We start from the raw sequence: 497,458 nt of genomic DNA, 5'->3' as shown, positions 1-497,458 counted from the left end.
AGGGCCGAGGCCGCCCTGCCGTGCCGTGCCGGCCCCCCGAGGGCCTGGCGCCCCGCCTGCCCTGACTTCTCATTTCGTTTCCGGGCGCTTTGTTACCGAGGCCAGGCCACTCAAAGCGGGCTCCGAAGTCTGTCACATTTTGTGGGACATCCAGCGTTTGTATGGGGTGTTAAACTGCCGCACTGTGAGATCTGGTGTGGGAAGGGGAGACGCCTCCCCTGATGAAAACACTTTTTTTTTTTTTTTCCCTAAAGAAAACTGCATTGATCGGGGACATTGTAAGTTCAGACCTCATTTACTCTTGATAGCTGAGTTTTCCGTGCAGCTTGTGGTGTTACTAAAAGCATCGTACCTCGGGGATGGCAGGTACGTGCTGACATGCTGGTATAGTCATGCTGGGATTTAAAACCGTGGAAGAAGGGAGGGGAGAGGGTAGTGCTCAGCCTGTTTCCAGTCGGCCGGTGAGGCAGGTTGTGCCATAGAGATCTTACACAAGCAGAAAGATGGTCTGTCCTGCCATAGTCCCACTCTGTCCCCTAACTGTGTCAAGGTGGAGGATTCAGTTAAAAGAACTTTAACCTACTGCTCCATTTTGCCAGCGTCTGGTGAACTGGAGCAATTTCCCTTGGCCAGTCTGGGAAACAGGAAGGTCATGAAGCCAAAATGAGAAAGATGCCAGTCTTCATATAGCCTTGCCAAATCCTACTGATTCATTGCCCTGAAAGCTTAATTGTATCACAGTACTTAGTGGTACAGTAACGTTGGTAGGTATTGAGTACATGAAAGGCTCAAACAACATCCTCCATCTCTAATTTGCAGTGCATGTAAGTGATCAGACATGTAAAAGGTTTTGGGAGAAATGAGTACAGCTCTGTGTCTTCCATATTGTGCCATCAGAGAGGTTAATACCAAAGTAAGTTGATATACTCCAACGACATTAAACTGAACTGAACAATATTAGTAAAACGGTGCTCTTCTAAGAGCCTTTTTCAGAACTGCTCCATTTGTTTTAGTCAAGATGGGTCAAGCCAGAAAGTTATGACGATGAAAGGAGTAAGTCCACTGATGTCAAAGCTTGCGATCTAAGTGTGCAAATTAATGTTGAGTATCATACTTGCTGCTCTCCAAACTGGACTCAGAGCACGTCCCTTTTATTGTTTCGCTTATATGAAGAAATTGTGTCATAAAATCTTTTGGTCTTACTTGTATGGGCAAACCCCAACTATACATAGAAAGGTGTTGGGGAGGACCTGGCTGTACAATTAGCTTTACCATATTCAAGAACTTGTTAAAACATGCTAATATGTTGACTGTGTTACAACATGCTGTGGTGTTGCCTTAGGTTAAAACACATTTTCCTATCAGCACGTATGTTACTGTGTAGCAGTATTAGGTAAATAAAAAAATAATTTTAAACAGTAGAAATCAGTGTGCTTTTTAATAGAATATATTCGATTATTTAGTTAGCAAAATCTATAAATTACTATCTTATAAAGTGGGGTAAAATAAAGGAAAAGAAACCTGGTACTTTACAAGTGTGAAATGTGTTTTGACTTGCCTACATAAGACATCAAATGTCTCTCTTAAATGTACTTTTGGTGAATTCTGTGAAAAACTCCAACATTAGACATGATTATTTTAAAGATGGAAGTTGTAATCATAATAATGAAAACTCATATACAGTGCTAATGGACTACATGCATACTGCATTTTTCACGTCTATAAAAAGATTTTCAATAACACAATGTTTTGCTTTTCCATAGCACTGCAGCTAACACCACGAGGCATTCCTGCCTGTTGGCACACGCCTGTGATACCATCATAACGTTTTTCTGTATCTACTGCTACTGTGTAAACGAAAACCCACAATATGGCAAGCTAAATACTTGTTGAGAGACACACTTACCACCAGTATAAAAGAGATGTGATGAAGGCTGGATTTAAGGTTTCCATACCCTGGTGACAAGTGACAGCCCCGAGGAGGTGTCCAGACTTGTTCTCTAGTGCTGCCTTCTGGCTGATCACTCCTAGAAAAATAAGTCAACAGATCCTTGAGCTAGGTGACAACATATAAAGGATTAACTGGCTTTCCAAAAAGTGCATGGAGAATTCCTCCTGTAGCCTGACTCAGATCAAAAATACTGTGAGAACTGGAGAGAGTCCTGTCACCCCGGGTGGTGTAAGCCCCTCCATCACGCTCAGCCAGGAGAGCCGTTCTGCTGCGGTGCATGGGAAATGGTTTTCTGTCCCGAATGGGTCTATTTAAGCAGTGACTTGAGGATTCATTTCTGTGGTATTTGTGAGGTGGTGTTTGCTCTGTGGAATATGGTTATTTGTATTTTGTCCAAAGTGGCGTTAGGTAAGTCAAGGGCAAGAGATAATGGGTCTGTAAACAATGTTGTTACAAGTATTCCTCTGATAAAGAGTATCTAGTAGGTATTATGATCTCCAAAATAACAAGAGTGGAATTTTGTGATTGATACCTTTTTCTGAAGGATGTACGTTATGGAATCTACTCTTTATGGAAGACTGGCGGCTTGGAATAGCTTTGGGGGTAACATGAGTGTGACCATTCTGCATAGCTGAAACAAAACCAGGAGACACATTTCAGGGGCTGGGATGTCCGGTCCAATGCCAGCTTGGGACTAAAGGCCAGAGCTCTCTCACAGAGCAGCAAGGGTTTACGATCATTTTGGAGTTGCCATCCATAGCAAATCCTATGTCTATAATCCCAAAGCGTAGCTAAAGCCCTGCCTAGGGAAGGCAAGGCAACGCAACAAAGTCTTTGCCTTAGACAGGGCACCATCACCCGGGAGCACAATCGGAGCCCCAGCACCCATGAGGCAGGAAGACCAACCCGCGCCGCCCTACGGCAAAAAGGAGCCCCAAAAAGGCCGGCGTGCAGGACGGCGACCCCCCCTTCTCATTTCCTGAGCTGCTTCTCGAGAGGCCGCTCTGCACCCGCCGAGCGTGGCGGGCAGGCAGCGCCCTGCCCCCCGCCGGGCGGGAAGCGGGACGGAACATGGCGGGCCCCTCCAGTCCCCGCTTCCCCGCCTTTCCCCGCGCCGCCGCGCATGCGCGGCAGGCGGCACAGAGGCCGTATCCCTCCGCCGAGCCCCTTTTGTCGGGGATATTTGTGTAATAAGATAATTCCTGCACCCCATGGTAAGTGCCGGGCGCCCCTCGAACCGCTGCCCGCGGGCGGCCCGCGCCGCTCCGCGCCCGGGCGCGCGCTGGCGGCGGGGCAGCGCGGCGCGGCACGGCGCCCCTCCCCTCCGCTCGCCGTGTCCCTCCGCCAGGCGCAGCGGGGACTTTTGTGTGGGGCTTTTGGGCGCCGATGAGCGGCGGCCTCCGGCGCCCCTGGTTGTTGTTGCGGCGGCGGCGGCCGGGCTGGCAGCACGGTAAGGCCCCATCCCCGCGCCCCGTCTCTCCCTCACCCCCCCGGGCCGGCCAAGCTTTTCCAGGTCAGTCTGCGCCTTTGTATAGGGCCCTGTTACCGGATGTGGAAGTTGATCTCTTCGCTGGTAAAAAATAATTCCACTTCCCCCGGAACCCGGCGCCGCGGCTCCCTCCGCAGCGCCCAGCCCAGCCAGGATTTCCTGTTGGGGAGAGCGGGCGCGCTGGCCGGCCTTCCGGGGACCCCGCCGCGCGGGGGGCGCGGGCAGCGCTGGCGGCGGCCTGGGCCGCGGTGGCGGCCTGGGCGGCCCGCGGGGCGCCGGGCGCGGCCTGTGGGGCAGGGGCTGCGCCGGGGTCGGGGGCCGCCGCGCAGCCGGCGAGGCGGGGTGGGGGGGACGGGTCGCCTCGGGGCCCAGGTGCCCGCGCCCTCCCGCGGCAGGCGCCTCTCCGGCGGCCGCGGCTGCCACATGGGCCCAGGCGAGCGCGACGCGCCCGGCGAGGGGCCCAGGCTCTGAGGGGCAGAGCGAGGCCCGGCTCGTCCCGCGTCTTTCCCCGCCGGGCGGTCCGGTCTGGGCCGCGTGGGGACGGTCTCGGGCCTCGCGTGGGGCGGGGTGGCCGGTTCCTGTCACGGCCTGGCGCCCCGGGGGCGGCCGAGCTGCGTGCCGGAGCTTGGCGCCAAAGGTGCCCTGAGGAGAGAGGCAGCCTCGGGGGGGCGGGGAGCGCTTCCCTCCTCTGCAGTGACTCTCACCCGAAATCTGTAACTCTCGCTTGGAACTCTTAATAAAGCGTACGATGGGAGCGTAAACGTGGGATAAGATGCGTTAGTTCGGACTGTTGTTTTTCTTTTCTTTCCTAGTAGTCAAAGTAGTTTGTGTTGGTGTCTCATAGCACATCGGTGAAATGTGTAGGAAGTCTTCTATGCTTAGTTTTTAACCTAAAGCAGTTGAATGTTGTCCTTTAACCTGCTTACTAAAGTAGCTTTTATTTAATGGCAGATGCTGCATATTAAGAATTAAATGTGCTAAAAGTTGTGAATGCACACCTTGGGGTACTTTAATTTTTTTTTTAATTAGTGATGACTTATGAAGTATTAGTAAGACTAAGCAGTTTAGTTGAAGTGTGTGTGCACAGAGAAATATTTGTAAGGGTACATAAATCTGCTGTGTAAATAAGGTTAAGAGTGTATGCAGCAGATCAGCATACGCTAGGTGTAGATTCTTGTTCGTGACCCACTTTCTCAGCTGAAAACAGCTTGTTTTCTAGTTTTTTTTAGGCCTAGGTGCTAGACAGAAACTGTTGAGGAAGATTCCTCATAATAAAATGGATGCTTTAATTAGGCTGGTGATTTTTATTTGAGGATATTTTCAAGTTTCAGTTAATCTGAGAAATACTCTTAAGGCTGTAGTACAGTTCAGAGGATACATCACAAGCCCTTAGATTCTTCAATCATAGCTGCCATAACGTAACCTTTTTGATATCTAGTGCCAAACTTACCTATGAAAGTTTTGTAGCTTGTTGGCAGTGCCAGCCCAAATCTTAGTTGGTGCCAGTGGTTCACCCCTGTTGCTAATAATATTTTTTAGACATTGCATTTTGTTGCAGATAACGGCCAAGTCTGTGCTCTCCTTTTTAAGGACAAGACTTTTCTACCATCTGTGTTTTTTGTTTGAGTTACGCTGATGATTGGTGCTAATTTAAATTAATGTCCTCCACAAACCTAAGTGGAGGACAGACCTGCATAAATCCAGGCTTGACTATTTTAACCACTAAGCTATTCAACAATATGTTTGCTTTTCTGATCTCTTTGCTCAGATCAGGTATTTTTCATCTGATGCATACATAGTCCAACATGAAGGTCATGTTGCTGTTTAAACAAACTAGAGAGAATTTAGTTACAAACAACACAATCGTAGAGGAAAGCTGAAAGCACTGGAATTAAAGCTGACTGCTGTTAATGTAATTTTTATTATCATAGTAGAAGTGTGCATAGTCTAGGCCTATGATATTTATTTTAAGATTTGAACTATGACATGTGAAATCACTGTCACAATACATTTGGAAAGGAAACAATATAGGAACTTTTTGAGTTTACTCCATGTAAGTCCCTGTAATCACTATTAAATGATATATACAGTAAAATCATACCAAAGGTTTTAAGATATGCTAGCACATGGAAATACACCTAGGTTTAATGCAGACCTTCCAGTTCATTTAAAAGTTACAAAACTGTAATTGAAATAAAAAGCTTTTTGAAGAGTTGTTCTGAGTTGAGGTATTGCTCTGTTACATCAGGATGTAAAAAAAAAAAAAAAAAAAAAAAGTTCATCCTGTTATTTCAATTCTAATAACGATCAAAACTGCTTGATTAAATATTTAAATAGTGCTAAGTATTTGTACTTCAACATATTTTTGACCTTGGTATGGATAGGCATATAAAATTAGTTTGAGATTGCTATTCTGAGTTTCTAGCGATACTGTGCAATGTTGAAATCAGTACGATGACAGCATTTCTGAAGATCAGGTCTGGGGAAGCATGTGGATTTTTTAAAAATGGTGGAAGGAAAAAGACATTCTGAAAAGAGCATTCTTTTTCCGGATGTAATGGTGTGAGAGATGATGGGTCTCAAGCTATGTTCCAAGTGCAGTTCTGCGTGTCACTTGAGTAGGGAAACCTGTTTAATTAGCATTTCATGGAACTTTGTCCTGGGTTTTTTAGGAATGATCACAAATCCTTATAGATGCAGTGTATATTGATTCAGTTTACCTTCCAATAAATTGCACTGCTTCAGTCCATGCCTTTCTAGTGTAAGTGTGTCTCTTTTAGGAGCGTGCCTTGGTGGAAGTATGCTGGCGGCTGCAAGATCTCATGTTAGCGGATGTCCTGCAACAACTGTTTGGTGCTTGTTGATTTGGACCATCTGATGTTCACCAGTGCAGTGGTAGAAGGGGGATAAGGCTGGGTCCAGGATCCCTGGAGCAGGACACCAATCTGAAAGGTGCTGCAATATTTTAAGCCAAACAATCTTCTTCCTTTGGGCTGCAGACTCTGCTGTTCTGTTGTCCGTAGGCTGCGGTGTGGTACCCCAGGCTTCCCAAGCTGCATGTTTTTCAGCTCACTTCCCTCCCCACAGAGCCCATTTTGCACAGTTCCACCTAGACTCCAGTCAAGTGCTGTTATATACCCCTCGGGTAACAGCATGATGTTCAGAGTTTTATAGAAGGTAAAAAAAATTAAGATGCATACAAAAAAGCGGTATGATTTCCTATTGAACAGAAGTAAAATAGCAAGAATAATTTGATGTAAGTTTTAATTACTAGTTAATTGTGGTATGTGGCTAATGATACTGTACAGAGAATGCATTGCAGTAATGAAATGTGGAAGTTCCGGAGGTGGTTAATGCAAAGAAGTCCAAACCCAGCAGAAACTCTTCCCTATTTATCCAATTATAGACAAAACCCTCTGTTCACACAGTTGTGTAGGAGCTCTTAGAAGTCTGAAAACATACTCAGGTTACCATAAGAATAACTATAACAGTCTGAAGACTTTATTTCAGAGCCAGTGATGTTTTTATTGTCTGAAAGAATCCTGTTATAAAGCATTACCCAGCTGTTGTGCTAGCCAAGCTTGATGGAAATGACAGTTACTGGAGAGTACTCTCTAACACAGTTCAGTAGAGTTGATTTGTAACACTACGTGGAGTAGCAGCAGTACTTAAGAGTGCTGCTTTGAAATGGAAAGCTCATTTCAATTTTAAATATATTTTATTGTACTATATATAGAACTTCGCTTGTGATAGTATCACTGTAGTTATTGTAGTGTTACTAAATGATCTCAAGAGAGCAGCTGAAGAATTTTTCTGGAAAGGGAAGAAAGGGAAATGCCAACTCTGCAGAACCTTCTTGGTACTCCCCAGTACTGGCAGTGGAAGAGTATGGGGGGAAGTGTGGGGCATGGTATTACGCAAGGGTTTCCTGACCTTACAATGCTGGACCTTGGAATGGTCTGTCAAGTAGAAATCAGCTTTGGGTTGACTATTCTTGAGAAATTTTGTGAATGCTGGTATCCGTTAAAAGTGCATGAGTTTTGTTGGAAAGGCCTCTTCAGTTGCTGTTGTTACTGCATTAGGAACATGATTTTTGAGTTCAACAGTGTAATTTTTCTAGGTTTTTAACTTTCTTCCACTAGATGGCCCACGCATGCTTTCAAGTACCCTATGAGAACCAAAACTTTTACTTCATTTCTAAAATAAATTCACGTCATTTTAACTGAAGTTAAAATTCTACATCATGAAACTTAAGTAAACTTTGTGATGCTTTGTGCTTGTTTAAAATACAAACACTTTTTCTCAACCAAGAGAGTGTTGGTTAATGTAAGTAATACATGGTGATGAAAGTTACATCATGTGTGATCTTGCATGTCCCTCTTTTTCCTTGATTAGAATATCTCTTGGTGAGTGTAGTACAAAGCTGTTTAGTTTTGCATTGAGATGAGAACTGATGTACTGTCATTCTGACAGTGTGTTCAACAGTAGTGGTTCAGAGAGACTCTGAAAAGGTGTTGATCTCAGGCTGAAGTTTGTTCTTAACATCTCCTGGGAGTGAGACTTGTATTTTGCAGGCCACCATAATTGGTTTTTTATTTTGCTGCATAGGGTTTTGGTAACAACTTTGCAGCATATTTCACCAGTATAGATGTGGTCATTTAAATACTACGCTATAGGTGTAGTATTTAAATGTACAGACTGTAACTTAATTCACCTATTTTTGTTGTCTAACAGACATCAAGTATAAGCTTGTTATCAAGGCTGTCTTTTTGGTTAGTGGAGAAAGACAAGTATACACAGAAGGCTGAGTGTGGTTGGACACTGGAACGAGGCTGAAGACGTGGTGGGATGTTCATCTACAGAGACATTCAGACCTCAACAGGACAGAGCCCTGTGCAGCCTGAGCCTGTTGGGCCAGTTCTGACTGGGAGATTGAACTAGGTGACCTTGAGAGGTCCCCTCCAGCCTCAATTATTCTATAATTCCAAAAGGAGACTTGATTAGTTCCTTTTCTCTACCGGTGTTTAAAGCAAAAATAAAGGAAAATGAATTGTCTTTCTGAATTAGTTCCTAACTTCAGTATTTTGCATTAAGTTCCAGCTTTCCTTTTGCTTCTGAGGACCTTGACGTGGTGGTATTAGACCACCAGAAAAAGTGTGTGTCTGTATGTGCTCTTTTCCTTCTTAAATTGCACGCCCCTGGAAAAAAAAAAAAAAAAAGGGGTCCCATATAAAGGGAGTACTATATTCCTTCATTTCATTGTTGCACTTGCCAGATGCCCTCCCTGTCCTATACTGTTTTATATCATTACTCCTAGTGTCTCCCTTTAACAAGATAGTAGATTTTCTCTTATTCCTGTTTCTTGTTTGCTCTTTCTCTTTATGGAAGAGGGTCAGCTGTTGTCCCTTCCTCTGCATCTGACTCTGTGCTCCTTTTTTCCTTCCTTTTTCCATTGTCAGTATTTGTCCTGTACAGCCACTTTCTTGCTCCTCTTCCCTTTTCTGGCTGGAGGCAAATCAACATGTCCATGTGTATTAGAAGGATGGACATAAATAGAGTATTATTTTGGTGAAGGGGATATTTCTGTCTGCAATAAATTCTGTAGACAAAGAGGTAATCTGCTCCAGTTCATGGCTCTACTGATACGTGTTGGAGTTCTGCATTTGCAGTATTTCTGTGTTCCTTTCTAATTTCTTCCAAAGTCAATAGTTTTCAGCTTATTGAGCAATATACCACACAGATTTTGCCAGTTGAGCCAGGTGCAGAGAACTTTCTAAATATGTTTGTTTTGTGATCGAAGTGTATGTTTAATGGGATTTCTTTCTGAGCTGATAGACCATAATTTTGTGTAGGAAATTGACTGCATGGCCTTGCAATCGCTGTTATTAGTAATACAGGTTTAACTTTGCTTTTGACTGGAAACAAAACTGATGGAAGTAATTCCGTTCTTAGCATCCTGGTAGTGGAAAACATAGGTACAGGACTAAAATGTTACTGATATGTTTTGAATACTAGTGTGAGTTGTGGTTTAGTTCTAAATTTTCTCTTTACCAAACAAATTTAATAGGAAGGTTGACATAGAGTGGATTTAAAAAGATGTTATACAAGGAAATCTTTGATGCAACAGAAGATAGATAGGTGTCATTTGTCTACCTATTGTTTTGCATGCTCTGTGTTACATGGAGCTTTGAGTGTGGTAAAACGGAGTATCTAAAGATGATGTGAAAGTTTTTCAGCTGGTATCTTGGTCGTGTCTCAAAATTTTGCACTTAACGTTTTAGAAACTGTAGGCAGTTGAAGCGGGTAATGTTTGTTTTCAGGCAGATATTTTAGTTCATATATCTGATGTGTGTAATACAATAATATGCTTTATTGTGTCATTCTGTAGCTAGGAATACAGGAATTATATTTTAGAGTGACCAAAATGAAGTGATAGTGATGGACAAGATGTCAGAAAAGTGCTGTGTTTCGTATCTGTCTAAATGCATTTACACAGTGGTATCCCTTAAATACATGTAACTTTGGATAAGTGAAGGTAGTGCCTTTAGGCGTGTGACATAGCCATGGTGTAGTACCATTTGAAAGCTGGACAAAGCTGCAGAACATTGCAGTATCAGGTGAGAGCTTCTAAACCACTTTCTGCTATAAGAAATGTGCATCCAATTCAGTTTAAATTTAGTTTGATATAACTTTGCAGCTGCTACGCTTACAGCATTGCAGTATTGAACTCTTCACCCCAGTGTCAGTTCTGTTTGGCTGACAAAAGGAATTCTAAAATCAAGCTGCTTATTGCAATCAGTAAAGCTTGTTCTCATGGCTAAAGCACCAACTCCAGTTTTTGAACTTTTCAGAGTAGTTCAGAAATAATAATTTTTTAAAAGTGGCATTTGTGTACTTAATATAGTATTAATGTTATTTTTTCTTTGTATTCCTTTATGACCTTCACTAGATGTCACTAGTAGATTTGGGAAAGAAACTTTTAGAAGCTGCACGAGCAGGTCAAGATGACGAAGTTCGCATTTTGATGGCAAATGGAGCACCTTTTACCACAGATTGGGTAATGAAAACTTTTGCAGTGTTCAGTAAATCCTTTTACTTTTCTCACCTGAAGAAGAAAGTAGGATTATTACAATTAAGTATTTATATTGCAAGCCTTGAGTTTCTTCTTGGAATTCTGCAGTCACATCATGTCTAATTCAAAACTAAAATTGTCTGTTTTTTCATATGACCTCTTACTGATTTCAGTAACAGACTGTGAATGAACTCGTTCTGGTGGCTTTTAAGATGAACTTTGGAATCGTTAATGAGAGAAAGCAACAATTATCTTCTTAGATACTGTGTTTACGCATTTAGTATAGCAAGAGGTCTGAATTAAGAAAGCAGAGTCAACTGCCTAATATGTGCAGCTGAGAGTTCCCTGGTGTGGATGCTCTGAGTTGTCTTCTGGAGGCGACTATTTCTGAATAGATTGTGTAGGGAGGTCAGGTGCCTAAAATTCCGGGGTAGTTAACAAGCCCTTAAAAGCCTTAATCTACTTAGTGACCCGACTTTCAAGTTGACCCCATTTTGAGTGGGAGACCGGACTTAAGTGACTTCCAGAAGTCTCTTCCAGCGTTGGTATGGTGTGTTGACCAACACTGAAAATGAGGTCAGGGCCCTTGAAACATCACACCTCAAAAGACAGAAAAACCAGCACAGACCTCAAAGTTGCTTCCAGTAAACTGTTTTTAGTGTATTGTGATTATTGGGGGGGCGGAAATTAAAGGTGTGGGGTTTTTTTCCCTCTTCATACTCTGTAAAAGCTCAAAGCCCTGATAGCTTCTTTCGAGACTGCAAGGGAAAATGATTTTGAAGTGGTGACCTGACACCTGAGTTTGATAGCTGCAGAATAAGAACAAATACTTCATACTGACATCTGTTAAAACTCCACTTTTTCCATTACATTACAGTTGGGAACATCTCCACTTCATCTAGCAGCACAGTATGGACACTACTCAACAACGGAAGTGTTGCTGCGAGCAGGTGTAAGTCGGGATGCCAGAACCAAAGTGGACAGAACTCCATTACATATGGCAGCATCAGAAGGCCATGCCAGCATAGTAGAAGTCTTACTTAAGGTAAAGACTGCTGAAACAAGGTCTGAGGCGGGGATATTACAATGGCTTATGGTCAAATATTTGCAATTTCCTTTTAGTCATGAAACCAACATTGAAATTATGTGAATATTTATACTGTGTGCATTGGGTGCTTTGTTTTTCCTGTTAAACTGCAATTTATTTTAGCATTAAAATCAGCATGATTTTAGGGAATTAGTTGTTACTGTTTCAAAATAAGACTGATTCCTAATTTGACATTGTGTGAGTAACAACTTTTGGAACCAAGACATGTTTTGTTTTAGGGACTCTTTAATCCTTTGAGGTAAATAATTTATTTGGTAGTTGGACTGAAGTACTTTTAATAAATCTGTAAATGTAACATAACAGGACGTTACTAATGGGGAAGGACACTTTTGGGCTTCGTTCTGTGACCAGCATTACTTAATTCAGATACTTCTAATGACGTAGTTTATGCAATGATCTTGTTTGTAGCATGGTGCTGATGTCAATGCGAAGGACATGCTCAAAATGACTGCACTTCACTGGGCTACTGAACATAACCACCAAGAAGTTGTAGAACTCTTAATAAAGTATGGAGCAGATGTTCATGCTCAGAGTAAATTTTGCAAAACAGCATTAGATATTGCGATAGACAATGGAAATGAAGACCTTGCAGAAATATTACAGGTAACTTTTGATTCATGATGTTAAGGGAACATGCAACAAAGTACTTGTTTACACATGTGATAAACTAAGTTTTTAATGTAGCAGCAGTGAGACCATGTATTGACTGATAATGCTAAACTCCAGTCCAGTTCATGACACAGAAATGAGATTAATGTTAGTAAACATTAGTTGGCCAAAGAACATTTTCACCACCTACAAAATCAAGGATAGGTATCCTTTATTTTCTTAAATTTGAGTGTTGTAGTGCACCGAACTAGGTGGAGTCTTTACAAGCAAGGTGTCGAACTTTAACTCCCTACTCTGCCAGTATGTTTTGACTATACCCTAGTGTTCTGTGAGCCTCATATATGGGTACTAATTTCCTAACAATTTGAGATCAGGAGAGGAGAGAAGAGATGGCAATTTTTCCTGAATTAGAAAAACTAGGATTGAATTGTTGAAGTGATTGGGATCAGGATTATAATAGACACTTCCATGGAAATGCGTGCTCACTGTTCAACAGTGTTCTTAAAGGCAAATTAAGTGCTAAGCATTATTGAGAAAACAGTAGAAAGCAAATGAAAAATACCATTATGCCACTGTATAAATCTGTTGTTCCCCTACATCCTGAACTGTACGAACTTCTGTTCTCTTCCTTTAGCCTTCTCTTCATTGCAGAAAGGATATAGTAAAGAAAAGTCAATAATTCAAAGAAAGACAAAAAGAAGACTGCTATCTAAAATTCATGGCAATTACTAAGCTGTCAGAGCTGATTTTCATGGCATGTAGCTGCCACAGCAGTCTTGGTTATTCAGACCTCTATTTTAGATAGGTGTGCTTGCATATCTACAAAAGGGCCTTGTCTTCATATGGTCCTCTTTGTTTACAATAAATGATAAGGAGTAGTAGCAGTATGTCATTATTCTCTTTCACTTCAGCAGACTTTTGTCTTTAGATTTCAGCCCCCCAAAAATGTATCTTGTGTACTTAAACAGAACACAAGATGTGACACGATGTATGTATATTGCATGAGTATGATGAGGGAGATCCTGTTTGAGTGGAATGTGCAATAATTCTAGTTCTTACAAGATAAATAACTTCTTTATACCTACAGTTGGAATGATACTATTACCTCTGTCTCCTAGATTGCAATGCAGAACCAAATCAATACGAATCCAGAGAGTCCGGACACTGTGACGATACATGCAGCAACACCGCAGTTCATCATTGGACCTGGAGGGGTGGTGAACCTAACAGGTCTGGTATCTTCTGCAAATACATCAAATGGAACAGGTATTTAGATGCCTATAGGATAGCTACTGGGATTTTATACTTTTGATTTTCACCATCTAGTGAAAAGACTTGAGGAAAACCAGTGGTAAGAGTAGAATAGTTACCATGTTCCTCTTCAGTGTGTTTTTGTGTTGTAAATATCTAGGTTCTTAAAACAACAGTCTTCACAGAGATAAATTATCAGAACCTGTATTTGCTTAACAAACTTGCCTTCAGAATAGCACCTTGGTTCAGCAGAATGTTGCTGAGAACAGCATGTGTTAGAAGCTTCAGTGCAATAGTAATAAAAAAAGGCACTTTACTGATTTTAAATTTATCAGATAATTTTTTTTTCTTTCATCCCTCTAGATGAAACAGGAGTGTCTGCTGTACAGTTTGGAAATTCATCGACGTCAGTATTAGCCACATTGGCAGCTTTAGCAGAAGCATCAGCTCCACTGTCTAATTCTTCAGAAACACCAGGTTAGAAACCTAAGTCATATAACCTCATTTAATAAACCTGAAGTACAGAACTGGCATTTTTGGAGATACAGTTCATACAGAAATGAGATGACAGTCTTCCTTCCTTTTTTCAGCATGAACAAAATTTTTCCTTTACTTTCACCTGGAAGGTTGCCAGATTCATATGTATAATTATATCTTAGTAAGATTTCTGACCACAACCGGTATTTCTGGGCCTAATGTGAGTAACATTCATCTTACTGAAAGCAAGCATAATTCAGGATATTGAATTTACATCTTTGCCTACATACAGTTTAGTTGCATTTGGTGGGAGAATGTTTTCTTTGAATGCTTCTTTCTGTTAAATATTGGGAAATGGCCCCCATGTTGTTTGCATATACTCTGTCAGCAGTTTTCTTAATCTTTCACCCAAAAGGCACAAAATATTTGGTGATCTTAATGCGCAGTTTGCCCATTAGAATGTCTGCGGGTCTTCTTTTCAACATTGAAATATTCTACTTGTGTTTATAATAATATGTAGTGATTAGTATGTCACACCTGAGGCTGGTATGCTGTCATGGCACTTCAGGTATATGTAAGCCTAGCAGTACATTATCGTTCTCCTAGGAAGAAGCAGCCTGCATCTCTTGCTGCAGCTGTATGCACACTCTCTTACTGCATAAGGTGTGACAAGAAACCAGAAAGGCACAAAGAATTCCACTGCCCCTAGTTCCCAAGTTTTGCATCTCTCTTTCTTAACACAAAACCCCTTCACCCCTGCCCCGTGGATATTTGACAGTTACTGCTTTGTCTGGAAAAAAAACCTTTGGTCAGGGTTTCACACTCTGCAAGTTGCCCTGGATATCTTTCTCCATTCTTTCTGAATAGTGTGTTGCTTACTTTGTGTACTCTTCCACTTTTGTTCATTGCAACAAACAAAGTGAAGAAAGAAATGGCAGTCATGAGTCTTACAGCATCAAAGTGGATTATAATGACTAGTCATTACCACTAACAGGTTTGAGAGAGAGAGAGATATAAGCCAGGAAAATACCTCCTTTTATAATTTAAGCAAGTTGTAATACATCTACAATAAACTTAAAATGTGATCAAAAGCTTCTGAACTTCTGAACTAAGAGGATGCCACTAAACTTCTGTTCCAGACCATATTTTCCAGTTACGGTGTATGTTAATATCTTGCCATTACACAAAAAAATCAGGTAGAACTAGCACTTAGGAGGTTGAGTGCTAAGTTAATTCTTTGTTAGCTAGCTTTGGCACACAGAAATCTCTAGGTTTTGTCTCTGAAGCAGACTATGTACTTGAATAAAAACATCTGTTATTCTGTGAGTCCCCAAAGCTGTTTTGGTGGATACCTGGCTTTCTAAAGAAAGCTGTGAAGTATTTCATGCATACTTTAATTGCTCAGTGCTGTTTTGCATACATTGCTCTCCAGTTTTCTTGGGCAGTATGGTATGTCTGTAGCTACTGGAGTTTTATGGTAGGCCTGATTGCTTTTTTGTTTATTTAATATTTGTTATACTGACATGTAACACTATTAGCCTTATTTCCAAGTTAGCTTGGGATTTTGAGCACTGATTAGTGATGCCATATGTAGTAAGATGAACCTAACTGTAAAGCTGATAAATGGCGATCACTATGGAGAGCAACAACCCTCTGATCAAAGATTTATGATGGTACCCTGATTTTTTTCTAAACATGCTTCTAAAGAAATGCATTTATTTTGCTTTTTTGTTGGTGATGGTCAGTATGATAAATTTTACAGAACTGAGATACTTTGAGTGGCCAAAGTAAAAATTCGCCAGAATTCAGCTCTGCAGATGACATTCTTATGAACACAGTTTTCACTGAAAATATAGAAGAGATCTGTACTCTCAGACTTGCTGGCATGACAGCTACATTCCAACATATACCAGAGTTTTCATCTCTAAGTATTTTGAAGTCCTGCAGGACTACTTAATACATCTCTTTTCTTCTACTACTTCTCAAAGCAGTACCTAAGCACAGCCGTACTGTTTTATGACATTTAAATATTGCAAGCAAAGTGAATGATTCAAAACCAGAACGCGCTGCCTTTCGTTACAGAATAAGCTGCTGATATGTTCAATCAATTAATACATTTCAGTGAAATTCAGATCTAATTGCAGGGGAAAGAAACTTGAGAAGGGATTGCATGGGATTACAGAGCATTAAATGTGTATCCAGGACTCAGTAGTAGACTTTGGTAACTAACTGTTCTCATGTTTCATGACCCTAGCCTTGCAGTGGTGCAGTGTAACCTTTGTTACGTGTCACTAAACCACTGAAGATAAAAATTTTTAGAGTGGAGGCGTGAGACGACAGGCAGGAATATGCTTGAAGTCTTGATGCAGTAGCTTCCCACCTTCAGTAATGCAGTGTGCATCATAACTAACCCTCCTGTTTATTTCAGTTCTTCTGCTTTGATTTTTATGCAGATGTGTGGGGAATCTTGCAGCATCTTACTGTCTGCAAATTATTTCCTGGATGTTTACTCCTTTAATAGTTTATAAAATGTAAAGAATACAAAAGCAGCTTTTTGTCATCTGTGCATCAGTAGTAAGTATACTCAAGAAAAAAGAGGAAAAAAAGAAAAACACAACAAAACCCCCCCCTTCTCTTTGTGCTCATCTTGTAAAAGATCCATTTATAAATACTCTCAAAAACTGTAGGATTGAGAATTCTGGTTTTGGCTCTTATTCTGTATTTAGTCTCCTGTATTTAAGACTGTATGAACTTGGGCAAAGCAGTTAGGTTCTGCCTCTTATGTTGTTTCTGTCAACTTCAAAAGAAGAGAAAAATGTAAACTTTACCCTGATCTCCTCCTCCTAGTTCCTCATGTCTTACAGTTAAAAACACATCAATTTTGTAAAACCAAAGAAAAAAAGGTACTTCTCACTGGAGCTGAATTGAATCATGCTTTTTTTTAATTGTCACTCAGATGAAGTATATATGAGAACATGGACATTACGTACAAACGTGGTGCATAATGTATGTGTGGAACTTGGATTAGAGAAAAATCTGATTTAAGATACATATTTGGAATACAGTATTTGGTGTGCTTATGTTGGAGTTAGGGATATGTCTTACTGCATGTGCAGGTGTTCTCCCCCCTGCACACGCTGCAGAAAAAAATGCACATTAATGCAGAGATTCTTGACAATAATGCTGCTGTTTTAAATGACTTCAGCTTTCCTTCAGCATATGAAGTAGTTTAGTAACTAGTGATTATATGGATATAGAAACAGAGAGAGCAATGAAGGAATAAGAACAGTATTTATGGGGGTATTTTATATGGAATAACTTCTTTTTAGACAAAATATCCGTTTTTCTTTCAATGTCTGAAGAAGTCTTAACAATGTTTCCTTCCAGAACTTAAAGCCCAATGTTGAGTTTGAAACTGAAAGATCAGAGGTGTTTGCCACAGCAGTTAATATGGGCACTTGCAACTTGGAATTTTTGTGATGATGGTCTTTCTTGCTTTACTTGGAAGCTGAATCAAGTTCAATACAACACCACTTACTCATGTAGGACTTACTGTTTTGGTTTACTGAATAAACACTCTGTGAATACTTAAGCAGTGCTATAGGACAGTAATCTCTGAACATAAAGATCTTCAGAAGACAATGACTGCAGTCATTATTTGAACAACAGAGTGATTTTTGTGTATGTGTTCTATTGTAATTAAAAGATGAAAGCTTCAGGGTTTTATCTATGTTCTCTCATCTGGAGCATCACAACACACTCTATAGGGTTTTAATTTCATCTCTCTAGATAGAAAGCACTCTAATGTCTGTTATTTAAATCAAAGGCTTTGCTTTTACCCAGACAAATTGAAAAGAAGATACAGAGTTAGTGTGCTTGAAATTCTTTGATTGTGCTACTAGTGATCTTGCTCTTTGTCTCAGTATCTTGTTTTAAAAAATAAGGGTTGTAGTGCGAGACCCCAGTTGCAATGTATAGTTCAAGCTGTGGTATGTGTTGTAGTTCTGAATGCAGTCTTTCCCTTATCTTACCTTGATTTATGTGTACTCATTATCGAATAATGAATTTGAAATATTTAGTTGAGCTGGGATATTTTATTTTTACTTTCACCTATAAAATTATATACATACAATATTTATTTTACTTTTTAAGCTTTATCATTCTTCTTCAAAGGTGTAAAAATGTCAACTCTGCAGAACTTTTCCTTTAGTCCTGTTTCATACTTTGTATAATAAATAAATTTGTGTTTGAAGTACCCATGTAGTACAGACAAAACTTTAAGATTCTCTCGAGGTCCTTCAGTCTGTTGTTATCTTGAAGACCACTATGGTAAGCAGAGAAATTGGGGCTGGGTCCAGAGGTACACCTGGCAAGGCACTGGTTGAGGAGTAGTTTCAAGCTGGTATTTCAAGTTTGGGTTTTGTTTTGTTTGTTTCTTTTAATTCTGCTGTTAGTGTAACTTAGTCCAGCTTGTGTACAATGCAGGTTATTTGTGTTCTTAAAAACAACTCTTGTTCTTGCTGCCATGTTATCACTGAACCCAAAGTGTCAGTGTTGAGTGGAATGTATCTGTTAGGAAACATGCTACATAAAAAAAGTATTATATGGAGCAAGATAAACAGGACGGAGTTACATGTGATCTTGAGAATGTTAGTGCTTTATGTTGGCCTGGTGAAAGATTTCTATTAACAATATAATACCTAGTAATGCATTAATTGGGGGGTGGCGGGGATCAAGTTTTGAAAGACATGGAAGAAATCTTTCTCAGCAGTATCAAAATGCATTTGAAATCACAAAGCTTAATTTATAAATTGGCTTAAACCCTTTACTAATCTGTTGACAGTTGTGGCCACAGAAGAAGTTGTGACTGCAGAATCTGTGGATGGTGCTATTCAGCAAGTTGTCAGTTCTGGAGGTCAGCAAGTTATTACTATAGTTACAGACGGCATTCAGCTTGGGAATCTTCATTCGATTCCAACCAGTGGAATAGGGCAACCAATCATTGTGACCATGCCAGATGGACAGCAAGGTGAGTGGAAACTTGTACTGTTCAAGCTAGAGGAACTATCTTAGTTATACTACTAATAATAAATGGTTAGGTGCAAATAGCTTGGACAATTTTGCGTAATTATCAATTTAAATACATCTTTGAATTCGTAGACTGTAAAAGGCTCAGACACATGAGCTACCACATGTACTGGTAGTGAGTTACCACATGTCAGCTGAGTCTTTGCATTAGGACAAAGAATGGAAGAATTACTAAACTGTGTAGAAGAGAAATGGGACGTGTAAGGAAAGAGTGATAACTACTTGCTTTGACTTCAGTAAGTTTGAATCTTGCAAATTTATTATGAAAACGAGAAGATGGAGTAAAACGAAAGCCTTCTTCCAGTAATTAGCTGTTGCCTGACTGGAAATACTGTGGGAGGTGAGGCTTGGATTTAGAAATCTGATGCATGAAGCAAGCTGTGCAAGTCCCATGGAGTGTGTTCTTAACAGAACAAAAGCCAAGTCTTGCATGCTTGAGGTTTTTAGAGGAACAGTGGCAGAACCAGTGGAGCCAGGGTGACACAAATTGCCCCGTTGGGCCATATATACTTTGTGGAAACTGCTAGTATAATAAGTGCTGTTTTGTGACATGCATGTGTTTTGGGTGGTTTCTTTTAAAGATGCTCTGCCACTACTGTTTAGACAAAAATTATTCCTTCTCTGGTTTCTTCATGAGGACTCTCGGTGTGGAGCTTGAAGAGTTGTACACTGGAGACAAATTATTTGTTTCATAGTCTGTCTGAACAAGTACAGCTAGTTATCAGAAAGCATGAATGGGAGTAGGTAGTAATTGAAGTAACAGTTATGACATTTATTTACCAGATGGTTGCATGAGAAAATTAGAGTATTAATTTCTTTAGATCCCTATTTTTTTTTTTCCTTCAAGGTTAATAATTACTGGATTTTCAGATTATCTAAGGTGTTCTAATTAATCAAAATCAAAAGCCAGTTTTGTATTTAGTATTTGCTTAAGAAATGTTACAAAGGTGGTCTGCTACATAAGTTACAGAATTGACAGACTGGTAACTGCTGTAATTCACTTTCATGTCTGTTTACTCTCTGAAAAACGGCAGTGTCCAGACTGACAACTAACTATTGTAGACCTCAGTAACAAAGAATTTTAAAATCCTTTAGTAGCATGCAAGCAGCAAAATTTTCCCCATGCTGACTTTATAGTGCACTTCATTATATAGCTGTGTTTTCATAAGGGAAAGTCTTTGCATTTTATTGCTGTTAATAAAATCACTTGTATGAATTTTATATAGTGCAAATATTGCTTGAAATAAACATATTTATGTGTATAAATATGTTTTCAGTATTAACAGTTCCAGCCACAGACATTGCTGAAGAAACTGTGATAAGCGAAGAACCGCCAGTGAAGAGACAGTGCATTGAGATTGTTGAAAATCGTGTGGAGTCTGCAGAAATAGAAGTAAGGAGTATATTACGTGATATGTGTTAACCAGAGTGTTCAGCACTGAGCATCTGGCTGTGGTTTTTTGTGTTCTAGAGTTTAATTTCTGTGTTACGACAGAATGAAGTGTGTGAAACAATAACTTGTTCTGTCTCCCCTGTTACTGGAATTCATCTTTTACAAAGTTGTTGTAAAAAGAATATAGGAGGGATGTTTGCTTCATCCTCTTGTTGTGCACATAAAAGTGGCACTTGTTTAAGTATATGATAACTTCTTTTTTTTTCCTTCAAGATCACTATCTAGTTTTTAAAACTAGGTACCGATGTATTATCGAGTAACTTGACTCTTTCTGCTAGCAGTCAATGAGAGTACTGTACCCTCATCTTTCTGTTAGGACCACATGCTTGTCCTGATTGTGAGATCATATTTTTAGCAATGTTTCCTTTCCATTCATGATATCTAGATAACTGCTAATGGAAGTGTGAAACAGTAAGATTCTGTGTTTGTCAATTTTTATCTTTTTTTTTTCTTTTTTTTTTTTTTTAATTCTGGAGCAGTTTACTGTTAAATGTCTTTGCACCGTCTTGTTTTTTTTTAAATTATAGTGCGGAAGACCTAACAACAGAGAGCTTTTCATTTTATATATGACAAATAGATGTAGCTGTTCAAGTTAAACTTGTAGGTTTTTTTATATTAGCCCCAATAGGTCGACCATCTCATTTCTCCTTCTGTTACTTCTAACTGTGCTGAACAGTTTGGGTCAAAAGTTTATGAAAATTGCTGTCTGCCTTGACTAGGCTGTAAATTCTCATTTTGTCAACTCCATGATATTTCATTTATTCAAGGTTGTATTCTCCAGCTTCTGTCCATATTATCGAATTGTGCCTAATTGAATACTTTTTATTGTACAGTATGTGCTATGTTATCCATGTTTAATAACAACTACCACCTTTCATCACTTGCTTTCCCTGTCCCTAAGTTGTCACATCAAATACTTTCGGCCTTCGCAGCTTTGTGGTCATTACAGATTATCATGACAGTTGAAATTTTCTTGCTGCATTTTTTTAAAATGTATGACTGTTACAATAAAAGCATTTATTTTGTTCACACTTTTAAACATCTGCCTGAATTATTCCTAAAGGAAATTATGTTTCCTTAAGTATTGTAATAATTCTGTTAGATGAAGGAAAAAAAATCTAGATTGGTTAAGGAATAAATTGACCTATTCCTAATTACAGATAGTTGGTATAACAGTACAAATAATTATTTTAAGGGGATTACCAGTTTCAAATATATATTTTAAACACATTTCTCAAATATCAAAAGAAGTTGGTTTAAATGAGTTACTTTGTCAGTTACTTTTAAGTGCAAGTTTTGATGACTGTCCCTGTCTGTACAACTGGAGATGCACATGCAGACCTCTGCCTCTGTGTGGAGGCCAGTTGACTTCAGGAACCCTACTATGGTTCACAGGGTTATGGTGCTACCTCATTTTGGTAACAAGGACGTTAAAGAAGTGCACATAAAGTTGGTTCACTTCAAACTTCATCATCATAGAAGGTGGTAGATACTTGAATTTGGAGGGAGTGGGACCCCTCCCCTCATTAAAATATTTTTTAGATTAGACAACTTTTATTGTTTGGTTTCTTCACCTCACTTGTGATTTATTCCTTTATTTCTTTATAAAGAGTTGATTCAAGGTGAAGAGTGCTTTCTTCAGCTGTTTTAAATACATAGTGTATGAACAGTTAACTGTAGTTTGAAAGTCTTAAAGTGGAACATCCTACTGTTCATGTGAGGTGACAAACCTTCCTGTGGAAGTATTGTAAATAACTAAAGCTGTGGTGGTGGTTTTTGATTTTTCTCTTTTGGGTTATTAAGTTCAAACATTTCAGCTCATTTTGAACAGTGATAGCAGTTTTCCTAAACAGTTTGATATTTTAAACATAGGATGGCAGCAAAAAAACCCCTGTCACGCAGATACTTTGTTTTTCATTTTCATGCATAATTCATTAACATACAGTGATTTTTATTTTTATTCTCATATCTGACTGTTTTTCCCCATGTTGCATGTTTGAAAGGTGACACACATTAGAACCAGGACAATCATTTCATTAGACTAAAAAAATTATTATAATTGTAAATTATATTAGTGAATTCATATCCCTGTTTTTTCTGTTAAAAAGAATGCTTGGTTTGGTTATTTTAGTTATGGGTGTCCCTATTGTCAATATATAGACTGTTAAGAAAAGTTCCATGTAATGAAGAAAATTTCCTGATAAAACAGAAGATTTCTTAAGAGCACTCAGTATCCTCTAATATGATTTTTGCCTGGATAGGTTTTTATACTGATACAAAGGACTTCAGATAATTAGAACACTTTCAGTTGTGTTCTAAAGAATGCCCTAGGAACGCTTTCTGGATTTGATTAAATTAATAGATCAGATATAGTCCTTCCTATTCTAGATGTAAAAGTTAAGGAACCAATTTTCAGTGTTCAGTCTGCTGTAGATCTGCACTGCTCCTCCAGAAGCATTGGCTTCTTTCCACTGCCTAGTTAGACAGTATACTTGGCCTCAGTTCCTTAACTCATCCTGTTTACGTTAGGACTATAACTGTCTAAAAACTACACCTGTTAGTTGCTGGACTAATCTACATGGTTTGAATTGCTAGTCTGTCTGGTATACTCCTTACGGGTACATGGCTCTATTTCTGTCATCTCTGGGAAATACTCCTAAGATGTGATCCGAGAACCTCTTCACTCCCAAGTGTTTGCAGTCTGCACACACTCCATAATAGTGGTAGTGCCTTGCTTTTTGTAATGCGCTGCAGAACCACTGGCCAGTGAGCTACTGGTGGTTCCCATTCTTCTGCAGCCCAGTGGATAGAGCAGCTTTGCTTCTTGCTAGTGTTAGATTTCGACGTTTCTTTTGTGACATATTCATGAGGTAAATAATGCCCAGCTCAGTATATCCCAGAGCTCAGCGCCCTCGAGGGAAAGTTTGCTTTCCACATGTGGCAGGATCAACTGTTTTGACTGCTTCCCTGAGAATTGTCTTGTAGCTCTTTTCACCAACTTTCTGTTCCACAAGGCTGTTTTATGTAAGCTGTTAGCTCCCCTTATACTACATAGATCCCTCACAGAAATAACAGCATGTTTTGGTGGGACTGGTGCTGGAACATCTTTGGTGCATTTCAGATCCTTTGAGATGTAGGTTCTGCCATTCATTTGGCATTCATCACTCCAGTTGCTATATGGGTCGGCCACTTGTAAAGTTGCTTAAAAAGCAGAATCCAAATTTCCAGAGGTGGAAGCTGAACCTCCTTTTCAAATAAGTAAGCAAGATCAGATGAGCTCTCATTCTATTAGCATATGCTTCAAATGAAGCAAACCCTAGCCAGCTTCCTTCAGCTCTTAAGGCCCTGTGTAAAATCAAGTTGCACTTAATGGAGTTTGCTCTGTTCCGTATTATAGCTAGTCTTTATAACGTATTAATAACATCTCTCCTTCCCTTGTTGTGTTTTTACTATACAGATGCTGCTGTTAGCAATGATCTGATCACCTCTGTCATTATATTCCAGCACATTCAGCACAGCATGTGACTGCTAAATGTGACTGTGACAAGTACTGAGAACAGTAGCAAGTAGGAGGGAGGCAGAGTATTTTGTATTTTCAGGCTCTGACTGTGAAAATACGTGAGTGCATCAAAGAGGTGAAGAATAGGGATGTTCTTATGGGGGTGTGGGGGGAGCAACTTCTAACAACTGTTTGAGGTATTAGATGTGAATGTGATACTGAACTGCTGAGACGGGAATAAGGTGAAAAGGCAACTTATTTTCACTGGTCCTCAGTTTTTGATAAGTTTTGTTTTTCTGGGAGATAGCTCGCTTCTCTGACAACCTCCCTCCTGTGGCTACTTAACAACTACAGTGGAAAGAATGATTTGAAATCAAATACTACCTTACTCATAAAAGTATGATGCACTTCAATGAAATGGTATTTGGTGGAAGATCAAAACAAAACTACTTTCCAAGCAAATTGCTTTTTCAATTGGTCTCAGTGCAGCATCAAACTAAATCACAGTACTGACGTCACTGGAGACAGAAATACAATTCTCCTTAATTCCTAAGGCAGCTTCATAGGAAGTGGCATCTCCCGTATTATTTTGCTTGGAAACCATTTTATAACCATCCCCAACAAACTTGTATGCAGGATGGAGTCTTAAGTTACTCCTTTTGAATTGGAAAAGCTTACCTAGCTAAATGCCTGTTAATTCATAAAAATGTGGTGTCCTTGGGGATGTAATTACACCTGGATTGCACAGTATTAATCACTTCAGATATCTTCATTTAGTAACCAGTTAATATGTATGTTTTGGTTAGTGGGCAGCTGTCACTTTCCAGTGCAAACTGCTGTTAGGTAACAGTTTTTCATTATACTGTCTGATTAGAAGTACAGCAGAAATGAACAATCCTGTTAGATTGGAATCCAATTTTAAAAAGAAAGGGAATTGAATTGTTGAAGAAATGTTAATATAGTACGTTAGTATTTGATCACCATGCTTCCACTTTTTTATTTCCCTCTTTTTCCATGAAGGCTTGCTTGGTATCTTTGCAGCTAAAGAAACTTGGGTTTAGTATGTTTGCACTTCAAGCCTTATTGTGGGGACTAGTCTGGTGTGATAGTTCATGTCTGATTTACACAGCAGCATTTGTATAGGTTTGCCTGAGTAAGAACTGAACAGTTTCTACATGATACCCTAACACTTGAGCTGCATGTAAAGGAAAAGTATTTGCCATTTTAACTTGCATTTGATACATATTTGACAAAATATTGCTGGTTCTGTTTCTAATAGGAAAGAGAAACTCTTCAGAAACAGCTGGATGAGGCAAACAGAGAAGCACAAAAATACCGTCAGCAGCTTCTAAAGAAAGAACAAGAAGCAGAGGCCTATCGGCAGAAGTTAGAGGCAATGAACCGCCTCCAGACTAATAAAGAAGCTGTTTAATAAAAAATGAACATACTGCAAAGCCTGTTACTTTCAAAAACCTGCAGTACAATCTTGAACTGTACACTATATAGGTACAGACACAGGATTACATGATAGAGAAGATGATACAAGTTGATAACTGGACTTAAGCCGTGAGCTCTGATGAATTTCTTGTAACATAAAAACTCTGAATTTAGAAATTGTGAAAAGTATTTAAAATGAAATACTGTAAATAGTTGTTTTTTTTACAGTTTCAAAATGAGTTGATAAATCTTTTTGAAGGGATCCAGAAACACGAGAAGCCAATGTTTTTGTGAAATTTTTGATTTTAGTATGAATCTAACTTCTGAAAAACAGAACAGTTTTAAGGGTGATGTTGTTGATTTAAGCTGACAACTTAAAAATTAATTATGTGACAAAATTAATTAACAGTTATTTCTACATGGTAACAACTTAAACTTCTCTGAATAAGACATTTCCAGGTGGAAATCTTTGTACAGCTTTAAGTAGTTGTCTCAGATTCTCTGAAAACCATTTTTGGTTTTTTTTATTTTAGGTGGTGAAATTTTTATATTTAATTTCAGATATATCCAAGTAGATTTACATGTATATGAAGCTAATATTTTTTAAACTTTTCAGTTTGTACATATGCTGCATGTTTTTATAATTTCTACACATACATCTTGCATAGGTATTTTTCAGCAAAGATGAGAAAAATTATGAGAAAAAATGTTTAGCCTATAGGTCCTTTGAAGTAATCTAGCAGCCAGTTTTATTGTGGATGGTATATTTCTTGGAAGAATGTAATTTGTAATTGAACAAAAAAAATCTTAATTTACACATTAGGGGCAATTTAAAATTTGGTAATGGAGGCATTAAAACTTCACTTTGTGTGTCTTATAATTTTCCTGTACAAACATTTTAAAGTTCAGTAATTAAGAAAATAATGTCTCCACTGGAACACAAACAGTAGTTCTTTTAGAATATTCCTATTGATCTTTTCCCCAATAGCCTTGAAATTATTTCAGTGATTCATTTTTTCTAAATGGACGTTTGCATTTTAATTATGCAATTGGACAGGTAATTTTTTTTTATGTTGTAGTGATGCTCTTCTTACCTAGCATCATTGTTATTCACTGTGATACTGTGTTTGTGTGTGTCTGTGCAGTGATCTATTATGCTTAGGATTTATATAGCACGTTTCATCTTCAGAGCATTGTAAAATCTTTTAAAGAACACTTACTACACTGCCTGAGGCAGGTAAGTGAGTGTTATTGTCTCAATTTTATAACTGGTATAAGTGCAACACAGGGAGTGTTAAACGACTGGCCCAAGACCACATGAATCTGTGGTAGACCTGGGAATAGTTCTCAGGAGTTCCTGGCTTCTAGTCCTGTGCTTAGACTGAGCTGCCTTAAGATTGTTCAGTGCTGTGTTACATTAAATTTTGAACTACTGTGCAGATTCCTTTTTTGTAAGATAAAACTCTTTGTGCTTTGCTTTGTTGTTCCATGTTTCACTGCTTTTATGGAATTGTTTATATAAACTTAAGCAAAAAGTCTAGTTTACCTATACTGTACACAGAAGAATTACCCTTAAAACTGTACTCTGGCCTACTTTTTCTATTTTACAATTAAATATCTTTTCCACATATATATAGTGTAGAATCAATTCCATTTCAATAGTTTTGTATGTGCATTAGAAGGTCAAAGCTGTGCTGTGTTAGGCATTCAGACAAGTATGAAAAAACAGTTTTGGCTTAGAATGGGCTTCAAAGGTAGGAGGGAGGAGTGGGGAAAGAATTGTGTTATACAATACAATGTAAAGTCTTCTTCAAACTTTGATCTGAGTTTATAGAATTGGCAGTTAGGAAAAAATCCTAAATATCCAATTATTGGTATAAATTTGGCAAATTTGATCCCAGTTGGCAAATTGACACCAAAATAATCAAAATATAATAAAAAATGGAAAATTATGTGGTGGTGGGTTTTAGAAGAATTATTTTCAAGAATATAATTGTGCTCAGCTGGTACTAGGACTTGAAGCAAGCCTTGTGCAGTGACTGGAAATTGCTCTATTTTAGGTTTTTTTCAGAAACTATCCATTATGTGACTAGTGAATGCAGGAACCAGTGAGTCAAGTTAAAATGTACTGGTTAGGCATTGCTCCAATTGAATTATTCTGTGATCAAAATAACGTTTGCGTCCTCACATCCCACAAACTTAACTGCAGTTTAATCTCTGTGAACTCTTAATAATGATAAGAATTTCAGCGCTAGTCTGAGTAGTGATAGTGGTAATGTTCGTGTCCAAATGGAGAATTTCCCACGGTTTTGACGGCACAGACCTGTGTAACAAACAATGAAAAGAACCTTTTCTATTCATTCTGCTTCCTGTGAGCAAATACTCTATTCCTCGTTGTCTGTAACAAAATCAGTCCAAATGCAAGGTAGCTATAACAAAAATTTATTCATCACCAGCAATATTTACCCTACCTGTAATTCATTATCACCTATTTTATTCTAGTTCCGAACAGGACCTGCTGTTTGTTCTCTTCTGCACAGGATGAGAAACCAACCTGATGAAACTACCACCTTTGAGCAAAGGCGTAGGGTATATGTCACACGAAATATTTATTGTGTAGTTTAGCTCTGAAAGCATTGTTAAAAGTATTGCTCCTTATTTGCTGTTCCAAATTGAAATCATAAATGTAATTAGCTACCAGCTTTCTTTGAACAGACATCCATATATTAATGTATTAGTTACTTGTAATGAGCTGGAATTACAGTTTTTGAGAACTCTGAGCTTTCTGAGTTGCTCCTGTGCTTGATGCCAGTCCCTTCTCACCTTCTTCGTTCCCCTTTATGGTAGCATTTACAGTAAAGCCAAGAGAGGTTCATAAATTGTTATTAAGTGTGTGGGCAGCTTGTTATTTTTTTCCTAATGTTTCCAGAGAAATGTGAGGTGAAACAGATGATGAATATGCATATAGTATGGTTCTTCTGCACTACTTGCACTTCTTTCAATGCCTTTTTAATGTTTTTTTAAATTTCAGTATATTAATCTGATATGCGTGTATCAGGGCATCTTTGTCATATCAATGAAACAGTTCTTTCTCAAATATCTAATTGCAGCAGAAACCAGGAAAGGTTTTCACGCTGTTCTGTAGAAAGTACGCTGTGGAGAAAGATGTACCAACTTTCTCGAATAATGAAAGCATATAGGCTGCATTATAGTACATGAGGCAGAACAAAGCTGCTCTGACAGCCAGTTCTCTTCTGTATGGTGAGCTGTCATGTGTCAGATGAAGGATCTGCCTAGCCTGGTACACGCTCTCCCAACAGGGCCAGCCCTAAGCAGGAGCCTAGGGTATAGCAAAAATAGGGCAAGCATATACTGTACTATGTAATAATTTCTCTTTCTGGTGCTTAGCCAATAAGTCCTACTTCTCTCTTTTCCCAGGGCTGCCTGGTATCAGCGTAGAGCAAGTGAGTTCCTTCTGGCGAAGTTGATAAGCACTCAACATTGAGTACGGTGTCAAAGGTCATGCTGCCAAAGATAGGTCAGGATGTGTTTACAGGTCCTAAAACTGGAACAAGGGGGAATCTACACGGCTGTTCTTCCAAACTGAGAACACTTCAGGTGGAGGACTTGGAGGAATTCTGGAGATACAAGGCCAAATTCCAGTGTTTATGCATATCATATGTGAGAAAAGGAAGCCATAGTGGTGGTGGGGAAAAGGTCCCAGCTCAGCAATCGAGGGTGATATCAGTGGAGGAACATCACCCTGCAGTGTAACCTGGTCTGATCTGGAGGGGCAGGAAATCCTCAGAGAGGATCATTGCTGCTTTGTATTGCAGTTCTGGAACTGGCAATAATTGTAGTGCCTTTCCTTCTAGCAGCAAGGGATTGACAGCATAGGGACTGAAAACTTGGGGGAATGCAGGTATACTCTCTTCTTAGGAAAACACAGTCCTACAGTTCTTTAAAAAAGAAAAAAAGTCCCCACCTGCACTGTCAAATTTGTTAATGTGCTGGTGCCTTGTTCTAGTAACTACTGCTAGCACAGTAGTTCAGTGTGCTAGAGTAACATGGCTGCTTTTATTTGGTTTTGGAAGCTCTTGAGCTTTTTCTCTCCAAGTCTGATGTTAATGTGTCTTATATTCATGACATGGATTACTGTGAGACTTCTGAAACATTGTTTGAAAATGTGAAAGGGTTAGTGCAGAGGCAGCTCCTCTTAGAGATACACTATCTTACACATCAAAAGAACACAGATGAGAACATAGTAGAGACTGTAAAATCTCTCAGTTGGGAGGAGTTAGATAAACACTCGCCAATAACCTGCCTACGTTAAACCTTTTCCAGAATGCATGAGTCTGAGAGATAAAGGGAGCTATAAAGGGTGAAGCAGCTAGCAGGGCACCAGACCAGACTGCCCACAGCTCCTGAAGGGTCGTGGCCCAAGTTTGAAGAGGTGCTTTTAGAAGGAATCAGTATGGAGCCTGAAGAGTACAGACGGAGAGGTGAGTGATCCTCTGCTCTTGGAAATAGGTAGCATTTGCACAGAGATTAACTGTTGTAGGGCTGGGAATGGTATCCAAAATTAGGATGGGTTTATATACTCTTTATTTGCACACATGTCCTTGAGACTTAAATCTGCTGAGGCTGAGACAAAAAAAAGTATCCCAAGGTTGTGTTTAAATTAATGGATTTAGAGTCAGTGGATGACTTAAGCCTTTTTGTCTTACGTTTAAAATACTGTGGGAAAGCTGCAAAACTGTAGTTCTGTGCAGTGGCTCTTCCCTGGCTGACACCATGAAACTTCAGTGATAGTGGCACAGTTCTGGAGATGGGGAGCAAACTTTGGTCCCAGGGCTGGAGGAGATTGCCTAAAAAGTGGAGAAAAGTTGTGGAGCTGTGCAGTTGTTTTCAGAGGATGCAAAAGTGGGTCTGCTATAATGACAGGGAAGCATGGGGCATTATGAAAACTTAATTTCTGTGAAACGCAGTTTCAGTTAATCTGTAGGCGAGAAAATCTGTCTGTCCTCTCAGTAATCAAACTGTACTTGAACCATGATTGCATTTTAAAGGTACATTTGAACTATTCAGTGACAACATTGAAATAACCCTGTGAATCTGTTCTGTCCCCATGAAGCCTGTTCTGGAAGCTGTGTCCCTACATTATTAGATGGGACAAGTAGGGTGTAGGAGGAAGGTTAGTTGCTGTGGCTATCTCGGGAGCTGTGTTCCAAGCCCTGTCCAATGCTAATGACTCATACTACTAGTGTGAAGTGCTAATAGTACGAGTTAGTTTTGTGCAGTCAAAACTCAAAGCACTGGTTTGCCTCTTCCAGGGAAAGAGATGGTGGATTACATTTGCCAGTACCTGAGCAATGTGAGAGAGAGACGGGTGACTCCTGATGTACAGCCAGGTTACATGAGAGCCCACTTGCCGGATTCTGCCCCAGTGGACCCAGACAGCTGGGACAGCATCTTTGGAGATATAGAGAAGATTATTATGCCTGGGGTAAGAAATAAAGTATAATCATGACAGAAAAAAGCCATTACTACCTGGGGTGAACACCAAATCCTAGGAATGCAGAGGTTCTGCAGAACTTTTATCTAAATAAGCACCCAGAATGTAAAATAAGTCAGTCTTGTAGATGTTATGTCCACAGAAGGATTCTGGAGATTACTGTTGTGTTTCTAACTACAATTACAGGGGGCAGACTGAATGTATTTTTACAGTATTTTATACATTAAGAATAACTTGTGTTTGCTTAGAGGGGAAACAGTGATTTTCTGACACTGGTGAATTTAGCTTCACAAGGCCTCTACCAGCTGAACTGCCCTCAATTTCTGAGATGTGACAACTCAGGCACAGCAAGGTGAAACATCTCTTGCCCGGGGTCACGTACATATCTGGTCTCCTGCGGTTTCAATGTAAAGGTGTCCTTCCTGTTGTACATAAATACTGCAGATTCTGCTAAAGGAGTTCATATTACCTAATTAAAATTTATGTAAGAAGCTGTTTCAAAGTCTATTTTAAAATTTAAAATTTAAAATTATAGATGTTTGCAGAAACTTGGTCTGATGTAGCAGAGGTATTCACATTAAACATGCTTATGCTGCTGTCCCACATACAAGCTCCTTCAGGTGTATAGAGGGGAGCTATGTAACTGTAAACTGCTGTGTGTAGCTAAAGGCAAGCTGTTGTTTGACAAAATGAGCAAGAGCAACTTTCTTGCAAGGATTCCCCTTATAAGTATTTCAAGAAATATTTCTGACTCTGTTCTGTAGCATTCAAAACACCATTCTTTCCTGTTCAGAATCTTTGTCTGCCTGTTTAATTCAGATAAATGCTTTTGCTATAATTTGGAATTTATCTAATAACGACACAGTGTTATCATCTGCTAGTGCTGCACTTCTGTTGATATTATCTCTGTAGCTTTCTACTTTCAGATCTATAATTGCACATAATACGTTGGTGTGATCCTTTTCCATCACTTTAAACAGATGCTAATCACTACATCTCATGCAGAATTTTGTGACATTTTCAGACTTAACTTCTAGATAATTTTGTTCTAGGTAGTCCATTGGCAAAGTCCACACATGCATGCCTACTTTCCAGCTCTTACTTCCTGGCCTTCACTCCTTGGAGATATGTTGGCTGATGCAATTAACTGCTTGGGATTCACATGGGTAATTAATTTTTTTTCTTTTTCTTTTGTTATTTTAGGTATTCATTTCCTGTGTGTATTGTGCAGGAGCAGGTCATAGTAATTCTTTCTTGTTCTGTGAGTCAGTATAATTATTTACTTTAACCAGTTGTATGTCATTTGCATAAATGAAAAATGTCACTTGAAAAAGTAAATAAATAAATACAATATATAAAAGTAAGCATTACCCAGTAGTAAGAGGTGAATGAAGAAAATGTATCACTAGAAATGTCTGTTCTAATTCTATGGATATCCCACTGTGAGCATTGTTCCTTGTCATCTAGTCCGAGTGCCAAGACTGTTAAACAAGCACTGCAGGCAATAGAGCAGCCACCATCCATGACTGCAGGCTAGTTTGGGCTCCATTCCAGTTCTCCTGCTCCTTTGAGAGAATACATTTCCTATTTTTCCTCTTCTGAAAAGAATTGTTTGGTGGCCTGTCCCAGAATAACTGTATCCTCCTGAAGCAGCTATACAGTGCTACTTGGTTATGACTCTACATACCTCAGTAGCGTTCTGAAGCCAGCCTTCTCCCCAGTGGTGAAGTTGCCAAGATTTTTAGATGCATGTCTCCATGCAAGAAAGCAGTGGAAGCTCATAAACCTATAAAAAATGGACGGTTATGGTCCCCATGCAGTTGTATCAGATTAGCTCATTGCATACACAGAAACATCCATTTCCGTGCCCTCAGTCTCGTTTTGACAGATTTCTGTTAAGTTTGCAATGCAAACTGATTCTTTTGTAAGTGGAAAGCTGGACACTGCAGAACAGCTTTCATCTTTCTTTTGCTGCTCTTCAGAAAGTCTCCCTTTCTCTTTAGGGACCAAGAGCATGTATTTGTGTGGTGCATTGCAATTCCATGATTTTGTCTCAAATGGCTCATTGTCATTAATTTTTTTTTTAATGACTCTCAAATTATTGATAGTTCAGAAGGTCAGCACTGAGGTGATGCAGGTAATCTGGAGAGAGCATTTTAAGAGGTTTGTGAGAGTTTCTGTGAAAAAAAGCAACTGGTAATGAGCAACGTACCTCGAGCTCACCCTCAACTGCTACCTTGACATAGAAGTCTGTATTACAGAACTCACCAAACAACATAATTTTTATTACAATGGCATTGTGTTCTGGTAGGTATGGGCCATAGTATTATACAGTTAGCTGCTTATATATCCCGTGCTACAAAGCTTGTTATCTGCCTTTGTTGTGTCTAGGTGAGATTTCTCTCAAGGCAATTAAAAAGTGTTAATAACTATTAATTAAAATGTGATATGTGGTTTACTCTAAGGGTTATGCTCCTACTGTGTTTGCAGTGAATTACAGTCTGATTCTCTTTTTTGATTTTTCTAGGCCTCCAGTCCAGCCTGTACAGAACTGGAAATGAATGTGATGGATTGGTTGGCTAAAATGCTGGGCCTTCCAGATAAATTCCTGCACCACCATCCCGACAGTGTGGGCGGAGGAGTATTACAGGTAGGGGAGATCAGAGATGGCCTCATCAACATTTTGTTTTCACTCAAGTGAATTTCCCTCTGGGTGATAGTTTTTATGGAGGCAAAACCAAGATCTGCTCTGTGGCTCTGAATAGAGACAAATCCCAATTTGACATTACTTTCCCAAATTTTAGTATTAAATATAGAGGGTTATAGAATACAAATTGCTATTGCTTTTAGTCCTAATTGTGTTTGGACAAGGAACAGGTATTCTTGTGGCCTTATTAAGGATAAATGAGAGTCAGATTTGGTTTCTTCAGTCTGTTTCACATCACCAAAGTATTCACTAAAGTGATTCTTTAGTGCATAAGAAGGAATCCTTGTCACTGTCCTTCTGCCAGCAGTCCTTAGCCACACAAGAAATTATTTTTCCTTTTTCTTATGCCTACTTTGTGTCTCTGAGAATTGCCAAGATCAAGGCTTGAACCTTTACCTCCTTTCATAAGGCCTAAGCAAGTATTCTCTGGAATCAGTGCTGAGGCTCTGTGTTGTTATAAGGAGCTTTGCTCAGGTCTGTAACTTTTATGGGAGATACTACATTTTAGCTGTAGAAGAACAAAAGGAAAATGTGATTTATTTACTCCCCCCAACTTGGTTCTGCCTGTTAAAAATACACAGCAGTTAAAAGGCTTTGTTTTGTATTGCTGGCCCAGAGGGCTGCTCATCAGCTAGTGACTTTCCACTGCATCCCAGCAGAACAGTAGTAGAGATAAGAGGGGGTGGGCATCGGAGCACTTCAGTGACTTCAGTAAATCCCTGACAAAATAGCAATGGAGTAGCAATATGTTGCAGTAAATGAGCAATGTCTTTGTAGAGCACTGTGAGTGAATCAACCTTGGTTGCACTGCTAGCAGCAAGGAAAAACAAAATTCTGGAGATGAAGCTTTCTGAACCAGACACTGATGAGTCCTCACTCAATTCTCGCCTCATCGCTTATGCATCTGATCAAGTAGGTCCTTACGGTTACAAAGAAAACAAATTTGCTTTTGCTGTCTCACCCAGACCATACAATGTGAACTTGCATTTCCGTACCAAGAGACAAACACGAACATGAATGCCTCACAAACATGAACAAATCCCTCTAATGTTGCTTTCTGCAGATGGGGAAACAAAATCAGTGTGAGATGAGGTTTTGTGGGGTGCCAGCAGTCCTCAAGAGAAGTGTTTTGCATGAGTCAATTCTGCACTTCCTTCCTGTTTTCCACAAAGGCTAACTCCAGTAACTAGGTGCTGATCTCATGCTGCTTCAGCTCGTTTCTTCACAGCCTCTTTCCACTTGGAGACAGGCGTGCTCAGGGTGTTACCTCAGAGCTGCTCCTGGTTGTGGTCTTCACTCTAAACCTCTGTGCTTGTTCTTGGAGGAAACAGCTACACAGTACTGTGCCTCTGCCTGCACACCTGAACTGAACAATCATGTTCCACTGTGAAAACTGCAACATGAGAGACACTCATGCTGGTTCTCTCTTAGTACAATGAAAAGGGCTTTTTCTTGTGAGGAGTTTTGGCTGACCCAGAAGTAGGCATACTTCAGGGGGTTTTATCTTCTTACGGCAGGGAGAAGGCCAACTGAAGTTGATCCATTTCTAGAGGCTCCTTTAAGATCCGAGTTTTGATAAATGTCCCTCCAAACACAAGACGAGGATGCCTATTATTACATTTTAGAGACCCGTACCCAAATAAATGGAGCACATGTATTCCTTGGAATTACAGTGTATTATTTCTTTTAGTTGCTCACAAAGAAGAAACTTTCAGACTTGTGTTAATACATGGATTACAATAAGGACCTTATCTCTGCTTTACTTGCAACCACTGTCTTTTATAAGGCCATAACTTATCACAGCTGTTCAGCCTCAGAGCTTGCTTTCTTACTGTTTTTCTTTTTTAAAAGGCACATTCTTCTGTAGAAAAGGCCGGCTTGATTTCTCTTGTGAAGATTAAATTTCTGCCTGTGGATGAGAACTTTTCCCTCAGAGGCAAAACTCTGAAGAAAGCCATTGCCGAAGACAGAAAGAAAGGCCTAGTGCCAGTCTTTGTACGTTCAACTTTGTGGCTGGTGGTATTGACATGGTGTTGTATTCTTAATGTCAGCATGAAATAACATCTGAAACATTTCTTATTGTGTTAACATACATTACCTGAAGGTTAACAAGAATGTCTATTTTATTAAACAAAAGAATTTGAATATCATTTCAACTGTCTGTGATAGCCTCTCTACTTTTAAAGTGCTGCATCCATTTATTAAAAAAATGGTCTGCTTTATTCTAGGTTTGTGCAACTTTGGGTACAACTGGTGTCTGTGCTTTTGACAACCTCTCAGAACTGGGTCCAATTTGTAAGTGTCTTTTTTTTCTCATTTTAAACTATGAAAGCTCAGAAAAGAGAGTATGAGAATCTTTCATGCCCAAACCAAGGAGAGTAGAAACTAATCAGCTGAGTTTTTCAGATGTGTCTGATCAGTGGAGTCAGTGCAAGACTTTGCAGTGATTTCTGTAAGATTTAGATTAGAATGCTAAAATACATTCTATTTAAAATGGATGAAATTTGCCAACTGATGAATCTTCAGTGTGGTTATTCAGGGAACACAGACTGTACAGTACAGAGTGCAGTACTGTTGTGGAACGGATACATAAATATTTAACCTAGCAAAGGAGTTTTGAAGGTAGTGTTTGGTAGGACAACCTTTGGAGCCATCAGCTCAATAGGTAAATTTGACATGGTTGCAGATTCTGTTCCAGCATAAATTCTGACAAGTAGCTGCTGAAGACCTGCGACACCTTCTCTTACGGGTCAGAGTGTGGCTTCTATCTCTGGGTCCTTTTTGCTTGCCACCATGCCTTTATGCTGTGCAACTGAATTTTATCGGGGAATTTCACTTAGTAAAAAGGCAGATGAAGAAATCAAACATTGAAAAGCCTCACTCGTATGAAATATGGAATAGTGAATTTTGCCCATCTGATTTCAGCATTATGCTATATTTTGGGACTCTGGATCTACAGCTTTAGAATAAAACTGGACTGTCAATTGTTTGTCTTGCTTGCTATTTTGTTGTTAGCCTGTCCACCTCCTGCAAAAACATGCACCTAGTTTTCAGAGAGGAGAGATTAAGCATGTACTTTGATTCCTTATGTCCCTTACATAACAGTTTAAACTCCAACAGGTGATGCTGAGGGACTCTGGCTTCATATTGATGCTGCATATGCAGGAACAGCATTTGTATGTCCTGAATTTCGATTGTTCTTGGATGGAATTGAATATGCAGATTCCTTTACTTTTAACCCTTCTAAATGGATGATGGTTCATTTTGACTGCACTGGATTTTGGTGAGTAAAGGCAAAACACAGCACCAAAAGAATACCATGCAAATTGCAAAGTCTTTCTCTGCACGGTTTGGTTTTTTTTTTTTTGCTAAATACTGTTCATTCTACAATTGATAGGGTTAAGGATAAACACAAGTTACATCAAACCTTCAGTGTTAACCCTGTCTACCTCAGACATCCCAACTCAGGAGCTGCTGTTGATTTCATGGTAAGTTATTTGAGTTGATATTTTAAATTACATATAAAATATTCAACAGACTGAAATTCCTCACACTCTGGAGCGTGTTTATCTTATAGCTTATGCTTTTATGAAATAAGACCAAAGCATAAAGCCAATTAGAATGAGATCCTAGTGCAGATTAAATAATAAAACTTTGAAGCCAGCCCTGGTTATGAAAATTAATTATAAAATTTCTTTCAGATATGGAAATTGAAGTACTTAAGATTTTTACACAGATGGGGATCCAGCCTTGCCTTTTTAGTAATAGAAGGTTCATTTCTGGGCATTGTGTCACTGAAGTAATTCCTACTGATGGCATTTTGGCTGGTTTTCTTGTATCTCTGATATGTAATTAAAGAGAGAAAGGAGTACACAATGGAAACACCATGCTCTGAAACAGAAGTTGAATGAATTGCGTTTTTCTTCAGATTAAGGTATTTATAGGAGAGATAAGAGGCATTTCACTTTAGATCCATCTTACAGCACATTTCAGTACAGTAAAACAAAAGAATATTCACTGCCAATTGTTTCTGCTATGATCTCACTGTAGTCCTGAAAAGATAATTGTTTTCTTGGAATCAATAGTGCTTTTGACTGGAGAGTGAGTGTAGAGGGGTGGAAAAAAATACATCAATGCGTCCCTCTTGTGGTTAAATAGGACCCTGCAAGTAATTGTGTAGCTCCCTAGAAGTACTCCTTTACATGTTTTGTCACTCTTTTCCTTGCAGTAGGCGTTACTTCCTCTGGAAAGGTCTACCCCCATATCAACTCTCGGTGTTTTGGGAAAACGTTCAGGATGGCACTTAAATATGCAAATTACAGGAACTGAAGTGAGCACTCAGTCCTAAAGTGTAAATGGACACAAACTGATAAAGCTCTTTAAATGCAAACCAGTGTTGTTATTAGCTGGTAATTAACTAAAAATTCTAAGCACATCTAGGCCATAGATTAAGGGGAATAGCCAAAATCTTATTTTTGCAAATAATTGAAAAATATGTAGACACAGTGCTGCTTTGATGGGTATTTCCTAGGCTTAGCAGATTTTCCATAATATGAAATTATTTGTGTCAACAGAGATTTCAGACCCAAGTCTGAAGCAACAGATGTCGTGGTGTAAGGGGACACTCCTTCTGTTGTTTTTGCACTCATTGATAGACTGTTGTGTTTTCACAGCACTGGCAAATTCCACTGAGTCGTCGATTTCGTTCTTTGAAGCTGTGGTTTGTGATTCGTTCATTTGGGGTGAAAAAGCTTCAAGCTCATGTCCGACATGTATGTGAATTAACAATGCAAGCATAAATGTATTATGTTCATTTATTGGTAGCCAAGTTTAATGAATTCAGTGATGCAGTGATGAGTAGCAGAAATCCTCTCACACACGAAGCTTATATATGAACACTAAATGCTGCTGATTTTACTCTTAAGTAATCTGTAAAGATTGTGTAGACAAAACATTTCCTGTACGCTTCTTGGAAGCAAGAGGCAGTGGAAGGCGACTGGATAAGTCAATGCCTTCTGCACATTACTGAGTACTAATCTGTAGAAGCTTTCTTTGAGGCAAAGTGGCAGCTGTTTGGGAGGCAGGCAGTGATGGATGGCTGAACCCTTTGCTATGAAAATTTACAGGCTTAAGTCTTTGATGGAATGTAAATACAAGGGATCATATTGTGGATCAACGGTTGCTGCACAAGGACGCTAATCTGAGAAGGCACATTCTGTTTTCAAACCTTCTAGAAAATTCCTATGTATAGTCCAGTTAGTCTTGATCATTGCCGAGGATTTGGGCAACGAGAGATGGACTTTAAAATTCTCAGCTTTGTTGTCATTCTTCTGTTTGCTACCATTCATGCACTGGAATGATGTGTTTTAGTAAGGGAAGGAATTATTTTTAACTACTTAATTTGGTGTTTTACAGTGGGTTTGTGACAAACCAATACGTTACTACTTTTTTTCCTTAATTATAGGGTACTGAAACAGCCAAATTCTTTGAATCCTTGGTTAAAAGCGATCCACTCTTTGAAATCCCTGCCAAGAGACATCTTGGACTGGTTGTATTTCGTCTAAAGGTAAATATTGGGCCTTTTGCATGTCTCCCTGGAATGAATTGACCACAGCTGATCTCTCCCCAGATGTTAAGAACTGTGAATAAACTTTCATGTAAGATGTTTGTAATGCTGGAATTCTTACGAAGATGTTTGGATGTCACTGGAAATTCTAACTATATTTTTCTAACTATATTATTCTAACTATAGTATTTTTTTTCTTATTTGTATTTAAAACAGGGTCCCAACTGGCTGACAGAAAAACTCCTGAAAGAACTAAGCAGTTCTGGCAGGCTCTTTCTTATTCCAGCAACCATTCATGACAAATTCATAATTCGCTTTACTGTAACATCTCAGTTCACAACCAGGGAAGATATTCTGCAAGACTGGAACATCATTCAACACACTGCAGCCCAGATCGTTAGCCAGAATTATGGGTTACACTGCATCAATTCTGGTGATGGGGCAACAATCCCTAATATGATGGTTAAGCCTAGTTCTGATGCCATTAATAATGCTTCTCACCTTTATCTAGATGGAGGAAAATACAAAACACCTTCCAGAAAAATAGTAGTTCAGCCTAAGAAGTTAGCAGCGAGTCCCAGTACATGTGTGATTAGTCAACAAGTGAAAGGTCAAGGGGATCCTCTAGATCTCTGTTTTCCAGAAGGTGTCCAAGATGTTACCAAACATAAGTTAACCTCTTTTTTATTCAGTTATTTATCTGTTCAAGGCAATAAAAAGACAGCACGTTCCCTCAGCTGCAACAGCGTGCCAATGACTGGTAGTCTTGAGCAATGTAACCCCAAAGCAGCAGCCACTGACAAGAAGGAGTCTCATGCAAATGCCAGAATTCTTTCCCGGCTGCCTGAGGAGGTGATGATGTTCAAAAAAAGTGCCTTCAAAAAACTAATTAAGTTCTACAGTGTCCCAAGCTTTCCAGAGTGTAGCATTCAGTGTGGCCTTCAGCTCCCCTGTTGTCCTCTGCAAGCCATTGTTTAACAAGTAAAAGAGATTGGTGCTTAAGACCTCTCCAGGTAGAAAGAGAACCAAAGTTTGCTTATTCATATGCAATACTACATGTTATTTTGTTCAGTATGTAAGCAGTGGCAATGACCATTGAGAAAATTCCTGTGCTTTTACTGGTGGAAACCTTGTGTATTTATAGATTAAAATGTCAAATAAATCTTGTAGGCATTTAACATGAAACTAGACTGCTGTGAGGATCTGTGCGTGCAGACAATGCCAACATCAGTTCTGAACCGTGCAAAAAGAAGGGTGTAACCTCTCTAAGAGGTTTTGCTGTATTGCCCAAGTTTAAAACGGCAGCCCTGCCATTCTATCTGTGCTAGATGCTTGCTGCCTTCTTTATAGGTGTTTGCAGACACCTACAATCACCCCATCTTGAAGGTAGCATACTCAGCCAGATGGATCTTCAGTCTGACCCAGCACAACTATTCTCGAGTTACATAAAAATGAGTCTGGTTAATTAGAATAATTTCCATACCTTTATACAACATCAGCTAAACTCACAGTGGGGTGTACTGAGGCGTGTGTTACAAGGAGCAGTAAAATTTGGCCTGCCTTCCCTTCCTAGTAAGAACAGAATTATTTTATTTCATTCTGTGATATTATTTGCCTTTTTTTAAATCTTAGGGAAATCTAAGCCAACTTTATGAAGTATCTGGCCAGCCATTGCTCTATTTGCACCTAAGAGAAAAGATGGCTTAATTCTTATAAGTTGTTCTCATTCTGTGTATGTATTATTTGGTGCATAACAAATAAGAGGGCATCTCTGCTGCAATGGATCAAAGTTAATGTAAGCCTCTAATACAGACTTTTTGATTAGTTAATCTGAGACAACTGTAAGCTTCATTATTGGTCTTTTTTAATGAGTTTTGTGTTTTGACTTAGGGATGAAATTTTTACTAATGCGGTGGATCACTCTTTAATATGAATATAAATGTATTTGCATGAAGATGTCTTACATTGTATTGTACCCACTTTCACATGCTTAGGTGCACAGTATTAACATTCACAGCATTACCAATACATCCATACCCAGTAGGAAGGTAGGTAAGATTCAAAGTATGAAGAAGCCAGGCTAAAATACAAGTAGAGTTGGAGAAGTTCTGCTTTATTAAAACAATCACACTTTCACACTTTTTATTTCAGATACTGATATTTGCTAATATTAATAAATAGGATTTCTTGGTAAGGTTAGAATAACAGATGCTTTAAAAACTGAATATTATAAAACACAGATTTTTGGACATGCTCACAATTTGAAGTCATGTTTTTTTACTGAGTTATAAATGTCCTGTGTCATTTGGACATACAGCTTTTCTTTGTCATCCAGGAAATACAGGCAATCTTTGCCTGCTGGGTTGAAACCCTCCTCCACTAGTTGCACTTTATGGTACTTAAAAGTTGCTGTAACTTCAATGGCACTCTGCAAAACAGAATTACCTCTCTACTTATCAATGTCAGCATATAATGGTGGGAATTAGATTAGATTTCCTAAATTTAAGGGGAATCCTATTTAAAGAAAATCCATACAGCACAGAAGTCGAAGCCTTACTAATAGAGGTCTAAGTTGTCTGATTTACCAGATAACAACTGAACTGTGGAATATGTGGGCCAGTAATTACTCTGAATGTAAGAAGTGCTGAGGCCACAGAAACATTTTTGAAAAGCTTACCTTACTGTTCTATTTAAATAAGGTAGGAAAACACTAGTTTTCAGCTGTTAGTCAGAAAGAATCAAGGATTTTATCCAGAAAATTATTTAGTTATGTTCATGGATATAAAAAACAACAGAATTTTCCTCAGAAAAGAGCAGCAAAGCAAATGGCAGTTGGAGACTGGGGAAGGCTCACTGTACCTTACAGGGTATGGCAAGACAAACCACTGCCTTGACTGTTGTTTTGTTTGTATAACTCAAAAATTTAAAGATTGATTAAATAATTAGGCATGGTAGTATCTCTGTGTTAGTCCTCTTGAATCATCTCAGTGAATACGCAACCCTTCTCAAAGGAGCAACGTTTATTTTAAATAAATGACTTGGGAAGTACAGTGAGAGTGTCATTCTTGCAGCATTTTTTCCTAATTTAAGTTAAACTTCAGCTTAGAATTTGGCTATTTATTCACTGGTAGGATAAAAATCTAAGGCCTCTCTTGCAAAAGACAGCTCTCTTGCAAGCTTTTGTTTGTGTGGGGATCTGTATTTTGCACAAAACAGTCTGTAGAGAGAGGACACAGCTGTGTTACTGTGCTGAAGGAATCCAACAGGAAATGTATTTTCCACTATGAGATCTTCCTAATTTTATATGTTAAAATATGCCAGGTATCCTGTGGCTGCTCTCGCAAGTTGTTCCATAGGTAGTAGAAAAAAGGCAGTAAACATGTCAGAACTTCTCGCATTCCTTCAGATTGCTGAAGAAAGGTGAAAAAGGGAGGAATCAATTTTTTAAGTGACGTTCTTGCTCTTCTAGAAATTCAAGTCTATTTTGTTTGTCTCGCTCTACAGCAATTGCAGAGCTATATTCCTGTAAAAGATACAACAATCTTTATATCCAAGATACTTAATCTCAAATGTGTCTCCATTCTCCTGTTAGTATTCTTGTCATACTACATTAATATGAGCTTTGGCTGGTTTTTTAGCTAATTAATATTGCATACATTTAAATGATGGAACCTAGCAAATGTAGTTTCCGAAAAATAACCTGAAGTAGAGCTAGCTGTACTCTGCAATTGGATAGCCTCCAAATGTGAAACAAACTACACTTCTTCAGTTCCTGTTATTTTCTCTATCATTTACCAAGCCCTAGCTACATATGTCTATAGTGTTTCTTCTGATACTTTTGATTTAGCACTAAGTTTTGTTTTGTTCTCCAATGCAAAGCAAAGCCCTGTTAGGAATTAGTCTGTGCTGTGCACTGGGACAATCTGTTTTTCTTCAGTAATCCCAGGGGCTGAAGGTGTGTTAGTCCACTGGTAGATAGAGTTTTGTTTGTTCAAGTATTTCTCATTACTATAGCAGTTTTAATAGGTAATTAACTGCTAATTCATATGTTGTTTAATATATCGTGAAATGTGTCACATATGATGTGGCATGACTGAAGTGGCTGGTGCTTTTCTGGTTTTTACATTATTTTTGTGAGGGAATTACTAATCTAGGCAGGTTATTTTGTGCTTGACTAATCTTATGGACTGCCGTAGTGTATGTTATTAGTTTTGCTCAAACAGCTGTCACTTTGGCAATAAATTGCAGTATGTAAGCTTCGGTATTTTTGCTGAACCAAGTATCAATTTAAATATTGTTAGCCTAGGGACAAGGAGTGCTTTTTTATTGACTTAATTGTTTGCTAGTTTTTATAGTTCAGTAAACCCTATTTGATAGCTTATCTTCCCTCTTTTTTTTTTTTTTTTCCGATTAGCTACTCTAATGCAGATTATTTTGGGAGAGCTGATGGAGCTTCCTATGACAGGTTGACACTTGTTTAGTGTTACAAGAGGCACGCGTGCTTGAGCCTGTGCTGGAAACTGGTCAAGGGCTTGGCCCACCATGAGCAGTCGGCAGTGCTGCCCTGTGCTGGATGTTGCCCATGGGACCTGGCTCTGCAGGAGGCCTTTTGCCAATGCTTGGTGCTGCCCAAGTGCCCCTTCAGAGCCTGCACAGTCGTAGGCTGTGTGGCAAAAAGATGCTGCTCGTGGCTGCTCACTGTGGTTTCAGTGGGTGCTCAGTTAATGAATTAATGACTTCCAATGTATGCTCCATATCTGTAGTCTCCTCATTTCCAGCTTTAAGTCTCCTAATGCTTTGTGGAAGTACTTGAAAACCAGATACCTGTCTACTATAGCTCCATGGTAGCTGACATTTGTGGAACTCTTTCTTTTCTCCACATCAATATTTTCCATGGGGGATGGATGGAATTTCAAGACGCCTGCAGAGGTCACAAGGGACTGTATTCCTTGTTATGTAGAAGTGATTTTTTTTTCCTGTATTACGAGGCTATAATTTAAGCTTATATAATTAACTTCTGTAATAAACATATAAATTTAACTTATATAATGGATGCCTAAGTATTTTGAAATGGATGCTCCAAAATTAACCACCCAAAATCAATATTTTTAGCAAAGTATTACTAACTTTTCCATTTCTTACTGTCACAATTTGAATCTGAGCTGAGCCTTTAGTTCCATCCCCTGTGAATGATGCACAGGCACACTGGAAGGGGTAGTTGCTTAATATTTGCAGGGTACAATGAGCTATGATTATGTGGTGCTGATTATTTGCTTGCTCCTGCCGCTGTGGCAAGCAGTGCATAGGTTCCCCTTGACTTCAGCCACTAAACCCTAATTGCTCAACACTTGCTTTACTCAGCTTTAGACACTTGAATCTATTTTATTAATAGAAAATATAGTTAATAAAATTTATTCACTACTCCCCTCTTTTCTCGGTTTCTGTGCTCTACTCTCTCATTTGCTTTTTTCCTGCTTACCTCTGTTTTCAATTCTTTGTAAGGGGCTTGTTGCTAAAGTTCTCATTTGCACTATCCACAGAGCAGGAAAGGAAGGAAAAAATAAAGAAAAGTTAAACCTTGTCGGATGCTCCTTAGACTCGGGGAAGAGACTTCCACTCCGAAGGTGCAGACACTCGAGGCTTTGCAGGGTTTGCCAGCAGGCAAGGATATCTTGCTTTGATCCACGAGATGTCACCAGAGGGTAACAAGAAACTGGAAGTTTGTATTAAATTGGCATTCAAGCTCACGGTACTGTTAGTTAAGGGGAAGGTACGTGGACGCGGAGCATGGGAAAGCCCAGCACTCCTTATGCTGATTAACCATAGGATGCTCCAGGCTGCAGCATTTTCTGTGTAGACAGCCTCCTCTCTTTTTCTTCTGTTTTCTATTTTTTTTATGGTTTGATGGGAGACCTCACTGTAATGGCACAAGACAACATGCTCCATTCTGGCTAGCTCAAGTGGCAATAATCACACACTAATAACACTTATCTAATTACGGATGGATGGCGGAGAGATGGGATTCAGAGTAGATGACTTATGGCTTCAGTGAACCTGTGTAACAGGTCAGCTGGGTTTGTTCTCTTCTTACCTGTTTCACCTGAGCCTTCCCACTGAAAGTGGGTGTTTTTCAGGATTGCTAAACTGAAGTCTTTAATCTTCAGTTTCCAGTTTCAAATGCCTTTCTGTCCCATTTTCAAATTCACAGCTACTACAGTTGCTATTAAAGGTTTATTTGCAGTATTATCACAATCAGGTTGTAATCAAATGAGACAGGTTGACCTGATCTAATTAGTTGGTGCTGCCAAAAGGGATGACTGTGTTTCCCTCTCCTCCTTATGTGGCCTTCTAGCTCCACTGCCTCCCTTGCTCCAGTTCTGGTGCTCTTCTGACACTTCTGTGTCACTAAGCTCACTAAGCCAGCAGAAAACTGCGTTTTGCTGGGTGAGTTCTCTGCTGACTCACTGAGCAGAACTGGCTCATCAAGAAGTCCTATGAGTACCAATATTAGGACTAATGCAAAGGAAGGAGTGAGAAGATAATAAGCAACAGCTTGATCTCCCTTCACTACATGCTACATCTCAAATTCTTCTTCTGTTCCCTTCCCACTCGGGAAGGGGTGCAAGGTGTCTATTAACCAGGCAATATACTTTTTGTAAATGTAAGAACCAAGTTCATAGTCTATGGAGAGATAGATCACTGAACCTACTCATGGCAGAGTTCAAGCCATTCCATTTTTGTCCTCCCTGTCTGGCAGAGGTTCAGGAGATGAAGGTCAGTGAAATACATGCTCTGGCACCACTTAAACTGTGCTAGCATCAGCAGTTTATTGGTATTTTTCCAGATCTCTCCCCACTTCCGAGGGATGATGTGTACAAATTTGTAATGCGTCAGGATTTCTAGTAGGTCAGCTAGGTGAGCTGACTTGCTGAACCAATCTGCAGCGGATTTGACACCTCTGCTCACCGAAATATTTTGCAATCACCAACCTCCAAAAAAAGTCTCACGCAGAGTGAGTGAACCGCTCCTGTGACCCTGGAATTTCCAGTAAAGTTTTGTCTAATGGATTACCCAGGTCCCTCCAAAAAGCAAGAAATCTAGATGTTACAGGGTGCCTTTACTTTGTTGCACTCTATCACAAGCTCTTTTACATTGCTTTATATTAATGCTATTGCTTTTAAAAGATAAAAAAGGTGCAATCTGGCTGTGAAAAAACATGCCATGACTCGTTAGATAAAACCATATAGATAGTCCAGATTTGTATGCTGCCCATATAGATATCTAATACTGTAGCCATACAGGAGATCTGCTACAGTCCACAGAAGATGAGAGGTGTGTTAGTAGGGTAGGATGAAATGACAATACTATTACTATGTATGCAGTTAATAACTATGGATCTTAGCTACTCCAGCCTGCGTATCATGACTTAGGACTTTAGCCCACTGGTTAGAAGCATATATGGTACCTTGAGAGGGGACCTGGTCTTCAAAAGCCTCTGGTAGCACTAGCTGGAGATTTAACTGTTTTGGTGCAAAGCCATAAGGCTTGTAGTGGACATTTAGCACTCACAGCAGACTGAGTGTCTGTCTTCCCAGCAGCACGTGTGGAAAACTGGAGCAGAAAGTGGAAGAAGGAAAGGGAACCTTTCATCTGTTCTACCTCTGTTTATTGGATCTAAAACCTCTTAGTGAAACCTTTCAAGAAATTGGCATTTTGCAACGAATAACTTGTTTTGCTAGAAAACTGCACACCAAATCGCCTTAGAATACCGTGTTTGTTTCTAGGCTATTGAAGTTAAAAATCTTAAACTACTTTGTACTGAGTGGTGAACTTAGACTTATCTCTCTGCTTATTTATGACTGGCTAAAGAAATACTAGGTGAAGCTGTCTGAATTGTAGTGAGACTCATCTTTCTGTTGCAGAGATGTTAGAAGCAACTGGAATGAAATTCTAGGAACAAAATTGTAATATTCTACAGCAACATGTGAGAGATTCCTGGTGTTAGATGATAACTAGATACTTGGCACTGAGCCCATCCTCATCTTCCCTGGATGGACATGGTTGGGATTCATCAGAACAGATGTGCTCTTCAAGATCAGGGAAGGGAGCTGTCAAAGCTCAGGACTTATTCCATCTCCTAATACAGAAACTCCGAAGGGAGCCTGGCTCAATTCTCTTTCACAGGGTTGAGAAAATGTTTCCATCCCATAAATAGATTTTGAATTCTGTTAGTTCCTTACAGATACACAGCCAAACTCATTCCAGAGCTATGCCAGCAGAAGTTAGTTCAGAGTTCAGATAGTTAGGTTAGTACAGGTATCCCAGTCATTGCAAGCAAGCTACTTGCTCTCTCCTCTCTGCTGAGGGCTTGTTATCTGTCAAGAACTGAAGTGGCCAAGGGGAGATGAAAGGGTAAGGATTAAGCAGAAAGTTTAGCTGAGCCTTGACCTCAGGAGAATTTAAAATTACTCCTTTTCACCAAATTTTGACTTGGCCATTTTTTTTCATTTGTGATGGAAGAGTAAATTACATCCATGTGTCCAAAGCCAGTGTTGGTTTTTAACCACTAGCTTTAGGCTTGAATCAGATTCAGCACAAAACTTGCAATGAATTTATGAAATCCTCTGATGGAGCCACTCAAATCAAACCCTACTTGTATAATTTGTTACTATTCTACCATCAAGGCAGGCCATCAAAATTTTCAGAGGCGTTACAGTATGAGCAACATTCAGAGATGCTGCCAACAAGAGCATCAAGTGATGGAATATGCTTATCAAAGAACTGTGTTTTCTTAGAAAAAGGGAGGGAGGAAAAGTGAGGCTTTATCCTCACAGCCTTATTTACTGAGCAGTAGCAAACTGAACAGACAAGATCTGCCATCTAGTTTAGTTTAAGGGTACTCCAACCTCTTTCACATGAATAAACCATGCATATGCTAGAAAATAGTAACTGAGTAATTGCTTGTCTGTCAAAGGGAATATTCAAAAGCTCAAGAAACTGCACAGAGTGACTGAGGTTCTGTAGCTTATTCCTGTTGTCAGGGAGTCTCTTCAAGGCATTCTGTGATTCGGTGTAGAAAGGAGAAGCAGAGGAAAGCTGTTTTTTGTAGTGTTCTCCCTAAAGTAAATAGAGGTCTAATAACTTTGGTGCATTGGGCCATCCTCTCCTGGAAGCTTGGGATGGATAAGAGGTTGTTGGAGAGCCAAGGCTTCCTGTCTCTTCCAAGAAAGAAAACAAGTGGAACAAATGCTAAGTATTGCCACAGAAATCACGCAAACCCCCTTCACGTTAGGAGGCCAGTAGATTACTTCCAGTTATCACTCACATAGTGGTTAAAGGAACCTGAATTTTTGAAACTGTTGTGCAGATGTATAATGTGATACGACTGCAATTTTAACTCCAGTGGGAGTGAGAAGAGAAACTGGATGCAGTTGTTACTTCAGAGGCACAGCAAAGTTATATTAATAGTTTCTATAAACATTCTTCAAGAAAGATGTGGAGCAGTTTTCAAATTTTAAGCGCTAATATACAACAGGCTATGTTGCAAGACCATGTATTTGAGATTCAAGAGATTTCAAATGTCCTAGAGCCATGAAGTTCACTTGGCAGCCCTCAGAGAAAGTATTGTCACAGTACTGACCCTAGAAAATGTTGGCAGATCATGTTACTGTATACATGGAAATACTGGTCTGAATGAAATCTATCCCACCAAGTGATGTGCCTTTTGCTGCATGAACCTCCTGTGTTTTTCAGTAGTCAGCACTGCACTGCCTCTGGAAATGACAGAGTGTAAAATGTCATGGATTACGATCACCAAATCCTTTGCCTTCATAGAACTTTCTTCAGCTCTGTCACCTTTCTATAATAGAAACATGACATCTAAAATTAAAACAGATATTTATATGCATGTTGGTACTCATGTTCACGTGCACATGCAGTGTAGCTGGTCAGAATGTGGATTTCTGCAAGCTCTGTTAGGAAAAGGAACTCATTATTAAATCAGTCATTTCTGTGATGTAACATGATTTGCAAGTAGCCAGAACAGTGGAAAGTCCTGTCTTCCTGAAACCAGGTGGATTCGGTCAACAAGAACTATTTTATTTGCTGAAAGTTCCAAACTTTTTTTTTGACTACTTAAGCCAAAAGCTTTGTCTTATGATATCTCACCAGAGCTCTGGCATTGTGTTTGCTGTTTCAGTTGCAGCTTCTATCTCCTTGCCAGCCAGCGTCCTGCCCTTACACTACCTGTACTGTTTCCTTTGCTCAATTACTGAGCCTTGTTTTGGGTAGGGATACACAACTGTCTTTCTCTACATCCTTCTAGTATTCCAGTTACCTGGTTCCCAAAAAAGGAGTTAAATTATCAGAAATACTTGAAATTTAGTGCAATACATATTAATATTGATATGTTCTTTTGAATTACGTTATGTTGAAACACATTTTGATTGTATATGTGATTTGATTGCATTTTGCAATGAAATTTTAAAGACGTTTTAACAGAAAGATATGAAAAGCAATGTTTGCATAAATAAAATAATACACTAAGAATTTAATCATACCAGTGTGCTAACAATCTTACAAAATTTTGATCTATTGCTACCTAAGTTTCATATAGAAAATATCTACATAAGTAATCTGCTTTCAAACAGGAGAATTTTTTTCATCTTTTGATTTCTTAAAGACAAGGAAGGTTTTAGTCTTGCTTATTCCTAAGAACATAAGGTTATATGACTGTGGGTTGTGTATGTGCATATACGTCTGTCTGTTCTCTCCTTCCCCGCCCTGAAATTTGAACCTGTTGGCTGCTTTCAGACAAATTTGAGAAAGGGTCATAGGTCTCAATGGTATTAAGTTCCTACAAGTTTTGTGATAATAGCTAGCTGGATAGGAATAAAAAGACCCCTTAAGTGCCCCAACTAGCAGAAGGTTGCAGAGCTGTTAGGTGTCAGTGTATGCACAAAGTGAAGATTCCTTTTAAATTCTGGTCTTTGATTATGGTAAATACCATCCAGTTTATGATTATGATTTATCATTTACCATATGAATTACACAAAAAGGAAATCAGTTTTACTTAGTTCTTGTACTCATAGGAGTAAATGTTTCATTCTGTAGTCAAAACTCTGATGTAACAGATTGCATTCAGTCTGATGGAGAATTTGGCACTTCAGCATGCCACACAGTGAAGATGTCCTGCCAAGGAAGAACAGAAAATCTTCCAAGAAGTACCCAGAATTGGCATTTGGGGAAAACTACAGGATTTGTCCTTCAATAACGATAAAAAATAAAAATAGGCAGAAGCCATGTAGAGTTTGTCAGCAGGTTTAAAGATTAAATCGGGTTTGGTGAAGCTGGCATTAGGGAGGAAAAACTTCCTGCCGTTTTACATCTGTAGCTTGTTTGGTTGGATAAGGGGTTAAATCTAATTATATCTTTCTTTTGAATGTCAAGATTTAAGCAAGATTTATATTATTTAATTAAAATTGAAGTATCTTTCAGAGGACTTTGAAAATAATACATTGATTTTCGGCTCTTATTATAGGTCACAAGTTAAAGTTAAATACTTTAAAGAAATTGTTTTCATTATGTGCAACAACATACTTTGACAGTTTTTAGAGTTCAGAGTTGGCTACAAAATTATGAACTTAAAGGAGAAAAAAGAAGTCATCTTAATATCTTGAGGTGCATTTATTTTTCCCAACTGGAACAGTCCAGACTTCTGAACTTCAGGAAGTTTGAAACTTGCTTTCTAAGAAGCATACTGGATTCTTCTATGTTGTTCCTGATAGCTAACAGATAAGATTTGCTGTGCCAAATTCTCTTCTTGTGGGTGTAGTCTGTTGGAATTTAGCAAGCAGTATCCTTGACAAAGCACTAGAAGGAACTGAAGTCTCTCACATTTGTATTGTTGAACAGAGTAAGTTTCTGTGAGTAAAGTAGAAGTAAAGTTAAAAACTTATCGTTAAAACTGTTGAATATGTGTAAATGTTAAGACCAGCTCACACCAGGTATCTTACACCAAATCGTTTTAATCAGTAATACAGCAGAAATACTGGTAAGAAAAGGTAAGCTGTTCCTTAACCTTAAACATCATGTCCCTCTAGTGCTTCAGGCATGTTGCTGTACCACATTACCAATCTAAACATGTATGCTCTGAAAGGCAGGACCTCAATTCCTGGACAGATGGAAATGCACATTTAAACAGTAGTATAATCCCTTGAGACTTCTGTTTCTCTAATAGATGTGTTAGAGAAAAAGATATGTGAGGCTGAGACTAAATACTGTCCTAAAACATAGCTGAGTTTATACTTTGATCTTCACTAACACTGGTCTTGTTGCCAAGGATAACTTCTCTCTACTGCGTATCTCCTGCTGCTTTTTCTAATTCTGTGGTTTTAAACTATAATTTTACTTCTTGATGTCTTATTCTCTAATGCCGCTGGGCCAAAACATTGTTCTTTGTTAACTGGAATTACATTGCTTTAAATGGATTACCTAATTATCAGAACCAGATGGTTTTATGCAGGCCTGCAAGGCACCTTACAGCATTCAAAAATAATGGATAGAATATTACAAAAAAATGCATAGAGCCCCATTTAAAAAAAAAAAAAGAACAATTTGCTAGTTTATAGGCCAGATCTCAGCAATAGCAATGTGAAGCTTCTGTTCCTGTTTCAAGTTAAAATTCCATACTGAGGTGAGGTTTGCAGTGTAAGAAAATACCTTTAACAGATCAGCACATCATTTTGAAAATAATTGGCATGCTTTTGGGTAGTGACCTGAGCTTTCAAGGTGCAGTTGTGTGCAATAACATTAGTGACGTATTCTTTACAATAAGATTTTTGATCCAAAAAGCTCAGCACCTGCTTAGTCAACCATGTTTAAGTAACTTTCTTGTATTTGAATGAATGAACCTGGCTTTATTTACATTTGCATAATCATTACTGGTGGTGTGCTCCGTGATTTATGTCAGTGTTGAAACGTACATTGGTAGATCAAACCCTTCTTGTAGAAGAGGAAGAAGAAGATAAAAGAGCTATGTAGTACACAAAAAGCAAGAGAACTGTCATTTTGATGCCAAAGAAAGAACTGTGAGGAATGACAGACACTTCCATACACCATAAATGTGAACTATATGAAGTCTGTATTGGGTGTTAAGGAATAAAAAGATGTAAGCAGAGAAATATAAGCAAGTGACTGCTTTAAGGAGACAAATGAGTTTTTTTTCAAGTGACCCAGAAGATGGTCAAGTGGTGAAAGAGGTGTAGGGATCCCACGAGAGTGCATTTTACATGGGCAGTGCACTGATAGCATTGCAGGTATCAAGGCCCACGTGAGGGCAGTCTGGGAGTCAAATGACTGGTACTCAGTGACGGCTGGGAGAAAAATGCTATTTACTATGAGTAAAGGTTTCAAGGTCAGACCATAAATGTGCCAGTTAGGAAAAGGAAAGAATTTCTGCTTCGGTTGTACTTAAATGAAGATTGGCTTATGTCCAGGAGGAACTACCCCTAAGAAAAGAAGAAACAGACCTTTGAGATATGGGAAAGAATGTTTTCACTGAAAAAAATGTGAGCAGGAATAACGCTGTCCAGCAGAAAAATAAAAAAGAAATGGTAGAGCATTCAGCACAAAGCTCATTGCAGTGATGGCGTGGACACTTTTAGGGACCCTATAAAGCATCAAACTCAGGTAGTAAGTAGGAAAAGAAGTATTGTGCAGAGTCAGAAAAACTATGTAAACTGAGTTGATAAAGAGTGATCCAAAGGTCCAAAACTAGCTGATAAGTCAGAAAGGACAGAAAAAGAAGCAAGACCTTTGGATTTAGCCACAAGCCAATCATTAATTTTTTTAGAAGGTCAATGTGAGTAGAGTGACCTTAGCAAAATCGACTGAATCAAATAACAAGCATTTGAGCAGAACTAGCATAAATTTAGGGGTTTTTTTAATTAAATAGATTACAAAAATTGGTAACTAGGAATTAAGTAGCATCAAGAAAATTCCTTTTTGAAGCTAGAAAAATATCCTTGTATCCTGTTTGATACAAAAATAGTGTTTGAGGCAATTATGTTACAAATGAGTCCTAACAAACTAAGAGTTATATCTGCAGTCATATTTAATAGGGCAAAGCATGCTTGATATCATACCAACTAAAATAATTAACTTTTCTCTGAGAAGTATGTAAATTTGTGAAGAGAGAACTCGCACTGTCCTGTTTCTCCTAGGAAGGTGTAGTGTTTACCTGTGCCAAAAAGGCAAACTGCTGAATGATTAATTACCCAGTAGAATAAAACTTGCTTACTCATATATCTAAGGCGTGTTAGAACTGTGGCTGATTTGCTGTATTCTAAGACCATAGCTTATGTTTTAGTATATATACTAGTGATGTTTCCCTTCTTCCTGCTATAGATACGTCTGCTGGGTTCACTAGCACTATCCACACTCTTAGGTCTAGAAGCAATGTTAAGTGTCCTGTCTGTTCACAGCCATGCCCCACCAGCAGAGGCTGAAGGAGTACTGAACAAGGCTGCAGAAATGCTAGGCACTGCGCGGGTGATAAGGGCAGAACCAAAAATGTAATGGTTGAAAGAAAGGTGCTGGTTTTTACAACTTTAAACAGAATAACTCAGGGAAAACTAATTTTTGCTGTATCTGCTTTTTACTTTTGTAGAGCAAAATCGAATGATTTATCACTGAACTTGTATGCAAAGTTGAGAAAATGCAGAATAATGTGTCAGGCTAAGGGGGATATACTAAATATGAGTAGAACCGGTAGCAAACACATTTCTTGTTGTGGACTGCAGTTCTGTTGAGATAGAACAGTTCTGTTGAAGGTACTTCTGTTGATTTTATCATGGAGAGATTCTGCAGGGGAAAGTAAGTATAGATCTACTAGGAGCTAAGCATTGTAGGTTTTCGTTTTAAAATGACTTTTCATCATATCACAATATGCATTTCGAGAAGCCAGAATTTGAAATTGTTTGGGATATTCTTGAAACACCCCTTAAGTCATTAAAGAGTTACAGTATTTTTAGGTGAATCACAAAGTCTTTGGGTTGTAGTCTAAAAATCTGAATTCTTAACATATGAGTTATTGGAACTTTTGGTAAAATATTTTTTTAATGAAATATTATGAAAACATATTTTGTTTAATGAAGGTTTAATGAAGAACATGCGTATTTGAGGACTAAAAAGAACTGAATGATGCACTTCAGTACACTTGTTAGAGAAGAATTTTACGCCTGACTGGAAATCTTCGAATTGCTGCTAAAGAGCCATTTGTGGAAATGAAATCCAGGTGTGTTGAGAGAAGCCGTCTGTCAGTTTTGGAGATTGGCTCATCCAGCCGGACCGCGCCTACCTGGGCCTGGGCCTGGGCCTGGGCGCGATCGCTCCAGCTGTTCGTTCCTCCCGACTAGCGGGCGGCGCCGAGCCAACCCTGGCCCGTCTGCGCGGGGCTTCCGCGCCACCGGGCGGGCCCCCGCCGCCGGGGCAGCGCACGGGCTCCGCGCCCCTCCGCGCCCCGCCGAGGCCAATGGGCGGTGCAGGGGGGGGGGGGGCGGGAGGGCGTGGCGGCCGCTATAAAGGCGGCGGGCGGGGGCCCGGGCGCGGTGTCGCTGCCGGTGGTGGCGGAGCGGCGCGGAGCTGTCCTGCCGTGCGCTGTCCTGCCAGCAGAGATGCTGCGAGTGCGGTGCTTACGCGGGGGGAGCCGGGGAGCCGAAGCGGCGCATTTCATCGGCTCGCGGGTTGGTGCCGCGCAGATCCGGCCGCCGGGCCCGGGGGGCTGGGGTTGAGGATGCTCTGTCAGGAGGAGGCGCCGCGCGGCCCCTCCGCGGCCCCTCCGCGCCGGCGGGTGCGGGGGGTGCTGCGCGCGGGCGCGGGACGGCTGCCGGCTGCTCCGAGCGAGGCCGGCCCGCGCATCTCCCAGCTCAGCGGCGCAGAGCTCAGGGACTGCAGCCGCTCCCCTCAGTGCCGTGGTCCTGTGTCGCTTCCCTGCCGCACTGCGGGCGGTTTGAAAGGCGGATTGTCCTTTAAGTGTCTGAAGTAGGCTGTGAATAAATTAGAATGGCTGTAACAAACAGTGTGTTTCTGTTAATGCTCAAAAAAAAGAACATTGCTTTGGGATTACGGTGTAGGGCGCTTGTGGACTGAACCATTGCTTCCTGCCTTTTGTAAGGGAAACATAATTTTCATTCTTATTTTTATTTTAAGCTTGGAAGAGGCTTTACAGGATGGGTGCAGCGATCTTTCCAGAGCACCCAGGCAGCTACAGCCTCCCAGAACACCTGTGCTGCTGTTGACAACAAGGCTACTAGCCCTGTGCCTAAGGACTGTCCTGTTTGCTCATACAATGAATGGGACCCACTGGAAGAGGTCATTGTGGGAAGAGCTGAAAATGCTTGTGTCCCGCCTTTTTCTGTGGAGGTTAAGGTAAACAATAAAAAAACCAACCTTAAATAGGAAATAAGGCGGTTTTCGTATATACAATTTGCTTAAGCTTTACAGTGCACAAGGTGTGGTGTTTACTCTTGAGGTATCTTCATTCAAAGTAGTTGTTTACATCTGTTAAACTTTACAGTATAGCCATGTTGATGGGGGATATGCTTTTTCTTTCCACTTTCAACTGAATTAGCTGTTTTAACGGAAGTCAGTAGTAGAGAGAATCTCCAAGAAGTGCAGTCTGCTCTAGTAATATAGCCCTGATGCTGTCGAAGTGCACATTGTAGCTTTTGAGAGAGTTGGTAGGACTGATGAAAAGTTTATTTGGGCTCAAAACTAAGTAGGGTTAGCACTTGAAAAAAAGTGTAGTTTTCTACTTAATAGTCTGAGAAAGATTGAGTTCTATAGCTGTAGACTAGCAGGACCATTCTGTTTAAATGGCTCTTAAATAGCTCACCACAACTCTTATGTGCTACGGTAAGTATTGTATGGAAATACATACTCCTCTGTTTTTCAGGGTTTTTCTGTGTCTAAAACTACCCCAGCAACCTAAATAAATCCACGTTTCTTTCTTCTCTGAAATGCTGTATTTTAGAACAGGACCACTCAAACAATGGGCTTGCTGCAGATTATTATTTTGTACTTTACCTGGACTTTAAAGTTATCAAGTATGTGTTGTTACCTGCATTCGTGGGGATGATCTTGTTCGCTCCTAGTGTCACAGGACAGTACTACCTCCAAGGCAGCACATAATCCATGGCTAGCACAGCAAAATGAGGTGGAATACTACTTCTTCTGAAGAGACTTTAGTAAAATAGTAAAATCTTGATAAAGTTGACCAGAAGACCTCGATTAAAAAAACAAAGGGAATTCTGATCTGAGGTTGAAGGAATGGTAAACAAAGATACTGAAAATATGTTTAAACTGCTGGAAATGGTAGTTTAGAGGAAGTTTGGGATGTTGCTTATGGAGAAGACTTCTCTTCCCCTAGCTCCTTTTACGTTTGTATATTTTTCTTTAGAATCTGGGCTATGAGTTTGGGCAAAAGAGGTTGAAGGAGTGTGACTGAATTACTGCAGTTTGGTAGTTCTAATCCCCAGATAGAAGAGTCATCATTTGACTTACATTGGGACATTTGAGATGATATCTTGGCCCCAGTGAGTGCAATGAAAACTTTACCACTGACTTAATTATGACTTGTATTTACTCCTTGAAAGCTGAAGCTCAGTTACCGACCTCTGGAATCCTGTTTCAGACAATCCAAAGATATTCTAGCAGCTTCAGAAAAAGCAGCAAATGAGGATTGGCATTTCTAATATACAAGTGTATGTATGTGCATTTATGTACTTAAAACTGCTGTAATGAATGTACAGAAAGAGTAAGGAAGAAACACATGTCTAACTCTCACATTCTAACGTTAAATGAAGCAAAGTTCTATTCTGAAGTAGTGGCCAAGGGCTTGCTTTAATGTCAGAAAAAATACTCTTTTCAAATGTCTTAACTTGCTGAAGTGTGACATGCTATACAGCTAGCCTGGTTCTATTAAGATATGCCTATTAAGCCATAACTTACCAAACAGGGTCGGAACTTCACCTTCTGTTACATGCAATATCAAAAACTCAATGAGGAATGTCAAAGTATAGGATTATCTCTGCAATTCAAATACCTACAACTTGGGGTTAAAGCGAGCTTTAGCTTTGCTTTATGTAAACTAAGTCTAAAAGATACATTGGCCACAACCGGTAATAGTAATAGAGTGTGCCAGCTGAGATGTGGTTTCCTCTGGTTTTCTCTGCTTCTGTCTTAAATTTGGCTGTAGGAACTTCAACAGCAACTTTACCTGGGGGTGTTGCTGAAGAATTCAAACAATAGTCCAAATCCTACCTTGCCAATACTGAGCGATACTAATAGATTCAGTTATTGTTCAAATCTCCATGTGGCTGAAGGGTAAGGCATGTATGTGTGTGGTGCTCCAGTGTAATAGAATAGCCAGAAATCCCTGTTACTGTCCCTGTAAGTAGCAATACTAGGGTTAATGTGTATCACATAACTTCTGACAAGTATGAATGAGGGTCGCAGGTTTTAAAACCTGAAGTTTTAAACTAGCAAATTTGAGTTGTATAAGGAAAAATTGAGGCTTTGGACCTGAGACGCTTTTAAAAACACGTCACAAATTATAACAGTTTGGCAAATACTTGCTTTGAGATAGTTCTAGGTTGTGTTTTAAGATTTTATGCATATTTGCAAAATATTTAAGTGTGGGAAGTATGGCTGCATTCAGCACTCTTTTGTACTTTGAGATGTGATTTTGGTATACACAAGTCTTTTTGCCGTGATGTGGGAATGATGTGCTTGGCATAAGAAGGAGGAAGGAAGGAACTGAATAGGGAGTCCTACATATCCGATGAATATTAATGAGCTGTCACTTTATTGCATATCCTTTTGGGAACTTGAAATGGGCTATGTAGGTTATATAGAGGTAAATACACTACCGGGAAAAATGGGAAATCTTAACTAAGAGCTTAACAACTACATTAATTAGGAAGATGCCCTTTTTTGAGTTAGCACTTTGATCGAAAATATCACACTTCAGATGTATTCTTCTGAAGCAGTTGACAGCCAAACAGTTGAGCTTTATAGCTTTGTAGTGCTGCATTTTTTATCAGTATATTTTGTGAATAATAATGCATTTTTGGTGAAGAGGTGTTATTACCACAGATCATTATATCTTGAGTGAGAAGCTGGGGGAGGGGTGTTTACTACTGAATTAGGCAAAAAGCATTTTAATCTGAATTTCTGTTTCAGTGTACTAAATTTAATAACTGTCATTACTAGCTTTAAGGAACATCTTGAGTGTTAGCATTGATCATGTTAATTATTTTCCACAACAAATGTTTGAAGTATATAGCAACTACAGGGAGTAATTCTGCTGTTTCTTAAAGACAATCTTTTCCTTAAAGCGCACTCTTAAATTTCTTTCTGAAAAGAAAGAGTTCTTCTTAAATGCTGCTACAGTTTCTCAGGTACTCTCAGACAGGAGGTTATAAGGTCTGTTGATGAGACTATTTACAGCTCTTTCCTGTGTCCTGGACATGGTACTTTTTGAACAGTCTGAAATGAGTTGTATGTATATGATCAAAGGGGCCTGAAATCTCAACTCTGAATTGGTATGAAATGGATGCCCCAGTCATATATCCTTTTCCCAGTTATTCAGAAGGCGGGGGGTATGAATGGTATTAACCCTTACTGTGTCATAACTTTAAGATTATGCCATCATATTAGTGCAGCACAAGTGTCATTTCACAGGTTTGAAAAAGAGCAATACTAGAGGACACCTAGTGAAGAGGGGAGCTGCACCTCCTAGCAATTAATGATATTCAAATACATCATGGGTGGCTCTGAAAATAACCAGCTTTACTCCTTAGGAGGAATTTGTCTCATTAGCAGAACAGGTTTCCATAGGAATGTTAGGCACTTCATGTGATCTGCATGTGACTTCTGAACAGCTGGCGAGTCTGAGGTGATCAAATTACCCAAGACCTCACTTAGAGAAAAAGAATAAATTCCTTCATGAAGGATGGGAGAGAAGCTTCAGTACTGGAGGAGCACGATGGCCATGTTGAGACCTTTGCCTGGGTTCTCTATGTAAATGTTAAGGATGTCTAAAAGGTTGAATTTTCTCTTCCTTCTGGCTTACCTCTCTAGGACGAGGGCAAATATTCAGAAATAGAATAGAGTGGATAGCCTGGATTGTTAAAGGAGATCAGGCATGCCTTCAGATGAATGGCCTTGCCTGCTCAGGGCTCACTGACTGTACTAGTACAAAAGGAACATGACTGCATTACTTCTGTCCAGAACATTGCTTACCGGAACGTGGTCAGGACTGCAGTGTCAGGGGATAACCTCCTGTTTGGAAGGGCAGGTTCTCCTGCATCCCACTGCTGTCGCTCATGCTGCCTGAATGAGCGAGGCTCTGTTTGGTACAAGGAAGGCCTGTCCACTTGCTCACCTGTTCCTGACCCCTTCTGCTGGCATTCCAGAAGGGCTCCATATGCACTTGTTCCTCTGTCATGTTAGTGTTAGAAATCTGAGTGAAGACTCAAAGGTACACTGAACTGCAGCAGCATTGCTTGTTTTAGTTTTATGTCTGCATTTTCTTAATCATGAGAGCTAGGACATTATGTTGAATTAGTTTTTGATTTGAGAAGACTATCACAGGATTTCAGGAGCAGAGGATTTAGCCTGTAAGTGTTGTACTTGCTTTATTCCAACCATGACAGATGAATTTAGTGTCTCTTGCATTTTCTAGACTGCTGCTGTACCTGAAGTATGGCCCCTTCTAGCCAACAAGGCATATCGCCTGTACTTGGGATGGCTTTAGAATTCCTGATGTCACCACTGTGACAGTACCAAAGTGAGGTTTTAACAAGGTGACTACAGATGTATGCATTTTGGAGATGAGCGCAAGGTTGTTTTCATTTAAAAACATGTGTGCTAGCCTTATTAAATAGCAGAGCCTATTGCTGTGTTTGTACAGGTCTAGTGTAACGAGGACTGAATCTTTCATGGGCGCTTGACACTACTAGCCACTAAATACTAACTGAAGTCTAATGTAGTCTCTTGGTTTTTATCTGTGATTTGATAAATAATGAGACTTTCTGTAGGGCTATGGCTGAAGAGACTTCTAGAAATATTTATTACTTTATTTATAATAGTATTTCCATCAGTAGAAACAAGTAATATAAGCTAATGATACATCTATATCCAAAAATATGAGGAAATGAAATATCCTGAAAATCCCTTCTAAAAGTCAAACTAAACTTGCAAGTGGGAATGAAATGTGTACTTACCTCTCCACATTCCAGAATGGCTTTCTCTTTTTAATGCTGTTCCTCAGAGGATTTTTTTTCTTTGGCATCATGCCACATGTAGAGCCTGTTAGCAGTACTGAAGCTATCTGCTAGTCCAATGAGCCTGCTTAGCACATACAGCTGAAACATAGTTTTATTACTGTATGTAAGCATTTGTGAAGACATCAGTTATTCACAACTAGTCTAACACCTGCACTTACAGAAGTTTAATGACTGGACACATGCATGTGAAACATCTGAGTGAAACCTTGGTGCGTATAAATAGAAGTAGTAAAGACAAAAAATAAAGACAGCAGAGTGATAGCAGGATAGGGATTCTCAAGCAGGAATAATTGAGTATTTATCTGAAGCATTGATGCTTCTTCCTTCCTTTTGTGTTTTTCCTCCTCTCCTGCCCCTTTATTTTAGAAGAATCAGCAGAACATTAACAATTCTTAGCAACTCTTCAAAATATAAGGCACACTATGACGTGTCAGGGTCATAACACATATAAAACAATGGGAAATCAGTGAAAGAAGAACAAGAAACTTTGAACATTAAGAATTGTGTCTTGTGCATCTATTTCACTCTGTCAAAATAACTGATGCTTATTCTTTGTCACTTACCTGTCCTTCCGTTTTAGGCCAACACATATGAAAAGTATTGGGGATTTTATCAGAAATTTGGAGGCCAGAGCTTCCCCAAAGACCATTTAAAAAAAGCTATTGCTGAAATTGAAGAGATGTGCAATATTTTGAAAAGAGAAGGTATAATTGTCAAGAGGCCTGATCCAATTGACTGCTCTGTGAAATATAAAACACCTGATTTTGAGTCTACAGGTAAATGTTCTTCAGTTGTTGAAGGCTTTGTCTGTTTAGCTCGCCCGAGACATTTTGGATGTCATCTAGTCTACTTTCTTGCTTGGAGCAGGATTATTGCCAGTCCTAGATGAGATCAGTGATGGCTTTGTGTAGCTATGACTTGGAAAAAATCTCCAGGGATGGAGATTCTGCCACCTGATTTGCTGACCTGCTTCAGTGCTACATGAATTTCCTGATGAAAGACGTTTTCCTAATACCTAACCTGAACTTCCCACACCACCACCTGTTGCCAGATTCCCTTGCTGTGTTGTCACTGCCACTGCCAAGAAGTGTTCATCTGTCATATTTAATGGCCCTGAAAGTAGCTATAGGCTGTTACTGCTTTGTCCCCTGCTTGCCACATGAAATAAGCTGAGGTCCCTTCACTTCTCCCAGGTCATGTGCTATAAGGCCCCCCTGTCTGTCTTGATAGCCCTTTGTTGGATCCTAGAGTTGGATCCATTGTAAACTATGGAGACGAAAACTGGAAACAGTTTTCCAGGAGGATTTTCACTAGTGTCAGGGAAATTTGAATGTCTCTCTACCTACTGACCACATTCCTCCTTGTATGGCACCATATGGCTTTAGCTATTTGCAGTGATAGCCCACTGGCTCATAAGCAGCTTTGCATCAAGCGTAGTGTCCAGACTCCTTTCATGTCAAATGTGTTCTTAAGTTGTTCTAGTGGAACTCAAATTCATTAGGGAACAGACGATGTTAATGAGAAGTCTAATGGGACTGCTTCCCGCACTAGTTTTGTGTTCCATAAAATTCCTCTTCTCTGCTATTAGTTTTCAAAAGGATAGCATATAAAGAAATGAGGTCCTCTTGGAAAACTTGCTAGCCACCACCATCTTTTAAAGATGTCTGAGTAATTAGTAAACATTTTTCTAGTTAATTTCCATTAACCAAATTATGAAGTGAAGGCTTGTAGATTGTGGATGGCTTTCATCTAGCCGTGAACTTGTTATGAGTGAGGCTTTGTAGCAAAACTTGCATGTATTTTGAACAAAAAATGTAACTTTGAAAACTTAAGAATGTAAGGGCCTCAAATTATGCACTGGTTTCCTGACTCTGCTAAAGATGCTTTTTGCCATTCTTTTTGATAGAAGTAATGGTAAAAAAGATGGTGACAAATGAATAAGTTGAAAGAGCTGAGAAAAGCATATTTGCCTCATAGGTTAATGGCCTTTTTCCTTTCAGGTATGTATGCTGCCATGCCAAGAGACATCCTGTTGGTGGTGGGAAATGAAATTATTGAAGCGCCTATGGCTTGGCGTGCTCGATTCTTTGAGTACAGAGCATATAGACGAATAATTAAAGATTATTTCAACTGTGGTGCTAAGTGGACAACTGCCCCCAAACCCACAATGGCTGATGAACTCTATGATCAGGTATTGTTCTCATTTTGCTTCAGAACTTCAGTTCCAGTTATACAGAATTTTGTTGATAGTTTCAACCTGATTAGGTTTCACAAAACTGGGGTGGGGACAACAAAACAACTCTGGAAATTTGTGTTTTTTTTCTAGTGCATGCAAATATTCTGTAGCCTTTGTAGCTGTAACTGAGTGTGTGAATTAGGGAATAAGGAACAGGAAGTTGTGTCTGTTGAATTGAAGTCTGTTTTGAATTGTTTTGATTACTGGCTGTAATTTAGCATTACTAAAGAGGAAGGAATGCTAGAAAGACATCACAAAGACTACTTCAAAGAATTAAGATTCCCTGAAAATGTAAGAGCATCTACAATAAGTACAGTAAAACTGCTTGTGGAATGATTATAACTTTCTGGGAACAGTGACGTCATTAATAAGATGCAAAGAAGTCTTTGTTAAACAAAATTACCTTAGAGTAATCTTTCAGTATTAGAAAATTTCCAGAGCCTGTTCTAAAGCATAGAAACTACTTATCCGGTAGTTTTTGTTTGTGCTGGTTTTTTTTATGCCTCACTTGTTCTTAATTGCATTGTTTCATTCTAAAATCTATTTAAATTCCTGAAGATCTACCTTGTAATTTGCAGGTACTTCTCCATTCTAAAATGTAGAAAAAGTAGGGAGTCCACCTTTGTTAGGAAGTAGCTTGCATACCAGTATTTCTGTCACTATGCAGTGATTTGTTGGAGTGGTAGTTAAACTCCACTGGTGATACATACTTTTGATCCAGAAGCCAGAATATTATAGGGAAAGTGGCTCTGAAGAGCAATTAACTTCTTGGTATATAGCTGTTCTCTCTTATCACCTATTCTTGAATGTACTTAAAACCTTTTACTTCCACGTTTATGCTTTCTTTTTTTATTCTAGTAACAAGTAAACCAAACCACCTCCAAGGAACATACTATCAATATAAACATATTTTCTTAATTCCAAAACACTCGTCAGTAGCAAATTTGAAAACTTTCCTTTACCATCTCCAACCTAAAGTTGTTACTTCTTTTTTTTCCATAACTAGGATTATCCAATCCGTTCTGTTGAAGACAGGCATAAACTGGCTGCTCAGGGAAAATTTGTAACTACTGAATTTGAACCATGTTTTGATGCTGCTGACTTCATTAGAGCTGGAAGAGATATCTTCGTACAAAGGAGCCAGGTAAACAAAGGTTTCTTCCAACAGTTTTGGTATCTCTCTTAATGATTGGTACTTGCATTTATGTCTTTTTAAATTCCTGAACAGCATCAAGATAAGAGTGTTGACAAAAGAAGTTGCTATTTGTAGAGTGTCTGATAGACAGGATGAGACTCTCTTGCGGCTAAGGGGTTAGCTAAAGGCACCAACTTCTATTATTTTGGCTTTAAATATTTATTTAAATAAAACTTTAGACAAACTAAACTTGAATGCGGTGTATATTCTAGCCTAGTGAAACTTAACTTTGTCCTGTTTTCAGGTGACAAATTACATGGGCATTGAATGGATGAGGCGACATCTTGCACCAGACTATAGAGTGCATATAATATCTTTTAAGGATCCTAACCCTATGCACATTGATGCTACTTTTAATATCATTGGACCTGGTCTTGTGCTCTCTAACCCAGACCGTCCCTGCTATCAGGTAAGAGTGTAGCAGAGGGGAAAGTGTTTTGTATTTAAAAAGCCTCAACTGGATTAGGTCCCTACTGGATAATCGCTAATCCACAAGTTTTTGTGTGCACTTGAATAATATTAAATTATTGAATTTAAGTATCACTCACACAGTTTTTCTGGAACTTACAGATGTATTTGCATCTTGACTCTAGAACTTTCGCAGCAGTGGAATGACCATTGTTCTCCCCCAGTTTTCTGCTACTGCTCTTTGTGCTTTCTTATTGTAAGGCTGGACGTGTTGTGTGTTTCTTCCTGTGTATATGGTTTAAATATGATGGAAGCGATCTATTTGGTAATAATGTAATATCAAAGCAAGTACATAGGATATACTACTTCTCTGAACACTTCTACTTAAATATATTAATTGTATCCAAGGAGATATTGAGGGTTTTCTGCTGCTCAGATGAGTAATCCCCCTTTTTATTCCTATTTTGGAAGCCTCTCCTTCAGCATTGCTAACTGTACCAATGACAGGAAGCTGGTAATTGCTCAGGCATTCAGCTTTGAATAACTAAGAAATACTTTTTGAAGAGAAGAGACATGGTTCAGTATGTAAAACCTATACTTCACTCTAAGAAAAAGCTAGTATTGCTAAACAGTGCAATCAGATCAGAAAGCCTTCCAGAGAGTACGAGCTCGTCTCTGTACTGTCAGTGCTTGAGGGTTTTTGTGAGCATGCCCTTGATTTCAGAAGCTGTACAACCACCTGGGAGTCAGTGGGATAGAGCTGTGTGGAGCAGAGGTTATGGAACCATGTGTACAGCATCTTAAAAGCAGTATTAGCCTATTCTCAGCAAGTGGCTTCAATGCAAACGGTCCCATTGAGTTACTGCCTCTTGTAATATCCATTGTGAGAATATAATTTTTAAAACAATCATAGTCTTTTCTTCCCCTTTTCCCTTCCCCTGTTTTTCATCATCCTACTTGCAAGAGGAGGCTCTTGGTCTTCTTGTGTTAAACCCGTGTGCTGGGACTTTTTTCATGGAAAACTGTAGATAGAGAAGATAGGTGCAGCTTTCTGTAATAAAAACGGATTTGGCAGTTCTGGATGACCGGGAAATGGGTGGCGGGGCGAGGGAGGTGCGGGTAAAACGGGGCTTTTCTTTAAAATCCTGGCAGGCCGGGCTGGTTACCGAGTTTTCAGAGTGGGAGCTCCACCTCGTGGTAACACTTAAATAAAGAGCTCTTCCAAGTATTCGTACCATGAAGTTGAAAAATCAGTTCTCCTTAGGCAATTTATCCTCTTACTTTTAATTTAATTGTTTAATTTTTAGAGACACAGATTATTCCCTAGGATGCCTTTATTTTTTTCCCTTTGTTAAATAAACTGCGTATTAAGTTGCTTATGAAGCCTGATGCAAACATAATTTTATGAGGTATTTTTGTTTCTATAAATGGCAGTGTAATTCATATCAATGGCTTTTACAGTCATATGGGAATAAATAATACCAAAAATAAATAATTTAACACTTTTGTGCCATTACTAACATCTTTACTTCACAGGCTCCAAACTGCATGTGTTACCCTTTGTCTTTAACATACCTTAGGATACCTAGCATGTATAAAACCAGTAGAAACAAATGCTAGTAGTATGCAGAGTTTGAAAAGGCTTTCAAAAAATGCTTGTATGAAAACTGGGTTTGTAGATTGAACTTGAGTGAGAGTAGCACACAGAGGGAAGGGGATGTCATGTATATTGAAGTAGCCTAAGAAAATATAGCATAGGTTGAAGAACATAATGCAATACATTAAGAACCCTGTTTAGAATCTAATAAAATTGCTCTTTCAGATTGAGCTTTTCAAGAAAGCAGGCTGGACCGTGATTCGCCCCCCAGTGCCACTCATCCCAGACGGTATATTCACTCTTTCTTTTCTAAGAATTCCAAGAGTATTCTGAAGAGTATTAATATGGGGCAACACTGGTACAGTAGAAGGTTCATTCTCCTGTGTTTAGATCACCCACTTTGGATGTCTTCTAAATGGCTCTCCATGAATGTCCTAATGCTGGATGAGAAACGTGTGATGGTGGATGCCAATGAGACATCAATTCAGAAGATGTTTGAAAATCTGGGTATGTCATAACATATTTCAACATATCCTTAAAACGAAATGATCACAATACCAGCTATGCATATCAGGATGAATGGAGGTTTTGCTTAAAGTGGAGAATCTTGTGGAGAATCTCAGCTCTGTGAGATGTAACCTCATGACAGGGTGGATTTCCTTTAGATATGCAGTGGCAGGAGAACTGTAATTGAATATAAAATCTGAAAGTCTTATGCACCGCTCACTGCAAAGATAAATAATATAGACTTATAAATCTGAACTCATGCAGTTAATCCAGCTGCTTCCATCATGCTGGGAGGGAAAGGTACAGGTAGATCTACTTGTGGCTCATAGTTGGTTAGTAGGAGGGTGGCCAGGTTGCTTGATGCTACAGCCAGCTGACTATTGCTGCAGGATAAGTACACAGTGATGCAAACGTTGTCAGGGTAGAAGGAAGACTGGTGGGTAGATAAGGAGCCAAGAGAAGTGAGGGGTCATTGTATTGTAGAGTAAAAGATAACACTCCCCAGTAGCAGAAGACTCCTTTAAAGGGAAAAAAATGATGGCAAGGAGAGACTGATCCAAAGGTGGAAGACAGCAACTGTGAACCTAGAAGAAGGGTTGGTGCCATGGATGTGAGCACTTATTGAAGCTTCCCTCAAATCTGAGATGATTGCAGGTGAGAACCGTGCAATCGAATGCTTTAATCTGCTTTTAGAGACTGGCTATACAACCTTAGCTTTTCAGTCTTGGGTTCTTTAAATTCTCTGCATGACCAAGGAACTGAGGATTTATAAATGCTTGAAAGTACTTAAAATAGGCTATTAATGCTAATCATGACATATCTTTTACACTTGAACTTCAGTCTCTGTGATTTCTAAATAAACTCATGAAATCAGTAAGTTCCTAGGACTGAGATGGGTCTACTGGGAACAAAACTTTTGCTGATGGATGGTGATGGATTCTACTGAGCTGGTCCTGAGCTCCTGAAATTATGAAGAAGCAAAAAGGCAAATTTCATAACAGAAAAGTCTTCTGATCCTTGTCCATCTATCAGGACTTTGTATAAGCTGAGCCACAGCTGAAACATCAGAGCTGAAAAAAAGTGTGAGGAAGCTTAACCTAGGTAGTAGTGTAACAACCTCTTTCCCCTTTCAGAGAAAGAGGGACTCAGAGCTCTGTACTTTGAATGCTTCTTTTCTTGAAAGGCACTTGAAAGAGCACATTCAGTGTCTGAACCATAAATGCTCACACAGATTTATGTAAACGTGCCCTGGTCATATATTGTAGCAGAATTTCAGCTAATTCTTCACATACCGCAAAAACTGAATTTTTCTTTTTATTACTGGCACATCATAACACATCAAACACAGGCTGTGCTCCAGGCACTGTATATTCCTGAGGGTATCGCTGGAATAAACAAGCCAGTTATGTTCCTAGCTTGTTCTCTGCCTAGAATTTGGGAAAATAAATTCTTAACAAATGAGTAGGAAATACTTTCCGTACTTGCATCTAGCCATATGATCAGATAAAGCATTATCTAATGGTCTGATCAAAGCTTACCATGTGGATTTGAGATTTTTAATTTTAAAGTATGCAATGTATGTTTCTTGCAGGCATTTCTACAATTAAAGTGAATATTCGCCATGCCAATTCATTGGGAGGTGGTTTCCATTGCTGGACATGTGATATCCGCCGCCGTGGTACCCTGCAATCTTATTTTGACTAGTTATGAGCCAGATAGGTCGCAGTGGTTCAGCTTCTAAAATAAACATAGGAAATGAACAAATTAATTTCATTTTTAAAATGACTGCGTGAGCTCTAGTGCTTGATCAGTGGTGTCCTTACAGTGGTCTGGTAAATGATTTATTCTTACTTTTCACTTTCAGCAGTATTATTGAAACTACTTCCATCAGCAGTACAGGTTTTCTGGCTGGCTTTTTGAAAGGCATCCTTCATCTATGCAGCCTTTTCACATTGGCTTTGAATGTAAAAACTTGACAAGATAGCTAAAAGGTCTTGCTAGAATAGCTTGACCACTAATATGGGACATCTACCTCTGTCTAGTTACTCTATCAAATAGGCAGCTTGAAATGTTAAACTTGAGTAAACTTTTTTTATTCCTTTTAATCAGTCTATTGTTCTAATATATGTGTGTTTAATGAAGTTAAAATAGCTACAACTGTACAGGTCTCTTATGGAACCAAGTAATTTTATAATGGTTTTCATGTTGAACCATACAGGTATTTACAGAGAATTTCCAGTATGATCTAACTTTTCAGACATGTTCACTTGTCATGTCCTTCTACATTTTCTTCTGATGCATGTCATGCAACTGAATACTTTTTTATATTGCTTTTTGTATTGCTGAAATTGGTTTTTATTTAAATTTTAAGTGTACAAATGATAGCTAATATTCTGCTTGTACAGGTTTCACTCTGAACTGTTTACATAACTTAAAAAAAAAAGCACAAAACAAAAAAAACCAACAACATCCCTCCTCTATCCCTAAACTGTGACACCTCACAATCCCTTCTTCCTCTGACTGTAGCAGATACATCCTCCTGCATCAAATGTGCCAGATGCTGTGAAGGAATTTGAATATTGATTACTGAATATGTACTTTTTATGTTAATAAAGTGGGTTTTTTGCATTCTCAATTTGTTGCCTTTCTGAAAATGAGAAAGTGTGAAATGTCTGGATGGGTACATGTGTAAAATACAGATGGAAATACAAAATACACATGGATTTTTTTTTTTTTTTTTCCCCTCTGTAAAATGTGTAACATCTTAGGGACTTGTATAATGCAGAAAACCCTGGTACTATATTGTTCATATAGTATGTGTCTGCTGTTTTGCACAGAATGGACTGGTGGAGGAAAGTAACACTAATAGATGTTTTTTAACAGTGTGTGGAAGAATCTACTTGGTCAGACAATTCAGTGCACCTTGACAGAAAATATGTCAGGCATAACATGCTCACATATAAGCCATATGGCCATATCTTTACCCAGGTTATATGTCAGCAGTCTGCAATGCAACAGCTGCCACCTGTCAGCATTTTATCATGTAAGAGATGGTTCCTCTTTTCACTTTAAAATCAAGGCTATTCAGACAATGGAAATTCATCTGAGGCTTCCTGTAACCAGTCCTTGCTTTCCAGTATTGACAATGGAGCTGGACAGCAGGTCCTCTTTCCTGTTGTTCTGTGTGTTGTAGTGTTGAAATGATGCCTGTGTGTTGGTGCTTGGCGTAAGATATCACCAAGTACAGCTGAAACCATTGAAAACTGGCAAAATGTGGATTAGTAGCGGAACACATGCACCCCTGCTACCTGTAGGATTAAGGAGACTAGATTTTTGGTGTCATGTTATACATGACTCCTACTTGACAGGGCAGTGGTGCTTTATATGAACATTACAAATGCTCTGACTTCCTCTCAGTGTACTCTTCTGAAGCAATTGTGGTATAAGACCATCACAATTTCTTTTTTTTTTCCCCCTAAATGATTGACCCCCAGTGAGGAAAGTGCTGCATGTGCCATGACCTTAATGTTCCCTTTCTCTGGAAAACATGCAGTCTGCTCTGATGTGATCGGTCATTTCTTGCTTGTTCTTCAGAGCAATAGGAGAGGAAGGATGGGGGGGGATGTCTGCCTGTTTATTGTGATAAGGTGTAGATCCTTCAAAAATAGCACAGACTGGCGATTTTGACATCACAGGGAAACACTCAAGACACGTTTAGCTTCAGCATTAGACTAACACCTTAAGTTTCGTTCCCAACAGATGCTTGAATTCTAAAGTTTCCAGTTACCACCATTGATATGTTATTCTGATTTGTAGTGTTGAATCACAGAAATACAGAAACGCACTGGTATGAGGAAGCATGACTACCATCATTTTGGGATAGAGGATCTGGTGGTGTGAATATTTTTGAGACCTTCTCAGACCTGACTCCTTCACTGACCTTAAATTGGTCAGTTAGCCAATCTGTTTCCATGTAAGTTAAAAGGGAACCACGCTTAGGTAGTCCATGAGGCATAGTGATGGTTAAACAATAAGTGCCTGGAAACTGCTCCAGTCCACAAAAGTGCTGAAGACTACTTGGGAACCCTGTGGGATCCTGTGTAAGTCTCCTGCAGCACAAGACCAGGGAGGATGAAGTTTCTGTCTCTCCCAGAACTGCAGTATTTCTCCACCAGTGCAGGGAGTATGAGAATTTATTCACAGATAACGTTTACAAATGTCCCTGGGGTGGCTATGCATGGCTGCGTTACCAAATGTAAAATTACCGTGCCTCACAATTTCTTCTATCGGTGTTGTTTGGAGATAAGATTGTGCCACTATAGGACAATGAAGGGGACAATGCAATGCTAAAAATGTTCAAAGGTAAATTCTAAAGCTCTAGTGGGCTTTATTTATAGTGGAAGAACTTGAAATATACTGTTGAGAAGCAACATCTTTCCCAGTAACCCATTCAAGAGGGAATGATACAGAGACAGTGAAAACTTTAGAGGAATGATGAAGGGAACATGATATATAATATTGTTATGGTGGATGCCACCACATAATACTGTTACATATAATCTTGTGAGTTATTTTTATTCTTGCAGAGAGGGAGGTCAACCCGTGTCACAGTTGGTTTTAGTTAGACGAGACCCTGAAAATGGGAATGTACAGTGAGAAACAGAAGGGCTTGGTTTTTGCTTTGATACCTAATTACAAGCAATTCTTTGCAGCCAAAGTACATGTGGGCAACAGGATACTATTTGCTGGAGGAAGCAAGCACGATGGTGTCTGACCACCTCTGTTCCAGGCTGCAGTTTATATGCAAATAAAGCAAATTAAATGTGGGCTGGACTTGAATTCTCTGTAATTTGTTTTTCACTGCCTGAGAAGGCCTTAAATACTTGCTATTACTTGGCAGAAGATCAGCTTCAGCTTTCAAAATAGCACCATCAAAAGAAGCAACAGAAACACAGACCTGACTGAGGCCTAAACCACTGCACCAGTCAGAGCCATCAGAAAAGGGGATAAATCAGTTCCCTAATCTACAGAGTTTTTCAGGGCAGGGTCAGCTCAGCTGCAGGGAATTAGCTAACTACTCCCTGGGCAGGACCCCTGGGGAGCTAGGATTTTCCTTTCACGTTCTTCCTGAAACTCAGCTGTAGTAAGCTCACAGGTTATGAGAAGGCACGTGTATTTGCACAGATGCCTGTAATAAAGATTCTTCATGTCTGTTTTTTAGATAAGGTATAATTCTTAAAGTACCAGCACCAAATCAGAGAGGATGTGGAAAGGAGGTGAAGTCCTTGCAGCAGGGATAGCCTCCTGCTGTGTATCTGTAGTTCAAGTGTTGGGAACGCCAAGTACTGATGCCATAAAAAGTTGGGGAAGGAGGGGGCGTTTTTTGCCCTACTTACTGGGCAGAAGGGAAAGAATGGTTTTCTCCAGTCAGTTGCTTTGGGCTGTGTCTGTGCTCACAGAAAATGGTTGTTTCTTGTTTTAGTATCTCCTGAATGTTTCTGCTGTCTAGCTTAAAATACTCTCTTTTGGCTCCATTTTTTGGCATCCATATGATTAATAACCCAGACTGCAAAGCTTGGTGCACAGTTCTGCAACTGCTATGTGAATGCTTAAGAAGGGTAGGCTGATGTCTACATGCCTCCATATAAAATTAGTCTTGGTTTTTAGATCAAAAGCTAGGCCCTCTGCGGAAAATAATTTTTTCTCCGGTCTTATCCAGTGCTGGTGGAAATTAGATTGTTGGATCCACAGATATTTCTGCTAGTCAAAGATGGTGCTAGAGTTGAATTCCCTGTTCCAGCCTTCCAGACTGGCCAAGGCTCTTTATTCCTGCTAGGGAGAGAACCCAGTGTGTTTCGCTGTGCTGAAACTGTCACAATGCCCCTCAGCCTCTGGCATTTATCATTTCCCAAGAGGGTCTGCTTCTGCTTTCCTTCTGCTAGAGCCATCTCAGAGCTTAATTAAGCAGGCAGGAAATAGCTTTATGATAATGAATTGTGTCCCAAGTTAGGGGTTCATTCATTAGTTTGTAGCAAATTGTCACGATTGATGAGTTAATGAATTCAGATGTATGAATGAGGAACAGAATCTTCCAAACAGTTTCTTACTGCTATGGTATTTCCATAAGCTTGGTAGTGTGATGAATTGGTCAGGCCCACAAAAAAAAAAAAAAAAGACTAGCAAATCCAGTGCGTGCTCTGTAACAGTTTACACCATCTCCCTGCTCCCTCCATGTCTTGAAGGACAAGAATGAGGGGGAAGCTATTCAGCCAAGACCCAGACAGGATAACACGAAGGTGATTCTAGCTGGCAGGGATAAACAGGAGGAGGAACTGACAGAGACTAAGGTACAATGATCTACCTGTTACCTACAAGGATGATAGTTTGGGGATCTGATAGATGCTTCTGCAGCTTCCCCTGTAGAAAAAAGTGTAGAAAACTATTTTGTGTTTCGATGTTATCATCTCATTGGTGGTGTTTCCTGATGAGTAATATACCTGTCCAGCTGCCTTAGAGCAGATCTATGGTGAAGTAGGAATTGTGGGGTTTTTTCTGCGTTCCAGTGCTTGTCTTTAGGGAGTTCTGGATCTTTGTCTCATCTGGTTGGGGTGTCAGATGCTAAAGTGCCAAACTCAGTGTGACTATAACTGTGGCCTTGCCACATTTGAGACCCTCGGATAAAGGTAGATTCTGAGAACTGCGTGGGAGGCACTCAGAATTATTAAAGCCAAATAATAAAAGGTAGGTCTGTACTGAAAGATAAACAGAAGCACCATATAGGACTTTTATGCACCCACACAGCAGAAACAGTATAACGGACATGATGATCTCTTGCCCTACTCCTGCTACAGCTCTGGCCATAAGATCTAGTTGGCTCTGAGCATGGCTGGCCTCAGGTGCAGACGTTTCACCATTACCTGGTACTTCCTTCTATCTGATTTAGTAGGATCTTGTATCAGTGCTTCCCAGGCACGAAGGATAACACATGGCAGTGTGAGGGGATGAAGGCTGAGTTGTTAATGGCTTTGGATGGGTGTGTCTGTATAGCACTTGAGGCAACATTAATGCCTCCTGGGCTTTCCCAGTGAGGTGAAGAAAGGAAGGTCATTGTGACTTGGCTGCCCATGACTTCAGGAGAGCAGTAAGTGTTTTTTTTAAAGTCATACCTAACTTTCCACCTCTAAAGTGTGGTATCTCACCCACCCTGTTTTACGTGCTCAGTCTTGCCTCCATCTTTTTATTTTATGTTCAGTGCTGTGGCAGAGGAATTTTTAGCTGGTTTATGGATCTGAACTTATGCACCTGTTTTGTTGTGATGGACAGTAGTTACTTTTGGCGTTGCACCTCTACATTATGTGAAATCTGTGAGAGTAGTCTAATTTCTTTTCACTGAACAATGAAAAAATAATCTCTGCCTTCACACTGCTCTTTATTCCCTTCATTTGGGAGATATTGTGCTGTGCTGTAGGTGCTATTAACACAGCACAAGGATCCTAAGTAATTGCAGCTCTTTATTCAAACATTTGTTAGTACTGATTGATTTGTCTCCTTAGTTATCTGTGTCTCATTTTGTGCACAAGACGGTGTTGATATTCTGCCCTTATGGTGAGCTGTGTCAATGAAACCTTCACTGAGGCATGTACCCTAAAAAGAGCTCACCATTAGATAACCTTTAGCGCCACCTGGGTAAGACCCTTGAAGGCTAGGCAATCATTTACATACATCCCCATGAAGTAAGGGAGGTGTAGGAAAGGGAACACGTTGTTGAAACCCCTTCCCAAACCCCACAGTCCTGCAATGAGTTTGAAAACTCATTTGATGGTTTGCACAGAGTAACGGGGACTAATGTTCACTCGTTGGTCTCTGGTGGCTTCCACCCACACCAGGGCCTGTGGTATGTGATGAGCACAGGGCTCTCTGCAGTCTGAGCCTTGGATGCCAGATTTTGGCCAGCGTGGAGACCTCAGGGTCCATCCACTCTAGGACAAGTGAAGTTGCATCCCGACGCAAAATGCCAAATACTATCTAGGAAGTGCTGGCAAATCCCTATGACAGCATCACTAGAGGGTGCTGCTGTGATGGCAGTAGCTTTCCTACAGTCTACCCTAAGGGATGTTTTATAACAATTTTTGTTTATTCATCTTGTTCCTGTTGATGTTTTGATCAAAGTCAGTGAAAACACCTCAAAATGTTTTTAACCTGTGGGTATAATTTCTTTGATCATACATAAAGTACTATTTCTCAGCATCAAAAACTACATATCTATATATGTGAAAGCAATCGCTGTGGAGTGCAAGGATACAGTCAGACATTTCCTATGCAAGCCTAAGGATGTTAAAAATTACATTAGGGCCAAATGAGGATTGATCTCTGCCGTTTGAAACCTCCCTCACATTGGCTGAGCACCACAAAAAATGGATTGACATAACCATTACTTTAAAAACTATGGCCCCCAAACCATACATTTATGGGGTCATTCCCCATTCTTTTAGATCCCTCCTTTGGGTTCAGTTATGCCTCCCTCTCTACAGGAAATTAAGACCAAATGTTGGTATTTTTTTGAGCTGCAATGCAGGTGAGATTTCTGTGAGTGATGTCATTCCTGTTCCCTCAGATTACTGTTCAGAATATTTCCTTCTGTTAATGAAAAATATACTGCTTGCTCTTAGAAATATAAAATGTATTTGGAAGGACCAGGAGTTAAGATGAACTGGAAGTTATTCACATTACCCTTAAGAAATTCCAAGTCATTAGGACAAAATACAATTCAAGTTTCTACAGGAGCAGCAATTGCTTGTGAATTGCACATTATTTCTTCTGCAAATTGAAATCTCATCTTGGTAGAACATCAGTGATGTGCTTTTGAACAGCAAATTTAAATTCAAACACAATCTCTCCCGTTTACTCTTTTCTTTATATTACTTCTGAGTCAGCAAGGCACTGAAATAACTGTTAAGTGATCTGCTTGATGTTTATAGGGATGTTGAGTAGAGTTTGGCCCTAGCCAGCTGTGATACTGAACTGTGTTCGAGGGACAGCTCATGTAAAAATTACACCAGAACTGTTAGCTTTCTCTGCAGTTGAATAGTAAGCAATATGACCGCCACCGAGTGTGTTACATCCATGAAGAATAGGAAGTAATAACACTTTTTTTTAATACCATTAAAAGTACCATTACTTAACATGATGTCTGTATTTATTTAATACTTAATGCATACAAGTATTTGGTTTACCACAGGTTTTCCTCTCATGGGGGAAAAAATGGTCAATGGTAGTGGCAACAGTGAGTTTTTCTGAGTGTGGGGACTTGCTGTTCCCAAGAGTCATGAATTTTGAAGACTGAGGAACTGTATACATTCATCCTTCCTTTTTGGGCAAGAAAGTCTGAACCAAATTTCTTTGGTCTTGTGGTGGGCTAGACTTTTCTTGGGGTAGCTGACATCAGGAGCTGGCATCTAATATTGCAAGGTGCCATTTGTGGTGCCATAGAGAGTTCCTGAAAAGAAGGGTGAAATGGGGGTGGCTGTCTTGATTTGAAACAAAGCAAGGAGAAACCTCATTATTCTGCAAAGCAAAGGCCTGCTAAAAGAGTCTCCTGCATCACCTTTTTCAATGTACCTAACATGGCTTTCTTTTGAAGGGATAGGTCTCTGCAGCTCTTTCTTCCCAAACCTATTTACAAAGCCCTGTTCATTGGGAGAACTCAAGGGCTGTCAGAAGGATGGTAAATATAGTCATGAAAGGAGGAAAAAAAGAATTGAAAAGACTGAGTTAATTTGCCGTGGTGAAAGAGGAAATCAGACAAGACATACAGATAAATAATCTATGTCTTCTATGTGTACTTGTACTTTAACCACATTGCTATTCCCTTTTATATATATCCAGTAATGTTTGGTACATGGGACACTGGCCAAGAAGAGACAGGGAAGAGGATTGCAGTGGTTGTCCTTATCAATTGTTAGGCAATGATTTCACAATTGTAGCTCATTTTCCTCATTGTGAAGCTAAGAGACGGGCTGTACTGCACCATTGCTGTCTGCAAACACCAGCATATTCAGATCCTGCCCCCGCTCTTGCTAAAAGATAAGGACAGTATGATGCAAAATGAGATTTCTTTCCCAAACAAGAAGAGATTTATAATGGCCAAACACTCCAAGGTATGCCTAGCAAATACCAAAAACTAAACCCTTTGCAATGGTCTTCAAGATGCAGTCATTTCTGTGATAACTTGGCCCCCAAGTTCAGCTCACAAACCTTTTCTAGCTGGAACAAACAGGTTTATTTCACTATACCAAGGGTCCGTGTTTTCTCACAGCAGCCCTGATCCCTGCCTTGCAGCTTATCTCAGAAAGGAAAAAAAATTAAACATCTGTTTAGTGTTGACTAATAGTGTTAAAGTTACAGTGGGATGTTGATTAACCTGTTCTGACACATTTGCTTGTGGCAGCAGCTTGTTGCTGGCTGGGCAGCCCCTGTAACAGGTAGCTTTATCAGGGCTCAGGTCAAAGCCCTGTAGGATTTGAGGTCTGAATTTTATGCTTGCGCCCGCCGTGTGTTCAGCTGAACATCCAGCTGGGTGAGGTATGAACAGTGTCAGGGTGTCACTAACGGCCCAGCATTGCCAGGTTTGGGGCAGCTTGGAATAAACCCACCCCCAGCCTGGAGTCAGGTGCACCATCTCTGTAGCACTGGCAGCTTCCCTTTGGTGTGCCTTCTCACATGGGTCTCCTTGCTGGCGTGAGCTTGGCTGGGAGCCTTTTGTCTGTGGGGTATCTGCTGAACCTCTTCCTTCTGCCGGACCACCTATTTTCATGAACCTGTTATATCCTCTTGATTGAGTTTGTTTGAAGCTGGCTGTATGGCAAGGAACTCAGGCAGAGCCCACAAGTAATACAGTGCAATTTCCTTAGGAAACAAAATGAGAAATAGTTTTTAGCTTTTTCTGCTGGTCCCAAAGAAATAACAGTCATTTCAGACACGTTCATGATGCTTTCTACTTGCCTCTGCGTTAGAAATGCAGGGTTGTTTTGTCTCTATGGCCCCTTCCATGTAACAGCTCCTCTGTTCTCCTGCAGAGGTGAGTGTTGTTCCTGCCTGCTTTCTGAGGGAGAGAGAGAAACTGCACCATGCTGTGGGCTCTCCTGAAATAAAAAAGGAAACTGATACCCAGCTGCAATTACAGCTCTCACTTCCTGATCTCCGCTCCTGGGCTGTACTTCAAAACCATCTTTAGACCCATCTGCACTTTCTCTTTTCTTTTTCCTCTTCTTTCCTTTCCTGGCGGACTTTGACATCAGGACTGCAGATGTACAAATGGGCTGAAAAGTTTAGTTTCTGGCTTGGTATCAGGGCTAGATCCTCCAGCTGCAAGTCACCTTCTGACGTGGGGAAGAGCCGTCACCCTTGTTTTACAGGGGAAAACCGCTGAGCTGCAGAGACAAATGTGTCTGGCCTGTCATTGCCCAAGATGTTAGTGACTAATCCATGGGGAGAGTCCTGATTTCCTAAATTAGTCTGGAGTAAACCAAGCTGTGGGCTATCCTTCCTGTGATCTGACACAACTCGGAACAGATGTCTGGTTTACACTAAAGGCTGAAGCTGAAAACCTTGTGAGTTTGCTTCTCCACAGCAACCATAGGAAAGTTTATCTTATGTTATGCTGCGTATGGGGAAAGTGTTTCCTTTGATTGGTCTGTTTTAAATTAGGAAATGGCCAGTTCAAAACCAAAAAAACTGTGAAAATTACTGCCACAGAATGTCATCAAAGCAGAAGACGTAGCATGGACACCTACATGGATAATGAGATACAGCACTTTTCCTTGCTATTTAATGCAAGCAAACTTCAGAAGGCTAGTTTTGCCTGCTCTGGGAAATAACTAATATGTCACTAAATGGGTGACCTATAAAGAGAAACCAGAGAAAAAACAAAATGCAAAGCAATTTGATATTTCAGGCAGGCCCCTTGCCTGCTCTCTTAAAATTCAGCAGGCAATTAGTGATCAGAGATTTTTGCCCAAGAGAGTAAAAGGAATGGTGGAAAATAGAGTCCTTGAAGCTGCTGTAATAAACAGCCCTTGTGAACAATTGGGGCAAAGATTGGTACAGTTCCCCCACCCTGTTCCTGGTCTTACGCCCTGCCTGAGGTTGAGCTGGGCAGGGAGGGCTGGCCCCAGGTGTCCCGTGGAGCTCCCGCAGTGCTGTGAGGGCTGCAGCCAGGATCGCCTCTGGTTCTGCTCCGTGAAAGCTCTTTGGTTCTCAGAAAATGACCTGGGCATATGAAATCACAGAAAGTGAGATTTAGACATGGTGAATATTTGTAACAGCAGTCTGTAACAGAATCTTCCAGCTGGGAAGGGAGTACCTTGGCTGGTTATCCACTGGTTTGGATAGTGAGTTCATGTGAGCCTCCAATTATTTCAAAATAGGCAAATCTTGTTCAACTACGCTGCCGCAGTGGCATGAGCGTGTGCCCGGGACCTCAAGGATTGTAGGCTGGTGTTGGCCACTGGGACAAGGCTGGGATGGTGTTACACTTGTGCCCACGCCCTGTGGGGATAAGCCAGCTTTGCTTTTCCTTGGGCTCGTGTGGTCAAATGATAGAAGGAGTCTATGTGTCAGTAGGCAGAGTTGTAAGTTTGATGAAGACGCTGGATATCTTCAGTGCACAGCCAGCTGTTCGTGTGAGATAGTAGCTCTGCGTATTGTTAGTCTCGCAGCACAGGTGGGGAAAACTGAGGCACAGAGCTTTTGATTTACCTCTCAAAATCACAGAATCAATGGCAAAGACAAAGTTGTTAGCTTCCAAATCCACTTGCTTATCCTTTGCCTTGCTGTCTCTCCATAAAGAGACATCTATGCCCTTATACTTCTTGCTTATTTTGTCACGTTTGACATCACTTCTTTGAAATAAATACGTAATCAACAACGCGTACACCTGGCTCACGGTTAGACACACCACTTAATGTTTGAAGGCCTGTAACTATTCATGTCATAGCCTAGATAGACACTTCTAGTTAGTGATGATTTTGTAAAATGTTATCTCAAACTCCTTAAAGACCAATTTTAATTAAACTGCTGAGAAGTATCTCATGAAATCCAATGTGATTAATGAAAAGATGAGTATATAATCGAGCATGTGATCTTAGGCAAAGCACTTGCGCACTTTGTGCTTCAGTGGCAGAAAGAGGTCTAAAAATCAGACCTCTCTACTGCTAATTTTTAATGATGCTGCCAATATGAACGTTTGATTAAAATATTTTGTGTTTTGACAGAATTAATTTAAATCTTTCTGCACAGTTGCCACCAAAAAAAATAAAGTGGTCTCCTGCCCTATAGATGTTTATGAAGGATTGCTCAGCAAGAAAGGTCGCATATTAGAGAGAGGAAAAAGTGGCTTTACTTTTCCAGAGTAGCCAGTGACCCTGGACTCCTCTGTTTTGGGGACTGTTAGAGAGGCCTTTCCCAAGCAGGCCAAGCGGCTGCACTGAGAATGAAGCCATGTGTGTCTTTAAATAGATGCCAGAGATCACAGTTAGTTTCGAAATTTTAGGGCACCAGCTATCTGCAGTGACACTGCCTGTTACACAGTGTAAACAGAACAAAGAGGATAGATCTTTTGTTACCTGCTTTTATTTTTATTTATTGTAGCCCTTCTCTATAACATGAACAGTGTGTTTGGAGAGAAATGTCACTTACTAAATTCAGCGTGCTCCTTTAACTACGTGGTTACTCCACACCCTGAGAAAAATAATCCATTTGCTTGAGAAAGCTCCTTTAAGCAGCCTTATGGTATAGCCTGATTTTTACGGACTCTGGCAGGGAACTGAGGGCTGTTTTGTAAATTTGTCCCTGTTTTATGTAGACTTTTGAGCGTAGAACTTTTTTAAGCTGAGCTTGTGGCAGATGGCAGTCTTGCCAGCACCTGGATGGAAGCTCGTGGTCTCTGCTGCAGGGGACCCTGCAGGGGTTACCCACTCAGCGTGCTGGGGCACACAGGTCTGCTCATCCTCAAGGAGACATACTGAGGGGTTTGTCCCCAACAGGATTTGCAGACAGAGCTTTGTGGTTTTTGTATGTGGCCCACGCATGTCTGCTGAGAGCTTTGCATCGATCAAAATGAATGTATCTCAGCTCAGAACAGTCAGCCCCCTGCCATCTTCTCTGGGTTTCTTTCATCTAATAAAAATATTTATCTGCCCGAGCAATAAGTTGAATGTAAGTTGGCTTTATTGCTGTAGTGACGTGGAATGATTGGTTGCTGGGTGACCTTGCTTCTGATTTTATGGTGTAGGCCAGCTCTGGCAGCAGAGAGGTGTGGCCACGTATTGCACTCCGTTGTCAGGCTTCTCCTGAGATGATCGGAGGGAGGTTCAGTGTCCGTTCTCCGGCAGTGCCCGGGAAGCCGTAAACGTTTGCCATTTGTTATGTGAAAACCTGGATCTGCAAGGAAGGTCTGAGAGAGATAAATGCCTGACAAGAGGAGCTATCAAGGCTTAAAGGAAAGGCCAAGCTGTGTGAAATCCAGCGAGGAACTGGGATCATCAACGTTGGATTAGACCAGTGACCATAAAACTGATGTGTGACTGGGATACTACAGCCTGCATCGTTTGGTTTGGTTTTGCCTGGAGGGTGCTTTAATGTTTTTCATTGGAAACCAAAGCTTCGCGACTGATCAGACATGGAAGAAAATGAAGGAGCAGATATTTTGGAAACCAGCCCTGTCTCTAATGGTCCTTGGTGCAAGGTGAGGACATCCCCCCACCCCACCCCCCAATTACAGAAAATATTATCTCTTTCTGCTGTTTACAAAGGACTTCAGTAAACCATTGCCCTTGGACCAGACTGAACACAACCTCAGCAGCAGCCTTTGTAAACAACTTCAGAAATTCCTTGGAGCAAGGTTGTGCTAAACATTAGAAATAGAAATGAAATGGTAATGTGTGTGGTTAAGTGACTGTCATCCACCTCACTGGAAGTTTCAAATATCTGAGTAACTACAGGTTTCTGTGCTGTGGAAACTACCAAAATAGTTTTCTTAGGTGCTTGGAAAATCCAGAAACTTCTTATAATTTTAGCAAAGCCACTGCTTTAAGATTTGCAGGTCAAACGTGTTTAGTAAAACCGCAGCAAGCATAGGGTAAGATAAGCATTAACTTGGGCAAACAAATTGACGATGTAACTGCACAGAACTCTCTGTCCAGCAGCAAACTCCTCATATTCTCCCAGAGCTCGCTTGAGAGCGTTTAACCTCCCTAATGGGTCAGCTGTGCTTCTTGTCAAATCCTGAGCAGTGACGTTCAGAGATTGTTTTCTGTTTGCTTGTGTTTGTAATTTGATCTCATGTAACAACATTGTCCTCAGCTCACATATAACCACAGGGGTAACTCTGACATCCTGTCTGAAAAAAACCTTGTTGTTTCCTGTGCTTGAAATTTGAAAGATTTCCAATTTGGACAGGTTAGCATGTTTATATTAATCTCATCCTGTTACACGAAGTTAAACGACTAGTATTTTGGGAGCCGGGCATTCTACCTCCATTTTGGTTTCCCAAAAAATACTGGGGTTTTTTGTCTTCACAAATTTTGGAGGGGACTAGTGGAAGTTTTGCTGTTGCCTGTGCTGAGGCCAGGATTTCGGTCCAGACATTCGTGCTTTGGAGAAAGAGTCTCTGGGAAATCATGTCAGGAATGTGCCAGTTTAGATTTTAGCTCAGAATTGCCTTTTCTTGATAGGAGTTACTGGAAATTAGGACAGAGAATTTAGGTAACTGGCAATCTGCAAAATATCTGAGTGTTTGCTATTCATTAAAAAATATCCTTAGTGAATACATAAATGTGTGTATCTAAAGAAAATATGGTTTCAAGAGCTGGTCAAGCAACAGAAACACAATCACCTTGTCCTGTAGGAACATCTGCTCAGCATTGATCACTCGGTGCATCTCCCACGGTACTGACCAGACATTCATCCTCATTAGTGTTTATGGCCCTTCACTTGAGTATCTCCAACAAAAATATGCATTGCTCTTGCATTTGTTGTTTGCTATTTTTGTTTTCTTGTTTACAAAGTTGGATATCCAGTTAAAAAGCAGAAGCAAGCAATACTCAAAAAAAAAAAAAGGGGGGGGGGGGAAAAAGGGATGAAACAATGAGACCAGTTTGTAAACACTGAAGCTGAGAATTATTCGCCCCAAATACTTGGCAAGTGGGCAACAATAACAAAATATGTTCACAGAACTCTAGACCACTTTGCAATCAAAATGTCTGTGTTTTCATAGTATATATTATTCATCCTGGATCCTGATTTTTGTGGAGGCAGAGAGTTAGAAACTGATTTCTGGAAGCAGCGTGCAGCTGTACCCCTTGCTCAGTCAAATTTTTCTGCATATGCAAATGTGCCTTATTTCAAGAATATTGTCACTTTTTCAGACACTGAGATTTGAGTTCATGGGAGCCTGGGCAGGATGCATGGCTGTGGCAGGAGAGAATATATTGAATAATAATATAAACTCTCTCATGGCCTAAAAGTTCACAGAATAGGTGAAGTTTTACATAATACTGTTTCATGGCTCAGAATATGATTTTCGTTCTGTAAACCTGAGGTTTTCTAGTTTTTTTTCTTTAAAAACTGGAAAAAACTTTTTTCCCCTGGGAAAAACCTAGAGGATTTTTTCAACCGTGTTTTAGTTATACTGATTACAGTCTTAAAAATTTTACTTCAATGTGATAGCACATTTTTCTCAGTGAGTATTGAGAAATAATATTGAGAATAGCTCGTTAACCAGCCGTTCAGCAACTGCCTTCGCATTTTTTCAAGTGCAAATTTGTGTTTGCAAATAACTTTGTCTGCATCTTATTGTGGGTACAAATGTTACTCATTAGAGCCTCTTTGTGAGCATCCCAAAATGTGGCAATTGAAGATCCAGCTACAAATGTTTGTGTTTGTGTTCCCTATCTTAGTGTTTAGTTTAAGAGGGTTCAATCTTGTTTCAAGATGCAAGCGAAAGTGTGTTGATGTTCTTTTATTTACGTTTATTATAAAATCATAAAATATTGTCATTTGCTGTAATTAGGCTGGGGAGCGCCTGAGCTGTGACTCAGCACGGAGACGCGCACGCGGACTGGCTCGCACCAGTGGCAGCAGGGCCTTGCTTTCATAGAATTTTAAATGCACTTGTAGGCTTTTAAATAAAAAGAAGCTGGTTAGTTATTAACTTGCAGAAATATCTGATTTTAGAGAACAGAAGATTACAAAACAAACTGGATTTTTACCAGCTCTTGAAGGGCAAACAGTACACTGCGTCTGGCCGGAGAGAGAATTTGCTCCTTGCATTTCCCTGCAGTATGTTTGTGTTGAAGCTTTTTCACTCTCATAGTACTTGATGTTAATGTTAATTAGCACTCCAGGGAAAATGTGTTAACAAATGTACCTTTGACACAGGTCCACAGCTATGCCTAGCTCTGCTAGCTGCAGGCTGGAAAGATTAGCTGGCAAAATAACTTGTGCTGCTTTTGAGGAAACTCTTCAAACACGAGTTCAGCAGCACTTGCTGAATACTTTGACTTTGCTGCTCTACAGAAGAGGTGCCAGGTAAAATGTGAGCCCTTGTAAGAAATAAGAGCAACCCCCTAGAAAAGGGATACTTCTAGCCATTAACAGGCTGCAAAGAAGTCTGCCTGGGCTATGGCCTTCTTGTGATGAGGAAAAAAAAATGTCTTGTCTTAGCATAAACTTTGTGGGAGAAATTATTCCTCTTCCTCCTCCAGTGCTGATCTTGATTAGCAATAAATATGGGTGGTAAAGTCATTACCGTAAGCTGCTAGAGTAGAAAGGTAACAGTAATGGATTCATAAACACATTGACCTCATCACTGCACTTCTTTCCATAAACAGCAGGTCAGAGATGGAAATCATTTGGAGGATGGGTTTTTTTTTGGCAGTGTTCAAACCTGCCTTAACTCAGGTTAACATAGATACTGTGGTGGTGTCTGGCCAGATTAATTCCTGAATCTGCTATGAATTTTGTGAAAACATACACAGAGCCATTTTTCAAGATTTGGCTTGTTCAGCTGTTCATTGCTGTGCAGTATCAAATCCTGATTTCTCCCTGATGAGGAATAGCTCGTATCTAAGATGCTTACAGTTAGAAGACTCCAAGGTTACTAACAGCTCTCTGAAAATGAGGTCAGTAATTTCAGCCCAACCCTCATGAGCCTGGTCTGGGGTTTGTACTAATGATGGCAAACCCTGCCAGAGGAGAGTGCCTGTGTCTCCAGGGACACAGAGCAGTACTGCTGTGGGGAGTCCCCTTCCCTGGAGCAGGATGTCGCGTGAAGGATGCTTGGTGTTACAACATGGCTCTTAATCAACTGGTCTGATTCTGGCACCCCTCTTGTGTTGCCTGCGGTGGGTATTTGCAAGAAGCCTACCTTATACTTTTTTCCTTCATGTAAAATTATTTCTTTCTGTTTTTCATGGTCCTGTGGGGAGTTTCAAGCCTGTGAGCTGACTGTTGCTGGTGAGGGGCCATCAGCCTCTGTTTTGGAGCTGATTTAGAGGTTTTCAGAGACTTCATCAAGGAGGAGGAGGGTAGGCAGAACGTGGGCTAGCACGTGTCTGAGTGCTGGGTGGCCCACAGAGCATGGTGCAGGCCCCTGGGCAAGCCTGACCTCTAAGTCAGCTGTGGAGAGGCACCACTGCTTTCTGCTCACCACATCTCCAGGTTACAGGTGTGAACCAGGCTGAGCAGAGTGTACTCAGGCTGCATGTCTCAGCTGTGCCTTCAGCTTGGCTTTGTCCATCACCTGTGGTCTGGGACAGCCTAGGGATGGTTTTCTGGCAGAGAGAGTTCATGTGAGCACTCTTATTTTGAAGGGCAGGTGAAAGAAACACCAATATTCTCCGCAGTGGGAGATCTCCTTGCTTTGAATTGCTGCTAGATAAATGTGGCCTTGACTCAGTAAAATATGTCCAAAACTACTGGATGGAAGCCCTCTGGCACAGTACTGCATGAGGACGCTGCTGCTCAGGAGGAGAGTTTTATTGTATTTCATACTGTTCCCTTCCTTGCCTGTGCAGGGAGCCCCACGTGAGCAAACAGACCTCCACCCGCGGTCACAGAGAGCTGCTGAGACCTACCGTGCAATGAGGCACCGAGCGGGGATGGGGAACCTGCCGAGGCACCCACCACCCCACAGCACGCAGGTGTCTGAGCCTGCCCTGGAGCGTGCTGCTGCTCCATGGACTCCCTCAGCCCCTCCGTGTGCAGGGCTGGATTTTGGCCTGTGAAGTGGGGACAGAGGTCAGATGTGAGCTATGCTGGTTGGTGCTGTGGATGTGTTAAATCACTTTATTAAGAGCGATGGGCTGGGTTAGAATCTGGCCCTGCTCCTGCTGAAAAATTCGATGTGGGGGATGATGGGTGCTGGGTTTGGCTGCCTGTCAGCACTGGTACCTGGCATACTGCCTCTGAAACAAGTTTTTCCTAAGGCACGAGGGCCTGAGATCCCTGCTCAGGCCCATTTCTGCCTAAAGGCAAGTGTTTTCACCCAGGGAAGGTGTGCAGCAGGGCTGTGCTGGGTAACAGTGAAGCCCCAGCAGAGAGACACCTCCTTCCCTTGCAGGCTGTGGCTCAGGGGTCTCTGCCCCTCCTCAACCTGCCTCTGGCCCTGGGAGGAGATAGCATGTGGCACCTCCAAAGTCAGGCTGGGGGAGGTCATAACCAAGCAGACTGCCTGCTTCTGTGTCCCACGGCCGTGACAAAAGACAGAAGTAATTTTTATTAAACCAATTCTTCTTTAAATAGCTCCCCCCCATTGCAATTAGTCTTCTCAGCTATTGGTTTCTATATTCATAAATTCTTGTCTGCCAGATTTTAGCAAAAATAGATATACCAGTCAGCAGTCTGACTAAGTATATCTATACATGTCCAAGACCATGTAAAAATTGAAACTAAGGACAACAGTTCCATCCACAGGGTTACTGTCTATCTCACTGGCTTTGGTTTTGGCTCTTTCTGTAAGTAATCTGACTCCTCAGCTGGGTTAAAATTCAGCTCAAGACAAGCACAAAACTCTCTCAGGTTTTGATAACTCGTTTGTTGTCTAACTCGGCAATAATCTGGTTCTCACATTTGAATAAACTGATCACCCAGCAGGAATTGGACTTCTGCCTTGTTGAACAATGAATGTTGCTTTAGTTGCTTAAAAGGAAAACATACAAGAAATGCAGAATTCTTGTTGACCCAACAACTGAAAGAAACATCACAACATTCCCTAAATCAACAGATGGCAATTTTCAAAACAAAATCTGAACAGCAGCCAGAAGCTTATAAGGCAAGACATGATACTATGGCCAAAGAGAGACCCTGAATCTTCCCTGCCTAAAGTGTGGGGATGAGCTGGGAGCTCAGTCTGGTGACATTAGCTCGTGTCTCAAAAGAGCTGCTTGTGCATGAACCTACCTGCTTTGCAGTCAGGAAATTTAATTATTGCTTCCACAGTAGCCCTTGCAGTGTACCCTGTGCATGAAATATGCATTCATACGTGATATGTCCCATAATTTTTGTCTGTTTCCGCATATAGAGTTAAGGTTAATGTTCCATACACTGTGGACAAATAGTAGTTGCCATGGGTACCATAGCCTTGAATTTCCCGTCTCCTGAGTGATTAAATTCCCCACCTTAATTTTACTTTATTGGTTTATTTCTGTAACTCCTTATTTCCTTGATTTGCCCTCCTTCAGAGAGCAAATCAGGACATTTCATGGCTACTTGTGTCTTCTCAGGCTTTTGCATTTTGCACACCAGTTTCAGGGAAAATTAAGGGCATTTTTTCACAATGCGTATCAAACAGCAGGAAATACACTGGCGTGACCCCCAGCACCCCAGAGGCTACGTGAGCCCTGGGCTCTGCAGTGGATACCCTGGCTTCTTAAAGCCTCTGCTACTGGAGACCCCACAGCCTCCCTGGGCAGCCTGCTCCAGTGCTTTTAGAGCTTTAGCGTTGGAGAGTTTCTTCCTACTGTGCTGTCTCCATGCTGTGTGAGCCCACCTCCTCTTGTCCTGCCTGCAGGAGATATGGAGAACAACTTTACCTGTTCTCCCCCACAGGAGCCTGATGCTGGTAACAGCCAGAGCGAGTGGTCAACTTGCCTGCTGGGATTCACATGGAGAATCTCAGGAGGAATATGATGGGGTTTGAGTTTTTATCTCTGGTCCTACGATAACAAAGGGGCTACATTTGTCTGACGGGATTTGGGGGCCTTTGCAACACTGCTAGCTGCTCTCCCAGTGCCTTACAAACTGTCCAGGTGTTTAGGTTTATTCCATAATCCTAGCCCTCCAGAAAATGGCATAAAATAATATTGAAATGGGAACCACAAGCTATAAAAACATAGCCCTAGTTGGTAAGTAAAATGAATAAGTAGCTGTTAAATGCAAAATGAAAAGGCATAAAAGGACAGTGGGAGCTTTTGCTGTTTAATCTGAAGTGTTCTATAAATAAAGCTAGGTTGCTACATATTGACAAAATTGGTCACCCCTAATTTAAGGCATGTCATAGGCAGTGGAAAAAGTGTCCCATAGACCTGACTAATGTGGATAGAAATAGAGAGCAATTTGGAAAAGTAATGATATAATGCCAGCCTTGTAACTGCAGACCCTGCAAGCTGGGTCAGTACCGTCAGCTGAATCGTGCTTTCCTCCAACCATTTATGGTGACTGAAGTTGATTAACTGACACTGTTTACTTTGAAGTCATGATAATGAAAGCTAGAGTGTCATCTGCATTGTAATTAACATGCTCCTCTGCACCTAACTCATTCTGACAGTATAGATTAATGATGGTAAATGACAAACAAGGATTTATCATGAAATGATTCTTCGTTCTACAGGCTGCCTCAGACAATTGCAGGAAGTGATTGTTAAGTTTAGGCTATTGTCCTGGTGTAATCGTGCATGTTCATTCTTAGCTTTGTTTTGCAGCAAAACCCATCCAAGGGCTTCATAAAGACTCAGTTATGGTCCCTAAGAGGCTGAGCCACACTCATAAATGGGGGAGAGGGAGGCATGGGCTGGTGATACCGCTCTGATTTTTCGGTATCCCAGTGCTTGTAGTCCCTGCTGATATCAGCAGGAGCTGGGACTGATTGGTATTTCTGCAAATTAGATGCTGTTGTAATTCTGTAATTAGATGCAAATGTAATTCTGTTGGGAGGTTGGGCAGCGGGGTCAGCTGTGCAGTGAGGTGCCTATATGGGGCTGGACAGCCTTATTGGGTACCAGTGCTCTTCTTCCATGGCAGTGCTGGGGTCTTCTCCTCTGGTGCCTTGGGGAGGCAGGACCTTTTTTTCTGAAACATGCTACAGGGCCACAGTAACTCAGCAGTCCTGTCTGCCAAGAACTGCTGTGCATCTAAGCAATAGCCTCAAGAGTGGTCAGTATTTTGGATGACCAAAACACACTATATAAAGGAGATGCCCCCTTGAAATGAAGGTACTGAGTTCCCTGTAAGCTCAGAGCCTCAGGGGGTTTCACTAGTCCAGCTTGCAAAATCTTGACTTTCAAGCCAAACCGGTCATGGCTGGCAGCACAACACCATGTCATGCTAAGCAGAAAGTAATGAAAAATGATATAAATTAAGTGAAATTTTCCAAAGCATATAAGGCACTCAATCTCTGGTTACTTCTTGCAAAAAGTAGTTTCATCATTGCCTTCTCTTATAATAGCTTCCTTGTGTACACAAGGACTTAACCTGGCTTATTTAAACTGCATCACGTATTGCTGCAAGAATACCTGATTAACAAGATGATCAAAGTGTGCTGTTCCACGTGTCAATCAATAGGAATTAATACGCAGGAGCCTAGTCCAAAAACGTGAGATTATAATGGAGATTTAGTTTTCTTTGCACTGAAGTGTTGTGTGAGCGAACAAGTGCTGATATGATGAGCTGAGCTTCACTGCCTTCCCGCCCGAAGGCTGGCATTTTTTTCACTCCTTGCCTGTTCCCCCATTTGTACCAATCCTGACCTCCCTCCTAGGTGTGGTGAAGCTCCTTCATGTTTGCAGCAGAGGTCTGAGATTTTTTTTTTTTTTTATAAAAGAGGTGAAACAGCAGTATTGCGCAAATGGACAGCAGTGGTATTTTACCAGCAGCAGGTATCTGATGGAGGTTTGGCATTTTCCCCTGATGCATGCACAAGCCCTATCCTGAGAATTTGGCTGCAAATCAACTCCCATAGCTTGTAGCAGGTAGTGATGCTAACCCGTTTATTCCTTAAAATAAATAGGGCACACGGAGGATTTGAATTGACAACGTTGTCAGATGAAAGCAGTTCTCCAGATACCTCTTCTCAGGATACACAGCCAGACCCTGGCTTGCTTGTCTTTGTAGATTAGATGGGCCAGAAGGAAACTAGTGATCATAGTCTCAGAGTTGAATGGGCTAATTCCTAAATGACTACAGTAAGGACCTTTGGCAGAATGCACAGCAGAACAGCTTCTCACAGTGGCACAGTAATGTGCTGCAGTGCCAGGAACAGATTGTTTTGGGTACAGAAGGTGACTTTGTGGGGTCTGCTGCCCCCTCTGCACACTTGCTTTTCCTTTTTGTTCCTGACAGTAGCAAAGGGCAGGTGAGGAGAGTGGGATGATGGAGCTAAGAAAACAACTCACAACCAACCAAAAATAAAAAAGAATTTGGGATTTTGAAATGTACTTTTTTTAGTTGGTAAGATGGCTATTTTCTTAATAAAAGTAATAAAAACCTTAATTTTTCGTCAGAAAATGTTTGCTGGATGGAAACATTTTGACCAGCTCTATCAGAGACTGAAATACTAAGAGAAGCCAGAGGTTTAGCTGATAACTCAAAGACTCTTAGTATTAAAACAGGTAAATGGTCCTCTGGGCCCTGCCTACCATGGCAGGAGCTGTTTTATAGTGGAGCAGGTCTACTGTACATTGCGGGGTCACCCTGCTGGGGTCCCAGGCACAATTAGGAGGATGTGTGCTAGCGAACGTGCCTGGGATGTAGATGGGCACACGGCATGGAGAGGGCGCCTGGCTGCCACGAAGCCTACAGGCACTTAGACCCTGCTTCCCTCTGCCCCTAGGATGTTCCTGGGGGTGCCCCTGCAACCTCCTCTCAGTCCCACCAACCTCTGCAGCACCTTTTGCAGTGCTGGCCATAAGCATGAGGTCAGCCGACGTTGTCATCGACCCCAAATGGGCTCGAGTCAGTCTCTGGTGTAGTTGATCTGCTGGTGTCATGTACTCCAATGCCAGCCCAAGCTTATCTGTGAGCATTTTTAGTGTTTATAGGAAAATATTGCTCTGCTTTGCCCGTATAGCCCCGGGGACACTAGCCTGATCCTGGTGGCTGCTGGTTGTGCAACGGTGTTCCCTGTGCTACTTCTCCCCACTCTCTAATCAAATAGCTTCTCTTCCACCAGTAACCACACAGCATGGGTAAATAGACCTGGGGAAACGAGAAAGGTGGGGAAACAATGAAAGAGCAGAAACACCCTTTTTTATTTTTCTTTTGCTCTCTCCCCCGGCCCTTCCCCCTTGGAACAAAATCTATCGGGAAATGGATGTATCTGAATTGTCTCTCCTCCAACCTCAGAGAGACGGTGGCAAGGTGGCTTTGGACAGGGGAGGAGCATGTGATGAAAGAGGAGGTCTCTGGGGCACCATGGCCATGGAAACGCACAGAGTTGGTGTTAGTGTTTGTTATTGTTGGCTGCAGAGATGCCTGCTCTGCACCTTCAGCCCTGAAGAAACTGGGGTACATCTGAAAGGGTTTATCATCTTTGCAGTTTTTCCCCTGCGCATAAGAAAACAGGGGTTGGGAGCAGAGCTGGATGAATGGTGAGTTTTTTGGTATGCTCTCTGACCCCTCCCCCTCAGATATGAAAAATAAATGTAGGTCTAATGAAACTAAAAGCAGAGGTTCCTTTGGAGAAAACTGAGGGGGTTTAGGCGGAAAATTCTTAAATTTTGCAAAATGTTTTTATTCAATCCCAAACAGAATGCCTGGTGTTGCTTTAAAAGCTGTTTATTTTTGTCCCCTTTCATTTTGGAAAAGTAAAAATCAAACCCAAACCATTTCATTTAGAAAATACCAAAGCAAAACATTTCACAGAATCATAGAATAGTTGAGGTTGAAAGGGACCTCTGGAGATCATCTAGTCCAACCCATCTGCTGAAAGCATATTTGAATATGCTATACATTTCTGGTTTGAATTTTTGTCTGTGTTTACAATAATTTCCCAAATTTGGCTTGAATTTCTAAACAGATCTGGTCCCCCACAAATTGTATTTTGAGGGTCAACTTAATACTTCCTGATTTTCTCTTTTCTTAGGCTTCTGTTTGGGATATCTGTCCTCTTTGCCAGGCTGGCAACGTACACTGTCTTCAGACTCCATATACAAAGTTTCCTACATGTCATGGATTTCGCCAAGCTCCTCTTTTCTTCTTCTGTATAGCTTTATATAGCCACAAGTGTCTGAATTTATATTTGCTTATTACAGCACACTTATTACGTGTGACTTAAAATGATGTGGACACTCATGGAAGCAAAACATCCGTACTTGTTATGAAAAGGAGTAATATACTGTCTGGCTGGGTTCCTACCTATGTCCATACATCTCAAAATGTTGATCCATGTCTGCCAGTGATTTACTAAAGGGACAAAGTAGTATCTGTCATTTATCCACTAACTTTTTTGGCTAGGTTTAAAAAAAAAAAAAAAAAAGAGAAAGGGGGGAAAAAAAAGAAAGGGGAGGAATGATGATAGCACATAAAGAGCAGCTGATGACCCAGAAACATGAATGGCTGGGATGCCTCAGACTTGGATGTGCCCCAAAATTTACACAAAGCCTAAAAAAAGGTTTCATTGGGAAAGTAACCTGTTGGTGCCCAACCCCACCTGTGTGCCCTGTGGGGTTTGACACCTGAATTCCTACTAGTTGGGGGTGCCTGCACTGTCTGAGCTGCCATTTTGGCAGAGATTTTTAATGGTGATTGGTGTGATTTGGACACTGGCTGGAGCAATGAAATTGATTTTGTCACATTTGTAGTCATGAGGTGCTGTGGGCAGGACTGAGGATCTGTACGCTAAGTGCACTAACGTAAAGCTCAGCTAAAGGAAATTCTGATGCTTGCTTCCAGTACAGCATGAAACTTGTGAACTCCTTGTGAAATGGAAAGACAATAATGGCTCTGTCACAAAATACAACTCAGGCCGTCTATGTTTTTTTTCTTCTATCAAGGATTTTAGTTTCCTTTTCTGCCTTTTTAATGATATTTGCAAATCATAAAACCAGGCTAAAACTCAAGGGTTCCTTTGCAAAACTATTCCCTCATGCTTTCAGCTGGAGCAATTTTCCAACATTGACATGAGCTCACAAAATGTTAGTCTGACTCTAAATAAGATTTTTCCAGAGTTGGCTGAAGGTTTTGGCTTAGTTCTAGAATAAACTGTTTCGGAAACCCTTCTGGAGTGGATTCTGGATAACCTGGCACCATTTAAAGGATTAAAAAGTCATGCATAACTTGCCCTTTCAAAATAGTCAAGGCTTTTAAATTTCTCACCCCAGAAAATATCTTTCTTTTCATCAAACATCAGCTGTTTCCAATTGCTTCATTCTATTTTGGTCACCTATTCTCTTTCTTCCTTCCCATGCATGACTAAATATCTCCTTTAAATCAACTCGAAGCAATTCGTTTTTCCATTCATCCATTTGGTTGTGCTGGTTTCTTTCACCGTTGGAATGCTACATGAATGTCATACATTGAAGGAGCAATATCATCTGTGCAGTCCTGAGTGCGGGAGTACTTGGCACCAGTTCTGCAGCTTAATACATGAAAAACATGAAGACAGCTGCCAGTTTCTGCATGTTTTAACTGGTTTATTTTCTGCAGTTCTGAGCAGAAATGCTGAGGCCATGGCAGCCCCACACAACAGCATGATGCCCAGGTGTGTCGTCGCATGGTGAGCATGGCAGCTCTTGAACCGGTGGGACTAATTCTGTCTCAGCTTAGCACTGAGCTCAAGAAAACTGATTCTTTTGAGAGTCAGGCATACTGAGCCTAGGAGCCAGGCCACATTGCTCCAGCTGTGCTGCTTGTGAGTTATTCCTGAGCCATCTCTGTGCAGCAGCTTGGCTACCAGTTTGGATGTGCTGGCTTGCTCAAAGCAATGGCACAGGCTCTGCACTGTGCTCTCTCGCCTGGTGTGGATGTGGCATAAGAAATGGGTTACATTACTTTACGTATAGGCAACTAGATCCCTTGTTAAAAGTGCAGTGAGGTGCAGGTGCCAGCCCTTCCTACAAGATGTGTACATGCAAGTCCTTCAGTGACCAAAGAAGTGTTGCTGCTTCTCAGTTCTGTAGTACCTAAATGCAATCTTGCATTTGCCTTGTATAGCTGACGAGCACACATGCTCGTCGTAACCTTGGTTTGTTGCCCTCAAATTAGAATGAAATTTCTCCAACCTTTGATCCTTGTATAATATACAAACACCCACCAGATTTCTGATCAATATGTATGTGACACATTCATTTTCCTTTCAGCTGACAAACACAGAAGCTGAAATTATCCAGAAAAAATAAAGCATAGGGAAGGGTTTGTTTTGTTTTGGATTTCTTTTTTTGGTGAAGAAAAGAATATGCTGGAGACAGATTTGACAAAGTTCGAATGATCCAGGTTTTTGTGGCAATTGCATCCCAGCTCTAGCTGTCGTAGTCACGGCTGATCTAAGCTATGCTGCGCACTGCAAGGGAAGGAGTCGGGTTCAGGCCTGCCAGAAGGCCTGAAGCACTAAACCTTTCTGTCCAGAGTGGGATATGTAAAGCTACATTTCCCCAGGATTGCTGCCAAATGACTAATCTTGGACACTTTCAGGCATTCCAGCATGTCTGGTTAGTGGTTACTCTAGCCATCCTATCGTGTTTTTGGGAACCGAATGTTTTGCATGCTGAAGCAAGGTGCATATTATACAAAGGGTGCCTATAATGAATTTAGGTAGAGTTAGTAGCCAGCATACAGCGGCTTTACATCAAAGATAACTGTATGAAGAGGGAGCACTGTGTATATCCTCAAAGTCAGAGACGCAGGGGAATCAGACCCCTTTCTACATTGTTTACTTAGGAGTCATGGGCAGGGGGGATAGGAAGGAAGGATTTTTAAACACTGGGTGAATTAATTAGTTCATTAACTTCTGTTTTCATTTCCATGCAAGTGACAACTGCCTGTTATGCCCAGAGGTGAGCTAATGAGACAGTGCTCTGCGGTAAGCTACTGCTCAGACAAGCATTGCAATATTGACAGTAAAAAAGAGCTCATGTTTTCTACGAAGAGATCCCAAGCTCCTAGACTAATCTGTTCCGTAACCTTGCTTGTTCCAACTTACTAATGGACTCCCTAAAACTGGACTAACTGAGGTGATTCCTTCATTGCATGGTTCACAGAGCTGTCTCAGGGCATACTCCAATGGGCATTCAAGTATCATCTCACAGTATTCTCCTTTTTGTTTAAGGTACAACATATATTTCAAAAACCAATAATATGTGCAGACAGTGATCATCTACTTACATAGCTTGAATGCTTTCCTGCAGCCAGTACATCTGCCAGAGGCTACTCCTGGTTCATGTGAATGCTCTTGGGGGTTCACTGTACTTCAATGATAAATTATTGTGGTTTCCAAAGGTTATTCATAAGAAGATATATCCTGTCCAGATAGTATGGTTTCATTTTAATTGTCTTTTTGGATCTAGCTTTGTTCTTATACTATGGGATAACAGGCCAAAGGCGGCACTGTGCAGGCTGCGTTGATGAGAGTTGAATTGCGCTACAAAATTTTCCTTTTGATCCTTCTTTTTCTTCTAAACGCTCCTGATTCCTTTCTCCCCTTATATGGAAGCCCTTTGCCTTGTATCTCCTGTTTGGCATCAGCGCTTGATTGGCTGGATCAGGTCACAGTACTCGCTTGTCTGACTGAGACAGCATAGACGTCCGAGAGGATGAGCTGACCTCCACTGCAGCCGGTTGGTTATGTGAGGAGGCAGCCATGCACGGGGTGAACTGGGTTCCCAGCCACAGCTAATACACAGCATTGTCTTGTCTTTGTAGGCAACACTAAATCTTCTTATAACCAGGTTCCCAGCCCCAGCTAATACACAGCGTTGTCTTGTCTTTGTAGGTAACACTAAATCTTCTTATAAAAGTGTTAAATTTTGTGGTTACATGAATCTATTGTCTTTGTGGAGAATTCCAGTCAGTAACCTGTTGTACTAGTGCAAGGAGCTATTGTCATGTTCTAACATGTTGCCCTAAAATACCAGATGTTTACACAGAGGAGGCTTAAAAGCTCTTTGTCAGGGTCCATCCACCCTGGCTAGCTAAGACCGGTTTTAAACTCATACAACTCAATAGTCAGGAAACACACTTTAAAAGAGGACTAAATAGCTGCTTCACGGGAAGAATTAAGGGAGGTTGATGGGTGTGGATGCCACCCACCAGTTCCCTGACTGGCTGGCTGGGATGTGGAAGAGTTGGAGATTGTCTCCCTGAACACTGTCTCCAGGGCGAGCCATCCCATGGGAGAGTCCTGCTCGACCCTCCCGGCTCCACTCCGCAGCAGGAAGGGGAGGGAGTGCTCCAGCTGCATCCGTCCCGTCTGTCTGGCCACAGGAGGCCCTTGAAGTACAGAACAAAATAAATTCCCTCAACCCTAGCAATTTTCTCCAAAGCAGATCAGCAGGCGGCAGGCCTATGTTCTGTGGCTTGCAGCGGGCATTCACAAGTGTCCCAAGATGCCTGCGTTTTGATGACTATATCCCAAAGACATGCCTCTGGTGTTTTTCTGTGCCCACAAACAACATCTGAAAGACATCACATAGAGGACCAAAATCATCTCCAATGGCTTCAGTTGCTTCTGATCCTAGAGCTCCTGGTCTGGATGACAAGCGCTCCAGGCAATTTGGCTGCAGAGAGCTGTAAGCAGCTGGGGGAGAGCACGCCAGCACACCTCTGTGCCTACTGCTCATCTCGACAGAAGTGCTGCTCTCAAAGTTCCTCTTGAACAGGAATCGAGCTGTTACGCAGAAAATGCCAGTAGGTCCGTGCTCCAACAAGAGTTAGGATGTCTTTTAAACCAGCAGAGTTAAGAAAATAGATGGAGATGAGAACTGTTTCCTTGTACAGTCGCAGAGAGGTTCTTTGCGGGTTTCTGAGCTTCCTCAAAATTGCCATGTTATTCCCCATATACAAGTCAGAAGCTGAGTAAACCCACTGTCTCCCCAGTGTACCAGGTCCTTTTTCTGCAGCAGTTCCCATTCATAAGAAAGCTGGGAGATATTCCTTTCTAGGGGCAAGCCTGCTACGCTAAATCCCATCTCACTTCATTGACTATGACTAGTATTTTCATGACATATTGACCTTCAGAGAAGTGCAATCTTAAATAAGTGTCAGAAAGTTGTTGTGTTTAAAGCCTTTTAGATGATCGTTAGACAGTTCAAGCCCATGGTTGACACCAAGCGGTTTTTCACTGGTGCTAAGATGTGCTAACTCTAGGTGAGGCAGAGCTTTACTGCAGAATTGTAGGTTATGTTAGAAATACTTCAAAAATATGGAATTTTACATGGCTATATTAACTATCTTAAATATATGATTTCCCAGAAACCACTGAAGTTTCAAAAGGTGAATACCGTGACGAAGAGGGTCAGATTAGAGCCTTGCTTCCAGGCAATGACAAATACTTCCTAGGTGACTTAGGGCAAGTCACTCAATTTATGTTTTACCATCTGTAAGGAATTAGAGTCTTAATCAACCAGTATTTATGATGTGTTCCAGTATGTCTGTGATAAGGCCATATAACTTTAGATAAGTGAAAGTTTACTTTTATTTGCTGCTCAAGAGATAAAAGAAAACAGTGTAGCAACTGCTCTAGAAGAAACCCAAGGTTTCTGTAATCTCTTCTGAAGTTCTTTATTCACTGAAGTGGTTAACAAATCTTGAATGTAGTGTATTCTAATGTGCATAATTTAGTTGAACACTTTAAATTCTTTTAGTTGTATGGCTCCCCTCTGCCTGTTTTTGTTTTACTTTTTTTTTTTTTTTTTCCACTGCTGAGCTCCATAATTGTTCCTTTTAGCCACAGTCACCTAAGGTCAGGCTGTACCTTGCTAAGGAGTTGAACTGCAAACAAGGCTAGCTAAATCACGTGTCTCCTGTCCGTTCCTGTTATTAATCCTCCCAAGTTCTGGGCCTAGCACTTGGCAGAGCAATAAAAGTAAACTTTTTATCAGAAGTTCACATTCTCCTCAAGTGGAGGATGAGCTGGATAATTCCTGCCTCTTTTTAAGGATGTAATATGGGAGCAACCTCAGATTTATTTCTATAATGCAGGGGGCATAGACAACTGTATTTAAAGACCAGTGTTTGTGCAATGTGAATTTAGTCTGATAAAATTCTGGTTTGGTTCCCAAAATGTCTTTCAGAGTGCTCTCATTAGTAAATACGCTGTTATTGTAACAAATATGATGCTGGCTTTAAACTGATGAGAAAATGGCCAAAGTACATGCAGTTTATACTCCGACAGGAAGCTGGTCTGGGTATTTAGATTTTGTCTGAAATCTACAGCACTACAAAGAATTTTTATTCCTGCTTCAGTCTCTGTCTGGCAAGGTCCCTGCTTAATTTACTTTCTACTCCTCTTCAAATTTTCAGTCTTCTGCTTCAGTTCTTTGTCTGTTAAGTTCATTGCGTGGGAGCAGGCACAGCAAATTCAGAAAATCCAATTGGAAAGGTTGATATACTTTGTCCCCAGAGCCTCTGGGCAGCCTGGGAGTGCCCAGGCACTGCCAGCACAACCCTGTGTGAATACAAGGATCTAACACAGAACGCTATGCTGGGATAAATGTGGGATCTATCTGCCTTAAGTAGGACAGCTCTAATAGCAGCATCAGAGAAGTGCCTCAGATAGGAAAGTATAATTGTAATTCTTAATGTGTTGTTGTTATCAATAGGTTACTATATTAAGATAATAAAAAATGTTGTCATGTGGCAAAATGGTGAGAAAAGTAAAAAAAAAAAAACCAAACCAGACAAGATAAAAATTGAAATCCTAAAAAGGGAGAAAACCAGCAGCCTTACTGTTGAGTGTTTATGTATTCCCCATATAGGTCAATATTTAGGTACATGTGGGAAAGTGCTTACAAAATACTTTTGATAAATAGCCTAATACTTCTGAGACACAAGGCGAGGAGTTACTTGGCATGCTGTGGGATGGCTTGGTGTGTTCAGGCATCCCCAGGAGTCACTGTGAGAGCATGCAATCTATACTGCTTGGTACTGGAGCAGTACAGCCGTGCAGCCCAGCTGAGTCTTGCTGTAATCAATTGTTGAATATAGTGGCACCCACAAAAAGTCTAATATAAAGCAGAATTTATTTGTGTTTGACAGAGAGGAAGGGGAATTCAAAGAATGCTTCTTCTGTGGACTGGAGATGATGACCACACACCTAAAGAGCAACATCTAAAGGCAGCCTGGTTGCTTAGAAATAGCTAAACTACGTTATCACCTGACATTGAAGTATAATTTCCAAGATTGTAATCCCTAGCAGATTATCCTGAACAGTTCTGGGACATTTAGCAGGTCCATCTCTTCCTCTAATGGGCAAATTTTTTAGGACTAACATGAAACTTTTAAAAATGTGGCTAATGCTGTGTTGAGTGTTGCCGAATTGTGCTGATGTACAACAAACTGAAACTAAAGGCAGTGAACAAAAGTGAAGGTGGCAGATCTAATGGAGTTCTCTGTACTAACGAAAATGTAACACTACAATAAACAGCCAAATAAAGAAAAGCAAATGTGATTTAAAATTATCTCAGTTTGCCTGAGTGCCATGTCATGACCACAAAGCAGACCTTTAAGAGGGATTCTGGGTACTAACCTCACTGCATTGGAGATATGAAATCAGCAGGTATGAAAAAGTCTGGGTTTTCTTGGAAAACATCTTGTGGTGAAAAAATGCCTCCTTCTGTTTGACCAGCACTAAAAGCCTGTGACTGAGGCTTGAATCGACAAGTTATTAAGGGCTGCAGTGAAGTGATGCCATTGTGCTGCTATGACAAGGAGCTGTGAGCTCCCTCGGCGTAGCTGCCCACCCTGCCCAGCGCCCCTCTCCCAGGGTCCTCTCTATCCCAGAGAGTCACCTTTTGGTGACACTTCATTTCTCTCTTCCAGATTTTAAGGACAGCTAACACAGCTAGGCAGCAAAGGAATAAACAATGTGTACAAAGCACGTACAATCAAAGGATCTGCTCCCTCTTATCTACACCTGTATGTCAGTGATTTCTGAGTGTCTAATGTTGCAGGTAATTTGTACAGTGATCGATATCTCTAACTATTACTATAGATGAGTGCCTTTTTTCCATTCTTAAATGTGCAACAACTTGTGCTGCCAGTCAGGCAAAGTTTGTGTTTCTCTGGTTTGTTTTGTGAAAACAGCATCTGAATGAAAGAAATTAATGTGTTATGCTTAATGTGTACGCCTACAGTCTTTCTAACAAGCACAGCACTTCCAAACAGCCCTTGTACACTAACTTTTTCCTGTTATTTAGCTTATAATATTAATAAAAACTTGAACGGAAAGGCTATGAGGGATGGAACTTGCTATATTGCTTCTTTCTTCTTTAATTTGTTTTTCTTTTTTATCATCTGTTATATAATCAGTGAAATACCTCACAGCTGGATGCATAGTTTCAGCTGTGAGATGCCTCCATCTTTTTCTGGTAAATGAGCAAGTGGTTTAAAGATCAAAAGTGAAATACTCTTTGGGAATGGGGCCTGGTCTTTGCTGGTGATCCAAGGTAGGAGGAAAATTGGGCCTGGGCTCCTGCCTAGACGCTAAATTAATTGCGGGTTTAAGAGACCTGTTATGTCTTTCCTCTCCCCATTTCCATGGGGTGGTTGGTAGAGAGTTGAATGATGCCTTGCTTAGTCAGTGGTGGGTATGAGTTCAGGCTAATCTGATGCTGGTTTTTGGGGATGCCTGCAGGAGAAGGCAAGTGTTTCCCAACATCCCTCTCCCAGAGCTTCCTAGAAATCCCCCCTAAATAGGGGAGAGTGAGCTGGGGCAGCGGCCCCAGCAAGGTTTGCCCACCTGTGCATGGTGTATGGGCTAGTCAGAGCACCAAGTGAAAAGTGAACAGGTACGATTGCAACTCTGGGTGCAGTAAGTGGGGAATAACACCCCACACTAACCATAAACGAGTCTCTGGATAACCAGCAACAGCCGAGTCGCTGAGTACCACACAGCTGCAGTTGCCTGCCTCTGGGCAGCACACGTCTGCGTGCACTCTCAACCTGCTGAGAGTAAGCTGAATTTAGACTCTTATCTCTTGTAGTATTTTTCTTGAATACCTGTGTTTCTCCCCAGTGGAAAACTGATTTTGCTGGGATTTGCTGTTCCTGCTGAAAACAAGAATGGCTGTGTTTGGAGAAAGCTTTTGTAGTAAGGTTATTTCAAGCATTTTAGTAAGCATCTTATGTAGTTGACATACTTTATTTTTCCTTCTCACTTTTTCCCCTTTCCCATGTGAGTCTGTGCAATGGACAGTTACTAACTGAGTTTCCTTTTAAAAGGATAATTGCTTCAGGTCAGATTTTGAAGCCCTCAGAACCTGGAGCTTTTGTTGAAAAAGTGCTTATTTCTTTTGGTGCTGACTCGTTCAAGGTGACTGTCAAAAGGAAGATGTGATTTTTAGGTGTTTATACCGACGGAGCAAGAGGGAGGCAGTTTGCATGGGGACCTGGAAAGACGCCATGTGTATGGGATAACCCTGGCCTTCTCAAATGACTCTGATGTTTTTCAAACAAACTTCTGATAGTGTAAGGAGATTAACAAATCTTTAATTGTCTTGTCCAGTTTCGTATACTTGGGGCAGTGAATTTAAGAGTGATCGTTCTGGCTTGGTTATTTTAATACTTGTAAAGCTCATGTGTGCACTGGTTTCCTCTGAAACTCCCCAAAACCAGAAGTGTAAACCAGATTAGGGCTGGTAAAAAGTGTTTACTGTGGTAAAAGTGTCTCACCAGTTGAGGCAGGTGAGAGATAAGGGAAGGAGTGGCATTGCTTTTGGTTATCTGCCGCCACCAAAGTGTGAGGTCTCATTTCTGCAAAGGGATGGGAAGTAGAGAACTGTGCCCTAGAGGTGTATCTGGGAGACAAAGAGATGGCACCGCAGCTTATTTCAAGTGAGAGGAGATTAAAAGGTCTCCGGACTGAGCATGAGGAACCCACCAGCATGGGCACAGTAAGTGCAGACCCAGGAGGTGTTGCCAAGGTGGATATAAACCATGACATCAGCTCCCCCAGTTCGTCTGATCACCCCCTGCCCCATCTGTTTGGAAGTCTCTCAGGAGTTTAAAGGGCATGTTTTAAAACTATTTTTCAGCTCCATTCCCAAACCATTTTGATGAAAATTTTTCTACAGCTCTTGCTATTGTGACTGTGTTACAGAGCCTGTCAACCCCTGCAGCACCCAGCTGTGCTGGCTGTAACCATAATTCACAGAAACTGCCAAGTCTTGTTCTGCTTAATATGACAGATCCTTCCGTGATAGCTGCGCTACAGGCAGCCCTGGTGAGAGTGTTGGGAAGGATGGTGCCCATGTGGGTAAGATTTATGTTTGTTAGGGCTGTGGTGAGTGAGCCTGCAAGGGCTGCCTTCCCCTTTTCAAAAACTCAGAAGATTTATCTCCCCGATACATCCTGAGTGTCTCTCTTTTTTTTTTTTTAATAGCTATCCCCAGAAAACTTACATGGTCTGGTTTCTCCACCTGCCCTCAGTGTGGTTTCTCCTTATCTCTTTCCCAAGTTGTCATGTCCTCTTGCAATTCCTGTGGTGTTGCTCTTCCCGCTGCTCAGCTGCATGTGCAGACAGCTGTAAAATGGAGTTTACAAGACTCATGATCTACGAGCGCTGTGCCATGGCACCGCAGAGGTCGGATTCTTGTACATTCCTCCTTACAGCTGTCTGCACGCAGAGCTGCATGCAGGCAAGTGGCAGGGAACGCAACTTCCCTGATGGGAGCTTACAGAAACAAGAACACATTTGGAAAAATAGTGTGAATCGTGAATGAAACATTGCTCACAGAGCCCGATTGCATTCCTGGAAAAAGGGGTACATTTGGAGAGTAATAAATTGCAGATCCATCTCTGGGTTATCTGTTTGATGGCAGGGTGTGCTTCTCTTGGTTACTTAAGGGTTCAGCTTCTTGCATATGTGAGGATATTGCCTTGCTCCACAGAAAGACCTAGTTTCGGGGAAGGATTGTACATAGTTGAATGTGTCTGCGCGTATTTAAAGGTATTGGTCTGTCCCAAGGAAAGGAAATGTGCTTGAGAATACAGTTAACAGTTGTTAAGTATTCAGACAAGGTCCAGATCCCTGTCTTATATTCAGGCATGTTTGTAGGATTAATTTTTCAGATGTTTGAGTGATCTAGGAACATAAATCTCACAGCCAGAACGTGGGATTTTTTGCTATTGTGAATATATAATAAATAACTGCTCAGTACGACCATGGATGATGGATCTGTTCCTTAAATAATAAATTCAGCAACCATGAAAGCCGTCTGTTTTGCAGGTGTACAGTCTGTCTTAAAGAGTAATTGTAGAGAGATTTTCAGCTCCTGCTGCTGCCATACTGCAGGGATGAGTTTGTAGCTCTGTATTTTGTTGTTCTCTTTGCTACTCTTACTTGGTCTGACTCTGGGAAGGGTTAAAGATGCTGGTCCAGGAATGAGGGCTGCTGGCCACTAGGAACCAGGAGTAAGTAAGAAAGCGGCTGCTTTGAGGAGACAGTGGGGGTCTGGGAGAGGAGAGATGGGGAGAGAGTCAGGGAGAGAAAGTCTGGTTTTGCAAGCCTATCTTGTTTGGAGTGAGCCTTCCCTCATTAGTCTGAACTGGTCCTTTAGCTGCTGGGGTAGGCTGACAAAGACTAAGAGCTTGTCCTTCTAGCTTTGATGACCAAAGAAAACTGACCTACTGATGGAGGAGCCAGGTTGCTTATTTCTTTCAGTTGCTTTCTCTTACTGGATCCAGGCAGACCATAATGTGATCCTGGACTTACAGCATCAGGAACCAATTTATGAGTCTGAAGGGTCCTGAGGTTGAGGATACTCTTGGACTGGGCCAGAAGGTGGATAGCTAAGAGGGGAGATCCAATACCCTTGGGAAGCAGAGGGACAACAGGCAGCAAGGCCTGTAGGGTGTAAGAATTGGGTATACCACTCCACCTAAGTAGGATCCGTTTTGTAGCGGAAGGACCAGTTCTCATCTTTGGTTTCGTAAATCACAAACTTGAAAAGGTTGTATACTAAATGAATATAAGTTAGCTTAAAAATACTTAGGAAGAGAGAAGGGAAAATTCTCCAAGAGGGGAACAGCTAATTCTCTATGGTCACAGCTGGCTGCATGGCACTGTGTATCCAGATAGATAATCCTGCTTGTGAAGCACAGGATAATTATAGGGGAGTGGGTGGGGACGACAGTGCTTTGTTCCTCCCTTCCCCACAATTTTTTGGCTGACTGGAGGCGAGGCCAGGAGGTGGGAGCTGTTAGAGGCTGCTTTGGCAGCAGCAGCTCACAGAGCACTCCTCGCTGAGCTCTGGGGTTGGCACTGCTGGAGCAGCTTGGTGTTACAGTGCAGCCTCCTGCATCCTGTGGGTGCTGTATTCCCCAGGCTGTGGAGGGCTCCCAGGCTCAGGGATTGGAAAGACAAAGCTTAGGTTGTGAGACTTTCAGATAGTGGTAAAGGTGCCGTAGTCTGCTCTGGCCCCAGATCAGTCCAAGGATCTGTACCCACAGTGCCTAGAGAGACCAGCAATGCTGTGGGTGTCAGTCTCAGCTGCCTCCAGATCCAGAGTCAGCTTTATTTGGGGCAGAGGAGATTCAGGGAGACCGTGCTCTCACCCCTTTTCCCTGCATATGCCTTGATCCACTGAAGTCAGGCTTCAGCTAAGCCTGCTGTAAGCCAGCAGCATCAGAAGCCCCATGCCCAGTCACTAAAATTGGGTGTCAGAGAGAGCTGGTCACCTTTGCTCTGCATGTGCTATGCAAGCAGGTGCTGCTCTTGGGTGATTTGGGGAGACCCTATAAAAAACAAAGTAGAGATAATGCTGGAGGTTACTTGAGAAGTACTGGACAGATGGACAGTTGTGAAACCAGAAAAAATGGGGGGCTTTTGTGGAAGATTTAAGGGGACTGACTGAACTTTTGGGAGATCATAGAGGCAAGAATTGCTTTGGGGCTGGGCAAAGGATTTTGATCTGATGGGGGAAGTGGCAAGAGAAAGCAGACGACAAAAGGGGTACTTAGAGGAGGAAACAAAAGGATCTGAGGGAAAGGAAGAAGCAGGAGAGACTAAGAAATACAAGAAAGGGAGACAAATCTTTAGGATAGGATGGGGCTAGGAAAGTGACTTCCACATTGTGGGACAGCAAAGAGGGTAATCAAAGTGGAAAGGAGGTACAGTGGAGAAGGGGGGTACATTTTTCTCCCAGAAATAGTGTGTCTATCCTGCTGATCACTGAGCAGCAGTGAGTGTGATGTGTAAACTACAGCTGTAAAAGCCATTCTGACACCAGTTATGACGATGAAGCTTGTACATACATGAAGTGTCTGAGCTTTAGACTTGGATGTCTTTGGTGCTAGGGTTGAAAAAGTTGCTGACTTAGACTGTCTTGAAGGCCCTTGTTTCCAAGTGGTACAGACAAGTGTCTGTGTTCTGCAATTGCAATTATGCAACAACAGCAAGCCAGACAGCCTGCCAGGCTTTCAGAGCGGCGCTTCTGTCAATTGCTTTGGGGTTTTTCAGGACATCGGGAAAGTGATGCAGAAAACAAACCCATGGTACTTCTGTACATTCCAGGAACTGGGGATGATCTATCATCTCAGGACAAATATACACTTGTCTCATGTCACCTGAAAATGTCCTGTTCCAGGATACATGTCTCTTATACACGAACAAGTAGGTGTACCCTGGTCTGCTCATGGGGTGTAATGCTGATACTAACTTGTGGCTAGGGCAGAATATGGTCTCTGTTTTCTCTTCTAGAATATCTTGGGGCTGGAGAGACAAGCTCTGTCACAGCTTGCATGTGTCAGTAGTTAGCAGTGTAGAGTCCATTCAGCTGTTTGTGCGCTGGCACATTTTCCACAGTTCCACCTCCTCCTCCTCCCCACTGCCTCCTTCGCTGGCCTGGAGACCAGCAGGATTGCCTAACTTTTCAGAAGGCCAGAAGACACAGTTGGAACATACAGATGACTTGGAGGGGGGGCGAAGCAATTAAAACCACATAGAGTAATCTCATATCAAGCTTGCTGCCTTGTGCTTACAGGACTGTAGGCACGCTCGCTGTGCCATTCCTGAACAAACATTTTTTCAAAGCACACTGATATTAGGTGTTCATACAGGTGTTAGTCCATTACTTCTCCTGCAAAATTCTACCTGTCAGTGTCTCGGGCACTGAAATAGTATCAGAATTGGATTTTGGCACCAAATTTTTTCTCTGTCCCTTCACACGCATTTTTGTGTAACTGGACAGGAGTGAATTGTCCCAGTGCTCACGCATGAACTCTTACAGTGTGCAAAGGGAAATGGTCAAGAGCTGTGTGAAATGGGTGCATACTGCTGATACATCAAGGGGAAGTGCTTCTGCTTATGGAAGTTTGGGGAGAGACAGCAGACATGGGGAGCAGTGGGGGAGTCAGTGTGCCGTTCAGTCTTTTGTCAAAAAATGCAGGATCCAATGTAATTTGTCTATGAGATGGATGGGGAAGTGGCTGAATACTGTAATTTTTAATCCTTTTAAAATGTTAAGCTTATGTATTTGTTCTCTAAATACTTTGATCTTTCACAGCACCCCCTTGTCTACAGACCAAGCTGATAACAATCATTCCAAGCTCTTTCCTAGCCTTCTTTCTTATTCTGCTGTCCTGAATGAAATTCAACCTTATTCTCCATAAATAACCTTTCTCATTCCCCAGCTGTCTCCTAGAGCTAGTTCTTTTCTGACCTCTCACTCACTGACTCTGTACTGACCTTGCACTTCCCCCACAGCCCTAATCTGTCAGTGTCTACACTCCTATTCTTCCTCTGCTCTTTTGCACTATTTCATTTTTTTTGAATAATAGGGCCCACCATTTCCTGAGCTGCACTTCAGCAAATAAGCTTGAACAAGCCCCTTTATCCGCAGAGTTCATATAGCATAGTGACAAATGACTACCATTGGCAATGATTTGATGTTTTCACCCCTTCTCTCTGCCTGTAGGCTGTGGGTAAATCTATACAACTGTATTTTTCTATTGGCAATAAAAACCAGCACCACTGTTTTCAAATTGAAGAGAAACAAGCCAATGTTTCACTGTGCCAGTGTCCTGTTCAAAGAGAAATTTTGCCTTTAGTTGGATTTTCATCAGTGTAGCAACAACTCTAGTGATTTCTCAGTAGCTTTTATTAAACTACTAAGGGATCATTCAGGCATTTTATGATCGCCTCATCCTCCCATTCAAGGCTGTGTGAATTCTCATCTGAAAAACTTGCAGATGAAGGGTTTTTTGGGTTTTGTTTGAAGTTAGGCTCTAGATTGAAATAAACAGAAATAATCTGCCTAGGATTAGGGTGAAAAAATTCTTGGAAAAGGGCAGAGGTCATGCACGTCATATCTGCATGTACACTTTGTTGTTTTGTCATGCTATTATTATATAACGTGGAACGAAGCATTTCTCCCTGCACAGTAACTGTTTGTCCGTCGTTTGGTTAAACTGAATTATTTGTTGAATGAGAATTTGGCTCCAAAATGGAAAGAAGTGTTTCTAATACTGATGTTTTTTGAAATGACACTGTGAAATGTACATCTCATCTTTGTGTAGTTGCAAACCATTTATTTTACAAAGTAGAAAGCTTAACTCTAGGTGTCAGCACTGCAAACTGAATGTGAAGCTCTGAAAATAAAGTTTTGCTGCCTCCGAGTCCTTCAGTGCCACCAGAAATAAAGTGCTGTCAGCAGTTTTGCTGACATAAAGGCTGAAGAAGAGGAGAGCCCACACTTGCGGTTAATGGCACAAGTAGGAATTGCAGCATTCTCTTCTTACACAGCCTCTTTCTAGCTGTGCTTAAGTTCTTATTAATGGGGTCTACTACATAATGTTTAACGTAAAGGAGAGAATGAGGAAAATATCCCTCTCCAAATAGTACCCACTGTTTAAAGCAGGTATGTTAAGCCTTTCCCTTCATTTATTGTGAAGTGGTTATTTTAGTGGGCATCCAAAGCGATGAGAGAGCACGGGAAGCCAGTGACTTCTTCTGGTTCTAACAGGCTATATAGATCAGCTGAATTAATGGGGTGGATGAAGTTTATGTGACTGTTGCTTATACTTGAAACTGCACAGTAGCAGAGAGATCGGGGAAGGAAAGACTTTATTTTCCAGCCTTTAACGCTCGCAATTCCGAGAATAAAAGCATTTTGACAGTGCAAGTACTGTGGTTATCTTGAAAAAACACATTTCTCAAAAGCACTGACTTTTGGCTTTGCATCTCCTAACCTTATAAGGTGCTCTCATCTGCATCAAGTGGTGCTGTTACGTATATGAATGAAGAGCTGTTTTTTGACATTCTTGCTGTCATAATCATCACTTACCTGCACATTTTGCTTTTAATTATGACCTGATAGCATTTGTCATGTAGTTAAGGTACTGTTCAAAGGCTGACTGCTCTGAATGAACAGAAGTGCTTATGCTGAATTGGCTGCTTCTGAAACTGTGGTTCTGACAGGGGAGCACTCTTTATATATATATATTTATATATATATATTTATATAACAAAGCATTCGTTATATTCATGATACAAATTTGGAGTAATTTACATAGTTTCCACCTGTGATACATCATTTTCCCTCCTCAGATGGTGGAGCTTACTGACAAAAGTTATATCTCTGACACTTGTTTTTTTCCATGCTCCTAAATCTAACATTTGGTCTGGCCTTCCCTAAACTGCTGTCGCCTCTGAGCTGTTCCTGAGCTAGTGAAAACAGGCAGTACCTTGGAGAAGCACCTCTGTGAGCCATTGAGAGTAAAGGTTGGCAGAGCTACAAGTGACATAGTGAGGACAATGAAAGGCACCTGTGGAACATGAACAGGGCTCTTACGAGCCCATTGGGTTGTGTGTGGTCTGTGGTCTTGTGTGAGGTGTGGTACGTCTGTTGTTGAACCTGAGCTGTGCTTGAACTGGTACTTCTGAAACATGTATTACCGATAGCAATAACTTGTCTTGTGCCGGGCGTGGCATTTTAAAGGGCTTTAGATACTCCTTCTCTCTTGAAGTACATACAGACATCTAGTCTTGCAACACATCTATATGGTATGGAAGCATAGTTACTTCCACAGGATATATGGATATATGTGTCTTATGAGGACCGGCTGAGGGAACTGGGGGTGTTTACTCTGGAGAAGAGGAGGCTGAGGAGAGACCTCATCACCCTCTACAACTACCTGAAAGGAGGGTGCAGAGAGCTGGGGATGAGTCTCTTTAATGAAGTCACAAGCGACAGGACAAGAGGGAATGGCCTCAAGTTGGGCCAGGGAAGGTTTAGACTGGATATTAGGAAGCATTTCTTTCCAGAAGGGGTTGTTGGGTGTTGGAATGGGCTGCCCAGGGCACTGGTGGAGTCCCCATCCCTGGAGGGGTTTAAGAGTCGGGTTGACACAGCGCTGAGGGATATGGTGTAGTTGGGAACTGTCAGTGTTAGGTTAATGGTTGGACTGGGTGATCTTCAAGGTCTTTTCCAACCCAGATGAAACAGAAAAAGGTTATTTTACATACATTTTGCAGGAAAAGTCTGTCTGCAGTTCATTTTCCAAGCCCTAGCGTCTGGCTCTGCCCCTAGAGCACCATCCCCTCTTTTCACAGCCTCTGCTTTCAAAAATATTTTCAAAGAAATTGGCATGGCCAGAGCTGGACAGGAAGATGATGGGAAACAACAACCGAGCCCGGGCTCTGGCTGTGTTCCGGTTCTTGAAGACCGGGACCCAGCGTCCCCGCAGGGGAGGGAGGGAGGGTGGGGCTGGCTTTCCTAGGCAGGCTACCGGGACTGCCCTTCCCACTGAGCGTCTGCGGGGCAGCCGTGCTCCTGGTCCCGACAAGTGACGCTTGCACTAGGGGTTCCCCGGGTGGATTTTACTGTTGGTTTGTTGTGTTTGGGGTTGTGGGGGTTTTGTGTGGTGTTTTTTTTTTTTTTTTTTTAATCGAGAGAAAGGAGCTAACTGGACCTGAAAGGCTTGGGGCCGTGTAGAAGTGTCCCCGGCTCCTTGGGCAGCACCGGGGGCCGCGGGGGTGGGGGGGAACAGGGGACGCCCCGGGAGGAGCTTCCGGTCAACGGCGGCCGCGCGCGCGACACCCGCGGCCCCGGGCGCACGCGGAGCGGCGGTTTAAAGTTCGCTCGCCCGGGCGGCGCGGCGGCGCGGCGCGTCATTGGCCCTCGGCGCCTCATTTGCATTGACGTCATCGCAGGCCGGAGGTCAGCGCCGGCGGCGGCTTTTATTGGCTCCGCCGCTGTCAAGCGCCGGGGCAGCGCGGGCGGGGCGGGGTGGGGCGGGGCGGGCGCCGCTGCTGAGGAACATCAATAATAACAAGGTGAGCGCAGAGCGAGGGAAGGCGCTGCGAGGAGAGAGGCATTTCCCCGCTGCAAGGGACGCGGACGCCACGGCCCTGGGAATGAGAGCTCTCGCCGCTGCAACCCTTTCCGCCGGGATGGGACGCTAGGATCGTTTTCCTTCTACTTCTCGCTCTTTTTAATTTTTCTTCTTTTTAATTTTTTTTTTTTTTATTTATTCCGCCCCTCGCCGTTTCGCATCATTTCTCTGACCAAAAATATCCCCCCCAACATGGAGGCCCTTTGATGCCTCCGCCAGCGGAGCCGGCTCCTCCCGCGGCTCTGGGAAGCCCTCCGGACCCTGCCCTGATTTTCCGCGGGCCGCCCCCGGCGCTCGGCCCGGGCGCTGTGGGGGGCTCCCCGCGGCCCGGCCCGCTCCGCTCCGGTCCCGCGGCGCTGAGCCGGGAGCGATGCCGCTGCGGCGGGCAGAAAGCCCCGCAGCCGCCTGACCGGGGGCTCTTCCTTCCGACGACGGGAACCTGAATGTCACCCCCGCGGCGACCGCCCGCGACCGAGGCGGCGCGGGACATGCCCAGCGCGGCGTGAGGGGCGCAGCCGGCTCCCCGGGGCGGCGGGGCATTTTTCGATATATATATTTTTTTTAATTTATTTATTTCGCCCCCCCCCGCACCAGCTCAGCCCCAGAGCACACCCCAAGGCGCACGCCCGGCACAGCGCAGCGCCGAGCGGGACCGCGAAGAGTGAGCGCTGCTTGGCGGGGAGCGCGGAAGACGAGGTGGGGAGCGGCCCCCCGGCCCGTACCCGGGTTAATCGGTAACGCTGTGCAAACCCAGGTGGAAAATGCGCCGTGCTCCGGACTAGGAGGGAGGAGATGGTGCAGTGCCCCCGGCCGCTCTGAGCGCCTAGCCGACAAGACGCTGGGGTGTGTGTGCGTGTGGTTTGGGGCTTGGGGGTTTTTTGTTATTTTTGCTTTTGCTTCCCCCTCCTTTTTCCTTTTTTTTTTTTTTTTTTTTCCCCCAGAAGGAAAGAAAACCCTGCCAAGATTCTCAGATGGCTTAGAAAAATTAATAATAATCTGTGAAAATATGAAGTCGACCAGTTCTTGATTTCCCCCCTTCCCTCCCCTCCAGCTCCCCAGCCCACTGCTGAGATTGAGATAAAAGGACCCGTTTCCTGGAGGACGAGGAGAACAGACACGTTTCTGGTGGTGTAGAAAGGACCGATGGCAATGCTTCAGAGTGTAGCGGAGACGCAGGAAAGAGATTCAACCTGTTAACAAAAAATTAAGCAGGGGGAAAATACCAACGGGAAGGAAAGAGATATATATATATACACATATATATATACAATTTAGAAGTATTCCCCAGGTGGCCACAAAGCATGGGCTGTGCTCCAAGCATCCACATCTCTGACAGCAGAGTGGTCTATCACAGTAGCAAAGAGTCTGAGGAGTGCAATTCCCCTCACCAGACCAACACAACCATGTCTCAACAGCAGCAAGGCAACCCCGTCCCAGGATTATTCATTAAATCCTCCAACACATCCACTTATAAGGTGAGGACTAATTCCTCTAAGAAAGACAAGAGGGAGAACAGCCAGAGCATGGAGGCAGAGACCCAGACCAGCAGATCCAGTGTTAAGGTAAAAAGGGTGCTAAACATAAGCACTGTTTCTCTCAGAACAGGAGTTGGCTGTAGCGGTTTAACCCAAGGAGTGTCCCTGCCGAAGCGATGTGTTGTGGGGGAGCTTTTCCTGGCTTGGACTATTGCTTTCGTTTATGAACTAATCGGTCTCACGAAACGACTTTATACATGTACCCAAACCTCTTTTTTCATTCCACAAAAGGAGTTTTCCTAATGCCGGGAAGGAGAGTGGTGTAATTGTCCTCATCAATCATTAGAGCCAGGGGCATGGGTCTTCTGAACGTGGAGGGCCTGTCCGTCTGTCCGTGGTGAGACTCTGCTGTGTGTGGGAGCTGCACTGCCACTAACTCCTGTGTTTTACATAATTTGTTTGTGCTGGGTCGTCCACTGTTGCTGCTTGTGCTTGTCTTGTTTGGAAGCAGAGGCAAATCGCAGTCTGAAGTGATCTGCTAGCTAGGCTGATCGATTTGCATACCTCTTCCATTCAGAAAGTTGAAAGGAGAGTGACAGCGGTTTTTGCTGTGGGTGCTGATTTATATTAACTTGTTGACCTTGTCTGTTGCTGCAAATAGGGTATTACTTGGAGGTTTTTTACATGTGTGTTAGCATGCACACTTTTGTGTAGAGATACGACACAAGGTCGACAGACACGTACTGAAAAAATCAGTAATTTCTGATTTTTTTTTTTTTTTAAGTGAGAAAGTTAGTGGTGTGGAATGCTTCCTCATCTGTTTACTTTCTACTGATGGCCTGTTTGTTTATGGGTTGTACTTCAGTTCCTAATGCTATAGGTTTTGATTATGCCATATCTTTGCTTTTTGGGGGGAACTATAGTTTGTAAAAAATAAGTATTTGCAAATATTAAAAAAATAAATAAATTGTAGTAGCCCAGGGGATATTATGTAACATGGCTGATCTGCTCTGGGTTACCATGATAAGAACTGAGACACACATGCTGTAAATATAAGATACAGGCATGAGATGCAGGCAAGAACTAGCTAAATGTCAAGCGTTTTGCAGACTCGCAGAAACTCTAATGATTTGTAGTTTTCTTAGGATTTTTACATGCTTATTAAGACCGGCTTCTAGAGTATTGACCAGGAATAATTTTCTTCAGTACTGTGGGTGGTTTTCTTCAATTGTTTTCCTCCAGATTTAGTAATCTCAGTTCAGAGGAGTTTGAAAAAAGTCTAGAAGATAAGAAGACACTTTGTAAGTAGTGAGTTGGAGCAGGAATTAACAATACTTAAGGCAGAACATGAAGTGTTGTACTAAACTAAATTTTTCTGTTAATAACACTGTACAGGAAACTGAACTTTACGGCCCTGTTCACACACGATAGACATGCTTAAGGCATATTTAACACGGTAACTATAGTAAGGAAACTTAAGTTGTCATCGCACTCCTGACAGTTGTTTTGCTAGCTGAATTTTTGTGATTATAATTGCACATTATAAAATCTAAACCAAAAATATTCTTAAAGTTTGTATTCCTTTGTCTTCTGTGTGGTTTGCTTATGGGGGAAAAAATCAACTCCAAAATATGCATGGGAAGCAGGCTTAGTTTTGTAAAATTTTGTTGTTTGATTTCAAGAACTTTGTAAAAATTCTTGTTACAAGGTTTGGATAATTCAGCCAGATGCTATACGGTTTATGTTGGTTCATATGCATACTGTAATCTCATTGGCAGTCATTCTGATTTTTATCACTCGGTCATATTTTCTGCCCTTGTCATCACTCTAAGCACATTGCTGTGAAACGATGGGTTTTGAGAAATGAGAATGGAATTCTGTCTGTGATCAGCTGAATACAAAAATCTGTTGGACACATCACATCTGCATGATTTTCACGTGCAAAGTCGTAAATACTCTTGAGAACTCTAAAGCAGCATGGTATTTCATTGTCTGCTTCTGTCATTAGTGTGTATAGTATGATCAGATTCACTATTCTTAGTGTGCTAGATAATTGCACTCTCAGAGATTGTGCTGGAGAGAGGGCTATGCTATCACTGGAGAGGGTTTTCACAGTACAGTGAAGTTGTTTGGAAAGAAACAAAGTGTGAGAACATTGAAGCTAAGGGACAGGAGCCTGAAATCCCTGAAGCCGAAAGGAGCATTGGACAGGGCGTTGTGCTGTTTTGGAGTTAAAAGGATTTTTGATTTGAGGAAGAACTGTAAGAATGAGGGTGCTACTAGGAACTACTGCTATTCTTCAGAGTGCATTGTACACCCTTTATGGCCCCTGGGGTACCCTCACATTAACAGAAGATGCTACAAACCTTTTATGTTTTGGCCAATGGTGGTATCATCATAATTTGTGTGAACAGCCAGTAATCTGCCTGAACGGCATTTTCACTTGGTTTCAGGGTACTTTAATTGAAATTCATTCACTTTCTTTTGTTGTATATGCACAGCTTAAAGCCAAGAAAGTCCTGTGTGAGAGCTAAGAACAAAACCTGGCCCATGTGTAAATCTCACTTTTTCACTTCAGCTGGCATTAGCCTTAAGTTTATTAAAATATGTATAACAAGTAGCACAATAACTTTTACTGAATCAGTTTGTTAGCTACAGTGCACCTTTTTCAAGTCAGAAAGTGTCATTAAAAGAAATAACTCATGCTAACTGTAAAATGGCATTATATACATTCCTAATTAGTCTCCAGACTTATTCTGGCTTTCTGTTTATGTCTTATTATATCCTTCTGGTCAAATAGCAGAGGATCATTTTTTGGATGTGCAGTGTGAGCATACTATATTTTGTGATTTGCATCAATTTACAAACTGTAGCTTAAAAAGTTACCTGTTCTTTCCTAATATGGAAAAACGTAAGTTTATCCATAGCAAATTTGCAGAGCAGTCTTGAAGGGGTGTGTGTGCACAGACAAGTGCCATTAATACCTATTTCTGGTATATATGAGTGTGGTGATGGTATGAGAAATGGAGGAGCCCTTTTAATAAAATATATTTGGTCATGTACCAGTATCTCCCCCCTTAATTAGTAATTTCATATATGGCTTTCATTTGAAAATTTAAGTGGAATAAGTGCCATATCTAAAAAGTGAACCAGCCATGAAAACTTCCCTTAATTTTTGGTCTGTCAACTTCACAGCTTAAACTCTATACTTTTCCCAGTGAAAGACCCGCAAGACTCAGATGCACTAACAGTGACTGAAGTTTGATTATCCAGTGCTACATTAAGAATATCAAATGACACTCCACTCGGTACTGTTGCAAAGGAGAGTTTGCCTGTTTTTTTGTAGATCTAAAAATCTCAAGAAAGTGGACTCAAAATCATGACAGTTTGTCTTTTTCGTATATATTAGTTATGATTTTCTTCTTTGAACATTTGTGGTGTTGAATTTGTGGTAAAGGTACTTGGCTTTATAGAAACCTGCTTAAACACCTTTAGAATAATACCTCTGTTTAACCTATAGCATAAGCAGAGTAAAGGCTTGGAATGGTATAAGGACTTCATGGGTGTTTATTTAAAATTTACTTGGGTATTCATAAGCATTCATGTCCCAACATCACATGTGTGTGTGTCACTCTTCTGTAGTGCACTAAAATATATTGTAGCACATACATTGCACATTTATTTTGCCCTGTCATTCTTTTACATATGTGAGATTTCCTTCCTCTTGACTTTCCCTGTCATGTGTATCTAACACAGAAATATGTGCATTTGGGTGCAAGGGGATCAGAGAGTAAAGCCAAGCTTCCTTTATTTTAAATTGAAAGTAGTCCTAAACCAGCAGGGCTAAATGTGAAATAGCCTTTTGATTTATCAGCTAATATGGAACAGCCAGTTTAAATCTATGGCCCTACAGCCAGTAAGTCTTCTTCACTAAAACCCTGTGAAATTGCCTGAGAATTTTACAGTCACCGCAAACCATTGGTTGCATAATTCTGCATATAGGAGGCTGTATGCTAAACTTGTACCTGCAGTGCTGAAGTGGATCTCGTTTCAGCATTTAACAGCATATTATTTAGTCGCTTAAGCTGTCTGCTCTTTTCCTGTCTGTCTGGTAATTCCTTCCCCTTGGAACACGCTCGCTCTCCCTCCCTTTGAAACTCCCACATGTACTGTCCATGCTTCCACTGAGGCCATCCACCCTGTCTTGATTCCTCCCTGTTCCCACTGAAACTGTCCTCAATCATTTTCCTGACAAGCCTCCCATCACCATTTCCCTCCCACTTCCACTGACGTCAGCCCTCCTGTACAGAGATCCTTGCTCCCACTGAGAGAGGATCCTTCCCACGCTGAGATACACAAACTTTTCTCAATCTTGACGGCTGATGTTTTTTATGCTGTTGTTGCAAGGCATGAACACTTTTTCTCCAGGGGATGGGAGTCTAATTTTTAAATGGTATGAAGCGAACTGGTGTAGTAACATGTGAACTGGGTTCATATTTAAGTCTATTTTTTATCTTTACCTTTTAATTTCATGTTGTTTGTAATGTAAACTGGAAAAAAATTAACTGTAAGTCACTCACAGCATATAGATTGCTACACTACTAAGATAGCATAAGCTGCTTTCTCAATTTTTAAAGCATTATTATTGGTACCTCTCCTGGTCATGCAAACCAACTCATGCAAAATGTGTCGCTGCATCTGAGTGCAATTCCTTGTGTGAGTTGAGCAAGGTTAGACCCTGAATTTTTGGAGTATTTACTGTTGGTAAAAACTTCACCGAATCTCCTTTCAGCTGTAAAGTCATCTACGCTGACTTCTCTCTGCCCTTTGCATTGTTCTTCACTGCCCCTGGTCTGAACTTGCTTTGTGTCTCTTGCTTGGCCATTTTAGGTAGTTCATTTCTAAGCTTTTCCTTTTCTGCCACCTGAATATGTCAATAGAGGAAGTATTAAAAACAAGCCTTTATTTCTACAGTTCTAGGTATTTATTTTAGTGTGTTGTACCCTTTGTATTCTTAATTGTATGGCTTAGATTGAAGTGTAAGTACATCCACAGTGAGAAATTTTCTAGTTGTAGTTACAAGCCAGGCAGAAGAATGGGAGGCAATAGGCTTATTAGTTCTCTCTCCCTTTCTACCATTCCCAATATTACACGTGGTGTGAAATTCCAGTGCAAGGTACCAGCATTGCCTTGCTATTTAAGGTACCAGCAATTCAGATTTCACATCCAAAATGCTAAGTCTAAATATGATTTAAAGATATGAAATGGTGAAGTGGTTACATTCACTTGCAGATACTTCACAGTCAATGAATTTTAGATTAGAAGATGCTTACAATCTATGTGAATATGAAGAATGTCTCATTAAGAAAGTTGCTCATGGTTCATTTGAAACGTAGAAAAAATACAGTTTGGAAACTGTTTTGCTTCCCTTACTACATGCTTTAATATCTTTTCCTCATATTCAAGTAAATGTCAAGAAAACGAGAGGTATTTGAGAATTATTTTTAACATGCATTGAAACTGTTATACCTAGCAGTTGCCACTACCAACAGTGATAAACTGCTGTTTTACTTTAGTTATTATATGAACTTTTGTTCATCTCTCTTGGCCATCACCTTGAGAAGGGTCTCCAGAATTGGGTTTCTTAAGCAATAGTAACAATACACTGAAAATATTCCACTTTTTGGGCAGTTGCAATGCCAACTGACTTTCAAATGAGTCCTTGAAGGGGAAATTAATTTAGAGATACGGACAGCTAAAGCTCTTACTAGCTCTCAGCAAAAAGTGAAAGAAACCTAAAGCAAATATGGTAATGAGCAGATTGGCCCCAAGGTGAAATTGTTTCAGTACAAGCTTTACGCAAGTTGTCATTTTGTCAGGGGACCACAGAAGCACCTGCACACATAGGAGAACAATTTAGCATTGTGTTCTATTTTGGTGGTGTGTGTATGTATGTAATATGCCCACATTGTAAACTGCTTTACCAGCTATGGATGGAATTAAAACATTGTCAGCAGTGTTTCCGAGATTGCATGTAGAGTGTGATTTCATGCCCAAAGTGCAGTTTTCCGTGTGAATTGCACTTTTGTATGTCAGACCCATTCATCCAGCAGAGGTTCACTAGGAATTTGCTTGGCCCTGTGACGTTCTAAGCATCTCTGTCCATCCATTGGGTAAAATAATTAGGTATCTTCATTTAACAGTAATTTAAATTGACACAGGATGATAAGGTGCAAATTGAATAGCTTTAATGTGCATGACATACTAAATGGTTTTATTGTCCAGAGTCATATTTTTAAGTTTTCAAAGGCATCAAGTAAGTGATGTTGTTAAAGCCCTCTGCTTTTCAAAAAATCTTCAGCATCCAGCTCCTTTTCTTAAAATCCCTGTTAAGGCCAAAATGTGATAAATTATGTTGGTATACATGCTGTGAAATTAAATAGTGGAGTCTCTAATTTGTGCATTCTTCCAAACCATCCCCTTTTACTATGGGTTGAACTGTTGGCCTCAAATCAAACTCACAGGTCCTTTTCTCCTCTTGCTTGTAAAATCTGTAAGTCTGTCACTGCACATAAAGTTAAAAGCTTAGCATTCTGTAAACCAGGTCCCACATATGGCTTTGTTTCAGGAGTAAGGATGAGGGCTTTTGATGTGAAAATGCATTGACATGAATTATCTATTTTGAATGTGATCGACAAGGTAATTTGAGATGGTTTTTGATAGTGTTTTAAATGTTTAAAGGTAGTCTGCATATGTATGTAGAGAATTAATGTCCTTGCAAAGCAAAAGAACTTGGAATAAAAAAGGAATATTCAAGATTTTAAAAAGATTTTGGGAATAAAATACTGTTTCTAATGAAAAAGTCTCTGATTCCGATATGAGGGACTCAAATTAGGATTCCTATCTTTACTTGGAGAAGGAGGAAATACTGCTTTAGATTTTGCTACTTTATTGCATGATAGACAATTTTTGATCACTAGATCCCTAGAAATTAGGATGAGATATTTTTGTTGGTGTAAAGACAATCTCTTTGTTGGCCAGATATGTCTTTTATTCCTGAGTGAACTAAATAGATACTATTTCAAGGAAAACGTGGGGGACTTTGGTTTTAATTTTTTTTTTATTGATCAGGATTGAAATTACTCTGTTAAATAACAGTTTTTAAAATTTTAAGTTGTGCCTGGTTCTTTATTGGAAATGAGAATTCACTCTTCTTGCAAAGCAGAATTCTTTTGCACATTAATTTGAAAGTTGCCCAGGAAACTTCAAACATTTTATATGCCTGAAAAGATCAAACCTTTTCAAGTAAGAGGTATTTTCCTTTATAAATCAAACATTTTACATAGCGACATGCACAGATTTCTGATACTCTTAAGGGAAAAATAGTAACCTTGAAATCTTTTCATTGTTTTTTAGATTTCCCAGTTTCCTAAGTAAATCCATACAAAGAAAACACAGAATCAGTGGGCAAATATGAAAGAATGACATCCTCTACTTCCCATTGTTTTTAACTTTGAGTTAGCAATGACCTTTAGCTCCCTACTGGGATGCAGTGGAAACTTTGAGGCCCCATCTTACTTGCCACTAAAAGACAATGTATTTTTAAAGTTACACATTTACCATCGCTTTCTGTCTTTCAGTTTGAGGTTCTGTTATCTCTAATAAAATTTAATCAGACAAATAACCTCAGTAACTGATCAGCAAAGTAAACCTTCTTTATAAGGATCTTGTTTGAAAAAAAAAAAATGCTAATGTTTTAATTAAAACACAAAAGAACCTCGACCTGCATTGAATGCAATCTTCCTGTATTTAGGAGTATCTACACTTCTGCATCATAGGCTAGATGATCCTAATTCATACTGAATTATCGGGACTGCATCTCTTCTGACACTGAAGTGTAGAACTGTATTTTAGAACAGGGGTTTTAATTATGAGTTTTTAAATGCACAGACATATCTGTGTGATGGGTAGATAGGTCAAGATCAGCGTTCAGCCATGACAACTGAGCTTGAAGATGCATATTTCTTCTTTTTGGAATACTGTCTGCTGTTTCTTTCAATTTTTAAGGGTGGGTTTTGGTTTTTTTTTCTTAAAAGTTTGGTGAGAAATTCCACAAATAGTTGAGGACAACCACACCTACTACTTTGGTAACTTGAAGCAAAAGTGACTTGCTCTGCAAACTGCTGCAGTTTAACTGCCTGGTGAAATTGCACTTTTCCGTGACTCAGTGATAAATATCTCGGCATAGAACGAACATCAGGATGTAAGTCTACAAGTACTGGAATCCAGAGCTCTGCCACATACTGAAATGTGAATGGCACTGGGCTTGCTGGCAAGATATCTGCATTTTATTTTTCAAAACAAAGCAAAGAATGATTTTCAAATACTGAAGAGATTTATTGATGGGCCAAATTCTGACTAAAATGACAGTCCTTCAGACCCATTAAAATCTGTGGGCTCGGGGGCTATATTTGAGGCAGAACTTGGGCTGCTGTGTTTACCTCTTACTGTGGTAGAAAATAGCTCCCTGTTGGATACGTGATTTGAAAATAAAAATAGTGGTAATAATTTTTGTATTAAGGGCTATGTTATTTTCTATCATTTCCGAAAGATGTAAGTATAGCTCCGGTGGGCAAGTTCCTGGCTGTACTGAAACTAGTGGCAAAGTCCTTAAAATTTTCAGAACAGCCAGAATTTGATCTCTGGTCTGTAAGCAAAACCTACCTGGCTTCTCTGAAGTGCAAGTAGGGTATCAGCCCTTATGGTTGGGTCCTGTGTTTTAGGATTGTTTAATCCATAAGTAATGCAAAAACCTACCAATAACTGATCTGATTAACTGTCTAATGATAGGAGTAATGGGATAGCAAATAGTTTTGTTTGTGTTTCCCTTGGCTTCATGTAGCAGTGGGGGCTGTTCTCAAGCAATAGCTGCATGAATAATATACATTGCCATGGCTTCAGGTCATAAATGAAATCTGAGTCTGTTGCTGTTCTTGAGTGGTGACTCTCAAAATCAAAACTTTTAATTTCTAGGCATTTGAAAGGATTTTTTTGTATGAACCTGTGTAGTTCTCCACTTGCATCTGAGGTGTGTTGGGATGTGTTACGTTGCCTGGTGCTTTGTGGTTGCAGGTGATCAGTCTGTATGTAATGATGCAGTGGTGTGGCCAAGGCTAGAGATACTGAACTGAAATCAGAAGAACCAGACTGTCACTGGTTAGTGTGTGGCTCTTCGGCCAACTTGCTGTGTGTTTCTACTTGCATCCTTGATCATCATTACGTGTCGTGCAGGATCAGGGCCATCATATACTGAGGAGCATAGGAGCTGCTCTCAGATGGAACTGTGTCCATGTAATGCAGTGCTTTGTGTCTAACATCAGTCAGCAGTGTGCTTTGGAGAAAGATGAAAGAAATCTAAAGGTACAAAAATGAGAAGAGTTTTTCATGTTCCTCTTCTGGCTTTAGTCTGGACATACTGATTTACTTATAATTTTTCACAATTTTGACATGTATTATGGTAATCATGTTTTAATTTTATCTCCTTAAAACTTGGTTGCTAAGCTGACAAACGCAATTTAAAAAAAATTGCGCTCTTGAGCAGAATTTTTGAATGAAGGATTAATTTCCAAACCAGTGTTAGCACATACTTAGCACTTAAACACCATCAATGTGGATCATTTATGTATTTGTTTCTGCAAATACTGTTGCGGGCACCAAGTGTTTAGAAGAAAGCAAGAGGGATGAATTGTAACCAAATATGGGTTTGCATTTTGAAGAGAACTTCATGACCAGAGAAGCTAGTGCTTTTTTTCATAAGAAAGCACAGTATCCTGCAGATGAAAAAAAGCTGAGCGTAACATTGATATTTTAGAGGAATGAAACATTTCAAAGCCAGACAGAGAGTTTTGCAAACTGAAACAGCTTTTTTTTGATAACAACTGCACTGAGAGGAAGACTAAGCCCTGTGAGCTCAGACACTGCTTCATGCTTCCATTGATTCTGCTGTAACTTCTAATTTACTTAGTATTTGTTTTCTTCTTGTCTTTTTGTCATGGAAGTGATCTGCTTTCTGCAGAATTTCAGATGAAAGGACTGTTCTGCTTATACTGTCAGTTAGTTAAGTTATCGTATGTCTTCAGTTCTGGAAAAGATGGGTTTTGTTCCTTGTTATTAATGCCATGGAGCTGAGATCTGTCAGAGCAGTCAGGTTGAATTCAGTGGTAGTGCTGTCACAGCCCCTAAGCCTAGCAATGATGCTTTTTCCCTCAGTCAATAATCTAACATTTTACCTTTACCAAAGTATGCAATCTTTTACTTTGGGGCAGCTACTTACTTTTTAGGAAGGGTTTATGTTTTCTGAAATATTATACAAGTTACATCTCTTTAAAATGAATGTGTTAGAGCAGTAGCCTGTTGGGAACCAAGTTTTCTCTAAAAAGCAGCTTGCATAGCCTTTTCACAGTGTTCCCCCTCTGGCAGCGGTACCAAGTAGCGAGAACCAGCTTTTTGGAGGTAAGAGAGTTGGCTTTTATGATCCTTGCTAATAATAATAAAAACTCATGAAACTGCTCAGTGAGGAAGCTGATCTCTCCCTCTCACCGCTGGCTTTGGTGAGAAGGGCAGAGATGGTATTGGTCCCTGAATGACAGGCAGTAGAATCAGCCTGCTGTCTTGGTAGCAAATATTAGAAAAGGGAATTTTGGTGGGCATTCTTTACTGTTCATTCCTAGAGCTAAATATCGATGTATCAGCTTATGATATTTTACCAAAAAACGCAATTCTTCTGTCACTGTTTATACAGTTACAATATTTGGAATAACTTTTTTTTTTTAATCCATGTAAAGCCCTTGAAGTTAGAGTGGGAGTGGGGCAGAGGGAGCAAGCCCTGCTAGTGGTTGGCGGGAGGTATGGGAAGTCTAATGGCTTGTCTAATCCCCAGACTTAGACCCTAGTCACAGTGTGACCGTGGGAAAATTGCCAGGCACCAAATTGTCAGAGGAGCGCAACTGAAGTTCAGATTTTATGAAAAACTAAGCTCTCTTGTAAATTGCTTACACTGAGGTTCATAGCTGGACTGTCAAAAAAGTGAGCTGAAATTACCATCTCTTATTTTGCCAATTAAACGAAAAAGGATGTCTTTTTGGAAGTTACGTAGCTCTGAAGTTTTCTCCTGACTTTATCTTGGCTGTTCTGATCTCTAAGAGCTCTTAAAAGGCTCTCTTGTAAGGGCAATATAAGCTCTCTTCTGCTGTGCTCTAAGGTTGTGGGACACTGTTCATGGGGTAAATTTTGCTTTGTGGGGTAAATTGGCTTTGTTGGTATACAAAGTCTAAGCAAACCTGAGAATTTTAAGGACTCTGGGAGTGAAATACACCTGGTGCAGGTTCAGGAAATGGAAATCTTTTCCTCTGTTTCTTCTGTGAGCCTTTGAGCTGTGCTAGGAAGTGCAGGCTATGGGTGTTAAGAGGTAGCTGTGATGTTCAACCCTTTATTCTATGGACAAGGAGTTATGTGGGTTAGGAAGTGCCTCCCTGATATGTTGCACTGCTCTGTCATTGCCTCCTAAATTTAATCATGAGGTCAAGACCAGAGGCCAGTGTAGAATGTTAAGTGGTGGGGTCCAGTGTTTGACTCTCAGGTCACTGCGAGGAATGGTTTTACTTTTAGGTTGCAGAAGTCTCAGTTGTCTCCACAGGGATCTTTACCTACTTATGGAAGAGTGGTTTGTCCTAAAAGGTTGAGAAACCTCCTAAATTTTTCCATCATCAGTTGGAGCAAGGACACAGTCTCCCTCAGTTGTTTCCTGAAGTGTGTGTTTAGCAATGAGGCCATGTGGTCTCTTGCCCTTTCTCCACAGATGACCTGCAAAGAAGAACTATCACCCCCCCTCAGGAAACATGATACTTTTGGTCAATGGCCCCTTACATTTTTTTCCCCAGCTGACTGGCATTCCGGCTTACTGATCAGAGAAGTACCCAGTTGCATCCACTTGTTAGGATTTGCTGTGCCAGTGCTATTCCATTTCAGGATAAAGGTACCAAGGAAGTGCTTTCTATTGAGCATGTCTGAAATCAGAGCTGCACTTCCCTAGCTGTGGTCAATCACTTTGACTACTTTAGGATCTAGTTTCCTCTTACCGCTGTAACAATACACTCAGTAACAGTAAATACACATGTGAAATACTACCTGGGAATCTTTAAATGCTTGACTACTATTAGCTTCATGCCACATTGTCAGAGTTACAGGGACCTGTAAAGTACCTTGTTTCCTCTTTTTTTTTTTTCTTCCCCTCCATTTTGCAGACAGGTGGGTGTGGGTGAAGGGTTTGGAGTTTTTTTCATCACCTTTCCCAACAAGCCAGCAGGTAGAATTTCTAGAAGCTCCTCCTAAAGGAGGGGTCTCCACAGCCCATTCCAAAATAGTTTAATGATTTTTAAGGTAAATCAACAAAATATTTCATGTAGAGGGAAAAGCATGACAGAAGATTGCCAGGGTGAAGGGATTATGGCTAACAGCACTGCACCTCTGCTGTTGCTGGGTGCTGCAAGAGGCTTTATATCCTTAAGAGTCTGAGTTAGGTTTGGGAAACCTTGATCTCTGTACTGAGGAATGAACTGAGGCCAGTGGTAATGGTTTGTTTAAACACAAATTCTTAAACCCAGATTAATTGATTGCTATAACTCAGTTTGGTTGCTACAGATATTTTTGTCCTAGAACAGGCATGAGCAGACTGTCCAGAGGAATATGTACGTACAGGATGTTTGCCAATTAGCTTGCAGTTAGTTTAAATAGAATACAGACCCCTGACTTGGTATACCCTAACATTTTACTTTTTAATCTAGTTTGGACAGGGTCTTTAACATGTGCTAACCTGGTACAGGAAAGACAGTGGTACATGTTGAAGTGTTTTATTCAAAGCCATGAACAACAGGTATGAAAATAGATTTAGGGAGTATAGAGCAGCTTGATCTTTCTGATGCTCACTGAAGTAGTCTGCCTTCATCTGAGTAGGACACACCTCTCATCCTGGCTGCCATGTCAATGCACCCATCAGCAGAACTCAGTACTGCGTGCTGAGAGCTTGGACCTTCACAAGAAGGTTTCTTCAGGAGGTTCTCCTTCCTCTCTGCAAGTCATACATGTCTTTCTAGAGGTCAGGCTATCTTAAGAAACCATCTCTGACTATTCTCAAGTGCTTATGCTCCTTAACTCTCTAAATATAGAAAAAAATTATGAAGCTCCCTGACATGCTGGGACAGCCAGGGGGCTTTCTTTCAACACTTCGTAAAATAGCACTGTCTCTTATCACATGAGCTCTTAATTTCTCGGTTCAGAAGAGTACACAGCACTTTCCTACAGTGTATAGCTGGGCACTTTCAGAGCCTGCTTCTTCACACAAAATTTTTGAAAGATGAATGTTAACTAAACTCGGCTTAATTAAGTTGACAATTTCACAGCTACTTTGAACAGCTCATTAACTGCAAGCTACAGCTTCTTTGCAGCCAAAGCTCTACAATATATCATACAGTGAACCTGCTGACAGGAGGGTAAAACTTCCAACTCATGCTTCAAGAGATCAGATTTATTACTGCGGTCCTGCTTCTTCTAAAACCAATTAAGGCCTCCTTTAACAGATACTGAAAATACTTTGATCTGTAGTATAGTCCTACATAGCACTGCCTAGTGCAGATACCACTTTGCATGTTAAAGCCAGTGCTGTTTTACATGTCTGCCAAGCTGATAGTGGTGTTGGGGTGAGGGCAAGTGGCTGTGGCTTAGTTGTGTGGATTGCAGCTCCTGTATGATACTGATTGCAGACTTACAGTATTTTTTTCATTTCTAAAAAAAATTATACATATGCAATTCCTTGTTGCTCAGCTCGCTTAAAAATAGAGAATAGTTCATTGTTATCTGTTTCTTTATAAACTGGTTTATTTTTGTGCTTTGTCCTTCTTCCCTTTCTCCCCTGATCGTGTAGAAAATTTGGACTCTTGGAGCTGTTGAAACACCTGCTGAAGGCAACGGAGACTGGGCTTGCTGACTGCAGTCTAGCCAGCTGGGTTTCTTCAACTTGGCCTTGGCGAAAGAGTAAATACTGTTTTAAGGAAGTTTGCAAACCTCTGCTGCCCATGACCCTGAAAGATCCCATCATATGTTACAGAAACAAGTGTCTAGGGTCTTAGGCATCCTCCTCTCACCTTCTATGTTAATAACTGCAGTAGTCTGTTCTTTAAGCTGGTGATTTCCTACTGATGTGGCTAGGGTAAAGCCCTCCTCTAACTGCAGCAGTTCTGATACTACTGTGCTTGTGACAGCGTAGTTTATGCCATTTGAGAGTACAAATACAGTAGCGCAACTTCTTCCCCAATAGAAAGCTTTCCTGTATTTCTTGACTTTTGGAACTATACTTAGGACACACTTCTAATTTAGGCAAACTCTTAATACAGTCAAGAACAGGACCATATGAGGAATGTTACCTAGCCTAGAAATGTCAGTGAGTGATTTGGATTTTTAATATTTTATACTGGAAAAATCTCTATTATGGATATAGTGATAGTGGATGGCGGGGTGGGGGAAGAAAACATGCTTTTGTTAGAATAGCTTGTTTCATTTGAGGAAGTGGTATGAAGTATACCAGCAAAACCAGTTTTGCTAATGTTAGCTCCATTTAAAATGAGAACGCTTCCCAGGACACTTGTGTTATACCTATGCCAGGATTTAAGGACTGTGGAAGTGAAATTGAAGCGGAACCTGGTACAGAGTCAGCACATGGAGCCCTTTTCCTTCTTGTTGAGCCTTTGGACTGTGATAGTTTCTGGCAGCTGATGATGCCTTTGCAGCAAGAATTTGTAGCAGTGAGAGCTGTGAGGAGCTCTGCTAGCACTCTGAATGCTGCCACAACACTGGCGTGGTTTGTTTTGTTTTTTTAATTTTTCCTCTTTTGGACAGGTAGATTTAACAGGAAATAGTTTAGCTGAGGTATGAAATCATAATGTGGGTATTTGCAAGCCTTAGGTAAGAAAAGGCATTTTTTTTGTCAGCAAGGCTTTGTAGGCTAGACCAGGCAGTAGAACAGAGGGAAACAGTCCTTGAATTAGGACAAGTAAGTGATTGTTAATGGCCTTTGTCCTCTGTTGCTGTTTGTGTGCTTTTTACTGTAGGACACTGCTCTTCAGAACGGGCTGTAAGTATGTGGCTCTGCATTCTGCAACTTACGGTTATTAAGGAAATGTTGAATTATCAGTTAATTAATTGCATTGTTTAGAACGGATTTAATGTTAATGATTATCTCATTAAGCTATTCTAGGTTTATGTTTGAGTATGGGATGAATGATTATTGTATGGAAGATACTGAATTACCAGGTGTGATTTGGTGACAATTTGATGGTAATGCAAAAAGGCAACTTGTGATCGAATGTTGTCACACCACAGCTGCTTCTGCAGCAGAACCACCATTTTACGGCCTGTTTCTGCTTGACCTTGTTACTTTGGCATCCATGGTGGTCTGTGTTTTTTTTTTAACTTCTTCAGTTATACGTAGCGGAGGTTCCTTCTTGCAGCCCCTTTTCTTCCTTTTGCCATTGTGTTCCACCTTTGACTGCATTGTCATGCTTGTAATGCTCATATATGCATGTATCTATATTTTTTTTTTTTTGGTCACAAATAGTATATATCCTCTCACTGATGAAACTTGCATCAGCTCCTCTCACTTAGAGTTTTAGTTTTTTTTTTTTTTAAATGAAGTGCTTTTGTTGGGTGAAGGTCTTTGAGGAAGGTCTAGCTTTTTCCCACCCACTGGTATACAACACTATCCTAGAAATGATAGAATCTCTCCCTGAAAGTCTTTATTTAGTACACACAGTGTACTCTTAAGCATTTTCACCAAGGTCAGTAGCCCATAAAATGCCATTATTATAAATCAATCTGATATTAGAGGAGTATTTTCAAAGATGTGTACACAAACTCAAACCAAAAAATCATTTTTTCTCTTAACTTCAGCTAAAATGCAGTAAACTTATTTCTAATCTGCCATATTAGAAAAATGTTTTTTCATCATCTTTCAAAATTACAATTCTGTTCTATGCTTAAAATGTTTTCTTCACTGACAAATTATAGGTATGTTCTTGTGTTGCTTAACCAAAAGTAACATTATGGGGAAAAAAATAGTTTTGTTTTTCACAGCACAAAACATAATTTGTTGTAAATTACTTAATTATACTTTGTGGATATGAATTTTAGTTATTTAAATATGAATAGAGACTGCCATAAATGACATTAAGTATGGACTCCTAGTCTTGTATGATTCAGCTGGTGCTGACACAGTTTCATAATAAACATTAGACATTTTTAATCTATTTTTGTAACCATGTCAGTTCAGCTATTTGCTGTAAAAAGGGAATACCTGCATGAATAGTTGTGATTGAACTGAACTTTGATCTGAAATGGAAATTGATTTTTTTCCCCTTACTAGGGATCTTGAAATGGCTTTCCAAAGTATTGAAGCTCAAGCTAGTTTTTGACTTTGACAAGGACTGAGTGGAAGAAATTGTTACTTTTCCTCCAGATACACTCCCAACAACTGCCATGATTTCATTTTTTTTTCGAAGGGTCATGTTCGTTATGTCTCTGATGTAATTAACTGCTATTTTACATCTTTCAATAACCTTCAGAGCTTCCCATTCTCTTTTGCACTTGCAGAGTTGGTGACCACCATAGAGATGACTGAAGAGTGGTCCATGAGTGCCACCTCACATACGGAGCTGCATCCAGTAACTCCCTACTCTGCAGTCTGGTTTTGGGCCGCCAACCATTCCTCTTTGGTTTCTTAAGAGTGGGGTGAATAGACTGAGAGAGGCCTGACTCTCATCTTGATTGCATTGAGGCTGGGGCAAAATTTCATTTAAGTGGTATTACGCAGGTACTGAGAGGAAGACTCTTGCTTCTGTCTTTGTACCCACTTTCTGAGCCAAGCTGATGCTTCAAGCCCATAGAGTTAATAGAAAGGCTGGTTTTCTTAGAGCTGTTATTAGCTGGTTTTGGCTACTCTTTTTTCCCATCTGATACATCACTGCCAAAAACTGGAGGGTGGTCCATACTGGTTTTGCCTACTGAGGTCTGTTGTGCCGTGTTAGAGCTCCAGTGTGCACGCGTGGCACAGAACAGTTGAGTGAACCTTGCTGATTTGGAGAACTCGGTGCTGAACAAAACTTTCTAGCCTGTTTGAAGTCAACTATGTGTCAGTGGCTGGACTGGTAATGGTCATCGCTAATATGCCAGTCAAGTGCAGAAATGACAAAAGATATATAATAAAATTAAGTAATTTATATAAATATGTAATGTTGCTGTAATGAAGTCTGTAGAGTTAGGCTTAGCACAGAAATACGCTAGTGCATATTGGTAGTATCTTTATCTAGGCTGGAGATAGGTTTGAATGTTGTGGGGAAGCTCTTTATTGAATCTCAGCTTATTATTGAATCTCAGCAGTCATATCTTTTACACTTTATGATCTTCCAGTTCAGTCCATGGAAAATAAACCTAAAATCTAATTATTGTGCATATTTTAATTGTTGTTCTTTAATTTTTTTTTTCCGTTTTTATAGCATCTTTCTAAGATGCCTTGCCCTCTATAATCATCAGGCTATTAAATTTTTGAAGCTCATGACAGTGTTGTTCCACAGATTGCACATTTGCTGGCTTTTGCAGAGTAAACACCCTCCAACCAGAAACTAAGCAAACTGTCTCTGTGGTATGCTCAGTCCTCATGTGCCCTGAGATCAGGAGTCCCCAGCCTGTTTTCATGTCACTCACATGATGTTGTTTCATACTTGGAGTACATCTTTGGGTCAGCACTTCCTTGCTTTTTCAAAATACTTCTCTTTTTAGAGGAAGCAATTGCTTGGTTCTCACCGCTCTTAGTAAAACAGCAGCTTTTTAGGGCTAATAAGTAGGTATTTCTAAGCGAATTAGAAATTATCCAAAAGAAACTTAGAGAGCAACAGCAAATATAGCACAGATAAACTAAGAGAGTTGCCTGGGAAAGGCCCTCAGTATTTTCAGCAATCATTTTACAACCACCAGATTCCTCTTTTAAAAAAATCCTTGAGATTGATCACATTGTACCTTGGCAAAGACTTCTGGGATCTAGAATATATTTTACTTAGTGACTTGTGGGTTTCATTGCTCAGGCGGGAAGATAAGATGGTCAAATAGAAAAATGTTAACTTTGAATGATGTATAATGGTCAGTCAAGGCCATTGTGTAGCTTGTCTGCTTTGTGACAGATAAGCAACTGGGGTACAAGGACTATGCATGTTGTTGGTTTAAAAATTCTCATTTAGCTTTATCTAAATTATAGGAGCTTTTTTTCTGTGACTGGTGCTGTGATTTATTTTTCTGTGTGGTTTGGTTTTTTTTTTCTGGATACAAATGATACCTAATTTTGCTGAAGCAACGTGTTAATCAAAGGCTTAATCAATGTGATACTTGAAAAAAAAGAAAGTGGAAATATATATAAAATATCTGACAAATGTTTCTCGTTCTAATAGCTTGAGGATTTCAGATGTCACTGCTAATGTTCAGGAATGACTGACTGTACTTGTGAGTTCAGTGTATTTGGCTCAGCCGGGTAACTTTTGTTATTGTGACTGCGTTGTTGGGGAGGGCAGAGAGGAGAGGGTCATGCTGCATTGAGGAAAACAGATTTAGGAAGAAAACCAAGTAATGATACCGTCTAAGTGCCATCTTATTTGTGTTAGCGGGCAGTAGCACACATAGTTTGTACAGGTCTTTGTTTTTGATAATCAGTCTGAAAAAGTAGAAAGAGTTAGCGGTAACAAGAAATCCCATCTTAGAATGTAAACTCACTGGAACAAGGACCATATTTTCCTGTGTTTATAGGTGTGTTGCACACTTCAGTGCTTACATCGTACAAATGTAAAAACCAGTGATGAAGTTAAGAAGTGAACTCTCTGTTAATTCACTTTCTATAATGACATACACTTTTTAAAAATACACAAAATCATTCTTATTTATGCATAAGAGTGCAAGAGTTGCATGTGCAATTAGAAGTAATTTAGTTCAATAATAGTTGACTTACTCAACTGCTGGCATAATTAATGATAGCACTGGTATCCAGTGTCCCAGTTATTTACAGTAAAATAAAGAAAATTAACATTAAAGCTATCAGACTGAAGTTACCAACTTGGAGGGAAAAAATTAATCTTATATCAAAAGAATATATTGTACATTTCCATATATTTGCATGGCTATGTTTTTCTAATTAAATGTATTTGGAATGAATTTTAATCCCTGATGTCTTAAAGTAAAAAGAGAGATGAAAGCATCAAGACAAACCAAGCTTGCTGTGTCGAGTTGTATTCTGTGTCTGATTTTGCAGTCTTTGGTAAACTGTAGTCTTTGGTTCTGCCTGCGGTTGCCCTGCCTGACATCAGCGATGCTGTTGCAGATGGGGAGAACAGAGGTGGAGCCCTCCCCTGGAAGGACATGAGGTTCCATGGGTAGCTGAAAGCTACCCAGGCATATTAATGTATCTCTTCATAGAAAGTGATTTTCTTAAACTGTTGCATTAAGCCTGAGGGAAATTGAACAAGTCTATCAGAATAAAATGTATTCTGACATTTTAAACCATTTTGGTGATTGCTGAACTGGGTCTCTTGGGAATGTTCTAAACCAGAACTAGATAAAAACCACTGGCTGATATTCCTTCAGAAACATAACCAGGGTACCAGCTAATCACAGCATTTCCAGTGCTCCTGTCTGATGTTGGCTGGAGCAATCTGCTCTGCTTCCTTCCTCCCTGCCTCTACCCTTCTCCTTGGGGCTCTGCTGGCCAGTGTATGTGGGACACGAGCCCTGGCATGGCAGCTTCCCAGGGTAGCCTCAGTACTAGAAGTTAGAAAATAATTAAAGTACTTGCTTTTTGGGTTTTTTTAAGATCTTGGACCCTAAGTGAGGTGATGGAATCACCTGAAATAGATCTTGATAGTAAGATGTCCAAAACTATTGTCTCATGATGCGGTTTAAGTTGGGACTTTAGACTCTTGTAACCATGTTTTCTTTCCTGCCTGAATGGCCAATGTCAATGTATGTTCTGAGAAAGCAGTCCCCAAAGGATGGGTACGGTGGCTGGCAGCTCCTTCTGGAATGGAGTGCTGACTGTAGAATGGCCTAATGCCCTGGGAAAAAATGTTATTTATTTAGGTTTTAAATTATTAAATTGGGATTAAGTCAGATATGTAAAAGACTGTAATGTAATTCATGTTCTTGACTCAGTCTGATGCTACACAGAGATTCAATAACTATTTCCTGGGATGTAGAAAGAAGTCTTAATATGGGCCAAGCGACAGTATTCTTTTGTTTGCAGGGAGGCAGGAGAGACTTGTGTCTCACATCCAGGTGTAGAGGATCTTATTTGTGGGATCTGCTTTCTCCAATTCGATCCTTCCTTATCTGAACCAGTAAAGAAATATCTCGGTGTATCTAAAGGGCAGAGGTAGAGTAATAATACATAGAGGAATGTGAAAGTTTTGAATGGCCAGGCCAGCCGGCGTAGCAGCAGTAGGAGAGCTGTGTTAACATCAGGACTGATGTGTGCAGATTACTGTGGTGAAACAGCTATAGTGTTGCCAGTCCCTGAGCAAACTAAGTCAGAGCTAGCTTTGATACTCACCACCCTGCATCCTGCTGTGTAGATCCCCTCACAAAAAGTGGAGGAGATCAAGCCTTTAATGAGATGGGGGAAGGAGCCCAGAGTCACCCTTTTTGTTCAGCAGAGCCTGGCCAAGGATTCTGTGGCTGTGGCAGAACATGGGATTCTGGACAAGTGGGACAGCAGGTCCCCAGCAGTACAGTAGGGACTGCCTGTACAGTTCCTGCTGGGAGCAGACTAAATCCCAAGGGTTAAGGAGTCCAGTGTTTAGGAATCCTATAGGGAGGTCAGCAAGTCAATACGGGGTTTTTCTAAGCTTGCACTTTTTGGGCTGTGACGACAGGAGAAATTGTCTCAGAGCAGGGCTGTGGCAGAGCCCAGAGGCAAAGTATCAGCTGTCCAGGAAGCTGCATACCTTTTCTTCCTCTTTGATCATTCCCATATGATTTTGACATACCTCAGTGATACTTGGAGCTTTATCGCACTCTTTAGCCTGCTCCTCCAGTTGCACGTGCAAGTGGTGTACACAGGCTGGCAGAAAGGGAAGAGGGCATTGCGTTGTTATCCTAGAGCAGAATTGTTTCCAGAAGTGACTCAGTAAAAACGACAGCAGGAGGTTCTGCACTTCAGATAAAACTTTGCTTAGTTTACAAGTCAAAAGGTGATTTTTCTAACAGCCAATATTTCAAACTCTCACATTTGGGTTTGACAATCAAGCTGTTTTCTGTCTGAATCTTACTTCATTGCCAGTAATAAAAATTCCAGCTCGCTCAGCCATGGTTATATTGGTTTTGCAGAGCTAACAGTAGTGAAAGCTTGTTTTTGTCCACAAAGTTAGCAGATTAGGTCTCAAAGAAACGTCACCTAGACAACAGATGTATAGGAAAGTGCTCTTTTTTAATTGGTGACTTAGCTTGGACCAAACACTACTGAAACAACTAAGTGCCTGTTTTACCATCATCAGCCTTTGTGCATTCCCTTACCTAGGTAAAGCAGAAGAGATCTTACTTTGGCAGTATTGATGAGGCTTATGCAACTTGTTATGTATTACTGACTATTCCAACAAAAACATTCCATGTTATAGGACATATTTCCTCTACTTTCTTGGTTTTAGTACCAATAGTTGAATCTCTGAAGTTAAGCCATCTATTATCAACCAGAATATTTTTCTCATAGAATTTTTAAAGCTCTGTTTAAATGCTGGTGGGCTCCATTCCTCATGTACATCCTCTCTTTACTATTATTGTCTTACTTCAATGATGTCATACAATTTCTGTTATGATTAATCCTTTATAGAGATGACAACTTCATTTTGAAAAAGAAAAGATGAATCTTTGGTTTTAAGAAAAATGCAAAATACATCTGCTTAATTTTTATTTGTTTACTTAGCAGTCTGTCACCAATTTGTCTTCCCAGCCTCCTGCTGTTTATAATTTTCTTGCTGCTACAGAGATAGTTACCAACATACAAATGCCCCTTTAAAGTAGGAATGTGATTCCAAAATCTTGGGTGCATCAGTCCTATTAACAAGAATCTGTTCTCTTCTTTCCTTTCACTCTTAACTTTTAGATATGAACAAGTTAAATATTTTATAGTAAAATAAAATTAATGATTTGAGATAGTGTCTTTTGAAGGCATGGAAAAAACTTATCAGTTATGGAAAAGGGTGATAGTTAACTTGATCTTTTATTTGAGAGCAGTTGTGTGTGGTAGGTTTTTCCAGCTGACAAAGATGTCTCCTGGCTGTTTAACCATGGCACTTGTTCCTGGCGGTGCTGAAAGCATGGGAATTGATCATGCCAACCCATGCAGGAACAGCGCCTATGCAAGATATCCTACACTGCTACTACTGTTGAAAATAAATTGTTGTTAGCATTGAGAACAAATTTTAATGGAGAAAGAACAAATAGGAAAGATTACAGTCATCTAAATCAGCACCTCTGAATCCTGAATGTGCAACTTGGAACTGGGGGAGGAGAATTACTCTCAGAAGCTCTGTATACAGACTCAGGCTAGTGCTGGGCCTTCACCTGGGCATCCAGCATCAGGTGTCCATCACAGGGCATGCTGTCTTTCACCTGCTTTCATGGATCTCAGACACCCACAGGCAGCAAACCATGGACTAGTTAAACTGTTCTGGTGTTTCATTACCATCTTTTCTAAAGGGGGTAAAGTCCATTCATTATTCCATGCCAGGAAGTATCCTGGTTCACGTGCAAAAACTGGATATTCATCTGTTAAATGAAGGTCATACTTTGGTGCATTGGTAGATGCAGGCACTTCTTATACTACAGCTGGCAATGCGCATATCGCATGCTTGAAAACACGTTATGTGATGCTAGTGTTCTGTTCAGTGATGAATGAATTTTTGTGTATATTACAGGAGAGGGAATACTTTGGAGCCTTCCAGGGACTCCATAAAGGCAGTGTGGTCCATACCAGTAGAAAGATTTCTTAGTCTGGTTTCTCTGTAGGCTGAAACATGGAGGGGGTGCCCTGGGTATGAGGGGCTCTTGCTTTAAAGAATAACCAACACCTGTATCCTGCAAATTATGCTGACAGCAATGAAATCTGCAGTGTCCTCATTTAGAAAGGAAAGAACTTCCAAATTGTAGTGCATCCTTTGGTGGATGTGCTGCCTGGTCATGGATGTGGGGTATTCCCATGATTATCTTAGGGAAAATCAGCAAGCAGTATCTTTTGGTTTGCCTTTCCTAACTGATTTGTTTCCTCTTTAACCAAATGCAAAGGGGCTTTTCTAACAGCTGAATGTTCTGTGCCTTCTGTATAGTAATTTATGGAGAACAGTCAAGAGTCTGAGATGTGTGGAAAAAAAGATGTTATTAATTTGTGGTGAGAGCAGGACTATGTCTTACTGTGCAGATGCTGTGCACTTTGTAGTCTCCTGAGAAGCTTGTGAAGACTTCTCCAGTGGGGCATGTTTCAGTGACTGTCAAGTATTTATCATGTGGAGTGTCCAAACTATTCAGTCTCTATCCTTGTTAGAGGACGGACACCTGTGTTTTGTTTTGGAGTCAGTGTATCCATTAATTAGAGATCTGGCAATAGTCACTTGAGGGTTAAACTGTTCCCAAAGGATTATTTCCAACATTGTTTTTCTTCTGCTGTTTCTCCTCCTCATTAGATTCGTTGTAACTGAGAACCTGTTTCACCTTGTTACAGGGTTTACGTCCTACCTCCGTGGACACTGCTCGTTCTGCTTTATTGCAAAGACTACCATGTCCAACAGAAATCCCAGTTTGCAGCACTGAGATAAATTGAAACAGACACTGCTCTGTGTGAGGAGCCTTGTACCAAGTGGGCTTTGGAGCCACTTCCCAACTGCCAGCCGCTGGATGTGGCTGTCTCTTCTGATTTGGAGCAGGAAGCATCATTCAGAGATTATTTTGCCTCTGTAGTTTGCACTGGGGAGATTGCTGGTCTTTGCTGTTGATTCTAAGCTCTATGCAGATCAATAGGGAACACAGGAACATAAACAAAACCAAATTAGACACTGCCAGTTTGAGGTTTCCCCCTCGGTGGGGCCCTTGTGGTTCTTGGGCTCAAGCTGTGAAAGAAGGCGACTGTGCTGCCACAGCGATCTCTTATCCCATGGCAAAGGTTGAGTTCCTGAGACTCAGCATGGCCATTGCTGAGGTTCTAGCAGAGAAACGGCATTTGCTGTGATCTTTTGAGTATTGCTTGGTTTTCCTGCAAAGTTACCAACTCAAAAGGCCCTAGTTTCCAAGCTCTGGGGGAGGTTTAGGGGCTTTGTGTCTTTCTCTTCCTTGGACCAAATGTGTTCACGTGCCAGGTGTAAAGTTTTTGGATGGCTAGAGTGATTTTTTTTCTTAAGAAGCCACACAAAACAGATTTAGCACTAAACAGTCTTCCTTTTATAGTCTCTGTTTGTTACACACAGAGGCCCTTTCAGTTTACATTTGCCCCATTCCTCACAGTGAAGATTATGACTTTCTTCTGCCTTCTTTTCCTAATCTGTTTGTTTATTCCCATATATTTCTGGCATAGTTTAACTAAAGCTGAGAGTTCAGTGAAACTTTCTGGCTCAGACTGCTTTGTGCTTCTGTGCAAACTGTCCCTTCATGACACCCAATTTACTGATACCTTTCCCTTGGAAAATGAATGCTGTTTGAAAGATTTTTCAGTAGCAGCAAGGGTGGATACCTCCCACCCACATCCTAAATCATTATAAAATACTTCTGGAGAAGCTCTGCAGGCTCTCACAATTTACTGGATTGAAAAATTCTCTTACTTTTTAATGTGCATGGTGATACGTATCTCTTCTATTCAAGATCACCTAATTTTTTTTATTTTTTTTTTTTTGCTTACTAAACTAAAACATGAGTACCCAATGCTGATTTAGGAGATAAAATTTTCTGGATAAAGCAGCAGCAAAGCGCTGCTTTTGATGATCCATATCAGTGTACAAATGCTCTGAATGAATACCTTGGTTCTTCCTTTTGATGCAGCATTAACCTTTCAGCTGATACATTGATGCTTTCACTATTCTTCAAATACAGAGAAGTTAAGGAAATGAACAACAGATAAATTTTGAAAATTTTGCTGTATGGTCTTTGGTAATTTCAGACATACACACACTGTTAATGAGATGCAGTAGACTTTCTGCTTTTCTGACAGAATTAGGGTAATCTGCAGCAGAGTGGAAGAAGGTAGCTGGTGTCTTAGCTGCCCTGGAGAGCAAACCCTCCTTCGTCTAATGGTAGTAGAGTCTAGGTATTAAAAGAAGATAGTTTTGTTAAATGAAAGCTTCCTTGGTGTTTCTAGACAGGGACATAAACATGGCTCTTGAGCCAGTTGGAAAAAAAGAAAGAAGGACTAGTTAGTAGTCCTAAAAATCAGCATTCTGGACATGAAAAGCTAATTTCTGGCCCATGCAAACTGGATAAACTTGTGTGGGTTGAGTGCTCTTGTTTGTGTATGTGGCTGATTAGCATGAGCCCTCTACCCAAGATTGTTGGTCTGTGTCAATCACATGTGTATCTAACGAAAAACTGCATTCTGCAGCCAAGTCCAGTTTCTGGTGATTCAGTGGGTAGGGTGTACAGCCAAGCTATGTGCCCTTCAGTGACATGAAAACCACAGCCGTTTGTGGAAAACAGGGCTCTTTTCCTTTCCATAAAGCAAGTGGAGCAAAAGAGTTTGCAAATACGGCATATTTTCTAGATAATAAGCTTGCTTTTTAAGAGTGTGCCATGAAAAAATATCACTTTAAAGAAATGTCACTAAGAAAAATAAAGCAATTTGTAAGTGTATCCAGTTTGGTCAAGTTCTTACTACAGAAAGAAAAGATGCAAAATGTCAGAGTGTGTTTTTTAATGAGAAACTGTTGTAAGAAAAAGTTAATTCATAGGAAAAAAGATTATACGAGACTGAAATGTGTCCCTTTTTTTGTCTTAAAGGCATTCAAGCCTTGCTCTTAACATAAACCAAATTTTGTGTTGAAATTATTGTACCCAGAAGAAGAAATGGTAAGCTGATATTTTTTCTAACCATAGTAGAAATTTATTTTATGCCAGGCCTGAGATTTAAAGCAAAACAATTTTAAACCAAAATAGCTTTACAAGGACGTAAATCTCTTATGTTAAAAAACAAATGATTTTTTTTACAATCATTCAGCATTAGTAAGGTTTAAATGAAGCTATTTTTTATAAAATGTTGAGTTTATTTCCAAAATAAGAATGATCATTGTTTCCTTATATGAATATATATTTGTTTGCTAATGCATCTTATTGAAAAAGGGATTTTAAACAACAGCACGTCAGTCTTCATATATATAAACTGCACTGCAGATAATCAACATTTTTAAACTGCAGATTATTGGGGGAAAAAAGTCTCTCGATGATCCTCATGCTCAGATAACCTTCAGAAAACCAGCAGCAGGAGTGGGTCAGGGGGATGAGGAGGGAGGGAGGAACAGGCTGTGGGATGAGGGAGGTGGCGCGGAGGGAACGCATGGGGAGAGGGAGCTGGGCATGCTGTGGGTAAACTCCTCTGCCACTCATGGCAGCCCGGGTCCCAGCGTTGTTACAGGTACTCACACTCCGAGTTAGAGTGTGAAAGAATGGTAACGGCCTTGTGTGTGCAGGGCGATGCGATGCTCAGAGCCTTCCTCCTGCGAGCAAACTCTATCGATACCTTGGCGCAGGTTTCACCGGTCTGAGGGCACAGGCTAAGTCCGCTGTGGGTTGCGAGTGCTCTGGGCCGCAAAGGAGGCGGTCAGCAACTGGTAAAGTCAGGCTGGAGTTGTAACAAAGCTACTTCTTACATTTATAAGTAAAAGAGAAGCTGCTGCTGAGAAACTCGCTATCTCTGTAGATAAACAATAGAGTGGTAAAAGTAATTATAATCTGTGCAGCAACGATTACATTTAAAGATTAAAAAAACCTGAACTACTTGGGAGAGTACAAATTATTGAACTTCTTGTAATTTAGTGGAACCCTAGGGCAAGAGAGTTTTTTTCATTTCTCTGTGTTTGAGGTATATCCTTAAACCCAGTGTTGTTTTTCCTTTGTAAAAAGGAATGTTTCTTTAACGAATATGAAATCAGAAGCAGCAGCTAACGCTGCCTGGCTGAGAAGACCATTTCTGAATTAACTTTCACCCCCCACCTTTTGTTGCATGTTGTATAATCGTAAATATTTCTACACAAACTGAGGCAGTGTTTTAGCAAAAATTGGACCAGTTGAATGTCTTGTCAGCAACAAAGATTTAAGACCTTTCAGTGGAGGTTTAAATGACTTTCTCTAAACATTGCAGCTATCCAGTTGTAACATGTAATGTAAGATTTGCTGGTGCTTTGTTGCAAAATCCAGGACTTTATTTCCCTCTTCTTAATATTAGCAGAGCATTTTTGAGAATGGCACTGTAACATCTTAATATCCAAAGCTGTGAGATTTATAGTAGTTTGTGATACTCTTTAACTACCTTAGAAAACTCTAATTTTTAATAGTAGTGCTACTTACAGTGTTTATTTTAAAATTATTAAATTTTTCCTTCTGTTTTTTTTCCATTCTGTTTACTGTGGAGACTTTAGAGCTATTCAGTAATACACCATTAAAATAATCTTGACGGCTTGGATATCTGGATGAGTTTTCTGACTTTAAAAATTTGGACTTTTTTTTTTTTTTTTAAAGAGGGCATCTTACATAATCTTACCCATATGAATATTGTAAAAGTGAAAAATAATTTTCAAAACTGTAATTCTTCAAATGCAGACAATAACAAAAGCAGTGAATTTGCAGAACAGCTGAAATGAAATTACTATTCTTGGAACAGTTTGCCATTAAATGAGCTAATAGTGCCTGCATTGCTGTCCAGAACTTTGCTTTCTAAGTCTTAAATAAAAACAGTAATAAAGTAGTTATATAATGTAGTGTTAGTAAAAAGGGGAAGAGGGATATATTCAGAAAATACTACCTTTAGGAAATGAGTTAATGAGTGAGCTTTATTTCTTAAACTATAATTTCTGAGATATTTTTGCATTACGAGACGCTTTTGTTCCGTTAGAGAACTGTGATGTGGGTAATGATTTTTGTCCTTTTATGCTTTTTATTCCTTTTATTCTTTTAAAATTAAAACAATGGCAGGGTGACGTCCTTGCTTCTCTTCATATAATCTTTCTATATAGTACATACTGCTTGGTTTAGGGTTTCCTGTGGACTAAGAGAATTTTGCTCATGCAGTATGGACGTGGGAAGCACACTGAGACAGTGGAAGTGATGATGGGTCGGCAGCCAGTGTTTTCCCAGCATTGATCCCGTGCAGCTCATCCAAGTCAACCTAGTTTCCGGCCCTGTCTGAAAGCCTGATAGAGTTTACAAGCAGAAACCAGTAAGGTTCGACTGAAATTGCATTAAATTAACGGAGGCCAAAGCAGACGTAATTTTGTAGGAATTTATTTTGTGGTGGAGTTTGTAGAGTCACTTGCTGTAAATCTTTCCTGACACAGTACGCTAGCAAGCTCTGTTTTTTGTTTTATTGTTATTTCATCAGACTTCAAGCACTGACTTTATTTTGTCACTCAGGGGTCTGCCTCAGGGGTAATGTGTGTTTGTGTGTGAAATCTTCAGCCGAAGTAGTGCCATTGTTCCTAAGTGTGGTACCATTTAAAATACGTATTTGGGCCATGAAATGTTTCCTCTTAAAATCTGTAATAGTTTGGGACCAGGAATTGATAATTATCTGGAGTTTGGTGGATCTGTGCTGTCCTTAAGAATCAAATCTGATTTGAGGCTTTGTGGAAGAAATACTTTGAGGAGAAACAACTTCTTGATGGGTAGCTCTGTATTAGTTTTGTTTAATTATCTGACTGTAAATATTTTTCTATCATATAAATGATGTTGATGTTATATGGGAACAAGCAGTGTTTACAATGAGAGGAGAAATGAAAATTATTGCATATTGTACATTTTAGGAAATAAGAAACTGTTCATGGAAAATGGAGAAAATGCAAAAGAACTGGAAGAAATCACATTTGTGTCAAGTTCTGCTAACGCTTGAGAATGACTGCACAGTATAATTATAAACATGTGATGTTAATAGGAAACACATAACTTCATCTTTATTTTTTTTTATTACAATTAGTAAACAAATGACCACTACATACATAGTGATTCTAAGGCTGCAAGAAGCATGTTTTAAAAGTAAACTGAAATGTTGGTAGACAAAAAGTTATTTTTAAACTTCAGTAAGTTCTGTTTTTCCATTGTTTAGAAATACTCACGGGAAATGGCTGTATATAATGGATTAACAGTTTATACATTTTCCTGTCCACAGCTAAAAAAAAAAAAGAATAATATATTGGCATGCAGAATCTGAGCACTCAGTGTAAAGTTATACATTTCACAGACACTCATTTGTAGTGATTGTCGTATCTTTTCCAAGTATTTCTAACCTTTCTAACCTGTTTTTCCTTTATTGAATTGTGGACGCTTTTTGCCAAAACATATCACTTTCTGGTATAAATAGTGACTGGATTTATTAAGCTGATGTTTTATTAAGATAAGTCATTAAAATATTATAGTCAGATGCCAGATGTTGAACAGTTAAAATTGTCATAATATGTTTGTTGAAGCTGTGGGCTATTTCTCAGCCTGGTAACTACCATTTTTATACCTTCGGTATTTTGAAACCCCCCCGCCTTTCATCTCTACTTATTTTTATCCCATCTCTTTCCCCCAGCCCAAAGTCTCACCAACCAAGAAAAACCCAAAGAAACCCTGCGCTTTGCCTGGATTGCTCTTTGCCAGGAACACAGGGAATTAGAATACTATTTGGTTCTTTAAACAAATTCAGAAGGTTTTCCAAGATCAAGCTCAGAGAGAGAAGAGCTTTATTTACACTATCAGACTTCATTTGGCTTAAATAATTTGTGCCTGTTCCCATTGACCTCATTAGAAGCAGCCCTGGGCTGTGGGTGTGAAGAAGCTGATCTTGCCTCTCTTCTAGCCCGCATTTTGCTTTTCACTTGGGTGCTGCAGTGCTGTCCGTCGGTACCCATGCGGGAGCCGCTGTGGAGCTGCAGAGGGAAATCCAAGCTCACTCTGAGAAAGTGAGCCTAGGAGTTTGTGGGAATGGACGATGCTGTAGGATTGAGGCCATGTTAAATTTATATAATGCAATAATTGTGGAGCAAATACGCTTCGTTCCCTTTTCGTTCCTTGTTTTGAATGCCTCTCTTCAGAGTATTTGAGCGTTTTATGGAAGACCTTTTGGTTGGCTGGAAAAGGCAGGACAACATCTCTTTCTATAAATGGAATAATAATTGCACTGTGCGCTGGCCAGCAGAGACCAACATCTGTATCCTGGTTATCGGTTATCTTTTAATCATAAATATGTAAAAAGTCTTTCTTTTCAGCCGCTCTTTGCCAGAGCCCAAGGCGTAGTCAGGAGGATAGAGTTACTGGCTGTGTATTCCTTGCCTGGATAGTCAGGAGAGATACAGCAAAACAAAGAGTGATAGCAGATTATGATGGCATCTTAACTGCGCAAATGTGTTCTCAAGAAACTAAAAATTTGCCTCTTGTCTAACAGTAGTATTTTTACCCTTCAATATTTTGGAATAAATAGAGGATAAAGGAAACCTGTGAGTGTATTTTAAATGTTAAGAAGAAACAGTGTTAGTAAAAGGTACAGCATAGATGGTGAAAATAAGCCTGGTAACTCCTGTTAGGCACGGAGTGGGAAAAGTACAAGTTCTGCTCCATCCCCCGAGGCTGAGGAGGACTGCATCTGTGCCACTCCAAAGTGCTGTCTCTGCTGAGACGAAAAAGTGTGTTGGTGAGGACTTCTGCATCTCTCCAAAAGAGAATATGACTTGCTCTTTGAAGGGTGTAGTAGTGGCTGGAGTGCAACAGATTCTTCATACTGATTTGAGCAGAAAATAAATCTTTGTCTAAAGAGTAAGAGTGATAAAACTAGTAGTTCTGTAACCTAGCAGTGACACACAGAGGATTTGAAGCCTTGTAAAAATCAGTCTCTAATTAGTGGAGGATTTTGGTTGGAATATGATCTGAATGCATTCCCATGTTGGAATTCGCAGTTCTGTATTTTGGGGCTTCCTTTCTCAGTAGCAGAGGGGGTTTTTTACCCTCTGTCTATCAGTGTAACTGAATAGTTCTTAACCCATTGTCAGAAACGTACCAGCTCTTTAAAGAAGAATATGTTGATTCAGTGCAGCCTAATTTTATGGAAAAGAATGGGATGTTTTCACACAGAGAGTTTAGTTGCTGGCACTTAAAAAAAAAATCATTTCAAAGGCCTGTCTTTTTAAAATGTGACTTTTACTTTCCTAATCTTGGGGGAGAAAGAGGTTGGAAAAGCAGAGCTGACTTCTGCAGTTATGATAAACAGACATTTATCAAGTGCAGTCTGCCTACATGCTGGGTTGTGGAAGCCTATGGCATCACATTTCAGGTGAATAGAGTCCTTAGTTAGGGCTCTATCCCACAGAAAATATTTGAGGTTTTTCAGTCTATACAACCTTAAAAGATGCAGATTTCAGCTTTAAAGGAGACTGACCAGTGCAAGGGGAAACTGGCCTGCTGTGGAAATGGGAAGCCAGCACTTCAAGCATAGTCAGCTCATGCCTGGAGAGTGACATTCTCAAGCTCATTTGGTCAGCAGATCAGCCACCAAAACACTGTCATTTCTTCCCTTTGGAAGATGCTTGTATCTCCCAGAGCTCCTGTGCTATGTTTACCAGGTAAAAAATGTGGGTGTAAATGGAGAGAAGAGCTTGACAATGTGGTCAGGGACAGTGAAGAGAGAATTCTGTGGTTATAAAAAGGAAAGAGACCCAAAGACAAAGTATTCTGAAAGATGGGAAGGAATCTGTGAGAAAGAAAAACGAAAATGGGAAGGTGAGGCTGGAGAAAATGGAAACCAGAAAATGAACAGAAATGCTAAGGAAAGTGGATAGAGAGGAGGGAGAAAACCGGACCATGTCATATGTGCAATACACCCCACATGAAAAATAATGAACCAGGGATTTGACAGTTGCTGAAAAAAAAATCTAAGCATTTCTGGCTCATCTTTGGTTGAGGGGAGACCTCAAGCTCTGTCTCCTTTGAATACTGCAGGCCGCACATTGGCCTTTTTTTCCTCTTTGTGGACTGGCAACTATGGAGATTCATTTCAAAACAGATCAAAACTTTTAAGAAATGTGGCTGATTTTTTTTTTTTTCTTTAGTTCTAAATCTGCTTGTGTGGAAAAACAGTGGAATAACCTCTTCAGTGTGGAGATAAAAAGGGTTCTGTTTGAGGGATGAAAACAGTTTTTTAAGCTGAAGAGATGAGCTACCTGCTGAGAACTTTTTTCAAAAAAGTTCAAGTAAATGTGCTTAGATGGTGGTGGGTGGGTCAAACCCAAATGTGCTTAGATAGTGGTGGGTGGATTGAAGTGAATTTAGTGTGCTCATGAGTCTGTGTTACTAGAAATGTAGTAACATTGCAAAAATATGATCACTGAATGTTTACATGTGAATAGAGTTGGAGCCATCTGATATATCATTCTTTAAGAATGTCACCAAGAATTAGAGGCCTGAGTAAAGCCCATCTTCTGCTCTTTATCATGCTGATTGTTGCTAATTTATTTGCATTTCAAAAAAGTGAGTAGCCCCAAGACAGCCAGTGAATGAAGACTAGTCTATGAAAGTGCTTTTTCAGGTGGTACTACTTTTGTGCTTACATGTATTCATTTGTGTTTATGGGTGACTTGGTAAGGCTTTAATTTGCTCTTGATTTTATTTTTACAAATTGCAATCCAGAAGTCCCTTATTTTCGTTGTTACATTGGTAGTGCTGTGAGTGAGATAAAAGGTGAGTTTATGGTCAAGGAAGATTATACAGTGGTGTCTCTGGCTGAGTGATTTTACTTAACTAACGATCAGATTGTGAACTCCTCAGGCTAAAGACTCTTATGTGTTTGTACAGCATCTAGCAGAATGAGCTCTGGCATATGATTGGAGTCCTTGGGCTCTATTGCAGTATAAGTAATGAATAATAAGTAAGTAAGCAGCAGTTGTATTGGTTGGCTGCCCCAGGAGATCTTAACTCTTCTTTTATGGACATACATGCTGGAATTTCTTTGGCATCAGCCTCAAAATGAAGTACTTCTGTCTGCCTGAAGGAGTTCAGCTTCAGTTCCTTACAGCATATAAGGCTGAGATCCTCCGGAGGCTACACACAAACAAGTGTTTGTAAGAGCTGGCTTTGGAAGTTAACAATGCTGCGATTACCACTAAACTGATTAGAAATCTAAGCCTAAATTTATACAATAGTGCAAAATGGTTCATGTTCCTTATTGTGTTTGCTTTTAACTTTTTTCTGGGATCTTTAGGGTTGTCTACATATTATTGCTTTATATTTAATGCAATTATAAAAAGATATGCTAAAATAAGCCCCAAAGCTATTTGCCTTTGCTTTATAGCATAACTCGTAAGATGAAAAATAAGACTTCATTTGGTTCAGCCTTAAAAATAAAATAAAAAAGGTTATACAACAGGTAGGAATTGGAAATCCTGTTTCCACATGGCTGAGTATAACTCACCTGCAGGTCAAGTTATATCTTACTGAATGAGAATCTCTGACTGCTGTTTTCCCTGTTTTTCCAGGGACATGCCATTAAACAAATTGAAGGAGGCTTAGAAGTTGAGTGCTAATGCAGCTTTGAGAGGCTACTCAAAGTGTCTTGACCTACGTGGGAATGGCCATACTGTGTCCTACTGGCAGGCTGCTGCATCCGTCTTCCCGTGGGCCTGGTTATATGTGGGCAGAGGAAGGGAGAGGAACTGCTCTATGGGCTGGCTTGGCAGGGTCTTTGCTCCTTCCATTGGAGCCGCATTGATGAGCTGATGGTAAATGGATTATTGGAAACAAGTACTGGCACAAAATGATATGCAACATTCTTGTTTAGATAATGAAAATTGTACATTTTATCCTCTTTTTGTTTCTTTGCCTTTTGATGTGTGGTGGTACCTTCACTTAACCAATGATTACTTTCTAGTGCTGTTTTTTTTTTATCATGTCAGTTTCGAAGCCTGAACTACAGTATCCAGGGTTTGTTGGGGTTTTTTTGTACACTAATTTACTGACCTGTTCAAAGAATTTGAATAGAATAGGGACACAGGTCCTTTGCAGAACACTTGCTCGTTTTTTATGTCATCTTCTTCCGGACCTGATGCTATTTTGGTTTTACCATTTCAACCTCTTTGCCGGGCATAACTGCAGGTCTCACTGGTCTAAATTTCCAGGATTGCCCATAGATTTTAAAAAAATACACATTTACCATAATTATTATACTCTAGTCCCCTGAAATTGTGGCTGTTTTTTACTGAGAAACCTCTTATTTTTGTTAGTAGTTCTGTCATCTTTTAGCAGTTTGGTCACTATATAGAATTTTTAGACATAACTGTTCTTTCAGGCAACTTACTTGTATGCAAGTAGCTTATTATTTATTCTTGCACCCTTTCTAACACATCAGTTGCTGGGAATATTGTCTTCCCTACAAGGAAAGAGGAAGTCAAGATACATTTCTTCACAGCTCTTGTGGCAGTGAACAAAGTGGAGCTTCTCAGAAATACCCTAGGTCTGCAGTGGCTGCTGTAAGGTCACGTGGCACAGTAGAGCCTCAAATTTCTTTCTCTGCCTTCATTTTTAAAGGAGTCTTGTTTGCTTTTCTACCTGTATGCTCATTTTGTCTTTAAAGGCTCCTTTAGCAGTTCCCTTTTAAATATTGCTTGATCCACAGCCCGTTCAGATGAATGAACCCATTCAATCACTGGTGGAAGAATATTGTTAATTATTGCTCCAGAGGAATTGAGGCTGGGGTGGTTCTTGGAGCTGTGTGTTTGCCACATAAACTATATACAAAAGTTAGATAAGTTTATTTTTCTTGAAAAGCAAAAGCTACTCCCACCTTTTCCAAAATGGGATGCTGGATAAAGCATAAGAAAAATAATTGTTCACAATATGAGGGGAGCTTTCAGTGGGGTTTAAAGAATTTTTTTTTTTCATTAGCCACTAGTTTTATTTCAGTATTTGGGAAAGGAGAAAGAACAGCTGGATCATGGCCTGAAAATTAACACAGACTGAGAAATTAAAAAAAAAACCCAACACCATCAAAGGTGTTATGACTTGTGCTTTGATAACTTGTGGAATTCGATGTTGTTAATGACAGAAGGTACTACCTGGGAGCAGGCGCTGGTACATAAAGCCATTGGCCAACACTTTACTGTAAGAATCCTGATAAATTCTCCTCAATAGCACAGGTGTTTCATTGTGCACCTTCACAGTACTCTCTTATGGCACCAGTACAAGCCCTTGGTAGTGCCTAATTGTGTTGCAGCTTTTCCCTCTTTCTGAAGAAGTCTATGACTGAAATAATCACTCCCGACATCAGTATCGCTGCGCAGCGCCGCTGCGCAGGGAGCACCGTCTGACAGACGCTGCAGAGCGGGGACTCAGCCTGCCTGGGCAGCCAGTGCCAGCCTGGGACCCAAGCGGGCAGAGCGTGGAGCCTCTGCCCCACGGCGCTGCTCAGGTGTTTGCAGGGGTGACTCCGCTTGTGTGGCAAGGAGGTGTCAGAGTTTAGTGGTGCTTCAGCCTTTTGATGAGAGTCTTTCAGTCTGATTTCTAAGCTGCATTTCAGGATGAGGGAGGCAAAGCGTTTGCTCCACAATACTTAGTAAGCTTTCCACCAGTATAGAGTTCAAGAGGCATTCACAAGGCAGAAGAATTTATATATGATGACTTCATTTGTTCTGGATGTTCGGAAGAGAATCTTAAGGTCAAATCTATTTTGAGTCTGAGAAATATCCTCTTGTCAAGTGCCTTGTTCTGCACATGGTTGGATGCTTTCTGGTGGGTACTGTGTAACAGTACCTCCAGCTGCTCTCAAAGAGGTGCCCAGCATTCCATTGCTTTCCTCATGCCTTCTGCAGTTGGTAATTTTGATTGGGTTTGTCCTGTTTCCTGTCCTTCCAGATAGTAGAACATGGCAGCTACATTGATCGAAGCTAAAGAGAAATGGCACTTCCTGGATGTTGCTTTTCTCTTTCTACTTCTCCTCTTTCCCCTCCTCTTCTGTTTTGGATGAGCAGTAAAAATATAAAAGTGCCGTCCAGCATTCAAGTGTTTTCTGCTGCTGAGGAGGAGCAAAGAAGACAAGCCTCAGACCAGCTTCCTGAGAGGCTCAAGGGTAGCTAGCTTATATAAACGAGGAAGTGTCCACTTTTGTGCCACAAGAGTGGAAGGCAGGATGCCCTGCAGAGCTGAGGTTCACTCGTTTTTTTGTTGTTTTTTGTTTTTTTTTTTTTTAAATGCAGTTACAAATTACAATTTCAGTGCTGTCCCAAACATTTTCACTACTCTGGGATTGAAACAAATTAGAGTGGAGGGGGGGAAGAAGAGAATAGGTGAAAATGTGTGTTAGTAGGGAGGGTCCCCTTTCAGCTGCTGATGTAGCTTTTGTCCCTTGAATGGCAAAGTGTAAAGACAGGGGTGTGCTTTTGTTGTGCTATAAGGCTTCCAGTGATTTTTGTCATTTGCCTTATAAAACCATTCTGGTGTTTACTGAAGGGCAAAATTTAGAAAAATTCTATTCTGAACATGGGTATTGATCTAAAATATTAATGAGTAGCTTGAGTGCAAGACTTCACATTTCAGCCGCAGGTCACTTGCTTACCTTGTGCAGCGTGAGAGGGTTTGAGATGGTGGTGGGAACTGTACTTTTGTTTTAAGTCAGTGTTTTCAGGGCTTTTGTCTTTGTGGATGATAGGTGCCCTTGTCAAAAATGCATATACTGTGTGCTGAGTCAGAGCCATACAAAGTAAAATGTTTGATCTGGGGCCTATAAGAAAACAAAGAGCCAATAAAAGTACATTAATAGTGTCTTTTATCCTCCCATTCGACAAAAGAGGCCACCCAGTCACAGAGGTACAGTATTATTAAGTTTTCACTAGCATAAAACAACAGTAAATTAGGGATCATTGGTGTGCTGAGGCCACTTCAGCAATGTTGCGGAGGCTCTCAAACAGGCAATAATTAAAATAAAAGTTTTTTGGATACTATTGATTGGCACTCCAGCAATTATCCATAAATAATAAATAAATAAATAATAAGAGCCGAATGTCTGTGAGAGGAAAAAACTATTGCTGCACAAAATTCAATAAACTCCTAGAATGTAATGACAATCCAAAACACTTGATCACTCACCTAAAAAGTGGGGGCTCTCAGATACATGAAAATTTTGCCCCCGTTTTAAACGTGAGCAAATTGTGTTTGGTTGGGTGCTTTTTCTCTTAGCTGAATCTGAATTGCAGAGAATCTTCTGTGAATAGGCCCCACAAGATGGCACAGGGATTGCAATTAAAGGAATACCTTCTCCTGTTAATTCTGTCTCTGCTCTGACCAAGGAAGGGAGGTAAACATCTTCTCCCTGATTTTATGCCAACCAGGAACAATTTCACTTTTGCTGGCTCAAATTACTTCATGTTTTTGTGCTTTGAAAACCTGAAAGCTTTGACATGGTGCATGCTATGAACTGATGCCAAGCTGTGACTAAACAATCTCATTAAAAACGCAAGGTAACTGAAGCAAATATTTCCTTTGAAGAAGCACTATCAGTTAAATACTCATTTCCTCTTTTAAGTCTGACTTTAAAGGGGCAAAGACAGGTGGGCTGATAAGAGCAAGATAAGGCTTGTTGAGTTAGTTTACCAGCTAATTTGGCAAAAAAAGCAGAGTCTTGTTTCGTGCAGTTTTAAGAGCTTATATCACTTGTATTTGTTGTATGAGGGATCAACTGTCTAAATATCTAGTGTAATTGTGAAATGCTTTTGTATGCACATGTAACTTGATATATTTACATATTTTCCACAAGATGTAATATCACTAAGATAAGATCTCACCTACATAGTACCCACAATCTCTAATGCTAATTCTGAGCCTCTGAATAGGCTTCTCCTTTAACCACAGCAAACCCAAACCAAATGCAGTAATGTTTTCCTTTTTATTGCTGCATTGGAACCTGGTCAGTGATAGCCCAATATTCAGCTCTTCTACAGTCTGTACTAGCTGAGATCGAAAAAACCCAGTTTACGTGAGTCTGCCATGCATTTCCAAAACAATTAAATCCTGCATTTTCTTAAAATCATTGCACAGAATGAAGTAATATTTCTTAGTGTGAAGTTCCGGCTTGTACCCTGATCGGTGGATTGCCGCAAGAGGAGAACACTCTTTGAATACAGGAGTACAACAACAGCCCATATTCTCGGGTGCCTGTTTTCTGTAAGGCTCTATCTGGTCTTTGAGCTGGTTTGTGATATCTGCTGCCAGCCTCACAAGTGTGTGGGCAGGAGACACCTTCTCTGCAGGGTGGTTCATAGCTTGGCCCTTACCAGTGCAGCTAATGGGACTGAGGAGCTGGTTTTATGGTAAGGTGAGCAAAACCATTTGCCATCCAGGTACAGAATATGGTTGGCATGACCAAATTTAGTGATTAACTGAATCCTATCACTCTTTGTTTCTTAATTTTTCTCTCAAATCATTTCAAGAGACAAAAAGCAAGAATTTTCTTTGCTTTTTTAACCAAGGCATTAGACACAACCACATAGAACTCAGGAAAACAAATTTGGAAGAGTCCTATAGCAGAATTATCATAGGTTTATTTTATGTATCAGAGCGTCTCAGCCATTTTGCCCACAGATGTTACAAGAATATAATTGGAGTTAGTGATAAAAATGTGTATAGTAGTGTAAAGGCTAAAGCTTAGGCCTGGAGGGATTCCCATTGTTTTCAACGGGCTTTGGGTAAGGCCCTAAAAAAACACACAAAACACTTTACAGAACAGACTAAAATTGTGCTTAATTTTTTTGGCACACCGCTAGCCTTCCACCGTCTACCCTTTCCCTTTTCATCCCCTAAAAATGTAGAGGTATTTTGATTCCAAAATATGAAGGTGCTGTGAGGGTCAGTATCCCAGACTGGGCAGCCATACCAAGATATGGGGCGGGTTAGCTCTGTTGACACAAAATATTTTGCATCACTTCACAAAACACAAACAGCTCATTCTTGCTTTAGAAAGTTAAGCAAATGTATAGATTTCTTACTACTCTCAGGGGACTTTCAGCACCCAATTGTGAGTCATAACATTAAAGTCTGGAAGGAAAAAACATCTTGTAAATTGTTTCAAAATTGTCTTTTACCTCCTATTTTAGCGGGCTCCCAAGCTTTTCTCTGGGTCAAGATGCATTCAGCTTTAGAAGATGGGAACGTGAGGGATTATCCGTGACTTTTTCCATGAGAAAATAATAATAAACTTTCAGTAATTTGAGGATAAGTTCAAGCTTCCCTCTGGAGACTTGTACATGTATTTGCAAATGAGATAGTTCTGATGTCTGCTAAGGAAAAAAAAAAGTCACAACAGGAAAGAATTTGTTTGGAGGAATCTGTCCTCGGGAGCTGAGACTTTTAATCATTGTCTGCACTAGAGAAACTTAATACAATGTTCCCAGCCTTGCAAACACCAGCTCTTCTCCGCAGAATTTAGCAGTGAGGGAAGCACTAAGGTGCATGCATTTCCTCTTGCTGTTTGCAGGATTGTGACCCTTCATGCACCAGGCTCTAAGAGCCCAATTCTGGCCCCACTAAAGCCTAATGGGAGCTTTGCCATTTTCTTCAATAAGGTCAGGATTCCTTGTAAAGCAGTGGAGGGGAAACAGTAAAGCCACATACCAGATCTCATGGCTTTTAATCACAAGGGGCGTATTAGTGCCTCCCAGGATGAACGGAAAAAGGAGCTTGGTGAGGTGCAAGAGGAGCCTTCACTGGCTTTTTTTGGTAGTTACTTCATGTGAGAAAGTTGTTTAGATAACTGCTAAGGTGATGACTGTATCCTTCTAGCAGCACCTTTTTAAAGAATGTTCTTGGTCTATAAAATGCTTTAAGCTCAGCTCCCTCCCCTGCCCTCATATTCTTCCAATTTTCTGGGCTGCAGCAGGACAGAAAGGAGTGTTGTCCAGGTCCTTCTGCGTGCCTCCCCTCTTCCCCTGTCTGTTATGCCTGTCATCTTCCCATGTACCCACATGCTTAGCTCTGGGAAGGTGCCTCTCCTGCCGCAAAGAGTCTTTCCAGGTAGCAGTGGGACCATAGTGAGGACGGTTCTGGCAGCCTGCACATGTGCCCCCCCAAGACTGACAGCGCTCAGCCCTCTGCATGCTCAGGTCAGAGCAGCTGAGGTAGTGAGGCTTCTTGTTTGCAGGCTTAGAAACCAGCACTGCATCTGGTTACCATTTGTGACTGAAGATTGTGTTGGCTGCACAATCCAGAAGGAGATAGCTTGGACCTGAGAGAGACAGAAATACTTCAATTTGTGCAAAAGGTGACATTGCTTCCCAGGAAAGCTCTGTCGTGTCCCTGGTGAACAGGCAAGGGAGTATTTAAGGCCCTGACATTAAGTTATCCCCTTTATTTTTTTTTCCCATCGCTTTCTGAATGTTCTTTCTGGGCATATGTGGCCCTTTAATGGAATTGTTTTTTCCTGTATCTCGTCACGAGAGCTGCACATTTATCCTCGTGTTTGGAAAAATTTCTAAATATTCACATAAGCTTCAGCATAATTTATTTTCTTTTGTAGCTTAATAAAATCTTGGGTTTCATTCCATCTAGCTATCTTTGGGGATTTACAGAAGGCCAGTGGGGCTGAAACACAGGACTGAACTAAGAGACAAAGGAAAACAAACAACTGTATGAATACCTAGAATTTGCTCAGAATGCAATCATGCAGCTCCAAGTGCTGCTTTTTAGAAAAGATGGTAAATTATTAATATTTCTAGGAGGAAATGAATACGGTTGTGATTCTGCAATGTCTGACCTGCTCTGAAATGTAATGTATTTATGCAGGCTTCTTCCCTAGTCCTGTTGAGCCAAAGTTATTATACCAGATCTTTGCTCCTGAGTTACACCTCCCTCCCCCAAACTCACCAGCCTGCTGACACATGGGTTAGCAGTTTCCTTGTTTTGCTGGAATGTAACTGGTGTGGGAGACTGATGTTGCAGGAGAAAAAATTTTGTAGGCAACCATCCTTCCTTGCCAGTGCAGGGTCTGTATCTCATACAGCAGAATCTCTTATCTGCTGAAGACTTGCAACAAAACAGTGTTTGCTCCTGTTCCAGCCTGGATGTGGCTAAGCATGGTTGGAGTGTGCAGGCTGCGGCACTGTGGCCTCAAAACACTGATTTCATACTGGCTGTGACAGGCTTTGGGGCTGGTAGAAAAGTCTTCTCTTTTCTTTGAGATCACCAGCTTCTCTTCATGTGGAGTGTAGATGTTTATTTGGTCTAGTGAAAGAACGATGCAGAGGTAAGAGTTTCTTAAAAGTTACTGTCATGCTACCATATTTTGGCTGCCATATCTCATGCCAAAAAAGAGCTTAAAACTTTAGGTTGATTTGCAACATTTACAGGAATAACAGATGTCTAAAAATATTTTACAGAGGTGTCTCTCCGTGTCAGTAGTCCCACAGAATTCAGAGTTCCATCGAAATACGATGGCAATGATGATGTCAGACTACCACTGTTTTGTTTTTTATTTTTTCAAATACATGATGGTTGTGTCTTTACCACAACTTCTGTAATTCTTTTGAAAGTTAATTTGCAGAATAAGGCAGGAAAAGGGAATTTGCTGTTTTGCTGTTTCTGGCCTGAGTGAATGATGATGAAATGAAAATTGACAAATTTAAGTTCCTTAAGATTCCTGAAGAATCAAATATATTTTCTAACCAATGAGACTGAATTGGAAAGCACTATAGTAAGAGGGGAGATATTTGACCTTTTTAATTTTTTAAGACTCTTGTTTATAAAAAGTGAGGCACCATGACTAGAAATATTCTAACATTCTATTTGCAGGTTTCTCAGTATAGTTTTATAGTGGAAACTTTGTTACTAAATCAGATATTCTGCTAAATGCAAACTAAATATTAATAAGATGTTGTGTGCTATGGAATATTTGCTACTTACATAAATCCTTACTGTCCGGTACGAGTTGCATGACCACAGAGGGAGTGCATTTGTGTACACCCCACTTTCTTCGTGCTACAGGAGATTTTCCTCTTTATTAGCCCTTAGATTTATTTCAGGTACTTGGGACAAGTGTATTTTGTTTAAAATATTCTTTATATCAGGCGAAGATGATCAAACCCAAGTTTTAGTTTTAGAAATTATCTATTACCTTTTTAGTAAACAAGAGTGATACTGTGTTCCTCAAAATGGAGATATGCCTGGATTTCTCTTAAAGCAGATGAAATCAGACAACACAGAGAAGTAGAAACAGTAAAAATAGTGGAGTAGTTAATCATGTTTGCATTTTAAAACAGTCTTTACTGAGATGTTTACTATAAACATGGCAAGCGAGATGTATTCACTTTAAAGGCCCTTCTATTGTGTTTATCAAATAGCTGTTATAGTATTTACAATGCTGTATTGAGTTGGAAAAAATCTGAAGCTGTTTTGTGTATTTTCCCTCAAGGTTAAAGCTTTGAATCATGGGATAATGTGTGATATCTCTAGGGCTTCTTGAAACAGTTCAAGAGCACGCACAAAGGACTGTGGTTTGTGCTATATTTGTGCAGAATTTAACATCATGTTCCTTTGGCTTAAGAGCAAAGATGAAGATATCAAGGAAAATATCCTTTCCTTTAGCACTACAGTATACATTTTAACAGAAAAACCTTTAACTGTTTTGCAAGGTGCAAAAGTTACTCACACACTGCTTTTCTCTGGTGTGATTTTTCTTTTAAAACTGCCCTATCAGCCTAATGGGAGGAGTGAAAGGAAATGCACTTCAAAGTAAAAACGTTCCCCTTTTCAGTTAGAATTTACTTTTTAAACAAGTTATTTATGGTTTGTTTGTGCTATGGCAAGTTACAGTATTTAAACTCAAAATCTCTCTCACATTTAAAAAGTAACTGTCAAACAAATATTTTGGTCATTTAAAAGAAAAGCTGTGGAAAGTTAAAACCCTTGGTATGTATTTGTAAAATATATCTGTCTTGCTTTTTCAACTGAAATGTCCCAAGAAAAGCTGTTGAGGTCTCAGATGAGAGTTGTATTCTCTCCAGTTAATGATGGTCTCTTGTTAACTGCTGGACAGAGGTTATACAAGCTGGCTAGTATTTCCATTAAGAAGCAAGTTAAACTTGTGCTCTGTAGTTTTACAGCAGCATTTGACAGTCTGTATAAAGCTGGATACATCTGCAGGAGCAACCATGATTTACACTGCAATCCTGCAGCCACTTCCAGTTGTTACAGGTCAGACAGGACACAACATACAGGCTCATTGGTTTTATAGACAGCTGTAATCCCTCACAAAAAACCCAAAGTTACATTTATAAGAAAATACCTTCTCTTGAATTCTAGGACCATGTAATTAGTGGAGGGAAATCATCACAATTCTTGTGTCCCCTAACACTTTCCACATTTGATGTCAAGATTAATGCATTTATTATTTTGTAACTTACTGCTTTCTGAGTTATTATCTCCTAGTGGTTTCTGTATGTATAAATATGCCAGTCCTAGAGCTCTTGAGTATTCCTGTATCCAAATACCTCCCAGTCTTTAACTTATTTCTCCTTTGTGCCACCCACGAAGCTATTGCTCAGGCATACAAGGAATAAACAACTCAACTGGGGTCACACAAAAACTCTGTGGTAGACCAAGAACTTGAACCCTGGCTTTGTCAGCTCCCTGACTACTCTTTTTCTTACTTTTTTAAGCTCACTTCTGTTACTGCTAAAATCAAACGTGATCCACTTCATGCTTGCTTAATCGTTGGCATGGTGTGTGTGTTACACTAAGATATGAGGATATATTCTGTACCCCTGGCGTCTGTGGGACACGTTTGTATGACAGTAAGTGGTTTGGAAGCTGAAGGTGCAGCGGGGCTCAGGACTGGGCAGTCTGGTTCTGCCTTGGGTCCGCACTGCCCTAGCCTACCTCTGGTACATTTGGAGTCCGTGAACAGGCTGCCCAGGGAAGTAGTTGAGGTGCCATCACTGGAGGTATTTAAAAGACGTGTAGACATGGCACTTAGGGACATGGTTTAGTGGTAGACTTGCAGTGTTAGGTCTATGGTTGGACTTGATGGTCTTAAAGGTCTTTTCCAACCTAAATGATTCTATGACTTCTGTGTTGGAGGGTGTCCACATTATGGTCTGCATGGGAGATGGTGTGTTTCAGTATGGGGTGACAGTTTGTGTCTATATTTTGCTGTCATTCTAAAGTTTGTGAGAAGGCCAGGGGCTGATGGTCTGTTGAGAGCAGTGCAGGGATGGAGGTTCCTCTTTTATCTTTCTGGCCTCGACATACAGCGTTTGGCCTCCGGACATGTGTAATGCTGTTTCTATCTGTTCTTTCCTGTGCAGAAACAGTGTGGTATTCTATGGCTAGGAAAAACCAGGCAAATTTGGGCATCTGTGTTCCGAACGTGTACAATTTGATATGTATTTATCCTTGTCTAAAATACTATGTGCTTGTTTTGATCTTTGTTACCGTTTTAGAAAGTTGTCTGTGAGCAAATTTTTAGTCTTATTGTGCATGTGTGACAGCTCAGTACTACTTACTGATTCTAGCCTTAGTCAAATGTTGCCCAGGTTGCTTTCCAGATATTTTCAAAGGGTTTATGAAAGCTTAATATTGCTGTAGTCTCTGTACATAAATGATTGCATGGAACCGATTATGATTCATTCTTCTAGAGGGGTTTTCGAAGTTAGCACATTACAACCTATTCATGCGTTGCAGCTAGTTCTTCAGCATGCTGTGTCATGCTTATTATCTTGCACATTTTACAGCGTTGCTGTGCATAATCTTTGCTGGTTCTGTTTGGCAGGGGATTGGTCATATGGTTTTAGTCTCAGCTTTGATTGTTTTCCTGTTGGATCTGTCCCTTCAGCAGTTTATGCTAGTTTTAAAAGGGGACAACTGTGCTTTGAGCGATCTGCCTAAATCAACACTTCTTCTGGAATGAAATAAAGGGCAGAAAAAAGCTCATATACATCTCTGAAGGCAAAGCCTCAGCCTGGGTGAACTGTCATCTCTCTATCAACTGCAGTAGTTCTGTCCCTAGTGAAGCACAGAGCCTGGCTTTTATTAACCTCTGCAGCTTCAGTTTTCATCTATGCCTTCAGAAGTAAGACTTGCAAGTGAATTCATAGTCTGGTTAACAACTGCTGGAGAGAGACAATAGAGTGAGCTTCCAGACTAAGTATCTCTCTTCATGATAATGATGAATCTTGCTCAGACCATTTTCCATGGCTTTGGTTTTCTGTGGTTACTCCATAATATGGAGCATCAAATTGGGTAACATTTGCCACAACGAAACAACACTCTAGTGTTAGAAATTGAAAATAAGGAACTACTTTTACACTGAAGCTATTAAAGTATGTCCTTTCTTTTCCCAGTAACATGGTCAGCTTCAAGGGTGACAACACTGATTTGTTCAGGAGGTGGAGCTGTCTCCTGGGCCCATCTAGAGCTGTGCCATTTCCACCTGAGCAAAACAATACAGCACAGTCATGCCAACTAATAAATGTGAGATGTGCACCTTTGATTTGCTTACAATTAAATAAAATCTTCTGCACACACAATTTGCTCTTGTAACTGTGTAACTACATTAGTGGTTGCCTTTACAGAGTAGCTTCTACTTTTTCTTTTGAGCTGCTTGTATGTTCTAATGTAAAACTTGAACCACGCATTGGATTCAATACATTTATCTTCAAGAAACTCCTACAGCATTTGGGTTATTTGTTCCAACCTTTTCTTCCATATGAAGAACTGTTGAAATTATGCTCAGGAGGCAAACAGCAAGATAGGATTCTTGTGCTTGAAGAGGTTAGAAGTTAATGTAGAGAGAGGCAAAAATCAAGCTATGAAGAAATACTTTAGGGGAGAATTAGAGTATTGGTGGTTAATGAGGAAAGAGCAAAAAGAAAAAAAAAAAGAGGTCTTGCCTAAACTGACCTGCAGCTGCTCTGGATGTGAAGGAAAGATAGAAAGCTGGGAAGATAATAGCGGGGACAATACTATGGGAAGAGCTGGAGGGGAGCAAAGGTGTAGATGGTGTAAAAAACATATAGAGAACTGTAGGTGAGCAAGAAGATTTTTGAGTTTGCAGCAATAACAGGAAACCACTGGAGAAATTCAGGGAAGATTTTTAGCAGCTCACTTTAGGGCTGAGTGGAGGAAAAGAGTCTGGAGGTAAGGAAGCTGGACAAAGAAAAGCTAGGACAGTCAAGATGGTGAAGCAGTAATGAAGAGTTTTAGCAGAATTAAGTGCAGAGCTTGGAGCTATTGAAGAGAAAAGAGAGACAGAACATACTTAGACACTGAATTTATTGTCTAGCTTTGCAAGTTGTTCTTAAAACTGATAAGGTAAACACCGGTAAGTTTTACTTTTATCTTCAAGGCAAACAGATTTTAAGCAGGGTCCTCCTGACTTAAATAGTCAAAACAAGTTTTTGCTTGTTTGTTTTAATTAACTCTGCCATTTTCAGATGAAATCAAGCAAATGTTCAGAAGGTAAAGTAATACATATATCCCAGGAGAATTGTCTCTATTGTTTGCTTCTTTATGGTACGGGTGGTTGTATAGGTGAGAAGTACATGGTATGTACAGTACTAGATTAGAGATTCAAATGGTTAGCCTAGAAACTTGGCAGTGTTGTCAGTTGTTTCAATAAAATCAAGTACAGAAACCAACTCAGGTTTCTTATCCTGTTGGCCAGAGGAGCTGGGATGTTTCCTGAAGGTGAAACACTTGAGCCTGGAGGGAGGAAAGAGTGCCAGCTACTACAGTGAATGTTATGAGCTGGAAGCATAAAGAGCATATTGGAGAAAAAAAAGTGCATGTTGCAATAACAGTGAATTGCAACTCCTCAGAGAATGCTTAGATGACTTCAGAATGGAGATGGGGAGATGTCACGGCTGAAATGATACTACATTTGCTCTGTATTCCCAGGAAAAGGAGAGGGGGCTGTATTAAACAAATATATCAGATAAATGTATTTTGAAAGGTATCTTGAGTTCAGTAGCCTTACATGGCCCAAACAGTTTCTTCTGAATGCTGCATTGCTGAGAAAGATATTCTCCTTGGAGTTCATAAGAAGGTAATTTTCTACGCAACACTTCCATGGTTTGCTGAAATGCACAGACACAACTTCCCAAGGTTATTTTTGGGAACCAAGCATATTCTGGGGATGTGACTTGGTCTTCTGAAGTACAGAGTACCTCAGAGCCCTCACTGGCTTCAGTTGCTTTGTCAGCAATTATGAAGCACAAAGAGCATCCAAACCTTTAAAGTACGATAAACAGTGAAAATGTTTGACCTGTGTTTTTTCCTCGCAACTATCAGACTTTCCCAGAACTCAAGAGAGTATTATTACTTAAGTTGGTTAAATACAATTTAAACAAGTCTGTTGTTTCTCATCCCAATAGTGCTTTTTGGACTGTGACTAGATGTAATCTAGTGTAGGAGAGGAAGAAAAGAGATTTTCTTTTTTCTTAAACTCTTCCATTTTATTTCTATACATAATCCTGTAAACTGCTCTGTTTCCCTTATTGTTGTTGTTCCTCTGGTAGAAAGTTACATGAGAGTCTAAAGCTTTTGGAAATGTGCATGGATAAACTAGGGTAATAATCTAAATTTATAGATTTTGAGATTGAGGCTTGGTTCTTAAACCCAAAGGTCTCTGTCTCCATCTGTTGGAATGAGAAGGGCATAGCCCCAATGGCTGCTTGTTTGGACTCATCACAATGAAATTGTAATTTCATTTTAACTGTGTCTTCTTCCACTACTTTCAGTCTAACCAACATTAGCAACAACAATGACTTGACGGTCTGTTGTGCTGTGGGGACAGAAAGTTTGTCTTCACTGGAAAATAACAATTATGGCAAGACCTCTTAAGGTGTTGAAATGTAGATTCTGCCTCCTTAAAGACAGGCTGAATTACTTAGAAATATGTGTGATATAAATCACTTAGGATCCAGTCCAAATCCTTTTGAAATCAGAGGCATCACTGTCTGACCTCAGTAAGGAACAGACCTGGGCCTTAGAAATAGGAGAAGTTTCTACCCTACTTTAACCAAACTACACACTGTATATCCCTGCCAAGGGCTTGAGTGTAGAGAGAGGTGTGTTCAGAAGCTGGTTGTTCAGAATTTTCCTCCTCAGAGACATTTCCCTCCTGGCTTCTAGAGCTCACTCATGGAGTTTTCTACCTTCACCTCTACTGGTGTGCAAGGTGTCATGCCAGGGACACCACAGGAGTTACCAGCAATTGGGCAACACTCTGCAATGCCTGCACGTCCTCTGTGCCTGCCTGTGGAGGAGTCCTGCCTCCAACCTTTTGCTGTTGCTTTGGTAGGACAGGGACGACATTTCATGCTGCACTGGGATAGAAGGGAGTTTTCTTTGTCAGTCTATTGGAACCTTATTCCGTTATTTCAATAAAATGTTTTTATAAATGTTAACAGAATATGTCATAATATTTTTCTGCTCATATGGCAAAGGGAGGGTACTATTTATAGATGTTGGGACAGGTTCTTTGCTTCCAGTGATACTGATAAAGATACATCCATGTAAAAGGCAAAGAAAGTGAGAGAAGTAGTATGCTCATTCAGTTTTCAGATATCCTTATATCACATTGGGTTATTCAAAACATTCCAGTGATAAAAAGGATTTCAGTAAATGTCTGAAAGCAAACATTACTCTTTGAGGGATTAGAGGACAGGTTTATGACAGGTTCCCAAAATGCATGTGGGCACCAACTAGGATTTTCAGTGATCCTCATCTTGTGCAGGAGCAATTTGCTTGGATGCTTTGGGAAATTATGAGTCACCTCTCTGTATTTATGTGCTTATAAAGATTGTCCCTGTATTGGCTCAGTTAGAAAATTTCAGCCTAGTAATTATTTGATTATGAAGCTACATCAAAATCAACTGTGTTGGTCACGTAACTCAACATCACTAGTGATCCAGGAATTTCAGTTTAGTAGGCTAAACCCACTTTCCTCTGTGTGTTGTATTATGCTGAGTGTTTCAGTCTTCTGTAAGAGAACTTGCTCTTGCTGCTGCATGGCAGCAGATGTGCTGTGGCTCCTGGCTGGTGATGTGGCCATTCCAGGCAGTCACCTGCTCACTGTCCTAGATCTTGGCTCCTCCGACCTGCCGTGTAGGTGCATGGCAGAGGAGTCCTATCAGGCTAGCACAGCAGCAGCAGCCTTTGCAGACTGCTTGGTCACCTCTTCCGAGCTACAAAGGATCTTCATCCCTTGGTATTCATCTTCCTTTTGAGTTGTTGCTATTTGTTTTTAATAGTAGAAATGAGTCCTACTTGGACTGCCAAGGATTTAGCATGCTTTTGCTTAGAGCTGCAGACTTTCCCTGTGTCCTTTGTCATTCTAATCAACATTTAAACAGGTCAAGGCTCAAGGAGCAAGGATTGTTGCTCTGATGGTGCCCACTGCCTTGTCTTGGACTTGCTAACTGTTGGGAAAGAGTCTGTCCTTTGAAATGGCAAGTTTTCAATACTGTTAAACAGTTATACAGTGCTCTTCATTTCTTTGTTGTATGAGATTGTGAGCATCTTATCCTATCTCAGCCTGAGTTTTAGAGTTCATCCAAGGGAATTTACCTGGGGACTGATTTACTTTGGCTTTTCATGAATTTAAGAGTAATTTGGCTTTGGAACAGACAGATGTTCCTTTTGACAGGTATTTGGAACTTCCTGGTTTAATAGGGTTGTAATGTAGTGCTCATTAGGTTATTTAACCCTCTGTGCCTTTGGTAAGCCACTCAGTGCATATAAGCACCTATCACTTCCAAGGGAGGCTTTATTTCTGTTAGCAAATGAATGCTAGGCTTTCAGACTTACTATCAGGTTATTCAAGAATAGCACACCTACCTTAAATACATTGTTTTCAAATAAAACCATCAATAAAAACCTCAATAAAGCCATCCTGTTATTGTCTGAGACACTGAACAGTCAGTTACAAGGTTGTTAAAAGAAGCTTTGAGATGGCAGGTTTAAACAAAGATGATACTTTTTCACGCCTGCATGCAACTAGACTAGTTGACACTGCCCCAGCTCTTCATCAGAGGAGGGAATATTTTTTCTGGGCTGACTCTGTGCTTGGTGGTATTTTTACTCCTCATATAGATTTCAAAACAAAGCAGTTGTTGCTTAGCTACCCCTCTGGAGTGATGGTCTCTCAACGTTTTGCAACTCTCTAATCTCAATGTTGCATTTTTTGCTTGTTAGAATCTATTTTTACTGGCTGGTGTTTTACACAGACACTTCTGAAACTTTTTCATCTGCCAGAGTGGGATGGCTGTGTACTGCTGGCTTAAAACTAGAGAAAGGAGCCTGGCTGGGGGGTCTGGGAAAGGAACTGTACAGCAATGCAAAAATGAGTTTACTGTATGTTCAGGGGTAATACTTACTCTGATGAAATCCCTTGCTTGGGGTGAAAGGGTCTGTATTTCTTTGCCATTACCACACGGCTTAGTGTTAAGAATAGATTCGTTTTGGATGAGGATAAATACCAGAAAGCAGAATATCTGTCTTGTATCTTCTTCAAGACTTTTTAACTGAGAAGGTTTAAATTGGCATTCTGGAGTCATGATACTAATTACTGCAGAGCACACCAAAATGGAGCTAGCTCAGCTGCTTATGCAGTCAGAAATGAAATGAATCTGAAAAAAATCACTATTACTTCCATTGAAGGAAGTAAGGCATGCCTGATGCCCATAGCTTGTACCTTTACCCTTTTTATGCAGCACTGGGGCATGAGGGAGGACAAGAGGTTTCCTTAATGAAGAGTATCATTGAAGTATCAATGAAGAGAAAAATCTCCATGTGGTTAATAACTGTGGATTCTGTTTGCACCAAAATGAGGAAAATAGTTGGCAAAGCAGTGTTACGTTTTGGTTACTCTCACCTGGAGGAAGAGCTCTCCAGGGCTCCTGCAAGCAGTGGGGCTGAGACTGTACATGTGTGCTGTGACCACTGAGGTGTGTCTCTTTGCCTCCTGCTCTCTTTCCTCCATGGCATCCCAAGCATCAGTCGGCCATACTTGCAGAACTAGCCTGGTCTTCTTAATTACAGCCCATTTGCCCTGCTAGGTACAGCTGACAGAACCTGGCACATTTCTATCAGCCCTGATAATGCTTAATTTACAGCCTTTAACCACAATGCCACTTTCTGGTGTTGTTAGAGAAATCAGAGTCTGTTCCCATAAAACTTGTTACTTGACAGCGTTTACATTGCATGACTAATATGGCAATGGCAACAATTTGCAATTAGCTGTGTGTCTCTCCTCACCTCCCTGCCATGTGCCTCAGAGGGTGTGTGTCTGTCTAAGCCTGACCTGCTTCCCTTTACAATTTTCTTTCTCTATAATGTTTTTTTTTTTTTGGAGCTCACAGAGGGAATTGTGTGACTTGGATAACTAAACGGTTGAATAAAAGCTGCAAACTTTAGATAATCAGTTTAGATCCGATGGTGCTGCAAAGTCAGTGTCACCTCCTGGCTTGTTAGAGTAATGTATAATAAGCCAGTGGCCTCAGAGGAGTTGCCAGGTCACCGCTTTGCTGGTTTTGTGCTGGGAGCCTCAATGGAGAGCCATGGCTGAATACATGAACACACGTGGTGAAAAAAAGACCCACTCATCCATGGAGCTGGCCCCTCTTGGGGAGGGTTGGGGCATTTTGCCAGGGCTGTGCCGGGGACTTGGTGCTGCCAAGCACCGTTTTGTACTTGACAGAAAAAGCCAACCTCTAGTCTGGAAATGTGTGCAGGTACCCTGCTCCCTGCCAGTGTATGGAAGGTATGTGCCTCATGGCTGCAGGGCATCCTCACCAGCACCCAGAGGAGTGTGACATTATTGGAACCCATTTGAAACCCGTGTAATAATCTATATATAATCTGGCTCATTCCCTTCGACTCCGCTTTCACACATCAAAAAAGGCCTGGTGAGGCTAGATGATCCAGTAACTCTGTCTGGAAAGAAGGATAGTTGAGTGGGTTCCAGGAACAAGGGACCCCACGCCACTGCCGGGGGTGGGTGAGCCAGTGCCTCTGATTCCTGCTTGCCCCTTCTAAGAGCAGCACCGACATGTCTCCCTTCCCCCAGCTGAGTCTGAGATTTCAGTGAATCAAAGCTATAGAGTAGAGTTGAGTCAGAGCCAAGGAAAGGCTCTGGCTCAAATCCACCAGCTAAAAATGAGCAAAGCTTTTGAGCCTGACTGGAATCTCTCAAAAAAACAAACAAACAAACAAAAATCCTTCCCCAAATCCTTGTTGTCTTTTCCCCTTCTTTTGGTAAAATAATTCATTGCATTTTCATCTGTTTCCCAGATTTTTCTCTTCTTTTTCCCCTTGCCGATTATATATATAAATGTATCCCTCTACATACGTGTATTTTAGATGTTTTCAGCCAGTCGTGGAAAGTGTTCCTTTTTGTGGTGTTTTCATTGAGACAATCAGGGGCAAAGTTCTTGTGGCAGTGCCAGGTCTAATACCACAGGAAGAGCTGTGTCCGCTGGAAATACCACAGAGAGTACAGAACCCACAGTATTTTCTAAAAACACAAAATGGTTTTGAAAGCAAGTCAAATACTGCAAAGTCAGCTCAGATTATTATTTTGTCTCGATTTGTTTATTTGGCTTTGTTTTGTTTTTTAAAGGGGTGCTGAGGAACATGGCTTACGCTAAATCTGGTTGTGCCACCATGTCCTTCCAGTTATAAGTGCTGCCGTAAAGTAATGGAAATGTCACGATTGCATCATTTATAGTCCTTTAGAGATATGTAGTTCAGTCAACAGCCAGGGAGCTGCCGTACCTTGAGGTTTTGTTGACACTGTGTCTTTTTGTTTTTACAGTCTTTATACTTCAGCGGCATTCAGAAATATAGTTACAGCCCTGATTTCTGAAGATTTGTATCTCTGAATGAGTCCTGCTGAGATAAAGTGTGCTACTTGGTGCACAAGTGCTTGCAGGATCAAGGGCCCCAGTCTGTAAAAAGCATGCCATGAGCAAATAACCTTATGGGGAGGGGGGTGGGTAGTAAATCTCTGCCATTAAAATGAAGGCAGTTTTCCCCAGGCATTGGAATGGCATGGGTACATTTTTATTTTCCTCCTCCACTTTGAGAAATAGTTTGGGAAACACTAATTTGATCTCTTTATTGATCAGGGCTATTTAAGACCATAAGCAAACTATTGAATAAACTGTTTCTTCATAAAAGTCTATATCACAAGAAGAGATTTTTAAAAATGAAAAATCTGGAATAGGCAGGGAAGCAAGTGTTGAATGCTGAAGTTTGGAAATACGTCCTTATGTTTATGGAACAGCTTTCTTCTGCAGGAAGAACAGCCAACTCAATATATTATTAAGTAAATGATTTCCCGGTGACAATGAGTTAATAGTGATTGTTGTGCAGAGGATAACAGATGGCCCCTCGAGTGAGTATACTCCTGGGTCTCGGCTGACGCTGTAAACCGTAAGAACACTGCACAAGTGGGTTGTGAATGGTACAAAGCCAGGAGTCTGCATCTTCTCTTGGGACAATTCTTGTTATTGCAATACGAGCCCTGCAACTGTATGCTTTGATTCTAGTTTAGGGAGGTAACTTCAGCTACTTAGTGTTAAATGTCAATTTAAAAGTTTTTACTGCTTTCACCAGTGCTAAATTTTACTATTGCTTAATTATATTGCATGCTAGCTCTGTTGTTTTTCACCTGTGCTTCAGGTTTTGTTATGTGCAGGAACACGCTATTAGAGCTGCTCTGCACGCTAAGAAGCCTCCTTTTGTAGCATGGAATGATTTTTTTTTTTTAAGATCTAATACTGTGCTTTAAGGATCTATTGTCCTTACTCATTAAAAAATGAAAAAGAAGGACAATTTTGCACAGTTTATTGTATACCGCTTCAAAGACACTCTCCGCCTGAGGGGAAAACTTGGTAGCCTTGTGGAAAAAGCCAAAGCCAGTGTATAAACACCATGGATGTCAGAAGACTTGCAGGGAAATCTGGGTGGAGCTCCCTGGCCGGGATATTTGTGCAGAGATATAATCCTTTTCCTCTTTGTCTTTAATGTGTCAGTGTGGTCTGCTCAGGAATTCATGGTGCCAGTGGCTCTCTGGAGCTTTTGGTGGATCCCTAACTCTCCCCAAGAGTTATCCCTTATGAATGTGAAGTCACATCTGCGCAATGGGGCAGTGTCCTCTTACGGGAATTGCATCTGAAATCATGCAGATTTCTGAGGGCTCTTGCCACGATGGTGGCTGTTCTGGGGGTCTGAGGTGACTGAGGTCTGTCATCTCTCCTGAACTTCAGATGAGCCCAACCATGCTGTTCATGTGAAGGACATATGCAGCACAGTGGGACGGGGCTGTTCTTATCAACCATACCTGCTGCTTTTATGCTTGCTTGTCCTTGAGGGGAAGAGTCTGTCTCTTTAGTATCGTGTTAAAATCCTGATCAGCTGCCATGTATTTTCTTGATGCTTTCTTTCCCATAATCACTGATTAGCAAAACGTGCGTTTACACGCAGATTCTTCCTTTCTAATTAGCTTATTCCTAACGCCCTGTTGATTCACTGTCATAATCCGGTTTTATGTGACCTCACAATCTTCTTGTGCCTCCTCCGTCCAGGCGACACAATGCAGTCAGTTCCAGACAAAAGCGCACAGACGATTCTGTTTCTAAAAATGCACTTATTACAGGTTTAAAGTTGACACATGTCAGCGCTAAGCAGAGCCCTCATCTTTTCCCAGCCCGCAGTAAATGTGACACTCCTCATTCAAGCCAGCCCAGTCCACCCCTCTGAGAGTCTGGGAAAACAGGCCTTGCAGGGAGCCCCAGAGGTCAGCAAAACAGGCGCTGTCGGACAAATTAAATATCAGAGCAGAAGTTTTCAGAATCTCTATGGTTTAACAACAAATCATATATAGTAGACAGCAGGAGTCTGAATGTGTGGTGTAAATGAGGCATTCTGTGTTGTGCAATTTTCTTCAGGTCCCTTAGGTATTTAGTTCTTTATTGCTTTATGGAATTTTCTAAATAAATCCATAAAAATGAGGCAAAGTTAACAATCAAAATCAAGCTATCACACAGCCATGCATGGGAGTCATGGATAGCACACTTAACCCCAGCAGGCCAACTCCCATCTTAGTCTGCATGTTGTTTATATGCTATGTGCCATTTTCTGCCAAAGTAAAGATTCCTATCATCCTGGTGGCTTTCTTTGATGTCCTGCGGGGCAGATGCCTTGTATGTATGGAGGAAACTGGAAAAGTCTATGTTCTGCTGTATCCAGAGGTCATGTTTACCAAAGACTTCTTCAGAGTCAACTCTTTCAGGATTTTAGTTTTGTCTGAGAGTAAGTAAAAAATAATCTTTTTCACAAAACAAACCTTGGTCTTGATAATGAGCCATAGAAGCATTCACAGAGGAAGATTTCAGTTTTGAGCTTAAAGAGGGCACAAATATTGTGGCCTTTTATAGGTTAAGGGAATTACAGTCCACTGACGTAGAGATTGTAAGTTTTACGTTGGTCAGCGCATGCAGCTAAACCGGCACAGGAGGAGGGATGGAGGGAGACTTTATGTGCTGTCAGGGACAGGGATTACGAGCTGCAGGGCAGCTGCACTGGAGGGAATGACAGGTCTCTGACGTGTCTGTCAGCGTCACTGGCCATGGGTCAGGAAGGGGGAGCAGGCTCCACTGAAAAGGAAGGGAAATCCCCACTTGATCCTCCTGCCTGGGCTCTGCCCTGGGTACCGAAAAATCCATGGGAAGGAGAGGGGGTGACTGAGGGTGATCCCTGGCTGTAGTGATGGAGCTGAGAAACAAAGGCATGCAAAATGTTAAAGTAGTGAAATACACCAGGTTTATGGGAGAGCAGCCACTTCCCTGTGCCACAGCTGGCTGCACAGGGTGGCGGGGACAGGCAGGTGCTGCACTGTCTCCCTTGCCACAGGGACTTGGATGGCACCAAGCCGTGGGTGGCTGTAGGACAGGCTCACAGCCCTCTGCCACTGGCTGCTGAGGGCGTTACTGGTCTGGCTGGGGCCTCCATCCATCTTTGCTTAATGGAAACGAGGACAAGTGGATTATTGAGAAGGGGAATTAATAGATAGGGCTGGAAGTGCAGGGGGAGATAAGACTGTGAGAGTGAGGGAGGAGAAAATAAAAAGAGCAAAACCACTTAACTATGAGGCAGCAAGGAGAGAAAAGGCAGACAGCGAGGAAAAGGGGAAATAAAAGTATGGCAAACAGTGAGCAGGAGGAATGCTTGCTTCCTCTGCTGCCCTGACCCTGCTGACCGAGCTCTCCTGAAGCATTTCCTCTTTGTCTCCCCATGAACTATTGTACCCCAGGGCACAGTGCCTGAGTTTTCCCTGTCCCACAGCAGAACCTAACCCTCACTTGCCCTGCGGAGAGCAAGGTCTGCAGGAGCAGGGACAGGAGCCCTCCAGGTCTGTCTGCTCCTGCCTGCTTTCTTAAGAGGACTGATCCTTCACAGCATCAATTCCTTCTGTTTCATACTCTTGGGTCTCCTTAGAAAGAGAATAAGTAATCTCCTTCAAGGGGAGGTTTGGGTTTGTGTATTTGTTGTTTCCCAGTGTGAACAATTCAAAGCTGAGTTGAAAAAGCACAGGCAGGGAGAGGGGAAGGGAGACATCTGTGCTAGCAGATGCACCATTTCACACTGTGGGCATGGACACACACCGAGAATGGCAAGTCAGTCCTGGCACTGATTGCAGTAAGACTAGACAAGGTGTGAATGGGTTCAAAGATCATGCTTCTCAGTATAGTAAATAAGGTTTGCAGCACTAAAGGATTTTGCAGGTTGTTCTAAGGTCCGTGGATGTTTGAGCTCCTGACTTGCCTTGCAGTAGTGTCAGTCTCCTCCCCTTGCTCCCCTGGCCTGGCAAGGTGGACTTCGATCTGGTTATGACTAGGTTAGAAAGGGACCAGTCCGAAGCTTTCCTTTCTTGCTTTTATATATTCCCCCCCCCCCCATCTGTGATCCATTACCTTTTGCTTTCCCCTTCTTGGCAGACCTCACTAGGCTATTGATCTTATCGCCTAGTTTCAGAGCTGGGCCCTGCATCTTATGATTGTCTCCTTCCTGTCCTGCTTGTGCCCTTTTTTTCTGGAAATTTATGATCATATGCACTGGGATAACTGCAGCTGTTGATGGGAAAGGTGTACATTGCTGTGTGCATGCATTTGCGCTGAGTGCTGTGTGCCAATTAAACATACCAATGTGTGAAGAAAAATGTCTTTCAAAGTAAAATTCAGTAGCAAACTCCCCCTTACTTCCTACTCATTAAAAAGAATCTAACAGTCAGTTAAAAGCTTTGCCAAACAACAACATAATAATCTTTGTAAAACTGCATTGTGGTGTTTAAGCTATATTTTGCCAGAGATCATTAATTGGATGCGTGTTCATGGCCAAAGAAGAAGAGTTGTGAACCCTTTGAAGCTTTCTTTGCATCCTATCAACTGTGTTTTGTTCCTTATGCTTCAAGAGAAGGAATTTTTATGTTCTTCTCTAAATTAGTTTTCAGCCTTAAACTGGAAAACCTGTTTTTTCTCCTGAAGGTACTTGCCATTTGGATGGCACACTGCTTTAGGCTGGGTAGCGTCTGTTGTAAAATAGGACAGCAGAGACTGAAGCTAACCAGGCAGATTTATTTTGACTGAAGTCACTGAGAAGACTGGGTTGCTCAAAACTTCAGGCAGACAGAAAGATCAGCACTACCTATACCTGTGCCGGAAAGCCGCTTTGCTTTTCTGCCAGATGGGAAGTTGTGACCCGGTTACAGGAGTTTGTAGGCAATCATTTTTCAGAGAAGAACAAAAGAATGAGTCAATGCAAGTAACCAGGGGATGTTGAGGTGGATTAAAGAGCTAAGGGAAGGAGTTCCCATCTGTGTAGTTGGAGCTTGAGTGGGCCTGTCACCAGGACTTTCATCTGTCCAGAAGGAGGGGGGAGAAGAAGATGCTGAGGCTTTAGTGGCATGTGGTTCCAGGGCTGCTGAACTGTGCAGTTGAAAGTGGCCTGCTGAGACACTGGCAGAAGCCATGCCCCATGGAGACGGATGCTGCTTCTGGGTCTCCCAGAGGCTTCAGCCTCGAAGCACCTGCAGCCAGAAAATAAAGATTAGGAACAGAAAAGTTCCTCTCTTAATTGGCCAGGGTCTAAGTGACTCAATGCCATGGAGATCTGCCTTTAACCTTGCTTGACAAGTGAAGAAGAATGTTTATACCACTGACATCTTTGTTCCATAGTAAAATAAGGCTTAGGTAGTTTTGTGCTGTGAGCAATTGTATGCCTTTGATCCAGCAGCACTGCTTAATAAGGTTAACGTGATCAGATCAATGTACTTACAAAAAAGGAATAGCATTTATGGGTATTCTTGCCAAATATCTTATCTGCTTTATGGTCCAGATACTGAACCATCTGAACAGCTATTGGAAAAGAACACAAGAACCCTAAAAGTGAACAGAGAGGTTTTGTAACTACATCTTTTGAAGACCTTAAGTGACCGCATCCCTGACTAGACTTTTACTGACAAAAAGTTCGACATGTTTTCACACTGGGAGTCCTTGAAAGTCAGTTTCTCTCCTGCTTCACTACCAAAACCCAGCCCAACTTCTTCAAAAGCTGATAAAACTGCAAATGCCTGAAACGGGAAGGAGAGCTACAATACCTCATGCAGCTGATATGTTCACAGTGGGACACTGTAACAAAAAGGTAACAAGCAGATTACTATATACAATCTCAGTTGAAGGTAATTACTACAATTTTCAAAACTGTGTGCTGATGGAAGAGCTTCTAAACCTGCAGTAAGGCACTTTGAATGAAAGTTAAGAGGGAATAAGGTGAGACTTTCATGTGGCATGAACTCCAGGGTGGATGAGGTGATTTTGAAGAGGAACTTTAATGATTTTTTTTTTTTTAAACCTAGAAATACTTTAAGGTTTATATAGGTGCTGAATTATCCCGTTCTCATTGAGCATGCTGACTGCACTGTGTGTCTGTTTTAGCTTTGAAATGTCGTTTGAGTGCCTTTACATGGACTCGGAAGCTGGCTTTCAACTGGGCTTTATAGAACTTGTAAACAGAACAAAATGAAGCTTTTTGTGCTGAAGGTTGATGCCGAATTCTTTCGTTTATGTGGAATTTTTCATTAAGATAAATTTTGTCATTGCAGTGTTAAGGAGAGCTAGCTGAGTTGAGCAGATGTAAAGCAAGGCAGACTTTTCTGCCTTGCTTTATATTGGCATGTAGAAAGGGAACTCGCGGTCTGAGTTTTGCTTTGCTTTGCCAGAGCAGATCTAACAGATTCTCACTGGGTGTGAAGTGCCATGTGTGAGGAACAGTGAAAGTGAGAATCACACTGCCTGGCCAGGTAAGAACATAAACAGTGAATTTGCAGCCATTTGAGTATCAACTGTAGGAGTGTCACCTGAGGCTCTCAAAATGGGAATCACCCAGAACTGGAGGTCATTTCTGAAGTCTTCTTTCAATGCTTGACTCAGTCCCATTCCCCCTTCAGTACATTTGGGAACTCTATATGGAGTAGGAATGAGTGGAGCATTTTACACTATGTGTGGTGTCTCTGGGATCACTTTTCCTCCCAACTGGCTGAAAAACAGGCACACCTTCTTTCTTCCCTTTTTCTTTAGAATTTAAGCAACTCTCTTGTAGTTTCCAGGATTAACTAACTGTGGAGGTAATGGTAGTAATGAAGGATTTTAGCCCTGTCCAGAGGACTACACAAGCCTGTGTCATATGATGCGCTGGCAATCACGTGGCTGTGCAGGCTGTCCTCTTCTTGGGGATGAGCTCTGTGTGCTGCTGAGCAGTTGCTTTTCTTCCAAACCTTAAATTCACATGCTGACTTCTGAGATTACTTTTCAGTCAGGGCATGGTTGTAATTATTTTTAATGTATTAAAGGAGTAAAGAGCCAAAGTCAATAATTTTTATGACCTGTTTAATGCCAAACATAAACCAGAAGATTCGATTCCCCAATCACTTTTGCATTTTTCTGCTTTGGAGTTGGGGATGGAAGATTTAAAAGTTGAATCTGAAATACTACACATTTGTTTTTTTGATATCCTGACTTACTCTGTTTTTGTTTAATGCATTTTCTTGGACTAACAATTTTTTCCATACTACTTGCTCACTATTCCACTGGCTACTGTAGCAATGGATTAAGCACAAAACAAGCATATAGGCAGAGGGGCTTTGAACAAAGATGGTTTTGGCCTTTTCTGTGTTCTGGGGACATATGCAGTTACTGGAGTAGAATGACCTGGGTCATGAAGGTCAGTCCTCTGCTATTATGGGCAGCCACAACATTAAATGTCTTTCATAAATGCATCCTGTAGTATCTCAAAGCTAGTTACTTTTCAGCCTTTCCCTGTTCCTATTAGAAGGTTGTTCCAGATCCTTCTTCTTCTGAAGTTTTCTAATCCTCCTTATTTCAAGCCTAAACTTTACTTATGGTGAGTTGATACCTACTTCTTCTTGTGCCAAGGTTTTCCTTTAGCTTCAGTAGTTCTTTTCGCTGCTTGCTCTTTTTCTGGTCCAGCATTTTCATAGAGAGTAGTCATGTATCCTTCCAGCCTTCATTTTGCAAATTCGTTCGTACCCAGGCCTACACTGTGAAAGTAGGAAAAGCAGAATGAAGGGTACATTTTACATTAGAAATCCAGGCCCCTCTGTCACTGGATATTCTGTGGATTTATTTACTGTTCTGAAAAGCTTGACAGTGTTGCTGATGGTGCAGTGTCAAAAGCAGCCATACTAGACCCAGTTAACTATGGCTATGTCTCTGGTCTGTTGAAAGCACTGCCTTCCACTCTGGCAGTGCTGTTTCCTTGTGTTACACCCCATCCGTCTGTCTTCATTGTTTGCTCCGTGTCATATATTTGATCTGTAAGATGTTGCCCATCATTGTCTTTTGTTGATACAGCATCCCAGTCTATGAAACAGACTCTTGGATATACCAGCAGTACAAATAAACATCAATAGTGGAGCTGATGGGAGAGCAAAGCTGAAAAGACTCTTGAGGCTATCCTATTGCAATAACAGCAGTCAAGATTGTTAGAAGGAGCCAAATCCAGTAGAATGAGACTTGATTTAGGGTCTTCTCATCTAAGACTGTGATCCTTAAACCACTTCATTAGATGCTACTTAATGGCGGAGGCACTTGGGGGCTTACTCCGTTACGTAAACATAGGTGCCTGGCGCATGCCAGCTGTGACACCCTGCAGTATGGTGATCCTCCTGGGCTGCTACACAGTGCACATAACACACGACCTACAAACAACCTTCTGGACCAGCAGGGAAGGCCATGCAGGATATACCAGCACATCTCAAATGGCACAAAACACCTGTGTTTAGATTAAAAAGTCTGTGGATCTTAAAAGTTCTCTTTCTGGGCATCTTTGTTAGTGTATCAGCATTCTGATGTACTTAGTTAAAGTACAAAGACCAACAGTAAATATATTTTGAGAATTGTAATAAAGCTTGCTATTTTGGGAAGAGAGAAAACCAGGGAGAGTGGGTTAAAAACTCTAAAACAAACTGAACAAAACTTGCCTGGATGTCCTTTATACAACAGCCTCCCTCCATGTTCTCCTTAAAGTGTTTGCAGATCACCATTAATAGAATTTTTTTCTAAGTATGTGTTGTCTACCATGTGAAGTTTTGGTTGTGTAAGTCTAGCATCTCATGTGGTGAGGCTGTTCATATAAAGAAAGGACACTAGTATAAGGAAGAATTGAGGGCTATGTCTCACAGATTGCAGAGTCATTGGGGTAGAGGCCAAATTTCTGACTTTTGCATGTAATATCAACAATTAATATGTTACAACAATGATGAATAATCACAACCATCTCATTCAAGTCCTCCTCCTTGTATTATATTCCCTATTAGATTTTATACTAGTCAGTTTTCCTTAGACACTATGTTTGCCAATTACTAGCATGTGAGTGATAAAAAACTGTCCAATATTAATGTGTTGCAGGTTTTGTCCCTCACCTTCTCCCCTCAGTATGAACTGTTGCTTAATTGAGCAGCTTTCAGGTCTGCAGACTCCATTGATTTATTTCATGCAAGCTCTTTTTAGCTGTCTGTGTTGTTACTATGGCAATAGGAAAACATAAACAGTATAAATGAGTAATGGTGATAAGGAATTGTTAGCTGGCAACAGAGATGATACATTTTGACCCTTTGTGAGATTTCTTTGTTGTCTGAGGACAAACAACAAAAGAAAGGAATTTAATCTGTCACAGGAACAATATCCAGGTGGAGAATATGCTGAACTGGGAAGGGATGCATTAACCCCAGGGCAGCCTTAGACCTTTGGTACCTGTGACAAAGCCCTGAGGCCCAAAAAGATGTCCAGAAAATGTTGGAATGAAGACCCAGACTTGGTTGCTATTATTCTACCCTGGAGTGTGAGCTGTTCTGGCCCACAACTCTGTTTCTGTAGGAATTAATTGTCATGTAAAATGTTGGTTGGACTCAACTCCTCACATTGTTTTACCTCTCTGAGAGATTCCAGTTCTCAGCAGCTTCTCCTCACTCTCCTCCTGAGCTGCTGTGTTTCTCCCAACAGGAAGGGCAGTATCACCACTTGACTTGTTGCAATCAGATGGGGGGGGGTTCAGATGCTACTGGGGGACTCCCAGATGTCACAAGTCCCCAGGGACCCCACTGAGCAAGTGCTTTGCAACACAGGCTTTGCCATAGGTTTGCACAGAGTCCTAACCCAATGGAACTGCAGCTTGCTGGTCTGGAGGCACTTCAGAAAATGTAATTGCCAAGTCATGTGTAGTTTAAATTCACTCATACAGGTACTGGAAGTTATATTCAAAGCATGACCTCTTGCTGGTGTAAAGCCATGCCCTCACTTGGAGTCTGTTGCAGTGACAGCTGATTACGCTTTCCCGAATATCTGGCTGTCAAATAGGTTATTTGCTGACTGCTCATTCATATCTGTTAGAAATGCTGTGAGGAGTGTAGTGTTATATGTGAAGGATTTTTACTAGAGTTGCACTCAGAATTAGTCTTCCCAGATTTGATTTAAGTTTAAATCTGATTGCCAACATTTTAATTTTGTCCAGACTTTCCAAGGAGTAAGGTGCTGCACAACAGGAGCTAAAGTATCAAAATCTAGTCATCCATGTTTAAAATTAATTTGGATTCTTGGTATTAATAATTGCAAGACCAGTGGAATAATGACCAGTGACTTGACAGATGTCCAGTGTAAACAGATGATGAGATTGGTGCTAAGCCTGTCCATTGCCATTGTTGCCTTTCTTGTTTTTAAGGACTGTCATTTTAATATAATCTGTTAGGAAGTCTTGAGCTTTTAGTTCTATAACACATCTAGAAAGCTGTTGGCAATGAAACATACTTGAGTCAGTTGCAGCTGTGAAAAGTGCAACTTCCTAAATAATAGTCAAAAGGGTCAGATCTTCACCTGGGGCATTTTTACTGCTCCTGGTACTCATATTCATTAATGTAATATTCTAGTGCCCCTTAATAAGATCTGTTTGGGTGATGGTAATAGCAATAAACTGTAAGTGCACTAATGGTACTTTTGCCTCAGAAGACATGGAGTTGAAGTTAAATGAACAAGAAATGCAAGATTCAAGACCAAAAGTACTGGAGGTGTTTTTCTTGGCATGAAATTGTAAAAATCTTGATATATGTTAGCCTGAATTTTATGCCTGGCATATGCACTATAAGGCAGAATATCGCAATGGAAAAATGAACATATTGTTTCTAAAAACTCAAAGCCTATTTATATGGTATAGAACATAGTTTCCTGCTGGGACAGCTCAGAGACAGGACTGCGAGATCTACTACCTTTTTGTTTCTGTTGCATCTGTTGGAACACATCCACTGCAACACTCAGGGAAGCTGTGCTGAGGAACAGTGCATGTCTCACATCTCCTGAGCGGCGCTGAGACCAAAGGCAATGCTCAGAACAGAAACCTCCTCAAGTTCCTTGACCCAGTTCATTTGGGATGAGATGCTGAAGTGACTGTAAAGAGAGCAGAGAGTTCTCCACGTAGATTCCACTTGCTGAAACACAGACCTTATTCATTGCCTGCATGTCATGCTCCAATGCTAGTACCTTTCAGAAGCTGAGATACACGAAAATGGGAAGCTTTGGAAGTATACGACAATTTCCTGGTAATTTGCAATATGGTTAATGAAGAGTCAGAGAACAAAGAGATGGGATATGGATTTATCAGTATCAAATAAATGTAGCAGCATTTATTTCCTAGTCTCATGACAATGCTTACTCTGTCCTCCTTGGCTTAGTTGCAAGAAGGTCAATTTGCTGCTTTTGTGCTATAAAGTTAAACCCACAACTTCCTAGCAAATAGAAATTACGCTATTTTTAACATCGTTCAAAGCTAACCTGGTACTGTACCATATGTGCACACAGCTTTTAAAAACTTCAGTTGATCATAGGCATAATTTCCTATTTAAACTATGTTGTACTCTGACCCATCCCCTTATAACAAGCCAAGATAAAAGAAGAAACATTTTTCCATTCTAAGCAGTCATTAGGCATTACACAACTATTTCCTTTATACTTTTTGGTCTGCCAGAGCCTCATTCAAATTAAGTAAGATAAGTGTGGCCAGTATGTTGTTTTCCAGTAAGAGTTTCTCTTTCCTTTTATAAATCTATGAAAACTTCTTTTATGAGTTTATGTGCTCTGCGGATGTCAGTAAGCACTAGCTAAGATTTGTATTTCATTCTGAAATGTCTTGGAGAAATATAGTTACCTCCTGCTAGGATTTCTAGTGTCTTCACTAGAGTATATAGTTAATCTCAGCTGTTGTAATGAACAGTGAAATTCTCTTTGGGGACTGACAAAATCAGTCCAAGTGCAATCCTAAGGGCAAGATGTAATTCCTATAATGTCTAGGTTGTCTGATTGAAAATGAATGTGTATTATAAACTTCTTTGTGTACAACACCAAGCCATGATTCATCAAGCACTTAAGCACAAGCTTCACTTAAAATTCTCTTGGTTTTAATAAGATACGTTTGTGTGTTGCCCTGGGCACAGTCCTTTCTTAGTGGAGGCACAGGGCCTTGGTTTTCAACAGAATAGTTTCCATGGAAGTCAGTGCCTGTACTCTCTCTAGGCATTTCCTAGAAATTGGAATTCAACTGGTAAGGATCGTCATACTCAGATACACTGTGTCCTGCTGCTTATCTGTGTGCCTGCATCCCTCTGCAATCCTGCCCATAAATTGTGCTCAAACTATTTTGCTCACAGCTTGCAGCTTATACAGCTACCATAACAGTGTTTACAACCTGTTTGTTTGTTTGTTTGTTTTTTAAAATTGTTTTTAAATGCTTTGACTTAATGGAAAGTAACAAGTCCTTTACTTCTATAAACTAACCAGCCTTCGAATCTGGAAAAGGTTGCTACAGAGTGGAAGGGAGTAATAAATTTTTCATTTCCATGGTGAATAGGGCAAAAATATTATATTTGACCTTAATTATAGAGTGTATTGAAGTTTGATAAGTTGGAAAACCCTCCAAACAGAGAGGACAGTGAAGCAATTCTGTAGGTTGCTGAGAGAGTTATGGAGCTTAAGAGAAGCTTAGGCAAATGTGTATTAAGGGTGACATAACTATATTAATCCTGCCTTAGAATGATCTAGATAACCTCTGTAGATGCCTTCTAGCTTTGTGATTCGATGTTCTGCCCCGTGAAAGTATCAGCTTTTCTTGTAGTGTAAATTATTCACTGACTTCTTTGCCCTGTGCAGGATGATCTCTTGTCTCTGGCTGCATTTTGTTCTGGCTTACCTGTTTCTGTGTTTGCTGCTCTACTAGGGCATGCAGTGGAACCAGCTCTTTCTACCTTTGGCCTTTATTTGTCATACATGGTAGTCCACGTTACTTTTGCCTGTCCTGGACTATTAGATGTGTGATAATCCAAATGCTGTTTTTTCTATTGCATGTTTCCTTTGAAAAGTGGCAGTCTGTATTTGGGAATTGGGTGCTGAAGACAGCTGTCTGAATACTGATTGAGGGTCTGACTTTGGGCACAAGACTTAATCAGGCTGATCCTTGCCCTTTGACCCTGTTTTGCTTTGCACTTAATGCCTTTCTTGCTCAGATCAAAGTCCTGCAGCAGTTGTGACCTGTTTCTGCTGTACTGATGCAGTACTGCCAGCTCCAGGGGATTAAAAATCACTATTCCAGACCAAAAAAAAAAAAAGCACTAAACTTGAGAAATTAATTTTTTAAAAAATCATGGCAGATTTTGGTTCTCTCTGCTGACACTCTGGTGTTTTAACACTTAGGATTCAAGCCTTTTTCTGCAACTGCAAGAGGCAGAAGTAACCTTTTTGCCAGGAAAATCCAAAATCTAATGCAGTCATGTGACCCCAGGAACTGGAACTCTGGCTTGGAAGGGAAGATAACTATTCTCAGGTCCCTTAAAGAGATTCTAGGCCTGGTAACATTGGTGCTTAAAATGAAGAAAAAAAAAAATCATTGTGGGGAGGACATAAAGTCCAAGTACTGCGAAGAAGAAAATTCTACCCAAAATTGTTTTGTTTAAAGACCTTGTTAAATCAGTATTTGGATCTCTCCCAGAACAGTACTGCTATGCTCTGAAATGCTCTGAAATACTCAAAAGAATGATTTCCAATACATAAAAGATCAGAGTGTCTGTGTCATAGACCTATATTCACTCTGATGGAAAAAAAAGGAACATGTTTGTGAGATACTGCTGCTTCTGTAATATTCTGAGGAATCACTGCTATCTTTAACTAGATCTTACTCATAGTTTTTCTTTGTCAGCCCATCTTGAATGCTCCCAGCTACTATGTTCTGACATCATTTCTCAAGAGCTAATTTTTCAGCTCTTAAAGTCTATCCACTCCAGTGTGCCCTAGAACTTATCTCCTCCTTAAATTTACTTTTTTTATGTAGCATTTTATCCAATTTTTAAATTTTCTGTGTAGAAACAATTGCTTTTTACTAGGAAGTAATTTTCATTTTTCTTTAAGGAGAAAAATGGTTCATTCAAAATTATATGATGACATGAAGGGCTTTTATAAAGCAAAGATGTTAAAGAATATCTTAATTTTCTTTTTTAAACATCAACTTCATTTTTCAAATGCGCTTATTAATTTCCCTTGGATTGTCAGCGTGGGTATCCTATTAAAGCTCAAGGGGTGAGTGTTGAGTCATTCAGAAGAGGCAGATCCTCCCAAATACCACTCCACTGCCAGCAGCTCTGGTCTGTTTTAAGGCAGACAGTCCTGTGAGCTCCTTTGTATCTGAAACAAAGATTCCTGAATTTGTCTATGAGTTAGAGAGGTGACTAGGATTTCCACCTTCTTAATGCTGGCATGTTGGTTATGTGACTAAGATGAGGCAGGATGGACCTGGGCCTTTATTTCCCTCAACATATGTAGTAGAGGTTCATCTTCCTCTTTTGCTCCTGTTTATGTACAAAGAGCTGAACTTCTTCATAACACCTGGAGATAGCCACAGTCCCAGCAAGCAGAGCACTTATCACAGAAGTGATACCCCATCTTTCTAGTCTGAGATTTTCTGAGAAGTTTATAGCAGTCAGTTACCTTAAGGTACCAGTTTCCTTAAAAACATCAAATTTTCTGCGCCTGCATTTTTTCTTTCTTCCGCTTTTCAGCTGGGTAGGTAAGTGGGGATCCTTGAGGTGTCTGTGCAGCTAGGAATTGACTACTGAAGATATGTTCAGGAAGCTGCTTCTGCTGCGTTCAGGAAGAGAGAAGCTGCTGCTGAAAGTCATTTTAGAACAAAAATTATCTTGCGATGAATTGAATCAGAAATGTCCTGAACCCATAAATCAAACCTTCATGATTTTTGTGTGATCCTTTGGTTATATCAGCGTAATTACTTTGTTTATTACCCTTTTTTTGGCTTATTAAGGAAGGTTAGGTTCACTGTTCATTAGTGATTTTCCTTTCTGTGTTCAACTCCTGCATTTGTCTTGCAATCTGGAGTCTTTTTCCCCTAAGTAGACAGGTTTCTTTATCCCCACCTTTAAATGATGTAACATCATCTCCTTGCAAGTCATTCCATTTGTCCATCTAGCCAGAAACATAGATTTTCTTGTTCAAACTCTTCTGCAGTGCTGAAGAATTTTAAAGTATACATTCCTAGTATATGACCTCTTTGGCTATATGGTGATTATTAATATTACAGAAGCAACTAAGAGGAAATGACATCAGTAGATAAGATGAACTGTGCAATAGCAGAAGCTTTATTCACACTGAATACACTATTCATTTGCACAGAAACATCATTTCTCAATTCAAAGAGGAATATTCTAATTTAAGGTCTAACTTCAGCCATATGTCAAAATCTCTACAGAAACAAAGCTTACCACTGTGTAGTAATCCTGTAAGAAACACATTCCCCTTTGTGGATGGGCAAATGGTAGGTGCATCTAACCCTTGGAGCTCTTGTTTTTCCTGACAAGCACTCTTTTTATATCAGAAAACATTTCAGTTTAGTCCATTTGCTAATTTAATGTAAAGTGACCCAAAATAGGTGTAAAATATAGAAAATAACATAGTTAGTGGCCTCCAGGTTAACTCCTCCATAAACCCAGGCTAGGTTTTTATTACTCTTTAGTCTGATTAGGAGGTGCTTTTACATTGCACTGCAGAAGTAAAATTTCAAAATACTCTTCCATGAAACAAAATCATACGTAAAAATTTAATTGAACTTAGGTGATAACAGATATTCCAGACACAGAAAGTTAAAAGCAGTTTTCTGTTTAGCTGCATGGGAAAAAGCAGGAAACAAATGGTGGCCTGGCTTGCAAAAATCAATCTCAGTGGTATGGCACTGTAAAGATAACTGGAAAACTTTTTGCATTTTGTGTCATACCTGCTAGTCTGGGGGCTCAGGCCATTAAAAAAGGGGAGGGAAATCCTGTAGAAGTTACTATCCTTTTTTGCCAGACCCTATCAAGAGGAGATAGTAACCTCTATCAGCAGATTGCTCAGCACAGCCACCCACCCTTCCTATGCTGTCCCTGCTTCTGTGCTTTCACACAATAGGATTCCATAGTTTAAATTATATTTAGAACTACGTGCTGTCTGCCTTTGGTCACCATGTTCACCTCTATTGATATAAATCAAAACTTAACAATGGAAGGCCCTAAATAAGTGTGCCATGTAGATGACAGGCTTGTATAATCATGCATCTCCACTCGGGTCATGTCACAACACCATCATTGCTGTTGCTGCAGGTCAGGTCAAGGCCTCTTTCCCTGGCCATGTACTAGCCATAAGCCTTAGTGGAATGAAAATTTGGATAGGGAGTTGTAGTAAACGATGTTTTCATCCTGAAGCCATGGGGGTTTTGCAGAAAACCTGTCTTCTGAGCATTGTTGGCACAGCCAGGTGAATATAATTCTCTGATAAATACTTTGGAGTTCCTCCAAACTGATTTGCTTATTCTTGGAAGTTTTTGCTAGTGATGCATATATTTTTAATTTTGTCATGTAACCAATGATAGAGGAGCATTGAGAATGATCAGCTTCAGATGGGGGTTTGTTTTCTAAACCCTTACTTCTTACATTCAAACTGAGGAACCAGGGAAGAATGACAGAACTGGTGCAAACTCATACTCTGCTGAAATGACGAATTAATTGAAACCAGGAAAATTCTGATGTAGGTAGAGTGAGGAGTGAGAAGCAGGTTTAGTTTTTTTAATAGACCTGCTGTTTTTATAGGCATTTGTTGCTCTTCATGTGTGTGGTTTTGTTTATTTATGTTTCTCTAGCCATTTGCTAGCCTATGGCTATTTGCCAGTATTTAGGAAGAACAAAGTCTGCTCGAGTCACAGGAGCTATATTGCAGATAGATTTGGCCCGGTATGTTTGCCTTGTCATTTGACTGCAGTGTTGACATGGTTATTGGTGTGTCTTCCTCCCCAGGATTACATACTGCATTTTTTGTCTCCGAGGAGAGTAGAATTTGGCAAGGAGAGCTGAGAAGCATCTGGCTCTTTCCTGTTGTTCCCTCCCTCTGTTACTGAGAGTAGGGCAGTCTCATGGACAGCTCTAAATTTAGCTGCTAATTTTCATTTTAGGAGTCTGTTCTGCTTAGATTTTGGCTAGAAGGCATACCTGGGTGAGAGGAGAATCCTGGCAATGTACCTACTGAATTGCATATCCCCTGGGAAACATCCCCGTGTATTTTCTGTAAGGTCCCCAGATTTTCCCAGATCATAAAGCCCCAGCAAGGTCCTAGTCTGACTTTGTCAAGAGCTTCTCTTAAGAGCTACCTTGTTTAAAATAGGATTTAATTCTCTACATCCCTTTGAAAGGGATAGCTCAAAAGGCAATATAAAGGACCTGAAAAATTATATGCCTCAGCAGTCTCTACAAGTAGATGAGTAGGGAAGCGAGTTTTTCCAGAGGATGCCATTTTTCTTGATATAGTTGGTTGGGATGCAATAGTGAAACTCCATATTTGTGGTCAGTGGTCAAATATTACTTCTTCCAGTTAAGAGATCTTTAAATTGGACAGATGGGCAGAATAACATTCAATTAGAGCAAAAATGGCTTACTCCGTTTCCCTTCTGCCTGCTATAACCTGTCTTTGAGTCATCATGCACCTAGCTGAGAGGTTATTTTTTCAGATCATATTTGACATTTGCTCATAGCTGGAAAATATGAGAGCAGATTCCACAAAGCAAACACTGAAATCCAAAAAGCTGTCATACCTACTGTTCAGTTCCACTGGCAGAATGCTGAGCTTGCATCATATCAAAGTATTTTAACAAGGAGAGTATATTATATATAATATGTATATATATATTATATATACGTGAAAGACTGTTGGTAGTATGATCATAATGAAATGGCACCTGCATTTCTGGCACTGCCTTCCATACATTCACTGAAGTTTATCCCTTTTATTCAAATCGACTTTTTGTGTGTTTTAAAATAATGAGAAGATTTACAAAATATTTAGAATATCAACAATATGAATTCTAAAAGATGATGTTTTCAGGATCACAAAGGTAAAGACTTGGAGTCAGATCTTAAACAGACCAAATTGGTGTAGTTCCTAGATTTCCAGGGAGTGTCTCCAATTTGCATCAGCCGAAGATCTCTCCCTATTTCATTGAGACAGTAATTTTCATGCAAAACACACCAGACATCACAGGATTCCAGTAGTTCCGGCCCATTTGTCTGCTGCTGCTAGGAAGTTGTTTATTCTTTTGTATCACTCGCCGCTGACGTCTGCTCACTGAACAATGTCATCAAATTTCCTGTTTTTTGGCTTGTGGAAAGTAGCTCCCCCACCTTATGCTAAAGCTTTGCTGCATGGAGATCTGTGGAGCCGGATGCACCCAGCAGACAGGATGTAAGGTTAAATGCAGCATGGCTAAATAAATAAAGTAGGTGTTCAGTTGTGAACTAGAGCTGCCTACTTACCAGAAGGATAAAGCTGACAGTTTAAATATCAAGCACTGATAAAAACCCACATTTGTTTCAGGTTGTGGGGTTTTTTTTAATGGCTTTTGGATTATTTTTTTTTTTCCCATGAATGTGTTTTCTTGCAGAATTATGTTAGTAGCTTCCTGAAGCTGCCTGGAATAGTTTATAATGTGGTGCCGTATGATGTATATGTGAAAACACCTCCATCCAGGTATTGCAAAACATTCTGCAAGCTGTTGACTGTGAAGCTGCAAGTGCTGTAATTCTGTAGACAGAAGAACTGTCAACAATGCATTCATCAATAGTTCCTCTGCTAGCTAGCACAGCAGAGTCTGGTTGCTGAGGTCAGGAGTGCTGAAACTCTGCCAGGGGTCTGATCCCCTTACATTTTTGGTTTGCTTGTTTTTTGGCCAGTGCCACAGGGTTATTAACTTCCACTTGGACAAGAACCAGTGATGAGCAGAGCAGACCTTAGTTCAACAGTTCTTCCAGACAAAGCTTGGGACAGCTTTAGTCGGTAATGCTAACAGCATCATCATATTAGCCTCCTGTCACCCATAGCAAGAGGAAGCACCTATTGGGGAAAAAAAAAAAATCAACAATACCCAACCTTTGCAGAAATAGGTCACCCTGTGTTGTCTATGGTACTTGAGTCTTGTGCTTCCTCAGCTCTTCCCTAGGTCTGTTGTGCTCTGTATGGTTCCCCCCAGCTTAGCATTACTCTGTCTCCAAATCCTATTTTTCCTTTTCCTAAAGAGCTTGAAACCAGTTCTTGTAAGGAATCGTCTAAAGTCCTTTTTCTAAAAAAAAAAAAAAAAAACCCAAAAAAAACCCCAACCAAAAACCCAGGGAAAAAAAAAAGAAAAAAAAAAACAGAAAAAGACAAAAATCCTCAACTGGGAACATTTGCAGTTGCCCTATAAAGCAGTCAAAAAGTCAGGGAACATCTGATGACAGACAGACCAACAGGGTGTGCTGGAGTGGTATATAGAAACCAGCCCACCATTGGGTGGGTTGAGTTTGTCTTTATTTTTCTAAGGTTTTTATTAAGGTACAGCCAGAACATTTTGCCTAGTGCCTTTCTCTACTAAATGCAGTTTTGCTGCACTGTCTCAGTGATGTTTTCAGTAACCGGAAATAGTCTGAGTACTGAGTGTGGAGCATGTGGGCTGTCACCTCATTGAAATGCTGAGTTCTCTTTGTCTTTTCGGACTTCATGTTTGGGTCTGTGCAGAAACAAAAATGCTGTTTCCCTCAGAGTATCTTTCTTTATGGTCAGAAAGGAATATAACGGTTCCCCCCCCCCCAGTACAGAGTTCCTGTTCTTCCAGCATCCTGCATCCCTAATGGGGCCCGTTGTCTGTATATACAAAAATGAACTGGATGCAGTACTCAGCCACGGGTACTTGTGTGAATTTGCTTTGCATCTCCAGGTGTTTGGCTGCATTTGCAATGGGATTGTCTCATTAAGATCATTCCAATCCCTAAATATGAACATTCTCCAAGACAGGCTGCCAAGTTGGATAAGATGTGGTCAACTTGCACTTCAGTCAGTTAAAGCTTGCAGTGAAAAGCTTGCACTCTGCACAAGTTAAAATAAAAAAAGTTGATCTAGTCTGTGGTGTAGACCTGCCCATGGCACAGGACCCACATCAGTCACCTTCCGATTTGGAACAAGCACTGTCTGTGCTGAGGGAGGCTCAGGAAAGAAGCAGGAAAGGAGACGGCTGCAGACAATGAGTTCAGTGCCTAGGCAAAGGTAACACTTCATCCAAACAATTGGCAGGGGCTTCTCTCTCTTTGTTTCTCCCCTGCCCTTCTTCCTCTCTGTATATTCCCTGTTCCCTCCTCTACATATTTTCAGAGGTTCATCCTGTACCTTTATGCCCTCCCATCAGATAACAGTGGTGGTGTTTGATTCTTTTGACCTCTGCCCACCCCCGTCATCACTCCTCTGATTGCAATACTGTCCTCTTAAATTCCTCCTGTCCTCTTTTCCATTCCCTTTTTCAGGTTCTACTGAAGTTTGAACCACTCCTGGTGTTACAGACAACAAAAATAACCTTCGGGGCTATATTTCCCCTGTGGCAAAGCTGGACACAACTCCCAGTTGCCTGTGTGAACTGTAAGGCTGGATAGAGCACTCCATCACTGGGGAGAGGGACCAAGAGAGTGCACTCTGCCACCCAACCTGCTCTACAGAGCTGGCTGGACTTGTGCACTGAAAGCATGGTGGGCCTCAGGAGGCCTAATAGAGTGTGTTCCTTATCCTCCATGGAAGAGAGCTCTGAACAAATTGTGCCTCCAGGGCACCTCAGTACCAACCTTCTTCCTGGGGCTCTTGACAGGGCTTGAGCCAAAGGGCTTAAAGTCAGAGTCTTCTGCCTCCTGCTCCTGATTAAATTTATTCATAACTTGCCCTCATGGAGCTTTATAAGTACAGGTGCAAGCTAAAACTCCTGAAGAGATGTCATTCATGTTATTTCTAACAAATAAATTCCAGATGTTTGCCTCTGACTCCTGGAGTGCTGATATAATCAGCTTGAGGCTCCAGTTGTTCAGTCTTGTGTTAGATGACAGAACAGAGTGAAATGAATGCTCTTACCATTGCCAGTGGCTTGCAGTCAAAGGGACACAGTTTTTCCAACCAGATGAGACTGGGCTACTTGTGTCAAAAAAGCAACTGGTAGGCGCTGCAGTGATGGAACAGTAGTAACTAGATTAAAAAGAAAATAAAAATAATTTTGTATGACAAATACTGGAAATAATGAAACATTTCAGGAAGAAACTATGCTGTCATGTACTGTAAAAAATAGGTCTATATTTATCAGAAGGTGTTTCTTGCTGCGGACACTGTGAAAAGCTTCTTACATGGGAAACATTAATTTGAGCAGTGCTGCTTGTAGGGGCTGTAACTGAATTCTCAAAGTCAAACTTGGGAGATGTGGTGTTTTTCTTGACTGTCAGAGCCAACAGATTCTTCTTACTCTAGAAAAAATAGCAAGCCAGTCAAATGGTAGTCCTGCTAATTCTATATGCCATGCAGATTTAAAAAAAAATAAAGTAAGCTAAAAATACAATGGAAATTGCAAAGCAAAATCATCAGTTAAGCTATTAAGTTGTCATAAACACTATGATATTCTGTCTTAAAACTCTGTCTGAAGTAGAAATGTAATATGTGGGATATGAGTAGAGACATCCATAGTTCCGTGTTTATAGTATCAGCAAAATATTATTCCCAACATAGGCATGTTTCGCTTGTTAAAAAAAAAAAAACAGTCATATGCTTTAAATAGTATTAGTTTATGGTTCAAACAAGCCATGCTTTACTTCCCAAAGACTACATGGGTAGCAATGGCAAGGTCGTATTATTTAAGAATAAAGAAGGGACATGAAGCTGAAATATCACACATGCTTGGTAGGCAAAGTATTTGTTAGATTTTTTTGACAAAATAATTCACAGGTGATCAGTTATTCAGCATTCAAGGCCAGCTGCACAGAGAAGGAAGGACACAGAGAGTCAAGATGGATCTTACATTTGTACAAGTGTCTTTTTTAGCTTTCATTGCTCACTGAAGTCAGAAAAGGAGGTGTGCAAGGAAACAGAATCCGTGCACCAAATGCACTAGATAGTCTCTCTTCCAGTAGCAAGAAATTGTCGATTGTGTCACAAAACCACTGCAAATCTTGCTTGCTTCATCTGGAAAGTATTTCTGGGTACAACCTCATATTGTGGCCTGCAAATTTTGTTGCTCTGTTTTGTGGGGAACATACTGTGAGTAATTTATGTCTAATGGAGTAGTGGTTTGATGCCACCTCTAATATTTTCCTGCTGTTTCACAGAAGGTTTGTTTTGTTGGAATACATTTGAATGTTCTTAGCAAAATTAGATTACAGAATATAACTGGATTAAATTATGCACCTCACAGTGTATTCTGAAGTCATCCAGAGTACGACATATTGGTTCAAATTAAGCAGTGAAGGAAAAAAAAGTAGAACTTCGGTGTTCCGTGGTAGGTGCCTAGACTGTACATGTTAGTGGTTTGTATAGTTAGTCAAAATATATTTCTGTCCCAATGTAGTACTGAAATTGCGAAGTTCAACATTTAGCAGCACACCATTTGTTTTGTCTTTGAGGATAAGGGCAAAGGAGATGCAGAGAAGTCTGCTAACCACACAAATACGAATGTGGTAAGAATATTTGTCCTGGCGCAAAGGAACATGCAAACACATAAAACAAGACAAATGAAACTTCCAATGATTGATAAAAGCTTTCCTAATCAAGAACACTGTTCCCTCCTGCATCTATAGTAAGTAATTACAGTCTTATGTTCAAAGTTAATAGAGGAAGAAAAGGAAATCGAGTGATCTATTAGAGTAATAAAACTTTTCAAGAGTCCTATCTACATCATTCTTCAATGAGTTTATAGGTTTATTTTTATTTTTTAATTCTCCAGGTGACCTGTAGCTTTATTGGAACTGTTAATAAAGTGAGTCTGGCTTTTCCTTTCTGTCTCTTACATGGGACATTAGACTTTATACTAGAAAACTATTTATCCCTGATATGTACTTTGTGTAATGTATGCTATATTTACTGTTTCATGCAGGCTATCTTCACCATTAAACTGGTTTATAGAAATACAGTAGAATTTTTACACGAAGCAGTAGTTTTGTTTTATTCAAGTCCTACAAATTTCCAGCTAGGTTTTGTGTCCTAGAAATCAGGCTGAACTCAGAGTTATGCCATGAAACTACACTAAATTGGATATTTCGTTAATAGAATTTTTCTGTTTGCTTTGGACATTCTTCTAGTATTTCATTGCTTGGGGGGAAAAGGCAAAAAAAAATAAATGAGAACAGTTGGTTTCTTACTCGGATTTGCTAGAGATACAGAGGAGTTTCTCTTCTGTGTGTTGCAGGCAGGTCTGAGGAGCTCTGAGTCCCCACAGTTCGGTTGTGCAGATACAACGTCCCCCTTCCCTAAGGGAGGACACTGAGGCTTGCAAATTAACATTTCCTGCTAAAATTTCTGGTAAAAGCTCCCTGCCAGAGCTATCAGCAGTCTGGATCACTGTCTGGGAAGAAACATTTGGTGCAGGGGAGGAAGAAGGAAATGGTGACTGTGAACTTATTAATGGTGTCGCCAGACAGGACTTTAATGTCTATTTTCTCTCGTTTGTTCTTTGGCATAAAGCTTTCGCGCTTGCAGCAGAAGGCCTAGGTCCACTGCATCCTTTCTTAGAAAAACCAGCAGAGTAAGAAAGCAAAAATGTTCAGGGGGGGAAACATGTTTTGGATAGTTGCAAAACAGATTAAACAAGCTTCCTTCAGATGCCAGAACTTGTATCCCAAGGGAGATTGATTTTGGATGGATGCCAGTTTTCCTTGCAACTAATCAGGGGTTTTTTTTGCATAGGTTGTCACCATTTCATTATATAATGACTAATTGGAGCCTGTTTCTTTCATAGAGCTCCTTCTTCTAATTCATCATTTTTATCCAAGTGAAATGAGGATGTCACTGCCTGACTAAATGATGCAGCTTGGAGCTCTGTGGCATGTGACAGAATAGCCCAGGCTCCTCACATGTACACAGGTGCAGCACTGATTCCTATCGTAGGACAATTCTGCAAGTCTCAGGTACATCATCAGACCTTTCTAGATGAGCCAGATAGATTTAGGTGTCAATAAAATTGTGCAGAAGGTGGTAGGTACCTGGTGATCCTAATATTTGAGAAGCTCTTTCACTGCACTAGTCTCAACTCTGCTCACGTTTTGCAGTCCTTGCTGGCGGGAGTAGAGAACCTGATTATTTCAGAGATCGCACATGCTACTGGTGCTCAAACAGCCCCTATGGAAGGGCCCACTGTAGGGTCTGAGGAATGTAAAAAAAACTCTGAAAAAAAATTTCCTGACATCCTACCTACATCATAGGGAAGGCAAATACCATTTAAAAATGGCTGTCCAGATGACGCATGAAAAGTCCACATTTGCTTGACCAAATGCACCTTTTAACCATGTGTGCTCATGGTTTTATACAGCAGTTATATGTCTATGCAGTTTGCAGGTGAATGGACGTGTTTACATTATAGTACATTACATTCAGTAGTTTTGCATCTTCTTTTCTTACCCTGTGTTCTTTTCCTGCATGTTACAGATCTTTCCTTCAAGCTTTGTAACTGCAGCAAGACTCTCTGTGAAAGTGTCACTGCCTTCATATAACTGGTAAAAGTATCTGATGCAAGTTATCTCCAGACAATGTCTCTCTTTCCTGGAAATCTTAAGGTTAAATAAAGCTAGTATATATATGACACTATTTAACATCTATAGAGTATTATCTGCGTAATTATGGTCCTTGTACTTTATTTGAGAAGTACAAACATTGTACCTGGAGAGAGTATTATCTAGACAGTACCGATGTCAATGAACTTCACGGTGGGCAGGATTTCATCTTAAGTGGATATTTAATACCCAGCTGAAGTTGTTTCCCAGTTAACGAATACAGTGGCAGAGTTCTTTATGGGCTTCCTTGCTGATGGGTTGTTTATTAAAAAGGAGCTGCCTCATGGGAGACTGCTCTGTTGAGACCTCGGTTGCCACAGCTTTAGTCCTGTGAAACTTTACTAGGAGGTGGTAACATATTGGTCACTTGCACATTTCTAGAGGGAAAATCATGCTCTGTAATAATTTTATGCCAGCAGTGTCTTACTGGCCTATCCAGCAATTCTTTTGTAAAGGAAATGCTACTCATAGGCAGACTGTGCAGAGATTGCTTTGTATCAAAGATAATGGTACAGTTGATTTTTTTAAAACAGATTTTTTCAGTTAAATAAAATGGAGTGTGCCTACCACAAATCCAGATAGAGTGAAATGCTGTTTATGAGAGAACTAGAATGAAAAGTTGCTTTGCTGCATCAAATTCTACCTAATTATTCTGATTACAATGAAAACCCCACTTTACTAAAGACATGCAAAGTTTAGGGGGATCGGCATAACTGTAAAAAGGTTCTGCTGTACTTAAGGGAAAAAAAAGAGTGATCCCATCTACCGAGCGTGTAATATTTAACGAGCCCTGTGGGCTGGCAGAAGCACTGTGTGTTACTGAACCAGACTCAAGCAGAAAACCAGTGTCAAGTTTCAGACTACCCTGTAGGTCCTCAGAAATGAAGAGGCATCTGTATTAGAGGAAACCAGTTACTCATCCCCTCAGCCAGCGAAGTTCCTAGCAGTCAAAAGAAAGAAGGGATCCCCAGTGCTCTTAAATCCATTTGTCTGTTTTCCTCCTTATGTTAAAGCCTGGGATTAACCTGTTGGATTGGTCATTAGTGTGAACAAGCAAAATTAATGCTAAACCCTAGAGTGAATAAAGGATGTACTACTGTGAATTTCCTCGTATTTTTAAAAAAGACATCTTTAATATGCCTGCAGCCTGAAGTCTTCATTTATTGGAGACAAAGTTCTCTATTTAGAAAAGGTTTGAGTGCCAAAAACCTCTCTTTTGGTTTTCTTAAATATCTGTAGATAGTTGCACTCATCCTGGTAGACCCGTGTTCAATAAACAAAAATAGTGAAACGTTTATTATCAGTATTGAACGGTTCTCCTTCACTGTACTGGCCTCTGTCTCACTGATTTAGCATTTATTCTACCTGTGAAATTACATCTCAGAGACTGCATCTTTGCTGTCTTTTAGAGCAGTTCCCAGGCAGGGTACCAGATAGAGCGTAGGTGAGTGCATGCTTACTTAAAGTGGGCAGAGCACACCTTTTGGACCATACAGGAACCACTTGCCAGCGGTGTCCAGCAGGTTCACAGACACCTGAGTAAGCTGTGTGAAGGTGTTGTGCATGGCAGATGGCTGGGAGAATGGGGAAGAGGAGAAGGAGACAGCTCCATACTGACACCATCCAGACTCAGAGGACTAAAATCAACTGGTGCATCCAGGATGCCCACATATGCGAAGGCTGGAGATGTGTAAGATAAAGCAGCAATCACAGGAGCGTGTGTGCAGTTCTCAGTTGGTCAGGAGGCGTAATCTCAGTTTGCTACCTGCTCAACTGTAATCTGACAGCAGTTTGCTGCAGGCCGTTTGACACTGCTTGGGAGATGTATGCTTTTATGATAATGGATGGCACCAGATAGAAAAAATGACTGAACTGTGTCAGCACAAGCAGTGGGTTATTATTGACAATAGAAGAAGCAAGTTTGTTCCATAACAAATGGAGGCTTAGGACAAAATAGAGATCTTCTAGGAAGCCTAGCAGATACACTGACTGGTTTATGCTATTTTTGTGCTGTATGATCTTGCTTTGCTTGGTCTGTTTGTGGTGACTGCAGTGTTGATAGATCAAGGCATTAAAAGTTTGTTTGACATAAAGAAAGTAATTGGGAATCTTCCTGATAGACTGGAACTTCCTTTTACTCAGCTGGCTCTGTTCAAATCCAGATGGTTTGAGGAAAACTGCCATTGAAATTCATGTGTGTAAAGGAAGAAAAAACCTGATAATGATGGAGATCTATTATATCCTGATGCATCTGTAATCATCTTTAAAATAAAACTATCAAGTGTTATCCACTAGAAAGAAGAGAACTAGCTGATAGATATGAAACAGATTAGCGCTTATTGCTAAACTCAAGGATCTTGCAGAATCACAAGAGAGCAAGCAGTTTTAATAATATTAAACAATAGAACTACTGTGCCATATTTAAGTCTCCCAGAGTGCTGTGCAGCTCAACTGTTAAAGTGCAGGCAGCAAGAATTTCCCTCTGGGCCAGAAGAATGTAGTATTTGTACTAAAGCGTCTGCTCAAGTGGGGGGATGGAAAGTCAGCTACAGCCTGTCTGCAAAATTAATACACCTGAGGCAGCAGTAGGCAAATGAGAAGTTCCTTTTCAGTTAGACAAGATGTTGGTAAAGCTCAGGATGGATTTATTTGTATGGAGTGATGCAAACCCCAACATTTTAATGCTTGGGTTTCGAATTGACTGATGACCTACAAGACTTAAAGACCAATTTTCTCTGTCTTCTTGGCTAGCCTTTACATCTGAGTAGAGCTTATTTCTGCCAACAGATGAGAGAGGATAGCACACTGAAACTTTTATATTGGTGCTGGTGTATGAGGAGTTGGTTGGTCCCCAGAGCTTGGTTATAGCTCTCCTAGCCAGTGGAGTAACCAGACTTGTGTCAGGTGAGGGGAAAAGGGGAGAGGAAATAGGTCTTTCAGCCTTCTGGGAATTGCTAGACTCACTGTTTTTATGTGGCTGCCTTTAAAGTGTTTTGTGAGATAGAGTGTGGCTGGTCCTGTTTGCAAAGGAGAAAACAGAGCAGTCTCAGTGTTGTTGGGAGTACAAGGGAATAGCTGCAGAAACTCACAGAGGTGTAATATCCACACATATGTGCTGTTCAGCTGCCTGCAAGGTAGCGTCTCACAAAGGCAATCACAGCCCTTAGTTGCGAGTAACCCCAGAATACCAAGGATGCCTCACTTCAGAGGACATTTGCTCTGAAGTGCAGGGTATTCTAGCTGACTCTTGAATTTTGTCAAAAACAAATAAAACATGGAATTAGGTGCTAGTGCCTTAAATATTACCTCTTTTTTCATCTGAAACAATTCAGTTTCTGCTTGTTGCACATTCTGTTCCTGTTACCCTTAAGCTGGACTCTCCAAAAAGATAAATGTTTAAAAACTACATTTGGCTTTGAACAGCTGAAAATGTTCATACTACTTTTTTTTTTTTTTGCATTGATAAAGGCATCCATTTCTGCAACCTATGTATAGAAAACCATTATTATAGGGTTTAAGAAATTCTTCTAAAGTACAAGCCAGATCATTTAAGCTGTTGTTTTTCTCTTAGTGCAGGATATAACTACAAATGCACTACAGCATGCCCTCACCACACAAAAATATTTGGCTACCGTTTAGTGAGCAGCCCAGGGATCCGACATGGGGAGAGCTCATAGCCTTCAGATGAAGATCTGTGCATATGTGGCCTGAATGAAGAAGTCCTTGAAAAGCTCTCAGTCAGAAAGTGGGGACCTTAATGAAGACCCTAGTGAGCCATCTCAAATCTTGAGATGGTGAAGGCCTAGAGCATTTTAAATTCAGTGCTGGTGGGTCATAAAAGCATTTGGCAAAATGATGACCATGCAGCACAGACCAGTGTTAAGAGTATTCATATCTCCAGGGTTGTTGTGGAGCATCTGATTCACATATTTTCTCTTCTAAACAGACAAATAGATGAAATTTCAAGCCCTGTGTGCTTGTGCACAGCATACAGGTCTATAAGGGATCTCTGAATCAGGTAGATGCTGCAGCAAATACAGTTTGCTAGATTTGAATAGCTTTTGATGTGAGGACTTGTTTCCATTCAACTTTGTTCTCTTTGGACAGAAAAAGTCAGTGTGGATTAATGAGTAGATAGCTTTTTTTTCCTGACTTGTCTGTGATTTATTCTGTCCCTTTTTGGTGCACGGCTTATTGAGAATGAGGACTCTTCATAGTGTGAGATTTGCACAGTTGCTTTGCTGGAGTTGTATCTGCTCACTGTAGAAACCCACAATAACACTGTGGTTACCGAGTTGTAATGAAAATTGTGTTTGAGTTATCAGGAACTATTGTTTTGAATTTCAGAAATCAGTGGGTGTTTTCCAGATATCAGCTATTATCAAATGGTCCCAATATTACTAATGCCTGCTGCTGTTGGTTGACCAGGTAGCAGAGAGACCCAACACCATGCCAAGGAGGGATGCTGAGGCTCAGCACGAGGTATGCTGAGATTAGCTCTCTCCCTGGTGCCTTGGTTACTTTGCTGTTTCCATTTTTACATTCAACCATTTCTTCCCCCTACAAGTTTTGAGATCCGTGTAATAGTGCTGTAGGCACACTAAGTGACAATGACATTTATCACTTAAACACCCTATCAGGAGCTAAAAAATACCCCCAAATTGTTAGCATGTTCTGTGTAAAATTTGTGACCTTTAACAATGGCAGGGACTGCTGACAGTCTTTTTGTCCTGTCATTGTACAACGTTACCACAGTGGGCCACTTGTCTGGACCAGAGGCCACCCAGACCTTACGACATTACAAATAATAATAAAAGTCACTTTGGGACAGCATCATTAATTATTCCCAACAAAACAGAATGATTCACTTCTGCTAGTGCTATGCTTGCAGCTTGATAACTGAAGTTTCCTATAACGAATAAGGGGGGAATTTATAAACGGTAGAAAATGAGAGTTCTTAGTTGTGTCTAAAGTGTGCTAGAAGGCAGCGAACCCGATTTCACAACAGTATTACTCCAGTTTTGTTCTAATTTAGCTTTACTTATTGCAGTGGAATAACACTGAAGAAATGCAGTGGGGAATTAGGCCCAGAATACAAACAAACATATATAATAATGGTTGGCATGTGTGTGGCAAGCTGAACACGTAGCTAAAAATCATCAGGGCCCTCCTCAGGCCCAGGAGAGGCCTGGTGAAACTGGGATAGCCACAGTGTTCAGCGCTGGTTCTTGGCACACCAGCAAAGCAGTCCAGTCCCAGCTGGATGTAGGTATCTTCTGGGTAGCTTTGTCAGGACCTGGGTTAACCCGAAACTTGCCTCCAGACTGGGCAGTGGAAGAGGGGGTATATTTTAGGAGCAGTAAAGGTGTTGTCAGGAATAAGGGCGTGGGTCTTGTGGCTGACAGGGCCAGCAGCCTGATTTGAGAGCTCTGGCAACTCATTACGCTTAATAAAGCTTTTCTTCTCACAAAAACTGCAAGCTATCCAAATTCTGTGTTGCTAATAAAGTGAATCAGAGGCCAGAGTTTGGCTCTCAATAGCTCATTTAAGTGTAAATCTGGTTCACAACTGGTACTAAAGCTTAAGAAATGGATTAAGAAAACAGAGGGTATGTTACCCCATCGTTTACACTGTCGTATTGTTACATGGCAGCATCGCAGATAATTCATCTAGGAATCAATTTAAAACAGAAAATAGATAAAAGGAAAAAGATACCGGCACCTCAGGTGATCTTCAGACCTTACAATATAGATCTAAACCGATACTGTTTTGTTGACAGAGATGCATCAGTGGGAACCTGATTTAGATTAATGTAAATGCTAGATTTTATCGAAGCAAATTGCACTGAGTCAGAATGCTACATTATGTAAATTACTGAGTCTGTGACATTTGTCTACATCTTTTATGAATCAGAAATAGGAAGAAATATTACGGGCTGGAATTAACAGGCTTCATCTAGGTTGAACAGCAGCTTTGGTAAATTTTAATTGCCTTTCAGAACTCTTGTCTTTGTATTTCAACAAAGAATAAACTGAATACATACAGCTTAGGTTTTCTGGGAGCCAGGCTTACCTTTGTCCTTGAATCTGTTGAGCAAAGGCAGAAACCTTCGATACTTTGTTCCCTCTTATTCTTTATTCAAACTGCTGTGGCCTCCAAACAACAAAAGAAGTAGCTGCATGGGGCCAGACTCCCACTTCATTTACTCTGAAGTAAATCCAGCATATTCTCTTTGTATTTGGTGGAATTACTCTGAATTTTCACTGTTGCTAACCAGGTTGGAATTCAGCCTATGGAGTATAATTCATTTTATGCTCTAAACAGTTGTGTGTGATAGGAAGATGTGCTCAGCCAGCATTTTATGTAACTTGCACCGACGTTAAGTTTGTAACAAAACAGTGCTGTCAAGGTCTGCAAGGAAGATGTGAACGATGATGTTAAGTGTCAATCAGAAAGTGCATGGAAAATAGGAAGCTAAGTCTTAAATTCTCTCCTTAGGTAGATTTCCACTGAGAAAGAAATAGGTAAATGACCATGGATTGGATTAGTATTCATATATTTCAGGAAGTGATAAAGATTGTTGTAAACAAAGAAAAGTGTGAACAGCGAAAACCTGTAGCTGATCCTGAACATGGAGACTTTCTTAGCCAGAAATGTTAGCCACAACAAGTCACAAAGCCCCCCTCTGTTCGGATAGAGGCACCATGCTGCTATGACCTGGGTGGACTAGCTCCTGGACCTTGTCATGCCAGTTTAGACTGAGTGGGTTATTTCCTAGCTTTCAGCATCCAAGAGGTTTTGGCTAAGGTTTCTGAGAAAGGGTGTTATATAGAATTCAAATTTCTGCTGTTAATAGATCCTGAATGAGTTAAAAGTATGGTATAAATCTACGAGTTCATTTGAGCTTTCATTTTTTGGGATGATAAATCTATGCTTAAAAAGCAGGTTAAGAAAAAGGGTATTTTTTCCTTTATAAAATTCATCCTTTTGTTTTTCTTAGAATTATCAAAATTCAGTTTATGTTAACAGTCCTATAGCTCCTAGCATATCTTGATGATCAAGACTGTCAAATCTTGCTGTGATGAGTCAACTCATGCTGATTTATATCATGTACTTAGTGTATGTAGAAAACTTAAGTATATATTTTAAAATTAGATAAAACACTTTTTTGTGATGTCTTAAAATATTGATCTGAGTAAAATGATGAATTTTGCTGGCTGTAGTCCATTAGGACCAGTGATAGTCTTATGTCTCATCACTGTAGTTATCTGTGTCATATATTATAATGAGTCAGAGCCTTGAGGTTGAAGTCTTTATTCGAAGAGGTAGTTATTTAGTGTTAAACTACCAACAGAAATTATCTTCTCATTGTCAGCTTTCTAAACACAGATGCTGGACATACAGCAGCAGTTTCCATCTGCAATCCATTCAGCAAAAGTTTACGTCACTTCTTTGTTCAAGTCAGTTGCAGGAAAAATAAGCTGTCACATCTCCTCCTGCAAACTCTAACCTGGAAAAGGTGAGATGAGCAGCACGAGCAGAAATGCTGCCAGCTGCCCTTTAAGGAGGGATACTAGGAGGAGGCCAGGGCTGTGCATGGAGATTACATGCCCAGATGAAGAGTCATTCCTGTCATTCTCACAGCCCCATCTGTGGCAGAAAGGAAGCAATGGAACACTGTGGGTTGTGGAGGAGGATTTCAGGCGAGTGCTCCTGCTCTCCAGGACACCAGCAGCTCCTGGTTCAGCCCTTCTTGTGAGTGGGTAGTGCTGCAGCAGCCCGCAGTCCGGCTCTGACAAGGGTTATCTTGGGCTGTGCAGGGCTCTGCTTCAAAACATCCCACAAACGCTTCATAAAAGAAGTGACTTAAGAAAATCAGCCTCTGGAAGGAATGTGTTTGCCCCTCCATAGCAGGAGTATTGCATGGGAGTTAATAGCCAAAGGATTTTTTGGGGGCTGAGTCTGCCCTTTTAGGAGGTTTGCTCTCCTCTCCAATTGGTAATGGTAAGAGAGGCATTTTGGAGAAAGCCAAGATATGAGACCTCTAGCAAATAGGAGACCTGTGGGCTGCTTTGATGTGTCCCACATGCCAACCAGACAGTTTATCATCATAAGGAGCATGTAGATCAAGCTGGCTTTATTTCCACCCTTGATTCCTTTCTACATTTATTCATCAAGCAAGTTCATTTAAAGTTTTTCTAGCTGTAGGAAGTAAAAAAAACAACCCAGCAACCATGCACACACCATTCTTGTAGATTCTGTTCTGCTAAAATGTGAAGAATGACTCATAGTGAGAAGTACTTTACCAGGTTATATCAGGTCAACATTGAGTTTGTTGTACTTTAATCACATCAGTCACAGTTGTTTGGGTCTGTCTTTTTAAAGCCCATTTAAGTTGTTCTTATTTTCCAAACATTCACTTTTCTCTGGACATTGGAAACATAAGTATTGTTATCAGCAATTTCAGTGTTTGCAATTTAGCTGCTACAACATGCAGATCATTTCTAGTGAGTGTTAAGCTGCATACAGCAGTCACTAGAAGACCTCCCTGTTGACAGCTATCATATGTGTGGCTAATGTCATTGCCTTGGGACGAATCTCACTTTGTGCCAGGACCAGGCCTGGTTTGACAGGACAGAAAGTACTGTGTTCAAATAAGAAAGGCAAATTTTGGGGAAAATAAGTGATACCAGCAGTAGTTCAGCGGGTCAGAGAATGTAAAATGGCTGCGATTGCTGTGTGTAAGCATTTAAAGTAGCCTGGAGTTGATTATCTGCTGTGTCTCTAAGCAGAGAGTGTAAACACTTGCTGCAGTAACTGAGCTGCTGTCTGCAATTAAAGCTAACTAGTAGTTGCTGACCCGCAGCCTGCTATTACAGGCATCTCTTGCTCCCCAGACCTGGAGGAACTGAGCTGCAGCTATTGTGGAAGTTGCGCTGGCACAGATGAGCCAAAAAGGTTTGTGTTTTCAAAAGCCTGTGAATTAGTTACCGTTGCAAACTATTCTAGCATTAAATGTCTTTGAGACCATGAGCCCTGGGGCCAGCCTGTACTCTTGGGATGGTTTAAGTATGGGGCTGCAATGAGAGCAGGCTATACTGTCAGAAATCTGCCGCGGGATCCCTTCCTACCATCTGCTTGATTTGGTCCCTGGCTCCAAGTTACAGGCTGGCCACTAAGGTTGTTTGGCCGAGGAAGGATTTTCAAAAGACTTGCATTTGTAGTCAGGGTGCTCAGAGTGTTCTGGGCTCAGATTTTGCCACAGTCGCATATGCTGTACTTAGTTGGAAGGTTTGAATCAGCTGGTCTCTGGCAAGGGACCCAGCTCTATCACGATCAGTTCCAGGAACCTGCAACTCGTTCTACCTATGTCTTCTCATACACTTTCTGACAGGTCTGTGCCTGCCTGGAAGGCTGTCACGTGCATAGATCATGTCTGTCAATCTGAAAATGTACTTGGGTTTTTGTTTTTCAAGTAGGAAAGAAACTTCAAGGAAGAAGTAGCAAAAGAAGTGAGTGAAGGAAGATGTGTTTGTGCAGTTACTATACATGTGAGCTTTGGCTGGGTTTGGTTTTGTTACAAGCTTGCAGCATTAGAGGTATTTTAAAAGCTCATTTAGTTCACCTATAGTTGAGTTTCTGCTAATCCTTGCTGAATCCTTGATTTTTGACACAGTATTTAATCAGCATGTTACTTCTCAGTGCTACTAGCAGCACACAAGAAGTTGAAATGATTAATCAACTTATTTGAACAGATTTCAACAGGATTAAGAATTAACTGGAGTTCACCAAAATTTTCCAGCTGAGATGCAGGCTGGGGTTTTTCTTCTACTCAGAACAGCAAGTTAACATGTAACAAGACAGTTTTCTCATTTGGGCACTGCTTGTAACTTAAGCTTAAATGGTGCATAGACAGGTATTTTCAGTGTAGAAATGGCCACAGGTTTCTGGCAGAAAAGTGTTTTTCAGGCTCAGTCCTTTAAATATTTTGATGACTATTCACAACCTTTTTAAGAGAAGGAAGCATCAGAAAAGCAATAACTGGCAATATTGGGTTTATCTCATTTGTTGAGATTCCCCTTGGACTGGGACTGATAGTCCAAGGGTACGCTGGCCTGAAAGATGGGGTTTTATATACACCCAAATGCCAGTGAAGTTCAGCTCTGGATCTGAACCTCACAGCTCAGGCCCATCTCTCGGTGAAACTGAAAACACTTGCTTTATGCTGGCAGCTGGAGTGTACAAACTAAATGTTTTAAAATTTAATTTGAAGTGTGGTTATAGTCAGAGAAGTGGCTGTAAAAAGGCATCTCTTGATAGATACGCCCCTTCTGTGTCCTTCAGGTGTTTCTGCTGATGTTACTGATTCAGAACAAGTAGTTACTATTGTCAGTGCAGCAAAACCAGGAACGCTGGTGCGAAGAGCTGGATTCCCTCCTGCTGTGTGCATTATCAGCAAAAGCATGCTATTTTCTAGTGCAGATTTTGAATAATTGGATGATGGCCCACAGGGGAGAATAAGGCAGCTTGATTTTTCCAACTTGAAGAGAGATTTTTGGTCTCGAAATCAGAAAAAATTGACTGAAAAGTATTTGAACTAAGCTGGTCTGATGAGAATGACTGAGAGTAAATCCAAACCCTCTCTACGTCATTTTAACATCAGCTTTAGAGGCCTTCTTAAATAACACAGGCAAACACAAATTCGTGTCTTGTTTTTGCAGGTACTGTGTTGCCATTTTTCCTTGACTCATGTTTCTTGCTTATTTAATGTTGCAGTGCTGATTTTCAAGTTGATAAATAAATAGAATCACACATGAGAAACTCCTGAGGGCTGAGCAATGGAGCAGTAAGGTCATAGAAAGAATGGAGCATGTGATTCTGAAAGATTTTTCTGTAGGACATGTTGATGATTCTTTAAAATTATTTATTGGAAAAATTCTAGCCTGCAAAGCAATAAATCTGATCTTCAAGTGTGGTTTTGCTTTGAAAAACAACGACGTAAAAATGCCACCTTTGTGCTCAACAGATCTTTTCTTTGTACATGTGAATCCAGAGATGTCTTTCATTTACTGCATTGCCAAAATTAATTTTGTTCTGCTTTTTTACTCCAGTTACCTTTGAAGAGTCTATGTAACTATGGACCATTGGTGGGACTCTGTTTCCCATTTTGAATTGGGAGCATTGTTATTCCTGCTTTTTAGTTTTCATTTCTGAGTCAAGAGGTGAAAAATATTTAAGCACGTGAAAGTGCAGATACTTGCCTCGTGGGAATTCCCAAAGAACATAACCTGTGTAATCCTGTTAGAGTCTCCCTGTGTATTTATGTGTTTAACTACTTTAGAAAGTCCATCCCATACCAGCTGAAGAGTCATTCATGTTCAAGCTTGATTAATGATTAATCGTATCAAAGAGAAACAGTTGCGATAAACAGCACTTCTGGTCATTGACCTCTATTCCTTGAAGTGACACATGAGAAGGAAGGATCCCAGCTCAGTTTGTGCATCCTAAGCTAAACGGTTTGCCTGTGCTAGTTGAACAGAATCTAATGTGGGAATCACTGGCATGCGGAAAGCATGATATGGCAGCATTTTTGCAGGGTTTTTCAAAGCAAAGTTGCATGCTGAGTACATGCATCGTCAAGTACAAATATCTGAGTTCTGAAACCTTCACTGGAGGGGCTGGATGGGAAGGAGGGAATGCAGCAAAAAGCTCTTGGAGAAATGAAATTAGTGTGGTTTTGTAGCAGTCTTGGGCACCTGTTACATGTGAAATTCTATGAGCAGCGTTACATATTTTTGTCTTTTTACTGGAGATTTAATGCTTTTTGTGGACTTTAAAAAAAGCAATTTTTAAACACTTCCATGGTTTGCAGAATGGCTGGAGTGATACAGAGGATATGGAAAAATAGCAATCTGTCTGCCAAACTTTCATGACTAATCCATTACTTTATGTTTAACATAACAATAAAAAAATGATTTGAAGAATATCTTGTTGATTTCTAACTGTGTTAATGCAGCTTAGCATTAAATTTACAAAAGCAGAATAAGACCCTCATGAAGAAGCAGCATCATAATGATAGCAATATAACTGTGAAGACAGTGGTAAATAAGAAACGTCTTCTCTAACAGACCTAATTTTTCTTCTTCCCTATGTGTATATGTATTAATAAGATCCCTTCTTATTTCTTCTAGGCACCAGTAACAGATGTGCAGTTTGGCCCTATGAGACTTCATCAAAATCAACTTCAGGTAATACAACAGTTCAAACTGAAGTCTTAATTTCTAAAACATCACAATTGTTAGCTTAAAATTTATGACTAGATTTTCTTGGGTATAGAGATGTTCACAGAGCATTTTTGTCAAGTGATAATGTGCACGTACAGATTTTTATCATGACGTTCTATGTGATATCCTAAAAATCCTGCCTAACTCTTTTCTCCAACCATCTCTCAGCTCATGAAAATAGAGCTATCTGTAGTTCTTTTTGCTATCAGTTATCTTGTAATCAGTTTAGTGTGTGCCTTGTTTTGGATTTTACTGGTAGTCAATTCTTGATCAAAATCTTATTAAAATGATACTAAGCCAAATGTCCTGTCCAGGTCTATTACACCAGCATTATTACTATCATCAACCAAACTTGCAATATCATGGCAAAAGGTGTGAAGTGAGCTTGGCAAAGTATTTTTTTTTATTCATTGTTGACTGGCATTAATTAATTCTCTTTTATCTCTTTATTAATAAAGGTTGTATGTCAGTTGTCCCCTTACTTTATCTGGGATGGGTGTGAGGTTTGCAGATACGTGACTCCTTTGGACTTCCTCTGAAAATTCCCCTGTATCCCAAGGCATACTGAACCATTAATAATCCAAGATGTTCCTCAGTCAGTAATTACAAAACTCCTGAGTGAAAGTAATCTGGACCTGGTAATTTGAAAATGTCTGTCTTCAAGAACTGCAGTTCAACATCTTCCCAACCTGTCAGACAGTAATAATATCAAACATCAGATCTTAGGACAGCCTCATGCAGCTGTTCCCCAAGTATAAATCAGAAACATTCCTTGAATATTTCTGCCTCCTTTATTGTTATTAATTATTGTATCACTTCTACCAATTTATCCTGGTAATATAGCTAGCAGGTATGAGGGAAGGAGAAGTTAGACAACATCACGTATGTGCCAGAGTCAATCATGCAACTCACATCTGCTGACTTGCTGTGCTGTTGCTGAAAACCATTCTTCCACTCTTTAAAGAGTGTTATAAATTAACTTCACTAAATATAGCCCAAACTATGACATGATTTGCAAACAGTTTTGCAGGTTGCTATAAAAGGAATCTGAACTAAATGAGTACAAAGTCCTTTATTCTTACAAAAATATGCACTACATGGAAACGTTAAGATTTACTGGTAGACATTCCACCAGCCTGGTCCAAAGTGTAACCAGCACTGGAATTCCTAAAATCACCCAGAAGATAAACGGCAGTGGGATGTGGTGGGAGTTATACATGCTCCACATTATTGTCTGACCAAAGTATATATCTAAGTGTGTTTTGATTAAATTACCGAAAGATTGGTGTCTTGGGACAATAGACCGAATGCTGGTTTGGTTATCCATCTTTCCCAAAAGGCTGCATATACTGAGTCATCCACAAAATCAACACTAGCACAGATCTGTAGTCTGTCATTCTGTGTATTCTTTCAGGCAAAAGAAGTTTTCATATACAAAATATTATCCTGATGCAAAGCTGTCACATCAGTGAGAGTCTTCCTTAGCAGATTTTATGTTTATCTTCTGTACCGTATTCAATCCTAAAATTTGAAATACATTTTAGAAGGAATTGGGCCTTATCATACTTTGAGTATATAGGCATAGTATTGATTTTAAAAAGGCTCAGAGAGATTAATATTATTCACAATTATACAGCAGGTTAGGACAGAGCAAATACGGCTTATAGATGTGAATTCCAGTTCTGGATTTCAACCATGGTAACCTCCTTCTGTGATATAAATCCCATGGCAAGCTTTGCATAGGAGTCACATGGGGACATACTCCATATAGAGAGGTACTGCTTATGGTTTCAGTCTTGCTTGAGTTCATCTTGACCGGCCTGTCTGTAGTTTCCAGAAACTCTGCAGAGTGGGCTGCCTCCAGTACTTTGGGGAAGTAGAATGAGATGTAAAGGAAAGCACATTTTTCATCGTGCCATTGAAGCACTGTTAAATGTTAATTCACACAAGGTGAACCACGGCATTTTTTTTCTGGAATATGATCCTGGCAAGAAAAATAAAACCCAAGGAAATGGTTGTATGTCAGACAGTTTCAGTGAAGAAAAGTAGACTCAGTGTTATTTTGTGCACAGTGTCTGAAACGTAGGCATCTAGGCTCAACTGATTGCCTAAGCTGTCTTTGTAGCTAATGACGAGATCGCCACTTCCCAAACTTGTTCATCCCATACGGATATAAATGGCTCTGGCAGACTGTTGTATCCACTTGAAACACCTCTGTATACCGACAATTATAAAAAGCAATAGTCTGTAGAAAGCAATTCTATAAAAAACAATGGATTAAGCCTTAGAAGTGACTTTAAAAGACATGTTAAGAACAGGCAAATGTCACAGAATCTACTGTATATGTAAGACTTGTTTGTAATCATTCACTGTCTGCCTTTAACCCAGGTACTTTTAGTGTTTGCCAAAGAAGATAACCAGAGTAACGGGTTCTGCTGGGCATGTGAGAAAGCCGGATTTCGATGTAATATTGCCAGGACACCTGAGTCTGCATTAGAATGTTTTCTTGATAAACACCATGACATTATCATTATTGACCATAGACATTCCAGATACTTTGATGCAGAAGCATTATGCAGGTAAGACCATGTCAGTAATTAATGCTTAACTATGTAGTTAACACATCATCAAAGTTTTTTGCTTTTATATGACCCTTTTATAAAATCTATCATATGTTGATATTTTTTGGACAGATGTCCACTGGCAGCATCAAATAATGTTACCTCAGTGCTTTACATCTGATAGCTGGAGATTTTTGTTTGTGTGCTAGGATATCTGAAGCTTGATCTGGCTTGAAGCCACAGTGTACAAATTTCTTGCCATAGAACTGGGTGGGGTTTTTTCAAATACTTGGTTTCTTGTTTGTACATTAAATTAACTGCAAAGATTGCATGTGCCACCAAGCAATTTGGTGAATACATTCACTTCATTAGTGCTCTGAATTTTTCGAAATGTCACTTGCTGTTGAGTAACTCCAGATGCAAATAGGCAGTGTTTTGTGTGCACATTTCCATACCTACAACATCTGAAAATCCGTTATGAAGAGCAAAGTTGCAAACTGATTCCAAAAACACTTTCACAAACTGCTGTAAAGTATGAAGAAAGGGGAAAAGGATTTGCCTTTCTGAGTCTCTCCACAGAGACTTGACAGGCAGTGCTGCCTTGCTTCAGTGACTTTCCAGTGAAATACCCATGGGAATGTGTCTAGACTAAATAACAGCCTGTGGGGTGGGGGTGGCAGGGTCAGATTATGTACCCTGGGTGAGTGTGATGGGTTCAGCGTACTGGGACAAAGGCTCTTCTCCTTACTAAACTAAAGTAAGTAGATAAAATCTTTGTCAAGCAAAGACTAGTATCAGCACTGTTCCCCTTGTTACATTTTTACCATTCTGTCATAGAATAAAGTAAAATGCTGCTTAAATGAGTGAGGCCAAGTCCTTCAAACAAGTCCATTACATGCCGTTTCAAGGGGGAAAATTTTTGCTGTTCCCCCACTGAGAGTATTTGAGGTTTAGGTTTATCTACATTCTCTGTGTCTTTTTTTCATGGAGTCTCAGACACTGATAAATTTATTCTCCTTTCCTAGTGGTCTGTCAGGCTCGGGATTTGATTTTTGTTTTGTTGTTAAACCCTTTAAAGGAGACATTTAAAGAAAAGTACTGTGTGAAGAGTCTGTAAAGTTATGTTTTCTGAAATGTGAGCTTAAAAAAATGTTGAATGACCTTGCTTTTTATTTAAAGGTCTATCAGAACAACGAAACCCTCAGAAAATACAGTCATTATTGGAGTAGTACGAAGGTAAATACTCATATCTGTACTTTCATGTGATCAACAAAACATAAATCTTAGCATTCTAAAAGTAAATACTACATTTAGAAACTTGAATTAGAACGTCTTGCTGTGCTAGTGATAATGTGTTATACCATATAGAGTTTTCACCATCCTTGACCACAGGACTGGGACAGGATTTTTGAATTCTGGTTTTTACCGAAGAGGTCTCACTTTGGATTTTTTTGTTTTGGTTTGGTTTTTCCCCTCTTCTGATCACTGGGGGCTTTAGGAGTATGTTTCAAATAACCTCTGCAACATCATGTATAGAACTGTGGAACTGCCTCATAGATCTGTATTTTAGTATTAATTAAAATAGGACTTTGAACCTTTCTTGGTCTGTCTTTCAGTCTGATTAATCTCAGCACAAACAGGAGATCTGTTGAGTTACAAAAAAAGATGTAGAACATTTTGATCAGTTTAAAGTATCATCTGACCACAGAAGTTTTTAAAATAAAATATACTATATTATGACATCTCAGTAAAGCAGTGCATATGCTTTTTTCCTCCTCCTCCTCCCTCTGAAAACATTACTTATATATCATAAAATAATGTAAAATTGACAAAAATGCAATATATTTATTCTGAAATTAAATAAATGGAAGATAATTTTCTCAAAGTACAATTTTGGGAATATCCATTTCTCAGAAAACATTTATTCTGAAAACCAGTTCTGAGGTGTTGAAATTTCCCATTAAAAATCCTGTTTTCCACCACCATCTCTAGTGAACAAGAGACCCTAATTAAACATTTCAAGGGATTCCATTGTGAATATCATCTTTGATGTTTTTATGCCAGGAAGTCTTCTGACTATGGTAACCATTGCTTCTACAGTCACAATTGTCTTTCATCAAACTAATACAAAAGAGGAAAAAAAGGAGCAAAAGAGCAAACAGTAACTCAGGAGCTTCTTCGTGTACATCAGAGAGAAAAACACCTGTGGTGCTGTGAGCCAGCAGTTCCTCTCAAAAGTGAGGAGAGCTTGGAAGCTGGGCTTGCTGACTCACAATTAGGAAGTTGCTCAAAAGGGGGTTTTCCCTGCAATTCAGTTTTGTCTTTTCAAAATGTTCAGGTTGTGTGTTGGGACAAGATAGTAGCCTCCTGCAGTGACAATATCGCGGAAGCTTGAGTTCTCAAACTTTTCAGCTATGTCTAGTATCCCTGGCTACTGGAAACTTCAGAAGTGAGTTTGCCTTCCACGGGGACTGAGTTGACTGTGTCAAGTTCCCATGTGCGAAACACAAGCATTCTTGAGTCGCCATTTAGGATTTCACGGACAGAGAACTTTCACACATTTCCTTTCGTGCTGAAAAAAGCATATTTGTGAAAAAGTCTGACATTTAGCCAATAGCATATGGAGGGTCTTCTCCTTCATTTTCCTGCGGTTCAGTTTGTTGATTTGGTTTTTGGTTTTTTCCCTGCTGAATGCCTGTCCTCTTTCTTTGCGCTTCTGGGAGGCAGCATTACCAGATAGCTGGCTTGAGGAATGGGGAGATTTTTCTGACAGCTACCCTTCTCTCTCTGCTTAATCTTGGGCGAACCTTGTACTTTGGTAGGCATCGTTCTCTTCATGCATAAGAAACAAGTGCACAATAAACAAAAATAAGAGGTGCCGTAAGATTCAAAATTTCACACATAAATAAAAGCTATTGTGCCATCTGCTAAACTTGACCAGCTTTCATCTGCTCATTTACAGAAACTTAACATAATGGCCTTTCTTCCAGATTCCAGCCATGTAGACTTTCAAGTGCATCTTTGACTAGAGACAGCATAAACGACAAAGAATCCAGTACTGAAAAAGAAGGAATAGTCCAACAATCTAGCTAATGTATTTGTTTTCTTGAAGCATTTGTTTTTTGTGATGTAAGCAGCTCATTACCTGTGAGCTTATCTGTGCCACAGATGAAAGTTTATAAAAACCAAGAAAAATGTTTTATTCATCTTGTAAGGATCTAGCCATATTAGCCTTTAGTGTGACTTCTGGTGTACAGGTATATCAATGGCTTGTGAAATTGGGCCTCAGTTGATTACAGAAATAATCTCTGACTTTATCATCCTTCTTTAAAAGGCATGCTGATCGTGAAGAGGCATCAATATTGCCCCTGATCTCTGCCGGCTTCACAAGGGTATGTGTGTTTTCTACTCTAGTAGGTTGCTCTGACATTCCAAAATTGTCATGCAAGAAACTATCCAGAAGTTTGGCTGTCAGTGACTGTCAGTAATCCAACCTGTAAATCTTGTTCATGCTGCTCATTCGCTGCTCATTCTTATGTATATATATATCCCAATTCTGAATGGCCATACACCAGTAGAATTAGAATAATGCTGACTAAGTAAATGGACATTCTCAGGAATACAAGAAGTAGTGCTGAGACTTTTCTACTTTATACATTTATTTCAGAGTAAGTACATGATGCTCTGCTTGAAAGGTTGACTTTGGCAAAATTGACTCTAGTGACTATAGCAGAGCCAGAGAGCAGCTTGCAATGAGCAACAGAATGTGCTGTGGGAAATCTTTTCTATCAAATGCCAATTCACACCTGTAAACAGGCTTTAGACACTGTCAAGTGCTATTATCTATTGTTTGGAGGCACCTGGAAAGTATTACATTGAATCTGTTCCTTGGCAACTATTCCAATTAAGCAGGAAGGGGCTTATTAGTGCGTCAGTGGAGTGGATTCCTCATTGCGTTCATCTGACAATGGAACAAAAATGTGCATGATTTATAATGTGATTCAGAGTATTTGTTTGCACCCTCACCAGATTTTTTGCTATCCCATCACAATCTATTTGCACCTATTTTCTTATTTGCATTAAGGTCCTAATAAAGGAAATGCTAGCCTGAAAATAACTGTACTTATATGTACAGAGTCATTTTAGTGGGCACATAAGTAATCCGACACAGGTTCTGAATTATTTATGGATCAGATCCTTGAAGATGGGACTAATGGCAAAGCAAAGAGAATTTTCTTTAGCAGCCTTGATGTGGTGACTTACCTTTGACAATCAATCTTCCCTCCAAAACTATCAATGTCTGTGGCAGTTTAGCATGAACAAAGATTTAACATTCAGGCTCATACCTGGTAAATATGAGATGTTTTAAAAAAACATCAAAGATACTGAGGTCATTGTTATACAAGCCCCAGAATGAATAATTGTATCCAATGACAGGTATATTTGTCAGGAAGTTTTGCTTTCTTCTACATATACAGTTTGGGGTATTAGCAATTGGAAACTCATAATAATCTCAGATTTTGATTACTTGAGACACACTGTTTTTTCACTCTTATTTAACATACATAGCATGAAAGCATATAACTTCATTAGAAGTAGATCATTTTATATATTGATCATGCTGACAATCAGAGAATAAACAGATTGGTTGAACCTCATTGCCATGAGGATCTGTCACCTTTTCGAAATGGAGTAACCTGAAGAATTTTACTAGTCCCAAAAAATAATCTTTTCATGTTGCTTGTGTTACAGCATGTTCATTTTTGGCATATCTACTCCTTTTTAGTTCTTTATCAAGCAAAAGAAAACAGAGCTTCATACCCTTGAGTATGGAAATGTGTATTAATGAAATATTTCTAATTTTTATTTGCAGAGATATGTAGAAAATTCTAATATAATGGCCTGTTACAATGAGTTGATTCAGCTGGAATTTGGAGAGGTGCAGGCACAATTCAAACTAAGGTAATTTTACCAAAAACATTGTCAACAAAAGTATACCGATTCAGCCACATCCTTAAAAGAGTATTTGTTTTACTGTACTGTAGTTAATTATAGAATATCATTTAGCTGGTGAAAATATGTTAATCATTAAAGTACAACATTATTCAGTATGGAGTTGCAATACATATTGTCATATGCAGTAAGAATTACATGGATTAAATTTAATCAGATGCCTTCTTTTTTGTCTCCAGGGCGTGTAATTCATTGTTTACAGCATTAGAGAAAAGTCAAGAAGCCATTGAAATCACAAGTGAAGACCATGTAATACAGGTTTGTTCCAGTTACTTTTATAGGTACAGAAAATTGATCTGTGGACTGAGTGTATTTTATTTCATCCATGGTTACATTTACTCTTTCTTACAGTACAAGAATCTAACCTAACTTAATGGTTCTAAAAAGATTGGAGTGAGTTTAGCTGTAGAGTAAAATTTTCTCCATTTAAAATATCTTGCATAAATCAAGTCAATTTTAAGGGAGATTGTTGTTTCTGAATGAGTAAGGATTTACTCTCTTGTTTTTATTTTTTGTAATGTTTTTTTATATCATGAATGAATGCAGCCACAGGCTTATATGCATTCTTTTCAAAAAATATTGTATGTTAATTTGATGTTCTATTTAAATAAGGGTAGTACACTTTTTTTTTCCTTAAATCTAATACTGTTTGATGCATCAGAATTCTTGGGCCAACTGTTTTTGAATGTAATCCTGTCTTAACAGTTTCTTTAAAAAAGGGAAAAGAAATTGTGCTTAGGTTTGCCGTCCTGAGAAACATCGTCATTATAAGAGAGTTAGTTCCATCCCTACCTGTGAAGGCTGTGAGGAGTGATTTTATTATCAGTAAAGAGCTTGAGTCTAAGCCTCTGGGAGTTATAACATGCATATAAATTGTACCCTCTTGACCTAAATCTTGACAGTGGCAATTTCATTGAAGTATGTGCCACCTTCATCCCTTTTACAAAAATAAGAGAACACATCCTGAAGTCTTAAATATGTGTTTTTAGACCAAATGTCCTTCTGCTGACAGTCCCAGAATATGAAAGAACTGACATGTGCAAGAGTTCTGGGGCTCCAACAGGCAGGGTTTTCTCACACAGGGGGGTAACCTTTTGGAAGGAACCTTTAGGAACAGAGGGCATCCAGTGGCACCCTTTTCATTTCCCTCATATTGAAACATTGTAAGTTGTGAGGTGTTCAGGTGCTGTTATGACAGGACCTGTGTCTGTAAGTTGGCTAGTGAGAGAGTCATGAAGGTGTAGGCTATGGGTACCAGTCTTCAGTTTTGTTGGGCAAGGGTCGCAAAATTGCAGCGAAATGCAACATTCAGTTCAGAGAGAAAGTTGCTTTACTAGATTCCACTTCTTCCAATCTACTTGGCTGGGCTTTGCCTGGACAGGGGAATAGTGATGGTTTGCCCTTACACACAATAAGATGATGAATTTGTCAATAGATAACATTCCTATGGTATCCCACCATCTAATTTGTGATTTTTAGGAACACTGAGGTAGGTTTGAGGTTTATGGGTTTGAGAACTGACAGAGCTCATTTTTCAGGAACTCATGTTGTCTGTCTAAACTCTGTGGATATGCAGTACCCAGCTGTTTCCATCATTTCCCTCTCTTCGCTCACATGCACGCAGTCTGCACGGTTCTTCTAGCATGGACATTCCTGGCTTGATTTACAAATAAGAAAATATAGGCTTCTCTCTCAGAACCAGTACATACAGAGGTTTATTTCAGGCTGGGAAAGAGATCCCTTGGTTTAGCAAATAGAAAAAAAAAGGGATTCTGTTGTGCTCTAAGTATTCTGTTGAATGGGTTTTTGTTTGTTTTTATTTCACAGTACGTCAATCCTGCTTTTGAAACAATGATGGGCTATCAAATAGGTGAACTAATAGGAAAGGAATTAACAGAAGTGCCTATAAATGAAAAAAAAGCTGATTTCCTAGATACTATTAATTCCTGCATAAAGATAGGAAAGGTGAGTAATGGCATTGTATCACTTATCATTTGCTACCTGTAAAAGTTGTTATTGTCCAGTAGTGACACATGATGTAACTTCCAGCTTCACAGACACGTAGCATTTGCACCTTTCTTACTCAAACAAGAAGAGAAAGTAAAAAATGCTAATTTTTTAAGGGCTGCTTTCTCTTCTCTTGCTTGAAAGAGGTCCATGTTTTATGAAAATAAGTGACTTGCTCTGTGTCTTTATAATATATACTGTATGTAGCAAAAGGTGTGGGAATACCTAAGAGAAATGGAATGGATGCACATGTTATCCAGTGTGATGTAAATGAGAAAAGAACCATGTTGAAGCATTGAATCATGAGATGTGGAAGCTGATTTGCAAGTTTGGGATGTAAAAATATCAGAAGATACATTTGCTGTATCACTTGAGAGTGATAGGCAGTGCCAGCTGCCAATATCTTTTATTCTCTAATAACATGGGAGCTGTCTAATGGATTTCCATTAGAAATGTTTGTTGCACCAAGAAAAAGTGCATGAGGAAGCACAACTGGCTTCAAGGGAGGTGGTTACAAAGAGACATGGAGCCTGGAGGCTCCATGATGTTCCTTTGGGACTGTTGTGGCTGTAGTGTGAGGATCCATCGAGGAGCTTTCATTTGCATTTTGACAATGAGGTGTAAATGCTTCTGATGTCATTGAATTTGTCATAGTACCTTACAGGAAGAAGATCATGGAGGTTACACAAAGAGATTTGGGAATCGGTGTGTTTGTAGATGTGTCATGGCCCATGCTCAGACCTGAGTCAGGATAGCTAGTTGGGTCATTACTGACTGTCCGCGGGGAAGCAGCATGTTATTGACACAGAGCAGGGAGATGCTAAAATGAATCATGGCACTCTGTGTATCCAGGCAGTGATGCAAAAGCACCGATGCAAAGTTGTGATGAGTCATACTCTGTAAATCAGGGTACGGACACAAGCATTCATCAACAAAGGCTGCACTCCAGCTGGGTGCAGATTGCATGTGCATTTCAACAAGAATATGTCACTCATTTCTACATGTATTGGCCTTTCGGAAGAGATCCTAGCAATAGACAATAGCTTGGGTTATGGTGCTTCACACCTCTGTCGCCTGACCAAAATTATTTCAGTAAACGTGTAATACAAAACTGATGTTAGGAGGGAGTATTTATTAAGTTATAATTCAAATACATTAGACATGTCAGGCTTTAAATCTACAACATCAATTCTCAAGATATGAAGGGATGAAATTTTTAATATTTTAGTGTGCTGATAAAAATGTCTTTAATAACAGAAATACATTTTACTCTATGAATGATAGAAATCTAACCCTAATCCATCTCTTCCCTTGCACTTCTTTTACTCCTGGCTCTAGGACTTCCAACTGTGAGGGCTAATGAAATACTACTCATTTTAACCTGTCTATCTGAAACAGCTTAAACTGGTTTAGGTGGATATATTCTGTTTACGTGTTTTTTGTATTTCCCTTTGCTACACTTTATAGTATGCAATCTATTTAGCCATACATTTACATACTAATTGGAAAATTAATTGCAAGTAGAGGTTGACTGTGCAGAGCAACCTTTGAAATAGTGCAGCCTTTTGAAAGTGCTTTAGTTTGAAATAATTTGTGTCAAGATGTTACAGCATTTTCAGAGGTGCCTAACTTGTGTCTGGATCATTCTGACATGGTCTGGATGTTGTTTTCAGGATGGTGATTTTTTAATATCCTAAATTTAAAATACTGCTTCCCATTACAAGAGGTTGTATATTGGCTACTTTAGGTTATAGCATACCAAAAAAGCCAACTGTCTACTACCGTGATATTCTGTCAACAGGTTTGGCTTTTGTGTTTTGAACAAACACGGTAACATAAGAAAGAAAAGCAAGATTTTCTGATCTTTAGAAAAATGTAAGCTGTATAAAATCTACCTCTAGTCTTTAAATGGAATTTAGGAAGATGAACTCCTGCATCATTTCCCCTCTTGCACTGTGAGCAAGTTTGGTATATCCAAACAAAAGTTCATAGGCATTATACACAAAAATTGTTAATTGCACGGTACATAGAGATTCTTGGGTCAGGGTGTTGTTTCTGTTAGCAAAAAAAAAAAATCTCTGAAAGTTCATTTTTTGTTACTACAGCTGGCTGTAATTTGCAAGAAGGCAGCGTTATTGAAAAGCATTTTCACCCATCTGTACTTGGGGAGTTAAAAAACAAGTTGTACTTTCTTCATTCTTCTGTTTCATGATTCAAATTACATCCATTAAGATGAAGTGTGCAATTCTGACTACAATTCTTGATGCCTCTGATCTCTGCAGTTTGACACAAAGCTCTTTATCTTAGTTTTGCTTTTTCTGTAGTGAGATGGATAGCTATCGATAAATCAGACAAGACATGTAATTCCTCTCACTCCTTAGGAATGATTTGCAAGATAGCTATCTTTACAGAGGGGCTGAGAGAGTGATCATGCTCTATGAGAAGGGTCTATGGTAATTCCTTCCTAACTCAGCCTTGCTTTCTCCGAGATTGTTTTCATGACATCTTGTGTTTATTATGGTTTGCTCTGTTTTCTACTAGTAGCTTGCTGAACTTTGCTGTTTAGTGCAAGAAGTCCTAGTTTAAAAGGAAGGCTGAACTGGGGAATTACTTACTATGCATGTGTAAGTGCTTAGTGGATAGGTGCATGCCATGGCCTTCTCAAAGAAGTTTGAAACCTCAGTGTTCATTTACTCTATAGAGGGTAAAACAATTTTTTTTTATTATGTATGGTTTTTACTTTGCATTCAATCCCAGCACGCTAGGCCGTGCAGAAGTGACTGATCACTGTACTTGTGTGACTGTAATGTAGACATAACGATGAGCTTGACTGACAGCATGTCTTGGGAAGCAGCTCTTCTCTGTTGGATGGCTGACAGAGATTCTGTGAGAGAGCATATGCTGTGCTTAAAATATGTTTAAGTAATGTCCCTGGGAGAACTTCACCTACCAGTAGGAGTTTGGATTGGATCTCCTATTTCTCAGAATTCTGCTGACCTTCTCCCTCACACATTTCCTGCCACAGTTTCACAGGTTTTAGAAATTCACAAGTTGAAAAATCGATCTGTTGACTAAGAAGAACACATTAGTGAATAATCTGTCTTGAAAAGGATGCACTTCCAATGCGGGAATTATCCAATCTGTACCTTATGACTCCACCCTTTTTTTGCATATTCTGGGTTTATTACCTGGGTTAGAGATCGATTACTCATCTCTGCCTCATCCTGGTTGTCAGGAAACTTATTGATACGCATACTTTTAATTATGAGAGCATTGAATTCTGTGATGTTTGCTTTATCTTCATTTGTATTCCTCATGCAGCTCACAGGAGAAGATACTATGCTCACTTCAGGATTTGTTTTGCACAGTTCTTTTCTCCAACAGATCCTCAGAAAAGTCTTTCATATATTTTTTCTGCACAGCCTGTCACCATACAGCTCTCTGTGTGCTGGAGTCTTTATTTGCTGGCTCCATCAACATAAATGCAAAACTGTTCTCTCTGTACCTGTGCTCTGGCCTGCTTGACCGAGATCTGTCAGTCTAACATAAATAAATATGTATTGTGTGCCTCATGAAGGTATTTTCACATACATTTGTAAGATCTGATCTACAGTCTATTGAACTCAACTGAAAGACAGCAACGGGCATGGGTAGTTTGTATTAAGTGAATATGCAATATGGAATCAATTATTTATTAATCACTTGGTATTTATTAGATGCCCAGCTCAAAATATGCATCTATTAAAAAAGACCACCATCAACTATTACAGGGATGGAAATGTGTAGGCAAGATTTTAAATTTTGTCAGCTGCCAGGTTACAAAAAACTAGCTCTGTTGGAAGGTTACTGACCTCTGTTGCTGCTGCCAGAAATGAAGGGGGAGGCCCAGGGTTCCCAAATTTTGCTTTCCCCGAATTTTCCTAAATAGGCCTGTGAGGGGGCAACTCTAGTCCAGGCACCACATGCAAGGGGAGACCCAGGGAGGTCTGTCAGTGTTGTGGTGTGTGTTTTTGCTGTGGTATTTGTAGCACAGTTTGAGAAGCAGCAGCAGCAGCGTGGTGAGGAAATTGGGAGGGAGCAAGAGGGAAGGGGCCATGCCCCAGTGTGTGTTGAAGCCATGTTTAGCCATGTCTGTGTGCGTCATCATGGGAGATCTCCTACTTCACAGCGTGGCTGTGGGCTCCTCTGCAGGGAGGTGATTTGGGGCTGGGTTTTAGACCAGGGTGGTGCCTTCTGGATTTAAAATCTCTGCATAACAAGGGTGATTGTTTTAACAGTATTTTGTTTAAAAGCGTGTCTTAAACAAGGGATGAGGGACATTTCCCCAGTCTCATTGAAAGAGAAGATGAGGCTCTGCACTAGAAAGAAATGTCTCATTTCCAGAGGAAAAAAAAAAGACTTCTCACTGCAAAATCAAAATTTCTTTCCACCCTGTCTTTATTTTTAACATTTATGAATTTTATCAAAAACCAACGATACTGGCAGTGACAATCTGATACATCAAAAATTTTCTACTTAAATGTGATCTTGAAACCAGAGTGCTTTTAGAGGGAAGGTCAGCAGATGGGAGGTGAGAGTCCAATAGCTATTCTACTAGGCTCTCTCTTGATTTAAAAAAGCCAGGATAAATCTCTGCTGCTTTTTGAGACTGAACTGACAATGTGGAAAGTAAATGTGCTAGGATACCAGAGCACTTTTAGTCACAGATATATTTAATGTTAACCAGTGATAAGACTTCCCAACTCTGCAGGAGAGACAGTGCAGTCCAGAAGTGAAGGCGGACAGTTGGCATAATGGTTTCTCACTGACCTTCCTGTCCTGGGAGGAGTCAACACAGTCAAGGAAAAAGTCAGGCAGGTCAGCAGAGCAGTCCCAGCTGTGTGGTTCATGGTCCTGGGGCAGGGCAGGGGGCTGCCCCGTGCTGTTAGAGCCTACAGGCGCTCTGGAGCCTCTGGGGGACTCTTTTTTCCAGGCAGGGGCTGGTCCAAGCTCTCGCTCTTGTGGGGGTCTTTGACAGGTCTCCCCCCCAGTGACCCCCAACACTATTGAGGTAGGACTGGGAAGAGAATACATGGTTCTGATTCCCACAGCACCTGGGGTTTGGCTGTTGCCATCAGGGCACTCATAGGCTGCCCCTCTGGAAGTTCTGGAAGCAACACAATGACCTACAAGTTAGTTACAGGGGAGAAACTTGAGGGTAAGTACAGTTTAACCAGTTCTGACAGGATTTGTGTTGTAATACAGCTTTCAATGAAAAAAAGGTATGAAGCTACAGCTTCTCTTCCTGTTTTATCTGAACTTCCTTCCACTTGAATTCCTTTTTCAGGAATGGCAAGGAATGTACTATGCGAAAAAGAAAAATGGAGATAGCATACAACAAAATGTGAAGATACTACCTGTTGTTGGACAGGGAGGGTAAGTATGAAAGCTAAAACCATGATTTAAGTCTGAATCAAGTCTCAATTTAGAGTTCAGTTGCTTTCAGCACACAATTATCCTGTTACTGAGTATAAAGGAAACTTATGCAAGGAAGGGAGCCTCGGACCTCTGCATTTAATTCCTTGGAGCAAAATCAACTTTATGTGCTATGTGCAGGGAAAGTGAAATTCTCCTAATTCTCCCCAAAAAGGAGCTAAAGATCCAGGTGTGCTCACTTATGACTCTTCCTCTTCTAATACTCCCTGAAGTGCAAGGGCACCCTCTTCTCTTTCTGTGCGTTGTGTTGGGACCACCAGGACCTATGTCCTGTTCCACTGTGCACCTGTACTATGTCCCTCCATGCTCACCTACTCATGGCTGTTGCCGAGTGTCTTTATGTCATGAGGTCACTGTGTGTTTTGATTCTGGTCAAAATTCAAGCATGTCTTGATTTTTATGCAACTTCCACTTGGTCCCCAAATAGAGCATTTGGAGCACACAGGTATACGTTAGTTATTAGTACATTTATGATGAGTCTTTCTGTACTATTTTGGGAAAGAAAGTGGATCAGATTGCATGCAGTAGTAGTTTCAAAGCCCTCTAAGGCAACACAAACATTAATTAAAAGCATGGCACATTATCTTCCAGACTTGGCTGAAACAATCATTTAGAAAGGTGTGTCTTCATGAAGGAAAGGCCAAATGCAGCTTCTTCATGCAGTTATTCCTAAAAAAAGTGTTTTGGGTTGATTTCATCCCTGGAAATAATTCATGTTCTCTACTCTCCGTCAATAGAGTGAAAACATATTTTCAGCTTAAGATGCCAAACTTGTAAGACCAAGATGTATTACATACATTGCTACTTATGGAACAATCTGAGCCCATTTGAAGCTGGCTTAGAAAGTTTCCTGGTATTCAGTGGTGTAGTTTTCAGTTTGATTGCTGTATCCCTAAATCCTATAGAAGGGTTTGATTGTTGGAATGCACTGTTGCATGTTTCGCATTTATATCATACCTGAAACATCCTACAGTAGCCCAGAAGAAGCTGGGGGAGCAGAGACAAAGAGGAGGATACAATCTTTGCAAAAGATGCTTCCATTTTGTATTCCCCATCATGTGCAGAACTGTGGGGTTTTTTCCATTCTCAGCTGAGCCTTTCTGACAGAACAGGATTTGTCTTACATTAATTTGTTGCTCTTACCCGTTTTGTGTATCAGCACTGAATTAGAGCTGAGGTTTGGATGGGAATTAACACACTGTTTTTTGCCTACAGAAAGATTAGACACTATGTGTCAATTAGTAGACTGTGCAATGACAACAATAAGGTAAGTGAAAATAGTGCTGTGCTTGCTTTAGTTTGAGCCCTAAATATTACAAAATAATGGGAAAGTTCTGACTAACTGGATTTCTCATACTAAATTGTAGGCGGAGAAGACATGTGAACGTGTTCAGGCTGAGTCTCAGACAGGTATGACACATCTCTTCTGTCTTAATAAGTGGAGAACGTACCTGGGGAAAAAATAAAGCCTGTTGTTAGTGATCTGACTGAAAACCAGAGTTGCACAGGACAGTCTGAATAGTACTGTTTAGCTAGCAATAAGCTGGGAATCCAGCTCAAAAAGCAGGAAAATAAATACCAGTCCTCTCTACCTGCCTCATTTATTTTAGAAGTGATATAAAGCAACCCACCCTTGAAAATGTAGTAATAGAGCCCTAAGTTGGTATTGTGGTATTGCTGTATTCAGTGTCACATTTCAGTTGTGGGTAGTGGATCCCTGTGACAAAACTGGAAATAAGAAGGATGCTGTCTAGTCGTCATGATTTTTGTGGTGGTTGTATAGCTAGTGGCATGTATGCTTGCATTGCTTTTAACTGTATTGTTGGGTATTTGCATGTGGGTGACCAACACTACTATTCACCCTCATCCCACATACCAACACTTTGGTGAAGACATCCTTGGCATCCATGCTGCAGGTACTTGTTAATTGTAGCCTTGGTAGCACAGGATACATTGCCTAGTTTGCTAGGGTGTAATCTACTTTGGTCTACCAGTTCTTTGTGGCAGTTGTCACTTGGGTGAACTCAGGTGTGTTGCACAAGTTGTATTCACAACTACAATTGTGTCACTGTATCAAGAGAGGAACTTTACCCTCCACACTGTTAGATCCCCTCTGCAAAAACACTTAGGCATACTCTGCCAGAGAGCATGACTGGTTCACGACAGTGTTACTGGGCAAGAGTTTAAAAAGAAGCCTTCGTTGGCTCTCATCTGCTGAAGCATTGTAGTAAATGTCCCTCAACTGCTATCAGGCTTTCTCTGAATTTCAGTGCCTTTAACATACATCTTAGGAACAACTTAATGTCATTGTACAATATCATTTTCTCCACAGATATTCAGACTTGCAGACACAAAGACAGAAGGAAAGGATCACTAGATGTCAGATCCACAACATCACGAGGAAGTGATGGTATGTTAAATAAGTACATTTTTCTGATTTCTGTGTATATTTAGATTTTTATGTGCATACATACACATACAAATATAGGTAAGTATGTGTGTGTATATATACACATACACAAATAAAATAGCAAGTCATCAATTCATGAACAACTTTACATTTGTCAAATAGCCCTATTTTCTTCTTTTGAACTACTCTGAGTCTTTTTTTGAACCAGTGGAGAATGGAGGGCTATCGTCTATCATCCTGCGTTGAAAACCTCATGAGATTGAACACAGCTACTTTCAAGTACAAATGGCAAACTCTAAACCCAACCAATTATTACATTTCTTACATCTTCTCTTGATAAAAATATGAAGATAAATTTTTTACAAATTTTGTTTTCTTTTCATTGTGTTGTATTTTGCTCCATTAGATCACCCCAAACTTGGTAGATGAGTCACATATTCAAAACTGTTGCTGATGCTTACATGATTTTGTTAAAGCATACATCGTTACAGTCTAGGCAGCATACGCTAGTGAAACATGAAGTAGGTCTGTGGCAGTGAGACTACAATCATGCTCCAGTATAGCAAAAATAGCATTGATTCTTCTTCTTAAGAGCTGCTCAGCACAAAGAGTAACAGAGATGTGTCTGCATTTTATAGGTAGCACAACATAATTATCCAGAAAAATCCCATCTTGGTCTTTTCTCTACAGCACCAAAATTGCAAACTGATATAAAACATTTGTTTTTCAATTTCCGTTGAATAATAGGCCAGAACCTTTGCTGTTTTAATTTGACGTGGCTATCTTCACTTCAGAGGAGCTTCACTGATTTACCTCAGCTTGGAAGCTGACTCATTATGACTTGTCATATTGCATCAGGCCACAAAAGTAGATATATCCTATAATAACCTAAGTGCAATAGTTACCTACCTGTGCCTGCCAGTTTATACACACACACATCTGTATAGTCTTTTAACTACGTTTTTAACTGAATATTTTAATTAGTTAAAACAAAAAAAACAAAGCCATGATTTTGCCAGGCTGTTACAGCTACTTATCTCTAATCAGGGATATCAGTGGTTCAGCAAGCATCTCTTTGCACTTGTGTGTCCCTGGCATAACAAGCATGTGTATGCATTCTTCAATAGATTGTCTCTAAGGGCACAGCAGGGTAAGCAGTTCAAAAAATGAATCAAGATTTCTTGACTGAATCCTCCTGTCCTGCCTTGTCGCTGAAATCAGAATATAAATTCTGCTTTGTTTTCCACACAGGCAGCTCACAAAGGCGGCACTCTTCTATGGCCAGGATACATTCCATGACTATTGAAGCACCCATCACCAAGGTAATATGCACTGTCACTAGCTGTTGTCAGTTGTGCTGTACTGGAATACAGGGGCAGAAAGTTCCAGTACAGCATCCAGACTGAGGAGCAAGGCAGCTCTGGCCTCTGGTGCAACTTCTTCCCTGTTCCACCTGCCCACGGTTGGAGCTCCAGAAGGCCAGATGCTCTGAACAAAGTTCTCCCAAACCTGCTTAGTAGGGTGCTCTCCATGTGGCCAGCCATTACATGACCCTTTTTAAGGACTTTTGCCTATGTGAAGGAGGGATTAGAGTTCCTCCTTCTTACTTATGCATGGTAAACTGCTTTCTGAAACCATTCAAGGATCTGGCAAAAATCAGCTCTGTAATACACTGAGAGAGTCAAATGGGAGAAGGTTATCTTAAATGCATTTAGAGACATTTCAAGGCTGTACCTTGAACAGGAGAATCATTAATAAGACTGCTGTCTTTAAGGCCACAATCTTTTTCCCAGAGTCAGTAGCAAACATCAGTGTTTTATTAACATCCCTTTCATTTTGATTCTCCCACATGTGGATTAAAGTTGTTCGTCTTGTTTATTTGCTATGAGTTTTTGATAGTAATTGATGAGTGTCTCTGTTCTTTCTTAAATCACTTCTAAATTCAAAACATGTCTAATGCTAAACTAGGTAATAAACATCATCAACGCTGCACAAGAAAGCAGTCCCATGCCAGTTGCAGAAGCTTTAGATCGGGTTTTGGAGATTTTAAGAACCACTGAATTGTACTCTCCACAACTGGGGACAAAAGATGAGGATCCACATACAAGTGACCTCGTTGGAGGGTTAATGACAGTAAGTATATACCGCCACAACTGCTACTGATTAATGTTCCACTGTCTGATTTTCCCAGTCACTCAGTCTTTATCATCTGGCATGTGCTTTGCCTCTAGAATGCCAAATTTTCAGGAAAAACTGCACGCCTCTTCTTGGGGATTTTTTTCCCCCTACATTAATAATGTAGCTCTGAAAATGAGAAGGAAATTGACTGGTCCCTTTGAAGCATTAGTTTTGCTAGAAATGGAAAAGAAAACCAATTCTTTCTTCAATGTGATTCATTTTAGAAATGTATAGATGGAAGAGGAAGAAAGAAAGATAGCTAGACACCTGTATTCATTAATTAGGATTAGAATGGCATGTTTGGGGGGCTTTTCAGTGTATAGAAAGAATGTGTCTTCAAAAGAATGCAAAATACATATTTTTGTTGCTATTTCTTGGATTATATTTGTATTCATAGAGTCTCACAGAAAGATCAGAGTGCCTTGAGCTAGAAACATGAATGTTCACATATTACAACACAATCATGCTCCACAGAACTCATAGTTTAAATAAATAAGGCAAGAAAAGGCCTGAAGAAGGCATGTATTATGTTGTTACATTAGGAAAAGAGGAACGGGGGCATTGGAAAAAGAAGCGTTGTACCCAAAGTTGAAGAAAGGGCACATAGCAAAGCAAGAATTGAACCCAAACCTTCAGAGCCTGGAGTCTGACCCTCCTGATAATAACTAGATGAACTTGGATGAATGTTACCTGTGCCTTAAGGATATATGTTCCCATTAGTCCGTAGGTTGCATATAAAAGGCCACCTCAGGAAAACATTTGACAGTGTGTTGGATGCAAAAAAACTCATAAGATGTGAGCTTTTCAGAGATGTGTCTGTGCTGTTATCATTTCATGCTGTACCTATCAATACGCCTTTGCAGTATCTTTCAATCTTGAAACCGTTGACATGTTATAAATAAGTACCACACCAATCTAATCAGGAGAAATATATGAGAGACTTCAAGAATTCCAGGAGACAACCTGAATGGTTCATATAGGGTTGAATTTACGAATTCAGTAGACAAAATATATTGTTACCTTAACTATAAAAATATAAGAAGAATATTGATACATATAATCATTAGAGTCTCAAAGTGAATCTTTTCTCCTGCTGAATACACACAGTCCATAAACTCAACTGTTTTCTCCTTTTTGTAGATTGTTGATTCTTACATACATTTGTATTCTGACTGTATTCAGTCCATGGTCCCAGAACATGTAGGTAACAATATTGCAAAATACAAAATCCTTACTAAAAATAAAACAAAGGCTATTTTATGGAGCAATAGAAACGCAGAGAAAATGCATTTCAAAGCATGAGGGTATATGGCATAGTATGAGTTTTAAAATGATCTGGTAGAAATATTTTTCTAGTGAAGGGTCTGTTGAAAACTGAATTTTATTATTCCATTTCATGTTCAGAAGTTATGTCTGAGTAGGGGAACAAGTAATAGTTTGGCTTTGAACTCAAGCAGAATTCATGATGGGAAGGGCATTTGGAGTTCAGAAATGGATTTGCCAGATACAATTACACCTGCTATTTCAACTCTTAATAAAACTAATCTTTGATTCTAAATGATAGACAGCATCTGGTGTCCTAAATATTTGTGTCATAGCAGTGCTATTGAAGAGTCACTGAGCCAGTTACAAGAGTAGTACTCCCTTTCCTTTTAAATCACAAAACCCCAGACTAATTTACTTACAAATGTGAAAATAAAAATGAGATCTAACAGTTCTTTTAAGTGCAGACATTGTGTGTTCAGCTATAGAATCCACATTTACTTCTGCTTTATTTGGGTGCATAACATTGTTAGCAAGGTGCGTTCGGAATTTTTTTTTTTTTAATAAGTGTGTCTTTACATCATGAGCTAAACTTTTGTATTGGGTTTGTGTGGTGGGGTTTTGATAGTGGGGGAGGGGCTACCAGGGTGGCTCCTGTGAGAAGCTGCTAGAAGCTTCCCTGGCTCCAAGTCAGACCTGCTTCTGGCCGAGTGTCATGGTTTAGGCCTAGCCAGCAGCTAAGCACCACACAGCTGCTCACTCACTCCTCACCCCTCCCAGTGGGATGGGGAGGACAATTGAAAAGAAAAAGTAAAACTCGTGGATTGAGATAAGAACAGTTTAATAACTAAAATAAAATAAACCCAATAATAATAATAATAATAATTGTAATGAAAAGGAATATAATAAAAAAGAGAAATAAATTCCAAGACAAGACAAGTGATGTACACTGCAGTTGCTCACCACCAGCTTACTGATTGCCGAGCAGCGATCAGCCCCCCATCCAGCTCCCCCTAGTTTACATACTGAGCATGACGTCCTATGATATGGAATAGCCCTTTGGCTAGTGTGGGTCAGCTGTCCTGGCCATGCTCCCTCAGAGCTTCTTGTTCACCTGCTTGCTGGCAGAGCATGGGAAACTGAAAAATCCTTAACTTAGGATAAGTGCTAATTAACAACCACTAAAACATCAGTGTATTATCAACACTGTTCTCCCACTAAATCCAAAACACAGCACTGTACCAGCTACTCAGAAGAAAACTAACTCTATCCTAGCCAAAACTGGAACACCAAGGCCAAGCCAATCAGTGATGGTGGTAGCACCTCTGTGATAACATATTTAAGAAGGAAAAAAAAACGTGCAGCAGAGAGAGGAGTGGGATGTGAGAGTAACACCTATGCAGACACCAAGGTCAGCGAAGGAGGGAGGGGAGGTGCGCTGGAGCAGAGACTCCCCTGCAGCCCGTGGGGAGGGGGCAGGCTGTCCCCTGCAGCCCATGGGGAGGGGGCAGGCTGTCCCCTGCAGCCCATGGGGGTCCACGGTGGAGCAGATGCCAACCTGCAGGCCGTGGAGGACCCCACGCCGGAGCAGGTGGATGCACCCGAAGAAGGCCAGAACTCTGAGGGAAGCCCACGCTGGAGCAGTCTATTGCTGGGAGGACTGTAGCCCATGTCAGGGACCCACGCTGGAGCAGTTCATGAAGAGCTGCAGCCCGTGGGAAGGACTCACATTGAGAAGTTCGTGGAGGACTGTCTCCTGTAGAGAGACCCCACACTGGAGCAGGGGAAGAGTGTGAGGAGTCCTCCCCTGAGGAGGAAGGAGCGGCAGAGACAACGTGTGATGAACTGACCACAACCCCCATTCCCTGTCCCCCTGCACTGCAGCAGGGAAGGAGGTGGAGAAATCAGGAATAAAGTCAAGCCTGGGAAGAAAGGAGTGGTGGGCGAAGGTGTTTTAAGATTTGGGGTTATTTCTCATTATCCTACTCTGATTTGATTCATAAGAAATGAAATTGATTTTTTCTCCAAGTCCGGTCTGTTTTATGACCATAATTGGTGAGTGATCCCTCCCTGTCCTTGTCTTGACCCATGGGCCTTTTGTTACATTTTCTCCTCCCCATCCCACCGGGAGAAGGAGTGAGTGAGTGGCCACGTGGTGCTTAGTTGCAGCTGGTCCTAAACTACAGCAACATTAATGTGCAGTAACTAACAGCTGTATATATCAAAAGAGCAAGCAGGATTTGGGCCACAGTATTTTGAATTATGAGCTGAAAAGTAAATATTAAATATATCATTCTGTTAGTTTTAATCCTTCGTCTCAGTTTGCACATCTAGGCATCACGCCAGAATTAAGCCTAGGAGGCACTGAATTGGAGAATAAACAAGCTTCAGAGTAACTTGTTGCTCTGCAATCCCAGCAACAAATCACAAGATTCTTACGCTGCTGAGGCGACCTGATCTGCCAATACCAGAGGGAGGAGAGCAGAAGTGTGTCTCTATCCATTCCCTCTCACCACCCACCTGTTTGTTGATGGGAAGTATGTGGACATACCATGTCTGGTTTGTGGCACACATCCAGAACATACATGTGTTGTCCAGACAAAGGCAGATGTGAGGCTGTAATTCCAGACCTCTGTCTGCACCTGAGAAATTTGAGGTTTTACCTATTGAGTTTGTACTTTATCCCATATCTTGCAGTTTCTCATCCATTATGAACTATATGTAGAACAGACAAATCTTAACAGTACACAGTAGGGTACACACTGTTGTGACAGGTTGCAGTCAGGCTTCTCTGAAGTCATTGTGCTACTATTTGGTGTCATTATCTTATAGACCTTTTGTACAATACCCTGCAATTAACTCTCAACTTTTATTGAACAGGATGGTTTACGAAGATTATCAGGGAATGAATACATATTGTCAGCAAAACGTAAGTTTTAATTTGGCAGTTACTGAGATATTCACAGAATCATCTAGGTTGGAAAAGACCTTGAAGATCATCTAGTCCAACCATTAACCTAACACTGACCATTCCCAACTACACCATATCCCTCAGCGCTATGTCAGCCCGACTGTTAAACCCCTCCAGGGATGGGGACTCCACCAGTGCCCTGGGCAGCCCATTCCAACGCCCAACAACCCCTTCTGGAAAGAAATGCTTCCTAATATCCAGTCTAAACTTTCCCTGGCACAACTTGAGGCCATTCCATCTTGTCCTGTCGCTTGTGACTTCACTAAAGAGACTCATCCCCAGCTCTCTGCACCCTCCTTTCAGGTAGTTGTAGAGGGCAATGAGGTCTCCCCTCAGCCTCCTCTTCTCCAGACTAAACACCCCCAGTTCCCTCAGCCACTCCCCATCAGACCTGTGCTCCAGACCCTGCACCAGCTTTGTTGCCCTTCTCTGGACACGCTCGAGTCATTCAATGTTCTTTTTGGAAGTCCAAACTTATTAAAACATGTTAAGAAATTTAAGAAACGGGAAATATGATGAAATGTTCTTTTTTATAAGCATTGTTTGGTTTTGGTTTATTTTAATATATAAGCATTGTTCTGCAGCACTACTGAGCTTTATAGAAACGAGAGTTGCTAGGTGTTACTACAGGAAAGAAAACATGTACATTGAGTAAAAGTGTATCTCAGGGCTATTAACAGTGATCTGCAAATATATTCCTCAACAGAGACTCATCAGGTCGCTGGCAGTTTGATCTCTCCAATCTCCCTCAATGACATACCCCCACAGATAACGCAGGCAATGGAAAATGAAGAACACTGGGATTTTGATATCTTTGAACTTGAGGCTGCCACCCATAAAAGGTCAGTAAACTCAAGAGCTCATAAATTGAAGTTGCTGAAAACTGACTTAAATGTCATCCTGTAATCAGCTCTTTAATTTCTCTACCTGTGCTTTTAAAATGGAATTAGTTTTATTTTCAAAATCAAATGTTTGAAATTTTCTCATTGTCATTTCCTGTTGTGTATGAACCCATTAAAAATCTTCTGTTTCATCATACACTATTTCCTGCAGATTCCCAGTAGATGTAAGTGAAGATTTATATACCTTTGATATGGTATAATAACAAGACATCATCATTTTAAAAGCCTTTTCTGTTCTCAATAATAAAAAAGTTCTACAAATCCAATTGTTGTCTTGTGGGGATTCAAATTCAAATTATGGCCAACTGCACACAGAATCAACATGCTGGTCTTTATTTGATCAGTTGATACAGATCATGTTTTATTTTCTCTCCATGTAATTGGGTTATTTTTATTCCTAAACAATTCAGATACAGCTTTTCAGCAGAATTCCCATTGCCTTTGTCTGGGATTAGAGGAACATCTTTATTCTAGAATCTTGGCAGACTACATTTTATGTGTAAGATTAACTAAAGAATATTTACTGATAAAAAGTAGGGCATAGCAATTTCCATCACAAAAGTTTTCAAAAGCAGATCAGCAATTTTCATAGACTGTACTTCATTAATAGCAAATACTCCCACTAAGACTGTAAATTGATCTGTTTAAATCCTGGCTTTTATTTTCTGATGCCTATCAAAAAATTCTCCTTTGGGTCTAGTTTCATGTATCATGCTTCTCTTAGCTTAAAGCTTCTATGAGACACTAATTTGGAGTCTAGATCCTGCAATGAATTGACTATCTTAAACCCTTGTCAAAATCCCAGATCCGTAAGAGCTTTGGAAGGTATTCAAAAACAATGTCTAAGAAAGATATCAGGTATTTAGTTAACATATATGCATTTTTAGACTGGTTTTTTGAGCCAAAAAGTGGAAAAAACCCCAAGTTTTTTATTCTTTAAAGTGGTTTTATTGTAAGTGAAGAAATTTGCATCCCGTTACTTTAGGGGTTTTATTTTGCTTTGCTACATTTCCATTTCTAATGAAGTGCTATAGATACAGTAATTAAAAAGTCAAAATGTAGTCAGTGCGTGTGATTTACAACATTTAATACGCACAGTGCAGTAACTTAAAAATTAATTATCCCAACTAACATGTATGAGATCACCAGATAGCCAGCATGCATGAGATCACCAGATAGGTTTCCCTGTTCTTGCTGATTTGGAGAGACCACAGAGGGACAAAGGAAGTACTTTGTTGCCTGTCCTCTTATTAAAGATACTATAATTATGATTGCTTCCTGCTGTGTTTAAATAAAGGCAATTCATTTATTAAGAGAATTAAAGTGATCTTCAATGAATCACAAGTAGGAATATGTTATTAGTCCAAGCAGACATATGGTAGTAAAGCCAAGATAATTCATTAAATCTGAGCTTTAGTGCATTAGAGTTCACTGACACAGAAACCTGGTGAGACCTTTGTCTGACAGTGCTATGTGAGGGGGATTAAGGGGGATTTAACTTTAGTATATTATGATACTAATATATGACAAATAGTGTTGAGTGTTTTGAGTGTTTTTGCCAAAAGATGTACATCCAACTCTAAATGACCTCATCAACTCTAAATGACCTCACCTCACCTGTCAGGTGCAGCTAAAAATCAGAGTGCTTGATGCATCTGGAATCAAGCAACAAAGTGAGATGCCAAAATAAGGGTTTAAGATCTATTTTTAAGAATCCACATTTGAAAATATTTACCACTATACCTGTTCTTAAGCAAAAAATGTATTGGACAAGAAAACAGCGATATTAACTGGGTTTGATAAAAAAGCCAGTGGACTAAAACCTGATTAATTTTTTTTCCATTTGGTCGATTAAATATATTGCACTTTCACAGTTTTCAGATTAGAAATATTCTGTACTGCTGTTTTGATCTTCATTCATCTGCCAGTCATCTAGGTTTAAATTGGGCAGTTGGCCTGGGAGAAGCAAGAATACTGGAATACAGTGATGTTGGCTATTTTTGGAGACAGGTCTCCGACTGGGTTAGCCTGAAGGTTCATCTGGCCCTTACAGTCTTCTAGAAATTGCATTATTCTGGCCTGGTTATTTGCTTCCAGAATACTTCCATGCCTCATCCTCTATTGTGTGCAGACTCAGTGAGCAATGGAAGCCTGCAAGGGTGGGCGTAAAAGAAATGGACCAGATCTGCAGTGCAGAAAAAATAGTGATTTTAGCATTGTATAGTAAAGATACACTTCATCTAACTGTAAATAAGGTAGTTTAGGAATCTGTGGCAGCAGCAAGATTACCTGCCTCCTCTCATGGGCAGAGTTTAGTACTTGCTGATTTATTTCATTTTGACTGCAGTCTACATTTACCCAACATAGACTCCCCAAGCCCCAAAATACTGTTACATGTAGTACAGCAGCAATATCAAGTCTTTTTAATATTCCTGGAAGTGTCAGGAACTGGCATGATTCTGAGCATGTGTGTGATCGGTAGGCAGAACATTTCTACAGGTCTGGATTGTAATTCTGCAACAAGTCCTTATACCTAATCTGACATGCCATTGGTTAAAAATGCCGTATAGATTCATACTATTCATGCTATGTAATATTCTTTCAACCTCATTTGTTTTAAAACTTTGTGTCTATTTTTCTCCACAGGCCTTTGGTTTATTTGGGTCTCAAAATATTTGCTCGCTTTGGAATCTGTGAATTCTTAAACTGTTCAGAATCAACTCTGAGGTCGTGGTTACAAGTTATTGAAGCTAACTACCATTCCTCCAACTCCTACCATAATTCTACTCATTCAGCAGATGTACTACATGCCACTGCTTATTTCTTGTCTAAAGAAAGAGTAAAGGTGAGTCCACATTTATAAGAAACAGTGTAAGTGGGAAGTACAGGTGCGTTCAAAGGAAAAAAAGATGCCAGGAGCCAAATGTCTACCTAGTGCCAACCAGTTTGGTGACTGAGGTCTAAGAACTGGGCTGATTTACACGAGTTCTAGGATCTCCCTTACAGTGTACGTGGAAGGATGGATACTAATATTATGGGAATTGAGCTATTCTTGATGGGAGAATAAGAAAACGTCCTTTTAAAACAAAACTTTTTCATATAGTTAAACTTTCTCAGATAGGTGAACTAACAACACGATGATTTTCTGTGATGATACATGCCAAATACCGATTTAATGTAATAAATCACCATTTCTTATGCCTTGTGATGGTCATTTTGCAGAAGGCTCCCAGGACAATATAGGCCATAAAATAGGTTTAGTGCTTCCAAAGCCACTGGACAAGGCGTCCTGAGGCTTAAAGAGACTGCATTGGAGGAGAGTATTGGAAAAGATTACTTGTTGAAGTTCCTTGTACCATAACGCCCACTGGCGTATTAGAGCCACTGACAACCAGAATAAATCAGAGCAACCTTTGTTCTCACATGCCCAGAGGGCAGACTGGAGAAGGGGAATTAAAACAGTGCTTGAATGTGTATGCAGTGGAGTGGCAGTACATATTTCTGAGTTGCATTTTTGGATAGAAATTCCTACCCTGAATTGGGCTGCCTAAGGATAGTGCACCTGGCTGAGATATTTGTGACTGTAAACAAGCTTCTGACAGCTCATTAAAACTGTAGTAAGTCCCTTAACCTGGAGCTGCAGCTCATTAGTGTGTTCTCCAGAGGCTGACTTACAAATACTATATGCCAAGTGGGAATAGAACTTCACTGGATATTTTCAGCCCCTGATTTGCGAGAGGTTTAGCTGATCTTCCCAAGAATATCTATGAAAAACAGACAAGATCTGGACTCATTTCAATGCCACAGAGGCATGGCCGCCTACTTTTCCAGAATGTTATTTCCATTCCTCTGTAGGCATAGGAAGAGAAAAAAATGTTGCAGCAGCAGAAGGAGCAGAATCAAAGTTCAAAATTCTCTCTTCAAAGTTACAGCCCAGCTGCTTTTGTGTTGTCCAGAGTTTAACTTAACCTAAATACGGAAGGCCAGATTCTGCCACTCAAATTCACACTGAGAACATTTTTTTCAGTAAATTGAACTTGGTTCTTGCCTGGGAAAATTTTCTGGCTCCCTAACTGAAGCAGTATTCTCAGAATCATTTCCACTTCTGTGCCACTGGAGTTAAGATGACAAGGTTAGAATCCTTGACCTGAAGTTGGGGATAAAGGTGCTGTAAATCCCTGCGAAGTTTGTTACGGCAGACTCAGGAAATAAGTGTCAGATACACTGGTGTGGTCCTACAGATCAAGTATTCTCCAGTTTCTGGCCACTTCCCATCTGCACAGGTCTTTCTCAGCCAGACTATGCCCTGGTTAGTGTGTCCCTCTGAGGAGCACCTGTTCTAAAAATCTTCATACCACAAAAATAGAATCCCATGAGCAGCAGCTGAAAGAAAGATGGAAGAAGCTAACACGTGGCAGATAGCATTTCAGACAATGCTAACTATCAACCTACAGTAGCCTTTTCTTGTTCTCCACAAGGCCCTCTTGACAGTCCTCAATGAATAATATCCTAGCTCCATCAAAGTCAAGTCACTGCATTAATTTCAGGAGGTGTAAAGTAGGGTAGGGATTGTCTTTTCACCTACCAAGTCTAACCATTCTGAATGGTACTGGCAAAGCCAGTAGAGAATTTGGACCTTAAATTCAAGCTAATTGGAATGGAAATTATCTGCCCTGCTCCCATATTCAACTAGGAACATTTCTGCTTTGTGTTTCTTTCATTTTATTAAAATTTTTAATAATTGTTTTGTATCTGTAATCCTTCACAAAAAGCCAGCATAAACACAGCATAAGGTCTAGTTTCCAAATGTATACAATGTATTTCTGAGATGCTTGGTTCTTTTTCTCCTTTCTGCTGTTAACACAGTATTAAAACTTAAGTATAAAACCTTAAAAACTCAAATAGTTTTGTATTTCATTGTAGGGTAGATATAATTAGGCATAAAGCAATGACCAATGTAAGTAGACATGAAGCATGGAGTGCAGCACACTAAGAGAATCAGAATCTGATACAGAAAGTACGGTACAGTGTGTCATGTCATTTTTCCATGGATGTAAACTATCAAGTATTCTTCATAGAATTCATATTAGCTGTAGCCCCAGGACACTGTTGTTATAGAACTGGGTATATGGGAAACATTCCTTACAAATTGTAAACCTAGCCAGCACGTAAGTGGAATGTGATTAGGACACATTAAGTTTCCAAAAGAAATGAAGGGGTCTGGTGGAAAGAGAATAATTTTTAGCAGTAATGGTCTTTTTTCCAAGCCAAATACCCTAGGTCCAAGTGAAGGTGGTTTCTGTGTTGTTAGAAAACACAAACTAATTACTTTGCATTTATTTAATTTGATGTGCTTTGTCAAAGGTGTGGCTAAGGCAAAATTCAAGAGGCACAAAATGGCCAAAAAAGTCATGCAGTGTTCCATGAAGCTTATAATGAATTTTCCATTGCTCTGTCTAGAACATCTGACCCTTGCTGATCTGCAGAGTTCTGGCTTTTGTTCCTCAGCAACTTGGCTTAATCTTATGGACAGAGTAGGGTTTCTAATGAGTCTGCCAGGAAAACTAAGCATCCTTCTATTTTCAGCAAACTTTGGATCCGATTGATGAGGTTGCCGCACTCATAGCTGCCACAGTCCATGACGTGGATCACCCAGGAAGAACAAATTCTTTCCTGTGCAATGCTGGCAGTGAGCTAGCAATTCTCTACAATGACACCGCAGTGCTGGAGAGCCATCATGCTGCCCTGGCTTTCCAGCTCACCACCCGGGATGACAAATGCAATATATTTAAAAACATGGAGAGGTAAGCTTAAAACCCAGGGTCCCTGTCTGCCCACTAACATCTCTCACTTTCTTCTGTGTAACATGATAATGCAAACAAGGATCCTAGAGGAGGGCAGTACCCTGTGGATAACTGTCCATAGCCCTTGTGGGAGTTTGCTTCTAGAACAATAGAGTGCTTCTGCCTGTCCTGCTCAGATATAGGAGTAATCCTATGGTTTCAGTTCCTCCTGTGGATAAAAAGGTGGACCCTGTATAAGGGTAAAATACTGTACTACTGTAAATCCTAATGTTTGCAAGTCTAGAAGACTCATTTTGTAACACCAGATGTAGAAGACAAGCTAAGGCTGAGTGGGTAGATCTTTGCTGGGTAGAACAAGGGTAGAAAGAGTCACAGAGCATCAGCCAAAAATGAAATGCCTTGTTGCAATGGGAATGACAGTGAAGGAGCTGTTGTTCTTCCAGCCCTAGAAGGGCATTTAGGGTGAGGATGTGACCATTGCCTTGGCTCTCTCAAGATACAGCAGAAAAGTATTGCTGAAAACTTGGCTGGAAAACATGAGCTACTACTGAGTGTCTGTGCTAAAAGTCCTGGGAACACACCGGTGTGGCATGTCCTGGTGGCCCTCCTGAGTAGCTGGTGCCTCTGCTTCCACCCACCTCTTGCACTGTTTCTCCCAGAGATCCAGTCATGCGTCTAGCACTTATGTCTCTGCACACCAAAGGGTACTTCATCCAGCATAGATGCAGCTGCCCAAACCTTTATCATTGTTCTTGCTTTCTCCAGCACCTCTCTTCAATAAAAATGGTCTGTAGCATTTTTGTTAGACTTGTTTTAGCAAGCAGCCCTTTGTGAACCAGCCAGCATTCTTAATTGTTTCCTTCTTTAAACAGGAATGAATATCGAACCCTTCGCCAAGCCATTATTGACATGGTCTTAGCAACAGAAATGACAAAGCACTTTGAGCATGTCAACAAGTTTGTCAACAGCATTAATAAACCCTTGGCAGCCCTAGAAGAAAATGGGGTAAGCAACACTGCAAGTTCTTCTTAAAATGCCTAGGCAGGGACTGGGAACCCTTGGCACTAGGAAATCCCCACATGGGTATTCTGAGAAAATTAATCAGAAACATGGAGAAAGAGAGACTAGAAATGTGTCTTTCACCTCTGGGTTTGAATGCCCTTCTGCTTAACATGGTTATCACACGTTTTGAGGGTGAGTGGGACTCACTTGGATCCTATTAATATTGCAGAGCTATGGTGTTGCACTTGGGAACAGAACCTTGGGCTGTATGTTTTCCTGTTAAAAATACCATTTTGATGAACACAGTCACTCCCACGGAGAGAGTGCTAGTGGCAAGACTTGGTATTGTTGTTGGCCATTTCTGCAAAGGAGCCAAGATTTGCCTCAGAACAGAAGCTGAATTACTCCCTCACTCCCAATGGGAACCGCTGTGGTGCAGCATAAGGGCAGGTATATTGACTGCCATGTGGCACATTCTCTGGAAATGAGGGCTCTCAGCCTTCAGCGCTGCCTGGCAGCATTCATGGGTTTTCTGTCTTCTTAAAAAAATCAATTTAACTTGTTACCAATCAAATCAGAGTAGGATAATGAGAAATAACCCCAAATCTTAAAACACCTTCGCCCACCACTCCTTTCTTCCCAGGCTTGACTTTATTCCTGATTTCTCCACCTCCTCCCCTGCTCCAGTGCAGGGGGACAGGGAATGGGGGTTGTGGTCAGTTCATCACACGTTGTCTCTGCCGCTCCTTCCTCCTCAGGGGAGGACTCCTCACACTCTTCCCCTGCTCCAGTGTGGGGTCTCTCTACAGGAGACAGTCCTCCACGAACTTCTCAATGTGAGTCCTTCCCACGGGCTGCAGCTCTTCATGAACTGCTCCAGCCTGGGTCCCTGACATGGGCTACAGTCCTCCCAGCAACAGACTGCTCCAGCGTGGGCTTCCCTCAGAGTTCTGGCCTTCTTCGGGTGCATCCACCTGCTCCGGCGTGGGGTCCTCCACGGCCTGCAGGTTGGCATCTGCTCCACCGTGGACCCCCATGGGCTGCAGGGGACAGCCTGCCCCCTCCCCACAGGCTGCAGGGGAGTCTCTGCTCCAGCGCACCTCCCCTCCCTCCTTCGCTGACCTTGGTGTCTGCATAGGTGTTACTCTCACATCCCACTCCTCTCTCCACTGCAGGGTTTTTTTTTAAAGCTTCTTAAATATATTATCACAGAGGCGCTACCACTGTCGCTGGTTGGCTCGGCCTTGGCCAGTGGTGCGTCCGACTTGGAGCCAGGGAAGCTTCTAGCAGCTTCTCACAGGAGCCACCCCAGTAGCCCCTCCCCTGCTACCAAAACCCTGCCACATAAACCCAATACAGTATCATATAGACATAATCAATAGCCATCTGGAACCCCATGGACACAATGAAATTGCCTGTTAAGAACTCATTCTGAAAAACCACACCAGTTTCAATAACAGCTTCAACCAGCAGTTTTGTTGCCAGTAAGAGCAGCGTATAATTTTGTTGGAATGTTTTTTTGCAGAGAGAAGATTTTCAGAAATGGTTATAATAAAGTTTGCATCGGTGGCAACATCCTGTAGGAGCTGTAATAATTTTCTGTGTTTTCTTACCATGTTTTTTAGAAAGCCACATTATGACTGTTGTGTGTAACGGGGGAGTGCAGTCTTTTTATTATCTGAAGGTGGGAGAGGAACAGGTCTTGTTCCTTCACCCATCAGAAGCAGACTGGGGCTTAACTGGAGGAGAGTACCTTTGTCCACAGGAGTATATGCTAGAATTAGCTTTGTTCTTGGCACCCAGTGATGCTAATGAGAACTATGTGAATGTGAAGCGAAAGTCCCAGTAGGATACTGGTTTTACTGATTAAACTAGGAGAAAGGCTGTTAAGTCCTCAGCTGGACAGCCTCTCTGGGTGGGCATAGCAGCATTCATTGTAGAAGGGGAAGAGACATGGAGAAGAACAAGGGACCTGCTGCTGCTGGGTGGAGTAGGTAACTCTCTAGGGCACCTGGTCCTGCTGGAGGGCTCTGTACTGGCCTGGCTGGGTGCACAGAGCCCCTCCTCCCAGCCCCAAGAATTGGGATGCAGCTGGTTTTTGAGCAGCAGCATCCATCCAAAGGCCCAAACTCCTCTTCTTGCCTGTTACAGAGAGATGAATAGCTGTTGCTGCTGAAGAACAGGGCTTGGACTTGTACAGTCAAACAGGAAAAACAAATACAGTGACATATAGAAATCAAACAAAAGTTTAATTCTGCTCTTGAGCCCCAGGGGCTGCAGGGAAGTAATCTGCCCCACAAGGCATTTGCAATTCACAGCAAATTCTGCCCAAGGATGGGAAGAAAGACAAAGGCTATATAATTTTTATTGAAAACAAGAAGCAAAATGTTTTCCTTCTTTTGGTTGGGAGTTTCTCAGTTCAGCAGGTTCCTATTAAAAGGCCTGTAATGTGTGAGTGGGTAAACCAGATCATTTGCTGTGCTTGTTACTAGCAGAACAACACTGGCAGATCCTCTTTCAAGTCTGGTTGTATATCTGGTTGCAGCGGCAGTGTGTGTTTCCTGGCCTGGTTTCCAGTCATGGCGGTGACTCAGTGTAGTGTTTGCAGGCTGAGCTGCCAACCGAGTGTTCCAAATGGGACAGTTCCACTTATTTTTTTTTATTTATTATTTTTATACATATTTGTTCAAAGAGCCACGCTGAGAAGCTGCTTTGTTTGTTTCCTTTCTTCTTTTGTTTCATAAACTGAAAAAAATCCTTTCCAGCTCCAGCATCCTTTATCCTCCCATTTCCCTTCATGATGTCACCTAAGCCTATGACAGGAAGCCAACATCTGACATGCAGAGACACCTCTGCACTCTGAGCAGGATGCTGGGACTAAGTACAGTTAGCACATTTTATTCCCAAGACATCCGCATCCAGCAAGTAGAACTGTGCCCTTGGTTTCAACAGATCATAGAAGCGAACATCCTTTCTTGATTCTTGGTGGTTTACCTACTAGGATATTCTCTACTATCCTTAACTGAATGATGTCTAATAATTTTCCGTGCTTAATTTCCATGCTTGTGTTTCTGGAGCTTCCATCACTCTATTTTGACTTTCTCTTACATAATTTTGCCATGCATTTGGAGATGTATGTACCTCACTTTGTTTTCTCTGTATCTTCCCTTCTACATATCTAAAACTGAGGGAAAAGAATTGGTTTGAGAGTCTCATTTTGGTGAGAACTGTGGAGCTGGTGTTTCTGAGCCAGTATACTACCAAATAATCTTTTTTTAATTATTGTCAGTTTCTTCCTTTAGGAAGAACTTTCTTCCCCACAAGAACTTTCTTCTGAAAAACATGTCCTAATAAAAGGTTAGAATGTTTCTGCTGCTTTGTATCTCCCTCTTCGTACAAAATACTGCAGGAACTGGTGGCACATTAGTATTATCATTATCATCATCATCATCATCATCATTATTGTTATCGTTATTGTTATTATTTATTATCATTATCATTACTGTTTCTTCTCCACTGCTCTTGACTATAGATCAAGACCTTGTTAGGTGCCGGAGAAGTCTAGCGTATACTCCTTGCTTCAAAGGGGTTTTATTCTGAGTAGATGGTGTTGTAAATTTCTGTACGTTCCCATCCCTAAAGAGTCAAGTAACAATGTTGTACTTACAGATAATTTTTTAAGATACTTTAATCCTGAATCTCTGTCCTTTGGAAACTTCATCAGAGCTCCACAGAAAATAGTTTCTAATCTGGATCATTGAAGCCTTTACTCATATTAGCTGTATACTGGCTCCAAATATAGAGTACCGTTGACGTGCTTATGTGTGCTGCCTGGGAACCAAATATAAGCTGTGTGTGGGCTGAAAACTTTCCTAGACTTAGAGAGGAAAGATGAGGCTGTTTGGAAGCATGTTTCTAATGTATTGCTTTAATACTGATAAATTCTCAGAAAGCAAAATTCCCAGTCATGTCAGAGACTGATGGGCTAACGTGGGTCCAGTGGAAGGGAATGAGGAGCATGCCTGGGAGACAATGTGGGATCCGAGTCTCCTAATAGTAGCAGTGCTGTCAGAATGATTGATGCTCATGCTGATGAGGTTTGCATGTTGAGGATGACCGTGCATCTCGGGCCAGTCCTTTTTTTTTAAACCAGCTATTCCACTCTCAATGTGCAAGTCCATTAATCCTTGGATTTCAGCAGAGAATTACATTTTTGTGCCTACACAGTGCTCATCACTATGTGTGTAGTGAGGAATGGATCCTCTCCACACTTTTAAGGAGGCAGATAAGGCATAGAGGGATTAGATGACTTGCCCAAAGGTGCCCAAGAGATCTGTCACAAAGACAGTGACTGAATCCAGAAACTGAGTTCAGTGCTAGTTCAGAGCTGTGGCTAACATTCATAATCCCCCTATAAATTCAGTTGAACATCAAATATGGTAGCCAGCAGCAGGACTGATCCCTGTGGGATCTGCTGAAAGCATTCCCAAAGCACAGAGTTTTTAAGTAAGTGCACAGAGACCTTGCTAATGGATTGTTTTTAATTCTTAAATGTTACAGAATAATGGTGATGGAGAGTCAATCAAAACTGTTCTCACGTCCCCTGAAAACCGTATCCTTATCAAACGCATGTTGATAAAGTGTGCTGACATTTCCAATCCGTGCAGACCCATAGAACAGTGTATAGAGTGGGCCGGACGCATCTCAGAGGAGTACTTTGCACAGGTAAGGCAGCTAAAATGGGCTGCTCAAATTCCAGGTGAGCATCTGTGTAGAAGGGAAGAGAAGGGTGCATATGCTGCCAGTATTCCAGGACACCTAAGGCTGCATTACGTAATGTGAAAAATAACAGCTTTTTTATCTTAAATGATGGGATATTACACATGCCAATACAAGACTAGATGCCTTCAGACAGACAAAAGTTGACAACTTCTACAGTGCAGTTTTTGAAAAATCTAAGCTTTCAGGTTGTTCAGTTTGGAGCTGGGCTTTTTGAGTTTTGCCTGCAAATGCATTCCCATCACAAGAGGCAGAGGAAGGGTGCCTTCTGTGTACCACGTGCTGGCTATGCCTCAAGAATAGGATCATCAGGTCCTTGTGTTAGCATGGGAGCAGCACTCACTCCAAGAAATGCTGTAAGACCTTAGCACACTGTGCTGAAGAAAGGTTTTAGGAAGATGGGGGAAAGGAGAGGGCAAAATCATTATTACAAGTGACAGACCAAATACTGCAATTGGGATTTGGTACCTCAAGGCGGGGGGAAGAGGATTAAAAAAGGTTTTTTGCCATCTCTGAGTTGTACAGATTGCCGCTTCCATCAGAGATTGAAAATGGTTGAGCATCTTTTAGCTCCAAAGCAGTCATAACTTAATCAGTGATGTGTGAAGTTACTCAGGGTCAGCTCTGTGTGTAGATGCAGAAGGTAAATGTATCACTTTGTGGGAAACACTGGAAGGCACTATTTGTCTGCTGTTTCGCTGAAACATAGACGACTAGGTGCTTGAGAGTAAGTTGCTGCTGCTTCAGATTTATTCAGGTTCCTCTGTTCATTTAGCAGTTGCATGCTCTAGTCAGTGCCGAACAATCTGCTGCTAAAAGAAGCCCATTAACAGAACGTGTCTTAGATGAATAATCACAAGAGTGTTTTTTGCAGACTGATGAAGAAAAGAGGCAAGGTTTACCTGTTGTGATGCCAGTTTTTGACAGAAATACTTGCAGCATCCCCAAATCCCAAATATCATTCATTGATTACTTCATTACCGATATGTTTGATGCCTGGGATGGTAAGCAAAACTCTGCTACATTTCCTGACGATAACTATTTTGTGAACATTTAAAACTACTGTGATATAAAATTGCTTTCTTATGGCTTCTAAAGAAAGGGGGAGAAAAGGGAAGATTTCTGCAGTTCAAGTAAGCTTAATAACTTTATTACTGCTTAGAAGTATTTTGATACTGCTACAAGCCATTGTAGCATTGTAGCATGAATCTAATACATTAGATTCAGGCAATGTTTAACTTCCTTCGTTTTAAACTTGCTTCTCTCTAAATGGAGAACAGACCATATTCTCCTTGATAGCACTTTGGGCACAGTCATTTTGTCCACGTTGATATCAGCTATTCTTCAAGACAAATTTCTACAGTCTGGAAACTGCTTGGGGGAGCAGCTATTTCCATCCAAGTGCTGCCTCCGTGGTAAAAGTGGTCAGAAATGTGACTCTCCTGAATGCCAGATCATGACATGTGACTGAGATTTGATGAAGCAGAATAATTACAAGCATAATTAGCTATGCCCCTCCTGGAAAAGTGGGTCCCTTTGCTGGGACTTGCAATACCAGTATTAAGTAGACTTACAGAACTGTTCTCAGTGGCCTGAGTGATACATGAGTGATGAGAGCTGTGCAGCCAAAACCATTTCAAGTATCAGTATGACAGATCTAAGCTTTCCTACTTCACACGGTTGCCCAGACATTTCAAATGATATTTAAGCAGACAGAATCATGTGACTGTTTCAATTCTGCAAACTAAATACACTCTGCCCTTTCTTCCCTAGCATTTGCAGACCTGCCAAATTTGATGCAGCATCTGGATAATAACTTTAAATACTGGAAAGGACTAGATGAAAGGAAGCTGCGGAGCCTTCGACCACCACCAGAATAGCAATTAGACCATGGTGTGTAATTTACTAACCAGATGCATATTTGTTCAAGCTCACTTTTATTCATGTGATTTGAGATTTGTTTTGGTCTCTTCAGTATTACAGTAAGGCTAGCCCATGCGCTTGGGGAACTTTCAAATTCAAGAGAACATGAGGTCAGCAGTTGACTTCCACAAACTACCATGTGTGGACTCCAATGAAATAAGCCTACCAAGTGGAATTACACTGGATTGCTGCAGTACTTGTACTGAAGAGGGTTTATTAGTGAACATATTTTTGTGATATCTTCATACCAGTGTGTGAAGCTGGAAGACCTTGAAGAATCCTCATAAAAAGGACATTCACTAGAAGATTTTGCTTAATCCTCAATCCTGCAAGTGAAAAAGAAGTATCTATTAATAGAGACTCATAGCTTTTATGAGAAAGCTACATGCTTTTTATAAGCACTTAAGACAGTTACATAGAACAATCATTCAAAATGCAACTCTCTAAGAAGGAATTTTTGATCTATGAAAAATAGATGTACTCTATTTTTTCACATCACAGAAGGTGCAATCATTCACTTCTGAGCACTACTGAAAGTGAGTTCTCTAAGAAATTTAGTAGCAAATGTAAAAAATAACACAAGAATTTTTGAGGTTGATCGTTAGCATCTATGATTAAAATGATACGTTTTATTTATTTTGTTAGATGTTCAATATTTTCTATGAATTTATAAATACTTAAAAGCCAAAGCCAACTTTAGATGCATTACAAATTTACATGATTCATACTCATTAATATACATTTAATTGATGTACAGACCTTTTATTTTCATAATGCAAATACAAAATACTATACAATGATACATTTTTATTGCACTGTAAGGATAGATGTGTATGTTTAAATATTGTCTGATTTATGTTAATTAAAATAAGTTTTATTGAAAAGGTCTCACTTGAGAATAGTAGAATAAACAAGAAATGTATCCTGTCTGAGCACCAGAACTGCAGTAGTTCTCCCACAAACCAGTGATGACGACCTGATCTTCCCTTGGCTACAAAAATAATGATATGTTGGAACTTTTTGTTTTTTCCCATGAAACTTTATGACTGAATTCCCTGTCAAAGTCTGCCTTATTTTATATAGTATTTCTACAAAGCATTCCACAGCATATATGAAGAGGTAATACTAAACAGCTAATGAATTTCAACATTTTATAGCCTATGTATTTTCCTCTGCCATGAAAGAAACAGAACATAAAACCACCAACAAAAACCTTTAACTCAAGAAGTTTGTAAAGGCTCTGTACCATCACAATTTGAATGAAACCTTCATAGCAAACACCAGAAAATAATAAAATGTATATTTTAAGAAGTGTCAAAGTCCTAGCCATTTCATTTGAAATGTATATTTACTTTGTAGTTTGCAGACTAACAGATACATGAAATTCTTTTAAAGATAACTAAGATACTTGCTGTCTGGGGAAGGGAAGATTTGAGGGGGTTGGACTGGCATAAGCGTGATGGTATATGGCTGTCAAGCCCCTGTGTTTGTGGCCTGCCCTTGGCAAGCCCATCAAACCCTTGTGTGCCCTTGGACAAGTCTCTTCACAGCTAAAAGCCATGCCACGCTGTATTCCACTGAAGGACTAGAAGAGTATCCTGTCAGCCTGCCCGGTAGGCAGAAAGGCACTCCAAAAGCACTGAAAGAATTGCTGACTGTTGTCAGTGCAGAGGCAATTGACTTCAGAGACATTTTGAACCATTCCTGAAGAAGCACAAGCATGGGAGTGATGGATGATGTAGCAGTTCAGGGACTCCAGCAGTGGGAGCCTTAAAGCAGGTAAGAAAGGAACGGGTGGCCACTCCGGGTGTTACCTGTTTCTGTGTTTCTCCTTCATCTCCAACTGATAAGACTCATGGGCCACCACCATTTGTAGCTCACTAATGTTCATGTTTATGTTATGCCTTTCTGCCAGTGCTGCCCTTACCCTGTTTGTGTGCTCTCCCCTCCTGCATAGAATTTGGGTTTTATGCTGTTGGGGCAGGGAATTCCCTTTCGTAATTTCCGTTAGTTCATCGATGTGTGAATACTGCCTAAGGCGGTGAGGCTCAGATCCTGCCTAGGAGTGCCCAGACCGTGCCGCTGTCTCACTGACAATAGCTGGACAGAGGGCATGAGGTCCTTGTTGATCTTCCAGGGGTTCTACAGTCAATACTGAAGGAGCGAATATATTTCCATTGAAGGCTGAAAAAAACAAGTATCCTATTTTCAAAGGGAACATGCAAGGAGAGGGAAAGTTGGCTGCCAGATACGTTGTTTTCCTGGCAATATTACATTGTGTTTCCCTATATGTTCACCTATTGTAATCAGCTTTAATTTGCTACCTGGCATTGATCTCTTCTGTTGCATGCAGGCTCCTCTGCCTAGTTCAAGGAAAAGCTGCTCTGGCTTCATTAGAGGCAAGCTGTATCACACATTCTCCACTTATCTGCTGCAATGAGGATAGGAGAGGAACAGTAACAGCATATGGGCCCAGAGAATGTCTGCAGGAAGGGGGGTAAAAATACTACTTCATAAGCATAGTCGATATTCTGGGTTATATTAATGAATGATAAAAGCAGTTGATTTAATCTACTATAAAAATGCCTGATGCATCTTTATCAAAAAGATGTGATCAATATGATTAATTCCCTGAAATTCACACTGCATCTTTAATGCCATTACTTGGAGTGTAGAGCTGTGCTAATCAATCCTCTGTATCAGCCAGATTTATGTCCATATTGGTGTACAATAATTTCAGTTAACATAAACCACTGATTTGCAGCCACTGAATGCAGCTCTGTTCATTCTGTTGTCCATTTAACTTTCACTGTTGCCAGGGACAGATTATAATTAAAGTCTGGAACCATGATGCCTGATCCTCACCTAAGATCTCTTCCCACAGAGCTTCTCTCTACAAGCTACACCTCTTAAGCCTTCTGTGCAGTGTGAGACTGTGCAGGTTCAGTGGGGGTGGTTCTAGGCTGCTGCCCATGCAGCAGAAGGGCCTTGCTGTGGAGCAGTAATAGCTCTAATGTGATACTCATCGCTCCAGGACCCAGACGTCTTCGGATCCCATTGCAAATTCTTCAGCCATTCCAGATCCCCTTACTTTCTTCTCCAAGATTACATAGCAACATCCCATGCCCTGTGCTCTGAACCCTTTCCAGTTTAGTGTGTCTTCCCGTGCTTTTTGAACTGTCACTCAGCGATGGAGCTCTGCTTGGAACAGAACCATGGTTTTACTGATGGTCCTTCACCATGGAAGGGAGAACACTGGAATAAGCTGAAAGAGTATGATTGAAGTTACTCACAATTTCAGACAGGCTGGCAGTCTTACACAGTGTCTGCACTTTTCATTTGTTCTTGCTTTAATGCTAATACAAGAGTAAATTCCAATGTAGACATGATGAAGTCCTTTGTGCACCTCTGGGGTTTTAATCTGAAAGCTTTGTGTTTTAAAACTGAATAAAGTTCAGCAATTCAGCATTAAATGACCCATTCAGAATTATTTGCTCTATTTTCCATGCTGCATATTTTCAATCAGGTAATACTGGTGCTAAACCTGGATATCACTTTAGTTGCTTCCAGGTGAGCCTGAACTATTATGATTTGGTAAAAAAAATGTTGGCTCCTCAGCAAATTGCCCTAGATGAATATCCCCTTCAAGGGATAGGTATAAAATTCTGTGTAGTAATTGCTTATTTGTACAAAAGGAGAAACCAGACAGGCGTTGTGCACACCTACCTTGTCACAGGTCTGAAGATGGCTTTCATACTACGATTTTCCCAATGGCTACATATGAATTAAAAATCACCTGAAATGGAATGAATGACTTAAGTTTTTGTTGCAGTGCTTTTTGCTGTGGCTGTCTGCTTGTCTCAGTAGAGACATCATTGATATGACACTTAAGAAAATGTGTCATGAACATGAAGGAATTGAAGCAATGACAAAGCCATTCCTTATTCTCATTCACATAAAAGAGAAGAAAGGATAATAAAATTAAATATCTACTAATCCCTTACAGGATGCTCAGAAACAGCACAGGGAAACTGTAGTCAGTTGTGCCCTTCTGTGAGACCAGAAGGGTTTGAGTCATGACTCTGCATGGAGCACTTTGAAATGAACTCTCAGAGCTATTCACAAGCCTCAGAACAAATAATCTCTCTGCTGACGTGTCACATCATGCCTCTAAGGTACAGTGGTCCCAGGGGTGCTCGTTAAATGATACCAGGATGGATTGCATTTCATCCTGACATGATGTTTGGATGCAGAAAATGAGCTTTTAAATTAACTGCCCTGTCCCTGTGCAGCCTGTACTGCTGGTTCAGAACAAAGGGGATGCCCAGGTGCTTCAGCTATTTTTTGTTCTGCTGAATCTATGGCTCTGTGGGCAAAGAACTTCTGTGTTGTAACTCCACCAAATGCTTTCTCTCGGTGCCTGCTTTGAATGTTACTAGGGCAAAGTGTCTCATATTTTCCTTTTTTTTTTGCCTTGTTTAACATCTTTAAGAATCTCCTCCCACACAAACCTCAGTGAACTTATCTTTGCAAACTCTGCAAAGCTATGTGTTAGCATCCTCTTTAACAAGCAAGGCAACTGAGTTAGAAAAGGCCAGAGGACCCAGAGCCACTAAGCAAAATGGGTTTGAGGCTTCTAATCACCTTTGAAGTCCTGGACCTTCAAGCCCTCCCTATGGCTTAACAGTGAGTCTTTCTCAGGCCAGGAAACGGTCTTCTGGTATTCTGATGTTCCACTTCTTCCCTCTCAGCTTCTCTGTCTTCCATTTTTCTTCTGATCCCATTTGCTAGGAGTCCTTCACTTCACTTCCCCTGGCTGTGCATCTCCTTCAAACACACAGCCATAATGCTGGACTAAATCCTGCCTTTCAAACTAACTCTTGCTGCTTACAACAACTTTTACCACAAGAAAATCTTTTTTCTGATTCAAGTTAAAGTGAGACTAGAAAAATAACCTATGATGGCTGAAAGCCTCACACTGTTATCCACAGGCAGAAGGAGAACACAAACATAGTTAACTAAAACAGCTTGCTACTGCATGCAGTGTGAATATGTATGCAAGGTCTTTTGTATTGTACTCCCACATGCAAACTGAAGTTCAGGAGTGTTCACAGGCACCTCTGCCTTTGAGGTTATGTTAGCAAATACAAGCAGCTGTGGACACTTGTTGAAATTTGAATCTCTCTTTTCTTGGTTTGCTTGCTCCCCCCCTCGAGTGGCAAGAGTCATTGCTAGAGCTAAAACTAAGCTTAGTTCAGCCCATGGTAATTAAGAGAAGTTACTTTATCCTTTAATCACATGCGTTTCTCTTGAGGTAGTGAAATAGCACAGCAACACGCAGTTTTAGAGAGGAAGTGAAAAAGGTGATTGCCTGATTTTGAAATGAAAGGAGGAATTTAGCCAGTGTGTAATTATTCAAGTGAGAAGTTGGTCCTGTCTGTCTTTAATATTCCAAAGTGGTATTTGATGTAAATCCTTCCCCAGAGTTCATTACATTAGCTCTTAGCTCAACCTGAGCACACCGAGTGCCAAGTTCAGCGTGCAGCATGTTTTATAACCAAGTAGAATGACGTCATCCTAGTGATCCTGCAGCTCCCTAGTTCCTTGGGAGGAGGTATGGCTTTGTCTTCAGCCTAAAGATGAAATGGAATATGTTTGATGAGATTCCCTTGGTATTTGCAGTGTGGAACGTGTGAGGAATATTGCTTTGCACCTCCAGCAAGAACTGTCCCTTTTTGCCTAAAAAAAAAAAAAAGATGTTACTTTGCTTGTAATATTTTTCTTTACAGAAAATGAAAATTTTCCTTTACAGATCCCTAGGTGCTTTACAAGAAGACTGACAGAGCCCTTTTGCAGGTGAGTAAAACCAGTTGCAGGGAAGCATAGTGGCTTGTTGGCATCCACCCCGTGGCAAACCCTGGTCTAGTCCTGGGGGCTGCCAGGCAGCTGCTGAGGGTTCTGGGTTGAACCACGCTGATTTTAAAAAAAAGGGGGAAGATAAATTTAGAAAATTTCATAATGGTTTGTCACTGCCGCTTTACAGAAATACTGATCAGAGCTCCTGAGAAGCCAGAAATCCATCCTCCCTGCGCACTTTGTCCTGACCTCAGTGAGACTCGCGGGAGTGCCGAATGCCATCGGCGCGTGCACAGAGTCCCAGCGCCTGTCCCCAGCGGTGGGTGGTGCCAGCTATTTCAGATGCTGTTTACTGTAAGTAAGAAAGACTGCAATGATATAGCATGAATGTAAGTGCTAAGAAACAGGCAAGATGCCCAGCCACCCCACCGAGACTGGGCTGGGAACGGCATGCATAACATCAGCCACAGCTTTTGGGGATAGTTAGGGAGAAAGATTCCAACGGCAATGAACAGACAGTTTTCAGGGCATTGTGAGAGCAGAATGAAATTCTCCTCACCATACAACCAAGCCCTGAAAGTGAGCAGCCTCTCCCAGCCCCTGAAAATCCATGCTGGCAGACTCAGTGCAAATATGCTGTCCCCTGTTATGACAAATCTCTGACAAGTCAAGGTCAGAAAGCAGAAAGTTTTAGCTGCTCTACCATGCCAGGAACAAAAAAAGAAAGAAAGAAAACAAAAAGCCTTGTTTTAAAATAAGCTGTTTTAAATAAACAAGTGTTCTTTGAACCACATCAGAGTACATACCTAACAATATTTGTTAAGTAAATATCAGTGACATGTTTAAGTCTGGCTCAGTATGCATTAGCAAAGTGGTATTTGTGTTGCTTTTGTTGTAACAAGAGTCAGTAGTGTTTCTAGAAGGTGGTCTGAAAAAAAGGGACTTTGGGGTTTTTTTTCCCACTTAGCATCCCACAGAGAAACATCTGCCCACCAGTAGCCCCACTGCAGGACTTTTAAGTAAAAAAACCTTCCCAACGCACTGATTTTGGTGAAGTTATACGTCACTTTCATTGGTTTAGGTCAGTTCATAATCTGCCTCTTAGGTGTTATTTTTCACCCACGGATCCACCTCTTAGATCATTTTGGCTTTCCGATGGAAGTCTGCCCCAAGACTGGTTGCAAATACATGGTCACATTATTATAGTCTGAACCTGAAGTGCCATGGTGCCATGGCTGAGCAAAGTTCCCACCTATCCCCACCTCTTCTGATCAGCTGCTCCCTGAGCTTAGATTTTCTTCAGTTTGATACTAGTGCTGTAGGCACAGAAAGCTCCCTGCACAGACCTACTCCTCATAGCTTTGCAACTGGGCTGACCCAGTGTCAGCCAAGATACACTAGCAATATGCAGAAAGCTACAGAGGGATCAAGAGGTCACCACACAGCCTAAAAGCCAATGGCTGCTTTTCCATGTGCAGCAAAAGAAAAAAAGTCAAGTTCTGATTTAAATAGATCTTTGTATATATATTTGTATTCTTGTCTGTCTATCCTTTGACGTTTTGGCTTATTTAACTCTTAAGAGCCAGATACTAACTCTAGGGTTAATGCACAGACAGGCATGCGAATCAAGAGAACAGGTTGTAACAGTGACGCCGCTGAATTTTAAATTTTACAGCAGGAACAAAGGTTTTCTTTTACATCTTATGGGCTGTGAGGAAGTCAGACTGCTTCTTAAGTGTCCTTTCCTGTATGTCAATAGAAGTGATCTCTTTGGGCATGCTCAGAAATTTTGGGCTTCATAAATCATCACTGTAGATTACGTGCTTCCATGTATGGGAAACGGTGTGACTTTTTCTCCCTGCCTTTGTGGGGTGTTAGGGAGGAGAAAAGGTCATGTTCTGTGGGACCCAAGGGGGGAAGCTGCAGTTCATGATTCAGGCCTGAGCTACCCCAAAGTCAGGCCATTGAAGTCACGGTGAGGCTCTGCAGGCAAAAATGACAGCTAGGCTTTTATCTGTATGCCATGGCATCACAGGTCAATAGTATGACTTCTTTTTCGTCTTTAAAGCTTTCATGTCAGAGGAATCAAAGCCCCCTACCTCCCCTTCTCAAATTGCCTCCAGTTAATAATAGCACGAACAGTAGTTAGCCCAGGTTTCAAAGAGGCTTTGATGAGATATTGCTCTTTGATAAGCCATTTCAAGGGCAGGAGGCAAAGTGTTTACTTTGCTTGGAAGAGGAGTCTGATGAGCAATTTGCTTTTCTTTTGCTGAGGCCAAGCAGAGCTTTGTTACCTCCAGAATATGGAGACTGCAGAGGTGGTTTATGGCTACTGCTCTTTACTTCTGGCTATTTCTTTGCCTTATGCAAGAATAAAAGTTACAAATGAAGCCCAGCAGCCTGTCCCTACCTGTGACACCTGCCTCTGTGCTGAGCTTTAGCAACCATCCACTCCCCAGCTTTCCCTCCCATGACTGTTTTTCCTGCCTTTGGCTGTCCTGGGAGGCCCTGAGGAATTAGGAGTGCCATGAAACCCAGAAGTGCAGCTGGCCCAGAGGAGAGAGCGAGCTGTAGCTTCATGAATAGCTGAGCCCTTCCTAACCATGCACTGCAGCAGAAAGGTGCACACAGGGAAATAAGTCTTTGGGTTGGGCTGGCCAGTCTGACTGGTGGTGAGCCAACCTGTAAGACATGAAATTATTTAGTCTGAGGATACTGAAGCTCTCCCAAAGCCTAGGCCTATACTAAATGCAGCAGGTGCTTTCCTGGAGGCAGGAAAAGCTACACCAAAGGGGTGAAGGCAAGCTACCGACTCTTGCTACAAGAAAGCTTTACAAACTCAGATTATAAATGGCAAGGCTATTTAATGTTCATTTCATGAAGCATTTTAGTATACAGGCTGTGAAATATATCTGACTCACTGCACAGGCACAATAAATAGGTCTACTCCAGCAGCCTAACTGCACCTTTCAGAGCAGCACGGGAGTAGGACAGGGCAGGAGGTGTTGTGGTGGCCACAGGCATTTCCTGACCACGTGCTTTCCAACACTGTAGATGGAACATAAGGAATTTTGTTTAGAGATTGAAAGAAAACTTAAGTGTATCCAATGGGCTGCAAGATACCTCCAAATAGAGGGACTCTACACGCTACTTTTGGCCCAGCCCAGCCCCGGGTTTGGGAGCTATGAACCACCTGCCCCAGGGTTGAGATAACTCGGCAACTTCATCACGGCCCCAGCCCTGCTGGTGGAAACGCGGTGGCTGCTGCAGCCCACGAGAGCTGGGGGCTCTCATTCAGCTGCGCCAAGAGCTGTGCCCACACCAGGGCCCAGGGGGAAAGGAAGTTGCTTGCCTGACCCTGTAGCAGGATGTTATTCACATGCTTAAATCTGCTGGACCAAGCACTTGTTATCAGACGGGAAGGAGCCGCACAAGATAAGCAGGTGTTGCACAAGATGGTGGTGTTTGGGAGGGGGCTGCTAGAGGCAACAGGTGAGCTACAGACAAGGCCGTCGCTGGAAAAAAAACGTTTTGCCCAGCCCAGGGTCAGGTCGGCTGCAGCACGTGGTGGGCTCGGGCAACTACTTCTCGGGAAAATGCGGCGTTACTGAAGCCGAGACGGGCCCTGGGCTCAGCTCGGCCCGGTTGGCGTTTCTGTGACGTCGCGAACCAGCCGCGGGCGCGCTCCCGGCGGCTCCGGGCGTCTCCGCAGCCGCCATTTCCCCGGGGACAGGCGGCGGGAGGGCGGACGGCCCCGCGCTCCCCCGCGCCACGCGTGGCCGGCGGGGACCGCGCCGGGACAGAGGTCCCACCCAGAGTAAAACACGAGTGGTCTCTCCCCTCCGAGGCTGCTGCCGGGCGCGCCCTGCACCACGGCCACGCAGGCGAGGAGAAAGCCGCGCCCGCGCGGCGCCCGGCTGTAAGGTCATATTTATTCAAGCAAAGAAGGAGCCGGCCCCCGCCCCACGGCTAGTGCCCGCCCGCCCCCCGCCGCGCCCGGGCAGGAAGTGGCGGTGGGCGGCCGCTCCGGCGGGGCGGGGGCTCGGCTCGGCGCCTCCGCCCGCAGGAAATGGCGGCGGCACGAGGTGAGGCGGGGGGGTTGGGTGTCCTCGATGGCGGCGGGGGGGGCCCGCGCCCCAGCTCCGGCGCAGCGTCTCCTCCTCCCTGCCCGCGGCGGGTTGAGGCGGCCGGCGGCGGGAGAGCGGCGGCGTGGCGGAGCTCGCCCCGGGGCCGCGGCCGGGAGCGGCCTCCCGTGCGGGATGGCGGCTTTCGGCCTCGCTCCGCTCGCGGCTCACGTAAAGGCCCCGCGGAGCGACCCGGCAGCGCGGGGTGGGCCCCCTGCCCCGTGGAGCCGGGTCGGGCGTCGTCTCCTTCCCGCCAGAGCGGGCCGTGGGCGCCCTGGGCGGCCCGGCCGTCCCGCTCCCACAGCAGGAGCCGCGCGCGGCTCTCGCGGCCTCCGGCTCTCGCCGTCACCCGTGTATCGCCTTGCAGGGTCTGCCGCCGTGATGGGCGTCTGGCGTGGAAACCCCCGCGGCCCTGGCCGTGCCGCGGCTGGTGAAGAGCCGCCGCTGCCCGCAGCCCTTTCCCCGGGGCGGCAGGTAAGCGCTGCCGGGCCCGGCTGCCTGCGGCTGCCTGCAGGCAGGACTTGGCTCGGGCAGCGCCTGCAGCAGCGGGACCGGCCCTGCGTGAAGAGGAGCTGCCGGTGGAGTTGGTTTTAGGAAGTAGCGTGAGACCCCGCTCTTTGCTGCTGCAGCCTTTCTGGTGCTGTGTTTAAGCCACAGCTTTGCATCTGCAGAAAACCAGTTTTATTTAGCTCCAGCTGTGGAACGGCCATCCTTTTGGCAGAGAGTGCAGCCCCTTACAGCCATTTTATGAAGCAGTTCGTGGCCTCGGTATTGCTTGCAGCAGAACAAGTAAAGCTCAAAATGTAAGCTTGCTTGGAAAAGCTGGGGGCCAGGACAGCTGAGTCCCAGTATATACTGGTAATTGAGCACACCAGCATAAATGCAGTAGAGAGAAAATTTAACAGAAGATCAGTGTTGTGTCTTCAGCTGTCCCAGCACTGTGCAGTGAGTCAGTGTAGTCCCGGTGCTGAGCTGAGCGGGAAGCAGAGCCTTACCTTTGCCTGGTCCCTGGCTGCTTTGCTGTGCACTGCTAGTGGGTGATACTGGTCACTGTTGGAAAACAGAAGTGGGCAGTTACAAAGGTAGAGCTGCGTTTGGGGGCAGGCAGGGTGGTTAGGCTCCGTAGTCGCCTTTAGGAGAGCACGGTCAGTTCCTGAGACTTCCTAGGAGTTCCTTATGGAGATTGATCTGGAGGACTAAGAAAGTGGAGCCAGTGATATTATATTGACTCCACTGATACTATCCTCCTAAATTAAATGGTGGAAGAACAAGGCCTGCCTGTGAGATAAAGTCAGGACCTACTTCATCTACCTACAAGATTTTAATAGCAATTAGAGGCAGCAAGTTAAAAGTCGAAGTGTTCCTGTAGAAAATGGATGTGTTTGGTTTGAATTGGACATGCTAACCTGTACTGCAGGGCTGTTGTGTTGCCTATTGTTGTATTTGTGCTCTTGACATTGTTTCACCTGTGTGTTTTTGCTCACAGGCCCGTGGGTCCCTTTGTTCCTGGCTCCAGGACTGGGTGTGGAGGGACGCTGGATGTCCTGCAGGATTATGGTAACCATTTTGGAAACTAACTGTTCAGCCACAGATGGTTTGTGTAAACCTGTCTGTTGACTGGTGCAGCCTAGAGACAGGTCTTCGTGTGATGCCCTCCAGTGGCAACAACGTGTACTGGTATTTTAAATCAAGAGAGAACAGAAGGGAATTGCAAAAAGTGATCTTTTTGCTCACCCTGAAGCGGTTTGAGGGTAACTCCTTCTAAGCCCAAGGGCCTTTGGGCAGCCCTGGCAAAGTCCCCAGTTAGCTGCTGTGTGAGGCATGGCTGGGAGTGGCTCATCCTTTGGCAGTTCCTGCTGCTGCAAGTTCTGCAGGGACGCGCAGGTGACTGCTGCAAATCAGGGCAGCCTCTCTGGTTTAGGTGGCCAGTACCAGAACTTTAGGCATGAGCTCCTGTCCTCCACAGAAGATTAATTTTGCTGTGTGTCAGTAAATGCACAGAGAAGGAACAGGAAGAAAAACACCACCTGATACCAGGAAGAACACATCTCGCAGCACTTAACTTGCTGTCAGAGACGACAACTCATTTTTAGCTGACCGTTGTCCTTTCACACAATCTAGTTCAGCAGTGAACCAGAGTTCCTGTAGACAGGCCAGAGATGAGAACTGGTTTTGCCTCATCTGAGACACCTTTAAGTACAAAGAAATGGCTCTCAGATTGACAGCTCAACACGTTCTCCAAGATGAGTCCTATGCCCAGGATTCCAGATAAACCGAATACATTTGGTATTAGTCTGCTCTGGGGTACTGTGCTGGACCTGTTAACACTCCTTAGCTTTGGTAGGAGACTCCCTTTTTACTGTCAAATGCAGCTTACAGTTCTGTGCAGGGTTTGGTCCTTACAGTGGTACAGATGTGCTGCACTTCCCCCTGTCTGGTGGACTTACACAGAAAGATGAGGTCGATGTCAGCTTCCAGCTTGGGTGCTGGACTGGTCTGATCAATAGACCCTGTAGTAGAAGTGGTGGCCTCCCTGTAAAGGGTTTATATAAAGGTAATTCACAGTGACAGCTGGTTTTAAAAAATTCAGGTTGTTCATACCTTTTCCTTTGCTGTATAAATATTTAAGTGACAGGACTGGGATTCCTAAGGGAGGGAGTGCTTGGGTTATTGTTGACAGGTGAAACTTTTATTAAACAGAAACATGCAAACTCATTTCCCATATTGTTTTTAACCTAGTAGCCAATTATTGCTTATTTGTTCTTTTTTTTCAGATAGTGTTGTTGTTGCCTTAGCTGTCCTGTACCATGTCTGGCAATGAAGTCATATTCTGCCGAGCAGGCTGCTTCGTACTCAGCCATCAGGCCTGCCTTCTCCAACAGATCCCTCAAGCTGGCAGCGTAATGACGGAGCTGTTTGGTACCTGCAGAGTCTCACTCCAAGGGTGTCTGAGCACCTCACATTTGGGTCAGAAAATCCATCCCTGCAGCAGTCGTTGTGAGAGGGCTGTGAAGTCCCAGGGCCTCCCAGGGCAGTTCACCAGTTGAAAAATATTTTGGATTGGGTTCTTGTATCATCTGAGGCGAACGGCGGATCCCGGCACCAGGATACAGGTATGGTTTAAACACTTGAGGTGAAAGCTGTTGGTGGGGAACAGTGGGGCTTCACAACAGAACATCTGCTTTCATCAGAGTCGCTGGGTTCACCAGCAGTCTTGCTGCAGTAAAGGCTTGGTTGGGAGGTTCAGACATCCTTGTACCTCTGCTCTGATACTGTTTTACTCTTTCAGATATCTACTCGAAGAGTGTGGCTCTCAGTTTTTGGCAGATAAAGGTAAAACATGTTCCAGTGGGTGGATGTTGGACCCGGAATCAAGGCATACATTTCTTAAGCAAAGAATGGTGCTTTCTCACCAGTTCATTCCCTGGCAGAGGAACTGTACACTTTAGCTGCTGTTCTCTGCGGTGGCCTTGCCAATGTCAGCAGGGCTCACCCGGCCACCCTCCTGCCCTCTGCATTGGCAGTGGTTGCTGGCTGAGTTGCCTGTTTCTGGTGGACACAAGTTGTGCTCACTGCAGGACGTAGCAACAGAGTCTCTGGCCTGCCTTACAGGAGGTCTGGCAGTGACCATAACAACCCGTGCAGCCCCGGAAATCTCTGAATTCCTGGTGGGCTAAGAAATGACCTGTACTTACATAGGTCAATGTTGCTAAACCCATCTTCTTTTGAGGCTTGCAAAACAAATAGGTATCCAAAAGAAGATGGTACTAATCACTGCTGTAATGACATATTTAGCTCCTGTTTTTGTGGTTTCTGCAAAGCCTGGTTTGGGGAGGCTTTTTTTAAGCTGTTTGGGGAAAAACAGACAAGCTTTTGGCACATGGTTCTATGTCAGATTTCTTCATTTTTACCAGGCTCTTTATTTGTAGAGGTCCTGTATATTGTAGAGGCCATGACCTGTTCTGATTACCCCCTAGAATGGAAACGTGAACCAATGATTTTTTTAAATGAATGTGCAATAAATCTGTGGAAAAGCTTCTCAGTTCATGACTCTTGATTGAATTCAGGTAGTTTTGACATACACAAATGAGGCTGTTTAGAGCTAGACAAACCTGCCTGACAGGCAGTGCCTGATCGTCTGGTGTCTGGAAGTGAAGCCTAAACAAGGACATTTCAGCTGAGTGCTGGGCCAGAGTACTTCTAGCCCCTGGCGGGACACCCAGAGCCTCAGGGGCACAGCATCAGGAGTGAGAGTTCTTCAGTGCGGAGCAGGAGAACAGATCTGTGTGTGTGGAGGGTACACCCAGGTGGAGGCGAGCATGGCCGGAAAGAACAGGCTAAAATGATGCTTTGGGTGTCTACAGGGGCAATCAAGCACTGCAAAAGGCTGCGGTTTGTTTTTTCCCTGGATGAATGAATGAGGAACATGGGCATTCTGTAAAAATGTCTTTTAATATTTGAAACTGTAGTGCATGCTTGGGTATTTCAAAAAGCCTCACTGTGTATGGTGGGCGCTAACAGTTCACACACAAGGGAGGCGTATTTGATTATCTTGTGTCACAGACTTCATGTAGCAACAAGAATGCTTGATTGTGAGATCAGCTTCATGGTTGGAGTGTTTTCAGCTCTGTCTAGCAGCTGTACGGTGATTATGCCTTTTGCTATTTTTGTTTTTCTTTGATTTTTTAGCTCTTCAGCAGACACAAGAGTGGAATTAATGATTGCTCTGGAACAGGGGAGTTCCCTAGGCACCACATGGGTACTGCGGGAACCAGTGATCCAGCTGCCACTGCTGCCTGGTGTCAGTGTCACCTCTGAGAAGGATGGTATCCATTTCTAACTGGAGGATGCTGAGATGCTGATGGATCTTGTGACCATAATGGTTTTCTGCTAAGATCCTGCCTAAGAGGACCGAAACTGTTGTAAGAGCTCAGGCCTGGCAGCTGGTTTGGGTCAGGGTGGCTTAGCTCTCTTGGGAGACAGCTGGTTTGTAGGGAGTGTGATGGAGCAGTTAATGCTGAAAGATGGCACTGCTCAGTGCAGGTTACATGTAGATGTAGCTGCAGAACACGGGTTATGGGAGGGCAGTCCACGGGGGTATTGCAATTCCAGTGTGTATCTGTAAGATACCAGGTGTTTCCAAAGCAAAGCAGGGGTGGACGTAATGCTGGAAGTGCAAGGTGAATGTGTAAAGGTGCTGGGCAATCTCTGCATTGAAAAATGATAGTCTGCAGTTCTCATAGTCCAGCAGAATGCCAATCCTTCGGGGGGGGATAGTAATTCTGATGTCTGGTGTCATCCCACTGTGCAGGAATTCATACTTGTGCCTGTAGGCAAGAAGCACAGACAAAACCTGAGGGTACCCTGGCTGTGAGCTCTGGGGGCAGTGCTGTGTGCACATAGGTTTGTTCCAGGGTACGCTTCCTGCTTCCCAGTCCCAGCCCTCCTGTGCGCCCTGTTGTTACTGCCCCAGTCCCCCCGGCTCTGCTGAGCAGTGGCTGTGTTGGCCGAGCCCTGGTGTGCTCTGTGCTTCCACACAGCCTTACCCCACGGTGCTGGGACCTGCCTGTCTAACCCGGGTAACAGGCCTCTCCTCTCACATCCCAGTCTGGCTGCGAATGGATGGGTGCTAAGCCCTTAGCTATGGACAAGGTCAGAGCACAACGTGGGACTCCTGTTTTTCCCATGTCTTAGAGGGCAGCATAGGACACCTGCCCCTCTGTAAATCAGAGGGTGCACCTTGCTACTAGGTTTAGCCTGAAGTTGTCCCTTTCCCCACGAAGGAGCTGTGCTCTGTTAGGCTTGCCCCAGAACACTTGCCATCTCCTCAGCCTTGCCCCTAGGTAGCTGTAGGACCTGCCAAGGGAGTTGGCGAGATGACTCCGTCCTGTCCTTCCAGGCCCTGCCAGGCTGCCTGCTTGCTCCCTGAGGGCCCCTGGTACTGAGCCCTCTTTCCTGCCACAGTTACTGGTGCTGCTCACGCCCACCTCCACAGCAGCAGCGAGGGAGCATAATCCCTGGGGCAGAGGCTGCCTGACTCACGGTGTGGCTAGGCATCCTCCAGGCTATTGGGCATCATTTTTCAAACTCCACTCTCTAAATGACGTTTCCGGCTGTTTTTCCTGCAAGACCTCCCTGCTCAGCCAGGGCGGTGTGGATGGGGAAGTTTCAGTATTCGTGCTCATTTACTAGAGGGTGACGTCTTTTGATTGTGATTCCTGGACTGTGGATTACCAGAGGCCAGGAAGGTGCTCTGTACGTAAGCAGCTTTGTCATGAGGGCAGCCCTTTTCTTCCCTGTGTAGTTGCTGTTCGAGTAATGCTGAGGTCCTTTAACAGTTACTCAAACAGCTCTCCCTAGTGTGGCACGCCGCAACCAAAAATATGAGACTTTTATGGGAACATGTGCTTTCTGAGCAGAAATGAGAAGATTTGTTCAGCTGAAGTGAGTTATCTGGCATTTCGTAAGGGCCAGCTTCTTCACTAACCACCTCCTCCACCCACATCACTCAAACCTGCGAAAATTTCCCTGCAGAAATGGATATGACAGTGACTCAAACTGAGCAATGGCCCAGCTCCCTTTTCTCTCTGAAGTCCATGCTCATTGCTCCAGAAGAATGAGATCAAACCTCAATGTACCTCTGAGCTCAACACAGTAAGGAAGTCAAATTAGCCTGCCTGCAGTGTATGGGAGAGTCATTAGCTTTAGTGGGTTTGGTCTCCCTCATTAAGCAGCATTTCTTGCTGTGTGGGAGGCGAATGCCAGCACTGCTGAGGACTGGCTGTGCAGCAGGCCAACTGCTGGGGAGCGAGAGCAGCAGGCGCCTGGGGAGGAGTGTGTGCTCCAGCCAGCTGAGCCGCATCTAAAACCTCGTTGCGTACCAGCAGGCAGAGGACAGGCAGGTGTGGGCCCATGCCACGCCATCCTTACCGTTTACTGACCGTGTGTGCTGGGGACACTCGGGTGGCGCCCAGGGTCCCTGTTCAAGGGGAGCCAGCAGCACCCTGGCAACTGTTGCAGGCTGAGCGGCGAGCCATTCAGACAGGCAGTAGGCAATACTCAGTGATGCCTGGCGGCATGACTTGTTTTCTTGCTCCTGAATGCTTCACAGGGTGCCCAAATCTCAGGTGGGAGTCAAAGGCATGCTAATATAAGGGTGTCTGGGGGAGAGCCAGCAGGTTCAGCTGAGGTGCAAGGGGAGCTGGCATTTCTGCATGCAGGTGTGGCTGTTGGGTACCTCCAGAGGCAGGAGAGAGATAAGAACAATTGCATACAACTGGGTTTAGCCAGATACATTGTTTCTAGGTTACATGAATTTATTATTCTCTGTCTTCCCACTGGGGTTTCGGTGACCTAAAACAAGGCCTTTACAGTTAACTTCTGTAATGCAGATTTTATTCAGATTTGCTCCTGGGACTGCCTATTTCAGTGTGAGAATGTCATTAAGCAGGAGGATTTGCTTAAAGGTTCCAGTACCCTTCCAACACCGGTTCACAGTGTCAACAGTGGAATGTCAGAGGCCCCTGGTTAAGTGCTTGGTCTGGGCTTTGATATAAAATCTCTGGCTGCCCCCTGCAAGTAGGAGCTCTCTGTGGCTCTGCCTGCAGGTATACGTGTAGGAGGTGTTCCTGTTGGAGACCTGTAGCCTCCACAGCCCTTACCTCGATGGTGTGATGATGTGCCTCATGCACCAGGATGAGTTGTTTGCCCCCAGATAACCATGTCTTGGAGTGTTTTCAAAAGCCACGCCGATTCTGTACTCTGTATCTTCCTCAGCTTCCACCTCCCAGTAATGCTTTCCTGGAAATGGGATCAGACTGCCCAAGATCCCAATACACCTGTGGGAGACAGGAATATGTGCTTTGGCAGGGGCTCCCTGCAGTGCTATTTACAGTGGTTAGGTACTTAATGTACCTGGACATTACATATCGGTAAACAAAGGCCACTTTTGCTGTCTCCTTAGCAGTGCAGCATGGGTTTTTGACTACAACAAAATCCACATGCTGAGGACCTGACAAAACCTGCAGGTGTCTTTGTGATACCTACCCTGTTTATGCCTGTGGGTAGCTTTGTATAAACGAGTGCCCTGGGCGCTTTCAGGAATAGGGGGAACAGCATCCTATGCTGCCTGGGTTTTCTGGGAAAGTTATTTCTTGCTAGAAAAGAGAGTGCTCTGGTGAACCCCAGCAGATTTTATATTTTCTTCCCAAACAGCCCAGAGCTTTAAATGTCACTCACCATCAAGAATTGAGCACTGCAACAGAATGAAACTCCTGGGGCAGTCGGGGAGGAGGAGACCTGCCTATGCTGTGTTTGGAGAGACCAGCAAGAATTGAACATAGTAGGAGAGCTTGAAATATGCTTAGGTACCTGGGCCATGAAAAGTTTTAACAGTAGACTGTGGATCCTAGCCTTTATGATGGGAACCATGTAGAAGATAACTCTTTAAAAAGATATGTAGGAGAGACAGACAAAGACAATATACCACAGAGAGACCCAGTCTGAGTCAAAGCAGCTGGGTGCTTTGAAGATGCAAGTCTGCAAAAACACAGGTTCTGTAGCAAGAAAGTTGGGCTAAATAACCCACACCAAATGCTGCTCAAACACCCTAACTTGATTTAAGAGGCGACATAAATCCTGTAAAACTACACCCCAGCTTTTCCTCAGGAAAAGTACACAGTGTATGTCATTGCTTCATCACAGGAGACAGCAGGTTTCAAAACACACCTTCAGTTTTGGATGGGGAGTCTCACACGACCTGTATGTTTCTGTGGTAGGGTTGTCTAAAGTTGTAAATTACAAAGGCAAAGGATGTTGCTGGCAGACACTCAGCTCCTCTACCCCTAGGTAATGCTGAGAAAGAGCTGCACTCAGCATTTGGAGAGCCTGATGTGCAAGGACGGGCATGCACAGCAAGATAGCTGTACTCTGTGCAACCTCAGCAGCAATCACTTAAAGCAAGCGTACAGTTCATTGCCAGTGCATGTAGATGTCTTGGGAATAGCTTGAAGGCTGCTGAAATCAGGACTCAGAGAGGCTGTGTGTTGCTACAGCTTGAGAAGGAAAAGGAATGATAAAAAATGGATGGGTAAACATCTGTGAACAAAATATTACCATAGTAATGAGAGTTGCAAAGCCACTAAGGCAAACCTGAGTCAGACCATAGGAGCTGCTGTGGTTAGGAAACACATTAGCCTTTCAGAGATCACACAAACTTCACAAAGAAGAGTTTGCAATGTAATTTCCTTGTAGCGTGCATGTTAGTCATTTGAGCCTGGGAGCTTTTTCAGCATGAAAGAGGGTTCTGAAAGTTCACAGTGGCATCAAAAACTCAGCCTCAGAGTTCAGAAGGAGATGAGTGCCAGCTCTGGCTGTTTATGTGAAACATAAAAGCACCCTGTGTGAAGTGGGATGAAATCCCATTTAGGCTTATCATGGTGACTTTAATGAAGAGAATCATCCACCTCCTGGCTCTTTTCTACTGAGCCCTCTAGTAACATTGCATTTCCATGGAGGGACTAAGTTGTGGGCTTGTATTATTCTGTGTCTGCAGATGCCTGTCCTGGTTATATGTTGTTTCTGTGGTTCTGACCGGAAACATGCATTTCAGCAAATTAAGTCTTGTTTCAATGGCAAATGTCCTAATATTTTTTTGAAAGTAAAATCAATAGGCCCAAATAGTATCAGCTAGATCTTTCAGCAAGAGGTAAGTATTCAGATCCCTCTTTCCTTAGCATTTGCTTTGGCACTTAAATACCTGTTCAAAATCAGCTCAATGTGCCAAACATGCGTAAGCAGGTTTGTACGTAATTGTGGCTGGCTGCATCTGTAATCCTCTTTATGAACTTGCGTTAACTTCCAAGTGATGATTGAGTTCCAAAGAGCAACTAGAGAGAGATTTAAACTCACAAAATCAATGAGAGCTGCTGAAAGCCCCATTACACACTTCCTGGCATCTATTTAAAAAAACCCCAAAAGACCAACTGTGCTTTGAACTACACAAGCCTCTTTCAAAGAAAAGGGTCAGGTGCCCAAAGCACCAGTAGGGTTTTTTTCCTATTCTGTAGTGTTTGCTGTAGTGAACAGGTTTTACATAGTGTTTAGTGGTTTCCATTGGACAGAGCTGTATAAAAGCAGCCCCCAAATCTCCATGTGTGAAACTGAGACCAAGAAGGGATGGGCAGAGCCTCCTGCACATTCTGTGCAAGGCTCTATCACCTTGGCAGCTTGCAGAGGAAGGGGCAGGAGAGAGGGAGCAAGAGCCAGCAGAGAGGAGCGGCTCCTCAAATCTTGGAAGTGTGCAAGTGATGGATCACTGTAATTAAACAGAACCTAATAATTATCCCCCCTCCTTTTTTTTAATCCCACTAGTGCTGTATTAAGAGTATATGGGGTTTGATTTTTTTTTTCTTGTGACATTTTTCTGGGGTTTTTGGGCTCTGTAAAAAATTAAATGGGAAGAAAGTTTTGGAATTTAATAGAAGTCAATGCACACATCATGCAAATGGAGATGTTGTAAATAATATGTATTAGTCACCCTAGAAATTCTCAGAAAAGAGCAGCATGACACAGGGAGTTCAGTAATGATGCTCAGGAACAATAACCCCAGTGAAACTACAGGGCCTGGATAAATGGATACGGAATTTTACTCTCCAAGAAACTATGGGGAAAGCCTACCATTCAAACTGAAGAGTTATCTTAGGAGTCCAACTTGAAATACCTTAAAATAAATCTGATTTTCTAAAAGATGAGTAATCCATATTTTAAAAGGACCAACAAAGATGTTTGCAGTTGTCTTAAAACTGAAGACAACCATAGTCACTTACGCAAAAACCAAGATGGAAAAAACCACTATACATTATACACACACATACAGTCTGAAAGGTTTAGCTGGTCGGTGCCTGGCTTGAAGGTGAGGAGAGCTGCAATACCAGCAGTGGATTTAAATTCAAGGTAGGGTTGTGTTGTGGGCAGAGCAGCCACAAACCACATGCATTAGTTGCAGCTGAAGTTCTTCTGTATACCTTGTAAAGCTGTTATCATAGACGGGCAGATCACACTCTGGGTTTTCCAGTTCATCACATGCAATTGTAAATCCGTCATCTAGAATCGCCAGTAAAGGATGGGCTGTATCCTCGTTAAGGCAGAAGTAGGTGCCTGCAAGAGAGAATGCATTATGGCATTGGGGTTTGCAGCAAGGGTGTGGTGAAATGTTGTTTGGGTCCACAAAAAGATAAACCCATGCTCTGGAAGGCATCTGTGGCTGACACTGAAAGGACAGGGTTGTCCATTTGGAATTTTCCGGATAGATGGGTGTTTTACAGCTTAACACTGTTTAGTTACAGCCTTGTGAAAAGCAGGAAAAGGGCCTTAAGCTGGTTTTGAACCCAGCCAGGGCTCAAAGCTGCAGGCATTGCGCAGGGAGTAGCTATTCAAACATGAGGGGTCCACCCTGCAATGGACTGTCTGATTTCAAGTCACCTTCCTCAGAGCTGAAGTGATCTATTTTTAATCACTGGAAGGAGAAGGGGGGCTTAAAGGCCTCTCCATGGCCTCACTCTTCCACATGAATGCTGGGCACAGTTTGAAGGGAAGGGATCTCTACAAAGGTAGAGCAGCATCCCTCATTCTTCAGCACCTCCTCATCAGATCAGCCCTCAGAGGGGTAAGTCAGCTAAGGCAGCCCAGGATAAAAGTACTTCTGCCCTTCTCCCTTTGGAGACTTCACAAAGCAGGTCTGACGCACTGCGCTCTGATGAGCAGCCACGTGCGTCACAGCTGCTGTTTGTAGTTGGTGTTTGTGTATCCACCCCAGTAAGTAAGAATCAAAGGTCATTCCCAGTGTTGGAGGTGAGCGCTTGCAGCTGACAGATCAATTTGCATCAGCTGTTTGCATAATGTAGACTCAGAGAAGATAAATCTCTCCATGCTAATCCCAAATGAAATCATTATAATCAAACTGCAAGTTACTTCAATGCAAATACAATACAAACAATGACAGGGCAATTACAGGCATGTGCTGCTGAAAACAAACACATGCTGTGCAAGCAGAATTGGCAATTTCAAATATTGAGTTTGATTTAAGCAGTTGAAATACACACAAACAATGGTAACACAATGACACTCTTCCTCTCCAGGGATTAAAGAATGACCATTCCTTTTCTGTGGTGTCACTGATGTGTAGCAGACAAGTTTCTTACCGTAGCCTTTCGCAGATTAATGGGTGTGTGGTCAGCTTGCTGAATAAGCACAATTTGCAAATCTCTCACAGAAGGTAAGGGCAGAAGAGACACAGGTATGGTGTGAATGCATCTGTGAGTGATGTGGGAGCTTTGAGACACCTCAGTGAAGTTGCAGTGTCATTATAGCAGTGGTGAAGATGAAAACAGGTGTCTGCCTATAAGTCATTAAAACGAGCTTTGATTAGATGGTTGGAAGGGGAAAGAGCTTCCAACTTCCCTTTGGGGGAGAACGTTAATCCTTGCCCAGTGTGGCACTGAGAACAGAGATAATAATGCTATGTCAGTTACCAAAAGCAAAGCTTCCAGCTGAAAGCTGGACTGCCTTTTTCCTGATGAATAAAGGGAACCAGCCCTCAGAGCTTCCCCAGCCAAGCTGGAGACACTCTAATATATACAGAGGAAGATTTTTGCATATCCAAATGACTCTGGAAAGTGCTGACTGACTGTCTCAGCCATACTTTCCAGCAGCAGTATCATTACAAGGTAATCTCTGAAGTAAAGTAAAATCACACTACAACTTTCTTCATTGGTGTGTCAGTACTTGGCAAGCTGGAAACATCTGGGGGTGTTGGGTGGATACTGTCTTTTAAAATGTTTAGAAATTAGTAACTTTCAAGTATCAAATGTACCGGACAGAAATACTTTTAAATTACAGAGCTAAAGCAAGGCACTTATTGTTACAAAAAGTGTTTTTTTTCATTCCTAAAAGGTTACCAGGTGTGTAATTAGATGGAGGAGATTAGGACCTGATCCAGAGGCCATTGAAACCAGCAGGAATCCTTCTGTTGAGACAATAGATGCTACAATAGGCTGCTGGAGTTGGGAGCTGTACAGTACCTGTGGTGTGTATCAGGACAGGTTCACTTCTTTCACTGGAACCACCCAGGTTTAAGGCTCTAACACAGATGCGATAGGTTTGCATTGGCTGGAGGTGAATTAGGACTTCGCAGTTAGGAATCCCAACAATAGATCTACAGAAAATAAATCCATGGAAAATGATAGGGTAGAGAACAACATTTTTGAGAGAACAGACTATTTTTCTGAACAACAAAGAAGAAATTACATGATCAGCTTCTCTTGTAACCCGTCAACAACACTTTACCTTGAACAGTTGTCAGTAGCAGGGGCAAGAGACACTCTGTGACAGACTATGCAGATTTTTACATTTGCTTCTGCCCTTTTCCCATACCCTGTATATTAATTTTCGATTAACATTTATACAATTAATTTTACTAAGAGGAATGTTTATAAAGGTGAATTCACCAAAGGGTCATGGGTCCTTTCTTAGTGTTGTCTGATGCCACATGACTTGAAATGGTTTCATCTCTACAAGTCATGGACTTGATAAAACAGTGACTCACTCAGTAATAATATTGCCGTTTTCTTCATCTGTCAGCTTGGACAATTCAACCATGTAAGAATCAACAGGGTTAATGTCTCTAGATTCCCAGCAGACCAGTGCCGCATTTTCACAGCTTCGGATCTTTTTACTCTTTATGGTAGGTGGTGAAGGAGCTAAAAAGTAGGCAAAAGAACAATTCTAAGCTTTTGTTTGAAGGTGTTTGCAACAAACATGCTTTGAAGACTTAAAAAATAAAATAAAGTTGTTTACTGATACTATATAGTTAAAGAAACCTGCTTCCCTAATGGACGATAAACAGCAGGCAGGGCGATTAACAGTACTATTCAAAGACTTCATTTGGACTATAAAGGTCCCAAGAGAATTAATCAGAGAAGTAACGTACATAGAGACTGATTATACAACCGTTTTCTTTCTGTCATTGGTTTTATCTTTATCATAAAGGTGCATCTCTTCTCTGCTCTAAGATGTCACAGACATCTGGAATGCGTGCTTGAAGGTCTCACTCTGACTTGCCCAATTTGATGTCAGGATTTCACAAAATATGCTTGACTGAACTGCAGTTACAAAGGGCAGCATAGCAGATGAATCCACAAAATACCGACAGGCCAGTAAAAGGAGGGCTAGCATCCACTTGGCAGAACTGGGAGACATGAGCCTTATTCCCAGCTCTTCCACATGTTTGCATTTAAATAAGTTATTTTGTCTCTGTGCTTCTGTTTCTTCAACTCTAAACCAGGGACAATTGGCCTCATAGGCTCTCCAAATAAAAGCAGGAAACTCCCATACAGTCCGTAGACTTATATCAGAAGAAACAAAATGCCTAAAAAGCATTAGTGGCATAAAATTCGGAGATGACTGTGAATTTCACTATGAAGCTCACATAGCTGTATGAATAAAATATTTTTACCTGTTACATAAACTGCTCTTTCACTTGGTGGACTGATACCAGAGGCATTTAAAGCACTGACCCAAAATTCGTATTGTGTATTCGGCAACAAATTAGTAATGGTGCAGTATGTTTCTTTGACTTTTAGTGTATGCTCTGAAATGAAAACAACAAAGCATTTACAGTGCCTTTACACAGTTACCCACTCTTCCCCAAAGCTGCTTCAAATAATGGAGTTGAGATGTATTGTTTTATGTGCTGAGTTCCAGAGGGCTCCTTGTGCTCCATACCCTTTGATTAGCTGTCAGGCTGTTTCACCATGCCTTCCTCTAAGGAGGCATAAATCAGATAATGCATCAGCTTCCAAAGGAACCACATCACTCAGAAAAAAAAACCCAGAAGGAAACGTCACCCACCTGACACTGAATTTTTTCTAAAAAGACCCTGCACGTTCCCACTCCAGGGATGCTGTCTGGTCAGCTCACCCCAGCAGTGGAACAACAGCTGAAGCTATTTCACTACTCATTTCTCATTCTTCTTATAAAATTTGGATAGGTTTGGCTTTTCTTTCTGAACTGGCCATTTGGCACTCTACGGGCTTCCAGTTTTGCTGGAGAAGTGACTGGGTGTTTTCAGTAAAAGGTTCTGCAAGAATATTATTAGCAAAGACAGTTTTGTCACAAGGCTAGGACATATTAGAATGGTTCTGTGGTTCTTTTTTTTGTGCGTGTGGGTGATGGGGAGTTACAGCCTATTATTAGTACTGAGATAAACTGTAAAATGACTGTGGGGGTTTCAGTGGGCATGCCAATAACATGATGATTTGCTCTCTAAAAATACTGTGCTTTGCAGTGGATGCAGCGCATGTGTGTCTAACGCAGTGCCCACCCTTCAGGAAAGGAAATGCTACTGTTGAGACCTGACTTCATCCACTGTCCCCTTCCCACTCCTGTTATCCCAGCTGCTGCCCCATCCTGTCTTTGTTCCTGTGATGGGTCCTGCTGCAGCCGGCAGCATGGCAGACCTGGCAGGGGAAAAGCAACAAAGCCAGAGCCAGGAAATGGGACGGCAAATATGACAGCAGAGAGAGTGCACAGAAAGTGCACTCATTGCCACAGCAAGTCCAGAGGAACTTTGGAACCAGCTGGTTTTGCCAGTGGAGGGCTGAGGTGTCCCCTTGGGTCCAGGCCTCCTTACCTGCTTGTTCACCATTGCGCGTCTCGTTGCTCACTGGTTTATAGCACAGTTGGTAGCACTCGACAGTGTCATCTGAGAAGAGGCCCCAGCAAACTCTCAGTGAGGTGCCAGTTGCTGCATTGGGAGCCTGGGGATTGATCACAGGGGCACAAGGAGCTGCAGAGGGGAAAACAGGTCAGTTTTTGAATATATAAGCGTGGTACGTTGTTCACAGGCAAACACCTCTCCTCTCACAAAGGTGTTTGCACAAAGCCTAGGCACTGAATAGGGTCACATTCCTCCCACATGGAGAAAAGTTAGGACCTGACCCTGTAAATAGTTGCAGATAACAATCAGGTCACTGGTGTATGAACTAATCTTGCTTCAGATCAAAATCAAAACAACAAAATACATAAGCCTCAGCCTAACCCTTCCCTGTAAACTTGGCCTCCCCTGCCTCTGAGGGCTGCTGTTCCCCAGCCAGCTAGTACAGCCCTGCAGGAGCAATCTCTGACACACACAGCACTGCTGTGCACCACCCCAGGGGCTGAGGAGCCTCTGGAGGAAAGGTGAGGGAAAAGCTGTACAACATGGGGTCAGCGGCACAAGCAAACAAGTAGCAAATGCTATTTTCCTTTAAGAAAACACAATGGATGGGCATAACAAATGCATATTGTTCTTTCTGACCATTTGTGGTGTGCCAGAAAAGATTTAAAATATTTTGTATTTTTATTTTTTTAATTATTAGAAATTTGTTTGGGTTTTGCTCTGTTTCCTGTGGATAACAGGAAAAATGTTTGCTAAATAGCAGAGGAACAAGCGACTGAAATCTGGTTATCAAGACAAGCTGTGCAGATTGTTTAAAGCAGTCTGGTGTGCCTCTCTACTTTGTTCAAGCAACTACAATGTAAGACAAGTTATCACCAACTAAGCATGCCTGACCCCTCAACAGAAAGGGGTAGTCTTTGTGAGTCTTCTAGAAAATCATCCCGCAAAGGCAGGGAAGGCCAAATGTGGCAGTTCTGGTAATTTTATACTGAAAACAACTGAAAAAAAAAATCCAAAAATAGCTTCCAGTGTCTTTGTATATATAGGCAAAAAAAAATCTAGAGGAAAAACTAGGGAGAAGCTAATTCTGCGTTTGCAGTTCTCCTTTAAAAGAAGTAATGGACTTCTGTTTCATACATATCCTTAATGAAATGTAAATAGGTTTGAAATAGTTATCAGATAGAAGAGTACCTGGAATAGTATTAATGGAGTTCATTAGTTGTTCAACTTCAGAGAAATCTATGACCCGCTCTTCAAAGTCTGGCAGCGTTGAAAGCTTTAAATCCACTTCTTTCTTTAAGAATTCTTCCAGCCTGTAATTGTAGGGGAAAAAAAATATGTCTAATTGGAAGTACCATAGTGTTGGAGATACCTTTCTATGATACCTCCTGGTAAGAGGAAAAGAACAGCAAATGCTAAAATAACACCTATTTCCTTAAAATAATGTTTTCATAGTTGTACAGAGCTCAGCCTCCCCATGCCCTTTGCTTGGAGATACACGGCCATACACCAGAGCAGTGCTCCAAGATGCCAAACAGAGCTGGATGCTGATGGCACTGAGGGACCAGGCCTTGTGTGCCCTGCTCATGTGCCACTGGCTGCTGCACACTGCGCTCCCACTGAGCAGGGGAGTGAGATTTCCCCTGTGGGAAGCAAGCTATAGCTCCGTGACTTTCATTATTTGAATTTATGACTATTACTAATTCAGGACTTCATGGTTCTAGGTGGTGTAAATTTGAAACAAAAGGGTATCTTTTCCATGTGTTTTCATAAATGATGGCAGTCAATTTAAATGTATATTTTTCACGGTTGATTTAGTGTGCCTTACAACTTCTTCCAACTGCTCCAAGATCTTTTAGTATCTGTTTTGAGCTCCCACAGCTTGACTTTCTACCCCTCTATATTAATGCATAAATAAGCCTGTTACTAATCTATTTAGGGAGCTTGGTTTTAGTCAGGTTTGTATCCAGAGCGTTTCTTTCAAGATCTTTAGCAATCCTGTTTCTCAGTCACTGAAATTAGTTCCTTATGACTAAGCTGAAAACAGTGATTTATTCATGCTCTAACTCTCCTTTTGGGTTTTTGAAATTGGCTCAAAACTACTTTTGAGTGTTAAACTTCTTAGAGCAACTTTTCCTGCTGCAGTCTAAAACAGAAATACTAAAGATTTTGATAGCTCTGGTATCTTAGATAATGTTTATGTGCCTGAACGGAGCCTAGAACATGCAAGTATCTCCAATAACAGGTCCAATTACAAGGAATAAATGTGACAAAATCCCAGACTGTGATACTACCTGTCAACCATGGTTACTGCTGCCTGTAGAAAAGAAGAGAGAGAGTGTTAAAGACAGAAAAGATACATTTCTTGCATTAGTCCAGACTACATCATGCTGTTGACCTGTCTAACAGGAATTGTCCCAAATGCAGCCCTTCAGAGTGAACTGATTTGCTCTCACCCAGCTCTGAGAACAAAACTGTGCCTGTCCATTCAAATGGACGGATCTTGGCTGCATTTACAGTAAGATAATGTGCAATATCAGGCACTGATCAGTGTGTCTACCCATCTAGACTCTAAACCGTATCCTTCCTCAGTTGTCCAAAGTGCCAACAGGTCCTTCACAAACAAAAACCAGCAACAGGTGGGGAACAAAAAAACTTAGTGAAATTATCTGCACTACAGGAAATCTGAGCAGTGCACATTACTGGAAGACAGACAGACAGTCCCTGGAGAAACCTAAACAGCTGAGCACTCATGACTAAGAACTATTCACTTCTTGGGTGAATAATGGTTCCCAGGGGTGATGTAAAACTGTTTATGAGCTAAGGAGAAAATAAGGTTATTCCAGAGATGCAGAGGAACAGGAAAAGTCAGCTCATGCAAAGAACTCAGCAGGTTGGAGTGACACAGCAAGCTGATCCACTGGAGCAGACTGGAGGTGTTAGGAGATTTGTTTACTGTCCGGTTCAGAAGTTACTGCGGCTGTGCTCCCACCCACATGAGTCACAGGACAGCTCAGATTAGAGCAATCACTCATCAACGGTGAAAATTCTAATTTTCTTCCAATTATTTTTCTACCTGCTAAAGAAAAATAACTTCTTGACACCTCCTCAACAGTGGGATTCATCCATCACTTTGCAGGAGCTCCTGATGTATTTAGATTGGAGCCTCCTGTTCAGCTGAACTTTCCAACAAAATGAGCAAGAAAAAGAAACATCTTCCAAAGTGGTTGCATCAGCCTGCCTGCTGTGAGCCCGGAATAGAGCAAGAGAGCTGAGCCTGCATGAGGCAATGAACACAAACTGCTTCCAGAGTTTCCTGAGATAAGCTTTTTAGAGAGCTATCTTCTCTCTGAACCCCAGTGAGACTCACAAATCCTTGAGCATCCAAGTTACAAACTTCTGCTGCTACTACAGCATTTTGGCCCCATTGTGTTGCCCCAGTAAGTCAATGCCACCACGCCAAGCACCTGGAGCAGTGACGGCACCATGGACCAAGCACCCCAAATGCTCTCTAGCAATAAAGCCGCTTGGGACTTCCCAGCTGGAGACTACTTGCAAGCAGCAAAGAGCATTTAGAAGGGGCCATGCCAGTTAAAACTCTTTACCTTCATAAAACTGGCTTTGTCATTTTCCAGGTAAAGCTCCTGGGTTGCATCTGTCAGCTCCTTGCAGGTGTCGAGATGTTCCCCACAATGGACCAGCTGCCCATATAAAGCTTCCAGCTTCTGCCTCTTCTCTTCCCCCAGTGCTTCCAACTGTTCTTCGTACTTCTGAGCAAGCACTTGCACTGCATCGTTGTAATGCACCTCGAAGTTCTGCTCCTGCCTCCCAAAGTTTTCCTGCAAGGCATTTGTGAGTTTGTTCCTTGGTCAGGCCTGATCCATAGCTCAGCCAGAGAAAAAATCTTACTCAGGTCTGTCTAAAATTCTCCTTGCCAGGGAGACAATGCCAGTACACAGAAGCTGTGATTTGACTACTTTGCATTTTTAGGGGTTTATTCTAATCATTCACCCCCTCTGAGGCACAAGAGAGCGTTGGATTTGGTTCCAGACATAAGAGCATCAGAAATTATATTAAAAACAATGATGCAAGGCAACTGTCTCCAACCTAAGCCCAGGGAGCACAACTAGGGATATATCCTAGACATAATCTCACAAGTGTTTCCACCAACACAATCAAGCACATCCTTCCATGAGAGAAACCATGGCAACCCAGTGGGATCCACGGATTCGCGCTGGGGGAGCTGAGCAGCTAATGCTGGTATCCTCACTCGCTGCTGGAGAAAGCATTAGGAAGGAAGATTTAAGGAGCAGGCAAGTCTTTATTGTCAGCAGCTGCCCACTGCTCAGGCACCAACGTCCTCCTGCGCCACATGCAGCAGAGAAAAGACTGTAGGTGCCCTGAGTTACTGCTTCAGTTTGACTTGCTGCCAGCTGGGCCCCTTCCCCTAGGGCCAAGCTGACATCAGCCGAGCAGGAGCACAACCCTTGAAATGCTGTAGCTCAGTGCAGCTGGTCCAAGGGTTTGCCTGTATCTGGCACTTCTGTAAATGAAACCGAGTGAACACAAGGGGTACACTCTGGATGGACTAGTTAGATCACAGGTCCTTGGCCATTTAAAACTAAGATAACCTGAGTGGGAGTCACTTTATTTCTGAAAGCAAGTGTCTGTGCAAATGCTTAATGTGGTTTTACCAGCCCGCTTAAAAAAGTCATTAGGATGACTTTTCCTGAGTACCTCAGTCTCGGCAAACCCCAAGATAACTCTGTGCTCTGTTACTCACCTCATTAACAACAGAACACTGACTGTCAAAACTGTTCTAACCCCAGTACCACAAAGTTAGCCCAAGAAAAAACACCTTACCTCTACAGTGATGAAGATTTCCTCCAAGTGACTGGCAAAGTTTTCCATCTGAGCAATCTGCTCTTCCAACTTGCACATGTTTTTATGAATCTCCTCCTACCAAAACACCCAGTGTGATTCTTAGTATGTCTGAACACTGTTTTAGAGGCACCGCAGTACAATTGTATTACTCTTACCTTTTCACTTTCCACAGCACTAGGGAGCTGAGCCACTTCGTGATCCTTGTGCTCACCAAACAGTTTGTCAAAAGCTCGGATTGGCATCTTGCAGGTAGAACAAAAAACATTTGCCGCTTCCTCCTCCTCACTGACAGCCTGGCTGTTCCACTCATCCGACATGACACTGCTGCTAAGCCCCTCTCTGGACCATATGTGGCTCTCAGTCTCATCCTCTGCTATGGCTTTGCTCTGATCTTCATCTTGAGAAGCCTCGCCAGGAAGTCCCTGTTGCTTTGTGCTTTGACTTTGATCTTTCACTGGAGAGCTACTTTTTGATGCATTATATATGGAGCCTTGTGATCCTGCTTTTTCTCTGTGAGCAGGTGGCCATCTGCTCTCCACCATCTCCAGATGTCCTCCAAGAAGCTCAAGCTCTTTTTCTCTATCCTCATCAAGTCCATACATCTTAGCCAACTCTGCAACCTCCCTCTCCAAGTCATATCCAGCTTCTTGTGAGCGCTGAATTTTTTCACTACTCAGTGCAGATTCCCTTCTTGTGTCCCCCCGAGATCTGTCTCCTTGACCAGATAGCTCTTCAGGAAAGATATCAAACCTATCCTTTGATCCATAAAGATCCATGTGATAAAATATCAAGCCTTCAGCCTCAGTCTCACTAGACTCTGGGACTGGTGGGGAAGCTGAACGACCAGTTGACTGGTCACTAGTTTCATGCTCTCTTGTGCTGCCAGACCTGAATGACATTGGTATCCTCAAGGAGGCTTTTGAGATGGTAAGTCTCAATCCTGTAAAAGATAAGAAAGATCCTTAGCTACATACTTAGATATCAAGCATGAGTTTTTCTTGCTTAGAAATATATAGATGGAATAGGTTCTGCTGAGGAACACTCAGGGCCTGGAGGTAGGCATGGGAAGACCAAAGCCAGTGGCTTCACTTCCTAAGTGAAGCTTCTGAAGTGAAGCTCTGGAAGGCTTGTTTTTTCTCATATCCGTGCAAAGCACAGCAGAGAGCAGTCTCTGGTGCGCATCCTATGTTTTCTGAGTGGCTCATCTGTGATCCTGATGTCTGATTTCCAAACTGTGGAGTAGTCCTGTCCTCAGCTCAACACTTAGTGCTGTTCTGTGCAACTGGAGATGGCCTGGTTTGAAGCCTGCTCACCCTTCAGCTGCTGTCAAGTGCTCTTCCTGAACTGTCAGTCAGGCATACTGTAGGATGCCCTCTCTTGTGACCACTGATGCCACATAACGCACTAGTAAATGCCCTGAAAGATCCTGTTCTGGATTTTTCAAGTAGCCATTCTTGATACTGAAACTTGAGGTTTCTTTTAACATTATTCTCAGTCCAGGTCTCAGGTCCTTTCTATGAAACAGGGAAAAATACTGCCTTTGGGGGTTCTCATATATAAAATATATATTTTAACATAAATGAAGCTCAGAAAGAAGATCAGTGGTGACCTCCATGATAAAGCACAGAGTAACTAGGAAGCAAGGCAGGTCATTGACCCCTGAATTGAGAGAAGTCAGCTCTGACCAGGAGCTTGCACACTTTGTCCATTCTGTGCAATGAGGGAGGTGTGAAAAGAGCATGTGGATGTTAAATACAAAGCTGTATGATAAAGCAGATGCACATGGAACAACATTAAAGGTGCAAAGGCAATTTTAATGCTGACTCCCAAAGCCCACTCTTTCCAACCATCTGTATCAACGACAGCACATGAAATAATGCTAGTACAGAGACAGTGCTCTGTCAGAGCTGAAACATCTCTGCAGCCCTCCACAGCATGAACAAAATCACAGCTACAGAATTACTCAGGTCAATTTTATCAGCAGTTTACTACTACAATCAACAGAGTTCGTGCAAAGACTTCAGCTGAATATTAATGAACCTACAGTTACATCTAGTCCTACCTAAGTGAAGCATATGAAAGCTTTAAAACCACTTTCTCACAGAAAAAAAGCCAAAAGGTTAGTCAGGCATCAAAGTTACCAGAGCTTCTGCAGAAGCTTTCACATAAGCTTTGCTTTCAAACTACTTTTTATGGTCTTTGTAGTTTCAAGTACTTGCTATCACCTCAAATTTATTTCCTCAATATTTTACTAATATTCCTGAGAATTACTTAGCTAACAAAGTCAACACAGTCAGTGACTTATTAGAAAGCAACTTCTCGAACCAGTGAAAAATGCTAAGAAACTTCTGACTCTTTGGTTTTATATCAATGACTGAAAACAGTCCAGCCTACCAGATCTGTAAGAAAACACACACAGAAGTTCACCATTTGTCTTCTGGCACTGCAGACATGGGTGTGGATTCTACAGCTAACAATATCTTACTATAGACAAAAACACTGAAGTTAGGCAGAAATACTATTTATGCTAAAGGCGATAAAATAAATCATGCAAATTCTAACATATTAAACAGAAAAAAGGTCTTGACACATACCAGAAAATGTTGTCTGGCTCCCGCAAAGACTTTTCCCCCCATAATTATAATAGTAAGGCTTGCTTTGGAAGCTACTACTAACTAGAAAAGTGAATTAACAAGTATTTTTCCTACCAAAATGAAATTAAATTACATAAATTAAAATGAGCATAATTAAGCTTGTCTGGAACCCTGCTGCCTAAATAAGATTTTCAGATGATTGCTCAGTGTTTGCTCAGTTTACAAGCACAGATACAATTACAGTGAAGAATGTTTAAGTCCGTGACCATCAATTATCGAAAATACATAACAAAAAATGTTACTACCTAAAAACTTGCCTTCTATCTTAAGACGTCATAAATTCTTCTGATAGCTCAGATGGCATCAAACTTCACATTTATTTCCCCTAGTAAAAATTAATTCACACAAAAGCAATTCCCTGCCACTTTCCTATGACTGCAGTTGGAAGACTTATTGCTGTAACCCTAGACCGCCTCTTTGCTCAGATAGGGACATGCCAGCAATGAGCAATGGAACAAATATAGATGTGCCCCGGCTGTCCTTCAGCAGTGTGCTACTTGAGTGTCACCAGGATGAATGTCATACACTGAGAAAAGGCTCTGAAGGTTGATTCCTGGATCTGAAGTACATGGAACAATTATAGAAAGCCCTCGATAAAGCCAGAGCACCCTCTCACTTTCTGAGGTGGTATTAATAAACCCTGCAGAGTGCAGTCATTGACTCTAGGTGCGATTTCCAAGGCTGTGGTGCTAGGCAGAGTATCGTGTGGGATACACAGAACATGCATTCTGCACAAACTAGCTCAAATGGCTGAACGCATGCTTACAGCATTGCTGCACAATTAAATGGAAGTATCTGTTTAATGGCAAAGTCCTCTCTATTAAATTAGCAGAAGCTTTACTATGGGGTTGAGTTGTAATCAAGAACAGATTCTAGAAAAAAAATACTGAAATTCAGAATTTAGAAAAAAATCAGAACTCATAATGTTGCACACACTTATAATACATATACACACATCCTCACCCTGTATGTGTATGCTAGACCTCTGGAGAGCTAATTATAGCGAAGAAAGCGGTCAATGACCCAGCTAGGGAGGGTTTTCATGGGAACATATCCCTTCTGTCTGTGCTCAGTAGTGGTTCACCTAATAAAACCCAGGCTGTATATTACCACTGATTGTTGTGATTACTGTAGCACTTGAGCTTTATGTATCCACTCAAACCCACAGCTGTCCGGCATACATAATCTTCTGCTTGCGAATATGCTACTGAGCCAGCCGTGCTGGCAAGAGGTTTTTAAGCACGTTTGAGAACATTGCATTATATACGTCTTGAGCTCAGGGGACAGCGCAAGGGAAAACATCTATTGGATCTTGACACAGTTCTGTTTTTTCCTCCTTTTCCAATTAAATTTGGTGTCATTTCCTTACATTTCTAGCAGTGCAATTGTTTGCTGTTTTGGTAAGAAATTACAAGTTAATTACCCATGTAGTCATGATCTCATTACCACTGAAAGTGCCTCTATCATCTGTGAGATCAGAGCAGAAATGTTTTCATATAAATGATGTAGCCTTTGCTGAAATGTTAACATTTATGCTCTCAGACAGATTTTATTGTTTTTTCAAATAAGAACTTATTTTTGCCCTATACTGTTCAGCTACACTATCTTGCAGGCCTTGTTGAAAAATCAGTTGTGTTAGCCTTGCTTCCAAAGACTAGAATATAACATTCGGTTTACTGTGAATTAAATTCAGCCTTGCACTCAAGGCCTGAGTAAGAGATATGTGCTAGATAAAAGCACCTTTGTTCTCCACTCTCCTCAGAGGCTGGTGATGTGGTACTTAGGCAGTGTAGTAAATATGACAACCTTAGGACTGACTTTGGTTTAAGGACAAGCACCCTTGACTGCAGGGTGGTTTGTGGCCATGGCTCTGGTGGTGTGGCACAGCAGGCGCTGGGGCCTGGGCTCACCCGCCAGCCCCAGGGCTCGAACACTGGCACTGGGTAGCGCGCATCTCCGTTTTAAAGCGCAGGGAAGGAGCTGGCTTTGGAGAAGAAGAACCTGTGAAATTCTGCCGGGCCCGTGGGAAGGATGGCTGGTATGCAAACTGCTCGCACACAGCAGCTTTCCCTCAGCCAGCGGCCAGAGCAGTCAACAGCTCGAACCCTGCGGGTGCGGGGAAATGGCGGAGGCCTCCCGCAGTGCAGGAACGCCCTGAGGGAACGCCTGTGCTCCGTCCCGCAGGGCTGTGTGTCTTGCGCACCCTGCCCACCGCTCTTCGTAGAAATAACTCCTCGTTTCACTGAAACAACCTTTTTCCTGCACGCTCGGGGCCTCTCTGCGTGCAGGCCTCACCCCCAACTCTATTGCTTATTCCCGCGCGAGCTGTGTGAAGGCCGACGGCCACGCCCTCTCCGTCGGCCCGCCCCTAGCCCCGCCCCCGGGGGCGACGCCCGCCAATGGTTCCGCGCGCTGCCGGCGACGCGACGCGAGGGCCCCGCCCCCTCACCGGGTGCGCGCGGCGCCTTTAAGGCCTGTGGGTTTCTCTTTCGCTCCGCGGGGGTTGCGCGGCCGCCGCCATCATGGAACCGCAGCCCGACAGCCTGGAGGGGTGGGTGGCCGTGCGCGACACCGCCTTCGCTGAGCCTCAGCCGCCGCGGCTCCGCTTCCTCGTGGGCTGGAACGACGTGGAGGCCGCGTTCGCCGTGACCTGCCACGGCCGGGCGGAGGCGGCGGCGCAGGCCCCGCAGAGCTGGGCCGGCCTCTTCTCGGCGCCGGCCCTGCGCGGCGTCCACCGGCAGCTGGCGGCCGTCTGCCCGCGCCTGGAGCCCGCCTTCCCCGCGCTGCCGCCCACGTTGCCCGGCGCCGCCGCCGCCGGCGGGCTCTGGGCCGTGCTGTTCCCCGGCGGCGCGGCGCCGGGTGAGACCGAGGTGCAGGAGCTGTGCCGGGAGCTGGAGCTCTACCTGGGCTGGGCCCTGGAGCTCTGCGGCGGCCGTGTGGTGCTGGACGCCCTCTTCGCCGCCGACCGCCGCCGCGACGACGAGTACTTCGAGAGTCTCCACGAGCTCCGCGGGAGGGCCCTGCGCGGCCACCTGGCCCGGGCTAAGGAGGCCCTGCGGCGGGTACGGGCCTCGGGGCCGGGCGGGGGGGGCGGAGGGGCCGCCCCGCAGCGCCGGCGGGGCCTAAGGGGGCCGGTAGGCGCCTGTGGCCTGGCCTGGGCCTGCTCGCCTGAGGGAGCGCAGCGGCCTGAGGCTGTCCCGGAGGGTGCGGGGTGGGGGTGCTGCAGTGCCACCTCCCGCTCTCCCTGCAGGCAGGAAAATGTTTCCCTCGCTGTCGGATCGCCGTCACTGTTCTGTGCTGCAGCAGAGCTTCCAGGTGCATCGGTCTGAGCCTCAGCTTCAGCACCTCTCGCTCAGTTGGGAGCTGCGTGCATGAGGCTGGCAGCCTCTGCTGCAAGAGCTGCAGGCACTCAGGGCAGACCCACATTGGGTAATGTGAGCAAGGGTGACCAAGTCGGTAACACCACCTTGCTCGTAGTATTGTCCAATGTTCAGATTCGTGCTTACACAAACACTTTTTTGACTGTCTGGAAACTGCTAAGTCAACTTTCTCAAGTATGGAGTGCCATCGGTCTTTGTAAGTTTATTAAGTGGGGAATAAGCCAGCTCCAGGTGGGCAGTCAATAGAAGACATTGGGGCACACACTTAAGCTGCAAGCACTCCTACAAAAACACATTGCTAAAAATATCCAGCAGTGTTGTGAAATGGGTGGAACAGTAACCAAAAGGGAGAGTACGATCATGCTCTAATTTTCTAACCTCTCTATGAAGGTCTCAGACTGCCTATTTGCAGTAATGCCTGTAACTGGAGGATTCTCAGGGTTTTTTTCTCAGTTTTTTTATTAAAACCAAATTTAGCCATGTACCTATGCCAAATACCCTTTTTGTAGTTGGAGAAATTGTGTTAACTTTTTTTAGGTGTCAAATTCTGGCCTAATGATTGTATGAACTAATGATGATGTTAGCCCTTTCTCCCTTTAGTACCATAAGTTTCTTCTTGCCATAGATGTGTTCCTGGATTATTTTTTTCCCCTTGTAGTAAGCATGAATTTCAAGGATGGTATCTAGTAACATGGTTGCAATTAAGACATTGGTATGTAAAAGCAAGAGTTACAGATACTTTAAGCTCACCAGTGTGTTGCTGCTATAGTTTTCTTCCAGTATCTGTTAGTGGTCCATTTGCTGGCAAAGTAAGTTGAAAGGTGTTTTATGAAAACAATCATGCTTTGGAGTACAGTTAAGACAGTTGGCTTAGCCTTCTGTTTCCTATTTTGGTATTTAACAGCTGTAACAACATTACTGTTTCTGAAAGACACTTTAAAAGACGATTTTAGTTTACATGAACTTCATGTACAATGTTGTATATAAAAGCTATGGTTTCTGTAACAGACTAGAACAGTTCATAGCCCAGTTAGAAATACGTTCTAGCCACCATGCTCTTTTGCAGGCAGCACAAGCATGTACAGCAATGTGTCAGTTTGGGTTTGGCGGTTAAGTATAACTCAGAGCCAGTTATTCTGCTATTTCCAACTATATTTTAGATATGCCTAAACATGCTATAGAGTGTTGTTGCATTTACAGGCCTGACAGGGACAAATTCATTCTATTGCAGTCTAGACCAAGTTACGCAAGATTAAAGAAATAAAACCTGCCTCTGCTGGCACTAAACTAGCCTGAAGTATCTGAGCATCTTTCTTCCCTTTTTACATCCATGTCCTTCTCAAGTACTTCATCCTCTGGACCAGGAATTTAATTTTGAAGAATGCAGAAGATACTGGTACAAGATGGAAGAGAGTAGTGTTGTGTAAATACTTCTATTTTTGTGTGTATGTGTGTTCAAAGACAAAGGAAAAAAACCCAAGAGCAATACTGTTAAAACAACCAGAGGAGTCAGTTGGGCTAATGATGAACCAGAATTTTCTGAAAATAGTATCAGATTGTGTAAAATCAAGGGTTTTACTTTAAAGCAGGCAAAGTGTCACCCCTCCCCTGCCCCCCAAAAAAGCAAACCCATCGCAAACCCTTGTAATGAATAATTGTCTCATGAGTTGAGTTTAAAATTTCAGTAATACTTCCCCTCTACTCACTGTAAACATCCTCCAGGAGCAGCATGACCCTCACTACTTGCTTTGAGTATGGGAACCAGAAAGGAACTATTGTGTTTCTATTTGGCCTCAATAGTGGAGAAAAAGCAGACTCTTAGATTGTTGCAGGTGGGCTGTAGGGTGCCATGAGCTTCTGGGGAAGCCTGGGGCTACAGGGCTTCTGGGATTATCAAAAATGTTGCAATTCAGATCCTCTTGTTCCCCTGTCCTGCCTGTGCTAGGCTTGGAGGGAGGATGGGTGGGTAATGCCCTTGAGCAGACTTCCACAGCCTTTCTCCAGGGAAATGGCTCCACAGCTGGTAACTTTGCTCCTGCTGTCTTACGCAGACTCAGCTGGCAAGAGCAAAGGTGATAGTTTAATTTCAGTGCTTTTCAGTTGCAACACAATCAAGCTTATGTTTCTAATGCTTTTTCTCAGTTGTAGCACCAAACACTCGCTATTCCCCTTCCCTCCTTACAGAGCTGTAGAGCAAGCGCTGGCCTTCCAGGAAGGTCTGTTTCTCAGTGGAGCTTAGCTGTGTTCTCTCAGTTGGCTTACTCTATCCTGGCACAGAGCGTGCACCGTGATCTCTGCTAGCTACTGCCAAACAAAAATCTTTGAAGCCTTGATTGGTGGTAGAAAATGAATGCAATTGAGGGGAAGTTTCCAACTTCTAATTTTGTCATAGAAGCAAATAAACATGTTAAATAAGGACTAGTGTATCAGAAAGGTGGTTGTTCTGTGGAAGAATTACCACTCACAAATGTAATATCACTAGAACTGAGATTAGAATAAACTGTTACAAATTATACAAATGTTAAAGGAATTTAACTGCAGCGTATATCAGGAATAGAAATCTGTTTCTGAATTCTTATTTTTAAAAATGGCAATCTGATTTTTCTGTGCCCCAAGTCAGAAATTCTGGATCCAGAAACTCATTTCATATTAGCAGGCATTTAGTAATTGTGGAAGCAATGCAAGAGCTAGTTTAAGAATACCTTACTTGTCCTTCCAGCATACAGACGTCCCCAGTTTCCCATTTGTGTTTATAAAAAGCAGCAACCAAGTCATCTGCACACAGCTATTAGAGTTTCTGTGGTGAAAGCCCTAGGCGTGATACTCCTTGCAGTCTCCCAGTGCAATATGCAAGAATTAGTGCCTTTAGCAGTGTGGTGTTAAAGATATTTCCAGCTGGGGGTGGCTGCTGAATGCCTGGCGTACACCTCCTGTGCAGTGGGAAGTCTTGCCTGTTCGCTGAACGACAGCAGGTCGTTTCCACCAAAGCTCGTCAGCAGTCAGCACACACGAATGCAAAGCAGCTAAGTCTGATTTACCTTTTATCCCACTAGGTTCTTCAGCAGCATAAAAATGCTGACACAATGGTGGCTTTGATGAAGGTTTATGAAGAAGAAGGTGAAGCTTATCAGGATTTGGTCACCATGGCAACACAATTCTACCAGTATTTACTGCAGCCCTTCAGAGATATGCGAGAGCTGGCGACACTGTACAAACTGGAAATCCTGGTAGGTCTGCCTTTACAAAGTGAAAAGCCAAGTTACAGAGTAGGACATCAGTTTCAACTCAAATCACTTAGCATTCGCTACTTCTGTCTGTACCAACTTTTTTTTCCCCTGCCAAGCCACCAAACGAGATTGAGAAATTCAGGGTTAGGGCAAAACCACTCACAGAATGGTATTGGCTTGGATAGAACTGCAGCTGTCTTCTCACCAGTGTCCCACTTCCCTCTGTTTTGAGTAATTAAAAAGAAAACATCCCCAGGCTCCACCTCTCTGGGGTTTACTCACTGGTAGGCTGAATTTACAGAGATATAAGTAGCCTTTGTTGTGCAACCTTTAGTGGGATTAGTTTGTGACATTGAGAACGACATCCCCCAGCAATGCTGATGCACCAGATTAACTCAGTTGTAGTGGTAGAACAGAAGGCAGAGGAGACCCTACCACACAAAGCAGTTTTCTGTTGCTGCTACAATCTGCTAGAAGTACAGATTAAAACATGTCAGTTGTCACTGTGTTCATTTAATTTTATGTGCATCTTGAACTGGAAGCACATACTGGAAGTTATGATGTCCCTGGAAAAGACAGCCATCTACTATTTTGATTTTTTCTTAAATAGTTTGTTAAAGTGAGCTGTTAATATTCTTGAAAAGAGCAGAACAGTTTTAAGTTTAGACTAAGGTTCTTGGATACTGAAGGTCTGAATCTGTGAAGATAAAATACCCAGTATGCTGTATGAAAATTAAAGTGGAAATTGGAATGGATGAAACAGGAAGTTTCTTTCTGTATAAAAAGAACCACTAATGGATATCTAGGCTCATTTGAAATCTAATTCTTTTTAAAAAAAATTGAATATTACTCTTGTACCCATGTACACTTTGTGGACTTGAAAATACTCTCTTACATTTCTTTTCTATATCCCTGTTCCTGTGTGAAAGAACGGCCAAACTGGAGAACATGACAGTGCAATGTGCTGTCAACATGTGAGGAAAAATAGAAGAGAATATTGCACGTAGAAGAGTGATTTTGAGTTACTTTTAGTAACAACTAAAACCAGTTGTGTTGGATGTGATTTTTAAGATGATAATTTAAAAATAATTTAAGAAATAAATTAATCCAAAGTTAAGTGTGAAGTCACCATTGGAACAAAGGTACCGAGTTACTATAGAGAATGAGGAACAAGGCAACACATAGGCATGAATAGTGATTCACTTTGTGACAGGTGAGGGGAATGTCATGTTTGCCACCATGCTCTGCCTTGCTTGAAATGTCTCTTAAGTGTAGCATGATGCGGGCTGCACCACTGTGGTAACCAGTTGGTAACTGAGAATTTTGTCTCCTTGCAGAAATCTTTGCAGTATGATAATTTGGGGCCTAAAAGAGTAGCAGCTTTGCAGAAAGATGCTGAAGAATGGACTAAGCGAGCTGAGAATGCTGTGTGCTCCATTCAGGATATCACTGTGAACTACTTCAAGGAAACTGTAAAGGCTCTGGCAGGTAATCAGAATGATTTACACAAAAGGTTGTGTAAATACTTGACTTAAGGGACTGAGAGCTCTTATCACCTTTGCTGGTCTCTCACTGCAGACCCTCAGGTTAGGATGAGTGTCCAGTTTAAGAAAGAAGCATTTTATTCATCTAAGATTTATATCTTTTAACCAGTTTGGTTTACAACTTGCACTTGGCTTGCACACAAACACATTATCAAGGCCTGAGACTGACAGCTGCAAACCTCTGAACAAAAACCATGCACGCTTTTAACACTTGATATGCAAGCCTGTTAACTGAGTAGATTGCTGTGTAACTGTTAAGGCATATTTCCATGGTACAATGAAGTATTTACTTACATATATAAAATCATAAATTCAATCTTTTAGTCTTGTAATTTCTAAAGAAGCTTCAGGAATTGTTTAATAGCATCAGCATTTTTAGTACTGCAGCTATAGTAGAAACACACAAGGGCTATTAGTACACTGCATTTCTCATATCTTATTGCAATGTTTTAATCTGCAGCAATGCACAAACAGATGGAACAAGATCAGGAAAGATTTGGTAAAACCGCCTGGGCATCAGCTTTGCCACGACTAGAAAACCTGAAATGTATGTTAGCTAAAGAAACCCTTCAGCATCTGCGGGCAAGAGAGTTGTGCCTGAAACAGAAGAGAGCTGGCATTCAGAAAAATGTAAGACCTTCCAAAGTCTCCTTTTCTGTCACCGTTTTGTGAAGAGCTGATCAAAACCTACCAAAGTGGTCATGGGAGTAGACTTTCACAGTCTTTGTCTATGAAACACTTTAGGTTTTCAACATGGTTTTAAGTTGTGGAAAGATGCATATCTCCAGTTTTTTAAAATTGCTCCTGCACATTATGAGGACACTTAGCAAAGGTTAAGATACATGCTTTTACAGTTCAAGTGTCATGTTAGCATTTGTGATATTAACCTTTGAAATGGTTACTTTTAGGGAAATAAAGAGCAGATATTCTTTTCAGAGGACACTGCAAAATAAAAATACCTATTTAATTTTAGTCTTCTGATTTTCTTGATTTGATGCCATCTAACTGCTGCTAGGAGTACCTGGTATTTGTAGAGCAGTGTACTGCAGCATACATAATTGTTTTCAGGAGCAGTATTATTTGTGCAGGTTATAATGAAGTCTTTCCTGGTAGACTTAAGGTAAAATTACACTCCAGGTTAATAAGGCTCTCTGCTCCCCTGAGCTTTTGCTCCAAGCCATTTCTAATGTTCTGTTGTTTCCATACCAAAGCACCTAAGCAGCTGCCAGTTAGGCCGGGCTCTGTACAGGTATTTGTGCGTTGATGCATGTTTCATGTGTGCGTATTTTGTTATTAATGCTTTTTATTTTCTGTTTGGGGCTATACAGATGGAGAACCTCAGTGAACAAGAAGAGAACTTAGCTGTGGTGGAGGAGCTGGAAATACAGTATTATGAAACACAGCTGGAATTATATAATGTACAGCTTGAAGTATTGAAACATGAAGAGATGCTGCTTATTGTACAGTTGGACACTTTAAGGAGACAGATTAAAGGTAAGAATAAACAAACACTTAAGCACATATCCAAAACACAGGGGTGATAGAGCCTGCTCTGTTTTAAAAAAAAAAAAAAAAGGATGATTATCACTGCCCAGGTCTCAATAGTAGAAAGCAACACTGGAAAACATTGATGCTGTGGCACCATCTGATATTTTGTCTTATGACTAATTAGACACTAAATTGATAACACAAGCTTAAAAAAAAAAGCCACATTCGTAGCTCATCTTGACAGCAGCTGTGATATGTGTGTGCACTGGTTTAGCATATGGAATAACTATACTGAAAATACTTAACTGCTCTCATAGTTACAAGATCTGTGCATAGAAACTGTGGATATTGTGACCTGCTGAAATGGATCCTGAAATTCACCACAAATCTGTTGTAATTTAACATGTAGAAATTACAAAATACATCCTGTAATGACAGAAAGAGGTGATTATAGCTAGATGGTACTTGAGTACTGCTGTCTTCCAGTTTAAGTGTCTCTTCGTAACATATTTATGACCAAATTAGGCACCAGTCTTGTTTATGCTTATTTGTGCTTATGAATTCTCTATTACTGTGTACACTGTGAAGTAAACATTGCTCCTGCTTGTTGCATAATTAAAACCTGGTAAATAGTAAATAGAAGTCATCACCCAGTGTTGATCAGAATAGTCTTCAATTTTCCAGGAAAACTCCAGTTGGTGAAGGTAGGAGTTAAAGCACAGAGAGACATTTGAAAGAGGAAGCTAAATAACAACAAATGCTAACAGCATAAATTCGATCCTCCAAAGCACCCCTGTGACTAACATGACGCATTTGCGTAAGACTTTGAAGGACCAAGCTCAGCTCTGGAGCATTACACTTTCTAATAACTAACTGCCTTCAATGGCTTTTAAAATGTCATTAGTTCTTTAAATGTTTAAATAACTGTGGCAATTTTTGGGTTTTTAAAAAAATGCCAAATGCCTTTTTAGAGAAACAGGATGAAGTTGTTTACTATGATACATGTGAAAATCCTGAGGAGCTCAAGGTCATTGAACAGACAATGGAACAACATTACGCTAACTTGTCAGAAATGACGATGCTGAGGCAGAAGACTAAGCAGTTGGAGACAAAGCGTGGGACTGTCTGTGCGAGGAGAGCCTACCTCAGGAACAAAAAAGTAAATGCAGTCCTGGAGATGTGCATTTTCTTTAGCTGATGTCTTGACTCATGAGGGATGGACAGGAAACAACTAGGGAAGCTTTGGGGGGAGTGTACAAGATGATATGTGACTCGGTGCCGAGGCCTCCAAACAGAAAGAGGGATAATGTGATTTTAAGCCAGCTTTACACTCCACTGTGTAGTGCAAGTGCCTCTCTAGCTTATTAAGAGAACACAAACTTACACAGGTGACCCAGGAGGTGTTGCCCTGTCAGCTAAACCTTATCAGATCCCTGTTGTGGCCAGCTGGAGCTTTGCCCTGGCAGCCTTTTACAAAGCAGCTGCAGTACAGGAGGATACTTTGCATTTGAATGGGTGGGAGGGGAAAATTTACCTGCTGCAATTCTCTCTCTAGCCTCTCAGTTCTGTGCAAAGGGCAGTTTTTTCCTTTGTTTCCCATTCAGAGCAGAACACTAGGAAGACACAAGTGAGATCAGGGTTGACTCTCATGAACCTTCCCAGTGAGCTGAGCTTACCTTACACCTGCACAGTCCTGCTGGGGCAGAGAGCAGAGTTTAAGCTTCAGTCTTTCTGGCCTTTTACCCCTCGCTAGCCTGGACAAAATGGGAATGACATTGGAAATGTTTTGTGAGCTGTCATTGTCTCTTGCTTGCAACTGCTTCCTCGGCAAACACTTCCTCTGCTTCTGTTTTCATTCACTTAATTGCTGTCTATTGGTTATATAATACTAAAGCCAAATGCCAGATGATTTGCAAATGCTTACCCAGCCATGTGGATAATCCCCCTCTGTACAGTGACAAATAGCGACTCCCAGAGAAAATACTGAAGCCTGCAGCCTTTCTGCGGCATTTGTCACCAACAGAAGGTACCCCTGTTAGGCATTCATTGTCCTTTCCATACCTTTGCTTCCCTGGCTTTTGTACTTGCAAGCTGTGGCAAGTAAGGGACAGGGGGAAAGTAGCTTTGTATTTTTGTAATGCCCTGCTGGCTTCCCTCTTGCTTTCTTCCTTGTGTCTTTGCAGCCCTTCCCTCCAGCTGGTACCTGGGTGAAATTTATTCAGAGCTTGGTTTTGCCTTTTTTTTTCCTTTCTTCTCTTTTTTTTTTTTTTTTTTGATCAGTTCAGATCTGGGTATATTTTATCTACAGCATGAATAACTCTATCACTAATTAGGAGAACAAAACATCCCATTGGCTTTTTAGCCATGAAGGAGTCCCACAGACTTCACCTTCAGGGTCTCACATCTGCCACTAGTTGAGCTTAGCCGTCCTTCTTGGCACAGCCAAGCACTCAGCCTTGGTCACTGTTTAGTGGCTTGTGCACAGGAGTTAATGGCACAGATGGTGCACAGTAAATGTGAACTAACCAATGTTTGCATAAATTTTGCTGTTCTACCAGGATCAGTGTGAAGCACGCCATCAGCAGAGACTGCAACAGGCAGAAGAGAGCAAAAAACACTTCCAGCAGCATCACAGCATACAGATAGTGAGTACTGAACAGCAGCCTTGGAGAATCTGGCAGCTGCTTGTTTTCACACACTGAGGCTCGCTCACTTGTGTTTTAATGCAGAAGAGAGACAAGCAAAAAGAGGAGGAGAAAAAGAAAAAAGCGTGGATAAGCCAGGAACGTCAGAAAACACTGGAGAGGCTGAAAACATTCAGGGAGGCAAGTACTGTGAACTACAGTAGTCCTAAATGGTGTCAAAACACAATGTCAGAAAGTAGCTGTAGCTCACGTGTGAGCACAGTCCAAATCAGAGACAACCAGTTGGATAGCCTAAAACAGGATTGTGTGTAATGAGTCAAGAGGATTAAATCCAAGTCAAGAGGATTAAATCCACTAAGGGTATAGTTTCCAGGTGCAGAGCCTGTTGCAAAGAATACAAGTGAGGAAATGGCTTTGAAAGAAATACCTTGATAGTCATTTACTGTTCATGGTTGAATTTTCTGCTTGAATGGGTGAGTGGGACAGGTCTATACTCTGTGGCTTTTTGTCTCTTTAGGGTTGATGTTTTGGCCAGTCCAACGGAGATGCGACCTCCTGACTTACGATTTGTTTTGCAGAAGCGTCCAGCTCATGTTGTTCTGAAAACATCTCGTCCCCAGCCTCTCAGTCCCAAGTTGCCACAAAGCATCACTCATCAGGCTGCAGTACTGTCCCCTCCACCTTCGTCAAGAACCAGGGCAGCTCCAGAGCAGCCGAAGAGCATACTGCTAGTAGAAGCCAAAGAATCAAAAGCTTCACATCAGAATACCCCAGCAGATATTCCTGTCCAGATTTTTGTTACTGATGGTGACACAGAGCGACAAAAGCACAGCAAAGGATTGATGGTCTCTCCATCCTCGCCACCACCTCCTCCACCCCCTCCTCCTTTACCCCCACCTCCCCCACCTCCCCCCTTACCTCTCTGGTTAAAAACACCATCAGCAACAGAGGATAAGCCACTTCCACTTAGCTCCGATAGCCCCGCAGAAAGCCCTGCACTGCAGAAACAGGATGACTTATCCAGGAAGTCTATTAATAATTACATAGGTAAGAAGGCTCACATCAACTGGTGGGGTTTTTTTTGTTTCCTGTATTTTTCTGTTCTCCCTCCCTCTGGTTCTGGACAGGAATAGTGTGCAATCTTGCTCAAGAGAATGAGGCTCTTGGAAAGCTTAGTCTAAGAAACCACATACAATAACACTGACTGTAACTCAGGGTGATAAATGAGTAGCAATGATGTGTGTATCCTGTTTGATACACTTTGCAGGGTCCTGGTGCTCAGAGTGTGTGACTCAGCGTTTTTGGGGAAGTGCTGTCAAATGGGACAGGTCAATCTTTTAGGACATTTGACTTGAATCTCTGCTGGAATCCTACATTTATTAAGTACAGTCTTACAAGTTAGTTTAAACCATGCTTAATCACAGCACTACTAGTTCTGTGGAGATCTTAATCCAGGACCTGCATTTCTCCTGACACTGAAAATCCCACTGCTGTAATAGGCAGGAAGGTGTCAGGAGAAATTCCAAGAGAGGCTTTATTCATTTTGTTTGTTGAGAAGCAGCTTTTATTACCAGGTTTGTTCTTGCCACAGTTTTGCAACTTTTGAACCAAATGTGGTATTTTGATTGAGGATTAATCACATGTCCAGTCAGAAGACCACTGTGGGTTAATTTGTGGTTGTAGTAGGACTACACTTTAGTGTTCATGATTTATGTACTACAAAGCTAGCAGTTGGACTGCTTGCATTTCTAAGGTATGCACAGCCTGTGTCCACTTACAATCTGCTTCTCTTAAACGTTTCTTAAGAGAATTCATGCAGAATTCAGCGAGGATTTGAAAGGCAGATAGATAGCGTTGGCATACTAACATTCCTAGGGCAAAAATGCTGCTCTGTTACACCTCTCCTTTGTTACCAAGATCATGCAGGTGTAATTGAAGGCAATTGAAACAGTAGTTTGAATGAGAATAGAGCTCAGCAGCCTCCTAAGGCTGCACTGGTTACATCCTGCTAACAGGCTTATTTTTATCGCTAAAGCAAGCAGATATTTTGACTATGTCAGGGAGATTGATCTAAGTTGGAAGGCAGCAATTTTTTATTGTCATTTTCACAGTGGAGCTTATGCTAGAATGAAGCATGTCTTTAAAATGTGGTACATTCCTGTTCCTTTTCAGATTATTCACAATACATCTAAGCAGCCTTCGTATCCTCAGTTAAGAGGCAAACCACAGGCAGAAATACCAAGGAAAGTTCAGCGTTTTCAGGTCTTCCAAGGTGTGGGGAAGTACAAGCAGCTGAAGGGGTGAGACACAGTCGAGTTACCATGACAAACTACTGTGCATCCAGTGGATCAGTGCAGGGACTTCAGTCTGGGAGGTCTGTGGGATAGCTACCACAGATAGACTTAAGAAGTGTTGATTGGCAACAGGAGTTGTAAACCAGAGCAGTCTGCTACTGAAACAGCCTTCCTAGTAACTAATATTTACAACCGTTCACAGCCTACCATTGATGTCCTTTCATTATTTTTGGATAAGAAAAGTCCTTTTTAGTTTATTGGAGAGATCCGTTTGGTTTTTTACACCTGTTTCATGAAGAAGACCAGCATGTTAATTGCTGTAATAGTAATTGATAAACTACTGCCACAGGAACTTACTGAAACAGCTTCATAAACACGTTGGTTTGTTACACATGGGCTACTCATGTCTTTGTACTTGAAAGGCCAGGAGAGGTTCATAGTCTGCTGTTGAAAATACTGTCTGTAATGTGTTAACATACTTTGCAAGGGGAACTTCTATAACTTGTTAGTCTGACTAGTCTTTTACCAGGAAGCCCATTTGATTAATAACCTTAAGACTTTCGTACTTGAAGGCTTTGTAAGACAACTTGGTGGATCTTTGCTTGATCCTTTTTTTTGGCATCTCAGTCTCTGAAGGTACCACAGGATTTAGCAGAATGTTACATTTCAAGTGTTTGATGTTAATCACATAACCTTATGTGCACTGCGCATGGCAAAAATACTGCTAGCTGTGAGGCACAGATGGTCTGGACCTATGGCTGTAGGAGTCGACTGCTGTCCAGGGAAACTGCCTCCCTGTCTGACAGTCTGAAACTAGCAACAAAGAATTCAACAGAAGGAGTAAAGCGCAAATTACAGCGTGTATCAAGAGAACTAGTGGAAGCTCTCTCAGTATGGTGTCCTTTGTGGTCTGAAGTTCAGAAACATACGCCTGAGATTTAAATCATGTTGTAAAATGGGAATTATTTTTTAAGTCCATACAGAAAAGAGCTGCCAGCCTGCCTGCTTAGGGCCTGATCTGACTCCCACTGACTTCAGTGGTGCAGTTTCAAGCCCTTCTACTCAAATCCTCTCATTTTTCTCTTGGCTGAGCAAAAATGCAATTGACAGTCTCAGCAGGCATCTGAGCAAGCTAGGAGGAATGGTAGATTGTCTCTAATACAGAATACAAGAGATTTTTTGGTTCAGTGAAATTTTTTTGAAAGCCCATAAAGTTGTAATGAAAAAGAAGCATCCTTCTTTGTGTATAATTTCTTCCTTAGAGCACAACCTTGTATAATGCTGAAGAGGCACTGGAGTCTCAATTCAAGATATAAAAGCTCTAACTGCTTTCTAAAAGCAGTTCCAGAGCCTGGTATTGCAGAATCTTGAAAGAGTCTGTGCCAGAATAGACCATTCTTTTTTCTGATCCTAGCAAAGATGAAAGGAAGAACCCTGAACACTTGGGTAGGGATTTATACCTCTAAGTGTGGTTGTCTCGTTCTTTCTTCTGGTAACAGTAGATTTATCTGTTGCAGGTTCCATGGATGAAGTTTTGGCTTCTCTAAAACGGAATGAAGTTCATCTTCGCAAAGTGGAGCAGCCAAATCCATATGCCTCTGTAAAAGACAACATCCTCTCTGCCATAAGGCAAGGAGTTAAACTAAGAAAAGTGAATCGAGATACTGAGAAAGATGTCAGTAAAGGATCCACTAATGAGCTAGAGAGAAGCATTAAGGCAGTCATCCAGAGAATTAAGAAAGTGTCTGCTGATTCTGAAGAAGAGGAGAACAACGATCAGAATAATGGAGAATGGGATAGCTAACCAATTCAGAGTAACAGACTTACTGACTGGAACAGAGTGTGTGTGTCATTTTGCATGTCATAGAAGACGTTCCCTTCCAAAATGAAACAACAGTGTGGTTGTGTGTGTTCTTATAGTCCAAAATGTCTTGTAAAGTAAAAGAATCCTGTTGATTTTCTGTAGGAGCTGCAGATTCTTATTTTTGCATGAGAAATCATACTCCAAATTATGCTTGCATTAACAGGTATTTCTGGCTCAACAATGTAGAGTTTTCACCACATCGGAAGACAGCTAAAATGCTGGATTGAAACATTATTTAGGTTGTTATTACACAGTAGGTAATGCTATCACAACAATGTTTAATGAGTGAAAAACTGAAAAATCTGTTTTGTCAGATAAAAGTAGAACCAAATCTGTGGTGGTAGAGGCAGACCAGAAAACTTAGCATGATGTGGAACCTCTCATTCCTACCTCCATTATCCAGAAAATTCTTTAACATTTTGCTTGTCTAATACAGCTCACTCTGAGATAACTGTGTGGGTACTCCCATTTATCATTATGTTATAAAGTGTGCACTTATGAATGGACTTGATGATGCTGATTGGGAAAATTAGGCTTAAGTTAGAAATAACACTACTGTAGGAATTACTGAAAGCTTTACTTTTTATCTGGAAGATCAAATATAGAGATCTTTAGATGCTAAATGTTTTTCATACATCTACATTTACAATGAACTGTTGGGATGAAAGAAAGAGCCAAAATACTGTATATAATATTTTCTGGGAACTAGCCCTGTAATACAGAGCTGCATTTCTCCCCTGAGAACATCAATACATGTTTATAGCTACTCATGAATTTAAATTACCTGATAGCCTTATAAATGACAGATACTTACATTGTGCCTGGAACCTGACTATTTAAAATTCAGCTACGTTCAATTTAGAGACTGTTTCTATTTTGGGTAGATGGTGGCAAAAATGATTCAAAGTTTCTTTTGGAGTTTATACTGACCCTTAATAAAAGAAGTGACCTGACAGAAGTGGATTCAGTGTGCTGTCATTTTAGGATACTGCTGTGAAGTAAGCGTTACTTACACCGTGGTACTCTGCTTTTTGATAGGAAGTGGCAACCATACAGTAACTGTGCTCTCTCACTAATGGTATATGTGAACACCCTTATTTTCTCAAATATTTATTAATTGTAATTTGGTAACAAAATTGCAAATATGATGCTTTAATTCCCTGTTTTACTGTAGAGTAGTAGATCTGTTTAATCAGCACAGTAAATATGTATGCAACAGTTTTCATGTAAGAAGCAGAAGCAGCAGCTGAGGTTTCATTTTTTTACTGTTTCAGCACATACTGCTATTTGGAAGTCAGAAAAAAACTACCTTTTTTTTGTCCACTGCCATCAAACCAAACGGAGACAAAAGGAGCAGCAGCAGCACAGGTCGGTTGTTGCTCAACACTCGGAGTGTCTGCAGAGGGGAGCAGGGGCCCTCTGTGCCCACACCACCCTCCTGCCCCTGAGCTCGGCCTGGGCACAAGGGCCACGCTGAACTGGGGGGCACAGGGGCAAATTTATTGCATGTTCAGACTCCAACATCTCAAATGCCGAATGCTTCCCATAGGCTGATCCTTCGAGAGTGGAGATCTCTTCCCCAAGGATACCCTGGGCAGAGGAGGTGCTCGGCCAGTGGTGGGGAGGGCAGAGGGGGCTGGGGCTGAGCGCTGCCCTCTCGCAGGCTGTGCCCTTTAGTGCTGTGGTTATTTAAAGCTGAGCAAAAGGGCGCAGAGGCTCGGCTGCCTTCCCACAGCTGGTCCCTCCTGCCAAATGGCAGCTCAGAGTCCAAGGCAGAGCCCTTTGCTGTTTTATTGCTATGGTTGAATTCTCAGCTGCAGTGCTAGGTAGTTAAATGCAGCAGTTTATGCAGAGAATAAGGGCGTTTCAATTTCTCCAACAAACCTTACAGCGTTTGTGTGTTTAACAGGCAGCGATTTTACTCGGGAGAGGCCATCTGAGTAACAGCGACACTGGACAATGATTTCTCCTACAAAATGGTTTTCTTTCACAACCTTGCCTGAAGCTCAGCTGGGGACTGATCTCAGGTGTTCAACAGAGTTCTCTACATCCCAGACTGAAAAACGTCCTTAAAAGCCCACTCAGAAACTGTGTGAACCCACCTGTTTTCTGAAGCCCACTTCATTTGCTGTATGGCCAACAGGCCTGCTCAGTGGAAAATCTGCTGCAGCAATTTTCTGGTTGGTGTGGAAGATTTCACCACGATCAAGTATCCTCACCGCCTGGTTCATTACCAAAATTTAAAGGTTGCTACTCAGCAGAGATGTGCCCTGATGGGAACAGAGCTCCCAGGTCACAGAGCAGCCTTTGCACAGCCGCAGCACTGGGAGCTGGCAGCAGGTCCCATCTGGACAAGCCACTGGAGCACCAATGCTCCTGGACATCAGAAACATGACCAGGAAAACCACCAAAAGCACTGGGACTAGCCTAAAGAAAAGGTGAGAGAGCAGTTTTCAAATACATAAGAAGCTGCTGCAAAGAGGGGAGTAATTTATTCTGCGTGTTCACAGGGAGATAAGGGCCTTAAATTACAGCCAGAATGACTCAGGGTAATGGTAGGAAAACCTTTCTAACAAACAGCCAGAGCAGAGCGGTGCAGGGACAGATTGCCTGGGAGTTTCTGTCACTAGAAGTCTTTAAAAGCAGGTTAGACAAATACACCCCGAGGTGCTGCTGGTATTGCTGACGCGCTGCAGCAGGGAGGTTTGCAGCCTATGGCCAGCCAGTGCTTGCAAGCTCGCTGTTGTACTGCCTTGAGGCTCAGTTTTCTCTGCAGAGGAAGTCACAGCTCATTTTCTGAGGGATGCCCAAATGTAAGGAGACTGAAAGGAACCTTAATGAATCACCCTCAGATTTTTCTTCTGGCTCTCTGTGACTGTGACCTGTCCTGTGCCACCGACAGTGGGCTGCGGAGGGAATAGTGGGTAGGAAATGGCCCCGGTGCCCCGAGGCTGATTTACCCCAGGTTGATGTGACACTCAAGAGAAGCCACCTTTAAGTGTTAAGAGGAGCAAGGCCTTAATCTGGATCTGAGCTGAGGCTTTAGCAGGTGCCTTCCCACCTCGGCATGCTCCAGCAGGTTCGGTGCAGCTGCTGGTGCCACGCATGTTCAACAACGTGCAAGGGCTGATCGACAAAATGGGAGAAACTGGGGTGGTGGGTTGGCTCGCTGATGACCAGCTCTACCGGACTAGATTAATATTGACCTGCAAAACTGCTGTGACAGCTTTTTGACATTTAATACCCTTCTTAAAGTATCTCACCCTGGGCTAGTAACTATAAAGTATTAACCCTGGGCTAGACTATTCCTCGGTGGGAATAGTCTGCCCTGATGGTGCAGCTGCAGAAATTGATTTGTTTAAACTGAAAAAATACAATTGTCTGGCTTTAAAGAGTTAATAATGCACAGATTTGCTGGAAAGCCCAGTAATGAGGTAAAGAGATCAATTTCTATAAATCAGTATCACTGTGGCTTGTGATCTTTCTAACTATGATATGGGTAGTCCAGACAGCAGCTGCCAGTAGTCTTAGGGAGGTTTAAAGTTAATGTATTCAAAGACTACTTGGTCTGACTAAAAGAATTTCACTTTGAAATCCCAGTGCTTTGATCACAGCAAGAGAGGAGTTGCGGCAGTGTTACCCGGTGTGCAGAGCACCGTGGCCGTTGCTGGTAATGCCAGTGCAGCCATGGATTTGTCAGCATTTCTGTCAACGTGCTGCTTTCCGGGATTTATGAAGCTCCTCCATAACTAACCCACCAGTTCAGCACACAGGGCTGACTCACAAGCTAGATACTGACTTTTTTTTTTTCTGCAAAATGGTATTGAACCAAGCAAATCAAGTCTGAGTGTGAACACCCTGAAGTGATCCAGACTGATCTTACAGGGGCTTGAGCAAGTATGTCACTTCACTCATGCACAAAGAGCCTCTCTGAATTAATTTAATACTCTTTGGAAATTGATGTTGATTTATAGAATGTGCTTGCACAAAGATATCCTGTCCTTCCCTATGGGCTTCTCAGCAACAGGCAACAACTCACCCCATCAGCAGGTCGTGGAGTTACTGCTGTTTGCACAAGGGACAGGGAATGTGCCTGGAGCTGGGAGATGTCTGGTCCTCACCACCAGTTCAGGGGAACTGCAGGCATTTCTGTATACAGACAGCTATAAACACGCTATAGAAGTACTTCACCTAATATCAAATTGTGTTGAAGACCCCAAAGCCTATCTCCATTCAAACCACATGCTCCTCCTGCTCCTCCCTGGCTGTTTTCTAAGATGCACGGCTGGAAGAGGCTGGTGTGCTGCATGAGCAGCTTCCTTGCCTGTGCTAGCCACACCATACCTGCATGCTGCAGGCATTTGCCTTTCTCTGTCTCCCTGTTAAAATGAAGAAGAAGACCCCACTCAATTTCTGTTTCTACCAAAAAATCAAGGTTTAACCTGGTCTTCACAGGCCCCCTCCCAGAGGAGCCAGCCCAGGGGTGTCTCTTGCCCCAGGTGAGGTGAGAGTGCTGCCTGTCGCCCTGCCAGCCCACCCGGGCCAGGGCTGAGGTCCCAGCAGTGCCACTGCCACTGTGCAGCTGTCACAGGCCTCCTGCTGTCCCTTGTGTCTGAGAGGCCACAGAAACCCTGTGGGACTACTGGGATTATTGACGCAGTGCCCAGGAAGGTTTGCAGGCCAGTATCCTTCAATCACTTCCACGCCCTTCTTTTAGCCCTTAAAATAAAAAGATGCACATGTACCCCAGGACACCAGGAGCAAGAGGGACAAAGAGAAACAGTATAAAGGCATTCATTAGGACTAACAGAAAGCTGGGAAATGGTTCTTTTTTCAGTCCTCCTTTACAAAGAAGACGTTGGTAGAGTGTGCACCCTTTGGAGAAAATGAGACTTAAGGCTATGCATGCCCTCACTTTGAAAAGTGTGGTTTTAATTCCAAAACTTCCTGTTTGCATCCGAGCGCACATCTGCGCACTGCGTGCCATAGTAACGTGATATTGGTAGGAAAGAGGGCTGCATTGTTTCAGTTAAACCCGTGGCAATGATAAAAGGTGAATGGTATTGAAGGCATCTTTTAATAAATGCCACAGCAAACCCTGGCAGCAAATGCAGCTCAGAACAATATGTGAACGAATCCCTGGGGGGAACACACACTCAAAACTGCTCCAGAACATGACATTTTTTTTTTCCTGGTGAAAAGGTATGTGATTTTCATTCTCAGCATGTCATGCTAAGCTGAAAGCAAGAAGCAGCACAATTAAATCTGCTCAGGTAGCAGTGACATTAACAGCTCAGCTACTTGTGAAAATGCTTTGTAAAACAAGCCATCTTTAGCACGCCATTGCTCTAGCAGTAAGAATGAGACACAAACTGCTCAGAATATATATTTAGTAAAACTACAGTTGCTCATTTTCCACTAGATCGCCCTTCTGCCCCAGATCCCCAGCAAAGCACTGAGGACAGTGGTGAAAAACAGCCTTGCAGGCAGCTGGCAGTAGGTAAGCGGGGTTGTGTGACTGCAGCTCGGGGCCAGTCCTGAACAAGAGTGTCCCTATGGAAAGGGAGCACATGCATCCCCTGACCCACAGCAACATACAGTGATACCCTGCTAAGTACCCAAAGGGTGAGCAGTCTGGGGAAATGCTGGCCAGGCTGCAGTTTGGGAAAGAAACTCAGTGTCCTCCTGGGAGACCGGGTTTGCCCCCACTTGAAAGAGTTACTTAGTGTCATAAAGACATTTGCAGCCCCCTTCTATCCCAAGGCAACAGTCTAAACACCATCCCATGGATGTCTTTGCATAACCAAAAGGTATTTCTCTGAGAACAAGCAGCAGCCTCTGCTCCACCCCCGGTTTCCATCTTCTCACCCAGAAGGGGTTGAAAGGCAGCCAGCTCCGACGCCAGCAGCATGGTATCTGTGCGTCTCGGCACTGTGGCAGTGGGCATTGCAGACACTGGGGGTGACGAAATGAATTTGTCCCACTCCTGGAGATGTGCTCGAATCACTATTCATCAGCAAGTGAGTCATTGCCCTTCCCACGGTCTCTTCCTGTGAAGCAGAGGTGATGGCGAAATAGGATCAAGTGCCTACGCTTCCTCCAGCCTACACGGAGAGCTCTGCTCTGTCCCCTCCCTCCTGAGCTGTCAGGCCCACTATTTTGAAATAAAAATACTGAAAAGTGTGTGTGAGAGTGCAGGCACACAGAGTGGCGAAGTGGAAGTGCACCATGTCTGCTGTGCCAAAAGGAGAACCTTGCACATGTACATGCTCCGGGAAGCATCTGCTGCAGGGAAAAGGGCTGCATGCCGGGGAGACAGCCTGTGTGTGTGACACGCCTGGTCCCTCTTGGCATCGCTCACTCGTGAGTGCCAGGGCCTCTGCCTGCACTCCAGGCAGCTGCCTGCTCCCCTAAGGGCAGGGTTTCCCCATGTCATGCTGGGTGGCAGAAATGAGGCTGGCTCTGTGGATCAGCCTCCATCCCTGTGGGAGGACTGACGGCAACAGCAGCGATGTTCCCCAGGGTGAGGCGAATGGCAGGCTGGCAGGGCTGCAGGCGTCTGTATATCTATAATGAGCTTTAAATGGGCAAGGAGGCATCTGGACCAGAGGTGAAGCAGGCATCTAGTGACAAGCAATGTTTTCCTGTGACACAGGTCTGCTGAGCCTGCCAGGCTCCACCACAGCCACCTGGTGTGACCCAAAGGAGGCTTCGGGATGAGGCATGCCAGTACTGCTCCACATTTCGCACAAAATAAGCCAGGCTGAAAGACAAGGGCAGCCCAAATTAATTTGCCAAAACATTGTGCTTCTCAGTCCCTGTTTGCATACTCAGTGCAAAGCCAAAAAAAAAAAAAAAAGTGATCAGTTGCTAATGTCGGTTTTTATATGTCTTTATCACACATGGAAACAAGGAGTTGTACATCAGTAATAGCCCATCTATGTCTTTGTATTTCTTTTCTAAAGAGGAGCTAACTGTGATCATCTACGTTGGTTTATCCAGAAAGTATATTAAAAAAATCAAATCCATTACAGCAACCACATCTGAAGAAAATTGTCCAGAGCTTGTTCAAAACCCTCTGCAGGTCAGAGGTTTCACCTTCTGTCTCCAGCACTCAGTTATGAGATACAAAAGTAGAACAGCTGAAGCTGTGGATTGCCAGGGGATGCTGCAGCTCACTTTACGGAGAGACCAGGATACAGATCCTAGCTGTCTGTCATCTGAGCCAGTAAGGCATACAAAACGTTAAACCCCATGATTTAGAAGAGCTAGGCTGCAGTGCAATGCATCCGTGCTTCTCTTCCTTCTTTTTTAAATGGCATTCGTGTGCCCTCTCATCCCTGTCCTAAAGCCATTCCCCTCCCACTAAAATGACTGTGCTGATGACCGTGGGACCTCTGCAGCATAAAGAGAGTGAATCACTGCAATTTCTCAGGTTTCAGAGCCAGGGATTATCTTTATAAATGCACCCAATGCTGCTATAGACAGACATGATTTGAAAGACATAAATACTTTGTTTCTTTCCTGGGTTCTTTGCTCTTCAGGGAACTCCAGAATCTCGTTTTGCTTCATTCATCTCTGGGCTAATGAAGAGTGCAAACCTGCATCCTCAAAAAAATGAAAGCCACAACTAATGATAGCAAGGAAATAAATGGCAAAAGCCTAAAAGAAAATAGCTTTGAAAACTGATACACTTCAGTGTGACATGATAATTCAAAAAGGTTGCCTGTGCTGGTAGTATTTATAATTCCCTGAACATCTGAATTCCCTCCAGCCAGCATATATTAAGCACAATCCAGGGCATATGCAACAAATCATATTCAATGATGGAAAGTTGGGAGAAAAGCAAGAGCTCAATCTCTCTTGATTACGGCAGCCACAGATTTCTTTTTCATAGACTGCCAGTACTAATGAATGAAGAGGATATGAAAGGAAAACAAAAATACTCAAATCAACGTGCTTCATGTACCAATAGATGTATCTGCTCATAAATTTGACTAATTAGATGCAAATTATTGTCAAGAAATGTTGTTCAGGGTATTTAAGCCCTCACTCAGACTGCAGCATCCAGCCACATGTGGAAGCACAGTCCCAGAAAGCTGCATGGGATCCTGGATACAAACCACTGCTGCACACCAACACGTGTTCATGAAGGGATGCATTTTATGGTGGAGAACAGCAGGTCCCAAAGCCCTGCTAGAGCAGGATTGATTCAGTAAAACATGTTTAAAGCTGCTGTGCCTCTACACTTGGGATACTAACCTTAAAGCCAGATCTGGGCCCCATATTGGCACACAATTTTCAACCCAAATGAAAGCCTGCAGTTTTCCACCTAGAGATCATTTCATTTCAGACAGTGCTTCTGAGAAGATCTAACAGTTCTGAAAAGTTATTGAAATTTATTCAATTTTCAAGGCAAGTGTTAAGACCCAAAGGGACTTTCACAGCACGAGATCTGTCTTTGAAAAATTCGCAGGCAGAGGTCAGAGTTAAGTACCACTCGGCTGCGATGATCTGTCAAACGTTCCCAGCAATGCATTATTGCAGTAAGATTGGAGATGTTTGCCTTGCAAAGGTTAGCCAAGCTTTTAAAATTCACCAGGTCTCAGATCTTCACAGTCTGGGACAGCTACATGGCGGCGCTGCTCTTACATGTGTTAAATGATAAAATGGAAAGTTATGTTGCAGGTTACTGGCACGGCCTTTGCAGAGCTGCTTTAGGAGTCTTTGGATGGCCATTTTTAGCGCTGCTCGTTGAAATCAAACCTGGCAGTGCACCTGGCAGGGTATTTTTTTTCTGCTTTGGAAGGATGGTTGGACTTTGCTCCAGTTGATTCAGTAGCTGAAGCATGGCTGCACCACTGCTGCAGGTCAGAGTCTGAGCTACATACATTGCCCAGCTTTTACTTTTTCAACTGCTACTGCCGTATTTTTTTTATCTAACATATGCATTTCAGTTATTCACAGGAGGTTAGCCTCTTACATATTAGGCTCACCGATGCTGGATGTTCTGCTCGGGTTGGCAATGCTGGTTTTGTAAAGGATATTTAATGTTGTAAATCATTAAAATTATTTACAAGCTGTTGGAGACTTTTTAGGAGATAAAAAGACTAAAAGAAAATGTATGCACATCTCTGTATATATCAGTGGATTTGTGCATAAATGCTCAAGTCTTCCAGGAAGTAAGGAGACAGTTAAGAAAATAATATATAATTAACACATCCTCTTTTCTTCCTTTGTTGGTGTAGACATGCCTTTAGATTAAAAGTGGGGAACATTAAAAGTATTTGGAGTACGTGGGACAGAATAATGTTGAATTGTATGTAAGTTCAGCCCTGTCACCAGTTACACATGTTACAGACAGAGCAAGTCTGTTCCTGCCCAGGGATCTCATCCACTATACTGTTTTTACACAGGCCTTCCCAGTGCTGGTGGTGGTGGTGGGGTTTTCCCAAAAGGAAGGAAATTAGGGCCTAGCTCTTCCTATGCTGCTGATGGAATACAAGCTAACCAAAAGGAATGCATATTATAGAGTCGTTCATCTGCTTAGGTGTCAAACGTTAAACTTCATCTCACTTTAGCTCATATTTTCATCAGACATCCCAAGGTGGCACATCACAGCTCAGTATCACACAGCTAAGTAAAATGCTCTTTGATGGGCAACTGCAGAAGTACACACACCATTGAGGAGGCTCCCCGGAGCTTTCTGATATGAATCCAGTTGAACATGAATATTAAGGGATCGCAGACAGGCAGCAGCAGATTTCCCTGCCAGCAGCATCACTCATCATGGCTCCCAGACCAGGCTGGTTTTTTTGGAAACACTGGTCACCTGCATTATGAACAGTCAGTGAGGAACAGCCTTTTACACAGGCCAGTGACTTTCTCGATGTTAAAAATATACCCTGGACTTAATGAGGCGATTAGCCTACAGAAGTGTCAGATGTACCTGTACCAAACAAGCACCTCCACGTGGCTAGTGGCACGAGGCACTTCCCCATGTGTGACTGGAGAGGGGTGCCAGCACTGATAAATGGCAATGCATACTGTGGGATCATCAGCTTGCTCAGTAAGAGGACAGAGGCTTGTATCTGATAACTGTAGGTGATGGAATGTACACACAGGTACTCCAGTTATACTAAGCTTTACAATTATGCAAATCCAAACAGATAAATGCTTTTTTTGGCTAAGAATTAGAGACCTTTACTTGCATTTTACTAGAGTACATATAAGCTGCTTTTAGAGCTGCTGGTTATTCAGGGACTGCCACAGTTTGCTGAACTGCTTGTCAGAGCTATTGATGGCTCCTGGTAAAAGATCGCTGACGAAAGGTCGGGGGTAGACGTGTTTCTCGCTCACACCAAAGCTGACATTTGCAGCCTTGCAGGCCAGCGTAACAAAGGCACAATGAACCTCAGCCATTTAACAGTCTTCAAACCTTCTTATTTCCTTTGGGGAAGCCTGGTTTGGTGCAAAGACAGTAACTCTGCTTCTGCATGATGAATACAATGATGCTGAGAGCATCATTACATACTGTCTGGAGATGGACTTCTGCATCATCCCCTACCAGGGAAGTGCTGTTGAGTGTGGACTGTGTTGCTGGACACCAGCCGGGATCTTGGGAAACAGTCTCTGCTGAGAGGGCTCTCATTAACTGCAATATGCTGATGCAGGAGACTGGTGGAGAACATCTCTAATTTCAACACAGAGGGTTACATCTGAGTGCTAGGTAGTTCCTCCAGAGAAAATACCAGCTCCAGCTGCCAACAGGGGCTGCTACATCAGTTACGGGAATCACAAGAGGGCTTTTGGTTCTGAGCATCTCTCAAAGAGAGTGGTAAAAAGCCTTCTCCTAGCGACAGGCTTTTCTCAGCATGCAAGAAGTCCAAACTGCCACCCCAAAATATTTTTAGATACTACTTTTCCAGTTTAGTTATGTATGTACCCATCTCAATCCTGCACTCCCCTCTGGATGTGCTAACAGCATAAAGTGAAGCAAGACACAAAGGACCAACAGATTATCTAAGGCACTATACCAGATGTCTAGATCAAAACCACATTCTTCTTATCAAAGGACAGCATTACCTTGAGTTCAGATTCGCAGCCACAAAGATGCTAATTTTTCTAAGTCAGTGAAGACAGTGAGACAAGAGATTTTACTTAAACTATATATTTTTACATAAAACAACTTTATGTTACAATAAAATCAGATAAAAATCACAAAGTTATATAATAAGTTCATAAAGAAAAAAATCAAGTTTTCCTTTTATATATATAAAACCCAGCATTTACTGCTACTAGGAGTCTAAATGTTAACATTGACTGTCTATGGTCAATTTAAAAAAAAAAAAAAGAAAAGAAAAAAAGAAGAGGAAAGTACTTTTTCACAGCAGACAAATGACGAGGTAAGAGATGTTTTTACAATGATTCAACTGTAGTAAACACTTCAGTTTTCATTAAACCGTATACTAAATATAATAAACCCAAACAAAAATATACATTTAGAGCACTGCAGTGTTTTCCCACAGTTGTGTATCAACAAACTGTCAGTCATTCACTAAACTTTACTTGAAACAGTAAAAACAGGGTGTATGTTTATCTTTAGTACTAAAATCTCATAATAATCTAAATATTTTGGTATAGCAGACCACACTAAAACACTCTCAGAACTTTCAACTACAAGGGATATATTCATGTTAAAAATGATGTGCTTTGCTTGTCATTCATGATGAGTTTTATAGAATATCATGTTCATGATCACTATTAGGCAATTAAATGAAAACATCTAAATGCTGCAAAATACTCCTTTATTGAGCATAGCTCCCTCTTCACATAATCAAGTTAATCAATGTACTGCAAACTTAGAAGCTTAGTTCACAAATCTTACATTATCAGTCTTTTTAGCTAGTATATGGCTAAAATAATTATTGCTGACCAGTGTTAAAAAAAAAAAACAAAACCAACCCACACAATATAACAGCAGGCAGATTTTTCTCAAGTGCCTTTCTTGTATGTACCATTATTATTAGGTAACTAAATGATCAGAAAGAAAAAAGAAATCTATTTCAAAACGTGCATATAAAATTTTTGGAGGTATAGGCACCTTCATCCGAAGACTGTATGTTTAGGCTATCTGTTTAAAAAAAAAAAAAAGAAAGAAAAAGAAGAGCTAAGACAAAACACAGTAGAAAGTCAAACAGGTTAGACATCCAACATCCCCCAGGGATGCAAGCCAAGCCCTCCCAGCCAGGACCAGCTCTGCCAGCAGCCTGCAGGAGAGCCCTCCTTTGGGAAGCACCTTCATCACATTTACCATTCACCTCCTGACTCTGTATTTCTCTTCAGATACCTTATCATTTACTGCAGAGAATGGTATTTAAGACACGCAAACTTCATGTCAAGTTTATAATCTAATAACGAACCTAAAGAACTGCCAAGCTCCTGGGGGTGCAGGACTCCAGGCACAGCATCCCCGGCCAGGCTGTGTCGGCCAGCCGGGGCTGTCTGGAGGTGTGTCTGGATTAAATGTCTTGTGGCTATGTATTGCTTTGTTTGATACACAGGTGCTTGTTGAACATGATCCATGGAAAGAAAAATTACCTTAGGGTAGCTGTGTCTTACTGTTGCTAAATCATGCCCACAACCAGACCCCACCAGCCCAGCCTGGGAGGCCTTGCTGCCTCGCAGTGCCCTGAAAGATGAACCTGCCCTTCTGCACGGTCTCTGGTACTGCTGAGCCTGTGTAGGATGGCAACAGCTTTTCCTATTTTTGACTGAAAGTGTCTGACCATAAACTAGTGCCGTGCTGCAATGCTCTCGCGCTGCACAGCTCTGTGTGTGGATATTTGCCCTCCATCCCTCACATTGCCACGTCTGTGATATGCTGAGGCCTTCTTGATATTTACAGGCTTAACAAGCCCAGAACTGCCTGGACAAAGGCAGGTGAGCTGATGGATCAGCGTGGCCATCCTAGACCCTTGGCACATCCACAGCTTGTGGTCAGAGCACATCTTTCACTGAAGCTTCTGCTGAAACGGTTGTCAAAATTAGCTGCTGATGATCCTCCCTTACACCCTTTCACTTTGGATTCAGCATCACTCATGCACTAAGCCGAGCAGGGCGTTTCACCCTGATAGTGGTTTTATCATTGCTAATCCATAAGCTCAGGAAGACAGCACTATATTCCTTACAAGACATTGACGCTTTGAAGGGTTTTGCAGAGATAACTATTCAGAAGAGCCTAACAAAGAGCATGGTCTTGTAGCTGAGAGACTCCCACCACTACGAGGTGGTGGCTGTAACAGGGAATCTTCCTTCTGTTGTTTATGAAGCAGCCAAAGGTGGCAAAAAATTAATAAGGGAGAAAATGAACGCTTGTGGAAAAAAAAAAAATTAAACAGCATGCAGAAGAGTGCAGAAGCCTATGGACAATTTGTGCCTTGCTGAGATGGGGACATGGGCTCCCCATGCCCAACAAGCTACCAAGCAAACACAGGATGAGCACAGGGTGAGCACCTGCCTTAACTCCACAGATGCTTTTGCTGATGCTCTTCGAAAGCGATGGCAGTGGCAGGGACAGCAGGAGGAACAGCAGAAACCCTTCCTGCTCTTCTTAATTCATTGAACAGCTTTAAAAAGTGCTCACCCTAAATCACTCACATAAAAATAAAATCAGGTCTTTGTCTAGAAAAAAGGCATTGTCTAAATAACATTTGTTTTCTAGGCACAGATGCACCCAGTGTAAAACTATTTTTAAAAATGCTAGGATACAGAAAGTGAGAGGTGGCACTGAATTTCTTACAGAAAAGACAGTTTTCTTCCAGTGAGCTCACCTAGTAAAGGAGACATCAATTAGATGTAGACAGGAGAACATGAGAAAGTACTAATTTTGCTGAAAATGCACATTTAGGCCAAACAAAACTACTTGTGAATTTGAGTCAAAATCAGCAAATAAAGATTCAGTCAAACGGAAAAAAAGCAAAAGGTCAACCTATTTTATTTTTGGGGTGTGAAACAATGTTTCAGTTCTTCATTCTGAAATAATTTATTCCAGAGATGAGGCTAAGGTTATCTTCCAAAATGTGAAATAACATATCTAATGGAACATTCTTTCCCCTCAGAAGTAATTATCTCCATGCATTTTTACGTCACAGAATATTTCTAGGTTTTTGTGCTAATACAAAGTAGACCTGTTTATCTCTCATTTTGGCCACCAAAAAAAACCCAACCCCACCATTATTCAGCAGCTCTAACACCATCTCAAAGGAGCAGCTCACTGGAAATCCCAGAAGGCAGTAAGACACTCTCTAAGCTGGTGTCACAACAGGCCAGCACAGAATTTTCTTCCCGTATAGCACCGGGGCCAGCCAGGCAGGATGGGCAGCGTGGCAGGATCCACGGCGGTGCGGCTGACAGGATTTGGCACAGGGAGTGCCAAGCGCAAGACCTTTATTAACGAAAGACCATGTAACTGAGGTAGGATAGGTCCTGCCATCAACCACTTAGAGGGAGAAACCTGTGTCCACAATTTGCCCAGCACTGTATTTTAATAACAAATAAAACCAAGCTCTGCAGACCCTCTCTTGGACAGGGATGAACATTTCTTGGCCCCAGCAGCGTTTGTGGCTCTCCCTAAGCAGGCGGCTGCCAGCTGAGCATAGCTCCTGGCTTGGGACGCCCACAGCAACGGGCTGGATCCCCAACACACACAAAAGGAGGAACAAATGCATCCTTACGATGGTGTGGGCATTTTGGTGGAGGAAGGCTGGCTGCCCCAGTGCTCCCACCAGGAGGGAAGAGACATTTCAATGCCAGGACGAGTCCCTGAGGAGCAGCGTGGGGCTCACAGTTTGGCAGGCAGGGGTTATTGCTGGGCCACCACAGAGCGTCAAGGAATAAGCAGTGTGTGACACCAACGGTCCCCACTCAGCAGGTGCATGGGGCTCTAGTCCTGGGGCAGGGATGGGGCCAGGCTGGAGAGGGGAGCTGCAGCTGGTGTCCAAACACTCTTGAGAGCGTGCACGGCCCCTTCCTAGCAAGCTTTTGGCTTTTCAAGAGGAAAAATACAATGAAAGAGAGGGAAAGGTTAAAAGAAATGGAGTTTGAGGGAGGTTTTAAATGATTGTACATAAAAACTCTCAACTTACTGCTGTTGGGAAGGAAAAAGAGAGAAAGAAGGTAATTTATAGCAAGACCTTGGCTGCTTGAAGGATGGAGTTTCCCCCAGCGTATAGCTGCATACAGGCATCCGTAACATCTCAACATCAGGGCAGCAGCAGATACATACATTTGGGGCAAGACTAGAAAGATAAGGCAGGGATTTCTCTAAGGACATGCCCATTGTTCCTCTGCTGGGCACGAAACACCCAGAAATAACCGCCCGTGTCAAAACTGTGCACTGGTTTAATGTGCCAGCATTAAATTCCATCTGTTAAATTGATGCAATCCCCTAGAAAGACTTTTCTTGCAATTTAAGAGTGGCTTAATACACTCCTAATGAACTGGATCTGAGATAGACCTGACCAAAGTGAAAAAAAGATCTGGATTAACCCCAATAAAATAATTTGTTCACAGAGTCTTTTGCATCCCTCTAGTCAGAATCATGTTAAAAATAATATTTTATATTAAAACCAAGAAGGAAGCCCTAAGATTCCTCAACAGAAAAAAGGAAACAAGATGGAGCAAGGTCCTCGGTGCGAAAACAATCAACCACTGTGACAAGGAGAGCCCTGACGACCCATATTGCTTGCAGCTCTTAGTTGTGTTATTCCCTGGTTCCCAGCTGATGCTGGGACTGGCTAGTTTGGGAACTCCAAAGCAGCATGGGAGGAGAGGAGAAGCAAGACAAGCTGTCTGTTGAATGGTGGTGTCTATCTCGCTTGCTATCAAATAAAAAGACTAAAAACGGAGATTACTTGTGCACAACCACACACAGTTTCTGACGTCATTTTCAGTTTTGAGAAGTCTGATCTAACCCCACATTATGCAACTGTTGAATCTTCCATGCTGGCAAAGTCCAATTTTCACACGCCTACATGCTATGTACCTGATTTTTATTTTTATTTTTAAATATCAACAGCCTACAGCAATTTTTTTTAAAGATACTTAAGTGGTCATAATGGTTACGAAAGGTCCCAGCTTCACATCAGTTGTTTAAAAGAAGCAAAAGCAAAAAATACACAAAGTCCAGTCTGAAAAACAGGCAATGAAGACAACGCAACAGTAACAGATGAAAAGAAAATTCAAGGGACAATTGGAGACAGAACCTATCTCCAGCATGCGGATTATAGATCTGTGTGCAAAAAGTATTCAATGCACGTTTCACCTATAACTCACCTTTCTTTTAAAGGTCACTTTTATAACTGAGATGTGCCAAGAAAAGAAAAAAGCCCCTAAATAAAAAGAAAAGCACGGCCATTTTCTATCAGTCACTGCTGGAATGCAGTGACACGGTGCTTAACCAAGCTTTCGCCTGAATTAAGCAAATAATAAAATAATGTCACATCAACAAAAGTTCTTTCCTGAATTAATTCAGATCCCATGTAAACAGACTCTCAAACTAGGTTATGGAGAAAGAAGAGAAGGAAGCTGAAGGCAGTCCTAGGAGCAAGAGCAAAACTTTGGCTGAATTCTCCTCTCTGGCCCTTTTTACATCCCTGTCTGTGATGACGTGAACTTCCTTCTCGCTGAAGCCCAGTGTATGACCTTGCATTTCTCAAAACATATTTAGAGCTGCTGAATAATCAGTTTGAGAATACAACAGTATTTCTGCCTTTCAGGTTGGAGGTTTTTTTGGACAGTCTAACTTGGTGACTAATTCCCACCCTACTGTCAAAGATACATGAGGTGAGAATGCAGAAATCATAGGAAAGGATTTTGATTTCATGTGGTCATGACCCTGCCAGTCTCCTTGCTTCTGAGCAACACCTTCAAATAACCTTATATTGCTTTTCAGATTGTCTCCTTCTTCACTACTGCAGAAGTTAATCAACAGTGATCAAGTTGCACAGAGCTGCGTGCGCCCTGTGTACAAATCAGCAACATACCGCTTTTTTAAATAAGTATCTGGTCTCAAGACTCAGGTGGGCATTTTTTAAGAGATGCACATAATGACAGAACTATATGGGTTCAAAACTGAGGGCCAAAGAGAGATGATCTTGCTAAGCAAGAGAAGCTGTCTGCACCTACTGGGTAAGATGCATGACTTGAAGAGCTGAAATTCATTTCTACATAGTTGACTTTGTGCTGTATGGGTCCAGGCAAGCACATGAAACTTGGAGGTTATCTGAAATCCACTGGAATTTTTTTGGTGAATCAGGCCTGATTGACATGGTCCCTAAAGATACTGGTATCTGTGTGAAGTGATTCACTTGACTGCAGCTCATCACAGGCACATTTTACAAACTGTAGGAGCTCCAGCTAATCTCTCTGCTCCACCAAGGAATAAAAGTGGATGTTTCTAGGAGTGCTGATAGTCCGGACAAGAAAAAGACTTGTTTTCTGTTTCTATGGTTGCAACAGCCCTTAAGAAAGATATAAATTTCCCTGCAACAACTAACTGCATATTCATTTAAGGTAGATCTAGTTCCAGATTCCTGAGACAGAACCCTCTACCTGTTCCCAACTGCACGAAGCCAGAGCAGCAATATAGAAAGTTTCTAATCTCAACAGAATTCAGTGAGCAGCATGATTGGTTTGGAAAATAAACAAACAACAAAAAAAAACCCAACAAAAAACCCCCACAGCAAATTTTCAGCCTCTATGTACAAAAACAATGCAAACAAGTGGAACATTCTCGTTATATTTTGTAAAACACATGTTTGGGATCAACAAAACATCAAACATCCAGACCCTAGATTACAAAAAAATCTATTGCCATCTAATCGTCAACCCCAAGTTTAGACAGTCCTTGTCGGAAATCATGTAATTCATCTATCTTCCCGTCTAGTACATCTAAAAAATTCTTTAATTCAGTTTTAAGGTTGGTCTGCCTATGTTTGCTCTCTTCGACTTCTGTCCTTAGTGTTCTGACTTTCTCTTCAAGATCTTTGTTCTTTTTCTCAGCAGCCTTAAAGACAAAAGAGACAATAAGATGAATCATAGAGAAGAAGGATGAACAGCATTTAATAGGGTAAAGCAACAAACGACAGCTGGGCTGTAAAAGTTTGCTTTGACTTCTGCAAACTGAATAACACAAGCACCTCTGAGAGCAAGTGACATGTGCTAGTCAGATTAAAAGGAAAGAAAGCCCACGCAGGAAAGGACACAGATTAACTGGAAAAGATGCTTTGCATCAGATTTTGTCATTTGGTTGATATCTTAAAATTCAGCTGGATTTAAATCATGCACTGTGCATATATTTCTGTCATTGCTACAGTTGCAGAATTAGACAGTGTGCCACCAATTACATACAGAATTATCTATGGTGGTTTAACCTTGAAAAACAAGCTTAGAAAATACTGCCTGAGGAATAACATTGCTTTATTCACCGCTTTTGGATTTTTATTTTTTTTTAAAGTTCCACTTTGTGTGAGCACTCAGGCAAGGAATGGGGCAGCCACGTAACACTTCCCTTGCTGCAGTTCATTCCATTATTTTCACCTCTCATTAGCTCTTCTGCCTATTGTTCTCCATTTCATGCGTGTAAGCACATGCTTATTCTCACCACAAGCCATAGACGACATACTTTGCCATACTGAATCCAACAAAATTCGTATTTTAACCATTTTCAGCATCTGCACTCCTCAGCAGCCTTCTAAATGATTTTGGATAGATTATCAGAGTGACGGCTTATTTGATTGACTGGATTTTATTTCGTTGATGAGACTGCTTATATTTGTTCTCCTTTCATGTATTAATTTATTGCATTTACACAAGCCCCAGCTTTAACAAGTGATGCCCAAAGCCCAGCCGCTGGCCGGGGCAGGGCTCTGGCAGCCCAGTGAGCTCCACTCCAAGCGAGCACCTCCCAGCAGAGGAGCCACACGTGCAAAACTGAGCCACAGTGAGCCATGTGTTGCTGGAAACGAATGATGCGTCATGTAAACGCATCCTCAGGTGAACTTTTTTTCCCTGGTGGTGTGCAGCTACGCTCATCTGTTTCTTTCCAAAAAGCCTTCCCTGGTGCCACTGCGACAATTAGCCGCAGGTCTTGGAGTGCTGCTTGACATACACACGGCTGCGGCGCAGCTCCACAAGCCCACAGCAGCAGAAATATGGGATACAGCATAGCCTGGAATCTGCAGGAGATAGATGCAAGACAATCTCAGGCAAACCAATTTCTGCAAACAGCAAGGCAAAGAAATGAAGCTATTTAATTACTCCTGTGCTGGGAAGGGCACAGCGTATTTTGCACGACATTAGCATTTTTTGTTTTTTACAAACCGGAGCTCTTTTGCCTTCAAACACTGAAGTCTGAACAGAGAAAAGCATATAGTTATGAGAAAGAAAGTAAATGTATCAACCATTTTAAAATTAATTTAATTGCTAAACTGTACCTGTAATTGTTGAGATACAGATTCACATTCTGACATTAGCTGTGGTATAATTTCACCCTGCTTTCGGAGCTCTTCCAGTTCCTTTGAAAACATAAAAGAAAAAAAAAAATATTAGTGTAAGCTTCAATTTAAAACATAATGAAAATTTGAGAATATGAAATGGCTTTTCATATTTTATTGTATTCTGCACAGTATTTGGATGTAAAATAATCAAAATAGCATGTCTGCATTCCAAAACATATGATAATTTTCTACTAGAATACATTTTTTTCCCTCCATTTTTAACTCTGTATTTCTAAAACAGACAATGTAATCCAATCTCTAGCATGAATGCCATTATCTTAATGAAATCTTAACCTAAAACACATACCTATGCAAAAGATACTATTCAATAAGTGAGAAATCTGAAGGGCTGTAATGCTACAAGCAATTTATAGATGGTAGCAAAGAGCAAATTAGACATGAATTTTCAGTGATATATGGCAGCAAAAAAAGGCCAATGGCATTATGAGCTGCATATATAGAGGCATCATTACAGAGCACAGCTGTAACTGTACAGCTCTGAGAACCCCCTTCCCACTGAAATTTGTATTCGGTTCTGGCATCACTGTCCAAATTGAGAGGACTAGCTGAAAGGAGTTCATGAAAAGAGCAGCGTGACTTGACAGGAGTCCACGTCTCTGACGGTGATTAAGACAACTTGAATACATTAACACCACAAATGAACACCAATGTGGGTAGTAGGGAAAGACTCAAAACAAAGCCTGTACATTTTTTGCGATTGTCAGAGCATCTGAAAAGCACATTTACACGTCCAAGAGAAACTCTGTGACTTGACTTGAAGAGAGTGCAAGATCCTTCTCCAGAAACTGCCCATGTAGGTGATGGTCTCAAGAGTAAGCAGGGGTATACCCTCTCTGAGAGGTGCTGACACAGGACAGCAAAGCCAGTCCTATCCGAAAGGCAGATTTCTTGGCTACGAAAGGTGATTTCTTCCCTCACAGGTGAACTTACAGCATAATACGAATGTAACAGAATCCATAAGTCAAGCTCTTCCACAGGACAATACCATTTTCCCTCAAGTCCCCCCCAGTTCCCCTGTTTTAAGTACATCAATACTCTACACTTCCAGTCTCACCCAGATTTCTAAAGAATCCAGTGTATCCTGGAGAGAATGTTCCTTTCTTCCGAGGTTTGCCAAAAGCACCAGTACATTAATAAATTCTTTTTCTGAGAAATTCTGTAATTCCAGGACAGCTTTAACTGCTTTTACTGTTTTCTCCCATTTTTCAGCATTAGTTTACAATAATATAAGAAGACAAATAATAAAATATTACAGATTTTTTGTGAACTGCACTGAAGAATTTAACTAATGTAAGAGTAACTATATCCAGGCAATATCCCAGCTGCTGATATAGGGGAAAGAAAGCGTAACACCCTTTGTTTTAAGATATGAGCTCCCATGCATATATATCTGTATATATATGAACAATGCCTGGGAGCTCACATCTCAAAACATAAATATATATATAGAGAGAGTAAATATATATAGTATAATAAGTACTATACTGTATGCTTACTATATATAGTATAATACAGTGTGTACATATATACACACTATATATATACATTTTTATATATGCCATCTACCATATACACTATATATATAGAGTACATATATGCACATATTTTTCATATGCCATGTACCATATACTATATATATATACACACACACTGGGTACATGGCATACTGCATACAATATATATATAAAAATATAAATATTTCACACTGTCCTGATTCCCATGTCTTTACATTTCTCTCTCATTTCCTGCATGAAGAGGATATCATGGCAACGTCTATGAGCAGGCTTCATGCTGGTTTGAATTGCAGACCATGAAAAGGTTACTTATGGGTGATTTAGACCTAATCAAGAACCTGCTAGTGTAAGTATGCAGTTTGAAAGCAAGTTAATATATTGTCAGTGTAAATGGAAGATAGGCATGTAATATTCACAAGTCAATCAATTTTCTGGTTCATTCAGTACCATAAAAATGCAAATCTTGAGGAAAACGCTAGCAGAGAATAAGGATTATTATACATGTTATTACCATAGAAAGGTTGGGAAGAAAGCATGACATTTTCCTTTGAAATATGGGGCTGAAAAACATATATTTATAACAGTGCATCAAAACCCATCTCCCTAAACTATTTCCTTGTGCCATCTTAAAACCCCTTAACAGCACTGCTTTTAAGAGCACCAGCAGAGATACTGTAATGGCACATGGCAAACTTCAACACACCTGCTGACAGCATTTCTCTTCAGTCAGCACAGCGCATTTGGTCACTGGAATGAATGAAAAAACCAAGGATCCCATTATTTTCCCCCCTGTTCAGGGGATCCAAGCCATCAACATCATTCTCCTTCAAAAAATGAACACCCTGTATGTCAAAAATGACAAACTGGGGTACTCTAAATGAATCTGGATTTCTCACTCTCGGCATTAGTCCTGAGATAAGAGGGAGGCCATAAAACAGCAAAGCTGAAGACTACGAGCCATCCAGCAAAAGAAGCAAGACTTGTTACCCAAATGCCAAGGTATTTTGTAAATGAGGTCTTTTGAATGATGGTCCTGATGTCTATGGCAATTCAGGCATGGGGACTGGCAAATGAAACTGTTCTCAGCACACATATGTCTGGCTTTGGGCAACAAGTTTCATCACTCCAGCTCTTGTATTAGGAGGAAAGGGTTGTATACATAAAAGTATCGCGTTTGTTAACCACTGCCAAATTAAAGTGTGCTGTCACAGCGCATAACACATCATGAAACTGGGATCGAGGAACTCTATCAAATTGTTGCTAAGGAGCTGTATGTGGAAAATCTAGAAACAGGCAACACCTTGAGACATTGGGATGCTCCTAGTTGTAGGTGAGCCAGCCCATAAATCTACACCCCAGAGAAGCAGACAGACCCCCTCAATCTCTAAAGCATGCCATTTCTGTGTTCAGGGCACTTACCAGCTCTTTGTCCTGAAGTTCTGTTTCCAGTTCCTGGAGACGTCTACTCAGCTGTGCATTTCTTTCCTTCTCTTTATTTATTTCATTGCACTGTTCCTCCAGTTCTTCAATCTTTAAGAAATGTCAGACATTAGGTGAAATTTTTCAAATTTCTGAAAATCTGGGGCAGAACACAGCTGATGTAAATGGGCATTACTCCACTGAGCAAAGGGAAGGCACAGACAACTTTAATTTGTCATGGATCTGTTTCCTAGATCATAGCACTTGATTCACTGCAACAAAATTATCACTTCTCTCCTTAAAAAGACCCAATTTACACATCCACTAGGAAGCCCTGGGATTGTGTTTATTCTCTTCAGCACACTATCTCATATAAGTACTCAGGAATGCACAAAACACTGAGCTGCTAAAATAAGCAGAGCTGGGGATAAAATCTGCACTTCACTTCTATGAAACCAACACAGGATTATAACGGATGGATTTTCTTAACGCAGCAAGGAAAAGAAATCTCTCCAGCACTCCCAGCTTTGCCTCCTCAGGGGTTGCTGTTATTCTAGCTGGAGTGCATGGGACAAAACATCAAAACTTTGGGGGGAGAACCAGTTCAGAGCAAGGTACGTTACTTTGTTCTCTTACCCAGGGATGTGCTTTGCTCCCTCCATACCTCCTCCTGCCAGCTCTGGACTTAGCTCCCAGAAGGTGCACTTCCCACAGGCCGATGGGCCAGCTCATTAAAGTATGTACTTTAATTCTCAGCTTTGTGCTGCTTTGGGATTATAACTTCCCTCATTTGAAGGTAGAGCAATATGCAAAAAATTGACCCAATTAATGAAGGAGAAGAAACTTCCCAGGGCACTGCAGTGGTGCAGTGTCAGCGCCGAGCAAGAAACCTGCTTGGGGGAAAAGCTCAGAAAACCTCTCTGTATAGAAAAAGACAGAGCATTATACAGACAGCATTGCTGCACAGTCTGGCTAGTCACTGGTATGATGACTCTGCAGCTGTATTAAGGCAGTATCATATCTAGGCTACAGCTACCGAGATGTGGCATGTTTTATCAGTTAAAGAGAACAACTTTTCTCTGCAACAGTACAGAAAAGTAAAAAACCACAGTGCAAATTATGATATTTTCTTATAACATGCTGTTCCAGTCTCTCACTTTCTCCTATCCAAAAGGGACTGGATACAGGAATGCAAATTGTGTAATAATTAATATTAATTTGCTAATGTAACATCAGTTAATACAACTCTGGTCTGATCTCTGAATTATATGACTGTGCATACCTAAAATACATAGACAGAGTATATGTCTCAGTAAAAGGTTGCTCCACATGGATTTTCAGTGCTGACAGACAGCCCAGGCCACCTCCAATGTTGAAATACTATTTGCACCCTACTGACGTATAAAAAGATATGAAATTCCTTCCCTCTTTGAAAGCAAACACTAAATCAAAAAAAATCCTCACCAGACTGATACAATCTGATCTCTACTCCAAACGTCCCAGTGATCCATCTAAGTGAGCAGGAAAAGGATCCAGCTTTTCCAAAGACATCTAAGATGAATAGAGTGAAATTATCCCTGCAAGCAGTGCTACAGAAACCAGGCTCCCCCGTGCCTTGGTTGGTGCTAACCCTGTGTGGGGCTGTTACAGATAGCACAATATTATTTGAGGGACAGTACCACTGACTACTCTAAATTGAGGCTTTAAAAATTTAATTATGAATTGTCCTCTGCTGTAGCTGCTGCTCACCCTTAGTTTTACACTACTGAAAAACTCTGTGCTCACTAAGAGTGGAAAAGGCTTTTGACAATGCCTGTTGGCAGGTTTCTGGATGAGATGTGCCCAGCGTTAGTGCTGGAGGACCTGTCTCAGCCTACAATGCTGAGGACATAACTCACGTCCTCATTCCCCTGCCCGCCACTGGGATTTGCTTCTAATCCTGAGTGGCTACCAGCTTGGTTCCCTGTGGGTAACCAGGCCATAACCATGCCTTCTGCCCATTCATCATCTGGCAGTATTTAAGTGAGCTTTGAAAGAGATACGCAATAGTAATCCCACTTTTAAAACCTTTCTGTTTTATCACCCTGGCCAGCAACTCCTGCTGACATCAAGTATCCCAAATCAAGAGGCAGGGAGTTTCACGTGATGTGGCAGCACCAGTCCTCCCGCTGATCCCCAGCCCTTTGAACTTCCCTGCCTGCTGTGTGAAGAGGGAAGCAGCTGCCTTAACCCTCCTGTCCACCTCCCTTTCAAAGGCAAAATCCATCTCCTAACACACACAAAGACAAAGCAGCAGCAATCTAAGAGAAAGAACAATGGCAGGAGCAGCTAAGTGGAAGAGACGGCTCTCCTGGGGGTATGCTCTGCTACCTTGCTCCTGAGCTGGTCGTTTTCCTCCTTGCAGGCTGAGAACTGCTTCTTCCAGTGCTCGATGCTGGCCGCAGACTCCTGCAGTGCCGTGGTCAGCCGGGCGTTGCTCTCACGCAGCGTCTGCAGCTCCGTCTCCCACTTCTTCACGTTGGATGAACTGAGAAAAAACAGGTCCCATTAGGTGGCTTCACCTTCTAATTCTGCATATCATTACTCTTTACCTGACTGCAAACTCATCCATCCATGGTGTGTGTTTACCAATAATTTGGTTGTTTTAAGATCAGGAATACTCAGATGTATGTAATTGCCTTTACCCACTGCCTGCCTAAGGAGAACATAAGCCTTAATTTGTCTGTCTCTGTCAAAACAAAGGGATCTACCAACTCCAGCAACAGTGACCTGTGTGCCTGGAACAACTCAAAGCAGGCTGTGGGGTTAAGCGGACAGCCCCCATTTGCAAACAGGGGTTTCACTCCAGTGCTGTGCACGGTCTGTGCTCACCCCCAGAGCTGCGCGTCGCTGGGCACCCACCGCAGTGCAGGCCTGGGCATGTGGTACCCATGCAACAAAGCGACTCCACGCATTTGCGGATGGGACAGTAAGTCAGAACAGAAGATGTCAGGGGGTTGACACCATCTATATTTGATATTTTTTTTAATTCTCAACCTTAAATATAAACCTGTTATGTAACGATGAAGAATTAAACTACTCATTCCCCAAAGCTTCAAGCTGCAGCATAGAGCACAAGATTAGAGACTGAATGGAAAGAAGGCTTTGAAACTCCCTACATGCTAGTTGCTACTTGCCTGTGGAGGTGTCTTCAGCAGAAGGAATGAGCAAACGTTATGATTTGAAATAGGTTACGCTATTGAAATGTCAATAGAGGGGATGTACTTCAAATATAATATATGCAACCTTAGAATTGCTCACTGGGTAATGCTGCTTATGGTGCTGCTGCCTTATTTTTTAAATAGCTTTTTAAGAGTACTTTAATCCGGTTATATTTTCTTTCCATTCACAGATATATTCACATGCAAGAGGCAGACAAGGCAAGATCCCAGTAGAGAATTATTCTATTTTAATGTCGTAACTTTGCATATTCCAATGCCTGTAGTTTCACTATGGCTGCAAATTACTCTTCTCAGCATTTTCAAATAATTTATCAAAGCAAATAGCAAAAAATGTGACTTCAAGGGGCACTGTCCACAGCTTTAGAAACATCCCCCTAAGACTTCTAAGCAGCCCAGTGAAATTTCTCACTTCAACTTTTTACGGTTGAGTTCATTCCCTTTTATAATTTTAAATATCCGTATCTATTTTCATCAAAGTAATTGTAGCAAACTCAAAGAGGAAGAGAGATTGGCTTCACATGTTATCAGTAGCAATTGCTCTCCCATGGCTTTAATGTTATTTCTGTAGCTCTAAAACTTCACAAACAAAGGTGGTTGCAAGAGTTGGCATCAGCAGAATAAAAGAGATCTGATTTAATCACAAACTAGATCAGGAAAAATCTAAACGGTAACTATCTCTCAACTCAATACTAGGAGGTAGTTGCTAAAATCTGCTCATTCATCCATTCTGTTGCATCATTTTAAATTAATGCAATTACACTTGAATAATTTCTGTTAATATCACTAGCCATCAGATAATTACAGCATGCTATTCCAATGTCATTTAGGTATTAAAGGAACTTCACCTCTGAGCTAGAGCAATTTTTAATTTATCATTCTCAGACTTGAGATGTGCCTCAGCAGGACCACCATGTGATGCCTTCTCATCATCTGTCCCGTTCACACTAGATGCTCTAGTGGAAGATGGTGTTTCACGTCCAGATTCCTGCAGCACAACACACAAATGATTACTGGGTGTCACCTGCATCTCCTGCAACACCACAACACCAATTTCTTTGTAATCTTGATCCCACACCACCCTGCTGAGACCTAGGCTGCATATGTTCTCCTGGCAGAACAGTGGTAACAAACAACATACCCGTTACATCTTGGCAGCAAAGCCAGTCTGGTTAAAAAGAATGAAAAAATGATAATGATGCACAAAATGGAAGGTTAAAGTGTTAAAATTTTTTTGAGTGTTTAGCTGACAAGGCTTGTGTTTTCTAAAGGTTATTTGGGGTTTTTTTAAGATAATGAAATAATACAGTGCACCTGGAAGCACACAAAGTCCAAACCAAAAATAAAAAAAAAGAAGATACTGCTCCTCCAAAGAGATACCATTCATACAGTGCTTGGTGCTGATCACCAACAGAGAATGAAGAAAGTGAATCATAAAGGCCATGACCAAAGTCTTTAAAAAATGAGTATCCAAAGTCAGCCTCTCAGATCAATATTTGTGGACTCCACAAAGGGGGTTAGTTGCAAGACTAAGAGCATTCAGCAGCTTTTTTTCTGATCAATTCCTCTCTGACCAAAATTCATCTAATTTTCCTCCAAGCAGGTTGTCCTCTTGTCCAGGCCAAGGACGCCTGCTGAACAGGGTTCATTCTTACCTAATGCAATGCATATGAAATTACAGCCAAACATATAGGGAGACTGGCACAACACTCAAGTTTCTTCAATTTGTAAGAAACCCAGATCTCCCTGGACACAGAGGCACTTGGCTATATCAAGGTGTGGTGTCTAGAAAAGCATATGGTACAAAATATGCAACACAAGCTTCTTCCAACCGCTCACTACAGCACCGCCTCTGTTCCCACACCCCAGCTTTCCACCAGTCACACCCAGGTAACAAAGTCAGCCTCTCCATCGGCAAACTGAACTCCTACAAAGGTACATTAGACAGATGACAAAAAGAAGTATCTCGATGAATCTCATTTACTGTCTGCTGAAGCACTACACTGACTTACTTTCCAGTGACCCAAACTATGTGTAACAGTACAAGTCAAAGGACGTATCGCTTTCCCTGTTACTACGTAACAGCTCAAGGACTGCTGAAAAAAATTACATTTAAATGAAGGCAAAGAGCATGGATGGATCAAAAATATTCCTCTGACAATGCTAATGTCCAGCAGCTAACAATTAATTACCTTTGGCAATTTTCATTTTATATACTTTAAGCTTGCTGCCAGAAGCTGGTACAGTCCATTAGAAAATTTAACTTTAAATTATTTATCCTGTATGCATACAGGTATTAAAGCTAAATTACAAACCTGGGAATGATTGCTTGAGGTCTCAATTTTCTCTTGAGATCTGTCTCTTGCTAGTTTGGCAGCTTCTTTTACTTCTTGGAATTTCTCTGCAAACTGGAAAAAAGCATGAAAGATATTTATTAAAATTATTTATCATCTATTAAACCGTTCAGATTACTGTCTTTATACAGTTCACAGATCTCCAAAAGTGAGCAACTAATTTTGATAATTTAAAATTTTTGGCAAGAAAAAGCATTTTAATTCTTTGGCAGGGAGGTTCTTTCAAAAGAAACGGGGGTGTTTCTAAAAGTGGGACATCTCTGTAGCTCTGGCTGATCACAGTAAGAGCCCGTGGAGAAAAAGGAGCTATTAGTGTCTCGTAGTTTGATTTGGTTTTGTTTATTTCCTCCCCTCCTCTGTTTCACTTGGTGTTGACAGTCTAATAAAGTTGAAAGTACAAAAGACATACGCTTGGATAAAAAAACTATCAGCGTCTTCTATTCCTAAGAGCAAGTCAATTAAATTAAAGCATGCAAATGAGCTCATCTGCAGGATGCAAGCAAGGGGTTATCAAGACACAGAAAAAATGTGAAGAAGGTAGATCTGAATGTATGATGGGGCCATATGAAAACACAGCTCTTCTGGTCTAATTTTCTTATTACTGTCGAAAATAAAGGTAGAAGACTTCAGGGAAGGGCTTGGACACTTCCTGTAAGAGGGTTATATCAAACTGGGGGAGGTAGGGGAAAGCGAAGATAAAGATGAAAACCAATGATCCCAATTGCTACAAGTTACTGTAGGACATCTGCTCCCAAGCCAGTCTGGGACTTTTGAAATACAAGTATTGTCACAGTGTTTGAAGTTTTAAAAGGAGGATTGCAAAGATGGAAGAAAAGGCGTAACACATAATTGATTTTAACTAAGGTGTATCCAGTATAAGAATGGGTAACTGTCTTTCTGCTAAAGCAGCTTAGTCTTGCGTGCCTGTGTTTTGAGAAACTTGAAATGCTAGAAAGGAAAGACATATTTAAAGTAAAAATATAAATAGATGTATTTTATTGCACAGTTTGTGAATGAAAGGATTGCCATTATACCCTCAGATAATTCAGAACACTTATGACAAAACTGTAAATAAAAGCATGAAAAAAAAAAATCACATTTTATAGTCAAGGAATGGGAAAAATCATTATCCACTTACTAATCTTATCTTCTAACTTTTACATTCACAGCAGGTATTTAGCATGCTCTCTCTCTGTAAAATGCTGGGACTATAAAGACTGATAAAACAAATCTTCTCCAACTGGTCTAAGAGAAATCTGGATTTATATGTGGAGGCACCTGTGTTTTGTAAAACACCCACAAATGGAAATTTCCAACAAACACACATACATCATTCTTAAATCCCATGGACTAGCACATTCCCAAAGCCAAGTGAAATTTCAGATGTAGACTAAGATCTGTGACGATGCTTATGAATGAAGATCGAGCTCTCAAATCCAGCTGTTTTCTATACGACAGCTAAAATTGCATATGCAAAGTATGTGGTCTCGGATGGCAGTAGGTGCTATCTGATGGCATATGCAGTCACTACACACACAAATGACTTGATTACCTTTGTAGCCCTATAAAGATCATGAGGAACAACTACATTACATTTTTGCCTTAAGTGATTTAACTCCAACTTTACACAAAATGTATCTCCTGCTGTGACAAAACAGCTATAACAAACTGATTATTTCTAAACATTGTATCAACAGTAAGTTCTACACTTGGGTTTCTTGCAAATAGTAAAGGGCTATTTTGAGTCTCTCTCTTACAATAAATCTTTATGGGCAAGTATGAAAAATTTATGAGGGTTCTTCATGGACTATATGAAATATGGGAAGACAAAAAGAATTGGAAGTAATCTATCAAATTTTATTTTTGCAGCTATCTTCATAAAGCACACAGGAGGCTGCTATGAAAAATTATGTGAGCTGAGAGGAAAAGGACATTTTTCCACATTTCCACAGCAAAAAATTATATATGACTGAGCAAAGCTAATCTTCAATATAAAACCAATAATGATCTCATTGAACAATAGATTTCAGTCATTGTCTCTAGTTTACCAACACATGTATTTAACACATTTGTTTTTAGAAACAAGTACAAATAACTGAATTTTTCACCATCTTAGTGACAGATCTTCTGCTTTAAGAGTCAAAATATTACCCTTCATTCTTATCATTGTTACAAACTTAAAGATGGCTGTAACAGAAACGGTGGTGAAAGACTGTCTCTGGTTTTTGTTTACCCCATACACTTGGAAACAGTCAGTGCGTAAAGAGTTCTGCTGCTGCTGCTTCTTCTTCATTCTTAGCTAATTAATACCTGCTAGATTTTACTAACAGTCTATTTTTGAAAGCTACAGAGAATCACTTGGCTTGTTATGAAATTAAAGCCTTTCACTTGATCACTCTGAGTGCAACAGCACGGTGGTGACAGCCCAAACTTGTGTAGCATCACCAACGCTAATTGCTACAGCAGCAGACCAGGCGTTTCTGAAACTATCCAGATCCCAAGGCTGACTCTGAGAGCGATGGCATGGCCAGTGTCTGATCACTAGCAGATATTAGAAATGGTTTCTCTCCAGCACCTGATTTCTGTCACAAACATAAATAATTGACAAATAATTGATACTACAAAATCATGTACCACCTCCAAGACCTAAGCTGACTTTGAGCTATCAAACCTTTGCAACAATAGGGACTGCTTTTTATATGTGAAATCTCTTGTTAAAAAGTGAAAGAATCTTCTGTTTAGTAAATGAAAACTCGGTAAATGTGGTCTCGAGGGGCATGTATAAATACCCCAAACCAACTAAAAAATCATCATGTTCTTTCTCCTTTCATCTTTACTCCATCTTCCCTTTCCTCCACCCTTGTCCTTGGCAGACAAAGTTCCCCAAAATTAGCAAAAAAACCAACATTGAAGTAGGAGTGATTCCAACTAAACATCACTCCAATAGTCCATGAGGGCTGCTATAGGGGAAAACCAATTCCGGCTCAAGCAGACCCAGTACAATGGATAACATGATGTGTCTTGCCATGCCACAGGAAGCTGTGAGACTAAGCTGCAATATGGAAAAGATTTGCTGCTACCAACGCTTGTGAAGGCTTTTAGTCTAAAACTGCTGCAGCCCACGAACACTGTTTGATTATGAGTCTTGGCCAGTGAAATTTAATGGGGACTCAAGGATGTTACTGTGCACTGCACAAATTATTTAAAGGCTGCTCAAATCTGCAGTCAGCTTGTCACCTGGAGAAATATATATATATTTAAATAGACTTTCTTAACATTTTATACGTTAAAAAGCATTATTTTGTATATGTGTAAATTTTAAGCTCCTGATCTGGCATTACATTTTACGTCTCCTACTGACAAATTGTGCCAGTGTCAGATGAAACAGCTGCTCCCACCCAAAGCAGTCTCATAAATATTTCATCACCCTCTCGGTCTGCAGAAGGCTGGGTGATGCGACGTTCCTGTTGGGGAGCACCACCGTGCTGTGACCCACAACGCACACGTCACTTTGTCCATGGTCTTCTCTCAATGAGCCCTCAGCACCGGGCAGATTGGCAGCCAACAAGACTATTTACTCCAGAAAGTGACCAGCAATTTGCTCTGGCACAGCCAGTGTGCTGACAGCACTGATGCCAGTTGGACTGGGAGGGGCAGGCTCTGCTCTGAGCTTTCTCCCCTGCAACACAGCACCTGGCAAATACTGCACACATAATGTGCATGCATGCATCGAAATAAAGTCCAGTGCTTCCCAGATGCTGGATGCAGTTGTTTTACGATGTGCAAAGTCCAGGTTTACTGAGTTTCTCACCTGTATAAATCTTTGTCCCTATGCCCTTGACTACCTACAGCTCCTCACGTAGCACGTCTGCGTCAAAGCATCCTGAATGATAGCAGAAATTTTACTTAACCACTTCATGTGCAAAATACATCACTACCTTTGCAGCACCAGCCCTGCCTCTTCATCACACTCAGGCACATCACGAATTCTCTTTTGATTCCTGTTTCAATTTGGCTGTAGCAATGTTTGAATAATGTCTTGAGACCTTTTTGAGGCACAGGGTGGGAAGAGGGAAAAGGAGTGTCTGCAAATCTTGCAAGAGGGGAAAAGGACGCTGACTAGGACATCAACTTTAAGCCCTGGGATTCTCCCAATCAATGTGAACGGTAATTAGGTTACTAGGTCACTGAATGCAGTTTTCATTAATGGCTCATGTTTAATTTGAACTGCTTTTCCCTATAGGTATGGATTAATGCTTAAATATCTCAAGAGAAGCAAGGCATTAGAAAGAGACAATATCTTTTATTAGGCCAACCAATATACTTAAAAACACAGACATTTTTAGGCATGCTAACCTCTTCTCCTGTCTCATTAGTTTTCATTGTTTTCAGCAGACATTTTTCAGCTTTATTTATTTATTTTAAGACACAGCTATTGATTTCTGGTTTAGTGGAGTTTTAGTGTGTCCTTCCAATCTGACTAAAAACTTCAATTATTTTCAGTAAAACTGGCAAGCTTTATATCTTTTATAAGAGTATAATTATATCAACATAAAATGAAACTTGATTTTACTGTTCCAAATACACTTGTACATCTATAATCTCTCTACCATCTCTGATCTTTCTTCCTAATGGTTCAATAATTAAACTGAGGAGCATGGATGATAAGGGATATCTTTGTCCCATTGCTTTGCATGGTGGTAACAAACCAGATTTTCTTACATTTTCCAGCTAGCTGTCAGATTTTTTTTTTTTTTTTTTTTTAAATAGATCATCTCGAGCCATTTTCAGAAGTGCTCTCCTTCAACATTCTGACCAGAAAAAGTCTTTCTGCTGATTTGGAAAGCTTTTCCTGCAAGTTGAAGGCTGTATTACCATCAGTGGGCTCTTCAGCAGATCGTGCAGTGCAAACAGATGTGCAAACTGATCTAGGGAGAAACATAGCTGGTGCCAAGGCCCTTGTGCCCACACAACATGTTTTTCAGATTGGCTCTAGTCTGGCCACATGAACATTAAAGAGCTGCTTTTTGATACCAGCATTAAATTTATTCTAAATACATGTTTGGACAGTTTTGGAGAATACTGTAAAATCTCTCAGATTAGGGTGCAAGGACCTCCAAATGTACCTTGTGCCTTGTTACACCTCTCTTCTCCTGAGTCAGCCTCAGCACCACCGGCTCCACGTGGCACACGGTGCATGCTTAAGCCCAGCCAGCACCAACGTACACCGTGATCACCCGTCATGTTGCAGAGGTATGATTTCAGTAATTCGGGATTAAAAATTACTATCCACTGGTTCTAATTCTTTCATTTGGTGTCTAAATGTTGCATTGTATTATGGTTATCTGTCATGCAAAACAACCTATTCCCCTAATTCCTCCCATATTCCCATACTACTTATTACCTACTATGAACACCTCTTTGCCACAGGAGTGGAGAATATACACAGGTGAAATGAGCAGTTCGCTACACTTGAGCAAGCATCATAAAACATAACCATCACCAGCACCTCATTTTTAAAAAACAGTCTTGCATGTGATTCATTGGGTGGCCTTAGCATCCCAGAAGAGAACATTATTGCCACAGTACCTTTATGGACATCCCCAGTCCAAAAATAATTTAACACGAAAAGTAAAATATGCTTTACCTCTAAGAAATACTTACAAAAAAGGCAATTCTCTGGAAATTGCAAAAACTCTGTAAGACAAACTTAGTAAAATAGATTTGTATAACAATCCAGTTGATGAAAAAGTCCTCCTTCTACTTCAATGGTCTGCCTCTGCTATTTTAGACACTACAAGAAACATCTTGTTCTCCTGATTCTTTTCTTATCAAAGCACACAAGAGCACAGCAACACGAGAGTCTGTGTGCCATGCCCAAGGACACAACGTTGAGTTAACTGACAAAACCCAGTGTCAAGTAGCCATGCTTCAGGTGTCAACTATGTGTTAGATAAGTAGGGATTTTTTACTACATGAACAAACAAACATCTCAGCTGCTTGATGAGCACTTGGCAAGACCACTGATCTAACGACTGAGGATATATTTTAAACTGCTGGTTATTCACATCAACAGGCAGCTCTAGACTTTACAAGCCTGCTGCTGTAGTCAGTCCCTGGTCAGGGAAGTGTTGCATTAATACCAAATCCATAGGCAGGTTTGCCCTTTGAGAGAGGCAGCTCTGCCAGCAAACCTGGCGTCAGACCTCCCCGGCTACTCATCCCCCTGTCACTGCCACGACTCACTGCCACCTCCTCAGGTCTGTGATTAAGCAACTTTGGGTCAGGGCTGCAAATCACACCACCGAGCTGAAATGCCAAAAACGCAGTATTATTTTAAGCCAGATGAGTTTACCCAGCCTCTTGAGAGCATGGCCCCTCCAACAGTGGTATCTGCAAAACAAGGGCACCAGCAAGCCCTGGGGGCTGGCAACTCCTTTACCTTGGTTAGCTACCAACAGCACCAAGTCATCAAAACGCACATTTCTGAGGCTGGGAGAGCAACTCTCTTCCTTCAGACACGTTAGGCAGCCCTAATGCCAACAGTCCTGGCATATCAGTGGTTCTCTTTGCTTTTGGTGCCACTTTCAGCTGAAATAGGCACATAGGCCAGGGAGATGCCAAAAAATACTACAGAGTTCAGGTCGTTTCTGTAAACATCTGAAAACACAAATGCTTTCAGCCACACTGGGCAAAGTACTGTCGCGATCACCTCACTAGTACCATCATCAGTGGTCAGACTTAATTTATAATTTTGACTGCAAAGTTGCAATACTGCCTGCTTCTGTATATGCAGACATTGAGTAATTATAGGAGATGGACAACTTGCACGGACGAAGAGGACTCGCAGAAGCATGCAGCTCAGAAAAGGTCAGATGGGTATACACAATTCTTCATTCACAACAAAGATGACAGCCTTTGCAGAAATTCAGTGAGCCCTGTTACCTTGGTCAGCTGCTGCTCAGAGGGAAAGCCCAAACCAAACACAGTATTTGCTCTGCTGTCCGCCCACTGGCCGAACTTCTGTGATGTTTTAGTGAAGGTCATGTTAGGTGTGATTGTGCTGTTTATGATCACCTGTTTAAAAACAGATCAAAAAATAATTAAAAAGTAGAAGCCACATTGCAAATGCATATCCTAGCAACAGTATCATCCAAAGCAATCAGGAGTCTAAATTGGGAAATTGCAGTATTCAGAAGACTTTTTCCCAAAACAAAACAGTTTCTATCTTGTCTTACTTCATGCAGGAATTTTGAAGTTTTGTCTTCTTTTCCAAAGCATTATCATGGTCCTGCAGTTAAACACAGCTGCAGGAAGTCACTGAACTCAAAGCAACAGCAGGGACAGGAGCTATAAAATTACCCTGGCAGAAAAGCTGATGAAAAAATCATCTTTTTTCAGCATTACAAAGGCACACGGTTACTCGCACTGCCCCGCCAGGCACCGGGGATGGCCTGAGGCCTCCAAGCAGGGTGTCCACCAGCAACACCTGCCCTCATATTGGAAGAGCAAAGATATATATCTGCTTTTCTCCATTTGGCCTCAGGCCTCCACAAGTAGGATGCCAGAGACATGTCAGAAATTAAAAAAAAACCCCAAACAATCAGCAACAAAAAACAAGGCAAGGAGAAACTGATAGCTTAATAGTGTGCCTAACTTGGGAGGGTGGTGAAATGCATCACCAGCAACACGCAGGCAGTAACAAATGTGGGCCTCAAGACAAATATCCTGCCACTTTACAAAAGTTAATGAATATCTGCTTCCCACCAGCGACCTTGAAAGCAACAGTGTTTCTTGTAATTAAAGAAATAGCCACCAAGAGGAAGGCTGTTGGGATGAGGTCTCTAAGGAACCTAGTGGAACAAGCATAAAATGTAATCTTGCAAAAAGAAATGAGATATACGTCAGTTCATTATCAAAAATCCTAACTTTATTTTCAAGATACATCATTATATGAGTCTAGAGACTCCTTCCCCTGGAAATTAATTCATGTACAATGTTCTTTCTGCTAACAGAATAGGAGCTTTCTTTAGTAATGTGTACCATCATTTCCAACATGCAAATTATGCGGTAATTAAGCCAAATCTGTGGGACAGTTTAATTAACATGATCAGGAAGTATCCTGGCAACATCATTTACTATGTATTCCAAGCAGTTTTTTTCCTAAGCTATCATTTACATTTAGCAAAAAGTATGAATTAAATTTACTGGGGAAAGATCTTTACTTGCCTCTGTCCCCCACCTAACTTCTGACCATCGTGATGATGCTTTTATTGGCTTTCTTAGAAATTGCTCAACTTCAGTGGTTCCCTCTTTTTGCATCATCACTTTCAAATAAACGTAGGATTTTCTGACATTTCCTACCACTGAAAGTTTCACCAGAAGGATCAAACTGGAGGAGGGCCAGGTGGATGGTACCCCTGAAATTGCTTTTTGCATGGCAAAGACAGGGCAAGAAAGGAGGAGAGGTGACTCTGCAACCAATGCTGGCTAAGACACACTGTACAGACATCAGCTTTCAGGGTCAAAACATCTTTTTGAATGGCCAGCTGACAGGCAGAGGTATATGCAAAGATCCCCAGATGTGCCCTCCTGCGGCTAAGTCACACAACATAAATGCAGCCAATATAAAATCCAAGTGTGATTTCAGAGATTTAAATTAAAAGAAAAGCAAAGGTTTTATGTAGGGTTTTGACAATGCAAAGGGAGTATAATTATATGAGGATTGCGTGACAGAGACACAAGAACAGGAGGAAAAGCTACCACCAACACAGAAAAATCAGGATGCTTTTCAAAAACTCTAAGGAAAGTGCTATATGCATATTTCTTTAAAAATCTTACATCAGACAGATGAACTACTTGCAAATGTTTAGCTTCTCAAGTTACAGAATTTATTTTAGAAGTTATGAAATACTCAAAAATTTCAAGTGATAAGAAGTATTATTTCAGTTCTACTGTGCCTATCAAATTAGACATCTGTGGGGAAAAACTAATAAAATGACCAGTTCTATTGAAAGGCAAAAGCTTCATTCACTGGAAGCAGACTCTGAGAAGAATAAAATTCTTCCATACCTCCTACAATAATCACTGAGTAAATACAAATATATTTAAAAAACACACAAAGATATCTTTTAGACCACAGTCCAGTATTATGAAAGACATGATAAAAGGAATAATGAAGCCTGCAAATTGTAAACCAAGGAACACCTTACTGAGTGATGAAATGCATTACATTAGCTTAGCAACTCAGAGGTTAATTTTTTTCTATAGCCAGCACAGAATCCAAGAAAAGGTTGTGGTGATCACACACCTTCAAGAAACTGACAGTTCATCTGTTAAATTTATAATAAGATGCAATTAGTGAAACTGCCTGGAAGCTGGCTCTACCTTTTTTTTCCCCTTAAATCCTCCTCTGTCAGTCAGCCACTTCAGAAATGCTGCATTCCTCCAGAAAAGTGAAAACCTAAGTAGAGTCTTAGGAGATTAAATCAGAGCTCACAGAAACAGTTCAGAGGAGCTGGATGCTGTGGGTACATCGCACTTATCCACCCGGTCTTCCTCCCCATCCTCACCCCATCGCCCCGTCATGCTTGGAGGAAGATGCCGTAACGTCAAACTTTGGGAGCATCAGCCTGTATATTCACTTCCCATGTAAATCTGGTCATCATTGCAGAGCGGAGACACAACATTGGTGAGGGAACAATCATGTTGGTTGTGTTTAGGAGAAAGAAAGGTTGTTATGATTTCAAAGAACAATGAAAAGTGAGGCTTGCAAGTGCTCCTGCCAGGTAACCCGGACCATCCCCCCTCCCAAAGCCCTCTGCTAATGAGGCCAGAAGAAAAGTACTCCCCACCACTCCTCCCATCTCCCAGGCAGAAGGTCTCTTGCCGGGCCCAAAGGCATGGGAAGTATTTGTGGCCACCCCAACAGGAAAGATCATCCAAACCAGGAATTTTATTTTTTTTTTTTCAATAAACTATGAGCTAGAATTTTCAAGTTTCAAAGGAAGAAGCAGCTGAGAGGAAGGGTGCAGAGGGAAAGGGCATGATTTGAAAGCTGCTGTGGGCTCATTTCTACCCCTACCTGCAATCCAGTATTATAATTCTATAAGAAAAGGCCACTCATCAAATCAAATAGGCTCTTACAAAATAACTTTGCATTTGGTCCGCATTCACATAATATACATGGTGCAATTCCAGCTGCATCAGAAAATGGAATAAACTTGCGGACTTTCATCCAGGATAATGGATTCAAAAGACAAACTACTCTCTAATCAAATGCAATCAATCCCTGAAGTGGTTAAAGAGTTCTCCCTAAAGACAAAGGCAAAAAGGAGCATAATACAATAAGCACCTTACAGAATAATAAACTCATTCATCATACTGAGTTGCCTACATGCGGTTAAAAAAAAAATTCTGCCTTTGCTCTCATCTACATGCAAGTGTATCAGATGGCGAACATTCCTGATACATCCACGTAAGTCAAACAAAATCTCATACTAATTTCACTTCCTTTGGGAGAAAAACAATCCTGACAGATCTAAATTTTTATTTGAAGATGACACAGAAGAATGTTCACAGTACACGGCAGCACTACATCAACCAGAAATGCTCCAGACATTTAGAAACACACCGGGTATATTCATCTGATAAAAGTGAATGCAAATAAGCTGGCGTAGAGCAGAACATTCATAGGCTGCAACACACCCATCCTGCTGCCTTCCCAGAGAGACTGCCAAATAAATCAAGCAGGGAGAGGTCACAAGATGACCTGAATGCGTAGGAGGAAAAAAAATGTATTGGCAGCTCATGCTGCTCGTAATATATGAGCAGTGCCCATATATACAGATGCCATTTCTTTTAGGGGATGCTTCAAGTACCACACTCCCCGTATCACAACAGCACACTAATGGGGAAAGGCCGATGTGGCTCCTGAAAATACATTTTCCCAAGTCATCGTTTCATTAACATAAGGTGAACGTGCGTGTCGGCTGGCTGGAGTACAGAGGGAGCAGAACTGGAGCAGCACACGGGGATTTGCCGGCTTGGCTCACAGCGTACACCCTGGTTGCATTGGTCCCGGCTTGCCAGATTTGCAAGAGGGAAAAGCAGAGACGAGAGCAAGCTCAGCTGCAAGGGGAAGAGAGCAGAGATCACAGCGGGCATTTGGCAGAGCCACTGGCACAGCCCCGAGGAGGGGGGCTCATACGCTGGCAGGAATCGGCCAGGACACTTCCTCTGATGAGACACCCACCAAAGGGGACGATGAGCCAGCCCTGTCACAAGCTTGTCTACCTGGGAAAAGACCAAAATAACAGCTATGAAATAGCTAATGAATATATTAGCCAATATATTTTGGAACTGTATTAAATTAAATCAGAAAAGGGCCCCTTATTCTGGGACAGGAGTGCCAGATTAGGAATTATTCTGGAACTTCCCCTTCAAATTCACATCATCTGTTACTCTGAAGTAACCTCACCTCCAGAAAAGCCCCAAGGCTCGAGGCTATAGGATCTACTCATTAAGAAGTCACTACATTAAAACATCCCCATTTCATTTTCACACCTCTGAATATGTGCTTTCCAGTTTGCAGCCCTCGTGAAATTTAATTTCCCCAACCCACCAGGCTGCTAATCTTCAATAAAGATGTATCCCAGTCTAAAAACAGAACTGAAGAGGGAAAGAAGCTGCTAATCCTCTGGCCACAGCTATCACAGGCTCAGCAGGTTCTTCCAGCTCATCAAGTCAACATGAATCAGAAGAGCTTGTAACACTGGATGTGAAGATGAGGAGACGGATGGATTTGCTGAGAAATTTTCCCTCTATCCCAAATGTTCAGCAACTCCCTTGTAGAATTAACCCATCTATGTTTCTGCACTATCCTGTGCTATCTACCATCCTTCCTACCTCTGCTGAGAGCTTCTAGACTTAGATGTAACATCTTTTCACTAGTAAGTCACTGGTGATAAACTGATCATCTCATTTCTAGTCCTACAAAGCCAGCACACACACACACAGTTAATCAAGACAATGTTATTAAAGGGCAAAAAGAAAGTCCCCTTCTGAGGCCACCTAACAGAAGCAGCACAAAGACATGCTCACAGCAGCGTAAGAACTTGGGGATGAAAGAACGAACAGCCTTTGGCCAAAACAGTGAACCTGTAATGCAGGAGGATTAATTACAGTTGTTTTACAAATCAGGACCAGCAGATACGATCAAATCTTTCTCCCCACCCTTCCTGCTAAGTCTTTGTAGAAGGTCCTTTAAGAAAAAAAAAGCCTGGGAAAACTGAAAGTAGCAACAGCACTTGTTCTAGTTTTGCTTTATCTGCTGCACCTGACACACAGACAGTGCTCTGCCTGGGACAGGCTGAGGGTATGCATTAACTAGATCAGGAGAACTGTAAACATATGTTAAAAAGATCATTGGGTTTCTCCATTTAGCTGTTCCTCCTGTTTCGCTCCATCATTTGTGCATGACGGGGAGGCGGAGCACATAGGCAACAGTTGGCAGGACATCTACTACCAGACTCTTGCTCTGGTTACCCAACATTTTATCCCTACAGTGCTAGTAAGCCCGGCCAGCCACTGCTTTTCAAGAGCTTCTGTTCTACACAGTGAACCAGGACAGTAGCTATTTCACCCATCAATGGACTCCAAAAGCTTCCATAGCTACATCACGTATTTCTGCAGGAGGCAGGAGTGGAAGGGGAACCGCAGTGATTCATCCACACTGCAAAGAGGAAGACACCAGGACACCCTGCAAGCCACAGAAGACTTGCTGCAGTCCAAAGCATTTACTTCCCAACCTGAGCTCCCCCTGCAGAGGGTAGACTCACCTTCTATGGATAAAGTATCTCACATGCTGCTACTTGCTCTATGGGGAAAAAAGGCCATTTCTATGATTGCACATAGATTTGTTTTTATCTTGCATCACCTTGCATCCCCAGGATAATTCAATGAATGATTAAGTTCATTTTTAACTTCAAAAGCCAACAAATCAAACAAAAACCATACAGTTCTTGTCCTTCATGAAAAGAGATGTAAAAATAGCTGCCCCTCTTCAGTAAAAAGACTAATAACTGTTTTTTCTCTGGTAAAATATTTCTGTTGTAAAGCCCTCACTAAGAACCTGTCTAAATGCAACGAAAGTGGGTTCATGATTATGTGAATTCTATTAAGTAAATCTCCTGCTACACCTACTTCATTGTGCTCTTTTTCTTCCCAAGGTAATTAACGTCTCTGCAGAGTTGGCTTCCCACCTCCTCCACCCAGTCTAAATTTCTAAAATCTCCTATTTTTGCTTTGACATCTGACTAGAATTTTTTTTCCTTTTAGGCACAGCACACACATCCACCCACCCACACAATTCAAAGCACCAGCAGCTGTTTCATGAAGAAAATCTACAGCAAGGACTGGAACAAATTGTTACCCAGGAATTTCATGCAACATTTTCCAAAATATATAAACCAAGACACTTGTGTTATTTTCACATGATAAATAAGATTTCTAACTTACTGGAGACAAGGAGAAGAATACAGTGGAGATTATTTTTCCCTAGTGACTAAAATTGGGGTGAGGGAAAAGGTTGTGTTACCTACAATTAGATACAATTAAACAAAACCCTATAGTTATATCACATTCACGCTTTGGAGGATTTAGTAAAATCATACAGTCTTTGTGTAGAGTATAACCATATTGTTATATGAATCATTTAAGCACTGATAATCTTCTGCATCCTTCAAGCTGTATGACAACAGCTTCATGTAAGCCTGAAGGTCCCTTTGCAAAGGTCAGAAATGGCACAGCCATGTGGCATCGTTAAAGACTCCTCTACTCTTTAAAAACCTACACACCCCAGGGAGCAGTCAGCAATAGGATAGCTTAGCACTTTCTGTCCAAAATCTGGAAAAACTGTCCCTTGGCATGAGGAATAGCCAAGAAGGACAGGTACATCATTTTTAGGAGATGACAGGATCCACTTGGCATCTTCTAAAGCACCTCAAAGTGGTCACTGTTAGATGACAATCAAGAGCAACCAGGTCTAGTAACACTTAGGAACAATACACTAACATAACTGAAGATACAAGGTATCTATGAGATAATATAAAATAACAATCCTTCCGTGTCTTCAGAAATGCCTCATCCCTTATTTTGCTGTTAGAAAATAAAGCTAGGTGGAGGTTAGCTGAGGCTCATGTAAACATTTTGTTCACTCCTCAGGGTGAATCAGCTTCGGACTTCGGCTAGTATTTAATGGTTGAGTCATTTATACTATTCCTCATTTTCCATCTAACAACCACTGTGTCATTGGATGCAACTTCATAATCCAGAATCAAGAAAGAAGTGATGTTCTAGGGTTTTTTCATAAAACTAGGAAAATATTGCCTTGAATTATGTTTCATGCTCAAATTTTAAGAATACACAATGCAGTGTAGTTTATTTATAAACTCCATCTGGCATGACTTGATTAGCATGTCTGATACATTAACTCTCTGAATAGGGATTTCCAACTATTAGATACCTCTGGCACTACAGCAGGGGGGAGAAGGGAACAAATAATTTATATAGCTGTTTCAGTGGACAAGCAATCCTTAAGAGTTTCATAAAGCACAGCTGATAGGAATTTTTCTTTATTACTTTCAGTAGCTGAGTTTAAAAAACAAGGGAGTAAATATCCCAGATTAGGAAACTAACAGCTAACCAGTGCTGCGTTTATTGTAATTCTTGATAGAAGTCCCTAGTACCCTAGGAGGAGGCTGTGGAAAGCTCAAGGGGATGGAGCAGGTGCTCAGGCCACCTTTGGCCACAAGGTTCCTCAGGCCCCTTATATTTTCTTTTGGAAGAAAAAGGCAGCACAATGCAAACCCCACAAGCAAGGTGAGCACCACTGCACTCCCTGGAGTCTGGTGAACAGATATGAACCTTTTTACCATCTATAAATTAGTTTATTTCAGTCTCATCCCACAGGTTTTACTTTGATCAGATAATGAAACCAAAAAGATGAGGGAAAGCATCTGTAAACTCTACCATGTTGTGCCTGTGTTGATGATGTTACTAAAAACTTTCAATTTTTTCTCAATTTTCACTTGATTACAGGCATGGATTATTTTCACCAAAAATTCATTCAAGATTCTTCAAAAGCTTCACCAAGTTCAAGGACCATGACCTAAACCAGGCATTCTTTGCTTGATACCAGGTTTCTTTACAATAAAATCACATGGTTTAATTAACCTCTCTGGCATGTTCAGATGCCACATTCATACTCAAGTCTGGTGATCAGAAACAACTCTGTGTGAGGCAGTTATGTGGTGAAACACTTCCTCTTCTGAGAAATTTATGGAGAGGTTTTAAAAGGAAAAAAATCTACCCAGACCAAAGTTTCCCTACTTGCTGGTGAGTGGTGCAGCAAGAAACCCTCTAGCATGGATTTTTCTTTTTTTTTCTCTTTTTAAAGAGTAACAAATTGTGTTTCTGAAAAGGCTTCTGCAATCTCCTGGGTTCAGTTGTGTGTGGCCTTTCCAGAGTCAGTGACACACATACACACTACATACAAGCAGAAAAATGAGCCAGATAGGATCAAACAGTGGCAGATGTGCTTCTGTTCTTCTGTCAAGGATACAGCTGTTGCCAGCACTTCGTTATCTTTTCTCCTAAGCTTACTAACTGGCTTCTGAAGGACTTACTTCCAGGAATAATCCAGACAATGAACAGAGGATTTTTCACATTTCAAAGTTAATAACTCGGAAAGAGATTAATATAGAAACATGTGAGTTCTACAGCTCTAGACTTTTAATTTTTTTTAAATCAAAACACATCCTCAGCAGATGATCATGATCTCTGGTTGATGCAGTCTCAAGGGACCCACCAAATTTCCTAGCATTTACTCTGCTCCATTTCTCAGCTTTTGACAAGCTCTCTTTCACCTGAAGCCCCAGGTCTTGTTTGTGCAAACATTTAAAATTTTTCCTTCCACTCCCAGCTCATCTCCACCAGTATTAGCAATTCTGAAATTACCACTGCAGTTAAGCCCTAACAGTATTTTTTTTTTTTCATCCTCTGAACACTCAAGGACCTGTTCACACAAGTGCACCTAATGTTACTAGCTTTACCTATCTAAACCAGTCTTGGCAACTGTTGAAAATTCTCCTGCAGACAAAACTCCAGGCAATGTACTATCCTCCCAATTATTAAATCCTGCACCTTTGCTCAGCCTGAATTTCTGAATACTTGATATCACCTTAGGCAAATAAAGGATGATGCAAGTGGGTAGTCTCATCCTTGGCTGACAGCTCTGCTTCTCCTTCATGCTGTATTTCTTCATCGCCAAATTCCAAAGAAAATGTTCTCAAGTTATTTTAACCTCTAGAGAGAAACAAAATCTCAAGTAACTTTAGTCAAGCCAAGTATACCACAGACATAAACAACACAAATATTTTAAGATCATCAGGGAACCGTTATTTTCCTTAATTTCATTCACTCTTATTTCAAAGATGTCTTTGAGAAGAATGTGAAGTCTTGGTCTATGTAGCAGAAGGATCCAGCGCACGCCTCACTGTGCTCACCCCACATAGATACTGATCCCCTTTTTAAAACGTGCATTTCATTTTCTACTTGCATCTGTCCTGCTTCAACTTCCGTTAACCCCAACATTCACATTTCTCTTTGATACTCCACAGGCTGAATGATTTATGTCTCCACAGACCCCTCTGGAGTGTAACACCTTGGGCACACCCTGCTCCTTCGAGGTGCCCGACCCGCCACCCTGTGCAGACACCCTCCTGCCGCTACACCCGCGTCCCGGCTGTAGGGCTGCTGCTGACCTGGCGCCTGCACCTCAGCCTTCACCGGAGCAGCAACCTCTGCCTAGGAGGCACCAGCACCACCCACTGATGGCAAGCTTTCCTTAAATTGAGTTCCCTCTGTATCATTTAAAGTGATGCTAAAAAATCTGGAAGTTGTATCACCACAACACAAACATCTTTAAACGAAATCAGAAAATAGCTATTAAAAATATTAATTATTTACTGCAAGTTGTTTCACTGTCTGAGAGACTGGTTCCAGCTTAGGTTAGGCTGGTGCGCTATGGCTCAGGGCAGGACAGATGTTCTCCTGCTCATAATCTGCTCATCATACAAAATGAAGGAGAACTTCTCCAAGAAAGGAGCAGCTGCCTCTCAGAGAGCAGCCTGATCCAGCTTTATTATTTACAGCAACAACAAGCCCAAAAGGGACTGCAAAAAGCAGCTAGAGACCCTTCAGGCATTTTTTACAAAGTACTTTGTTTAGCACATTGGTGCTAGAACATGTCTCCCGCAGACAAGCATCGTTCTCCAGCACAGGCTGGGAAATCTGAACCAGGAAAAGTCCACACTGCAGTCGCCTTACGAAGAAAACTCATCTGATGAGAGTGATTAAATGGCATCAAATTATTTTAAAGGCTCTAGTATGGATTCACAGTTTATAGACACTGATATTATTATGTTGCTCTGTCTCAACAGTAAAGTACTTACCTATTATATGATGTAAATATAAAGAGCATAAACCCACAACTAATATTACTTAATAGTCATCTCGCTAGCATAAAAGCAATGAGATGTTTATTATAACATACACACAAACTATGCACACTGGAAGACAGGAGTATGCATTAAAATTATATTTTATATCATGTTTTTGTATTTCAAAAGATGTTCTTCCTTTTATGTGGGGGGTTAATTAGTTCCATTTGTTGGAATTACTCTTTTATGGCTCCAGTATCATCTCTAGTGCTAATAATCATGTTGAAATTAGCTCCAATAGTTCATGAAATACTTAACACTATGATAAAGAGAAGATGAAGACCATCAAATATGCTCAAATTTCTGTATTACAGTAATCACCCAGACCAGTACTGGAAATCTTTTCTTATAGCATACAAAGGGGTTTTTTTGGGGACAGGTATGGACAAGAATGCAGGAATACTGGATCATTCAACTCAGACCTCCAGAGGTCAAAACCTGGTCACCTTTCCACCAGCTTACACTAATGCGGTGTCACCCTTAAGCTGGGATCTGTCTTTTGGGCTCTTCAAACAGTAACAAGTGTCACACACTGCCTTTTTGATGAAAGGTCCTTTTTAATTTGGTTCTCAGTGTCAGAAGTATAAGTAATATTGAGCTCATGCTCCCACCACACCCCTGCTTTATGGTTGGCACTCTTTCTGGGACAACCAGAAAATAAGAGTTTTCCCACCCAGCCTGGAAGAAATGGCACGAAGGGCAAAAAAGAGCATGGCAGGAAAAGTTTCCAAAAAAAAAAAAGAGAAATACCCATCTCGATTATCCAGCGGTGAAAAAAGCTTTTAGAAGCTGGAATAAAAAATATTTTCTGCTAATTTAATCAGATTTTACCAGCAGGGGCTTTCTAGAAATCATAGTTCTGTCAGTGCTGCAGTCAGCAAAATAATCTTCAGGGCAAGGAGCGGGGCCTCTCGGCATTTCAGCAGGCACAGGGCAGCCGGCTCGGACGCCAGCAGCACCGCGCTCCTCCAGCATGAACACAGCACACAGCACTCCTGACAAGCGATGGCCATAAATAAAAACTAGGGCAGGCAAAACTGGAAATAAAAGAATCTCCATCCCTTTGACAAAACACACATATATGCTCACCCACACCTTTCAAAATCACAGCATTTAATTCAGGATTTCTCCATACACCACTTCATAAAGTCACTTTTACATCCCTTTATCTTTGGCTACCCAAGGCTATAAAACATCCTCTGATCATTTCACTACAAAATTATTAAACCTGAAAATGTAGGTCGCTAAAAACGTAGGTATTTTTAAAAATTTAGGTATTTAAAAATATATGAAACACAGTACATCACTCCACCTAATTCATCGAGCAGGGGGTCAGGTGAACACACACTGATACTCTGAATGCCAAGAGGGAAGGTGATGTTGTGATCACTTCTGCTACACATGTTTTCACAAATCAGATCCATGAGTTCTTAGAGGCACAGTTAAATGCTGCCACACCAACGCAGGCCCCTGGCAAGGTACGCGCTGCCAGAAGCCTTTTTTATTTCAGTGCCAAAAATTTTGTAATATCTAAATTACTTGCTAAGTTTTTCCTGAGAAAGAGTTGCTATTGGTTTAATGGCTGAATTTACGTCAATGAAAGCAAAAAAAAAAAAAAAAAGAACTAGCCAGATGAAAGAATTTCATCCATGCTACCATACCCTGCAATTTTTTTCCTGTGAAAGGAAAGCTTCTTAAATCTAAGAGTCACCTTTTGGCAAAATACTCTAGGATATTTTTAACAACTATGTCTTAAAATAATTCCATTTCCATGGGCAAAGAAAATGATTTGTTTTGAGTCTCTGAACACAGCGCTGGAAGAACTCTGAATTTCCTCTCTGTGTGCTGAGGATGCCTGTCTCCAGTCATGAGAACAAAAAAAGCGTGGTCATAAAGAGGTGGGCAGCTATTAAATTAGGTAGCAATTAGGACCGGCACAGGAACTGAGAAAGCCAGAAATACATCAGATATTAGCAGATTTACATATCACCCCTTCTTACCTCCCTAAATATCTGCTACCACACGCTGCTGCGGCTCTGCCCCTGTCAGCTTCATTCTGCTCTGGAAATCATACTGTCCATTCTTGCTGGGACACTCACTGATAGATCCCATTATAAGGGCATATGTGCCACTTAAACAGCTTCATCATACTATATAATGGACTGTATTCACTTTGGGAAACACTCTGTGAATACTGACTGGCAAAATTTGGCCCATATTCTTTTCCTATTAATTGCAATATACTTCAGAAATAGACTCACTGATTTTGCTTTCCCAGCACCGCAGTTTTTCTGGCTCTCCCCAATATTTTCACACACTTATGCCCAACTTAGCTGCTGATCTTCAATATTCAAGGTAATTGTTAGGTAATAAACTCTTTTAAATGATCTAGCAACAGGGAATGATTGTCAGCCAACAATTTTTTTTTTCCTCTGAAATATAAAGTGTTTATTTCTGTATCATGTATTTACCAAAATTACTCTCGCAATCTATTAATCTTTTTAACCCTGATTTTAATTTTTTTCTAGTCATCTCTTTAAGCATCTCACAGAGACAACTTGGGATTGGCATCTGAGATGACTCTTGCTGTGTCACTTTGCTGATGCCATCTCACAATGCCTCACTATATACTTTACTGCTGGCTATTAATTTTTAAGATAGTTTTATGTTCTTATTAACAACTTATTTCTCAAAAGATAAAAGTTATGCTGTTGCAATCACAGGTTCTGTAGAAATAAGACATCTGAACATTTGAAAATGAGGACAGAAGCTTGTTCCTGAGGGATTATATTTCCTTCTCAAATTCTACACAGAAACAAGTTTCTCATCCTTTCCTCCTTGTCTATATTGTTCAGATAACACATATTTCCAATTCATAAAATATGAACAAACCCACCAACCAGGGCACTACCATGCATTATTCCACAGGATGACAAAGGATATTAGGCTGAGTAATTTTCATGCTTTCAAACTTTCTTTTTGCCTCTAAAAGGCAGAATAATGTAGGTCACTTTTAATGAGGAGACCTGTGTGTGGCTTTCCCCACACACCACACAGCAACTGGGCACTTATGAGTTCACGTTCTCCCTGCATCATCACTGTATTTTGTCATTTTTCAACAGGACTGACTTTTGCCTACAACACTGGGCACTTTCATATGGTGAAGTCTCTTGGCTGCCTCATTAACTCTGAATCAGTGTGTGCCCTTGCATTTTACTGTATCATTTCCTCCAGCATTCATTATGCTGCAGTTTAAACAGCCTCTGGCTAGAAACTTCTTAAAACATCATGATGAAATTACTTTCTCAACAACATACAAGTCAATTATAATGTAATTAAAAGATATACTACTCTATTCCCTTGTTTGGTAATGGTATCTTTGTTAAGATCATCCAGTGCCTACTTGTATGGTATCTGTGAAATCATTTGCTATAAATTGTAAGCTACTGCCCACAGCACCTGTTTTTCTGTGAAAGACACAGGAATTATAATACCTTTTCTCTTCTAGCTTTGCAAACACAAGGAATTAAAGTGATACAAGCGGTTTTGAATGTAGGGTCTCTACTTTTCAGTGCTTGACTCCTCACGCATTTCAATGGGGTTTTCTGTCACTGGGCTGGGAAGATGTGGAAGAAATCTGGCACCTGGAAGGTGTATGCTCTCACCTGGCTGCCCTCCATCACATTGGACTCCTAGTTTTCAGCATGAGCCTCTTGCATATCCCTCTGCAAGGGAAGAGCTAAGTTCCTTTGACTTCATCCTGCTCCCTTTCTGTCCCATTTTCCTCTTTGCTGCAATGTCCGTCTTCACCACCTTCACCTGTACCAGCTGGGCCCTTCTGTCCTCCCCCACCACTTAGCAAATGGGTAAGGACCTGAAGGCATCGTCCTACTGTGACAGGCAGCAGAGCCAAGCAACCCCCCTGCCCCTCTGCCAGCTGTGCTCACAAAATGAGTTCCCAGTATTTATGCCCTTAAACACACAGGTAGAGCAGTTCCCTTAATCCCTCCCATCAGCTCACTCCTGAATCCTCCTGCTCCCCTCTGCCCTGCCACACCCCTCCTCACCCTCCTGCACCCCAGGGGTTTGAGGATGAGGGACAGGGACCTGCCAGGAAGGAGAAGGGGACAGCCTATGCCTGCTGGGAGAAGAGAGGATGGGGCTGAAGGACAGGGGACTGCAGAGAGTCCAGACTTTTGGGGACAGCACCAGCAGCCTGAGGAAGCCACTCCTGCAAGAATTACAGCCCATCAGGTTGGTGGTGCATCGGGAGGAAACTAAATACTCATCAGGTTGGCATTACGCAGCCTGCCCCACATCCTGCACAAAGCAGCGCTAATGGCTTTCAGCAGCCTTATGCTACTCTGCGTACTTGCAATTCAACATGCTGCCCAGAGCAATACGTTGAATGCTAAAAGTAAAATAAAGCTTATGCAACGGGGTAACAAACAATGTTTAAGTGAAGTGCCCTGTATCCTTGATCACTTTAAAGTATTTTTATTGTTACTATGTAATGTAAATAGGGTAAAAAAAACCCCAAATTAATTTAACAGCTGCATATAAGTTGTATTTAAGTGAGATTTCTCTGCAAGCCAATGTGCATCATACACGTTTGTCTAAAATAAACTGTTAGAGCAGCCCGTTTGCAGTTCAGACAAGGACAGAGAGTTGTAAGAGATACATGTCAGAGATACATTTCCTTCATCACCACCTTCCTTCTAGGGTCAAGTCCCTGAATGTACGTGAGCTTCAGCTTTTGTCTTTAAAACAGAGATAACTACTGCCTGCAGTGATGCCATGATGCTAATTCATCGGTATTTGCCAACACACGGCAGACTTTATTCTAATGAGTGAGATGGACAGAAAGCAGGACAACACCAACTGATGCTGTCTATATTCTTCCTCACAGTCCTACCCAGTTTCATTTTTGGCTAGAAAAGTAGGTCAAAACACTAAACAATCGTTTGAGGGAGAAAAGCAACTTTTAACTTATTTGGGTATAAACACCCTTCTTTTTCCAAATCACACTCTTAAATCAGTCAGGGTAACTGGGGACTCTCCAGAGGCGAGCGTGAAGGCAGCATCTCTTCTCAACCTGTTCCTTAATCAGCAAAGGTTCAACACAAGAGGAATAATTCATGTGGCCAGCAACTGATTCTTGCTTGGGCAGCCCCAGGGGAGAATTTTAATCATGGAAAGCTCACCTTCTTCTGGGGCATGCTAAAATGGGGGGTGGCTCCTTCTGAATGTCTGTGGGCAGATTACAAAGCAAAGCTTGGATGCCCATCTTGTTCTCAGCACACACTTTGCAATTCTGGGCAGGACCTCTGGCTGTGAGCATACGCTGCCCCTGCAGCTTCCCCCTGCCACATACAATAATTACTTTCTTTTCATTAATTGGTCTTAATGCATGCATGCACATCCACAAATCAAGCAACCCACTGCTGTGAGTACAGCAGTTTTGGCTTGGAAGTCACACTCGCCGGGGTTTGTAAAGCTAACAGCCCACTACCACCAGCACCAGCTTCACCTGAGCAGGAGCAGGAGTATCTGTGGGGTATAAGCAAATCGGGGAGGGGCTCAGCTTTACCCAGCAAGTTGCAGGGGTTGTGTGTGTCAACTGCAAATTGAGGCAGCCGGGGCAGTTAGCTGGCATTTCTGGAAATGAACACACCAGCACAAACAGTGTAATGATGGTGATATATTAATGCTGTACCGATGTCAATGAAACATTACCATCAATTTAAGCAGGCAGTATGGCTGATTTATAAGCCAATATATAACCAAATATAACACAGGAGATGTTTGGAAAAACAAGTATGTGAAATAGGCATGACAAATAGAAAAGCTTTATTAAGGGATGATTTCTGCAATGTCTCTCTCCCAGGACAGTGATATTTTAACATCCTCATCTAAACAGGAACACAGATAAACAGGCTGTAAACTTGTCTCGTTACCCTGTGGTTTGTGCTTTGGCAGAAGTGACTGATGATTTTTGTACATGAGTGAAATGTTTTAACTTATACCTCTGACTGGCATCTGCTAGGGGAAAGCAGTCACCTTACAAGTTACTTTGGAGGGATTAATCAGAGGGATAAATCTAGTATGTAATAAAAATGGTTGTCTGAGCAACCCATTCAATCCAACTGATCGGGATTCTTACAGGAAACACTTCAGCACACTATCTGGTAATGCAAAACAAAGTAAGAAAAAAAAGAGGAAGAGGGGGAAAGTCTTCACGCCTAATTTGTCACCTAAGGCTGATGAACTCCAGTGCAAAAGCTGAAGTGCTAACCTGTAAACAGTTCAACTGGGCAAAAGTGAAGATGCAGTTGGCATTTACATTAAAAGCTCTAGCCTGCACATATCTGTCTCCTCATTCCCTTTAAAAAGAACATTTTTTCACCAAACTCAGCCTTATCTACCTAACATGGGTGGTGGTTTTAGATACTGTGCTACAGACTCAATTTGGACACTTAAAGCTCTTGGCTCATTAGGATTGGGAAGTCAAACTAGTCAGAGAGAAAATCAGTTAAGTTTGGCAAAATCACTTTTAAGGTGTTCTATGTTTTTCCAATTATCACTACAAGTGCCCATAATGGATTATATTTTAAAAAGTGAGTATTTATGAATTTAAGTGCTTAATGTAGCCCATCTATATCTATCTTCAGCCAGGGCTGGCAGTCACGATCCTCTCCACACAGTAAACACGCCGAGGTACCATCAGCCTCCTACCTTGGCTCCATCCACACTGATAATCCGATAGCTGTTTCTCGTGCTGTCATAGAAGTAGGAAACAGTTACAGCCTGCTTGCTTGCGGGAACCCAGTTCTTCTTCGTGCTGGGGTCAATTTGGAAGACATGGGCTCTGGTGGTGAAGATGGGCTGTTCTCTGGAATAGGGAGGGACAGGAGAAATGGATGCATGAGTCTGCGGAAGATGAAATGTCCCAGAAGCCCAGCCTTGACCAGGCATGTTGAAAGCACAAGACAGAGAGTGCCTGGCAATCCCCCAAGTGAAAAGGCAGAGCAGAGACACTGCTGAGCCATGATCCAGCCTTGGATACCTCTCCTTGATATCACTAAGTGTCATTCAGTGCCTTAAAGTTACTGCCATAGCCCAGGAAGCAATCAGCTTTTTTCTCCCCATGTTATACTAACTTGGTACCCACCTTTTCCTCAAAATATTTATTTCCCGGAAAGAACACTCACATACATTCTTTCCTTCCCCATCCACATATTTTTCCAAAAGCAACAAGCAGCCCCCCACAGCTGGATTTCCTCCTGCCACATATTCCTGTGAGCCACTACCTACAGCCAGCGTTCCTCTGTGGATGCACCAAGGACTCCAGCGACCTTTGGCACAGTATAATTATTGAAATATTAATCTCTATCCTTAGAATCCCACTGTTCTGTGGATGTGCATGAAAATTTCATCAGATGCAAAACCAGCCAATCATCCTGGGGAGCAAGGGGAAAAAAAACCACAACCAAAACCCTGTGTTGATAAATATTGCCTTTCAGTTCAACTCTTAGTGGACGACATACTGCCCCTGACACCCCGTTCCTAAACACCAGCCCTCCTCAGATGCTTTCTCTCATCAAGAAAATTGTGCATACAGTGGAGGGGTTTTGTTTTACCTTCAACACATGACAACTCAAATCACACATAAAGAGAAGATGCAGGACCAAAAGAATAAATCATGATACACACACAGTCATTCAGGTTGAAAACCAGAATTAAGACTTAAAGACCATAAAACTAAATTCACTCCCAACTATACCCTTAAACCAAGTTTAGAAGTAGAAGTGAACAGCAAATCAAGTTCTATGGTGCTTTTATATACATTTTTATGCTTTTAGTTCTTAAAAGCTACTGCATATAATGGTCTATATTAAGTGTACTGCTCTATATTCTCATCACATACAAAATATTGTATCATGAATAGTTACACTTGACAGAATTATGACAGGATTCAAAAACAATTGCACTGAAATAAGAGTTACCGCCCAAAAATATTTACCACACAGAAACTGAAAAGGCTGCCAGGCTGAATTTTGCACAAAACAAACGAAAAGAGGTAGGTGAAAGGCCAGAGAGATCTCTCGCTTTCATATGCTATTCTTTCCTATTCATATAAATAATTATTTTCTATTATTCTCATTCCCATAGTTTTGGAACTATGTTTCTATTAAGACTTCTATGATCTTCAGCTCCTTGTATATCCACCTCTGCATTTTTAGAACAGAACAACTTCAGGTACTGTATCAAACATCACACATGATCTTGACCATTGCAGTTAAATTAAAATCAAGGGGAGTAAATTTACAAGAATCAAACAGATGAAGCAATTTAAGTGTAGAATTAGCTCAGGAAAGATGGAGTGAGCTTGCAAAGCCCGGCAAGGCCTCAGGAGGGAGAAACTGAAACAATGGTTTTCTCCTTGCAAGACATATGCAGTTTTACATTTTTCCAGGGCCTGCCATGATTTCTGGATGGACAGCTGTGCTGAACCCTCTAAAATACTTACATGAAATAAATCGAAATGACAATGAGACTGTCATGTTACAGCTGTGAAAGAGTAGCATTTTTTTCACTTCTTATCAGTAAGTCACTGAACCTGACTCTTATTTCACATGCTAAAATTGATGCCATCCTGGGAGGAAAAAAGGAGCAGGTCTCTAACATTTTAAAAATATTTCCATCATCCATTACACAGGATTAGCAGCGTAATGCCCACAAAAGTCATGGAGTTAGTTTGCAATAAGAAATGCAGGGAAGGGAAGTTCCCCCCAAGCTGCTTAGTCTTACTCTAAAAATGTGTACTTTCTCTGAGTGAAGAATAATTTTGAATTTATTTTGCCTTTTACTTAGCTCTGTATTTTTAGTGGATTCTACTAAGAATTGCTTTTGCTAATGGTAACATGACCTATATATTTCAGTCTAAACTTTCAGAAGTTTCCTTCATGCAAACCTATTCCACAACAACTTTAACTCTGTTAGCCCATCTTAACAATACCAAAAAACGCTGTTAAAACTATGCCTGGCCTCTCTACAGCAGTAGCAGTAAACATATAAAGTAAATCTGGAGATAAAAGTAGAATGAAGGGAAAAGCTATTTATTTTTTTAGGAGTCTTGTAGCAGCTACTGTTGTCAACAGGAGCTGTATACATGCATCCAAGTGGATAAATTAATGGATAATGAAGCTCAGGGCTTGAGACAGACATCTATCCATTCATGTGGGGCTTTTATTAAAAAGTAAAGGCAAAACCTGGCTATGTTTCTAATCCTTATGATTATTAAACCAAAAAAGAGTGCACTTTGTCTTCCTGGGTGCAAACAGCAGCCCTATCACTCACAGTGATAGTGTGCTAGTTGATAAATTATTAAGAAAGAAGGAAATGTGATGTGTAAATGCAAGCATTTTAACTCATTCAAGATAAATGAGCTGTTGACCTCTCGTTGAGACTCTAATTTGGAAGGGCCAGCTGGTTGCTCTCCACATATGCCTTCCACCTTTCTGCCATAGGTGGCTCTACTAGGCAGCAAAGCCCCAGGACTGATTTTTGACCCCCTGGAGCAGATGAAGCACCCCCAGGACACAACCTCCTGGAAGGATTTCCCAGTGTTGGCTTGTAGAAATTAAGAAAAGAAGATGCATTTCTGTAGCTATGCCTGCCCTGCCGCACTCCCTGCTGCTGAATCCACCTGCAGGTCTGTGCTCAGCTGCTACCCCAAGGAGCCCAGATCCGTCAGCAGGGCCCGTGAGCCGGCACCACTGGCACTGGGAGCCGTGCCACCACACCTTCCCTCACCCCACAGCGGGACAGCAAGCCAACAGCGTTGACAAACTCCAGTAGTGCAGCTTTATAATGGAGGGGGAATATCCTCTTTCATTGCATCCCAAACTCTTTTGACCAGTGAAGCAGACAGAGGCAACTATAAAATTGTGGCACTCAATTTTCAAATGAAATGCTGGATTAGACACTTTTAAAGCACTTACACAGCCTTACAGCGCTCCAGATTGAGAAGAATTATTCTGCGTTACTCGCAACTTTTGACATTGAAGAAAGCACTTTACTGATAGAACAATTACTTTATTTTCCAGGGTTTCTTTCCTTTTCATTTTATCAGAGATTTATCAAGTTTTATGCTTAAAACAACAGCAACGCTAACTTGAAATTCCCGCAGCACATCCTGTGTCATTTGAGCCCCTGTAAACTGGTCATTACGGGAGACTGACAGTTTGCCCGGGGAGGCAGGGAACAGTGGCACTGCCAGCCAGGCTGCAGACTTCTACATCAGAAGACAAAGAGAATTTGTGAATGTTTAAAATCTCATTAATTTTAACCAAAGTTGTTAATGATTGATTAAACACTCTTTAAAGAATCTGTTTAAAAATCAATTTGACAGTAATATCCACTGCTTAGAGTAAAGCTGCTTGAAAAGTAGCAAATGGAAATCAAAATTATAGCTAACAGTTCCTTGTTTAATAATGCAGATTAAGACAGAAAATGCACTTTGATAAGCTTTCTTTATTATTAAATATGGCCAGCATGTTTTATAAATATGATTGCAATTTGCAAGTCATGGTTTTATGCATTTTAGTTGACTTTTAATTTCTGTCCTTGTGTCATATGAGAAATCTCAAGTAAAAAACAATCATTCTCCATTAATGTAGAAATATGTCATAAAGCTTTTCTGAAGAATTAAAAAACCAAGACTCTGGAGCTAACTAACTGCATCCACAGCTGTGTGAGATACAGTATTGCTTTCTGGCTAATATACAACCATGCCAAATTTTACAAGTGTGTGACTAGCTGCATGTGTTTTATATTACTCCTCCTAATCAACGGGAATGAGCTCTCACTTAGGAAAAGTTCAAATTATTTAATTCAAAGTTCCTTGTTTATCATTTGAATCATGAGCACAACCAGTGATTTAAAACACTTCAGCTGTAAAGAGCCTTTGCTGACTGGCAGCCAGCACCATACAGGCTGTGGGATATTGGTGGCTGATGGAGCCGCAGCATGGCAAGCCCTGGCTGGGTGGCCAGTCGGTATCTGGGAGAGCCCCTGCCCCAGACCCCAGATCTCAGCCACGCGTGGGGCCACGTGGAGCCAGCTCTGCCTACAAACAAGGCACTGATGATGTGAACACTTCTGTACCGGAGAAATCTTTTTTTGGTAGTAAATACAACACTGTGGCTCATGTGGGTGCCTGCAGGATCAGCACACAAATTCTTTCAAATGTGCAAAGTGTCGGGTGGACGCGCTGACTGAGCAGTAAATAGAACAAAGCAGCTCCTTTACTTGTTGTCTGAACTGGAACATCAAACATATATGTGACAGGAGCTCTGGTACTCCACCAGAGGCAAAACCACTATTCGCACACTTTGCTAAAACTTTCATTAACAGAATGAAATTTCCTATTTGAAATATTCATGCCAATGAAAGTTCAGGCAAGTAACGATGCCTAAAAATTATCTGTGAAAACACTGTTTCATCTACCCATAACACTAGTCACTTGTTCATAGACACACATATCAAACTTTTAAAAAACAATCAACCCCTCTTCCGAAAATGACCAAAATCCAAGTAAAGGCAGACCTCTGATGAAGGATGTAACTGCTGTGGGGAGAAGTTACAGTTCATGGTGTCGTGCATGGTAATTAGCACATCAGTTGCAGTTTATATACAAAATTAATCTTTGCTCAAAGCAAGAGAGAGTCCACTATCCTCCAGTCTGTTACCTCTGCATGTTGAACGGTCACGACATTTTGGATCAAATCTTTTTAGGAAAACCAGTGGATTAGCCACACAAATTACCTTCTTAGTGATGACCGAGGATGAAGCTGGAGGGCCCCTCCTCGTCTCACCACACACACTCCAGTCAAGACAAGTGCAGTCCCCTTACACTCACCACAAACAAGGTCCATTCAGCTGTCTCAGCCCAATTCCCTGAGATACTGTAACCTCAACGTCCATCACCGCCTAGTTCATGGCTGGGGTCAGGGGCCAGGATGGCAGGCTGGGGCCAGTCAGCACAAGCAATACACAGAGCTGGGGAGAGGCAAACGCTAAACCTGTGCATTTTACACATGTGCTAGCAGCAAGCTGGCATTACGAAAGCAGGCAGCTTGCTCCCTTCTCAAATTGGCATATGTTAATTAGTCCAGGTCATTCAGATCTCATCAGCTGCGACAGGCAGGTTTTGGTGCTGGCTGCCAGTGTGTACAACCAGCAGAAGTCAAGAGCCTGTTTCAACTTGCAAGGGTGCAAAACTCATAGCGCCAAGCAAGCAGGTGGGTAATGGCTCCATTTTACACCTGAGGAAACAGCCATTGAGAGTGAGATGGCATCCCAGGATAACAGAGCCAGTAGCAAGCCTGGAAATAAAATTAAATCGCCTCATTTCCTCTCTCTAGCTTTGCTATCGCTATCATTGCAGGGCAGTTTTATAACAGATCTTCTACCCAGGGAAGTTTTTGACTACGGGAATTTAAAAGGCTAAATCAATAGCTGAATATTCACCACTCAACAAAAGAGACTGTTGTAAAAATTAACAGTCTTTACAGACCAGAGAGAAGCTATTGGTGGTTTTAACAACTGCTCCTACACGATGTGGAGGAAGGTGGGACAGGGTGCCAGCCCTGCAAACCACCCGCCTGCAGCCAAGCACTGGTGGCCAGATGAGGGTCTGCCCAGAGCTGGGCAGCTCCTGTTTGTCCTGCAATGCAAAGAGTCCTCCTCATGCAGGTATTTCCACAGCAAAAGTTACTCGGAAGGATGGAGAAGCAACACTGAGCAATTCAGGGCAGGAAGGGTGAGTGCAGTGAGAAGAAGGAAGCCTTAATATCTGTTGTACACGAGGGATGGGAAAACTGGCCCAGAGCGATAGGCTGGGCTAGCAGGGAACAACTGCACTCTGGATTTGCTTTTCTTTTTTCCCCCCTCTGTGAAAAACAAATATGCAGGTACCCCTTAAACTGCATTTGTCAGTACTCTGCTAGCCAAGCCCTGCACTCCGGGGTGGCATTCCTGTTCCCTGCCAGTACATAGAAGGGTACAGGGAACAACTTCTGAAAAACCCAGACTAGTAGGACAGAAATTACACTGTCCCTAAAAAAAAGAGAAAACAAGAAAGAGAAAAAAAAATAAATTTACTCGAAGTCCTTCTTTTCAGCTTTTCTGCTGCTGAAATTCCTGTCTTGCAGGCAGACCAATCTCCTTGCAATGAGGTTAAAAAGAACTGCTGAATCTGGCAGCAGCGCTAATCAAGGGCAAGGTCATGCATCTCGTTCATATAACCACAGTCATGATTCTCTGGTGCCCACTTTATACTAGATTTAATATCAACTCACCTGCATGAAATTCAGGAAAAAAAATCCATCTTTTTAGCTCCCTTCTTTTACAGGCATTATTATTTCAACAGATAGAATGTAATTAGCAAAAGTGCTTCCTGCATTGTAGGAAACATAATAGTTCCAGTTACTTAGAAAAAAATAAGAAAAAACCCTAGCTAGCTAAAGAGGAATTCTCTGTTAAAAGCACAGACACTAATTAAACTCTTTTTTGATTTGCAGCTGAGTATGTCCAAAAGAATAAATCTTGAGGATAAAACCTCTCAGTATGAAAATCACTGTAACATCTGCGAGGTCTCACAATACTATTATGCCTTTATGAAGTCAATATATAAATTAAAAGGCTTAACCTGGGCAGTGAAAAAGCTCACACTGTATTTTTGGGCTATCTCCAGACAGCTATTAACCTTTCAAGACACTGCGAATAAACACTCATACACAAGTGACAGGAACTGAAAGGACCCTGAACTAATCCTCCACAGGTAAGGGTATTTATTAGAAAATAAAACAAGTTGAGGCATGCACATGTGAAACTGGTTGTGTTGTTATTTCAGATATTTTTCCTGAGAAGACATTGAAAGAGGATCCATAAATCTGCACCCCTGGTAATGTTTACATGGCCCCCCATTTGCATAGGGATAAATTCAAACCCTATTAAACTCAAAAAAATACTTGTACTCTGTTTACCCCCAGCACCTCTCCTACCCTTGTTGACAAATGAGGCTGCATCAGCACATATGCAGACCCCCAAAGCCTTCCTATTTCTCTGGATCAGTTAAAAATTACATCCTCTGGGTTCACCAGCTTGAGTAGAGTTAATGCTTTTAGCACAGCCTCCTCTGTGGCACAATGCTTGCATTGTAATATTTCAGCAAGAGATTGCCATTGTAAATTGAAAGTGTAAATCTTGGAGTAGAGAGCACAAGTCCGTAGGAGAAGGAGAGAAGCCTCCCTCTGCGCCCTGCCCAGTGCCAGCAGTCCCCACCCAGACACAAACCCACAAAACATCGGGTTTGTTACAACTCTGTGGGCTCTGGCTCACAGACCTGTGTGCATGCACCAAAATTTACCCCATGCACCTGGTGTTAGGAAGGATGAAGCACCAGCATGCACTAGCCTTGCATTTTACATGTGGGGGACTCTGGAAAGCTCTTGGCAGGAGCCTCTGCAGCAGCACAGAGAGGCTTGAGCAGGAGGGACCCCACAAGAGCTCATTAGGGTGGGGGGGTGCAGGACTGAGTCAGCCCAGGGATACCCCACATGCAAGAAACACTCAGCTCACCCCCACAGGGCAGACATCGGTCTGTGCTGCTGTCAGAGCAGCCCAACCAATGAAACCACATGAACCAAATGAAACCACAGCTCTGCAGCTCTGTGCCACCATGAATTTTCTCATGCACAAGTAAAATACCATGGGGGGGTTGGTTGGTTTGTTTTAGAAAGGAGAATTGCGTAAAGCTCCTTGAGTACCATCCAAATAAAAGAGGTAGTGTTCCTCAGAGCCCTCACCTGCCCCGCAAGTGCTGCCCAGGAGTCCCCACCACTGATGACGATGAGGTGCCAGCCTCAGCCACTCCTGGGCCTCCTCCCCTCCCATCAGACACCATACACATCTACAGTTAGCATCAGTGAGAAATGATCAAAGAAGAGAAAATAATTTAGACACAATTTTGGAGGAAGAGTAATGTATTCTGCATGTGTAAACCATCAGGAAAATCTTTTAGCATCCTAGTGGAGCCTTTATTATTTTATTAATCCTTTGCACTATGTCTGCTGTGTGACAGAAGACTGCAGATACTTTGAAGCTGTGTGTGCTATTTGGTGTTTATTCAAACTATTAAGAGATTAAATGTCAGAAGATATATGCTCAAAATACATTGTACCTACAAATAGAAGATTGAAGTGGAAGACCATGTCTGTGTTTGTGCATGTAAAACCCACTGACACCACCAGGGCAGCATCTTTAGGTTTAGGACTTTCTCCTCCCGTGCTGTAAGAATCTGCATGACAGATGAGGTTACCTTCGCACAAAGAAATCTGAAAAGTTGATTTTAATCAGTAGCATAATCAAGGCCTCACTATTGCAAAATAATATGATTAAACATTCCATTATTTCAAACACCACAGAAGTAAGCGGATCCTTGGAGGGGAGTACTTTTGTGCACTAATCCATGCATGTAATTATCGATATGCTTTCCCATGCCCTATTCAAATGCTCTCCCCTGAGGCTTTTCTTCCACTTACACTAGGGGGAAAAAAAAAAGCCAATCACTTCAGTTTAAAGAACACATTGTATAACTCTTTTTGATCTACTGCCTAATGGATAAAATAAGTTCTACCAACTGTAACGTCAGAAGCAAATGATAGGGCTTTGCTTGTTGCGGTGGCCACCACCACGTGCAGGCAGCAGAGGCAGGGCACGGTGCGCACCCTGTGCCGGTACACGCTGTGACTGGAGATGCTGCCAGGGCACCTGGGCTAATAAAACACTCAGGTCCCAGTGCTTTATTAGACTGCAAGAAAAAGGGTGCCAACAGTTGGTTTAACACGAGGATGCATGCTTTTAATGAAACTTAAGCATGTAAAAATTAAAAGCAATTAAAGAATAAGCAATTTACTCTGTAAGAGATTAGAAAGATGCAAACCAATGCCCGCGCTGGGTTTCCAGTACATGTATCAACTTGCTCGTGCTGAGAACAGCACCAGGTTGGCAACAGCATTGCCATGTTTAAATAGATTTGTTGCTACCAGCCTCCTTCTAAAGCAAACCATCTAGGAGACAAAACTCACCAAATGTAGCCAAGAGCACCCAAGATGGTGTACTAAAAACAGCAAAGAGAGGTTCCAGCGCAAGCATGTCCCCTGTGCTCACAGACAGGAACCCCACAGCTGCAGTCGGGAAAGGGCAAGGTGCCGGGCACAAATGAGCATGGCTAAAGCCAGCATCATTCCCCACTCAACGCAGTTTAAATTAGACTATCTGGAAAAAAGCAGATTTCCATTTTCTGGCAATTTTAATAGACAAATAGAATCAACAACCAGAGTATTTTGGTTGCTGCTAGCACACAAGCAGCACCTCTCTAAGGAACTGGGGGACACGGTTCTTCAAACTAATGTATTTACTAGCAGCCAGTAAGATCACGGAATGACACATTTCTTCTGCTTCAAGTTAAAAATACAGAGGAAATTTCAAACATTTAGAAGCTAACGTTATTCACTTTAATCTTTAAAAATATAACACCATCTGTTGCCATCAGATTTACAGTACAGATCTCAGATATGTACATTTACTTGTTGGTATAAAAAGCTGTCAGCAACCCCAGCGCAGAAGTGAAGATCCTCTGGTAATCTCCTGAGCTTCAGAGAGAAAAACTACTAAATCTGAAAAACTTAACCAACAGGTTATTCATGAGAAACACAGTATCTACAAAACAAAAAAACCCCACTACTCCCCGTGCCACAAAAAAACCCCATACCAGTAAGAACACAAAACCAAACCCCTACAACTTGCTGACACTGCAAACTGCACATATTTACGGGTAATACTGGGAGAAACTTATCCCAGAAATTCCTGAACCTCAACAGCCACCTATTTCTGATCCCCGCAGTCCTGCTCCCTTGGCACTTCTGATTTCCCCATGCCAATGCCTCCAACTTTGTGGGTTATGCAAGGTACAGGTTATACAAGGTGTAGGCTATGGGAGGATTTAATTTCAAGTATCAGCATTTTTCATATGATGCAGGTTCCATAACTACAGGCTATAATGCAAATATGCGAAAAAAATTACATTTTCCTGTCAGTGGAGTCTCAAAAATTAGTGTGGGCTGGCTGAAAATTTTAGAATAAACAAAACATAGCATACATTCTTATTATAAACTTATTTTGCAAGATGAGTCCGGGTAATATGTAAAACCAAATAAAAAGTTCAAGTTATTTTCTGGATATGCATTAGCCATTACAAATCTAACCCAAGTTTTAAGGGGGTAACAGTCCTGAGGAGCCAGGCTAGGAAACCTGCCAGGGGCTAGATCTGCAGAAGCGGTCAAAAGTCAGACCCCTTATAGTGTCAGATCATTAGTAATTTTAAAATAAAAAGGCCTTGACCTTTTTTCAAAAAATTATTCACTTTGCTGAAAAGCCATCTTCCCACTTTTCTGAAGTCAAACAAGGAACCTTGGAAAACTAAAATCTTACCTCTATGATGCTAATGATCACATTTCTCATGTTTCTAAAATTTATCTTTTTGTGCCTTGGAAGTTAGTACAACAGGAGAGGATTTAATAATATTTTTTTTCCCCTGTGACATACTCTGTCCTGCCGGTATTTCTTGAGTGAAAGACTGTAAGTAAATCTGGCTTTGCCTTATGAAATTAAGGTCTACTAGACATAAAAATCCAATTAGTACTACAAAAAATAAGGCATAACACTTCCTCAGTCTCATTTGCACCAATATAGACTTTTTTTTCTTTTTGTCAAGTGTGAAGGACACAGCTGAATGACGGGATTTTTTCCCATCTCATTTATATATTGATTGTAATAAGGCCAGACAGGTAGGCCTATACAAGTGCTGATTCTGACAGCAGCCAAAGTTGCCAGGACCATGAATATTGTCACTTATAGATTGATAAATGGACTACATGGACTAATTGTATTTCAGCATCTCTGGACAGATGGCAAATCTTACAGCCATATGGTGATTATTTCCACTGCGCTGAAAGTATATTAACACTTACCAAAATGTTTAAAGTGATGAGATGATCTAAAATAATTTTTTCTGTGAACTAGGATAAAAATGATGGGCTTAGATGGACCGGCACACTGGGGCTGGGCTCTCTCCCAGGACTCCCATGTGGTGCAGGCTCGAAGGCCTGCGGGTATCGCACAGTTATTGATGAAACCGACTGTGTACTGGGTGCTCAGCTGGAGTACAGCGCCATTGTGATAGTCAGGTGATAACATGCCTCATTTTAGCTATTCTGTGTTGCCCTTATTTAGTTGCCACTGTTTGCTGCCTGATATGCCGGCTGCCCTGTGAGTTGGCAGCACTGATACACTTTCTTTTCCTGGTATTTTTTTCTAAATCCTTCTCTGCTCTCTGGTTGAAAACACACTGACGTTATCATCCTATTTTTAAAGGTAGCCACATACCCAGCCCTGGCCCATGAAACTGTGGTGGAGGGCTACCCAAACCATGGACAGTAGGGTCTCTAGAATAGGACTATACATGCACTATAGGCATTTAGCTGTTCCCATGTCTGCTCCCAAAAGAAAAATCAAGTGGGAGAGGACAGAACTATGCCCCAGAAATCCTGTGAAACAAAACAAACTGGCTGGATGGTGACCAGAGGCTCATCCTGCTCACTGCCGACTGGATAAGCCATTGCTAAGTTCTGCAGTGCTACTTCAGCACGAAGCCGGTAGCTCATCGTATTTACCAAATGCAAACAAAGCACTCGATGGATAACGCGTCAGGCTGATATGCATCCCAGATGACACAACCTGCTTATTTCTGTGTCCCTTACTAATACTTTTGCTGTGGGGCTTTGAACCTTTCATGAGATTTATGCAGCAGTGAATTCACCCTTGAAAACCACAGGAGAGTACAAGCAGGAGACCTGATCCTCTTCTGCTCTAAGTTACTGCTTGTTTATACCAACCAAATGTGAGCAAAATCAGCCCGCAAATTCTAGACAGATTTATGCTAGAATAATAACCCATATTACACAATTTAATTTATTTTACATAATTTGATTTTTGCTTCATTTAAAAAAAAATTCTTAACAGTTATTTCTTTTAAAATAAGAATAAAAATCGTATCTTGTGTTCTGCAGTACTTTGTTTTGAGTGCACTCTCATGGTAGGAGATTCCTTGCAAGTGGAAGCAGACACCTCCTTTGCTGGGGGAGAAAAAAGGTTATGCACCAGTTTCCCCTATTTGCCATAAGTAAATTATAGCAAGTCAAGAGCTAGAAACTGCACTCTTCATAGTCCCTGTGATCTAAAATTAGTCGCTGGTGTTAGTATGCAGAATGGATCAAGTACTCAGCCACTGAGGATAAGGTGCCAACTGGTGAGAAATTCTTACTATGCTTTTTGCACATTCACACTTTAGCACCCTAAGAATTAAATCTATTTGACTTGTAAGGCCTCTATTACAGATCTCTCTAAACACGGTTTTCTTCTAAGAAGCTTTACTACCCCTGAAAGGCAGCAAAAGAGCACTTCGGTTTTCCATTTTTCCCTGGACAACCCAGACCAGCCCTGTGTTTTTCCACATGCCTCTCCAGCCAGCACTGACCCAGGCTCAGAGCTGCTGCCACCCCAGGCACCAGCTGGGCTGTCCTCCCCGCAGGGAGCCATGGCAGGGGAAGGAGGATGCCAAAAGGAGACAGGAAAAGAAAAAGAGGAAAAGTAAGTTAGATCCAAGGTGCAAAGTTGGGACCTCGCTGTTTAAGTCATGAAAGTCAGCTGTTCTTTTAAGGAATAACAGGCAGCACTGAACCATCCCAAACCATTCCCAGCGGTCATGTGTCTATTTTCTCTTCTGGCCAATAATTCAGAGGTCATCCTGTAAAGCAGTTGACGAGCATAAATTCTCTCCAGTACAGCCTTATGTCACTTATGCTAATTTAACAGTTATTGGAAAGTGTGTTGAGAATCAGTGCCATGTTACTTTGATATTTCATGGGAGAAGCCTTATAGAGTTGCACGATATTGCTCTACCTCCTGAGGACAAGGATGCCAATTCATAAGGCAGGGAGGAAAGACCAAGCAGGGAATGCAAAGTGGATTAGATATTTTGATTCTGTTCCAAACTCTAAGCTTAAAATATAAAAAAATTTGGCAACTTCTCCCCCATAGAATTTGAAATGCTAATTTCTAACTCAATGGAGAAAAGTTCTTGCAAAGATCTGAACAATACGTATGCAAGATTACTGCTCCAAGACTGAAAAATCAGAACAGACCTTCTCTGTAGAGGGAAAAGCAAGTAACCACAACCACAGGAGAACTGTTTACCCCAAGCTTCACGAGGAGCTCAGTCCAGCTGAAGAAGGAAGCAGCCCCCACATCTCTCTGCAAAACCACAGGCTTTGCAGAGAAGTCTGGGAAGGCAAAGCAGGGCGAGAGAGATTTCTGGGTGCATCAGGCTGCATATGACAGTCCTTGAAAGCTGATGCATCATCCATAGTATGCAATTTTGAAGGTCTCAAAACAAATGCTCAGAACTTTCTGCCCAGGGAACAGACACCCACTCCCCTGCTCCAGAGCACAGAGGAAAGTGGAAGAGGCACAGAGGGGAAAGGAAAGTTCCCCTCCCCGTCCATCCTAAATAACTCCCAAACCATCAGCTTCCTTTCTGGAATGTGGGATCTGACCCTTACTCCGTAGCTATTGTGTTTCATTGTAACTGAGATTAGAGACTCAAGCTTTAAATTAATATCCTTGAATTTGGGTGGATATAGTGAAGTGACAAATCCCTGTTCTCAGTCAAGCCAGTCTGTCTTGAAAAGGACCATAAACCAAATTAGACTCCTTTTTATGTATTAGCTTTTTTAGAAGATGCCTTAAATACAAGTTTATAAAGACCACCTCTATAAACAACAGGCAACAGAAATTTAGCTATCTCTTGTAATGGACCACATAAGTGACAAACTGCTGTCAAACACAAAATAATCATGAAAAGAGAGAGCTCTCATTCACCTGTGTGCTGTAAAGTTTTAGGCAACTAAATCTCCTTTATTGTTTAATAAAAGAATAAATTTCTCCCTATCCCAGATGGAGGAGAGAGGATTATTAGGACAATCATGGATTATACATATACATAAATAGGGTCCGAAGATGCTTTTATCTCTTCCTTGTATACCCAAGGGCAACAGTTGCGCCCTTGGGTGTATTTTGTGCTCATGAGGACCTCAGGGCTGCCCTGTCTAGGTAGAAACCTCCTGGCAGGTCAGGGTAGAGTATTTCAGCTTTGGGGCTACCAGGGGTTTGGACTACGTGAAGCTGTAGGAGACGGGGGCTGGAGGAGCAATGCATAGGTACATCCTGGTTAGAGATGGGGTGATGACAAGGCAGAGACAGGGGGACAACCACTCTGTTGCCATCTTTGCATGGGCGTCTGAACTATCTACCAGAACAGAGCTCCTGCCTCGTCTTTAGACATCACCATCTCCGAAATAAACAATAAGGTGTCAGACTCCCCACATTTCCCACGCATCCTCTAAGCAGCCCAGAGCCCCAGCGCAGCCCTGAGTACTGGTTGGGGACATTTTGCATGTCTTGTCTCAGAGAATTTCTCCCGTTTTTTTCATACGTTCTCATTGACAATTTTCAATATCACAAAACAGATCACATGTTCCCACTTAAACAACTGCAGGGAGACATTTTAGATGTGTGCAACAGATTTATAGTGGGAAGCTGGAATACAAAAGCCTGATAAAACTGGGAAATGAAACAAAGGCAACAACGAAGTGTTGCTGTTAGATTACAGAGCAACTCACCAAAAGCGAAGAACTTGAGTCAGTCACTGCAACACAATTAATATGAAGGAGAGACAGGGTGCATCTTGAAGGACGACGTTTTCAAAAAGAAAAGCCTTGCTGAATACTCCCCGCTCTGGCTACACTACCTGTCCTTCTCCCAGAGATGAAACAATAAGTAATGAATACTGAAAATAAGATGCTCACACCTCCACATAATAAAATTAACATTTCTCTCCGAGCCATACAACACTTGTTATTTTTTTTCCCCAAAAAATACAGTGTTCTTTATCTGAGGAGAATCTACTGCAAAGTGTTAAGCAGAGACAAACAAGTATTTTCTACAGTAAGTACTCATACACATAATTTCACAGTCAACAAGGAAGGATCCTCAGTACAACTAGAAGCAGCTTTAGAAAAAATATTGTACAGGCTGGCTGCATATTTTCAAGCCTTTGCTGTCTTGCTGCATTGATGTACTAAACACCACCTGGTAAGAATGCAGTTACAGGACTTCTATTATTCTAATGCAAATGCTAATAGGGAACAACACCTAGCAGCTCCAGAGGGCTCTCTCAGGCCCCTTGATAGGTAGGCAGAAAAGTACAACTTCTACAGAAAATTTCTTTTTGAATTGCAGCAGGGTTCAAGTTTCTAAATCCTGTAGGCTGCAGTGAACCTTCCAGACGGAAAGAAAACAGTTTGTCACTTCAGAAATTCTTACAGTCTTGCATTTTGATAAGCTACGTCCAATAAATAAAATCAGACTAGTGTGTGTGGGAGGCAGGAAAGGAGGATGCGTTGCCACTGAAGTGAACAAGCTTTGCACAGTAACCAGCAGTCACTTCTGCTCACACCTCCATTGCCAGGCCCTCTTTCCCCTGTGTCAAATCTGTTCACTCTTCTCCATGATAAAGCCACAGTTGTTTTGCAGCTAAAGCTTCCAGTCTTGCCAGCCTTCAACATGAAGCCCACAAATCCTAAAACACCTACACAGCAGAGCCTCCTGCTCCCCTATGAGTCATTAAGCAGGCTGTCCCACTTGGTGATGTCATTCAGCAATACCCATTTTTTTTAAACAAATCCTAAAATGCCTCAAGCATCAATTATTTAAAATATCTTCATTTTAATCCTGACCCCAGTGGCAAAATTACCATTACAAAGCACTTCCAAGTGATGCAAGAGGGTCCAATAGCCTCTAATAGTTGCTACGTCAATGAGGAGTAAGCAGCCAGCTACTCATGTCACACATGAGCTAAGCACAGAGCATCAAAGCCAGCAGCAGCGGGCAGACTTCTCTCTTACAAACAGACAGAGAGCAGCTAGGATGTGTCATCAAAAATATAATCAAAGATCAACTGCATCATCCAATCTCATCTTGTACACTTTGCATGAGTACATATTACACAACCCCTACTCACACCGTCTCTAACCTCAGCTGGGTGATGTGTGCCTGTGGCACAGTAGTAACCTCCCCTGATACTAATGGTCTATTCCCTGTCTAATTGCTCTTGCCATTAAAAGTGCTTCTTTAATGCTCAAGCTTAAACACTTCCTGTCTTCATTTGAAGGCAGTGCCCTTGTCACATTCTGAGATTTAATAACAGGATTGTCAGCTATTTACAGCGTACAGCTGAATTATCAGAGAAACATACTTGAAATACGTTCCCCTAAGCACATTAACATCCTGAAGAGCCACAACCAAAACACAGCATAAACAAGTCACACGCTGTATTTGCAGTGTACAAAGTGCACAGATGCGATAGACGGCGTTCAAGGTGAAAGCAAGCAGAGATTTGACCACGTAGCAACCTTCGGGACCAAGGACTTTCCCACTCTGCACACACCCTATCACAAAGTCAACAGCTGATTCAAAAAGCTTACGCGTCCTTAAATATATGTTCATGGGTGAGGCTATTTATTGTAGACACTGCTTTAATAGAGCCAAATGAACGAATAAAATGAATACACAGCGCTGCAGAAAATCCAGATGCAAAACAAGGCTGGTGCCTTTGCTTTTGGGTTCTCAGCAAACTCATTGCCTCTCTCTGCCTGTTTCACTCATGCTGGGAATATGCTTGAACAGTTTAAGACGCTTTTGTCAAATGTTGGACTAGTTAAAACTACTTTCAGTTTAAAAGAACTGAACATTAAATAACTCTTTTCAACATTTCAAGTGATGCCTTTGTTATCAGGAGACCTACTCACCATCCTCTTCAAATAGAAAGAAGGCCTTGAGGGACATCCCGACTTTGTGGAAGATATTTTATTTATAAGTTTTTTCTCAAGTGACAATCAAATTAACAGTGGTAATTAACTAGGTTAGTAGCTGAAAGCAACTTGACTACGATCACTCTCTTAACATTAAGGTTTTTTTCTCTTCACTCTTTCTACAGCATTGTCTACATGAGCAAATTTTAGTGAAATTTGTACCAGGGCACTCAAAGTAGCTGTGGTACTGGCAGATTTTTCCTATTGTAATTTGCTGAACTTATCTCTAGCAGACCCTAGAATTGTTTTCTTAACCCACTGTGTCTTTCATGCCAATCATTCTTTCATAATTTCTTTCTGCTACTCTTTTATTAGCTTGTTTTGTAATTTCTCCCAATCCCATGTTTTCCTTGCAGCTTATTCGCACAGGAGATTTTTGCCCAAATTCAGTTACCTGCATCTATCTGCACTGTTACAAACTCCTCACATAATTGTGTGAGAGATGACAAGGTCTCTCACTTGATGGCAGACTTGGATGAAACACTCCAACGTTACAGGTTTGTTCACTCACTTGAATGCAACCACACCAGAATACTAAGCATACCCCAAATCCTTATGGCAATCTAGCTATTTGCTCTTTTTTTTCTTACTTTCCCCCACTCCGCCAAGCTCCTTGCCTCTCTAACCTTATTTAAATTGTGTTAAACATAAGAAAGGAATTACATAAAACAGGTTTTATACACCCTGTTGAGGTCAACGGTGTTTTCCCATCCATTTCAGTAAACTCAACATACTGCTCTAGAACTCACAAGTTCTCTGGACGTGAATTTTCCACTGGATTTTGTACAGACACCTGTATCTCTACACAGAGATACCAAATTCTCTAAGTCAGAACAGCAGCTGTTTATATCCACTCTGCAAAATGGGAATAGCTACATAAGGAACCAAGGCTGTGAAGAATCAAGCATCCCCAGCCAGATGCTTCAAAAATCATGAGATTAACAGCCTCAGCATCTATCGAATCTCAGTCCCTTTCCTTGAACACCATCACCAGCTGGATGCTGCCTGATATAAGCTGCCCCACTGAGCTATTCCAGGAACTGAAGCTGCTGACCTTAAAACCTCAGAAAAGAGTCCCTGAGCTCACAGTACTAACTCATCTGTGTTGGGGCACACTCATCCCAGCCCTGCTTTGAGGGACAGTGGTTTTGCACTGAAAGCCCAGTGCTGTTACCTGCTTGCCACTCCCAGGGTCCCAGGCTGCCCCCTTCCCTCACAGACAGATGGCTCCGCCAAACTTTGGAGGGAGCTGGTGCGAGACTCCCGTGGATTTCAGCGGGAGCTGGATGATGGCCAAGGTGAATTTCCTCTGCAACACGCTATTCCCCGCTACAGAGCTTCTTAGGCAAAGCTTATCACCATGGTATCTAAAGTACGGCTGGTACGGGGAAAGGCCAGCTTGAACGCCACCCAAAATTAATGTCTTCCTATAACACTAGCTTCTTCACATCTTCTGCTTCCTTCACCTTCTTCTTTCCCCAGCCTCCCATTTGTCTGCCTTTTACTCCCCCCATAAAGTTGTATGTTGGCCGATGGACATTACTATTGCTAACAGCAGAAAGGAAGAGTGCAAGACAGACTTTCCTACTGCTCTTACATGTCACTACGTAATAAAAACATTATATATGACTGCTCTCAGAAATATAGGCTCCTAACTGCACCTTTTCTTGAAAATATTACAGGAGGGGCAGAGTTCTGTTCATGAGTCCAGTCTCCTTAAGATGAGCTTATTTACTGCTTGACCCAGGCTTAGAAACTCACCTTTTCCCACCTTCCTGGAGGAAGGTGTGGGCTCAAAGTCCACCTGGGGGAGGTACAGATGGATCCCAACTGGATGGGACTAATTTGCCACATTAGCCCCTGTGGAAGCAGCACAGAGAAGCCATCTCGTATCAGCCAAAAGAAATGTGTGCTATGAGTTAGTTCATCATTAACCTGTATAGCGCACACTTCTTCATGGTTGTACAGCCTTCTGCAGTAATTTCTAACACTCAGAGACCTGATTTTCATTTTGATATGATTTATAAAACAGATCTAAAATTCAATTTTATTGCTACAGGGTATTTAAATTAGTGGAGCTTTAATCCAACAGATAACATAAATAACAGCTTCAGCAGCAGTGATTTACACGCCTAATCCAAACTGGATACTTGTCACACACCTCACAATAAGAAATATTTTGTAATGGACAGATAAGGACACACAAAGATACCAAAGAAATTAAAATAGTAAAAGAATGTAAGCACAGATGAAGCAGCTATCCAATACCTCTTTAAATCATCTAATAAATAAACCCGAATCATCTTTATGACTGGAAAGTTAGCTTAGACTGCTTAAATTGAGGTCAAATTGAATCAGACCACAGCTATTAGATGAGTAGGTACAGCTCACTAATAACAGAGCCATAGCCAAGCAAGCCACTTTCTTGGTTGTGTTAGCCCTTGGCTCACAACACCAAGAGACAAATCAGGTGGTATTTTCAGAGAAAGATTTCTACAGCTAGAAATGCATGACATTGTGGTTTTCGAATAGCTTAAATTTAAGCTCTGAGACTACTGAGGTAACACCAGTTATCAGACATGCTGGGTAGAAGAAAATAGTGATTTAGGAAAAGATTTGTTCCCTTTAAAGTAAATATTTGTCCAGTGAGATTCTTAACAGTGGCTTGACCCAAAGACAATGGTTTTCAGCCAGCAGGAACTTTCACATTGACTTTAAAGGGCACTGAAGCAGATACTTTTTTTTCCCCTGGACACTTTTTTTTACAACATTGTTTTCACATCCCCTAAATTACAGGCATTAATTTTTTTTAAACATGTAAATTACTTTTGTAAAACTTGACACTACCTTGCTGCCTAGTAAGTTGAACTAAAACAACAGTTTAAATAGCTCAGCTCACAGCTAATAAGCAATTTAAATAGCTTTGCTGAGCTCAAGTAGCTATATCAGGTTTCATAGCACCATCAGTCATTGCCAAATCCATAGGCAGCATTTAAATGAATCATTAGTAATGGTCACCTCCTGGAAAAAAAAAAAAAAAAAAGGAAAAAAATATTTTAAGAGCTAGGAGTCAAGTTATTGTCACAATTTCTGTGAGAACGTGCCCCATACATGACACCAAAACATGCCCAGGAAGCAAATCCTACTGGAATGCCTGGGACAAAATATATTCTTTCAAGAAAGACTGAACTCTGTGCTCTGATCACAACATGCTTCACAAAGACAGAGAAGTACAGAGGTGCCCATTTCACAGAAGGAAAAGCTGAAGCACACAGAGGGGAAGGATTTGCCAGCAGAGATGGAACAGGGCAGAACCTGGGGGGGGTGCTCCTGTGTCACATATGCTAAGCCACGGCTGCAGTAACGCTATTTCAATCGTACTTCCAAGTACTTCTGTATTAGAAGGGTGAATGGCAAGTGAGACACTAGCAAAATGTATATCCAAAAAACACCTTGTCTGCACTCTGTACAGAGTGTACGAGTGTGTACAACCCACGCCAAAACCCTGGGAATGAATGATGCTGGGAGCTTGGTATCACGTGCACTGGTGTAAGACTGAAATAACTTACTTGAAATGAAACACATTAAATCAGGATATTGAACTAGACTAGTAAACGTGCCTCATACCCGTACAAGTCTGCATGACCCAACAGCAGTATACATAGCGCAGACACGAGCACAACCAGAGCACCCAAAAGCCTTCAAGTCCTTCGCAGCTTGAACAGCTCTGGGGCAGAGCAGAACCATGCCAAGCCCAGAGCTACGACTGACTTACAGAAGAGGTGGGGGACACCACTGCAATCTTCCTCTCAATTCTCACCAAGCCACAGCTAAACTTTTCAGCTAAACTGGTCTACCAGTACAGAAATGGTTAAAAATCATGACAACAAAAATATCTGCCTTTAGAGATGCCCAGGTAAAACGATGGAGGCAAGTTTCCCTTGGATGGCTGTTTCTTGACCATCCTGGACTCAGCAGGGCAGTGCTGCTCCAGCCAGGTTTTGATGCTTCTCCAACCCCAAGGACAGTTTCTGTTCTGTTTTCCAATGGAACTTTACACAATTAAGAAGCAGAAGAGCCCCTTGTAATTCTGAATTGAAACACGGGGAGATACTCACTTAGATCTTATTTCTCACTCTGCCCCTGTACTCCTGGGTATCAAATTCAGACACATGCATGGCATTTTAATTCATTATTTATCTATACTGTCTCGAATTATATCAGTTTGACAATAATAAACAAATCTATATTGAGAGTTTGCATAGTTGGAAGTGGCATGAGGCAGCTCAGAAACTGGAGAACGATTCCTTGCCACAGGGGGGTGAGGAGAGGCAAGGAAGAGAAAAGGTGTAAGAGAACATAATAGGATAAAAATAAAGCAAATTAAATGTGTGGGTTTGGAATCCCCCAAGACATTCTGGTCGAGAGGATCTCAAACCTATATATAGGTCAAGCCAAAAGCACAACGCTAACCTCTGTTCCCTGATAGGTAGTTCACGAACTGCTCTAATGCCCGCATTTGGCTTTTGTCCCCTCGTTAAAGTTAGAGGCTAGGAAAAACGCAGGACTGATTTTTGGAAAGATCAAAAGGAATTCTCCGAGAGACCATCACGTGTAATTAGAGACATGTTAAAAAAAACCCCCAAAAACAAAAAACAAACGGGGGGGGGGGGGGGGGGAAGAGGGGGATTTTTACAGAAATTAGCGAACAACTGGCACAGTTCAGGCAAGTTTATTGTGTGCCTCCTCCCGCAGCCGAGGGCTCTCGCCGAACCAGAGCATGAAACATCTGACAATGAACTCGCGGCTCAGCCCGGCGCGCACATCCCACAGCTGCCCGGCGAGGGGCCGGACCCCCGGCCCCGCACCACCTCCCCCCCCCAGGCCGCCGCACCCCCAGCTCCTCCCCGCTTATTCCAGCGGGGATTTGGCCACCGGTACCGTGCCGGAGGGGGGAAGGGGCTCCTCCGCTGCGTGCCCGCTCCGCCGGTGGCTCTGGCGGGAGCCTCCCCGCCGCCGCTCGGAGCGGGCGGTAAATGATTAATTACGTTATAAAACGCCGGGTTTGGGGAGCGCTCGCCGGGCGGCCGGGCGCACCTGCGGCGGGGCCGGGGCGGGAGGCGGCGCTCACGCGTGGGTCGGGGCGCGGGGCCGGGGCGGCGGAGGCGGCGCCCACGCGGGGCCAGGGCGGGACGTGGCGCCCACGGTGGGGTCGGCGCCCACGCGTGACCGGGGCCCGGCGGACTCACCCCATGTCTCGGCACCTTTCGGCGGCGGCGGCGGCACCCCCGGGCGGCTCCCCGCGCTCGGCGGCCAGCGGCGGCCGCGTCCCCACTTCGCACATGCGGCCGCCCCGGCACCGGACCCGGCCCCGGCCCCGGCTGGCTGCGGCTACCCGGCTGCACGGCGGCGGCGGCGGCGAGGCGTCCTGCTCCTCCTCCCGCCGCCTCCCTCCCCCCTTACATAACCTCCCTCCCGGGCGGCGGCGGCACCGAGCAGCCTCCCGCGGCACCCGCCGCCCTGCGAGGCGGCAGCGCGGGGGCGGTGGGGCGGGGCGGGGCGGGGCGGCGGGACGCGCCCCCGGGGCCCCTCCGCTGCACGCCCCGGGACCGGACAGGCGGCGGCGAGAGTCGCCCTGCGACGGTTTGTGCGCCGGTTGGGGAGCGAGAAGCCCCGGCGGGAGCCTTCAGCATCTCGTCCGCCCGGTGCCCGCGCTGGCGGGGGGGGCGGGCGCGACCGGCCGGAGGGGGATGGGGCGGCGAGAAAACTTCGGGTGAAGTTGTGCGGGTGCCCCCCGAGCGGCCCCGCCCGGTGCCGTGAAGCCACGACGGCGGGGGTGTGGGGGGACAGCCCAGACCGGCGGTCCTGGACATGCTCTTCCCGGGACCGGCTGCGCCCAGAGCGGCGGGACCCCCGCCGGCAGCCCCGGCTCCTACAGCTGCGTCCCGAGAGCGGGTCCCGGGGGTGCCCTTCCGAGCCCGATATCCTGTGAAACACAAGCAGGGGGTTCTCTCCCAGCACCGAGCCCTCCCCACGTCTTTTCACGCTTTGAATCCCTTTTCCCAGGAGAACGGAGGGAGCGCGGGGCGCTGGTGCGTGACCGTCCCGAGGAGCCCCGGTCAGCCACCTCTGGGCAACGGGTCCCACAGCCCTGACCGGGGTCTCGCCCCCCAACACCATCCTGCTGCTCAACCAGGAGTGCGAACTGCACCAGGAGGGCTGACTCCCTTCTGCTCCCCCTCAGCCCCCTGCAAATCTGTGCCAGACATCGTCCCAAAGCTATGGTTTCCCTGTAGGTTTCATGAAAATAAAAAGAAGGATGATCCCTTTCCACGGAAGGAAAAATTGCACTCGTGTGGAGGAGCTGCCATAACATACAGCTGCCCAGCCACGAGGGTGACACTGGCCTCTGGCAGGCGACCACAAGACACAAATCCATAGAAAAGCCACGGACCTGCTCCTTCAGGAATTCGTAGGACTCTGCTACACAGACACATTTATTCTTTCGTGGGGAAAAGACGCCCAATTCACACATAAGAGAGGATTTTAACTTCTCCCACACAAAGTTATAATTACTACCCTGCCATCAAGAGTGATTATTTTCATCTTTTTTTTTAATCTCATGTTGATTTATCCTTTCTTTCAAAGAAAGTTTAGAAGTTGTGGGGAAGGCTTTATGTTTGCTTGCTTTAACTTTGTGTGCAATAACCGACATTGTCCCCAGTATTACCTGGGGACCTCATGGGAATCCTCAAAGGCAAAGTTAACCAGCAACCTGACACCTTCCAGCTATGGAGAACGAAACTGTCTCCCACTCTGACAGACAATTATTTCCTGATGTCTGGAACACCAAAATGGAATTTCAATCTTTCAATCCCATACACTCAAATAAAGTCTATGCCGTGGGGAAAAAAAAAAAAAAAAAAAAAAAAAGCAGGGTGAATTACATAGACATTTTCAAAAGGCCATGAGGTGACACCACTCCAACATATTTGCTCTCTTTACCGTGGCCAGATATCTAGTTACTGTGGATGTTGAAGGAGACTTAACTCCTTACCTAATCACTGATGTCTAAAGACTTCCCATGTCTCATTGTGCCAGTTGAAGGCGAGGCTCTGTTTCCTCCAGGACAGTCATAGCAAAAGCGACAATCCTTTTGTGTTCGTGATGGGCTGCAGCCTTGAATATGCTTTGATATGACCATTCCTCTTTTCTTGGGTAAACAGCAAGGGGTAGCGTTCTCTGAGGGGAAAAAATAGCAGCCTAGCAATCTTGTGGAAGGAAGTCCCACCAGAAATCAGATTATTTTATCTCATTGTTTTTACACCATTGACTTAATTTTGTTAAATTACATACTCCATTCATCAGAGAGGAGTTGTCTTAGTCCTCTCTGATTAATTAGCTCATTTTGGTGAGTATCTGAAAGCTGTGTTTCATGAACCAGCGCTGTATGTGACTTACAAATATCTAATGGAATTGGATCAAAATGGGGTAGTGCACTTACTGCATGTGTCATGATAAGATGAAAAACTGGAAATTGGAACTGCAGTTGCCTTAGCATTTTCTAATGTTTTCCGATCTTGCATTCAAGAGTGTATTTTCATCCCCAATTATAAAAAAAGCTTAAGCTTATGGAAGCATAATTGGCTGTGAAATTCTCATGATACAAATGTTGTATATTGCTTTTGCTCATAAGGTCTTCCCAATTGATTTATGCACTTTTCAGAACTGTCTTCTAGAAGAAACAGAGTTGTGGTCCTATTTCTCAATGACCCTGAGACATTTGGTCAGCAGACAGCAAGTTAACCCAGTTTTCTGCTCATATTTGGGCTTCTGTAAGTGCACTCCCTTCATCTGATATTCCCTCTATTCTTCCAAATGGATGAGATATTCCTCTTTCTGACATGTGGCACACTATTGTTGTCCTCTATCTCTGCTAAAAAGAGGATGAAATCCTGTCCTCAATTTAAGTCAATGGTAAAAGTCCCATGGATTTGAATGAGGCCTGCGTTCAAACATTATCAATATTGAATGAAGCAATTGCTCTACAGACAGTTCCATCTTGAACTCGTCCACCATCACAAAGAGTCCTAATTTGTCTATAGGTCCCATTCATTTACATTATTTTGGTATAATTTAGTATTCCATTTGCTTAAAGTATTTTGAGTTCTCTGTAAATGAGAACTATAAATATGCTATCAAAATTAATCAGTTCTTAAGCTTTCATATGTGACATGATATTTCACTTCCGATTTGGCTCTGGTGCAGGATGTGTACATGATGGTAATTCAGTCCTCATTTAGTATTCACAGGAGTGCTCTTATTACTGTGGCACGGTTAGGAAGACTCAAAATACTGAAGGCACAGGATCCCTTGGTATGATTCAAGCTGAGCAATAAAAATATCCACATTCTGTAAATGGATGTAACTTCTTTAGACGAGAAATTTCTCCTATTCCCATGGCCCTCCTAAAGATATAATTTTTTGATTCCTAGATACAGGGTGAATATCCTTTTCAGAAAACTGATCTAGCAATCAGGGGTATGTACCCAGTCTGCATTCTGAAAAGCAAAGACTTCACCAGTCTCTTCCTCACTCTCAGTGTTTCTATTCTCTCCTTTTGTTTGGCTTTCACTATTGTCATCTTTTGCCACTCTATTTTAGATATAACTTTATTTCAGAAAACCTGCTGTTTAGTCTTTTTCAACTATTATACTTCAAGCCAGTCCTCTCCCTATTTCCCATGGCAGATAGTATTAAATAAAATATTCAATACTGTGATTTTCTCTTTTTTCCAACTAGCCTGATGAAATTTGCATTTTTTCACTCTAACAGAACCATGCCATTTCCCTTTTTTTTTACTTTGACAGATAACCAACCATTTTCAAGCTTGAAATGATATCCAGGAGTTTAACCAAAAAAAGCTTTGGGGAATTCTTGATTTTTACATTTGAAACAGAGAATTAGTTTTCAAAATCCCCTGACAAATGGAGAATTAATGTAATTATAATATCACTGGATATAAAATTTTAAAGATGAGTAACTGAGAAAAGAAAGGATTTTAAGTCAGACAATTGAAAATATTCTGATTTATGATTTTTGTTGTTAAAACCTACTTAATCCAACATCTAATAAACAATTTGGACAAAGGATCTATTTGTTTAAAAAAAATCAACACTCCTGTCCTTTCAATTAAAATGTCAGACCTCACAATAAATATCTGAGACCTTCAACAAGTCCTCCAGCAAGACATGTGATTTCTAAGGTAAAAGCAGTTTTCCTCTCCGCTCTCCTCCAGAAATAAACCAAAATAATCTTAGAAAAATCATGTAGGACTACTTTCTGTGTCTTTAAAAGTAAAAAAGAAGCCCATTTAAAAGCGTTTTGTCAATCATCTCTAAAAGAGTAGGTTGAATATTCTCTTATTATTCTTTGCAGTTTATTCTTATATGTGTAATTACTTAGTGCCAGAAAGCTCCTGTCTAAGTGGAGTAATAGAAGGTACACAAGGGGTTTCCACCTCACTTTCAAAAAGTTGTCCTGTGAAATATGTGAATATCAGTTCAAAGAAGGTTTTTATGTAAATGCAAAGAGCTGTCATTGTCACACTGTGGTATATGCTGCCTTCTCAATGAACATAAATACATAGCTAACAAAAAATAATATTAAATAAGATTTTAGGGAAAAAAGACATAGACACCCAAAGCCAAAGCAAAAGCAGAATAATGCCTTACCAGCCACCACAGGTCTCCCAGCCCTGAATGTCAGTCAGTACACAGCACAGTGTTGAAGGCTGCAAAATTTTAAGAGGCTGATGGATTTCTAATAATACTGGCATAGTCAGAGAGCATCTGTCAGCATTAATAAACAATTTGGGACAGATCCTCTAGGCATCCTCTGTACTTTGGTTTACTAGAAATCCCACCTGAGACATATCCAGGAGTGTACACTGAACCTGAACATTTGTAAAGGTGGTCCCATACTTTGAGCAAACCTTGTTCCCCTTAACAGACCTATTTCTTTGTACTTACAAGGTAAGACAGACAGATACTCCCAATTCTCCTTCGTAATGTTTACATTGATGTAGATGCTTTGATTATGCCCACTCCACTGTAAGGTAAATAAAGTTGGTCACTTCACATGACAGCTTTTTTCTGCACCTAGTGGGTCTTGCTGCTCTTCTCTGAATCATGTTAATTTTAACTGGTTTTGCAATGGACAGACTGGGACTCTGCAGAGTAGGTAAGGAGCAGTGCAAGTAAAGGTCTCCTACAGCTTGTGTTTGAGTCTATGTACTTGTTTCACATACATCCTAACACTGCTTTTTTTTTTAGCACATATGCATCAGTGGAGATCTTCATAAACCTACTCACAGCAATGCACAGATCTCCCAGCTGATGAGCTGGATCCTGAATTGCTCCTCAAAACTGTACTAAATGTGCTCAGTTTTTCTCTTCCAATATGCAGTGCTTTGAATTTCATATGCCACTTTAGAAGTTACCAGCTTTTTCACTCAAAGTTTATTTTGGTCATTTTCTTTTTAAATCTCCGAAAGAAGGGAAAAAAAAAAATCCATTTCATCTGCAAGTACAGATGATGACTCTGGTTTCCTTCCAGGCTTACATCACAAAATTCCATTTATTTGTGATTTATTAAATGGAAGTTAGAGCAATCAGGCATCGGTTATGCAGATGGGGTAGATTAGTTTTCTTTTAAACTAATTCAGATCAAAATTTTTGGTCCTGGCAGGCCAAATTGTACAAGAGATAGGAGAAGGAAAGAACTATATGCCTTGTCTGTTAGAAACAGGACCCTCGTATTGTGACTTGGCTGTGATGATGATGGTGACAGCCAAGGCTAGTAGTAGAGAAACAGATAATATGGAAGGGAGAAGATTCATATTTTTGGTGAAAGAAGCTTAATTTTCAAACATGCAGAATTGCACGACCATTCATTTCAGCAAATGATTTTGCTCACATGTAAATTTTCTTGTAGCTCAGGAGTTTTTAATTCTCAGGCCTTTTCTACCATCTGTAACTCAATCTCTATTTTTTAAAGAAATTGCAGACATCTGTTTAAATACCCATCTCTTCCGTCACATGGAATTTTGGATTCAAAAATCTAAGCTCGAAAATAATACTGAAGTTGGATTACATTTCCAAGCAACCACGGACTGGCATTTTAAATGCTGCCTTTTTAATTAGCCATTCCGCTATACTGGCTGTATTGGGCTCTGTGGTGTATGAACAATATCTGGCGTGGGTGCGGGTCGGCGAGCTGGACGAGGGGGTCATGCTGCCACAGGGGCTGGGGCGATAGGGAAGAGGGGAGGTGGAGAAGAGCCCCCTGGCTCAGTGCAGCTGGCTCTCCTGCAGCAGGAAGAGGGTCTGGCCTCCAAAGGGGGCTGCAGTGCCAAGGGACCCTTGCTGAGCCTGGGACTCTGCTGTGGTCCTGCATCATGTGTAAAACTGATCCTGCCCGTAAGACCAGAACCAGTTCAACTGGCATAAGTAAAACTGAATTCTGCTGCCCCACACCTGACTGTCTGCAGCAGTGGGTACAATTTCGGAGTGTAATCAGGGACATTTGGGGATCGGGGATGGGTATGGCAGAAAGAAAGGGATGGCAGAGCCGTGGGTGCCAGGGAAGGGGGTGAGAAGGAGATTTGGGATATTCCTAGGGGCTGTAGTGAGACATGTGTTTTCTTCTTTTCGAAGCCTGTCCTCCTCCAAGACACCCTGTCTCTCCCTCACCCTTCTCCCAGGGCCAGCAGGCAGGTCTCCATCCCCCAGCTCCCTCCCTGAAGGGTCACTCCCCACTGCATCCCCATCCTCACTGTCCCAAAAAACCACTATTCCCATATAAAACAGTACAGAGGAAGAGAGGCTGGGGCCAGACCTTTCAGAGCATTTCAGTTCTCCAGAACTGCTTACCTTGGATGTTTGTAGGAATTCATACTTCAGACTGGCCCAAAATATCCCGGTCTGTGTTTCTTGAGAACTTATTCATCGGTGGACTTTGCCCCTTAATCAGCTCCTTGCTTGCCTTACTGGAAAAGGAAGACATTTCCCTGGGTACACTGGAGGTCTGATTCATTTACATGAATGCCCAATGGCTTGATAAAGGCTTATATGTTTCATTGTGGGCAGAGGTATCTGGATCCCTCACCTGGGTGAATTTTTCAAAGGACTGAGCAGTACAGACAGAGGGCCAGTGGGAATGAAGCCTCATGGGATTTCAAGCCTATTTACAAAACCTGGTGGTTGAAGTATAGTGGTGAGCACTCTAAGCTTTCACTAAATCTCATAAGGACATGAGTGGCACCACAGCACACGATTTTTCACCTCCAATTGTGGAAAATATCTTGAGTTCAGAGAAGTCAGACCTGGCTCAGAGATATGAAATTGGAAGTACCCAGCTATGGGTTCCATTTGTGAAGGAAACTATTTGTCACCACAGAGCTATATTTTGCACCATACTCTGAAAAAAGTGTTAAGTTTTTCACCCTGCAGACTGTTCTATGGAAAGCAATTAAGATGCATCTAAGAAGTAGGCTAATATTTTTATGCTTCCAAAATGGATTAGGAAAAAACCAAATAACCTTACCACTTTCAAATAATGTTAAAGACCTTAACTTACACCAGTCCTTATGTCTAGGTCCTGCCAAACTACAGTAATTAATCAATAATGAAAGTGAAGCCGGAAGGCCACAAATCATACAGAATTTGTTCTCTTTTTACTACACTAATAATTAAAATCTGGAAAAGTGAAAAACAGTTATTTGACAAAAGAACAACGAAAATACATCTCCCTCAAATGAAGATGCCAGGAATACTTTGACAGGAAATGCATTTTAAAAGACTCTATTGTGTGGCAAGTTGGGCTGCATGTGTTTCCTAGATAAAATTAGCTCACAGGGAGCTTCAACATTCTTAATTTTACCTAATATAACTTTGTTCTGCAACAATACTTGGACAACAAAATACATAAACACTACCAATCAGTTAAACAAACACAATCAGATTTTTTCAGCTCCATATTTCACTTCTCAGAAAGTATTTACTGTCAACACTCTTAAATCCAATCTTGTGTAATTCTAGTTAACAGAAGTTATAAAAGTGCTCATATGTAATGGTAAACACAGATTCCACTTTTCTGGGGAAATTTCATAGTCCTTGGGGGGTGTATAAAATCCATATGTTTTGAAAATTCGGGAAAATTTTTAGTCACTTGTAAATATTTAAAAAAAAACATTTTACAGACATGTTTGCAGCTCCAGCACCTGGAGGAGCACTCTCTTAGATCCAGAATGCTCACCTGGGTTTTGAAGAAGTACTGAAAGGATGGCAGGCAGCAGCAGCCATGCATTAATATAGTATTAAGTTTTTCAGCCAGAGTTCAGTTGGGGCTTTGGAGCCAGGGGAGGGATCACAGTGCACTTCCATGGGAGATGACAACACACGTGCAGTTACAGAATTCAGTTTAACTCCATGGGACTTGGTGGAAGGTGGAGCAGAACAGTTACAACTTTCAGAAAAGCTTTGGGCTATGTTTTGTTTAAATTAATCTTTAGCCAATAGAGAAATATTAATATACACATATCAAAACCTTTTCTACATAGTTGAGAAAATGAAGTCAACACCATAAAGTATGGATGACACATATCCTCTATTTTTCATTTACTGTTCATTTGCAGAAGAGCACGTGATTTATGTTGTGAATGTACCAACATTTTTCTAAGTTTAATTTGATAGTATTCCTGGAGGAATAGGCTAATCTTCATCCATACCTGCCGTTAATAATATTTATTACTGTTCTTCTGCTCCTCAGTTGCTGACTGAATATTCTATATATGTCTGTCTGGTGAGTACATTTTTCCCAAAATAGTCCATGACCACTCTTTCCTACATTTGCACGAGAGATGTACTATTATTATATTCACACGCAAGAAGTTAGGAGATCCTGCAAAAATGTTTTTCAGTGATATCACTTGTCCAACTTGTAAATTGATTTACAATTTGAAATGTGACATCATAAGTGGCATGTGACAAGGCCTAAGCAGGAAACATTTTGTAGTCTCTTAGAAATCTAGAGGGAGTTGCTCTCTTTTAGATCCTCTGTTTGTTTACCCAGAAGAATTAACATTTGGTCGAAGAGAATAACCTGCCGCTATTGTTACTCAGTATTCAACTTTCTTCCAATATTTAAAGCTGAATTATTGTTGGTTTTAAGAACACGGCTTTTCAGATACAATTCCACACCACTAGCTGCATTGGGAAAAGAACAGGAGCCAGCCCTGAAAGCGTAACAAAGCATGTTTTGAATGCACAGGACATGCAAAGCCACAAATACCAGCCAACCAATACCACATGTTTAAAGCCGCATTCAACAAACTGGAATTTCCTCATGCACAATAATGCCTGTTGTGATAAGTAACTAGACTCTTGAAGAAACAGCCTTTAAAATGCATTTTCCTCTACAGCTAAAGGAATTCTCACTACACAGACACCTTCAACAAGGTAATGCTTTGCATTTTCATTTGTTTTCATGTGCAGGTATCTCAAAACAATAATATCCACACAGAAGTCAGCCCTGGCCCCCATAATGCCAATGGAAAAAAAACATTCTTTTGACTTCACTGGGATCATGATGCGGTCATAATTGATTAATCCTCATTCCATTCCTGTGAGACAAGTGAGGGATATATAGAGATCACTTCACACACCACTGCAGCATGGTTGTTTCTGGAAAATATCAGCTGTTCCAAAACGGAGAGAAGCCCAGCACACTGTTTGTAACAGGATGCAATGGCCAACACTATCTCCATCTGGAACAATACAGGAAATGCTGATAGCCAGAATGGCATCACTGAAAATAGATTTTGGCCAGCACACAGGGATTAAGAGCCTTACTTTTCAAAAGGTGTGCTGGGACCTTTAATAACCATAAATAGTCAGGACTCTGTATTTGTGCCTCACTGGAAAGATGGCAGCACTCGCAGTACGGTGTTTCCTCATACCATGCTGACACATTGCTTCATTGCTGGAACATCGGCAGCTTTCAACAGGACTGACGTGATTTCCGAGTCAAACCGAGAGCCACAGCAAAGTCCTGACCCCGCTGAAGACAAAATCACAACAGTACTTGGAACCAGTGGAACAAGGATTTCTCTCCCTGGAAATAGTCTGTGAGATCTGGCAGCAACATTTCTCATCAGATAGCAACCATGAGATCTTTGATATCTTATGTAACTGCCATCCTTAAATAAAACGTATATCTAGTTCATCATCCTTTCCCCTGATTTAATTAGAATCTTGCTTAGTTTTTCAGGTTGGCGAATTCTTATCTTGCAATATGCTGCAGATGCTACTGCTTGGAGATTAACGTTTGCTTTTTAATTAAAGTTTTCACTCAGAAAGTTTGTGATACCCCCACACCAGCATTTAAGACCAAGAAAATAACTGTGTATTATTCTTAAAATAAGCAGCCATAGCATAATATGAAACAATCACATTTAATGTAACACCAAAAATTACCGTGTGGTTTTCATTTATGTGTGAGATTTTCTGAGCTTGTTTTTAATGAGCCTTCATCAGAATGTTTCCAAGATAACATCTCTATATTTTTTTAAGTTTAGACTGTTGTGTAGTCAGCATGTTCTTCTGCACTGGTTCCCAACCAACATTAGAAAGCAGTGTTCAGCTGAGCACTAGCATGCTAAGCAGCTGGTTGCTACCACAGCATGGCTTCTGCAGGTGGTGCAGGGATGGGAAAGAAACAGCCACAACTCAAGAAAGTGGTGAAGAGAGACCTGAAACTGGGAGGGTGAGCAGGGCCATGGGAACAGTGGTCCCAGCAAAGAAAACTGCTGCAGGAGTCCAGAGCAAAGATGGAGAAGTTACGGCAGTGTGGGGCAGGCAAGGATGCTGTGCCTTGACATCCGAGGCAGAGGGCTCGAGGAGGGCAGGAGGGGGCGCAGAGGGGTGGCAGCGACAGCATAATCCCCTGAAAGATCAGGAACCCTTGTCTGCTGGAAAGAATGATCTCCAGTCCTAGTTTAGTAACAGGAGGGAGAGTTATTACTGCTAGGAGTAGTGGTGACCTAGACCCCCAGGCAAGGACCAGCCCCAGCACAGCACAACCATAGAATGAAGAGATAGTCTCTGCCCACAGAGTTGCCAGATTTTGTGTAGGGCAAGGAGCAACATAGAGATGCCCAAGGGAGTGCACGGCAGTAGCGAGGCAATGTCAGAACAAGGAGGAGATTGCTTAGTCCAGCTTTGCAAAACCCTGCAGGCTTCTCTGCAGCTCAGCTAATTCACTTATACCTTATTTCGCTTTAGCACAGTGTGGTCTCAATACAGACTGGTATCTCTGGAAAATTCTGGTTTACAATTTAAAAAAAAATTACTTTAGATTAAGAAGACACTCCAAACTTGAAGTAGTACAAAGCTGGCCTATACTTCAGCCCTTTCTTTCTCTAATGGCCCTTAAGAGGAACTGCAGAGAACATTCAAGAACTCTCCTTACGTGCAAAGAGAAGAGAAAGAAGGGAGATAAATTCCTGTACTAACTAACAGCTTCTTGGTAAAGCCATCTGGGGAGAGCCATGTTTAGTATCTATCAGAGGGAGCATTACTTAGACCAGTTCCACTGACCTGAGCCTTGAGAGGGTACAAAACACTGAAATACTGTTGTGTTTCACTGCCTTTAGCAGAACTCGAACATGTGCTTAAACATCTGCTGTGGCTTTCACACAGAAGTGGGAGGACGGGCATGAGCAGAGCCTCATTGCACATCTATCTGCAGGGCTGGCAGCAAGGGCAAATTTCAAACCTGGACCTCAGAGAGGACACAGGAGTCCCACACAAGAAGCCTCAGGGATTGCCCTGAGGCTCCAGTACCTGGGGAACATCACCATCCAGAGAAGGGAGACTCCAGGAGTAAAACGGGAGACCTAGGTATCCTCTTTAGATGTTGAATATTTGACTTTGTAGCCAAGGCAACTGATTGGTGTGCAACATGCAAACTGCATAAACTATCCAACCCAGGAGGAACACTAGACGTTTTCTAAAAAGGCATAACAACTTCCTTCTGCTAGATCCTAGGTTTTGCAGGGATCTGAGTTTCTGATTCAAACATAACAGAAATTGTTACCAGATGTGCATGTCTGGGCCCTGAATGCACTGACAGGCCTTAATTGCCACGACCAGTCCCTGTGGGGCCTCCTCCACACCCCTGCCGCAGGCACAGGGGCTCAAGTAAGCTCAGCCCTGGGCCCTTGGTCGTGGCTGTGCTGGGCTTCAGATCCAGCTGTGCTGCAGCTGTGCTGTGCCCTGTTGATCTGGGCAGTGACCCATGGAATGAATTTCTGACTTGCCTTGGACTTGTCTCGTCCCCATGAGATTGTCTGGCCCTCTGAGCTCTTGGCTGCTGTCCTTGGCCAGCCCTGCTCGGGGACTGTGGGACGGGCCCCCTACCCTGCCAGCCGTGCTGTTGGCTCCCCGTCCCTCCCTGCTCCCGACAGCAAAGAGGAAATTCTCTAAATTCCCTTTCTAAACTCAGCTAGGCACTACTAATTTGTATCTAACTTACAAGTTGGTGTTTCCATACCACAGCAGATTTGAATGTTTTAGACTGGATACGGGCATGAGAAATGAGCCCAAACTAAAATTAAATAGCAAACTATAAAAGAAGATTGAATATGAATAAAATCTAGTCCTAGAAACTTCTGCAAGTGCCTCCTTTATGTTTTGCAACTATCTTAACAATAGGCAATCCATGGTAGCACTGATTCATACATCCCCACTTGCAGGATTATTCGACATCTAAAAAGCGTCTGAGTTGGAGTTTAGACAGCCTGACAATTATGATGAGTTTGATATGGTAGTGTTTGGCTACTCCATTTTCTGACTTTCAGGCAATTCCACAGAAGTACGCTTTAAGTATCTGAGTATTCCTCCCACTTTTTTTTCTTCTTTTTTTTTTTTTTTTTTTTCCATTTGTACAGTACCTACGTCTGGGAAAGAACATAACCTGTGCACCAGATGTGCTATGTAAAAACTTCTGCCTGCCCTTCAGCCACAGCATGCGTGCCTCCACGGGGTCTAACCCACCTCCACCCCAAATGAGGAACATATGGAGCACCATGAATGGCAGAAACAAGACTTCACTTTGAACTACATTCCTCCTATCAAAGGGCCCTCTGTCTTGCCTTCTTCTCCATTCCTCTGGGTAATCATGAGAAAAGAACTGAACATTTGGAAAAGCCTCCTGGGGACAAATTCATTTCTAGTGTAACTCTGCTGAAGTTAATGGTGTTGCACCAAGGATTAAAATGGCACCATAATATTAAAAAACAGAGACAGCGTACTACTCTGTAATTACTGTCTAAGAGAGCAAAAATAATAAAAATGATTCATTCTTATAGACCCCAAAGGGCACAGCTGGCTTAGTCAGTTTAAAAGGTGAAAATAAAAGAAGGCAGCTAGAATGTAGTGATTTTTAATTTGTATATATGTATATACGTATGCATAAATGACAGTCAGATAACACCACCTCTGCACTAATTTTAAGAACAATACACTAGAAATATAATTTAATGTGACTGGAAGTTTTAAAAGACTGATAACAGAAATAGCTCTTAGGAAAATTAAAGGCCTTCTTTCATACTGGCATAAATTAGGAACAAATTCCTTCTAATCAAGCGTTACACTGTTGTAAGCTTAATGCAAAGGAACTGGGCCCCACAGCACCAAAACCGATATTCTGTAACACAATCAAGCACCAGGAATTGCATTTTCCCCTTTTTAAAAAAGGACAATGTTATTTTTTTAGGCAGTTAACATTTAAAGGTCATTGTTATGGGAAGGAAACATTTCTTGTATTAAGTTTAGTGAAGTTGGTAGAAACACGCAGTCTGTTCCTTTATGGACTTCACTTTACAATACCATATGGAGGTGTGTGAAAGACACTCTGAAGCTCGGCAATATTGTACAATATAACGGCAAAGGCAAGGCAGAGATGACAGAATAACTGCATGGGCTTCAGAGGCATTTGTCAGTAACAGCTGTTATAGCTCTGTCTTTCTTGTTATTTAAGTGAGCTTCATCTAGGCAATAATCACTTCCAGCCAAAGGAATAATACCCCATGATGAGAACTTATCTTCTGAGCACAGGAGGTCCTAGAGAAAGAGCACACCTCCGAGTGTCTCTGCAGACTGGCTAAAGAGTATCTTGGCTTACCTATCTCTCAGTGCAATGAATGATCTAGCAAATAATTTGCGGTCATCACTTACTCAGATGTCCCCTGGTGATCTTACAGGCTCTTCTGCCCACAGAAACACAGCTTTCCTTTAGTGTGTAATCAATAACAAGGCTGCCACGCATGCCCTTTGTACCTGCCCTTAGCCAGAACACAAAGTCTTGCTCTCTCTAGCAGTGCCAGACATCACCATTTCCTAGAATAAGTTATCTGGGGAAATCGGGTTTCATTGTACAAACAAACCAGGCATTCAGTTACACTGTAACTGAGACACTGAAAAAGAATGGGGGGAGAGGGAAATTGGTTGACAGGAAATCACTGAGCAGATTCAGCAAGCTAAGAAAAAAAAAATCAGAGTTTTGAAGATAAACAAATTTCACTAAAATATTATCTGATATATTGTTATTAAAGAAACCCAGCAGGATCCATAACAATCTATGGATGTTTCTCTGCTTATTCGTTTATAGACAACTATTCCCTTGATCAGACAGGCCCCAATTACCAGGGATGTTAGTTCCTTAGTTGATTTCTCAAGGTAGGTATTAACTTTGAAGTAAAAGGATCCCTCCTGTTTAAAGATATAGAAATGCACAAAAAATGTAGTTCTCCTTTTCCCCTACTACCAAGATACATGCTGACTTTTCATTAAAAATGCCACAGCTGTCAACCTCTACTGAGATAAAGCAACGAACCTAGTCATAAAGAAACAGAAGATTGCAAAAAATAAAAGATTTTAAACAAACAAAACTTGAATAATGTTTTCCTTTTGCTTCTTGGTACAGGCTGGTTATTCTGTACAGCAGATTTACTTCTTTTCCCAAGAAGTGTCCATAATAACAAGGGCTAGAAATTAATTTTCAAAAGAAAATTGAGTATAATGAAAACACATGAGTCCAGAAGCTGGGGATTTATGTAAAACACCAAATACAGAGTCTTGTGACAGAACAGTAAGAGTTATCAATATTAAATAATTATAAAAAGAACTGTCATTTTTCCATTGTTTCAAGGCAAACAAGACTTTGCTAGTTTTAGTGTATCTTTCTTCAGTCAGGAAGATCCATTCTACAAAAGCTCCACTAATTTCCGATAGGCTAAAAGGAACAACTCCTGGTTTAAAATTTAGAAAATAAGACTTAATCTAACAGTATGTTATTTAACATAATGAAATCCACAGAAAAAAAGCAAACCCTTTGAAGCTTTATCACACTACAGTAGACTTCAGAGATGCTGATTACAAGATTGTGTTCACACAAAAACAACACATTAATTACCCGGAGAGCCTTGAAGTGAGCAGAAAGATTGCAAGCGTGGATTATCAAGTCATCAGTCTTGACAACACTTGGAGCTAGACCTTTTAAGTACTTGGGCACTTACTATGTAGGTATGTGCTATGTGAGGCATTTAGTGGGTGTTGAAAGTCCTACTCGGTGACAATATTAATTTTTGAGTGCCTTTACTCCTTTAAAAATCACCTGTACTTTGGGTTTTTTTACATGCAGTTTGAACTTCAGTATAACATCTGTGAGAAACCTTAGGATATTGCTACCCAGATCATGATCTCCTTCTTAATGTTATAACCCATAGCAGGCATAAAGACATGTCAGGAACAAAGATCCAAAGCACAAGCATCACGTATAAATATATATGATATGTATATAATTATGTGCCACTCTGATTTAGTCATTCCCTACAAGTGTTTTTTCTATGCAGAATATGCCGATGAGAGCACCTTAGCAAAACTGTAATTTGTGAAGTACACTGCTCATGGCATTTACAAGGGGTCCATGCCTTAAACATAACTTATATATATATATATGCGCTTAGATTATGTACGTGCTTGAATGTATGGATGACTTCAGTCTATAATTATAAGTTTAATATTAAATTAAGTTTGATCTTTTAATGAAAAATGTCACTCATGAAACAGCAGACTAGATCCCTTTTATTAAGGATCATCTCATTAACTTTATGCATGAAATCCTCTGTAGACACACCTGAAACTGCAATATCCAGTGGTCAAAATGAAACATGTCTGGGGAAGAAATAGAATCCTACTTACTTCTGCCCATTTTAAAAGGGCAGTCAGTAGAACAGGGATTATATGGGGAAAACTCAAGCTAAAATATATAATTTTTCAGCCAAAATGACAATTTGTTTGGCTTAGAACTAGTATCCAGGATAAGATATTTGCATTAGGCTGTTTGAATTGAGGTCATCATTTCTATTCTGCAAGTGACAATACACTCCTGCTATAGGTCACGCAGGGGAGCAGACAGTAATTACTGCTGTATATATCAAACATAGGGCACTTGTTCCGGTCTAATATTTTCTGAGAATTGGATGCCACTATCGCTGTTGCTGGGGTATTTTGTTTCAAGTGATGTACTCAATTAACAGTCTCTATGTTTTGCTAGTGCCTGTGAGGGGTAGAGTCTCTAGCAGAGCTTATAAAAAAACATTGCTTTTTGAAAGGGTCCTACAAAAAAATCTATTTCTTATACACAGCGCAAGAGACCATTTCCAAATCATTGGTTTAGGAGTTGTGGAAAACAGTCAGCAATGTAAAGATGTCAGCATTGTGGAAACAAGGCAAATAAAGAAACAGGGACACCAACACCATTTCTGCTCCAGGAAGGTCTTGATACCACCAGTCGTTCAGAGTAGAGAGGCAACACCACATCCCCATACTGCAAATCCTTTGGAGACTGAGCTGTTAATAACTGCTGTGGCACTTCATAAATTAGTTAACAACACCCAGGGTGGCAGGAGTACAGGAGGCGAGGTACAGTTCCCTGCCTCTAGCTATTTACATGCACAGGACCTTGTTTAGGAAAAGTTTTGACACTCATGCATAACTTCACGTGTATTAAAGGTGACAGGACTAATCACTAGCTACAGCACCAGGTGGGAGCGTAAATATGTTGCTGAAGCAGACTCCAAACCCGAATTACTTTGGTTTACACGGAATTATTTAGCTGCCAAAAAGGCTTCATGTCATCTTACTTCCCTCACACAGCAGTCAACGCATCCTCTAAACTTTTTATGCCTGAAAGACATTGAAATCGCATTATTAATAGCCACAGGGCTACGGCTGGAGGCGCCATGTTCACTTTACCCTTTTCAGTTGCACCTTCCTGTTCAAATCCAAATATTTCAGGTATCACCTCCTTAAAACCTGCGTAGGAGCCAAGGAAAGCTCCCCACATATCTCCATACTATTTACGTCAACGTGCTTTGTGCCAAAACCGAATTCGGGGGAATCAATCCTTCCACCCCTACGGGATTCCCGCCGCCGGGGCGGCGCCGCCTCAGGCCAGCGTCCCCTCAACCACCCCCGGGGCTCCCTGAGGGGACGGCGGCCTGAGGCGGCGCCGCCCCGGCGGCGGGGGGAAGCGGCGGGGCCCGGCCCGGAAGAGGAGGGCTTTCCGCGGCGGCTCGGCGGTGGCTGGCGGCACAGGGTGAGGGGGGCTGCGGAGGCGGGGGGCAGCTGCCGGGGAGGAGGGTGGCGGGAGGCCGAGACCCGCTGCTGCTCTCAGCTCGTCCCGCGGCGGGCTCCGGCTGGAGCCGCCAGAGCTGCGGCGGGGGACCGCATCGCCCTGAGGGGAACAGGGCCTCGGCCCGGCCCGCCGTGAGGGGAACAGGGCCCTGGCGTGAGCCCTCCTGAGGGGAGTGAGCCCCGTCCGGGCAGTGTTTGGCCTTAGGCAGAGGAAGGTGACGGGTCTCCCCTGTTACCGGCCCCCGCAGGATGAATACCGATATTGAAGTTATTAATCGCGAGGAGAGCCGTCTGCTCTTTGGAGAAGAGTAGTGGTATGTGGTGGGTCCCCGGGGCAGTTACACCCTAACACCCCCCACCCCCCACATTGAGACGGCCCCCGAGAAGCGAGGTTCCTTGGAGATAGCTTATAGTAAAAACTAACGAGGTTGGCTCATTGCAAAAAAGGAGGATGAAGTCACCAGACATCCTGCAGTAGTAACTCCTACACCTGATTCAGAAAGATTTACACAGTGTCATTAGGTGAAAGGGGGAAGGCTGCAGATGGTCTCTGGAGATCACCAAACACTGAACTTTCTGAAACTCATGAAAGGGGAGTTCAGTCTACAGAAAGAGTACTGTGCTGGATTCCCCATAAACATCCGCTTACCCTAGTCTCAAGCTGCTTATGGGTACAGTGGGGAGAATTGGGCTTGGTCATTGAGGGTGTATATTTTAGTTCTCAGGGTCCAGAAGAAGCCTGTTTCCTTCCTTCCCTCCATTTTGCAAGGTGAATTTGGTCCTGCCTGCAATTCTTCAGGAGTCAACAGAAGAGCTTAATCTGGAAGCCTAGAGGCAGAGGCCTTTAATGCTCTAAATTACCCAGGGCTTGTTAAAACAGTAGGTGTAGAGCCTTTCTCAGCATCTGCTATTAGGGCCAGACTTCTACTGATGGGTAGTACTAGATAGCACCAACGTCTGAAGGGCAAATGCATATATAGCCAGGTAAATAAGGAAACTAAGGCCTTAAACACAGGTCCCATCAGACAGGCATATTATGAGATAATTTAACTTCCTCTTAGGGGCTGTCCTTCCCTTGACTGAAGTTATTAACACGTAAGTTACTGTGGATAAATCTGATTATTTTGCTTTGCTGGCTATCTGTATCTGTAGGCTTTGTATGATGTTCTACCTTAGCAAACTTTTCAAGTTGATTGTAGTAATGTTTTTCGTGTCAGAAATGGATTGGGAGTAGATTGGGAGTGCATTCTGAAGAAATACCTTTTTACTATTACTAACCCTCAAAAATGTCCCGTATCTTTCTACCACACCTCATCTAATCTAGGTCTATCAATGTTGATTCAAAGATGATGCTGTGTAATGGCTGACTATATTGGGTATTAACATGAGTCGAATTTCTCCTGTGTGGATAGAGTCCCTTAGAACTACTTCCAGTGTTTAGACAGATCGGTGTCTGCATATCCAGCAGAGATGTCCAAAGACTGCACATGGCATTGGAATTGCTTTCCATCAGAGATAAGCTATTCAGGAGAGTTATTTACAGTCTTAGATCATCAAGACTTAAGAGTCAATCATCTATGCTGTCTGACCAAAACTTAACTGCTGTGTTAAACTGAACGTAACTTTTCATTGTCTTTCATTTGTCCTAAGTGGATTTTGGTAGCTATTACAATAAGAGACTTCATGCTAAAGCTGCTTTTATTGTGTTCATGTTCAAAGTTTTCAGAATGACTTCCTTGGTTGACATGCCCCTGAATTATGAAAAGATGTTTGCTCATCGATTCACATCAGATGACGAAGAATACCAAGAATATCTGAAACGCCCTGCAGATCCCCCTCCTATAGTTGAAGAATGGAGAAACAGATCTGGTGGCAACCAGAGAAACAGAGATCGGTACTGATTTCTTCTTTTTTTTAAATCTTGGTAGTTTCACAAATATATACTTAAATGATCATTTATTTTAGAAGAAAGATAGGAATTTGTTCTGTTAACGGAAGTATCTTCTTGTTACTTCATAGATAACTAAGTTTAAGAAATAGTCTTCTCTGAGAAGTAATGAGGTATTACATTTTCTCTGTATTGATAGTCAAAAGTTTTTGCATTGTTTATAAAAGTGTTAATTTGGTTTTTAATAAGGAATAAGCTGGAACCACCAAACCCATTGCCCTGGGGTTTGGTACTACTCAGCCAGGAACATTTTTCCAGAGAGGAAAGAAGAGAGTTCTGCAAAACTAAGCAGCCCATCATCTGTTGGATAATAACCGGCAGGAAAATGTGCAAAGGAACAGGCTAATAGTGTGATTATCGGTTGCTAGCTGTCCAGAAAAATGTTTAATTTGTAACCTAAATATTTGCTGTACTTTCTTAGATTAGCCAGTATTTCTTTTATCTAGTAGAAATGACTGTAAAATCCATCATCCAATCTGTCTAGTAAGTGCAGTGTTACCTGTCTACTGCCACATATTTTGAATTATTTCTTCAGGATGTAATTGCAGCTTTTTACTGAATTCTGGACAGTAACACCTGATTTTTGTGTGACTGAAAAACAATGATTACAGCATGTAGTATGTTTGGTAATACTAATATCAGCTTTTAATATAAAGTAGCTAAACTCCAGTCCAACTAACAATTGGGAAGACTTGTTAGCTAAATATCTAAGTAGGATTTGTGCTTTATCTGAAGAAATGAAGGACAACATTGTAACTTTTTCTTGCCCTAGAAGCTTGTCATTAAGTTAAACACAGAATCAGTTTCTAGAGATTAAAAAAAAGAAGGTGATTGTTTAAGGAGATGTTCTTACAAAACTGTGGTTCTCTGAACTAATGAACTCTTATGTGTACGCTGGTCACAAAGTGAACCTCAGGTAAATGTTGTTTTCTACACTGTATCACTGAGATATCTAAAGAAAATGACTGAGGCAGCTGAAGTGTTGATAGGAATCAAGTTACAGCTGAAAAGACAAAATTTAGACTGAACAGTGGCTAAATACCACTGATAAGATACACTCTTTTGCGTATGGGAATCTTCGAGAGACCACAAAGCAGTGGTAGTATGTATTTTAGAGAATATGCAAATTCCAGGACTCTGTGCTGTTAGGAAGCCAAATTGTACTTAAGGCTGCTTTGCCACAGCTTTCAGCCATGAAGCTGTTAGATTGAACCTGGCTTTCATACAGCTATGGATGTATCTTTTGGTTGGTTTTTAGATACATGCTCTATTTGAGTCTATTCAAAGTTCCAGCAGTTCAGCTAATGCCTGTGAATGCTTTGTGTTAGGAAACTGTCCTTCCATCGCTTAGCAATTAGTGTGTTGGGTAGTAGTAAGAAATTAATAAATGATCTCAGATGACTGTAGATATGTTTTCATCAGTTTGTCATAAAAACAGATAAGTAATTGAGTGTATAAACAGTTACCTGATAGTTTTCATGAAAATGTACATTTTAAGAGTTCATTATCATTCATGTTTTTAAAGTCACAATTTGTGTGAATCTTTGACATTTCTTTTCATTGCAGGTTTCAAGATGGTAGATATTTTAGAGGGGACAGATACAACTGGCAAGGTGACTATAGATCTAATCAGAGGCCAGAAAGAAGTTGGGGTAATAACTACCAGCAACACAGACAAGGACAATCTTACTCCTCCCACTACGGACAATATGGCTACAACTCCTACAACCCAGGGCCTCGTTACCACCCCTACTGATGATGCTTGTGGTTTGACAGTCCAGTAATGCTATGTAACAAATTCAGTTAGGCTTCAGTTTCCTTATTTTTCCACAGTTTTACAGATAACTGAAGAATCAGCATTGCAGCTCATTGTTGTTTATCTGTAGTATGAACTGAAAAAGGGAATACCTTTTATGAATAATAAAAGCATATTATAGGGAGTTTGTTTAGGGTCTGTAGATCTTAGATTAAATTTGAGTCTCATTCCTTTGTCTGAATACATACTAGTACGCTTTTCTTTCATCACTGTGATTTCTCTCTGTTACATTTTAGAAGAGACAACAGGTCAGGGGAAAATCGCTGTGGTCTGTGTGCAGCCTGTAGCAGTGGCACCTTGCCTTAAGACAGTTCTTTTTGAAAGCGGCATGCTGTGTCTCTCTGGAGAGAGTTTCTTACTTTGGCTTTTGATAGTGAGAAAATCAGTTTGGTTTGAATTTCAGATGCCTTAAAACTGCGAAGAGAGATGCTATTACAGAAATATTTTATGGGGTCAGCATAATGTCTGTTGACTTAATGGCTTCAATTTATTTGCAGCATTCCTGTTAAAACATGGTCTAAAAGTTGGAATAAAAATGAAGTAGTTTAAATATGTATCTTGTAGTAGTTCAGTGATACAAGTTTTACCTGAGAAGTGGTATCAGACACAGAATAATTTGTGCCACCTTAAAATATATTTAGTATGTGCATAACAGATTTTGGAATTCCCATTTCAGTAAAGCTGTAAAATTTTGATGATAGTTGTAATTAGTTTGTATTAAATACTTTGTGCATGTTGTAGAAGAAAGGAACCATAATCAGTACTGTTCTGTATTTTTTTTGCATGAGAAAATAGCATAAGCAGTACAGAGTGTTACTCAGTTCTTAGAATTTAAGTTCTGTGGGGTTTTTGAAGTATTCACACAATAAAATTATAGTTCATGTGTAAGGATGTTTCTGAATATTTTTGAAACATTCAGAGTTGCACCAGTGTCATCGAGGCTAAGAGCCGCCCAAGCAGCAGCACTACCGGGTAAGTGGTGATACTGGACAGCTGTTGGTTTAAGTTTGAAGAATGGCCTACTCCGCTACAACAAGAGGATGAGACACATTGTGATTAAGTAGAAGTCTGGAGTGTTAATCTGCTACCTTACATTCTACTATAATAGGGTCAGAGTTCTCTATTTCACCACTTACGTGATAAGCTAATTTGTACAGGAGGGCAGTGCGTTTCTGTGCGCTTGGCATTTTCTTCAGCTGATGTGCAGAAACACGGAACCATCTGTGCTGGCTGTTGTAAAAGTCATGACATTATGGGATAAAGAGAGCAAATTAGTGCATCTTGATTTAAAAACAAAGAATAAATATAGAAGTCAAAAGCACAGTCTCCCAGCTCATAAGATGCTTTTAAGAGCTAAAGAGTATGTTTACTGTTGATGTTAGAAACACACTGCATGTAGCTTTTACAGTCTGTGATACAAAAGCCATGACACAAGCATCTCCACCTACTTAAGTATTTCTGTCTTCTGCTTTTCATATAATCTTGTTGACTCTCATACAGTTTTTAATAATCCTACTCCCTGAAGTATTTGCCTTGAATTCTGTTGTTTGACCTTAGAAATCTTCTAGCGAGAGGTTTGTTTTTCCTTAAGGACTTCCACTGGATGAAACACAGCCTTTTTAACCCTCTAACATGGCAGAGCTGTGACACTGGGGGATATAAGATCATGCAAAGTTCTTACCGGTGCGCTGTGGAGAGCCTGCAAGTTGGTGTGGTGGAATTCCCTCTTGATGCAGAATGACATGCCAAGTGCCAGATATCCCAGCCTCCCACCTCCAAGAAGGGAGCGTGTCTCTTTCTGCGAAGAGCCCGACACTGCCAGCTATGCCACGGAAGTCAGGCAGTGTCAGGATGTTCTGCTTCCTTACCATCTGGAGTAGCATCTCAGGTTGAAATAAAACCTGGCAAAAGGAACAGATTCTGTCTCATCTGTTGCTTTTCTTCAAACCCAATAACTATTTTATTTTTAGTGTTTTTCAGCTAGTGAATAAAAGAATGTACAACATTGTGACCAAACTGTAGAAGCAGCTAGATTAGGATGGCTTAAGGGGAAGTTATGATTTAGAATTACACATTTCATGATCTCATCTCTCTTTTTCTGAGTTTCTCAACTGTGAGACCAGGAGAGACACAGGCCAGTGCAGCTTCCCAGTTTCTGTCTTTACATTCTTGACTCCATCTGCCTCACCCTTAGAGCTCTCAATCCAACTTTAAAGACCTGTATGATTTACAAAACTTTTCCTTGGAGCAATTATGGCAAGAATCTAATTTTTCTGGGGGAATACATTTCTAAATAAATGCATGCCTTGCACTGGACAGAAAGATAAATAGAATTCAAAATATGTTACTTGCAGCAGTTTCCACTTAAATGAATTAGTATTTATGATAATGTCCAGTTTACTGTTTCTGTCAAGCTAAATAAAACCAGTAAGTATTGCCTGCAATTACCATTTGTGCATTACAGCGTGTTACAGATGACAAAACTGAAGCTCGCTAACATCAACATGTGCAACTTCAAACTACAGAAATTGTTTGCTTTTACTATGCTGGAGATTGCAGGGTAAACATTGAAATTCAGTGTCTGGAATCTGACTTTAAGAGATCTCTTCCATCTGACATTTGCTCAGACATCATTATTATCATGAATAAAACAAAAGAAAGGTAAGTAAGTCTTATGTATTAAAAAATGGCTGTCACGTCACCAAGAGTTTGAACACTCCAGAAGATCTGGAAACAGCTCTTGCAGCAGTTCTAAACCCGTTCCTGAACACACACAGCAATTTTGTATGGACTTGTTAATTGATACTGAAGAATTATCACGCCAAATTACAGATAATGTGGCAAGCAACTAAGAAAACTCAGTAGCTTTTATACAATTTCGTAACTAGCGTTTTAAAAAAAACTTTTGAATCGCAGCTAAGCCACTAGATACTTGAAGGCAAAAGAAAGTGCATGGTCAAAAATAATCTTAGAGTGACTTGTGAGATAAAATTTTACAAGTGCTCACTACTATTCAAACTCTATTTTATCCTTGCTCTGCAGCTGGGGATAGAAATGTGCAGACGTGCTTTGAAGGGTTAGTTAGAAGCCGAACTACTTTCAAGAGGCTCTTTAGTAGCCATTTCAGACAGGGAAGACAAGTGTCATTTCTGATATACATATCAACATCCAACTTCTGGAACAAGAGAGATATTTAATCTACTGTTTAAATATATTTGAATATTTTGCAACAGTTATATATTTGAATATATTTGAACTTGTACTATTAATTTGCTAATAAATATTCTGCTTAACCAAGAAATGTGTTCACATTTGTTTCTTGTACTTCTTACACTGAGATGTTGAAAGAAAAATTCTTTTTGTATCAAATTTAAGCTAATGTTTTGCTTGCCACCACCCCTGTTCCTTAGGGGGGGGAAAAAAAAAAAAATCTCCGAATTACACAACTCCAGTCACACCTTCTCTAACTGTGACACACAAGAGGATGTAGGAACATGAGGCAAGAAGGCAGGGAAAACAGGATGGCTCCTTACAGCAGCTACTGACCACCTCAGGAGCAATTTAACAAAACCACACCTCCCTTGCCTTTCATTTGCCAATCAGGAAAAATTACTATAATCTGTCCCCTTGTCCCTGCATGTTAGAAGAGAGCTGTATAACCCTGCTTAAGTTATGTACAGTACTGATACCCTAATGACCAGAAGCTAAGCAAGATTATAGGGCAGACCAGGTTTCCCTGAAAGTACCTAGGAAATAGGCAGCCTGATTCGAGACACATGGAGGTAAATCCTAGAGATCAAAACAGAGCCCAGTGGCTCCAGCACTGCCAGGAGAGTAGATGGCAACTGTACTATGGTGGTGCACAATGATCTTGCCTCTCAAGAGGATTATTTTTCTATTAGGCCCCGCAGGCTGGAATTCATTCTTGCATTTACCACGGCCTATATTTTTCTTCAGTAAAGCATGGACTGCACTTAGTGGTTGTCGGTCCTCCTTTGCTTATACGAAACAGTGATGCCACCCTTCTGTACAGGTCACCCCAACTAAGTACTCTGTCCTGTTAAAATGCAAATTTTAACAAGAGATGGTGAAAGTTGGTAATAACTACGTTTTACTCTAAGTAATAACACATAACAGGATCATCATCCCCAATAATTACCTTTTGTGTTATTCATGACTAACAGGAATACAAAGGAATGTTGCCTTTTTCCTAACACAGAAATGCTTTCTTTTCAAATAATACTTCAGCAGCTGGATGACTTTTTTCCACAAGTATGAGCTGTCTTCTTTTTTCTTTTTTTTTATATTGTGTAATTCAAACTCTGCTTCACTAATAAAAGATGTATCAGTAACAAGTATCAAAGTTACTCCTGCTCACTGTTTGAAGAAAAAAACTTTATTCAAAAGATGAGTTAAAGTTTAGAAAACAACTTAGTTATTTGTTATAGAACTACAAAAATAAACCAAGGCTCAACCTCATCCATGAGAAAAAAAAATAAACTTCAAGGATTCAAGCAGAATCTTCAAACTGAAACATGTTAAATGTTAAAGGAATGATTAAGACACATAAGTTTTTTCAAAGCTCTTGTTCAGTATGAGGAAAGACAATTTGGTATTTATAATCTTAAGTATTTAATTTATGTGGGTATATAACATGTACTGCTGAGATAAAGGTTAAGAACTGCAAACATACTGTAATAAATTTCACATAGATTTTGGCCACCATGTTCCAAGTTTAGCCTGGTCAGAGCTGATCAGAAAGTGGATGCTCTTTGTCCAAAGTCATGTCTGAAGTTTGTTTCGGAATAAATGCTTGAAATGATACATTTTCTACTGAAAATGTGCTCAAGAAAAAGAAATTAACAGTAATAATTGCCAAGTGCAACCAGCCCCAAATGATTACATAGTCTCTTACAAAATAAAATTATTTTTTCTATAGCAAAGGCCTGGCTTCCTTCTGGAGTCATCAAGTCATCTTGATTTATGAATGCCACTGAGACCTAAAATAAAGTACATTTAAGAATACTGCTTCAGTGGTTTTAATGGTATAAGCATTTAAATACAGCATACAAAAGCTCTGGAGTTTAGATCAGTTTGGTGCAAGAGCTCTGTGTGGACACATGTTCTTCTCATATCAAGCTCCCATTACTCATAAGCCACATGCTTGAAATGCCCACTCTGAAGTGAGCTGATGGAGCATCAAGCTTGGGGTACACATACCCTCCTCTAAACCCCAGGTACAGCTAAACAGCTGTAAGAACGTAAAGGAGCTTTACTTTAAATTGTTAATATGGGCAAATCCTATTTCTCCAACCCTGCAGGTCAGAAGATACTTCCATCAGCAGAATTACGTTTTTTGTTGTTCTAAGAGTGGGAGGGTACGTTGTACAGTCCAGGCAATGATGGGAAGGAGCACAGCTCAGCTAAAGGAACAATTGTTCCATGGCCATTTCCTCATGTATGCTGAACCCTGCAGGGGAAAATAAGTTTTAAGATTTGATTATTGGTTATCAAGTGACTTTACCACCACAGCACTGGCGGGGGTGTGTGTGTGAAGATAAATTCCTTCCTCCTCCACAGACACCAGGGACCTCCCCAGCACAAAACAAGCTGGCAGAATATGACCCAGGAATCTGGAAGCAGTTAAGCAGCTGGCTCATTACACTGGCGGAGTTTAAGTCCTTAAGTAAGATGGAGAGATCCAAGGGACGATAAACAAATAGCTATTGATTGCATATCCTGCAGTCTGGGTAAATCCAATTGAAGAACCTCTTTAGACCTCACCAGCAGGATTTTAGGTTTTAGAGACAAAATGGATTTAGTGCTAGGTAATAAAAGATCAGCCTAGTCTTACTTCCCTCCATATCTGCATTAGACATATTCTTCCTACTGGCCTAAAAATGTTTTTTAAATTTGATACTGTTTTTACTGTCTCCTTCCTATCACTACCCAGGCACTGCACTATTTATTTCAGCTATATCTGTTTTACTACTTCCTCATATTCTTGAATGCTTCTGAAGACAAGACCTTTTAAAACATCTTTAAAATTCTAAAAAGAAAACTTTGCCACAGTGCCAGTCATTCTACCTGAACTAAAAAGAAAGTTAAAAGGATGTTTTCAAAGACAGAACCAGACCCGTGTGTTAATACCCAGCTCAGCTACAGACCCCTTTCAATGCTTTTGTGTCTCAGCTTCCATCTGCCCTGTTTCCCTCTTCTGTGCTCTGTATTTCAGCTACAAGTCCTCCCAGGCAGGGGCTACTCCATTTAAAACATAGGTATGGTGTAAAACAATCTCAGCTGGGGTCCATATATCCTAACACAATGCATTAGAAACATTCTGGTGAGCAAATTAATATTTGCTGATTTTTAAATATTTTTTTTAACTAAAACCAAACACATTATAGATACTATGAAGGCAGTGACTTGATTTAAATACTGCCTTTATGTCACTCCATAGTTATATAGTATAGTATTTAGAGGCTGGGATTCTATGGCCTAGCAAGCTCTCCAAGCTAGACCTGCACTAAACAATAAGTGATTCTAATCCTATGGGTGTAGTAGAAAAGCCCTTCAAAAACCTAAGTAGCGTAAAGACAGCCTCATCATAGCTAAGAGCTATGGGTAGTCCAATTTGATGGTTAACACTGAATTAAAGAGAGGTGAATTAAAAATGAGGGGGCAATCTATGCAAACTAGATTCCACACCAATACAACTTCTGATGGTTACTGTATTGAATGTACTACTCATTTATATTTAATTGATTTTAAAAACATTCATGCACACACCATACAATCATGGCAAGAGTGATTAAAATTCCAGCCTTATATATTACAGTGTTTGCCTTTTTAAAAATCAAGTAGATGCAAAAATTTTAATGCAAACTACTAGAATTACATAGTTAAGCACCTGAGTTTAAAACCATTAAAGTTCTTCTTTGCACCTACAGGAAAAGAAGAGGAAAGAAAATACAGTGGGGTAAGGGGAAGAGTGGATGAGTCAGCTATGATGAAAGAGGGAATGTACTGGTGCAGGAAAAGGAAAGAGAAGATGACAGAGCAGCCATTGCAACAAATGTGCCTTATCAGAAGTAAAAAGTCTTCCAGAAGAGCCTATTGAAAGGTCAGAGTGTCCTTAGAAGCCAAGAAGACAAAATCATCCGACTGAAGGTAAAATACAAATCTGTTTAAAACCATTTGTGATTGATAAGAACTGGAAGACAAAGATGGCATCACAGTCCCTTGGCAGGAAAACTCCTCCAGATGGCATCTATTTCTCATTAATGCTCTGGGGGAGGATCCTAGACATCCCAGCAGGTCCCGTCGTGACTTTGGATTCAAAGCTGTCCACAAACTCAGCTGCTCTCTGGCTCAACTCCACTTTTGCTGCACATGCATATGGCACGCAGCAGTGCTACAGGACATCGGTTGATGAATGACTTAACTCTTAGTTTCTGCCTCTTTAGATCACACCTCCTGTACTATGTTTTAAAAGGCCGAAACCTGTCTGTAACTGTGCCACCCAAGACATGGCTCAGAAAACCTTCTCAGGCTCTTCATGTTTTCTGTTACTAGTATAGAAGCTTTAAGGATTGCTAGAAAACATTAAGAATTGTAACACAAAAAAAGAAAGGAAATCTTAACAAGTGAATGTCAGCTCATTTTTGGTTATTCACGCCTCCCAAAGTGCGCATCAAGACGATGAAAATGTCAACCTTGAGTTAAGACCGTATCAAATATGTGCATCTTGGTTTCACTTGGCAAAATCTGAGCAGGGCTTTAAAATAAGTCTCCGAGTGGAAAAAAATCTTTATTCCCTGTCCATCACCAGTCTTTCACTCCTATTTGTTGTGATGCCACCATACCATCATCCCATCCCTCCATACACAGAACATTTGTAGGTGGGTTTGGGGGGTTTTGCCCAAGCTAATTTTAGATTGAGAGACAGATTTTCTACAGTTCCCTCTGGAAGCTATTCTTTGAACCTCCTGGAGCTCATTGCCAATTCCTTCTTTCTTAACAATGTCTTAAGTATGGGACCTCCTCTACACTGCTTATCATTTGCTATGGATTTGTTACTCTGGGACAGCTTCATTGTGGAATAGTGTGTGGCAGTGACCTTATAGTATTTTTGTCCACACCACTGGGGATAAAAGCAGCCTAGTCAGAAATCCCAGCTGAGTTCAGGAGAGCCCAGGATCCTTACAGCACCTACAGAAATCTCTACCGAGCTCCCCTACTATTGCTTGCAAGAGAGGTGAATTTAATATGGCAAATCTCATAGTTAACTACACAAGAGTGCCTCAGTTTCATCAGCTGAGAAGAGGTTATTTAACAAAAGAAAATGACTGTAGGTAATAAAAAGTCATTGACCCTCACTAGGATTTGTCTGGGTTAACACAGACAGGGGTGGAGAACACTAGACCTGAAAACAAGCAAAGGGTCTAAAGAGTAGAATTTATTTGAATTCCTATGGATTAAGCTGCTACATGGATCACATTCTTTTCTGTGAGCATAACAGATATAAATATATAGGAACAGTCAGTCCACTGCAGCATGCTGAGAACCTAAACAAATGTTATAACGCATGAAGGATCGTGTGCGTATAACATCTGCATCGCAACTGGGGTGGGGAAGTGCCACGCTGGGTCTGCGCTCTTTCCAAGGCTGACGATGCCCTGCTTGTCCCTGGGACACTGCCGGCCTGCAGGCAAAACTGGAGAGCGCACAATTTGGTAACAGGGCTGATTATCTGCCGGCAGATGATAAACTGCAGGTTCTCATGCAGCAACAGCAAGGCCTTCTATTTTAACTAGCAAAACACTGTAGCAGAATCACTGGTCTGTAGTTATGGTTATATTTAATTCAATAAATTGTTTACTTTGTGTCCACATCTTACTCCGTTTCCAAGTCAAATTAACACATCACTTCAAGTTAAGATAAGCAATGCGTCCTGAATACTGATACAGGCCAGAATGTGATTATACTAAAATCAGTTTATAAATCCTCTTCATCGGCCCTTTGCCAGGAAACTTCACTAGACACAAGAGGAAGTAAAGGAATAAACCAAAATCAAACATAGTATGCTTAAGGAACAATTAAAATGAGTATTTTAATTTATCTTTGTAACCTTCTAAGAGCTTTCAAATTTATATGGCTTTAAATGATAATGATTTTGACAAAAAACATTTCTTCCTCTGTGAAAAGTATTAGCAGGAAATTGAAAGGTTGAAGGAAAATGAAATTGCATTTTTTACGTTTGTTATGAGCCTTCTCTAACTGCAGTGGGCAAGGTATTTATCATGCATAGCCTGTCCTTCTCTTTGAATGCTCTCTTCCAATTTGGACTGGAAGCACTGTGTGTTAAAGGATCATTAACCAAAGCCATGTACATCATCTCTCCCTCACAAATGAACACTGTAAACACTGCAACAGCCACACAGACACTGTATAATCAGGGCCCAAAGTAGGCCTTGTGGCTCACAAAAGACAAAGTAGACAGACTAAACTACCCCAAAAAAACTCTTTTTTCCCTAAAACTTACTCATCCCAAAGAAAGGGCAAAGCAATGGCCTTCCACCTCCTGAAAGACTCCCTGGAGCTGGTCTATCTCATGTGCAAAGCACAGAACCTTACACACACCTCGCTCTGGCCCTGGGGGACTTTCCCACCTTAAGGCTTAGCACAACCAATTTTATTACCTGGCTTCTAGATGGATAGTGTTCTTATCCCTTGTATTTACACAAAGTTTCAAGCACGTAATAAGAGCTTTACGCCGTGAACACATTATAAAAGAAGACGGGAGACAAATAGCACCTTACACTGGCTTGTACAAATCATGATGTTGGGACTGAGTATTGTTTCATGAAACAAAGGGCTGGGTCACAGAGCCATATCATATAATGTTTTCACATCAGTGCACTCCAAAAAAATATTTGAAATAGAGTCATAACACTGGCTGCATAGATCTACAAGGCAATAAGATGCCACGGTGAGAGGTATGCCGAGGTATATGGAAGAATTGCTTTCTCCATAGTTACGTTCCTGTCTCTGGGCACTAAATGCAGTATTGTAATTACTAAATGCAGTTAGATGCAATGCACTTTCAAAATTACAGAAAACTAATTTCTGAAACTGAATTCATTCCTGTTTAGTTTATCCGACATAAACCTGTCTTTTATATGGCACTCTTGGCCCCTAGCACAGAGGGGTTGATCTATGCCCCAGCATTTGGAAATCATTTTAGGTTGCTCTTTTTACCGTAAAAGAGAGGAATGCAACACCTGGGGTAGAGAAGAAAACTGAGCAAGATTTTAATCTCCTTCCAGGAGTCTCATGTTCTGCTTTTAAATCTTTTTCCATTACTATTTAATGGTATTATAATTACTGTAAGTCTCTAGCGTTCAGAATAACCACAAAACAAATACAACCTTGATTATGCTCTTATTACTATTTGTATTACAGTGGCAACAAGAGACTTTGAGCTTTATCAAAGGAACAGAGGAGCGTGCATCTCCAAGAACCCGCATCTAATCTAGAATGAGAATTTGTAGGTTATTACAAACAGAAAAGACTGGGGAAAAGGGACAACACACAGAGGTTGCTATACCTAGTTTATATGCTCTTATTTTCTTACCTTAGAAGTCTGACATTCTTTTTTGGAAAAGAGTCTGTCCTTCATGAAATGGACACAAAGACAATCAGCAGTCCTAGTCTCTAGAATTGGCTCAAATCTTATTGTTTAGGACAAGTTCTTCTCTAAAATCCTTAAACACAGCTATCCCCCCTGCTGCCAATCCAACATTCACAACAGTCTTGATAGCTGCCAAACCTGCCTCCAGTCACACTTTTTTGTTGCAACTAAGAAGTCAGATTTATTTATCCTCTAAAACTGTGGGCTGTATTTATCCTCTAAAACTGAACAAGCATGTAGCAATAGACCAAAGGCTTCTTTGTGGAGAAAGCACACCATTTCAGAAGAAACAAAGACGGGTGTCTCTTCTGATTAATGCTGTTCAGAGACAGTAAAGTAAAAGAAAACAAGCATTTGATTTACCCTCTCACATACTACGCTATTGAATGAGTCAGTTAATCAGAAGACCTGATTTCACCATTCCCAAGTGATTTCACTTAAACCTTGAAGGGTCATCCCCTTTTGGTATTTGTACTTTTTCAACAGTGGAAATTAATATAGCAGAGAGGCTACGTCTAAAATTCAGAGATGAAAGGTGGCAATGAATTTCTCCGAGTTCAAATTTCTCTTCTAATTAGAGTCTTAACACTTTCTTTTCTGACACAGAAATAGAAGAGTGTCTCATATTTTTCAAACAATTATTAATACAGTCCAGTTATCTTCTCCTGCAGAGCAAACTCTCACCGTATCCACCAACCTGAACGAGCATTTCTGGCAGCAGCTCCCCCCACTGCAAAAGGCCGGAGGCTGGGCTCCCAGGGCTGCCAATTTAGCGTAATGAAAACCTGTGAGAGACTTCACAATACTTTGGACAAAGCTCTGCAGATAAGACAAGACCCTGGGAGTTGCAGTTGGCCAACTCTGGTGTCAAGCAGATGGCCAGCCTCTCACAGCAATTACAAAGTGCTAGTCCTGACTTGCTGTGAAGGATAATAGTTCAGTCACCACAATGAAAAAAGTACTGGCAAACTGTAGCTGCCTTTGTAGAATCAATTTACTTAAATGAGGTGGGAAGGCAGGATAGATGACCTAGGTATGAGCAACTCACCAACTTTTCCATCTGAATTTGTATTTTAACCCACACACCTCTAAATAACAACAGTATCAGTAGATGCTCTTCTTATATTACACATCAATGGCCCTTGCATGAATCTATCATTTCAGAAGATGAATCTCTCCTTCCTGAAAAATTTCAGACTGGCATTTAAGGGCTCAGGATTCACACTAAGAGGGCCATAGGTAATATCCTTTCCCCACCTAGATTCACAGATTGCAAGTAAAAAGGAACTGTGAAAGTTACATTGCAAATTATTAGATTTACAGTCTTTGAAAACCTGGCAAGTTTTTTTCCCCATTCTGACTCGAGTGCTAAACAGCAGAGCAGGTGCTATAGAAATATCTAGTCTGTAACACCCTCTATTCTGTGCATGTTCCTCCCCAGCAGAGCTTAGAAGGATACGCAGCAAATACTTCCAACAAGGCAAGTAAAATTGATCCTAGCCCAATAAATGACCTTTGATCGATGTAAATCATCCCCTTTTTTTCACTCCCCTCTCCTCACCATGTTTGATTCTTTATTTTTGGACTGGAGAAGTTCACCTAGTATGCAAACCCAGGAACAAAACAAACAAGTTGTTCTTCTTCAGAGAGTCTAACCAAGGTACCTCCCACTGGATTACCACAGGAAAGAGCCTAAAACCCAAACTGGAAATAGCTAAGATCTGAAAATGAACTAACATTAATTGCTTATTTAAGTTTATAAGCCCAAATGTGTAAAACTTGGAGCACTTCACTAAATTCTTCCCCAGGTAAAAAGATCAAGTTGGTCCACTAAAGTGAGCAGGAATCATATGCAGTGAGAAACCAAAGGTTTTCTATAGAAGAGGTTGTTAAACACCATTTTCCATAAAACATGCTTTAGTGGAACTTTTCTTCACAGCCTTGTGACATGAGTAGTGGTGCAGAAAATTTTCTGTTTCTTGTGGCGGTCTATCTTACAGCAATATCAGAGAAAATACCTTCAGATTCAATTTGCAACAGCAACCCCATAAAGCTGGCAGAAAGGCTTACGGCAAGCTCTGGTATTACATGTTCTTTTTGTCTTTGTTTCTTTAAGTGTGTAACACACGTATACCAACACCTCCACCGACAAGCTTACTTATTTTTGCAGATTTAGAATTTATACTTTTCAGACTACTGAAAGTTGTGTTTACTTAGATCTTTCACCTTCTCTACTCTTACACACACAGGCATTCGACTACTGAAAGACTGGCCTTGCCACACAATTAATTATTGGCAAGTAATTGTGCTAATACACAGTTTAATGACAGCTATTGTCAAATTGGTGTTTTCAGATGCTCTAATTTCACATTTATCTTTTGCCAGAAATATTGCCTGGCACCATATTAAATAAAGAGAAAAATTTATTCTAGCTGATATGTGACAGCAATCACTGCAAACAGAAGTCATACAGTTTGAGAACATCATTATAAGCTGATCATCTTTTAAAAATATTTAACAAAAAGCTCCTGGGTCTGCTTTAGTGGCTGAATCTGAACTCAGTGAGGAAGTGACTGAGCGGAATCAGACATTCTCATTAAGTAAAATTAGCCAAGTGCAATTCGCCTGGCTGGTCCCCTCTATGTATTAACATCTGTATTCAGCCGGTGATGAGCTTAACCAGGGTTTTCAAACAAAAAGAAAAAATCCCCCTAAAAACATAACCTATGAGGTTCATTAGTAAGAGATTGCACTTCCATTTTTAAAAAGGCAGCTAAGAAACCGAAGAAAATTGTCTGTTCAGAAGTGCATCCTAATCTCTAACAGTAATCTTTTCTCATAGCAGGAACATGACCTCACATACGTGCTACCTGATTGTTGTCAGATTTACTGAAGACAAAAGGAGACATTTTATTAAAGGGCAAATGCCAGGAGGCTACACAGAGCTGCTATAGGCCCTCCATGGAACAGGCAGGTTTGCCTTCTGATTGCAAAGATTATATCACAAGGTCTTTTTTCCCCCTTCCACAATGAATGCATCTCAAAAAGCTCTCAGGCCCAGGAAACAGAAAAAGAAATGCAGTAGCATCGAAGGAGATAAGCATCAGCAACAATGCTGGTGTGACAAATAAAGAGCGGAGACAACCCTAGAGAGTCTGGTCCTGCTGGCGGGCACTTACCTGAAACAACAGCAGGAAAACTGAAGGTGAGAGGCAGCAAGAGGGCATATGAACCCAGGGACCAGAGACAGGAAAGTGGCTGCTTGGGCTGAGCATGTGTGGTGATATCGATATCAAATTTAACCCTGCAGACCTTCTGAACATCAGAAAAGAGCAGAAAAATGTGCAGATTTCAAGACAAGCTAATGGAAGTAGCACCAGTAAAAAAAAGGTTCTATAGAAATAGCTTGTTTTATAAAATTCAACTTGCTAACACCCCTTTCAGACAGACAGGCACCAAGTGTGTCCTAAGATGCACGGAGAGCTTTGAAATTTTTTATAAATTATGCCTCAATGCATCCTGGTTTGGAAAACACTACAGTAATGAAAACTGGCCAAAGGAACAACATGCTGCAGCCCTTCCCACGTGCACTACACACACACTAGGTAATAGAAACAAGGCAACTTAATGACAATCACCCCAGAATTACACTTTGCAACCCCCGTTATTCTCTTAAAGCAGACAACTGCTTTATCTGAGCAGCACAAAATGAGGCTTTGACCCTCTATTGTTCATTCCAGCATTCTTTTCTCCTGAAGTCCATGGTTAACTGTTCTCTTTACAGCATGTTTCTATAGTGACCAACTGCTAAATTGATAATGTATTTTCCTTTCCACCTGCCTTACTTCAGACTTGGAAACTCAAAATGTTGTTTAAAGAACATTCCAAAAACTGAGCCTCGAGCTCTAGTAAGATGGTATGGTAGAGTACTTCATCACTCTTAAGTTCCCCAGCTCTTGAAACAACGCAAAAACAAATAAATGCAGCGTTAATAGATGAAAGCTAAATTCTTCATGGCTCACTAACAATTACTTGAAAAATTAATATGTAAAGGACTAGGAGGAAATGAATTCCCAGTAGCTTAGAGAAGTATCAGACTCCTCCTTTCAGGCAAGCATTTCATTTTTTCAGCAGCTTTTTGACTGTTCATTGTGCCTTGGTTACATTAACAGCACTTCGCCCCAAGTGCAGCAGCCTTCCTAGAGAACAATAACTAAGATACGCTTTACATGTGGGTAAAGCACTGTTGTTCCCAGAAGGAGACAGAGGAGCACATTTTTATAATAGCTAATATGGCAATGAATCATCCTCCTGTGATAAGACTAAAAACATTAAGAGAGGAATACAGTAGGTTGAAGTAAAAAATTTAAAAAAGGGACTCATCTGGTTCAAGTTTTACATATGCAAATAAACAGTATTAAGAGGGGAAACACAGAGAGAGACATGTGAAGTAATGAGCAGAAAGATCAGGTGTATCTATCTTCCTGGAAGCTGAAAGAAGGAAGATATTAAACTGTGCTTTCTGGTAAACTGCCACTGCCAGTTATTGACAAAGTTGTCAATTATACAGGATTATTTAGACTGATGATACCTGAAGAAATGGGGATTTAGAAACACTTGGAACTAAAAGGAGAGATAGGAATGCACTGCAGATGACAAATGGAGTGGATGCAAAGAGCAAAGAGGCCAGCTTCAGAGGGTATAATTAAATATCCTTAATTAGTATATCAGACTACTGCAATGAAACCATATACTTACTTTCAAAGTTGGATTTTAGAAAGTACATGTAACTGAGTAGATGAAAGACAAAGAATGTTCTATGCCACAGGACTGCTTGGCATAGAATTTATTCAGATAACTTCCGTTTTGCTAATGTTTAAATAACTTAATTACATAAAAAATGCCCAGGTCTATAAGCAGTAAGATATTAAATCACCATTAGACAGATTTTACTGAAATTGGTCAGACAATGCATTAGGAAAAGAGGACAGTGCTTGAGTCAATAGCAGGATTTCAAGTAGCTGAGTAATCAAGTAGCTTAACGCACATGGATAAAGTCGGGACCAATAAGTAAAAGGAGGGTAGCAACTGGCACCACAATGTTTTTAAACTGGTCTAGAAGTAAGAGTTAAGTTTTATTTTGAGACAGGGGATGGGAAAAGTGTTTTGAAATTCTTGGAAGAAGCCTCCTACAATATCACAAAGCTCTGTTCTATTAAAAACATACTCTGCTGAAGAGTTTGGGATATTTGCTACCACAATTTTCTCACTAGAATGAAGGATATTCCACTGGGTTCATTAAGAGATAGTTGACAGGCTAGGATTTCAACACAAGATTTGAAAGAGCTAGGCCTAAACCACAGCTTTGGCATTGACTTGTTTGGTCACGCAAACTGCTTACTTTTCTGTATCTCACTTTTGATATACAATGGATCAGCAATTCCTGCCTCCCAGGCATTTCACCAGGATACACGCATCCACAACCAAGATATTACGGATATAATTGGAAGACTGCATGAAAAACATTGATATAAGAGGATCTCAGATATTAGATATGGCAACACCCCAGTGTTATTTATACTACCCTTTTAAAATAATTTTGGTTACTCATATTAAATAAATTCTCTGTTCCCAGCACATAAAGGCTTTATTTGCCACACTGCTAGCTAGTCCACAGATTCAGCCTTAAGTGGCACAGGGCACTGCTACCAGGAGAACTTAATTTCCATCCCTCTGCTTTGATTGCTACCATGGTTTCCACCTGCCATGGCTTTTTTACACAATCACTGGGGGCCTCAACTAAGTAATACCTTGAGCAACAGAAGATAGGGCTTCACTACATGCCACCAATAAAATTTCTTCTTCCTAAGAAGCAATGCTAAAAAAGAGACAACTGCAACAAGTTTTGAAAAAAATACTGTATGATGACTGAACTGGACAGATAAAAGTGAGTCTTAAATGCCATATTACAATCCAGATGAAAGAAGAAGTACTTGGCTTGGCCAAGCACAAAATCAGTATTATATAAATGGCTCCCCCCTCCCTGCACACACACACACACTTGTAAATAGAAAACAGAAATACAATAGGGAGGAGGGCAGAGTGGTTGTTTTCCCAAGGACTAATAAACTTCCTAGCTGAACAGTATGTGTCTTCTGATTGACAAGTGATGAATATGACAATATGCCTGGCTCACATTACATAGAAATGACAGCATAATACACTGAAGGCACCCTATTTGTCTTCAAGTTACTTTCACTGATTAGGAAGAAAAGATGCAGAACACCAGCTGAAGGTTTTTAGGAGAGGTGAAACCTCTGAAGCAGAAGCTAGCAAAGACCAGACAGAACATGTTGACAAGACAAAGAGGGAACTGAAAGATTAAATTGGCTATTTAGATAATCATCATTGAAGACCAATGTACTTCAGAGCCTGTACCTGCCTACCCAGCTCCTCCCTCAATCTGGTCTGAAGTCATGGGAAAGTGTAATACAGTATTTCAATGTAGCATATAAGACATATAACGTAACACATGGTAGTAGCTTCCAAAGAAATCTTTCTAATGGCTGTTGCAGCACCCAACTCAGACTATAACATAAATGCAGGATTCCTCAGTCTTTGGATTGCTGCTTTCTACTCACAATAAAAAGAAGTTTAGGAAATAAAACAAACCAACAAACAAACATGAAAACTTGGTTTTAGCTTGCTTTGCCTTAATTTTTCTGCAAGACATGCTACCCCTCTGCTGGGCAAGAACAGATGAAACAGCAAGGAGCTGTTAACCAAAACTGACTGAACAGTAAAACAAAACCAGCCTGTACAGACTGAAAAGGATAAGTAAAGAAAGGCAACTAAGGCAATGTATGGCTGACCAAAAGCCTGAGAAAATGAGTCTAGATGCAAACCATTAAGCAAACAACAATTTAGATTTAGTTCTCCAAACGCTGTCCAAACAAGAAAGTAACATTTTTCATAACATCTTTAAAATGAGTCACCTTGAAGGAGCTGTCATCTTGACAAGCACCAGTTCTCTACCTCTAAAAACAACTGTTGCAATATTTAGCATAACAGGAAGCAGGAAGAATTTCCTAAAGCAAAAGATTTTTTGTCCATCAAAAACTAAATTATGAGCTATGACATCTGCACTACATGAGGCTGGTAAAGAAATTCAGCTGTAACTTAGGCATCTGTAACATTGTTTTCCAGAAGAAGGTATGACAAACCATAAACAAACCTTCAGAACAGGTTTTCTTTACTTTAGGCATTTTTTTAAAAAAATATGACAACCATAGTAAAGATAGGACAATTTCAGATATCAGCAGTGATGCAGATGAAAAAGCAAACTCCTATCAGACATGTGTGATATCACATACATTTTTGTGAAACACTACTTAAATCTTACTCTGACCTCTCAAGCATGACTAAGAGAGACGTTAAGCCTGCTTCTCATTAGCCCTGAGACTGGAGTATAGTTGACCATTTTGTTTCAGGCTTCTTGTTCTGTTCTACAGATTACTCTGCTCGGTTCTCTCTCTCTCTCTAATAATACTCATTATTAAACCAAGGAAAGATTGCAAAAAAGCCCTGTTTAAAAATAATATAATAAGCGACTTCTAGGAAACAATTTTTTTGATAAAAATATAAACACAAAACAAAGTTTGATAATACTTTTACCCCTTTTATTAAAAATAGTCATTACACTTCACATACATTTGGCAAAGATACATGACTGTATCCCTACTTTTCAGAAAACTAATTACAGACTATTGCATTGACACCATGTATGCAATTATGAGGTTCTGGGTCAGTTTTTCATACTGCAAAATTCTGGTTTTGTTTCAGTTGTTCAGGTGATTCTGCCTGTGTGATCAACAACAGTACATCGGCTTCAAATACATTCATTTTAGATGTACATATGTGCACATAGTGCAAAACTGCACCCAGTACTGGCCACTAGATTCTGAAGAGAACATTCTTCTAGGGTCTTTACCATCCAGACTCATCCTTTTGTACCACTTTTCACATTGAAGGCTGTGAAGCCTTTCACTTTGTTAACCAGTTTGTTTCAGTAGGAAACAAGTTTTCTAAACCATTTGTTCATGGACCAGGAAAGAGGACAAATCTTACTCACAGGAAACTCTCCTGAGGGGAGAAAAATCTGCAGTGACAGATGCAGATACAGAGCCTCAGTAAAGACAAGTTTTTCTAACCAAGCCTACACAAAGACTTCAACTATACAACAGTTATATTAACAAGGCGGGGGGGGGGGAGAAGTATCTTTCCCTAGTCATTACCCACATTCTCAACAGGACTAGATTTACGTAAGAAAGAATATCAGTCCATTTACCAAGATGCATTGTCCCATTTCCCGCTCTTGTTTTAGGTCAACTGGAAGCTTCTTTTTTCAGTTTTTCTAAAATCTCATCTGGTGTCACGGATACCAAAATCTTCACCACTTTTTCACGTGATTTACCACCCTGATTTAGACACACACACACAAGAAAAAAACATCTTTCAGAGAATCACCACCACATACACATTCCAAAAAAAATCTCAGTTTTAAAAATAACTTTAAAAATAATTCTTAAACTGTAGGTATGCAGAATTAACAGCAGAAGAGACAGTTCATCAATGTCCTTTCTAGTTATTTGAAAGGAGGAAAACAAAGTCTTATCTACTCTCCTTCTAAAATTGGATACAGCTCCCAGAGCATGCCCTGAATTGATGCTCTTTTTATGGGCTAGAATGAAAAGCAAGGAGTGGTAAATCTTCATAGTTCACTTGTATCATCTAGAAGCAAGACTCCAAGTAATTTGTATTTTTGTTTTTAAAAAGGTGTGTATCTATAAATTTATATTTGATAACTGTGTACCTTCAGATCTTTCTTCAAAAGTTGTCTCCCATAGGGTATTAGTCACTCTTAAACTGAGTTCTCAGATTGATAATATCAACTAAATGAAATCACATCGTATATAACCTATAAGATATTCAGATTCATACAGCATGAAATATTATTGACCTGGTTTTGTATTACTGAAAAAAAAAGGCTATTTTACATAGGAACTGGCACATCTGCAACCTCATTTCACATTGCCTGAAGACACAACTTTGCTAGTATTCAGTAAACCATGAGAAACAAGTTGCTTGCTAATCTGCAGCCTGGCAAAAAGTTTGAAATGCCCACAAGGGACATCCTGAAGGAAAAAAAAAGTCCTTTACTATACAGAAATATAGCATGAAATTTAACATTTAAAATTTGAAGCAGTCTAGCCAGCTGATGATGAAAATAAAGGCCCTTGCATAAAAATCCAGTAACCTCAGTTTTATACCAGATCATTTCCCACCAGTTTCCAGATTTGGATTGGTTTTGTTAGTGTTAGCACTTATCACAGAGCAAGTAGCACCTAAGAGAGCAACCAGTACCAAAAATCACTTGCTGTTTACACCTAGCAGATCAGGATGGAAAAATCTAACCCACAGGTAGAATACAGACTTTACCACAATGCTTCACTGAGAACAAACAGCAGCTTGTGAAAAAGAAACACTAGCATGCAATTATTTGGACACCCCAGGTCAGAACAACTGAATCAAGGTCAGACAACACTGACCCCTTTTATGTTCAACTCTGCTTAGCACTTCTGAGAACAATCTAGTTAAACCTGAACATCCCTTTAAGGTAGGAAAACAGTGTTATCTGTAAAATGTTGACAAACAAATGAGGCAGTTTGTCCATGATTCAGGAAAAACAATACTCAAAACTTCACATCTCTACCTTTCAGTAACACAGTGCACAATTCATTGATCACGTCGCCATTTACCACTATACTTTAACAGGCTTCAACTACTACATGAAACCAACAGGCAAAAATAAAAAGCACAATTTTGCATTGTGCTCTTATATTCATAAACTATAAATGAACATGGCTGGAAAGACTGACTTTAAGTACAATGAATTAATAAAACAAATTATTTATTCAGTGCAATGAATAAAACAAAGAGTTTCCACTCGCCGAAGTCAAGACATGTAAATTCTAATACAAAGAAACTCTTGAGGCCCAGCTATAATCCGAGTGCTTATATATGCTCTTGCTTATGCGTGGCAGCTGTCAGAAACTTTTCCCTCAAATACAGAAGTTACTTCAAAAAAACAAATGAAAAGTTATTAATAAAATGCACATTCTCTGCAAAGCACAAATTTTGTGAACTGCATTTGATACAAGAACAAGAGAATCTTTGAAGAATACAAAATATGAACCACACAAATTTGGAAAAATATATCATGATGATAACTATTCTGATTAAAGATCTCAAGATCAGCTGTGGTTCTTCTTACACTAGGTTTGTTCGCAATGAATTATTTCACTAACTCAACTAAACACCATTAAAGTGTCTTTTGGACTGAACTTGTAGAGTAGCACCCTGTACTCAGTAAGTTTCAAAACTGCAGTAGAACAAGACTGAAAAGAAAAAAAAAAAAGGAATTACCTTCTCTAAAATAACTTCACTCTTCTTCACTTCTAGCACCTTAGAGAGGTAGCGACACAGCTCTGCATTTGCCTCCCCTTCTGATGGAGGTGCAGCAATAGCTACACCTACTGCCTCAGCTGTCACATCTATAACAAATATTTGAAGGATTTTATGCTCAAAATATTCAAAACATCTAGTTACTGTCTCCTAAAAATGAATGTTTATGCTTTCAAAAGCATTTTAATTTAAAACCAAATAGACTTACAGATTAGTAGGTAATGACATTTTTACACTTCACAAATCCCCTTAAGTTAAAACTGTTCCCCAGTACAAAGATAATCTTCTGATACAAAGAACAGTGAGACCTTCAGAGCTGTATCAGAGTGCAGCCATGAATTATCAGTTTTCACACAACTGGGGCACTGTTCTAAGCCCCTCTCTATGTTGCCTGTTCTGATGCAGGTGTAGTCCAGCTTGGCATCGTGTAGGGTAATACAAATCAGGTTACCTCACCAAAAAAAGCATGATAAATAAGTCTGTCCAGAGAGCTATGCCATCATGAACAATTTCCTCGTGTTGCCAGTTGAGCCTGGATACTCTACTACAGTCCACCACGTTAGCCTCATATACACACCTGTATAAAAAGCACTTTTAATTTGTAGATAAGACCAGATTTGCAGAGGGAGAACATATTTTATTAGATCAAACTTTTGTAGCTCAAGTAAAACGGCACAACCTCTCGGGAGACAAACAGCATGCACAAAATGACCCATGTCAAACTGAAGTGCTGATCAAAGGTGTTTGCCGTTACTCCTTTCAAAAAAAAAAAAAAAAAATGGCTCAGAAGGATTTACATCGTGCTCGCTGCACCACCTAGCGTTACCTATGGGGGAATGGGAAAGAGCTGCTACCGGTTTTCTGTAAGAAAAGCGTGAAATTACTGCTTTCTTCAGTTTTCTGAATATTTATTTTTCCAACTTAATGGCTAGAGAGAAGCTCGTTAGTAAGACCAGTCACAACCCCAGCTTCCCCGCTCCGCTCCGCTGCCGGGCGGTTATTCCCAGAGCGGGAGGCGCCTCGCGCCCCGCTCCAGAAGCAGCGGCCGGAGCGCCTGACCCCCCGCCGGCAGCGCGCGCCTCTTCCCGCCCGTCCGCGCGGGGCCGCCCCTGCCCGCGCCTCCCCCCCCGCGGAAGATCCCCCTCCGCAGGCGCGGGCGGGCCGGGAAGGGCGACCCGCCGCGCCGGCAGCCCCACCTGTGACGGCGCTGCACCGGGAGCCGGGCTTGGCGCGAACCGCCACCCTCACGCAGCCGTCGCCTGCCGCCACCACCGGTCCCGCGGCAGCAGCGCCCGTTTCCGCAGGCCCCTTCGCGGCTCCTTTTCCCTGAAACACAGGAACAGACGCGGTCACCGCGGTCACTACCTACCCGCCCGTCCCCGGTGCCCCCTCCCCGGGGCTCCCCGCCCGCACCTTGCGGGGCATGGCCCCGCCGCTCCGCACCGGCGCCGCCAGCAGCCGACGGAAGCCGGCGAGGGCCAGCATAGCGCGGCGCGGCCCTTCCGTCAACACCAGCTAGCCCCGCCCCCAGGCGCCAGCTCCGCCCCCGGCCGCGCCTGCGCGCTGCGCCGCGGCCGCCATGAGCCTGGTCCGGGCTGGGCCGTGTGCGAGCGGTGGGGCGGGGAGCGGCAGGCCGGGGCGCCGTGCGGCCGCTGGCTTCTCCCGGCACGGCCCGGCGGGACCGCAGCAGCCGCCAGCGCCACGCGGTCTCTCGCCCAGGCCCGGCTGCCCCTTGCTCGCCCCCCGCCCCGTGTCCCGGCTGAGTGAAAAACCTGCCGAGGGCGCTGACCGAAACTCGTCAGAGCAGGGGGCTGGGAATACACGGCTTGTTTTGAGACCTAAGACCTGCCCGACCGTCCCGGGAGCAGGCCTTTAAAGAGAAATTACAGAAAAGAGGAGTTGTTTCTTTTTTTTCTCCCGTGTTCTCAAATTATTACTTTAGTATAAGTTGGGGGAGGGTACAGGATTTTGTACATGGAGACATTCTACTTCTACACAGCACATATTGCAAGACACTGAATATTATATACATACATCAATTGCATCAAAGTATTGTATGCAATCCATAAAACCAGTTGCACACAATCCTTAGTCCATACTAATTTTTTAGTATGATAAAATAACATCATTACAAGTCTTGTATTCTCCTTTTCACACTATACATTTTCTTATAGGCACATATGTATATACAGTGGCCATTTCCATAACCAGCTCTATGTTCCAAAACAGCCCTTCTGAATTAAGAGAGATTCTGGAAAGATCTGTTTGTTGCTGAATTTGACTTCTTCAGTGAAGCTGCAGATGCTGTCTGCAGGGCTAAGTCCGTTAATTCTCCACAGCTCATCCAAACAGCCAAGATGATAGCAATATGAATCCAGCTTTGCTGATGTACTTCAAAAAATATAGTAGCAATTCGTGTCTGTAGGGTCATTCCAAGGTCATTTTGGAAAGAAGTGGAAGCTGGAATTACAGCAGCAGCTTTACTGTCTTTTTAGGACAGCTTAGAGAAAACATACACAAGAAGTTCATAATGATTAAGGATTTTCCAGTTCAGAAAATGAATTTTACTACATGAAAAATGAAGGGGTGAAAATACAAAGCAATTAATCACAAGATACTATTTAAAACAATATTTTCAATATACAGAGCATTTATTCCACTTGACAATTTGGTAAGAGGAAAAGCTAAATTACATTCTGCCAATAACGATGCAGAGAAAATAGCTTTTCTGGTACCTCTCAAACTAGTTTTGTTTTCACACATTCAGGTAGTTTCACAGAATTTTAACTGCTGTCAATAGTGAGCTGAAGTCCACTGATACACAGAGGCATTCGAGATGATCATGTGGAATTAAGTATAAAATATTATTTCTGGTATCTGTCCATCTTCTATTGATGTACCATTGTTGTTACCTGGTGAACTATAAAAGACAAAGCATGTTTTGCTAGCAGTAGGAGATTCGTGGATCACTTTCTTCAAACCTTTTGTTCCATAGTGGGAATCAGGACCCTGAAAAATATCAGAAGAGATTAGCAACTGAATGGAAGTGGGCAGCAAGACCCATAAAATGTTGAAGTTCGAACATTACTGACTCAGGTTATTTTAATAGTATAAAATTGCTGTACCCACATCATTTAAGTTATATACAAAATCACAGGCAACAGAAGCAAATGCACTATGTCTAGATAACAAAGAAAAGTTTCTCTGACAGCTTGATTTTATCCAAGCCCCTCAACTTTCATTTCTGTATAGGGAATTATATTTAAAAGAATATTAAAAGATTTTTGAGAAAACTGAATAAATAAATTTGTCCATAACATTAAGAGAAGACTTTCCTGGAACAATAATTCTTTCCTATATTTCAGCACTAGAATATAAAAAGTGATTAAAAAAACCTTTCAGTTTTCTTGACTCTAGCTAGTCATTAGAATGTCCTTAATAAAAGAAATCAAACAAATTTTGATAAAGAGCTTCCAGATTAAATATTCTAGATAGTGCTTTTGCCCACACAGAACCAGTGACTTCCATAAGGACTCATTCTAACTCTTACATCAAGCCAGAAAGTGGGAAGGCACAAAAGATCCAGTTACAAATTCTGTGCTGTGGCACAGAAAAGGGGTAGCAGTCTTACAAGTTACTGTGGAGTTTAACTACATCCTTCTTTAGCACTAAACTTAAAACAAATTCAAGATCTAGAAGACACTTTCCCATCAGAAGACAGATAAAAGAACAACTCTTGCATCAAAATAGTATTTTCTTCTGTACTGTTAGGCATTCTTACTTTCAACGTTGCACAAGCTGTGTAGCAAACGGTTGGCAAAATCTCTATAGGTTCTTTGAACATAACTCTGAATGTACTGGCTGTTCCATCACAACTAAACCCAGTATCGTTTTGTCCTAGAGTTTGGTTCTTCTCATAATCAATTATCTGTACAAAAACATGAAAATAGTATTTTTAGGTTTACAAGCTTGAGAAAGATTCTTATTGTATGCATATTAGAAGATTACAACCAAACACTTGCCTACTCCACCCAGTTTAATTGCAAGGATAGCGCAATCTCAGAACTGGAAAGTAGGTGTAATTTCCCGATACCATTAGGGTTGACCCAGCAGCATGCCAAACGACGGCTTCTGAGTTTTACACAGGCTGTCCGACCTGTGGGCTAGATTCAGCACTGCTCCAACCAGGTTACAGTCTTTGCTTGGGAGATGAAGAATAAATAGCTCTCAGACCTTCAGCTTCTGACCTTCATATACTACATATAATCCTGTACTTAGATTTGCTGATCTTCGTACACCTACACAGCCCACATGAGGGAAGCATATTTGCTGGCTGTGGCTAATTTAGAAAACAAGTTTTTAGAGATAATATAAGCAGTCAGTGCTAACATTCTTAAAACGAGAACTCGTGCTGCTATGTTTTATAAAATTTACTTCTATTCTAGATTCTGTATAAAAATTACACTCAGACTACATATTAATTCTTTTGCCTTCAATTTTAGTGGCAAATAGCAATCACTAGCTAAGATGTAGTAATAGCAGATACCTCACTTCTCATTTCACAGAATCACAGAATCATCTAGGTTGGAAAGGACCTTGAAGACCATCTAGTCCAACCGTTAACCTAGCACTGACAGTTCCCAACTACACCATATCCCTCAGCGCTAAGTCGACCCTACTCTTAAACACCAGATATCCTGATCCATGCTGCTGAACACCTCTTGCAGAAGCTGGGTATCAGAGCCTTAGAGTAACATGAACACTTCTCATGATAGGATTCTTGTTAGTGCAGTAATCAATTTTAATACCATATCATTTTTAATATTGCACAAATGAGATGAAGCCCTATTCTAGGCAAAACATGCTCTAACTCTTTTTTCCAGCCACAATCAATAGAAATATTAACAATTATAATGCTGCAGTCCTAAGCCCCTTTCACATAAAAGATTTGCAATATACATTATCACTACTTTAGGACAAGTATTAAATGTTTAACTCTCTGGAGCTCTGCTAGTACTGATGCAGGTCCAAGAAGAAAGGCAGAGACACAGGACTTAAATACCTGTCTAAAAAGATTGTGACAAGAAAGTTTCGGATCCATCAGGAATTGGGGATACTTCCAGAATAAAGAGAACCTGTATAACATGGATGGCCTTCATTTGAAACATAAAGGTACATTAGCCTTTCAGTTTGGATTGGGAGCATGTTTTTCAAGTGAATCTCTTGATCATTCCTACTAATATGCTTTGGTTTGCCTTGCAAGTAGTAAATTCTTTTCAGATGAAATAAATACAGTAAACATGCTGAGGAAGCACACCAAATGCTTTCATCTTGGAATTCAGCTGAGAGAATCAAACAAGAGTTAATGCAAAGTAAAAATCCCCAAATATGTACAGGATAGCTGCTAGGTCCTCAGCACCAACTCTTTTGTTCTGAAGATCCAATCTAGTGCATTATGTTACTCATTTACATAAATGTACTGTTTGAGAAAACCAAACTGATGGCACTTCAAATCAATTTGCAAGTGAACTTTTAAACTGAAGAATGTGGAAAAGCCAATAAATTCCTTCAAAACCTCATTTCAGATACATTCTGTTTGGAACATCATAAAAGGAAAGGCACAACATTTTTTTCTTAAGAGACAGACACAAAATTCCTATCCTTAAGTTCAGGATGGTCAGAGAACAGTAATCATCAAATAGGAAACAGAAAACAAATAAACTGATGTTTAAATAGGATGCCCAGAAATGAACCAAAACAGCAGTCTCAGCACATGCTAGAAGTCTACAAAATAAGATAGGGACAATGGAATTCCTGTCCTTAAATGACGTCACAGATTCCTTCTTTCACAAAATTTCCCACATCCCTAATAAATCAGTGTGATGCGATAGTACCAGGTTACAACATACACAGCACAGAGTAAAACCGTGCCAGTCACGGAATGCCAATACCTTGTTAGAAAGCTTAGAATCAAATCAAAACTATTATCAGTAAGAAAGAGAATTCAAATGGACTGAAATTCCATACTTAAAAAGGAAAAAATATAGTACTGGATCAGTATTACTAGAAGACAATCCTGACCACGAAATGCTGAGAGAAATCAAACAGACTAGAAGAGCAGGAAATACAATTTTAGTGGTGTCTTCAATTACCTGCTCAGACTGGGCAAGTGTCATATCAGGACATGAAGCAGGGGTGACATTTTTAGATGCTATCACTGACCATTTCGTGAGCTTGCTAACCAATTGCTCAGTAGGAAGAAACGCAACTCTTGATTTGGTACTGAGTGATGAGCAGGATCAGATTCAAAATTTCATAATGGAAACACTATGTAACAGTGTCCATAATATCCTTAAGAGTCAACACTCCCACGTGAACAACAAAAGCAAATCCACCACAACTGTGCTAAATTTAAAAAGGAGAAAAACGAGGAAGCTTGTTCAAAAGAAGCTAAAAGGAGCAATTAAAATCAAACCCTTATAAGAAGCATTCAGACTACTGAATGACATCACGTGCCCAAGTACAGTATTGGGGCATATCACCTATTAGGAAAGGCTTGAGAAAAGGGGAAAAAACCTGGCATGGCTGATCAGCAAAAGTCTATTACTGGAAAAAACCAAAAAAGGGCATCATAGAGAAATGTGAAGTTGTATCCAGATTAAAATAGAAAGGTTCAAACTGACAGATTAAAATTTTAAAAATACAATCAAGCAGGCCAAAAGAAGCTTTAGGAACAGCTATCCGAAAGTATCAAAACCAATGTTAAATCATTCTTTCAACACAGCAGTAGCAAAAAGCCCTACAGACTCTCTGGTGGGCTAAACAGCATGAAGATATAAAACAAGTAGCAGCAGGATAAGATCTTCATGTAGGAGCCTGGAGAACAGCAATACAAATAAATCGTTTACCAGCAGAAGAAACCAGGGAGATAGTTATGCTGGGACAATGTTTTCAGCAAACCTAAAACTGGAGTAATTTAAGGAAGAAGTTATGGTAACAGTAACATACAACCTTCTGCCTAAGACTGAACCCAGTAGCAAGTAAGATGTCAGTCTTTCCAAAAAGCTCTGGGCAAGGACAAGCCTCTAAGCCCCAATACATGTACCAGGTGAGCTAAGGGTGTAATAAATACCCAGTTGGGTCAGACAAATGGTCCAATATGGTCCGACAGTGGCAAGAGAAGATGTTGCTGAGGATTAGCACACAGGTCTGGGCTCTGCTGTCCATTCCCCCAGCATCCAAAACTGTTCTACTAGGGGTGCTACGGTGCACATGCCCCTTCTGATTCTTCTGGAATCTTCTAATGGATCTGCTATTGATGAATGAGCATGTTCAAATACCAAATTTAAAACAGGGTATCTGCTTCATGTGGCAGTATGCTTAGTATCCTCTGCATTGAAAAAATACTCTTACTGTTTTGATCTTCTGCTAGTATCAGTAAAAGTCTCCTAGTTCTACTATTCTGGGGTTTGGTGATTAACAAACAGTTCTGGATTTACCTTATGCATTGCCCTCATGATTTTAGAAGCACTGCCCACACATCCCCATAGCCTTCCTCCCTACAGACTGAAGAGTCCTAGCCTTTCTGGTCTCTTCCATAAAGCAGCAGCTCTATCCCCTTAATTGTTTTAATTACCCTCCTCTTTATCTTCTAATTCTACTGTGTGGGATTGAGAACTGCACACAATACTCAAGATGTGGGTACACCTGGCTTTCATACAGCATCACAATGTCACCTTTTATCTTGTTTTCAGTATCTTCCTGATGACATAGTGGGCTTTTTTAGCAGTCACTTACATGTGTCACTGATTTCAGAGAGCTGTTGATGACAAATCCAAGATCTCTTTCCTGAATTACTAGAAACTTTAATAAAGGACAGACTCTGTGCACAACTGAACAGATGATAAAGCTATGAAATTCCTCTGCAGAAAGCTTACAGGAATTCAAGGTTAGACCAGGTAAGTATCCTGAAGAAAGATTCACCAGGAGCTACTAAACAGAGAAACCAAATCGGTCGTGGGAAACACCTATACTGAAAATGACTGAAAGACAGGAGAATACAGCAGAAAGGGAGAAGAGTTTCATATTGTTCTTACTTTTCCCTAGTCATCTGCTTATGACCACTGCTGGGGACAAAACACAGGTTAGATAGATTCCTGACCTATCAATTGCTCCTAACCAAATATACACCAAACCTTTTGCAAGTGCTGCAAGTGTAGTTTCTGCGCAAGCCTGTTTAAAGAGAATATACAGTACCTGTATATTAACTTGATAGTCTGTGGGTCCATGAATAGATCCATATAATCCAAATCCCACTATGGAAATTCTTCTGTTAACTGTGAACCTAGTAAAACAACAAGCCAAGAAAGGAATTTAAACAACTCTGATACGTGTGTTACCTTATTCCTAGTCAAATAGGAAAAAGACTCCCATGGAAGAGTAGTGAAGTAAATTGAAAATGACTTTTTTTTTTTTCAATAACACTTTCTATTTAGATTTCAGTAGTAAGAAAAATGCTATGTAAGGTATCACCTTTATAGGTTAAAGCTTTGCTAAGCCCCCCAAGATATTCAGTATCACTAAACAAAACATCGCCAGATTCTTTTCAACATCTCCAAAATAAAATCAGATCAAGACTTGGTATTTTAAAAAGGAATATGCAGCTAACAACCAATCACTCTAGAATGCACGCAATTGTCCTGAACTTTGTTCTTTACTACTCTGTTTTATGTGCACAACAGTCTAAGTTATTTTTAAAAAAGGGAAAGATTACACCTACCCAAACAGAACCAGCATGTTTGTTACTGTATCTTATGCCAAAAAGTTAAAGTTGAGTAATACCATCCCTTTCTTCCCACACTTCTCTGTCTCTCCTACAAACTGTTTCAAAAGCCATACCTAATCCGATCACTTGTTCCACTGTAGCCCCAGCGACTCTCCACTTGCTGGAACCTGTTAATGCTGCATTCTTTTCCTCTAAGGCAACATCTTGGTCGGTCAATATAATCTACTTTAGGTTTAGGATTGACAGTAAAATGCAGAAAGAGATTTACTACTTCCCGATCTGACAAGATTCCAGACTGAGCAGGGCCTGTGAAAAGAAAAAACTTCTAAGATGATTCGAAGAATTACTCCAACTGTTGTATTCGAACCACATATATTTGCAAACTGAAGATGTCAATAATATTTTCCAATGGCCAGAACATATTCTGCAGAATGTTTTCCTTTAATTTCTGCATCACAACCTTTATTGTATGATATTAATAACAGAATAGTGTGTTAAACATAAACTCTAAACACTTACAGGTGAACAGTGCAGAGATATGGTCTAACAGTAAGACAAAGAACCCCAAAACTCACCTGCTGCAAACTCTTCAATAGTCATTAATGGAAAACGGATTAAGGAAAGAGCTCTTCCAAGGACTTTTTGTTTGTTTCCAAATGTCACAGGCAGTTGTTGTCTTTGACATTCTGCTTCTGCCCAGCGAACAACAGCTCCAAAGAGTCTACTTTCTCGAATACTAAGGGTATCTCTTTCTAGAACTGCACATAATGTGTCTAAATTAAAAACAGTTAACAGATTTATATCAGTTTTCAGCCACACCAGTAACAGTGTTACACATTAAGTAAACTTAACTTGTTAAGTAAACACTAAGAACATTCATAGTAAGACATCAAAGATAAGACAACTTAATATATGTATGAAGAAATGTCCCAGTGGTGTATAGACTCCAAACTAAAAAAGTAATTTTCCTGTTACGAAGACAGCATATGAACTTTCTTCTGGATTCCCAAGAGTGTGACTATATATAATGTATGTAGTGACAACCAATATCCTTAAGAGTTTCCATGGCTAGGGCAGGATTAAATTGGAAGTGACCAAGTGGTGAATGCACACTACTAAAAAACCAAGTTATTCATGATGACATTGTCATATTCTCATCCAAACAGCCACCTGCCAATCCGGATCAACTATAGACACAAGCAGCAGTGGTGCACGCAAAACCAGTTTAAAGATACATGAAAGTCGTCTTAAACATTGAAGTATTTGCCACCCACAAAGCTCGAAGGTGGAACACAGGATGTGAGGCTAGGTACTCTCATGTGCTTTAGAAAAGCAAGTTTTCCTGTATTTCTTACTTGTTCTGGCATTTTATGAATAACAGGTATGTAAAAATTCTCAGTTCATCACAGAACACAAGCCTGAAAACAAATGTGTTTTCATATTCTGAATCTTCTGTCTTCCTTGGGAATTTTTATATGCCCTGAATTTAAGCACAGCATGTTTGTGGTCATAGAAAATATCATATTGGAAAGTCAAAACAGATTGGGACTTATCAAGAGCAGAGATGAGCACTCGCAGTCTGGGCACAAATCCCACTGAACATGAGTTAACAATGACTTTACAATTTTTTTAAGCAGCTGGAACGCCTTCCCTCAGTCTGAGTTTTCACACAGTCTAGCTGAATTGGAGTAAAATCATAGACACATATAGTAGCAATGAAACTAAGCAAGAAAATTTACAACTGCTAGCTTTTCATAAAAGATGAAACAAAGAAACCAGAAGTTTACATATTTATTTTTTAAACAGATTTCATAAATTGTACCTGATCTGCACAACTCTGAATAGAGAAGCGCCATGTGGCAACAAAACAGTGTAATTCCTGTTACATGCAAAAAGGAGGTGTGGATCCCCCAGGGATGAGCCACAACACTGAGCAAGTGAAAGCTTTGGCTTTAATGAAAGCCAAAAGTGTGACCGTGGTGGGAGCCCTGCTGGGACACTGACACCAATCAAATGGGGACCCAATGCAGTGGAACCCTGCTTGAGAGTGAAGCACTGCAGGGGTGGATAATAAATCGTGCGCTGATTAACATATCATACATATGCAATGTCCTGTTTTGCTCATTAGCAAACTTGCTGATGTAATACAGGTACTGTCATCCGAATTCTGAGATCCACAGCTGGCCGTTGCGTTGGCGTCTGTGCAAAGGTGGGTGCAGATGAGGGGGAAAGCGAACGACCCCAGGTTACCGTGACAAGGGGATAAGATGTGCTTGAGACTCTACCCACTCAGACGTGGGAGGCGAACTATCCTGAGTCAGTGTAACAAAGCCTTCTCATGCCCTACAATTCCCTTCAGAAGTTTAATGCTTAGGACACACAAAATTACTCACCTATATCAATATCAGTAAAGCCTTCTGCACTTATTGCATCCATAGTACTTTTGTCTATTGTGTCAAGACAAAGACTAGCAAGCTGAGGTTCATCAAACAAACGAGCCTATAAAGGTAGAGAAATACATCTTAAGCATAAAGTTGACAAACCACTAATCTTAAAAAGCAAGTATTTTTACTCTAGTATAGATCCAAATTAAAATAGGTTGATTTGTCTAAGTACTCTGTTTGTACCTTAAAGAGCACTTAAATTCTCAAAGGAGTACATAATTAACGAGAATTCACTAAATGCAATATAATTTTTAAAAAGTACACATAAAATCCAATATAGTGAACTGAAGCACAGTCTTAACAAAAAAACAATTAAGAGATTCATGCAAATACACTGTAGGATAAACTGGCTCCATCTGAAATGTCTAGTCCATTGCATATTTAAAAAAAAAAAAAAGAAAAAAAGGGAAAAAAAGCCTTTCCTCCACATTAATAAGAAGCTAAGTCTTTAAAAATGCTAGCAGAGCAACAAGACATTTTCATACATAAATTAGACTATGTGACAGCAAACCTACTGTGATGTAATATTTAGTAATTTTCCTCCAAATACTGATTTTCCTAGTGAATCAAAACTAAGCTTAAATTTACCTACTTGAGTAAGCAGCATAAAGGCATTATCTGCTCGGAGGTGCTTTGTTAGAAAATCCACACAATGTGCTTCCAGGGCTGGGACTGCATACTTTTTAGCAGTGTATAAAGTAGTCATGACTGTTTCTGGACCAATTTGAACTTCATCAGAATAAAGAAACCTAGAAATCAATACACAAATACAGATCATAAAAACGTATCTTGAGGGGGGCAGTCAAGCACAACACAACAGTCTCTTTGCATTTAGAAAATAGGTCAAAGATCTGCACTGTGAACATGCAACAGTTGACCACGTTAGAATTTTTACAAATTAATAAGCTAGTTAAAGGGTTGAAGAAAGAATATTACGTTAACCTAATGGCATACATTTGTTTTAAATATGCATTACTCCCTATGACTGATCTGGCTGTACTAGTTATACATAGCTACTGAACTGTAAACAACAGCTGAGCTGCAGAATTACTTAATATACGAATGCACACTCTAAAGAGCTGTATTTCTAAGTATCAATACATAGCCCTCTGTGGCTCTATTACTGAACTTAATTTACTGACACGTCACACTCGCTTCCCTACCATGAGGGAAACAGTGTCAAGGACTTATACTGTGGTAACATCTTATGTCAAAGTTACCATTCTGTAGTGTTCAGAGGAGAGGAAAGGAAGTAACATTCTAGCAGGTGACCTTGACTCTTCTATTCCTGCCACAGCAAAAGGCTCTGGCTTGTCTCCACTGTTTGAGGCTAGATGATTGGTTGAGATTTTAGCATAAGCTGTGAACCAAAAGATAGAAGCCTCCACCAAAACCAGGAACAAAACCTGTTTCCTGAGCAGTTGTTATCTGAGACCATACAAGATAAGATTTATTTTAAGGTTCTGTACCTTTTCTTACAGGTGACATTGAAGATAATCTTAGCAATATTTCATCAGTCTTTCAGATAATAATCAAGAATAGCCTGTGACTTAGAAAAATACATTTGTCCTCAATATACAGGTGATTAAACATAATAAACCAGGGCACATTAGCAAATGCAGGAATTCCACAATGAAGACCAAGTCTTTCCTTTACATTTCTTAATATTTTTTTGTTCAGAACCTCTGGAGATGAATGGCAAGCAATGCGTAGAGATGGAAGGCATGTTTAGAAGGGTTTTTAAATGTAACAATAAGCAGTTTGCATTTAACAGAAGAAACTTGTGAAAGTAATGGACTTAAACTTCTTCGCAACGTAGGGAGATCTAGTAATAGAAACCTAGAATTAAAGTTTCAACTAAAGCTCTTAGCTGTTTATATTTCTTATATTCCAAGAAAACTAATTCTTGGTAATCGCTAAGACAACTAAATATGGTATTCAACACTAAATTTGCTGTTGCTTACCAATGGGTACAAATTTACCATTACAATACTCCAACTTATTCAAACAGCCAGCTTTCACATCACTTAGGGAATGTGAATGATGCTCTAGATTAATTCTTCTAACTGGATTTACATCAAACAGCTTTTAGAAAGAATGACTTTAATTAAATGCTACCTTTTTTTTTTTTTTTAGTAGAAGTTTCATACTTTTCATTTAGAACTGAGTTATGAAAGCTATAAACTATTATCTGTTGATGAAAATGACGGGCTGACTTGCCAGTCACAATCACTGACAAAATTATGTTTAAGAAACTAAGATCTCATTGGTAAGTTTTGTATACCAAATTGACAAGTAGATCATTAAAGCACTAGAATAGTGCATTTAGATTTTGGTTTTAAGATTTAAAAAAATCTGTTTAAAATGCCCTAACCTTCTTTGTATGACTTTATAGGAGCTTGGAGTCCAAATTACATAAAAACTGAAAATTAACAGGCTGTAAAAAAAGCAGCATTACCACACAAACTACATTATAAATTTTACCTAACCCTAAAAAAAAAAAAAAAAATCACCAAGTTGGTTTTGGAACATGATTTTGATTTTATACCTTAAGTGTGTCAAATCTGAAGCCAATGAACTGACACACCAGAGGAGCTCCATTAGGCTTGTGGTTCACTTTCTACTACACCTTCTTAAGAATTAGGGTGCAGTTTCAAACTGCACTTTTCTGACCCTTGCTTTCACAGGAATTTTGCAGGCTTTTTCCTCATATGATCAAAAACTAATTACAGGCCCAAATGACAGGAATTCAAATGTGGCAACAGTGCATATACATGCAGGTTTTTCATTCATGTGAGATCTAGGAGTTACAGGATGCTTTTTCATCCCATGAAGGACACACTTGAGGCTCTATGCTCCAATCCCTCCCCTGCCGTATGGCTGGATATGCAGTAAGAGACACTCCCCAACTTAAAGTGTGTCAATGACAAACTAACAGGACTTTAAGCAATTAAAGTTCTGACCACTAAAATTTGCACAGTTTCTCAACCAGTAACTAAAACATCAGTGTGTTATCAACACTATTTTCAGCACAGATCCAAAATGTAGCTCCACACAAGCTACTATGAAGAATTTCTCTATCCCGGGCAAACCCAGTACATTCTCCATCCCTTACTGCATACCATTTACATCATTCAGGTCCCACACCATCACAACACATCCTCATTGACCTCCCCATTGAGTTCATTTGGTCTATGACTTTGGGCTCCATCTGTTATGGCATTCACTCAGGACAGGAGAGGTGGTGTGTTGCATGGAGTTACTGACCCCATCTGTTTCTAGGCATTGATCACCACTGGGCATAACAACTCGTAGTTACAGAACATCTGATATAGTTACATACTTTGAAACTAAGGAAACTCAGGACAAGGAGTGTCCAAATACATCAAGAAAGTCACATGGTCAGTTTTTTGTGTTTAATATTTCAAGTTTTTAACAATGCTAATACTATTCTGGAATTTTCAAAGCCAAACTGTAGTCTTTTGCAAATACTAAAAAGTGTGAATTTGTGAAGTTAAAAGGTAGCTGCAAAAACTATGAAAAATGGTAATAAAGTACACTGCTCTAGGATGTTGTATAATCTTATTTCCCTTAAGTATACAGATGGATGATCATGATGCATTCACCTACTCATAAGAGAGGAACTCCAGGTGTGTCTTCCCTCTAAAAATCCCTCTGCTCATGTGCCAAGAGCTCTGTCTCTGTGTTAACTCTCCCATTTGGGGCATGCCTGAACTAGCACACCTTTATGTTGATACCACTGTTTCTCCTCCACTTAATTCAGTGGGGCTCAAGATCACTTATCCTTCCCCCTTGCCTTTTTCCCTCTTCGCCTCCCTTTGAGATCCTTACAGAAACAACCTGCTCTCTAGATACTGACTAATGGTGTTGTCATCCAGGATGGGGGGTGTGTCCATATGTGCGCAGTGCACTTTCAGTGACCAGAACAATTTTTCCAAGTGACCACTCGATCATTCACTTCACATAAGCCTCTCATACATTTTATGCCACTTTTCTTTACCCTCCAGTTCACACTTCCTTCTCCCCTAGCCTTAGTATGGTCCCAACAGCTGAAATATTTTCACCATTCTAAAAGCACACAGGAATCTTTTTCCAGTTAGTCATGATTACCCCTTTATTTACTGCTTGCCAAAGTCCTCTGCAAAGACATTTGGAAGACGGACTGCTAAATTTGTTCCATGTCGTCACTTTCCTTTATACTGTGATCAAAGGACAAGTTAAATTACTGTAAAACGTGAATGAAATTTTAAAAAATCTTATTAAAAACAACAAAATGAAACCCTAAAGCAGAATCCTGCTGAGACAACTTTAATCTTCTTGATCACCGCTATTCAATTTGTACAGTTAGAAACATACCAAAAAAACCCTGTTTAATTGGGAGACAGATTCAAACTTTGTGACCTTGATATTATTTCATCTCTTAAGGATTTATCTGTCAAACTACTGAAGTAGTCAGCTGCTTTTAAAAAACTCCGCTGTCTCATGTCTGAAAACTTTGCAGGCAAGAGGAATACTGGCTGATGAGCCAAAGCACACACCACAGACATTTCTAAGCCTTTGAGCTTGGCCAGTTGTTTTCTAAGAAAGTTCTCTCCACTTCTCCAGCCAGTTTTAAAAGTCTCCCCTTTTCCTGTCTTTACAGGTAAGATTTTAGCCCACAGACAACGAGGCCTATCCAACTTTCAAGGGGAAAAAAGAAATCCTGAAATGCATGACTGGAATTACAGTGGTACCATCAATTAAAGTTTCATTTAATTATTTATAAATACTTTAACTCTATGAATTTATTATTTTAGAGTCCCCTGTTAGAAAAAAGTAGCAACTGTAGCCAATTTTAAATTGTGTATGACTATATCCAAAATAAAAATAAAAAAAACAGACATCACATTAACTTGGTGACTATCAGATGTTTAAATTGTTCAATTTCTAACTACTTTTTTATTTCCCATAAACATAATTCTTGAACTACCATCTATTTTGTGACAAAACACTAACACTGATGAAAGTTTACATCACAGAACAGATAAATTACACTCAGTCTTATGGGACAGATAGAGATGGAATTAATTTTTTAAGAGAATCAGAAAAATTTTCATCAAAAAATCTTTTTGTTTGGCTTTAATTTAAAAGTAGCATTTGTCAGTAGATCTTTATGAAACACATCAACTACAGATAGGACCTAACAAACCCCACAAGTAAATAAAATGGAAATGAGCAGCGGAACATTAAATAATTAGTGAATTACCCCTAAAAGTTTTTGCATCACTTAAACGGTTCCTCTACCTTGATGTTCATTTGCTATGTGTATTAATTTCTAGCCAATACACCTCAAATTGGTCTTTGCAAAGATTAAAGAAAGGCAACCATCATTATCTGACCATTTTACTAGTGATTAGATGAAAGAGGCCAACAGTGCAAGGTATAATTCTCACCTCTTCTGGTCAACACGGGGAAAAAACCCAGGTTCTCTCATAGTTGGTATACTTTAAAAACAGTGTATATAAGCACGGAATACAACCATGGAACATGTATACAAGTCCAGTAGTGGTCTGTATTATAGAAGTTCTCCTTAGGTATGTTTTTAACAAGGTGTTGCAATGTATATTTATTCCAATATAAGCTCAAAACACACATATAGTTTGGAAGAATGTCCTACAAAGCTGCCATGTATTTAATACCAAAAGAAGACATCAAACCTGAGATGTTTCAACAGTTCATCAGTTTGGTGATATTTAGACAAGACACACATATAATCAGTGTCCTTATGTAAGTCCCCTGCCATTATGTACTAGCAGTTCTACCAACACAAGATGGCTTTTGTTTGCTTCCAACATCTCTTCATTCACTTCTACGGTTTTCAAATACCATCCTGCTTATCATTACTCAGAACTCTCCTGTTTCCATGTTTGTATTTTTATCCAGACAAGCTTCTATTCAGTTTTCACTGTCCAGTGTTTTTTCCACATATATAGAGAGAAACATATCTATTTGCAGAGCCATTTACTTTTAACCTTTGAAACCATTTTTCTTGAAAGACACTTCCCACTATCTCCCACTCTTCTACACACTCTTCACCTTGCCACTCCCTCTTTGCTAAGCATCCACAAAATAAATACAGTTCCTTTGCTAATGGCAACAGAGAGACATTGCTGCTGCATGGTGGTTTGTTGTTTTCTGGGTTTTCTTTTTCGAAATCAGTTGCTGCAACTCCTGTGTCCATGATTACAAAATCTTCTCCTCACTGTTCTTATCTGTCAGGCCTCAAAATGAAGAGAAAGTTGCTAAGGTTTTGGAGCTTTTCCCATTACAGAATGCTTTGACACACTATATACTTATCTCCAGGCAATAATATCACTTGTTTCCCAAATGTTCATTACAGGAATCTGTTTCACATATTTTACAGAGGTTTTGCCTAGGAGAGGAGTTTCTTTGAGAAAAACCTTAAGGTTAAGCAGTTTGGTCATATTACCACACCACAGCCTGATGCACAAAGAAACTACCAGTAATTGTTTCTATGAACACCATATATTTACCACTACACTGAGTAAAAAGAAATGGTAGATAAACTCATCAGTTTTGTGAGCATGAGAAGTAGCAGATCCTATTCTGCCAGAATTAGGAATCACTAACCCATTTTACATCCTTTTTGCCATCACTGCACTCATGGTACCACTGGGGTGGGTTGTGTGTAAAAAACAGTTAGTTACTGCCTTCTCCTGCATGTCCACTCTCCACCCAAAAGTATCTGAAATAAGGGTGATTACAATGGGTATTACTCTGGTAAAAAGACACAATTTATTACCACTGCTGAAAAAGAAAAGTGAACAGTAAGATGAATAAAATTTCAAAGTAAGTATCAAATGAAATTAAAAGCTTGGTACAACAGTCTCTGTCCTTTCTTAACCATTATCAGAAGGTGGATGGATAGTTGCACCACTCAGAGGAACCACTAAGTCCCAGCACCTTACTTAACAAAAACCGGAATCAAAGAGCCAAACCAGACACCCACCACTATCAAAGTACTTTTCTGAATGGACAATTAGTTGCCCCAAAATTAGGGCACTTCTCTTGGGAAAAGGATGCAGGGGAAAGAGCAAGAAGGAACCAAAATGTGTTCGCTGGGCGGTTTGACCTTGCGTGCCAGCCCAGAAGGTGGTTACGCGTTTTCTCTGCATCTCCCTCCACGGACACGCACACGGCGGCCGGGGGAAAGGAAGGGAGGGCTCTTCGGGGACAGGAGCGGCCACCGAGCGAGGCAATTACAGCAGCGGCCGAGCGGGCCCCCCTCAGCTCAGCCCGGCCCGGCCCGGCGGGCTGCTGCGCGGTGCCCCCGGCCCAGGAGCCCCCACCGTGCCCGGGGCCGCCCGCCTCCGCCCCGCCGCGGCCTGACCTCAGGAGCGCCAGGAAGGCGGCGGGCTCCACGTCGGGCAGCTCGATCTCGGCCGAGGTGGTGGCCATGCCGCCGTTAAACATCGCGTCGAAGACGGCGCTGCCGGCCGCCAAGACGAAGCGGTGGGCGGGGATGCGCTGCTGGCCAGGCCCGGGGGGGGCGCCCCCGCCGCCGCCGCGGGGGCTGCCCTTGCCCACCACGAAGTGCACGTCGCTGAGGAGCTCGTTGGAGAAGAGGAAGGCGAAGCGCTCCCGCAGCGAGCCCTTGGTGGCCTGCCAGTTGTACAGCGGCTCCCGCTGCAGCACCGCGCCGGCCTCCGCGGCGGCGGCGGCGGCAACAGCGGCGGTGGCGGCGGGCGTCTCCACGGGCGCACCCGAGCCGCCGCCGGCGGCCGCCATCGCCGCCCTGAGGGGCCGGGCCGGGCCGGGCCGGGCCGCTCCGTCCGCCGGCGGCACGCGAGTCCCCGCCGCGCGCCCCGACGTCAGCCGCTCGCCGCCCCTGCGCCGCGCATGCGCCACCGCCCCGCGCAGCCTCGCGGCGGAGCCGCAGCCGCCGGTGTGCCCGGGGCGCAGGGCCGCGCGGGCGGCTGAGGGGGAGCGCGGGCGGGAGGCCGCGGCGGTGAGGAACGCGGTTTTCCAGGCGTCGGCCGCGTCCTCTAGGCCGTGTTTTGAATGTGTCGCTTGTTAGTTTTAGAAAGGCGTCTGACAGCCGCGTGTGCAGCGGGAATGCGCTTCCAGAGCCTCGAAGAGGGTAAAAACAGACATGCAAAGCACAGAGCACCACAACGCTCACGGAAATTTATATCGTTACATGTGGGAATGAAGAAATCTTGCAGCTATTCTGTTTAGGCACGTGAAATGCAAATTAATTTTTATGATACCAGATTCTTCATAATGGGCAAAACAAGGATTGATCACCTATTTTAACTGTTTCTGAAATAATGTCGAAACATTGACTTAGCACGTATACCTTACATTTCTTATACAAAAAAAAAATCCATTTACAAGCTATCTCGACATTTTGTGGTTTTAATCAACTGAGGAGGAAAACGCAGTAGCTATCAAATTTAACGCCCTTGGACCTGGAATGTAAGGTGGTGAGTTAATTTGGCAGATTTTGACAAGCAAAGTAGGGTCATTTTTAGTGTACTGTCTTGGTGGCTTTTGGGAAACAAAGGGGAAATTTTAAAAAAGGTATGTTTGCGTTTTCACAGTGCTGTCAAACCAGACGCTGTCAGCTGAAAAATACGGTGGATCATTTTGCCATCTACTGGAGTTTTGCAGTAAATACAACAGCAATTTAAATTATGGAGCTGAAGGCTATTTATCACAGCTCCTGACTTGTCAGCATTTATGGAAGCGTGTGGCTAAAAGAGGAATAGAATATGTCACCACTCTGCATTTAGGTTTATAATTAGGACAAAACGGAGACCAAGCGAATGTGGTCCATTTCGCAGAACAAGTTTTAGAGAACCTTAGGCAAGATGGAAGCAATTTCAGCAGGGTAAACTACAGTGGGAAAGGGCACAAGAAGACATAGTATACCAACCAGAAAGCAGCAAGTAGCTTTGCACAGAGGCTATATTTAAAAATAAAATCATACTGCTGACTTAGAAGAATGAAGCTATCACCTTTGTGCTTTTCTTGTCCCAAGGTGGGCAAAGAAGGGAAAGCGGGAGGAGCCCAGATTCCATCCGATAGCTTAGGGACAGAGATGGAAAAAATCATGAGGGAAAAGGTGACTCCATGGACACAAATAAATAGTTTTCGGGGCGTATTTTTTTCAGTCATGGGATGATCTGGGTATTAATGGGAGTTTCCGTCATTGCTGTCTTTCTGCTCTTACCTTTCTGCGTTCGCTCACAGGTTAGTCTGTCAGCTGAGAGCCAACAGCCGTGACTGCTCTGCTTATAGAGAACCGTGTTTGTAAAAAGTGATCATATTGTCAGTAACACCTTAGAGGAAGTTAACAAGGATGGGAGAGGGTTAAGGAAAAAGAGGGAAAGGTACGCCAAAGAACTAAAAGGAGGGTGGCTGCCACAGACAGAATATGTAAGATAGCTTCAGGGATGAGAAATCAATCGTAAGAAGAAGCAGCTATGCAAGATAGAAAAAATGGGAAGGGTCCATGAGATGGGCTGAGAAAGAAAGCTGAGAGAGAAAATTCAAACATAAAAATAATATGAAAGAAATCAAAAATCTAAAGAAAAAGAAAAACAGGAAAGGAGACAAAGGAAAGGAGAAATGCGACCTGGATGCCCATTAGATCTGATCAGCTAAAAGCCAAATGCACTAATTTAAACACTTTTGAAAGTGAGAGCTAAAAAAATATTAAGTAACAGATTTCCTGTGCATGTAGACAATGAGCCTCAGACCTTGTAATCTTCGTGCCAGCTTCCTTCTTAAAAAAAATCAGCCAGTTTTTCTTTGACATTGTCAGTAGGTGGATCATAGCCATTTTTAAATGTGATGTCATGGGATTGTATTCACCAGTCCAGATCAGAAATAATACACAATGCTTTTCCCAAAAGGAGCTACACATGAATGTCACTAAAATGCTGTCCTGTTGTTTGCTTTCTTAGCATGCTCAGTTTTTGCCTAGGAAATATAGCAGAAATTAATACAGAGAAAAATATTTATAACACAAGCAGTGCAGATTGGCCCAAGAAGAACTTTTTGTTTGATCTCATGTAACAGAATGGCTACAAATCAAGGGCTGCAGACAAAAGTTCAACAGTATTATATTATATGGCTGTGAAGGTTGTCCTGATCGCTAGCCAGCAAAACAGAAGGTCAGGGAGTGTCTACACTTTTGAGCAACTCATTTTCAAGGTCTACATAATGGCCTGAGCAAGCTCATGGTGACCTGGTGCTTTTTTTTTTTTTCTGTTGAAATTCATGAAGGAAGTACTCTCCAAGTTTTGGGGTTCCTTTACTGTCAGCAGGGAGAGAGAGGACAAAGTGGGTTTACATATACTGAAGAGGAACCAGAGAGTGTCCTGATCACACTGCAGGGATTTCTGAGATACTTGTGATGCCAGGGATGTCCCAGAGACACAGGAATGCCTGCCCAGCGGCCTGGCCTTCCCTGCCAGCGAAATGGGGCCAGTTATGTGAGAGCCATCAAAAGGGTTTGGGTTACAAAGCATATTGTTTTCAATCATTTGTTCCTGAAATTATTTAAATTCTCCTCCCTTTCCTTCTTTTCCCCATGTGAACTCAGCTTTGTGTACGTTCTAGAGAGCTATTTGTTGTTATGATCAGCGTTTTTGAGCTGGCACGTATTTTTACAGTGATTAGCAATTGTTCTTGTAAGCAGTTAGCATCCTTTTTCTGCTTCAGGAGGGAAGAGAATAATTCAGACTAAATCACAGATTTGTTTCTGATTAAACTTCCTGGTTGAGGCCATTTGATGACATCTTTTCCTTTCCATGCTCAGTTAGATTCTTAAAATCCCCTACATCTGATCCATGATATTACCATTCCCATGACTGAATTACTAGTAGCATTAAAGTTACTCAAATGTATACATTTCTAATAACAATGATTTCAAATAATAATAATAGTACAACAACAAGAATAAAAATTATCTCCTTGGGCTTTTCATTGTGATTATTATTGTTATCTTCTCTCTGGTTCGCAGTAACCTGTACTGTTGCGATGTGGGGTCTGCAGCTAACACAACCTTGCAGTTTTTGGAGCACTGGATCCATGCACGCACAGAAACAAGTTCAGAGTCTTAGAGGTGAGGGACGCTGAAGGGCAGGGATTATGGTTTTTTCTTATGTCTTGTAAAGTGCCTATATAATGTTGATGAAAAAGCCAACATAAGAGCAATTGGTATTTTTTCTCTGCTATAAATTCAGCCGTAATCTAAACTGACCATAATAAGTATGCAACTTTCTCAGAGTTTTTTAAATTCATCATTGTTTGTGCTATCATTTTGTACAAGTAATTCTTGTATGTTGTACATTTCAGCTGTGCTGGTTAGTTGTCCTGGAGTATCAAGGTTGTTAAGTATCCTGTGCCCTCAATTATGTTGATATACTTTTCTGATTTTTAGTGATAATAATTTCTATATTAATATATTGTAATTATTGCTTGCGGTACACTGTGGCCATAAACATTCCTGCTAATCAAAATATTTCTATGAAAATTTTCAGAATCCTAACTTAGAGATGCATACAACTGATACAAGCATCACATGGAAATTTTTAATCACTCCAACTGTGGAGGCAGCTCTTTCATTTTTCATTCTGCAAATTTATGTATTTCAAAAATATACAGCAAATGGCAACATTCTTCACATCTTTTATCTGAAAGTAATTACAAAACAAAACCAACTAATTAAGCCTTAGAAGATTCTACTCACCACACACCTATTTTACGTATAATTTCAAATACTGACATGACTGGCTCTATGAAAAATCTTACAGTTTGCCATATTTTTAAAATTGTCAAAAATGTTCTATTACTGCATAGCTGGAGAAGCAAAGGAGGGGAAATTCTTTTATTAGTTATTGCCCGCATATCTTTATGATTGAGCAGTGCCTATTTTACGAGCTCTTTACTTTTCAATCCCTGCTAAATGTGTTGAGGCACAGCAGCGTTTCAGACAGAGCGCACATTTCCTCCATTTCTACCAGGGCATTCAGCTAGCAGTTCAATTTCCACACGATTAACAAGATTCTTACTGAGAAGCCACACTCTTGCCATTTACAGTTTAAGTCAAATAGTACAACTGACATACTCCCTTCTACTGTAATGCCTATTAATTTTACTCTGATATGTCTCTTTCCCTCTTAAGCTTATTCATTGGTGAATAGACAGGCTGTAGCACAAAAAGCAGCTCCATTTTTGAGGTACCGATACTCAGTTTTGTAAGTGGAATGGAGACTATAATCACTAATTCCTCTTTTGCATCCTTCCTCAGTGCTGTGATTGCTGGAGAATCCCCCCAAATCCTCAGCAGATCATTAGCCCGCAGCCCCCTGACCGCCAGTGCTTATCATATGAACTACATTATATTGCCCCTGGTGCTCCGTGCAGTCTGTGCTTTACAATACGGCACCATTTGTCAGGTGTTACATCCTCAACTAAGAAGAAATTCAGAAATAGAATAGGTTGGCTTTAAAGCTGTTAGAGGACTGCAGTTATGTCTGGTCTAAGCTGCTCCCTCAGCAAATTAACAAATCAACAAAAGTCCCAAACATGAAGCTTTTCATTCATCTTTTTAATTCAGCTTTTAATCCATCTTTATCTGGACTGTTGCTTACTGACTTCCCTTAAATACTCACTTGCAAATACAGGAAGTACACTCTCAAGAATGTATCAGCTTACTTCAATAAAAATTGAATGACACGAGTTGTTTTGTACCAGGATGGTATTTTGTAGCTGGCATCATAATGCAATGAAGGCTTGCTGCTTGGCAGAGCCATATGTGAACACATGAGCAATGCTTCCATGAGCTTTAAATAGCATCTCTTAATCCTTGCATTGATCTTCATGTGCTTGCTTAAGGTTCACCTACCTATATTTGTATAGATTAATGTCATTTCTTTGATTTAAAATAAAATCAGCTATGTCTCAATATAATGTTAAACCCTACAATTTGTCATGATTTAACAGGCAGTTATTAAAGATAAGAGCTGTTTCCCAGACTAAAAGTAGACACAAAAGACCTAATGGCCAGTTAGTCTCCTACTTTGAAGCTGACCATTAATAAATAAGCATTTTTATGTCCTCCACAGTATTCTTCTGCTGGCACACTTACAAATGCCTTCTTAGTCCTGACATCAAGACTGATCTGCTGCCATTTAGTAGAGAGACTGGAGAGAAACTTCTTCCATATTATGAATACTGATTGTTGATCCAGTAATGGTCTAATCGAGCAGCTGACAAACACCAGCCCAAGCATATCGCTTGGGTGTTGAGTATTGCCAGCCAAGGGGCCACACAAGTGGATCTGGTTTGTTGCTGCAGTCGGGATTCCCGGCGAGGAATTTGCCATGTGGCATAAGGCTGATACTTGTGATCTGAGAGAGAGCTGGGCTACCTATTTAAAAATGACCATTTAGACAGAAATCATGTAGTTTCTGACGCAGGAACGTTACAGTGTGGTGAAGGATCATTGTTTTAGACACCGTGCTGCTGAAGGGACTCTTTCAGATGAAACATGAGATCAGAACTCCAGGAATCTTATGTTGTCAATAAATATGATCCTCTGACAATTTCTGCATGGGCAGGACTCTTAATTCTCTGGTTTTCGTTACTCCATTTTGCTTTCCTAAGCTTCACTGCAGTTTCTGTAGGATATACATGTTTTCCAATCTTATTCTGACGGCTAATATTGCTAAATAGTTAAACAGTTGTATGATTTTCTACAAGTGATGGCATCCACATGCCTCATGATGATGTTACCATTTATAAAATTCAGGAAAAAGAAAGAAAGAATGATTTTGCAACATCAAGAAATGAATATAATTGAATATGTGACAGGAAGCTGAGATGTTACATTTATTCTGGTGACAGCAGCTTATCAACACCGCTTTCATGTAACACCTTGATTAGTAATTATGTTGTTAAAGACACCCTATTCCTACCTTCATTTTTATATTGCTGTTCTGGTACATGTAAATAGAGGGTGGTGTTACATACAGTTGAGGTTGAAGTTCTTTCCCCTTCCTCCCCCACAAGAACACTTAAAGCTTTCAAGAAATGCATGTGTTAGTTCTTGAGGACTCCTGCTTTTAAACCGAGGGTGTTGTTCGATCAGTAAGAGAGTTTGCTGTTTGACTTAATTTCTGACAAACCCAAATTTTAAACTTTGCCATTGGGAAAGTCAGTCAGTAGTTTTGGGCTGCACTGACTGAGTGAGTTTTCCCTTTTTCTCTAGAATTGGTGTCTGCTATACAAATAAAGTCAACAAGAATTCTGGGGATGTTATTTTCTCCATAAAGCCTGAAATAGAAGCCAGGATATTTTGGCACAGAGAAGGAAGGTTGGAATTAGAAGGATCTGTAGCTACTAGAAATAAAGATTTCTGATATGGAAAGCGTGGCGTACCAGAATCGCCATGTTCAACACGACCATGGGTGGACTTGGGGACCTCCTCTGTCAAGAGATGGAAAGGAACGATGGAGCTGGAAGGCTCACTAGTGCTTCTTTCACAGGGTGAGAGATGAAAATGAAAGGAAAAATCATGCCCCTTTGAACGAACACTTGAAACATCCCATTTCAGGGGTCTTTTCTCCTATCAGATGCTCATAATTATTTTTTTAATCAAAAGTTGGTAAATCTCAACACAATAGACTCAAACAATGCACCCCGTACAGGTGAGTTGCTATGTGCCTACCACAGGATGTGCCCTGACAGTGTCTACTCAGAAGCTGAAACAGGACTTCACAAGCCCCGGTGCAAATCAGTGCTGGAATACGCTGGCAGAGTGGTAAGGAAGAAGTTTCCCATAGAGCGTTTGACTTTATGGACATGGGAACTAAGAAGTGAAGCTTGAGACATGAATCTTGAGACTGTACTGTGGCAGCTGCATACAAATAAGCAGCCTATACATTTGAAAGCTTGAGAAGTAAACCGGCTGTGCATTGAAAGGTAGGCATTTGGAGGTGGTAAATTTAGCCCTGACTCATCCAATGGCAATTTTGACACTTGGGTGGACTAAATTACTTTTAGGAGTTGCATCATGTTTTTACCAGATAGTTTGATTGAGCATGGTTTAACCCATTCGTATACCTATGGCCAGATTCTAGACCTTTCTCACTTGACATAACTATGCCAGAATTTGTTTGTATATAATATATAGGACATAGATATGTTCTGGGTCATCAAGTTCCTTTCTGTCAGAGGCAATCATATCAATTAGTCTATTGCTTAAACTTATCAAATAACATCTTAAAACTGGACTTTTTTAAAAATTCACACCTTATTGTAAAAGACTTAGAAGACCCTTTACTGCTCATAGCTAAAAATCTGTTTCCAGAAACTAGTGAAAGTTTCTTCACAGCTTTGTCCTTCAAATTAAAGAGTTCTTTCCTCTCCCTGGTGTTAACTCCTCAAGTATTTATGGAGAGCACTCATATGCCAAGCTCTCCAGCCTCTCGCTGATGGACAGGTGCCTGTTTCCTCAGCCACCTTAGCGCAGAGCTCCTTTGTATCGTTTCAACCCGAGAGAATCAGAATTGTGCCCGTTAACTGCAGACGGGTGCTTTTACAGTGGTGTTAATATTTCCTGATCTCTACCAGAATGAGCTTGTGGGGCGTGCCAGAAATGCATTTGCTGTTTTACCCTAAGCAACACAGGATGATCATTCTCTCTTGCCAATGTCCTGAATTTAAATGCTCAGTCACTTCTAGGAATAGTGGTTTTCATTTCTGTTTGCCTGGCACACAAGACTCATTCCACCTTTGTTTGCACACTGACTGGTGTTGATACTCGTGTGTAAACAAAGTTTGAAGCCAGAAAAAAATGCTGATGGATAAATTCAAACCTTGTTCTTAATAACCCACCTAAATTCTGATGCAAAAAGAGATGCATACATTCTTTTTTACAGGTTTCTTAGAGAGATTCCTGCACTAATCAGATGAAGGGAACCTCTTTTCTACCTGCCACCCCTCACGAAACAAACCGCTCCCGAAAAGACACTGCGCACGGGGCTGCAGCCCTCCGCAGTGCCATGAGCCAATAATTAATCTGCGAAGCCTCTTTCACAGCGCTTAGTTCGGCTCGCACAGCGCCCCTTGGCCCTTCACAGCCCCCCTTGGCCCTTCACAGCGTCCCTTGGCCCTTCACAGCCCCCCTTGGCCCCTCACAGCCCCCCTTGGCCCTTCACAGCCCCCCTTGGCCCTTCACAGCCCCCCTTGGCCCCTCACAGCCCCCCTTGGCCCTTCACAGCGCCCCTTGGCCCTTCACAGCGTCCCTTGGCCCTTCACAGCCCCCCTTGGCCCCTCACAGCCCCCCTTGGCCCTTCACAGCGTCCCTTGGCCCTTCACAGCCCCCCTTGGCCCTTCACAGCGCCCCTTGGCCCCTCACAGCCCCCCTTGGCCCCTCACAGCCCCCCTTGGCCCTTCACAGCCCCCCTTGGCCCTTCCCCGCTGTCGCCGGCCGGCGGTTACCGCAGGAGCCCTTCCCCGATGGCCACACACACTCATCCCCCCCCCTCACCGCCTTTCGGGCAGCCCCCTACCCACCCCCGGGGCAGGCGGGAAGCTCCGCGGCCCTCCCCGAGCCGCCGCAGGGGCCAGGGGCGGCTCCGGTTTCTGAGGCGGATTGAACCCTTCCCGCGCGGGGCGCGCGGCGGCGATGGGGCGGGCGGCGGGCAGAGGGCGGCGGGCGGGCGGCCGCCCCTCCGCGGGGCGTGAAGGGCTGAGGCGAGGCGGTGCCTCGGGCAAGGCGCGGCGCTCGCCTCGGGGCGCAGAGGGCGGCTGCCGCCTCCTCCTCCTCCTCCTCCTCCTCCCGCCGCGGGGATGAGCGCCTCGGCGGCCACCGGCGTCTTCGTCCTCTCCCTCACCGCCATCCCCGTCACGTACCTCTTCAACGCCCTGGCGGCCGGCGGCAGGTGAGGCGGGCGAGGCCGGGCGGCTCCCGCCCTACCGGGAGGGGACGGGAGGGGAGGGGGCGGCGGGGGTGAGGGAGGTGCGGGCGGCCGGCGGAGCCCGGCGGGTATTTTTAGCGGCGGATGAGCGGGCAGCCGGGCGCCGGCGGGGGGAGACGGAGACCCGCTCCCGGGTCCTGCCCGCGCCCTGTAACGGGAGCCGTGCCGCGATCCAACCGGGGGGACGTGAGCGGGGACTCCTAGCTCGGGAGCCCAGCCTGGCCGCTCCACCCCCCCCGGACCCTCCAAACTGCCGGTTTCGCATCACCTGAAGCGTGTCCCGGTGTCCCCGGAGCACGGGTCACCGCCACTCCCGCATGCGGCTCGCCGCCGGGGCCGGCTGGTGACGCCGAAAGGACAAACCGGCCCGGGGGGTGCCGCCCGGCCCCGCAGGAGCTGCGCCCGCACCGCGCCTTGAGCCCCGGGGCCGCGGCCGCCGGAGGCTGTCCCGGGGCGCTGCGGCCTCCCGCCCGCTCCCTGCGGAGGCATTCGCAAACAAAATCCAATTCTATTTAAAAACGAATGGAGGAACTCGGAAAGAACGGAAGAGCCTCAGAAAGCTCCCGAGCCGCACGCTTCAGGCGCCCCGTAAAACCTGCGAGTTTTAACTGAAAACGTCCATATGCCCTCGCTCTGCCAGAAAAATAGGATCCCAGGATAAACCACAGGTCTAGAAAGGAAAGGTCTTTCCTCATGGGAAGAACAATGTACTTAAAGGTCCGTGTGGTATTTTGTGATCCCACCGCCCCGGGGACGTTTTGCAACTTTACTGCACAAAAATTTTTGCTTTGTGTTTTCAAGGCTTTGCTACCTGTGTTCCTTCCTCATTTTCCTCCTTCTGGCCGATAACTTAATTTTTTGTTTTTCATTACTAGAGAAATGCCGAATAACACATGCTGACTTACTTGATTCATTGCCAATATTTATTTCAAATTGATAGACTGCAGGTGAAAAGTCACTGCAATATTAACAGCTGTAATGGTATGAAGAAATTCATCACTGGAAAAACAGACTAGCAGAAGATTCAAACCATATATTAAATCAACAAGCTAGTACTGCTCATCCTGACCCAGAAAGTATGTGTGTATATATTCTGAAATATTTGATCTTGCAAATTTTTTGCAATAATTTTAAGTCAAGTTTCACTAAGGCAGAAATTGTCATATTATTATTTGTACACAGTTTGTTTTCTTGACACACAGAGCGGTACTATGTATTAAATCATGTACAAAATATTTTTAGCTTGCGCTTCTGGACTTTACCTAACTTTCCCGTCCTTTTTTTCCCCACATGCAAGCACAAAAATGAAGACTGAGAAGTAGAGTCTGTCTTAAAGAGAACTAAATACATTTTACACACTTAGAACTATAAACCAATTTCAAACTGATTTTCTTAACTTGCGTTTTCTTGGGGAAGGAGGCAAATCTGCTTTGTGACAAAGATTTTTGTGTTTTCCTCCGCTACCACTTTACGTGTACTATCATTATAGCCCCATCTTGAGAAAAGGTCTTTTCTGCCAAGCCCACCCTCGTTGATTACTGAACCCCCTCAAGCGATCCTGCCTTGTAGGACCAGAGAGACTTTCGGTAGCACTTCAAAACTGGAAATTAAACCTAGATCCATCATAGGCGGTCCACATTGCTACTCCTATTCCATGGGACTGATGTGTTTTATTTGTGCAATATGTAATTTTCTGAGTAGATAATTTATTGCTGAGGTTAGACTAAATGTCCCTAATGATCCTTTTCGGCCTTGAAATCTCTGTGCTTGTGACTTTCACCTCTCTTTGGCCTTTAAGTTTTCCATCATTTTTGTTTATTTTTGCAGATACCAGTATGAAAACTGATTTTAGTTGGACAAATCTAGACTCCTGGTTACATTGTTTATCTAGCTATTTTAGTATTTTCTTTTTTTAGATGATCACATGTGAAAAGAAAGGCACATAAATTCTGCAAAACTATAAAATGAATACTGTGACAGACTATGTGATGGACTTTAAAAACAGCCTTTTAAAGTATTAGAAGTTACTTTAAGAGTATGTGCATTTAAGGATAGCTGGTAAGAAAAGCTGAAGAAACAAAATTCTGTCTCGTTCTCTGTCTTTCTTTTAAATTCTTTTTCTTTTTAATACTGTTACAGTTCCTGGGCAATCGTTGCAGTTGGATTGCTGGTTCTGGTTTTTATTGCTCTGTTGGCTCGTGTTCTTGTCAAAAGAAAACCACCAAAAGACCCGCTGTTTTATGGTATGCCTTGGTAACAATGAAGCTAAATTCAGAAAGTGCTAATTTATATAAATGATAAGATGATAGTTATTTTAGATTGAACATTTAAGGCATGTCTTCAGAACCCAGTCTGGTGAGGTGCTAAGGCGCCAGGGAAGAAGGAAAGACTGGGGAAAAAGGAAGAGAAATAATGCTTCTTTTGAACCTTTTTATTTTCAAATAGGAGATCCATCTTAGCGACAAGCCAGACCTCCTATTTGGAAAGAATAACACTCAAGTTGGGCTGTGAAAGTGTTCAAAATACATGCTCTGTTAAGATCCTCCTTGTAGCAGGACTTAGGCACCACAGTAGACCTTTCACACATATCTCATCCTGAGTGGACTCATTTGGGATTTTTGGATCTTTTGGATCAATGGCCTGCATGGCTTAGTTCTTCCTATGATTGAATTCCTTAATTCTCCCATTTTTATTAGGCTTCTGTGTTAACTCACCTTTGTGATATATAAGACAGTTCAAACCACCCCAACTCCTGGCTTAGCCTGTCTGCAGCCTCGGGCAAACATTTCTATATTGATACTTTGCCATAAAAGAATGGAGATATTACCTTTTAAAAGGAAACCTTAGATCTAGATTACCTTATAGCAAAAATCTAGAAGAAAAAACACTGCTGTTTTTTTTGAATTTTACAAGATGGGCCCATAGGCAAAGCAGCGCACAAACCACCTGTATTTGCCCTCTGTCTTCCTCCTCATTGCAACTTGTAGGCGTCTGTCCCCAGTGTTCTGCGTGAGGCTGGGAACTCTCCGTTCACATTGAAGTCAAAGGAAATAAATAACATAAACCTACTGCAAATAAATTTCCTCCCTCAAAGGAGTGACTCGCTAACTTGCCAGATAGGTCTCCTATGGACTGCTGTGGCTAACGCAGTTTGCCTTGCTCACCTCTAAAAATGGCATGTTACGTTTCCCTCTCCACCTCCTTTTTGTTGTCCTTTCTCCTTTCCAAGGGATGACTACAGTCAACGTTGCATACTTTGTGTGACCAAGATTTTTGAAAGGCTACGTAGTCCTTTCTGCAGATGCTGATTCTCCATGTAGGCTGTACCTACAGCTCTACAGAATTTCACATTCCTAAGAAAAGCTTCTGAAGAACTTTGTTGACTAACAACTAATTAAAAAATATTAAGCTATGCGAGAAAGTCATATTGTATGCTAAATATCTGTGACCTCAAAGTAGATGCATCTAGATGTGCCTGAATTTATTGGACTGTGAAGTAACTGTGTGGTTCCAAGATTTTCATTCATTTATTATTTTTTTCCCCTTTATCTTATTACAGTTTATGCTGTATTTGCCTTTACGAGTGTAGTGAATCTAATAATTGGACTGGAACAGGATGGAATTATTGATGGGTTCATGACTCATTACTTGAGAGAGGTAAACAATTGTTTGGCTTACAAATATAAACAAAATCTTTACTATAAATAGCTTTTAATAGTATTTTTCACAGAAAAAACAGCCGCTAACGCATTGAAAAGGGTCATCTTGAATTTGGTCATTGACCTGTTTCATTATTGTTGTGGACAAAACCTTCATTGACTTGATATCACCGATTCATTTGGAAAAAATAGCATACATTTCAACCTCCAACATTATTTTATTTAGTTGAAGTAATGCTGTTCCGTATTAACTTCTGTGGGAATTGAATAGACTGTACACGTTTGCAGAAAGCCACAGACACTCAGCACTTGGGAGTGGATGAGTACTGCAGTACCTAAATGTGTTACCAAGAAGGAAACAAAATTGCTCCTTTATTTTTGCCTAATCACTTTACTAAAAGGAATTAAAGTAGTTAGAAAATGATGATGCCAGATACCTAGTCAGCAGATTTTGTTGGCTGCTGAATATCAACATCCCCCAAAAATAGCTCAGTAAGAGCTTGATATGAAAGTCACTGAAGTCATTGAAAAGATTCCATGAACGTGAAATGAGTTGGACCTTACAAGGTTATACCTTGTCATCAATATATTCAACACTGTTGTAGATCTCTAGGTTGATAAATATATCATTATTTGTTCCATGTTAAATGTACCTTTACTTTCTAGCTTTTGTCACTAAAATATGGAAAAGTAGTATTTCCATAACATAGCAGAACAACGCTGACAGTGATAGACGGGAGTTTTCTCTTCCATCTTTCACCCTGTTTTGCAACTATATAACTGCTTTAATTATACCCGACCCTACCTAAACCAAGTTTGTGGTTGGAAATGTGTATTGTCAGTCAGAAACTGTACCCCTGGATTGAAAGAATATCAGCTACTTTTCTGAAATGGTTTCCTGCTGTTCTTTATTAATTGATTATTTGTTATTCTTCCTCTAATCACTGTATCTTTTTAAAAATAAATGTTTCCCAGGGCGAACCATATCTGAACACTGCGTATGGCCATGTGATCTGCTATTGGGATGGTTCCGTTCATTATCTGATGTATCTGGTGATGGTGGCAGCTATTGCATGGGAGTAAGTCATTTTGATTCGTATACTGTTTACTTTGCTTGCATTCTCATATAACCTACAAAGGGGTTTCTTTTCTATGCAGTATTTAGATTTTTCTTTCAGGACTATTTCATGTTTTAGGCCAAAGCAACACTATTAAAATTTCGTTACTTTCAGGAATTGAAACATCACCAAGTTAGCCTTTCACTCAGCTGAATAAGACCAGCAAATCCACTGAGTTGTAGCCTCTCTTCTTCACTCTGCAGCAGAGAGTGTAGCCCCTCTGAACACTTTATTAGTTAAAAGGAAAGCTTAAAGAGGATGCACATTAAAATCATGCATGTAAAACTTTTTTTTAAATAACATATTATGATGTTCTCACATCCATTTTAGAGAGTATCATGCAGTTTTAGAGAAAATGGTTATTTCTAGGCATTCTTATGTTTATTGCTGTTGAATAAAGAGTTTGATGAAAATGACTACTTAAATTCCAGAGGCTAATGTACCCACTGGTAATAGAAGCACTACCAGAATTAAATAAATGATTTAATTTTTGGCAGTCTTGTACAACCTGTGATGTGCAAAATCATGCAGTCAGCCTTCAGATGAGTAAAACATAATGTCAAATAACTGAGTATGCACAAATCCTGTACTGTTCATGGGATAACCTTCTCACATGTGAATGTAGGATTTCTCCATATCCTCCTCTCAGAGGCTAGAATCCACTGTTGACTTGTGGTGCAGATTTTAAAACCTTTACTTAGTAAAATACAACCATGGCAATCAGTATAATATTTGAGGGTGATTTGGGGTAGTGGATTTTTAGGGATGGTGCAATAATTATGTCTTGTTTTCTTTTTTAAACAGACAAAGCTATAGAACCATTGGCCTCTACTGGCTAGGTTCCATTATTATGAGCATAATTGTCTTTATGCCTGGAAACATTGTGGGTAAGGACATAATTTATATGACTAACTTTTTCCTGTGAAACATTTTCTAAATTCAGCATTAGGCTATCTGTATTTCACTGCAGTATTGGTTCCTTTCTGTAATAATATGAAAGAGGAATTTTAGGAATATCAGTAAAGAGATGCAAGATATTTCAAAATTTAAATACAAGGAGGGGAAGATGGAGATCAGGAAAAAAACCCCTTTCAACTGACATTGTTCCCGAGGGGGAAAAAACCTGAAGTATTGTATTTTGTTATACCCATAAAGCTTTCATCCAAACTAGGTTTAATTTAAGCAATGAGACAATAACTGTCTCTTAGTGTCATGAAAAATAGAAATCTTATTTTGCATCAAATTTACAATTTACTTAGTAGTTTGACTTTCAAGCAGCTTACAGGAGGCATCCAAATCACCTTTAAAAGTGAAATCTGGAAGTTATTCTATTATCAAAATAATGTAACATTCCTAGATTTCTAACATAAATCAGTGCATAGCTGCGCTGCTAGAGGTACAGAATTGTAATACAAAATTGTACATCATTATTACTGGCAGGTGATCCTTTGAGAGTGCCACCCCCCCCTCAATTAAAGATTTCCTATTTCACAAAGCTTAAATTGATGCAAAGTTGACTAGTGTTCAACTGAGAAAAATGTTCATGTGTCCAAATCCTGTAGACAGCTTTAGAATAGCTCGCTATAGCCCCGCTTTTTATGACAGAGGAGGAATATTCATGGTGCAGCCTGGGGCCAGTCCAGTTCTATCCTTTGTAGATATACACGCACCACAGAAAAAAGAGTCAGCAAATTTAATGTGACAATCTCTTTTCCTCTTTCCTCTAGGGAAGGCCGAGAAACTTGTTCTCAAGAGCATGCCTTCTGCCTTCCTTTCTGACGCAGAGAGTACCCAGTGTAAAAGACAGTTTTTCCTGATTTAACTGGGTTGAGGATAGCTCTCTGAATTTATGTTTTGTCCTCAAATATTAGTACAGGCCTGTAGGCAAAATCAGGACTTTGGAAAACAAACACTATCTTAGATCTTAAAAAATGGATACATTCCTTTTTTCCATTTTTTAAAGAATGATGTCTCTCTTTGAAGCAGATTCCGTTAAGAGATTTCAAATCTGTCCCATCCTACAGGATTACTTACTGCAGAGTGACAGAGGTGGTTTCCTGTCCCCTGAAAAACACCCTAATTTCCAAAATGACTTCCTGTCGGATAGGCTCTTTGTCACCTGTGACTCTACCACTATTGAGCACATGATTTTCAAGATGTGTGTTGTTTTATGTTTACATTACCATAGCTGCTTTGGGTTTGATATTACATAGGGTATTTTTTAGCTGTTCTGCAACACAGGTTACAAATTCTCATACATCTTGTAATTATTGTTTAACAGGCAAATATGGAACAAAAGTGTGTCCTGCTTTTTTCTTAAGTGTACCATATGTTTGCCTTCCCATATGGGCTGGGTTCCGAATTTATAACCAACCTTCGGTGACTCACGACACTCCAGTCAAGGTAATATTATTGTATTTAAGTGTTGGCTACTGTTAGGAAAACTGAAATATGCTTGCTGTTTCTACTGAGTTTTATAGGTCCCTCGGTGAGCATGGAATGTACTGTAACTGTTCACTGTTATGACAATTGCTGCCAGGCTGTGTAGACACTGTAAAAGTATCTATACTGCAGGACCATTTCATTATGGTGGGATAAAGAAAAGGCAAAAGAATCTCACATTTAGAGTAAAGAACCCATTTCTAGGTGTAATTGTGTTACTACCCTCTATCCAGTTTCTAACTATTTCATTTTCTTAGCTGATGAAAATACTGACATATACCAGCTTTATAAAGCACCACAAAATCCTGATAGAAGCTCTGCAGGAAAGTATTCTTCTGCAGATGACTTACAGTTTTCATGTAATTTAATAATTTTTCATATGTGCATTCTGCAATATTAGATTTTATGGGTAAAACATATGTTGATTGATATGAAAATTATTTACACACTTCTTACTTATAAAAAAAAATCTGTAAAAATAATGTTTACTTAAAACTCCTTAGACCTTTGCCTTTGAATTTAATAGTTGGGCTGTAACAAGATTAACTAAGTAATCAAAAAATGCAATAATAGTTTAGGCATGTTTTATAAAAAAAAAAAGTTAAAAAAAGATCCCTGCAGTACAAAGCACAGAACAGATCTTTAACTCTTTGTTGCTATAAGTAAGCCAGTTTATTGCCACAGCACACCATATCATTTGTAAGTAATATAATCAATTAATATTTTTGCATCACAAGAGCTCCTGAGACTCATTTAGGTTCATTCTGTAACTGAAAACACAGACACAGATGAAGGAGTTAGTTCCTATTCTGTAGCTAACAGGCAGTCAGTATGCAAGGGGCACAGCCTATGGCACAGAACAACAGCAGATAATGCACTGACAGATTTTCCCAGGAGTGGATGAAAGATAACACTCAGCCATCCATCCATGATTCTTCAATAGGAAAGAGGGGTATAGACAGATGTTCGTATCTCCTGAAGTTTGAAGAACCACTACAGAATCACCACTTTTAGGGCAAATCTCTATGAAAGGCAAACTGGGGGAGACTTCAGGTGCCAAACCCTCCTCTACCCTCTTGCATAGGCTTATAGGAAACCACATGACCCATCCCAAAGCAATTTGAGCTGATTTACTTAAAGGTGTCACTAACTGTGGCCAGCAACACATTCTTTAGAGTCATCAGGGTAGAGAAGTTAAGTGTAGTTAAAGGGAGTGATGGTGATTTTTGCCATATATATTAATGAGAACGTCCTTCACATGGAGGATGGATGAAGGTTTCAGTTTGTTTTCCTAGTACTGAGAACACCACAGAAACTGCTATTATAGAAATTATGTGATAGACTGCTTATTTGCTGAAATATAGCCATGTCTCCTATGCTTATCAGGAGCTAAACTGCTTACCTAGGTTTGATATTTTACTTTGGTATATATATTGCAGAGAAACTTAGTTTTTTTAATTCTGTTTCAAAAAGAGAGTGCATAAAAGCTGGTGATCTGAAAATTTCACATTGCACTTCTTAGCGAATCCTTTCTTGTAGACCTAAACTTCCTTGCTCAAAAGGTCATAGAAAAAGCCTTGATTCCTTTCACTGGGGCCTCCTACCCTAAGTTGTTTCTTTTTTAAAAGCCTTAGTTTGTCTTCACAGTTAATTTATGCTCCATATCCAAGCATAAATAGCTGGGTTCAATAACTGTATGCCTTAAAATGTCTTTAAATCTTAACATGACTACTCATATATTTTTCTTATTTTTTATACAACTCAGTCCTAAACTAAATGGTTTCCAGATAATAATTGTGCGTAACGCTACTAACCAGTTAGCTAATTATTGTAAGTCCTGAAAATATTTAGTTCTCTTTCAGTAGATCATTTGCATTGAACTTTTTTTAGCTATCATTATTCAGAGTTGAGATTAAAAGATGTAGGAAGAAAATGTAGTAATGCTTTTAAACATGATAGTGCAAGTATACAGAAAAATACTTACATGAAAGCAACAGAAGCAAGGTATATTCTGGTGGCCAAGGTGTTCATTGCTTAATATTATTATATACTAGTTAGCTAAAAAAAAGACAAATCACTGTGGGGACAGAAAAGAAGTAATCAAGTTTTGGATGTTTTCTAATAGAGGTGGGTGCATGGGAGAGGACTGGAGTTATGCCCTCATTTAGAATCAAACTAAGCTGTGCTGCAGCATTTACAAAGCCCAACAGATTTATCTACAAATATAGCAGCCCAGAAAAGTTTAATGCAATTTAAAATTAATTAACAGGATTAATACACATAAATTCAGATTTGCACATGAATTCTGAAGGGACTGACCTCTATGGACAGCACATAAGATTATTTTGATTCCTTAAAACTGATCACGTCAGGACCCTCTCAGAAGTTATGGGAGTGAGAGAAAATGCAAAGCCTGCCTACACACTTCTTTGCTACACAAAAAGAAACAGCAGGGTGGTGAGATCTGTGCAGAGTTCAATGTTGTTTGCAATAAATGGGAAACCTGTGGCAGGTCATCTCTACTTGGCCGGTGTACTTAACACGTAATTCATTTTAGCATACTGATGTGACTTTGCTGTGTAAAAGAAGGGTAAGACAGTATCACTGTGTAGCTGAGGTCTGTCAGCAAAGTGCATAGTCTTTCAAATTCTTGCTTCTGCTTTTTTTTAAGCTTTGCATTTTCATTTTGTTTGCGTACATGTACGCACAGAGAAAAAAGGTGTGAGTTTTCTGCACCTCAGCAATTTCACAAACTCATACTGCACCAAAAGTTGTTTCCACTAATACTGGCTTTGCCTCCAAAACCTCTAAGTACAAAGTTGTATTGTAGCTTTGTGATCACAGTAAATACACACATTCATTTACTATACCTTTTGAAAGGAGGAGTGATGCATATATATAAGCTTCACTTAGACAAAAGTGGAAAGAAAATTTATCAACCCTCAAACTTTCCATTATCCTTAGGTAGTCTACATCTGAAAATGACTTGCAACTCAGCAGCCATGGGCAGCCTTTGTCTTTCATAGGAATAAATATTAGAATATAGACATTCTTTGCAGGTCATATTATAAACATTCCTACACTAGTACTTTAAATACTGTGAAGTGACACCATACTGCCAAAACAGACCTGTAATTTGTGTTTGAAAAACAAAGGGGTCACTGTTTTTTTTTCTGAAAAAGATCCTTTAAAAGAAAAAAAGAAATAGTTTTATGAAAGGGGTGGCCTATGTGTTTAAAATAGCCATATTTTTCTTAAACTACAATTCAGATCTTGCAGTTCTTACTCAGGAATTGTGCTTGCAAGATCACTTCTCCTGTTTCAATAACTTTATTGTGAGTATCTTGATCCTGAGTGCTTTTAACTGTGCCTCTACATCCTAATTATTGTTTTGTGCTTTGGAGACAATTCCACAAGTGTATAACAGGAAGGAAATCGGGTTTTTCTTTTGCTGTCTGCATGCCAACGCACAGTTAATAAAAAGGAAGAGGAAATGAGTAACATACAAATGGAGAAGTTTCCCTCTGAACTACAGAAAGATACTCTGATGTGCTTATAATTTGTCTGTGACTATGCAGCGCTGAAAGTGTACCTTGAATTATTTCCATGGTTCTTGAAAGTTTTAATGTAGGCAAAGAGATGACTTTGGTTCCTCCAAGCCATCTTCCACGTTAGATATCGATACTTCCTTTGCTACTGTAGAGTGTGAACCCCTCACATCTGCCCATGTGATGCAGCGGGGGGATTCCTGTTCTGAGGCTGAGGAAAAGAGGTACAGAACAGATCAGATCCAGATGCTGAGAAGTGCCTCAGTGCCCGTCAGAGGAATCCATAGTGTACAGTAATAGAAGAATGGAGGATTTGCCACATGCTCCATACATGCACAAACACATTTCAGTCTCTATTTCTGCATTACATATTAAGATGTATCATTTGCTCACTGAACTCAGCAGAGAACTCTGCTGGCTACAGAAAAGCTTTTATTTTATGCCAGTGGTATTCCATTAATTTCAATAGTGTCACAGGCTGCTCAAATCCAGCATTCACTGTCAATAAAGAGATGGACCCTCATTTTGCTGTCCATCCAAAGAGTAGTTTTACAAAGTGTGTTAGATTCAACTTCAAAAGTTTGAGACAAACTTCCATTTCCAAAGCTTGTCTACATAGGGATATTCAGGAAGATGAATTAACTCCAATTAACAAAAGACACAACTTTGAAGAAGTTAGTTATGCTCCTTTAAAGCCTTATGTGATTGCAGAGTTCATTTGATTTATGTTGCTTTGAAAGTAAACTGTTCTGTATTGAAATGGCTTTAGCTGGATCCATCAATTTCTGGAGTTTATTCAGATTAATTTTCCCCACTGCATCCTATAAAGTCTGAAGTTAACTCTTCTAGATGTGGAAATCTTTCTCTGAAATCAGTGGATAAATATGGTAAGATAAATGAGAGCTAACTGTGTCTATCAATGTTTCACTGCTTCACCCTTCTTGTAGCAACTGGTCTGGAGTTAAATACATGTCATGTGGAACCGGGATGTACTTACTAAACACGTTCTGTGTTGCAGGTGGTTCAGGAAGTCCAGAAGAAAGGACTCTTAAGACGACCAATAGATTTAATGTTAGCTGCATACCTCATTCTAGCAACGGGGTTTTGCATATTTAGGGGCATGGTAAGTTGAAGATATTTTAATATTCTGGCCTCTAATTTTCAGTCAGACTTTTAAATTTGAAATAATTGTGTCTGTGAGAAAGTGTGTACATTTTGGTCAAGGGAAATCCTGTGACTTTCAGGGTTGGAATAGGGCTTTGATAGAAATGGACAATTTATGATAATTAGCAGTGCCTTGCTTCTCCATTTTTCCCTGTGTAAAGTATGTTTTTCAAAAGGAGGTGCACAATCACAAGAGTAAATAGCATCCCAAGTGCAGATCAACATGACCCAAAACGGTTTTCATTGGTCTGGTGTTACATTTATGGCCAAGAACATGGAGACAAACCAACTAAATTAAGTCAATATTCATGTTTTTCTAAACAGAGATGCATAGTTAAAATTATATAGGAAACCAAGTTAATTTACACTGCATGAGATAGAGGAGAGCATTTCCACCTGAAAAAAAAAGATTTATCCATATTACCTAAACAACACACGTCATTTCTACTTACCAAGAGCTATTTTTTAAAAAAAAATGTTTGCCTTTTAAGCATAGTTGATTGAATTAAAATTTCTGAGGGAATGAATCAGTACTGAAAATGCTTGAAGTAAATCCAGTCCTTTGTCAGCTCTAAAACACTTTCTGCCTTAAGCAGAAGGGAAGTTGTGTATCATTCAGTGAACAGAACTCAAATGTTTAGGTGTCTCAGACAACCGCCTGCTTGCTTGATTTGTAGATCTGATCCTGTCTAGAATAATTCAAGTAAGAGGTGACAATAAGTACCCAAGCAACATTTTATTTACCTAGTGCAGATTGTCCTTTTGTAGTTCTGCTGCTCACATTGCTGTCACCTTCTGCTGTTTCTGTGAAAACTTGCCTCTCAAAAATATTTTCTTTCTTCCAACTTGTCACAGACTGCTTTATTTCTTGTAGATCATGCTACTTTAGAGCACCACTGATGCAGGATAATCAGCTGTTTTACCTGTAATTTCGCTGTGGGAAATGTTAATCTCATGCTCTAACATCTAACTGGGTTATGCAATTTCTCAGAGGAATTTTTTTGTTGACTTTGAGAATGTGGTCGTTTCCTTACATATTTCCTTTACCAAACAGAATCTGCTTACTGCCCTTACTTATACATACAGAGATCAACTGAACATCTCTGTGTAAGATGCAGTAACCATGATTTTGTGAAAAAGCTAATAAAACATAATCCATTATAATCCACTCAGACCCGAGTGGACCTGCCCATGTTGGAAAAGAACAGGGAGGAATATCCACTGTTTGTGAATCTTTGCATTTCCCCCTCAAAGTCATACAACAAACACACATGAAATTTAGTTGTGCAAAACTGTTCAGTCCTGTAACTTTGGCATTAACAATGCCTTGCCATAAACCACTTAGTGACAGCTGTTGACACGGATTGCTAATTCAGAATAGTATTTGTTGTAGTAGTTTTAAGGGCTACTATGAAAAGGAACTACTTTTGCAACTGGGTCTCTCTTCATGTTTATCAGGAACTTTTTTCTTTCTATAAGAGTGTAAAATCCAATAATCTTTCCTTTGCTACTCTCTTTTAAAAATTATTATTAAGTAACACCTGTCTCTCTGCATTGCTCTCCATTGCTACCTTGCCACAATGCAACTCTTTTCTTGGTCTACACTCATAGCTTGCTATCCTAAAATTGGGTGCTTAACCTGAAGTTTCCACTGTTTGAGCAATTTTCTATTGGAAATTTCATTTGCTGGGATTAAAGTCTGTTTATCAGAGCAAATCAATAGCAATGATACTTTTACTACAGCATAGCCAACTGACTGAATTCTTTTCCACTCAAAATCTTTAAAGCAGGCTGTCAGCATTTCCTTGCAAACCCTCAGTGCAGGAGCTAAGAGGAGACTGCATTTTGTTTTTTTAACTGGTGATCAAATGGATCACCTTTGCAATAGAATCTGAGCAAGCCTCCAGGGTAGCAGTGCTGCAGACAGCTAGTGAATCTTTAGGGCTGGTAACAGGTGTCAGGTTAGCTCATTTTGGAACAAATTCTTTGTTCACGGGAAGTTTTAAAAATTCTTCTTAGATTGCTCTGGATTGCCCTGCTGAACTCTGCCGGCTATATATTCAACTTCACGAGCCTTATATAAAAGACCCTGCTGCCTATCCTAAGCTTCAGGTAAAGCGTTGACTGTGGAGCATAGAGTGTTAAGTGATCTGTTAACTGGTGCAAAGATGAAGCCATGGGTTTCACAGATGACAAGATCAATAAGGAAAGTATTTGTTCATGGCAAGTTAAAGGTATTTCATACTTTCTACTACAGTCATTACAGGGTACCAACTCTTCATTGTGATAAGCTTAACTCAGATTCAAGTCAGTTACATAGTTATACAACCTAATTACTCAGGCTTCTTGTAATATAGTCCATGAAACAGATCTACATGCTTTTTATGATCATTCCCCTTCCTTAGGAGGGCAAAGTAGACTTCCAGTCTGGAATAATGGAGCAGAAAGGGGTGTAGCAGAACTAGGTTCCTTAAGCTCATGTTATGCTTCTGTCACCAGTGACACACTCCTTGAAACATGACACTTTTTACAAACCCTATTTACACAAGCATTGCAGAGGAGGGAATGTTGTGCTTTAGTTTTGCAGTATTTGCAAGGTTGCCTTTCTTTTGCAACCGTGGCTGCTGCATGGGGGCAGGGCCTGAAGCAGTAAGAGGATTCACAAGTGAGATGATGAGCAGAAACCACGTATTTCTGCTGTTCTTCCTGGGAAAGGGGTGGCTTGGGTTATCTCGTACCTCCCAGCTGAAAGTCCACGGAGCTTGAGAAGTGGACACCCATGTTGTGTTGGATGCTGAGTTAGGTCAAGCCATGCTTATTGGCAAGATGGCAAGGGGCAGGAAAACATGTCCTGGGAGGAAGTGGATTTGGATGGGGCAAAGAGATAAGAGCCATCACTATTAGTGGAGGCCTTAGTGGACGCCTTGGGGTAGCTGGATCCAGTCAACAGCATCCAGGTGTGAAACTTTTCTCAAAGAAGTTATAGCTGCAAGAAGGCCTGGGAATCAATGCCGCCAGGAGTGTAGTTTTGAATAGTCTCTTCAGTCAGCAGCTGGCTGATTTTTAAATGCATCTCCCTCAAACTGCAAAGCAACTAATATTTCTGTTTAAAATGCAGATGCTGGCATACATGTTCTACTCTGTGCCATACCATGTGATTGCTCTGTATGGCCTACTGGTGCCTGGTTGTTCCTGGATGCCCGATTTAACCCTTATACATGCTGGAGGACTAGCTCAGGTATTTCTTTGTAAAATGTTCACTCTTGAATTACACGGTAGTAAGCAGAGACTTACAGAATAAGTAAGGGGCCCAGGGCTTGATCTTCCCATGCAGGTTTTATGCCATTGTAACTCAGATCACCTTCTGTATCTGTAAAGTCTAATATAAGGGACTGGAGAATCAAACCTATTACATGTCTTTAATGACTGCATTCTTGCTTTAGTAGAGTTCTCTCCTTCTGCAGAATCTTTTTATTTGGCTCATTTAAACCTTACTGGGCACCATGCACTCTTTAGCTGAGACCACGTAGGAAGCCTGTCTTAAAGCTGTAACAGTCGACCATGTAAAAAAAACCCAAACGCAGCAAAACAGTACAATACATTGTTTCCATAATATGTGTTGGCCAACTAGGTAGTCCGAAAAATATAAACAGAAAAAATATCTATTAGTCACACAAAATGGACAATACCAGTTGATGATGCTGATGTAATACTGGGAACTTCCTTGGCCACAAACCACCGTAACACTTGCTTGTGTTGCCAGAGGCAGACCCATGATCATACTTTCTTAACTCATTCTGTTCCGATTCTCTTAAATAAACAACTGTAGTTAATCACTACATGGTGCTGATGGTTATGAGAAGACTGACCAAAACAGAAAAAAAAAAAATCAATAGGAACTAGTAAATGACTTCTCATGACATACAGATGACCATTAAACAGTTGAGACAGTGACAAAATTGATTTGTACTGTACATAGGAAGTGAAATACGCTCTGAGCATCCAGACAACGCAGAAAATACGCACATAATCCTGCAACACTAATGAGAACGTAGGGATGCGGCAATAAGTGTAATTCAAGTACCACTATTAGACAAACACAGACCAACACTTTGTTCCTCAGGCCTGAGATCACAATCATGGATACAAACTACAGTCCAGCTTAACTGCCCAGTAAGGATGGGGGGAGTGATATTTTATTTTCTATTTGTGAGCAATTATCACAGAGAACATGACTTTTTTTCTAAACAGTTTATAGAGAATCTTGAATTACCAAATTATATCCAAACAGAATCTGCCAAACATATTAATGAGAAGGTTTAGATGCTCAAAAGGTATCATAAGTATTATACAACTGTGTTTGGCCCAAATCTAATCTAGGAAAAGCACAAGCTGGCTAAAGTAGGCAAACCAGTGCCAGGAACCTCTCACTACTGACAGATTACTCAGGTTTCATGAATTCCCCAGACAGTTGGGAAAGAAACCACTCCTTCAAAGATTATTTAGCACAAGGAAAAGTAAACCAGAAGTCAGAGTGTGCTGAGTATCACAATCTTGCAAACTTGCCAAAGAAGCTCAGACTCCCAGATTGGAGGCAATTTTTGTTTGGTTGGTTTTGGTTTGTTGGGGTTTATTTTTTTTTTTTTTTTTCTTTCTTTCAAATGTTTCCCATAACCAACACTTTTTTTTTTAATGGCACTTTGTACCTTTTAGCTGTATGATGAATACATGCAACATTTTGTTGCTGAAGTCTAAACCCCTCTGTTGTCCCTTGTGGTTTGGCTTCAGGATAATGCCGATTTACACATTAGACAAGGAGAAGAAAAGCTGCTCATAACTCAAAAACTAACACTCAAAATTTCCCATTTAACTCTTTAAAGCTTGTCCTAGGCACAAGCAAAATCCATGGGCTGACAAAAACTAACTGATTAAGAGAACTTAAAGAGTGTGCTGCACACATCTATCCTGATTCAAAAAACATTTCTTTGAGTTTGGGAGGTTTTTTGTAGTTTTTATTTTAATGCACTGCAGAATGAACTTCAGTCATTCCACAGCTGAATATGATTTAATTGATTTGACTTGGTGAACTGTGAGCAACCTGGGATGAAAAACGTGTGTGACAATGAATTGAGGACTTGTATATTTTTTTGGTTTTGGTCATTTTGAGGCACAAACACATTTCCAGGTTTGTCTACTGTTTTCTCAAGTTAAAACTTTGTAATTGATAATTAAAACATATGTAGTTACTGAAACACATTTTGCTTTCTATTACGCACAAAGGTCCAATAATGGCAAATATCTAATGATGGAAACAGTGGGCATTTCTCCCTGGGAATGAACACTGCTCCTACAGATGGGGAATGTGGAGATCTTAATTATTTTTATTTCTATCATTATGAAGTATGTACTTTTTACAAAAGCAAGTCTCAAAATACCATGTGATTCATCTAAACTAAGAACCTCTGAAAGTGCCTAGCCTTTCACACACACAAATATTTATGGTTTTTCAGAATTACATACAGTTATCAGCTTGAATTATTCCATTATTAACTTTCAGACTCCAAAACCAGATTGTGACCCTTATTAGGCTTTCTGAAGCTTCAGGAAGAGCTCTTTAAATGTCATATGACTAAAGTACCGGGAGCTTTGATTATGCAAAAGGGTTGGAATAGCCTCTGAACTTGATTAAATTGCTATTTCCCTATGCAAGTGAGCCACATGAAAAGGGATGAAGAGCCATAGCCCAGCTATCCAAAACCATTCTGTCTCACTAACTCTCCATAGCCCACTTCTCTATTCTCTCACATATAGAAAGTTTTTCTACTCCCCCATTTAAGTGTTTTCCTTAATCCTGCAATTTTGGTGGTTAGTTTCTGCAGTGCCTCTTGTCTACAAGAGAACATAAACCCAAGGAACGTATTCTTCTAGGTTACTCTCTCCCCAGCTCTATTTGATGGCTTTCCTTAGGCTCATAAGACATGGTCCAAACCCCTCCAAAATAAGTTAGTCTTTGCCTGATTTTAGTCAGTTTTAGAGAGAAGGCACAGCGTGAAGAAGGACTCCTAACCTTTTTCCAGGTCCTTCTCTGTTTTCTTGACTGCACGGTAAGAAATATTCGGAGCATTGGCTATGATTAGGCTGCAGGCAAAAACTATTGTAAAAAAAATTCCAAACCCAAACTATTTCATACAGACAAGAAACTTACTGAGTAGCAGGCATAGGCAAATTGCAGCTGTCAAGCTGAGCACTGCCATGTCCAGCACCAGGCACCTTCCAATTCCGTCAGACTGGCCGAGGCTTCGAGGTTAACAAAGGCTGTATGTTAAACAGATAAGGCTACCTTAGAAGTTTACCTGCAGCATCTCATTTGGTTGATTTCTCAGCCAAAGTTTAGGCGTTTGATCCTCAAAATTCTCCACTTAGAAAGGGTTCAATAACAGAAAGCACCAAGGAATGGCTTATTCACTGAGAAGACCTGATCATGGCGAGGTAACACAACAGACTCAAGGTTGCTCTCACTTGCCACAATGCCAGCCTATTGCACAACAGGCACGGAGATCTGCAGTAACTAACAGCTCTTGTTTTACTGCTTAAAATTATGGATTTGGTGCAAGTCTGCCTGGTACTTGAAAGAAGAGCAGGACTGGGCTACTGGGGGGTGAGAGATCTGCTTTTAAGACACACCCCCTGCCTCAAGGGAGAAAAAAAAAAGGAGAAAAAAAAGAAAAAAGCAGAAGCACAGTACAGTCATGGAAAGGAAACACATGAGATTAAAGACATAACACAATTTCCACAGAGGCAAATCAAATTAAAAAAAAAAAGTGACTTTAACAGACCTAAATATCCTCCCTCGTAATGAAAGGAAAAAGCAATGTGTTATATTGAAAAACAAGTCTAATAAACAATAACTTCATTATGCGGTGCATCATTAGCTAGTAAAAATCTACATGGGCTACAAATAGAACAAAATGTTTCTGCTTTTTCTAATGCTCAAAGCTGACTAATGTGCCACAACTCTTGTGAGAGACAAGACCACACAGTAAGGCTTATTGTCAAAGGCATCTAGGAGGCTGTGGGAGCTCTGGGTCTCTCAGAAGCAGCCCGTTACAGCTCTTTCTGACAAGGCTTACTATGAACTTACGAATTCACTATCAACTTACTATGATGCACACCTGGCCACTCTTGGAGACAGACAAGCCTTGCAATCCTCCACAGAGAAGTATGTAGCTTAGCATCTTGTTCACCCCAGAAGAGGCTCTAAAATACTATCAGGAGGCTGTTAGTGTCTAGGTAAACATCAGACAGACCCAAACCTCCTACCTGAAGCCCGGTGGTGGCTGGCTGTCTCCTTGGGAAACTGCTACCCCACATTAACAAGACGGCTTTGCTGCTGAGCACTAATGCTCTGGCTGCCTGGGCCCAGATGGCTCCCGAGGCAAGGAAGGTAGCAGGATCTGAGCAAGACCACCCAGGTGCCAAAGGCAGTTCCTGCCTGAAACAGGTGAGGACAGGCTGCAAGAGGCAGACTGAATTCTGAGGCTGATATAAAAAGGCTGCTGATAGCGTGCTCCTGAACATCTGCTTACTGTGTAATAGCTATTTACAGAAACATGCTAAGTGGCACTCTGCTGAAGTGTGTTTGTGTTTGATTTCTTTGATTACTCCGTTTCTTGACTCAGGTTTGCTAGATCAGCTCTTCCCATTCAGTGGAGGTGACTAGAATCACCTGAAAACTGATTTCCTTTTCTGTTTTGATGTGTGGTCTCAGCCTAACCTTTTGCTAGAGCGGTGTGTATTAAAACACCTGCACTGTATTTCACTTTCTACTTTGCTAACTGTGTTCTTCGTGGGTCCAGAATAACTCCTGCTGAACCCAGGACAGAGGATGCGATCTGGCCATAGTGTACTCCTCTGTGTTACTAAAATCCTGGTGTCCCTTTTTCCTGCTCTGCTTAAGATCAAATAGATGTTTATCTTCCCAGATCTTCCTCCACTGCTAACTAAAAAAAAAAAAAAAGAAAAAAAAAATTGGACACACAATAGTTAATGTGAACGAGCTGTGGCTTGAAATAGCAGGTAACAGATGGAGACAAAAGACAGCAACTACCCTGACACTTCTATCTTTAAATGTTTGTTTATGCTAAAAATATGCTTCAGCCCAGCAAGCTTGTCTTTGCATATAACCTTCACTGATAAACTTAACCTATTCTGAAATCATGAGGAGTTCTGGGATCAGAATCTGGAAGACTGGGTTTAAGATTTAAAAAAAAAAAACCAACCCAAACAGAACTAACAAAGCTTCCAAGATTTTACTTTCTAACTTTATTCAGGCTGAGTGAGTGTCTGTCTGTTTCCCGTTGATGCCAAACACAACATTCCCCGGTAGGTGGGTGCGAGTCCTACCCCCACTCCTGGGCTGGGGCTCAGGAGTGCAGATCTCTACGGTGATGCGCGTTTCAGCGGCCACTGGCCAGGGGAAGGATCACAGACACTGCTGCATGAATAATCACCTGTAAGCCAAGGGTGAAATCCTATAGCTGATGTAAAGATCAGTGGCACTGTGTGCATAAAATACATCTCCTACCATGCTGCTGATGGTTCCATTTATGCCTCTTATACCAAGATATTAATGATCTTAGTTTAGGCTGTATTTTTATACCACTATGCAAAAGTATGATAGATAATTCTGGAATAAAAGGGCTGGCTTGGAAAATGTCACTGGAGATGCGTACTTGCGTGCAGATTATGCTGTCTTTCCAAAATATACATCAACTTTACCTTTTTTAATATATACGTTATGTACACACCACAGGCTCAATTTTCCCATATTGGTGCTTCTCTTCATGCTCGAACTCCTTACATCTACAGAGTCCCTGAAGAAGCAAAACAGTTTTTCCTGATATTGAACATAATGTATGGGATTCTTCCCCAGCTGTTGGCTTACAGGTGTGTCAACAAGCCAGAGTTTTTTATGAAAACAAAACAAGAAGAAAAAACAGAATAGCACAACTGTTTTCAGCTCCTCTTTCTGGTTATGTATATAATTGGGTTGGGATGTAATTGCACTGCTCAAATAGAACCCAAATGAAGCGTGTAAGATGTGTAAAATTGCACAATTGTGTAAAGTTGCACGGTCTGTTTTGTTTATCCTACTCAAAAAGGGAAAATAAAGATGACTGCCTTCAGTACCACTTCTCAACATTTTGACTTTGCGCTGCAGTGGAGTTGCCAGTTCACATAGCTATTTTTAAGTAAGCTGCTTTGACAGTTTTAGAAATACTGCATGAAGTTAAATAATAATAATGATGTCAGTGTTTAGCCTCCACACACCGAAGAGTATCAATGCTAGCAATCCCTATACAGAGCTACTGTAGAATGTGAAGGTCAATATTTTGAAGTGTGAAAAATTAACATACATAACTCTGTCACATGCACATGTTTTATTTGTCAAAAAGTATGTCCTCTGGGTCAGCCTTGTTAAAAATGCCAAGAAATCTTTTAAGAAGCAATCAACTCTTATGGTAAGACTCCATATATGATAAGCAAATCATGTAGTTTTGTTAATTCTTTTAAGGATTCACTTCTGCAAGGACTGCTCATCAGCTTGAAGTTACGCACGTGCTTTACCAGCACTTCTGAAGTGGGCACGGAGGGCTCATTACCTTGAACAGTCAGGCCTTACACCGTAGCATGCATTTTCAGAGAGGAGGGGTTTTTGGCCCTGTTCTCTGCAGCTACTTTTGCTAGTGCTGTTAGGTCATAAACAAGTAGCAGCAAATACAGCGACCTTGGTTTGTGTGGCTGATGTTTCTGTTTGCAATTACAGCTATTTCTATGCCTTTTATGTGTATTTATACTAAAAGCAGTACACTTAGTGCCTTTCTCACAGATGATACATTTTAACTGATACATTTTAACTGGAAACATTTTATTTTGGGATGTTGACTTTTGTGTGTTTTGATTTAGAGAATTTTAGTTTTCTTATTAAACCTAATTGGGAACAAGAAAGCAACAGCTCACGCGCGTGCGTGTTGTACCCTGCGCAAGGGGACTTTCAGAGCAGCAAGAAATTCAGGCTTTAACGCTCTCCCGCTGAGCACTGAGGTGTAGTTCACAGCAGTGCTCCGAAGAGAGAACCCTCGGTTTTATACTTCCAGCCAAAGGTCCAAACTAACCACAACGCATCTCAGTCAATGCTCCTTGGCAAAAAGGAACTTGGCAGTAATTTCCTCCAGCACCCAGCCTCCCTGGTGTGGGCTCCTTCCACGTATGCTAGAATTCGGGACAGCTCCATCCCAGCACCTCCTCCCGAGAAAACAAACCCAGAGCTGTGGGGCTGTGGTAGGACATGCTGGCTCACAAACAGGTATTTGAGCCTCTGATGTTACTTCTAATGTTTTTTTAAAGAAACTTTGAATACATTCAAGGTGAATTTAATAACCTCCTGTTATCCAGAAAAGGCAAAGTACAGAAAAAATAAAGATCTCACCTGCACTTGTATCTATTATGGTCAACTCATGTTAACAGAATGTTTTGCTTTAATACTTGACTTACTTACATTAATACCTCACATTATTACACGTATGAAGCCAAATATGACGCTAACTTAGTTGCTTACAACCTCAAACCTTACTCCCAATACACATTCCAATAAATTTATTCTGTAAAAACAATACATTTTTTTGTTTTCTTTTTGTTTTGTTTTTTGTTTTTTTGTTGTGGTTTTTCTTAGTTTTTTACAGTAAACTCATCAACTACAAACCTTGAATACGCAAAAGATGTTCCAAGGACAAGCATAACAAGGATTGATAAAACCAGACTAAATATGTTTTCACAATAAGAGCTGGCATAAAAATAAATAAAAATCTCTATTATCACAATAGCAACAATAATGTACACAGAATAATGGATTTGGAATGCTTACTTACTAGTCTAGTTCTATTTCCAAAAGGAAAAAAAAAGCCAGAATGACAGCATCCTTTTTTAAGCCTTTCATTATTTAAAATTGATGTTTTCTTTTGGTTTCCCATAGGGTTCTATATCACAGTAAGCTTAAAAATGGAAAGCATTCAAATGAATGATTTCAAATTGTGTTGGCATTGGAAAAAATCCTTGTATTAATCTAAAGAAACACAAAAAGACTTTCACTAACTCCACATATAGGAACTAAGTCAGATAGTGTACATTACATCATGATTTTGAGAAGTATTAAGAGTATAACTAGCTAGGTACTTCTAATAAGGAAAGGTATTTTATTACATTATTGAACTCGGCGGTGATCTCAACTGAAGATTTTTTCTTTTATGTTGTAAACTGATCAAAAATCAAGAAAGTATGGATATAGGGTAATTTAAAATTATGTTTGTATGTGGAAGATATTGTAGTATTGTATGGAGGGGAGTCATTTCTAAGATTTACTTGTTTTTAAAAAACCACTGATTTAGAATGCTATAATTTGGAGTTACACCTTTTCTATCTAGAAAAGGAATCTAAAACGTGTTCAAGTATGCGAAATCTTCATAAACCTCAGCCACTGGTAAAGGGCAACTTCATGCAACCAAATAATATGAAAATCAAAAAGTAACCCTTAGAAAAAAGGGTAAAATGTCATTTCTGCAAACACAACAGATAGGAATGTGAATAATGTGCATACAAACTGGGATGCTCTTGATGATACTAATGAACAGATGTGGTGACTCATATCAAATCCAAGAATATTAGACAACCAAACATGTAACCTTCTTGTGTTTTCCCTTAATATTCAGCAGTCATTATGTTGGTTAAGTCTGAAAGAGAAAGAGAGAAAAAGAAATCACATTTAATGTAAGAATAAGCATGCTGCAACAAACTTGATATAATTAATGCCTTATTCCCACACTTTGAAGTCACAGGTACAAGTAACCACCCGGTCTGTTTGAACAGGAATCTTTTTCTAGAGAAAACTGCTTATGTTACATCAACTAAACATACCACTACAAAACATTAAAGTTTAAACGTAAACATTTAGGGCTTTATTCAAATAAGCAGCTCCAGTCCTCTATGTGGGTTGTTTTTTGTTTTCCCCAATCACTTAATTGTGAATCTTGCAGTATACTTCACACACAACCAGATTTTGCATTTTTCCACTACACTAAATCACTGCTACGCTTCACGCAAAAGCTCAGGCACTGCTGTATTCCTGAACGCCTTGCGATGGGAACACCCTGTCGTTCAAACAAATGAACACTTAGCAAGCATGAAGAAAGATAAACAGTTTTCATAGCTAATGTATCTGAATGTTGCTTCTGAAAAGGAAATAGTTTGGCTTGGAGTTCACTGTAAGGTGATGACAGAAAAGGAAGAAACTCCCACTTCATGACTGAGTCAAAGTCAGCTCTTGCTCGTCCTCGTGTGACCATGGCAATTCTTCACATGAGACAGTGACAGCAAAACTCACCTACAGGCACAGGGACACACCACTTTTGTCCAGCAACATGAGGACATGCAACGCTGTGTGACTACCTAACCCTGAGCATGACATCCCTCCTCCTTTGTAAAGAACTCAGAGTGTGAATGCTTGTGCACCCACACCCTGACAGACGGAAAGAAACACACAAGCAGTACGAAGGAATTAGTACTGCATTTGGTGTGATGATCCAAGGAGAAAAATCAACATCAAGGAATAAGTGGAGGGGTACAGGTTAAATCCACTGGGGATGGTGGAATTTTCATTTTACATAGGATTGGAGGAGAGTACAAAAAGAAGACATTTTTAATGTCCCTGCACTAGCAGTTTGCTCCTAAACTCTTTCCTGCTCTGGCTCATCATACCTGCTGCGTGTGATGCCAGGGCTATAGTGGACTGTGCTTCTCTATCCAAGAGGATAAGAGCATACGAGTGCCCACTGAGCAGGCTGGGATCCCAGTCTGGTTGCTGCACCTCTGAACTAAGGGCTGTGTTTGTTCAGTGTGGTTCTTCTCTCCTGCGACAAGGAGTTTGCAAACAGTAAGTAATGGAAACCTGCACTTTCCGTGTGGGAGGTCCTGGTACATCCTGACTAACGACACATGATAAGGGGTTATTATAAGATGCTCATGCATGTCATGATGGCTCACAGGAACTGCTTGAGCCTTGCCTCCCCCCAAAAGGTGTAACTATGTGCTGCTCCTCCAGAGCACCGCACTTCCTTCACCTCTCACCTCTTTAAGAGTCAATGAGATTATACTTACAGATGCTTTGGAGATGTGGCTTGGAGGGTTCACTGCCGTTTCTTTCCCTTCTGAGGGAAATGCAGACACCCATTAAAACAGCTACAAATGATTAGTCAATCAAACCATGCCTTCTGCTGAAGTTCTGAAGGACAGCTGCTACCAGCACTGGTAGGCAGGATGGGTGGTGAAACAGTCGGTCCCTACAGTATCACCCTCAGATCCAGTAAGGAAAGCTGTCCTTTTGGAATATGAAACTTCTGCACTTACTAACAACAATTCCTCCCTGGGCTAAGGCCAGAAGACTGGGTAGGCACCATTTTTACGTGGGTCACTGGGAATATTAATAGTTCCACTCCCCACTGTCTCACAGATACGTCTGGTTGGGCCACAGTGTGGCACAGGAGGGACAACAAAGAGCCAGGTATGCAAATCATCCTCCAGCATTTTCAGTTTCCAGTACCATCTGCCAGCGTGACACACGTTGTGTCTCCTCGGCACGCTCCTGGGTGCCTCAGAAGTCAGCAGTTCTCCTTTCCCCAGGTGCGGCAGCCCCGGGGCCAGCGAGGCTGCACAGGGCCCTCAGCTCCTTCCCCTGCCAGGCAGCACGTGCTGCCAGGCTCCCGCCGCAGCTGCTGAGCGAGGATGCGGCAGAGCTGAGCAGTTTCCATGGTCTCCATGGTTTCACGTCTCTCCAGAAACAGATCAACTCTCATCATCTTTGTTTGAACAAGTCTCTCAGCTTTACTGTAAGATACGGTACAACATGTGCCGCGCTGACCAATGCTACTGCACACAAAAGAAACAGCACAGAATTTGACTGCTTCAAGTGAAAAATTTCAGTCATCAATAAAATTGAAGGACAGAACACAGAAAGCAGGGAATAAAACTAAATCCACAAATTGCCTTGTTTTTTCTGGCACTGAAAACTCCTTCCTCAACAGTGTCTGGCAACTGACTCAGCCATCCTGTACTCTAAAAGCTCTTGCTGGATGGGCAGAAAAGTAATTATTTACTTGCTCTGTACGATCATTGTTATTCCCTGTTGTTTGAGGTCAAAATAGTTATAGCATTCAATGTACACAGAGATGCAAATAGTAGATTTTATCTATACCGGCTGCTTTAGTCTCAAACTTACACTCAGACATTTCTGTTTCTCCCGAGATACGTCCTGTTGCCTTACTTAGCAGTGCTGTTATCCTGAGCTATAGGAAGGCAGCAGACAACACAACTCTTCACACCAGAGAGTATGCCACTATTTGATTTTTTTATAGAAATTTTCACTGCACAATAGCTAAACACATTTTTACAAATGTTACCTTTTCGGAGGGGTAGATTTTAACTTATCTCAAATTGCAGAAAAAAAATCAAGACAGAAATACATACTCTATTTTCATTTTCTGAAAAAATGCCCACATAAATGCTTTTACATTGAATAGAGCCCTAAATGCTCTGCTTTTAATGTTGATAAACCCCCAAACCTGTTATGCAGCCTAACCAGTGTTATTCTTGAGAAGTAAAGAAGGAAGAGCGAAGCAACCAAACATCTCAAAACCACATCAGAAAGACACGGTGAACCTGTGTTTCTCTGGCCAGTTCGACCGTAACACTTGTCTTTCACAGCAGTAACTGGAATTGTTGCTACCCCACAAGAACATCACAACAAAAAATATGTCCTGGACACAGGCTGTTTTAAATATGTTCTCCCAATTGCAATAGTATCAGATGGCAGTAATTTTGGACCAGATTTTGATCCCCTTATTCATGCTGGCAAGCAGTCGCCTCCACAAATAGATCCACTGACTCCCATGTTAGTAACTGATTGTCAGTGTGAGTAAAAAGATCACAGTCCTTTACCCCACTTTAATATTCAGGCTGTACCAGGAGCAAAAAAATGTATTTCACTTCCAACAAATCTATTATTTTTCAAAGACTCAGTAAAATCATTCACCTCCTGAAAGGCAACCACATGCATCTGTACACAAAGAGAATGCCTCATTTGCCAACACAATTCGGGACTGTAACTAAAATAAGGAATACCGAAAGAAAAACTTGCCACAACCCCGAGTGCTGACCTTAACATTCAAATACTCTCTAATAGGGCAGGGACCACAGCCAGCTTTCAAGCGTCACTGTATGGGTATCCAGAGAGTGAAAGTAAAAAGCGACTTAGGTGTTCAGTTATAAAGATTCAGAGTTATGCCAGCCAAGAACCAAACACACAAGTCACTGGATATTTAAATGTGGAATGTAAAACTGCTGCCATGAATTCACTAATTTAGGAGCTAATTTTGTACCACAGAAAGTAAACAACACACAGCCATGAATACCTTTCCACTGGAATATTCTGTTTATGTGGTATTTTGAGAAAGTCAAAACAATTTAGTATTTAACAGCAGAGGACTGTCATGGGGGGGTTCCATGACTCTTGACTTGAGCAAACTCTGGGATGGACTGTCTTAGCTAATATATCATTATTTAATTAATATTAGATAGTAAACCCCTGAGGTTCAGGCTCTGCATCTTTCTTGGGAAGGAATCGGTCAACGAACACCAGTGAGGGTAAGAGCCTGAGAAACAGGTGGTGGCAGGACGCAGCTATAAACTGTGGCTGAGTCTGAGGAAGCTAATGTCTCTTCTGTTGAGAGTGCCTCAAGAACAGCTGAGAAACTAAGGGATGGAGATAAGAAAAGAAAGCAGCTTTGTCAACCCCAGGGATAAAAAAAAAAAATCACAAGTTGAGCCCTTGAACAGTATGAAATTGGCTGAAAAAAATATCATAGCTTTGGAAGTACTTTTATTTGCTCTGGGTTTGAGTCTTTAGGAAGCCATCACTTACATTTTCATCCTCTACCACCTGGAGGTTAGAAATTTCATTAAAAAATATAGGTGAAGATGCTCCTGCAATCATTTGACTTTAGCCGTTAACCCTTCAAGAAGATCCCCATAATGCTGAAGGTAAGTCTGTGATTAAAAGGCAAGGTTCCCTCTAATCTGAAGAGGGGAGATGTGTCTTCAGCCTACAGCCCAAACATTATAAAAGCTAAACACTACCTCATTATTATTAGTATTATTAAGAGAAAAGGTGCTTGTGTCCTTTAGGCAACTCTTGCATGGTCAGAGCCCTGGGAGGTGCAGAGCAGAGGAGCCAGAGGCTCGCCAGGATGCGGCCACGGGAGCACTACCAGCAGGGTAGCTGAGCCCACAGCCTCCCGCAGCCCTCCCAGCCGCCACTACCTGGCATCGGCTAAGCAGCCGGTCACGGTGGCAAAACCAGGGCAACGAAACATGCCTATCCTCGAGATCAGGGCTCTGAGCTCTTGCTTTTCTTGTCTCTTTGCCTTCATGGTACCTTTCTACAAGTTATTTTGAAACAAACTCTTTTCTGGTGTGTGTCACGCAGCCCCCAGCACCCCACCTGTGGAGGGGGGGTGGGGAGCAGGTTTGCACCCAGTGCTGTACCCACGTTGGGATGCTCCTGGAGGCATTTCATGGCCAGAGAAACGGCCGGAGCTCGGCCGGCTGTGCAGGAAGGTGCAGTGGTGGGGGTGCAGCTTCTGTGCTGCATGCTGGGGAGGAGGGAGCCCATCTTCTTCAGACTGCGTGTTGTGGGTCCAATGCTCTTCTCACAAGCTGAATGATTTTAAAGAGACCAAAATCTCATCTATGATGGTGTCTTTTAGCAGACCTAGAAATTCTTCTGAATTCATGCGTGTGAACAAGAGGACTGTATCCCAACTCTGCAGGCATGTGTTTTTTGACCTTCCTTTCTATAGAAGAGAAGTCCAAGTGCGTGGGGCTGAAGGAGCTCAACGCCCTCTGGCAGACTCCCAGTGTGGATGTGCCAGGCCTGCACCCCAGCAGGTCAATCTAGACACATGCTCTGAGATCAGCTGAAAAAAAATTCAGATTACTCTTTCCCTGAGTGCCTGGTGTCTGATGAAGGCATACCTTCTAAAAAGCCACCTGGTCTGGCTTTGAGGACGCCAGGAGATGGAGTGTCCTCTCCTGGTCCTAAAAGAGAACTGCACTACTGACAAAATTCCAAAGAAACACTGAAAAGGATTTACATGTGAAATGCTGATTCTGTGGCAGAAATGCCCGAAGTGAAACATCTGGATCAGGATGCAAATGTCTCCAAACTTATCAGTGCTTTTATCTCAAGCTGCCCTTAAAACCATCTCTCCATTTCTCTTCAGTACATGCTACTAAACCCACCTTTCCCATAATGTTAAAAGCATCCAAGATCTAGTTAAAGACTGGTCATTCAAGTGTGAAGACAAGCCCGAGTGTTGGGGTTGCAGAAGTCAGAGCAGAGCCAACTCCTCACACGGGTATGACAGTGATGACTGTGGAGTTGGTGCTGGCGGGAAGCACACAGACTATTGATGATAATTCAGCACAGAGGCTAAAATATCTGCAATCCTGAACACGCTGAAGAGCACAATGATGTTCTGCTGGACTCTATCTCCCAGTGGTTACAAGCATATCACACACAGAAGGAAGAGCTGTATGAATGTCACCAGCCGCAAAGCCAACATCCTGTATGACTTTTTAGCCACTTAGTCTGCAACTGACCTAACTCAGTAAGCACTTGGTACTTACATGGAGAACATACCTGAAGTTCACAGGCATATCCCGTCACTGCTACAAACACGGGAAACAAAGCAGGCCCTCCTGAACCTCCTGCCACCTCAGATGGACCTTATGGCCAGTTTTCTCACTCAAATACATATTTGAAGACATGAAAGAGTCACAGGGTTCACAAGCCAGAACATGGGCAACACATGTGCTACGCACTTGCCACACTCATCAGCCCCAGACTCTCAAATTCTGTGGGTGAGGTGCTGGGAAGGCACAGCCGGGCATAGTGTTTCCTTGTGTCAGTCCCTGGCTCAAGCCAGTGGCTTGTTCAGAGTGAATGGGAGAGGCTCGGGGCACATTATCTTCCCAACCCCACGAGCCACATATCAAAGTCTTTATGAGGTGAAGAGCCACAAAACAGACACACTGTACCGCAGAGAGACAAGAGGAAAGGAAGCTCTGGGAGGAGTGTTTAAGCGGGAGATGACAGCAGCTCCCCAGAGGTTGTGTTTTGTGAGAAAGGGTTGAGGCTGAGCACGCAGCTGGGTGCAAAGGCACCTCGGCAGTGTCAGATGAGAGTCTGTGCTGGCTGGCTTCCTCTCACACCTGGGGATTCGTGTCACTCAGCAGCTCCTATGACAGCCCAGCCCGGCTGCTGGCCACGTGGCAGAGCCTTGGCATGGGAACTGCACAAGAACTGCTTCTGAGCCGGAGCAGTAAGTGCTGGAGCAGGGAGGCCTGTGCTGCTCCAAAGGCTCAGAAATAGTAGTGGTTGTTAAAGGTGACTGACGATTACCCAGTGCCCCTGCTAACTCCCCTGCTCAGCAGCCTTCCTTTCCATTGTTGTGGTCACAACAAAGTAATATTGATATGAGCACACAACTGACACAAACATACAAGGAGATCGTATGAAGCTGCCCTGGAGCAGACTGTATATCCCCTCCTTAGAAGGTCATATCCCAAGGCAGGATCTGCCCTGAAACCTGCAGCATGCAGGGTCTGTCATGTGCACGTGAACCCTCGTGAACTCCAGAGAAGTCAGTGGGACTGCACAAACTTTACACAAGTGTAAAAGGATAAGCAGGCTCCCACTGTTTAGCGAGCCAAAATGCATTACGCAAACAGTCTGATTCTGCTCTCACATCAATTTTGCATCAGTCCAGCTCATGGTTTTCAGTAGTTCCTCTCAGCTGACATCCACGCAAGTGTTGGAACAAAAATAATGCTTATAGTACCTTTTCTCATTCAGTTGTTTCTCTAGAGCAAAATTTGTACCAGTGGAGGGACCAGTCCCATGTTTCTGTTCTAGACACGTTCTGAGCGCTGAAGTGCAACGTAAAGAGATCGCATGTGGTACGCACAGGTCACTGCAATGCAATGTCGGTCACCCCTAGCTCCAAAGCCCCCTGGTAGCAAACTGCATGGGAAGTGAATGATATTAACAGATTACCCCTTCACTGGTTTTCTGCAAATCTGAAGAAGTGTTTCTTGTGTCATTGCCTGCGTCTCCAGCATCAGAGCTGCTCTTATTTTCTTCCTCTTTGCAGTCCTTATCATCTTCATCTCCAGGAGATTTCCGTGACTGCTTGGAGGATTTCTAAAATGATCAACAACAAAGTTAAAAAGTAAAAACTGAGCTTCAGTCATAGAAAGACACTTTTGAAATATATGCTGAATGCTGTCTGATCATGTGGCTCCCTGTTCAAGGTGAATATTGGGGACGATATGTGGGGTGAAAACATTTTTCAGGTGAAGTAGTTGGAGCTACTGCCATCAATGAAGCAAAAGGAGAAATTCTGTGTTCTACACAAGTTGGCAGCACAACTGACTGTAAGACAGACACAGTAATAGGAGATGGGTATTAGCGTTGGGTCACCTGTAGGTTTTGTTAGTTAATGAAACAGATGGTGCCAGCTTGACAAAAGTTTTGATTAAACACAGAGATGTAAAATGAGAATAACATTAGCAGAGCTGCTTGCCATACTTTTTTTAGTGCTGTCAGCTTTAATATATTAACATTAAAGCCATGTGGAACCAATATATCTTTTCTGCTCCCTTTATGTTATGCAATTCTACAGTACAAAAGGATAAATTGTGGCATTAAGCCACCATTTTCCTAATCCTCTGTTTGCCCAGAGTCTTCTGGAAAGAAGATGGTAGACCAGACCTGAATTTCTAATGTAAAACACACAAAGGGGGTGAAATTACTTAATACATTTTGTTCAGTGGATGAACCACGAAAATTCTTGCTCTCCTCTAAACTGAGCCTGGATCAGATTGTTTGCTTGCTCCTTCTCATTTCATCTAGTTTTCACTTTCAGAAAAGAATAACATGAATGTGAATGAACGTGACTCTGCCACACCTTCCACCTTTTTTTAAGCAAAGCACAGACCTGGAGGTACACACAGAACTGGAGGAAGTGACTATAATGTTGCTCCCTTTCACCCAGGTGACAAGTGAGAAGCCTACTTGAACCCAAAGTTGTCACTACGCAGGTGATTAAGCTCATCAGCCATTACGAGGCAGTCCAACACACATTACACTTAGCCCCCTCATCTACGCTGTTACTTAGATATTAACAGGGCAGGTAGATACTACAATGCAGGTCTTTTATCTACAAATTGAGTGCCCTGCTCCCTCCTTAATGAATTAGTTCTTCCTCCATATCCTGTACTAAAGTATTTTACACTCAGCTACAGGAGCAGCTGAGCACATCTGACCCTACCTATCTTTTAGCGTGGCATCTGGGGCATTCACACTGGAGATGGGAGAGGGAAGCTTCAATTCTCCTGGACAGGAACCAAACCTGAGCTCACGTCTCCCAGGAGGCACACTCCTACAGCTTTTTTTTGCTCTTCATGGGGAGATACTTATCTAAGATGATCAAACCTATCAATCCATCTTCGCATGGATTTTCTTTCCAGCCCTTCTGAACTCCTTCCCATACTTTCACCTCCTTCTCAAAGTGTGGGAACTAGAACAGGGCACAGTATTTCAACCGCTGGCTCACTAATGCTGTCTACAAAAGCAAGAGCACTGCCCTTTGCCTGTTTGAACACCATTGTTATGGTAGTAGAATCAAAATGCTAAAGAAGGAAGAACAGATTGCCATGAAGTGGACAGTATTCTAATTATAAATGCACATGGGTAACAATGGAAAAACTCAGAAGACAACCTTTGAAGTATAGGATTTTTTCCGTTTTGAGCCTGCTTTTTCATTCTTTCTTTTTCCTTTTCCATCCTCTTCTACCCGATCACCTTCTTCCTCACTGCTGGCATCTGCTGTATTTCCTCCTTCTCCTTCAGTTTCTGATGAGCTCTGTTGCTGAATTGCCTTTAAATAACAATAACAACATAAACAACAAAAATATCACTGAAGTCTATTATTTAATTTTTGTTCTCTATTGAAGATAGAAATACTGGTAACAGACAGCTTACATTTTAATTGCTATAGTCAGGAAGAGCTCAGGTTATTCCTGCAATTAACAAGAAAAAGGGCTGCAAAGGCAATTTTCTCAGTCACCACTTGAAAACAGTTATCAGATGCAGATTCTGGGATAGCATGTTCTGAAGGGTTTACACAGAAACAGAAGATCCAATAACAAAAATGTGTTTGCCAGAGAACTAAGGGTTGCTCAGTGGACAGACCTGGCACGTTCTACTTCAGGCAAAACTATGGAAACTTTTAGCCTTTGGCTGCAATAGGAGATAACTTGTTCAGGAGAGAAGATGGCTGTTACAAACCCCTGCAAAGGGCAAGATCTCTGTGTAGGAAAAAGCAGACACTGACCAGAAGGCTGAGAGCTCTTTGACAGTCCATCTCCCGCAGACTATTCACTAGATTTTTTTAAATCGCCAAGTGTATGCAAAACATCTGTAGGGCTGAAAATATGAAACAGGAACTGAGAGGGGCAGCAGCTTGTCTGCAGGTGGTCCGTATCTTTGGTTTGTAAGGTTTTGTGCTAATAATGTAATAGGTGTTTGCCTCCTTTTGGAGGCGATTTCTGCCTTCAAAGGACCACGTTTTTTTAATGAGAAAAGTTCTTTGGTTTTATACAGCCCACCAGTTACTCTTCCCCCCTTCCAGCTTCACTGCCTTTTTGCTCCAGACATCCAACAGGGAGAGCTGTTGTACAGCAGCTACTATCTCGTAACAGCAGCTTAAACCTCCACCTTCTCACCCCTCACAACTCTGGCAGTGGTGTTCTACGTGTTATACATTACCAATGTAAAAATCAAAAGTGCAGTGACCTTAAGGTCTGTGTAAAATACACTGAACCTGATATAAAAATAAACAACAGAAAGAAGTCAGAAATTATTCATGTTTATACTGGAGTAAATAAAACCTTCCATTTTTAATTCAACTAAATCTGCTGCAGAATTTTCCACTTCGCCACCCCAGAATATCACAGAAAGCAAAGGGCTCTGCGGTATGATTAAAGTTCAATTTGTCAAGAGTGCAAGACCACAGCTGTCTTTACATTCCACAATTACAAAAGCTGTGAAACTTTCTAGCTCCACCAAACCCAGGACCCTCCACATCACTCATACAGTGTTTACATTGACAAGAAGTCTTCAAAGAATAAAACAAAACAGGTAAGGAGGAATAGAACTGAAAGTCATTTACCTGATATCCAGTAAACTTTACTCCAGGGTTGTTTTCTATTTCCCACAGGCCTTCATTAAATCCTTTTCGCTTGTTCGACTTCCCAAACTTATCTTTATACTCTTTATATGGGAAAAGGTCTTTGGGCCCCAGGAATGCGCTGCATTTTAACAAAGGTAACATTGAAAAAAGGACTTAAATTCCTCCTCTTCAAAAAACCCCACGTTAACAGCGCAAATGTTTTCCCTATTCTTCTGCTCATCCCATCATTTCTTTTTCAGTTTTATTTATTTGTTTGTTTATTTATTTATTTATTTAACACGCTGGCTTTGAGTTACTGCTGTGAGTCCGATTTAATGGTTGGCTCACCATCCTGATGTTTGATGTTACAAAATCATGCTGGGTCTCTCTAGAAACAACTAAAACGAGTCTCATTTATTATAATAACTACTGCTGGGAACTGGCTCTTGAACAGTTTATGAAAGGGATTATATGACGTAATTGCCTGCAATAGCAAGGGACCAAACTTCCAATCCTATGTGTTACAAATCCAGAAAGGCCTAAAAATACCATATGAAAATTAGAGCATGCAAGGAGTGCCTAGAACCCACGAGCCAAAACTTATCCCTTGTACTACAGGACAGGAAAAGCAGTGGCATTTATTATTATCTATACTGCCAGTAAGACTGGGAGTTTCTTTCTTGGAATAAGCCCCCCACATGCTAGATTCTGTGCAAACACAATAAAAATACTCTCTTTCCCAAAAATCTTATAATTTCATATAAGACAAGAAACAATGGGTGAATATAGGCAGATGACTAATACAAGGAAACAATGAGACACACAGGGTGCTTGTGGCCAAATTGGTTTTTAGACAGCACAGCAAAGGAGGGATTTTGTGCTCTGCTGCTGCGTTAAGTCAGCTATGCACTGGGCCAACTGATTCAGGCACAGGCACCACAATGCAGGGAAAAATAATTACAAAAAAAAAAAAGAAGAGTGGTGATTTATCCTGCTTTCTCTACATACTTTACAGTAAAACTCTTAACTTCTTATATAAAACTGAAGAAAGCATAATTTCTTTTTCATTGGGCATCTATATCCAGTGTCTTGTCTTTGCTCTGTATCACGGTACTGGGATGGCTAGTCATAAGTTAAATTAAAAACAGTGAAGGCAAAAAACCCCCTTCATTCTCACATGGAAGATTCTATGTCATCAATGACCGGAGCTGAGCAAGTCACAGTGTCCTTCACTATAATCACTGTCCTACTTTCCTGATGATCTTTGCAATTAACGTTAACTCTGTGGTCTCCGTTATCACAGGACCGTGGAGCTCCACCATTTACAACAGATGTATTCTTGTAACATCACCACGAGGTTGGGAAGTTGCCCTTTTTTGCAGAAGGGCTTCTGAGGCACAGAGATTTGCCCAAGGTCAAACTCAAACTGATAGCTGAATACAGAGGAAAACCCAACTCTCTTCAGTTGCAGACTAATACCTTTATCACAGGATCATATTTCTTCCTTGCTGTAAACAATATTTCAGATTAATGCCTGATTTATGCCCTGACTCTTCCCAGCATTTATGAATGTGCAAAGTTTCATTCACTTAAATCAGCCCACTGGTCAAGAAGTTTGCCAGTACAGAGCCAACTAGTGGCTAAAGGCATCAGATGACAAGAGCTTCCTTTTAACTACACAGGAGACAGAATGGTATCCACACTCAGTTGTCTCATTGAAAAATATCTCAATTATAAAATTACAAAGCCAAGAATGCATTTCTACCTGAAAGCCAAACTAGTGATTTCCAAACTAACAGATGTCTCGTTAATATTAAAGCCTACAATAGAGCAAGGGATCTGAATAAATTATTTTATCTATGCTTTTGCTAATACTAGGAGATGTCTCCTTGTTGCCAAAAATACATAAAACCAGTTATAACACAAATAACAAAGGAAAACTGTATGAAACTTACCGTGAGCTACCTTAATTTAGCTCAACAGTAATGTATGGAAGTGTTTCTACAGCCTTTTACGTATAGTAAACACTGAAAAATTGTCTACATCTTTGTTTGAAATATGTTCATTGCCAATGGGAGAGTGTAACAGTTTCCACCGCTCTGCTATAAAACTAAGGAGCTGCAATCTACAGTTCATTTTTAACAGTTATGATGCTTTTTAAATTATTAAGGTAGTAACTACAATCTATTTTCCTGTTTCAGGTGTTACAGTCAGGTCAATCAGCTAACAAAATCCAAACCAAAAGAGATTAGCAGTTTGGGATTCATTCATTTCAGAATAAAAGTAGTCAGAGTTTTTCTCTCAAAACGTTTCTCAAAAAAAATGTTTCCATTAAAAAAACCCCCACATTTAGTTTCTGATTTTAAAGCATCATAAGCTTATTTCAACTTTATTCTTTTTCGGTTATTTTGTGACAGTAGTAGTAGGTCGCAACATATCAAAACATCAGGTTGTTTCATTACAGCAATAGGAAGAAGTATTTTAACTAAAGAGAATCTATTTTGATCTTTATTAAGCAGAAACTGTTTTTAAAGATTTCTAAAATAAAATGTGACGTATGAGCTACGGGGCTTATTATGTTCTGAAATAATGTCAAAATTAAAAAATAAACAATAAATTTTTAATAAAGCTTCAAACCTCTAAAATTGAATTTAAAATGTCATCAGAATTTCATTTTTCCATTTTTTAAGGAATTCTAGAACACATGTTGCCTGAAAGTGGGGAAGGAAAAGTTTTAAAATGTAAACATTTCATGCAAAATGGAAACGGTGATTTATTCTTTTAACTACCTCAGACATAGTTTAAAACAGCGACACGTACATTAGAATTCTGAAACTCTGTAGCAATTACTATAAGTCCTAACTTACCCTTACTGTTCTGATTCCTTTCTTCCCTGAGCTCAGCCAGCTCAGTTCTTCTACCACTTCTGAGAGCTCCATCCTACAGTATCTCCAGCACAAATCTCACAGGAATGCATATATTTTAAAGCTATGTGAGGACTGCGTGAGGCTCTGAGGTCTGCTTCCTTTCATTTTACAAACTACCAAGTGAGTTCTCACACAGGACGTGAACCCAAACATGTCCGAGTACAGCAGCCTGATCTCTGCTATCATGCACATCCAAGTAAAAAATTTTTGCCCCTGCATCTGAGTTCAGATGATCCGTTTAAAAAACTTATGCCAACGCTTTTCTTTACAGGAAACACAGGCACTAGTTATGCCATCGTGCCACCATGGTATACCATCCAGGCAGCAGTGTTCCCACCTACTTTCAGATTTTGCTTCCATGTCTTAATATAAATGGGTTGGGCTTGTAGGACCTATCTCTAGGCTCCCAGTGGCTTCCATCAGGATTTGTTCCAATAAAAGCAGTGGAGGTGATGTTAGCTGCAGTGGAAGAAGACATTTTCAAAGGAAAAGATCATGTTCATTCACTTACGTTTCATGAGTCCCAAAAAAGAAGATGGGGTATTTATTTGCTGGAGGCTTCACAGCTCCTTCGGGGAGTTCATCAATCTGTGAGACAGAAATGGAAAAAGGATTATTCCCAAATGTGGTGTCCCTCGTCCAAGAATCCCTACCAAGCCATGGAAGTGCTAGTGCAGGTATCCCACAGCCCTGGGAGGTCCCACTGTCTGCTGGGGTGGGGAAGGGAAGACAGCTGCTAATTTTTCAGGCAGGCAGGTCATACAAAGTCAGCATATGACAGAAACACTACAGGGAGACGACAGAAGACCAAGGAGCAGACAAAAAGTTTTAATGATTTCACGGGCATAATACACAAAGGCAATAAAATCAAGTCTGCTTAATTTAAGTGTTAACTTCAGATGCTGCCTCATCAAAGGCACCAAAGCCCAGAGGGTAATCCTGTCTGTCTCACACAGCCACCTAAATAACTTCTGCAACAAATGGGGAACAGATGGTATCTCTGAGACTCCGTAGCTGGAAAACCAGACAAACTCCCATCGGTGCTTCCTGGTAGTGATGGCGGTGCGCAGTGTAAAAGGCATAACGCACACCAGGGAGGAGGGTCTGGGACTCTCCTTCCCCTGCACCATCCTAATAACTGGTTTTGGTCACCACTCCTCTCTGTACTCCATCTCTTCTTTCACATTTTATCCCTGGCCTCCTGTTTCTCAAGATACAGCTGCAGAGCAGCTAAGGGAGGGATGATGAGGGTGTTCTCCTGAGACATAGATGGGATTGGGACAAACCCCTCAGGCTGAGCAGTGCCTAGATTCCACGTTCCGATGTCTCAGTGAGAGCATTGGTTGCAAGGCAGGAGATTAGGCCCATGACTTAGTCTTGTCCCTATCTAATTTTTCAGTCTTCTGCAACAGAAATGAGAGTCCAGGTGCCTACCCACATAAACCAGAAACACAGCACAGCTTTAAATAAGATCTAAGTGCCTGTCTTCTCAGAAATGGCACTTTTGAGCATATGTGGGCGTCTAGAATTAAGTGTCCAGAGAACTCTCTGGCTAAGAGAAAGCCTAACGAATCTAGATACCTATAAGGCAACACCAGAGAGCAGAAGAATGACTTGCTGCCTGGGTCTTGAGCAACTCAACCTCAACATAAGCATACTGAGTCCTGCCAAATGTTACTGGAATGGAGAGCAAAGTGCTGACATACCAATGCTATATGAAATCTGCTCCTCAGCAGAGCATGGGGATGGAACCTGCATGTTTTCACTCAGGAGGCCAGGCCCACATGTGCTTTCCTTCTCTTTTCCTGCCGAAGGACCCCAAACACTGAATTCTTGTTGATTAATAAACACCAGATTGTTTTCAAAGGATGTTCTCTTTCACTGTAAAGCATCTGCTGGCTACATAGCTCTCAAAGGAGTACAAGCTTTTATAGAATTCAAGTCCTTTTGGTCTTTTTGCAAGGACACCCGTTGGGGACAGAGAAACCAGAGCCACATGTGGAGCTGTAACATCACAGGACTCCTTTCTGCAAAAGAAATGGATGCCTATCTTTTAGGTCTAAGTGGAGCATTATCTGAAGCTATGCCAAAATCAGGAGATATAAGAGCACTTCCAAACCATTCCCTGTCTCTTTTCTGTGGCATGACTCTGGGCCGTGGATGGTGGGGCTCTGGCACTCTGGGCCATGTGTCATGGTGCACTCACTGCCCAGCACAGTCTGCAGGAGACAATCTATGATGGTCAGAGGTGTCACATGCCTTGTGGGCACAGCAATTACCCTGCTTCTTTTATTTAACAAAGCTACTTAATTGATAAATAAAAGGAGAATCTATTATCTAAATGCACATAGAAGGAAGATACACCCTGGTAGAAGATGGAAGCGTGCATTCCCTTTTAGCTCAGCTGTGTGTAAGAAGGAACTGAAACAACATGACAGGCTGTTCAGTGTCCTCTTCATCATCAGGAATACATAGAGGAAAGACTGCCAAAGATATTTTTTTAGAACTCATTATTTTCTGATATTAACTATTTGTTTCTAAGTAAGTGCTCATAATGTGGTCATTTGCTCACTAATTCATGATTTAAATACAGGTATTAGACTATAACAGTGATAAAAAGACTGCAGGGGAAAAACACTGCAACTCACTCTACAAACTGATAGCAAGTCAGGGAGATAGTATGTCCCACTCTGCAACACATTTTATGTCTCCTTAAAGATAGAAGTATCTACGCGTCAGACCAAAGGCTGCACTGGCAGCTTACCAAGTATGGGGGTAATACACCTCAACTGTCTGGATGCCATAGCCATCTTCCTCTTTATTACAACAAAGAAGATGTCCAGAGAGATACCAGACCTCAGAAAAATGTGGACTCCCACGACTGAGACGAACAATGTCTGCTGGGACTCGAGTGAGAATCTCATTTGGCTGCTTGAAACACGGCGCCAGCTCTGGGCTACATTACAGAACTGCACAGTCCAGTTACTGTCTCAGTCCTTTAAGAATTTCTCATGAAATAAAGCAAACAGCTGTAAATGATCAGTAAAGCAGAGGAATGAAGACATGCTTAGTAGGGAACGCTGATCAGAAGGGAATGGGGATCTTACATCACACACGTGCTATGCTCCAAAGCAGTGAGGATCTTCGCCAAAGCAACATCCCAAGTAGAGTTAAGCCTCATGTCGTATTCCCAGCACTTTATACCGTTAGCTAAGGAGCAGCACCAAATCGACAAAGGACAGCACACACATCTGTCACGCAGCTCACCTGCTCCCCATTTCGTGGCATATTTCTTTATTCATCTGAGTATCCCCTCTGACTATGCACCATCACAGGAAAACATAAAAAAGCTTTTCATAGATTTTGAAAGTTGGCATACACATATGAACACATGCAGTATAAATCTGCACTAAACAGCTCAAGGATAGACCGACCGTTAATGCTCCCACACTAACATTTCACTGTGCAGCTGAGGTCAAGACTTTCCCTGCCTTCACTGATTTTGCTGTGAGCTCCCCAGCTCTCAGGCTTATGTCGCTAGTACTGTAATGAGGTTGAATATGAAGTGAAGTGACAGTGCTGTCTTACGGCCATTTAAGTCTGTGGCAAAAACTCCAGGGAATTTAGTGAAGGATGAGACCCTCTCTGCCATTAGGAAAGACCTCTTCCCTTTTTACCCATTTCATGCAAATCCCTGCATTAGAGACTGTGAGAGGAGAGCTTTTGCACAGTCCACACATTCTCAGCAAAACCACCTTAGCCCTCTGTGAATGCTGAACCCCTAAGTGCTTATTTAGCTGCAGAACAACCCCAGCACTGCTTAACGATTGCTGCTGTTTTGTAGTAACAGAAAGCAAGCAGTACAAGCAACCATACTGCAGCCCCCTGCTGCTGCACTCAGTCACAATTTATTCCCATCCTACAAGATGTTTTGGTTAAATATGCTGAAGATTTGGATCTGATATTTTCCCCCATATCAGCAAGATCAAAGACAGAGAGAGAGGGAGGGAGAGAAAGAGAGAGAGCGTGTGAGCACAAGAGCAAGAAAAGCATCACTGCTGCTAACCAGGAACAAAAGAGATAAGTGCACCCATACTAGGACACAGTGTTGTAGTTACAGAAACCTCACTAATGACTAAAGCATCTGTCTATCAGAGAGCCCGACTACGATTGCATTTTGCTCCTGGAAGGAAACAAACAGATTCTAAAGTACCCGTTATAACCTGCAATCAAAGAGGAGATCCATCCCCTCCTGAACCAGAGCAGACAGTGGGCTGGAGCTTGCTGCCACAGAAATCAGTGAGAGCGGTGCATGGCGTGCAAATCTGATACGTGCATCAGCAACATCATGGGCTGCCGCTTCAATTATGGCTAAAATTAAAGCAGGTGGTTTCAGATTTCGAGTTTTATCCCCTTTGCTCCCGTTGCTGTCATCTGCTTAATGAATAACAATTGCTTTCTTTTTGCACAACCTCAGCAGAGCTGCACTTCCCAGCATTTGTTTGCCAACCAAGCAGCAGAGCTTTAAAGACGTAACTGTGCTTTTTTTTTTTTTTTTTCAGTAAACAAATGCCAGGCTTCTAGGGTCAGGAACACTGAACAGAAAATTCAGTCTGGACTTCTCAAACCAGAGCAGGGCTTTATCAAATGGTGTTGCTAGGGACTACCAAGGAGCAAGCAAGAAATCTGTCTCCTTACATTGTAGTTTACAGGCTAGGATGTATATGCAGCCCAAATATTTTGCTCTCAGAGGTGCTCAGTAATTGCTGACTTCTCAGGTAGTATTTCCAACTGGTTCTCACAGGCTGGGTTTGGCAGTACTCATACTGCAACACTTTCTTCCCAGTTGTCATGAGGTTAGGGACCCTGGGGAGAGAGGCACTGGCTGGGTGGGTTGGACGGGAGCTGCAGAGCTGAAGCCCTGCGAGGAGCAGAGCGCAGAGCTGCCCTCTGAGAACAACACTGGCTCCCAGAAGCACAAATCATCCCCGTGCCTGCCTGTGGGATAATGTGGCATATTCCAGACAGGCGGAGGAGCTCCCTGGGAGGGCTGGTGCAGAACCGGGGGGAGCTGCACCCCCTCCTGCGTGTTCTGCTCCGCAGAGCTCTACATTCCCTGCAAAATGGGAAACATGTCTCTCCGAGCCACAGAGAAAACGGCACGCTTTGTCTCTCTGCTCGTCTATGTAAAGCAGCTTTCTGTGGAGGTTTACGTTATTGCAGCAGTCAAGAAAGGGGCAGTTCTGCCCATCAAGGCGGAAGGGCATCCCAGATGTGTCTTCTTCCACTTGGAGGGACAGCAGGTGGCAGGTTGTAGGGCTATCGCAAAATCTCTGTGCTGTGGATAAGCTGCTGTTCAGAAGCAGGAATTCCAGGCTGTCAGGGTGGCTTTCCGACCAGACCCTATTCCATTATGTTCCAACAGAATTTTACACTGCAAAAAAAAGGTATTATGCAAAAATACCTATCAGGTTCACGTGTACAGTCAAGAAAGCTTTACTTCAGCATGCAGAGATGCTTATGCGAGCATTGAAACCACAAGAACAAGTCCTTTTATTTTGCAGAAAGAGGGAATTAAAACTGCAGAGCAGTGATCACTGATTGTTTTGACATACTGTAAATGCCTTTGATTGGCAAAAGCACACAGAAGCATTGCAGAGATCAGTATCTCCCACTGAAATCCCTGGAGTCACTGCACAGCAGTCGAGCAAAGGCCTATAGTATTTTTGCTGGAAAGTGGTTCAAGTTGCTTATTATTGCCCAACACATGCAAGCAGCTTGATCTTTTGCAGTTAGCTTATTAGCAAAACTCTAGATGGATAAAAGCAATACTCTTCAAAATCCATTATTAAAATAGGATATTTTGCTTCTCTACAACATTTTTATTCAAAACGGATTTAATATGCTTTTTAATAGCTAATGCTACTGGGAGTTAGCAGCATGGCAGTATCTTTTCTAAACCATTATTTAAAATACTGTTCTGTAAAATGTAAAATATTAATTTTTTTTTCCCCAGAGGATCCAAAAATGTGAAAAAAAAATAAAAATCCAACCTCCTTCAAGCTAAAAACTGTAACTCAAATTCTATAGTACTTAAATTGAACAGCAATCCAACTAAAGCTGATTGGAGACGGCTGAATTTTTCTCTCATTTATGAGGACTATATGATATTTGAAGCAGAGCACAACTCCTTCCCTGATGTACATCACATACTAGAACTCCTAGTGTGGAATGCTGGCATATGCACTTTTTCACCCATTAAAAAAGATAACCCTGTGAAGGGTGAGACTGAAAGCAGAATCCAACTTAATAAGGTGGAATTGCACAGCTACAAAAGTAAAAATTAAAAAAGTCTCTGGGCATGGAAGAGTGCCACCAGCAAAAACAAAAAGCAAAACAAGATTAAAAACAGCAGAGCATACTTTTGAGCACTGCTGAAAATGGCTGAAGGGTATCCTGCAGACAGGCAGAAATGACAATATAAAGACATCAATCCTCCTTTTTTTCTGTGCATGCTCAGGACCTCAACGAGATAGAAGACAATGAAGGGTTAGTTGGAGTCCAAACAATGCTGGCAGGCAATGTCTCACTAGGAAAGATCAGCAGTCTTGCAGCTGAGTTCAGCCCCTTTACATCTCTAATTAGCAGCATATTTTTAAGACAGAAAGTTGAAATACACTTTCTGCAGAGCTGCTTTAATCTTCAATATAAAAATGGGGCCAAAGCTTAGTTCTGCGTGACTGGTATCTATATGCATGACTTTGTAGATAACAGATCTGTTCATGTGATGCAAGTCCTCTGTGAGCTTTCGTGGCTGGTGGACAGAAGACTGTCAGAGGAGGAGACACTGAGGATACAAAGACTAGTCCCTGTCTCTGCCACTGGCCTCTGGGATGACCTTGGCCACATCACTGTATCTCCTCCAGGCTCACTTTTACAAGTGGGGACTATGGTACTGTTCTCCTTATAAAACACTTGAGATCCACTGCTATAATGCTAGGTATTACTAATAACAAATACTTCCAGCTCTGTCAGAGGAGGATTTCAGGTTACCAAACTATAATCCTCCCAGGGAGCACGCCCCAAAGTTAGACTGCTGAAAAAATGCTCCATTTTCTTGAAATCAAGTGTTTCCCTGCCACTCTGAGTGAAGCAATGGTGCTACCACTAGGATTTTTTTTTCCCAGTCTGTACCCTAAAGAAAGGAAAGCATGTGGTCACACTATTTTCAGTCTGACTCTTACCTGCAATAACTCGGGGACACATCAGACAATTTTGCCAAACCAGAGGAAAGGAGAAAGGCCAAAGAGATATTAAGTTTCCCCATGTTTTGTGATAAATAGGCTGTCCATCAGAAGATGGACAGGCAAGCAGTCCATATGCTGACAGATAGCTTGCAGTGCAGGCTCAACCAAAACATCAGGCAGTGGGGAATCCACATGAAGGCAAGACAGAGAAAAATAAACTTCTTAAGTTTCATGGCTCAGAAAATTACTTTTTATTTGTGGATGGGTGGGGAGAGGTTGTTCATTTTCAACAACTATTGCCAGCTCTGAGGCATTTTGTATTTACTTTTCTTCCCTTTAAGCATAGTGAAGCTTGATTCTCCTTTGTCTGAATTATTCTTCGGAGATCAAAATACTGTTTGCAATGTACATCCACCTGAGCAAACCATAGTGAGCCCACTAACACCAAATGAAAGCAGTTTCTGATGACAAAATCTGGTTATATTACTTTATCATCTTACTACAAATATTTTTGTCTTGAAACATAAAAGTGTGCAAGAAATGCACATACAAAAATGTGTTTGGAAGATATACAGCAAATGAAAACTAATTAACCAGTCAAGACATCAACAGATGAGAATTTTTAGGGACTGCACGTTCACAAACACCGTATTTCTCTCCTGTCACTCTCTTCTCCTAAGCCAAAGGGACATGAAAAGTCATATCATCTTCCCCCCCGAAGTGCTCAGATAAACCCTGCCACCTTCTGTATCACATCTGCTAGAAAGAGTGGATGAATGGTTGTCATGTCCCGATCAGACGAGGGAGGATTCATTAGACTGAGGAATATTCTTTGGCCTTCCAATATTTACACTAGAATTTTACTATTTCATTGATTTTGTTTGTTTTTAAGGAAAAATGTAATATTCATGAGAGAGAATTTTTTGGCCAGTCAACTTCATCAAAACCTTTTCAATCAGATGCAGCCTGCCTAGAGCGTTGACATTTGGTCAAATACACACCACCAAATTTTATTCTCGAGGCTCATCTGTTCCACATATCCAAAGTTCCATATTCCACTGTTCAAGCTTTTATTAAAAGAAGTATTGCTAGTCCTTACACTCATGTTGGCACACTTAAAGCCAAAAGGTAAGCAAACTTCTGGAAGATTGCAGTCTCCTAGACTTGGCTGGATTAATTTACTATTTCTTTTCCAATGTAATTTGCTTCCCCAAAAAGTCAGTTAAAAAAATTGGATTGGCATAATATTTCCAGGCTGAAGAATATTGAGCATCCCTGTGCAATTTTTTGTCCAGCTTCCCACAAAGTACACAAAACCCTGCTGGCATTACAGCTTGCGGCTAAAATTGTTTTGAGTAAGGAAACGTGATCAATGAAGACTGCAGGTCCCAGAATACAAACCTCCAGTTTGCATCAGGGTGGACACAAACATACTGGAGACAAAGAAAGGAACAATCTGCTTCACTTGCTGCAGCCTGCACGCAGGCTCCTGCTAGGGAGGATTCAAGCTTGACACTCTGGAGGTTGCAACTATCATCTGGGCCTTTGGGTACAGAAAACCTTCCTACTTGGCTCCTCTGTGACCTGTTTTGTTACCGTCAGTTGCAGCTAAGGAGTATAATATCAGGGGACTGAAGCACTCCTTGTCACTGAACAAGTGCCTGCATAGAAAAAATGCTTACTGTTACATGGGAAAAGAACACAAAACCTTTGTCCCTTAGAAGCACACAATATTTTTAGTGTCCTGCAACCCTCTGAGGTTTGGGTGCAGCAGTAGAGATGAGACTACATGAGTTTCCTGACTAGTTCTCCAGAGGGAATGGAGATACAGCTAAGCATGGATTTGTCTTCATTATGTTGCTCTCTGTGGACCCACTGACCATAAAGACTCATGGTCTTAAATACCTGAGTGTATGTGTTCACAAGAGAATACCTATTTGAAGGATTTAAGCAACTTCTTCAAAACATAAACTGTTTCACAGTATCATAAACTGATTTACCTATTTCCTACCCACCTTTTTGCAGGCACAGGCAGTCTGCACCAGCTGAGCTGCATACACAACACAGAAGCCATATGAACAGGTATCTTCTGCAGGCAGTGAGTATGGTGGAGGTCCCTGAACAGACCCTACATCCTGGCGCTGAGGACTGAGGAAGCACAGGCACGCTCAGAGCACCAAGTCACAGCACTTAGGGGGCTCACGTGAAGACAGTGGACTGGGACTTTTCAGCAGGGGAGAGGCCTCAGTCCAGCTTCTGGGTCTATGGGATAAGTATAATCACCATGCATCACTGGCACACAGGCCAATTATTTTGTTGTGATGCAAATAACACATACAACAACAACATGTACACAATCTGGGGGGAACGAGAAGCAATGAAACCTAATTGCAAAGCCAATGAAATGGAGTGATGTGCAACAATTTTTCAAAGGCAGGTTTTCCTGTTTACTCTGCTGACAAACTGCAAATTTGTACCTGCAGAAGAGCTCAGCATCTGTAGAAAGCCTAGGGTCGCTATAAACCTAACAACTGTCTGTAAATAATTGTTTCCATTACTCCCGCAGCCTTAGCCACCATCTACGGCACAAAACAACCAATTAAACCAGCAGACTATTTTGCTAAAATAGAACTTTTGCCTGTCTTGACTGGGTTGCAAAAACCATGGAATGAAAAGAGATTTGTGGAGTCACAGTGGCCTCTGTGCAGCACTTGGATCCAACTTTGTATTTTTACTGGGTTTGCTTTCAATCTCTACTCAGATTTCCAGGAGCTGTCATTACGGTGTCAAATACCTTCTTTGCAAAGTCCCTCAATCTAGGTTAAACTCTTAGGAATTTTAATCTGTCTGCCTAAAGAGACTCAAGAACGAGTTTTTCCAAGCCAAGTCATACTCCTCCCCACCTGCCTGTTTTTCTGCTTCCAAAACCTCAGAATGAGAGTTTTCATTTAGTTTTGACCAAAAATGTAATGTTGCTGAAATTTACTTAGATAGTCCCTAAAAGATTAACAACCTGATTTATGAAAATGAACATTTTCCTCAATAAAATCTCAAGCAGCAGTTTACAAGAATAAAACTATATAAAAATATACAAAGCAACCCATTATGTACATGCAGACCTATGAACTTAAATCCTAATTACTAAATCATGTTAGAAAAAAATTACTCAAATGAAATAATAAAAACATAAATGACAAAAAGATGTATTTTGAGAGATGTAAGTGGCATTAATGTCAAGAGACAAGATGAATATATCAATATGGTAGTGACCAGACTTGCTAGGGTTGCATGCCCATTATTCTAAAAAATATATTTTACATCAGAAACACTAAATATGAGTTTTAAGCATGTGAGTACTCTCTTAATGTACATGGATTAATCATGGGCTTGAAGTGGCCTATACATGCACACACACACGTATATATCTATTTGTAGGATTAAGAGTTACTTTAGAATATCCTTTCTTTCTATCTGGTGAGTTAACCTGAGTATGTGTATGAGGTATGTGTATTCTGTGTTACTTTCAAATAACCTTTCAGAATATGGTGTTTCCACGAACACCAGTTAACCTACAAAACCTAGTGCCTCTGCTGCAGTTATGTTATGTTATGTTACAAAAGTTACAAAGTTTACTTGAGAATCTGCTTTCTCCCAAAAGTCTCTGACTTCCTCTAACTTTCCTTCTCTAAAAGAGACCAAGAGCTTTTGGACATCGCTCTCTCTCATTTCTATACCAGACTTGGAGAGGTAATTGGAAGATTAATTTTGAAGGAATGATGATTTTAAAAGGATACAGGCTGTCAAGGGACAAATTAGATGTGTGGAACTGTAATAGCTGTTTTCCCGCATACATTAATATTAAATTTTAAAACCACTCTTTACCTCTGAATCAGGAATGGCATCCATACTAAGCATGGGAGCTTAGCATTCTCCCTTGGCAGCTCAGTAAAAAAACAGTTTTTAAATCAGGTTACTATTTTGTTTTAAAAAGCAGCTGTAAAGAAACAGCATATTATTCTGACTCATATTGTGCAAATAACCGGGAAAAGACAATTACACATAAAAGAGAACTTGGTTAGTGAGACACGTATCTGCAACTAGGAAGGGCATTAGGGAACACTGCACAAATTCATCCTGAGATCCAGGTACAGTGTTTATATACACTTCATATGACAGATACAGTGTTTATATACACTTCATGTGATTCAACAAAATCCAACCAAAAGCCTTTCAGTCAGTATTCAAAATTTTAATTCTAAGTATCACTTGCTTTTACTTTTTAGCACACTGGTGATGACACATGATGTGTCCAAACCATGCTCCACAACCAAAGAGTTTCAGCTCACACTGTGTTTAATTGTCAAGATCCCCAATTCAGTCTCACATGATGGTGTTCCTTTTCCATAAATCTGCCTTGGGCCAACCCTGACAACCCTGTTGTTATACCAGGTCAACTGTATTGCTGACATTTGACAAACAAGTAAACTAATACCTTCTCCTGGCAGCAAATGTTTCAGAAAAAGTATAAGCTTCTCATTAAAAAATTGTTCCCCTTGCACCCACATTTGCTAAAGAAGCTAGTGTTTCTTCTTAACATATTGCCACTAAAATCTTTATTATTATGGGCTTCTAGAAACTTAACAGCCAGAGGCTGATCCTGCAAGCACAGCTGGGCATACAGTTTGGCAGCATAAACAAAGCCATTGTCTTTGTATGATCAGATCCCATCCAGCACAATAACATGGCAATTATATACGCAGGTGAATCCATTCATTTGTAAGGCAAGAGATGGCATAAAACATCTTCCAAAAGATAAGGAGAAAACATTCACAGCATTTTAATGCTGAAGAGCCATGTCTGACAAACGTGTCTTCTCTAATCTGTTTTCATCTTTTAACAAGGAATTCTTGTCATTTTACCAGGAGTACCGATTCAAAAAACCTGCTCAGAAAACTGACCCACTCCCTTAACAACAATAAAAAGCTCCAAAGCAGAGTCTCTCAAATAAATGCAAAGAAAACAAAATATTAACAGATAGAACAAGCTTATTACTGTCTTTGCAGACATTAAAATTATAACCACAAGGCTTAATAACTTTATGCTACCTTCTTCTAAAAGCTGTGATAGAAACACTGACTGTGACAAAGAAAAACAAAGGTTGCACAAGAGGAAGATTGTGAAAAAGAACTCCTGATAAAAAGCAGCAAAAGGGGTACCTGAATATGTGAACATATGTGAGTCACCTGATCCAGACACCATACGAAAAGAATTATCTGTTGAGTTTGCTGCACCACTAATATCTTTCAAAAGCCCTGGTATTTGGAGAGGGACTGCAGTAAGGAATGTCATCTTTTATTTTTTGCTTTTTTAAGATGAATGTCTGCCTTCTCCCTTAGGCTGTGGTCCTACTTTATGTTTCTTCAGGCACAGCAGCACACATGTAAGCAGTTTTATTGAATCAAGGAAACTTTATGCAGTCGAACTCATTTGCTGCCTTTGGGACACCGTCTTTAGAGAGCAAACTGCAAACTAATGGGATGGGTATCATCTTCCTTCCTCTATTCCATAACAACCAGGACAGCAAGCCTCCAGCCCTGCAGTGGATCTGTGCAGGGCTACTCCCAGAACACGTGGAAATGCCCAAGCCCGTGCCTGTTGGAGGATAATGAAACAGTGGTAATAGTACGCTGCTAAGAACACAGGAACCTCAATTCTGCAAACACTTCCACATGTGATTAATTCTGAATGAACGCTACCTAATTGGATTCCAGATAATAGTGTCTGAAGAAATCCTCACAGAAATACAAATTTACACTGGCTCAGATGGAAACAGTGACATCTGGGCTGAAAACCAACTAGCAACTAATTAGTTTAAGAAAAAGATGACAAAAGATGCCACTACAGTAGGGCATAGTGCCTGGCATGAGATGCCTTGCTTAGGTGTATTCCTTGCCAGGATCTCCCTCACTTAACACCTTCTTCCATGTTCTGGAAGAGGCATCTGGGACGGCAAGCTGGGAACCTTTGCAAATATTAAGACAAAGATAGTCTCTTATGCTTATATGTATGTATGTATAAAGATGCAGTCACTTCACTACACCCAGTGATGGTAAAACCAATATGACAACTGACTCACAGAGTCCCGGGTCTGTGAGAAATACGAGCTGCAAGGAAACCGAAATTTAGTTTGCAAAAGGAAAAAGCTAACACATCTGGGAAAAAGGATTGGCAACGTAAGAGAGAGAAAGCTGGAAGCAGCAATACTACAGGAAGCCAATAGTGGACCACAAGTTACGTTTGAACAACCAATGTGCTGCAAAGGTCAAGGCAATATGCAGAAATCCCCATATGCAAACACACATCCTGCCAGAGAGCTGGCAGACAACCCTCACGTGGTGCGACCGCGCCCAGGAAAATTATTTCGGCCCTGTGCAGGACATCGCTGTACAGGCTGGTAACGAGTTGAAGGAAGCTAAAGAAAAATACACAGGTATTTATGTCAATGCACACACCAAAAAGCAATCAATGGGGCCGGAGGGATTGATCTACATACAGTGATGAATAATAAATTATATCCCAAAGAAGGAAAGCAAGCCATGCATGGACCGCCTCACTTCTGCTATGGGGTGCAAATGACACCCCTCCATGCCTGCTGGCTCTGGAGCCCCCCTCAGCCATTGTGCTTGGGTGGTCTCTGCAGAAGCAATAGGAAAGAGAAAGGCAAAACTCGAGAGGGGGAAGGACACAAACCTCCTTTTGAGGCAGTGCTCTGCTTTCTGGCATCATCACATTGCTTTGTGAGGATAGCCAACCCACAGGACATGCTAGTCTAAACGTCACTCCATCAGTGCCTTCCTCCCTTCTCCCCCACCCCACAGCTACTGCAACGGGAAGATACTGATATGTGCCATAGAAAAGGTGACCTGTAAGTACCCTACATCTAAAGTTTTCCCAAAGGATATGTGGAGGAGGAGCTGGAGGAACTGCCTCCTAGTTACCAAGCAATAGGTTAGGGACTAGGGTAGCAGCCAGGAACAGAGACCTGAATTCTTGTTTTCTTCATGTGGAGCAGATTCCAGATGAGAAAGATATCCCATCCTCCAGGAATTAAAAGAAGGGGTTCACAGTATCGCTTTCATGGAGGCTTTGTAAAATGTAAGAGCCAAAGAAAAACTATCAAAACTGAGCTGCTTGTATCCAACGACTTGCTATGCAAAATGCTTAAACATATCAAGAGAAGAACAGCAACTCCAGAATTGTTCTTTGCAACTACAGCATTTGCTCCTCTATCTGTACTTTCCTGCTTCTCCCACCTGGATTTCATATCCAGACTGATGCTACATATCTCTGTAAGGTCACTCCCTACGTTATTATGAAATTTCATTATGTACTTATATTTAGTACATTTAGTAATCCAGTCTGATACAGGATTGATTCCCAGAAACGGCTTGCATTATTGTGCAATTGTGTCTCGAGCTCTCCCAGACTTAAAGTTTCTTCTACTCCTCGCCTCAGTGTGGTTTTACTTTCTGTGTTGTAAGTGGCTCCACAGGTAGGTGCTTTCCAAGCCCAAGGAGTACAAAGTTACTGACTTTAAAGGCTGACATACTGTTTCCTAGTTGACATCGGTGACACCACAGTGATACCTGTATGGTCCCTACAGTCTGAAATTTTTCCTTCCTCCCTGGCCCTACCTACTCTGCTGTGTGTAGGATGCTTTGTTAACTGATGGTCTTAAAGAAATTCTTTGGTGTATGATGTTCCTTGCCCTGTTTTTCCTCTTTTGTTACATGATGTCTTATATTCAAGCAGCCAAACTAGAGCTGGCAAACAGCCTCTCTCTAGGTTTTTTACACATTGCTGCAAGGCAAAATAAACAGTTGTTTCCAGTTTGCATTTTTGGGGCTACAGATGTATGCTAATTATCCTTTCAGTTTGCTAATGGAAAACTGAAAGAGATTTAAATGTACTTTTGTAAGGCAGAGACCAAAGTCTATGGACACCTGTCCTTTCTAACAATGGGCTCTGTGCTACCCAGAGTACAGTCGTCTTCCTCTCTTTATGTTGACTCTGACGGCATTTTCAGATTTCAGCAGGGCGTTACAAAAGGCCAGGAGCCAGAGACTGAATCCCTCCGAAATTCAAGAACATTATGTGCCTTTCTGGAGCAGCAATGATGCCAAGGATAATATTTAGGTTGACCTGAGACCATCTAAAGGATGGGGAACTTCAGAACGGGGCAATAGGAACTACATCATAACATGGGAAGTTCATTAAGATTGGCTTAAGATGCTGTAGTATTTACTCAGATTTCTTACCTTCCTTTTGCTTTCTAGAACTAAAAACCAATATAAATAAACAAATAAACAAAACCAATCCCAAAGCCAGGCCTCATATACCTTTCGGGTAAAAGTATTTTCAAGACTGTCATGCCAAATAGTCTGAGTAGAAGAAAGGAAAACTGGAAATGAATCTGCAGTTTATTTCCAATTTCTCTATCTGGCTGTTACACAAATGAACGAAACAATCTCAGATGTGCAAAGTCAGTAATACAGAGAACTTCCCAAGAAGAGGAAGCAAGGATCTCTTTCCTTCTTTAAGTGTTAGAAGCTTTACCTCATGATACTCACTTGTTTGCCAAATATTTCTTGGAATCTTTCAAGTAACTGTTCATTCTAGTTGCTCCTATTGTGCTTCAGCCAAACTACCGGGCCCTTCTCTGTTGATGTTGCCTCTACTGGAGTCCGGAGTGAAGTGGTATGCTACCATGGCAATGTGCTACACCTATGTTTTAAGGATCTGTCTTTTCTATGGGAGTATGTATACCTATGCCCAGAATAGGTATGTGTATACACACAAATACCTATCCATGGTATGTAGAGATCAGAGAATCAGATGACACAGGGGACGACTTGAATAGTACCAAGGCACCTAAAGATACAGAGAAGTACTGATGTTCAGCTAATTCCTAACACCTTTAAAAAGCTGGCTCCATAACCTCCTCCTGCCTGCTCCATACAGGTTACCTTCCCGTGTTTGTTGCTATATTTATCACTCGAATTACAGTATTACTGAGAGGCCTCAGGCAGACTCATTCTCCCTTATGCCTCTCAAGCACACAGTGGAAAGGTCTTTACTGCTCAGACATCACCATTTCTAACAGTTAAAATGTCCAAGCTCTCTACATTGTCATCACTTTTCCAGCATTATCAGGAAATCCTTTCATCTTTCCTCAAATGACAATTGTATATACTTACTGTCAGCAATCACTTGCTTACAAGATTTTTATTACCCTAAATGCAGGAAGACTCGTTAATGCATTATTATGAATGGGAAATCAGGAAATGAAGAGTTAAAACTGAAAACTCAGCCTTCGTTTTGCTGTCTACACTTACAAAAAATTCATTCCAGTTGGGGGTCCTAAAAGGTTCTTTACACAGTAATAAAAAGAAGAGCTCTGTCAATTAATGTAAAACATTTCTCATAACTTTTTGCAGTAAGAACATACAGATGGACTTGACAGGCTATAGATTTCACTGAAAGGGGCATCCTTCCTCCAAACAAAACATTTATTCAATGATTTCCATGAGATTTGTTGGTGAAAATTATTCAGTGGCTTCAAAACGACGAGGAAAGGTATCTAACAAAAAGCCTGTACAGTATGGCTATGAAAAACTTCAATTGTTTTTTGCTTCAAAACTTCTGAGACAACTGTCTTCATTCTGGGTTAGCTTCATTTGGACTTAAAATCATGACACTGCAGGAGAAAATGTATTCATCTATTGTCATTTACACAAAAAGATCAGACTTGCACATTTGGGGCTAGTTATTTAAACTAATTAAAGAAAAAAAACACCAGAGAGATTTAAAGAACTGAATTTTACAGAAGTTTTCCCAAATATCCCTGCCATGCTAACAACAAACATAGAACATCTTGGCCCCAAAATGATTTGTTTGCTAAACAAGAGCAACTGGAAAGGTTTTATGCTAAGCTATGGTTCAACTTTATGTATAAAAGCTACTCCATTTTACGCCACAATCCTCAGATGAAATCTGTTTTTAAGTCACACTTAAAGCAAAATGCAGGAGCATGGATAAAGACCATCAGCTGCTGAGGTTCCCCACTTTCCAAACACTAGGAGAATTCACACTTCACTCCTTGTTATTTTTGTTTTAGGAAATGAAGGAAACAGTACTCAATGAGCTGATGAAGTCACTGAAAAGGCACTCACACCTACTCTAAATATGACCAGATATCTGCAAATAAAAGTTTAAATGCTATCTAAGCAACATGTGTCAACCTGGTGCAGAAGGTTTAGAAAGCAAAAAACAATTCCATAAAGGATTCACTGCCTTACATGTGCTCTTTTCAGATGCACCACAGCAAAAGTCATGGGAATGCTGCCTGAAGAAGCCGTGACTTCACCATTAGTTCCTCGGTTAAGACAGACCTTTGCAGTGATCAGCAAACCATGTCTCATCTCAGAAAGGAACAAACAGAGACCTGCCATGAAAAGCTGCTTGCAGATCTCTGAGGAGTGATGTATGAGTGAGGTACATAATTAAAGAGAGAGAGAGACAGAAGAAGCTCTGAGTTGGAGAAGTCACAGGGGACTCGTATTTAGTAACACGGCAGAAGTGAGGTCATAAACCAGAGCAACCAAAAGGGGGAAAAGGAGAAGAGCACATGGTGAAGGACTGGACAGGTCCCAAATGGCCAAGGAGAAAAGCTCAAAAGACTGTAGACTGGGTTTTGGCAGAAAAACACAGAGAAAGATCTGTTGTCTATTTCTGATGGACCCTTTGAAGTTTTCTGGATCTAATCTGATTTTTGTCTGTCATTCTTTGCCAAAAAAGATAAACCCTGCCAGGGAAAACCTACCTTCCCATATCCTTACACTAATAAGAAAACAAATGGTCTGGTTTAAATATCAAACACTTAAAATGTAGAATCATTCTTCTATGATGTGTTTGAGAGTTTGATATTTCCAAGCTGTCATATTTGCAATTGTAACTGACCAAAGTTGTTCCTGGTTAAGTGTCTTGTATTTTACCAAACTATGTCAGAACATAGGCCTTGGTCCTACACTGAGAGCTTCACCACAATCAATCTCCTAGCTCCATCCATACTTCACTGAACTGGAAGAGAGAGGTTTATTTACTAAAATGCCTGCGTAGAGGTGTCCAAAATACATTCCAAAATACATTTAAATTTTTTTTTTTACTGAAAGTCTTCTGTAATTCTGTCACTCTGCAGTAGCAATTTCTTTTTATAGTCTCTAATATTACATTACACTACAATAGTACAGTATTATTAGCCTTATCTTTTTAGGCTCTAGTTTAACGAAGTCTTTAAGCATAAGCTTACCTTTAAGCCCTTCCCTTGGATTATTTTAGTTCATACTTTAAGGTGCCTTACGTTCATGCCTTGCTGGATGGGGAACATAATCAACAATACTGCACTCAGCTAAAAACTATCATGCAATCATTACATTTATGGTGCTCAGCCCGCCACAGACACTAGTTCCCATTAAAATGACAGCATTTACTATGTATTACTCTAAGCAATATACTGAAAATTCATACCCATTTACAACTCTAATACATTAAAGTGCCCCAAATACCATTTTGCCATTGCTATTGGCAGTTGCTTTTTAATAGTGATATTCACATATGAGGATTATCTGCTAACTAGCAAATTTGGAGTTCAAGTAGGTGTTCAGAGCAGCAATAAAGAAACTGGACAAGACAAACACGAGTCCAGAAAATAGGAAATTCACCTTCACAGAACAGTAAATACACCATAATAGTTAGTGTGGTACCCTCACTTCAAAGGCCGTGTTCTCCTCTCAACACAAAATGTTCTAAGCAGCTCTAAACATCCATGTGTTTTACACTACAATACAAAAGAGATCCTACCTGCTTGGATCTCTTCTGTATTGTCCCAAATGAACTTTAGCATCCCTACACAAACTACTTGTGTTTACCCAAATATACTTCTTGTCTCCGCAGCTGTATGATCCTAGATTTCTGTTCAATAATGGCATCAGCCATTTACTTGGGCACGCTCTTATTTTATTGAGGTCATTCCAGACTTTTTCCTCCACTCTCTACAGTTGCATTAACAGCTTCCTTCCTATTTTTAAATCAGCAGCTAATTTCAGCAACTAAGTGCTTATTGTTTCTTCAGGGTCACTCATAAAACAAACACCATTATTGATCTTTCTGAATCTACCACTAGTTTTTCCCTTTTATCTCATCTGAGTGACTATTCAAGGGGCAGTTTCTCAATAAACCAGGACATCTATTCTAGATAAACCAGGGTATCTGAAGAAAGAGATTTTTCTCTCTACATGTGCTAATCCAGCTCCTATCATGGCAGTAGCCAAGCGACTCATAAATGTTAGTGATTTTGTCTCCACAACTCCTTTTAAAAGGGAAAAGTGTTGTTAATTGTCTCTTACAAACAGGGAACTAAGACACAGCAGGATTTAGTGCTTCAAAGGCAAAGCCCACTCATGAAATGTAGAATGAATTGAATCCTTATTTCCTAGATTTTAACCACAACAGCATCTTCCCTCTATTTTTGCATGCACCCTGGATACACAATTACTTATTTGTTGGATCACAGCGACTGATGACCCAATCAGTTTGTTTTATTCTACATTTTTGATGAGCATCTGAAGACAACTGACATCACAGGCTAACATAAAAACCGTGTTAAACCAAACTGCTGCCAGTATTTTATCTACTGTTATTACTAAGCTTCAATACAATTCTTGGGGCCTAAATCCTAAATCTATTCATTGTCCTCCAGTTAAACTAAAGGAAATTTTGGCTTTGCCCAAGAAAATGTGATACCAAAATGCAAAGCGGCCCTTCCAGGTAATAAGACCTAAGTGACATCTTTCAGACACCAAGTATCCAAAACCAACTTTTGAAGAGAGTGGTTTTATTCACCAATTCTATTTCAACAGGGTATGTAAAGATAAAATTTACTGGTTATTACCATTTTGGCTACATGTGGCAAGTTTGGTCCTTTTCAAATTAATTCTAGACCAATCCACAAAGAAATTTTAAATGCAGTTTGATTGCTATAACACACCATCAATTATTAGACAAAATTTTTCAACGGTCCCTGGGTGTATCATCTCCACCTGGCCACTTTTTTCACATTTTCTCTCTCTTTACTCACAGTGATGTTAAGTCAGGCTTGCCAGTCTTGTCCTTGCTGATCGCTAGATCAACACGTCTCCAAAGAGAGGGGGTGGAAAGCTACTGGTCTAGGACCAGAGATTGCTGCCTACATGGGGTATGTCTGCAGTGTTGTGCCCCATGGAGCTGGCTGAGCCCACAAGCATTACACCTAATGAGAGACAAGAGTAATTGAGCTAGGAGCAGATCTGCACTACCGCAGCTGGACTGCTTCTGGGATCTGAGTTAGATTTTCTCTATGACACTACCCATGCACACAAAAATATACGGTTGACTCTGAGCCAGGTCGGTTATGTCTGTGTGTTTCATTAAAGGATAGGCAGAGTCCTTCCGTCCTGCTTTAACACTTCTCAGGTTTATTAAACACAGTTTAAGAAGTTTGTCCCTAGACAGGAAATTCATGCCAAAGGTCTCAGAGATGCAAAACACCATTTGGTAGGGGCAATAACACTGCCATTTAAATGTATCGTTACTCGTATTATTAAGCTAGTATATTAGCATGAAATATGTAAGTTTTTACATAAGAATACAAAGACCAAACACATTAATTGCATAATGAATAAAGAAGTAGGTAGCAAACACTCAAGGATCTAGAAACAAGCGAAACCCCTGGATAAAAGGCATTCAGTTAATCAGAGTATCTGAGTTGGATTCTCAACTGAAATACTTCCTTTTCTTATTTGTATATAACAATGTTTTCTGGAAAACAAAAGAAAGACTAGTGTCCTCACTAGGTTTTTACTTCACTTAAGGAAGCGTGCATCAGGCAAAACTTGGCAACCAAGATGAAGAAAAGTCCTAATGAAGATGGTATGAACTGTATTTTTCATGAGTAATACATTAGGTTTAGGCAGACATCAGCCTGACCGAACATGAAGTTGTATGTAACTGCCTCACATGTTACTGAGCACATTCTGTGCATCCTGACTCTCGGGTGAACTAAAACCCAGTACTAATGCTCCCCTAGCCCGACTGCTCTCTTCCTACCCAACCGTAGACGCTGGGCTCTCTAACAGTTTCCAACTCTGCTTGCTAAATCATGTTAAAACTAGAGACTACTTTGACTTCACTTGAACTTTACATCCTGTTAGTTTGCACAAAGGAAGTAAGTTATGTTAACAGCACACCTATTTTTTCCTAGTGAAGATGTACTCTGTTGGATATTATTGCCATTCAGATACCTATTTAGACACCCAGTCAAAGGCTATGACCAGCTGCATAGCATATAATGATTTTTTAAAGCAAAGAAAACGCCATTAAAACAAAAGGCCCAGTTCTGCTTCTGGGTAAACAAATGGGAGTTTTACAAAGGAAAGGGATTAACATGCTTCAACGTGGTAATGGTCTCAACTGTTCACATTAAAATTTTCACAGTAAATTAAACCATGACAGAGGTAGGAAAGAAGTCAATTTTCAGTGGCTCATGCTGTTCTGCTGACATAAATTGCCATTTTTTAGGTAGTATATCCACTAACCTGTATAATGATAGAATAATAAAACCGCAACCCAGTGTTGATTAAGTTTGGCCTTTTGCATGCTAATTTTACCTGCTCTGGCAAAATAACTGAATGAACCACCTTATTTACATGCTTCTAGATATTTAGCACCCTCTCACTAATCTTCCTTCACCAACCTTTGCTTAAGCCTGTGGTGTTGGCCCTCCCTCCTTGTCTAGTGTCTGCTGTTCAACACCACTTCTGCTTCCTCAGTTATACTCAGGACACCTTTCCACCACTTACACTCATCCTTTTCCAGGGCTCTCTTGTCAAGGGTAATGCTAAATGTCAGTCCACCTTTATCCTGCTCATCTATGTTTTCCTGCACGTCACATACAACACTTCATTATCTTCATGCTCTTTACAGTCTATAAAGACCAGTAACTTTCCTTGACTAGAAAATGATAGCATGAAGCACCACCCAATCGTCCCGGTAAGGTTGGAGAAGACAAGTAAATACAGACTCTCACTGGTTGATGCCTGCCAGTGAGTTCACGCAACACGTGTTACGCAGTGAGTTTACACAACAGTGGCCAAGAAGGAGGGAAGGGACAGGCCTTGTCGGTGTGCCATGGTACCAGATACCCCGGAGAAAGCTCTGCTCTGCATTATTGTAGCAGCACCAAAAATGGATGTTTAAATACAACGGGGCACTTATCTGACTGCCAAATGCCCACGATGCCTTTCCACCTCAGTTATATCATGGCAGCATAAAACAAAAAATGACAAAGGGACTATGGAAAGAAAGTCAACCCAGTAAGACAAAATAAAGCGGGAGGCCCAGCACCCAAACCGCCTGCGTCAGGAGGGGTGGTCGCCGAGCAGCATGGATGCCAGCACCCCGCACAGACCCCGCCGCACCTCAAAGCCAGGCCGCGCTTCACCTCACCCAACCTCTCCGCACCAAGCCATGGCTCCTGCTGCCACCGGCGCCCCAACCGCCGCGTCTCCTGGCACCCGCCACCCTGGGGACAACCGCAGCCTCACTCCGGGCCTTGGCCCCTTCCCCCCCCTCCCCACATGCCCCCTCTAGACCTGGCGCTGCCCCAGGCCGTGCCCCTTCCCCACACGGGTCCCCCAGGCCCGGCCCGAAGCCTTGTCCCCCTGCCCAGGCCCTGGGCCGCGCTGGGCCCGGGGGAGGCGGCCGCCCTCCCCTGCCCTGCCCTGCCCTGCCCTGCCCTGCCCCAGGCGCCGGCCGCGGGGGGAGGTGGGGGCCCCTCTGCCCCGCGGGGGAGCCGGGGGGCCGGGGCGAGGGAGGGCGTATAATAAACAGCATCGTTGTCACGCAGGCAGGGCTGCCGGCTCCCCAAGCCTCCTCCCCGCGATAACAACCCAGGTACAGCCCGCGCTCGCCCCCCTCCCTCCCTCCTCCTCCTCCTCCTCCTCCTCCTCCTCCCGGGGGGCCGGGGAGAAATCTGCAGATCAAAGAAAAGATGCACAATAATAACGGGGTGGGCGCGCACCGCGGCCCCCCGGCCGGCGGGCCCGGGGCCGGGGCCTCCGGCGGAGGCTGGCCGCGGCCCGGCCGCTGCCCGCCCGGCTGGAGGGGCGAGGGGGGCGGCGGCGCGGGGCCGGGGCCGGGCGCCCCCGCCGCGGTACTCACCCGGGCCGGCCAGTGCGGGTACCCCTTCATTTTGGCGAACACCAGGTCTCCAGCCTTGTATTCTCGGGGCCGCGGACGAGCCATCGGGAGCCGCCGCGGGAGCTGCCGTGTGTCCCCCCGCCCTCCCACACCCCTCGCCCCGCACACGCCGCCCCGGGGGCAGCCGGGCGAGCCCCCGCGGGGTGCGATGCGCCCGGGCACGGGGCGCAGCCGGGAGCGGGGCCGGGCCGCGGGCAATCCCCGATCTCTCCGGCGGCGGCGGCGGCGGCAGGAGGAGATGGGGTGTGTGTGTGTGTGTGTGTGTGTGTGTGAGTGTGAGTGTGTGTGTCTGTGTGTGAGTGTGTACGCGGGGGAGGGGGAGGCCTTGGACACAACCCCAGCAGCCCCCGGTACCAGGGAGCCGGCTGGCGGCGGGGCGCCTGGCCGGGCGGGGGCGGCCGGGGAGCCCTCACCCCGCGGCGGCGGGCGGGCGCGGCGCTGCCCGCGGCCCCCCCGTGCGAGCTGGCTACGCCGCCCGCGCCGCCCGCTCCATCCCCGCCGCAGCCGCCGCGGCCCCGGGAATATGGAGCCGTCTCCTCCGAATTACTCCTCGGGCAGCGACCGAAAACAGGATCTTCTTATCCCCCCCCCCGCCCGCGCCTCCCCCCCGCGCTTTCCCTTCCTGTTATTTTCTAGGTACACAGATCGGTTTCTATGAAAATAGGAGAGCAGAGAGCGGCTCCAGTCCCTCCCGGCCCGTCCTTCCCAGCTGAAGCATGACATGGTTCTTTATGCGCGCCCGACATGGAGGCTGGGCGACGAGGAGAAGCCGGCCGAGCTCGGCTGATTTTTGCAGC

General features: G+C 41.4%; 12 protein-coding genes, 1 long non-coding RNA gene and 1 other non-coding gene across 48 annotated transcripts; 9 read left to right on the top strand and 5 right to left on the bottom strand.

Annotated features, from left to right (window-relative positions):
• The first annotated feature begins 3,090 nt into the window (after positions 1-3,090).
• GABPB1 (GA binding protein transcription factor subunit beta 1) lies at positions 3,091-27,064 on the top strand. Of its 7 annotated transcripts, none has more exons than XM_074880690.1 (10): positions 3,097-3,165; positions 6,221-6,392; positions 10,390-10,497; positions 11,390-11,557; positions 12,029-12,223; positions 13,348-13,495; positions 13,844-13,957; positions 18,801-18,986; positions 20,323-20,438; positions 25,277-27,064. In XM_074880690.1, exons 3-10 carry the CDS (start codon positions 10,390-10,392, stop codon positions 25,427-25,429), a joined length of 1,188 nt encoding a protein of 395 aa, XP_074736791.1. In that variant the 5' UTR covers positions 3,097-3,165; positions 6,221-6,392; the 3' UTR covers positions 25,430-27,064. The 7 variants fall into 7 exon arrangements, with proteins under 7 accessions (XP_074736788.1, XP_074736794.1, XP_074736791.1 ...); XM_074880689.1 differs by lacking the exon at positions 3,097-3,165 and adding an exon at positions 3,290-3,401; XM_074880687.1 differs by lacking the exon at positions 6,221-6,392 and having other exon boundaries at positions 3,091-3,165.
• Positions 27,065-27,169: 105 nt separating this feature from the next.
• On the top strand, positions 27,170-42,272 carry HDC (histidine decarboxylase). Of its 3 annotated transcripts, XM_074880684.1 has the most exons (14): positions 27,170-28,023; positions 28,873-28,898; positions 29,779-29,936; positions 30,768-30,940; positions 32,002-32,115; positions 33,477-33,599; positions 34,434-34,568; positions 35,508-35,651; positions 35,885-35,951; positions 36,777-36,939; positions 37,054-37,144; positions 38,330-38,428; positions 39,121-39,222; positions 39,439-42,272. In XM_074880684.1, the coding sequence occupies exons 3-14, from the start codon at positions 29,909-29,911 to the stop codon at positions 40,198-40,200; spliced, it is 2,001 nt and encodes a 666-aa protein (XP_074736785.1). In that variant the 5' UTR covers positions 27,170-28,023; positions 28,873-28,898; positions 29,779-29,908; the 3' UTR covers positions 40,201-42,272. The 3 variants fall into 3 exon arrangements, with proteins under 3 accessions (XP_074736785.1, XP_074736784.1, XP_074736783.1); XM_074880683.1 differs by having other exon boundaries at positions 27,170-28,953; XM_074880682.1 differs by having other exon boundaries at positions 27,170-28,972.
• A 12,624-nt stretch (positions 42,273-54,896) lies between these two features.
• Positions 54,897-68,353, top strand: GATM (glycine amidinotransferase). Its single transcript, XM_074880360.1, has 9 exons — positions 54,897-54,965; positions 55,432-55,650; positions 61,153-61,348; positions 62,573-62,763; positions 63,815-63,952; positions 64,248-64,412; positions 66,234-66,297; positions 66,399-66,515; positions 68,107-68,353. Exons 1-9 carry the CDS (start codon positions 54,897-54,899, stop codon positions 68,217-68,219), a joined length of 1,272 nt encoding a protein of 423 aa, XP_074736461.1. The 3' UTR covers positions 68,220-68,353.
• Positions 68,354-110,830: 42,477 nt separating this feature from the next.
• Positions 110,831-241,697, top strand: PDE8A (phosphodiesterase 8A). Of its 7 annotated transcripts, none has more exons than XM_074880072.1 (24): positions 110,831-111,113; positions 111,322-111,832; positions 201,998-202,054; positions 204,479-204,669; positions 205,831-205,887; positions 207,986-208,043; positions 209,525-209,613; positions 209,844-209,922; positions 211,492-211,629; positions 216,998-217,086; positions 218,362-218,413; positions 218,514-218,556; positions 219,479-219,556; positions 220,808-220,878; positions 221,525-221,689; positions 225,878-225,926; positions 226,675-226,810; positions 229,517-229,715; positions 232,457-232,674; positions 233,547-233,679; positions 238,237-238,401; positions 239,330-239,459; positions 240,229-240,348; positions 240,431-241,697. In XM_074880072.1, exons 2-23 carry the CDS (start codon positions 111,572-111,574, stop codon positions 240,333-240,335), a joined length of 2,565 nt encoding a protein of 854 aa, XP_074736173.1. In that variant the 5' UTR covers positions 110,831-111,113; positions 111,322-111,571; the 3' UTR covers positions 240,336-240,348; positions 240,431-241,697. The 7 variants fall into 7 exon arrangements, with proteins under 7 accessions (XP_074736173.1, XP_074736172.1, XP_074736175.1 ...); XM_074880071.1 differs by having other exon boundaries at positions 111,212-111,832; XM_074880075.1 differs by lacking the exon at positions 110,831-111,113 and adding an exon at positions 112,037-112,142 and having other exon boundaries at positions 111,755-111,832.
• Positions 241,698-249,410: 7,713 nt separating this feature from the next.
• On the top strand, positions 249,411-254,400 carry LOC141948451 (uncharacterized). 4 transcript variants are annotated; one of them, XR_012630479.1, is made up of 5 exons: positions 249,411-250,319; positions 250,726-250,832; positions 251,030-251,915; positions 253,133-253,471; positions 253,648-254,400. It is a non-coding gene; the product is annotated as an uncharacterized LOC141948451 (long non-coding RNA). The 4 variants fall into 4 exon arrangements; XR_012630478.1 differs by having other exon boundaries at positions 249,418-250,319; positions 250,726-251,161; positions 251,845-251,915; XR_012630477.1 differs by having other exon boundaries at positions 249,431-250,319; positions 251,845-251,915.
• On the top strand, positions 251,547-251,677 carry LOC141948523 (small Cajal body-specific RNA 15). The gene has a single exon (XR_012630498.1).
• Positions 254,401-254,791: 391 nt separating the features above from the next.
• FSD2 (fibronectin type III and SPRY domain containing 2) lies at positions 254,792-274,945 on the bottom strand. 3 transcript variants are annotated; one of them, XM_074880894.1, is made up of 13 exons: positions 273,552-274,945; positions 271,113-271,897; positions 270,937-271,032; positions 269,679-269,912; positions 268,368-268,390; positions 267,265-267,386; positions 266,047-266,202; positions 264,871-265,005; positions 263,962-264,115; positions 263,438-263,571; positions 261,383-261,515; positions 258,020-258,196; positions 254,792-255,685 (listed from the first exon to the last, which is right to left on the bottom strand). In XM_074880894.1, the coding sequence occupies exons 2-13, from the start codon at positions 271,854-271,856 to the stop codon at positions 255,433-255,435; spliced, it is 2,361 nt and encodes a 786-aa protein (XP_074736995.1). In that variant the 5' UTR covers positions 271,857-271,897; positions 273,552-274,945; the 3' UTR covers positions 254,792-255,432. The 3 variants fall into 3 exon arrangements, with proteins under 3 accessions (XP_074736995.1, XP_074736994.1, XP_074736996.1); XM_074880893.1 differs by having other exon boundaries at positions 273,857-274,945; XM_074880895.1 differs by having other exon boundaries at positions 273,869-274,945.
• A 1,118-nt stretch (positions 274,946-276,063) lies between these two features.
• Positions 276,064-291,011, top strand: WHAMM (WASP homolog associated with actin, golgi membranes and microtubules). Its single transcript, XM_074880127.1, has 10 exons — positions 276,064-276,673; positions 280,045-280,218; positions 281,556-281,706; positions 282,223-282,392; positions 283,091-283,256; positions 284,222-284,409; positions 285,809-285,895; positions 285,980-286,075; positions 286,474-286,942; positions 289,707-291,011. The coding sequence occupies exons 1-10, from the start codon at positions 276,134-276,136 to the stop codon at positions 289,991-289,993; spliced, it is 2,328 nt and encodes a 775-aa protein (XP_074736228.1). The 5' UTR covers positions 276,064-276,133; the 3' UTR covers positions 289,994-291,011.
• Positions 291,012-307,837: 16,826 nt separating this feature from the next.
• Positions 307,838-365,300, bottom strand: HOMER2 (homer scaffold protein 2). Its single transcript, XM_074880735.1, has 9 exons — positions 365,065-365,300; positions 342,435-342,591; positions 325,084-325,215; positions 318,100-318,192; positions 316,633-316,772; positions 314,937-315,093; positions 312,567-312,677; positions 309,550-309,630; positions 307,838-308,120 (listed from the first exon to the last, which is right to left on the bottom strand). The coding sequence occupies exons 1-9, from the start codon at positions 365,157-365,159 to the stop codon at positions 307,932-307,934; spliced, it is 1,155 nt and encodes a 384-aa protein (XP_074736836.1). The 5' UTR covers positions 365,160-365,300; the 3' UTR covers positions 307,838-307,931.
• A 1,637-nt stretch (positions 365,301-366,937) lies between these two features.
• On the bottom strand, positions 366,938-409,079 carry C11H15orf40 (chromosome 11 C15orf40 homolog). Of its 12 annotated transcripts, none has more exons than XR_012630448.1 (7): positions 408,970-409,079; positions 408,753-408,882; positions 407,518-407,645; positions 388,021-388,240; positions 371,749-371,864; positions 369,847-369,925; positions 366,938-367,057 (listed from the first exon to the last, which is right to left on the bottom strand). XR_012630448.1 is itself a non-coding variant. In XM_074880736.1 (5 exons), exons 1-5 carry the CDS (start codon positions 409,039-409,041, stop codon positions 387,532-387,534), a joined length of 588 nt encoding a protein of 195 aa, XP_074736837.1. In that variant the 5' UTR covers positions 409,042-409,079; the 3' UTR covers positions 387,336-387,531. The 12 variants fall into 12 exon arrangements, 7 of the variants coding, with proteins under 7 accessions (XP_074736837.1, XP_074736841.1, XP_074736842.1 ...); XR_012630449.1 differs by lacking the exons at positions 366,938-367,057; positions 369,847-369,925; positions 371,749-371,864 and adding exons at positions 390,275-390,396; positions 390,499-390,669; positions 405,380-405,509 and having other exon boundaries at positions 388,169-388,240; XR_012630447.1 differs by lacking the exon at positions 366,938-367,057 and having other exon boundaries at positions 368,523-369,925.
• On the top strand, positions 382,425-387,227 carry RAMAC (RNA guanine-7 methyltransferase activating subunit). 2 transcript variants are annotated; one of them, XM_074880745.1, is made up of 3 exons: positions 382,425-382,537; positions 384,295-384,469; positions 386,090-387,227. In XM_074880745.1, exons 2-3 carry the CDS (start codon positions 384,303-384,305, stop codon positions 386,277-386,279), a joined length of 357 nt encoding a protein of 118 aa, XP_074736846.1. In that variant the 5' UTR covers positions 382,425-382,537; positions 384,295-384,302; the 3' UTR covers positions 386,280-387,227. The 2 variants fall into 2 exon arrangements, with proteins under 2 accessions (XP_074736846.1, XP_074736844.1); XM_074880743.1 differs by lacking the exon at positions 382,425-382,537 and having other exon boundaries at positions 384,285-384,469.
• Positions 409,080-409,455: 376 nt separating the features above from the next.
• On the bottom strand, positions 409,456-426,628 carry BTBD1 (BTB domain containing 1). Its single transcript, XM_074880844.1, has 8 exons — positions 426,197-426,628; positions 419,378-419,534; positions 418,735-418,840; positions 416,917-417,114; positions 416,455-416,647; positions 415,813-415,900; positions 411,338-411,484; positions 409,456-410,565 (listed from the first exon to the last, which is right to left on the bottom strand). The coding sequence occupies exons 1-8, from the start codon at positions 426,592-426,594 to the stop codon at positions 410,407-410,409; spliced, it is 1,446 nt and encodes a 481-aa protein (XP_074736945.1). The 5' UTR covers positions 426,595-426,628; the 3' UTR covers positions 409,456-410,406.
• Positions 426,629-435,577: 8,949 nt separating this feature from the next.
• Positions 435,578-456,922, top strand: TM6SF1 (transmembrane 6 superfamily member 1). 4 transcript variants are annotated; one of them, XM_074880847.1, is made up of 11 exons: positions 435,633-435,767; positions 436,744-436,879; positions 437,943-438,046; positions 439,363-439,460; positions 440,438-440,541; positions 441,385-441,467; positions 442,862-442,983; positions 447,589-447,693; positions 449,754-449,846; positions 450,853-450,972; positions 456,547-456,922. In XM_074880847.1, the coding sequence occupies exons 4-11, from the start codon at positions 439,440-439,442 to the stop codon at positions 456,736-456,738; spliced, it is 840 nt and encodes a 279-aa protein (XP_074736948.1). In that variant the 5' UTR covers positions 435,633-435,767; positions 436,744-436,879; positions 437,943-438,046; positions 439,363-439,439; the 3' UTR covers positions 456,739-456,922. The 4 variants fall into 4 exon arrangements, with proteins under 4 accessions (XP_074736947.1, XP_074736946.1, XP_074736948.1 ...); XM_074880845.1 differs by lacking the exon at positions 436,744-436,879 and having other exon boundaries at positions 435,579-435,767; XM_074880846.1 differs by lacking the exons at positions 436,744-436,879; positions 449,754-449,846 and having other exon boundaries at positions 435,578-435,767.
• A 237-nt stretch (positions 456,923-457,159) lies between these two features.
• On the bottom strand, positions 457,160-497,094 carry HDGFL3 (HDGF like 3). The gene is made up of 6 exons (XM_074880850.1): positions 496,623-497,094; positions 473,573-473,649; positions 470,135-470,273; positions 468,683-468,841; positions 466,957-467,103; positions 457,160-459,520 (listed from the first exon to the last, which is right to left on the bottom strand). Exons 1-6 carry the CDS (start codon positions 496,704-496,706, stop codon positions 459,515-459,517), a joined length of 612 nt encoding a protein of 203 aa, XP_074736951.1. The 5' UTR covers positions 496,707-497,094; the 3' UTR covers positions 457,160-459,514.
• Positions 497,095-497,458: the final 364 nt, after the last annotated feature.

This window comes from Strix uralensis, chromosome 11 (genome assembly GCF_047716275.1).
Source record: "Strix uralensis isolate ZFMK-TIS-50842 chromosome 11, bStrUra1, whole genome shotgun sequence".
Classification (NCBI taxonomy): domain Eukaryota; kingdom Metazoa; phylum Chordata; class Aves; order Strigiformes; family Strigidae; genus Strix; species Strix uralensis.
Note: the sequence above shows the minus strand (reverse complement) of the source record. Positions and strands in the feature narration are given on the sequence as shown.

Bases quoted from the DNA above. Each gene is read 5' to 3' on its own strand.
- GABPB1 (XM_074880687.1), top strand. The intron at 11,558-12,028 runs GTAAAGACTGCT...TCTTGTTTGTAG, and splicing joins TAGTAGAAGTCTTACTTAAG to CATGGTGCTGATGTCAATGC. The intron at 13,958-18,800 runs GTTAGAAACCTA...ATCTGTTGACAG, and splicing joins TAATTCTTCAGAAACACCAG to TTGTGGCCACAGAAGAAGTT.
- HDC (XM_074880684.1), top strand. From the start codon at position 29,909: ATGGAGCCTGAAGAGTACAGACGGAGAG. The intron at 35,652-35,884 runs GTACGTTCAACT...GCTTTATTCTAG, and splicing joins AAGGCCTAGTGCCAGTCTTT to GTTTGTGCAACTTTGGGTAC. The intron at 36,940-37,053 runs GTGAGTAAAGGC...TACAATTGATAG, and splicing joins TTTGACTGCACTGGATTTTG to GGTTAAGGATAAACACAAGT.
- GATM (XM_074880360.1), top strand. From the start codon at position 54,897: ATGCTGCGAGTGCGGTGCTTACGCGGGGGGAGCCGGGGAGCCGAAGCG. The intron at 55,651-61,152 runs GTAAACAATAAA...CTTCCGTTTTAG, and splicing joins CTTTTTCTGTGGAGGTTAAG to GCCAACACATATGAAAAGTA. The intron at 61,349-62,572 runs GTAAATGTTCTT...TTTTCCTTTCAG, and splicing joins ACCTGATTTTGAGTCTACAG to GTATGTATGCTGCCATGCCA.
- PDE8A (XM_074880072.1), top strand. From the start codon at position 111,572: ATGGGCTGTGCTCCAAGCATCCACATCTCTGACAGCAGAGTGGTCTAT. The intron at 202,055-204,478 runs GTAATACAACAG...CCTTTAACCCAG, and splicing joins TTCATCAAAATCAACTTCAG to GTACTTTTAGTGTTTGCCAA. The intron at 229,716-232,456 runs GTGAGTCCACAT...TTCTATTTTCAG, and splicing joins TGTCTAAAGAAAGAGTAAAG to CAAACTTTGGATCCGATTGA.
- FSD2 (XM_074880894.1), bottom strand. From the start codon at position 271,856: ATGTCATTCAGGTCTGGCAGCACAAGAGAGCATGAAACTAGTGACCAG. The intron at 258,197-261,382 runs GTATACAGAAGA...TGTCTCCCACAG, and splicing joins TATGATAACAGCTTTACAAG to GTGTATTGGGATCTTGGGCA. The intron at 255,686-258,019 runs GTAAGGGCTGTG...TCTTGCCTACAG, and splicing joins CACATCATCACACCATCGAG to GCACAAGTATGAATTCCTGC.
- WHAMM (XM_074880127.1), top strand. From the start codon at position 276,134: ATGGAACCGCAGCCCGACAGCCTGGAGGGGTGGGTGGCCGTGCGCGAC. The intron at 276,674-280,044 runs GTACGGGCCTCG...TTATCCCACTAG, and splicing joins CTAAGGAGGCCCTGCGGCGG to GTTCTTCAGCAGCATAAAAA. The intron at 285,896-285,979 runs GTGAGTACTGAA...GTTTTAATGCAG, and splicing joins AGCATCACAGCATACAGATA to AAGAGAGACAAGCAAAAAGA.
- HOMER2 (XM_074880735.1), bottom strand. From the start codon at position 365,159: ATGTGCGAAGTGGGGACGCGGCCGCCGCTGGCCGCCGAGCGCGGGGAG. The intron at 315,094-316,632 runs GTGAAGTTCCTT...GTTTTTTCTCAG, and splicing joins AAAATTGCTCTAGCTCAGAG to TTCATCCAACGTGAAGAAGT. The intron at 308,121-309,549 runs GTACAGTTTAGC...TTTGTCTTTAAG, and splicing joins CTGTATCTCAACAATTACAG to GCTGCTGAGAAAAAGAACAA.
- RAMAC (XM_074880743.1), top strand. From the start codon at position 384,285: ATGTTCAAAGTTTTCAGAATGACTTCCTTGGTTGACATGCCCCTGAAT. The intron at 384,470-386,089 runs GTACTGATTTCT...TTTTCATTGCAG, and splicing joins AACCAGAGAAACAGAGATCG to GTTTCAAGATGGTAGATATT.
- C11H15orf40 (XM_074880736.1), bottom strand. From the start codon at position 409,041: ATGCTGGCCCTCGCCGGCTTCCGTCGGCTGCTGGCGGCGCCGGTGCGG. The intron at 408,883-408,969 runs GTGCGGGCGGGG...CCTGTGTTTCAG, and splicing joins GCGGGGCCATGCCCCGCAAG to GGAAAAGGAGCCGCGAAGGG. The intron at 388,241-407,517 runs GTAATTCCTTTT...TCCTTTTGCCAG, and splicing joins GTGAAGTTATTTTAGAGAAG to GTTTTATTTCAACCTGAGAT.
- BTBD1 (XM_074880844.1), bottom strand. From the start codon at position 426,594: ATGGCGGCCGCCGGCGGCGGCTCGGGTGCGCCCGTGGAGACGCCCGCC. The intron at 416,648-416,916 runs GTGAGTTTTGGG...TTCTTTTCACAG, and splicing joins TATTGAAGAGTTTGCAGCAG to GCCCTGCTCAGTCTGGAATC. The intron at 415,901-416,454 runs GTATGGCTTTTG...TTGTTTTACTAG, and splicing joins GGAACAAGTGATCGGATTAG to GTTCACAGTTAACAGAAGAA.
- TM6SF1 (XM_074880845.1), top strand. From the start codon at position 435,676: ATGAGCGCCTCGGCGGCCACCGGCGTCTTCGTCCTCTCCCTCACCGCC. The intron at 438,047-439,362 runs GTATGCCTTGGT...ATCTTATTACAG, and splicing joins AAAAGACCCGCTGTTTTATG to TTTATGCTGTATTTGCCTTT. The intron at 440,542-441,384 runs GTAAGTCATTTT...TTTTTTAAACAG, and splicing joins GTGGCAGCTATTGCATGGGA to ACAAAGCTATAGAACCATTG.
- HDGFL3 (XM_074880850.1), bottom strand. From the start codon at position 496,706: ATGGCTCGTCCGCGGCCCCGAGAATACAAGGCTGGAGACCTGGTGTTC. The intron at 473,650-496,622 runs GTGAGTACCGCG...TCTGTCTCACAG, and splicing joins ACCCGCACTGGCCGGCCCGG to ATTGATGAACTCCCCGAAGG. The intron at 467,104-468,682 runs GTTGTCTTCTGA...TGATCATTTTAG, and splicing joins AAAAATCCTATACTTCAAAG to AAATCCTCCAAGCAGTCACG.